The 505,541-nt window shown below is 46.2% G+C and overlaps 16 protein-coding genes and 9 long non-coding RNA genes across 86 annotated transcripts; 15 read left to right on the forward strand and 10 right to left on the reverse strand.

Annotated features, from left to right (window-relative positions):
- Positions 1-2,415: 2,415 nt before the first annotated feature.
- Positions 2,416-18,524, reverse strand: LOC106782776 (uncharacterized). Of its 2 annotated transcripts, none has more exons than XR_002805509.2 (3): positions 18,415-18,502; positions 12,423-12,597; positions 2,416-2,692 (listed from the first exon to the last, which is right to left on the reverse strand). It is a non-coding gene; the product is annotated as an uncharacterized lncRNA (long non-coding RNA). The 2 variants fall into 2 exon arrangements; XR_011432042.1 differs by lacking the exon at positions 12,423-12,597 and adding an exon at positions 16,670-16,924 and having other exon boundaries at positions 2,419-2,692; positions 18,415-18,524.
- A 104-nt stretch (positions 18,525-18,628) lies between these two features.
- AK2 (adenylate kinase 2) lies at positions 18,629-38,227 on the forward strand. Of its 2 annotated transcripts, XM_005607238.4 has the most exons (7): positions 18,629-18,888; positions 27,633-27,758; positions 29,492-29,602; positions 29,731-29,825; positions 33,869-33,941; positions 35,108-35,303; positions 37,362-38,227. In XM_005607238.4, the coding sequence occupies exons 1-7, from the start codon at positions 18,790-18,792 to the stop codon at positions 37,364-37,366; spliced, it is 705 nt and encodes a 234-aa protein (XP_005607295.1). In that variant the 5' UTR covers positions 18,629-18,789; the 3' UTR covers positions 37,367-38,227. The 2 variants fall into 2 exon arrangements, with proteins under 2 accessions (XP_005607295.1, XP_001503800.1); XM_001503750.6 differs by lacking the exon at positions 37,362-38,227 and having other exon boundaries at positions 18,667-18,888; positions 35,108-35,473.
- A 13,862-nt stretch (positions 38,228-52,089) lies between these two features.
- LOC102149311 (uncharacterized) lies at positions 52,090-67,189 on the forward strand. The gene is made up of 3 exons (XR_001380136.3): positions 52,090-52,224; positions 65,069-65,201; positions 67,046-67,189. It is a non-coding gene; the product is annotated as an uncharacterized lncRNA (long non-coding RNA).
- On the reverse strand, positions 65,196-66,864 carry LOC138920616 (uncharacterized). The gene is made up of 3 exons (XR_011432082.1): positions 66,696-66,864; positions 66,407-66,580; positions 65,196-65,395 (listed from the first exon to the last, which is right to left on the reverse strand). It is a non-coding gene; the product is annotated as an uncharacterized lncRNA (long non-coding RNA).
- Positions 67,190-71,408: 4,219 nt separating the features above from the next.
- On the forward strand, positions 71,409-92,535 carry RNF19B (ring finger protein 19B). 12 transcript variants are annotated; one of them, XR_011432049.1, is made up of 11 exons: positions 71,410-72,164; positions 80,279-80,484; positions 81,687-81,831; positions 83,222-83,384; positions 83,841-83,955; positions 85,015-85,155; positions 86,095-86,302; positions 88,791-88,922; positions 89,710-90,208; positions 91,476-91,620; positions 92,005-92,535. XR_011432049.1 is itself a non-coding variant. In XM_070249640.1 (10 exons), exons 1-9 carry the CDS (start codon positions 71,533-71,535, stop codon positions 90,167-90,169), a joined length of 2,202 nt encoding a protein of 733 aa, XP_070105741.1. In that variant the 5' UTR covers positions 71,410-71,532; the 3' UTR covers positions 90,170-90,208; positions 91,476-91,737. The 12 variants fall into 12 exon arrangements, 10 of the variants coding, with proteins under 10 accessions (XP_070105759.1, XP_070105766.1, XP_070105772.1 ...); XR_011432057.1 differs by lacking the exon at positions 88,791-88,922 and having other exon boundaries at positions 71,409-72,164; positions 92,005-92,294; XM_070249640.1 differs by lacking the exon at positions 92,005-92,535 and having other exon boundaries at positions 91,476-91,737.
- Positions 92,536-93,212: 677 nt separating this feature from the next.
- LOC138920622 (uncharacterized) lies at positions 93,213-94,473 on the forward strand. Its single transcript, XR_011432094.1, has 2 exons — positions 93,213-93,326; positions 94,331-94,473. It is a non-coding gene; the product is annotated as an uncharacterized lncRNA (long non-coding RNA).
- Positions 94,474-94,982: 509 nt separating this feature from the next.
- On the forward strand, positions 94,983-107,769 carry LOC138920621 (uncharacterized). 2 transcript variants are annotated; one of them, XR_011432093.1, is made up of 3 exons: positions 94,983-95,732; positions 95,891-96,444; positions 106,794-107,769. It is a non-coding gene; the product is annotated as an uncharacterized lncRNA (long non-coding RNA). The 2 variants fall into 2 exon arrangements; XR_011432092.1 differs by lacking the exon at positions 106,794-107,769 and having other exon boundaries at positions 95,575-95,732; positions 95,891-101,448.
- Positions 107,770-112,758: 4,989 nt separating this feature from the next.
- TMEM54 (transmembrane protein 54) lies at positions 112,759-119,369 on the forward strand. 2 transcript variants are annotated; one of them, XM_005607239.4, is made up of 6 exons: positions 112,759-112,950; positions 115,283-115,476; positions 117,616-117,675; positions 117,813-118,001; positions 118,141-118,275; positions 118,694-119,369. In XM_005607239.4, exons 1-6 carry the CDS (start codon positions 112,935-112,937, stop codon positions 118,760-118,762), a joined length of 663 nt encoding a protein of 220 aa, XP_005607296.2. In that variant the 5' UTR covers positions 112,759-112,934; the 3' UTR covers positions 118,763-119,369. The 2 variants fall into 2 exon arrangements, with proteins under 2 accessions (XP_005607296.2, XP_023489897.1); XM_023634129.2 differs by lacking the exon at positions 118,141-118,275.
- HPCA (hippocalcin) lies at positions 118,929-128,132 on the reverse strand. Of its 4 annotated transcripts, XM_070249688.1 has the most exons (5): positions 127,833-128,132; positions 127,415-127,514; positions 124,359-124,757; positions 120,036-120,141; positions 118,929-119,892 (listed from the first exon to the last, which is right to left on the reverse strand). In XM_070249688.1, exons 3-5 carry the CDS (start codon positions 124,734-124,736, stop codon positions 119,795-119,797), a joined length of 582 nt encoding a protein of 193 aa, XP_070105789.1. In that variant the 5' UTR covers positions 124,737-124,757; positions 127,415-127,514; positions 127,833-128,132; the 3' UTR covers positions 118,929-119,794. The 4 variants fall into 4 exon arrangements, with proteins under 4 accessions (XP_070105789.1, XP_023489908.1, XP_023489913.1 ...); XM_023634140.2 differs by lacking the exon at positions 127,415-127,514 and having other exon boundaries at positions 127,833-128,128; XM_023634145.2 differs by lacking the exon at positions 127,833-128,132 and having other exon boundaries at positions 127,415-127,529.
- Positions 127,497-134,100, forward strand: LOC111771610 (uncharacterized). 3 transcript variants are annotated; one of them, XR_011432088.1, is made up of 5 exons: positions 127,497-127,746; positions 128,181-128,432; positions 130,580-130,715; positions 131,703-131,825; positions 131,911-134,100. It is a non-coding gene; the product is annotated as an uncharacterized lncRNA (long non-coding RNA). The 3 variants fall into 3 exon arrangements; XR_011432087.1 differs by lacking the exon at positions 128,181-128,432 and having other exon boundaries at positions 127,617-127,746; XR_011432089.1 differs by lacking the exon at positions 128,181-128,432 and having other exon boundaries at positions 127,617-127,746; positions 131,924-134,100.
- A 5,071-nt stretch (positions 134,101-139,171) lies between these two features.
- On the forward strand, positions 139,172-140,725 carry LOC138920623 (uncharacterized). The gene is made up of 3 exons (XR_011432104.1): positions 139,172-139,301; positions 139,439-139,473; positions 140,599-140,725. It is a non-coding gene; the product is annotated as an uncharacterized lncRNA (long non-coding RNA).
- A 556-nt stretch (positions 140,726-141,281) lies between these two features.
- FNDC5 (fibronectin type III domain containing 5) lies at positions 141,282-148,909 on the forward strand. 2 transcript variants are annotated; one of them, XM_023634177.2, is made up of 6 exons: positions 141,282-141,504; positions 143,148-143,263; positions 143,736-143,934; positions 144,277-144,366; positions 146,317-146,450; positions 146,802-148,909. In XM_023634177.2, the coding sequence occupies exons 1-6, from the start codon at positions 141,297-141,299 to the stop codon at positions 146,805-146,807; spliced, it is 753 nt and encodes a 250-aa protein (XP_023489945.2). In that variant the 5' UTR covers positions 141,282-141,296; the 3' UTR covers positions 146,808-148,909. The 2 variants fall into 2 exon arrangements, with proteins under 2 accessions (XP_023489945.2, XP_023489938.2); XM_023634170.2 differs by having other exon boundaries at positions 147,367-148,909.
- Positions 148,910-152,064: 3,155 nt separating this feature from the next.
- Positions 152,065-193,512, reverse strand: S100PBP (S100P binding protein). Of its 6 annotated transcripts, none has more exons than XM_005607244.4 (7): positions 193,362-193,512; positions 176,408-176,524; positions 174,857-175,722; positions 174,086-174,174; positions 172,723-172,826; positions 157,029-157,113; positions 152,065-154,744 (listed from the first exon to the last, which is right to left on the reverse strand). In XM_005607244.4, exons 3-7 carry the CDS (start codon positions 175,718-175,720, stop codon positions 154,603-154,605), a joined length of 1,284 nt encoding a protein of 427 aa, XP_005607301.1. In that variant the 5' UTR covers positions 175,721-175,722; positions 176,408-176,524; positions 193,362-193,512; the 3' UTR covers positions 152,065-154,602. The 6 variants fall into 6 exon arrangements, with proteins under 6 accessions (XP_005607301.1, XP_023489982.1, XP_023489965.1 ...); XM_023634214.2 differs by lacking the exon at positions 193,362-193,512 and adding an exon at positions 182,062-182,308 and having other exon boundaries at positions 174,086-174,171; XM_023634197.2 differs by lacking the exon at positions 193,362-193,512 and adding an exon at positions 182,062-182,284.
- YARS1 (tyrosyl-tRNA synthetase 1) lies at positions 181,388-208,707 on the forward strand. Its single transcript, XM_023634189.2, has 13 exons — positions 181,388-182,571; positions 186,111-186,257; positions 186,398-186,573; positions 192,275-192,404; positions 194,380-194,460; positions 197,922-198,014; positions 200,419-200,554; positions 201,036-201,121; positions 203,917-204,052; positions 204,810-204,907; positions 205,797-205,990; positions 206,545-206,686; positions 207,841-208,707. The coding sequence occupies exons 1-13, from the start codon at positions 181,777-181,779 to the stop codon at positions 207,949-207,951; spliced, it is 2,325 nt and encodes a 774-aa protein (XP_023489957.2). The 5' UTR covers positions 181,388-181,776; the 3' UTR covers positions 207,952-208,707.
- Positions 208,708-209,010: 303 nt separating this feature from the next.
- Positions 209,011-237,333, reverse strand: NHSL3 (NHS like 3). 4 transcript variants are annotated; one of them, XM_023634182.2, is made up of 7 exons: positions 236,982-237,333; positions 215,537-215,707; positions 215,398-215,453; positions 214,969-215,092; positions 214,270-214,386; positions 211,615-214,179; positions 209,011-211,210 (listed from the first exon to the last, which is right to left on the reverse strand). In XM_023634182.2, the coding sequence occupies exons 1-7, from the start codon at positions 237,214-237,216 to the stop codon at positions 211,188-211,190; spliced, it is 3,291 nt and encodes a 1,096-aa protein (XP_023489950.2). In that variant the 5' UTR covers positions 237,217-237,333; the 3' UTR covers positions 209,011-211,187. The 4 variants fall into 4 exon arrangements, with proteins under 4 accessions (XP_023489950.2, XP_070116575.1, XP_001499871.5 ...); XM_070260474.1 differs by lacking the exon at positions 236,982-237,333 and adding an exon at positions 226,642-226,892; XM_001499821.6 differs by lacking the exon at positions 236,982-237,333 and adding an exon at positions 217,673-217,894.
- LOC138923192 (uncharacterized) lies at positions 214,684-222,697 on the forward strand. The gene is made up of 2 exons (XR_011436468.1): positions 214,684-214,735; positions 221,997-222,697. It is a non-coding gene; the product is annotated as an uncharacterized lncRNA (long non-coding RNA).
- Positions 237,334-257,571: 20,238 nt separating the features above from the next.
- Positions 257,572-259,345, reverse strand: LOC138923193 (uncharacterized). The gene is made up of 2 exons (XR_011436470.1): positions 258,106-259,345; positions 257,572-257,993 (listed from the first exon to the last, which is right to left on the reverse strand). It is a non-coding gene; the product is annotated as an uncharacterized lncRNA (long non-coding RNA).
- A 2,565-nt stretch (positions 259,346-261,910) lies between these two features.
- On the forward strand, positions 261,911-277,089 carry SYNC (syncoilin, intermediate filament protein). 4 transcript variants are annotated; one of them, XM_023634217.2, is made up of 5 exons: positions 261,911-262,137; positions 266,111-267,290; positions 275,051-275,175; positions 275,354-275,439; positions 276,571-277,089. In XM_023634217.2, the coding sequence occupies exons 1-5, from the start codon at positions 262,085-262,087 to the stop codon at positions 276,579-276,581; spliced, it is 1,455 nt and encodes a 484-aa protein (XP_023489985.2). In that variant the 5' UTR covers positions 261,911-262,084; the 3' UTR covers positions 276,582-277,089. The 4 variants fall into 4 exon arrangements, with proteins under 4 accessions (XP_023489985.2, XP_023489990.2, XP_070116580.1 ...); XM_023634222.2 differs by having other exon boundaries at positions 275,354-275,430; XM_070260479.1 differs by lacking the exon at positions 276,571-277,089 and having other exon boundaries at positions 275,354-275,634.
- On the reverse strand, positions 269,259-296,501 carry RBBP4 (RB binding protein 4, chromatin remodeling factor). Of its 3 annotated transcripts, none has more exons than XM_070260484.1 (12): positions 296,207-296,501; positions 295,479-295,626; positions 291,781-291,926; positions 285,914-286,087; positions 285,464-285,579; positions 285,186-285,346; positions 284,957-285,083; positions 284,748-284,825; positions 283,419-283,495; positions 283,252-283,309; positions 283,052-283,162; positions 269,259-271,326 (listed from the first exon to the last, which is right to left on the reverse strand). In XM_070260484.1, the coding sequence occupies exons 1-12, from the start codon at positions 296,220-296,222 to the stop codon at positions 271,324-271,326; spliced, it is 1,215 nt and encodes a 404-aa protein (XP_070116585.1). In that variant the 5' UTR covers positions 296,223-296,501; the 3' UTR covers positions 269,259-271,323. The 3 variants fall into 3 exon arrangements, with proteins under 3 accessions (XP_070116585.1, XP_023490009.1, XP_070116586.1); XM_023634241.2 differs by lacking the exon at positions 269,259-271,326 and adding an exon at positions 277,774-278,752; XM_070260485.1 differs by lacking the exon at positions 269,259-271,326 and adding an exon at positions 277,774-278,752 and having other exon boundaries at positions 291,781-291,976; positions 295,323-295,626; positions 296,207-296,305.
- Positions 296,502-296,891: 390 nt separating this feature from the next.
- ZBTB8OS (zinc finger and BTB domain containing 8 opposite strand) lies at positions 296,892-374,708 on the forward strand. Of its 11 annotated transcripts, XM_070260486.1 has the most exons (9): positions 296,895-297,110; positions 307,437-307,461; positions 307,730-307,851; positions 308,070-308,152; positions 308,709-308,768; positions 309,057-309,109; positions 310,493-310,529; positions 365,080-365,111; positions 373,533-374,708. In XM_070260486.1, exons 1-9 carry the CDS (start codon positions 296,978-296,980, stop codon positions 373,597-373,599), a joined length of 612 nt encoding a protein of 203 aa, XP_070116587.1. In that variant the 5' UTR covers positions 296,895-296,977; the 3' UTR covers positions 373,600-374,708. The 11 variants fall into 11 exon arrangements, 10 of the variants coding, with proteins under 10 accessions (XP_070116592.1, XP_070116587.1, XP_070116589.1 ...); XR_011436469.1 differs by lacking the exons at positions 365,080-365,111; positions 373,533-374,708 and adding an exon at positions 313,457-314,538 and having other exon boundaries at positions 308,686-308,768; XM_070260488.1 differs by lacking the exon at positions 308,709-308,768.
- ZBTB8A (zinc finger and BTB domain containing 8A) lies at positions 321,681-383,741 on the reverse strand. 6 transcript variants are annotated; one of them, XM_023634279.2, is made up of 7 exons: positions 383,684-383,741; positions 383,325-383,423; positions 381,671-382,234; positions 371,759-371,861; positions 334,357-335,180; positions 330,839-331,008; positions 321,681-325,859 (listed from the first exon to the last, which is right to left on the reverse strand). In XM_023634279.2, the coding sequence occupies exons 3-7, from the start codon at positions 381,711-381,713 to the stop codon at positions 325,527-325,529; spliced, it is 1,473 nt and encodes a 490-aa protein (XP_023490047.1). In that variant the 5' UTR covers positions 381,714-382,234; positions 383,325-383,423; positions 383,684-383,741; the 3' UTR covers positions 321,681-325,526. The 6 variants fall into 6 exon arrangements, with proteins under 6 accessions (XP_023490047.1, XP_023490049.1, XP_070116584.1 ...); XM_023634281.2 differs by lacking the exon at positions 383,684-383,741 and adding an exon at positions 380,929-381,023 and having other exon boundaries at positions 383,325-383,643; XM_070260483.1 differs by lacking the exon at positions 381,671-382,234.
- Positions 383,742-413,899: 30,158 nt separating this feature from the next.
- Positions 413,900-439,369, reverse strand: ZBTB8B (zinc finger and BTB domain containing 8B). Its single transcript, XM_003364415.5, has 4 exons — positions 439,258-439,369; positions 432,945-433,966; positions 424,316-424,494; positions 413,900-421,281 (listed from the first exon to the last, which is right to left on the reverse strand). Exons 1-4 carry the CDS (start codon positions 439,317-439,319, stop codon positions 420,964-420,966), a joined length of 1,581 nt encoding a protein of 526 aa, XP_003364463.2. The 5' UTR covers positions 439,320-439,369; the 3' UTR covers positions 413,900-420,963.
- Positions 439,370-464,339: 24,970 nt separating this feature from the next.
- BSDC1 (BSD domain containing 1) lies at positions 464,340-487,648 on the forward strand. 13 transcript variants are annotated; one of them, XM_070260498.1, is made up of 11 exons: positions 464,340-464,814; positions 465,388-465,448; positions 470,287-470,403; positions 472,443-472,610; positions 474,080-474,134; positions 476,008-476,123; positions 476,547-476,615; positions 476,787-476,865; positions 477,786-478,265; positions 484,090-484,193; positions 485,661-487,206. In XM_070260498.1, the coding sequence occupies exons 3-11, from the start codon at positions 470,308-470,310 to the stop codon at positions 485,691-485,693; spliced, it is 1,200 nt and encodes a 399-aa protein (XP_070116599.1). In that variant the 5' UTR covers positions 464,340-464,814; positions 465,388-465,448; positions 470,287-470,307; the 3' UTR covers positions 485,694-487,206. The 13 variants fall into 13 exon arrangements, with proteins under 13 accessions (XP_070116599.1, XP_001503834.1, XP_005607302.1 ...); XM_001503784.7 differs by lacking the exon at positions 464,340-464,814 and adding an exon at positions 464,936-465,121; XM_005607245.4 differs by lacking the exon at positions 464,340-464,814 and adding an exon at positions 464,956-465,121 and having other exon boundaries at positions 484,384-487,206.
- TSSK3 (testis specific serine kinase 3) lies at positions 487,446-489,888 on the reverse strand. Its single transcript, XM_001503788.7, has 2 exons — positions 489,218-489,888; positions 487,446-488,486 (listed from the first exon to the last, which is right to left on the reverse strand). The coding sequence occupies exons 1-2, from the start codon at positions 489,360-489,362 to the stop codon at positions 487,825-487,827; spliced, it is 807 nt and encodes a 268-aa protein (XP_001503838.1). The 5' UTR covers positions 489,363-489,888; the 3' UTR covers positions 487,446-487,824.
- A 75-nt stretch (positions 489,889-489,963) lies between these two features.
- Positions 489,964-490,867, forward strand: FAM229A (family with sequence similarity 229 member A). Its single transcript, XM_023634331.2, has 3 exons — positions 489,964-490,100; positions 490,182-490,328; positions 490,602-490,867. The coding sequence occupies exons 1-3, from the start codon at positions 489,964-489,966 to the stop codon at positions 490,702-490,704; spliced, it is 387 nt and encodes a 128-aa protein (XP_023490099.1). The 3' UTR covers positions 490,705-490,867.
- Positions 490,868-505,541: the final 14,674 nt, after the last annotated feature.

Raw genomic sequence — 505,541 nt, forward strand, 5'->3', positions numbered from 1 at the left:
CTCTGCCAGGAGCATTTTTCCCCACCAGCTCACCTGACTACCTGCTGCTCGTCCTTCAGGTCTCTGCTTAAACGGCCTTTCCTCAGAGAGGCTGTCCATGACACTTCGGATCAGTCAACACACTTTTTTGTTATGAATGAGAGAAAACCCAGCTCAAACTGGCTCAGGCAAAAGGGGAATTTATTGCCTCCTATAACTAAACCACTGAGGGATAAAAGTTGAGACACAGACTTTGTTTCAAATCTCAGGTCTGCCTTCTGCAGGGTCACCTTCCTCCTCAAACAGGCTCTTACCCCCTCGCCAGACCTGGACCCCAGGGCTGTGTCTCCGTGGCTCTGATGCTTGTATGCACATCTCTGATTGGCCAGGCCTGGGCCTCCAGCTACCCTCTCCCCAAGCTGGGAGATGGGCTCAGAGTGGAAGGAGAGTGGGGAAGGGTGGTTCCCCAAAGGAAAAATGGGGTGTGGTTACCTGAAGGAGGAGGATGCATTCTCGGCAGATGAGAAAGACCGATGCTCTCCCTTTGTTCCCTTTGCCAGCACTCTGACTGTTTCCTTCACACACCCAGGACTCTCTGGCCTTAGAATCTTTGTACAGGCTGCTCCCTCTGCCTGGAATGCTTTTTTAAAAAAACAATATAAATCTTTTTAAAAAAAATATTTTGTTTTGAAATTTCATACAGGAAACTTCTAAAAACAGTACATACCGTTCACCCAGATTCCCCAAATGTTAACATTTTAACACTACCTGCTTTGTCATTCTTTTTCTCTCTCTACATATGTGTAGATACATACATTCTGTACATCTGTTTATCTACATCTATATGTACTGAACTGTTTGACAGTAAGTCGCAGGTGTAATTTCCCTTTACCTCTAACACATCAGCGTGTGTTTTGCCTGGAATGTGTTTCCTCCAGATGTCCATGTGGCTCGCTCTGGATATGGTGCGCTCTCACCTCCTTCAAGTCTACATTCAAATGAAACCCAATCTTTAGAAATGAAAACAAAAAGTTTTTAAAGATTTCACCCCACACCCTCCATATACACTGTTGTCACTCCTGGTCCTCTCCCTCCTCTTTACTTTTTCTTCTTCTATAGTATCTTTCACTTGCTAGGATACTTTGGAATTTATATATGAAGTCTATGCGTTTTAAGCTTCATAAGGACAGGGATCTTTGATCTTTTGGTCACTGAAATATCCCAAGCTCCTAAAACAGTACTTAGCACATAGCAGATGGTCAATAAATACTGAATGAATGAATGAATGGGGCAATCCAAGGTCATAGCAAGTGAGGGGTGCAGTGTTTTCATCAGGTCCTGCCACTGCTCTTAGAGCTTTTCTGTGATGTCCTCTGGGGCTGCCTAGGCTCTCAATGGGACCATCTGTGATCCCCCAGCCATTGTGGGGTTGACTCAACGCAAAATTATGAGATCTCAATTTTGTCGTTGTTACTTCTGACTTCTCCTTTTCTCTCCTTCCCCAACCCCAAAGCCGCCCTTCACCCTAATGTGCTTCCCCCATGTGGCAAACATTCCCCTCTTGTGTGGCAGAGGCAGGGCGCTGTGGCACAAAGAGCACCAAGCAGGAGTCCTTAGAAAAGCCACTTCCCTCTCTGGGTCTGTTCCCACCTCTGTGACTCCCACGATCTCTGAGACTCTTGGTGGCTCCCATATCATCCATCAGTCTCTTTATATCATCACCCCGGGAATCTAGGTTGAGATCATGGCCTTTTCTCTGATGGAAGAATGTGTGGCTTTTTCCCATGGGGAATAGAGAAGAAAAGTATTTTCAGGTCTGAGGTTGTTCAGTCTGGGAACTAAAAAAAACTGGGTTTAAACTTAAAGCTGCCACGCCCTAGTAGCTCGAGGACCCTGGCAATTTGCTTCAGTTTTCTGAGTTTCAGTTTTCTCCACTGTGAAACAGGTTGAGTAATATCTTCTTCAGAGGTTTGTGGGAAGAGTAAATTAAAAGATGCACGCAGAGCACTTTGCATGTTACCCGGCTCATCAAAAGTGTTCCAAAAATAGTGGCTGTTATGAGCTTCTGAGCCCCGAGTGGATTCCTGCAGGTACAGATGGGTGGGGGGCAGCGGGAGGAGGGAGTATTTCTGGACTCCTCTCTGCGCAGCAGGTGTGGACCTGGGTGCTGCGTGCAGCTGTTGCAGACCTGGTTCCACGGGTCGAGGCTGTGCCTATTTTGCAGACACCAGTTCCTGATGTCTAGATAGGGCTCCAGGGCCCTTATCTCCCCATCTCAGAGACTGAGCCCAGAAGTTTGAGTCACAGAAAGCACTGGAAGGTCCCTGGGAAAGCCATCTGGGCCAGGAGGACAGAGAAGATGTTTCCCCATATGTTTAGTTTATTGAAATATTGTGCTTGTCATTTATAGCTACAAAACAAATAACTCCTAAAACATAATGGCTTAAAACAACAAACATTTATTATCTCACACGGTTTCTGAGAGTCTGGAATCAGGAGGCTGCTTAGCTGGGTGGCCCGCTTCAGGGTCTCACAGGAGTTTGTAGTCAGGAAGTCAGCCAAGGCTGTAGACACGTGAAGGCTGTAACTGGGGCTGAAGGGTCCGCTCACAGCAAGCTCACTCACACAGCTGTTGGCAGGAGGATTCAGTTCCTTGCCACGTTGACCTCTCCACAGGGATGCTCAAGACATGGCCTCCTCTAGAACAAGCCATCTGAGAAAGAGAGAGGGAGACCAAAATGGAACCACAGCATCTTTCATAACCTAATCTTAGAAGTGACACACCATCACTTCCATCAAATTCTATTGGCCGCACAGACCCACCCGATACAATATGGGAGCGGGGATTACACAGAGGCCTGCACACCAGGAGGCAGGGGTCACTGGAGGCTATTTTGAATGCTGCCCAGCTCAGGTGTAATTTACATATGATGAAATCCACAGATCTTAGGAGTACAGTTTGATCAGTTTCAACAATCGGATATTCTCGGGTAACCCACACTCCTACCAAGGTTTAGAACATTTCCATCACCTCAGGACATTCCTCATCCTCAGAACATTCCTTAGAACACCCATCACCTCATGCCACTTCCCGGTCATTCCTCCATCACCCCAAGCAACTGGTAATCTTATTTCTACCTGTAGATAACTCACAGTCTTACCTGGTCTGGAACGCCATAAAAATGGAATCACACAGTCTGTACTCTTGTGTCTGGCTTCTTTTGTTCTTCATGATGCTTATGAAGTTCCTCTGTGCTGTTGTGGGTATTAACGGTTTGTCCCTTTTTATTGTTGAGTTAGCCCCTCTCACCTTTGCGTAATTCTTACCCATATTCCATGCACCCTGTAACCCGACATCTGGCAGTTAACTCCTCATGTTTCTCCTTCTATAAGACTGTGACCTGCGCGAGGGCAGAGACTGTATCTCATTTATTTCTGGGTCCCCAACATGAGCTCAGTGCCTGGCAGGCAGCAGCTGCTGGGAGCTGGGAAGTGCGGCGTGATGGGAAGTCGGGGTCGGCAGGGAGTGGAGGGGCAGAGCAGGCCGGACACTGTCCGGAGACCTGTTCAATGGGGCCAGAAATCATGCCAAGACCCAGCATCGACAGGCCCCATGAGCTCAGAGAGATTGACAGCCAGAGGTTCCAGGATAGAGAGGGGGTTCCAGTCCAACAAACACAGAGGGGAAGTGAGTCCAGGGCTGTCACCCTGGAGGTCACCCTCTGGCCACTGAAAAACTCGCTGACTAGGGACAGGCCTGAAACGAAAGTAAAACGAGTCCTTCTGCTCTTGTTTCTCCTCCCCTTTCACCCAAACAGTACACCTGAGAACTAGCCCCAACCCTCAGGCAGGGGTTTACAGCCCTGGCCTCACTTGAGTACCTCCTTCCATCTCCCTTACTCCTCACACCAGCCTCACCCTTGGCCGGAGCCCTGAGGAGACCAGGGCTAAGTCTCGAACACCAGTGGGCTTTCTGGAATCCCAGGACCCCTAGAGCATGGACCTAAGGGTCAGAGCTGGTGCCGAGTTCCTGCTCTACCACCTTCTGATTGTGTGACCTTGGTCAGATTACTTCCTCCTCTGTAAAATGGGATCATAATTCCTAGCTGGTAGGGTGAGCGCAGGACTGACTGAGGTTAAGTGCTGGGTGCAGTGGCTGGCAGAGAAAGGATGGTGTGACTTAGTTTTTCGAGGTGCCAGGTATGACTTTGCCCATTTAGTCAGAAAGGTACAATTAGCACCAGAATCCAGAGCAGAGAACAAAAGGCACCGAGTACTTCACCTTCCCTTCCCTCAGGGCTTGATAGGAAGTACCGTGCCAGCAGAACCAGCTCCACTGTCAGGGCTCAGGGGGTGTCCCCCACGGAAAGAAGCCACCTGTCCCTCTCTCCCCGAGGGGCAGAGCAGGGGCCAATGGATTAGTTCCTCTCTCTGAGGCAGGGCAGGTGTGTCCACCTGGATTTTGCCAAGATGGCCACCATAGTATCTCCCATCCCACTTGTTCTTCTGCAATGTGACCTTATCACTGCTCCATCCAGAGGACCTGTGAAATCCCCTGCCCTCGAATCTAGGCTGGCCTTGGTGACTCGCTTGTAACAATCGAATGCCGCAGAAGATACCCCGCATGACTTCCTCAGGAGAGGCCACAAGGAAGCTTGCAACTCCTTCCTCGGTGTACTGGAAAGCTCACTTGATGGACTCTCCCTCTCTTGAGACACTCCCTCCCAGAGAAGTCTTTACCGGGTACTTTACCGGGAGAAGCCAAGCCACATGGTCAGGCCACATGTAGGCCCTCCAGGTGACAGTGCCAGCTGAGCCTTCCAGTCATTGCAGCTCAGGCACCAGCCACGTGTGTGAAGTAGTGTCCACGTGATTCCAGCCTCCAGCCATTCGAGTTTTCCCACGTAGGGCCCAGGAATCATAGAGCAGCCTATTAGCCATCTATCGCTGCGTAACAAATTACCTCAAAATGTCACAGCTTAAAGCAACAAACATTTATCATCTTAAACAGTTTCTAACGGTCAGGAATTCAAGAGCAGCATATCTGGGTGTTTCTGACTCGGAGTCTCACAGGAAGTTGCAGTCAAGCTGTTGGCCAGGGCTGTAGTCAACCAAGACTTTCTCTAGGGCTAGAGGATCCACTTCCAAGCTCATTCACACGGCCGTGGGCAGGAAGCCTCAGTTCCTCTCCAGATGGGCCTCTCCGTATACGAGTGTCCTCAGGACATGGCAGCTGCCTCCCCAAGAGTGAGTGGTCCCAGAGAAGCAGAAGCCACAATATCTTTTATAAGCTCGACTCCAAAGTGAGATACTATCACTTCTGCCAGATTCTATTGGCCAGACAGACCAACCCTGATGCAAAGTGGGAGGGGACGACACAAGAGCATGAACACGAGGAGGCAGGGGTCATTGGGAGCCATGTTGGGGGCTGCCTACCGCAAGCAGAGTCCAGTCGTCCCCCCTGGGCCCTGTCAAATTCCCGACCCACAAAACCCATGAGCATCATAGAGCAGTGGCTGTTTTATGCTGTGAAGTTTGGGGTGGTCTGTTACACAGCTTTAGATAACCAGAGCAGAACTGAGTTATTCATCCAGTTGGGGTGCCACCAGGGGGCGTCTGACCTCTCATTCCCGGTTGATACCAGCTGAGCCACTGCGCTTGCTGACCTGCCCTGGTACTACTGAAAAAGGAGAAAGGGCACTGGAGAGAGAAGGCCGAGGATGTGACCAGGTGGAGAATGGGCAAGAAGAGGAAGAAAGACTAATTCTGCAATGTCCACAGGCCCCGAGTTTGGGGCTGCAGAGGGTAGAAGGGATGGGGGCAGCAGGCCTGCCTGCGGCCACCAGCAGAAGGAGAGCTGTTTGGCATCGAGCCTTTTGTCAGTACGGCCTGTGAGTGATAACGTCTACAGATAACGAGCTGAGCAGCTGTGATGACCAAGAGGAGAGGAACACAGCCATCTCACAAGCTGTAAAGAAGGGATCAGCCAAGGGCCAGGGGACACCTCCAGAGACAAGGCATTTTTCTGCCTCTTGTTCCTCCCTACCAGAGGGCAGGGAAGAGAGGGCAGACGACGCCCATCCTCCCGCCACAAGTCCTGCCTCCTAGGACTTTGAATCCAGTAGGAGATTGACCTTTGAAAATAGAAAGAGCTTAAAAAAAAAAGCCAAAATTGTCCCTTTTGAAACAACATGGATAGACCTTGAGGGTATTATGTTAAGTGAAATATGCCAGACAGAGAAAGACAAACACAGTGTGATCATTCATATGTGCAAGACAAACAAACACATGGATAAAGAGAGCAGATTAGTGGTTACCAGAGGGCAAGAGGGTGGGCAAGTGGGCGAAAGGGGCAAGTGGGCACAAATGTATGGTGGCAGATAAAAACTAGCCTATTGGTGGTGAGCACGATGCAGTCTATACGGAAACTGACACAGAATAATGTGCACCTGAAATTACACACTGTTATAAACCAGTATGACCTCAATAAAATAAAAAAATTAAAACAAAATAAAGAAAAGAAAATGGAAAGACCAAGTTAATGCCTGAAACAAGAGACTGCATTAATAACTAAAAATGACTGAAAGTTTTGACACCAGCTAGAGATGTCATTGAGGGAATCAAGTGTCCATCAGGAAGGGGGTAATGTCAGATTACAGTTGGTATAAGTTGCTTTTTTTTTAACAGTATGATATTAACCTTTAAATATGAATATTCCTCAATCAAGCTAGTTCCAGGAGCCATTATTATTATTGTCTTTGACTCCTCCTGTTTCACCTCATTAATTCACTCACTCACTCTCTCCTCTTCCACCTCATATATTCACTCACCAATAAGCACTCATTGTATGCCAGGCTCTGTGCTACGCACAACACAATGGTAAGTACAGTAAATTAGAAGTATAGTCAATTGGCCACAGTGACCTGTCCATTCAACTTCTAAATATCTCCTAAGACTTTGTCCACTTCCCCACCCGAGATGTCTCTGCCTTGGTTCAGAGCCCAGTAGCTCTCATTTGAATTATTTCCTTGCCTCTGATCTCTTACCTCTAGTCCCTTCTCCACCCTTCCCAAGAAAGATCTTTCCAAAAGACAAATAGGTTTGTCACTCCCTGTTGAAGACGGCTAGTTGCCCCCCAGCATCCATCCTTCCTTTACTAATAGAACCTCTGCCTTTTAGCTAAGCACATTTCTGGCCAGACTAGAAACTATATTTCCCAGCACCCTGGCTATTAGTGAGAGCCATGTGACTAAATTCTGGGCAGTGCAATGTGAATGAAAGTGATATGTGCAGGTCTAGGTTATGCCTTTAAAGGGCAGGGGTGTGTCCTCCATGCCCCCTTTACTCCTCCCTGCTGGATAAAATGCAGAAGTGATAGTAGGAGCTGGAACTGCCCTCTTGGAACACAAGAAGGAAGTGTCTGTTGAAGACGTCAAGGAATGAGCCAGAAGGAGCCAGGGTCCTTCTGATTGTGATGACTGTGGAGCTGCCAGGCCCACTCTGGCTTTGCCTACCCAGGTTTTGACATAAGCAAGAAGTAAACTTCTATCTTGTTTAAGCCATTGTTATTTTGGGGGGTCTTTGTTATAGTAGTTGAGCCTGTTCCCTAGCTAATAAACACCAAAACTCAAAACTCTTCTCATAGCTCCTACCATCTTCAGGTTAAGTCCAAATACCTAAACCCAGTACCTAGGACCCTTCAAGAAATAGCCCCTGTCAGCCTAGTCTGTCACCTTATCCCTTCCTTCTCTTTAGTTTCAACTGTATGCTTTAGTCATACCAAACTACTTACACTTACCAAATGCAATAAGCTGATTCATGCTTCCAGGCCTTTGCTTAAACTATTTCCTCTGCCTGGAATGCCCTTCCTTCTTCTTCTTCGCTGCCTCCCTTCTACTCATCCTTCAGGATTCAGTTCTGGAGTCACATCCTCATAAAGTTATCCCAAAACGCCCTTCTCCCCCTGCCCCAGATTAGGTTACCTGCCCCTGCTACGTGCTCCCTTAGCATTCTGTGTCTATTTCTCTCATATCCTGTTAGACTATAACTTCAGGAGGGCAGAATAGTTCCAGTCTGGTTTACACTAAACACCCAGTTTCTTGTATATCAGGAGCGCTCAATAAATGTGCACCAGATGAATGAATAACTAAATTAACCAACCGACCTCATTTATCACACTGGGTCGTCGCCCTCTGCTCACTCGTCTGTCTGACGTCTGAGTTCCCTGACACAGGGACCACAGAGTCTGACTGCCAGGCATCTTAGGTGCTCAATAAATGTTGTTCTAGGAGCATTTGCACCCCAGTGCCCTCTGGTCTGCATCATCACTTTCCGGTGGAACTTCTGGTTCATTCCACAAGGATTTCGTCACAGGCAGCATCCAAAGCGCGGCACTTCCCAACTGAGTGCATATTTATTGCTGTTAACATCATAAGCCTTTCCTTGGAAGGCTGGCGGTGTGTATGGAAATCAGCTTTTGGTCACAATGACCTCAAAACAGAGGCTGAAAAGCTCTGCTTGTTCAGGTGGCTTGAGCTTAGCCAATTCTTTAGAAAACCACATCTCAGCGTTGTGGTTTGTGTGGCAAAGGGACAGGAAGCATGTTACAGACACTGGGAAGTGGGTGCCAGGTCAGGTGGGATTGTGAAGTGCGAGAAGGGCACGGAGGAAGGGGTGCACTCTGGCAGGTGGGAGGCGCGGTTGGTCTGTGGAGGTAATTGGCACTCAATAGCCACAGTCTTGGCCCACTTGGCAAAAGCCTCCTGTCCAGCCCCTTTATTCCGACTCCAGTGAGGGACAGTCAGTTAGGATGGGCTAGGTTTTGCTACAGTAAGAAACAACCAGGGAAGTCTCAGTAGCTTAAGACAACAAAACAAATTCCTCACTCGTACTGGATGCTCATTTGAACCAACTAGGGGTCTCTCTTCAAAGCAGCCTCTCAGAGACCCAGGGCGATGAAGGCTCCACCTCAACACGGGCTTCCATGACTGCAGAGGCAGGAAAGAGAGCGTATGAATCCTGAGCTGGCTCTCCAAAGCTTCTGCCCTGAAGAGGCATGCATGTCACTTCTGCTCACATTACATCAGCCAAAGCAAGTCATATGCTCTTGCCTAAGTCCAACAGGGAAGGGCTAGGTAATAGGGAGGAACATCAAATATTTGTGAAAAACAGTAATCTACCACAAAAGAAAATGCTGGGCGGTGGGAGCTTTCATGAACTGTATGATTTCAGGTGAGCCAGTTAACCATGCTGGGACTCAGTTTTCCCATTCTTATTATTAAATAATAATTCTTCTTGTTAAATAAGAACAGTAGTTGCTCTGACAAAGCAAGAGTATTGTGATGACAGTGAGATTGTATGCGGAGAGCTGAATACAGGGCCTGGTATAAATACTTGCTCAATAAATGGTAACTTTTTCAAACTAAATTATGGATAACCGTGATTGCCAAAAGGCAAGATGGAAATGGAGCCCCGTGGCCATTTCCTTCACTGAGGCTGGAACAGGGAGAACCCCAGAGCTGCCATTTCTCTCCCTCTTTCTCTCTCATACAGGCAGCAGCAGGGTTCAGGGACTGCTGCCCTGGCCTAAGAAGGCCTGGGGTTCTATTTGGCCTCTGTGGACACCAGCAGGCCAAATCGGCCTCTTGGCCTGCTTTGGTTCTTGACAGCCAAGGCCAATGTAGCCTATGAAACAGGGCCGTGAATGTGGCCAGCCAGGCTCTCTGACGGTCAGCATTGGATTTGGAGGTGCAGGGAGAGAGCTCAGGCAGACGGAAGCCTGGCCCTCCTACACCTGAGAAATTGACTCTGAGATGTGTATTTTGCACCAGTTACTTACACCTTAAGAGCAGGCAGGCAAGTAACTGGCTCCTATCTGAGCAGTAAGGAGGAACCAGGAGGGAACCAGACTCCCCAGAATGGGAGGTGGGAGCTTATTGCACCCAGCAGAACCCTCTTTCCGTAGGGCAGCAGCCCCTCACATCTCAGCGTGCAACTTTGGCAGGGCTGAGCCACCTGTCCCTCCATCTGGAGCATGCGTATTGTCTCCCACTTGGTGGACTCCAAATAGATGAGTTTCCGTACCCAGGGCCATTACAGAAAGTTGGCATTCTTTAATTCTGCTGATGTTGCTCAGTTAATCACATCACTATTGTGATGGGATACCCAAGCCATGTCAAAAGTTTGCATTCTAGAGCAATTCCTCTGGGGGCAATGTGGAGGAGAAGCTAGCCAGGGAGTGGTTGCTATAATCCTGCTGAGGAAGGGTAGCGTGAGCCGGGATGTCCCCAGCAGGAGGGATGGAAAGAGGGAGGTAGACATGAGAGGTGTTAAGGAGATAGGAAGAATGAGTGGAACGTGCTGACCACTTGGACGTGGGGGAGGTGAGGAGGGAAAGGAAAGTCAGGCTGACTCCTAGGACTGATCTAGGAAAGAATTTTAAAATTTGGCACCAAAAGTAACTTGAACCAAAATCTGACCTGAAAGACATTCTGGTTTGGAAGATACAGGACTCTATAATCTTTATATATCTATGGTATATTTACTGCAGAAATATTAATATATTTTGTTACATGGGGCTGCCCCGTATCACCTGTGTCTAAAGTCTAAAAGAATTCCAAATTCTGAGTCACATCCGCTTTTAGAACAGTAGTAGCAGCAGCTAACCATTGCACCAGGCTCCTCCCAAGAGGGTGTAAGAGGATGCCCTTGTTCCCATTTGCTTTCCAGTCATCAGTCTACAGAGGTCCCAGCTGAGAACTCCTTGAACCCGCCTCAGGGCCCCTGCTAGTCCACCAGACACCCGTGCCCACTGCCCCCTAACCCACACTGGGCAACAACACATTCTGCTGCTCCCTGCAGCACACTGGGTCATGAGGGGAGACATGGGGGTGTCTTGGATCCTTGGCCTTGCCCTATATCCTGGGGTAAGGGTGGGGCTCTGAGATCCTGTGATTTCTTGGGCCCTCCCCACTGCTCTCCTGCCCCCAGAAAAGTAACAGATCCTCTTCTGCTCTAGGATTTCCCACACCCGCCTGGGAAACCTGGCATTGTCACTCCCTATGCCACCCACCCTCAGAGTAGGGAGGGGCAAGCCCCGTGCCCCCTTCTCAGTGACCCATAGTAGCTCAGCTCTCTGCCTTCCCTCAGACTCTCTTCTCCTCTCTAGGCAAAGGTGTCTAGTTTCTGGCAGTGGAGAACCGACTGTTTCTTTTATTTTTCTTTTCATTGGGCTAGGACCTCAGCTTTTAGAACCCTCAAATGGACTCTTTCTCTTTCATTCTTGGCCTTCTCTAGCGTCATCCCTGGCCTGAAGCATGAAGGTAGAAAAACCATAGTTGCAGAAAGAGATCGGTTACTATCAAAAATGACATCCAGGCCCACCGATAAACACGCTGCCTCTTTCAAGAAGACACCTTGCCTTCCACTTGGCTACCCCTCAGGTTACCAGCTTGCCGGTCTCCCTCCTTCCCCAGGACAGCCTCAAGAATGAGGGATCTCAGCTCACAACCTTGCCCACCTCAATCAACCCCCCCACCCCAGCCTCCATCTGAAACTGCTCCCTTGTTAAAGGTCATGGACAAACTTGAGGCCAACTCAAGAGGCTTTTCTCAGTTCTCATCTTGGACTCCTTCATGAAGGCAGATTGCATTATTGCTCACAAATATTCGCTGCCCCTCCTACTGAGGCCCTCCCAGTGGGAGAAGTGTATCCCATTGGTTGCAGTTTGGCCATGAGACTTGCTTTGGCAAGTAGCATGGGACATGTGGCACTTCCATGACCTGCGACATTTCTGGGCAGAAGCTTTAAGGACTAACATCATTGTCCTTTTCCAGTGCTGTGCTAGTAAATGTTTAACAACTGGCTCTCTAAGGGGCAAAAAGTATCTGCCAATTTCCATAGTATAAATCCTCCCACCGTGACTGATTTCAAGCTATCAATGTGACATCATTGAGCGTGGAGCTGGGCAGAGTTGTGCACTATTGGCTCTCACTAGTGTAAGCCAACTCCACGCACCTGTGTATCATTTCCTTCTCCCTTGAGAGCAACGCTGTTCTAGACAGGGGCTGCCCCTTCAGCCAGCATCCCCGACAAACAGCAGGACCATAGCTGACCTGCAGCTGACATGTAACGTTTTCTGTAAGCTGATATTTTGGGTTTATGTCACTGCAGCATAACTTAGCTGAAGCTGACTAACATACTTCCTGAAACTCTTTGACTTTGGTACTACCCCTCCTTATGATTTCAATCAACAAACATTGATCAGTGCCCACTACATACGAGAGACAATGAGGCACAGTGGTTAACAGTACGGGCTGGAGAGCCAGACCACCTGCATCTGTACCCAGCTCTGACATTTACTAGCCATAACCCTGGGCAAATTACTTAACCTGTCAGTTCTTCCATTTCTTCATCTGTAAAATGGGACTAATAATAGCACCTACCTCCTCAAGTTGTCATGCAGATTAAATGATTTACTATGTGTAAAGCATTGAGCGCCATGCCTGGTGCTTCACCATCAAATGCCAGCTTTCATTATGACCACTAGCTGCCAGGCCCCATGCTAGCGGCAGAAGATCCAGTCAAGGTCTCCCCGCTCTCGGAGAGTTCACTCACAGTCTGGGGCAGGAGACAGATATAAAAGCAGAAAATCACAATAAATCATGACCAGTGCAAGAAAAGAAGGGCGTGGTGTGGGAGCCAGAGCATTAGGACACCTAACTCAGAGTGAGGCTGTGGGTCGAGCACCGAGGAAGACTTCACAGAGAAGGAGATATTTAAACTGGACTTTAGGGGCCGGCTCCGTGGCCAAGTGGTTAAGTTCACGCGCTCCGCCACGGCAGCCCAGGATTCGGATCCTGGGCGCGGACATGGCACTGCTTGTCAGGCCACGTTGAGGCGGCATCCCACATCCCACAACTAGAAGGACGTGCAACTAAGATATACAACTGTGTGGGTGGCGGGGGTTGGGGAGATAAAAGCAGAAAAAAAAAAAAGATTGGCAACAGTTGTTAGCCCAGGTGCCAATCTTTGGGAAAAAAAAGGAAGATTGGCAACAGTTGTTAGCCCAGGTGCCAATCATTAAAAAAAATAAAAAAAGCAAAAAACTGGACTTTAAAGGATGAGTGGGAGTTTTCCAGATGAAGAAGGGAATGGTGAGTAGAATGAAATTTCAAATTTTCCTCTTAACTCTTTTTTTTTTGAGGAAGATTAGCCCTGAGCTAACATCTGCCACCAATCTTCCTCTTTTTGCTGAGGAAGACTGGCCCTGAGCTAACGTCCGTGCCCATTTTCCTCTACTTTGTGTGTGGGACGCCTGCCACAGCATGGCTTGGCAAGCGGTGTGTAGGTCTGCACCCAGGATCTGAACCGGCAAACCCCGGGCCACCAAAGTGGAACGTGCAAACTTAACTGCTGCACCACTGGGCTGGCCCCTCCTCTTAACTCTTTAATCATTCTCTGACTCCTTTGCTGGCACATCTTCCCCCTCAAGTGCTGGTTCCCCACATTTAGTCTTCATTCTCCTACTCTCTACCCTCTCCTAGGACAAACTCATCGGCCATGGTTTTGACGCAGGTAGTAATAGTTAACACTTACTGAGTGCTTACTGTGAGTAAGGCGCTATGCGAAATACTTCATGCCCATTATCTAATCTGATATTCACTATGATCCTGTGAGACCGGTGTCATCATCCTCACTTTGCAAAGAGAAACTGAGGCCCAGAGGGGTTAGGTGACTTGCAGTGTCACAGGGGTACTTTCAGCGGCAGGTACCAGAATACCCAAATAAATGTGGATTGAAGAGCAGGGGTTTATCTCCCATCACAAGAAGTCTAGAGGAAGGTGATACCCAGGTTGTTTCAGTCAGCAGCTCAGTGATGTCAGACTCTGGGTCAGCTTCTCTCTGAGTCTCTTGGCTCTCCCCTCATGGTCCCAAGATGGCTGCTAGACTAAGCGTTGCATCCTCCTTCAACATTCAAAGGCAGGCAGGAAGGAAGCTTTTCCTCCTGGGCATCTCTCCTTTTACTGGAGGGGAAAGCCTTCCCTGGAAGCACCCGGAAAACTCCCCATAGGTCCCTCCCTCCTTGCCCTCTTCTTTCTTCCGTTGTCCTCTCAAGTTATAACTCCAGCCGGGCTGACCCTCTCTCAGCTCTGTACCAGTCAGGGTTCTCAGTGGCTAACCTAAACAGTGAAGGAATTTACTGAATAATATGGGGTGCTCATGAATTCCAAACATGGATGGGAACCAAAAGCAATTAGTCTAGGAACACAAGCAAAGCCACGGCACAGGAAACGCCTGGTTGGACAGCCACTGCCGGCCATTGGCACCCACTGCTGCTGGACTCTCCCCTCCTCTCCGAAAACAGGCTGTGCTACTTCGCTTCTCTCCCTCAAAGGTCAAAGTCCTGGGCAGGAAGGTCCCACTAGTTGGGCCTGGTCATGTGCTCCCTTCCCAGTTGCCAGGAAGGCAGGCAAGATTCCGCCCTTTCAGCTCCTGTGGGATGAGACAGGGCTGTTTCCCGCAAGCCCTTGGCAGTATAGAATTTCCACGACATCAGAGAGGCATCCCTCTACTGAGTACCACAGTTCCCCTCAACTTGTCGTAGTCTCTCTTGCCTCCAGGCCTTTGCACGCCCTGTTCTCTTTGTCCCCTTGCTCTTTGCTAGGCAATTCCTTCTCATCTTTGAGGTTTCATCTCTCTTAGATGTCACTGCCCCTCAAATCCAGGCTAGGTGCCCCTCCATTGTATTTCCACCACAGCCTGTACCTTCCCCAGCTCAGCCTCCATCACTGTACTGAAACCGCCATCTTACTTGCCTTTTTCCCCACTTGACTGCAAGTTCTATCATGGTGGATACCCTGCCTTCTCTCTTCACCACTAGATCCCTAACACCAAGCACAATACCGGGAACATAGTATGTGCTTACTGAATGTATATTGAATGAATCAATTAAAGAACGAGTGAGATGAATATTGATGGCACCACCATCCCCCTGCTCACCTTGCCCCAAGACTTGGACATTTTTATCCCCATCTGGTCTGTTGTCAGGTCCCATTAATTCTACCTCCATAGTCCGGTCCCTCATTACCTTTCTCCAGGACATTTGCAATAGCTCCCTGCAGTGGACATCTGTCGTTTCTCCATGCCCAATAGCTCTTCCCTTCTTATTTTGGAAACTGTCATCATTCGCTTTTGGGGAACTACTTTTCCCATTCCTTGCAGAGTGAGGGAACTGTGGATCAAGGTACTCTCCACTTTTGCCAGGAGGTGAACATGAGATCCAAGCCAAGCCAGGACTCTGAATCTTGAGTAGAATTACATAGATACAGAAAACAGTTGAGCTGAGTCAGTCCAATCACAGCATCCATGAGAAATTGTTGGGTTTTGGAGTATCCTCACCCAAGTTTAGAACCAAATGAGAGAGAGCTACAGAAGTAGGGCAGAGGGAGATCAAAATACCACCTTTAATACTGACGAAGCTGATAGAGATGTACTTTCAGGTCTGAAAGACAAGTGGGCTTACTACTCCTGAACCCCCAAATTAATCTTCTCCACTAAGTGGCAGGCAGTGTTGGAAAATCATAGTCTTCCCTGCGAAGGTCAGACTCTGGGAAATTTAGAGCGTGGAGGAAGAGAGCAAAAAAAACATGGCTCTTGTGGACAGGCAGATCTGAAACAGAAAGAGGGAGGAAGAGCTGTGTTGACCTCCATTCACTCTCCCTAAACTCCCCCATCAGATAAGTCTCTCCTCCTCCTTTGGGGAGGACCGATGAGTGAGGGGTAAATCAAGAAGCAAGAGTATTGCTCTAAAAGAGGTCCCTCCACGTGGAAAAAGCCAGAGAAGGGACCAAATATTCCCCTCAGCCCTGTCCACTTGCTTCTGACATCTGGATTACTCTAAGCAGCTCTGGCTCTTATCTTTCCCGAGGCTGCTCGTTGTACAACTGTGTCCTCCCAATGAATTCCTTTCTCACTTACTGTAGCCAGAGTCTGTTTCTGTTGCTTACGTCCAGAGAACATGTGTTAGTTTCTACTGCTGCTGTAACAAATTATCACCAATTTGGTGGCTTAGAGCAGCATAAATCTATTAGCTCACAATTCTGGAGGTCAGAAGTCCAAATGATTCTTATGGGGCTAAAATCAAGATGTCAGCAGGAGGTGTGTTCCTTCTGGAAGCTCTAAGGGAGAATCTCTTTCCTTGCTTTTCCAGCTTCAGAGGCTGCCATCATTTCTTGACTTGTGGTCCCCAGTCAGCAATCACACCACTCTGACCTCTGCTTGTGTCATCGCGTCTCCTTCTCTGGCTCTCCTGCCTCCCTGTCACCCTTATGAGGACATTTGTGATTATAACGGGCCCATCCAGATAATCCAGGATAATCTGTCCATCTCACAATCCTTAACTTAATCACATCTGCAAAGTCCCTTTTGCCATGTAAGGGAACATGGTCACAAGTTCCAGGGATGTGGACATCTTTGGGGGCAGGGGGAGGGGAATTATTCTGCCTGCAACCAAACACTGGCAGAAATAGTTCCTAGCTTGTCTGTAGTCATCTCTTTCTCTCCTCTCCAGTGTGTCCTGCAAGCAATCTTTATAAAATGTGCATCTGGTCATGACTGTCCTTCCTAAGAAACTTCCAGAATCCCCAAAGCCCAAGGAACAAAATCCACAGCACACCCTACTCTCTCTCACCTCTGATGGTTTGCTCTGAAATGTCCTGGCTGAAAAGTACCCTATCCCAAAGCCAAATGCTCTGTATCCTTCAAGGACCTTCTCTTTCACAGACACCTCCATGATCCCTCTAGCTGGAACCAGCCGCACTGTGAGTCCCACGCCTGCAGAAACTGCCTGTCTTGTCGCCCGGCAGTGCTGGGCACCAGCCAGTCAGACAGACCTGAGCTCAAATCTTCTCAGCCACAGGCTAACTTCTCTGTGCCTTAGTTTCCCCTATTTAAAAAAAAAAAAAAGCAGAAAATAAAGTACTTACCTCTTATACAGTTTGCTGCGAGAATTAAATGAGACAATGTATGTAAAGTGCTTAGCACAGTGCTGGCACCCAGTACCCAATAATAGGTAGATGGTAGCAGCTATTATTAAAAATTAGTAGTTAAGTGAATAAATGAATGAGGTATTCCCTCCTTCCCCTGGGCTGTCAATATCTCCTTTGTGGGCCTTAGTATGCCCCAAAGACTAGGACATTTAAGAAATTGAATGAATAAACTTTAGATTTTGTATATTTATATGTGGTCCTAGTTGTTTTCCTTCCCGGGGCGTCCATGCTTGGTCAGAATCACTGTAGGGACTGGTGGTAGAAGGAGAAGGCTTCTCCTATGGCCCTTGCCTGGTGCCCCGGGAACAGCAAACCTCGATAAACTCTGATCTTCTTGGATCAAAGCAAACTTTGGCCACATAGAGGCATCTGTCAGAGAAAATACTCTTGCTCCCCACCCTCACCCCCACCCCCACAAACCCCATGCTCTCTGGGGCACCAACTTGTCATCTCCAGTGTTAACTGTGACGCTGCTACTGTGTGACTTTAGGCTGGTCACTACATATCTTCCTGGAAAATAGGGGTGACCATCCCTCCTGCCTTCAAGGTCAGGCACCTTGTAGAACTCCAGTGTGGAGATGAGGAAGGAATGTTAACTTCTTCTATGAGGTAAAATAGAAGAGACCGAGCTGAAGGGATAGCAAATTCATTACCAGGACGGAGAAAATGAGTTGCTCTGAGCCTGTGGGGAAACATAATTCTTTCATAATCACACTCTCCACAAAAGGTCCAATGGGGCCGTTGGGGCAGGTCTTGCCAAGGACTCAGGGCTTGCTTCATAGGGGGTGTGGAGGAAACTTTCACACGCCAAAAAGCTGCAGAAACTATTTGCCTGTCCAAGAGACAGTCAGCTCTTTTGAGAAAAACTACCTTTTCCTGACTTAAAAGGTCATTTTCTTATTATAAAGTAATATCTGTTTATTACAGAATTCATCATAGAACTTTTTGAAATTATAAAAATGCACAGAGAAGGGGAGAAGTTCCTGTAGTCACACTATACAGAGATCATCACTTGAAACTATCAAACAAAATTGGGATTTTGTTGTAACTGTTTGGTGAATATTTTCCCACGTTATTAAAAATCTTAAACAATGGCAGGATACAAGTATAAAAGTTTGTTGCAATTTATTTAACCAATCTCTCATTGCTGAACATTTGGGATATTGCCTTAGTTTTTTGGTTGGTTTGTTTTGGGCTTTTTGGCTGTTATAAGTGCTACAATTAATATCTTTGTCACACAACTTTTTCAGCACACCCTTGATTATGTCCTTTGAATTCTTGCAAGTGGCATTGCTGGACCAAAGGATATTTGATACATATTGTCAATTTGCTTTCGAAGACTAATTTCACCCACTTACACTCCCGCGGGCAATTTCATAGGACTTACCGGAGTTTCCGGTGTCATCAACTGTCAAAGCCTAACTAGAACTCCCAGCGGGGCCTCTCCCCGGGCTCCACGTTTTCCCGCCCACTCCGCACACCCGCCGTGAGCCCCACCCACCTCGGTCCTTGATGGCCCGCCCCTTCCTTACTCCGGCACCAATTCTGTCCAATCAAAAGCAGTATTCCCCAGTATCGCCACATGGTTGGCAGGTTGAAGTGTCCGTCTGGCAAAGGGGCGGGCGGAGCGGCCTGACGGACGTGGCGACGGGCCAGTGTGAGCAGCAAGCGGGGCGTGCGTGGCGTGCGGGGCGCGCTGGTCTGGAAGCGCAGGACCTGCTAGGTGTGCAGGCGGGTTGAGCAGTGAGAGGCTTCGGCGGCCATGGCTCCTAACGCACCCGCGGCCGAAGAGGCCCGAAAGAGTCCTCAAGGCATCCGGGCCGTGCTGCTGGGGCCGCCCGGGGCCGGCAAGGGTACCCAGGTGAGCTGCAGGGCCGGGCTTGATATCGGAGCCCGCGGATCTCCAAGGTCAGGGCGGCAGGAGGTCCGAATCGCCCCAGAGCGGGGCACCGGACTGAGGCCTCCAGGGACGTTGGCCGGCGTTTGGGGTTCTGGTAAGGCGTTTGGGGGAGGGTCCAAATGGGAGATCGGAGGAGTTTGAGTTGGGATTAGAGTTCTTGAGGGATCCAGGCTTGAGGTGTCATGCTAGTGGATTTAAGGACTGGTTAGATGCCGTAAAGGGTTAAAAGCTGAGAGGGTTTGAGAAGTAGGCTGAGTCCTGGCCTCATGCTTCTAGAGTACCACCTGAGCGGAGGCAGGGCCCCCAGGTTCCCTGTGCTTTGAGAGTGAATTGTCCAGGGTTACGTCCCAGGCACTCGGGGTGGGGGATGTCTCTTATAGTGGTTAATGACTGAAGGTAGAGGAGCATTTCCAGCACGTGGGGCGGAGTGGGAGCTGACGTGCTCATTAGGCGTCTGCTCAGAGAAGTGAGGTATGGCCTGCGTGAGCCAGTGAAGTTGGGGGGATAGGCGAGGGTACCCCAATATACAGGTAAGAAAACAGGCCCAGAGAGGTCAGGTGGCTTTCTCAAGTTAGGGACATTGACTTCCTGGAGCCTGGTACCTCAGGAGGTGATTGGAGTCTGAAGTGACCTTCTGCCCTATCCCACTGCAGGGCCTCTCTTGGTGTCTGGGAGGTAATGGGTCCACAGATCAAGGCTGGGATTTATGGTCTCGGTTAGGATTTAGAAGCCCACAGGTTGGATTATCAATGTCCCCCCTTCCTGCCTGGCATCTGGCATTGCCCCCCAGGCCTCAGGCTCTTGCTTGTTGTTAGGTTCTAAAGAGGGAATTCCTGAAAGTCTGAGCTCCTGAGGGACTTTGGTTCTGGAGACTGCTCTGTGCCCACTCTTCTCTTCCTAGCAACTTGCAAAGACTGCAGCGTCTTGGCAAACAGACTGTCTTGTCTTACTCAGTCTTGGGACCCCCATGGCACCCAGTACATTACTTGGCACTTGATGGGGTTACTGGAAATGGATGAAGGACACAGATTCGTGTGGGTGATGAGGAGAAGGGAAGTCGGGGAAATGCGGATCATTCCTGTGACTGCTTTTGTCTCTGAGCACTACTAGGTGAAGGCAGGCTTTCCCTTTTCTCTGTATAGCCCGAGCGGATTCGTCCTTGGAGCTCCCTGTTACCTAACCCCTTGTTCTCAGTAACACTGAAGTCTCCTCTTCCCTGTTGCTACCACCCTCGGTTATTAGGTAACCTGCGGCCTAGGAATGTTTAATCCCAGACTGCAGACTTTTGCTGTGAGTGACCGAGTATAAATAGGGTAGCTCAAATGCATCGATTATTTTTTCTTAGTTCATATTGAGGTTAATAATTTTAGTAGTTGTGAAATGGACAACCCAGCTCAGTGCTGAGACAAGGGCTTTATAATCTAGCAAGTTTTGTAATTTCTAAGCCTCAGTGTTCTCACCTGAAAAATGGGGAGAACACCTTCCTTACTCATTTGCCATTTCATGAGCACCAAACATTCGAGATAGAGCAGTGAACAAGACTGATGAGGTTCTTGCCTGCGTAGACCAAAGGTTCACAAGGATGTTGGAAGATTATGTTATATACATGTGTAAAGCACCCATAGGTACCCACATGACAACCTGGCACATAGTAGGTGTTCAGTAATTATTGACTCCCTCATCTTAGTAATACATCTCCCCTCCCCCCCAACTTGGATGTATTTCAGTGTAAAGGGTGATGTATTCAGGAAGTTGTAAAAAAAATTATGAACTGATTTGTGAGGATGCGTGTATGGTGGGAGTTCGTCAGAGAAGGCTTTATGGAAGTAGAGGAGATGTCATTAGAGCTGGGGCTTGAGGAAAGGGTAAGATTTACACAAGTCGCTTGACCTCTCTACGCCTTTCTTTCCATAATTGGAACAATAGGAATACCGGTGGTTGTAGTTTTATGGAGTTGAAAATAAACGACAGTTCATAAATCAGAGGTTGCAAAGTGGCAGCCTACAGCAGCATTTAGCTAGCAGACACACCCTCACTTTTGATTGTAAAGACTTTTGAATACAGAAAAGAAGGCGGGATGGTATAATGAGCCCCTGTGTACCCATTATCCAGCCCCAGGAACCATCAGGTCATGGCCATTCCTTCCCCACCCATGCTCCCTTCACAAATTATTTTAAAGCAGCTCCCAGACGTCCTAACATTTCGTTTGTAAATATTTCCGTGTGTATCTCTAAAAGATAATTTTTTTTTGTAAACAAGTACAATAACCCCTAAAAATTAGCATTTTTAAATATCAGTCGATGTTTATATTTCCATTTGTCTCACAATGTGATCATTTTAAGTCTCTTAATTGACAGGTTCCCCTCCTTTTTTTTCTTGCAGTTTTGTGTGTGTGTGTGTGGAAGAAAATGGGTTGTTTTTCTTGGGAGTATGTCTCTGGGAATTTTTTATTGTATCCCCATGGTGTATTTAACGTCTTCCTCTTTCTGTTTCCTATAAATTGGTAGTTTGATCCTAAACTTAACCTGATCTGGGTTTTTTTGGCCCAACTAAGTCACAGGTGGAGCTGTGCTGTTGATGAGGAAGCGCGTCGTGTCTGCTTGTCCCTGTGGTGGTCAGTGCCTGGGCCCAGGAATTCATTGTGGGTGGCAAAATGGTGGTGTTCTAATTACATCCTTACCTTTTCATTTATTAGCTGAAATGTTTCTATAAAGAGAAACTTCGCATCTCCCATTTGGTGTGGTTTGTACAGAAAAGGCAGCATAAATGCTTAATTTGTTCCTTTTCTTTGTCAGCTTTCAAAATAAGTTGACCACACAGCATTTGCAGTTGTGAAATTTCACTTAAAAATCCAGAGGTCCAGTTTCTCTTGAGAAGTCAGATGTGGTGGCTCTGGGCCTCCATTCCGACTTGGCGTGCAGTTGAGTGGCGATGCCGCTTTGGATGGTCCATGAACTCTCCTGTGCCCTCCATGGCCCTCTTTGCTGCCTGTTGCTTTCATTTGACCCCCTTCATTCATTTGCGTGGCCAGCCTGGCTCCCATTGGTACATGTTTCCAGTCTCTGATGTAAAATCCCTAACCTGGGTTAGTGCCTTGTGCCTACTCAGTTATGTTTGTTTTCTTCCCATTAGTACTTCCTTTTATAAGTGCATAGCGCAGTACTTTACATATTTGATGTTGGCATGACTGAAATAATGTCTCCTTTTAAAACTTCTCATTTTTAACTAAAATAATTAAACATTTTAAACTATCTGCTTTTGCATCAACATAACAATGTTTAAAAACATCTACAATACTTGGGTTTGTTGTTTTATTTGTGTAATCTTACTTTTCTGTCTCCCTTTTGGGGTTGGATGTTCCTACAGTGGGGCCCAAACCAAGGTATTTCCTGTTTTCTCTGCCAGCCCCTGTTCAGTTTCTTCCATGTGTCCAGTTTATACCAGTTCCTCAAGGCCAGGCACTCTGAGGCAATCAGCTACTATCTTGCAGGTCAGGGTCTGTCAGTTACGTCAATGCAGTGACCCAGCAACTCTGAGACCCATATTCTTCTTCCCCCTTTTACAGTAGGCGAAACTGATGTTCAGAGAGCTTGTTCTCTAGCTTCCATAGCAAGCCATTGGCAGATCTTGCCTCTGAATGACTCCAAAGCTCATGCTCTTTCTGCTGCTGTCTGCTGCTCTGGGTTAGAGTTTCCTCCTCCCTTTGCATGTTTTGTTGGGTAAGTTCAGTGCTAAAGATGCAGAGAGCAGCCCTTCCCTCAAGAGGGTATAATATTACAAAAGTCACCCTTTGCTTAGTTAATGTGACAGACCCTCCCAGCCAAAGACTTCATATGTGTCATCTGATTTAATCCTACAACCCTAGGAGGTAGGTCCTGTTGTTATCTGTACCCTTTTACTGATAACCTGAGGCCCACAGGCTGTATCTTGCCCCAGGACATTCATAGAGTAACTTACATAGAGTAAGTAGCAGAAGCAGGATTTGAACTCTTGACTGTCTGATTCTTGAGCAAAGTCACCATCTTACATTGTTGCTATTAATCTAGGTGTAGAGGCAGAAATTAACATGCATGCAAACAATACACACTAGTGCAAAGTACCACGTGGGAAGTGTCAGCTGAGTGACTGACAAATGCTGGGATAGTTCAGGGTTAGAACAAGAACTATAATTTGTTGAGAGTCTCCCATTCTTCCTCCTCCCCACCCAGTGATGTTGGTAATAGTATCCTCAATTTATAAAGAAATAGTCTCAAAGAGTCACTGGCCTAGGGTTACATAGTAAGTTATGATGCAGAGCTGAAGTTCAAACACAGGTTTCTGTGAGTTTTTTTAAACTTTTTTATTGAAGTGTAGTATATATAGAGAAAGATGCAAATATCCTAAGGGAGGGACTTGAGGAATTTTCACAAGATGAACGCACTTGTGTAGCTTATACCCATATCAAGATACAGAACATTGTGAAGTCCTTGTGCTCCCTTCTGGTCACACACACATACACACACACAGACACACAGACACCGACACCCTTCCCCAAGGACAGCCACTAAGGCTCTGTGGGTGGTGGTGGTTTTCTAAGACCGCACAGTGTCAAGAGTAAGAGCAAGGTCTTGATAATCTTGAGGCCACTCGCCAGGTTCTTCTCTTACGAGCTATGTGATCTTGGGCAGCTTAGCCTCTGAATTTCATTTGTAAAATGCAGACAAAAATAGTTGCTGCCTCATGGGTTTGTTATGCATTGTGCATACTAAATACTGTCAAACAGTACATGGAAAAATTGCTTGGCTTGTTGCAGACACTCAAAGTTAGCTGATGTTGATGATTCCTTCTCAGAGGTAGAAGGGATAGTTGAGGTTTTTAAGTGGGAGAGAGATGCTCAGAATTTGACTACAGAGAAGGGTAGAGCTCTGACCAGTAGGGGGAAGGGAGAGGGCATTCCTGCATAGAGAGGAGCCTGAGCCGAGGTCCAAGGAGAGGCTTATATTGTATGTTTGGGAATCATACAGAGAGCAGCTGTTTGCGGCGGTGCAGGGCATCCAGGTAGGGAGCTCGCAGGGATAAATTTGAAGAGCTTAGGAGGTATAGGAAGTTGATCGTGGAGGACAGAGTGCGAGGCTAAGATATTTGGACTTCTCCTCTGTTGCACTGGGGAGACGGTGAAGGCTTCTGAATGTGTGTGTGTTGCGGAGAGGGGCAGGGTAGCATAAACAGTATTTTAGAGGATGATTCCAGCCACACATGCAGGAGCATTGGAGGTGGGAGCAGGAAAGACTGGAGGCAGAAAGATGATTCCCAAGTGAGAAAGAAGTGAGTTTGAGATTAAATCAGATCTCAACGACTGGTAGTTTCTCTTTATTTCCGTAAGTGCCAGGCACTGTGCTGGATTCTTTGGGTACGTACAATCTTATTAAATCCCCACAACAGCTCTGAAAGTAGACATTGTCATCCGGACTCTAGGGATGAAGAAACTGAGGCCTTAAGAAGGCTGCATAACTCGTTCCAGGTGACACAGTGAGAAAACTGTAGTCCCTGTTTCCACCCAGATCTGTATCGCTATACAGCTCAGTGTTGTGCCACTGCCCCGGGGCTTCGCACACAGTGTACATCAGGATCCGAGAGCGCTGCCTGAGAACCACTCAGTCCTAAACTTTAAGGGTGGGCCTGGCTTTGTGTTTTTAGCAAGTGCCCCAGGCGATTGTGAGAATACACTGAAGTCTGAGAACACGAAGCCCACTGTGCTGCCTCCCCAGTGGTTTTAGCTAGTCTTACCCACGCCCTCACAAAGTCCACCGTCCTCCCCCATAGGGTTCTCATAGAGGTGATGAGCCTATTACTTGGGGTCAGCAACAGTCCATGACTAGTGAAACACAGGTGGCTCGGGGGCCTGCAGCACAGCCAGGCCTGGAAGGTTGTTAAAAATGCAGATGCTCAGGCCCCACCTTGTGGAATCAGAACCCACTTTAGCAGCTCCCCCAGGTGATTTGGAGTAGAGAAGCGTTGTCCTAAAGCATAAGCTTGAAGTGTGAGGGGAAGATGATAAAGTTCTTTCATCAAGCTTCTGCAGTTTGCAAGTAAAGAGTAATGCAAAAAAGAAAAACCACGGGGGTCCAGCCTGTGGCCTAGTGGGTAAGTTCAGCACGCTCCACTTCCAGGTCCAGGTTCAGCTACCTGGCATGGACCTATACCACTTGTTGGCAGCCATGCTGTGGTGGTGACCCACATACAAAGTAGAGGAAGATTGGCACAGATGTTAGCTCAGGGCCTGTCTTCCTCAAGCAAAAAGAGGAAGATTGGCAACAGATGTTGGCTCAAGGCAATTTTTTTTAATATATATAAACTTTTTTGGGGGGGAGAATGAGGAAGATTGGCCCTGAGCCAACATCTGTTGCCAATCCTCCTCTTTTTGCTTGGGGAAGATTGGCCCTGAGCTAACATCTGTGCCAGTCTTCCTCTATTTTGTATGTGGGACACTGCCTCAGCATGGCTTGATGAGTGGTGTGTAGGTCCAGGTCCACACCTGGGATCTGAACACCTGAACCCCAGGCTGCTGAAGTGGAGCAAGCGAACTTAACCACTACACCACCAGGCTGCCCCCAGGGTGAATCTTCCACGGCCAAAAAAAAAAAGAAAGAAAGAAAGGACCGGGGAAGGAGTTCTTTTTTTTATTTGTTGAGTGCCTACTGTGTGTCTGATGTTTTGGGTACTTTATTGCATTTTATCCTCACAATAGCTCTGTGAGTTAGACATTATCCCCATTTGACTGGTGAGTAAACTGAGGATCTGAGAGGTTAAGTAATCAGCCCAAGGTCACACAGTTATTGAGTGCTTTAGCCAGGATTCGTGTGCAAATCTGTCTGACTCCAAAGTCCGTGCTCTTTGCCCACCACATTGAGCCCCGTGCAGCCGGCAGGGAATGAAGGAGTTAGGCTTCCGCCATGCCGTGTATTCCCTGTTGGGTTCTTCTATACAGTTGTAGAATTCAGCCACCTGGAACAGCATATAAGAGTCCCGCAGTCTGGGGGCGATAAAACTAGAACATTAGGTTCTGTGCTAACAGCTCTTCTGCGGTGTTTTGGTCAGCCTTTCCCCTTGAGCGAGCCTGGCTTCCAGATTTTTCACCCAAGTTAATTTCAACAACCAAGGAGAAAGATGGGCAGAAAAGCAGAGTTCTCTGGGTATGTGGCCACTGCCAGCCTGGAGACTGGGAGGTTTTCCATTGCCAGAGGGTCCTGACCTTCATAGATTTTCAAAAGTGTGGGTTTTTAATGCCTTCCTGTCTCGGTTCCATTTTCTGTGAAGTCATTTCTTTGCTTGCATTCAATCAGCCCATGAATCACAAACCAGAATTTGCTGCGTTGAGCTCCATCCACGTAGCTTTTATTGCTTTCGCCTAAGAAAACTGCCAGTGAACTGGTTTGAAGGAGGATCCAACCTACTTATTTGATGAAACAGTTGAACTGGAAAGCTATGTATTAAGCTCCTTGAACTGATTCTTTTCCTTGTGAATTTTGTGCTCCTTTTTGCCACTACAAAACCAGTGTTGAACCATCCAGGGTCTCTTCCTGTTGTCGTCTTTGTTCTGATATGTCGTCCACCAAACCTTGCCTAGAGGACAGAGTCTGTGTGTCCTATTCACCTGGCTCCCTGGCTCCCAGCAGGGTTCTTGGAAGAGGCGTCCGGATGCGTTTTCTTTCCGTATGAATGAATGCGGACAGTAGGGCAGGGGTTACAGTGACAGCTGATGTTCACTGAGCACTTAGATGTGCCTGGCCCTGCTTGTGCCAAATTCTGTGTAATCTCATCAACACGCTGATGTAGGTACTGTTAACCATCTCCATTTTACTTAGAGGAAATTGGCAACTTAGGTAATAGAATTTTTCTCAAGTCACATGTCTAGTCGTTGGCGGACGTGGAGTCTGAAACCCGGGCAGTTTGACTCTCAAGCTCATGCTGTTTACCAAAAGGCCGTACTGCCTCCTAAAACTGATAGATAAGTGCTTACTGTTTACTGAGTGCGCTTTGTATATATTTCCTCTGAGCCTCACAGCTACCTTCTGAGATGGAGCCTTTTTGCCTTCATTTTAAACAGGAGGAAACGAGCCTCTGAGAGGTTAAGTGATTTGGCCAAGGTAATGGAGCTCCCTGGTAACAGGAAGGGGAAGAGCCGGGTCTGTCAAGGGGAAACCTGTGTTCTTCACCTTGCCCCAGCTGCCTCCCAGGCCAGTGGCCACAGTACTTGACAATCACACATTCATTCCTTTGGCAAATCTTCATTCAACGCATTACGTGCCAGGCATTGTGCCGAGTGCCGTACATACGTGAACTCATTTAAATTCACAGCAACCGTGTGAAGTGTTGACACTGCTCTTTTTATTCTTCCCATTTATAATGGGGAAGCTGAGGCTTATGTGTCATAGTGTGTCTAGTGGAAGTAGTGATAATTGCTAATATTTATGACGGCTTCCTGTGTGCTACCTGCATTGTTTTAATGCTTTTCCTGTGTTATCTCATGTAATTCTTACTACAACCCTATAATGATTATACATTAGAATATAATATAAAGTACTTTTATCCATTACAGGTAAGGAAATAGGCATTTGCCAAAGTTCACACAGCCAGTAAGTGGCAGGGCCAGCTTCACGCCCGGCAGTCTGACTCCGGGGTCTGCAGTGTTAACTGTATCTCGGTTTTTGTCTTCCCCTCCACAGGCACCCAAATTGGCCGAAAACTTCTGTGTCTGTCATTTGGCTACTGGGGACATGCTGAGAGCCATGGTGGCTTCTGGCTCAGAGCTGGGAAAAAAGCTGAAGGCGACTATGGATGCCGGGAAACTGGTAGGTTTGGTGGCACCAATGAATGTTGCTATTCTTCAGAGTCCGGATCTGCGCTGCCTAAGATGGTGCACCAGCCACATGTCGCTCTTGAAATTAGTTTAAATTCATTTCCTCAGTCTCACCTGCCACCTTTCAGGTGTTTGCTAGCCAGCACAGATAGAGAACATTTCCATCATTGTGGAACGTTCTATTGGGCAGCCCTGTGCTGCAGGGTGTTTTAAACTGGCGCATTATATGAGTAAGTTGCTTGCTTCGTTCCAAATTTACAGCATCTATTTTATTCACGGTATTCTTGAGGTTCCTTCATGCTGGTGCATTTTGTGATGCACCCACTTTTTAGGGCCAAAAATGAAACTGCCATCCCTAGGCCAGAATTCAAGGATGCATTCAAGAGAGGACTCAGGAAGCCACAGAGTGTTTTTAATCTACTTTTGTGACTCTGTGTTCTGTGTCTCTTAACAGAGGAGTCGCTTGGCAATTGATAAAAGTAATCCTTCCTATTTGGAGGGTATAAACCGCATTTTCTCTTGTTTTTAGTTTAGTTGATCTGATTGGACAAATACAATATATTATCTACTACATCTTCTTTGATTAGTGCCAGAGCTTAATTGTAACCGAGTTCTTCTGGGACAGGGCCTTTGGGAATCACCTTTTGAAATCATCATGTGCTTGGCCCTTTGGTCTTTTCGCATCCGCGAATGTTGTGTGGGGAAGGTCCTGGGCTTTGCCTCCCTCCCCGACTTACCTCCTGCCAGGGTTTGAGATTCTGCAGCTATATCGAGTGGTACCCCTGCCTGCCCTCCCACCTGCCCCTTAACTCCCAGCTTTGCCTTCATGTTAGTGAGGCCTTGAGTCAAGCCAGGAAGCTGGGTATTTTGGACTTTGGGTCTTGGCAGAAGATCCTGTACTGAGAAAAATTAGGATGTGGCAATGAGATTACTTATCTCCAGCCTTCACTTAGTCACAGAGCTTACACTTTGTCCCTAAGTTCACAGCTGGTCCCAAGAGATAAGATGAGCATTTTCACTGTGATGCAGGCAGAGAACTTCTCTTTCTGTGAAAGCCCAGAAGAAAAACTAGGTTTTTGAAAGCTGGGAGGGGTCCTCATTGGAGTTTTTAGAGAGGCTCAGAGGTGTGTTGGGCTGACCCTCCAGTGCCTTGGTCTGACCCAGTCTTGCCAATTCAGTGGCCTTCTCTGTTGCCTCATGTCCAGGATGGGCTGGGTCACTTTACTGTCCGCCTAATCAAAGTTGTGAAACAGGCAAAGTTGGTGCCTTTCTGCATTCTGGCCAACCCCCACTCTCTCCTGGAGCCTTCCTCAGGTGATCTCTCAGCCATGTGTCTTTATCTTTTTTGTTCCCTTAGGACAGCTGATTGCTGATAAGTTGTTTTCAGATGGTCAGGACTCTAATGGCCAAAGAGACCTTCAGGACCCAAGACCTGGAGCCCTCCTGGTAGGGTGACAGGCAGTGGAATTCTCTTCCCTTGCCTAGATTAGGACACGGGAGAATCTCAAGGGAGAGAATGTGTGTATGGCAACCACAGAAATACCATGAAACTGAATCTTCCGAATGGAGCCACTCCACATTTGCTCTGATTTTTGCTTCTTTGGGGTCAAGAAAACGTGCTGCTTAGTAATTGGTTATACAGACACAAACGTGTGACTGTGGAGTTGGGCTGGTATCACCAGGTAACATATTTAAACCCAAGGCTGTTTTGTTCTTGACTTCCAGGTGAGCGATGAGATGGTGGTGGAGCTCATTGAGAAGAACTTGGAGACCCCTCCATGCAAAAATGGTTTTCTTCTAGATGGCTTCCCTCGGACTGTGAGACAGGCTGAAATGGTGGGTGGCCTGGTTTTGTATCTTCACCGCTTGAAAGCCAACTCTGGCCCTTTGTCTCTTACTTCCTTTGAGGGAGATGGGTCTGATCAAGCTCTGGTAGCTTAGGTGTGCCACACACTCTTTTACAGCTTGACGACCTCATGGAGAAGAGGAAAGAGAAGCTTGATTCTGTGATTGAATTCAGCGTCCCTGACTCTCTGCTGATCCGGAGAATCACGGGAAGGTATTTGTCCCCTGAAGGTCCCTTCTGTCGGTGCTTCCTCAGAGCTTTGTCAGACCATGGGAACTGCTGTTGCCTAACCCAAGCCAGGAAGCTGAGTGCCATTTCAGCGTGGATCGATCTTACTTGGTGACATCCGCTGAAGTGGTGGCATAGGGATGGGGATGTGGAAAGAAGAGCAAGGGATCTGAAGTCAGCCTCTCAGTCCTGTCACCTTTTAACACTGACCCTAGACAAGTTTCTTAACCTCTCCAGGGCTATTTCCTCATATGTAGAGTGCGGTTAGTAACACCTGCTTCAAGAAACTGTTGGCATGTTAGATAACATAGCATGCATAGTTCAGAGCCTTGCACCCATAATAGGTGCTTAAGAAATAGTAAATTCCTTACATGCGTATCTCCATTTGAATGCTTTTTAAAATCTGATTCCAGTTGGAGTTGCCATGCCTTGCTGTAGGCTTTTTATTAATTATAAAAAGAATATGAGCATCTACAGAAAGTTTAGAAAATGGAGGGAAAATTTGCTCGTGGTGCAGCCACCTTCGCCAAAATCACTATTTTTTTGCATGTTTTGTCTTCAAGTTCTTGTTTGTCTATAATAGTCGACATTGAATGCAGAAATGCTTCTGCTTCTGAACGTGTTTGCTCTGAAAGATCTCCACTGCTTTAGGCTACGCCCTCCCCTACCCTATTTCTAATTACTCCACCGTCTGCTTTGTACCTTCCAGAAATATGTTGGAAGCTCTCAACCACTAATAGGCCCTCCTATTCTTGTCTCTGCCTTGGGCTATAGCTTTTTTTTATTCCTTAGTCATTTTAAAGGGGTCTCAGGAAGGTGGTCAGCCTACCATCTTCGACCAGACATCCATGACTGTTATTTTAATTGCTGTGTGATATTTCACAATAGATGACCCATCATTTACATTCTTGTTCCCTTGTTGTACGTTTGTGTTTCTTCCAGTTGTCCCCTGTTAAATTGATACTAAGACCATCGTAGTACCTGTAAATTTTTGGATTTAATTAGGGGAAAATTTTTTCTCACTGTAAATTTTATTACTTTGATTTCCCAATGAGGTTGAATGCTGTTTCCATGTGTCTGCAGTCCATATCTTCCAGGAGTGAGGCAGACCTGTAAACAGACAGCAGAGTGAGTGTTAGAGTGTTTTCCTGGATATTAGATAACAGTGGGAGTCACCTTAGGTCAATTTTCTAATCAAATGTCCAGGTTTCATGTTTCTAGCTATTCCATAGGCTCCGTCAATGCAGGAACTTTTGTTTCTTTGCATCCCCACTGGCACAGAGCAGACAGACAAAGTTGATGTAGGCCAAGAAGCAGTAAGAGTTAACAGAAAGGGACATCAGCAGGGTTGGGGTCCCTGACATACGATGCAGATGGCAACAGTACTAGGTGCCACTGGGGGCCTTTGATTCAATCAATCCAGCTTCCTGAGTGCTTGCTTTGTGTGCAGCACAGTATTAGACTCTGGGGGCAGAGGACCAGGAGAGGATATAGAAGAACAGTATGATGGTGCCCATCTCTGACCTCAGAGAGTCTACAAGCCATGCGTGGAACCTGGGCCGTTCAGTCCAGGAGGAAGCCCAAGAAGAGAGCCTGTGGGCAAGGAGGGAGGAGTGCCAGGGGAGGTGTAACGTCAAACTTGACCTTCTAGAGAGAGAGGATTTCAGTGAGGCTTTCCTGGAAGGGAATAGAGGCAGGAATGAGTATGGGTTGGGGGAGGGGCTCTATCTGGGGCCAATGGCAGAATGTCCAGAGTTGGAGGAATGGTCTGGGGGGCTGAGTAGTAGAGTGAATGCTGTTGGGAAGGTAGGATGGGAGCTTGGCTGGGGAAGGCCTGGCCTACTAGGGTAAAGAAGGTAGGTGTGACAGAGGGTCACGAGTCACGGGATGTTCTTAAGCCTCCAGGTGTTGTGGCAAAAACAGCATTCTAAGAACATTCGCTTGGTTCTCTTCTGCAGGTGAAATTGGGGGAAAGGACAAAGAAACGAGGACCCACCTAGGGGCCTGGTTGTGGGCCACATGTAAAGAGATGGAGGCTTTTAACTGGGGGTGGCTGGTACGGAACAGGGATTTAAAGAACAAACTCCAGGATTGCTAGAGAGGGCGAAGGAGAGAAGATTCAGTCCCTCAGGTGCCAAGTGAGTGGTTTCCTGTGACCCCATCCCTCACGGAGGAGGAAACAGGCCAGACACATAAAAGTGTTCTTCCAAGTTCAGTCTGCAGGTCAGCGGCAGAGCTGGCACCAGAAGCTTGCTTTCTGCCTCCTAGTCCACTGCGCTGATTCTTGGAAGAAAAAGAATCAAGAACTAGTCAGTTTAATATGGATGTTATTTAAATCTGACGTGTTAAGGACCACTATAAACATCTTGTGAATTAGCTCTGACTTCCTTGTAATAATTTTATGAATGATTATTTTATTTCTTGAGTAAGTGTGGTTGGTGGTTGTTGATTTTAACTTACTCGGTGTTGGCACTCCCGTATCCTAATTATTGTGTTAGTTGCCTCTCTGGTGTTATTAGCCTAATGTCTGGTACCATCCCCATTTTGGGGATGAAGAAACAGGTGTCCGCAGCGTCACCCTCAAAGTAGTAGTGGCTGTAGATTCCCAGCCCTGATCCCTCCACATCCTCCCCTCTCCTTCCAGGACAGGCTCGCAGTGGTTCGTAGAGCTGTTTGGGTTTGTATTTGAGACCAGTCCCATTTTGAGAACTTGGAGATTGGACTTTCTTTCATTTCCTTTCCAGGGAATGAACCTTCCATTCCTCTTAAAATGATGCTTGTGAGTGGGGAAGGGACAATGTATTACATGTCACTGGAAGGCTGAGGCATTTGGGGAGTGAGCAAGAGAGGTAGAGGTGTGGAGGAGAGAGATGTGTTTGTTGCATCCTGGCTGCTATGTGCCATGTGCTCTCCAGAAGGTGAAGAAAATGGCCCACACCTCGTGCCCCCTGCATTTCCCAAGGGCAAAGCTGTAGCAGAGCCCAGCAGCCTATGTTCTCCCTCTCCCTGGGTCTCCCAAAGGATGCACCAGAGGAACCCCTCCTCCACCTCACATTACGTGATTGCAATCGCAGGCCCGCTCAGTACAGCTGATTTACTGGGCCATCACCTTACCCCTTCCCAGTGCTGTAAATGGACCACCTTATGCTATAAATGGACCACTTGGCCCCCGGAAAATGTGCTGTCTTTAAAACACAGTATCATGTTTTACAGAGATGTGGCTTCAATAGTCTAACCTGGACTTGGGAAGCTCTGGGCTAAGACCTCCATGAGGAGAGCACCTGTCAATTAAATAAGCAGAACTTGGTTGGCATAGAATTGGGAAACCACACGAACTCAAGCAGGCCCTGGCTGCTGAGCAGTGTTTGGCCTGCCTCCTCCCTTCTTCGGTTTGTGGGCCCCTGTGGTGTGGTCATTCCCAGTCAGGAACATGGGCTCTTTGCCTGAGGGGACACAGCACAGAAGTGGCTACCAACTACACATTCAGTGCCAAATAAAAGCTTCGTCTTAGACCCTTTATCCCATGACTTGTTTAATAAGTCATTTTCCCTGACACCTTGAATGTTGCCCTCTGATGATCGCTCTCTCTTTTATCTGTGATCACAAAGGTGTGCCTCATTGTCTAGTGGTGTTTGCATCCACAGGACATATTTTTCTTATAGCCCTTTTCTGATTTTATAACCAAACTGATTTAGAAAATAAGGTTAGTTTCTCTGTCCTGTGTCCCCATAGCATTTTGTACAAGTCTCTGTTAAAGGATTATCACATTACTGTAGTTATTTATTTCCACATTTGTCTCCCCCACTAAATTAAGAACTGCTTGTGAGCAGGGATCTTGACTCCTTGCTCTATAGCCCCTGGATTCAGCCTAGGGCCTGAATCGGACTGGGTGCTTAGTACATGTTTGTTGAATGAACAAGTGAAAGTCCTAGCATCCTGCATCTCTGTCTCTGCTCATCATCTTGAGACCCCTGGGGTTCAGGGATACTTTCAGGCAACCTGACTGGTGTTCATTTGCTGTCTTTCAGGCTGATTCACCCCCTGAGTGGCCGTTCCTACCACGAGGAGTTCAACCCCCCAAAGGAGCCCATGAAAGATGATGTATGTAAACTCAGGACAGGAAGTTTCCTCTTCTTTCCTTTCTCTTTCTTCCTTCACTTTTGTTTGTTCATTTTTGCTTTGTTTTTTCCATTTCCCCTTTATTTCTATCATTATTATTAACTTAACCATGAGAAATATCACTATCACATAAATCACAAGGGCTGTGCTCATCAGTACAGTATCTTGCCAGGTGGTTTATTGCTTGGCCTCGAGGTGGCCACCAGTGCCAGCTAGTTCCCAGGGCCCGGTTTGTACCTGTGTTTTGTCCAGAGCTGTTCCTTTCTGGCATCATGGTGACCTAAATGGTCACCTAAGCAGGAGAAGGTGGCTTGGAGGCCCCGAATTAGAGGCAGAGTGGAGGGCTAGTATTGAGGAGAAAGTTGCTGCCCAGTCCTGCTTCAGAAGGTCCTTTCTTTCTAGTGACCCTACTGTGCCCTACAGATTCAGAATATTTTGGCTAGACTAAGACTGCCAAGTTCTTATGACAGTCTTCAATTGCTTGCTGATGTAAAAGGGAGGGTGCTATACATGTTTACTGTAACATTTGCCATAAATAGTCCGTTTCATCTGTTTTAGAGCATGCAGAAAATAGTAAGGATTTGCTGACTTTGCCTTTGTCATATGAGACAGGTTCGTCAGGTTCCAAAGCTATCATGTCAACTTAGTCACATTCCCCAAAGCTAGTACTTCTATGATTCAGTTCTTTCTCGCTTCACTCGCCACTTTCGAATGTTGATGGCCGACACCCTGGTAAAAACACTAACTACTTAGGCACCTAAGGTTCTAAGTGATAATGCAGCTCTGATTTTGATGTATTCTCCTGGTCTCAGGGGCCTCTGTCTTTCTTGCTTTTGACCCTAGAAGTGTTCATCTTGGAAGCAGAACAGCCTGAGAAAAGGCTGTGAGACAATTTTTGCCCATCTTCCTCTCACCAGCCCATTTCCTCACGGTTGCTGTTTCAGGCTCCCTGACTTCTCTAGACCAGTGGGTCTGCTCCTGGGACCAACTTGCTGGGAGTATTGGAGTTCTCTATAGTTCTTTCTTGGAGAGGGTCTAGGTTGTCTGTCTTTCCCTCTGATGGGCTTTGCCACCACACAGCATCTCAAATCTGCATCTGGCATCTTGCTAACAGTCTTGGCGTTTCATTGCCCTCTTTCTGTTCTCAGATCACTGGGGAACCCTTGATCCGCCGATCGGATGATAATGAGAAGGCCTTGAAAGTGCGCCTGGAGGCCTACCACACTCAGACCACACCCCTGGTGGAGTACTACCGCAAACGAGGGATCCACTCGGCCATCGACGCGTCCCAGACCCCTGACGTCGTGTTTGCGAGCATCCTAGCAGCCTTCTCCAAAGCCACATGTAAAGACTGGGTTATGTTTATCTAATGCTGGGTCCAGAAAGGAATTTCTTGCTTCTTCCTATCCTTGTTGAGGGGGTGGGTAGAAATGGCAGAGCAGGTGGAGGAAGCTTCCTCAGGCCAGCGAGGATACCATTTGATGTATTAATTAAAAAAGCACTTGCTTGATGTATCTTTGGTGTGTGTGCAACTCTCATCTCATCTGTGTGTGTGTGTGTGTGTCAGTATAAGTATGTATATACGCTCCTACTTTGTAGGTTACAGGCGATGTTTTATCCGCTCTTCTTTAGCCATACTCTCAATTTTATTTTTTGACCAAAATAAACTAACTCAGGTATCTGCCAGGCACCCCAATTCCAAAACCTCATGGTATTTATTCCACCTCCATCAGCTGAGTGGAAGTCCAGGGTCACGTGAAGTCAGGCAAGGCCAAAGCTCCTGCTCCTGCTGGCAGATTGTCGGCAGGGAATTCCGCTTGTTTTTTAGCCTACAATGAAAAACCACACGAGTCAGTGTGTGGACAGGGATTATTAATTTTTTTCCCCTAAATGGAAAGAAAAAGGCGCTTACATTATAGATTCCAGAAATTACTGGGAGAGGGTATCACCATAGAAGAAGCCAGGCCAAGCTGGAATATTTTTGTGATCTGCATCACAGTGCTGTAAAGTAGGGATCATTTAGGACCTGTGTTTGAAAACGGAATTCTTGCCAAAGAATTAAACGAGGTGAAGGGTCCTTTTGAATTCAGACTACTGTCTCCTGAACATCCATGCTGGGCATCTGAGGGCAGCCAATCCACTTCCCCAAGGAGACACCAGGGGAGGTTTGTTAGTTTTTATTTTTAATGTTTGTCTCTGTCTCCAAGTATGAAGAAAACACTGATTTGGAGGTGATCTGTTCTTGGATTCTTCGGATTTGAATTTATTCAAACCCAGCCTCTCTCGAGGCTGTGAAAGTCAAGTCAGATGTGTCCCTTTTAGACTAAACCCTCGTCCTTCCAGATCCAGTCCTTCACTCCTTACTTCATAGCGGTGGGAGCCACAGTGTCCCCAAGAAAAGATCACCCCAAAATAAGATCACTTATGACAGTAACCAGCTTTTATTTCTAACCTCAGCTCCCCAACTATTAAGTGTTTCCTGGGGTCCATGCTGTGCCTTTTGGTCTCTGGTTTGATTTGTGGCAAACAGATGAATTAATAGATTGCTGTGAGGGGCAACAAAAACAGCAGCCTCTGGAAAAACCGTTAGAAAATGAGTGGCAGATCCAGTAAGTAACGCTGCCTCCCTCAGCGTAACCTGCTGACTCAGTGCAGTGGTCTTTCAAGTGCCCAGTCTCCCTCTGACCTGAACTCTCCTCCTGTCTCTGAGACTACCAGAGGGCTTGTCCTCTGTCCACCTGGAAGCTGGGCACGGGTACGTGGCCATCTTGCTTCCCTGTTTGTCTGGTTCAAGTGAGTGCCTGCCGGCTCTGCTCTGCCTTGCTTCCCTGGCTGTAACTAACTCCACCCATTCTTAACGGAAGCCCAGTTCCGGCGTGGGGCATTTCTGGGAAGCACATAACTTCTGGGAATAGCCACGGAAAAGGAGTGAAACCAAAATTATCAGCCATGTCTACAGGGATCTGGGGTCCTCCTCTGGGTGAGGGTGGCCTCATGAATCTTGGAGTCAACTCCCCTTTGGCTGGGGACAGTTGCAGACACTTGGCCTCAAAGTTGAGGTCCTTGAATGTTTCCTAATTGAGTGTGCATGATCTTTCTCAAATATTTGTCACCCATTCATACACATTCACGTGCACACACACGTGTGTGTGCTATTTGTGCTGCCAGTGAGAACTAGATGATCATGGGGGATGCATATGCCCTTTGGGGGTGGTTGGGCTTTAGATTTTTGCTTCATTTAATTCCAGACCTTAACCTCAGCAGGCATGAGAGCTTTCACTTGGCAGAGAAATGTCCAGTGTTAATGCATTTGGTTGCTGGGGCGTGCATGCTAGCCTTCTTTGATATTTACTTGGTTTCTAAAAACCCATTTTGTTCTCTCTTGTTTCCTCTCTATTTCAGCCTAGTAGCAGAAGGCCAGGCGAGACTGCAGCACTGCTCATCACCCCGCGGCGTGATCCCTGCTCTTAGGTGCTGGGCAGCGGGGAGGGGTGGTCAGGGACGAGTCGGGAGGGGCTCAGGAGGAGTATTGGAAGAGCAGCAGTGTTGTAGTGAAGTGGCTTCTTGGATACATAGTAGGGATCTTTAAAAGTAAAGGGGAAAATTAATTTTTTAAAAAACTGATTGGAGGGTATAACGAGAACTGTGGAGATGCAGTATTATTTCTAAGGAATCAAGTTTCATGTACTCTGGACTGGTGACAATATTTTTTAAAGCTAGTGCGCTGAGACCTCAGCTTTTATCTCAGAACCTCAAGGGTTACCAGGCTGGGAATGCAGGAAATCAAACTGTTGTCCTGTCTGTCCTGCAGCTTGGAACGGGGAGGGTTTGACTACTGACCCAGATTCCCCACACCATGAGATCAAAAAATCACCTCCGCATTTGAAAGAGATCCGGTGTGTTCACGGGGGCAGTAGTCAAGTTTACTGGAGTTGTGGCAAGGGTGGGGCAGGCTGGTCTCACTTCCTTCCCGACGTACCACTGATTTCCAGCCCACCAGCTCTCATGGGGAAGCTCTCAGCAGCCAGCCAGCATATGCCACAGTCCTGCCTTGCCGCCTTCCATCCACCATGTGTAAAGGGACATTTTTAAATAAATGACCAAGTGTCCTAATCAACATCATCCGAAGATTGTCCTTTCCATCCTCAAATCCTGTGCCTGGGATCACTCAACAGCACTGTGATGTACTGTTTTCAATGAGGTGCCTTTCTTAACCAGATGCTGCCTTGTTTGGCCCCTAACTCAATAAAGTCTATTAAAAATTTGTATCCCCTGTTGTGGCATTTTTTGAGGGGATCTGGGCTAGTAAAATGGCATTCAATTCTGGATCTGGCTTGGAAGCCCTTTTTTGTGGTCACTAGAAGTTGTGAGGTAGGAAGGTCCAAGTGGGTGCTCATAGGATGAACCTGCACCCTCTTGGTCTCATGTGCAGGCTTTCCTCGAGCCCAGGGACAAGGCAGCTTGGTCTGGTGGAGACAGCACTGGGCTTGGGGTTCAGGGAACTATAACGAATCCCAGCCAATCATTTCCTCTGCTCCTGCTTCCTCATCTGAAAAAAGACTGGTGATGCCGCCTTCTCAGACTCATTGGCATTAAATGAAGTTTATAAGAAGCAGCTTTTTGCTTGGTGCCTGGCACACAACAGACGCTGGAGAAGTGTTAGTTGGATCCGAATATACACAAAAATATCTGCTTCCTGCCGGGCTGGATAATTGGTGAGCAGACAGTTGTCCGCAGCCTAGAAAGCCAGTGCTTCTCAGCTCTAAGCCCGATTTTTGGCTGCTTTTTCAGCTGCCTCTTTAACGCCCTTGGCTGCTGCTTTGTAAATCCATTTCTTCCCCAGCAAAAATGAACTTAAATCATTTGTCTAAACCGAAGCTCTCATGCTCTTTGGAAGGGCTGCCTTGGCCAGTGAGTTTTCTGAGAAATGGCTGCTGTTCTGAAACCAGAGGGAGCTGGCTGGAAGCGCCGCTGTTCTTCAGGGTCCCGTTCTGGAGAGAGGCCAGGTTGTCACTGGCATGTTAAATCGAGCTCCCTGAGCAACTAACTCTTCCCTCTCCTGCTTCACCGCTCCCCACCTCTGCAGTCATTCTCAGGTGTCAACATGACTTCTCTGCTCTGATCTTCTCATTCCCTGAGCTGTTTAAAGGCTCGATGAAAATTTTCTTCATCGTCCTGCAACAAATGGGGGAAATATTTGTCAATCCAGCCTGGGAGGCCGCGTGGTATGGTTGAAAAGAATAAACTGAAAGAAGACCAGGCAAGCTGTTAGTCGTTACTTCTTTTGGGCTTGGTTCCTTTTGTGGACAAGATGAGAACAGCTGTTCCTGGAAGACTGACACGCCAGGTCCTGAGCAGCGGCTTCACGACCCCTGCGACCTCACGACCCTCACGAAGCACCGGAGGCGGTCAGAACTGTCATTCTCCTGTTTTTCAGGTGAGGAACATTCCTGAGGTCACACATAAGAGGCGGAGTCGGAACTCAAATGCAGTCTCGGACGCGGGTCAGTGCCCTTGGCCTTGTTGCAGTGCTTTAGTGACTAGCCCAGCTCTACAGCAGGGAGGGCCCCTCCGGATGAGAGTTCCTTCTCATGGACACGCACGCTGCCAGAACTGATTTTGAAGAAGTCACTGCCAGTCAGGACCCAGGTTATGTGTCTTGGGATCCCTTGTGTGCGCAAAGTGTCACAGACAGAGCAGGATGAAGAGCAGTCTCACTCCTCAGGAAGCCTCACTAGTCTTCTCAGCAAAACAGCTAAATGAGTCAGAAAACAGATTTCAGCAGCGACTCCTCCACCATGAGACCTCGGGCAAGTTCTCTCACCTCATCAGTAGACTGGAAATGACCCCTAGCCCTCAAGTGTGCTGACAACACTGGTGACCAACATACTCGTGTGGGCCAGGATTCTTGGTACACAGCAGATGCTCAGTGTGTGCTGATGGAGTTTAGAGAGAGAATGTAGGCACTGGCAGGAGCTGTTGTCTTCCTGACTTTCAGAAACCAAGCCAAGGATTCTTAACCTGAAGATGCCCCAGGAGTTGATGGACCTCTGAAATTGTGTGCAGAAGTCTGTATTTTTGTATTTTCATAATTAATAATAGTTTAACATATCTAATGCTTACTGTGTGGCAGGTTCTGCATACATTATCTCATTTATTCTTCTCAATAACCCTGTGGAAGCAAGCACTATTACTATCTCCATGTTGTGTCTGCGTTTTGAGGTTCATACATCGAGGAATGGCAGTGGCTGGTCTGTGGCTGTCCACACCCCAGCCACTTACCACTGCCCCCATTGCTTTGACACTTTGCTGGCAGAAGGAGGAGATTCTCAGGGCACTCGTGATACAGAGAAATCCACAAGCCGTGGATCTGAATGAAAGGAGAAGAAAGTCGAGTAGGTTTCCTGTGTCTGGAGGAAGGACCTGAGTGGGGAGAGCTGCCTCAGGTAAGGCCTTTTTCATTTTCGCCATTCTTGCTTCCTTGCTGTGGCTGCTAAAGCTTCAATGTACTGGATTTGCAAAGCTCTTGGAACCACTCCTATTCCAGAAGGGCCAGAGGGCTGAGTCACTGTGGGAGAGAGCAGTCCATTTCCCCCGCCTGGTTCTGGAAAGGGTGGCAACAGAAGGGTGCATGTGCTGGCTCCATCTCACGGTCATCCCTCCAAGACTGCAGCTCTGTACGCCCGATGGCATCGCTTTATTCCTAACTCTAGAGGGAACCCCGTCCTCTGACATCTGGGGAAGGCGGCAGCTCTGTGTCGAGAGTTGTCCAGGGCAGTGTGGTGATGAGCTGATCTCACGGAAGGCCCGTTTCAGGTGCGCGGTCAGGATGAGCTGCACCCAGCAAGGAGCAGACGGGAGTAGAAAGAAGGTGTCAGAGGGCGAGGGCAAGACAAGCCTTAGGCCCAGATCGTGTGCAGGTAACCCTCAGGCTGAACAGATCTGCACTTTTGGGGTAAAATGGCCATAGAGCAAATCGTTACATGGTATGGTGTCCCTTAGATAAAGACTTTTGGGACAGATCTCTCTGAACTTGGAGCTAGGAGGTAATTTTGCTTCCCACTTGACTAGTCTTTGTTTCATACCGTGTTTTCTTTTTTGCCTTGGCTGTGAGGAAACTCCCCTTGTGTTCCATTGCTATGCTTTCCTCTCCTGGGGTTTCTTAATAAAATTCTTACCCCACCTCACCCAGTGTCAGTTGTTTTATGTTTAGTGTTTTTGTGCTCAGATGTGCGTTGTAAACTGCCTTGAGTCTGTTTTGGAAAAGAAGCAGGGTGTAGAGAAAGGGCTAATTATGTGGTACAGGAGGTCAGACTGCAGAGAAGAGGGTAGCTTTGTGGAGGAGGTGGGATGGGGTGGCTCCAGGTGGAGGATGGAGCATTCCAGGCAGAGGGCACGGCCCGAGGGAAGGTACAGAGGCCACTGGGGCTCGGGGCTGCTTTAGCTAGTGCATCCCTGGAGTTCTCGGGACATCTGCATCTGGCTGGAAATAGTGTTTCCAAACCAAGCACAGGGACAGTAGAAAGGAAGTAGTAAGAGTAACATCAAGAACCCAGAAGAGTGGGAGACAAGGACGTGTACACATCGAGTTGACGGCCTACCTTCAGTTCGGCCCACCTACCATCCTTCTTCCTTCTCTCGCAAACACACCGCATCCGTGCTTTGACCAGGAATTGGGTGGTCCTTTGCTCTGCGACTGAAGAGGGGAATCCCCTCAGTTTTACTGTCAGCTCTGTGTCAGTCATGTGCCTAGTGATGTGGGCATGGGTTCTGGGGGTGACAAAGACGACCTGTGGTTAGATCTTGGTGCTGACAGTAGCTCACTGCGTTGGGGAGACACTTTCCTCTAAGCCTCAGTGAAATCACATGTAAAATGAGGATTGTAGCACCCTTCTACGGGTGGCAGGGTCAGTATGACGTGAAAGATAGCAGCTGCGCAATAAATGATCCTTTTTTTCCTCCTTTCCCATGGCCATTTGCCACGAAATAAAGGATCTTACCGTGACTACCAGGTATTTCCAAATGTGTGTCTTCACCCATTCCTACTCCCCAGTGCCACCTCCCTCCCCCTTGGAATACTGCCCCAAACCAGAACAGGTTGCTTTTCACTGGGATGTTTGCTGAAACCACACCTTGGGCTTGGTGGTACCTGCTCTTACTCTACAGACCGCCCCCACAGCCGCCTGCAGGAACTGCCCTCCTTGAGGCCAAAATGGGAGGGAGTGCAGAAGAGCATGATGGGGTAGGTGTGTGTCTTCTATTGCCTGGGACCCCAGGGAGATGCTGGAGTGGGTTGAAAGAGCCTGGTGAGAATTTCATCCTTTGAAAACCTTTGAGAATTGCCCCATAGTAGAGGAATGAGAGAAGTACCTCCTGCTTGGTGTTGTGGGCATGATTAAACAAGTTCGTGCACATCAGGGGCTTTCGAACAGTGAGCGCCCGTGGTGCTCAGTGAGTGCTCCCTAGCTGGCGGCTCTGGCTCAGCAATTCCCCTTTGTTCCTGCATCCTAAGGAAATGACTGTGCAGCATTTTTTATAATAGGGTGAGAACTGGAAACAACCTAAATTTCCAACAAGGGGAGATAGGCTATGATTCATTCACGGGATGGAGCAGCATGCGATCATGAAATAAATCATTTCAAGACAGAAGAATTTCATGATAAACTATTGAGTGAATAAACAAAGGTTATAAAATAACAGAGAATGGGTCCACTTTTGTTTTTTTTTTAAACAACTTTTTCTCTTTTTTTTAAGATTTTATTTTTGCTTTTTCTCCCCAAAGACTCCCAGTACATAGTTGTATGTTTTTAGTTGTGGGTCCTTCTAGTTGTGGCAAGTGGGACACCGCCTGAGCATGCTTGATGAGCAGTGCCATGTCTGTGCCCAGGATCTGAACTGGCAAAACTCTGGGCCGCCAAAGCAGAGCCGGCAAACTCAACCACTTGGCCACGGGGCCGGCCCCAGGGTCCACTTTTAAAAGTAAACTTTTTATTTTGGAATAATTTTAAGTTTACAGAAAAGTTCCAAAGATAGTACAAAGAGTTTCTGCATACGCTTCTCCCAGCTTCCCCTGATGTTAACATCTTACATAACTATGGTACATTTGTCAAAACTAAGAGATTAACTTTGGTATAGACTCTGGTTTGGTTTTCATCACTTCTTCCACGAATGTCCTTTGTTGCTGTTCCAGGATCCAACCCAATATACTGCATTGCATTTAGTTTTAGTTTTGTTTTTTTTTAAGTTTATGTACATAGAAAAGCATCTGCAAAGTTACAGATGAAAACATTAACTATGATCATAGCTGAGTGGTAGAACTAAGGGATATTTTTATTTTTAAGTTTTTCTTGGGTGTTCTCATTTTTCTATTGTAATGTGTCACATAATTAACAAAAACAAAACTAATGCCTTCAGGCTGACCTGGTGCCCTCTGTGATTACTCTTTCTCGCGGCTACTCTGTGTTGTGATTATTCTTTTGTCCTCTTTAGGCTGAGCTCAAAAGGCGGGGCCATGTCTGCTTCATCCTTTCCCCATCTCGCCGCAGCACAGGCTCAGGCATGGGAGGAGGCACCGAGGTCTGGCTGAATGAGTGAGTGAAGTCAGAGAAGTTTATTGCTACCAGCTCTCAAGAGATTAACTAGTCTTAGCCTCTTTCAGCTCAAGGAAATCCCAGGCTTACATTTCCCCGGTTTAGTGACCCCTGGCAAAAGTACAGGCCCAGCTCTTAAAGTTTGCAGTCTCAGGGCTGACTCTCATGCCCATCACTGAATGAGTCACTGTGGCTAGGGGCATGGAATATGCCGGTTGGCCAGGCCTAGGTCACCTGACCAGCCCTTCGGATGGCATCTAAAGAAAAGTCAGGGTTCTGCCATCCAAAGGAGGGGGGATGGATGATGAGCAGGTTAAATGCAACATCAGAGCCAGGCCCACAAGTAGGCATTTTAATCCTTGATTCTTTCCTCCACACTATAAATTTGAGGAGGGTAGGACCGCATCAGTACTGTTCATTCTTAAATCCCTAACACCTGGCATAGTGCTTGGTGTATAGTAGGGGCCTAATCAATATATAAGTGAATAAATAACGTCTTTTGGTAAACAAAATAGTTTAACTAGATGGTGTTTGAATCAGGGTGATTTTAGCTGCAAATAGCAGAAAACTGGCTTAACAATAAAGGAAATTGTTGGCTCATGCAACTGAATTTAATTTAAGTCTGATGGAGCCTGGCAGTCAGGCATGGTTTGATCAGGACTCCATTTCTCTGCTAGTCTAGCTCTGCACTCTCATTATCATCCTCAGGCTGACTTCTCTCATGGTAACAAAATGGCTGCAGCAATTCCAGACTTCACATCTGCACTCTATACCATCTGAAGCCAGAGAAAGAATAGAGAGAATCTGTATCCCGGAATTCCCACCAAGTCCTGAGATTCACTGAGGACTGAATAAAGTCATCTGTCCACCTGTGAACCAGCCTTTAGGGATAGGAGTTGTTTATTGGCTTAGCTTAGATCATGTGCCTCACCCTTGGAATAGGGGCACGATGGAGTACATCAGCCTCCCTGAAACCACGTGAATCCCCAGTGGGAACCGAGACTTTGGAGAAGGGGAAAGCAGTCTAGATCCTGGGGAGGTGACCAACTTAGGTGGGTCAGGGGAGGCCTCAGAGGTGGGGGGGACATCTGAGCCACACCTTGAAAGGCGAGTAGGGGGGCCAGCCCAGTGGCGCAGCGGTTAAGTTCGCACGTTCAGCTTTGGTGGCCCGGGGTTCGCCGGTTCAGATCCTGGGTGTGGACATGGCACCACTTGGCAAGCCATGCTGTGGTAGGCATCCCACATATAAAGTAGAGGAAGATGGGCATGGATGTTAGCTCAGGGCCAGTCTTCCTCAGCAAAAAGAGGAGGATTGGCAGCAGTTAGCTCAGGGCTAATCTTCCTCAAAAAAAAAAAAAAAAAAAAAAGATGAGTAGGAGTTTACCAGACAGCCATCAGGGACAGAGTTTTTGTGTCAGACAAATGTGTTTTATAAATTGGGCTGCCTTTCCCTGCTAGGCTCCTACCTGAGCCCACCTTGCTCCCATGGGAAACAAAGAAATGTCCTGGAAACCCATCCCCAGGCCAAGAGTTCCTAGAACAGGGGGTACGGAGGGGTATCACCTGCAGGGTAAAGTCCAGACCATGAGCCTACCGTGCAGAGGCCCATCCAGCCTTTCCTCGTATTTTACACTCTGGCCTAACAGATGTCCCTGAAATCAGCACCGCCGTGTTTCTCCTCCCTGTGTCTCCTTCCTCTCCACACCTGCCTGGCAACCTCCAGTTCATCTCCTGGAAACGTGATTGATCCCACAGCCCACTCAGGCCACCTGGGCATCTTTTTATTTGTAAATACATGGACTGATCCTACCTCCCCAAATGACTGGAGCTCCTTCAAGTACAAAGAGGAGGTCTCCGTCTCCTCTGTTCCCCCAGTGCCTAGCACAGGGACTGGCCCAGAGCTGCATTTCTGGCTGCATGTTTGGAAGTCCTTCGCTTCAGCAGATATCAGGCAACTGCCTCAGCCTTGCAGGTGCTGAGCCAGGCACGGAGGATACAAGAAGCCCGGGGTACCATCCAGGGAGAAACTCACATGTTAACAGGTCATTGCAGTGTTGGGTGATATGACGGGAACACAGGAGAGAGCGACTGCTTTGTCTGGGCGCCCCGGGGAAGGCCTGCAGGAGTCAACATCCAACTGGGCCTTGAAAGTGGAGCAGGAATTTGCTGGGTGCTTGTACAAGACACAGAGTCATGAAAAGCCTCAGCGTGCTCCAGGGACAGCAAGCATGTGTTATGGCTGGAGCATGGGAGGAATGGAAGAGGGCTGGGAGAGGAGGCTAGGGAAGCCGGCAGGGGCCAGGAAGGAGCAGACCTTGTCCTCCTGGCAAGGAGTTTGGATGCATGTCTTACAGCCAGTTGTTGAAGCTTTTCAAACAGGGAAGGAGTGATGTGGTCAGTTTGTATTCTAATGTAGAGGACAGAGAGGGTAGAGATGTCCAGGAACTTGGGCCACTTCAATAGTAATAACAACAGTTAACACTTATTCAGTGATCGCTCTGTGTGGGCCCCATTCTACATAGTACCTTTTACATATTAACTGATTTAATTCCGCCACAACCCTATTTTAAAGATTGAAAGCCTGAGATGTAAAGAAGTTAAGGACCTTACATTACTTGGTAAGTGGTGGAACATGGATGTGCATCCTGGCTGGCTCACTTCCGGGCCTGTGCTTTTAGTTACTGTGCTGTGTGGGTTCTCGTCGTCGTCATAGTAATAATAATGATGCTATGCTAATAGGTGATTGTTGAGTACTTATTCCATGCCGGACTCTGCTCTGTGCACTTCACACTGTTATTTCCGGTTTAATCAGGTTCTAATCAGATTAGAAGGAAGGACACTATCCAGCTGGAAGGCCAGCACCAGAGCCCATAGTCCAGTGGAGACACTGCTCCAGGCCTTGCTTGCTGTGTCTGAGCTACCCAGAGGGAAGTGACCTGGCCACCTCTCCAAATTGCTGACGATGACCTTTGGCAGGGGCAGCCAGAGCCTCGTGCTGCAGTTGGCTGAGAGCCCAGCCAGAAGGGCTGAGCCAGTGGGGAGTGAGCAGCTGTAGGGCCTGGGCCCCTGGGGCCTCCAGGCACCCTGGCTTAATGCCAGGACGCTGTGCAAGGCTGCTTCAGTCGAGAGCTGGGGACCAAGCATCGGGACCCCTGGGTTTGGGGCCCAAATGGTCGCTGATGTGCTATAGGATCTTGGGTAAATCCTTACCCCCTCCATGGGCCTCACTTTCCTGGAGGATGAATGACCAAGATTGCCTCTGTTCTTGACCTTCCTCCTGTATATCGCCTATGACAGGGAGGGCACTGGGCGTATCACAAAGTAGTCTCTCCTGCCAGGAAACCCAGGCCTGGTCTGTTGAGGAAAGGGTGTGCTCCGTGTGGCAGGTGCTGGGGAGGGGAGTGTGTGTGAGTGCAAGGAGATGGGGCTGAAGGGGCAGGTAGGAGGCAGCAAGGGGCTGAATTGAGGACCAAGTTGCTGAGCCACAGCTGAAGGCTCCTAGGCTGGAAAAAGCAGGGCCCATGCACAGGCCTCATGGGCATCTGGGAGGGCCTGGAGCCTCTGGAGTCCCATCTTGGCCCACATCATCTGCTCCCCTCCCCCCAAGGCCAAAGGCCATCATGCCTTCCTGTTCAGGGCGCTTCCTCCTCTCCAGTCTCTGATGAAGCCCTTCACAGAAGAGCCCATTCATCCCTGACGCCTCACACTTGTGGCCTCATCCTCTATCTTCCAGGTTTCTCCAGCAGCCCAGTGAGGCAGCTGAGACTCACACAACCTGCCAGGTGATGCAGAAACAGTTACTGAGCACCTATGGGTCAGGCCCCATGTTGACCTCGCGAACAGGTCAGACAGGACTCCTGCAAGGAGCCCACCATCTGGTTGGGAGGATAGACGCTAAACAAATAAGCATGTCAATAATTAAATATTTACTATTGTTTTGGTTGTTTAGAAAAACATAGGTAGCTGGAGATCTTTATAACAGGGAGCTGACGTCTGTGGGCAGACAGGGAAGGTATTCGAACCTGAGGTGCAGAGGAACCGGCTTACTCGATGAAGCAGCAGAGGGAAGAGTGTTACCAAGTCATGATGACTTGTCCAAGGTCATCTGGCCATACGGGAGATCTGCTTCACAGCCCCCTCCCATCAATCAGTATTTTGTTCCCATCATTCAAATGTTAACAGCAAAGAATTTCCGTATCTTTGATCTTTATGGATCCTCTGTGAGACAGGGCCCATTCTCCCCATCCAGAGGCAAACTGAAACCTAGGAAGTCCAAATGACTAACCAGTGTCCATACAGCAAGTCAGAACCAGGACAAGAACCCATAACTGGGCCCTGAGATACCTAGCCAGATCAGGGAGGAAAACCACAGCTGTCTTTCCCAGCTTTGTCTTGGGCCGGACCATCCCTGGGATGACAGACACCCAAGGGACTTTCCTGGAAAACAGCTTCCTGGAGGGACGTGACGGTGGCCCAAGGGATATTTTTGACTTGGGGACAGCCCCGTGCTGAGCCTGAGGGTGCCCAGGAATCCCCAATAGTTTTCCCAGCCTTGCTGGTAGCCCTTAGCTCAGAGCAGACACTCGAACTATGGTTCTTTATGCCCTTGAGGTTGCTAACAGGACTGCGTTTGAATGAAATGGATCATAAGCTGCACACAAGGGCTGGACAGGCCTCTAGGGGATGTGGCCACTACCATCAGAAAGAACTGTAAACTGTAGGAAGCTCTAAGCCTTTGGGCACTGGGCCTTCAGGCCCTGAAGTGGGATGGGTATCTTTCGACCCTAAGGGAATCTTGACCCCATTCGGGGCCTCTGGGTTCTGATGAGGGGTGTTTGGATACTGTGGACCCAGGGAAGGGGGTTCTAAGGGTAACAGATCACTCGTCAGGAAATGGGAATAGTGGAAGTGTTTGAATATATTTGGGTGCATATATTTACTGTATCTATGGAGTTTCTTCAGTCCCTTTCATCCCTAGAGCACTCACCCCTTGATTATCTTATGTGTTCCACATTGGCCCTCAGAGCCATATTTTATGGAGCTAAAGAGATTGAAGATGGAGAAATGAAGAAAGCTGCCCAAGACGCCGCAGAGAGGGACGCATCTGGACTCAGACCTCTCCTGTGGCCTCCAGCTGCCCTTGCACCCTCTGCCAGCCTGGGGCCCTCCCTCTCCCAACCCAGCCGGGTCCAGCCTTTCCTGCCCTTGCTGAGTTGCAGGCCTTAGGAGCCAAAGAAGCAAGCCCACTCCTCAGCTGAGTTCTCCTTTCTGAAAAAGCCCTGTCTGGGGAGGTGGGAGGAACTGCGGGCTTTAGTCCTGGCTCTGCCTCCTTCCCTGCGTTGCTGTGAGTTTAAGGGAAATCGTGGATCTGAAAGTGCTTCATAAACTGAAAAACATCAAACCATCACAAAGAAGGGGAAACCACCACCCTGTTGAGTACAGAGGTGAGTGATTTGGAGTCAGGCCCTCAAGGGGCTCACAGTCCGGGGAGACAGACCCACAACCCCAACATGGCATGAATAATGTGACAGTCAAGGGTGTGCTGGGCACTGTGAGGGCGCAGACAGCTCCTAGCCGAGGCAGGGAAAGCCCTGAGAGGAGCACACCTTGGAGACGGGCCCTGAGGATGCGTGAGAGTTTACCAAGGAGACGGAGGAGAAGACATGCATTTCAAAGGAGGGAACAGTTGGTGCAAAGGCTGGAAAGGGAATGGGGTCCAGCCAGAGCATCCACTCAGTCATGGCGAAATGGGTCTTGACAAAGGCAGGCCAGGGTGGGGCAGGGCAGAGAAAAACATTGCCATACTGGCAAAGAAGTTTTGGCGTTCTTTTCAGTAAATGATGGGAATTCTAAAACAGGGAAGTGTACTTATGCAAAGAATTATTATTTCCATTTTTTTACAAATTTCAAGATAGAGAAACAGAACTAATAGAATGGAGATAGATACAGATACCTCCATACATATATTTATATATACACTTATGTTTATATTTTTATATATATTTATATAAGATTTATTATATGTATTATATATATGAGACTTCTTATAAAGAATTGGCTTACATGATTATGGAGGCCAGCAAGTCCCAAGATCTGCAGGGTGAGTTGGCAAGCTGGAGACTGAGGAAAGCCAATGGTTTAGTTCTAGTCCAAGCCCAAAGCTATCTATAGGGCACCCTGTGAGCCAGTCAAGTTGACACACAAGATTATCACAGCGTCACAGCTAAAAAGCAGCAGGGCTGGGGTCTGAACCCAGGTCTGTGTAACTCTAGAACCCTTTGCTGCAGCTGCCACTGGGCAGAGACCGAGAGCTCTCCTTTCCCAGCCTGGACTCCAGCCCAGTGCCAGCTGGGAAGAAGCTGCCAGTCACCAGCCAGGTTAGGCTGTGGGCCAGTCGGATAACCCAGCAGGACTTGGGGAAGAAGCTAACCAGCGACCTCTCTGTTTTAGGCAAGGCTTTACAAAGGGCTTTAGACCCTGTTGGGAGGAGAGGTGAGGGCAAGGGGGTTGGGGCTTCAAGGGAGCTGCTCAGCAGGAGCAAGATCTCCTCTTTTGTCGGGTGTCCAGACAGCCGTACCTCTGTCTCCCCCCTCCCTCTGTTCCCTGGCCTGGAGAGTCACTGCTTTCAAGATTGTTGGAACTGGGAAAGCCCCCAACCTTCCCTTCTTCAAAGCAATTCCACATCATTATGCAGGCGGCAAAACAGATCTGGAGAGGGAAAGGGCTTTTTCCTGGTCACTCAGCCAATCCAGCTCTCTTCAACCCATGTTTATAGGTCTTACTATGTTCTACTGGGTAAGGGGCTTAAAAGGTAAGGGGATTGAATAGGCAAATCCAGGAGTGTGGTTGAAGGACCCTCTCCCCACCAGCCAGGGGCTCCTAAGGAATAAAGAGTGAACCACCTCTTTGCCTCCAGTGTCAGCACAGGGCCTAGCATAGAGAAGGCGTGTGGCTGTTCCATTATATCGCCCCATGTCCCACAAGGTCCTGGGGTATCAGAGAAACACATAGGATGGATTCTCAGAGAATAGAATCTTTGTGACTTGGGGCTCACATATATGTGGGTCGTGAGAGAAAAGGAGTTGAAGATAATACATCCCAGCTTCCAGGCCTCAACTCCTGGGTACATGGGGGTATCCTTCTCTTTAACTCTGAGAACAGCGGGAAGAGGAGCAGATCTGGAGAGAAGATGACAAGTACAATTGGGACCTTGAAATCACGAGTAAAGGTCTGGAGGAGGAAAAGTACAAGGCTTGTTTGAGGAAGGTTGTTGGTATGTCTTCGACAGCGGGAAAAATTAGGTATGAGTGGTAGAGGGTTTTGAATGGAGAGGCAGAAGTTGCTTCTTGATCCCTTTTGGGAGAGCCACTAAAGGTTTTTAAGCAGATCCCCAGGAAGATGATTCCAAAGGTCACTACAAGCAAGCATCATGGGACTAGCACACCCCAGATTCCTCAGGCAGTGGGGGGAGACAAAGCTGGACCATGCCCACATCAGTGTCCACTTTCTTCCCCATTCACCCCATTCGATCTCAGCAACCCTGAGAGTAGGGAGGGGTAAAATGCCCATTGGGCAGATGGAGAAACTAAGATGTGGAGAGATGAAGTGGCTTGCTCAGGGTCACAGCTAGGAAGCGGAATCACAGGACCCAGGACCCTTGGAGCCCATCCCCCTCCTGTTTTACAGAGAAGGAAGGAGAGGCCCAAAGGGGAATGTCCCCATTTTGCTGATGAGGAAGTGGAAACACAGGAAGGTTGGGTCTTCTCCAGGCCATTCAGTGAATAGTGATCAAGCCCTCCAACTGTCCTGGGTGTTGTTCATCTCTCCACAGGACTGGGCCTTTCTACTGCCCCCAACCCAGAGTTTACAAAATACTTGTCTTGGCCACAGTATCTTGGGTTCAAGATCATGCCACTGCAGAGCCAGCTCCAACTTCACTCTCACTCAGTACCGACATCCAGAGAGAGGAAACCTCCCCCCCATGTCACCAGCAAATCAGGAGCCAACTCCAAAGGCTCTTTCCCTGAGCCGTCCCTTGGAGTAGCAGAAGATAGGCTTGACTAGTGGCACCAGCCTCCGGGTGACCCTGGGAAACCTCTCCGGGGAGAGGGAAGTTCCGAGGCCCAGAGATGGCAAGTGGCTGGCCTGAGGCGCCACAAGCTGGGACCTGTTGCTGCCCCATCACAGCACTTGGTGAACGCCAGGTACTTTCTGAGGTGACGGAGGATGGGCGGGGCGCAGCGCCTGCCCCACATCCCACCATGAGAACTCACCAGGAGCAAGGGGCTTTCCACTCAGCTCCCCGAGAAGTTGCTCCATCATTCTGTCTCACCACAACCATTTCCTTCTCTAAAAACTCCCTTCCCGGCAGGCCCTGAGACCAGCCAGCCTCTCAACACAGGGGACCCAGACTAGCTTCTTTAGCTGCGGCCACACCAGGCTCAGGAACGTCCCCAGGAGGCCCTCTTACTTCTGCCACTGTCACAGGCTGAGGGGGTGTGTGTGGGGGGGGGGGGGGCGGGTCGGCCTCAGGAAGGGCTGGGCCTGAAGCTACCAGCAGAGAGTAAAAGTAATATGCTCCCAGCCCTTGCAAAGCAGTTTATGTAGACAGCTCGCCTGGCCCTCACAGCCACCCCGTGCTGGGGGAGCAGTTACTGTCAATGGCCGTTTTACAGGTAAGGAAACCGAAAGCAGGGAAGGAGCCCAAGGTAACAGCTTTTCCGTTTGCCTCTGAGCGCTCTGCTCAGTGGTGTTGAGTATCAGGTTTCGGGTTTTGTTTTGCTTTCGGAGATTTTTTGGAGGTTGCCTGGGAAAGAGTTAAGATTCCCAAACGTGCCAAAGCGGAAGGGCTCCCGGGATGGGGTAACCGGAGCCGAGAAGGAGACGTGTCTTAGCGAAGGTTACACATTAAATGAACCAACTGGCTGGGGTCAGACGTGGGACGGGAAGCATCTCCCAGGCTTGCACCCCGACACCCGGGCGGCCGCCTCCCCTCCCTAAGGCCTCAGTTTCTCGGCTAAGTCGGGGGCCCTTCAGAGCTCACGCCTCGGGTGGGGCCGCAGACTGAGGGGGTCTTCATTTGCGGAAACCAGTTTGGTTCTGTGGGTGCATAGATTCCTGCCCCGCCTCCTTAGGCGCGGGTCACTCCCCCAGCCCCGGATGGCCATCGGGCCCCGTCCTGTCCCGCCCATACAGGCCCATCACTAGAGGCCTTGAAAGGCTCCGCCCCCAGCAACGCTCCTGCTGTGAGGGGCGGGGCCTCTCGTCCCAGCCCCGGGGAGGCGGGAGCCCGGCTCCCCCACCTGGGGAGGCCTACTTTGGGAGATGGAGGATTCGAGCTCCTTAGGAGAAAAGAGGGTTGGGCTGGTGGGCGGATGCCTGCCGCTACTGACTCATTCATGCATTCATCCATCCACGCGTTCGATCTCCACGGTGTTTATTCATCCATTCCTTCAACAAATTCCTACCCAGCACTTTCTAATTCTCTCACCCACACTTCCTGACAACCATAATCACGCTTTCTGCTGGACCCTGGGGACACAGAAATGAGCAAGGTGGACATGACCTCTGCCCTGGAGGAGTTTTAAGAGTGTAGGGGGCACAGCAGCGTGTATCTAATGCTTTAACAGACGGGTGGACGCGGGACAGCAGCAAGACAGGGAGTGGGAAGTGTGGGAGCAGCCAGGGAGGGCTTCAAGGGGCGTGGCATCGGACTGGATCAGGAAGCGGGCAGCAGTTGGCCAGGTGAAGAGTTAATAATAGTGACAACCCCATATAAGCTTTTTGCAGGCTTTTACTATGTGCTTTATTTCCATTAATTTTCATCTTTACCACAATCCTGGGAAGTAGATATTATCACCCCCATTTTACAGATGAGGAAACTGAGGCTCCAAGAGGTTAAATAAATTGTCCAAATAAATACAGAAGCCAGAATTTGAACCAGGTCTATCTCTAAATACAGTGCTAAGTTTAGACTTAGATTTAAGTTTAAAAATACAGGATGTTAATTGTAAAGACCTGGAGGCTACACCCAAAACAGTTGTAATGGCAGTCTCTGGGAGATGAGTTTACATTATTATACACTGACATACATTCGAATTATATATGAGACAAGAGATATCTATATATGTTAGACTTCATAATTATCCCTATGATACATTAGTTTTGTTTTCTCCAATTCTTTTTCTTCCTCCAGAAATGGAAATTGCTTGCGGGGTGGAGCTGTTAATCACAAAAATATAGGATGATTTTTTGAAAATCAGCCCATTTACAAATGACCATTCCTGGGGCCAGCCCCCTGGCCAAGTGGTTAAGTTCACATGCTCTGCTTTGGCAGCCCAGGGTTTCGTGGGTTCAGATCCCGGGTGGGGACCTAGCACCACTTGTCAAGCCATGCCGAGGCAGTGTCCCATGTGGCATGAGCCAGAAGGACCTACAGCTAGAATATACAACTATGTACTGGGGGGCTTTGGGGAGAAGAAGAAACCAAAAAAAATAAAAGAAGAAGAAGTTTGGCAACAGATGTTAGCTCAGGTGCCAATCTTAAAAAAAAAAAAGTAAAAATGACCATTACCACTGATTTTATTCCCTTTGTGTTTTCCTTACTGCATGTACTATCTTTGTAATTCAAAAGTAAACGTTAATTTTAAGAGATGAATTGCACACAGCAAGGACTCTGAGCAACCAGAGCTCAGGCAGTTCCTGAGAAAAAGGCCTGGGGGTTTGGGTTGACCTCAGACCAGAGTGAGTCAGCAAGTTGAAGTAGCTGCCAAACGCCAGGCAGCCAAGTAGAAACATGGGTCCCAGATGAGAGAAGGAAACCTCCCCTGCTTCTCAGGGCTGGTCAGACCTCGTGTGAGGCTCAGGCATGCTGGAGAGCCGCCTGCAGCCAGAGAGAGACCTAAGCACAGCTGAGGGACCTTGGAGAACAGGCACCTGGGAGGAGGTCTTCACAGTGCATGCAGAGCTGACATGCAGAGTTGGCATGCGGGTGGGCAGGGCTTGACCTGGGGCTTATCCTGCCTGGAGAAATAGAAAGGGGAGGCTAGAAGACCCCCTCATGAAAGGGCAGCTGTGTGGGTGACAGACTGCATTAGGAGACCTCCCTAATATGTACAGTGTTTGCAGGACATGAGGGGAGAGGGATACATACCCAACTCAACATCTCAGAATGTGCTAGAACTACCAATAGAAAAGAATAATGGTAACAATAATGAGAACCATTGTCAAGTGCTATTGTGTGCCAAGCTCCATATGCCTAGCACATTATATGTCATATAATATATATTATATGTATATTTTATATATATACATATGTATATATATGTATATACAAATGTATAATTTTATATATATACGTAGTGCCAGGCATAAAGAGCCTGATATATATATACATATATCACTGGCTTTCAAACTTGAGTGACACCAGAATTCTCTGGAAGGCTTCTTGCAACACAGATTGCAGCTCCCCACCCCAAGAGTCTCTGATTCAGAATGTCATGGGTGGGGGCTAATTCACAGGTGATGTTAATGTGGCTAGTCTGGGAACCACAGTTTGAGAACCACAATATACATTATCTTATTTATTTGTCACAACCAGCTTATGATAGAGGCTCTGTTATTATCCCCATTTTACAGATCAAAAACAAAACAAAACATATCATCTGAGGCTCCTCACAGAGATAAAATTACTGTTTACAGCTAGTTAAGTGGCAGGGCCTAGGTTTGAATCCAGGTCTTTCTGACTCCAAAGTTCATGCTTAACCAAAATAATCAGTTCTTTTTTTCAATTAATTGATAAATAGAAATCAAGATTCTATTCTTTGGTAACAAACTCGTAAATTGTTTCTTCAAGATATAAAATAAGAACAAAAATTTTGCTACCTAGAAAAGACTGGGGCAGGAGTTACCAGGATTCCAGGCGCCAAGAAACAGCAACGCCTTAGGGGAGAAGCCGGTGATGATTCAGCCCCTCCTCCCAGTCGGGAGGGGCCTTGGGTTATATCGTGCCCAGGATTTCTCAGCTCTTGCAGCTCCGGGATCTCCTGTTCTGGCTCTCTTCTGGGGCAGTAGCTCTTCCCTTTCTTATGATGCAATTTACCAAACACGTGTTGAGCATCTTGCTCAATAGAGCAAGGTAGGCTGAATAATGTCCACCCAAAGGAACAGGTCCTGATCCCCAGAACCTGGGAATGTTACCTTATATGGCAAAAGGGACACGTTTTAGATGTTATTAAGGATCTTAAAATGAGGAGATCATCTTGGATTACCAGGGTGGGCACGATGTAATCACAAGGGTCCTTGTAAGAGAGAAGGCAGTGTGAAGACAGAAGCAGAGAGAGAGTTGAAGATGCTGTGCTGCTGGCTTTGAAGATGGAGGAGGGGCCACAAGCCAAGGACTGCAGCTGTAGAAGCTGAGAAGGCAAGGAGATGGATTCTTCCCCAGAGCCCCCACAGGAAATGTGGCCCTGCCTGCACCTTGAGGTTAGCCAGTGAGACCCATTTTGAACTGCTGACCTCCAACAGTAAGACACAACCGTCTTCTTTTAAGCCACTAAGTTTATGGTAATAGCACAATAGGAAGCTGATTGTGCTGATTCCAGCAGCAATAGGAAACTGATACAAATGTAACTGCCAAAAATAGAAAACTGCCTCTGGTTGTCACATAAGTGTGTGAGCAAATAAATATCCACACATCCACATGCACACACTGCTTCTGGCTTGTGCACGCAGGGGAGCAGGTACACATGGATGCATAAGTGGCTTCTGGCCTTGAGAAGTGAGAGCACCTGTAGCCACCTAGCCCCGCACAGACCACTTCCAGTTTTAATTCCACAAGTAAGCAAGTGTGATTCATTCCTTCGGAAATCATTTACTGGGTACCGCTCTGTGCCCAGCCTGGGGCTGGATTTGGGTGCAAAGAGATGAGCCAAACAGATCTTCATGGGGCTTCTGGGGCGGGGTGGGAGACAGAAATTCAATACTCTTTCACATGCATATTATAGCAAGGGTGTCTCTGAAGGGGCTTCAGTTCTAAAGTCAGCACTCAGGTGGAAAGGGCATGTCATTCAAAATTACCTTTGAAAGCCCTTAAATTACCTGTAATGCACAGTCATTCTTTTGCACACTTAGGTCTGAGAACTAGGCTGAAGGAAGTAACTAGAGGAAAGGCTGTGTTGAGATATCTGGACATTGAAGCCGCTCTGCCTTTAAGAAAAAGACCCCACCTCTAAGGATGAATTGAGATTGGGCAGAGAATTCGGGAGTGCTCCTGGCTGCTGCAGGGGCGATTCCAATCTGCCTTTATATTAAGCATCTATCATCTTCACGCATGTTAAAAGGTTAGTTTGTTTTTGTAAGGATAACAGCAAATTCTGGAGTTGCATCTTTGGAGGTCAGTGGTTGGAGGATAAGTTCTAAAGTTGGTGTTAGTTAAATGTGCCTCTGATGTGAGTCCACAGGGCAAACCATGGTCAGTGCTATTATGGAAAAGAGCTGGACCCATGAGAATCTATGGTCAGGGGAACATGGGGGCCTTTCCAGAGGAAGTGACATGAATGGACACCTGAAGGACAAGAGGTCATTAACCAGGCAAGGCAACACAAGGGGAGAATATTCTGGGCACACAAATCACCCTAGAAAGTAGCTGGAGTTGAGGCCTTCTCTGTAGGCCCCAAAAGGTGACACTCACAGCCCCCTTGCTGCCCAGAGGAATGCTGGGACCCTCTGCCCTAACCCAGAGACTTCTAGTAGGTCCTTGTCTATGAACCCTGGTCCCTGTTCCATTTCTTGGAAAATGCTGGGGATTTCTTAAGACTTGAGATTTCTTGTTTATGCCTGGGGCAGTTTTTGTTTTCTGGAATGGTGTGGTGAGGCTTTTTAGGAAGGGTCCCAGAATCTGCTCTGCCATTGACTTGCTGTGTGACCTTGGGCCAGTCACTTCTCTCTGGGCCTTGATTTGTCCATCTGTAAAATGGGGGTTAGGGACAGAATGAACCCTTCCAGTCCTGATGCAGTCCCTCTGGGACTGTGGAGAAATAGTGCCCTATTTCAAATAGCGGTTTGAAACCCCAGGCTGTGGCTCTGGCTCTGAGTGTGAGTCCTGACTCCACTGTTTACTGGGACCTTGGGCAAGTCATTTCACTTCTCTGAGGCTCCGTCTCCTCATCTGTAAAACAGGGGCCTTTGTTCCCATCCCTCCGGATTGTACGAGGATTAAATGAGATCACAGACATAAAGCATTTGCTGGTGTGCCGAGCCCAGCAAATGGCAGCTGCTGTCCTTTTTTGTAATGGTTGTGAAACGGAACGTGTTAACTCTGCTAATTGCTGTGAGAGGCACCACCCTCAGGGTTTACCGTTCGTGCAGTCTCTGCAAGCAGCGTCAGAAGGTCCTCTGATGGGTGTTCAGGGAAACATCCAGAACTGGGGAGCTTCATTTTGGCACGAACTGAGGAAACTCCCCGTAGGGAAAAGTCTGCCGGGTAGGTGGTGGCTGCACTAACTTGTGGGTACAAAGATGATTCCCAGCCTGAGCGGCAGAGTGGGCCTGGGATGGAGTCTGGGTGGCCCAAATCAGCTCAGGGTGGGAAGGGAAATGTCCCTTGCCCTCAGCTGGTAGCCAGGGCCAGGACAGGCTGGGGCAGGATGGAAAGGAGGAAAACTGAGTCTTCCCTCCTCCATGGGCCCCTGGGCCCGGGCCCTGCCCCACCATCATTCTGATTCTGACCATCTGGTGTCTACTCATATTGCAGCTTGGACAGTCTGACTGCTTTTTATACAAGGGATGGGAAACTGAGTCCCAGAAAGGGGCAGCGACTTGCCCAAGATCACACAGCAAACCAGAACCAGAATCGAGCTCTCCAGGGCTCAGATCCAAGAATCTGACAGCATCAGGCAGCTTCCTTGACTCTGCCGAGTGAGGGAGTAGCTAGTTGTTGCCTGGCAACCTCAGCAGCCCCAGATGTTTTCTATCTCCACATTTCCATGGGAATCAGGCCACCCAGTGATAGTTGGGCTCAGACCTCAGAGAGAAAATGTCTCTGGCTTAAGGGGCAGGAGGGAGGAGCCTCCTTCTGTTGAGGCACTGACCCGGGCAAGGCACAGTCAGTTCCCCTCAGGGGCCTGGAGCTCCTCCCAGGCAGCCCAGGCCCGGCTATCTTTCTGGCTTAGGCACAGACTCACATGATTCCTTCTCTCCAGACAGAACTGAGCTGTGGGCTGTCATCAAGACAGCAGCAAGTGCTGGAGGAGGAAATCCTGCCAGGGCCTTTTAGTCACCATTGGGAGACACCTTAAGAGAGCAATTTGGAGCCACACCTGGGCCCAAACCCTGGCTCTGCCACTCACTGTCTATGTGACCTTAGTCAAGTCACTCTGCCTCTCTGAGTTGGTTCCCTCATCTATAAAATGGGGTTAATAATATCTACCTCTCAGGTCTATATAAGGAGTAAATGAAATCATAAATGTAAAGGATCAGGCATAGAAGTAGGTACTCAGTATTGATATCTGTATCAGTTAGCTTTCTCAATTGTAGACAAGAGTCCACTCTAGAAACGAGCCACAGAATCAGGCTGGGAGGCCACAGCCAGGAACAACATCCCCAGAATGCTACTCCAGTGGAGACCTGAGACCGCACCCCCCCGCCCCCACAGCTGCCAGCACACAGCACACTCACGGCAGCACACAGGGATGTTCTGCGGGCTCACTGCCATCTTGGCACCCCTTGCCCTTCTCCCTTCCCTTTTGGGATCCGACACAGGAGGACAGAAGTAGAGTCCTGGCTCGCATGGCTGGGCTGCTTAAGGAAAACAGCAGTGGCCAACACACACACAGGCACTACACACCAGGCACTGCCTTGAGTGCTTACAGCCCTTAGAGGGGGATATTATTATGAGGCCAGTTTGTAGATTTGGAAACCGAGGCAGAGAGAGATTTCCCTAACTTGCCTGAGATCACACAGCTAGTAAGTAGTGAAACCAGGACTGGAACCCATGAAGTCTGGCTCCAGAGCCCATGCTCTTAACTACTACCTCAGTTCCAAACGTCTTGAACTGGAACTCAGAATAAGGTACCTTGAGAAACAGTGTTATACAGGATGGGGAGGTTCTATCATAAATATGACTAGATGGATGGATGGACTTAATTAATTAATTCAACTAGTATACAGCACTTTCTATATTCTCTGCGATCAGTACTAACAAGACTAACATGGCCTCTGCCTATAAGGAGCTTAGGGCTAGTGGAGGAAACAAACAAGAAATAAGCAAACACCCAAATAAATAAAATAATCACAAATTATGATAAGAGTGATGAAGGAAGCACAAAGCATGGTATGAGAAAGGACAAGTGGAGTGGTGTCAGGGGTAGGGAGTACTCTCTCCTGGCTCATTCTGTCCCAGCCATACTGGCCCCATGCTGCTCTTTGAAACCACCAAGGACACTTAGGGATTTTGCATTGGCTTTTCCTCCTGCTTAGAAAAGATTTCCCCAGTTACCTACAAAGCGAACTCCTTCACCGCCTTAGGTTTTACATACATATCACCTCCTCAGCGAGGCTTTCCCTGACACCTCTATTTAACAGTGCCTCTCCCCTCCATCCCCACCAGCTCGCCTTATCCTCCTTACCCTGCTTAGCCCTTAGCACCTTCTCACATAATTTACTTACTGCGTTTACAATTTGTCTGCTCCCCCTTGTAGAAGGTAAGCACCAGGAGAGAGAGCAGGGATCCTTGTTCCATTCACTAAACAGTGTGTAGCAGGTAGTAGATGCTGAAAATATTTGTTGAATGAATGTAAATAACATCCCTGAGGTCACACAGCTGGGAAGCAGCATGGCTGTGATTTGAATCCAATTTTATTCGGCTCTAAAGCCAGAGAATCTTCTTCCTTGGGCTGTTGTGAGGCTCAAATGAGGTCACATGTGTCAGCCACTTAGCACAGTGCCTGGTACAAAGGTTAACGTACCATAAACGTGAGCTATCAGCATCATTATTATTATCGTTATTATTATTATTGAGGGGAGCCCCCTCCCTCCTCCTGGGCTCATTTTTCTATAATAGTTCCATAATAATTTCCATAATAGTTCACTCAGCTCTTTGGGGTGGGACTTCAAGCTTAACTTGAGCAGACACACTGACATGACCCGCAGGTAGGAAAAATGCAGGTGTCTCTGGCCAGCCCTAGTTGCACAGATCCCTGCCCACTGCAGGACCCAATCCTCTATGCGGCCTTGCCCACTTTGTAACTGACCTGAAATTGTTCTCCCACAATTGCAAACAACACAGACTTCCTGTGTTTTGAGAAAGGGGAAGTCCAGCCAGCAATTTACCTTAAGTCATTTGTTTCAAGAAGGAAGCCTGGGCAGCTGGCAGAAGGTAACAGAAGGAGGAGGGCTGCCAGAAGAGAGAAAGGATTTTAGAAGGAGTTCCACCAGCCCTCAGCCAACTACACTGAGCAAGTCCCCTCTCTTGCCTTAATTTTCTCATTTGGAAAATAGGTCAATGATCTTCACCTCACTTGTTTCTCTACATAGTACTAGTATCGATGAGTGCCTGTGGGTGAAGAGATGGGAATACCTAGCATGTGCAGCTGGGAGGACTTGGAATGGCATCAAAGTCCAGAAGTTACAAATACACAGATCCTGGATTCAAATCCTACCTCCATCACTTTCTAGCTATGTATCCCTGGGCAAGTAACAGAGTCTCTCAAAGTCTTGGTTTCTTTCCTATAAAATGGATTCTTGGTTTCCTCAGCTGTGAAATAATAGCTTATCTACTAAACTGGTTTTGAGGGTTGAGATATGCATATCAAGAGAGAAAGGACCTAGGCTCAGAGCAAGCTCTCGGGAATTGTGGCTCTTGTTTTTAATCCTCGATGACCTCTCACTTCCTCACATCTCCCCTGCGTGCTGTCTTGTCCAGTCCCAGCTGTGCTCAGGACAAAGCCCCATCTGAGATTGTTTCTAAGAGCCCTTCTCCCATATCTGTGAGGCCACAAATAATTGTTAAAATAGAGGATAATTTTATTTTACAAAAGTATTAAGTCCATGGTAGGAAAAAATATATATAAGCAAATAAGTAAAGAGAAGAAAATAGAGATTACACATAACTTCGCCACCCAGAGATAATCACTATTGACAGTTGGGAGACTTTCCTTCCTGATTTCTTTTTAATGAATGTGTAACAGGATGTTAAATGCAAGTTTCCTGTTGTTTTTGACTGTGGAGCAGAGGCAAAGAATGCCGAAGACCACCCTGGCAGGGCATGCTGAAGGATGGAGAAACCTGTTCTACAGGCATTAACCCATCACCCACATCTAGTCCTCATGGAGTGTGAGAGAGAGACAGACAGACAGACAGGCAGAGAGGAGAGATTGGTTGTGGAGGATTTCTTTTGGAGAGGATTGTTGATTATTGTTTGGTCCCCACTGCAACACCCCCTCCACCCCAGGAAGGAAAGGTGGCTGTGTGTCTCTTTCTCACTTAAGGATAGAGGGACTTGAAGGGAGCCACTTGGTGAGTTTGAGACATGCTTCAGGGGTCAGGGGAGCAAGGAGAAAGGCAAGTCTAAGGCAATGGCCCACTCCTCCATCACTTGCACTTACAGACAGCATATCATGCTGAATTATAAATGTCAATTGAGTTGTCTGCCTCCCCAACTTGACCTGGAAATGTCTGTTTCAGAAAGCCTGGATCATGTATCCCCTGCCCCTGCAGAAGGCCAGGCACTTAGATGCTTGATAAATGGTCTGGTGAATGAAGGGAAGGCTGAAGAAGCCATGGAATAGAAAGCAGAAAGAACGAGGATTTTAGAACCGCACAGATCTAAATTCAAATCCTGCCTCTGCCACTTTCTAGCTGTGTCCCCCTTGGGGAAGTCACGTCACCTCTCTAACCTCATTTTTCTCACATGTAAACAAGGATAATTTGTGTATCTGTTCTGCAGAGTTTTGAATTAAATGAGATCAAGCACTGGCACATAGTAGGTGTTCCAGCAAGGACGAATGAATGAAGACACGGTAGTGTTGGAAACTCTGCAAACTGACTGGGTCGCCTGAGAATTTTCTGTCTGAACTGATACAGTTCTAGAATTTCCAGATCCTGGTTTCCTTCTTTGCTCCTTCCTCAGTCCCTATCATCATCATTATCATCATCATCATCACCATCATCATCATCATCATCTTTATAGCGGCAATAACAGCTGCTCTTTATATGACAATTTACAGAAATTCCATGGCCTAGTCTCATGTAAATCTCACAATAATCCTGTGAGGTCTGTATCATAACCCCCATTTAACAAATGAGGGAACTAAGGCCCAGAGACGGTGAATGATTTGCCCAATGGGCACAAAGATCTGAGACCTGAGGGCACTGCTTTTGGCCTTCCTTAAATAAATTGATTTAACATGTACTCAGCACTCCTTGTGTGCCAGGCCCTTGAAGTTATCAGCATGGCTCCTGCGCCCTTAAAAATGAGTGGGGAGGACAGACATGCAAGTCAAAACAATACCTATCATTCTGCATGGTAAGTGCTGTCCATGAAAACCCCAGACAATATGATCATTTTCTCTGTTGGGGGCAATTGGCCGGAGAGCAGGTCCAGTCCACTATTTTCTATCTCTGTGCCTTTGGGCAAGTCACTTCACCTCTCTGGGCCTTAATTTCTTCACCTGTAACATAGGGATTATAATAATAGTACCTCTCTCATACAGTCACTGCAGGGATAGCAGAGAGAATGTATGTCTGTAGCACAGTGGCTGGCACATGCAAGCACTCAGTACATTGCAGCTGGTTCTTCATTATTGTAACCTAGATGTCAGCCAGGGGCCTCCTGACTCCTTGAGATCTCCGCGGGGATGAGCCCAAGCACCCATCCCAAACCCCTTCCAAGATTACTGTAAATTCCTGGGAGGTTTTATTTCTCCTGCTTCAGCCTGCACTGTCTTTGGTCAGCACTATACCAAAACAGATGTAAAACTTGGCCCCTTCAGCCATTTCCACAAACACCCTAGTCAGGGCAGCCTCCGGGAGTATAGGAAACTTTTTTGAAGATTTCGAGGGATGGGAGACAGAGGAGGAGATCACATCATAGCTACAAAAAACCTCAAGGTGAACCAAAATGCCCTGGTTCCCCAGACAGCCTCAGCCGGCTCTTCTGCTTCCCTCAACACTATCCCCAGCCACTCAGCTGTGGGCCAGTCCCCATCTCCTGGTAATGGACGTCTGCCATTGTTTGGCTATTGTCTGCACTCTCTCTTCCTAAGGAGCTCTCCAATTTCCCTTCCAAGGTTATCCCACTGTGTGAAGCCTTAGGGGATGGGGAGGTTGGCTTCCCCTCCTGTCTCCTCTTCACTTCCCCACCCCCACCCCACAAGTCAAAGCACTACAGGGCCCCTCTCTGGCCTCCAGGTAGCCCCACAAGGATGGGAGGAAACGCTCACTGTCATTCATGGAAGTTGATGCTGGGGGGCGGGGGAGAGGGGGCTGGCTGGCTTCCAAATCTAGGTGGTCTTCTTGGCTGCCTCTACAACAGCTGCTTCTCAGAGCTTCAAGACGGCACCTTCGCCCTCAACAGTTTTTCAAAGTTTTTTCCCAGTGAAAGCCATCCTCTTTCCTAATGAGCTGCATGTGATCTGCAGGGATGTTTAAAACAACCAAATCAACATTTAAAAATTGAGAGATTACACATAAAAATCCGGATTTGTGGTTTTTCTTGTAAACTCAGAAAATCTGGCATTATAGAACCCACGTTCCCCAAAAGGAGCATGTTGGCCTGAAGAGAGAGCAGGGTCCCTGCTCTTTAGACAAGTCTTTCTTTTTTTTTCTTTTTTTACAATTTTTATTTTTATTATTTTATTTTTCTCCACACAGTCCCCCGGTACATAGTTGTATATCCTAGTTGTGAATGCCTCTGGTTGTGCTATGTGAGATGCCGCCTCAGCATGGCCTGATGAGTGGTGCTAGGTCTGCGCCCAGGATCCGAACCGCCAAAACCCTGGGCAGCCCAAGCACAGCGAGCAAACGTAACCCCTCCGCATGGGCCACCCCAGACAGGTTTTTCTTAGGCCCCTGCCCCTCCACCTTATTTATTTCTCCAACTTGACTCCTGTAGGTTTTCAACTTTGTGACCTTCGCTAAGAGGCATTTCACTGCCAGTTCCCACCCCCTGTTGCATTATTATAATAAAGTTGGGTCTACGAATGAATTTGCTAAGCTCACAAAGGGCACCCTCCGCAGAAGGTATAGCAACAGCCATCACTTCAGTATGCAAGTGATGGCTGTTCCTGGAAGGGTAAGGGGCCCAAAGGGACTGGGTCTCTGGTGCAAGAAGGCAGTGGGGCTGAAAAAGGTTAAGCTGGGGCTTGGGTATGAAGGGCCTTCATGCTCTCTTATAGGGCATTGGGGCTAGTGTGGGGTTTGAAGCAGGGCGACCCAGCAAGAGGTGTGCATACGAGAAATGTGGCTGGGAAGCTCGTGGGGCGGGATACATGGAAACCCTCCCCTCCCCCGCTGTCCCCGCAGGAAGCCCAGCAAGAGGCTGGGGCAGTCTTCCAGGAAGGCCAGGGATGCTGCAGCCGGACGCGTGGCAGCGGCGGTGGGAATGGCTGGGAGGACGGCAAGGGAGGGATCCCGGAGGCAGCCTCGCCGACAGTGGGTAAGCTCGACCTTGACGGAAAACACTGCGGCTGCAATTCGCTCGCCTCTCCTCTCCTCCCTCGCGCTGCAGCGGACTGCGGCGGAATTCCCGGCCCCTCGCCGGAGCGCCCCCAGCGCAGCTGCGGCATGCGACGGGCGGGGGCGGGATGGCGAGGTGGCAGGATGGCGGGGATGCCCGTCTTCCCTGGAAGGCTGGGGAGGGGAGGGAAAGGGAAACTCGTCACGTGGCGCTGCCCGATTGGCGGCTCCAAGCAGCCCGGGCTGCTCGGGTTTCCAGGCACGGAGCAGGCCCCTCCCCTCGTTCGGGCACTCGGGCGTGGGGGGCGGGGAGTGGGGGCGCTGACCCAGCGCCGAGCAGGGTAGGGTGAGGGTCTTGCTTTCTCCGCAGCGTGTGTCGCTGCCAGGTTCCGGGCTGCTAGCCAGGGTCTTCACTGCAGCTTGGGAGGTCTGATTATTGTCTCCATGAACACATCCCTTCTCCGCTTCTCTTCTGCCTTCCCCCACCTGTCCCTCTTATACGGTGCTACGAGAGGCCAGCTTTGTTTGGTCTGTCTGAAGCAGGTTTCTGTTAACTTGCCACAATTTTGCAGTTTTGGGCAAATTAATTAACCTGGCTGGAGGTGGGGAAGATCAAACCAGAAATCCAACCGGCATCTTAAGCCTCACACATCCAAACTGACCTTATTATCTCCCCAAACTGCTCCTTCTTTCGGTCCCCATATCTGTTTTCAGTAGAAACCCAATAGCCATCTCCATCTCACTGTATGACAAGTCTTATTAAATTTACTCCAAATATTTCTTAAACCTCAGTATCCAGTATTTGCCCTTAGCATTTATCCTGATTTGTAACTATGTTTATTTGTGATTGTTTTTGTATCCTTTTTCCCACTGAACTATAAGCTCCGGGAACAGGGATCTTGTCTATTTCGCTCACAGCTGTATCACCAACACAGTACCAGTCGCATAGTAGGTGCTTAATAAATGTTAATAGAATGAACAGATAGATGCATAGCAAGTCCTACACTAGGTATCAAAGTGGTCACAGATTTTAAGATGAAACATGCAGTTCTATCCTCAAGAAGTCATCTATCCAACAAACATCCCTGAGGCCTTCTCTACGCCAGGCCCTGGGAGGGGCCAGTGCACAAGATGAGTAAGACTCCACATCTACCTTCCCCCTTCATCTAGGGGGAACACACTAACCTAGACAATAAGACTCTGCGGTATTGGAGAGGTCAGGGAGGTGGGTGGTACTTCTCCACCTCTGGAGTCCAGGATTTGGGATCCGATGATCTGGCTTCCCAGACCAGCTTGGCCACCTTCTGGCTGTGTGACCGCAAACCTCCTCTCTCTCTCTCTGAGGCTCCATCTTGTCATCTGAAAAATAGGAATAACAATACCATCTCAAAGGGCTGAGAGATATGAATGAGACAAATGAAAGCACCAACTGCCAGGTTTTACAACAATGTTGAGTGTAGATGTGTGACCGTACCTTCTGGTTTGCCTGGAACAGATCGATTAACACTTGTTGAAGCACAGCAATCAATAACAGCATTCCCGGGGCTGGCCCTGTGGCGTAGCAGTTAAGTTCAGCATGCTCCACTTTGGCAGCCTGGGCTCGGTTCCTGGGCACGGACCTACACCACTCATCAGAGGCCATGCTGTGGTGGCAGCCCACATACAACATAAAGGAAGATTGGCACAGATGTTAGCTTATGGTGAATCTTCCTCAGCAAAAAAAAAAAAAAAAAAAAAAAAGCATTCCCTTTCATTCTTAAAAGTGTTCTGGGTTCAGGGGCTGGCCCCGTGGCCGAGTGGTTAAGTTCGCGCGCTCTGCTGCAGGCGGCCCAGTGTTTCGTCGGTTCGAATCCTGGGTGCGGACATGGCACTGCTCGTCAGACCATGCTGAGGCAGCATCCCACATGCCACAACTAGAGGAACCCACAACGAAGAATACACAACTATGTACTGGGGGGCTTTGGGGAGAAAAAGGAAAAAAAATAAAATAAAATCTTAAAAAAAAAAAGTGTTCTGGGTTTGGATAGTAAATTATGTGGTCATCCTAGTAACAGGTGTGACACAGAGTTATCTACATTGTGCCCTGGGGACACAAAGGAGGAAGGGAGGTGGGTCTGACTGTAGAAAGGGGGGTGGTGACCATGGAAATGAGACAGGAAGTATGCATGGGATGACACCAAGTAGAGAGGGATAGGAAAGGCACAACACACAGAGGTACCAGCATTTGCAAAGAAGCACAGTTTGATAAATCTGAGCATGTTTAGATAACATCAAGAAGCCCAAATGGCTGTATTGCCAGATGCATGGAGATGAGGCTGGCAGTGGAAAATGTAGAAAGTTTTGAGTAGGGGTTGACATGAGCCGCTGGCTTCACAAAAGAGACCAGTTGAAGAGCTGGGGCCAAAGTCTAGGCAAAGCAGATAATGAGGCCGGAACCAGAGTGAGGTTCCATAAGCACTTTGGAGGCAAATGGGACTTGGACTTTGGGGTCGGAGGACAGGTCAGAGGCAGGAGGATTTCCAGGTGGATAGGGAGGCCATTCACTGAGGCAGGTGGGGAGGAGGAAGGCCCAGGAGACCCAGGAACAGGAGGCAACCCAGATTGGACTGACCAGGCCCAGTGGCATTCACCACTCCTGATCCAGAGGGAAAAGGTAGGGGTAACAAGAAGTAGAGTTCACTCCTGAGGCTAGAGGAAGGAGCTGGGGCCCAGTCAGTATTCAGGTGAAATCTGATCAAGAATAGCTTTCAGGGGCCAGTCCTGTGGCCTAATGGTTAAGTTCAATGTGCTCCACTTCGGCATCCTGGGTTCAGTTCCCAAGTGTGGACCTAACTACTCATTGGTGGCCATGCTGTGGCAGAGACCCGCATACAAAATAGAGGAAGACTGGCACAGATGTTGGCTCAGGGCAAATCTTCCTCAGCAAAAAAAAAAAAAAAAAAAACTTTCAGAGCAGCCTTGAAAGGCAAGAGAAAGCTCAAAAGTAGAACCTCAAGCAAAGAGCAAGCAGGTTTTGCAGGCTAACTTCATTGTACATTGGCTCTCCTTGATCAAAATGTTCCCACAATGCCCCACTACCTAACAGAATATAGGGTGAGGTCCTCAGCTTGGTGTTCAAGGCTCCTGGTGACTTGGCCCTAATCTATCTCTGGTGAACTTTTCATATTTCACCTGCTCATGTTTGGCTCTTCCCTTCATGTGAAAACAGAAGAATTGCTCCTCCCCCTGGCCCAACCACAAGTGGGCACTATCAATCATGGCATCCCATCCCCCATGACCAAGGGCCCAGTTACCATAGAACTTGTCCCAAAGGGTTACAGGAGTAATAATATAGAACCTTTCCATTCCCTCTTCTCTCTCACATCCATTCAAACATTCTTTGCTCCTGTCACATCCTGCTGCTCACACTTCCTCAGACTGATCATGCGTTCGTACCCCTAAGCCTTTCCTCCAGGCTCCTTCAGTTTGGAATGTCCTTTCCTCTTCTTACAACTTGTCAACCCCTACTCACCCTTTGAGACTCAGCTCAAAGGGCTCTTCCTCAGGAAAGCCATCCCTGACCACCCTGAGCAAGGCTTGCCAGGCCCTCCTCTGGCCTGTCACAGCTGTTTGTACATGTCCTCATTACCTAGTATCCCAATGACCTGCTTTCTTGTCTGTAACCCCCATCGGACTATGTTTTTCATCTCCATGACCCTAGTGGCTGGCAAAGGGCCTGCCACAAAGTAAGTATAACAAATGTTTACTGAATGAGTGCAGATGAGTGAGAGTCCTTCTCTCTCTCATGCCATCTCCCTGAGTCACTACTCAGTTTTTATCAAGTGGAGACACAGAAAATTAAGTGGAAAGAACTGCTTTAGTGCCTTGATTCAAGGGTGATGGGTTCGGGGAAGAAGAAAACCCAGTAGAAACAAAGCCATTGCAAAGTCAAATGGCATTTATGAGAGGTCAGTTTTCTGCCAAAGCACTGATGGTGGCAGCTTTGAGCTGAGGCAGAGTTTGTTTGGGAGCCGGAGCCAAGACAAGCAAACACGCGGTGTGTTGAGCTTTTCAGCAAGCTAGGATTCTGACAGCTGTTTCTGTCAGCTGCACAGGGAGAAGCATCTAAAAGCCATCTGGGTCTGCCTGGAATCAGGAGTCCCCATTTCTTTCAGCACAATGTAACTTAAGGAACAAGGCAGCCCTCTCCCCCACCCTTCATCCCCACCAGAGGCACACACCTCCTGGGAGAGGGCTCTGTAACTGATCAGGACATTGGGCACAGAGAACAGAGTCAAAATTGACTAGAGAGAACTGTGGCTGAGTTAATACTGCTTATTAAATAGTCCACGGCCCCCCCTACCTTTCCTGGCCTCCCTCACCGTTAAAGGGGTAACTGTATAACAAGTAATCCATGAAACAAGTTCTGGCTAATAGTCTGTGAATGGAAGTAACATGTCATTTCCAGGCTTAAGTATTTAATTGTGGGTGCACAGCCCTGCAGCTCTCTCTTTCCCCTACTGAGGCAATCCTGAAAGCCCCCCATTCAGGTGGTAGAGCTCAGGATAGAAGTGGCCTGGATCTCTGAGTTACCCAGTGGAGTAGAGGAGAGATACTCTGGAAAGTACCTTGATCAATAGCAAATTTTGCATGAGTGGGGGAAATTGTTGTATTAAGCCATTGAGATATTTGGGTTGTTCATTACCACAGCAGAGACTGGCCTAGTCTGGCCAATATTTAGAAATTAATTATTGTTTTAGCCATCCAGCCTCCTTCCTCCTTGAGGATAAACAGTCCTCTTCCTTATAGGACTCTTCAGTATTGCCAAATCCAGGGGTCACTTCCCTGTTCTTATCTTTCTTGATTTCCCAGCAGCATTTGTCACAATTAACCACTCCCCCCCAGAAACACTGTATCTTGGTGTTTGTGACATCATGCCTGCTTGGGTTTTTGCCTGTCTCACAGCCCCTGCTTCTCAGTTTCTTTTCCTGGCTCCTTTTCACTGTTTTATCTCAAAAGTTTGAAGTTCCTCAGGACTTATTCCTGGGGACCTTTCTTATGGCTAAGTACCACCCATGAAAAAGACAGCTGTTTACCTTCCAGTATTCATTCTACCGTTCTTGATTAATAACAGAGCCCCTATTTTTAGGGGCACATTGTGCCCAGTTAAAAGACTATAATTCCCAGTACAGCCATGTGACTATGTTTTGGCCAATGAGATGTAAGCAAAACTGTGCATGCCTTCCAAAGCAGCCTTCTTAAAAGGAAAAAGGTATGCCTTTCTTCCCTTTTTCCTCCCCACCGTCTGGAATGTGGACTGTAATGAGGTGACCTTAAAATTGGAAACCAAGTGCTGACGATGGCAGAGAAGTCCTGAGCTGCTTACTTTTGGACTTATTTTTCATGAAGAGAGAAATAAATTTCTATTGTAAGCCATTTTTTCCTTTTATTTGCAACTGAGTCTAATCCTAACTGATACATTCCCATTGCTGTTGAAGCCTCTTGCTTGCCTCCCATTTGGAAGGTTGAGTCCAGATTCTCCCCCAGTCAGAGGAATGGAAAACCAGCAGAAAAAAGGCACTTCCAGGCCAAAAAAAAAAAAAAAAAAAAAATGCTGGGCTACCAGGACAGAATGGGAGGCGGGCCTAGGAATCCAGTCTATTAGCTCACAGAGAGCACTGAATGCTACATTAAGAAATTTAGACTTTGTAAGTCCCTTGCAGATAGGGGACCCTGTCTGTCTTATGTAGCCATGCCTTCGCTTCATAGATGCTCAGTGAATGATTATATTCTTTATTAATGCTGTTTGCTTAATAACAACAAAAGAAATGTTGGAAGGTGGACCAGTTGGAATCACCATGTAATTTACCCTTCTCTGCTTTTTACAGGTGAAGAAACTGAAGCCTCATTTGCTGAAAGGAAAAACGAAACTCCACCTTGGGGATGACGGCGATCGGGGTGACAGAATTGGGGGAGGAGACCAGGAAAAGCACTAGGGTCAGCGTCTCCTCAAGATGGCTGCCCCGGAGCCACGTGACCTAGAGGAGGCGGAGCTCCGCCCCAGCACGCCCCGCTCCGCCCCGCTCGGCCCCGCCCAGCGGGCCCCTCCGGCCGGGGTGGGGAAGCGGGTTGTGAGGTGTCTCAGCGAGGCGCCTGCGCAGTGGGCAGGGGCGCGCGGGGCGGAGGCTTTATAACCACTTCGTCGCCAACGTTCGGTTTCTATCTCGGGGAGGGCGGCTGGGGCGGCGGCGGCCGGGGCGCCGGCTGAGGGGGCGCTGAGGCGGGAGCTGTGGCGGCGCTGGGCGCCCCTCGCCCCTCGGCCTCTGGGGGCCATGGGCTCCGAGAAGGACTCCGAGTCGCCGCGCTCGACATCCCTACACGCGGCCGCGCCCGACCCCAAGTGCCGCAGCGGCGGCCGGCGCCGGCGCCTCACCTTCCACAGCGTCTTCTCTGCCTCGGCCCGCGGCCGCCGCGCCAGGGCCAAGCCGCAGGCCGAGCCGCCGCCCCCGGCCGCGCCGCCGCCGCCCGCCGCGGCCCCGGCCGCCGCCCAGGCCCCGCCGCCCGAGGCGCTGCCCGCCGAGCCGGCCGCCGAGGCGGAGGAGGAGGCCGCGGCGGCGGCGGGGCCCGGGTTCGACGATGAGGAGGCGGCGGAGGGCGGCGGCCCGGGCCCGGAGGAGGTGGAGTGCCCGCTGTGCCTGGTGCGGCTGCCGCCCGAGCGGGCCCCGCGCCTCCTCAGCTGCCCGCACCGCTCGTGCCGGGACTGCCTCCGCCACTACCTGCGCCTGGAGATCAGCGAGAGCCGCGTGCCCATCAGCTGCCCCGAGTGCAGCGAGCGGCTCAACCCCCACGACATCCGCCTGCTGCTGGCCGACCCGCCGCTCATGCACAAGTACGAGGAGTTCATGCTGCGCCGCTACCTGGCCTCGGACCCCGACTGCCGCTGGTGCCCGGCCCCGGACTGCGGGTGAGCGCGGGGGCGTGGCCGCGGGCTGCGGAGGGACCCTGGGCCCGGGCCGCACGGCTGGTCCCGCGGGCGGCGGTCCTCGGCGCGGCGCGCGTGTGCCAGCCCGGAGGCCAGGGGAGGGATGGGCGGTGGGAGGGAGAGGACGGCGGGTCGCTGACCGGTGCCCACCGGCAAGCCCGGACGAGCGGGGCGATGGCGCCCGACACCCCACCCCTGCCCGCGGTGGCTGGAGGTGGGGGCTGAGCGGGCGGCGAGGGGAAGGAGCTGTCCATCAAGTCAGGAGGCAGGGAGAGGCCGTTTTTCGTTGGGTGAACGCCCCTCAGTCCGGAGGGAGGGGACATCTCTTAATGAGGGGATATCTGGCAAAGGACGGAGTGAGCTTGTCGTTCTCAGGGGGCAGCGCTTCAGAGGGGCGTGTCCGCTGTTTAGGGGCAGACTTAGCAGCGTGGCAGGAGAAGGTGTGTTCTTCCCGACCACCCCTGCTGGAAGTTGGGATGGAGGGGGTGCAGGACAGCTCGCTGGCAGGGCTCTGGGGGCACCCTGGGCATGGTGTGTCTGCTGTGCCAAGCTGTTGGGAGGCCCGCTGTGGTTCTTACACTGCTGCCTTGGGCAGAGTGAGGAGTGGACACTCCTTCTTTGTCCAGAGAAGCAGTGGGTCACTGAGAAGAAGGATGCCCAGAGGCTGGTATGGTAGGAGAAAATGTTTCCCACACCCTCCGATCTTGAGTTCTTGATGGCATCTTTCTAGTGCACTGTGTATACTGAATTTTTAAGGTCAGTGGGAAAATATGCGGTATCTGCAGAAACATGATACCACCAGATTTCACTGTCTGGAGCATTCGTTGGAGACCCCCTTCCCCTCCCTTTTTGAAATGTGATTGTGTGTTACTGTCAGTACGTCCCATGAATGCATGCAGCAAAGAGGGGCTCATCTAAGTGGGTGGGAGTCAGACTGTGCCACTACCTGCTCTATGACCTTGGGCAGATCATTTCATTCTTGTGTGTCATGTTTGGGGACGAAAAGATGCTAGGGACTCCTTGCAGTGTGTACATGTAATGCTAGTAAAAAGCTATATGATCGTTTGCTTCAGAGGAGTTAAGAAGGGCTTTTAATGGTAGCCTATGTTATCAAGGCTGTTTGAAGATTTCCTTGATGCTGCTGTTTGCCTCCTTCAACAGAAGTGTCTGGGGGAGTAAGAGTTTCTACTTTTCTAGTCTGCCAAACTTGTTTAGACATGGGTGTGTTATTTAACCTCACTGAGATGAGGTTTCTAAATTACTTTGAAGTGTTGTCATCAAAGGTACCCTGTACATCCATGGTAGATGACTTTCACTTTCAGTTAATAAGTATCAGAAAGAACCTTGTAAGCTGTTGGAACAGTTTGCTTGTAACTGGTATCTGGTGATCTTACTGGCCTTAAGAGGTTAATTTATGTGGTATTCAAGTTTTACAGACACTGTTGATCTATTTTCTGAACCAAAGGAATATTTACTTAAGAGAACACTGCATGGTTAATTTTGGAATAGTACTTTAACTCCTTTTTGAGATGTGAGTTAGCTTGAATTTTAACTGAGAAATGTGGCATCACTGATTATCTTTCTGGAAAAGCTATCTTTTTGTTTTTTATTTCCCTGAGGTCAGTCTCTGTCTTTGCTCACGTCAATAAAAGTGGACAGGAATTAATTTGCAACCTTGCTGATGCCAGCTCTAAACCATTACTGATTGGGTAGTTATTAAAAAATTAGGCCATTTCTTCTTTTAACCAAGTATTGAATTAGTGTCATCTAGAGGTTTTTTTCTCATTAGTTAAAAGAATTATAACAATTTTATATATAATTTTTAAAAATGTGTTATCTGTGGGTTTAAAGAAGGTGAAGTCTGGGAAAATAAAGCGAGCTGGAATCTGAGTATCCATGTGCCAGGCATACATAATTTAATTTGATCCTTAAAACATTGTAAGATAGATTTGAGGAAACCGACGTTTAAATAAATTGAGTAACTTGTTCAGGGTCATATAACTAGTGAGTAGTGGAACCAGTCTCGGAACACTGGTCTTAACTCCAACCAAGGCCAATATTCTTTCCTCTCAACCTCTCTTTTAAAAAGCACGGGCTTGTCTGCTTTATTGCGGAGGCTGCTGTTTGAGTCATTTCGTCAAATGTGGCCTAAGGACAACATTGAGGGAGCCAAGGATGCTATAATCTAATTTCTTTTATGATTCTTATCGTTAACAGCCTCTTACCTACTATATTTTTCTTGTCTGAAAAAGGCCTAATCCTTTCCTGACTTGAGAGGCTTAATTAATGTTTGCAAAGTGTTTTGAGATCTTCAGTTGAAGGTATTAGATAAACAGGAGTAACTTTAAAATTCTTTCACTTCCCAAACAGGTGTCTGAGTCCCCTGGGGATGTGGCCAGTGGTTTTGCTACCTCCTGTTAATTCGAGGAGAAAAATAGCTTGTTTTGTTTTGTTTTGTTTTAATCAAACTGTTCTATTCTTCTGAGTCTGTGAAAAATTGTAGACGAGCACCAGAGGGAAGCCTAAGCCCCAGTTATCTCTTCTTCTCATATCTGATCATCCTTACTGCCCACAGATCAAGTTCTTGCCAGCCAAATTTGTCACGTCCACCCTTTGCTCTCTTTGTGTGTATGTGTGTATTTGACAGGGTGAGGGGAGCATGTGAGTGATCTTACAGAGTTCTGGTCATTTGTTTCACTGTGATAACTCGTGATAATGAGAACACTATATATTAAAAGATTTGTTATTTGTTTACAAAATATTTGTAGAACAGAGGAAAGAGTCTTGAATTTTTCTTTTCCCATCCTCGAATACTATTTATTTTATTTGTGAGTAAGGGAACCAATTTCAGTGGGGAAACATTCACATTATTTAATATTTTTAAGTACAATATTACCAAGTGTAATCTTTAAAAGATACTTTCAAGTGAGATAAAATTAACTCAAAATACAAATAACTGACATTTTTATAGTTGTTTATAATCTTCAGACTATAACCTCATTCAGAAATAATTTTATTTTAGTTTCATACAAGTAGATGGTGGTAAACTCATCTGATAAAGGGGAAGCCAGTTCAAAGAAGTTTAAGTGCGGGGCCCAATGTCTCACAGCTAATAAATGGTTTGGTTGATCTGTTACCCCTTAGAGCCTCTGCTTAAGCATGTCTTTTTAGAAACCCCCAAATTATGTAAACATGTAATGTTGCCAATCTTTAAAGCCTTTCAGAATCTCTAGAAGACAGAGGGGTGAGCAAAGGAGGCAACGGAAAATTTCCTGGTGTACAAGGGCAGATCTTTTGTACAGATGAATCGGAGATAAGGCCGTCTTGACCTAAATTCTTTGTGCAGGTCCACCTCTCCAGCCTCTCATTGCTGCCTCTGTCTCCTGCAGAGTCCCTCCTCCCACTTGACCCCAGCAGTTAGTATCAGCTATGGGCCTTCCTCGACAGCTGGACTGGACCATCCCATAAACAGGAAGCTTCTGTTCATCTCTAAGTGCATTTGTGAGGGAAGAGCAAGCTCCTTGAGCAAGACAAATTTCTCAGTGAAGGTTTTTTCCTCTCTGAAGCCTTCCTGGACCTTGTCTCTTAATTTAGCCCGTACCTTCTATTTCACAACGCTTCATTCTATCCCCCCTGCGCCACCACCATCTACATCATCCTCCAGCCCAATACAGCTTTCTCGTATTTGCCAAAGTACTCATTCTAAAGTGAAACATTTTATATCACTCCCCTGTGTAAAACTGTTCATACCTGACCTGTAAGATGACTTTTTCTATCTTTAAGGACTTCTTATTTGTATGATCTATCCTTATACTTTAAGCCCCTTTACAGTTTCCAACCATCTTTTGATCTTATTTTCTATTTTTCATGTACATAATATTTCCCAAGGTATATTATAGACATTGCTGGAAAGAAAAATGTTTTGTGATCAAATAAGCTTGGGAAATATTGGATTGAACAAAATAAAGCAAATTTATTTCTGAGCTTCTTAGACCCTTTAAACACGCCAATATACACTGTAAATCTTGTTAATGCTAATATGCAGTGTAAATCTTCAGTCTGGTATAATTTTCCCATACTTAGATCACCAGGAAACTTGTTTTTGTTTCTTCTGTGGCATCTTTAAGACTTAACTGAAAATTTCCCTATTTGCAGTTTTCTAAATTCCTTTAATAGTTATTCTGGCCTGCCTCTGTTAGTGTCCTTAGTGAACAATGAATCTTATGCTCTGAGTAGGTTGAGAGCTCCTCTAGACAAGGATATCTATATACCAACTTTTTCTACAACCCTGTGAACAGAGTCTTTCAATTAAGTCCCAGAAGAATGGGATGAATTGTTGAATTTTGATAAGAAAGATAAAGAATAAGAGCACAGTTTTTGGAAGAGACATAGATAAGAGGAGGGTGGGCAAGAAGAGGACCCACAGGTGATCATCCAACAGACACTTGAGAATTTCGTAGTGTTGAACCTTAGGTGAGTACTGGCTGTTACAAAAAGGTCTTAGTCATGACCCTCTTGACAGGGAGTTTGGCCTGGCAGAGGAGTTGGATGGATGGATAGATAGATAATTATAAACGCAGTGTAATAAATACTAAAGCAAATACACATGCTCTTAGAGAATAGATGAAAGGTTTTGCATGATGGTGTCAAGAAAAACTTCATGGAGGAGATTATATTTGATCTGGCTGGGCCTTGAAGAATATGAGTAGGAATTCATACTGGGCAAACAAAGATGAGGGTAGAGAAAAAAGCATCTCAAAGCAGAGCATATGAGCAAATGCATGGAGGTATAAAAATACAAGACTAAGTCTGGAGTCTAGTTTGGTTAGCCTCAGGATGCACAATATGGGGAGCATGATCTGGGAAGTGGCTAGAGATCAATCTGAAAAGATAGACTGAATTCAAGTTGATGAGCCTATCTGTGCCATGCAGAGAAGGACTTTGAAGGACTTTGTTCTTTTTGGTTGAAGGATTTTAAGTAAAAGAGTATCATCATGATAGACAACCTTCTGGAATTGGAATTTGGGTTGGAGTGGGGAATGAGACCAGATAGTATAGTCTCTTGCAGTTGTCTGGCCAAGAGGTGACATGGATTTGAACTAGGGCAGGAAAATGGAAGATAGTAAGGGTACAGCTCATTGTGACAACTTGGCCCATGTCTACTACCCTCACACGTGCTCGGGGTCCATTTGTAAATGAAATCATATGGCCTGGAGCTGGGAAGTACAGACACAATATAGGAACACATTTCTTTAACTACCCGAGTCTGTTGGAGCATAATCAAATTCATACTAATGGGATTTTTTTCCCCAGGGCTGAAGTTAGGTAATGCTGTGGTCTAGCCTGTCACACATTATGATGTTTCTGAAGACTTAGGAAATTAACAAAATTAGGAAAAGTTATATAAATTTAAAGGGAAAAAAGGATGCATCTGTATTCATAGCAGCATATCGTTTCCTACACCTTCCATTTGCCTTCTAATTAGCAAACTGGAATGCTTGGTTAAGCTAAGAGAACTCCATTGTAGGACATGGAAGAGAAGGAACAAATAGTCAAGGCAAATTTGGTCTCTAGGATGAGGCTTTTTTCAACTACCTGGGGAAGAAGATTGCCCTATTCAGAATTTAGGAGTTTATTCCTAAAATGGGCTTATACAAATTTTTAGGATTAAGTCATAGTACCTGGTATGTAGTAAGCCAATTGATACATGGATAAGTTTAAGAAATTGCTTTAGGAGAAGAGCTAGAATGCCCTGGGGAACGCCAAAAACCCAAACATGAGAGAGCCTCTATCATTCATTCAACACAGGTATTTTAAGCATGAATCAGTGTGGTAGACCCTGGAGATTAAAAAGTGGATGATACTTTTCCTTGAGTCTAGTCTGGTTGGGGAAACACACATATAAACAGAAAATTAAAATACAATGTGATAAGTATTATAAAATAATTGTGCACAGTCATGAAGTAGGCAACCAGCTGCCTGGAGAGGTTAAGTGGATTTTATAGAGAAGATGACATTTGAAGTGGTTCTTAAATGTATTAAATATTTGCCAGGTCAAGAAGTAAGGAAAGGACATTTCTAGGCAAAAGGAATAGAGTATGCAAAGGCCAGGGAGTAGGACAAAATGTGCTATGTTTTTATAACACACCTTCCAGGACAAGTTCTCAAATGCAGTTTTAGAACATGTTTAGTTACACTTGAAGGTGGCAAGCACCTGTGCCTCCATTTTGGGGGTAGAAACTAAGGTTTGGAGATTTTAATTAACTGAAGTATCATAAGAATGAATCAGGGACAGGGAGCCCAGACCAGGTGCTCAAAAACAGGAATGCCAAGTCTCATGCCCTGAGTAATTCTGTGTCATGATAAGACAGATTGCTATGGGTTCATGAGTATTTGGGGTTATTTTACTTCCTTGGAACCAAATTCCACACCCAAAATTGACATTGCCAATCTTATCAAATGTTCTTCTTTGGGGGAAAAAAAAAATGTTAAATATTTACTCCCACCATGTGAGATGGATCATGAAATGTTCAAGGCTTCCTGACTGGCAGTATATCTAATTTGTATCATCAGAATTTGACTTAAATACTTTTCTGAGATCATCCAGTACCTTTCCCGTTTAACACAAAATAGCAAGCAAGTTACTTTCTTCAGGAGAAACGTTGTTTATCTTTAGTAGTTATTTTGCAGCTAGGTGGGGTAAATTTGCTCAGAACTCCTACAGGATATGAATCATTTGCATTCATAGATTAACCTATTCTCAGTTTGCGCTTTCTGAGAAGAGGTTTAATACAGCCTGTATTATATAACATAGATGATACTTTTTCAATGATATTTTTAGTGTCATTCTCAAATCAACCTGCAGAATCTATGATAAACCTGAAAACTTGAGTTGCTATTATAAACCTCTAATGTACATTCAAGTAAACAAAGAAGCTGTAGAAGAAATCCAAGAAAACGTTTTTAGCCTTTTGTATAAGTTGTTTGAGGTCTTTGGCTATTGGAGGAGTGTGTGGGATAGGGAACAACAAAGCCCAGAAGGCAAAACCTAAGCCTGCAATCACTGACCTGTCTAAAAATGATGTGAACTTTCACCACTGCCGTTTTCCTTTCTTCATTTGTTTCTTTAAATTACTTTAAAAAAAATTTTTTTTTTAATTTTAAACAAGTGTTCACTTATTAGGGCAATCTGAGCATTTAGTTGACATATTTAGAATTAGTCAGAAAGGCTAATAGTTGTAAAAATACCGGATTGTTTGTGGGAGAGTAATTCTTGGTAAATAAACATGAAGTACAAGAAACAGTTGATGCTGGTACTAGTAGATTCTGAATTGCCCACCTTTACTAAGAATATGTGTCAGGAGAGAGAAAGAGAGAGCAAGAAGGAGGGAGATAGGGCCTTATTGTATATATTAATTAATAAGATAGATGAGTGGTATTCTTGGATTCTGGAGCCTGTCAAGAGAGAAGATATTTCAAGGTATAGATTTGAATTGGAAAAATAGAAAGAAAAAAGTATAAACAGATAAAATGAGCTTTCAATAGGAGTTGATCATGAATCCATCTATGGCTATTGTGTCTCAGGCAGTGGTCAGGCCAGCTTCGCTGTGAAACCTAGAAAAGTATACTTGCTTTAGCTTCGTTGCTATAGCTCTTTATTTTACAAATGTTCTGTCTTTTAATGTAAATGAATTCTAATCCCTCTAAATATAACAAACCATCAGAGGAAATAGTTTTCTACCTAGTTATTTATGCAACTTGCTGTGGCAAACTGCTTCTAAAGCAGTTTATAACTGAATACATGCTAGAAACTCAGGTGAAATATATTTTCCTCTATTTTTTCAGGAAATAAATGATTTGTGTTTTTGTAATCTCAAGAAGGAATTTACCAAAAAAAAGAAGCAGCAATTTACTTTCTCATACACAATATGTTTTACAGTTTGTTAGACGTGCTCGTGCATGTGGGTTCTTTTCTCTACATCATATGTAGTAGTAGGGGTGCCAAATAGTGTTACCCCACTGGAACTGATGAGTAATGTCTGTCTTTGGTAGAGCATTCTTACTTTACTGATATCTCTGACTATTTTCTTACCCAGTTATGCTGTTATTGCCTATGGCTGTGCCAGCTGCCCAAAGCTGACCTGTGAGAGGGAAGGCTGCCAGACTGAGTTCTGCTACCACTGCAAACAAATATGGCACCCAAATCAGACATGCGACATGGCCCGTCAGCAGAGGGCGCAGACTTTGCGAGTCCGGACCAAGCACACTTCAGGTCTCAGTTATGGGCAAGAATCTGGACCAGGTATAAGTTGGCATTGTCTCATTTGTCTCATTATTTGATATTTCGTAATATGAGCCCAAAGCTGAGAGGGATTACTTTACTGTATATCTGAGTATTTCCTGGGATCAGAGAGCAGAAAATATTTGGTGATACTTTCAATATTATATTTAATATGTAGCTTCCCTCTCTGACCATTATAGGTTATCCAACCCAGGTGGAATCAGAATACACACAAAATTGAATTCTCTAGTTTCTACCTTCATAGTAATATGTCTCATATTGGAGAGCAATTAGGTCCTTTTGCTAGGGGCTTTTTCAAAACTTTCATTATGAGCAGAAAGACATTTACTGTACTGTACTGTTTGTACTGTTTTCCTCCTAGCTTTAAGTGCATCACTGCTTTTGGAAGTAGGGTACAGATTTAAGGAAAAGAAATAATATTAGTGTGGATTAATGATTAACTTTAGAAGGAGGAATTACACGCATTCAGTTCACACTTTGACAAATCGGGGTAAACCTATTTAAAAATGTCAGTGGGTTTATTGCCTTTTATAAATATGCTTTATTTCACTGATGTCACTTGGGAGAGGCTAGTAGGAAAGATTTTACCGTTCACTTTTTCCTGGCACAGCATAATCTCCTAAATTGTCGTTTTAATAGAATAGTTTCCTAGCTTGCTGTGAAAATTACCAGGTGTTTGCTACATAGCATACGCAATTGTTTTTAGATTTTGAATTTGAGAGTATCATGGGAAAGGGCTGTGGGTTGTGTTAATAACAAATTACAGTGATACTTGCTGAGCCTGAGAAATGAGTTTCCTGAACTAAAGTTTTTCAAAACTTAGAGCCACTTCCAGGCTGCAGACTATCCTTCCTGCAGGACTCTGCTTTTAATTCTGCCAGCCTACTGGCTGGTGGAATTCCATTTTTCTTGGAACCGTATTTCTCTCTTGGGAAGTCTCCTTGCTCAGAGTGTGGCTCAAGTGCTGTGTAAGATGCCAGTTTTTAGGATAAGCAGCTCAATACGAGACAGGATCCATTTTATGAAATTTCCTGAGGTCTAGACATGGCCAGCCTTCTAGTGAAGTGAGTTGCACAATTTGGAATCCTCAGTCAAGAGTTCTTGACTGTCTCCTCATTTCTTACGTGTACTCGGAGGAATAATAAAGCCAAGCAAGGTTTAACTACGGGTATTTTTCTACCCATTCTTCTTTTCCCCCTTAGCAGATGACATCAAGCCATGCCCACGATGCAGTGCTTACATTATCAAGATGAATGATGGAAGCTGTAATCATATGACCTGTGCAGTGTGTGGCTGTGAATTCTGTTGGCTTTGTATGAAAGAGATCTCAGACTTGCATTACCTCAGGTGAGATGGGAAATGTATCCATTGCTTTTGTAGTCTTGTTCTCTTACTGATTTAGGGAAAAGGATGTCAAAGAGACATAGTTGTCCTCTCATTACAGCATAAGGAAGCTGTAAAAACTTCCTCTGAAGCACCTCTCTGATCATGTTTTTCTTTAGCTCAGCAACTTCCAGGGACTGTCTCCTTACCTTCCAGATAGAATTCCATTTCCCTGTGATGGCTTTTAAGGTTTTCCACAGTCTGGCCCTGATCTGCTTTTCTAGCTTTTTCCATTTGCTTTTATACATGCTATATTCCAGATAATCTGGACTTGCTGTTCCCTGTGTTTCCTCTGTGATGTCTTACCTCCAGACTTGTTCATATTCTTTCCCTTGCCTGGAATGCTTTCCAGTCACCTCACCCTGCCAGCATACCCCTTTTATCTCAACCCGTTCAGTTTTTATCGACACTGCAAGGGCCACTTAAATGTCATTTCATCTGTGATGCCTTCCCTAGCTTTTTTTGCCTCATTCTACTCTATTGACGTTCCTTACATGTTTATCAACATCATCACAACTTGTATTTCATGTACATGTCTAATTTTATGAACTACGTAAGTTTAAGGCTGGAGTTACCTCTTTAAAGTTCCTTACATGTGATGAGTTTCCAAATAATTCATTGAGTGAATATTAAAATATTGTCCTAAAGGAGTTAACATTTACAAACTTAACATTCACTGTGTGGATGAAGCACTTGCATTTCAAATTAGCAAACTTTTGAGTATTTACAGTGTACCAATTACTGGGGACACAAAGGTGAATAAAACATGATCCCTACTTTCAGAATTGCTTATCCCATCTAGAAGAGAAGACAGGACAAAGGAAGTGAGCAAAAAAGGTTGGACACAGAAATGTAAAAGTAGCCAAAAACTGATATAAGGGGTGTGACAAGTCTTTTTATGTCCCTTCCCAGGAACGTGGTTTGCATATCTATATGATGTGGTAGGCTATGTGCCAAGAAAACTATGCAAATCAGAGTGTTCATTAGCTGCAGGGCACAGGGCATTTGGGTAAAATGTCAAGTGCGTAGGCTATGCAGGATCCCAAGTAGTATCAGTCAAGGAAGCTGGGCTAGTGTTGGCGGGTTAGCGGGGACAGAGATCAGCAGAAAATAATGGAAAAGAGGTTTCAAGCCTAGAGGCCTGCCTTTCCAAATAAAAGAAAGAAAGAAAGAGCCCAGAGCTCTAATAGTCTGGCCTTGTCCTTTGCTCCCCCTTGTGTAATATACTCATTTCCTGTAATCTCTTCTGTTAATCACTCCTGTGGAAAAGAAGGCTCTTGCTCTTATCAAGCCGTCTGGTGACAGCAGCTGCATTTGTAATATTGACATTAATTTCAGCATGTTTCCTCTGCAGCCCTTCTGGCTGCACGTTCTGGGGCAAGAAGCCGTGGAGCCGTAAGAAGAAAATTCTTTGGCAGCTGGGCACATTGATAGGTGCTCCGGTGGGGATTTCCCTCATTGCTGGCATTGCTGTTCCTGCCATGGTCATCGGCATTCCTGTTTATGTTGGCAGGAAGGTAAGACATGCTGAGTTCTGTGCATGTTCCATCTTCAGGTTTATTGGTAAAAGTTTGAAGGAAATGGGGAGGAACTTTATGTTTCAGAGCTGCCTGAAAACCAGCTGATTCATGGATAAAAATAACCTTGATTTTTTAAATGGATTTTCATAAACCCCCAAGAGATCTGAAAGTTCTTATTAACATCCTGGGCCTGGTTTGTCTCAGTGACTTAAAGGTGAAATGCTTACTTCACTCCCCTGAGTTATTTTGTCTCTTCTTGGATTAACTCTTTCTATATTAGTTTGTATGGTTCTGGTCTGAGTTAGGTTAAAATTTGAGAAAGATACCTCTTTGGGATGGGGAATACGTTTTAATATAGATAATTTATAGAGGAGTGTTCACTTGTCCTTTTTATCCCTGGCAAAAAGGTTGATGTCCTAACCTGCTGACCTGGATTTTCTTTCTTATTCCTAGATTCACAGCAGGTATGAGGGAAGGAAAACCTCCAAACATAAGAGGAATTTGGCTATCACAGGAGGAGTGACTTTGTCAGTCATCGCATCCCCAGTAATCGCTGCAGTTAGTGTGGGTAAGCTAGCCAGGACCACGACTCTTCTCCCTCTGTCTCTGTCTCCATCTTGTCTCTGTCTCCCCCTTTCCTTCCTCTCTCTCTCTTTCTTCCCCTTCTACTCTCCCTCCCCCTCATCAGCTTTCTGACTATGGTCAGCTTTTCTGACTATAGCATCTGGCCAGGTGTTTCATTCTGGAGGCTCCTATATTTTATGCCAAACCCACCTTAGGAGTTAAGTCTATTAGGCACTATTATTGTGATTATCAGCCACACTAAGTTATCAGAGTTTGGGATTTTTCATTCTGAAGTTAGTGCCTAGAACTCCACCTGGCACATAAAAAAGATTGAATTAAGCAATATTACTTTAAGGCCTAGTTTTTCACCTTTCATCTTTCTTCTTCTCCACTTGCCATGGAACCCACAGAACAAAATTACTTTTATTTTGCTTTGCTTGGCCTCACAGTATTTTGGGAGACATGAGGATTTGTTTTAGAATAATAATAATGTAACTAATATTTATTTAGGCTTTCCTTGTGCCAGGAGCAGTTCTGAGTGTTTTGCATGCATTAATTCATTTAATCCTCACAGCAGCACAGTCCTAACAGAAGCATGCAGTAATTTGCCCAAGGTCACTTAGCTGGGACATGAATCCTGGCAGTCTGACTGCAGAGGCTGTGCTCTCAACAACTAAGCCATTCTGCCTTACACAGCAGTAAGATTTTGGAATTAACACTCTTGGATTAGCACTTCAGCAGTGAATAGGTGGGGGGAAATGAAAGCAACATATACTTACTGTGCTGAGCACTATACATATCTTCTCTTTTGATCGTTGACAACCCTGGGAAGATATGTCCAAGGTCATACAGCTAGTAAATTGGAGCCAGGATTCTGATCTAGGCCTTTCTGATTCCAAGTTCAGCCATCATTCTGTTATACCAGGCTACCTCTTTGGGATAGCTGTCTTTTGTCTTTCCTTGTTCCTTTTTAAAGTGTTTTTTCTGTGCTCATGCTGGGAAGGAGAATTCAGGGCAGTTGCAAGCTGATGGTCTGCTGACATGTTTCCTTCTCTTCCCCTAGGTATTGGCGTCCCCATTATGCTGGCATATGTCTATGGGGTTGTGCCCATTTCTCTCTGTCGTGGAGGGGGCTGTGGAGTTAGCACAGCCAACGGAAAGGGAGTGAAAATTGAGTTTGATGAAGATGATGGTCCGATCACAGGTAAAAGGAGGATTTTTAATTTCCTTTTGAATTTATGGCACACAAGATAAAAATCAGTAAAATTCAGTACATTTTGCAGAGAGATTGTCATTGGATTACTTTGGATAATGAGCTTTGTAGGGGGCAAAGTATTTTTAGCTTTTCATTTCTTCGTTTCAGAGTTATTAGGTTAATTCCTCTGGTACTTGCCTCTGTGTGGCAGGTACAAACTGGTAGAATTCTAAGTAACTCCAAGTATACTGATAATAGTAGTGATTATAATAAAGTCTTATATCTGCACAGTACTTTGTAATTTTCAGAGGACTTTACACAGTTATTATCTCACTTGGTTTTTACAACAGCTCTCTGAAGAGAGAAGGCGGGGGCTAAAATTATCTGCATTTAATGGGAACTTCTTGAAGCTTTTGTTTCAACATCTGTTAAATGGGTTTAAGAGCTTCTGCAGAGTGAGAACTAGAGCAAGTATTCTGACTTCTACTTTGATGTTGTTCCACTTCATATTAACTAATCTGGGGCACAGAGATCCCCAAAGGTTTTTCAAGCTTCCTGCTAGAATCAGCACATGACCTAAACATGTTTTGAAATCTTCATGTTTTATTAGATGTCATCCATGGTGTCATGGAAAGAATAGTGGGCTTGGAATCAGAACTGTAGTTTTGTGTAACTAGCCATGACCTTGGACAAGTCATTTACTTCTAAGATTTCATTTCCTCATCTAGAATTGGGGATATTAGTGCCTAGTTTGGGGGAAGGTTAAATATTAGCATATGTTAAAACATTTGATGTGTGATGGTCGCATATAGCAGCTGTCCATTAAGTGAATAAATAAGTATTTCTCTACGTGAATAGTCTCCATTCTGAAGAGTCTTTGCAGGAAGATATTAGACTCTGTTTTGATGCTGTGCCATCTTGAATTGAGATGTTTGGTTCCATCCCCAGTGGCAGATGCCTGGCGAGCCCTCAAAAATCCCAGCATTGGGGAAAGCAGCATTGAAGGTCTGACTAGTGTATTGAGCACCAGTGGAAGCCCTACAGATGGACTCAGTGTTATGCAGGGTCCATACAGCGAAACAGCCAGCTTTGCAGCCCTCTCAGGGGGTACACTGAGTGGTGGCATTCTTTCCAGTGGCAAGGGAAAATACAGCAGGTAAGCAAATAGATAATTTCTGACAGAACCAGTTGGAATTATAAGAAGTAACATACCTGTATTGAGGTATTTCTCTGTGCCAGGCATGTCCCATATGTCATCTCATTTGATTTAATCATCAGTGGTATTTTTTTTTTTTACTTTTACAGTTAGACAACTGGCTCAGAAAGGTTAAGTGACACAAAGTTCAGTGTTCTTTCCACTGCAACTCCATATAAAGAATAATTTTGACTTCTGATCTTCCCTCTACTACATTAGGCTGCCTGCTTCAGGAAGGAAGGCACACATTTTTGTACAATTCCCAAGGCTGTGCTCTCCATTAGGCTTTGTCACTGGCTTTCAGTTGAACAGCATTTATGCTGTATTTTGTTGGCTTACTGGTGCTGTGAACCTTATTACCTTCCTATTCCTATTCCCATTTGATAGATAAGGAAAGTCAATTCTATGAACTTATGTTGAGAATATGTAAAGCTTTATGACTAAAAAGGTTGTGACTTTCTCAGTCATTTCACCAGTTAGACAAACCACAACATCTTCAGAGGAGCCTAACAGATGTTACATGAGAAGCAGTTAGTTGAATGCATGGGAGAAGAGAAGTCTGGGGTGAGGTAAAGGTGGGACAAAACAAGGTGGGGAGGTAGGGGAGATGATTGCCTTCAGATATCTGAAGGGCCTCGAACTGGAAAAATGGATTAGACTTTTGACTCATGCCAAGAGGTAGATTAAGATGACTTGGCAGAAGCTAGAGGGAAACTAAATTTGTTTCTTTGTAGAGAATATAGGGAAAATCTATATAAAAGTACAAAGAAGGAATGGGTTACCTTCATAGATACTGAGCCGCCTAACCCTGGAAGTGTTTAAAGTGAGACCGGATAGCCATTTGGCCATTAGAAGGAGTCAAGCAACAGATGGCAGATGGATTGGATCCCACACACACCTGAGTGCCTGTCAGTCAGCTGGGAGACTCTTAAAAATAGATTTCAGGGCCCTAGCCCACATTAACAAATTAGAATCTTCTGGAGTGAGACCTAGGAATCTGTGTTTTGAAAAGGTTCCCCAGGTGATTCTAATGTAGCCATTGCACGAACTAGCATCTGGAAACCACCTAAGTAGATGGCCTTTGTGAAGGCCTCTTCCAATTCTGAGAGTGATTCTGTGGCAGAACTGAAGCTGGAACTCAGGTCTCTGACTCGATGCACTGCGTTTCCCTGGGCCGTGACATGTTCCTGAAGGGCATCTGAGGCTGGAGCAGAAAAGCAAAGACACAGGCAGCAGGATGGAGGTTGCTTGAATGTGCAGCTGCAGGCTGCTGCTGACCTGTGTGCATCTCATGACTTTGGTTGTCTCTTGTTAGGGGATCCCGTCCCCGCATGTCAGAGAATTCACTGCTGTGCTTTCTTAAAACCAAAACCCCTGTAAATAAGCAGACAGACATTATTGGAGACTGACTTGCTGAAACTGCAGCTTAGCCAGTCCAGCTGTTCCAGTTCTGTGAAAGCCTTTTATAGGAAGTGAATGAGTCAGACGGGTTTGACTGTGAAACTCATTATGAGGAAATACTTAAGTGTGCAACAAAATGGTGTTGGAGCCAAGAAAGGAAATAGTTATGAGTTCTCAGCTCTGAAATACCATTGGGAAAGTTTGTTGCTCTTGTAGGAGGTTGGCTCCTGTACGTCCTTCAATCTCATAGCCTGGGGGTAATTTGATTGCTGAATGTTTGAGTTCCTAGTATGTGCAACAGAGGGTACAAACGGAGGGTAAAGTGTGAATGAGATGTGGTCTCTCCTTTTTTTCGAGCTCACAGACAAGTGGGAGACAGATAAGTAAATTGATATAATAAATAGGTAGGTGCTATTGGAGCACTTAGCAGGAAGTGACTGGTTTGCTGGGAAACTGAGGGGAGGTGATGCTTCTTTTGTTGTTAAGGACTGATATGAAGTTTGTCACATGGAGAAAGGAAATGTCTAGAGAGAGGAAATACCATGTGCACAGTCATGGAGGTATAAAATGTGCATAGGTGTATAAGGAAAGAAAATTGAGAGCGATTATGATTTTAGGACCTATGGTGAGAGACGGAACTAGAGAGACAGCTTGGAGGAGATCAGGAAGACCTTTAATGCTTGTTGGCACTAGGGAGCTAGGGGAGGACTGTTGGAGTAATTGAATCTTTGTCCACACTGTCACTGATCTGGAAGTGGTTTGACCTGGAGTTAGGGCTCCTGGAGAAAGAGCCCAATTGCAATTATCCAGGCAGGAGATGTGGAGGGCCTGAAGTTAAGCAGAAGCAGTGGGGATAGAAAGGAGGGGACGATTTCAGTAGATATTTAAGAGAGAAAATGTGTGGGCATCTCTTTGAGCTATTTGACAATTGGAGAAGATCAGATCAACTCAATTTGCAAGAGAATAATGGAAGAGATGTGTGCCAGGAAGCAGATGGTCTCGGAATACCCAGGTCTCGTATTAACTTGAACGTCCCCTCTTTACACAGGTTAGAAGTCCAAGCCGATGTCCAAAAGGAAATTTTCCCCAAAGACACAGCCAGTCTTGGTGCAATTAGTGACAACGCAAGCACTCGTGCTATGGCCGGTTCCATAATCAGTTCCTACAACCCACAGGACAGGTATGTGAACAGTCAGATGCCCAGGAGAGGTTGCATTTTTTCGGTTGGGCACTAGGCCTTCAGAAGCTCAATGCCTCATGTTAGGGCTTTGTGTACCATCTAGTAGGGTATATGGTGTGTGTACCCTGTGAATTCACTGAGCAAGTTCTTGGTATGGGAGTTTTTGGCATGTCTTGATTGATTCTTCTTGTTAGCACTTGATTTTTAGAGGTTTTTTTCTTTCTTTCTTTTTTACTTTTTTTTTTGGTCTTTTCTTGGCTATTGCAACAGTGTAATTATTCACATGGAACTTAAAGAGTTTGGTTGGTGTTCATTGATGTCCGTGGGTCTATGGTTTCTGCTCTCATGGGGCTCCTGTAGCCTATTTCTCTTTATTTTTGAGAAGCTAGTGTATATGGTATGGTGTGATTGCAGCACTTCTTGCTGGAGAGAGTCTGATTTCTTCTAATTGTGGCGTAGTAGTAAAAAGCTTTGAATCTTTTCACTTTCATATTTTGAGTAAGATAGTGTAAGGCTCTGACCCTTAGTTGAATTTTGGAAGCTCTTTTTTAGTTGTTTAAAGAAATTGGCAGAGGTATGTGTGTGTGTGTATTTTAAACCAACAAAAAGGATCTAATTGTTCTCCATCTTAGTATTAGGTTAAATTTTTATTTTTGTTAAAAGTGAGCTCTAGTCTACTTTTTACTTATGTTTTTGGACTTCCTAATCCTGAACCCACAAACTGCTTTTACCAACAGGTATAGCATGACCCATACATGACTCAGCAAAGTGGATTTTGTCTCCACAGAGAATGCAACAATATGGAAATCCAAGTGGACATTGAAGCCAAACCAAGCCACTATCAGCTGGTGAGTGGAAGCAGCACGGAGGACTCGCTCCATGTTCACGCTCAGATGGCAGAGAATGAAGAAGGTAGTGGTGGAGGTGGAGGTGGCAGCAATGAAGAGGATCCCCCCTGCAAACACCAAAGCTGTGAACAGAAAGACTGTTTGGCCAGCAAGCCTTGGGACATCAGCCTGGCCCAGCCGGAGAGCATCCGCAGTGACCTGGAGAGCTCCGATACGCAGTCAGACGATGTGCCAGACATCACCTCAGATGAGTGTGGCTCCCCTCGCTCCCATACTGCAGCCTGCCCCTCGACTCCCAGAGCCCAAGGTGCACCGAGCCCAAGTGCCCATATGAACCTCTCTGCCCCTGCTGAGGGGAAGACTGTCTTGAAGCCAGAAGGTGCAGAAGCCAGAGTATGAAGTGGATTGAATGCTCCTGTTCTGAGAAGCACACTTGTTGTAACTGCATCTTTTGGAATCTTTTGGGGGGAGGGGTGGGGATTTATGTATTTTATTTCAAAGATTCTCTGGTCACAGGTTTTCCCCAGGGAAATTCTGGGAAATTTGCTATTTCTTACCAGATAAAACATGGAAATTTTGCCCTTAGTCCCACCCCACCTCCCCCCTTTTTTAGTTTTAATTTATTGGTTAAACTGATGGTGGCAATCCGTGAGGTCTGTCAAAGAGTGTACAGATGTATGTGTGTATATTTTATGTATGCTAACATTACTGAAGGACACATTTTAATAAAGATTTCTGTCGTAATTCAACTCATCTCATTTTCCTTGGCTTGGATAGTCCTACAGAGCCAAGTGTTTGATTGAAACAGACTACTACATCTTTAACAGTCTTTAGATCTGCGTTTTCCTAATGCCAAAAGAGAAGGATTGTATTCTAATCAGCCTGCAGTGGAGTCATCAATAAACTCATGACTTCTAGCATGACAGGAAGCAAAGCTAGGCTTGTTTTGGACTGTGTAGTCAGACTGAAGTCAGCCAGATAGTGAAGCTGTAGATTAAAATGAACCTTGTTTGCCCTCTAGAGGCAGCTGTGCAGTTTTCCTGTTAAAGCTTAATTTACGCTTTTCTGCATTATAGTTACTTATTAGAAGTGTGCTTCAGAGGAGGGAACTGGTGGCAGTTCCAGTGGCTCTTCAGAGATCCCAGTGAATGTTGTAGGGTTACAACTTGGGGAATAGAGTATTCTTACTGATTCTGCACAATCACCAAGCAATGACTTAGATGTTTGTTCTGCTCTCAGGTTCACATGCCCTGTTCCAAAAAGCTTTCTCAGTTTTGCCAGTCTAGTTTAAGTAAGAGAGACGAAGGAATCTGACTAAAATTTGTAGTAAGAGGAGACGTGCCATCAAAATCTCAGCATTTAATTTTATTTGGTCTTATCAATTCATCAGAATTGAGCTAAGTTAGTACCGCTTGGGATTTTGGCTCTGTCTAGAATAATGGCCTTAGAAATGAAAGCTCATACATAGTATAGCAGACAAATTAAAAGATTCATGAAGCCGGATGTAAGATTCCAAATCTGGCAGTAACTTACTTTGTGACTGTGTGAGTCAGTGACTCTCCCAGGCCCCTGATTTCCCCCTCTCAGATAGTATTGAAAGAGCTTCCAGTGCTAAACTTCTCTGTCACCTTAGCTCTGGGCCCAGAGGAAGAACTGAAAACATACTTTCTCTGAGGACCAGATGGCTTTCTGTTTCCTTTCACAGATGCACCTGCTCTCTGTCGTCCTGGCCTGTGCTTTACTACAATGAGGATGATGAGTCTGGACAACAGGCAACTTGGAAGATTCTTATCTCATGGGCACTGTAGCCAGACTTAGCACATTTCCCTGCACCTGGGACAGGAGATGCTGTTAGTGGACTTTGGGTTTCTGGAAGAAAGTGCCCTAGAGGGTGTCCTTGTGTGAAAAAGGGAAGCTGTTGGAAAAAGGGGCAGTCTGGAAATCTCTAAAATGCGATTATCAACTCACGACTTGCATTTCTCTTAAAGCCTCATTAAGAGAGCAATTAACTTGGATAAAGTCAAAGAAGTCTGTTGGAGGGACAAGAGTTTGCAGCCAAATCTGTATTATCTAGGCTCCACTTCTTATTCCTGTGAGACTTGGGCAACTACTCCAAGTCTGTTTTTACTTAGCCAGAATGGGGATAATAATCCTAATTATGGGGGTGTAAAGATTAAGTGAGATGGTATACTGAAAATGCTTTCGGTAAAGTCCTATGTTTTTTCCTCCTTCAGGAAAAAGAAGAAATAAGAGAGATTATGGGTGTCAGCTAAGAAAAGCCCGGAACTCTAGACCAGAGGCTGTGAAAAACTAAGCTTACTGTAATCCTTTGCAACACTACTGTTCTATCTCCTAAATATTAGCAGCTGAAAAGGCCCATCAGCACCACCTGGAGCAGAACATGAGTAATGCCTTGGAGAAGTTGGTTCTCAGCTTAGAAAATGGGGAAAGTTTAATTTAATTTCCTCTTTGAACAACATTCATTCATTCTAAAATACCTACTACATTTCAGGTATAGGATGCAGTAATAAGGAAAACACAGAATTTCTGTCCCTCCAGAATTTACACTCTAGTAGGGAAAGGAGATTGGGTATATAATCTGGATGAGGATAAGTGTGCTGAAGAAAAGAAAGCAGGAAGAGTGATGAGAGAGTGGTAGCTGGTGCTAGGTGGGTAGTATAGGCCTGAACGGCGTGAGAAAGAGCCGTATGGGTATCTAAGGGAAGAACATACCAGATGTGAGGAATAAAGTACAAAGCCCCGTTGGTGGAGCATCCTTAGTCTGTTTACACACACACACACACACACACACACACACAGCATAGAGGCCTATATGGCTGGAACTAGGTGGACCAAGGAGGAGAGTACTAGGTAAGTTGAAGAGGTGTCTGAGGATGAAGTTAGGTAGATTCGCAAAACAACTCTGAAGACAAGGAAATCTTAGGTTTCTCTGAGGCCAGGAAGAGCAGTAATTTTCAAAGCCAGACAGAGGGGGTGATGGCAGTCAACTTTCAAAGGGGCTAAAACTGGGAGAGGGCGTGTGTGGTCACCAGTCCTACTTGGATAGGCGAGTGGAAAGAAACTTGTGGACTTGGTAAATGGGTACTTATTCATTCCAACCTCTTAACCTCTTTCTAATATACTTTCTTGTACTCCAGAGGCTGGAAAGCTAAAAGCTACATATCTTAAACTTCCTTGAAACCAAGGTTCTGAATGTAATTTAAGTTTTGCCAATTAGATGCACAAACAAGATGTGGAAGGAGGAAGTGATTCAGGGGTCATCTTCAGCTGCTTTGACTGTTGCTGCTGCGAGGATATAGAGACCTTAGGTTTCTCTTCAATGGTATTCCAATATCCATCAGTAGTTTTGTGAGTGTTGAAGGGCTTCCTGACCGATAAATAACAGTGATATTTGTTCTCGTAGTCAGGCTATGGTGGTCTCCTGATTTCTCCTCTTGACGATAGTGGGAGAGGTAGCATCTCCCATACAGACCAACCTGGGAATCTTTCCTGGAGGCCCGACCTAGAGCCCACTTGCCTAGGCTTTCCAATTCTGGTACGCATCTAATTTACGTTTATTGAATCCTTTTCTAAAAGTAGGTAGAAGGGTTGTGTTTCCTGGCAACTACTGAACCCTGACTGGTAAGAGTATTTGGTTCCAAAAGTGGTTATAGGCAATAAGCCCTCAAAGATGGAACTCTTAGGTTAGTTATGACTAAGTTGGCCTTGAAGGAAGTGAAGATCTAGTTGCCATTGGGAAATGATAAACTAGTAGGCAAAGATTACTTATGTCTGTGGTCATCTGAAATGACATGTCTTTTGGAGGAAAGACTTTGGCAGATCAAGTGGCTGCCACAATAGACCATCATGTAAGAAATGAGGACTTAAATGATGGTGGCTATGCTAAAGAGGTTAAAGAAAGGAAATGAAAGGCTCAAGAGTTTTGAAGTTTCAGCTCAATGGGCCCGGCCCTGTGGCCAAATGGTGAAAGTTCCTCGCACTCTGCTTTGGTGGCCTGGATTCACGGGTTCAGATCCCAGACACTAGACCTCCTCCACTCACTGGCCATGCTGTGGAGGTGTTCCCACATATGAAATAGAGGAGGATTGGCACAGATGATAGCTCAGAGCTAATCTTCCTCAGCAAAAAAGATAAAATAAATTTTCAGCTCAAGGCGTGTATGGGAGAGCCCCAAAAAGATTTTGTCTCTTGTAGCCATAAGGCTGACATACATGAAAATCAGATGGAGATTCTGGGTTATTGAATTACAACGTAAGTTAAATTAATATCCTTACCATGTCTCTTATGTGAAAATTAGGACATTGTCTGGGAAAGAGTAGGACCCTGAAGTGAGAGATGAGGACATTTGAGTGGTTTTGGATAAATCCTAGTGTTCTGAGCCCCCAGACTCCACTAAGCTTCTCTTACCAGGGCAAAGAAGCCCTTTTTCTCCTCACTGAGATGCCTGGTTCCCTCTTACTTGGAGACCCTGGGGTAGTTGCCTTGAAAGGGAATGCCAGTACTTACCATGTCCCACCCACTAACCATTATTGCCAACAGATCTGTAACTAGAGTCAGATCCCAGTACGCTTCTGGAAGGCAAACGCAAAGTCTGATCTGAGAGAAGGCTACAGAAGAATTGTAAGATTTTGCTAATTGAATCAGCAGAAACCTTGGGAATGTGTGTGGACTGGATGCTAAAGGTATTAGACCAGGAAGAAAACATGATTTTGTTTTCATCTGGTTTGAATTTATTAATGTGGAAGTTCTAGAGATTCTGGATTTAGTATATTGGCATTAGCAGCTAAGAGGCTCTTAGCTGGTTGGTTGGATGAAACCTGGACTTAACAGTGGTCTACACTCAAAGAAATTGAAATGCCAAAAATTCCTAGTGTAGCATTAAAAGACAATCCAAACACATATGAAGATAGAAATGTTGAGACAGATTTATCATATGTGTGATCTACTTATCTAATTTTGTCCTCCAAATTGCTCAAAGGATATTCCTTTCACTAAGGAATTGGAAAGTACATAGATAAGGGGAACACCTCATCTTGAAAAGTGCTGTAGTGTATATCCTCCGTAGGCTGGGAGTGAACCTAAGAGATGCTGCCATTGAAATGCAATCCCTGATATCAGTAGGGATGACAGGAGCCTGGAGTGGCAGCGGCCAAGAGACTGTACCACGGCAACAGAGCTGGAGTGATGAAATAGAACCTACTAAGGTTTGTATAACAAAGCAAAATTCCAGGTCTGGCAAAGAGAAGCCTGGTTTGAGTCACCAAAATGGAGAGTTATGGACACTCGCTAAATTCTCAGACCCAAGGCCCTTGAATAAAGGGGTGCTGGGTACCCTGGAGGAAGCACCCAGCAATATCACCATAAGTGAATTGGACATCTTTTAGTCTTCCACAAACGAATCTTAAGGCGTTTACCTATGTTCATCTATTTAGGGAAATGGAAATACCCAGGCTTTTAGGGAATACTTAGAAACCGGCCCTAAGCCACCAGTAATCCCAAGGGACCTAAAAGGTCTTTGTGGTCCACTAGTTAGAATAGAGGCTTATGGGGGTGTTATGGGTTGAATTATGTCCCCCAAAATCACTATGTTGGAATCCTAACCCCCAATACCTCAGAATGTGACCCTATTTGGAAATAGGGTTGTTGCAGATGTGGTTCAAGTAAGATGAGACTGTACTGGAGTAGGGCGGGCCCCTAACCCAGTGTGATTGGTGCTGTATGATAAGGGGAAGTTTGGACACAGAGACACAAGTGCAGAGAGAACACCATGTGAAGACAAAGGCAGTGATGGGGATGATGCAGCAGAAGACAAAGAATGCCAAAGATCGCCAGCAAACCACCAGAAGCCGGGAGAGAGGCCTGGGGCAGATTCTCCCTCACAGCCCCCAGAAGGAACCAACCCTGCCAACCCTTTGATCTCGGACTTCCAGCCTCCAAAACTGTGAGATAATAAATTTGTGTTGTTTAGGCCACCCAGTTTGTGGTATTTTGTTATGCAGCCCTAGCCAACTAATACGTGAGGGTCAAGTAATTTAAGAGGAATTTTGGCCTGTGTCTAGCTCGCATATTCACCCTGCGCTTACTTCTCCGTTCCTGCAGGCACAGTTGTAGCAGACATACTTGACCGCTGGCAGAATCTTCACAGTGACCCACAGAGTGAAAGCTATTGTGGTGGGAAGAGCAAAGGAAAGTCCCTGGAACTGTCCTTCCCCACCAGATCATAATCCAAAAGCGACAGTGCATCCCTGAGGGCACGACAGATATTACCGTCACCATCAAAGACTGAGAAATTTGGGAGCGCTGATCTCTATCTTATCTGCGTGTAAATGATTTGTTTGCCCTGTGCAGTACTTGAGTTGTAGCTGTTACAATCTCTTTACGAAGCAAGTCAACACCTGCCCTGGCACCTGCAGCCATGCAAGTATCAGTCTGAAATATGCTTTCTTCTGTAGCCCAAAGAGCAGAAAACATCAAAGCAGGCTCCTTTCACCTGTCAGGGTCAACAGTCCATCTTACTGTCCCACACCTGGGCGTATCACCTCTCCAGCTCTGCTGAAATCTCCTCTGCAGTCACTTTAATCATCTCACCTTTCCCAGAACATCACTCTACATGTGGTGACGTGTTTTTGGACCAAATAAGCAAGAAGTAGCAGGTATCTAAATGCCTTGGTAAAACGCATGTATTCTAGAGGATAGGAGATAACCTCTGTGGAAATTAGGGCATTTCCACCTCCGTGAAGTTTTTAGGGATCCACAGCAGTAGTCTGGAGCACAGCAGTTTATCTAAAGTGAAAGGTGAGCCGTTGTCCTGTACACCCCCGACCACTAAGAAAAATCCTGAGCATCTGATGGATCTCTTTTGATTTGGGATGTGATATACCACATTTGGTTATGCTTCACAGACCTGTTTGCCAAGTAACCCATAAGGCTACCAGCTTTGATGGGCCCAGGTTAAGAGAACGGTCACCAGTTGGTACAGGCTGCAATGTAAGCAGTTTGGGTTTTATGACCCAGCAGATCCAGTGGTGTGGAAATTGTCAAATGAGGATACTGTAAACAAACCGTGGCCAACTTCCGTAGGAGAGTCACAGCACAGAGCCTTAAGATTTTGGAGTCAAGCCATGTGATTTTTGGCAATAGCTATTCTCCTTTTGAGAAGCTGATGTTGGCTTACTACTGAGCCCTGCTCCATGCTCTGGGGGGACCAGCTGGGCACTTAATAACAGATCAGATCCCTTCCATCATAGAGAACATAGGGATTTGTCCTCACTGGAAGACACTCGTATATGAGATATACATTTTTCCCATGCGTGCCTGAAATATTCACAAAGAATAAATTTTAAAGGAGAAAAATCCGAATTATTATAAAACCAAAGACATCTCCCTCAATTATTCTAAATTTGATTATACATTCACTTTGAGAAGTATAGTGGTTAAGAGGATAGTCTCCAGAGCCAGAAAACCTGGCTAGGAATTCTGACTCCACCGTTTAAGTAACTTACAATCTCGGGCAAATTACTTCACCTCTCTCTCAGTTTCTTCATTTGGGACTGTGAGGATTAAATGAATACATATAACAGTGCCGGGCCTATAGTAAGTGCTATAAGTATTAGCTAGTATCATTTTCACTTATTATTATCATGATCACGATTGTTGTCATTGTTAGTATCCGCGAACTTACTGGATGCCTTCTTCGTCATGGAGTATTCCACACAACACTGCCTCTCATCAGGTGAGGCAATGGGCTCAGACCCGGGGGATCATCCTGAGGCAGCAGGCCTAAGAGCACAGTCAAATGACTTCCTAAAGACTCTTTTAAGGCACTGCTGGAAGACAGCATCTTGTGAAGTTGAAGTTTTGTCTTATAGGATGATGTGTTCTGGAACAGTGACCACTATATACAACCCGCTCACAAAAGTTTTGCTTCTTTTCCTGTGACTTTGGTCTTTGTTAGTTTAGGAATCTCAATACCCAGAGGAGAAATACTTCCAGAAGGGCACACAGCAATGAGTCCATTGAACTGGAAGTTTTCTGGCCAACTTGGGCTCCTCATCCACTGAACCAATAGCCTAAAAGGGGACGACTGTGTTAGGTGGAGTGATTGATCTTGATCATCAAGGGAGATAGGTTTGCTGTTGCTCAGTGAGGTCGGGAAGGGGTATGTCTAGAACCTAAAGGACCTTCTGGGGCCACTTGTAGTACTGCTGTATTCAGGAGTCAAAGTTCTGAAAGGCTAGACCAGCGAGGGCTCAGTTCCTTTAGGAGTGAAGATTGGGTCCCCACACCAGATAACTGGCTGTGGGAAAATGAACTTAGAATGAGAGTAGAGAAAGAAAGTAATGAATATAAATAACTAATTCATGAAAAGTTGAGAAATGAAGACTATATTAGCACTTCATATTTTTCCTCCCTCTATTGTGTATGTATTTATAGGTAACAACCCATTTCTTTCCCACTTCCCATATTTTCCCTAGTCTTATAAGGTGTGTTATTGTTGGTAACTTGATCATCTAGTCCTTAGGGTACAGGTTGTTGAGGTAGAATTGTGACTGAACTAGAATGAACATCACCCAGAGATGGCTTTTGGATCTCTTCTTTTAGGGAGAGGGTTTAGATCCCCAAAAGGCCAAAGGATGAACTGGCATAGATACGGTGAATTGTCCCTCAGCATCCATTCCAATCTCTTCCTTGTACTGTAGAGGCTGCAAAGTTAAACACTGCATTTCCCACAATCCCTTGCAGTTAATATTCTGCATGCAAATTAGAGTCTGTAAATTGCATTGATTTTTATGAGTGGGGAGAAGGAAGTGAAGCCAAGGCCATCTCTCAGCTGTGTGGTTGTTGCTCCATGTTTGTGGCAACCTTGGGTTGCTTCAGCAGCATTCCAATGTCCAATCACTAGCTACATGAGGTTGAAAAGCAGTGATGCAGCAGTGAAGGTGGGTTTTTAAATTTTTTTTTAACGGAGAGATTTATTTTTTAGTTTATTTATTTTTTGGCTGGGAAAAATTCACCCTGAGCTGACATCTGTTACCAATCCTCCTCTCTCTTTTTTTTTTCCCTCCCCAGAGTCCCAGTACATAGTTGTGTATTCTAGTTGTAGGTCCTTCTAGTTCTTCTATGTAAGCCACCACCACAACATGGCTACTGACAGCTGCCTGGTATGGTTCCACACCCAGGAACTGGCCCAAGTTGCCAACTTGGAGTAAGGTGACCTTTAGCCACTAGGCCATCAGGGCTGGCTCCAGAGGTGACTTTCTGATGCTTAGATTGCAGCCACAATGATGTGTGTGTGTTTTAACCATGTTGCTTTTTTTTTTAATTGGGATATGATTCACATAACTTAAAATTACCATTTTAAATATATTCACAAAGTTATGTGACTATCATCGTCTAATTCTAGAACAATCCCATCACCTCCAAAGAAACCTATTAGCCATTATTCCCAATTCCATCCTCCTCCCAGCCCAGGCAACCACTACTCTACTTTCTGTCTCTGTGAATTTGCCTATTCTGGATATTTTGCATAAGTGAAATCATACAATATGTAGCCTTTTGTGTCTGCCTTCTGTCACTTGGCATGAGGTTTTCAAGGTTCATCCATGTTGTAGCATGTATCAGTACTTCGTTTCTTTTTATGGCTGAATATTTCATTGGATATGGTATGGATATACCACATTTCATTTATCTATTCATCAGTTAATGGACATGTAGGTTGTTTCCACTTTTTGGCTATTGTGTCAATGCTGCTGTGAATATTGGTGCATAAATGTCTGTTCAAGTCCCTGCTTTCAATTCTTTTGTGTATATCCCCAGAAGTGGAATTGCTGGGTCATATGGAAATTGTGTTTAATTTTTTTTAACTTTTTATTGAGATTATGATAGTTTACAACCTTGTGAAATTTCAGCTGTACGTTATTGTTAGTCATGTTGTGGGTACACCACTTCACCCTTTGTGCCCTCCCCCCATTCCCCCCTTTCCCCTGGTAACCACCGATCAGTTCTCCTTGTCTATATGTTAACTTCCACTTATGAGTGGAGTCATATAGAGTTCGTCTTTCTCTGTCTGGCTTATTTCACTTAACATAACACCCTCATGGTCCATCCATGTTGTTGCGAATGGGACGATTTAGTCCTTTTTTATGGCTAAGTAGTATTCCATTGTGTATATATACCATATCTTCTTTATCCAATCATCAGTTGCTGGGCACTTAGGTTGGTTCCACGTCTTGGCTATTGTAAATAATGCTGCGATGAACATAGGGGTGCTTGGGACTCTTGGAATTGCTGATTTCAGGTTCTGAGGATAGATACCCAGTAGTGGGATGGCTGGGTCATAAGGTATTTCTATTTTTAACTTTTTGAGAAATCTCCATACTGTTTTCCATAGTGGCTGCACCAGTTTGCATTCCCACCAGCAGTGTATGAGGGTTCCTTTTTCTCCACAACCTCTCCAACATTTGTTACTTTTTGTTTTGGTTATTTTAGCCATTCTAACGGGTGTAAGGTAATATCTTAGTGTAGTTTTGATTTGCATTTCCCTGATGATCAGTGATGATGAGCATCTTTTCATGTGCCTATTGGCCATCCGTATATCTTCTTGGGAGAAATGTCTGTTCATGTCCCCTGCCCATTTTTTGATCGGGTGTTTGATTTTTTGTTGTTGAGCTGTGTGAGTTCTTTATATATTATGGAGATAAACCCTTTCTTGGATATATGATTTTCAAATATTTTTTCCCAATTGATTGGTTGTTTTTTTGTTTCGATCCTGTTTTCCCTTGCTTTATAGAAGCTCTTTAGTCTGATGAAGTCCCATTTGTTTATCCTTTTTTTTTTTTTTTTTGAAGATTTTATTTTTCCTTTTTCTCCCCAAAGCCCCTTGGTACATAGTTGTGTATTCTTAGTTGTGGGTCCCTCCAGCTGTGGCATGTGGGATGCCACCTCAGCAAGGCTTAATGAGCAGTGCCATGTCTGCACCCAGGACTCGAACCTGCGAAACCCTGGGCCACCAAAGTGGAGCATGCTAACTTAACTGCTCAGCCATGGGCCGGCCCCCTGAGGAAGTCCCATTTGTTTATTCTTTCTATTGTTTCCCTTGTCTGAGAAGATATGGTGTCCGAAAAGATCCTTTTAAGACTGATGTCAAAGAGTGTACTGCCTATATTTTCTTCTAGAAGCCTTATGGTTTCAGGTCTTACCTTTAGGTCTTTGATCCATTTTGAGTTTATTTTTGTGAATGGTGTAAAAGAACGGTCTATTTTCATTCTTTTACCTGTGGCTGTCCAGTGTTTAATTTTTTGAGGAACCACTATCCTGTTTCCACAGAGGCTATAGATTTTACCTACCAGCAATACACAAGGGTTCCAATTTCTCCACATCCTTGCCAAGACTTGTTATTGTCTTTTTCATTATGGCCATCCCAGTGGGCATGAAATAGTATCTCATTGTGGTTTTGATGTGCATTTCCCCAATGGCTAGTGATGTTGAGCATCTTTTCATATACTTCTTGGTTATTTGTATCTCTTCTTTAAAGATATATCTATTCAAATCCTTTGCTCATTTTTAAATTGGGTTATTTGTCTTTTTATCGTTGAGTTATAAGACTTCTTTATATATTCTGGTTACAAGTCCCTTGACAAATACATGATTTGCAAATATTTTCTCCCGTTTTGTGGGTTGTCTTTTCACGCGGCGTGTTCCTCAGTGCAACAATTCTAGCAGTGGCCTCCTATCCATCACCTTCATGATTGTGCCAGAGTTGGCAGCTATTCTGCGGTCTTGTTCTGAGAGTCACTCCTGGGGGCTCATCCTAGAACCCACTCCTCCACGTCCTGCCCACTATGTTTTTAAATATCTCATTCCCTATATTAAATGCCCTTCGGTATAAAATAATCAGAGTGGTTTCTATTTCCTGCGACTGATCCCTGACTGATAAACAGCACAACTTAAAACCTTCGAGCAGGGATGTAATAGGCTATTTTGCTAGAGCTGATATGTAGCCAAACTATAATAATGACAAATTCCTGGAAAGTCAGATTTGGAAGTACTTTTGAAGATCAGTTGGTCCAACCCCTTCATTTGTCAAATGAAGGAAGGAAATCGAGCCACAATGAGGAAGACACGAAAACCACGAAGCCGAGTGCCTGCAACTCCCTCAGCCCCCTCCTGAGGCCAGCAGACCTGAGCTGATCTTGCTTCGTGAAATCGTTGTGATCTAGGTCACATAAATCCAATGAGGCCAGCCCTGCCACCTTCCTGCAGTTGATTGGACACAGGATTTGGGCCCAAGCCAAACGCTGCTGTGAACAAGCTAGATGTGATGGAGGCCACCCGCCTGCGTGAGCCTGTCTGGTATGGGAGACATAAGCGCTAGGAGCACACCCAGGGCACGTCACCAGATCATTGTTCCTGTTCTCCAGGGAGCTGCTTGGGGCTGCTAAGATGGCTTCCCGTAATAACTCACCTCCTCTGTGTCCTTATCATAGCCGCCATCACTGAATGTCATCTGAGCATGGCTCTTCCTTGCATACCGAAGAAGTTCATGAACATACCCACACATGGCCACTGATTTTCTGGAGATCACACAGCCGGATCAAAAGACAGCAGACCACAAAGCCTGATCTGGAATTCGGATATCACGGCCTTTCCACTCTAACATGCTATCTCACAGGCAAATATGAGAGAGAGGGCATCATGAGTGGAGGGTGACGAGAGAAGACTGCTAGCGCTGTGGGATTGAGTTCTGAGGCCTGAGTCACCATCAGAAGGATACAGTAAGGGCAGGATAACTGCCTCCTCTTTACTCACGTTGGAGATGCTGCTTAACTTTTCTTTTGGGGGGGTCTGCCTTTGCGAGTGGCTTGGGATATGGTTCCAGATCTGGATCCGGTTCCCTGCTTTGCCATTCCTTAGGCACCTGCCTTTGAGGAAATGCCTTCTTTGCTCACTAGATATGGACAGCTACTCTGTCAGGCTCTGTGCAGGGGCATGGAAATTGACCCCCATAGGCAGACCCAGGCCCTGGAGATGAGGAATCACCAAAGAAAAAATGGCACTTGAAACCACAGACGTGAGTGAAAGGGGAAGTGGCTTTCCCTCCTCATAAACCTTTAACCAGTGAATGCAGGGAAAAGAGCAACCAGAAGAGGGAGAGGGAGAACCAGGAACGAACGAAATCATGGAAGCCAAGTAGGGTGAGAATTTGAGGAGAGAAAGCATGGCGAGCTGACATGTGAGACGGGTCAAGCTGGCCGAGGGCTGGATTTGTCATGTGGAAAGTAACTGGTAATTTAGAGAGAGCGATTTCAGAAGACGGCACAATAGAAAACTGATTTCATTTAGTTGAGATGTGAGTGAAAGGTGGATGAGGTGTAGAGATGGTAGACAACGCTCTCCTGAGAAGGGGAGGAGGTTTGTTTTTTCAGTCGGAGAGACTTAAGCATGTTTGGAGGCTCAGAAGAGAACAGAGAGGGAGAGAGTGACAATATAAGAGCAAGAGGAAGATATTTGATGGTGTTTTGTCTCTAGGAAGAAAGAGGGATGGGATCAAGGGCAACAGCAGAGGGTGGACTGTGGACACAAAAAAAGGCCACTCTCTCCGCCCCCCACCCCCACCCCCCCAGCTTGGAGGGAGGTAGAGGCGACCAGGAGATTTAGTTTCCTTCCCAAAAGGGGACAGTCTTCACCATGTGAAGATACAAAATGCCTGCTACAGAACAGAGAGTTGATAAATATCAATCCTTTCCTCCCCTCCCTGGCTGTGCAGTTTCACTCCTCTGAGGCCACATGTGACATCACTCTGGAATGTCACAAGGCTAAAGAACATAGCTGGAGCTGAAGAAATTAAAGGCAATTCCAAGCTTTTCTGGAATTCCAGGAGAGGAGAGGCTGCTTTCTTCTTTCTTCTGAGGTTCCTAAGCTGGGAAGTTGTAAGCATGGATTTCCCACCATGTAGACAGAGACTGCTTAATATTGAAAGCAACACAGAGGCAGAGAGCTGAGAAATGGAGAAAGGGTGAGAGACAGAGACACCATTTGGACACACAAGATGACATCATTTTAGTGCCGGGATCTAACCATGTCTAAAGCCCCTGAACTTTCCCGTAATGTAATCCAACAAGTTCCTTCTCCCGTCCCCAAAGTCCATTTCTGTTGGGATTCTGTCACCTGTAATTGAAGAAGCTCTGACTGATACAGGAAGTGGGGTGTTGCCAGGAATGTCCCTCACACCGGGAATTGGCTGAGTTGAGGCGGGTATAGAATGATGAGGACTTCCCCATCCCAGGCTGGGAGGTCAGCATTCCCTGTGATGAGGCTGCACAGCCAGGGCCTCCTGAAGCTCAGACTATGTACCTAACATAGGTGGGAGCTTTAGGGGGCTTGGTAGAAATACGTCCGGAGGTTGCATGTGATGGCTATTTTCCCAAGCCTCCATTCAGAGTCAAAGAGATAAATTTTGCAGAGAGAATAATAAACAATAAAAGCTAACATTTCTGAGGCACTCATCGTGTGCCAGGTTCTATGCTAACTGCTCTATGCCTATTAATTCATTTAATCTTCACAGTAACACAAAGAAGGGAACACCATTGTTACTCCCCATTTTACATTTGAGGAACTGAGGCACAGAACGATTTGCCCAAGGTCACGAAGCTAAACAGGGACACAGCTGTGACTTGAATCCAGGCAGCCTGGCCCCAGAGCTCGTGTGCCCACAGCTTTGCTAAGACAGACTGTAGCCAGCAATCCAAGCTACTGCAGTCTGATGGTCACATGCTTTGCAGGCTTGAAAAAGCTCATCTCTTTATGTCAAAGCTAAAGTGAGTGGGAACAAAGGCAGGGAGGCAGGAAACACAGCCCCTCCCAAGCACTTCCTACCTGTCTCCCGGAGAGAAGAGCTACCCTATGTGAAGAACCTGCCACTGGGATGCAGCCTAGTGGTCAGGGGCAGCCAGCTGTGCCTCTCCCCCATGCCTCGTGTTCATGATTGCTCCAAGGCAGAGGCAAAGAAGGAGGCCCTGAGCCAAGGACTGGGAGGTCCTGTTACTGAGAGAGACTCCTTCCCTTCCCCTGGCATACCAAGATGAAGGCCTAGATGCAGGGACCACAACTCACAATTCTTCTGACTCGTTTATTAGCCTACAGAGTGATCCAAATGTGAATAGTCAGAAAATGTGTACATCTTTCAAGGGAGTGGTTTTGCCACAGAAACCCCAATCCTGGCACATAGAAGCCTGCAACTGATCAACCCTGAAGGCAATGTCTTGGCTCCAAACAATACCAAGAGGAAATCCTCAAAATCCTTCTAAGATGCGGCCACAGAGTGACGACAGAGAGGGGAGACTGCCCAAAATGGCAGAGCAGCCAGACGTGCCTCACTCTACGAAAGCAGGGAATCCTGGCTCTTCTTGACCTGTGGCACACAGACACACCAAGGACCGTGGGGTGTTATTTCCCCTCCTCTCCTTTTCCAGACGGGGTGGCTTATTTATAATTGTTTTGTGTTCCTTCCACCAATGCACCGAGGTATTAGGGGCTGATTAACTTTGTTATTTATCTATAGCAGTGTTGCCCAAACTTTTTTGACCTTTTTACAAAATTGAAGACCTTAAAGAGCTTTTGTTTATGTGGGTTACGTTACTGATAATTGTCATATTAGAAATTAAAATTAAGAATTTTAAATATATATTTATTTATTTTAAAATAATAAGGCCATTAATGTTAACATAAATAACACCTTTTTTCATTGCAAAATAACTACATTTTCCAAATCAAAAAAATTAGAAGAATTGCATTGTTTGACATTTTTGCGAATCTCTTTAGTATCTGGCTTAATAAACGGCTGCTAGGTTTCCATATCTGCTTCTTTATTCAACCTGTTGAGATATGTGCTTTTGGTTGAGCCTCATAAAGATACATAACTGGAAAAAGGAGTATTTTTAAAGCCTTTTTAGGTAATTGTGGATATTCATCTCTGGTACTATACCAAAACTTGACAAATGACAATTTTGTAAAATTGCATTTCAGTGTGAAATATGAAACCACATCAAAGAACTTTTTATTAAATTAAAATACAGTGGCCTATTACACTCTGAATGCATCCTTTATCCACCCATGATTTTGTAATATCACATATTGGTCACTTGGAAAACATTGGTTCACTGAATTATACAGATCTTCCCAATGTCGACACATTTCATTTTACATTAAAAAATCATATTCATTAATGTCACTACTGATCTTATCAGAAAGTCTTTAAGTATTGGGAAGCTATTAAGCTCACAGTAGTGGATACAAATTTTCCAAAAGTCTCATTTTCACTCAAAAGCTCAAATTTTATCATTGGCAGCAAATACTGTCAATTTTTTCCCCTGAATTGACAGGCTCATTTCCTTCATTTTAGAGAAAATGTCAGCAAAACCCCCACATTTGCATAACCATCATGTGTCTTGCAATCCTTCTTTCAAGTAGAAATGGTGTTCAGGAAAAAAAAGCAGCTAGTTCAGCTTGCAACTCAAACAATCGCAGGAGAGCTTTTCCTTGAGACAACTATGGTACCTAGGCATCCAGCAGAATTCTCCCTATCCTGTCAAAATATTGAAAAGAAGTATACTCAAGGGTAGAGATTTAATAAAGTTAATAATTTTTACTGTTTCGTCAAGTCATTCTTAAGGGAAACTGGTATATTTATTTCTTTTACTGTGCGTGCATCGCAGTGATGAACACAATGGCCACAAGTACAGCCTGGGGCCACTGCCTTGCTTTGTGCCCAGGGGCCAGTTGTTTTCACCCATCATTGCTTTTCTACCGTCAAGAAGGCAAAATAATGCCTTAGTACTAGTATGAAAATCAGTTTGACTTCATAGACCCTCTGAAAACTCTTGGGGACTCTTAGGGGCTTGGAGACCACACTTTGAGAACTACTAATTTAATACGTCTTTTTTGCTGAGGAATATTCACCCTGAGCTGACATCCATTGCCAATCTTCCTCTCTTTTTTCTTTTAGGTGAGTCACCACCACAGCATGGCTGCTAATAGACTAGTGGTGGAGGTCCACACCTGAGATCTGAACCTAGGCTGCTGAAGCAGAGCATGCTGAACTTAACCAGTAGGCTGCTGGGACTGGCCCTGATTTGATGCTTTATTCATCAGTTAACAAACATGTATCAAGCACCTTCTATGCTCCTGACACTCTTCTAAATGCTGAGTACTGAGTGGTGAGTTATAGGTAAGATACTTAAGGCCTCTGCTCTCATAAGGCCAACATCCTTGTAGCTAAAAGTAGAAAATTGATAAATAAGTGAACAAGATTATTTCATCTCAAGAAAAGTGCTTTGAAGAAAATAAAGCAAGATAACTTAATAGAGAGTGGCTTGGGGGTAATTTACTTTCATGGTTCAATATGGCATCCACTAGCCTATGCCTACTTAAATTTAAATTTTAATTCAATTAAATAATTCAGTTTCTCAGGCTGGCCCATGGTGTTGTGGTTAAGTTCAGCACACTCCACTTCAGTAGCCCAGGTTTACAGGTTCAGATCCTGGGTGCGGACTGACACCACTCATCAGCCATGCTGTGGTGGTGACCCACATACAAAATGGAGGAAGACTGGCACAGATGTTAGCTCAGAGCTAATCTTCCTCAAGTGAAAAAAGAGGAATATTAACAACAAGTGTTAGCTCAGAGCTAATCTTCCTCAGCAAAATAATAATAATAACAATAATAATAATTCAGTTTCTCAGTCACACCAGCCACATTTCAAGTGCTCAGTAACCACATGTGGCTAGTGGCTACCATATTGAACAGTGCAGATGTAGAACATTTCCATGATTAAAGAAAGTTTTATTGGATAGCACTGATTTAGATTGTGAAATAGAGCAAAGCTCACTGCAGATTTGAGGACAGAATATTGAAGGCAGAGGGAACAGCAAGAGCAAAGATCCTAAGATGGAAACCACTTTGGTGCATTGAAAGAAAAGAAAGAACAGCAGTGTGGCTGAAGTGTAGTAGCTGAGAGGAAAGTGGTAGGACATGCTATCAGAAAGGCGGTGGGAGCCAGAGTGTGTTGGAAATTGCAGGCCTGGTGAAGCCCTATACAGGCCATTGAAGGGAGGCGTCGATATGACCTGATTGATGTTTTTGAAAGATCACTCTGGCTGCTGTTTATAAAACAGATTGTAGGGGTGGAAGTAGAGAGGCCAGTTAGGAGGCTACTGAGTGAAGGGAGTGACAGTGGAGATGGATAGAAGCTGTTTGATTTTAGGTGTATTTTGGAGATAGAGTGACTGGACTTACAGATGGATAGAATTGGAGAATGAGACAAAGGGAGGAATCAGGAATGGCTGTTAGGCTTTTGGCTTGAGCAACTAGGTAGATAATAGTGCCATTTACTGAGATGAGAAAGACTCGGGGAGGAATGAATTGAGGAGAGTGGAACTAAGAGCTCTTCTTGGGTATATTAAGTTTGGATGGCCGGTAGGCATTCAAGTAGAGACGAGAAGTAAGTAGTTGGATGCACAAGTTTGGCACTTAGTGAGAGGTCAGAGCTGGAGAGATATGTAGGAGCCATTGACGTAGCGCAAGTATGAAAGCCAAGGGACTGGATGAGATCATTGAAAAAGACGGTGCAGGTAGAGAGAAGAAGAGGCCTTTGCCTAAATTCTCAGGCATGCCATCATGAAGGGTCAAGAGATGGAGATCTCAAGAAGTTGAAGAATTGCTAAGAAGTTATTAGAGTGAATGAGCTGGAAAGAAAGGAAGTGGGTGTCAGGGAGTAGGATGCTAAGATGTGAGGTCTTAGAGGTAGTATAGTTGTTGATGATGATAGGGTCAAGGGTTTGACCTTAGAATGGGTAGTTGACGACCGGACTTAGAGGTCGAAGTCCAAGAGAGGGAAATCAACTAAAGAGATCAAGAATGAGCAGTTATAGAGGTAGGAGGAAAACCTGAAGGGTGTGGGGTCACCGAACCAAGAGGAGCATGTTTTAAGCAGGATGGACGAGTCTTCTTGGTTGGCTATTGCTGAGAGGTTAAGATGACAACAGAAAAGTGACCACTGGGTTTAGCAACATGGGAGATGTTGGTGTCCTTGACAAGAGCAGTTTCAGTGGAGTGGTGAGGGTGGGAGCCCAAAGAGAGTAGGTTTAAGAGTGATGAGATTTGAGGAAGTAGGAAGGGGCACAGAAAAATGAGTGGCGGCTAAAGGGCAGGTAGAGTCTAGGGAGTGTTTTTAATAATTGCTTTAAGATGGAGATGTACAGTATGCTTAGGTGTTGATGGGAATGATCCATGGGAGGGGAAGCACTGGATGCAGGAGAAAAAGGATGTCATTGCAGAAGCAAAGCCCTCAATAAGGAGTGAGTTGAGCTTTAAAAGGGAGCAAGAGGACTTCATCTATGATAACAGGGAAGAAGGCAGAGGTGCATACGAACCACATATCTCAGATTTCCCCTCTTCTCTCCATCTCTGCAACCACCATCCTGGTCCAATTCAAAGTCCCTACACTTCTCCTCTCTTACTGCACAGCCGAGCTGGCCTTCAGATGCTCAGCCCTGTGGTGGAGGCTTAGTGGCGGAGAGGCCAGGAGGCGGCTACCTGAATGGAAGGAAACAGAATGGGCCGTGGCCTCCGTGAAGTGAGAGGATGAGGCATTGGGAGTCAGAAGAGGGGCATGCTGAGGGAGAGGCCCTTGTGGGATGCTTGAGGTTGGGATTTCAGAGGGAACCTTGCAAGGCATGGCCCTGGAAAGAATGGCTGGGGTCATGATGAAGGTCACTGAGGAGTTCAAGGGAGGGTATCGGAGGGTCATTCACATGGATGAGCAGGATATTAGGACAGATCACCTGACCAAGATCTGGAAACCCAAGACCTTGATGGATGGAGGGGGCTGAGGCGGGGGCAGGAGATCAAGGTAGGAGAAGAAGTGGCAGAATAAAGCCAAGTGCCAGGAGTTTCAGAGGAGGAGGAGAAAATGATACATGCACATAAGAAAACCCCTCCAAGATGTGAACGGTGCTTGTCTGTGGGAGCAGGGAGGATAATGGGCAGTCGTGATTTCTTCTTTATGCTTTCTTATTTTTCCCCCAAGTTTTCAACAGTGAGCTTTTTTTTTTAGAAATGTAAAAGCTAAAAAAAATTACAAAGAATAACAAACGCCCCCATTCACACCCTCTAGCATTTGTCATTGTAAACACGCTGAAGTCCCCTTTGATCACCTGCTCGTCTCAGACCAGCATGACCAGTTGGCTTTTCGTTTTAGGTTCACATACATAGACACCTAGAATAGAATATGGCAGGGTTTGTGTGCGATTGCTTTATTTACATGGAGGGACTGTTCTTATAATTAGAAAAAAAAATTCTTTTAAGGTGAACAGGGGTTTCACAGGGACTGGAAGCCTGAAGCCCCCTCCCCAGCTGAACAGCCCAGCCCAGCCCGGGAAGACCCAGCCTCCAGGTTAAGCGCACTGGGCCGCGCCTGGTTGTTAAACGTTCCAGGAAGAGAGAGAATTACTACTTGTATGTCTCTGGCTAGGTTTCAGCCCACTCTCATATCTCTCAAGTCATTTACGCCTCAGAAATCTGGGAAGCAGGGAAGGAAATCATTATCCCCATTTGACCGATGGGGAAACTGAGGCCCAGGGAATGGCAGTGAGCTGCCAGTGTGTCACAATGAGTTGGTGGGGGACAGGTGACTAGAGCTTTCCAGAACCCCAGGCCAGTGTGCAGAGGGGTGGGGCAGAGGCAAGGGGCACCAGGTGGCTCCAACTAATGGACTTTGGCCCCATGGCAATAAGGAAGAGAAGTGGCAATAACTTCGGGCAGCTAAGGCTGGGCCACGGCCAGGAAACTGTCTGGGGAGAAAGAGGTGGGAACATTTCTCCTCAGAGGCCCCAGAAAGCATGCCCATGCCATGGGGGCTGTGGCTCCCCCATCCCCCACCACACTCAGAAGTCAGGAGCAGCCTTCGCAGTTAGACAGGCCTGGATTCAGGTCTCACCTCTGCCACTGATTCATGTTGCATGATCTTTGAAAAGCCTTTACCTTTCTCGAGCTCAATCTTCTCATCTGTAAAACAGGGTCATAATCTCTAACTCTCAGTATTGTTCCAAGGATAAAAAGAGAGAATCCTCATCTTTGCATCTGAAAGCAGAGACATTTAAAAGGTCTGGTCCCCAACCTAACTCCAGAAGGTTCCAGATGGGCTCAGTGTCAAGGGAACTGCCTGACACCAGCTGATAGAGAGGCCACATGCACACACACACGTGAGATTTGACAGCGACTTTGCAGTGACCACACATGCTCCCCAGAGCAGCCCCTGGGAGGTGGCCTTTGTCATCAGAAAGTGGTTGGTGGAATGGGGGCAGGGTGGTGGTGATGAGGGGCCCTTTCCTTTCTTTCTTTCTTTTTAACAAAAGCAAGACATGAGTGAATGCTTATTGTAAGATTCCCACAATGCGGCCATGTGTAAAACACAAAGCCAAGGCCTTCCCCTGCTCTCCTCCGGCCCACCGCTCCTGGCTTCCACTGCAGTGCTATCTCGCTCTCGGGAACAGCTTGTCCATAAACATTAAATGCATGCGTATCTTTCTACTCTTTGGTATGTAAGATAAAGACCAAGAAATGGAATTGCTGGGTCACAAACACAAGTATCTGATCATTTACAACATGGATATGTACTGCCCAATTGCCCTACTAAAAGACTGTCCCCATGGACAATGCCAGCCTGGGAGGGACTAGCCCAGTGGCTTAATGAGCTGTCCCCATCTTCCCTTCCACCTTACCAGTCTTTCTCTCCACCTCACACCCTCTGTGCATTGTCCTCCTCCTGACAACAGATGACAGGGAAGCATGTCTGCCAAGGGGTTCCACACAGGCCTGCCTGACTGTGGTGGTCTGCAGATGCCCTGGGGGCTTCCCAGGCGCAGTTCCCTGTGGCTCTGCTCCCTTTGGTGTTAATGTGCTCTCCAAACTCCAGAGACCCAGCTGCCCGACTCACAAGGCACACAGCAGGCACTGGAACAGGTGTGCAGAAAGGCATGCATTTGCCGGAGATCTGGTGTCCAGGCATCAAGCCAGCCCCTGCCCTCAAGGTCACTGACCAGTGGGGTGAGGGGCACAGAGTGTGAACAGAGGCTGCCCTGATACCATGTAAGTGCCTCCCGGAGGCCCGCTCCGAGGGTTGAGAGAGCCCAGGCAGGCAGACGCGGCAGGGAGGCCTTGGTGGGAATCTAGGCTCCCTCTGACTCCACTTCTGTCTGGGCACTCTGAGTCCCCTTCTGCGTGCTGAGGGTGAACCAAGGGAGGCCATGGGTCCGTCCTGGCACATTAAAGGACCTCAGTAACTGATAGCCAGGATTAGTCAAGCTCCTACTGTGTGTTCCTGCTAGGTCGGCACTTCATAAAGATACTCTAGAGTTTCCAAAGCATTTTCATATCTCATTCTTGTATCTCATTTTGTCTCACCACCTTAGGGGACAGGAATTATGATCCCTGATTTTCCAATGAGGGAACAGAGACCCCCAAGACAGAGAGGCAAAGGGCCTTGCTCAGCATGGAGGACGGAAGACTCCCAGGCCAGGGCAGGGAGGGAAGGCGATTTGCCTGAAGCCACCATTGCTGCCCCTCCCCCTCCTCTAGAAAGAAGCGGATTCTGTGCCCACCAGGTTACAATAACCACAGCTCACACGCGTATGGCCCCCTTCTCCCTCCCCAGCCCGGATGCTCGCGGCTCCTCCGAGCGTCAGTTTCCATCTGTAAAATGGGCATCACTGGAGTGGAGGCGGGCCACGAGTGTGTGTGTGAGTCGGCACGGCCGGGCGCCGGCCCGGATCCCGGCGGGCGCGGGTGGGTGGGGCCAGTGCCGTGACTCAGCCGGGCCGGCCAGGAAGGGCTGCCCAGCCGGTCAGACCGGCCGGGGATGCAGACGAGCCGCCAGGGCCCTCCCGGGGCTGGGCCGCCCGGGGGGTGACGGGAAGGGAGGCGGGCCGGGCGCCGGGCGCCCCTGGCTCGAGGCGGGAAGTGGGCGCGGCGCGAGCTGTCCCGGGCGCACGGCGGCTGCGGACCAGGATGGAAGCGGGGCCCCCCGGCCGCCCGCAGCCTCTGGAACCCCGCTGAAACCGGCCGCAGAGACCCCCGCGCAGGAGCCAAGATGTGTCTGCGCTTCGGTGAGCCGGGGCGGGGGGCGGCAAACCCGCCCCAAATCCTCCTGCAGGGGCGGAGCACTGTAGTGGGAGCCCGGGGTCCGGGCCGCCTTCTCTGCAGGTCACTTTCCGCTCTCGGCCACAGTTTCCCCAGCCGTGAGATGGAGAGAGGAGGGCCGCTGGTATCTTCTCGATGTGGGGTCACACCTGTGCCCCTCGCCCCCACTTTCCTTTCTTGCGGAGGAGGGACTCCCTCCCCACCACCACCAGGCGGGAGAAGAGACGCTGGAGAGAGCACCCACCCCGCCTAGAAGGGAGAGCAGAGGGAGGGGGATCCAGGGCCCAGGGAGTTCTGAGTCAGAGGTGCCTGCCCTTGGGGTCCTCAATCTTGAAAGGGGCTCCCACTTCCATACCCTCCACTCCTGTAGCCAGGCGGGGAGGGAAGGGCCATTGGCAAACAGGATCCAGACAGAGGAAAGGGACGGATGTGTCCCCTCCCTTCACTCTCTGGCACAGGGATGCTGCTCTTGGTTGTCAGACAGACCTGGGGAGTCCCCACTCTCTAGACAAGAGACCTTGTGAGCCTCGGTTTCCTCATCTGTAAAATGGGGAGGGTAGCACCACCTCCTAGGACTGCCATGAGAATGAAGTTAGCCCCTAAGAGTAAAGAGCTTACCACTCTGGCAGCCACATTGCTAAGTGCCCCAAGAATGGCAACTTAGAAACCAGGGAGCCAGGGACGGCCCTGAGACTGTCCAGTGTCCAGGCACAGCTCCACGCTGGCACTGTGCCTCCAGTTTGGCCAAGTCTTGGTCCTGGGATGATGTTGTTCATGAGCCCAGCCCTGAGCCAGGTGGTGTCTGGGCTGCCAGGTAGGTGGGTGGATGGGGTGAGGTGGGTCAGGCCCCCAGGACGAAGCTGCCATGCCCCTACCTGTTTGGCTGGCTTCATGGTGCCATTCCAGTTCCACGGTGCCTGTCCAGCTCATGGTCTGCCCTCTGCTTCTCCTAGACCTGGTCCAGCTCCAGAGGGTCCTGCAGGTTCCAGGGGTCTCAGAGACCAGCTAGACCAACCCCTCCCGTTTTACAAATGGGGAATCTGGGGCCCAGAAAGGAGAGGGACTGGTGCAAGGTCACGCAGAGGGCCTGTAACTGAGCAGCCCCTCCCTCCCTGCCCCCTGGGGACTGCCCCTCGGCACAGATCCCCCAAGAATATTCAAGCTAGTGATTTCTTTCTTTCGTTTTTTTTTTAGCTGCAGAGCTCCCATATATGAAATACGATCCACCCCTCTCTGCCACAGCTGGGGAGACTGAGGTCTCGGAAGGGACTCACAGGTCCCACCAGGAGAAGCTAAACAAAGAACGAGGCTGTTTAGTTCTGGGGGCCCAGCCACTCTTCCGGTCTCTCAGAGCTGGCTAGAGCAAAGGGGCTGGTGGAGCCAGGGGGCCAGCCCGGTGTGTGTCCTTGAGGGCAGAGCCAGAACCCATGGGGAGATCCACAGAGCATATCTGGAAGAGCATGAGCTGCCCAAGGAGCAGGGCTCCCTGTTCCTGGGGGTGTGCAGATGGGGGCTGGGCAGCCACTTGGCCACTCAGAATTTGCTTATGGGTCCCCCAGCCTCCCCCGCTTGCCCCGTCCCTGCCCAGTGCCCCTGCACCAAGAGCTTGCTTTTCCCAGCACCCCCAGGGTGTGCCCCACTTCTCCATCCATCTCTTCCTGGGACCTCCTCCCCCATTGGGAGACAGGGGTTATTCTTCCCATTTTACAGATGGGAAAATGGAGACTCAGAGGCTGGAGTTTCTTGCCCTGAGCCAGTTCAGCAACTGTGAGTTGAGCATCTACTGTGTGCCGGGCCCTGGCCACCAAACTGAATCCCGAGCAGGACCCGTTCTCTGCCCAGTGAACTAGGGCTCCCTGGGGCCCGGAGGGTGACTGTCAAGCTCACCGTGGCACCTCAGGGCCTGGCACGCAGCAGGCACTCAGTGACCATTTGTGTAACAGACACATGAATATCAGTGAATGGGGAGCTTAGTGGAAGGATCGTGGAGCTAGAGACCCGAGTTCAAATCCTGGCCCTGCCACTCGTGACCTTGCGCACTAACAAGGACTACCACCTTTATTAAGTACCACCTGTGCGCTTTTCCAACCCTGGTATTCCAAAGACTCTCAGGAAGGCACTGTGAACCCCTTTTCCAGATAAGGAAACTGAGGTTCAGAGAAGACAAGTTCCTGGCCTCAAGTCACCAAGAAGTACACTGAGAGCCCAGTGTCCATCACTCCTGCCAGGGCCTCGGTTGTCTCCTCTGCCCAGCAGGATGAGCCCCACCCAGGACCCTGACATGGCTGTCCCCCACAGGTGTCATGAGCGTAGATGACTTCCGGAAGGTGCTGATGAAGACGGGGCTGGTGCTGGTGGTGCTGGGCCACGTGAGCTTCATTGCAGCGGCTCTCCTCCACGGCACCGTGCTGCGCTACGTGGCTGCCTCCCGCGACGCTGTGGCTCTGCAGTACTGTGTGGTGAACATCCTCTCTGTCACGTCCGCCATCGTGGTATGGCCCGACTCGGGGGGGTGGCTGGCGCGAGGCGGGTGGAGGGGGCCTGAAAGATCTTTGATGAGTCCCCACCCAGAGCCTGGGGTGGGCAAGCAGAGAGCCGTGAGCCCTAACCCCCGCTACTCCACTTACCAACTCCCCAAGTCGCTCAACCTCTCTTTGCCTCAGCTTGCTCATCTGTAAAGTGGGGATGGTAACATCCGGTCCACCTCACAGGGTCCTGGTGAGTATTGAATGAGACCATCATATAAAGTGCTTAGCACAGTGCCTGGTACGTGGTTAGTGCTCACTCCTGAGAACTCGGATTATTGTTACAACAGGGAAATACTCAAGGCAGTGTTGGACAGAAGGAAGGAGCATCAGCTCAGTTGGGAGGGTCCAGGAGGGTTCACAGAGGTGGAGGCCCCTGAGCTGGGTGCTGATGGATGAGTAGGAGTTCAGAGATAGGCTGAAATTACCCTCACCCAGGTATGAGGCCTGCTGGGGCCAGCAGGTAGGAAAGGCAGCTAGGATCGCATTCCAAGTACAGAGGATGGCAGATGCAAAGGTGTGGAGGTAGGAATGGCTACGGTTTGTTCTGGAGACACTGAAAAAAACAATTTGGCAGGAGCTTAACCTTAGGCCTGGCCTATAGTAAGTGCTCAATAAATGGTAGCCATGGTGTGACCAGATGTCAGTCCCTGGTTGATGAATACATGAATGAAGGGGCCTGGTATTCTCAAGTTCATAAAGCCCTTTCCCACCTGGCCGCAGCCTTTGGGGAATACCCACACATCAGTGTCTGAGTCCCGTCCTTGTGACCTCCCGCTGAGGGACTTATTTCTCTCTCTAAGCCTGTTCCCTCCCCTGCAAAATGAAACTCGGGCAGCCTGCTGGCCCCAGGCCCCAGCAGGTAGGAGAGCCTCCGTCAGTGGGACAAGACGGGGCCGTGCAGATGTGTGCAGTGTCCCTGGGGGTTACTATTATTGCTGTTTGTTCCTCTCACCAGCCTTGTGAGGAAGACGGGGGAGGCAATGAGCTCAGGGTTAGGAGGTCCACCAGGTATGGGCTCTGGGCTGGACCACTTCAGCTTGGCTGTCATTTCCTCGGTTATCCTTGCTGCTCCCAGCAACGTGGGGCCATTATTAACCCCACTTTACAAATGGGGAAACCGAGACTCCGGGATTCACCCAACCTCCTGCTGATACAAAGAAACCACGCTGGATTTGAAACTCCTTGTGTCTGCCACCAAAGCCAGTGTCCTTTCCATGAGCTCATCCTGCAGAATGGGGCTTCGCCCAGAGAGGTTGAGGCACTTACTTGTGGCTGCTCAGTGAATTAAAGACATTCTTGGGCCCCACCGCCGTCATCTCACCTGCCTCCCGTGGGTCCAGCCCGTGCCCAGTACAGTGAGGGAACTCAAGGAGGAAGCCTGGCTGAATGGAGCCCCAAAGATCCAGAGGGCCACTGGTGGGCTACACAGTGGGCCCGCCTCTTGGGACTGTGGGTAGTTAGGGAGGTCTGCAGAAGGAGGAACCAGCAGGCAAAGCAGAGCAGGAAGGGTGTTCCTGAGAGGGCACTGTGTGGGTAGCATCTTGAGCAGGTATGTGTGGGTATCCATATCCAGGGCAATGAGGGAAGAGACTGGCCAGGGTTGGGTAGAGAAGCTGATGGGGCGGGCCAGGTCACTGGAACTTGGGATCGCTTAAAATACTCCTAGGGCTTTTGCATTCTACTCCAGAAAGTGTCCTGATTTGTTTTAAAGTAATTTTGTTTTTAGCTCCTTGCCAGTTACTTAGTTTCTTCCAAAATCCTTTCCAGTCCAAGGAGACATGTCATATATATCCTGTGACATGCTCCTGCGACCCTGGGACACACAGGTCCCTGTTTGAGATACACAGCTGTAGGCAGTGGGGAATCATGGAAGGTTGTAGGCAGGGAGCGATGGTGTTTTAAAACATCAGTTCAGGGCTGGACCATGAGGAGGCAGTACCGCTGTGCAGATGGAGGTAATGAGGCCAAAGCTAAGCAGAGGTGAGGGGCGGGGGTTCGGAGGGCTAGAGTTGGCATTGGTGGAATCTTTATCGAGAGTGGCCTTGACCCCCTGCCCATTCCCCTCCAGCAGGGGGTCAGGGCTGACTTGAATCTCCCCCACAGGTCATCACCTCGGGCATTGTAGCCATCGTGTTGTCACGCTACCTCCCCAGCACCCCCCTGGTATGTGGCACCTCATGGGATGGGGCGGTAGGGGTAGGGGCAGTGGCCACTCCCGAGGGCTTGGGCTGCTTGGAGAGGTTGAGGCTAACCCCTGCCAAGCCTGACATCCACTGACCAGTGGCCCCCCCCCCATCCAGCGCTGGACAGTGTTTAGCTCGAGCGTGGCCTGTGCTCTTCTCTCTCTGACCTGTGCTCTCGGCCTCTTGGCCTCGATCGCCATGACCTTTGCCACCCAGGGCCGGGCACTGCTGGCCGCCTGCACTTTTGGGAGCCCCGAAGTTCTGGCACTGGCACCCGACTGTCCCTATGACCCCACACGCATTTATGTGAGTGCTTAGGCCTGGGATGGCAGGGGTGGGGAAAGGGGGGACCCCAAGGTGCTCATCAGGGGTGGGAAGGGATCTTGGAGTCCCGCCCTCTATCCCGAACCCCAAGCAGCCATCTCTGTCCCCTGTGCCCCCACAGAGCTCCAGCCTGTGCCTCTGGGGCATCTCGCTAGTGTTCTGCGTGGCGGAGAGCGTGTTTGCTGTGCGCTGTGCCCAGCTTGCCCACCAGCTGCTGAAATTGAGGCCCTGGTGGGGGGAAAGCAGCCACCACATGGTAAGGCCTGCTATCCCCTCCACAGCCCTGACCCCCCGATTTCCTGGGAGCCCCTGCTGGGGAGCCCAGGCAGGTCTGTCTCCACCCCTCTGGACGGGGCCCCCACCTTGAGAACTGGGGCAATAGTTTTCTCACCGGGACCAGAGGGAAAGGCCCACAGGGTCACAGAGGTCAGAAATCCCAGCTAAGTCACACAGCTGACATCTGGCTCTCCCATGGCCCCATGAGTCTTGAGGGAGGGGGAGGGGTATCTGGGCTGGAATTAGGGGCACTCCAAGGGTACCGCTTGACCCTTGCTTCAGGGGAAGGAGTGATGCCCCTTTGCCCAGCCGTCCCCTCCTCCCATTCCCTGGGTGTCCTGGAGGAGGAGACCCAGACCCAGCAGGCCTGGCAGCCTCCTATGTCTCCCCTAATGCAGGAGAGCCCAGGGCCCATGGAGGGCCAAGACCTGCTGAGCTGCACTGCCTCTGAGCCGCTGACCATCTGACAGCTGCTGCCGCCCCTGGGCCCCTGGGCCCCATAGCCACTGGAGTCCTGCAACCAAGTCTGCACCGTGACCTGGCCAGGATTCCTGGAGCCCGCCCAAGAGGACTCAGTGGCCCCTCAGGGACCCTGGTAGGGCTTTCAACCTCCTCCGCCAGCCACCCAGCCCATTGCACTGAAATGAGACTTTATTCTGAAGTTATTAAAAAGAACAGAGATGCTCCAGGTGGATGCATGCAGCAGGGGAGGGGGCTCGGCCAGGGGGCCTGTGCTTCTTTCCCACACAGGACGCTGTGGGTGGGGCTCCAGATGTGTCTGCCCATGTGTCTGTGGGCCTGTGTGCGTGTCTGAGAGAGGCAAAATACACAGAGGGCTCCGTGGTCTGTGTTCATCCAGTGCTGAAGGGCGGGTGGGCATTCGTGGGACTCACAGCTGGGGGGCTGGAATCCGAGGTTTTCCTTTTGCATCATGGCCTCCAGGCCAAGGAGAGCAGGCACAGGAAGGGTGGAGGCCCTCCTGCAGGGAAGGATGGCTCAAGGAAGCTTTTTCCTCAAGCCCCCCACGCCTCTGGAATCCTTCTCTCCCCTCCAAATAAAAAGACAGGCTCCTCACCTGGGCGTGATTCCCCCTTCCAGCCAGGCTGCGGTCTACAAGGTTGGGGGAGCTTGCTCCCTGGTTGGGGGAGGGAAGTCTGGCCTCGTGGCTGTGTGTGTGTCGGGGGGAGGTTGGAGGGAGGCATGGGTGAAGTCCTATCTAGGTAAGGGAGGGCTGACTCTGAGGCGCACACCAAGCCAGAGCCTGTGTCTCTCTATCATTGCCGAAGGGTGATATTGCCTCTTGGATTGGGAGGTGCTAACTGCTTGCTTGCTTGGACCTTGCGGGGGCTGCAGGGTTCCCTTCTCCATAGGCCCCCCAGAGTGCAGACCCTGAGGGGGGCAGTCTGACCCCCAGCCTGGATAGACACAAGGGAGAGGAAGCTGAGAGCCGAGAGAGGGCCCGTGAAGGCAGGGAGGCGGGGGAAGCTGGCTCCTCTCGTTCAGAACTGGGAGGCGCTGCTGGGGTCGCACTGCAGCAGACGCACGATGGACGGGTCGCTTTTGGCCCCGCGGATGAACTCCTCCAGGGACAGCTTGCCTGCGGGGCGAGGGGAGCAGTGATGGAGGAGAAGGCGGCGGCTAGGGGAGGCAGAGCGGAGCCGCGGGAGAGGAAGGGGAGTGGCGCCCGCCCCGCCCCGCCCCGCCCCGCCCCTGCCCCTGCCCCTGCCCCCGCCCCCTCACCGTCGTTGTTTGTGTCCATTTGGCGGAAGATTTTCTCAGTCCGCTTTTCCGGGGTCGACTCGTCCTCCGGCATCTTCATCACGGACGAAACCATCTTGTAAATGGCCTGGGGGGGGGGGGAAGGCAGGGAGTGAGCCGCCTGCCTGAGCCCCTCACCCCCAACATTCCAACCCCCCCAGGTGTGCTGATGATCGCGCCCCCGCCACGGTGAGGTGGAGAGGGGACCACGAAGCCGTGGAGAACTGGGGGATTCAGGAAGGGGTGTCTGGGAAGGCTTCCCAGAAGAGGGGGCTATTGCAGCGGGCCCCGACCAAGTTCCCTTGGAGCGCTAGGTGGGAAAGGAATCGCTGGCAGAGGGATCTGCATGACCAAAGGCACCGCAGCGGGAAGCTCTGAGTGGGCGCTGAGAATTTTGGGGTGGCTGAGTACAGGGGGTCAGGAGAGATGATGGAGGACATCGGGGCCCAGGCGGTGAACGGGGGTCCTAGAAGGCCGGGTTTAGGACCTGGTGCCAAGCTAAGTACTGCGTTAGCGCGGCTGGTCAGAAACTTGGGGCTCCGGGCGGCCCGCGCTCGGTGGCAGAGGGCGTTGGGCTGCGACGCCGCTGTGGCCGGCAGGGGGCGGGGGGCCGCGCTGAGGGCTGGAGGGATGGAGGCAGCTTGGGCCGGAGGGGGCGGGGTGTGTCATGCAAATAAACGCAAATAAGCATCTGCCGGGGGCGGGACCTGCTGCCCGGCCCAGGGCGCAGCCGCCACGTGCAGGAGCTCCCGAGGCGACGCGAAGGAGGAGTTTTGCGCAAAATGTACACAGGGCACATAGGGCTTGGCCTGTGGCAAAGGTTGGGTCCCGGCACCCCGGAGCTCAGGGACCGGACCGGTCGCCTCAATCTTCCAGCTCTTTGCTATTGACACCTCCTCCAATAAACTTCCCTTGCCTCAGATCTGGCTTCAGCCTCTGCCCTGGTCTCTTCCCGCCGCATTTCCTTGGGTCTGTCCTCCATGCTGCCTCTTTTCAAACACAGATCTCCCCCATCACGTCCTCAGCCCAGTGGTCCGCCCCCTCATTCCCATCACACACACAGGCCTCCCTCCAGCCCCGCCGTGCACCCAGCTCCTTCTGGATGCTGCCCCACGCTCCTTCTGCTGCCTCCCACTCCTCCTTGGGGCTCAGCTGACATGGCGCTTTCTTAGGGAGGCCTTCTCTGATCCAGGCTGGGTCAGGGCTCAGGCCCAGAGCCTCCTGGGCTTTTCCTTTGGGGACACCTCTTCGGAAGTAATTATGCCTTTGGAGGATTGCTCCTGGTCCCCAGCAGACAGACAAGGACCATGGACATCTAGCTAGTGCCCATATTCCCAGAATGCACAGTGCCTGGCATCTGGCAGCGACTCCCCTGTTTAAAAGCTCTTGGCGCCTCCCGCCGTCCTCTGTACCAAGTCCAAACCATTCAGCCCTTGGCATTCAAGGCACTTCACGCTCTGGTCCCTGCTAACCTCTCCACCATCAGGCCTCCCCTGCTACAATTCTCCTGCTCCTTTCAGATCTCCCAGCGTTTACAGCCTCTGCCTGGAACAATAAGACCAGCTACCATTTATCAGGCACCTACTCCGTGCCAGGGACTTTACATGCATTATTTTTAAACCTCACAACAACCCTGAAAAACGGCTATAGCGATAAGAAATCGAGACTCGGAAAGGGAATTGATAGCAGACACTGGATTAGAACCTGCTCTCTCTTAGCTGCTGGATAGATGCTTGTGGGGTGGTGATGAGCAGCAGGGGCTTTGAAGTAAGGTGGACCTCGAGTGGCATCCTGATTCCTCTAATGACTTGCTTTGTAGCCTTGGGCAAGTACTTAACCCCTGTGAGCCTCAGTTTCCTCATCTGTAACATGGGGGTAATTATATTTCCCTTATTAGGATTGTTGAGAAGATTAAATGAGATGATATATGTAGGATAGTTGGAACAGTGGCTGGCTAGAGTAAGTGGTTAGTAAATAGCGCTCATATTATAATCTTTACTCATCCACCACATCCTCATGTCTTCCTTGCCCTTCAGTCCCCTGGACTCCCAGGTGTTACATTTACATCCCTGTCACCGAGCTGGTCAGTGTGGCCTGCACACTTGTCTCTCCCACTGGAGAGGGAGCCTGGAGATGCAGTCCCTCCCCCTCCTGTGTGCCCACCACCTGACCACAGGGCTGGGAATCCAGAAGAACTGAGTGAGTGACTTAGAGAGTACAGCTCCCCTTGTGACAACCCTTCTCCTGGGCCTCCTAATTAATTGTCTGGAATTGCTGCTCACTCATTGTTTCATGGAGCTGACTTGTAATTAATCAGTCACTGGGGTTTGCAGAGCTCTGTCTGTGCCAGCCGTCGGAGGCCACCAGGCTGCCGTACAGGAAACCAGGGCCTAAAGAGCAGAGGCCAGCCAGGAAAGGGTGCCCCAGGAATAGGGCTGGCTTGACAGATGCCCTGGCTTGGCGCCTCCATCAGGGCTAAGATTTGCCAGTATACACCAGTGCAATCACATTAAGTGATAAAACATGAAGATCTCTTTGGATTGGTCCATATCCAGCTTCTGCCCAATCCTTGAATGATCCTCCACCGCTCTGGCTACCCCGACTCTTCCACCAGGACCCCTAGAACTCCTGCTATACATCAACTAGAGTGAACGCCAGGCCTTCGGAGTCATTGGCAAACATTAAGGCTTCCCCCTAGTAACAGGCATAGGGAGGGCACCGCATCCCAAGGCTGCCCATTTTACACCGGCTGGAGAGAGCAGACCTGGACCCTTAGCAAGAGAGAAGCCAACGTCAGGAGTCCAGTAGGGGCTGGATGAGCTGGAAGGGGGAGCAGTCAGCAGAACTGAGGGAACAGAAGGGAAAGGATTCAGAGAGACTGAAGGAAAGGGAGCAGGAGCTTGAGCAAAGCTGGGTGGCGGGATTACTCAGGGCACATTCCAGGGATGTTGAAAAGGCCATTCTGGCTGGAGGAGAGAATGTGCGTGGAGAAACTCATAACTGACAATCGCTAACATTTCTGAGTACCCGTTATATGCCAGGTCTTCTGCTAGCGTCCCCATCCCGCTTTATACCTACAACAGCCTTGTAAAGTAGGGGATTAACACCCTCACCCTACAGGCAAAGAAACAGGCGCAGGAAAAAGTGAACACAGAACTGGATAGGTACAATAGAACCAGAGCCCCGAGGGTCTTCAGTGCTGGGCTGAGGAGATGGGCACTCTGGAAGGTTTTTTGGATAAAGCTAACATGTGTCACACTTAAATTTGTACCATGAAAGGGCATTCATATTAGGTCCTCAAATCTCCCCGTGAGGTCAGCATCACTATCCCTGTTTTACAGGTGAGCAATCTAAGAGTTGAGGCCACCTCCAGAAGTGGAAGCCAGGCCCCTTTCAAGAGGCAGCTCTGAGTGATGGCCAGCTTGAGCTTGACTCCACTTAAATGCTGTGTGACCTTGGGCAGGTCATGTCACCTCTCTGAACCTCATGGGGTTGTTGTAAGGATGCACTGAGTTCATGGGTATGAGCACCTTACTTAGTACTAGGCTCTTAGCGGGCCCTTAATCCATTAGCTGGGAAGTGGCTGGGTATCTAGATGCAATGTGGATGATGGAGCCAGGTGGCTCACTCACAGGCTGTGTGGCCTTGAGCAGATGTCTTTACCTCTCTGAGCATCCATTTTCTTCTGAGTAAATGAGGATCAGTAAAACATAACTGGCTTATACTCTGCAGAAATGTCATCTTAAAAGACAAAGAAAGGCTGAGGAGCTGTTACAGATAAAGGGGACTACAGAGGCAAGACAACTAAATGCAATGTGTGATCCTAGACCAGGGGAAAAAATGCTATAAAGAACATTATTGAGACAGTTGGCAAAATTGGACTATGGTCTGTAACTTAGATAATAGCATTGTTTCTGTGTTAAATGTCCTGACCTTAATAATCATATTACGGGTTATGTAAGAGAAGGTCTCTGTTCTTAGGAAATATATCCTGATGTATTCAGGGTAAAGGGTCATGTTCAGAACGGCAACAAAACATCGCATAGGCGCACGCACACACACACACATGATGATACAGCAAAGGTGGTAAAATGTTACTTGGTGAATCTGAACAAAGGGTAAATGAGAGTTTTCTCAACTTCTCTTAAATTGGAAATTATTTCCTAATAAAGAGTTTTTTTAAATGGGTTGTAAGAAGAGCACCTGCCACTATCGACCCACCGGGGCTGTGGAGAGGATAAAAAGGAAGGTGGGTGCAAGCTGCCAGGCCCTGCACCTGGCATTCTCAGGGGCCCAGGGGCCCACCTGCACAATCTCGAGCATCTCCTCGCGGCTGATGTAGCCATTGCCATCCAGGTCATACATGCTGAAGGCCCACATGAGCTTCTGCTCCAGACGGCCCCGCGAGGTCACGCTCAGCGCGATGATGAACTCCCGGAAGTCGATGGTGCCATCGCTGTTGGTGTCGAAGGTGCGGAAGACGTGCTCAGCAAACTTGGAGGCGTCACCGTAGGGGAAGAAGTTGGCGTAGATCTTCTTGAACTCGTCCACGTTGAGGATGCCCGTGGGGCAGTCCTTGAGGAAGCCCTTGTACCACTCCTGCAGCTCCAGCTCCGAGAACTCCGTGTTCTCCCGCAGGTCCTGCAGCATCTCCGGCCGCAGCTTGCTGTTCTGCTTGCCCATGGCCACCGAGCCAAGTCCCACCTGGGTCCCCAAGGGGATCAAGGGGCAGAGAGGAGTGGTCAGACCCTCCTGGCCCATTGACAGCACTCCAGGAGGGCCCCCATCCAAGCCACCCCAGCCTCTCTCTCTTTTTTTGTTTTTTTTTTTGAGGAAGAGTAGCCCTGAGCTAACTACTGCCAATCCTTCTCTTTTTGCTAAGGAAGACTGGCCCTGAGCTAACATCCGAGCCCATCTTCCTCTACTTTATATGTGGGACGCCTACCATAGCATGGCGTGCCAAGCGGTGCCATGTCTGCACCCAGGATCCAAACCAGTGAACCCCGGGCCACCGAGAAGCAGAATGTGCGCACCTAACTGCTGCGCCACAGGGCCGGCCCCCAGCCTCTCTTTTGACCCAATGAGAGGAGCTGGCCCAAGGTCACACAGCCTGAACCCAGGCATCCTGCTTCTGTGACACGCCCCACACCATTTCCCCAGACCTGACAGTTCCTCGGGAACAGACCTGGCGACAGAGGAAGGGAAAGGGGCTCACATTTACTGAGGCCCTTCTCAGTGCCAGTCACTGAGTCTGCACAGGTGTACACCATTTCACTCTCACAAACTGAAGCCTGGGCATCAGCCCCATTTTACAGATGAGAAGGCAGGTTCAAGGAAGTGAGGTGACCTGCTTCAGGTCACACAGCCATGGACTGACAGGGCTGACCCCCGAGTGGACCAGGAAGATGCAGAAAGGCCTTCTGTTCCTCTTCCCTCCCACACACTGCCCCCGCGTTGCCTCACACCTGCCTGCTCACCACAAAATACACCTGCAGCCCAGACACTGACCTGGGCTCTGTCTCCCACACACGTGTGCCTGACAAGGGGCAGCATAAGATAGGTGTTAGCCTGGGCTAGTGATGGGCCTGAGAGCCAGACCACCTGGGTTTGAATCCAGCGCTGCCTCTTACCAGCTATGTGACCTTGGGCAAGTTCCTCAAAATCGCTCTGCCTCATCTGTAGAGTGGGGGTAATAGTACCTACCTCATTATTGTTGTGGGGATTAAATTCGTTAATACATGGGAAGCACTTAGAAAGATGCCTGCCATCTAAGCGCTACATAAGTGTTAAATAAATAAAAATGATTTCCATGTAGCCAGATGCCACAAGACTTATGCACAACAATACACAAATGAATACATGCTGACAGATATTATGCTACACGTCTCACCAAATCCACACACTGGGTCCCATGCCACTCACCAGCCATATCCACCCATGGGTCACCATGTTTCCACACAAAAAAACATTCCCTCTGCTCCACAACTCACATGTACTGACACACAGCACCACACACGCACAACTCATAGCCTGTGCATCAAGACACACCAGCCCACGACCCCACCTGTCTCAGACATGCCATCACAAGCCAACTCCCATGCTGACACCTCTCACATGGCCAGCGGCACGTGGGACCCTCAGGCACGCTTGCCATCTTTCTTTCTTTTCCCAGGGGTGCTGCCAGGTCCCAGGGGAGGAAGCTGCAGTCCTTCTCAGACCTACTAGAGGACCCTTTTCCAGGGAGACCCCTAGCTAGCCAACCTCCCTCCAACACTTACCTTTCATCTAGTTAACAAAGGTCCCCTCAGTGCAGGGGGTTGGAGTGTGGAGGGCTGAGGGGAAGGCAGTGGAGGGGAGACAGCCAGGCAGTTCCGGCCAGGGATGTAGGCTGTGTGTCGGTGACTTGCCCCCCAGCTTAGGGCTGTGAGACAGGACGAGGGAGCTCCTTGTGAGTGCATGTGCCGAAGCTCTGTGCACATGTGAGTGAGTGTGTGAATGCATGCGCTCAAGTATGCACGTGTGTCCCTGCTCTCTGCATTGCATTTGTCTCCCCGTGTGTTTCAATCCATATATGTGCATGTGCACATATGTGCATGTGACTAGGTGTGCACCCGTCACAGTGTGAGGAGGATGTGACTGTATGGCCATTTGGGGGACCTGTGTGTGTCCTCAGCAGTGTGTCACATGCATATTTCTGTAAGTTGGTGATCCTCCCTTCTAAATCAGCCTCTTCTGCCCCAGGCTGAGGACCCACTGAACAAGTGTGTGGGAGGGGACTGAGGAAATGCGTGAGGCTAGGGCGACAGAGTGTGTCCCTTAGTGCCCTCCTCAAGGTCTAAGGAATTGGGTCATCAGGGCGGGGGCACAGAGATGCGCTGGGCAGGAGACATCTCCCAGTGCCCCCTCCTCCCCGCCACCCTCAGAGTTGCCCCTCCCAGATGGAAGACTTGGAAACGAGGGTGGTAGAAGATTCTGTTGTCTCCGCAAAGACCCCCAGTCCTCAAAATGGGAAGGACCCACACCTCGAACTGAGAAACCCGCCCCTGGGACCCTCTCCAAACCTCTCTGAGCCCCCGCCTCAATCCTTTCAGCACTCGGAGAGCGCCGGGCGCGTGGCCCCTCCTGGAGGGGGCGCTCCGAGGCGGCCGAAACGCGACTCCTCCGGGCCGGCCACTCGGCGGTCAGGACCCTGGAGAGCTCCGCGCGTTTCCCGGGGGAGCCCCCGCTCCCTGCGCCCGCCGAGGGAGGATTCCCGGGAGGCGCGGGAGCGGCGGGGTTGGGAAGCCCTGGACGTGGCCCCCTCCCGCGGGGATGCCCCCTCCCCGCAGCCCCCGGCCCCGGCCGGAGCGGCCCCCACTCACCCAGCGACGTGGAGACACCGACTGCGCAGGGAAGGCGGCGCTGCTGCGGCGCGCGGCGGCAGAGGCGGCCGGAGGGGCGGGCGGGGGGCGGGGGGAACGACTGCGAGGGAAACGCCCCGCAGCGTTCGCCCGGAGCCCCTCCCCTGGGGGGGTCCCCTTTCCTCCCTTTCCCCTCCAGCCCCGGGCGAGGAGGGAGCGATGGGCTAGGCTCCGCCCCCAGCCCTGCCCAGGAGAGGGAAGGGGACGCCCGCACTTCCCCGGCCCCCTCACAAGAGAGCACCCAAGCGGGGAAGGAGGACTGAGGTCCTCATCTCCTCAGCATCTCGACTCAGGTAGCCTGAATGGGGTAGGGTGGGGTCAGTGCCCAGAGACCTTTTTCCTAAGCGGCGCTCCCCCCGCCTTCCTCCCCCATCCCTACCTGGGCGCGGGAGCGGCACTTCGCTCCGAGGGCGGAATCGGATCCTGAGCGGTTAGGTAGGCAGGCACCCTCTCTGCCCCCGCGCCTCAACTCCGGAACTAACTGAGCTGGGGGTTCTTCGGAGAGGGGGCAGCGCCCACTCCTCCAGTTTGTGAGGTCTTCCGGGGCCAGACACGCCCCCTACCCCACCTCCGCCTTAGAGAGCCCCGCCCCCATCTCCTGCCGCCGCTTCGATCTTGTCCCCAGGACCCCTCTCAGAATGAATCCCACCTCCCAACCTTGATCTAAACTGCTCCTCCCACTCCCCCCAACCGCCAATCAAGGAAACCCTCTCCTCCCCCTTCCCAGCCTCTGCCAGTGCAGGAGTGTGACATGCGAGGGCTGGGGAGTCCTCCGGAAGGTAGACCCCCTGCCTGCAGACAGGACAGCCCCTCTCCAGAGTCGCTGACCCCATCAGAGCTCCTCCTGCCAGTATGGGGCCTGCATCCTCCTTCCCCCAGCCTCAGCAACAACCCCCACACCCCTACGTTGTCCCCGCTTCACAGATAAGGAAACGGAGGCTCAGCGGGGTTAAACCATTCTTCCGACATCTCACTGCTAGTAAGTGGAAGGCTTGGACTTGAATCCATGTGCCCTCATCCATTCATTGCACAAATATTTATCAAGCACTAGTTCTGTGCCCAGCACTACTCTAGGCAGTGGGGTTACAGGAGCGGACAGTAAACAATGGACACAATACGCAAGTCAGTTCTCTAGTGTATTAGATAAGTGTTGGGAGAAGCTGAGATCGCCGTGCGGAGGTTGGGATGGTGGCATGCTGAGGACTATGCCAAGGACTTCAGGTTTTGTTCCAGTTGAGATGGGAAGCTCTTGGGGTTTTGAGCAGAGTGAGAGGGTCTGACTTCCAGGTCAAGCTTACTCAGGGATTCTATCAAGAACAGACTTTGAGGGTGGGGCCAGCCTGGGAGCAGAGGGCCATCCCAGGGTGAGAGAGGACCAGGGTGGCAGAGATGGGTCTGGTTTCTGGACCTACTTGGAAGGTGAGCTGACAGCATTTGTCTTCTGACTGGACAGCTCCTCCCGGTTCGGTGGTGCCAGCTGGGACTCTCCTGGCTCCGCAGGGCTCCAAAGCTCCACCTCCAGGTTCCCAGACCAAGCCTCTCAGGTGGTCAAAGTCTAGCCTGAGTCCCTCCTGCTTGAGGGCAAGTGAGGAGTCTCAACTGGAGAAGCTGGGGAGCCAAGCTGCTGGGTGTGTGTGTGTGTGTGCGCGCAGCTGGGCCCTCCAGAACACCAGTTCCTCTGTGTGCCTTGGCTCTGGTGTTGGGACCCCTGTGGAGGCATGAGAGACGCTAGACATGTGTGGGTGGTTCCCAGCTGCCTCCTGTGTGAGGACCTGGGGGTGGGGAGAGCCTGCTGCTCAGCCCCCACCCAAGGCCCCTTGAGTGACAAGCTCCCTCCCTTCTCCACACTAGGCCTGGAGGGCCCGCTGTGCTTGGGGCAGGAGAGGGGCCTGCCCTGCAGTCGTGACCTCCGCCCCTCTTCACCGCCTCCTCCTTCCTCTCGCCTGCCTGAAGCCTGAATCTTCCCAGCCTGCTCTGGGTCCTCCTCTCCATCCTTGAGGGGTCTCAGTTCACCCTCACGGGGGGCTGCTCAAACTCTTACTGCTTCCTCCCACTCCCCTGCCCCAGCTTCTCCTCCTCCAGGCTGACTCCTTGGCTCAGCCCCTCAGGAGCCTACTTCTCCCCAACCCACTGTTTTTCTTGTCTGTGAGGGTGGCTTGGATGCCCTGCCCTCAGGACTCCAGTCTGCATCCTGTCTCCCCAGTAGCTGAGGCTTCTGAAGGCAGAACCAGCCATGGTGTTCTCCTCACCCTGAGCACCCCACCTCCCTTTGACTTTCCCTGCCCCTAGAATGAGTAGGTTGGGTCTGGGGGCAGAGTTTGGGCCCTGGTGACTCTGCTGGTTACTTCCCTTCAGCCACCTCTACCCTCCCCGGAGCCTAAGAAGAACTTGGAGGTGCCCCTGAGCCAAAGAGAAGGCCCTTTAAACATCAAGGCCCCTAGCCCAAGACCTAGTGCCCTGAGATATAGCCCAGGAAAGGGGCGCAGCAGGCCTGGGTCCCTCGCTTCAGGATGACCTGGAACACTTCTCTTCCCCTTTCTGAGCAGGGAGGTTAGACAGGTGACCTTGGTGTCTTGACATTCCTCATCGAAACCCCTGACCACACAACTGACAAGACAAGTCCTCATTCACTGCCTCCCTGGCCCCTCAGGCCTGAGATTCTGGACGTGAGCATGCATAGATGAGGCCCCATGACCCTGGAACCCTGCCGATTTGTCTTCCATGAAGGCCTTTTGTGGGGCTATCAGAGGTCTCGAGGCTGGACTGAGGCATCTAGAAGGGAGGGAGAGGGGCGGCTTAGGGCAGATGTAGAGGGAGGGTACTGAGAGAACCAAGCAGTGGGCGGGTCCAAGGGAGATGGAAGAGAGAGCAAGTCCCAGAGGAGCGAATGACCTCTGCATCCGAGGAGTGAGGTGAGGGGTACAGAAACCAGAGGTGGCTACCCTCCAGCACTCCAAGAGGGACAGACCAGCTCCTGGATGCCAGAGAGAGAGGCAAGTGGGGGATGAGTGGAGAGGGGACCACATGTCTTTCGAGCGCCTACTGTATGCTGAGTGCTTTGCATATGTCACCTCCTTTGATCCGCACCAATCCTGAGGAGTCAATAATGTTACTGCCATTTTACAGACGTGGAGACTGAGGCTTCAGAGAAGTGAAGTCACCTGCCCAGGGTAATATAGCAAGAAAGTGACAGTGCCAGAATTTGAACCCAGTTCCGTGTGACTCGGGAGCCCAGGCCCTTCCCTGGGAGCCCCTCAGGGAGGTAAGTGGAGGGGGGCCCCCCTCCAGCCCCCTCAGAGGCCCAGCCCCCACTCTCCCCTCTTTGGTCCCAAATGGTTTGGAAAATCCTGATGGGAGCAGATGGTGGGGACAGATGGAGGGAAAAGCATCTCGGGGCTGAATTACACAAACAAACATTGATAAAGTGATTAAAACCTCAAGCCACCCCTTTCCACAGGGCCCTGCCCACCCCAGCATGAAGCACTGGATGCTGAGGTGGGGGCCTGGGGGTCTCTGCACACCCTGCATCTTAGCCCAACCAATCCAAGCTTCCGCCAGCCCCCCTTACTGCCAGGGACCACCCCCGGACCAGAGCCCAGGGTGGCAGAGCTGCCAAGAGCACAGCCCGGGAGGGGGAGCTGGGTAGGCCTGGCTGTTCCCAAAGGAGCTGGGCCATGAGGAACAGAACGGGGGCGGAGGTGAGGGTGTTGGGAAAGTCCTGGGAGCTGGGACTGCAGACCGGAAGTCAAGGTGGGAGGGGGGTTTGGTGGAGCGGGGTCCCTCGAACGAAGCTCAGTTTACAGATGGGGCTCAGAGAGCTGCCCTGCCCGCCCAAGTCACACAGTAGCCTTGCAGGTCCCACCGAGCAGGCTGAACCCTGACCCACCCCCAACCCCCAGGGGAGGGGGCAAGGCCCTGGAAGCTTCAGTTGGTTCCTTCATTTGTAAAATGGAAAGGATAATAATAGATCCCCTCCAAGGGTGGCTGTGAGGATGAAGTGAGAGAAAGCCTGTAAAGTGCAGGCACTGGGCCTGCACATAGTCAGCGCCCAATTAATGTGGGCTCCAGCCGGCTAATAGGGGATACCTGGTGTTGGGGCATTGGGAAGGTTGGGGCTGGCTGCAGACGGTCCCTCTACAGAGCGGAAGTTTGGGCTTGAAATCCTGCTCGCGGAGCCCCCAAGGCTGGTGGGCTCTGCAGCAGAGGGATGGCTGCAGTGGCCCCAAGAAGAGCATCAACTCTCTCCTAGGTAAAGGTATATGATCTCTCTGCCAAGCCCAGAATCCAGGACCCCAAGGGAGAGAGAAAGGGGCCGCATCTTTGCCCGTCCCTCAGTGTGAGCTTACAGCCTTCACACGGCAATGGACCCAGGGTAAGATCCAGGGGTGACCCCTTTCCAGCTTTGGGGAAGTTGGCACAAACAACCCCTCTGACCCTCTGGCTCCTTCTCAATAAAGCCCACGTTTCCAGCTGCTTCCTGGACTGTCTCCCAGAAGCCCACGACACCTGGGACTCAAGCTGGCCAATTTCCACTCATCACCTTCCACCCCAGCCTGCCCTGTGTCTGGGTTCCCCTCCATCCACCAAACAAGCCTGAAGCCCCACCCCATCCGGGACCTCTCCCTCCTCCACACCCTCACACCTGCTTCCTACCCAAGTCAGCCTTCTGCCAGAGGATGTCTCTCAGGCCTGGCTCCTCCTCTCCCCCCACATCCCCTGCCCCACTCCCTCCTCAGACAGCCCTGTGTTATTGCTCCAGACCTCTTACAGCTCTCCCCTCCTTCCCTTTCTCTAAATCTAATCTCCCTCCTCCCTGCTTAATAACCTTCCATGGCTCCCCACTGCCTACCACAGGAAGTGGACATTCAAGGCTCGCACGCCACGCCCCAACCCTCAGCCCCCGACTTCACCTCTTACCGTCCACCTTCCTTCAATAACTCCCACGAGTCCAGCACCTCTCCTAGGTGGCCGGGTTCTCCCCTGTACCGAGAGAGGGGATCTGGCATCCAGGCTGGGGAAAAAGGGCTCCCTGACCCCCATATCCTTGCATATGGGTTTCCCCCTAGGTGGGGGCGGGGTGCAGTGACGCAGGCAGCGCGGGTCACGTGTCAGCCAACCCTTGGCTGCACAATAATCCTCTTCCCTCCGCTGGTGAAAGTTAGCTGGAAGGGACAGTGACTTGCCTGAGGCCACCCAGTCAGGCCCAGCCTGTTGCCCCCTCCTCAAATCAGAAGTGACCCTTTCTGTGACAGCTTTTCTGACAGATAAGCATTCGGATTTTTCTTACACATTTCCATCGCTGAGGAGCTCGCTCCTGCCCCTCCTGCTGTCTCTGACCTGTCAAAAATTGTTCCTAGGTTTGTAGAAAATGGAGTGGTCCCTCTTAGAGGGCAGGAGGCCGAGTGTTCATTGTAACTTTATATGCAGTTCTGTCTGGATGAATTACAACCTGCATGCAGGACAGTTGAGACTTGAGTCAAAATTGAGAGAGTCAAGATTTTAAAAAGAAAGTTCTTCCTAAATTGGGATCTGCCTTCCTGAGGCCCAGCCCTGCCCTGGGAGGTTTTCTGCAGGCTGAAGGCGGCACCCAGCGCCCGAAGCCCCAGGGTGACTCTCCTCCCAGCCTGCTCCTCCCAACCCAGAAAAGCGGTTGGAATCCCCAGCCACCTTGTGATGTGGCACTGTAGGCTGAGGGATTGCACATATGGTGCAGGGCTGGGCCCGGGGGAGACGAGGGCAGCAGACCTGGCCCCACCACCAGCCAGCTGTGTCCTTCTGGAGCCTCAGTTCCTCTTCTGGGAAAGGCTTCCATCCTGAGGAGCCCACAGGACACTGTGGAGGGTAGTGCACATGAGGAGGCTGCTCGGTGACACTGCAGGGCTCAGGGTCATACACGCATACAGTCTTGAGGGCAGGTGCTTCTGGGAGAGGACAGGTAACACCCCAGCTCAAGGCTTCTGCTGGCACCTGCGATTGTGCCCATTTTCCAGAAGAGGAAACTGAGGCCCAAAGAGCTCAAGTTCCCTGCCTGAGACCGTGCACAGGGTTAGAGCTAGATCCAAGATGGGGCCCACCTCTATTTCCTGAGCTCTTTCCAGTGGACCAGGATGCCCTGGAGAAGTGAGGGCTTCCCAGAGAGCTCAGAGGGACCTGGAGTCCCAGACCCAACCCCTGGAGGCTGCAGTTGCCAGATCCCAGTGGCCTCATGCTCCTGATCTGTCTCCCTTGCTGGGAAGACTGGGTCAGCTCCCATTTCTGGCACTTTAGGCTCTCCCTGAGGCTGGGGACTGCCTCTTCGTTCCCATAGTAACAGTGAACAGAGGGGCCTCCGCATCAGTGCAGGGATAACGCCCGGGTACCCGTGAGGAATCCCTGCCACGGGCAGCCTTAGGTACATGCAAGCATGCATGCTCGTGTGCACCATTGCACATGCATACACACCCAATGCATGTGTATTTGCACACTCACGCCCCTTTGTGAACACACACGCACACCCTTGCACACCCAGGCACATGCACAATGTCCCCAATAACCACCTGACGTGGCCCACTCCCACAGCCACCCTGGCTACTCAGGAACAGGGATGGTGGGGAAATGAGGGATTTCTGCTTTGTAATAAAACTCACTGCTACGTTTATAGATTCTTACCACGTGCCCAGGATTGCGTCGTCCTTTTCACGTTAACATCTCCTGTACTCTCCACAACACTACTCTAAGATAGGTGCCCAGTGAGGAAACAGGCTCAGAGAGGTGGAGTGACTTGCCTGAGGTCACCCAGTAGGCATGGCCAAGCCAAGATTTGAGCCCAAGACTGTTTAGTTCCTTCCCTCCCTGCCAGTCCCTTGGTGCCAGACCCATGAGGACTCACCCTGAGACCCACAAACACAGATGGGGAGGCCTGGCAGCAGGGGGGCAGCAGAGCTGAGGCCTCCCAACCAGAACGCCAGGGATCCCGGACTTGGGGCTCAGGGTCAACAGATGCCTCTCCGGCCCCCAGCCACTCTTGAGACCGAGGCATGAAGGGGGCTCCAGAGGATGACAGGGTCTTCCCTTGCATTTATCTCTTCCTAGTCAGCAGAAAAGGAACTTTGAACAGCAAGAACAAGAGCCCTTGGGAATCTCCTGCGGGTAAAGCCCCCGGGGGTCCCTTGTGAGCTCCCCGCCCTTCCAGCGAAGGCAGGAATCCAGCTACGGGGTTCTGGCCCCCCGACCTCTCAGGCAGATCTTGGGGAAACAGCAGGTCCTGAGCCCAGAGGCTAGGCCAGCTGGGCCACCCTGGGCAGGGGGTTGGGGGTATGTCTTCCAGGAGGCGGCTTTCAGCAAGAGGATGACCTGATGGTGAAAACCTGCTGCTGAGAAGGTAGTGAGCTCCCTGTCACTGGCAGCACCCCAGGTCAGTAGGCACTGGACGCTCCCTGGGTAGGAAATTCAAGATAAACAGTGGACTGAGTCCTGCATCATTATCATCATCATTGTTGTCGTCATAGCTACCACCAACCTTTGTGTCGGGCACTTTAAGATACGATACACCTGCCACCACTGCTAATAAAAATAGCAGCTTCTATGTATTCAGGCCTTATGTGGTGGGTCTTCACTGATGCCTCACAGAACCCTGAGAGGCAGGCGCTATTGTTAGGCACATTTACAGATGAGGAAACTGAGGCTCAGAGAGGTTCAGTGACTTGTGCACAGTTCAGTGGCAGCAAGATTCAGGCTCTGCCTGGCTGCTCAGTCTGTGGTCTGTCCACCTGGAGCTGGCGTCCTGGGACGGGGACAGAGGGAGCAAATCAGGAGGCAGGGCGGCCTGGCCCAGCTAGAGCTCCGGCCGGGAACTGTTCCTGTTCTGGGCACCACTGGCCTCACTGTGGCCGAGTCAGGCGCCCTCTGCTGGCCATTCCTGGCTCTGCACAGCCCTGTTCCTTCAGGCCGAGGGAGGCCCTCGGGTACCAGGGATGCAGGGATGCAGGGACGCGGGCAGGGCAGGCCCCTGAGCCTGGGACCCTCACTTCAGATGCTGCTACCTGAGGTCACCCAGCCCATCAGTGGCTGAGCTGAAGGTTGAGCCCAAGGGCTGTCTGATCCCCAGGTTCTTGTCCTTTCACCCTTCCCTGGTGGGGAAGAGGTTTCACTCCAGCTGCCACACTTCCTGCCACACCCCCCCCTCCACATCTTGTCCCCCTAAAATAGGGCCTCTGGTCCCACTGCTCTTGAGGGAGCTTGGCGACTGTGGTCTGTAGCTGGGAATCTGTCTCCAAACGCAAAGCTGGGGTCCAGGGTTTGAGGGAATTTGAGGCGAGAATCTGCCACCGACTGGCTGTGTGATGCTGGGCAAGATTCCCAGCCTCTCTGAGCGCTGTCAGATGGGAGTCGGCTCCTTTGTAGACTCTGAAGAACTGAAGAATTTTGAGAGGTCTCCTTTCCCCAACTAGGAGGCGTTCACTCAGCCCCTCCTCCTCCCGCTCCTCCCCCTACTTCTCGCTCCTCCTCCCGCTCCTCCCCCTACTTCTCGCTCCTCCCCCTACTTCTCGCTCTTCCTCCCGCTCCTCCCTTTCTTTCTCCTTCCTCCTCTTTGCCACCCTCACCATCACTTCCACCACTCTGTGCTGTGGATATTATTATCTCCCCTTTCAAGAGGAGGCATTTGAGGCTCAGGGAGGTGGAGTCACCGGCCCAGGGACACCCAGCCAGATGTTTCTGGCTTAGAATCCAGACTCTGGAGAGCGGACCCCTGCCCTGTTCCCTCTTCCTCTCCTCTCTCCTCACTTGCTTCATCTCATCCATCAGCTCCTCCTACAAAAGTGTCCTGAATCCTCCATCAACGTCTCTCCCTGGTCGTTGCCACCACCCAGGCCAAGACCCATCATTCTGGCCTCGACTGCAGCAGCCTCCTTGCCTCCTCACAGGTCACCTGGCCCTGGTTCCTGCAGTCTGGTCTATGTACTGGAGCAGGCAAAGTGGGCTTTTAAAATGTAAATCCTATCACACCACGTCTCTCTTTAAAGCTTCCACTGCAAGTGGAATTAGCCTAAACTCTCTTCCGCAGCCCCATGCCCTGGGCTGTCATCCCAGCCACCTTCATTTCTTCCTTCTTGCTCACGAAGACCAGTCTCACTGGCTTCTTTGAGTTTCCTGAACGTGCCAAGCTTACTCCTGCCCCAGGGCCTTTGCACTGGCGGTTCCTGTGGCTGGAACACCCTTCCTGTGGGGTGTGTTATGCCTGGCTCTTCTTCCTTCTTCAGGTCTTCTTTCAGACGTCACCCTCCTCAGACCACACTACCTAAGATTACCCCACTCAGCCATTCTCTACCACTTTACTCCTTTTTTTCATAACCCCGTGAGTCTCTGAAGATATTTAACTTAGTCATTAGCTCACTTGTTTGTTGCCTGTCTGCCACTGGAATGTGCGCTCCCTGGGGGCGAGGACCTTGTCATCCTGTTCAAGGCTGTGTCCCTAGGACCGAACCTAGCGCCTGACACTGAGGAGGTGCTCAGTAAGTCTTTGTGGACTCAATGAAGCCCTCCTTTGCCCTGACTTCTCTTGCAAGCTTGGAACAGTCTTTCATTTATTTTATTTTATTTTTATTTATCTACCTTTTTTTGAGGAAGATTAGCCCTGAGCTAACATCTGCCAATCCTCCTCTTTTTGCTGAGGAAGACTGGCCCTGAGCTAACATCCGTGCCCGTCTTCCTCCACTTTATATGTGGGACGCCTACCACAGCATGGTGTGCCAAGCAGTGCCATGTCCACACCTGGGATCTGAACCAGCGAACCCTGGGCCACCCAAGCGGAACGTGGGAACTTAACTGCTGTGCCACCGGGCTGGCCCCCAGAACAGTCTTTCAAATCAGTCTTAGTTTTCCTCTCCCACTGTCACAGCTCAGAGCTGGCAGCGACCCCTCCCGCCTCCCTGCCACCCTGCTCGGCTGCCCCAACTTCCCCTCCACATAGACACCGTGCTCTACCAGGCCTCAGGGCCGACAGTTCCTTTTTCCCTCTGCCCCTTTCCCCTCATTTGACTGATTCCCACCTGACTGTCAGTACTTCAGTTCAGGTGTCACCTCCTCCCAGGAGCCCTCCCTGCTTTCCTTTCAACTTAATGCTCCCTTCCGGCCCCTGTAGATCCTTGGTGCCTCCTGGTCCAGAACACAGCCCCCTCTCTGTATTTTAAGTGTCTCTCCTTCTCTACTGTGGGAGCGTCTCAAGGGCTGAGACCAGTGTGGTTCACCCTACGTCCTCAGCACTCAGCCGCAGGCTGGCCTGGTGCAGACACTCAGGAAACAGTGAGCTGGGCTGGCCTCATCACTCCTGAGATGAGGATTTGGGGGATTGGACAGGCCAGACCAGCGTCTCCCAGCTGTAGGACCCATGTGAGCCGCTTCCTCTTTGAGCCTCAGTTTCCTCATCTATAAAATGTGTGTAACAACCCTGACTGCTCAGGATCGTGAGGATTCAAAAGAAGCTTCTCTCATGCATGTGATGTGTCAGCACGTGGAAAGTGTTGGCTGAGTGGTGGGGCCCTTCCTCAGTGTGGTCTTGACCCTGAGCTTAGCCACTGCATCTGTGAGCAGCAAGCCCCGTGGAGCCCTCCAGGGAAGGAACACATATGCCCTGTCGTGAGCCCTGGGCCCTGGACCCCGCCCTGAGTAGTCCCCAGAGGGAGGCAGACTGGGTCAAGCCCTGGACTTGGAGCCACATAACTGAATTTGAGACGTAGCTCCGTAATTCACTGGCTGTGTGACCCAGGGCAAGTCCCCACACCTCTCTGAGCCTCAGCTTCCTGATCTGGGATGGGGTAATAACACGTACCAGCTGAAGACTCAAAATAACATGGACAAAAAGCCAAGCCCTTGGTAGGTGCTTGGCTATCATATCCCCAAGGCGATCTCTTGATTCCTCCTGTGATTTAGGGGGTGTGCATCTAGGGGGCCCCTAGACAGGGCCATGACCATTCTAGGTGGCGAAGAGGAGCCCCTCCACTCTAAATGGTTCCCAGGGGTCTGGCTTGGGCACCTGTAGCCTGGGGTAGGTGCTGGGACTCCGGCCAGCTCTGGGCCCTCAGGACCATCCAAATGCTCATGACCTCAACAGGCACCAATGCATAAGTGACCAGGCAGCCCCCAGGAGAGGTCCGTGGGGGTCCTCCAAATGGAGACCAGTGCAGCTGGGTAGGACAGAAGCCCACCCCGCAACCCCCACCCAGATCGCCGTTCATGCAATCACTCATTCTTCTGCTGCTGTATTTCCAGAATGTTGCACAGAGCCTGGTACATAAAAGGTGTTCAATAAATACATGTTGGAAGAACAAATTGACTCCGTACATTCAACAAACATTGACTGAGTGCCTACCGCTCTTAGCCCTGTGTAAGAGATGGTGTAGAGGAACTGGTCACGACAGCCCCCTCCCTGGGTCACCCCGGCTGCCTCTAAACCCTCCCAGCTCTTCCCATCCCCAACCCTGCTTCCGCTGGTGGCCAGGCGCCAGGCATCAGGACTTTTCCCAGAATCGAGGTAATGCAGAAGTACCCCCTGTCTTTCATGCCCGCTCCTCCAGCCACCCTTCCTGGAACATCCTTCTAAAACCTGCAGACACAGCCATCTGCCCCTCCCAATGCCTCACATCTACCTGGGGCTATGCCTGGAGAGGCCAGCAGGTGGCGTTAAATCCACCACCTCCCCCGGACTGGACTCCAGACCCTACCAGGACCCTGTCCCTCCTCCTTTTCTCCCCAACAGGGACAGGAGTGGATTCCGACCTCTAACTGACCCCTCTCCTTCCTGCTGGCTCCTGTGATGAGGCCTGAGGAGACTCCAGTTGCTCCTGCAGGCCCCTGGTTGTCTTCCTGCCTGGTGGGTGAGGGGGTCCCTAGGGGCCAAACTGCAGCTGCTGGGGCGGGTTGGGAGGGGTGGGGCGGAAAGCAGCTGCTGAGAGAGAAGAGAAAAAGGAGAGAGAGCTGCTCTCGTGCCTCGGCTCCTATCCCAAACAGGTGGAGGTCCCAACTGAGGCTGACCCCAGGACAAGGTATGTGGCTGAGGAAGCAGATGGGGCTGGGGGTGTCAGCCTGCCAAGTGGAGCAGGCCTGGGGTTAGACTGCGCTGCTCAGCAAGAGCCGCTGAGCTCCCTCCCATCTCACCCCTTCCAAGGTGACCAAGTGGAACCTTGGGAAGGGAAGGGAGTCCTGGGCGGGGTATGTGGAGATGTGGCCTCTGTTGCTGCTCTCGACTCACTGTGTGACTTTGCACCAAGCTCTTCCCATCTCCCGACCTCAGTTTCTTAATCTAAAATGGGAGGAGTGGGGGGAGATCTTGAAGATGTTCTGTGGGATATCTTTTCAAGATGTCTCCTTTCCAAAAAGGATTAGCCCTTCCAGGGGCCTCTGGAAGACCAGAAGGCCTTCAAGACCCAAAAGGATGCCCCACTACTGGTGAAATTTCAGAAAGGGCGGGGCATCATTGGGAGAGATGGGTGGCCCCTCCAAGTCTGGGGCCCTGATCTGTGCCTCTCTCCTCAACCTTGTTTCTCTGGCTGGGACTCAGGGTGGAGAGTGTCACAGGGTGGGGCTGGGGGGCTTGCCTGGCGGTGGGCTCCAGAGGCCCCTCTTTAAGGAGAGGGTGGTGTGTGCAGGCTGAGGGCATTTCTCTGCCACCCCAAGATCAGAAAAGGAGTGGACTGGGCAGAAGGGTGTGTGGGGCGAGGTAGGGGCAGGGGTAGGCATATGGGTGACCCCAAGGTGATGAGGGAGGGGTCACGCAAGCCCTTGTATGAACTGCGGCTGGGCTGCTCGCCATCAAAACCCCCTGCTCGGTAGAGGCGTTAGCTCGTTCACTGCTCACAGCGTTCAGTTCCGTCGGGTGAGAAAGGGGGATGGGGTGGGCTGGAGCCGCTCCTCCCGCACCCTGCTCTTGGGAAGAGATTGTTCCAGATTGTTCTCTGGCTGGGGAGGAGCTGGCACAGGCAAGTTCTAGGATCTCAGGGATCCCAGGGGGGCTGAGTTCGCTCTGGGTGGGGAGGCAATCCAGTCAAGCCCAGGTTTGGGAGTCGGATTGGCTCTGCGGTGGGTCCTCGGGCAAGTCCAGCAGCCTCTCCAAGCTGCCGTCTGCTTCTGTGCAAAATGCCGACGGCGGAGCAGGCCTTATGGGGTTGCAGGGAGAAGTAAGCAACACAACGCAAGCAAAGCCCTCCACACAACCTCTGGCACCTCGGAGACCCTCGTGGTTACTCTCATTGCGGAGATAAAAACGGAGGCCCAAAGAAGGGGAAGGATCGGCCCGGGGTCACAGGGCCTGGCCCTCCAGGGAGTCAGAGGACCCTCTTCTTGGCCCAGTAGCTACTGTATGCATCCCGGCACCTACTCTGCACTCTATAGTCTATAGTCACCCCATCCCTGCGCTGACGACTCCCCTCTGCTCACTCCTGCCCCGGCCAGCAAGGCCGGGGGTCTGGGGTGGAGTGAGGGGTGGGGACTCCTAGGCCGAGGTCAGCTGTGGGGTGGGGGCCCAGAGGGGCATCTCCGTGACGCTTGTCCTCCCTCTCCCTGGGGACAGGGGAGAGACGGGGGCCGGGGCAGGGCTGTGCGGGGGAAAGGGGCTGCGAGGTCGGCGCGCAGCACGCGGGGGGCGCGCAGAGCCCGGCTCGCAGGAGTGAGCGAGTGGGAGCCGCGGGTCGGCGAAGCCCGGGCTGGGGCCGAGCGGGAGCGGGGGCGGGAGGGGGGCGCCCTCCGCCCCTCACCCGCCCCCGCGCCTCTCCCCGCCGCGGGGGCGCCCCGCCCCCCGGGCGCCCGACGTGGACGCGGCCGCCGCCGCCGCCGCCGCCGCCGCGCGGGAGTCGCTGTCCGCGGAGCCGACATGCAGGCGGCGCGGGGCGGCGCGGGGCGGCCGGGCCGGGCGGGCCGCGGGCTGGAGCGCGAGCGCCAGCGGCCGCCGGGCGCCGGAGCCGCGTCCGCCTGCGCCGCCCCGGGCCGGCCGGCCGGAGGAGCCGCCATGCGCCCCGGGCCGCCCCGCGCCGCGCTCCGCCTGTGGCTGGGCTGCGTCTGCCTCGCGCTGGTGCAGGCGGGTAAGGGGGCCCGGGCGGGGGGCGCGGGGGGCGCGGGCGGGCGGGCTCCCCTCGCGCCCGGCCCGGGAGTCCGCCGCTCCCTTCCCTGCTCCCTGGGGAGCCCGTCTCTGCCCCGATCACCGCTCCCTGACCGCACCCCCAGCCTCTTCCCTGCCTTCTTGACCCCAGGCCCGTCCTGCAGCCCCTAAACTCCTGCCCACCACCCCAGCCCTGGGGTCTAGGGTCTTGCGATCCCCAGTCCCCGCATCCCATTCCCCTGACCCCAGGCCTCTGCCTCAGGTGCCCTAGCTCCCTTCTCTGGCCCAGGGAGCAGCTGAGGACACCGGTCCCCCCACCGTGGGCCTTGCTCCCTGTCCCCAAAGCCCTGCAGGCCAACTCTGCAGGTCGGAGCGGGATGGGGTCCCAGTGTGGGTGAGCATGTGTGAGGGGGATGGGGCCTGGCATCCTAGGGCTCCCGGTGGGTGGGGGTGGCCCCCTGAGCCTGGTGCAGTCAGGGTCGGGCCTGCCCTGTGGGGCCCAGCCTCATCCTCCCCCAGCCTCTCCTGACGCCCTGTCTGTCCCTTTGGCTGCTGCTGCCTCACTCATCTCTACCTCTGCCCATCTCTCCGTGGCTCAGTGCTCTCTCTCTCTGCTTCCGTCTCTGTGTCTGTCTCTGATACCCCACTGTCTGTTCTCTGATTCTGTGTCTGCCACCACCTGTCTGTGTCTGTCTGTCTCTTTCCGTCTCCACGTCTGGCTTTGTCTCCCCAGCCCCTTGGGCTTCAAGGCCACTCATCTGTGGGATGAAGGGTCCTGCTCAGGCCCAGGTCTTCCCCTTGCAGTACCTGACCCTTGGGAGGGATATAGAGGCTTCTGTGACTCTGCTGCTCCTCTCCTAGAAGGTTCTTCCTTCCCTGACCCCACCGCCCTCATCACTTTCCCTCCTACTCCCTTCTCGACTGCCCCTCTTTCATCCTTTTCCTGTGTCCAGAAGGCCCTACCGTAGTCTTGACTCAGCTGGGGGGCCCTGCTCTAAGTGACCCTCTTCTCCTGCCGCCTCCCCACCTGCCTCTTGGGGCTGGCAGTGTGGAGAAGAGGCTCACCTAGATCCCTCCCCAGGCTCTTCCTGCCCGGGTCACCACGATCCGGGGGGTTCCTCTCTTGATCCCCACTCCCATCCCAGGGCTCACCCCAGCCTGGCTCTTCTGGACCTCTGGGTCTTTCTTCTTCCCTCAAGGTCACTCACTTGACATCGCAGTACTGTAGAAAAAGTACTGGACTGGGAGTGTTTTTAACTGCGTTCATCAGACTACCCTTCAGTCCTGCCACCCCAGCCACCTGTGTCTCCTGTCCCCCAACCTCTTACCCCCCTCTCCATTAGATTGGCCCCTGGCCCAGGCCCATCGACTTTAGCTTGGACTCCTGGTAGGGCAGGTAGTGGCCACCAGGGGGTCCCAACCTGGACACAAGGAGCCTAGGGCCTCTCAGGCCTGGCTCTTCAACCCATGAGGGAGCTGAGACCCATGTGCCAACCCCATTGGAGGCCTGGGTTTCTTCCTTCCCCCACTGCATGGCCTTCCCAAGGGTCCCCTTTCTCATTTATGAGACAATAGGCCTAGGCCTCAGCAGGGGGTGCTCAGGCTCAGGTGCTGCCTCACCCCCAGACAGCCCCTCCGCCCCAGTGAATGTCACTGTCAGGCACCTCAAGGCCAACTCGGCGGTGGTGAGCTGGGATGTCCTGGAGGACGAGGTTGTCATCGGATTTGCCATCTCTCAGCAGGTAACCCTGGAGGGCCCCTGGGAGGGAAGAACACACCAAGATAGTAGCGGTGGCGTGGGGAGGAGGGGTGCAGAGAGAGAACGGGAGAAGGAAAGAGGAGCAAGAGAGACAGGCAGAAAGTCGCACATATGGCTTGAAAGGGGGGCCGGAAGGGAATCAGTCAGCGAGGGAGGGCTCAGGAGCCTTTGATTGGAACCTGGGAATTAAGAGCATGGGCTTGATCTTAGACTTGAGTTTGGGACCTGGCTCCAGGTCTGACTAGGTGTATGGCCTTGGGCAACTTCCCTAACCTCTGAGCCGGGCTCCTTATCTGTAAAGTGGAGATAATGGTGCCTACTCCAGAAATGATGGGATGCATAAGTAAGCTTGTGTGTGTAAAGGGCTGAGCATGGGAGCTGGGTGCGGCCTGTGGGTAAGCCCCAGAGTAGGGTGGGGGGCTGGACACTGAGAGCAGCGGCTTTTGCCTTGGCAGAAGAAGGACGTTCGGATGCTGCGCTTCATCCAGGAGGTGAACACCACCACCCGCTCGTGCGCCCTCTGGGACCTGGAGGAGGACACTGAGTACATTGTGCACGTGCAGGCCATCTCCATTCAGGGCCAGAGTCCGGCTAGCGAGCCGGTGCTCTTCAAGACACCGCGCGAGGCTGAGAAGATGGCGTCCAAGAACAAAGGCAGGGGCGGGGTAGGGTGAGGGCTGGTCAGGGCCAGAGAAGAGGGTGGCTCGAGGAAAGCGCTAACTCCCGCATGGCTCCCCCCGCCCCTGCTGCCTGGTAAAGCAGTACCTGAGAGAGAGGAGGTTCACACGAGTCCCCCAAGACAGTGGGTCCATCAATGTGGGACTATGGATTAAGTCTCATGGCTGCCACCCCGAGTAGCCATCAGCATGTTCTCGAATCACTTTTTATCAGATGTGTGGCCACCTATAGAAATAAGTGCTTCCTGTCTTGGGCTCGGCCCTAGAGCGTGGCCGGGGGAGGGAAGGAGCCCTGGACCTGGTGTCCCTCTTTCCACAGATGAGGTGACCATGAAGGAGATGGGGAGGAACCAGCAGCTGCGGACAGGCGAGGTGCTGATCATCGTCGTGGTCCTGTTCATGTGGGCCGGTGAGTCTGGCCTCCGAGCCCTTCTTCACTTAACCTCTGGGGAGTGGAGGCCCCTGACCAGCCCCCTTCTCTCACAGAAACGAAGGGTACGGGGCTTGGAAACAGCTGAGAGACAAGGTGAGAAGTCTCTAAGTCCTGCTCTGGGGAGCAGACTTGATCCCTTCTCTAACTCACGCCTCACCAAAGAAAGCGCCTATTGACAGCTGTCTTTTAGGGTTATGTGAGCACCTGTCCTTCCCCTCCCTCAGGAGTGGCACAGGCTCCAGGGGGTGGGCACATCCACAGCCCCTTTGCCCTCTGGCCATGGCTGCCGCAGCCTCTCCTTCCTCCTCCAGGTCGCTGTGCCTCCAGGTGCTTCAGGCCTGGGCAGCTCAGGGTTGGGACACCCTCTTAACCTACTCATCCTTCTAGACCTGGCTCGGAGAAGGCCTCCCTAAAACCTCCCCAACCCTGCAGCAGAATATCCTCCTGCCTCGCTGCCCCCAGCACACACATTAGTTGGCCTCATGTCTCTCTCTTTCCCACTTGTCTGTGAGCTCCGTGAGGATAAAGACCAAAGTTCATCTGTGTACTCAACTCGACCAGCCTTTCCTGAACAGTCCCTCCATTCCAGATAGTGCTGCTACAATCATGACTAAGAAGAGCCCTGTGCTTGCAAGGCACTCGGTCTTGGAGAAGCCAGGCCCATACTTAACTCTAATTCAATGTGATGAGAGCAGCAGAGATGGAATTAGTTCTGGGGCTAGGCGCAGAAATCAGGGAAAACCCAGAGAGGAGGTAACATGGGAATTGAGCTTTGAAGGATGAATAGGAGTTCACCAGGCAGCCAAAATAAGGATTCTGGGCACAGTGTGTTCAAGAAACAAATTGAGCTCAGTCTGGCTACATGCAGCTGTGACTCAAGAGAGATGGCAGAAAGTAGGGGAGTAATGGCGCTGAGGCTGTGGAGGGGCTGGATGGAGTCCGTTTTGAGGGACTCAAACACCAGGCCAAAGCTGTGTTAGCCTGGCGGTTGAGAGGGGACGCTCTATTGTAAAAGCATCTAGAAAAAAATGTTCCGTAGGCACATAGAAAAACAGGCACTTGAAAAAAAGCAGGAAAAAGAAAAGATTTTACAAAAGAGGAAGTTTGCTTATGGTGCATTATTAGATTTGGCACAGACCGTATTTACATAATCGTAACAATATAAACAGCGAATTAACCCAAAATCCTGATGTAATTTTGTTAGGATGATGGGGAACGAAGTAGAAGGAGTTGTTAGGCTTTGTCTACCATGATGGGAAGTCAACAGACAGTATCTAAAACAGAGCAAGAAATAGCAGTATAAATCAAATATAGAGGTAAAAATGGAGAAAACACCTACAAGAATTGGAGTTGGCTGCTTTATAACTATCTGATTTTCAAAAAATGTTATGTTCATGTATTATTAGTTTGATAACAATAAACATTTAGCAGAGTGCAGGCCCTGAAATTCACATCCCAGCTCCACGACTGTGTGACCTTGAGTGGGGTATCTGAGCTCTGTGTCAGTGTCCTCGCTCCTAACCCGGGAGTGATGATAAAAGGTACCCTCAGAGAGCTGTGAGGATTAAGGGAGCTAGAATGTGTCAGTGCACAGCACAGGGGTTGGCACATGCTCCACAAATGCTATTGTTTCTACTTCCTCCTAAAGGACAAGGGGAGCTGTCAGAGGTTTAACAGAAGGGAAGGGAAGAGATACAGTCGGCTGCATGTTGTGAGAAGATCAACCTAGCAGCGGTGAAGGGGAGGGCTGGGAAGGGGACAGGAGGGCCTAGGAGCCAGAGGCTAGAGGCAGACTGTGGCAGTAGTGCAGGCGAGAGACCATCTGGACTCAGTACCCAACCGGAGCTCAGCAAGTGCTGGTGGGAATGAAGCAGGGGGCAAGGACTTGGGCTGTGGCCTCTGACTGCTCTCCCTTGTCCCCACCAGGCGTCATCGCCCTCTTCTGCCGTCAGTATGACATTATCAAGGACAATGAACCCAATAACAACAAGGAAAAAACCAAGAGTGCGTCAGAAACCAGCACACCAGAGCACCAAGGCGGGGGTCTTCTCCGCAGCAAGGTGAGGGCAGGACACGGGTGGGCAGCCCCATGGCTTGTGCACTTGTAGTCCCTAGACTGCAGAAGGGTCAGCTCAGGGCCTGGCATGGCTACAGCTGGGCAGAGCCAAGCTTGGCCACTGCCTGTGTGCACAGGGGACACTGCAAATTGATTTTGGATCCTCTCCTTTTACAGGGTGCCAGGGCCAGTGGGATTAAAAAAAAAAGGGCAGCGAATGGGAAGAGCAGAATTCCTGGTTGGTGTGGGAGAGCAAGAGTAGGGGGTCCGGGCTCGTGTCTGCTCCTGCTGTGCTGGGTGACCTTGGGCAGGTGCTTCACCTCTTTGTACCTTCATTTCCTCTTCCGTAAAACAGATATGAAACCTTTTCAGTGCTTGCTCTGAGCAGCTCAGAAGAAAGACATAGAGGATGTGAGAGGATCTCATGGTTCTGACGATGATTATCCAGCAAACATCTGGCCCTCTCTACATTTCCTCCTCCCTCCATCTCCTTATCCTCTGGCTTACTGTCCTCTCTTGGCTTCTCTCTTTCTGGCACATTTTCCTGAAGCTTCTTATTAACCCCCATCTCCAGAAGCACCTCAACAGTGTCAGTGGCTGAGGCTGCGCTCAGAGGCAGATCTGCAGGATTTGAGAGAACCAGCCAGCGGGATGGCTCTGCTGGGGGTGGCCTGGGAACCAAGGGCTGTGGGCCCAGGACCCAGTCTTGGCCTCTCAGTGAGTGGGGCCGAAGGCTGGGTTTGAGAAGGCAGAGAGACAAGACATCCAGGCAGGGCTACTCCTTCCACATGAGACAAGAGCCTGGCTTTTAGGCTGCAGCCCCGCTGCTCCCTTCCTTCTCGTATCCTCTCCCTGTTTCCAACCTTGCAAGGAGTCTATTCAGTTAGCCCTGGCCGCTTCTCTCATTTTTTTCCTCCCAGTTTCCAAACAAGCCCTCGGTGAACATCATCGAAGCGTGACTGCCTGTCTGCAGGGAGAAGGATTTCGTTTCTCTTCTCTGCCGGTCCCCAGGTCCACGGGCACAGAGAGAGGGAAGACTGCGGTGGGGGGAGGCACAGCTGGCTGCACAGTTCTCCCTCTGCCCCCGTCCTGGTCTGGTGGAGGAGGCTGAACTACAAACCCAAATTCTGCAAAAAAATAAATAAGCCACAAAACTAAAAGGCCTGGCCCTGTTCTGGAAAAGGCAAAGCTGCATGAGACACAGCCTTCTTTCTGCCTCCTCGCCTCTCCTGGACTGGCTTCCTCTCTGAGAAAATGCACAAAGCTCCTGGGAGATGACAAGCACCTAGAATGATTCAAGCTGTGTCTTTTAGACCACGAACCATCAGGGAAGCTGTGGGGCTGCCTGCCGGGCAGGGTCATGGCTGCCATCAAGCCTTTTCTGGATCCAGCCATCAAGGACTTGTTTGTGGTGTGATGCAAAACGTTGCGAGTGTGTAAGATGTTATCTGTTTTGTTACTTTTGGAAAACATAATCGAAGGGCTTCACTCCAGAGGGCAGAGGGATTCCCCGAGCTGGTTGCCTGCATCCTCTGTCTTCTTTGGCCCTTATTTTGACTGTGAGATCATCAGTCTGGGGTCTTAAGAAGACAAACTAGGAAAGAGACCTGGAAGGTATTGGCCCCATTTCTTTAGGAAAGTCTCTTAGAGTTGTAACAGTGCTGGCTTGCACAACTGAAGAGGTACATCCACGGGACATCCTGAGGGCTGCTAAATCACCCACTCTGGAGTGGCAGCTGCTGGAAGGCAGGACTGAGCCATTCACCACGGACAGTCAAAGCAGCCCTGGCCTCTGGGGTCTCCATTATCTTGCCATCTCATCCAGGGTTCTGTGAAAGCTACCCAGGTCCTCATGTCCTTCCCTAGAGCCTGAGTGGTGTGAGGTGACTGGTCTCTCTCTCCACTGCCCCTTTCTGGTTAAAAAAAAAAAAAATGGTGCTTGATAAGGGAAGGCAGACTCTTCCTAGGACCGACAAGTTATGGCCGCTGAATGCCTGTGTGGGAAGAGATGGACTTCTGCATCTTCCACTGGCGGCTGAGAACGGGCATGCAGGAGGACAGCGCCCAGCACAAGCCTGGCACACAGTAGGCGCTCAGTGGATACCTGTCGAACTGAATGATGAGAGCAATGGCCCCCAACCCAGAGAGCTGAAAGCCATCACCCAATGACCGCCCCTTCCTTCCGGTCTACAAGAGCTCTCATGGCTGGGCCAGCCACCACTCTGCTTTGGCTGAGTGTGGCAGCACAGGTGGGGAGGAGAGATGGGGTAAAAGGCAGATGTCAGCAATACTAAGGGCTTCCTCATGGGAGGGCATGAGGCTCCACTCATTGTCTTGTGACTTCCATCCCTGCTGAATGGGGCTGCAAGGGCAAGGCTCCTTAGGGGAGAGGTCCTTACCTCTGATACAGTTAGAGCAATAACCACTTTTTAAATGTAAAATAAAAAGACAAATGAAAAGGCACATCCTTGTCTTCTGGTAAATGCCCAAATGTTGCCCTCTTTTTCTGGCAGTTGGCAGCAAGTCAGGATGTGTGGAGGAGGAAGTCAGTTCTCTCTCTCCATTTTGGCCTGCAGCTTCTCAGGGACATGCCTGCCAGCCAAGCTGGAGTTGGAAGGGAAATCTTGAACAGATGGGGGTGCACGTGTAGGAGGAGAAAATAGCTGCTCCATCATCCTATTCCTGAGGCCCCCCAAATCAAGCTTGGGCTGCCTCACCACAGAGGTATGCAGGCTGGTGCTCAGTTTTTCAAACAAAGGGTTTTCCCCTCTGGATGGGCTGGGTGCTTTCCCTGGTCAAAGGAATGCAGTTCTGTTTCTCCACGGGGTCAGGAGGGAAGTAAAGAGGAAGTGCAAGAGCCGCCTGCTGCAGCTCAGTGTTCGCAGCATGCTGTGCTGGGCTGTTAAAGGAACATCGTTACGATCCCAACAGCAGGCTGAAAGGTAGAGTAACGGTGCCAGTGGGCAAACCAGTAAATAGGGCGCCTCAAACATTTCTGTCCAGAACCAGCAAGAGCTTGGAGAGAAAAGGTCAGGTGAGCAGGGCTTAGGGTAGGCTGTTCTGGAAGGTTCTGTGAGCAGAGGGAAAGCGGGTCTTAGAGGCTGGGTGGGAACGTGAGAAATCAGTTAGCACACAGAACTCTAATAAGCCCGACCTCAGAGAGGTACTTTCCAAGCCCTCTGTGGCCATCTGGTGCCAAATGTTGGAGAAGCCCCCAACTCAGCATCAGGTATAGACAGCTGTCAGTGGGGTCCAGGGAGCACTGCTGATGGGCGAGTCCTGTCTTCAACTTACCTGTGCCTCCAGGACATCAGCTGGTGGCAGGAGGGGGGTGTGAGGGGAGGGGAGTGAACAACATTCCTGCTTAGCTAAACTCCGTTTCCTTTAATTACCTCCCTAACCCCCAAGTTCTACAATAATTGAGCTTTTCCTGAATCAGCTACCGTGGCACAGTAGAACCCTACAGCTTGGGATGTGGTCCTTTCTTCACCACTCACTTAGGTCTGCAGATTCCTCACAGCTTGGGAAGGGCCCAGGCAAGTTCTTTGAGACTAAGAGACCTGACTTGACCACAGCGGGCCTGTGGAAGGAATGCTGGACTGAGAGGCAGAAGACCCTGCCTTGTAATCATGTAGCAGCTCAGGACAATTACTTCTCTGAGGAGGGACCTTGGTTTCCTATTTCAAAAACAAAGGAATGAGAACAGAGGATTGCCAGACCCCAGCACCACCTAGAGTGGGAGCCAAGGGGAAGAAGCCAAGAGGGAAAGCCCAGGGTCTGAGGAGAGGAAGGACTGGTGAGTGTTTCTGAGGGGCAGGAGTCCTTTTCTCTTTCTAATCTTGTCCCCTCAACCCCTAGCTTTTTAGTATGGGCCCCCTCTAGAATCCAGTTTTAAGATCTCTAATTCAACCCTTTACAGAAATATGTAACAACTCCCTACTCCAGTCATGTGATGTTTCAGACTTCTACTTTATTTCTCACCCTCTTTAAACCCATTTGACTGTTTTGGGATTTCGCTTTTAAGAAGTAGCCTCCAAGAACAAATTGCTTCTATAAATGGGACACCCCCCCCAATCCAGCCCCACCAAGCTCCGTAAGTATAATATTCCCAAACCCTCAAATGTCACTTGAAGCTAAGTTGAAGATCTTTGTATACAAATAGTTCCTTAATGATACATTTCAGGACTATCACATGGACTCTTTAAAGGTTGTCCAAAGGATTACATTCCACTCCCTTCTCAGTGGGTGCCGGGGAGGGTCAGATTTTCTGTCTATGGCATGTTCCAGTTGTCCTAAGGGAAGAACAGGTGGGGAGGACTGACAAGGCAGGAGCTTGTTCACTAAAGAATTCCACCACTGACCAGCTGATACTTCCTGTGACAAGTGGAAATTTTTTTCCTGACAGGTGCTCTGGCATACAAAGCAAGCATACCCTAGAATCAGCTTAGGAATAATTGTTTTCTCTTGAAAAGCAGGACAACAAGAAGAAAAGCAGGAAACTCTGCTTTCTAGTTGGGTTTTTTCTTCCTGTAAAAGCTCAAAACAGGCTGGTTAGGGAATGAACCCATTCCTTTTAGAGAAGGTCCATTTCTCCTCCTCCTCACTTTTTCATGACCTAAAAACAAGCTGAGGGTAAGGGACATCACCATTTCAGAGAATACGGCCTGGTCTCTGAAACCTTTGATGTCTACAATAACACACTGCTGAAAAGGAAATAAGCAGTTACTGGAGAAAAGATCACCTATACCTGACAGGAACAAAATGGATATGTATAGGTCAAGAGTACCTCAGATTCAGACAAGAGTATCAAATAGCTGGGTAATTAGTAAGTTTATATTGAACCTTTTGCCTGGATTGTAGAATATATACTAGACAAAACTTCTAGAACAGCAGGACAGAGAGCCTGTCTCAATGTGTTGCTACTTATTTTTCTCAGCACGAGCTGAGATTTTAGAAGCATTGGCTAATACAGGTGACAGGCTATTATTGCATTCCCTTTTATCCTTGCTCCTGGGGGTAAGTCTAAGAAGCTTGGTTCACAAAAGGGATCTAAGGAACGCTGTGTCTCCCACATCTACCCACACTTATCCAAACTTCACCCCAGGTTCTAGGAGCACTCAATCTCTGAGAAGTTGGGTTAAGAACAACCCTCAATCTTGTACTGTCATTTCTGGTTTCTCACATCCCTTTGAAAGGGAGAATGCCCCAGGATAGCTTGGCTTCTTCCTTAATCAATGCTAGCTCCGGAGAGGCAGAGACAGGGGGGTCAACCACACAGCCATGGGAAGGAATGCAAGGCAATACCTGTCTCATCGGGCTGAGCCATCTTCCCCCTCTGCAAAAACAGCAGCACAGAGATATTTCAGGCTCTCCCTACGTCAGGCTCCTGACATGCACTATATGTAGCTGCAAATCCCAATCAATTTCAACATTTCTGAACTGCTGGAACGCCTTTCTCAACACTGTAATTTACCCTCAAAAGAACAGGGAGCATTCACCCTCGCCTCCCTAGTACCACATTCTACTAGCTGCCACCCACTCCCATACCCCTCTAACCTACCTACGCAAAGGAGGAAGGAACTCTCCTTCAAACCCGCAACAGACGGCCACAGCACATATGCCACTGACAAGAACTTTTATTTCTTTTTAATGACATTAAACACAACTGCTACAAGGGAAAAAACATGATAAAGAGGAGGCACCAAACTACAGTTTCATAATCGATCCTGACAACAACTCCAGTAAATCAGGGCCTGCATTAGATGTGAAAGTACAGGTTATTTCAGGCTCTTTACTTACAAGTAAACTATGTAAACAGCACATTTTTACTCTGCTTTGTCAAGACCCCTGTGGTGAGAATGTCATCATGGGTGAAGAACGCTAGGTAGGCAGTTAAATGCCCATAATGCTTACTCAAATAAAATAAGGCAATAATTCCACACGAAGTATTAGACTTAGGGGTCAACACCAAATATGAGATATGCAGCTTTAAAAACAGATTAAAACTCCAGATTCTACCCACTACCATCTTTAAGGCAAACGTGCCTGATAATGAGTTTTCTTTGGCTTTGTTTCTTCTTCTTAAAGAATACCATGTTAACCGCTAGAGAACAGTTCTCTCCTCCCCTCGTCCAACAGATTTAATTAAGCTGCTAAAGCTTTGGAAAAACAGACTTACTTGAGTAAAGAGGAAATGTGATTGTCACATTTTCTAGTTAACCCGTCACTCATTTGATTTGGCAAAGGTGATGCTCCCATTACACGTTCAGACTTAAACCCTCCTGTACCAGGAAGGTGGAAGATGAGTCTTAGATTTTGCCTAAGCAAAATGCTGTCCCTTCACTCCTTGGGTTATTGTGGGGAACTACACATTTGCAATGCTAGTTATTCCAGCTACAATTAATTTTAACTATGCTATGGTTCCCAAGGTGGATGTTTGCTTGTCTCCATCGAGCTAATTTAGAGAAACCTGGAGAAGTGATTGACGTAGTAAATGCCAATTATGCCAAGTGAAACAACAGATTTTGACTCTTGCCTTTGAACAGAACTTCTTTGCATTTTGGTCCCAGAATCTGTACCAAATGTCCATGAAAAAGAGACTCCTAGACTGGATAAAAACAGTAAACACTTAGGGATAGTTATCTAAGTTTACTGATGGCTTGAATGACAAAGCGTTTCCCAAGTCAGTTTCTAACCCAGGGTAGATGTTGAAGATGGGTTACTCACATACAAAGATAGGGCTGATGAAACAACAAAACCAGACAGAGGCAGCTAGCCCGGTATCACAGGCTGTGCTACAGCAACTACATACGACCTTCACAGAGAGTGAACAATAGCACGGATGCCGGGACTGCAAATCTCCCAAAAGATGTCTAGCACTATCTGTAAAGAGAGTAAAAACTCCTAAGACATCCATTAAGATGGCTGAAAAAAGTCTGTCAACTTGAATTAAAACACCAAACCTTAAGATCAGGTAATGCTTTTCCACACAGGCTTAATCACAACCATATTAGACCCACTTGAGCAGGTCTGTGAAACTACACCATAGGTTTGACCAAATGAGGAGACAGTAACATCCGGTCTAAAGGCACCTCTTGTTAACTAACAAGGGAGACAAAAGAGTGCCTCTCCCAAGTCTCTCCCCACGGACGGAGGCTCACTGACTAACACAGCAACTCCCACTTGAAGTGGGGTTCAGCAGGTGAAACTGAAGACCAACCAACACCTCAACAGCACTGGCTTTCTGGCCCGTCCCCTACAGTCAAGACTCTGGGTGGGCAACTCTTCAGTAAGGACAGCAGGGAGGCTCTTCTTAGAGGCATATACATGTCTAACAAGATACGAGACTATGCTGGTAGAACCCGAAGGAGCACAGTGGTCACTGGGGCAAAACAAGGAAAATCCTTGAGGAAAGGCAGAGAAGACAATCACAAGACCAGTCACAAGACCACAAATCAACAAGGGTTAGTCAGTAGTCTCCTGTCAGAGTTCAGATGTCTAAGATTTGTAAACACCACTGTGCAAAATCAATTTAATGAAGAATGAAAAAAAGCCAAAAAAATAAAGGCAGCTAGTTGGTACAAAAAGGAGACAATTTACACCTTTAATTTGTCCTTTCAACAGGATTTTTGTCCTGCTCCATCCTACTGCAAAGGTTCTAGATTACCAACTTTAAAATACTGACAGGTAAATTCAGAGATTCAAATAAAAAAATAAGAGGGGCTGTTAAAAGTGACTTGTGTCTGTCTTTAAGTCATCAGCAATAATTAGCACTGGCTTGCAGCCTGCTCAAGAACCTCTTCCTTACAGGAGATTTTGGGCACCAGAAGCAGACTTGACTTCTGCACGGAGGTGGGTGTTTTGCTTGAGCCTGGGGGTTTTGGCTTAATGTTGGCTTTCAGGAGGTGGCCACCTCCAATTTAAATAAAAAAATAAAAACTGTATCAACTTAACACTGCTTAAACACATACATACACACATACAAACAAACAGGAAGGACCTTATACAAAAAAATTCAAGTCAGCAATGGGCATTTCCAAAAGGTAACAAGTTCTTTAAATAAAAATCTTGTGAAAAATAAAATTCAAAATCTACAAAGCACAAAACAACACAAGAAGATGACATGCTGCTCTGGATAGGACCCTGGATAGGGACCTTCACTGCTGATGGGATGAGACAAATGGACTGGCCCGGAAATCTGAAAGACGCTGGAACCGGTGGTGGCTTCGCATGTTCCTGTCAACCCACTGAGTCAGACTGCATCTTTGCAGAGGTTTCTGTCGTTTCCGGGCATAGTTTCTATAAGGAGAAAGGGGAAATAAAAAACAGGAAAAGATGAGGGTTTCAGCTGGAATGGCTATTTGTATACACAAAAGGCCAAGACAACTATTTTAAAAATATCATTACTTTTGGAAAACGGATATTTTATATTTCGAGTCTCACAATTTTGGAAATTTCATACTATTTTATTTATACAAAATTCATAACATTATAAGTGCTATTTCCTTCCAACTTCCAAAGCTACCTAATTCCCATACAGGTATTATGGTGATATGTGCCATTTACACAAATGTTCTAAGAAACCTAGGGACAGGCCTTGCCTGTATAATGTATACTAACATTTACGTAGGAAAAAAATATTTTGTTCCTCTAGAAACATTTAGAGCAGGATCTATATTTCATTGCTTGCATCAGACCTGTACCTCCAATAGGACCTCATTGTCTGACACTGCTCAAGGTTGCTCAGGACACAGCAGTTAAAATTAGAATAAAATTCCCAGAGAAGGTAAATCATCATGTGAGTATCACACTGCAAGTTCAGAAACTGAACAATTAATAGCACAGGCTCAAAGTAAAGTTTCTTGAGAGTCTCCTTTAGCCATATGCTGGGCTTGGGGTTCTTTTTTGTTGTTGTTTTTTAAAGATTGGCACCTGGGCTAACATCTGTTGCCAATCTTCTTTTTTTGTGTTTTTTCTTCTTCTTCCCAATAAACAATTTAAATGTCCACCCTAGTGGAATTATTATTTTATTTAGTTATTTTTTTGAGGAAGATTAGCCCTGAGCTAACACCTGCTGCCAATCCTCCTCTTTTTGCTGAGGAAGGCTGGCCCCGAGCTAACATCTGTGCCCATCTTCCTCTACTTTATATGTGGGATGCCTGCCACAGCATGGCCTTCTGCATGGTGCCATGGCCGCGCCCGGGATCCAAACCGGTGAACCCCGGGCCTCCAAAGCGGAATGTGCACACTTAACCACTGCGCCACCGGGCCGGCTGGGCTTGGGTTCTGAACAGGACCCTCTGAGATAATCTGATCCCATTCTCAGCTCAAGTTGCTCCTAATAACCACCTGGGAAGCTTTTTAAAGATACAGATTCTTGGCGCCCCCATCTCCCTCCCAGACTCAGAATCCCTGGAGTCAAGGCCTGGACATCTGTATTTTTAGACCTCTCCACAGGTGATTATGAGTAGCAGCCAGGGTTGAAAATAATTATAAACAGTACCTGACATTTAGCTAGCCCTATATGCAAATACTTGCTGAATTATTTAAACACCTCATCTCATTTAATGCTAACGACAATCCTACCAGAAAAAGACTCTCCTTAACTCCTTGTACAGGTAAAGAAACTGAGCCTCAGGTTAGGTAACTTGCCCAAGGTCATACAGTGGAGTAAGGAGCCCGGATTTGAATTCACATCTGACTCCAGAATTTAACTAATAACCGTTATACTATACTGCCTTTCTGAACTACTATCATTTTGGCAACTATAGAGGAAACACTAAGTGTAAAGGCCCTGGAGGTGGGAGTATGTCTGACATATTTGAAAAATAGCTAGGAAGCCAGTGTGACTAGAGCAGAGTGAGCAAGGCAAAGAGTAGTAGGAGAAGAGGTCGGTGAGCTAAGTAAGCCTAGGCCAAAGCATATAGGCCCCTGTAGGGGATGGTGAAGATGGGAAGATGTGAAATGGGAAGCCACTGGAAAATTCTGGGCAAAGAAGAGAATCCAACTTATGCTTGAAAAGAATCTCTTTGGCTCCTGAGTTGAGAATGGCAGACAGGCAAGGGCAAAAGCAGTGAGACCATTTAGGAGACTTGCAATAATCTAGGTGAAAATGATGAGAAATGGTCAGGTTTTGGATATATTTTGTATGTAGAGCTCAGAGGATTTGCTAATGGACTGAATATGGGGCAAGAGAGAAAAGAGTCAAAGATGACTCCAAGGTTTCTGAATAACTGGATCAAAGTAACAATAAATCTATAAAATCACACTGTATCAAGAATCCAGAAAATTTCAGAACTAGAAAGGCCCTTTGACATCAATTAGTCCACCATCTTAATTTTACTGACGTGAGGAGCAGAGAAGTGAAATGACTTGATCAAAATCATATAGTTAGTTAAAAATTGCAAAGCTAGTATTAGAACCTAGGATTCCTGAATTTCAGTCCAGTTCTTATTCCATTAGACTGTATTAATTCTTTTTCTACCTCTGGAACTAAACAACAATTACAACCCCCACCTTCCCACCACATTCCTCCTACAGCTAAATTCTACCCTTTTCTTCCTTCTTTTAATTACCCACTTACCGCATGGTGAGGTCTGAAGGATGCTGCCAGTTTTGGTTCTGCATATGAACTTGATCCACCAAGGCATACAGCTCCCCCAACGCACCTGTGATACAGAGGGATCAGAGATCAGAAAGCAGCTCAGTGAACTGCCATTTCAGCCTAGGTCAAAGCATGTGCTTTCAGGGAAAGAGAAAACAGGCACTGGTCCTAATACTATCTAATTTATGATTATCACAAGCAGTCAGCACAAAAACTACCAGCTAGAGAGGGGAGCTTGCTCGTGGATGATGATGATGATGATGATGATGAAGCAATAATGATAGCCACTATTCATTCATTCAACATTTATTAGTTCCAACAATGTGTGAGGAACTTTACTTGTCCCAGAATATGGCAGTAGACAAGACACTGTACCTCAATGAAGTTTATAAAGGAGACAAGCGGTTCCCAAACTTGTGACAAGTGCAGTTGACAAGAGGAATACAGGCTGCTATGTGAGCACAGAGACTGGGGAGCAGGGGTTAGACAAAGCCCCCTCCAGGGGAAGCAGACCATAAGCAGGGATGTATAGAAGTTAGTGAGGTAAAGAGGGGTGGGAGGTGGGGGTTTCCAAGAGAAATAGCTAATACAAAGGCCCAGAGATACAAGACGGCAAAATACATTCAAGAAACAAGAGAAGCTGAGACTAGAAGGTGGACAGGGGCTTTTTTTCCTAAACAAAAAAAATTACTGGAGGCAATTTCTCAAACATTTGAGAGCCTGGCAAGGTACAAGGTACTTTACACATATCTTACTTAATTCTAAAAAAATCTTATATGGAGATAGATGTTATTAACATCATTTTAAAGATGGGAAACCGTGGCTTAGGGAGGTGAACCTGCCTTAAATGTTTATTAAACTGGACTCAAAACTAGTTCCTGTTTGACTCCATGCTTTTGCCATTATTCAATAATACTAATTTTCTTTTTTTTGAGGAAGATTAGCCCTGAGCTAACATCTGCCGCCCCAATCCTCCTCTTTTTGCTGAGGAAGACTGGCCCTGAGCTAACATCTGTGCCCATCTTACTCTACTTTATATGTGGGACGCCTGCCACAGCATGGCTTGCCAAGCGGTGGCATGTCCGCACCCAGGATCCAAACCGATGAACCCTGGGCCACCGAGAAGCGGAACATGCGCACTTAACCACTGCACCACCAGGCTGGCCCCATCAATAATACTAATTTTGCACTTAAGGGCTAAGACCTAGGCTGAAGCTCATAAAAGCAGAAATCATGGTTAGAGAGAATAAAATAGTTTCCCTAGACCAGTGGCTCTAAAATTTTAACAGGCATCATAATCAGCTGGAGGTGGTATAAAAGAGATTGCTGGGCTCCAATTCCCGAGTTTCTGATTCTGTAGGTGTGGAATGGGACCTGAGAATCTGCATTTCTAACAAAGGCCCAAGTGATGCTGATGCTGCAGGTCTGGGAACCATATTTTGAGAACCACTGCCCTAGACAGTGAGGACCTTTCTTTCAGCTAGTTTACACACTTCTCATTACCTTATCCACTGTCTACTATGCTCTCGAGAACCAAAAACAATCTAACTAGGCTACAGACCATCTTTTCAAGTTCTGATAAAAGATATTTACTTAACTTTTAGGACCAATTTAATTTATTTGAAGCCTCAAGAAACCAAGCTTTGTAGAGTAAGTACATACATCCTTTGGAGTTAGGCAGACTTGAGTTAAAATTCCAATCCAGCCCCTAACTAGCTCTGTGACCCTGGGCATATCATTTTACTTCTAGCCCCACTTTACTCATCTATGGAATGTGGATAATAATCATATTTAGCTTGAAGTTGAGTATTAGGAATACAGTACATAAAAGACCTAGCATATTGCCTGGCACACAGTATGCATAAGTGGTAGCTATTGTTATTATGGTGTTACTGCCTCAGGCTTATGCAAAGACTCTTCAAATACTGTGACAATCAATCACTTATTTGTAAGGAAAAATGCTTAATAAATGGATCAGTCTACATATAAACTATGACATGTTTTACAGCACTGAGCAGAAAAATTTTCTCTCTAACCATGAGAAAATACTTTCCAGGAAAAATCTATAGATTGATTTTATTAAAAGGTTCAGTGCAGTTAAAAAAGCACAATCAGGGGTAAAAAAGACAAGTGACAAAATGAAAAATATATCTGAAACATATTTGGCAAAAAAAAGTCCTTATTCTACAAAGGCAAGTCTTCTCATAAAACAAACAAAAAAGGTCAAGGATATGAATAGGTGATTCACAAAAGTAATATAAGTGATCAGTACACATACTGAAAAGATGTTCAATCTCATTAATATGGGAATAAAACATATTAATCTCACTTCTTGAGAAGGAAATATAAATCAGAAATGAATTTCCCCTTTAAGAAGGGAAGTAGCTTTGATCAGAAAATCCCTTGCCTGCTGGATTTATGAAGCTAAAATCAAGGTCTTAATTCAAATTGCCTTTTCTATACCCTACTTTCACATCACTAGCACCCCACTCACTTCAGCCCCCGCAAAAGGACGTTTCAGTGGGAGGAAAAAATCAGCTTTGTCAGAATTTCAAGATACATTTTTCCTGCTAAAGCATCACCAAAGGAGGACTGGCAAGATACGGAAATTCTGGTGTTCAATCTCGAAATGAAACAAGATTATCTGTAGAGCATGTCCTGCAGTTCACTCATCTCTTACCACTTAGATTCTCTAAAATTATGCTGATGACGGAGACTAAGGATATACTATAAACCTCCTACAAAGAAACCTATTCAATTTGAACTAAAAGAAGAAAAAGACTGGTCAATTAGACTCAAGGAGGCTTCAAGTATTCAACTGCTAGGAGTCACAATCTAGGAGGAGCAACTTACTTAAACACCATACATCAGGCAGTGTATTATGTACTTTACATACATTAACTCAATTATTCCTTACAACAATCCTAAGAGGTATTTTCCCAATTTTACAGATGAAGAAACTGAGGCACAGAGAAGTAATTTGTCCAAAGTCATACACACAAATTCCAACAGCATAATACCATCATAGGGTTGAGTTTCCTTAAATTTTTTTCTGGGACTAACATTTCATAGTGGGGATTAGAAAGCAACAATCATATTGCAATACATCTATTGTATACCCAGCTGGTACCTAGCACAGCACTGAGTAAATAAGGGCTCAATAATTAGGTCTTAGCTCATGCACCAAGAAATGCTACTTTTCATTAGCACTAAGAACTTACTGATGTACTAGGGTAAGCTTTATTATTAATAAGACTTAATGATCTAGATATAACAGGAGTTAACACTTATCAAGCATTTATTATGTGCCAGGCACTTTGCTAACTGCTTTGCATGTATCCTAATAACCACACGAGGCAAATACCATAAGCTCCACTTTATTCATGAGTAAACTGAAGCTTAGAAAAGATACTCATCCATCATCTAGTAAGTGAGAAAGCCAGGATTCAAACTCATGTGGGGCTAATAATCCAAAAACCTTATTTCAGCTTGTAGCTTCAATCTCTTCCTCCAAATTTAGAGATGCTACGAGAATGGAAATATCTGAATTTTCTTTTCTCTTCATAGTCTCTAACAGATGGGCTTTCTTGGACCAACAGTCAGTACCATAGGTTTATTTTAAGTTGTGGCTAAAAGGTGGTAGAGGCAGTTCTTTGTTTTGGGGCTAAGAATGAAATTAAGAGGGGAAAAAAATGCAACATTTCAGAAATAAGATCAGCAATTCAACCAAACTCTAATCTATAAATATGTAGATGACTGGTTTTGGGGAAAATTCAGTCTAATAACTGTCCTTTAAGTTAAAAGTGAATCAATTGTTCTAAAGGAGGAGGAATGATGCTGCTGAGTGCTTGCTATACGAATGGCCCTTCTGATAGGTTTTATACGTCACCATACTTTGTACCATATGACCCTACTCAATCAAGTGTAGCACATGACCCAAGAACAGAGACTCTCTCAGCAGGCTAATGACGTAGGAGTTCGCCTGGCACCAACAGGTCATTAAGTGAATCAATCAGATACTCTCCTTTGGAATGTGAATGTGAACTCTGGTAATGAGAAGAGCACACAGGCAGGGCTCTAGGAGAAAAGAGACACTTGAGATGGCTAAGAGAGAGCAGAAGCAGCACTGGTAACAGAGACAGATAAGATGAGAAGTAACAGAATCACTAAATCAGCAGCAAAACCTCAACAGGAAACAAACGCACTCGTTTCTGAGGGGGCCTGGCTCTATGGCTAATCCTTTCTACTGTGAGGCCCAGCTATGTTGTTGAGCATCTAATCTTCATCTTTTTCTGTAAATCCTTAAACTCAGTTACTTAAAAGGCAATATAATGTCTCTATCCCATGCAATCAAAAAAATATCTAATATAGGGGAGGGAATGAAGAGGGAAGGAAAGAAACAAATGTGCTACAGGGGTGTAGGCTGCTGCTTTTACAAATAGGTTAATGAAATAGGAATAAAAACGAAAAAGAGATTAAGTAGAAAATAAGAATGCAAATGTGTCACCTCTAGGCCAACAAAACTGCGATGATCTAGTACAAATCTTAGCTGATTTTCTTTGCAGACAAGGCAAAAAGCAAAAGAAAGAAACAGGAATTATTATATAACTCATTTCTGAAGTGATGTATTACACAGGGGATATTGAGTGATATGTGAATGTCTTCAACACTGAGGAATGGCAAATGCAGAATCAGAATTTACATAACCACTGCTGCTTATGATCTTCAGTAACAATCAAAGCAGAGACTTCCACTTCTAGTCATGATGAATGGGCTTAGCTCCCATTGTGAGCAAACTAGAAACTGGGCAAAAATACATGAAACAACTATTTTCACACTGCTTAGAACTGCGATCCCTGGGGGAAGGGAAACAATTGAAGTGAGCCTTGAAACTTCTTACAAGTCTGTAAGTCTAATTTTTCAAAATAAAAAGTTACTGGGGCCAGCCCGGTGGTGCAGCGGTTAAGTTCACACATTCTGCTTCAGCAGCCCAGGGTTCACCAGTTCGGATCCCGGGTGCGGACATGGTACCACTCAGGCGGCCATGCTGTGGCAGGCGTCCCACATATAAAGTAGAGGAAGATGGGCACAGATGTTAGCTCAGGCCAGTCTTTCTCAGCAAAAAGAGGAGGAATGGCAGCAGATGTCAGCTCAGGGCTAATCTTCCTCAAAAAAATAACTAAATAAAATAATAATTCCACTAGGGTGGACATTTAAATTGTTTATTGGGGAGAAGAAGGGAAAAACACAAAAAAAGAAGATTGGCAACAGGTGTTAGCCCAGGTGCCAATCTTTAAAAAACAACAACAAAAAAGAACCCAAGCCCAGCATATGGGGCTGGCCCCATGGCCAAGCGGCTAAGTTTGCACGCTCCGCTTCAGTGGCTCAGGGTTTCGCTGGTTCAGATCCTAGGCACAGACATGGCTCATCAAGCCATGCTGAGGTGGCATCCCACACAGCACAACGAGAGGCACTCACAACTAGAATACACAACTATGTACTATAGAATATACAACTATGTAGTGGAGAAGAAGAAGAAGAAGATTGGCAAGAGATGTTAGCTCAGATGCCAATCTTTAAAAAGTAAAATAATATAAAATAAAATAAAATAAAATGAAGGCAAAACAAACACTTCGTAAATAAACAAAAGCAGAGAAACTTCATCACCAGCAGACTCGCACCTTATATAAGAAATTAAAAGGGGTTAATCAGGAAAAATGAAAATACCAGATGGAAAGGAATCAAGAGCACTGGAAATGGTAAATATGTGAGTAAATATAAAAGACTATTTTTTTCACTTAAAAAGTGTCCTCAGGGCCAGCCCGGTGGCGCAGCAGTTAAGTTCACACGTTCTGCTTCGGTGGCCAGGGGTTCGCCGGTTTAGATCCTGGGTGCGGACACGGCACTGCTTGGCAAGCCATGCTGTGGTAGACATCCCACATATAATGTAGAGGAAGATAGGCACAGATGTTAGCTCAGGGCCAGTCTTCCTCAGCAAAAAAAGAGGAGGATTGGCAGCAGATGTTAGCTCAGGGCTAATCTTCCTCAAAAAAAAAAAAAAAAAAAAGCATCCTTAAAAGATAACTATTTGAAGTAAAAATAATGTATTGAAGGGTTTAAAATATATGTATATGTAAAATGTATGAAAATAATAAAAACAGAATGGCGATTTGGAAGTGTATTGTTGTTAGTGCCTTAGATTATACGTTAAGTGGCATATTATTTGAAGGCAGACTGACAAGTTAAAAGATCCATAATGTAACCTATACAGCAACAGTTCTCCAAGTGTGTCCAAGTATCCCTGAGAGTCCTCAACACCCTCTGAGGCTTCGCCAGGTCAAAATTATTTTCATAACAACACTAAGATGTACTTGGCTTTTCTACTTGCATTCTCACAAAGTGTACTGGGAAGTTTTTCAAGAGGCGGCATGACATGACATGGAATGTAGAACCACATATGAGAATCCAGCACTCTTCTATTAAGCCAGACATTAAAAGAGCTTTGCAAATATGTAAATCAATGCCATTCTTCTCCCATTTTTGGTTTTGTTTTGGAAAATAAATTATTTTTAATAAAAACATTATTTATGTTAACATGCAATGAGTTTATTGTTATTTTAAAATATATTAATAAATATTTTAATGATTTGTCAGTTCTAACTTTTCATATGGTTTGAGTATAGATAGATATAACTCATAAAACACTTTGGGATCCTCAATTTTTAAGAGTATGAATAATCTGTAAGAATGTAAATACACCCTGAGACCAAAAACTTTGAGAATTACTACCCTAGAACCACCACCAAAAGTAGAACAAGGAGGTGAAGGTAATAGGTCAAGCATGAAGATAAAATGGAATCAGGGGCCGGCCCCGGAGCTAAGTGGTTAGTTCTCGCGTTCTACTTCGGCAGTGCAGGGTTTCGCTGGTTTGAATCCTGGGCGTGGACATGGCACCGCTCGTCAGGCCATGCTGAGGTGGTGTCCCACATGCCACAACTAGAAGGACCTACAACTAAAAATACACAACTATGTACTGGGGGCCTTTGGGAGAAAAAGGAAAAAAATAAAAAACCTTTAAAAAAACAAACAAAAAAAATGAATACTAAAAAATACAAAAAAAAAAAGTCCAGGAAAAGATGAAAGAAGAAAGAAACAAAGAATAGACAGACAAAAAGAAAACAAGTAGCAAGATGGTAGATTTAAATCCAACCATATTGATAATTACATTAAATGTGACTGGATTAACACTGGAATTAAAAGATAGACTGTGAGACTGGGAAAAGAAAAAAGCAAGGCCCAACTATGTGCTGTCTTCAAGACATCCACTTTAAATTAAAAAAAAAAAAAAATTTTTTTTAATTGGTTTTTCTTCCCAAATCCCCCCAGTACATAGTTGTATATTTTAGTTGTGGGTCCTTCTAGCTGTGGCACGTCAGATGCCGCCCCAGCATGGCCGGATGAGCAGTGCCATGTCCCCGCCCAGGATCCAAACTGGCGAAACCCTGGGTCGCCGAAGCAGAGGGCGTGAACTCAACCACTCAGCCACGGAGCTGGCCCCAAGAAATCCACTTTAAATATAAAGATACGGATAGGTTAAAAATAAAAGGATGAAAAAACATATCATGCAAACACTAGTCAAAATAAAGCTGGAATGGCTATAATAATATCCAAGTAGACTCCAAAACAAGGAATATTACTAAGAGTAAAAAGATACAGTTCAAAATGATAAAGGGTCAATTTATCAAGAAGATATAATATTCCTAAATGTGTGTGCATCCAATAGCAGAGTTTCAAAATACATGAGGCAAAAACTGACAGAACTGAAAGGACAAACAGAAAAATCCACAATTAGCGTTGGAGGTATGAACACTCCTCTTTTAGTTAGAAAATCTGTAAGGATATAGAATCGAACACCACCATCAACCAACAAAACCTCAGTGAAATTTATAGAACGCTCCACCAACATGAGAATATACAATTTCAAGTGAACATGGAACATTCACCAAGATAGACCATATGCTGGACTATAAAGTAAATCTCAGTATATTTAAAGGGACTGAAATCATACTGAGCATATTCTCTGACTACAACAGAATTAAACTAGAAATTAATAATAGGAAGATAGCTGAAAACTCCCAAATATTTGGAAATTAAGGAACATACTTCTAAATAACCCATAGGTCAAAGAAGAAATCACAAGAGAAAATAGAAATTCCTGTGAATCAAACGAAAATGAAAACATAACATATGAAAATTTGTGGGATACACCTAAGCAGCACTTACAGGGAAACCTGCGGCTTTAAATGCTTACAGAAAATAGAAAGGCCTCAAATCAGTGATCTAAGCTCCATATTAAAAAGCTAGAGAAAAGCAAATTAAACCCAAAGTAAGTGGGAGAAAAGAAATAATAAAGAGTAAAGAGAAAAACAATATAGAAATATGAAACTAAAAACTTACTTTGGGGAAAAACATGAATGAAATTGATAAACCTTTAGACCACTCAAGAAAAAAAGACAAATTACCAATATTATAAAGCAGTGAACATTACTATAGATCCTACAGTAATTAAAGGAATAATAAGGGAATATTGGGGCTGGCCCCATGGCAGAGGGGTTAGGCTTGAGCACTCTGCTTCGGTGGCCCAGGGTTTCGCTGGTTTGGATCCTGGGCGTGGACACAGCACTGCTCATCATGCCATGCTGAGGTGCTGTCCCACACAGCAAAGTCCGAAGGACCTACAACTAGAATATACAACTATGTACTAGGGGGCCTTTGGGGAGAAGAAGGAAAAAAAAAAGAAGATTGGCAACAGATGTTAGCTCAAATGCCAATCTTTAAAAAAATAAAAATAAAAAATAAAGGAATATTGTGAATAATTTTATGCCAATAAATTCATTAACTTAGATAAAAGGGAAAAATTCCTTCTAAGATACAAATTACCAAAATGGACTCAAGAAGATAAAGAAATTCTGAAAAGCCCTATATCTATTACATCTGTAGTTAGAAACCTTGCCAAAAAGAAAACTCCAGGCTCAGACGGCTTCACTGGTAAACCATCCAATATTTAAAGGAAGAAATGATACCAATCCTACACAAACCAAGAAAAGAGAGGGGAAAACACTTCCCAACTCATTTTATACAGGCAGCATTACCATGATACTTAAACCAAAGGAGGACAATACAAGAAAAACTAAAGACCAATATTCCTCATGAACAAGACAGAAAAACCCTTAAAAATATTAGCAAATTAAATAAAGGATAACTCATCAAGACCAAGTGAGTTTATCCCATTTGCAAGTTGGCCTAATAGTCAAAAACTCAATAAATGTAATACACCGTATTACAGAATAAAGGATAAACACCATATAACCTTCTAAATAAATGCAGAAAATTCATTTGACAAAATTTACCACTCATTCACGATAAAAATTCTCACCAAACTACGAACAGAAGGGGAACTTTCTCACTTGATAAAAGGGATATGTGATAAACCTACAATTAATATCATGCTTAAAATACTAGAGGTCCTAACCAGTACAGTAAGCTAAGAAAAAGAAATGAAAGGTTTCCAGATTGGAAAGAAAAAAAGAAACTGTCCTTATTTGCAGATAATATTATTATGTTAACATAGAAAATTCAAAGGGATCAATTAAAAAGCTAACAAAATAGGAAAATTTAGCATGGTTGTAGGACATAAGATCAACACATAAAAAGCAATTGTAGGGGCCAGTGCTGTGACCAAGTGGTTAAAGTTCCGCGTGCTCTGCTTCGGTGACCCGGGTTTGTGGGTTCAGATTCCACATGTGGACCTACTCCACTCATCAGCCATGCCAGTCCTCTATTTTTATATGTGGGATGCCTCCACAGCATTACAGCAAGACCAGACAAAGAAATTACAAGAAAAGCAAAGATTAATATCCCTTATGAAGACAGATGCAAAAATTCATACCAACATTTTAGCAAATCAACCCAACACTATTATTACAAAAATACTTTAAGATCAGGTGCAGAATGCAGAAGACCAGGAATGCAAGATTGGTTTAACACTGGAAAATCAAATAATATAATTCTCTAATTATTAGACTTAAAATAACCACTATATGATCATCTCAGTAGATGCAGAGAAAGTATTTAACAAAATCCAATATCCATTTCTAATAAAAACTCTAAAACTATAGATAGGAGGGAACGTCCTCAAGTTGATAGAGGGTATTCAAGAGACATCTATAGCTAATAGTTAATGGTGGAAGACTAAATATTCTCCTTCTAAGATCAGCAACAAGTTACTTCTATTACTTGTACTCAACATTGTACTGAAGGTTCTAGCCAGTGCCAAGATGGCAAGAAAAGCAAATAAAAGGCATCCACATTGGAAAGGAACAAGTAAAAAGTCTTTATTTGCTGATGACATGATCGTATATGTAGAAACTGATGGGATCTACAAAAAAGGTACTAAAAAAACTAATAAGTGAATTTAGCAAAGCTGTAGAATATAAACTCAATATACAAGAACCAACTGAATTTCTATATACTAACAATGAACAGTCCCTGGTAAGGATGGAAGCAACTGTAATTCCCACACTACTGGTTGGAATATAAATTGGCACAACCACTTTGGAAAACAGCTTGGTAGTTTCTCAAAAAGTTAAATATATACCTACCATATGACCCAGTCATTTTACAATCTCACCAACAGTGCACAAGAGTTCTAGTTTCTCTACATCCCTGCCAACACCTGTTATTTTCTGTTTTCTGGTAGTAGCTATCCTAATGGTTGTTAAATCAGTACAGTAGTCTCTCCTTATCCGTGGTTTTGCTTTCTGTGGTTTTAATTACCTGCGGTCAACCTTGGTCTGAAAATATTAAATGGAAAATTCCAGAAATAAACAATTCATAAGTTTTAAATTGTGTGCTGTTCTGAGTAGGGTGATGAAATCTTGTATCGTCCTACTCCCTCCTCTCTCCCATAGTACAACCACTGTGTGAAACAGTATGGAGGTTCCTCAAAAAATTAAAAGTAGAGGGGCCGGCCTGCTGGTGCAGCAGTTAAGTTCGCACATTCTGCTTCGGCTGCCCAGGGTTCGCCAGGTTCAGATCCCAGGTGCGGACATGGCACCACGTGGCAAGCTATGCTGTGGTAGGCGTCCCACATATAAAGCAGAGGAAGATGTGCACGTATGTTAGCTCAGGGCCAGTCTTCCTCAGAAAAAAAAAAAGAGGAGGATTGGCAGATGTTAGCTCAGGGCTAATCTTCCTTGGAAAAAAAAAGAAATACTCCATGGCTTCCCATTACTTGTGAAATAAAGTTCCTATTTAAAAAAAAAAAAAGTAAAAGTAGAACTACCACGTGACCAGCAATTTCACTTCTGGGTACATAGCCAAAAGAGCTAGAAGCAAAGTCTCAAAGAGATTCTGCATACCCACATTCATAGCAGCACTATTCACAACACCCAAGAGTTGGAAACAACCCAAATGTCCATTGAAAGATGAACAGATAAACAAAATGTGGTATACACATACAATGGAATATTATTCAGCCATAAAAAGAAAGGAAATTCTGATACATGCTACACCATGGATGAACCTTGAGGACATTATGCTAAGTGAAATAACCCAGTCACAAAAAGACAAGTACTGCATGATTCCACTTATGTGTGGTATCTAAAGTAGTCAAATTCATAGAAACAGCAAGTAGAATGGTGGTTACTAGGGGCTTTGGGAGGGAGGAAAAGGCTAGTTGTTTTTTAACGAGTATAGAGTTTGAGATTTGCAAGATAGAAAAGTTCTAGAGGTCCATTTCACAACAATGTGAATAAACACTACTGAACTGTCTAATTAAAAATGGTTAAGATGGTAAACTTTATGTTTTGGTTTTTAACCATAATCAAAAAACAAAAAAGATTAATAGGGTCATGTAAGAAGATACAGGAGCCCACTTGAGGGAGCTCCCATTGGTTAAATTTGGGGTAAACTGAGTATCAAGAAGAATGATGACTGTAATTGATTATAACAACACTGATTTTTTAAAAATCCATGAGGTAATAGTAATACTAAAAAAAAATTTTAAATCTTTATAGAATGCTAGCTAATAATTGTAAAAAAAAAAGGTATATTTAGAAAATGAAATTTTCTGTGCAACTCTGTGTAGTAGCTGATTCAAGCAAGGATTGTCAATGAATGCTCAAACCATTAGGTGAACAATTGTTGTGAACAGGATATTCAACAGTACCAAAGCATTATCTTCTGGTGACTTACTAATTACAACAGGAAAAAGGTACCTTACAATGGAATGATGTGGCAGTTAACAGTTTAACAAAGGGATCAAATTTAGAATCACTTTTAGTGGAACAACCCGTCATTGGGTGGTGGCTCCTAATTTGATACAAGATGAATACACAAAGGTACCTGTGAATTAGTCCAGCCAAAAATGCTTAATCTGAATCTTATCCCTCCTCTAGACCCAACTTCCAATTTATAGGAAATACAGGAGGTGGAGGAACAAGTTAAATGACACCACAAGGAAACAATCCAACACAATTTAGAATGTGAGACAATCTACAAAACAAGTGACCTAGATTAACAGAGACTAAGGAGACAATATCTAAACATGTGAACCCTGATTAACCCTGTTTTAACAATTTACAAGAAGATATTTTTGGGGAAACTGGAATATGAACTAGATATCAGATAAAATTTTAAGAAACTATGATTAAATATAAATTGCCAATAAACATATGAAAAAATGCTCAACCTAATTACTAAAACAAAATATGTTAAAATTTATCTATCAAATTGGTAACAATAAAAATTAATAAATTTGGGAGGGGGCAGGACAATCTGATAACATATAACAAAAGTTTTTTAAATGTTTATATACTTTACCCAGCAATTCCACTTCTAGGCATTTATCCTATAGAAATAAGAGTTGTACAAAAACATTTATTGAGCAGAATGTTCACTGCAGCATTACTAATGTAAATGGACACAACCTAATTATCCAAGATGGAATAAATTATATAATAATCCCTCCAATGACTTGGGGGATGTGGGGAGGAGTCTCTCTAGTTCCACCAGACCTTTAAAATAGTTTAAGCAAAAGGATCTCACAAGCAGAGGGCTGAGCAATCAGTACAAGTAGTATCTGACTGGTTAAAGAAATCTCTGGGTAAAAAATAAAAGGACCTAACTCACTTAACTCAACAACAAACAAACAACCCGATCAAAAAATGGGCAGAGGACATGAACAGACATGTTTCCAAAGAAGATATACAGATGGCCAATAGGCACATGAAAAGACGTTCAACATCACTAATCAGTAGGGAAACGCAAATCAAAACTACATTGAGATATCACCTTACACCCATTATAATGGTATAATCACCAAGACAAAAAATAACAAATGTTGGAGAGGATGCGGAGAAAAGCAACTCTCATTCACTGCTGGTAGGAATGCAAACTGGTGCAGCCACTATGGAAAACACTACGGAGATTTCTCAAAATATTAAAAATAGAAATACCATACAACCCAGCTATCCCACTACTGGATATTTATCCAAAGAACATGAAATCAACAATTCAAAGAGACTTACGCACCCCTATGTTCATTGCAGCATTGTTCACAATAGCCCAGACATGGAAGCAACCCAAGTGACCACTGACTGATGAATGGATAAAGAAGATGTGGTATACATGTACAACGGAATACTACACAGCCATTAAAAAAGACAACATCATCCCATTTGCAACCACGTGGATGGACCTTGAGGGTATTATGTTAAGCAAAATAAGTCAGACAGAAAAAGACAAACATTGTATGATTTCACTCATTTGTGGAAGATAAACAAACACATGGACAAAGAGAACAGACTAGTGATTACCAGAGGGGAAAGGGGATGGGGAGTGGGTATAAGGGGTAAAGGGGCACACATATATGGTGACGGACAAAACAATAACATACAATTGAAATTTCACAATGTTATAAACTACTGTGACCTCAACAAAATTTAAAACAAGAAAGAAAGAAAGAAAAAAAAGGACCTGGAATAAAAAACTCTTCTGGCTAATGTATCAGAGTTCTAAACCTTTTACTCATAGCCTTATAAAACAAAAACCAAAAAATTACTAAATAATTCAAGATTTGTCAAAGAAAGGGGAGTTTCCTTCAATCTTTAGCCAAAAATTCTCCTAAAACCCTCCCTAGTGATTTATAGTAGATCTTAGTGTAATTGAAATAATTATCTTCTCTGTGGAGCCTACCTAGGGCAGCCTCCCTTCCCCAGCTTCCACTCTCTCCCCAAACACAAATAGAAGGGCTTCCTCCCGGCTCCTACTGCACTTTATACATACAGTCATGCATCACTTAACGATGGGGATACATTCTGAGAAATGCATCATCGTGCACTCATAGAATGTACTTACACAAACCTAGATGGTAGAGCCCACTACACTCCTAGACTATGTATGTGGTACTAATCTTATGGAACCACTGTTATATATATGGTCCATCACTGACCGAACTGTCGTTATGCAGCACACCACTGTAATTCTATTAGAGCACTAATGAATACTGTGGTGTAATTATCTTTTCCTTCTCTGGTCTATCAATTCCCAGAGAGCCAAGACCATACCTTACTCCTCTTTTGTATTTCCAATCTGTAATCTTCAAACCTAGCACCACTGGAAGTAGTTGAGAAAGGTTTGTTGAGTCAATAAAGAAAAGCTAAAGATGACAGAATATGGAGTGATTTTTACGAGAAAGAATTCTTTTATCAGTATCTCTCTAACCTCTGCACCTTCAGTACAGCCCACAAGTTTCCCTTTTGGAGTTTTCCCATTAGCCAACAGTTCAGGATAAATGATAACATGGACTATAGTCTCTTGAGGGCTGGAGAAAGAATCTAGCCATTTTAGTTTGCAATAGTTTTTAATGAAGTAGGGGGAACTCAGCTTGACGGATCTGGAAGGTAGTCAAAGCCTTTCAAGAGCTTTTATTCAGATGCCAAGATGCAGGATGGTATTTGAAATGTCTGTTTTTTACATTGAAATCTGAAGGCAACAGGGAAAATAAATAATTCCAAATAAAAAACAAATGATTACTAAGCAGTGCCTGGTCATCCACTTCTACTATTTTTCAGAGAAAAAAACCCCAGCAAAAAAGTACAAGTCTGGTTCCAGCCCTCAACCACAGGGGAGGCACTCTTCATACTGGTATGAGTCTCTCTGGACCCCCCTTTTTTTTTTTTTTTAAAGATTTTATTTTTTCCTTTTTCTCCCCAAAGCCCCCCAGTACATAGTTGTATATTCTTTGTTGTGTGTCCTTCTAGTTGTGGCATGTGGGACGCTGCCTCAGCGTGGTTTAATGAGCAGCGCCATGTCCACACCCAGGATTCGAACCAACGAAACACTGGGCCACCTGCAGCGGAGCGCACGAACTTAACCACTCGGCCACGGGGCCAGCCCCTCTCTGGACCCCTTTTTAATACTTGTTAGCCAAACCACTTTGAGGATTATCTGGTTAGGAAATCCCTTGAATTGAAAATCTCTAGGTAAGGAAGTTATCTTTCTCATCAATTTAAGAAAATTCAAAACAATCTCCCAGTTTAAACTATATTCCACTGGAAAACAAAAAGTCCCATCACATCTTTTACATAGCATTCTTTGGTTACTGTGTTACCTTGGTTAGAGTCCTCTGGGTCATTTATATGAGCAATGACACTCCTGAGATATTTTTGCTTCTGCTGTTCTAGATCTGATTGTGAAAACGTCGTAACATTAGTCCTTGAACAAAGCAAACCAGAAGGAGGAAAAACAGTTCATTAGAACCATGAGTACAGTGCTTTGTAGGGAGAAGTCATATACTATTGATCAGTTAGAACAACTAACTTTCAGAGGCAAAATACTCTCTCAGATCCAGTGACAGAAGACAGTGTTAGTCACATAGTATGAAGCTGAAATCAAGTATGGAGTTGAGAGAAAAAGGAAGAAAGAGATACAACCTCCTGTTAACAGGGCATGGAAAAGTGAAGACTACCTAGTCCTGAGAGAAACAAAGTAAGTGTTGAGTAATTCAAGGTTAGTCAGGAAATAGCTAGATTCATAGAGCCACAGAAACACTGACATAAATAAAGACCAGAAAGAACCAGCTGGATCTGGCAATTAGACCATTGGTGACCTTGGTAAAAACAATTTCCGGCCCTTGCCCATACTGACTGCACTGTACTGAGTTAACTGTGGATGAGAATATTGAGATAGAAAATTTATTACTGTTCCAAGTAGCCTGACTTTTGAGTTCTTTGGTAAAATTTCCATTGTGAGCAATTCACAAAGTTTCCATCAATTATGAAAACACGACGAAAGAAAAGAACAGGAAACTGAGATTAGGGATGGTGATCAAAGGGGACTTTAGCCTTATTTGCAATATTTAAAATTTTTTAAAGCAGAATAAATATAATATCTATGTAATAAATTTTTTTTAAAATTCTCATTGTAAGAAAGCCAATCTGACTCAACCTAAAAAACAGCTTTGCTAACCGAAAACACGTGTCCATGGAGAGATACTGCCATCTCCTGGCAACAAGAGACTGGATTGAAAAGGTGACCCAAATCTGCAACCTTTGTAAGAATTTTTCCCTAAGGGCAGTTGTATCAAGCTGGGAGAGATGACTAAATGATTCTCCACATAGTTATATTTTAACATTTTTGTTAAAATTATTCTAACCTATCATATCTGTGACCAGTCTTTCACACACAGGAAAAGAAATCTTACATTTATATAGTGCTTTCACTAATACGTCTTTTTTACTCTTCAAAATAATCCTGTGAGGCAGCAGAGAAGGCATCACTAGCCTCATTTGATTGACAAAGAAACAGAGGTCAAGAGATTGTCTGACTTGCCCAATAGCTAGGTGGTCCCAGAACTTCAAGTAGGCTTACTGCTGGTGCAGGGTTTTTCTCTCCACACTAAGGGGAAACTGAGGAGAGGAAGAAAGAAATTGAAGAGAAGCAATGGAAACCAGGATACTTCATTATACTGTTACCTTGTTTTGGTTTGCAGAACAGGAATGACTTTGCCCAGTCTTCTCTCAGGGACTTTCAGCTTTCCAGAATCCTTGTCAAGAACATCCTGCTTTTTTTCAGAGAAGGAATGCAGAAGGAAAGATGGTCCTTAGTTATAAGAAAACAACTGAGAACACTATTTATGGAAATATTCTTGAACTAAAGGCTACATAGCCATATCCTCAAACCCTACTGTGTACCAGGCACTATGGTAGCTGCTTTAAATGACCTACCATAGTGACTGTAATCTTCATTAAAAAAAAAAAAAAAAGAAAAGAAACCCTAAGTGGTAGAAATTATTATACCTATTTGACAGATATGGAGCCAGGCTGAAAGAGGTTAGGCAAATTGCCCAAGACTTTTCAGCTCTTCAGTGGCTGACTCGCAGTTGGTGCTTATCTGATATAGGTTGGCAGCCAAAGATTGAGACTTAGGCTGAAACCCAAAGGAAGGAGAAATAATAGTAAAATCATCATCATCTTAGTAATTATTTAACAAATGGTAATTTAATATTATGTACCAGTTACTGTAAATACATTATTTCATTAATCTTTACTACATCCTGAAGTATTATTTACTCCAATTTACAGATAAGAAATGCGAGGGAACAGAGAGGCTAAGTAATGTAATTTGCCCAGGTCACAGTGCTAGTCAGGATCAAACCCCAATTTGTCTGAATACAAAGCTCTGCTACACAGCTTCTGAATGAAAATAATTTCATTTTTCTCTTCACTTTGAAAAAATATACTTACTCTTTTTGATGAACTGGAACCAACTGGAAACCTCATTTCACAACTTGATTTATGTGATCCACTTCTCCAGGATGACCCCGTATTAGGAGTCTCTGAATGGTCCAAGATCTGAGAGAATACAGGTGTAGGTTTCTTACTGTCAGGCATATTTTTATTAGAGACAGTTTGTGGAAAGTTATTGTTTGAAGGAGAAGGGAGCGGGGGCCCATCCCCGGCAGAGTTATTGGGGCTGTTCCCTTCCAATTCAGTGCAAAGTTTGCTCTCATTTGGACTATGACCATCTTCTCTCATCTCTTCTCCAAGGGAGGAGGGTTTTTCAATATCTTTGGATGTATCAGTCTTGTCCTTATCAAGCACAGCATCACAAACTGTTGGATCAAATGGTGCAACAACTGTTATCTTTATAAGATTCTTTTCTAGCGCAAAGCGTCTGTTTAATGGTTTAGTAGGAGTTGGTCCATGACCAACTGATGTACTTAGTTGAGGTAGTTTGGAGAGGCCAGGGGTCTCAGCTACTGGTCCCAAGCTGTACAATGAATTTTTCTCTTGGGGAGTATCAAGTAGAATTTGACTCCCTCTCCCTCCCTTCTCAACATGCCTGCTGTCATCTTTAAGCAACCCTCCTCCCCAAGAAAAGTGCTCATCTGATAGGTCATCATCAAGAGCATCATCGTTCTTCAAGAGCTCCTGAATCTCTTCCTCCGTGAAACTGAAATGGCCATCATCTTCTTCTCCATCAGACAGCTCCAGCAAGGAGTCATCCAATCCATCCTCATCCAAGGAACCCCAAGAAAATGGGGCATTGTCTTTAGGCAAGAGAGAGGTACCAGAAGACTGTTCAGAGGGCACTAGTGAACACGTCATATCTGGAGAAATAAGAGGCAGTTTCGCTGAGGAACAGGAAATACCCCTATACCAATTCCAACCTACTCTATAGAGTGGTGGTGTCCTAACATTTCAAATTCTTTGCACTGTGACTTGTAACATGAGAAATAATTTTAAAATATTTAACCTTACCAGACTCATGGAAACACATATTAGAATAATGAGGTACTTTTTTCCCTATCTAAATGGTAAAAAGTAAGATGACACAATAATCTAGGTTGGTGGGGATGTAAGAAATAAGCATCCTCACACACTATCAGCACAATATTTTGTGGAGAGTAATTTGGCAATACTATTAGATCCAGCAACTTAAATCCTGGAAATTTATCCTGCAGAAGTATCTGTACAAATGCACATGGATACATTTACAAGGATGTTCAAAACAGCCAAATATTGGACACAACTTAAATGTCCATCACCAGAACTATTTAGTAAAACCATGGTACATACACGCTATGGAATATTTTACAACTATTTAAAAACACAATGAAATAGATCTGTAATTACTATCATGGAATAATATCCACAACATACAAACAAAACAAATATATAATGTAAAATGCTTGGATTTTCAGTTTACATTTTTTTAAAAAAACAAACATATTACTTTTGACATTAAAAAAAAAACAACTTTAGGAACACAAGATAAAGAATTGTCTTCCATACTGTGTGGAGCTGCTGGCGGGATCTCTGCCTTTGCCACGAGACCAAATGGAAAAAGGTTTCAGCTCCTGTTAGCTGTTCCTTTCAGGAGACTTGTCAAAATGATTGACTCCCACCTTCCTGCAGGCACAAAGAAAATTAGAGGATCTTCTCATCACTTTCAACTCTGCTAATTACAAAGTCAACTGCATTATGCTTTAAGGTGCTCCTCTATTAATTTTGATCTTGATTTTTAAAATACACCAGAAAGTTGGATTTTGAGTCAAGAACATCAAAGAAAAACCTTTAGAGGAAAAATTACGCAACTAAGAAACTAGTTTTGTTCCTCCCAACAATTTGCACTTTTTTAAGAATATCATTTGCTCTAGTAGAATGAATACTGGCTCGGGAGTCCAACGGCCTGGGTTGTATGCAGTCCTGGTGCTGTCCCTAACCAGTTGTAATAATTTGGGCAAGCCACTTAACCATTTGGACTTGTTTCCTCAATTACAAAATGGGGGAGGGATGGAGTAGCGGGACTAGGCAATGACTAAAATTCTACCAAGATCTAAAAGTTAATCATGATCACACACAGAAAAGTTTCATTTTCAGTACATATATAAATGCCAAGAACAGGTCTGGAAAAATACAAACACAAAATTGATGATAGTTATAACCTGCAGGGGGATCAAGAGAGGTCAAGGGGCGACTTTAATATCATTTTACTTTTCTACCTGAATATTTATATATTACTTGTATAAGCAGAACCTAGTTCTTAAAGAGCTAATGATGGACTAATCTATAATTATTTTCTAAGTGGGAAGATGACAGACAGCTGATATTTCACATAACACGTCAACATCTGAGAAGCTATAAGAAATGCTTAAACACTGAATTTAATACTTTGGAAAATTCATTGTAGCCTTTTAACTGTGAATTTCTCCTCACCCAACTTCTCTCCATACTACACCCTGAATTTTAGCTTTAGTTCATGCATTCTTTCAGAAAACATTTGCTGAGTTACTATCATCACAGGGCACTCAGCTAGATAATGTCTCTCGTGACTTTTAAGAAATAAACATACACTTTCTACCCTCAAGGGATGTATAATCTTGCTAAGAAGACATTTAAAGTTACGCACCAATATGAGAAAACATAAAATGGTATGGACAATAAAGTATTAGAAAAAGTTAGAAGGGGAGGAATAACAGAATTTTAGAATTAGAAGGGACCTATATAATGCACAGCATGATGGCTATAGTTAACAATATTGTATTTTATATTTGAAAGTTGCTAAGAGAGATCGTAAAAGTTCTCATCACAAGAAAAAAATCTGTAACTGTGTGAGGTGATGTACATTAAGAAACTTATTGTGGTAACATTTCCCAATATGTACATATATCAAATCATTATGTTGTACACCTTCAACTAATATAATGTTATATGTCAATTACATCCCAATAACGCTGGGGGAAAAAATAAAGACAAAAAAAAGGAACCGAGTTAAACTCACTCATCTTAGAAATGAGACAGGACAGAAAGGGAAGAAATATTAAGTACCCATTATAAACCAGACACTGTGAGACACATTTTACAACTCTTAATTTAACCCCTCAACAAAACTCTGTAAAATAGAACTTATCAAAGAAACTAAGCTTTCTGTGGTATTTAAACCTAGAGCTGCTAGGACTTTTTATATTATTTTACCAATATTCCAGCAATTGTTGTAAGAGAGTTCCAGGCACTGAAGCAGGTGCCTCTATGAAGAGAAAAGTAATTTCTCTGTCCCGTGACTGGGTTATTTTATAAAGTGAAGTTATTTCTTTAGGCAGCAGCAACAAAAAAGTTTACTTTTGGAAAATTTTTTCTTTTACTTAACAAAGTTTGTGGTTGTCGAGCACAAGTATTACAGACACTAGGGTTAAGCAGCTACATTTCTGAGGAGCCCTTTCTGAGCCACTATCCCCAGTCTCACTCCAACTCCTTCCAAAAGGTCTAGTCCAAGCACCTGCTTGACCAAATGAAGCGTTCAATAGATTTTCACTCTTGGGAAACCAAAGGCCAAAGGCCTTAAGCACACAGAACTAACAATGCCAGAAGAAGGATCCAAACCCAGATCTAATTCCAGAGGCAATGTTTTTTCTTCTGTTCTTTTCTACCACCCTTGTGACAGACTTGCCCAGGGTCAGTCAGCAAATGGCAGGGCCTTCTAAATTCAGAACACTCTCTAATATACTATGAAAGAAAGATGTAGACACCAAAGGCGGCTTTTGGTCCCTTGACAAAAATAATTTAAGCCATTTATCATGCACAGGCTTCCCTTGACTTTCCAGGTGGAATGGGAGAACACGAGAAACACCCCTGAATGTGTCATGGAAGAAAAACCATCACTATTTGAAAACTGTAGTGCGCATACATAGGCCCAATGTCCTTCACAACCACTGAAAGCATCAATTCCTATGCCACATGACATCCAGAGGAACAGAGCTGGCTCTTCTGAGCTTCTCTCACAGAACGTTGCAATAGGTCTGGGAGCAAAAGCACGCAAAAAAACACCATATACATATAATTTTTAACTTGCACAATTCATTCTCTTCAGAATTTTATTTCCTCATTTTTAAAAATAATTTTTATTATAATATAAAATATGTACAAAAATAAGACAATAGTATAATGAACCCCCATATACTCATCACCCAGCCGCAACAACTATTGGCCCATGGCTAATCTTGCCCCATCGGGCCTTTACCAAATTATTTTGAAGGAAATCCCATGCATCACATCACTTCATCTGTAAATAACAAGAATTTCTTATCATAAAATATCCAGTTCAGATTTCCAATTATTTTATAAATGTTAATTTTTTTTAAGATTAAAAGATCAGTATCCAAATAAGGTTCATACATTGCAATTGGCTGATATGTCCTATGAGTATTTTAATCTACAGATTCCCCATTTTTTTCTTGCAATTTATTTGTTAAAGCAATATCATAAATTGTATATGGATACATATATATTATTAAATTATAAAAACATGCATGGGAATAAGAAACACCAAATTCAGCATAGGCTACCTCTGTTGGAGGAGGAAAAGAGGAATGGCAAGGGAGCATGGTAGCTTCAATTCTATCTGTAATGTTTTATTTCTCAAAAAAAAAAAAAAGGTAACAAGAAAAGACCTAAAACAAATATGGCAACATAAGATAAAGCTGGATGGTGAGTATAATGGTATTCATTATTATGTTGCTTAATTTTTATATGCTTGAGACATTTAATAATAAAAACATCTTAAAACTAAGAAGTCAGTGGGGAAAGACACAATGATTACACTCTGAAGTTTCAAATGTCCTCCCTTGTAAAACAGGGGCCATGATGGTATCTGCCTCATGGAGTTGTTCCAAGAATTAAATGAGATCATGAACATAAAGCACTTAGCATACTACGGGGACAGTAAGAGCTAAATTAGTGGCTACTGTTATTATTCCATCCCATAATCATCACCACCCTGACCCCTGAAAAGTCTTAAGAGAAGCGTTAAGAAACAAGAATGCTAAACTGGTAGGGAATTTCCCCTAGTCCTTGCTTGTTAAGAAATTATCCTGTATGCTCTAATCTCTTCTAGCTTAACCCAGCATTCAACCACATTGTCACAAAATTAAACACCAGGCTGTATGACAAATTTGGCAAATTAATGGTCACTGAAGTGTATAGAGGCATTGGACTTAAAACTCAGAGACCTCAGCAATTCACCTGAAGTCTCTGAACCTCAATACACATGTGAGTACTCTTCTGAAAAATGGGGGATAATTATTCACTGTTAACTTCAAACATTACTGTGAGGCCCAAATGAGGGGATGTTTATGAAAACACGATAAACCTAAAAGCCCTATACTAATGAAAGTTGATATTTAATGAATCTGCGGGAGAGGGGGATGGATTCAGATACATTTCAAGTTCTAAAGCAGTTCCGCATGGCAGCCTTAGCACTTCTGTCTGCCATTGGACCATCACCCGCCTTTCCTGGCACTCGCTTGGTAACCTCCACCTAAAATATGAGCATCTCTTTATTTTTCAAGGGAAGAATATTTTTCCCATCTCCCAAGTCTCTCTCTTAATTCCTCTGCTCCCCATCCCTTCTGTGACCCTATTCTGTCCTTCCACATCTCTCTCATCTGTCCACCCCCTTCTTCACACTTCAGTTTACCACCCCCTCGCTGTTCTCTAACCTCCTGGTTGCAACCTCAGAAACTGGTTCCCTTTCTATTTTTATCATACCTAAGAAAACCTATTGCCTTAGAGCACAAAGCTTATACCGAGGCCGCTAAAATTGCAACACCAGACACAATCCCACATCCTTCTTTTAAGGCTCTAAAACCAAGACCCTTACCAAGGTGGATCTGACAGGTACAGCCAAGGAACAGGACTTCCTCACTGGCCTTTGATTTCCAACCTTTCCCATATGCAAGCAACATATGGGAGGCACAGAGCACAAAAGGCACTCAGTGGGCTTTATCATTCCACAAAATGGGCATAATGTTTAAACAAAATCAAAGTGAACTGAAATTATCTGTAAGAATTCCGCAACTCCCTTTGAGGTAAGTGGAACACTGTAGGACAGAAAAACAACCCAGGGCTGGAAATCTCTGCTTTCGGTAACATTTCACAAGATAAGGGTGCCAGGACTCTCCTCCTACATGGGCATAGAGACCAAATAATGTTAAGCTGCAGCAACAGGTTTCTTTTTTAAAAGAAATCATTTAAACCATGTAGACGGGTTTGCTAAAGCTTGGAGCCTCTAACAAGTCCATAAGAAACTGGAGATCAGGTGGGAGCAGGAGGCGGGCAATTCAATCACTTCTCGGGGCCCACCCTGCGGTGCCAAATGCCCTCCCTCCCGCCCAGGAAGGCACGGGTGGCACCTCCAGGCCTTGAGAGCCAGGGGAAAGAGTGGCCCAACACATCCTGGCCTCCCCCTCCCCCCGCTCTCCCGCAGAAATGCAGCAGCCGCGGCACGGCATCGCCCTGGGGCAGGGCCTTCGCACTTGCCTCCTCCCTGCTCGGAAAAGCCCAAGAATTCCCGCCTCCCCGTGGAAGGCGGGAGAAGCACGGGAGGGCGGGCGGCCTCCTCGCTCCCCATCCCCGACGCCGGGGCAAAGCCGGCGTCTCGGCGGGCCACCCCGCACCCCGAGGATGGCCGCTCACGCCCCCTCCTCTGCCGGACCCAGGCCCCGGCTCTCTCGAGGGGCGGAGCATCCTTCCCTCCCCAACCTACAAGGCGCGGCGGAAAGACCGCGATCCTCTCCCTAGCAACACCCTCCCGCAGGGGGCCAGGGGGCGGCGGCATCCCCCCACCTACACACGCCTTCCCCCACCCCCACTGGGCGGAAGACCCGATGTCGCTCCCTTGTCTCAGGTGGCCAGAAGGCCTCCCTTTTCCTCAGCAGGGTGAGGGGCAACTGTCGCCAGCCGAGGTAGAGGCGGGGGTGGGGGGTAGGGACACTCCCCCCTCCCGCCGCCATCACCTCAGGGACGAGAACAAGTCCTTCTCCCAGCAGGGCGAGGGCTTCCCAACCCCTCAACGGGGCGGACGGGTATGCAGCCCCTTGGAGAAGCAACAGGCGCCCCCATCCCCCTCCCAAGCGCGGAGTGCCGACCCCCTCACCCCTCCCGCTCTTCACCTCCGGAAGCTGGGCCGAAGCCTGGGCGAGCACTGGGCCTCACTCCGCCCCCAGCGCCATTTTATCGCCCCCTCCCCGACCTCCCCCACCCCGAGGCAGCCCGGCCAGCGCCAGGGGGAGGGCAAGCAGGCAGTGATTGGCAGAAAACCGCCCCGCCTCTTGGAGGGTTGCGCCCCGCGCAGGCGCCGCAGCCCCGCCCTCCGCCCTGCCTGCCCCGCCTACTGGCTCCACCCCTTGGTCTCTCATCGACCCGCTCGACTCTCTGCTGCGCTTGACTGTTTCTCGGCCACTGCCAGGCGGAGAAGGGTCCAGGCCGACGAAGCCGAGCGACGAGCTCAGCTGATGCAACCTAACCGGACCCGCGTGACAGTTCCCGGCACGCGGCGGCGGCGGCGGCGACCGAGGAAGGGCGCGAGTGCCTCGCTGAACGCGGGAGACGGGGGCGACGGAGCCATGGGAGACTCTCCGAGCCCTGAAGAAAAGCTGCACCTTATCACCCGGAACCTGCAGGTCGGGCCTCAGGGTGGGAGATGCGCCGTTGGGGTCTGGGGGCCCGAGGTCCAGTGATCTAAGCCCCACTATCAGGTCCTAAATGTGTGGGGCCGGGGACTCCGCGCCAAGGCAGCTCAGAGAGTCTGCAGCCCTCATTGCCGGTCGGTCAGGCAGTCAGAAAGCCAAGCAGCAATTATGTGGGTACTACAGAAATCACAGTGGGCTCACTTTCTGTGTGCAGTTACCTGGTGTTGACCAGACTTTGAATCCAGGACTCCCACCCTACCCGCCCTGTTATGCGCCAGGCGCTGGGGATACTCAGGGCCCTGCCCTCCCAGAGCTTGTCTGGGAGGAATCAGATGTTAAAAATGACCCATAATCCAAGTACTTGATTACAGGTGAAGCTTGTTCTGGAAGGTACTACACGTGGAGCTTTGAAAGGAAATTAGGGGAGAGGGCTGGGGTAGTGTCAGGGAAGGTGGAGGAAGTGACCTCTAAACTGTGCCCTGAGGATGTGGGTCACCTCTTCACTCCCATATAGTCCTGCTGTTACCGGGAAGTGCCGAAGTTAACCAGAGGAAGAATGAGGGGAAAGCATTTCAGGTAGAAGGAACCCAGGTCAAGACCCCGTGGTTCAGAGAGAAGGCTAATTTGGCTGGAGTAGAGTGAGTAAAGTGTGAATCAGCCACTTAATAAATATTTATGTTGTTCATTCCTTTGCCTCTTGCAGGCCTCTGACTGTTGTCACATCAGGAAAACTTTCCTGCCCACTTTATTTAAATTACAAGTCCCCTGCCATCAGAACCGTCTCATTCCTTGCTCTGCCTTTTTTGTGGTGGTGTTTCTCCATAGAACCTATCACCATCTGACATACTATACATTTTACTAGTTTGTTTAGAAGGGGTAGGCAGGGACCAGATCATAAGGGCCTTGTCTAAAATTGGGGTGAGGGCTGGCCCTGGGCCTAGTGGTTAAGTTCAGCCTGCTCGGCTTCAGCGGCCTGGGTTTGGTTCCCGGGTGCAGACCTACACCACTCGTCTGGGGCCATGTTGTGACAGTGACCTACGTACAAAATAGAGGAAAATTGGCAACAGATGTTAGCTCAGGGCAAATCTTCCTCAGCAAAAAATTAAATAAGTAAATAAAATTAGAGTGAGCACTCTAAGAGCAGTGATACACTGGTTGAGCCACAGCTTGTTTTTTCCTCTTTTTTGAGATAAAATTCACATACCATAAAATACACCTATTTAAAATGTACAATTCACTGGGTTTTAGTACAGTCACAAAGTTGGCAACTATCACCGTTATCTAATTCCAGAACATTTTCATTGCCTCCCAGAAAACCTGTACCCATTAGGAATTCCTGCCCATTTCTCTCCTTCCCTGAGTCCTAGAAAAACACTAATCTACTTTCTGTCTCCACCTATTTGCCTATTCTGGACATTTCATATAAATAGAATCATATAATATGTGGCCTTTGTGTCTGACTTCTTTCAGTTAGCCTAATGTTTTCAAGGTTCATGCATACTGTTGCACCTATCAGAACTTTATTCCTTTTTATGGCTGAATAATATTCCATTATATGGATATACCATGTTTTGTTTATCCATTCATCAGTTGATGGACATTTGGGGTATTTCCATTCATAACTTGATCTTTTTTTTTTAAAGATTTTATTTTTCCTTTTTCTCCCCAAAGCCCCCTGGTACATAGTTGTGTATTTTCAGTTGTGGGTCCTTCTAGTTGTGGCATGTGGGATGCCGCCTCAGCATGGCCTGATGAACCATGCCATGTCCGCACCCAGGATTTGAACAAGTGAAACCCTGGGCCACCGAAACAGAGTGCACGAACCCAACCACTCGGCCACAGGGTCAGCCTCCATAACTTGATCTTAACCAGAGATTCTTGCATGCTTCCCCTTAGCCAGATCCTTTGTTTTCTAGCCTCTCTTCATAAAAATAGTGCTGACAGAGGCAAAGGATACACAAAGCTAGGGGTGTTGACTCACTCAGATTTTAAAGGGTAAGTGAGATGACTTTTCCTTGGGTGGTGAGAACCCTCCAAGTGTCCAAATAGTCAGGGGCTTGGAGAATGCAGAATCAACCTCCAAATGGCTTGGAACATAGGATTTTAACAAGTCCTGCTAATAGTTGATTCAAACCAGCAAAACAATTTTTGTCTATCATGGCTTTCAACAGCCTCCCTAACCATCACTTGAAGAAACACTGAAATCTTTTTTATCAGCAGTATACTGGCCTGTTAGAATTTTTCCAGTATTGTCTTAGGGCAAAAGGAAATCATTAAAGAATTTGAACAGTGAATGAGTTAATCAGATTTTGGGTTTTAAGATCTCTGTGGCTGCTTTTTAGAACTTAGAGAGAGCAAGAGTTGATATGGGAGACCTTTTAGGAGGCTAATACAGTAGTCCTGGTGTGATCTGATGGTGGCCTGGACTAGGGTGGTGGCATAGAGACAGAAGTAGGAGGATTTAAGAGCTATTTCAAAGTAACTGATGCAACTTGGTGAATGATAGTACCGTTTACTAACCTAGAGATGAAACCATAAGTGGAAAAAGATGCTTGGGGAGTGAGGCAGGAAGGGGAGAGTATGAGTTTAATTTGAACATGTTGAGTTTGAATTAACTGGGCTGGTAACAAGTAGATGGTTCTATATATATGGGTGTGAAGAGGAGATTTGGGAGTTACTAGCTCATGAGTAGTAACGGAAGCAAGGGGATCAGTTAGGGAGAATGTAGAGTAAGAAGAAGAGAGATAGTGGCTGACCCTGTGGCCTAGTGGTTAAGTTTGCCATGCTCCACTTCAGTGGCCTGGGTTCAGTTCCCAGGTGCAGACCTACAACACTCATTGGAGGCCATGCTGTGGTGGCAACCCACATACAAAGTAGAGGAAGATTGGCACAGATGTTAACTCAGGGCAAATCTTCCTCAGCAAAAGAAGAAGAAGAAGAGGAGACATAGGGCACCAAGGATTGCTAATATTTAATGATTAGGAAGACGAAGAGCAGCTGCAAAGCAGTCTGAGACCCAGCAGCCAGAGAAGTAGGAGAAAAACTAAGAGGATAAAATAGAGGAGACCAAAAGAGGAGAGAGTTTCGGGAGGGAGTGAGGCCTAAAAAATATTCGTTGAATTTAGCAACATGGACGCCATCTGTGATCTTAGCAAGAGCATTTTCGGTAGTGTGATGCTGTATGAATTCAAACTGGAATGGAAGATGAGGAATGGAGACTAGAAGTAGAGGCAACTATTTCCAGAAGTTGGCTGTAAAAGGAAGGAGCGTGAGTTAGAGGTATTTGAAGGGGAAGGTATGGTTAAGGACGTGCCCCCTTCCCCTAACATCAGTGTCATTTCACTGGAATGGTATTAGCAACTGCACCAGCTTCGGTTGGCTCTCACTCAGCGCTGAGAGCATAGCTGGACCTCCCTGCTGACCCTGAGCCTGGACCCCAGTGACACATGCCTTTGTTTTCCTTGTCACAGGGTAAAGGATGAGCAAGGTGGGGCACCAGCATTAAACCAGCTCTTCTGCTTCCACAACAGGAGGTTCTGGGGGAACAGAAGCTGAAGGAGATACTGAAGGAGCGCGAATTGAAAGTTTACTGGGGAACGGCAACCACAGGCAAGCCCCATGTGGCTTACTTCGTGCCCATGTCTAAGATTGCGGACTTCCTGAAAGCAGGATGTGAGGTAAGAACGAATGTTATAAACCAAGCACTTGCCTTTGGGGAATGGCCAAAAGAGAGACTTACCAAGGGCAGGGCAGGGAGGGGGTTTGCTGGTACTTGGACAGATTCACATTTTGGTGGCCCCTTATCTCCTATGTCCAGGTAACAATTCTGTTCGCCGACCTTCACGCGTACCTGGATAACATGAAAGCCCCATGGGAACTTCTAGAACTTCGAGCCAGCTACTATGAGAATGTGATCAAGGCAATGCTGGAGAGCATTGGTGTGCCCTTGGAGAAGCTCAAGTTCGTCAAAGGCACTGATTACCAGCTCAGCAAGTAAGTGCTTGATCATCCACCCTCCTCATGGCTCTGGTGCTTCTAGCTGATTACAGGCTTGTGAGTCCAGCACTCTTTAAATTTGGATTAGAAGCTGTTTGGCTCTACCTGTTTAGAACCATTTTAAAATGTATACCTTTTGTCCTTTTAATTCATCCATCAAAACTGTACTAACTAGTAAATGCCTAGGAACTGTCCTGTTTGCTGGAGATACAAAGGTAACCATAAGAAAGTCCTTGGCCTTGCAGAGCTCACAGCATATGGGAGAGTGATGATGAACAATTCAGCCTCCCTTTCCCCTTCCAGCCTCTGCAAATAATGATAAAAGAAATGTGAAAGAAAACATTTCACTTCTTTCTCACCTCCCCAACAATTTGTATTGCTTCTTATCTTTGTCAATTTTTTTCATATTTATAATGTTAGCATACATATGATTTTGTGTCCTCATTTTTAAACTTACAGTTTCCTAAGAAACTCCCCCATGCTACCTCAGAGTCTCCACGTTTTTTTATTTTTAAAACCTCTCAGGGACCGGCCCAGTGGCACAGCGGTTAAATGTACATGTTCTGCTTCAGCGGCCCGGGGTTCTCTGGTTCGGATCCCGGGTGCGGACATGGCACTGCTTGGCACGCCATGCTGTGGTAGGCGTCCCACATATAAAGTAGAGGAAGATGGGCACGAATGTTAGCTCAGGGCCAGTCTTCCTCAGCAAAAAGAGGAAGATTGGTAGCAGTTAGCTCAGGGCTAATCTTCCTCAAAAAAAAAAACACCTCTCAAATAAACCATGTATCACTCTACTAGTCACTTTTGCATTTAAACCCTTACAATGCCTTTTTAAGGTAAGCATTGTTTTATCCCCTTTCACAGATAAGGAAATAGATTCAGGTTGTTTCCCAAGTTCGTACAGCCAGTGAGTAGAAGAGCCAGGATGTGAATCCAGATCTCTTGCTTACAAGTCAATTTCTCTTTTTACTGCATCTAACATAATTTTCTTTACCATTCCCCACTGTTGCATAGAAACATGTAAAGCATATCAACATCCTTATGTAAGCATCCTTCTATGAATCTACAGGCGTGGTAAAGTGCCTGAGATTTCATTCATTTTTACATTTATTCTGCATATATTCATGGAGCACTTATTATGTGGTAAGCACTGTGCTAGGTGCAGAGTATGCAAAAGTAAATTAAAATAAAAGTCCTTGTCCTAAGGGGCTTATATTCCAGTGAGGGAATACAGAGGTAAAACAAATAAACAGGTTATATATATAGTGTGTCAGATGTGATAGGTGCCACAAAGTAGGCAGGCAGGGGGAGAGAAAGTTCTCAGGGGAATGGAGAATTTCTGTTTAAATCGAGTGGTTAGAGAAGACCTCTATGATGTGATAACATTAGCCAGAGACCTGAAGAAGGTGAGAGAGTGAGTCATGCAAATATTTATTGAGTTCTTACTGTATGCCAGACACTGTTCTAGGTATTGAGATTATAACAGTGAATAAGGCAGGCAAGGTTTTTATTCTCCTAGAATTGAACAAAATTTGGGGTATGGGAAGATGGGATAAATAAAACTATCTTGCTTCAAAGTCACTTTGATCTTTTTCTGTATACAAAAGCGACTTCAAAGGAAGATGGCTTTGTAAGTACATGTATTGATGCACTCCCTATGTTCCATACACAGCAATGATGCATAAAAATATAAAAATTAAAAACCAGAGGACATAGCCAGGTTCAGAAATAAGCTAAACATCTCTGTGGTAACAGAAACAATTGAAATGCAGATTGGTAAGTTGGGCTGAAGTTACAGGTCTGCTGTGTTCCGGTCTAGAAGCAGTCAGTGAGAACAAACCAGGCTTACTGCTTAAAGTCAGAGGATAAAGTAGAGCTTTTCCCCTTTTCTCATTCCCACCTCTACCCCTCAAGTAGAGCCCAGGAGTGGAGGCACTATTGGCCACCCCCCTGGGTCTTTAGGGACTTTTATCTAGCTTCAGGGCTACAGAGAGTGGAGTGTGTGCATGCCAAGAATTGAACCAAGCTGCCTACCACTTATGAGTGTTATATGCCTGATATTACCAAAAAGACATAAGCTGTAAAATGCCAGGGAATTATATCCACTAAGAAAAGGAAATTATAAAACAGAAACAGGCAGAAATGAAACATAAATATATAGAAATAAAAAGAATCATTTGGAAATCTTGAAAATGTAAAAGTCAGTCGTTAAAGTAAAAGCAATGAAACAAAAAACCCACAAATTCACTGTCAGTAGAGAAGATCAACTCTAGACTGAACACAGCTGAAGAGAAAATTAGAGATTTGAAAGGTAATACCAAGAAATTCACCCAAAATGCAGCCCAGAGAGATGGGCAAAAAAACTTTAACAGTGTTTGAGATGTGGATAAGGACTTTTGTTTCCAGCAGTCTGGCAGGCTAGGTACTCTGACCCACCCTTCTGCTTAAAACTACTAAAAATGCTGGATAAAATATTGTTTCAGCAGCCGGCCCCATGGCCGAGTGGTTAAGTTCACGCGCTCTGCTTCGGCAGCCCAGGGTTTTGCCAGTTCAGATCCTGGGCGCGGACATGGCACCGCTCATCAACTCATGCTGAGGCGGTGTCCCACATGCCACAACTAGAGGACCCACAACTAAAAATACACAATTATGTACCAGGGGGCTTTGGGAGAAAAAGGAAAAAAAAAAAGAGTTTAAGAAAAAAAATTTAGAAAAAAGAATACTCAGTGGCCAGAAACCAAGTGAAAGTGAGAATACAGAGAGATACTGTATTTCAGTTAATCTAAGATGTCTTTAAAAATAGTGCTAATTAATCTATAACATGCCATTGTTTAAAAGACTCATCTAGATTTCAGAGATGTTAAACAGTAAAAAAAAAAAAAAAGCATCTTAGAATCTATAAAATATAGATTTTATGAAATACTGAATATAGTGTTCATAGAACACTGAAGACTTCTTGTACCTTGAGGGAGCTCATTGAATTGCATGCACTTGAACTTTGGTTTTCGTGGCCTCACACAGCATCATGGGAAAAAAAGAGAGAGAAAAAGATAAGAAAACTAGAGTACTAGGCCAGGAGGTCAAATATTTGAATAATAAGTATTCCAGAAAAGAGAATAAAGAGTCAGAGGGAAGGAAATCATCATTGGAACAATTTAAGAATAAAATAATTTAAGGAAATAATTAAAGGACATGAATTTCCAGATTGAAAGGGCCTGTCCAGTACCTAGCACAATGGATGAAAACAAACCCACACTAAAGCACATTATCTTGAAATTTCAGAACACGGGGGCCAAAAACAAGTATTCTACAAATTTCCAAAGGGACAAAAGAAGACACATACAAAATGTCAGGAATCAGAACAGCTTTGCATTTCTCAAAAGGAGCACCGAAAACCAAGTGATGAAGCAAAGCCTTTAAAATTCTGAAGGAAAAGAATTCCCAACCTCAAAATCTATACCCACCCAACCTATACCATTCAAGTGTAGCAGTAAGATATCTGAAAATATTTATCTGAAAGGAAATATTTTCATGTTTTTGTTGGTCATTTATGTTTCCTCTTCTGTCAAGTGTCTATACAAGTGTTTGGGCCCATTTTCCTACTTTTTTTTTTTTAGGAGTTCTTTATGTATTCTGGATACCAAATCCTTTGTCATTTATATATCATGGGATCAAAAATTAACCACTGGAACGGAACAGAGAGTTCAGAAATAGATCCTCACAAATATGGAAACTTGATATATGACAGAGCTGGCATTGCAGATCAGAGAGAAAAATGAACTTTTTAAGAAAAAATGGTGCAGACAATTGGTTATCCATATGGGGAGAAAAATTATCCCTCTATTCCAAGTGGATTAAAGATTTCACTGTAAAGGCCAAACTATAAGACATTTCAAAGACAGTATATAAGACTCTCTTATGGGGAAAAAAAAGGGGGCAGGCTGGCCCTGTGACCAAGTGGTTAAGTTTGCATGCTCTGCTCTGGTGGCCCAGGGTTTTGCCAGTTTGGATCCTGGGCACGGACATGGTACCGCTCATCAGGCCATGTTGAGGCGGTGTCCCACATGCCACAACTGGAAGGACCCACAACTAAAAAGATATACAACTATATACTGGGGGGATTTGGGGAGAAAAAGAAAAAAAAAGAAAGACTCTCTTATGATCTCAGGTCAGGGAAAATTAAACAAGACACACCAAAAGCACAAATCACAGGAAAAGATTGATGAATCCAACTTCATTAAAATAAGACCTTCAGTATGTCAAAAGTGAAAAGATAAGCCACCAACTGGGAGAAGATAGTATTTGTAACACTTATAACAAGCGAAAGATTACTATCCATTATTATATGTCAAAAACAACAGAATCAACTGTCAAAAAATGAGTCAATCCAGTAGAAAAAACTTAAATAGGCATTTTACAGAAGAAACTGAGTGACCAATACGAATATGGAAAGATGCTTAACCTCCTTGGTTGTTATTCAAAGAAATATAGATTAAAAGTGCAGTGAGAAACCATTCATGCTTGCCAAATTGGCAAAATATAAAATAATGACAGTATTAGGTAATAAAATTGATAGAAGAAACTTTGGAAAATAGTTTAGCATTATCCACTAGTGTTCAGGATACAAATCCCTTATGATCCAGAAATTCTACTGCTTGGCACATATAAGGGAACTTGCACACATACAACAGGATACACATACAAGAATATTTACAACACATTGTTTAGAGACACAAACATAGTATAAAACTGGAAAGAAGTACAAAACTTCAGGATGGTGGTTACTCTGGAGGAGGAGAAAGCAGGACGGGATCATGGAGGGACGCACAGAAGCTTCAGAAATAATTAGGTCTTTTTTCTTAAACTGAGTGACGGGTTGTTCTTAGTGCCGTGGAGTGGATTCCAACTTCTAGTGACCCTGTGTACAGCAGAGCGAAACCCTGCCTGGTGTTTTTGCGCCATCCTCTCACCTCTGGCACTGTATTAAACAATTAATAGTGCTGTATCAGACAATGCTCCACCAGTATTCATAGGGTTTTCATGGCCAATTTTTTCAGAAGTGGGTGGTCAGGTCCTTCTTCCTAGTCGGTTTTAGTCTGGAAGCTCTGCTGAAACCTGTCAACCATGGGTGACCCTGTTGGTATTTGAAATACCAGTGGCATAGCTTTCAGTGTCACAGCAACACGCAGCCACTACAGTAAGACACTCGACAGACGGGTGTTGTGGTTCCCTGACCAGGAAGTGAGCCTGGGCTGAGGTGGTGAAAGCACCGAATCTTAACCACTAGACCCCCAGAGTTAGTGGTGGGTCAATATTGAAAGAACAATATTCTTAATATTGTTCATTATTGTTTACATGTATTTAAGTTAAAAAAAAATAAAAGATATGGAAGGTAGATTGAGAAAGTCTGATGTCTATTTAATAAGCATTCCAGAAGAAGAGAATGGAGGGGAATGGCAGAGAAGCCCTATTTCAAGAGATAAGTGAAGAAAAAGATTAATTAAAGCCATCTATAAAAAGGAAAAACATAAAAATGAAGTCGTGTTTTAAAGGAGTGGATGGACCGCTCACGTTTTAGAAGCTACCAGGCAGTGTTCTCTTTGAAGGACTTAAGATGGGGAGAGTGAATTAATACGCTTTAGGATTAAACTGAGGCCTGGGCCCATTCTCACAGCTGCCCCTCTTGTTTCCTCTTCAGAGAGTACACGCTAGATGTGTACAGACTCTCCTCCCTGGTCACACAGCACGATGCTAAGAAGGCTGGCGCCGAGGTGGTAAAGCAGGTAGAGCACCCGTTGCTGAGTGGTCTGCTGTACCCCGGACTGCAGGTACTTAGGAGGGACGGAGTTGCCCGACGACCTTTCCGCTGCTTCTAACTGCTGCTCACACACCTCTCTCAGCCCCAGTTAAACCGACGTGACGTGTGTCCTTTGACGTGTGTCCTTTGACCGTGCTGTAGGCCTGCCTTCCTGGGTTCCTCCTCCGCCCCGCCCCCACCTTCCTGGCCCCCGCTTTGACTTCTTCACTGTAAGTCCTCCCCCACCTGTCTTTCTTTTAAAAGACTGCTCCTCTCACCCACCTTCTTTATGTTAGTCATGAGCTGTTAATTGAAGAAAGTGAATTTCAGAGTGATAGGTGAAAATAAATTTTAGGCATGATCTTATTTTCCATTAAACAAAACAAACACATCATATTTTGTGTATGTGCATATTTGTATGAGCAAGGAGAAAGATCGGAAAATTCAAACCAAGCTATTAATACTGATTACAAGCTCAGGAAGGTAACATGAAAATGTAGACAGACTTAACTTTTTCTCTGTGTGTTTCTGTAATGTTTGATGTAAGAAAATCAGGTCATCCCTTCGTCATCGCCAAGTGATCTTTCCAGAGGTTAAACTCAGAGACATTCTGGATCTGCACTGCCCACTATGGTAGCCTCTAGTCATAATCCACATAATATGTGGCTATTAGCTATTAAAAGTAATTAAAATTGAAATTTTTAGTTCTTCAGCTACATTGGCTATATTTCAAGCGCTCACAAGCCACATGTGGCTAGTGGCTAACCTATTGGACAGCATGGATAGAGAACATATTCATCGTCACAGAAAGTTCTATTGGACAGTGCTGTTCTAGATTCTTCCTGCTTGCTTGCCTTTCTCTTCCTCTCCTTCTTCCTCTTCCCCCATCCCATCAAACACTAAGTTTTATCAGTTCTACTTCTTCAAAATCTCTTGAATTCATTCCTGCTCTGCATCCCCACTGACTTGGTTCATTGTTATTTCTCACCTGGACTCTCACAGCAGCCTTCTAGCTATTTTCTTTGTCTTCAGCCTGCAGGCGTCCACTCCATGCTCTGCCCTCTTGCTGGTGTGATCTTTCTGTAGAGCAGGTCAAGTTTCTCCCCTTCTTAGAAGCGTTCACTGGCCAGGATGATGCTAGGTACCCTAACGTGACATTCAGGGTCCTAACCTACTTTTCTAACGTCTTCACTAACCACTTCCCATATCCCTTGAAGTTTGTGGTTTTGCAAGCTGCGTTGCTCATAACTTCCCTGAACACTTCACACCTCTGTGCTTTCTCACATTCCATTTCCTCTGCACAGTGAAAAACATCTGTATATGCAAAACCAAGCTCAGACCACAGTCTGATTCTAGGAAGCCTTCACTGCCACCTGTCTGACCAGTTGGAGAGAATCATTTCTTTCCTTGTGTTAGCGTTGTTTCGTAAATAAACATCTAGGTTAGCCCTTTGCACACTGTATTGAAGTGATCTGTTTACATGTCTCTCTCCTCAACTGGGTAATTGGCTTCTTGAAGGCAGAGTCTGGGTCCAGTTTATCGCTACATCCACAGGGCTGGCTCTAGGCCTGGCATGTAGTAAGCAACCGTGACTCTTCATTTACTAGTTCAGTCTTGCTTTTTTCTTCTGAGCTCTCACGGCAGTTACTTCTTATGGCACTTATTTGACGTTTATCACAGGCTGCCTTATCTGTCACAGTGGGTAACTTTGACGTGACTGTGGCTGTCTTCTCCTTCCTCCCTCCCTTCCTCACTGGATTGTGAGCTTCTGGAGGGCAGGGACTCTGCTTACTTTTTACCCCAGGACATCCACGTGGAGTACTGTTCACTGCAGGCACTCAGCAAGTGTTTATGCAGCTCTCGAGGCCAACAGGGAGGCTGAATGCTGCTTATTTGCTTCCCAGCCCTACCTTCTGAAAAATCGAGTGATTTTCAAGTGTCTGATTTCTCATACCCATACAGAAGAAACAGAGTCGCAGCTTATACTTATGCGTTTCTTTCTACAGGCCTTGGATGAAGAGTATTTGAAAGCAGATGCCCAGTTTGGAGGCGTTGATCAGAGAAAGATCTTCACCTTTGCAGAGAAGGTCAGTGTCCTCCTTCCTATCTCTTTTCTTTTGAGCCTCAGAGGTATGCAATTAAAGTTCATTGAATATGTCGCTCCCACTAGTCATAACCATATTGTATGGCAGGTGTTGTTCTCCTTGTTTGGCAGATGAGAAAACTGAGGGTAGAGAGAGTAAGGACGTTGTCCAGTATCACACAGTTAGTGATTGAGCAGAAATTAGCACCCAGATCTGTCTGGCTCAGAAGCCCCTGCTCCTGCTGCGGTCACCAGGATGCTGCCCCTAGACTGTAGGATTTGCTTCTTTCCTAATAGCTCAGTTTCCAGGGAAAGGCACTACCAGTCAGAGTTACTGTTCCTTCCCAGAGTGTTTGGTCTATATTACTCTGGATCTTACATAAACCACTCACCTCTGAGATGAGGTTTAACAGGGTTTAAAGGAGGAACTCAGCACAAACGCATAATACTTCTTTTCTGGGAAAGAACTTGAGTAAGTTGAAAGGGACTGTTGAGAAGTGGTTGGTATTTTTGAAAGCTTCTCAAAACCTCACATTGGTAGGGGTGTGGAGAAAACAGTGCTAGTGGAAATGTGTCTTCCTGCAAGGTGATTTGACATCTCTAAAATGTCTCTATCCTTTGCCCTAATAATTTTATAAATTCGTCCCAAGGAGATAATTTTAAAAATGCAATTTGAGTTATGTATAAAAGTGTTTTATCACATTATCAATTTACAGCAAAAATCCAGAAATAAACTTACATCCAGCGTAAGTTTACAATCCAGGGATTGGTTAATACATTATGATAAATCCTCACAATGGCATATTATATAACTTTTTTTTTTAAGATTGGCACCTGAGCTAACATCTGTTGCCATTCTTTTTTCTCTTTTTTTCTTCTTTCTTTCTCCCCAAAGCCACCCAGTACATAGTTGTGTATTCCAGCTGTGGGTCCTTCTAGTTGTGCTAAGTGGGACGCCGCCCCAGCGTGGCCTGATGAGCGGTGCCAGGTCCACGCCTAGGATCCCAGCTGGCAAAACCCTAGACCACCAAAGCGGAGCGCGGGAATCCAACCACTCTGCCATGGGGCCGGCCCCTATTATATAATATTTTTAAATGGTTTTTGGATATATTTGATGAACGTGGAAATGTTTACAATGTAAAGTTTTTGATTAACCCAGTATTTCTTATTATTCCGTGTTTATCTCCTGTGTTAACTTCTTAGTTGAACCTTCTCTCATTATTCCAGGAGAGATATGACCCATAGCTTGTTTTTGTGTGACTCAGAAGCTGTAAGAATAGTTTTTATATTTTTAAAGGGCTATAAAAAAAACGAAGAAGAGTAGGCAATAAAGACCATGTCGGGCCCACAAGGCCTAAAATATTTATCTGGCCCTTTACAGAAGAGTTTTGCCCACCCCTGCCCTAGAGAATACATGTATCTTTGTAATTTATTACAATTTGTTAGATATCTTTACCACTTCCCAACAATACAAGAACTTAGAACAATTTTACTCTATTTAACACCTTCCTGCCTTTTGTGCTATTGTTGTCATATATTTTACTTTGACATATATTTTAAATCCCAAAGACTTTATTATATTGTTTTTTAAACAGTCAATTTTTGTGTATGTTTACCCATACTCACCCTTTCTGATATTCTTGATTCCTTCCTGCGCTTCTGTGTCTCTGTGCTTCCATCTGGGATCATTTTCCTAAAGTCCCCTCACTTAGAATTGTATACTTGTAGTCCAAGTCTCTTGGTAATGAGTTCTTGAGCTTTCTTTTGTCTGAAAACATCTTTCTTTTGCTTTCACTGAGTGTAAAATTCTAGGTTTGTAGTTATTTTTCTTTTAGCACTTTAAAGAGTTGCCCTGTTACCTCTGGCTTCCATAATTTCCATTGAAAAGTCACCTGTAAGTATTATTGTTTCTCCCTTGCAGATAATGTATCTTTCCTCCGGCTGCTTTTAAAGTTTTCTCTGTCTCTGATTTTCAGTAGTTGGACTGTGATGTTTTTAGCTATAGTTTTCTTTGTGTTTATCCTGCTTGGATTTTGCTGAGCTTTTTGAGTCCGTGGGTTGAGGTTTTCATCAAATTTGGAATATTGTCTCCTGTTATTTCCTTAAATATTGCTTCTGTCGTGTTCTCTGTCTCCTCTCCTAGGACTCTAATTTTATAAAGGTTTGACATCTTGATCATGTCTCACATGTGTGTCATATCCTCTTCTGTTGTTTTCCTGTCTTGTGCCCTCTGTGCTTTAGTTTGCATATTATCTACTGACTTTTCTTCAAGTTCATTAATCCTGTCTTCTGATAAATCCACCCAACATTGTACTGTGCCATTTTAGAACTTCCATTTGATTCTTTTTCATAGATTCCAATTCTCTTTTGCAGTTCTCTTTTATCCATTTTGTCCATCTTTTTCTCGTTCCCGTTAACACACCAATTATATTTATTTTGACATCCTGATTTGCTTATTCCCATATCTGGATTGTTTCTGGGTCTCTTGGCTATCAGTCACTTTTTTCTGCTTCCCATTTCTAGTACTTTTTCATTGTATCGCAGACACTGTAGACATGTTGTAGAGGCTCTGGATTATGTTTATAGACTGCTGTGTTTTCCGTAGGCTGTTAGGTTACTCACTTATCACCTTGATCCTGTCAGGGTTGGTTTTAGGCTTTGTTAGACCAGATCTCTTTCAGTTTCGCCCTTACTCCTATGACGTGGCCCTTATTCTTAGGATGTGGCCTTTCTAGGGTCTCAAACTGAAATCTCAGGATGTTCACAAGGCCCTCTCTGCTTTGATTGGACCTAAACTTCAACCTCTGTCTCCCCACCACTGTGCAGCCTCTGAAGTCTCTGCTCTGGTCTCCAGCCTCCTGGAGCCTGTTCTCTGCTGGGCTTCCTGATGTTTCTCTGTATGCATGCATAGCTGTGAGTCAATCAAGCAATCAATGGAGACTTTTGCCTTAGAGTTTTGGAGGGGGCTCCCTTCTCTCCAGAAACCTTCCCAAATCCTAGCCTCCTGGCAGTCCCGACGTCCAATCTCTGTCTTCTCTGCTTAGTCAGACTGCTATTCTCTGCTTAGTCTCTTTTTCTCAGCATTTGTTCTGAAAACAACACCCTTAAGGAGAAAGCCAGGGTGAGTGTGGTGTTACCTTTGTTTGCCTTCTCTCAAGATTTGTAGCCCTACACCAGTTGCTGTCCAGTGTCTGCAGATGGTTATTTTATGTATTTCCAGCTTTTATAGTTTTTTATGTTGGGAGGGTAAGTCCAATAGCCTCACAATGTAATACTAATAGAAAAACAGTAGGGAAAAAAACCTTTGTTTATATTGTGATCATCCTTGAAAAGTTATATATTCAGTAGAAAAAAGATTGGAAGGAATGTATCAAACAATTAAGTGCGTAGCCAAGTGAGATGAGATTGGGGCACCGAGGAGGAATATACTAATGTCTGCTTTTGTGTTTCTTTCTAACCCCTCAGTACCTGCCTGCACTTGGCTACTCAAAACGGGTCCACCTGATGAATCCTATGGTTCCAGGATTAACTGGTAGCAAAATGAGCTCTTCAGAAGAGGTAAGTCCCAACTCTGTCTTGAGTTTAGAAATCTTCTGCAAGAGACAGAGATTGAGCACTCAAAAGAACAGTGACCTGGCTAACTAGAATTCTCAAATATTTGAATTATTAGGAATCTTAAGTTATCTAATTAATCCCAGTGGTTCTTGAGTATTGAAGGGCTCAGGAAGCAGTCCTGATGGGATCCAATCATATTTTTAACAGTTTTACTGCTACTAATAAAAAGCACAAGCAAAAGTAATTTCTTCATTTATAGAACTGTGATAAAATTCAGCCTTATTAATGAGAAGCCTTATTAATGAGAAATTACATTTCCTCAATTAGCATCTTGAATCTTAGGGTGATGTTTGATATAACTAATCTGATAAACACGATATCTTTTACTATTCAAAAGTCCTTCTTAGGGAAAGTACACTTTTGTTCTGGTCACTAAGGGCCTCGAATAGAGGAATTGGTAGAACCCAAAGATGTGAAAAGTTGAGTTCTGGGTTACCAAATATGGCTGATCTTCAGAATTACATAGGGAATTAAAAAGAAATTTTTAAAAAGTTGATTAGACCCTGTTCTTAGAGATTCAGATAAAGTGGTTCTCGGGAACAACTCAGGAATCTGTATTTTCTTTCAAATCCTACTAGGTGATTCTGATTGAAATCACGTTTGGGCACTCATCTAGTTCTTTAAATCTGACTTCTTGATCTTTGATCAGAGACTGGTAAATATATGCGTGGAAACTGTTGTTGTTATTTTTAAAGGAATATATTCATTCCTTTTTCTCCCACGTTGAAATGCTCCATATGTCAGTTGTTTCACTATATCTTGTCCCTGGAAATCGGTGCTAGCAGCAGTTCCCAAACATGGCTGCATCGGAGTCACTTGGAGAGCTTTTTTTTTTTTTGAAGATTAGCCCTGAGCTAACTGCTGCCAATCCTCCTCTTTTTGCTTAGGAAGACTGGCCCTGAGCTAACATCCATGCCCATCTTCCTCTACTTCATACGTGGGACGCCTACCACAGCATGGTATGCCAACTGGTGCCATGTCCGCACCCGGGATCCAAACCATCGAACCCCGGGCCACCAAAGCGGAACGTGCGCACTTAACTGCTGTGCCACTGGGCTGGCCCCTGGAGAGCTTTTTAAAATACAAATGCCTAGCCCAATCCCAAGAAATTTTGATTCATTAGGTTTGGCTGGAGCCCAGTAATTTGTATTTTTTTTTTTAAAGATTTTATTTTTTTTCCCTTTTTCTCCCCAAAGCCCCCTGGTACATAGTTGTATATTCTTCGTTGTGGGTCCTTCTAGTTGTGGCATGTGGGACGCTGCCTCAGCGTGGTTTGATGAGCAGTGCCATGTCCACGCCCAGGATTCGAACCAACGAAACACTGGGCCGCCTGCAGCGGAGCACGCGAACTTAACCACTCGGCCACGGGGCCAGCCCCAGTAATTTGTATTTTTAAAAGCACTCCAGGTGATTCATATACAGTCATATGTAGACTAGAATTTGGTAACCACTGAACATAGATGAGCATGTGCTCTCTCACTCCAAATAAGAAACAAAGCCCAGTGCTCTAGAAAGGAAAAATGGCTCCAGATAATGTATAATACTCGGTGTTGGTGATTGCTGTGAAACAAGTATCCTCGCACTTCGCTGATGGTGATGGTGATTAGTATACCCCTTTCAGAAAACAGTTTTGGGCCTAACAGTTTTTGGTAGCTGAAGGAAATAATCCTAGAGGAGGCGGAAAAAACCCTCTGCAAAGATGTTCATCATAGTTTCATACAATCATGTACCGCATTACAACATTTCGGTCAGTGACAGGCTGCATGTACGATGGTGGTCCCATTAGATTAGTACCATACAGCCTAGGTATGTAGTTGGCTATACCATCTAGGTTTGTCTAAGTATGCTCTATGATGTTCGCACAACGACACCATCACCTAACAAGCATTTCTCAGAGCATATCCCCGTCATTAAGTAAAACATGACTGTATATAATTTTGTAAAAATTAGAACATATCTAACAGTTTAGAAATTATTGAATAAATTATGTTGTTACTAATAATTGGGAATATAATACAGCATAAAAATTATAGGTGAAGACTAGGTAGCCACTCAGAAATACTTATGATAAGTCTTAAGTGAAAAAACAGGACATTTATTCTCTAACTATAAATTTGTAGTAATTCCATATCCTGTAGGCAAGGCCAGGGAAGAACACAGAAAAATTAAAATAGTTTTATTTGTTGAGTGGCAATATTATGAGTGGTCCTTCACTCTGATTAATTCTGCTTTTGTTAAAGTTGTTTAATGTTTAAATCTTTGTTTAAAAAAATTAAATTCCACAGCTTAGTTGAGCATATTCTCATTTTCAACCACTAGAGGTCCTCTTCTCCTCATTGGCTTCTAGGATTCTAAGATTGATCTCCTTGATCGGAAGGAGGATGTGAAGAAAAAACTGAAGAAGGCCTTCTGCGAGCCAGGGAACGTGGAGAACAACGGGGTCCTGTCCTTCATCAAGCATGTCCTCTTTCCCCTCAAGTCTGGTAAGACGCCCCCTGTTTTCCTCTCCCAGGCCAGGCTGAAAGAGCAGAACTGGTGCTGTGGTCACACTTGTGATTGGTCGGAGATCTTCCTCTAGGGCCAGCTTCCCTGAGGCCCTGCTCTGCTTTCTCATATACTAATGCGTGATTGGAGTTGGGCTATCATTTAGTTGTCCGTGTGTTTGTTACCAGGTTAGGTTCTAAGTGGAGTGGCAGGGTGGGCAGAGGTGGTAGAGATGAGGGTTGGGGCAGGCATGTTGAACTAGAGGAATACAAAAGAAATGTAAGACGTGATTCTTCCCCTTAAGTTTGGATGCTCTCTGGGTATATGACATTGCCACTCATCCAATTTAAAAAACAATACAATCCCATATAATAAAGTTCAAAATATATGGCAGAAACTACAAACAACCATACATTTGGAGTAGGAATGCTGACTCTTCATTATCAATGAGTTTGTTGGTGTGGATCCTTTTTCTTATAGAGTTTGTGATCCTTCGAGATGAGAAATGGGGTGGAAACAAAACCTACACAGCTTACTCGGACCTGGAAAAGGACTTTGCTGATGAGGTAATACCAGAGGAGGAGCAATCCCCACTGAACTCACTCTCACAAACCTCTCTGTCTTGCCTCAGCCAGGTTTCTAGTTGTGTGCCTCAGCGCTCTGTTTTGATGCTGTGCAGGGCTTGATGCTCTTAATGGCTTAGATGAGGATTCGACTGGTTCACAAATTAGGTGGGCAAATGGCACAAAGCCAATATATTGATGTCCTAATCACTCTCCAACAGACTTAACCTGGAATGAAGGACCAACCCTAGCAAGATGAAGCATTTCAGGAACAGGTGAAAATCCAGGTTCCAAAAGAGACACAACTATAAAAGGACAGAATAGAGGATACTATTCATTTCAACAAACAGTTTACCAGAAGACTTACTAGGTGCCTACGTGTTAGGCACTGTGGTAAAGGCTGGCATTACAAAGAGGATTAAATCCTCATGAAGCTCATAGTCCAGTAAGGGGTGTAGACATGTAAACAGATAGCATTCACTGTGCTGCTGTACAATGAAGACACATACATGGTCCAGAAATAAAATAGGAGGAAGGGATAAAATGGCTCTCTGGGCAAGCTTTGTGGAGGGGACAAGATCCAAACAGTTTCACTTGAGGATTAGGAGCTCATGAGGAAATCTGTGAGGGAATAAATAGTGCAAAGACATGGTAAGATGCAACAGCGTGGTATATAAAGAATCACAAGTAGTTTGGCCCGATCAGAGTCTAAAAGGTGAGATGGAGCATTGTGGGAGAGAGAGGCAGGGCCAGGTCATCAAAGGAAGACGTAATAATAGTGTATATGGGCAATAAAATGGGGGGTTTTGATTGACTGAATTTGAATTGAATCGGCAAAGTGACAGGACTGTCAGAAATGTTAATGAAGTCTTGGCCTAAGTCATCAGAAATGTAGAGTCTGGAAGCAGGGAGTTGAGAGTCCATTCAGTGCTCCATTGTTCTGAGTACGTTGGGGGTTGTGCATTCAGTCCTGGACTTCAATTTTTTTTTTTTTTTTAAGATTTTTTATTTATTTTTTTCCTTTTTCTCCCCAAAGCCCCTCTGGTACATAGTTGTATATTCTTCGTTGTGGGTCCTTCTAGTTGTGGTATCTGGGACGCTGCCTCAGCGTGGTTTGATGAGCAATGCCATGTCCGCGCCCAGGATTCGAACCAAAGAAACACTGGGCCGCCTGCAGCGGAGCGTGCGAACTTAACCACTCGGCCACGGGGCCAGCCCCTGGACTTCAATTTTATAAGGTTTATTTGACAACCTGTGGTGTGTAGGTGGGGAGAGAAAGGATGCTATGATAGGGAACAGACTCAAAACCATGTCACAAAAGCATAGTTGAAAGAACTGGGGATGTTTAGCTGAGAAGCAAGAATGTGTTCAATCATCCTCAAATACTCTCATGGGAGAGGGGTTAGGTTTCTTCTTATGGCACCAGAGGGCTAAACCGGGACTGCAGACTGTTGACAGGGAGCACAGGAAGGCATGTTTAAGTTCATCATCAGAAAGAACTTTCTAATGAGCTCAATTGTGTGAGGAAGGACAGGGCTGCCTCACTTGACCTTGGGTTCCTGATCACTAAGGTGTTCAGGCAGAGGCCAGAGGATCCCTGAAGGCAATGTCATATGAGGGTTTGAGCATCAAATAGAGGAAAAGACTTGGAGACCTCTGAGATTTGAGGGACCTTAAGGCCCATTTTTTGGATGTTTCACAGCTGTTCCTCTGAAACCCTTCTAACTACAGTCTGAGGCAGGCCACAGAACCCACACTCCACTCCTCAGCCCCATCAGTAGTCCTTTGTGGGAATAGTGAGAAGCAGTAGAAGAAACCCTGCTGATAAAAGAGCCTGGAGCACGTTATCCAAGAGTACTTTCTGTGTGGTGGACGTGCTCTGTCTGCACTAACACAGCCGCCACTGGCCACAGGTGGCTGTTGGACCTTAGAATGTGACCTCAGTGCAACTGAGTAACTGAGTTTTAATTTACATTTAAATACCCACATGAGGCTAGTGGCTACCACACCGGACAGGTCTAAAGCTTTTCTATTGTGAAAAATTAAACATTCCCAAGGAAATGAAGAAATAACATCAAAAACAAAAATGTAGACATTGTATTACAGTTATTCATACCTCAGGGATACCCCCTCAGAATATCTCAAAGATCCTTTCAGGCCAGATTTGGGATATACAAGCGCTGGTCATAGGACACAGGAAGAAAAACTGAATTACTGACTCCTCCCTTGTACTAGCGCTGCTCTCACCATTTTCACCACGTTATGTAATTTAATCCGCATTCTGACTCTGAGATACAGGTATTATTATCTTCATTTTTTAAGTGAAGAATCCAAAACTTAGCAAGGTTAAGTGCCTAGGAACTCCAGCCCCGGCCTGGTGGACTCCGGAGCCCTTGTTGGTGCTCGCTCAGCAGCCCCCAGGCCTTCGTTAATCCTTGCTCAGTGTTGCCTAGGTGAAGGTTTCTCTGCCTGTAAATGACACCTGGTTTATGCCACTACTCTAAGCATAAATGGAAGGACTAGGAGAATTTGACTAATAAAAACATTCCCCCTCTAAAAACCCTCAAGTTAGTGTGGAATTCAGGGTCAAAAGACCTGGCTCTGGGACAAGTTAGATAACCTTTCTGAACCTATTTCCCCTTCTCTGCTCTACCAGCTTCACGAGGTTGTGCTGAGGATCAAATCAGACTTGGCTGGGAAAACACCCTGCGTCCCGTACGGACATTATTCTTACTACATTCAGGTGTGCTGTGCCCGCTCGAGTGTCCCATCTCACCAGGCCTTGTACACTTTTGCAGGTTGTACACCCGGGAGACCTAAAGAATTCTGTTGAAGTCTCCCTCAACAAGTTGCTGGATCCCATCCGGGAGAAGTTTAATACCCCTGCACTGAAGAAACTGGCCAGCACTGCCTACCCAGATCCCTCGAAGCAGAGTAAGGCCACCTGGGGAGTGGAAGGGCCAGGTAGGGGGGTGACATCATCGGGATAGAGAGCCTGTCATTGGGCCTCAGAGAAAGGTCTGTCTTAAATTGAGGGCCCCAGAAGTCAGGGGGTCTGAATGTCAAGAACATCATACCCCACTGACTCCTGGAAAGGAACTTGAGTCATGTTGGTTTGGGTTTGGTTGATACTATGAGGTGATGATATCCTCACCACTGCTGGAGATGCTGGGGTGAGACACGTCCTTGGATCCTTTCAGTCTTGTTCACTAAATCCACCTCTTCAATTAAGGACACCAATTGGGTTAGACCATGAGGGGGGTGACACAGTGGCTTCTTAGGGAAGCTTATCTGTAGATTCACTCAGTTCCCTTCCATGTGCTTCTGACTGGCTCTTAGTTGGCCATCCACTTATCCGTGATGCTGAGATATTAACATTGACAGTTTTGTGTGACTCTCCCAGAAAGACTCAATAACTATATGTGGAATACATAAATGGAAACACCCAAGGGGGCAAAGCTACTACTGCCCCTCCCCTCCAGCCTAATAGCTGAGGGAGAGAATAGATGAGTATCTGGCATGCCACTTCTCAAAGGTTGCCAACCTGTTTTAAACAAGATGTAACTCAGTGGGTAGATTCTGGGGATTCTGCACTAAATCCTGCTAGTGTCCTCATTTGGTAGGAGCAGTAATTGACCCGTCATGGGGAAGGATGAGAGTTTTGACCCCTTGGGGTTTTTCTCATCCCCAGAGCCAACTGCCAAAGGCCCTGCCAAGAATTCAGAACCAGAGGAGGTCATCCCATCCCGGCTGGATATCCGTGTGGGGAAAGTCATTAGTGTGGACAAGGTACTCGTTTTTCACCACATCCCAGAGAGGCAGATAGGGGTCAGGTTTGTCTGTTTCCATCTGGAGGAAACCTGGCCTCTGATGGGAAGTAACATCCCTGAGGTCATAGTGTAAGTCAGAACCCAGGTGTCTAATTCCAGGCGTCAGGCTTTTCCCTTTGCTGCCTGGGACCTTATGCAACCAAACGCAGCCAGGAACTCAGAGTGGGGGGCGGATGTTAGTCAGAGGGAACTTGTTTATCTATTAAATCTGGTATGATGGACTCACCTGGTCTCTACCAGCTTGTCTGGACTAGCTTCAGGCCTTATCATGGATCGGCCACTTCGTTTCCCGGTATTCCCCCTCAACCCCGACCTCCAGAAAATGGTGAAGGGAGAAGGACTTCCTTTTTCCCACAGACAGGAGGTTATGCGACCCATAGCCTAGGACCATTGTTGTGGGCTTTTTCTTCTCCCAACACTGGTTTGCTTTTCACTACATAGACCCAACCATCAAAACTACTCTGAGATAACTGCTGACGCTCTTTCAGATGGTGAGGCCAGCAGTTGGCCTCCCACCTTCCAGTCTACCTAGAACTGTTCTGTAGCATGTGGCCATAATGGCAGCCACCCAGACAGTCAGGCCATTTAATCTCTGTTAGAGATTCCTTCCATGTCTTACATAAGTAATTAGGCTCATTTTACTCAAATCCTGCCTCTTGGTTGAGAGTAGAAGGTACCTTCAAGAACCATTCTCCTGTCTGCTGTCTGGGACCTGGAAAGAGAGTTCACTCTAGAAGGTTCCTCAGGGGCCTCTGAAGGGAGTGGATGCCCCTTTCTGGAGTCAGGGTTCACCAGGCCCCTGATCTAGTCCATTAATACTCTCCGGGACTGCCATCTCTTGCTGGCAGCATCCAGATGCAGACAGCCTGTATGTGGAGAAGATTGACGTGGGGGAAGCTGAGCCACGGACTGTGGTGAGCGGCCTGGTGCAATTTGTGCCCAAGGAGGAGCTGCAGGACCGACTCGTCGTGGTGCTCTGCAACCTGAAACCCCAGAAGATGAGAGGAGTTGAGTCTCAAGGCATGCTACTGTGTGCTTCTCTGTGAGTGAGGACTCAGGGTGGGGCATAGGACTGGGGAAGGCCAAGAGGAGCGGGGAATTGGCCCACATGATGGCCTTCCACATGCTAGGTGGAAGCCCTGATAACACTTTCCAAAAGATGATGCATGAATTATTTCTTGTACAGTACTGTGAATGAAGTACTCGACCTAAAGTTAGTCTTATTAAAACAGAAATTGAAGGTTCAAAGCAGTGTGTACATACCCGTCTCACTACTAGTAAGAGGTGGAGCTAGGATTCAAACCCAGTGCTGATTGGCTGTTAAGGCCTTGCCCTCTCTGTTATGTCATACTTCCTCCCCTAAAAGCCCAGATTTGAGTCTCTCTCCTGATAGAGAATTTCACTTTAACCCAGGTTAACCCAACCCTGGTGATATCGAGATGCAGTATAGCAGTGAGGACCGCCCTGGGGCTCTGGCACTGAGAATGCCCTGAATCCCAGGAGGGCCCCTATGTAAAGGCCCTGATGCTTTGGCCTCCACGACAGCTGGAGGCAAGCAATAGCCTCACTCTTTCCTTGTCCTGTGTGTTTTTCCAGAGAAGGAGTGAGCCGCAAGGTTGAGCCTCTGGACCCTCCTGCAGGCTCTGCTCCTGGTGAGCGAGTGTTTGTGAAGGGCTTTGAGAAGGGCCAGCCTGATGAAGAGCTCAAGCCCAAGAAGAAAGTCTTTGAGAAGTTGCAGGTAAGAAGCTGTGGGTGTTCCCCTCTTACCTGGGCCACCTGGGCTGTGTTCTGGTCTGCTCTGTTACTGAATCCACAGCTGGGCCTTCCTGCATCTAAGCCCCTCTCTTCCTTCTTCATTCTAGACCCTTCTGAACGAGGTGGCTGAGGAGCATGAGGGCCCTCACATGCACTGAGCACTGACAGACTATTTGAGGCATTCCTCACTTAATCTTCAGTCCATGAGAGGAGATTACCCCCATTCTACCTGGCAGGCCAAAGCCACTCAGGTCACCAGAAGTAATGGAGCCAGGATCAAAACCCTCCCTGGGTCCCTCCTGCCCACGATCCCTGAATTCATTCATTTAACAAATATTGAGTCCCCCAGGCTACATCAATGAGTGGGGCAGCAAAAATTCACTCTCCTCGTGGAACTCACACCACATGTGACTTTTCCTAGTTAACACCTCATGGCCTCAGTCAGACAGTGTTTCTGGAGGGCACGTAGACTGCTTTCTGCCTTTCTCTGTCCTCCTGCATGGGACACATGGCTTTGTCCACTCCCTCCTTTCCTGGCACTCCAGGCTGGGTATTTGAATCACTTATTTTTTTCTGGCTATAAAAAAAAATTTTCATTGTAGAAATATAGGGAAATATATAAAATTATATATATATTTATATAAAACATAGGGGGAAAGGAAGAAAATAAAATATTCATAGTCCTGCCACCCAGAGATACTGAAAAATATCATTTAGCGATTGTTCCTTTCTGGGTTTTTTCCATTGCAGTTTGTCTTACTGTGGTGTTTATTCTGCTTTTTTATTTAACTTTATGCATGAAAAACTTCCCCATCTTCTTAAATATTGAAGGGGGAATCTTATTATGTATAGTATTGTCATGATTATCATAATTTAACCAAAACCTTATTAGACATTGAGGTTGTTCTGGGTTTCTCACTGTTAGAATGCTATAATGGATGCACTTATTCATGATTATTTTCTTAAACTAAATCCCTAAAATGAACTTACCTGAGTCAAAAGATAGGAACATGAAAGCTTTTGACAAACTGCCCTCTTAGAGAAGTTGAGTCAGTTCACGCTAGTAGTACAGAGAGTCTGTTTTCTTGCAGTCACACCACCATCACTATAATCACCTTTTTTGTTTGTGTTGTCCAGGCTGACTTTAAAATTTCTGAGGAGTGCATCGCACAGTGGAAGCAAACCAACCTCATGACCAAGCTGGGGTCCATCTCCTGTAAATCGCTGAGAGGGGGGAACATTAGCTAGCCAACCCAGCATGGTCCTCCCTTCTCCCATCGTCCTGAGTCATCTGCTGTCTCCTCAACTTGCTCGTCCATCACCCGTTTCCCCGTTTCCCAGGACACTGAAGCAGGAAGTTTGGGACTTTATTAGGTGCAGAACTTGGTAAGGGGCAGCTAGCTCACTCTTCCCAGAATCTAGGGTCATCCTGCCTGGCTGCAGTGGGAGGCTGACCTCCCAGGTAGTAATGGGGGCAGGGCAGCAGCAGGGAGGCCAGCTCTGCCTTCCTCTCTTGGCAGCTGACTTGAGAAATCTGGTTTCAATATAACTCAAAAAAAGTTTATACCACAATCCTTCTAATTGGAAAAATATTGGTTCCCAGGTTTTCCTAGAGTTATACCAGCAGCTGTGCCTCTGGCTGGGATCTGGTGCCTGAAGTGGGCTAATTACAGCTTCTCCCCAAACAGGAAATTGTGGGATTTGAGAAGGGAAAACAGAGAACCCAGTGGTCTACCAAGTGGTTGGCCGGTTTCCCCAATGCCTGCCAACCCCGAGGCTTGGCACTGGGGGGCAGGGCCTGCCCCAGGGCTCCTGGAATTTCCCTTGATCCTGCTGGGTTGGGACACTCCCTAAACCAGCTGTGTGGTGTTAACATCAGCAGTAGGGTGGATGGCACAGCCTGGTTCTTTCTTCAGAGGGGGTGGGGTACTTCTCCATAAGGCATCTCATTCAGAATCACTAACCATCACTGTCATGAATTCAAATAAAATGTCTGAACAAGGGTGTCTGGATAGGGCCTGTGTGAGTGAGCTGGACCATCTGAGGAAAGAGGAACACGAGTGTGAAGCAGCTGCTGGGCCCCTCACCCAGCCTGGGGCTGCTTGTATCTTGGACTTTTGACCCTGTAATGGGAGGGGAGGGAGGAGAGAGAGATGGATGACAGACACCTTGACTTTCCCTTTGGCAGTACTAAGCAGAAGAGGCCCACTTTGGGGTCCACTGCTTAGAGCAGACAACATTTTTCCTTCTAAATGTGGGCCCAGCCCCAACCCTGTCCCTCCCCCATTAAGAAGCAGCAGCCACAGCCAAGTTTCAATCATTTAATTAATTAACACCTTTGAATGAAACACGCACAGAGCTTTTTCCTGTGTCTCACTCAGGCTTCAGGGAAGAGGGAATGGATTGTTTGTATAGACATATCAAAGACTCAAAAATTTAAAGAAATATATATATATATATACTTCTCTCTCTAACATTTTCATGGAAATTAAAAATCAGAGGCTTTTGGTCTTTCCATTTTCACTAGGTCAAGCTCATTTACCCAAGAGGACAAAGAAGGGTTGCCTCTTCTAGATCCTCTTCTCCTTTGTACTCTGTCCCACCCAGTGGGGAAACAAGCTCAGGAGATTCTAACTGAGGATAAGGAGCTCGAGTAACATGGGGAGAGGGGAGGGAAAGAGAGAAGGTGGGCTCCCTCCCACCTCCAGCAGTTCCAAGGCTGCTGCCAGGGCCTGGTTTCCTAGAGGCTTTGACCCGGGTCCTCGTTCCCAGGGGGTTGGATCAGGAGCTCTGAGCAGAGCAGTGCTTACTGACTGTCCTTCCCGGGCTCACTGGGCATGCGCAACACAAACCCAGCAGTAGCTTGCTGTTACCCAAGAGCAAGGGAAGAATGTTGGTTTACAGCTACAGGGAGAAGACAGTAGTGAAAGAGGGCCAGAGGAACCTGGTCTCTCCTACCACATCCCCTGCGTTCCCAGCTCTTGTTCTGGGAGGGGGTCAATCTCTCTCCTTGGTGGAGGAGAAGAAGCTAAAAGCGAGGTCCCTTGCCAGGCTCAAGCCTGAGTCACCGTTAAGGAAAGAGGATGGAGATAGAAGGGGTGGCCCTGGTGGCAGCCATGCTGCTGTGGAAGTCACAGGGGCCAGTGGGGAAGCCATCTTACCTAGATAGGTGGCACAGGCTGAAAACAGAAAGGTCGTTAAAGTTCCTGGAGGAGAGATCAGTAGAAGAGGCTGATGTCTAGGGGGCAACCACCCAGCCTGCTCCCTAGGAGCACGGAATGTCCCTCTCATTGACTAGGGAAGAGCCTGGAATAGAATGCACTTTTGGCTTCCCATCCTTGTCACTCAGCATCTGCTCCCCCCAGCAGAACCACCTATGCTGAAAGGCAGCTGCAGCAAAGACATGCACGAAGACAAGGAAAGAGAAAGGTCAGACGATGAAATCCAGAGGGCCAGGCCCGGGCCCCTTGCCCAACTAAGCTCCTCCCCTGCCAGACCCTCTCCCCCATCCACCTCCTCAGGACTTCCTGCAGTTGAAGGGGACCCAGCTTTGCCACAGCCCGTGGGCTTCTGCCTCTAAAGTGTCGTGCCTGCCTACCCCAACCTGATAAAATGAAAGGGGGAAAATGCTTGGCATTGCCAAGTGCCAACCGAGATGACCCCCATTCTCTTCTCCTGCTCTCTGAGGATAGAGAGCCTGTGGACCTCCCCTCTGGGTCTCTCTCCCCCGACCCATTTGGGTCTCCCACTTATCCCCTGCATGCAGCACCTGGCAGAGCCGGAAGGCAGGAGGGGTGGTTGGTGGTAAGTTGAGGCACAGGAAGGCTAACCCCCACTGCACCTTTGTGCTTTGGAATTCCACAGTCCCACTCCTGCCTCCAGCGTGGAGAAGCCTGTGGGATACAATGACTTGCCCACCTCCAAGAACTAAGAAAAGGAGCAAACTGGTTTGGTTTGGAGGGAGGGGACAGATTGGTCCCAGCTATTGGGCTGGCTACGAGGGATTGATGCTGCTGCCATGTAAACAGGCCTTTGGAATGTGGCTTCACGGGCCCTGGAGGATGGACATGCAGCCACGTTTCAAAGTGCTTTGATTCTGGACTACAGTATGTGCATGATTTGGACATGAAAAGAAAAATAAAAAACTCAAGTGAGGTGTTCTGCTCCCAACTCTGTGGCCTCAGGGCCAGCAGGGGGCGCAACCACCCACTCCCTCCAGCTACCTCTTCAAGATGAGGCTAAGGCCAAGACTGAAGTGGCAGCTGCCAGAGGTGAATCCATTCGGGAAAAGGCATGAGAGCTGAGTGACTCGGAGGACAGATTGACGCCAGGCTTGCATAAATATTGAAGGCGGTGAGTTAAGGCTGCAGGCATCCTCTCGATTAGGTTAAGTGTCTGCCGTATCCTTTCATCCTTGGAGCTGCTCAGGTCCCTGAGATTGTACTCCTGGGTTGGGCCAGCAGTGTCAGTGAGGTGCCTAGTGGTCAGACCAGCTCTTTCTGGGGGTCTGTGGGGAAAAAGAAGGGACACTCAGCAAGGGGACCTCCTGTCTTGGTTCTGGTCACCAAAGGCCCAAGGCACATCCTCACCCCCTCAATTTACTGACCATGCGGCAGCTCTGGGTTAGACACTACAAACGTTCTGACACTCATACAGTATCACTTGACAGTGAGGAACTTGCAGCTAGGATGGGCAGGTAAAATGGCAAAGTTGGACTCCAAACTCAGTAGTTCTGACTCCAAAGCCCCACACACCATGCTCTTTCACTGTAGCTCATCAAGGGGTACAGTTCACCCTTCCCAGGCATCCTGAGACCAGAGAAGTCTTAAAGATGCAAGAGCAAGTCCTTCACGGCAGGACTTCAGATATCTATTTCCCATCACCAGTGATGGGCCCCACTGCCCACTGTACCTGAGCTAGGCAGGCCCAGCTTCTGCTCCTCTGGACCCACCAGCTGCAGGACACCTCCATTCTCCGCCAGCTCCCCCTTAGTCCTGTCCTCGGCATGGGGGAGCCCGTTGGTGGGAGGAGTAGTAAGAGGCTCAGCCCGAGGAAAGCTGGGGGAGGCAGGTACGGGGACTCCCACAGAGGGCTTGCGGGCCACGGGTGGGGGAGCCTTAAGTGGCTTCTTTGCAGCCTGGGGTGGCCGTTGCTCCGAGATGCTCCGAAGTTCAGCCACCAGATTCCGCTGAAGGTCTGCCTGGGTCTCAGGGGACACAGACCGCTCCAGCTGCAGCTTCTTAGTGCCCTTGGAGAAGATGAAGCTGGCCGTAGAGGCAGGGGACTGGGGACACCGTGGCTCTACCTCAGGTGGTCCATTGGACTGGGCACTCACAGGGCCCTCGCTGGCAGCCAGACTGGAGGCCTTGAGTCGGACAGCAGCATGGAGCCCTGAGGAGGCGGCAGGTGCTGGGCTGGCCCGCCCTGACAGGGCCCTTCGTAGTGGCTTCTGGGGGGCCAACGGCCCTGATGCTGGGGTTGGAGCCACTGTGGGAGTGCCCACAGAGCGCAGCCGAACCATCTGCAGGAGCGAGGGCGTGACCAGAGGTGCACCAGCATCCTCCCTGGGAACCCCACTGCCCTTGTTGCAGCCCACGGGTTCTTTCCGAGGGACCTTGGCCAGAAGCCCTGTGACAGAACCAGCAGGAGGTGGGGCTGGTGGAGCTGGAGGAGGGTCTGGGGTACCATGGGGCTGGCTCTGGGAAGAGACAGTAGCTGAGGGGGGCAAAGCAGCCACGGAACTGACAGTTTCCGGGGGGTCTGAAGGACCTGCACACTCAGGGCCCGTCACAGAGAAAAAGGCCTCCTCAGGTGGAGGGAAGTCAGCCATGGACAGGTCCTGCTCCTCGGGTGCAGGAGGTGGCGGAGGGGGCCAGTTGGGATCTTGGAGGGGCTCCTCAGCCATCTCTGGGGCAGATGGGGCCTCCTCAACCACCTCTGGCTTCTTAGTGGGTGGGGGGGGTGGATGATAAGATGGGGGTGGAGATGGTGGGGGTGACTGGTCTTTGGCGGCAAGGGGAGACTCCTGTGGTGGAGTCAGGGCTGTCTGGGGAGTGGGGGGGGATTCAGGACTGGCATCAGTGGTAGAGATTGGCCCAGGGACCATAGCAGGGGCAGTCGGAGCAGGGGCAGCTTGGTTAGGGCTCTTGGGCTTGGAGGGAGGTGGGGAGAAGGGGGCAGGCACCTTGGGGTGAGGAGGTATGACAAACCTGTCACCCAGGATGGTTGACATCTGTGGACCAGAGCGTTCTGAGGGGGCTGGGTCAGAGGAGGAGGAGCATAGAGACGTGAGGGAGGAGGAGACAGAGGCCCCAGGAGATCGAAGGGAAGTGACTCGCTCTGGTTTAGGGGGTTGAGCCTTGCCTGGGGAAGCAGGGGCCCCTGCTAGACCCTTGGGAGGGAGGGTAGGGGTACCACTTTGGCTCGAGTATCCACTGGAGGGTGACAGCGTCCGTTCTGGGGAGCGCGGGGGGCGCCGAGAGCCACCCGGAGATAAGCCAGGCACCCAGCTGCCTGCTGAGGTGGATGGACAAGGTGCTGCCCCCATCCCTTCTGACCCACCAGTGGTGGGCGGCCGAGGCAACTGTGGCTGCTGCTTCCGCTCAGGCTTGGGAGGCAGCCCCAAGGGCCCATCAGGTGCTGCTGAGCCCCGCTGATGGAGCGAGTGGGTCCGGCGGGGAGGTGGTGGCGGCCGCTTCAACTTACGTAGGGACACACTCCGGCCAGACAACTGCCCACTACTCCGAATGCTGACAGTGTCTGAGGCCTCAGCTGTGCTGCCCCCACTGGGAGAGCCCCTCCCGCTGCCCCCCTGGGGAGGGGGTGCCACACTATTGCTAGCCACAGAGCTCTCTGGCCGGCCCTCAGAGCCACCCTTAGAGGAAAGGGTGGAGCCATCAGACACAATGGTCTCAGAGGACTGAGAGTGGCTCCAGGTGTCACTGGAAGAGGAAGGGTGGCGGCTGTGGGGCCGTGGGCTGGAGACCGAGGAGAAGCGGCCCAGTGAGCGGACAGAGGCCGGGCTGGCCGAGAGCAGGCTGCAGCGGCTCAGTGTGCGCAGGCTGCAGCGGCCCAGGGCCACCACGTCCACCGTGGGTGGCAGCACAGCATGTGGGATCAACTTCGACAAGTAGGTAGCCTGGGGCGAGATGGACATAGCTGGGCTCATGGGCTCTGGAGGCCCTGCCCCTCCTGTCAGTCCAGGCACTGCTAGGGACATGGGTCGGGTCACTGGTGGGGGCCGGGCCCCTGTGGATCGTCCAACAAGGGTGTCATCCCGGTAAACACGGTCGATGTGGCGCTGCAGCATGGCCTCTGCCTCGGTACTGGCCTCTGCCTCCAGTGCCTGCAGGGACACCCGGGCCCCTGTCGCTGAGGCCAAGCCCACTGGGCGGCCATCCACCGTGGGGATGCGCACAGCATCCCGTGGACCAGGAGGCCGAGGAGTGCCTGGTGCCTCACGCTCAATCCGCAGGCCTAGAATGGACAGGGAGGATGTGGGAGTCAGCAGAGGGGTTGGCCAGGGCTCCCCACCCACCCCTGCTGCCCTCCTAACTGGGTGCTCACCGAGTTCCTTCTGCACGTGCTGCGGCAGTCCCAGGACGGTGCTCCGCCTCTCCCGCCGCCGGCGCCCGGACTTCCCAGATGATTTGGGAAATGAGTCATGGGGTCGGAAGGTGGAGCCTGGGGGTCAGTCCAGGGGAGAGAAACCATTAGAGCAGGTCTCAGGGCACACTGTGCAGAGCACAACCTCTGTAGAATATTAATAAGAGCTCTGCAAAAAAAGATTTCCACAGTCAAACAGGCGTGGGCAAAACTAAGTCAAACAAAGCTAGGACACTTCTTTTCTGTAAGACTTCTGGAAGGCTTTACTAGGTCAATAATGGTCATTTCCATTTAGTGAACATTTATGATGTGTTAGCATGCTAAACACTTGGCATTCATTCCAATAACGTAAGTACTCTTATCCTCATTTTTATAGATCAAACAGAAGCTCAGAGAGGTTAAGGACTGGCCCAAGGTCACCCAGCTGGTAAGTAGCAACACCAGGCTCAAATCCAGGTTTCCTGATTCTTAACTGTCCTGCTCTGCAATTAATGTGCATTATGAACCTCCCAGAGGGTACAGTGTTTCCTGAATTCACAGAAGCACAGAGCCTTGGGAAACACTACATTAGGAGGAAAAGGGGAAGCTGCAGGTGCTGGGACCCAGATGGTGCCCACCACCCCACTCCCTGTTCAAGAATCCCGGCTGGTGAGCAGACACCTTTGCGCTGGATCATCTCCGAGCGGATGGAGAGAGCATCCTCTGCCGTGGAGCTCTCCGCTGTGTAGGATGTGGTCTGGCTGCAGAAGGAGATACTATCTTCATCTGGCCCTGTCCGGGAGGACTGTTGAGGGAAAGAAGGGGATCAGTCCCTGGCCTGGGACCCAGGACTACCCCAGAGGCCTGGGAGGGGCTTACTGTTGCCTCTTCAGGGCTTCCCTTTGGCACTTTTGACTCAGATCCCCCCGCTGCCAAGCATCACCCAGCACTGAGCAGACATCAGCCAGAACAGCCCTCAGGGGTCATCTAGTCTAGCCCTTCATGAAACAGGAAGGAAACAGAGATCCAGAAGGGTTCAAAGACATACTTGCCAGAGGTCAAGCAGGGAGGGAAGAGTAGAGTCAGGACAGAGCTGGGGGCAGGGCTCACCTGGATGCTCTGGGTGTCTCCATGGTCCCAGCCACCCTTGTTCAGTTTCTGTTTTTCTGGAAGACACCAGAATGGTGTGTTGGGCTTAGCCCCTGACCTTGGGAGCTGAGAGTAGCACTGGAAGGGAGGGGGAGGTTACCTTGGTGCTGTAGGGAACGCAGCCCCTCCTGGGCCTGTGTGTGCAACTCCTCCAGGTGAGGCGGCCGCCCACTGGGGAAGAAGACATTGTCCTGGTGCTCATCCACCACAGACCCTGGCCCCTGGCCGGGACCTACACCTAGACGTTTGTCACCCTCAGCCTTGGCAGAGCCTAGTGGGATGGAGGAGGAAGAGAAGTGAGGCAGGCCCAAAGGCATCTGGGCCCTGGGGATGCACAGGCACCACAGCAAGGGCACCCACAGCCCCCAGACTGTACACAGCCCTGCACATACATGCAGTGCACACCTCCCCCAGTCTGTACACCCAACCCACAGTTCTGGAGCATACACGCAATACACAGCCCCCATGTACATACACAAACCACACCCCAGTGTACAGATATCTGAGTACCCACCCCATACAAAGGGCCCTACAGAGGGCACCATACTCAGGGCACACAGGCCCACTGTATATGCACACACCACCCACAGGCTTCAGCTTGTATACAATCAAACAGCACCCAAGTATAAACACATCTGGGTACCCACACCGCACACAGGGGCCCACATGGAGCACACCCAATCCTTGTGTATACACACAATATCCACAGTCCCCATTCTATACATACACAAACAGTACTCAAATATACATACAACTGTGTATCCACACATCACTCAGGGGACCATGGAAGACACCCCAGAATACACACAGCCCGTAGCAAATACACTTCTCGTCTCCAGATCCCAAGCTCCATTTTACAGGAAAACAAACCACCCTTTTTGTTCACCCTCTTGGCCCAGGTCCAGAAAGAAGACACACAGAACACTAGGAAGGGGTGGCAGTTTGCAGGGGTCATAACGAGATCCCCAGGAAGTTCTGGGGGGAGGGACAAACCAGGTATATGGCCTCTTGGGTCCCCTACTCACCCATGTGGCTGTCCCTTAGTGGAAGGATGGGGCAGGGCAGGGGAGGAGGACCCAGGCCCCTCTAGCCCTAGCCAAGGCAACTCTATCCTCTCTTGGGGGAACAGCCCCAGGTATCCCCCTCTCCTGGAGGCCCCAGCCCCTGGTGCAGAGGAGCTAGGGATCTATTACAAAGGATCCTGTTACAGGCCCCGCCCATGGGGGAGCTGGTCATCTAATCCCAGGAATGGGGGGCTGTGTCAGCACTTTGCAGCCCCAGCCCCCCTTTAAAAGGAACCCACAACATAAGCAAAAGCGCTGGCAGGGTCATGTGACCCTGGCAGCACCTTATAGAGGGGCAGGAACAAAACAAGCCCTTTAAAGGGCCACACCCCAGGATGCCCCAGGATCGGGGTCTTCAGTTCAGACACCTGCCCTTTCCTCCTTCCTCAGACCATTCTTCAACAGCCAGCTCCTGCCCCAAGGAATCCACAGGAATCCCACAAAGTCAGAGCTGGGAGGTCTCCCAGGAATCCATCCAGTTGAGTCTCACCTAATCCCCCGATTTTACAAGATGGGAAAACAGGCTCAAAGAAGAAAGGCCTTGCCAAGGTCACCCGCAAATCACAGTCAGACAGAGCCCGGATTAAACTCCAGGTTCCCAGAGGGGGCTCCTGGATCACAGTCAGATGGGGACCCTCTAGCCCCCACATCTTACTCCAGGCCTAGGAGAAGGAAGCCCAGCTCCTAGGAGAAGGAAGTTGCATAGGCCCCTCTCTCCAAAACTTCTCCCCGGGGCATCTAAACAGGATTTCACTGATCATGCTCCCCAACTTCCAGGGGCACCACATTCCTCTCTACTCTGCTCCCCACATGCCATCTTCCCACACACACTGACTGACCTGGGAGGGGGTGCCCCACGTCTCGGAACTGAGGTATTGGGATGTACCCAGTGAGGTGTGGGTACTCCTGGAGAGAGGCAGTCTCACCCAAGGGCTGCAGGCTTCAAGGTCAGAGCCACCCGGATCCATCCTCCCAAACGCAAGCAGGGCCCAGACAAAGGCAGCGGGAGAGCGGCTGGACAAAGGCTCAGGCGGACAGGGGAGTCTGGCCTCATGACGAGCCCCATCCCCCACCCATTACCCTTCCCCGGCCTGGATCCCCTACTACAGAAGGGTCTGGCAAACGGAGGTGTCGGGGATCCCTCCTCTCCCCCCCCAGCCACACCCACTCACCCTTCTTCTTAAAGAGGCCGAGGAGTGCCGGGAGGTGGCGGCCCAGGAACACCACCATGACTGCGGGCGCCACTCGGACTGTCCCCTATCCCGACCTCTCCAGAAAGCTGGGCGACGCCTTCACTATAACCCGGCACTGAGGGGATGCGAGGCCACCCGCCCAGCCGCAGAGCGCCAGCTCCAGGCAGAGGAGGGGGAGGGGCCGCTCCTCGCAGGTCCTCCTCCCACCTTCGCACTGAGCCCGCCCACACGCCGACCCCGCCCCTCAAGCGGAGGGCAGAGGCAGGGGCCATCCCAGGCTCTGAGGGGGAAACTGAGGCCTGGAGTCTGTGGGTGCTCACCGCTGGTGGAGAGGATGACTAGGGGGGCCGAAGACACTCGATTCCAGGGGCAGACCACTAACCCTATCCCCAAGTCCTTTTCAACTCAGGAGCCAGAACTAAGGCAGGGGACCCGCTGCCAGATGGTAGGTGGAAGAGCCAGTAGACTAGACTTGGCATGGTGCCCACCCCCAAGTCTTCCTTGCTGGGGAGGGTAATTCCCAAGGGAAGGAGCTTAGCACATGGAGCAGCCAGGTAGAAGCCCAGGACTGCCTGTGGGGAGGGCAAGGCCACTGGCTGAGGCCCCAGGAGGGGTGGGAGCCAGCCCAGGACACAGCACTGGGAAGACACCAAGATGCCCAGAGCAGAATCACAGTGGCTGGAGGTAATAACCCCTCACGTGTATGTTCAGCCTCACACTTTCCAAAGGACTTTCTCCCACTTTGGTAATGTGGCATCAGTAGCCCAGAGAAGCACTGTGAACTCCAAGGTCACACAGCAGCAGCAGGCCTTCAAGGCAGACCTCCTGCTCCTCCAACCCAGGATTCTTCCCATTCTCCTCACTCTGTGACTCAGTGACTCTGCTGGATCACTAGGTGGGGACAACAGAATTAGCCAAGAAACAGCTCATAGGTAAGGGCAGTAAGTGTCGGGGGGTGGGGAGGGTGTACCTGGAAGGAAGTCAGGTCCAGGTTCTAGTCCAGCTCCACCACACACAAGTCACGAGTTCATATGGAAACAAGGCCAATAACTCCTCTTTATAAGATTGCTATACCCACTCACTCAATCAGCAAATCTTTATTAGGCTAGTGTTGGGGGCTACGGCTATGGAAGAGAACTATCTCCTTCACCAGTATATTCCTAGTGCCTACATCAGTGCCTGGCACACACTCTGAGTTCAATAAATAGTTGATGAATACATGAATGAGGTAAACTAACTATAACTTTAGACAGTGAAGACCGCGGAGCTGTGACAGGAAGGCGGTACCTTTGGGGGCATCAAGGAAAGCCTCTCTAAGGAAAGGCCATTGGAACTGAGACCTAAAGAATAAGGAGCCAGCCAGGGCAAGTGCTGGGCACTGAGCCTTCTAGACAGACGCAACAGCAAAGGCCTGGAGGCAGGACTGGTGAGTTTCCCAGACCAGAGAGGAGGCCAGTGTGGTTGGAACATTGTGAGCAAGGGAGAGAATGGCAAGAGGGGAGAGGGCAGGAGGGGAGAGGGCAGGAGCCAGGCCAGGTAGGGCCCCACAGGCCTTGGCAGAGTCTGGATTTTATTCCAAGAGCCCCAGAAGGTCAGTATGAAGGTGAAGCTGGGTGGTGACAGTGTTAAAAGAGATCCCCTGACAACTCCAAAAAGAGTAGCTGAGACTGTGGAAGAGAAAGTCTGTGAGCTACACAGTGCTGTCCCCCAAACGCGCCTGAGGACACCCCTCTCTCCCAGCACCTGTCCCTGTGCGTCCCCAAGGATCTAAGCATTCATAGCGGCTCCTTCCCCATTTGTTGCCCCACCTCTCCGAGACCAGCCAAGCAGAAGGCTGAGTCCTTGCTCTCTGGAGAACAAAGTTCTGTGGAGCTGGAGAGTGCATACCCACAACTCATTGAAATCTAAACAACAAGCCTAAGAAGTAGGCTCTTTTATCCCCATTTTACAGAGCAGGAAATGGAGGCCAGAGTGGGCAAGCATTATAAAGCGGTAAATGGGGTGGCATTTGCATTCAAGACAACTTGAATCCAAAAGCCACACTCTGTGTGCTGTGCCAGCTAAACCTGACCTCCCCTCCAAAGAAGGCAGCAGGACTCTATCATCCCCACGAGTTCAGGGTTGCTTGACCACGTCCTCCACTCCTCTCTCTCAGGCCAGACCCATCCACCCCTCTTATTAGTCCCACTCCAACAGAAAAGAGCAGCAGACTGACACTTGTAATTAATTCATGCCAGCCACCATGCCAGGTGCGGGTGGAAGGCAAAATCTCTGCCCTCATGGGTCTTACAACAGCCCTTGGAGGAGGTCTTTGAAGACACTCTCCTGGAAATTGTCCATGGACCTGTGAGGCTCAGAGAGCCAGGTGACCTCCCAAGCTCTGGCTGCCTCCAAAACTGGAGCTTTAACCATACAGGACACAGTCATCCGCAGCTTCCCCCTAACCAGGGACACTAAGGGCTGAGCTCCAAGTCCGGTCGGGGAACACCAGCTCATCAAGGTCTCAGGTCCACAGCTGGCAGTCAGGGCCACAGCTGCAAATTCCCAGTCTGATCCAAGGCTCTCACACTTGATAACATCCGGTTGCCCCAGCAACACCCCACCCCCCACCCACCCACAGCGTGGCCAGCACCCCAGGCTTCTCAGAGCCACCCCAGGCACAGGTCTACACACCTGTGGCTTGCTTGGGGCAGAGCTCAGCAACCTGAGTCTCAGGTGGAGGGCAGGGACCTCACAAAGAAACTGAGGCCCAGGCAGTGGAAGGACCTTGCCCAAGGCCACACCTTGAGTCCGTGTTCCAGGACCTTCACAGTCCAGAGGCGCGCAACCTGTGGCTGAGGCTCACCAAGCAGCCTCCGCCTTCCCCTCCTCCCCCACCTGCCTGAGGGAGGAGGCTTCCCAGAGCTGAGAAGATAACTTGCTCCTGGCCACGCCCCTAATACGCAGGGCACACCAGGAGGCACACATGCAAACTCCTGAGCTCAGATACAGTCCCCGAGCAGAGGTATGCAGCACGCACCTCCATAATGTCACTGGGGCCACCCTCACAGGTGGGCACTCTCAGGACCACGTCCACAAAGCACACCCAGCCCACGCTAGTCCGTGTCCTCCTCACGCACGAGTGCCACTACACAGACTCAGCAGGGCCCTGCCAGGTGGCTGCATGTACACGAAGGTGGGTGCATTACCCACCACTCTGGGGCTTTCCTGAGCCTGGGGACAGGGAGAAATGGGGGACGGGCCCCCACCCCCCAAGGCCATGTGCACATTTGTGCACATGCGTACCCACTGTCTTGGCAACATCCTCCATGGGGTGAGGTCTCAACCTGCCCCATTCCAGAACAAGGGGCGGGCATTGCGGCGCGCCCACAGCCAGGCAGGCCTGACTCAGGGGAGAGGAATGAGGGGGGAGGGCACAGCTGCCCAGGTGGCCTCGCTCAGGAGCCGAAACCCTCCAGAACTGACCCTGCCAGCAGCACCTCCTCACCCGCCGCGGCTTAACTGCCCCTGCCCAGCCCAGGAGCCAGGATTCAGGGCGTTCAGAGGCCCTAAGTCTCAACCCCTCACTGTACCTGTTAACAAATCAAGGCACAGAGTGGTGCCAGGGCCTTCCCACAGGAGCAGAACCCGGGGTATATAAAAATTTTCTTCTTTTAGAAGCAGGACAAAGGGAAGTGAATGTAACACAAACTTCCAGCTGGAGGCACTTTACAGCTCTCTAAACACTCTCTTCTACCGTGCAGCAGAACACCTAATAAGAAACCTGAAAGGTGCAGTGACCTCCCCTTTTTACAATCGAGCACAAGGAGGCTTGAGGGAAAGTGACTTGCTCAAGGTCACCCAACCAGGAAGTGGCTGAGCCCACAGTGGAACCTGGGTCTCACTCCAAAGGCCTTAGTGGCCCCAAGTCTGAGGAGGCTCAGGGGTCAAGGAGGCTGCAGCCCTCAAGAGGGGCAGTTCTGTGCCCCACCTCTGCAGAAGGGGAATCTCCCTCCTGCCTTCCCTCCATGGGAAGCCCCGCCCCAGCGTGGGCAGAGCTGACAAGCCGGTTCTAAGGTAAATATTGGGGGGCAGGGAGTGCCTGGGACAGGGAGGGGAGGATCCCATCCTATAGACGCCTGGGGGAACAGGCAGCAGTGGAGGGAGGAATTAGCTACAATAATATTAATAAATGTCATAATGAGTTTCCGGGTCAGTTTCTGCTCCCCAAAATGACATAATAATCTCTTTCCACCAGGGTGCAATTCTGACTTTCCAAAGTCCCTTCCTTTGTTCCTTCAAGGCATAACTCCTCATTTTACAGATGCAGGAGAGGCAGCCACCATGGAGCCAGGAGAGGAAAAGACCGGGAGTCAGGAGGTCTGGATCCCACGCCTTGAACAAATCAGTCAGCCTCTCTGGGCCTCAGTCTCCTCATCTTTAAAATGGGACTAATACCTACCTCAGGGAGTGCCTGGAAAAGTTAAAGAAGGCCATGCAGCCAAGTGTCAACACAAACTGTTGTAATCAGTGGGAGCTTCTGCCTCTCCGTGCAAGGGTAGGTAAAGGGCCCTCTCACGCCCTTCTGCCTTCCTACTTACTACACAACGAGAACGAACTAGCACTTACTGAATGCCAATTGATTGAGACACACATGGTGTCCCTAAATCTCCCTCACCATACAGAGGCACTCCAAGGGTCAGTGACTTGCCCAGGGTCACACAGCTAGTAATGCAGAGTCAGGATGTGAGACCAGCTCTGACTGGCTGCAAAATCATGTTCTTCCCAGATTAGTGGTTACCGGAGAGGAAGGCGGTTGGGGGATGGGCATAAGGGGTGAAGGGGCACATATATATGGTGACTGACAAATAATAATGTACAACTGAAATTTCACAATGTTATAAACTATTATGACCTCAATAAAATTAAAAAAAAAAAAATCATGTTCTCCCCATGCCACCAGAGGCCTCCTCTCCCACCCACTTCCGGAGCTCTCTTCAAGTCTCAAGCAGAGTTAAGGACCATTATTAAGATAAGGTCTGATAAGGGACACTTAACATCAGCTCTCTATCAGCCCCTCAGTGACCTCGCCCTCTCTGGTGGCCCTAACCCCCTTGTTTGTGAGAGAAGGGAATTCCGAGCCCAGACCACATATCCCACTGCCCTGGGAGTCAGGAGTCCCAGGTTTGAACTCGTACCGCCCCTTAGTTATGGCATGACCCCGAGCCAGGCACGGCCCCTTTCTGGGCCTCAGATTCTCCATCGGTGAGGTGGGAGGGTGGGAGAAGCGATCTCTAAAGAGCATGCATGACTCTGACCCTAGAAGCAGGGCAGTGGTCCCCCACTTTGGGTCAGGGCCTGGAGCAGCAAGGAGGTTCAGCTTATCTCAAAGCCCTCAGACCAGAGAGGGCTGGGCCAGCCCCTTATCTGGAAGCCCAGAGCTCCCCACAAGCAAGTCCGGACAAACAGTTGGTCACAAGTCTCCCCCCCATGAAGGGGGAGGAGACAGAGGGAAAAGCTGGGGGGGAGGGGGGTAGAGGAGCAGGCCTTCTCCCAGCTGTGGGGCCTACCAAAGACCCCTGGCGTTCCAGTTCAAGGCAGGGGAGGGATGGAAAGAATTCCAGGGAGTCTGACTCCACCAACAACTCAGTCCCTTCCCTCTGTCTCTTCATCTGCATGATGGGAACAATAAACCCAAGCAAGAGGGCCGTGTGTGTACCTGACAGTGCAATGCACGGGAACTGGAGGAGGGTGGTGTGGTGGGGTGCTCTCTGGGCTCCCGACTCCTATCCTCCACCATTCCCCGAACCTGCCCGGGACCAAGTGCCCAGCTGGCCTGGGGAGGGGAGGGTTGAGCTGGATTCCTGACAACCAAGGCTGATCCATCTCAGCAGGCTACAGTGTCTTTCCAGTGGTGGGGAGGCCTCTCCCGGTTTGCCCTCAGCCCTCACCCTTCTCTGCTGTCCAAGGGCACTGGATCCATGGGGACCCACCCTTCCTTGAATCTCAGTTTCCCCCTCCTACTTCCCACCTGCTCCCTCTCAGAGCCCTTGGGGCTTCCACCCCTGCCTCTCCCCGGCAGCACTTCCTCCACTTGTGCTCCCTACAGAGCCCAAACCCTCCAGGGCCTCAGGCTTTCTTTGCCCAGAGGACCTGCAGGCCCCTCAATCTAAGAGGCAACCCATCTATCCCTAAAATGATGAAGGGCACAGACTTCGGAATCTGACAGGCTTGGGTTTGACTGAATCCCAGTTCCGCCATCTCCCTGCTGAGTGGCCTTGGGCAAGTGGCTTCACTTCTCTAGAGCTCCAGCTTCCTCATCTGTAATAACAGGGGAGAATAGTAGCTTCTAGCTTGTAAGACTGCTGGAGGACAAATAGATTAATCGATGTAAGGGGTTAGCATACGGTCTTAGTATCCTGCTAGCGTCCCCCAGCCAAGCAGCCTCAAGCAGAGCCTTCACAGCCCTCTCCGGCCCTTACTCCCAGCATCAGATTAATCCCAGGTCCCATCCCTTCTGACACCTCCTCTGCAGTCTCTGCAGCTGCCACTCCTCTCCACTCCCACAGCTCCCACCCTGTCCCCAGTCCTCACCTCATCACCTCTCCCCTGGATTACTGCAACAGCTCCAGACTGCTCCTTGAGCTTCCACTCTCACCACCCCGCCCCCCCCACCCCCCAACTTGTTCTGCCTGCCCCCGCCCCCACCCTGAAGCCATCTTCCTAATGCCTCACTTTCGTAGGCCCCTCCCTTACTCAAACACCTTCCCTGGCTCCCTATGGCCAGTAGACTCCAGCCCCCTCAGCTTGCCTTGCATTCTTTCCCTCATCCTCTCAGGGACTAATCACATGTACTCAAGCCCCTGCCCCAGACCAGGGCCTGTGACAGCAGAGGCTGAGGCCGGAGAGACCTGAGAATCCTTGGCATGAGTCAAACCCAAGGGATTGACCATCTCCTCAGTTTCCTAAAAACTGGCCCCAACCCAAAAGCCTTTTGCTATATAGCCTAGAATGTTCCCCAACCTCCCCTCCCCTCCCCCACTTCCTTCTCTGTTGCCTTGACATTGTTTTCTGGTTTTTTAGGAACATCTTAAAGCCTGATGGACCCTTGAGTTGCAGCAGGAGCTGGAAGAGCACAGGACTGCTAGAAGCGGCTTAAGGCCAGCAGGCAGGAACTGCCAACACAGCTCTCTTCATCTTTCTCTCCCCCACCACAAATGGTCACAAGTCTGGACCCACAGTTGGTTTTCAGGAAACCATCAGATCAGAGTGGCCGGGGGAGGGCAGATGAAGAATGCAGCCCAGCCCCAGCCCCACTCCCTCAGTGCAGAGTCGAAGAGCAGAAGTAGGTGGGCACTGGCCTGATTTCAGGACTGCTGGGGCAAGCAGTACTGGAAGGTCCTGGACTCTCTCAACTCACCTTCTGAGGAACCCTCAGAGATCCTACCGGAACTTCATTAACTCTTTTCCTATTGTTAACTCGATTATCATTACTATTCCTCAAACCACCACAGGCAAATGACCTTGGACAAGCCCTCCCTTCTCTAGGCCTCAGTCTCTTCATCCACAAAATGGCTAGCCAGGGCTGTAAGGGTTCCAGAAGCCACCTGAGCTAAACCCCTCTCATTTCACAGGCAAGGCCCCCTGTAGTAGCCAGGGAGATCCAGAGAAGTGAAAGCAATCTGCTCAAGGTCACCAGAGCCACACTGAGAACGCAGACCCCTAATTCCCAGCCCAGGCTCTTTCTATCCCCCGAGTGGAGAGATGAGATCACCAGGCTCAGTTCTGAACCTCTAGGAATGTGGGCCAGCCTGGGAAGACGTGGGTGGATTCTCCCACTACAGCAGGGGGCCCCCACCCCACCTCCTCCACGATTCTCTCACTCCCCAAAATGAGCAGGTATCCGTCTCTGTCAGAGACCCCTTTTCCTGGGGGGCGGTGAAACCACCACGCTACCCCTGCTCCATCTCTGGATTCACCAGGTGAGGGAACTAGGCACCCTCGACAGCTTCTCCTCCAGCACCCCCTGAGACTCTGGGGGATACCCTGAACTGCCGCACCCGCTGGAGGAAACCAGGAATCTTGTCTCCCAGCCCTGGGGTTGGAGGCCTTCCCCATTCTCCCCACCTCCCCCCAACTTGGAGGCTGGAATGTGACCCGCGGAGGGATCCCGCAGCACGCTGGGAAGGGCTGCGTTCCAGCTCGGTGGCTGCACTGAAAAGGGGGAGATGCGGCAGCGACCACGGGGGCGGGGGCAAGGGGGACGGAGAGAGGCAGCAGCGGCGGCGCGGATGGGGGTGGGGAGAGAGCCCAGAAAACCAGTCCGACTCCCGATCGTGCCAGATGGAGGCGGCCCGGAGCCTCCAGCCCCCCGTTTCCTGCTTCTCCCCTCCACCTTTGTCTCCCCTCCCTCCAGCAAACTTTCAGGCTGTTGGGGGCTAAAGCCTGGGGAACGTGCGTGTATGTACAAGTGCCTTCGGGTCTTTGAGCCTGACTGTGTATCTGGTTGGTTGTGCAGTTTGGAACCCGTGTGTACATCTGTGTGCCTAAGACGCTGGGCAGCTGTACCTACATGACTGATGTGTGTATACGACCGTGTGTCTGAATCTGCGCGTGTGGTATAGTTCGTGCGGCTCTGTAAACCGTATGCACAGGTATATGTACAATGTCTGGAGATCTGTGCGTCTTACAGGGATGATGTGGGAGTGTTTGTGTATGTGATTCTGTGTCTGCATGTCCGTACATCTGAGTGGGCGTTGTGTGACTGTGTAAATTGTGAACATGTACGTGTGTTCGCCCGTGGGTATTCGTGTGTGTGTCTGTGTGCATGTGAGGGGTGGGGTCTGTGCGGGGGATTCCTGGCCCTCCCACCCCCACCAGGTCCCGGGAGGGGGCAGCAGCGGTGGCGGCGCGGCTGCGGCAGGGAGACCCTCCTCCCCGCCTGCCCCGCCCCCACCCCCGGCCCCTACCTGCCGGCCGCTTCGCCGACCGCCCGAACCGCCAGAAACTGCGGACCCGGGGGCCGCTGGGGGCCTTCCTCTTGTGGTGTGAGTTGCCCATGGCGGGCACAGGAGCCGGCGCGGGAACCCGAGCGCAGCCCAACCAGCCCGGCCACCGGGCCCGCAGCCGGGGCAGGGAGGCAGCGAGACGCGCGGGCGGCCACCGCAGGCGCCCCCAGCCCCAGCTTGGCCACGCCCCCGGGTTCTGCGGCCAATGGTCGGACCAGGGGCGGGGCCGGAGGGGGCGGGGCCTGGTGCGCGTCCCGTAGGCTCCGCCCCTCCTAGGACCTGGGAGACCGGCTGAGCCGCCCCGCCCAGAGTGCTCCGGAAAGGCCCGGCCTATCCAGGTGGGGCAGGCAGGCCGCCTGCTCTCCCGGTCCAGGAGCCGCCTCTCTGAGGACTGCAGTGGAGCCAAGAGACGAGGGGACGGGCTCCAGCAGGCGGAGTCCGGAGCCCTGCTGCTGCTTGGGCCCACCAACCACCACCCCGTGTCTCTGTGCCTGTGTGTACAAAAGTATGGATCTGACTGTATTTCTGTAGTAATGGTGTTCAAAGTAATAGTACCAACATTTATACAGCATTCTCCTCTTATCTGCAAGGATGCGTTCTAAGACCCCCAGTGGATGCCTGAAACCGCAGATAGTACCGAATCCTATATATACTATGTTTTTTCCTACACATACATACCTATGATAAAGTTTAATTCATAAATTAGGCACAGTAAGAGATTAACCATAATAAAATAGAACAATTATAACAATATACTGTAATAAAAGTTACTGTAGATCTTAGCAACCTCCGCATAGGATTTTTTATCTTTGTTTATCAAGTCGAGAACTTTCACCTTTTCAGTTAAAGGAAGCACGGCTTCTCTTTGGCATATCCGAATTGCCAGCATCACTACTCTTGTACTTTGGGGCCATTATTAAGTAAAATAAGGGTTACCTGAACACAAACACAGAAGCACCGCAATATAGCGACAAGTTGACCTGATAACCCAGACGGCTACCAGGTGACTAACGGATGGTAGTGTATACATGGATACGCTGGACAAAGGGATGATTCACGTCACAGGCGGGAGGGAGCTGGACGGCGAGAGATTTCATCACGCTACTCAGAATGGCAGGCAATTTAAAACTCATCAATTGTTTATTTCTGGAATTTTCCATTTCCTATTTTCAGACTGCAGTTGACCACACGTAGCAGAAATTGCAGGAAGAGGAATCGTGGATAAGGGGACTGATATACAGCACTTACTATGTGCCAGGCACTGTGATAACAGCTTTCATGCATTCTTTTTTTTTGCCCACAAAACAATTCTGAAAGGTAGGTACTTCTATCATCCCCATTTTACAGACAGGGAAATTGAGGTTCCACGAAGTCAACTGACCAGCCCAAAGTCAAACAGCATTAAGCTGCAGAGCTAGTACTCAAACCCAGACTGACTCCAATACCCACTGCTCCATGCCGCTTACCCCTCCACTTTATCTGTGCCTCTGCATGACTTTGAAGGGGGGGCACGTAATTGGGCATTTGTAATTGTATGCTTCAAGGTGGCTGTGTAGTTCTGTATCTGTGACCCTGAACATGTGGGTTCCTCTCTGTGTAATCCTGTGTGTGACTGTGTGCCTGCATCCATATCATTGAGTCTCTTTCCATATGTCTGGATGTGTGCTTTTGTAAATCTTCCTATGTAATTGTGATTCGCTCTCAAGGTGGCTGAATATCACTGATTTTTGTGTGTCTGAGTGAGTACCAGTCTGCCTGCATGCATGTAAGTGAAAATAGGTTTGTCTGTAAGACTGTGTGATTGCATGTGCTTTTGTGTATGGGTATGACTGTACCATTGTTTGTGGAGTGGACGCCCACATCTCCATTTGGAGGGTGTGTGCGTATGTAAGTAATGGAGTGTATAGGTAAACATACATGAAACCACCCATGTCTGTGCATCTGTGGAGCTGTGTGCCCCTCACTCATCTGCGCTTACACAAGTCTTCATCTTTCAAAGCCCAGGCCAAGCTTCACATCTTCTGAAAGTCCTCCAGGCTCCCCAAGGCCCCCCCCTCCGTGTCCTCAAAAGTGTCCTTGTGCCCGGGGACGTGTCCAGGGCCCCATTTCCTGGGCAGTGACTCTCCTTCACCATCACTCTGCCCTGTCTCTCCAACGAGGGGCAGCATGGGGTAGCAGAGGGAGCGCTGGGCTGGGAGTCCGGAGCCTTCGCTTCTAATCCCCATATGGCTCATCCTTTCTGCCACCTGGGCAACCCCCTCCACTACACCATGCTGCCTCTTAGGCCCAGCAGCTCCAAGACACCCTGTTCCCTCCCTGAAAAATCAGAGAGACATAGCTGATCACCACACTCCCTGAGGCCCAGCTCTTGCTAAAAGTCTGAGGTTGACAACAGTGAAGTCCCTGAGGGGCTGGTATTTTCTTCATCCATCCAGAAAAAACTCATTGAGCATATACTATATACCAACCTGTGTGGACAGGTCCCTGCTCTGAACAGAGAAGAGAGTCCTAGTGTCAATGCTGGAAGAGACCGGCTAGCCCAATTCCCTTAATTTACAGATGGGGAAACTGAGGCCCATGAAGAGGAAAGGTGGTATGGGGTAGCAGAGAGAACATTCAAGGGTAAAGTCGAAATCCCTTGGCATGAATCGAGTGAGGACAGGCGTGCAAAGAACCTAGAAGGATGTCTGGAACATAGCAGGCGCCTTGGCCTTGGCAGGAGGCCTTAGAGGAGCTGCCCACCGCCCCTGCCACACACACATATTCAGCCTCACCTCCGACCACACCCCTCTCATTCTCAGAGCTCCAGCTACACAAAACCGCCTGCCTCTCCCCAGTGCACACCTCGAGGCCTTCACACATGCTCTTTCCTCTGCCACTTTTGCCTGGAAGATCCTTTGTTATCCTCAAGGCCCTACTCCTCCAGGCAGTCTTCCTTGCACCCCTACCTCCCCCAGCTCAGTTCTCCGTGCTCCCACAGGCATGAGTGCTGTGCTCTGACATAGTCCTGACCACACCTCAGGGCCCCCCTGCACCCTGGGTAACACCAGCCCAGCACTTGTCTCAAGACAACGGTTTGTTTTGGTATCTCCCTTTCCCATCAGAAAACAAGTTCCTCAAGGGCAGAGGTTGTCTCCCTCCTCTTGGTAACCCCAGGCTCAGCACAGTGTCTGGCCCACAGTAGGTGTGTCATACATGTTAATGGAAACTGGTGGAAGTGGGGATGATGGCACCTAATACTGGTGGAGGTGAAGAGGCATAGGCAGCAGGGTCCAAGAGAGACTCTATCCCGATCTTACATTCTCCCACCACAAAGGCTGTGCTGGCTCCAGGATCCAGGAGGAGGGGTTTTGCCAACAGCCAAGAGCATGAGAGAGCCTGGGTAGGACTGGTGGGAAGAAGTAGGTGGTGTGCAAGGCGTAGGGACCAGAGCTCCTGGAACCACAAGACAGGACTGGAGTGCCTCGTGACTCTCTTAGAGAACGGTGGTGAAGGCCTCACCTGCCTAGGGGCTTGGAGGAGAGGTGTCCTAAACAGACAGGAGGCCCTGCTTGGAAAAGACCCCACCAGCAGCCTCCTGGGAATCATGCACTTTGCCAGAAAATTTGGGGTTTAACTCTTTTGCAAGCTAAGCCATCTGACTCCCTTCCATGCCAAGCACAGAGCTGGGCACCCTGTGAGTGGAACTGACAGCCTTTGATGAACCGACCCCGGAGGACAGTGGAGCACAAGAGCACAGAGTCCCGTGGAGTATAATAATGGGGAGGTGGACAAAGTTTTTTGTTTGTTTATTTTTGTTTTTTTTGAGGAAGATTAGCCCAGAGCTAACATCTGCTGCCAGTCCTCCTCTTTTTTGCTGAGGAAGACTGGCCCTGAGCTAACATCCGTACCCATCTTCCTCTACTTCATATGTGGGACGCCTACCACAACATGGCGTGCCAAGTGGTGCCATGTCCACACCGGGGATCCGAACTGGCGAACCCCGGGCTGCTGAGAATTGGAATGTGCGAACTTAACCGCTGCGCCACCGGGCAGGCCCCGTGGACAAAGATTCCATCCCTTCCGCCTAAGGAAGCTGCTTCTGCATACTTCCCTCTCCAAGTCAGGCAAGGTGGCCGTGGGGTCTGCAGAGGGACGGTGGAGGTGTACATACCTGCTTTCCCCACCCCACACGTTCCCTGCGGCCCAAACAATATACAATGCCTCCTCTCATGAGTTTTCTTCAGCATGTGACAGGCCAGGAGCAGCTGAGACAGCTTTGAGGGTGTGGGGAGAGGGGGATTTCCAAGGGGCAGGGGGGTGAGTGGAGGCTCTCCCTCTGCCCTCTGCTGACAACAGAGTAGAGATTTTCCTGCCCAAGGGATTTAGCCACCCCGATGCAGACCTTGCTGGCAGCCTTGCTTCAGGGGCAGGAGAAGGAGAGAGCAGTGGGGGGAGGGCCCCTCCCAGCCTGAGGGGGATTTCCAGGAGAAGGCTGGGATGTGTGCCACGTGGGGATCTGGGCCTCCATGGAGGGAGAGGGCGAGGCAGCTGGAATGAGCCCCTGAAGGTGTCAGAGCTAAGGGAGGGGTTGGAGGCCTTGCCTCAGCTGCCTGCTCATCTCGTCCTACCCATGGAAGAAGCAACTCTCTGGGAGGGGATTTTCCATTTGAAGTCTAAGTCTGAACAAAGGAGCGGAGAAGCTGAGGTCAGCCCAGCAGGTGTGGGCTCCTGTTGCGCCTCTAACGCTGGCTGGCCAAATGACCTTGAGCAAGTCACTTCCTCCTCTGGGCTTCAGCTGCCTATCTGTATGTGCCATGAGGGCTCCCTGGGACATCTCAGGCCATCAACTCTGAGCCTCTAGGATCCAGAGATGCCCATGCCCTGGGGGCCCCTATTGGATCACCCACCTGTCACTCAAAGCCACTTAGTGCCAGGCCCTGTGCTGGGCAGGGCAGAGGAAAAAGACAGTCAACCCAGCTCCTGCCCTCAGGATGTTCAGAACAGTGAGGTATGGCGATCCCTGTGCCCCACAGAACCCCAGACAGCCAGCTGGTCCCAGCCCCTAGCAGATGCCTTGCCTGATTCTGGCAGTGCAAATCCCTCAAGCCCAGCTTCCCCTCATCCTTCCATTTTAGCTCAAGTGTCACCTCCTCGGGGAAGCCATCCCTGATCTACCCCTGAGATCACTGTGCTCCCTCCTTTGTCACTTTTTTTTTAAGATTATTTATTTATCTTTCCTTCTCCCGAAAGCCCCCTAGTACATAGTTGTATATTTTAGTTGTGGGTTGTCACACTTCTTGACCCTTAATTACTTGTTCAGTGTCTGTTCCCTCCCCCAAATTGTGAGGTTCATGAGGACTCGGACCTTGTCTCTCATCATCCCCAGGACAGGGTCTGACATATAGTTGCTACTTATTATCTGGTATTAAATACTTAATAAGTACTTGTGAAATCAATTAATGAGGTGCCCTCTCCCATCTGGACCCAAGGCAGACAATGCCCATCCCTTCACAGGGGCCTGGAGGAGGTGGGCCCAGACTCCTCTATGGAAGCCACTCCCCCATTGGATGTATCCCACAGCAGAGGGAGCCCTACCCCTATTACATTAGTCCAGGCCCCAGACACTGAGATGCCCCTACCCAAGAAGACGGTGGCCAGAAAAGCACATACCGTCCAACTCTAAATCTCTTCCCTGCTCTACAGTCTGGGGGCAGTGATTTCCCCAGGAGTATCACAGAGATGATGACACTGGAGCCAGGCCTTGAGGGATGAATAAGAGTTCACTGGATGGAAAAGGGAAGGGAAGGGGGAAGAGTATATGCAAGGGCATAGAATGTGGAAATACATGGAGTGTTTATTGAAAGGCAAACAGATACCATCCTGACCTCAGAGAGGCAAAGTGCCCCCTAAGCAAAGTGCCTTTGGGTCCTCACTTCGCTTTAGAACTACACAGGCCCCTTCCTCAGCAGGGAGAGACGGCATTATTCACACTGCACTCTCCTCGCCCACTTTCCTATGGCATCCAGGCCACTGGGCCCCCATGTCTTATCCACCTGACTGACCAAAGGTAGGCTCTCCTTTCCTGGACGTAGCTCCCACCCCCATGCTCCTGGCCCCTACCAGTTTGCTCCTCCAGCCCATTCTCAAACCCACAGAATTCTAGAGCTAGAAAGGTCTCAGAGGCCGTTAAACCTCATCTTTGTCAAGACAGGGCATATCCTGCCGAGAGCGGGGCAGAACCTGCCTAAAGTCACACAGCAGAGCAGAATTCACACTCAGGAGTGTCTCCACAACGGCACACCCTGAGTGAGTGGCCAGAGGTCAGGGGTTCAACCTGCTGGGCCCGGCAGCGTGGCTGCTGAACTCTCACTGTGAGAGTCGGAGCCATCCCCACTCCTCCTACCCTCCAGCCACTGCCACTGCCTGAGAAAAACCTTCGAGAGTGCGCTATCCCCAGAGCTGGTTCTAAGATTCTACAGAGGCTTCTCCCATCCAGAGTCAGAAACCCATCCAGCCTCATATGATTTAGTTTGGAGAGTGGCCTCTGGAGGCAGACTGAGTGGTTCTGTCAGTGCCACATCACTCCCAGGCAAGCAGGAAGCTTGCCTGTGTTGTCCCACATATCTGAATTACCCTGAACAGTATACAGCACTATATAGCCTGACACTATATATTTTTTTTTTTTTTTGAGGAAGATTAGCCCTGAGCTAACATCTGCTGCCAATCCTCCTCTTTTTGCTGAGGAAGACTGGCCCTGAGCTAACATCCATACCCATCTTCCTCTGCTTTATCTGTCGGACGCCTACCACAGCATGGCTTGCCAAGCAGTGCCATGTCCGCACCCGGGATCCGAACCAGCGAACCCTGGGCCGCCGAAGTAGAACGTATGCACTTAACCGCTGTGCCACAGGGCCGGCCCCAGAATATATCTTTTTCAAATGAATGAAGCTGAGTAATCTTGATCAACTTACTTTCACCCTCTGAGGCTACTTTCTCACCTATGAACAGTAACAACTGCCCATCTCCCAGATCATTGTGAGAACAAGGGACAACAGTCATGAAAATGCCTGGCCAGGGTCCGGCACACAGCAGCCTTCATGTTCCCCTTCAAATGAGCCGGCACTCTGCTCACCTCCTCCAGAAAGCCTCCTGCGATTATCTACCAGGCTCCAATCCTGGCATCTGTCCCAGAAACACTTCCTCCCCACACACTTGTCTAAAGTCCAGGTGATATTTCTGGAAAATATGGATTCCTGTTTGTTTTTTTACCTTTTCTTATGCCTGAGTCTTCCCGTTGGACAAAGGTAAGACTCCACTTTCTGTGGATCCCCCCACTCAATAACAGTCATCATCACGGGTACCTGAGGTGTAACCGAGTTGTTTTCCAAACACGGATCAGGATGAACTTAGCAAATGCCGAAGTCCTCAGCATCACAACAGCAGAAACCTGCTACCATCTGGACCATCCTCCACCGTTCACAAAGCATCTGCATGTCTGTTATCTAATTTGATCTCTGAAACACCCCTGTAAAGCCAGGATTTATTACCCTTATTTTACAGATAAGGAAACTGAGGCTTGGAGGTGTCAATAACCTGCTGGTGTCATGCGGCCTTAAAGGGGCACACCAGAGTCCAGGAGTTGTCCTGTCAGCCTCAGAACGCATTCCTTCTAGACTGAGTCCTTACAATTCAGGTGATTAAACTTAACAAACACAATAATAACAACCCCTGGCATTTCTATAATGGCTCCACTTTCCTATCTTTTTCACATTCTCTCTTTGTAAGACTCTTGGAGAGACGGAAAGCTCACAGACCCATCAAGGCAATGTCCAGCCAGGAGGTCAACCCTCTGGGAAGGTCCCCTCTCTTCCCTGAGACAGTAAAGATATCAGTGAGGTCACAGAGAAGTTGCTTGCCCAGTGTCACGGGGCTTGCTGACAGCTGAGCCAGGATATGAACACTCATTTGCCTGACTCTGACACTGCCCACTCTGCCAAGTTCCCTCACTTCTCTCTGCGCCACTTCCCATCTGTAGAATGGGCTGGAGAAAAAGATCTTTAAGCCTTACCCCCTGGACTGTGTCCTTGGGAGAGTCGTGAAAACAGTACCGGTTTTAGAGGCAGATGATTTGAGTTCAAATCCCAGTTTGAGCAAATCAATTGCTCCCTGTCCCTGAGCCTCAACTTTGTCATCTGCAAATGGGCTCAAATGAGATAATGGATACAGGGCTCCTGGCACACTCAGAATAATCAATAAGTGCCAGATTTCCTCTCTTCTGAGTCTGTGCAGGGCAGTGAGGGGAGCGGAGGAGTGCTGGAAGACAGGTGCTCAAAATCTATTCCAAGCTCAGTTTCCCACCTTGTAGGAGGGGAGTCCAATTCGGGGAGCCGAGCCCTGCTCTGTGGGTCTTTGGTCCAGAGATTGGGAGGGGGGAGATAATGACCTCCCTGGCAAAGGCCCTGCCTCCCAGGAGTTTTCTGTGTGTGCCTCTTTCCTATCTCCCACAATCTCCATTCCAAACATTTTCCCCAGAAAGAGTGAAGCCTTCTTTGAGCTTCCCCTTCCTGATCAGTGATGCCAGTGGAGATTAGAGAGATCAGATTTATTTCTCTTAATAAACAGAAAAGAAGTTGGGCCAGGCAAGTGACAAGGAAACAACTGGAATAATAGGAGGTTGAAGCAAAAGGGAGCAGGACTTCCTCCAGTCATACCTGGGGCCACCCCCAGACCTGGGGAAAGAACAGGCAGGGGCAGGGAAGTATTGCCCAAGCACGTGGGCCCAAATCAGGCCGACCTGCTGCCTGGAAAGCCCAGGGCTACCTGACACCAGACACAAGGCAGAGGAAGGCCTGGCCACTAACCCAGTGATCCCTAACCCAGGGGTCAGCTACAGGGTCAGCTCTTCCAGCTTCTGCCTCCAGGCTGGTCTCCCAGGGGAAAAGTGTCCACTGCCCTGGGGTACACTAGCAGCCTTCTAACTCCAATCCCAACAGTCCAACCACTATCCCTCCTGCTGCAGTTCTGACGTGCACCCTCTTGAGCAAGATGGGGATGACTTCAGACTGAATCCCAGTGGGGCAGCCCTGGGACAGACTCCACGTGCTGTTGGGGCGCACAGCTCTTACAAACACCCCTCACCCAAACCCTCCCTCAGGGCCTGGCCCAGCCATCCCAGCCCCAGCACCCTGACTTCTATTTGTGGCTAGGCCACAGGGGGGCAGGGCCCTTATCCAAAAGGAAGATCAGGCCGGATGCAATCACACAAGAGGCTTTTCACCCTCTTCCTGACCCCTAAAGTGTTCCTTCTAATTCTCCTCCAGAGGAGGCGGTTAAAGGACACTGGGAGGGTAAACAGGCAGAATGGGATGCGCCCGTGCACGCCATTTCCTCACCTCTAACACGGCAGCAGGAGCCTAGGCCAGGAGGCTTCGGAGGAAGGCAGGCCCTCTTGCCTTCCCCCTCAAACGGGAGACAGAGGGGAAGATGAGGGAAAAACCAAGCAAGTGGACACGAGAAAAGTGACCTCAGCAGAGACGGGCCAGGTCAGCCTCCCTTCATCCCGCCCTTCCATCAGGCCAGAGGGAGCCCAGAGGCAGGAAATTAGCTGTTGTATTTTAAGTACCCACCCCAGTCCAGATACAGCCTCTCCATTAACTTGGGCCTCAGTTTCCCCCATCTGTAAGCACACTTCCAACAGTGGCAGTTTCTACCAGGGCTGGGGGGAGGGAAGGAGTGCCAGAAGGGGTGGTTGGTTCACATCGGTGAGCTCACCACCCCAGGAGGTGGATGTTTGCGGTTTGGCCCAGGTGAGCGGTGAGGGGGGCCAGGTGAGAAAACCTAACACTGGCGAGAACCTAAAGCATGCTACGCTCCAGGCTGGGTCCTTTGTGGGGCTGGAAACCCAGATCCACCTAGACGGCTGACTCACGTTTCGAGTGCAGGTGACCCCCCAGACCCAGAGGGACCCCCACGAGGATGCAAGGCCACTCCCATCGGCACCAGGCCAGAGTCAAGTCTCTGACCCCCTGACTCAGCAGAGGGCAGAACCTGGCTGAGCCTGCGGGAGGGGGACTGCCTCACCGTCCCAAGAGCCAGGCTGCCCGCACACCCTGCTCAAGCCAGGGGATCCCTGCCCCAGCCGGGGGTCCCCTCCTCTAGAACCGGGCAGGGCTGAGTCTGGGGAATTCTGGGGGGCGATGCAGAATGGGGGTGCTCGGGCTGAGCCCGGGCTCTCCGCCCCTCCCCGCGTCCGCGCCGGGGGTCACCCCCTCCGCACGCCGCGGAGCCACCCCGGCCGCCCAGGTGCGCGGCCGCCTTACCTCGGCCCTTCCCCTTGGCCTTCCTGGCCTTGTCGTCCGCCTTCTTGGCCCGAGGGGCGGCGGGGTCGGCGCCCTCGGCGCCCGCCGCCTTCTTCTTGCGCCGCTTGCCCCGCAGCCAGCTGAAGGCGCGGCGGAGGCCGGACGCGCCCGAGCGGGACTTCTTCCTGCGCGGGGGGCCGCCGGGGCCCCCCGGCTCGTCGGCCGCAGGTGCGGCGGGGGGCGCGCGGGCCGCCATGGCGCGGCGGGCCGGGCTGGCGGCGGGGCCCCTGCGGCGGGGCGCCCATGCGCCGGCGGGCGGGCGGGCAGGCGGCCGCCGCGGGAGACGCGCGCGCCGGAGAAAAGTTTGGGCGGCGGAGGCAGCGCGAGCGGCGGCGGCGGCGGCGGCGGCGGCGGCGGCGGCGGCGGCGGCGGCGGCGGCGGCGGCGGCGGCGGCGGCGGCGGGCGGCGCCGGAGGGCGGGGCGCGGGGCCGGCCGGGGGGAAGGAGCCGCGCGGGGAGCGGCCGCGGGCGGGAGCGGCGCCCCTCCCCGCCTCCTCGGCCCGCAGCCCCGGGCTGGGCGCTCGGGCTCGGGGAGGGCGAGGGCCGGCCCGGAGAGATGGTCCAGAGCCCCCGGAGGCGTGCGGACCGGCCCGGACCGAGAGGGCGGGGTCGCGGGCGGGTCCGGGGGGGGGGCGGTCCTGGGGTTCTGTCTCCGCCGGGGCGCGAAAGGGACCGGGTTTGGAAGCGAGGGGGACGCGCTCAGGGAAGAGGGGAAGACAATGGCTGGGGTTGGACCCCAAGAGAAGTTGATATCCTGAGTTTGGTCTGGGAAGAGATGGGGGATTCTGGAATAAGGGAATTCTGAGAATTCTTTCCAGGACCCAGACACTGTTGGAGGTTTTGCTCTAGAGATGGAGACTTCAGCCCACCTTAGACCTGTGACCTGTGGCCAACGGTGGGCCTTCCTTTCCCTCACCACATTCTCTCCCGCCTCCCATAATCTCACGGTGGAGCCGGGACCCAGGCCTCTTGGGTTCCCTTCCACTTCACCCCTTGGTGACTGGGTTAAGGAGAGCTGTGCCTCAGTATACCCTTAGGCTAGGGTGTGAGGCCCCAGGGCACCCCTGCCTGGGTTTGGATTTCCCACTGGGTCGCTCAGCACTGCTTAGGGCTGATCTTGGCCTTCATGAACTGAGCTCCTAAGGAGCTTTGAGATCCTCTGGAGGTGAGACGTGTGACTGAGGATGGTAGTAAGGAAGAAAGCCTTTAAGAATCATGAAAATGCTGTGCTCATTTCCTCCAGGCCTCTGGCTCTTTACTGTAGCTGACCAAGCACTCTTCTATCATCTGATCCCACAACAAGCTAGGAGGGAAGCAGGGCATGGAGTGCTACCCCCATAGGACAGATGAGAAACTGAGGACAGGAGAGGACAGAGATTGCCCAAGAGCACAGAGGTGGTCAGCAGCAGAGGAGCAGCCAAGACCAGCAATCTAGGTTTTGTCTGCGCCTGGTCCCCAGGGGGCTGGAAATTGCCCTAGGGGTCAGCTGTGGGTTCAGCACTCTTGGACTCCCTGGGTCCCCAAAAGGGCACTGTGGTCACCCCACCATTAGTGTTCATCCTCGTCACCCAACCTGACCCTTGTTACATAGCTTTCTCCTGGTCCTGGTCTTCATGAGAGCAAAGACTCATTTATTTGGGGCACCCAGCCCAGTCAGGCCTGGCAGGGTGTGCACAGCACTCAATATAACATTTTAGAATGATTGGAGTGCAGCGTTTGACTTCTCTAACCTGCCTCAGCCCCCCGAGTGTCCCCAGGGGCTCAGCTGTCTCAGCTGTGGCAGAGCGGGGCCATCACTGACACTCCCCCCACCTAGGGGGCCTGGGACAGATCACTGTCCTTGCTGGGCCTCAGTTTCCCATGTAACCACCGTTAATTCAGGTCCAGTCCACAATCCCAGAGCACCCATTCTGCGTGAGGCACTGCGCCATGCACAGGGATCATTGGGCCCTGTTCTCATGGTGCTCTCTACGCAGCCAGCACGAGCCCTGAGGACCCTGCCTCTCCCTCAGCTGGTGAGTACCAAAGGAAAAGTGTATAGGCAGGGCTGAGGCGGAGAGAGAGCAGCGCACGGGGCCTTGGCTTGTTGGTTAATCTGGATGCACTGGGTAGGGAGGAGAGGGGAAGGCAAACATGCTCTGGCTGCTGCAAGGGGTGATCAGGAGAGGAATGTTACTCAGTCTTGCCCCCCACCCACCCTTTCAGCACTGCCTTCTTCCCAGTAGCCAGGAGTGGCTACATAGTTTGCGGGGCCCAGTAAAAATGAAAATGCAGGGCCTTTTGTTCAAAGGTTATTAAAAATTTCCAGAGGGCAACAGCAGAGCATTCAACCAAGTGTGGAGCCTTTCTGAGAGTAGGACCATGGGTGGCTATGCCCATGAAGTTGGCCCTGCCAGTGGCTCATATAATTCCCCAGCAAACGCTCCCCTCAAACCAGAATCCCCAGGAGTCAACTCATAGATTGGGTCCCTTGATTTGGAGGTGAGGAGAGGAAGGAGGGAAGTGGGGAAAGGTCAGGGTTGCATTCCCTTCGCTGCTCCCACCTCCAACACCCCGACATTCTCACCTCCCATCCCCAGCCTGGACCACCCTCAGGCCAGCAGCTCTAGCTTTCCCTCTTGTCCCCTGGCCTAATGTACAGACATGCTTCTGAGACACCAAGAGAGGGCTAGCCTGGGAAGGGCTAGCCTGCAACCCTGCTCTCTCAATTCATGAATGCTCAGCTCTGCCACATTTTTTTGCTGTCCCTATGGGCATCTGAGGAAACTGACTTCCCAGCAGCCCCTGTTGGCAGGGCCCAAAGTCCATCCTAGAGCCAGACTGTCACCTGACCAGGCAGGAAGCTGACAGCCTGTCCCCAGAGAGGAACCAGCAACAACCAAGCCTGGGGCAGCAGGCCCTGGGCCCTCCAGCTTTGCCCCCTCTGTTTTTGGAAAACCTAGGACCATTCCAATGTTACCATGACACCTACCCAATGCTCCCTCATCCCCCACCCTTGGGAGACCTTCCTCTCACAGGCTCCAGCTTTGTCCCCTGCTGTGCCTGGCCTCTGCCCCACAGACTCCAGACTAGGCAGCCAGGCCAAGGTGTGGCTGAGCCGCCCTCATTTTATAGGGAACACCGGGAACGGTGAGAGTCTGCATATTACACAGCCAGGGCTGGGGGCACCTGTGACTTCCCGGGTTCTTAGACCAATCAGAGGGGCCGGAAGGAATTGTAATGGAGGGTGGAGCACTTCTGCAAAGTTGAAGATGTCGAGCAATTAGGAGTATTCCTGTTCCGTGAAAAGGAACCCTAAGGATAGGTGGAGTGACTGGCCAGCAGTCACACAGCTGCCTGTGGGCAGAGGTGGAATTTAAATCTGATTTCTGTTCACGTGTGTGTTTGTGCATAGTATGTGTGTGTTTCCTAATTGAGCACCGCCTTGTGCCAGGCACTCACTGCCCCACCCAAGCTGCTTTGAGAGTTGGCAGTTAAGACCCTGGAAAAGGAGAGTATTTATCCTGGGGCCGCAGCTGGGCCGCCAGGAACTTCCAGAATTGTTCTACTTAGCTTTGCATGCACCTGCATGCCGTTTTCCGGGAAAAGGGTCCACAGCTTTAACCAGAGTCTCAAAGGGGTTCGTGTTTCAGAATGAACTAAGATTCTACCCTTTGATCCTCTTCACTGAGCGGGGAGGGGAAAGATGGAAAGGGAGTCCTCGCATCTGGGGGATGCCCTCCGCCTCTCTCCTCCCTAACCTGGGGAGGTGGGGGACGGTCAACCCTGCAGATCCCATCTCCACAGGGGGCATTCCTGCGTCCCTTACTCTGTGGTTCCTGGCATCTGTGGCAGCATCTTAACATTTCAAACAACTTCCCTGCTGAGGTCTTCTTTGATCCTCCCAGCATCTCTTAGAATCAGGCCCCAAGCCTAATTCTACCCATTTTCCCTGCTAGATTGAGAAGTGAAATAGGCCCAGGGTGTTAGCGGTGTGTAGCTGGAATCCTGGAGTCTTGTGGCCTCCCAGCTCTGAGTTGTTGCCAGCTCCTAGGAGGCTGAGGGAGGGAAGGAAAAAGAGAGCAGGGGGAGGCAGGAGAGAAAGGAGAGATAGCTGTTGCCACTGCCCAGTCTCCAGTTGGAATGTATTCTCATTCCCTTCATTCTTTCAGCAAATGTCTCTGAGCACCAGCCTGGTGCTCCAGGCTTCCAGATTGACCAGTTATTCTGTGACCAGAATGTCAGTCTCTTAGCCATACACGGGGGAGAAAAGTGGTTTTCCGACGTTCTCTCTTAGCAGTGGAACTTTTACTTTTCCCCTCAAGCAAAAGCCCCCCAAATTTTATCTGGCAGATAAAATGGATAACAGCAATGTTTTATAAGTATAAATTTATTTCATAAATCAAAACTTATAACCTTTACTTACCACAAAGTAAGTCAGCAGGAATAATGACAATATTTTGATGGATTAAAAATATGAAACCCTGAGTAATAGGTGATGGTTATGGTTTTAACGGAGAGCCAGCATTCAATTTATTTCTGCGGCAGTTTGTTTTAGTCAGTAATTAGAAAACACTGTGCCTCATAGACAGGCAGATGTAGATAGTAAGATTTTTAACAACTTGGTAGAAATGTCAGGAGAAGCTTTATTCAGAGGTCTGCACTGAAGTGAGTTATCCAGCAAGCCCAGCTTAATGGCTTGTCAAAAGTTAGCCTAACCTGGGTCTCATCTCAGTCCTGCCACTAACTTGCTGGATGTCCTTGGGCAAGACACTTGCCTTCTCTGGGCACCAGTATCCCCATCGGAACATCCCATTTCACCTAGGAAAGGAGAGTGTGTGTGGAGGTATCTGAGTCTGTTGGGGGGTGGGGGTGCAGCACGCACATGTGGAATCTTCATTACTCCTCCTCACTGCCCACCCCCATCCCAGCGAAGGGCCTGAAGAAGGGGCCCCAAAACCACTGAACTGCCACTGAAGGCAGAGGTGGGTTGCCATGGAGACATGCTTTGTTTCCCAACTTTCTGGCCACATCTGACAAGCACAAAAAGTCAGGCCAGATGGACACTGACCTGGGCTAAGAGAGCGGGGACTTCCTGACCCCATGATCCGCAGGGCTCACTGCTCTCCAAGGAGGGGGTTTCGTTCTGTTTTCACTCCCCAACCAGGAGGAGGACCAGCCTGGCCCGCCAGCTGATAAGGTTCGTGTAGGGGGCTGCTGGGTAAGGCCCTCAACGTGTTTGCAGACACCCACTCCACCAGCCCTGGGCAGCAAGACTGGCCCTGTGCCCAAGGGCAGGGCTAGGAGGAAAACACCCACACTCAGGGCCTTCTGGAAGCTGGGGGAGAGGTCAAGGTGTGTGGGCAGAGCTCCCTGCCCATGATCAGTGGGAAACAGCTGGATGTGGCTTCTCAGAGACTCCCTCCCCCCACCCACACAGGGGCCTACACAAACACACTGAGACACACACACAAGTTGACACACCCACGTGCACACCAGTTCACACTGGCATACCCAGATACATGGATACACACACCAAAACTCAAATCCAGATACACATTGACACAGCTAGCCTAGATACCCATAAACACTCAGGTACACTAAGACTGACATCTAAACACATATAAATACACACAGATATGGAACCACAAACTCGTATACACATGTACCATACACACACACACACTTAACACACCCAAACACATACTCAGTTATACACAGATATGCTGATCCACAGACACACATAGATACACAAATGCACACATTCCTGGATGCACAGACCCTCAGGCACGGATATCCATTGATACAAAAACAGGACACACGCTGATACTCACCAGCCGGTAGACCAGAGAGAGAGACACAGAAGGCCCTGTTACATAAATATAGATATAAAGAGACAAACAGTTACAAGTAGAAACACAGATACACAAATACCCCACCCAGATGCAGGCAAGGAGAAGAGAAGAGAAGGGAACTCACACTTGGTGAGGGTCAATTCTGCACCGGCAGCATGAAAGGGGCTTTATCTGTAGGATCTTTTTAAAATCCTTCCAACAATCTGTGAAGCTGGTAGCATTATCCTCGCTTTTTACAAATGCGATAATGTAGAATATACATGCCTATGAAAGGCCCAAACAATGAAGTAAATAGAGGAAAATGTGCAAGTCCCTCTCCACACACGGGTTCCCCACCCCACCCCACCCCAGCCTCTGTGAATGTTAGTGGGCAGGATATGCTTTTTCTATGCGTTTGCATGCAAGCTTTCAAAGATACTACAAGTTTGAACAAAGCTGACTCAGAGAGGTTAAGAAATTTGACCAAGGGCTTACAGCTAGTTAGTAGCCAAAGCAGGAGTTGGATTGAGCTCTGGCTCGCTCCAAAATGCTCTTTCTGCTGCCTCAGCCCACAGACAACCACAGAGACACAAATTCACAAAGGGGAGGCCCAGGGGCAGGGGGAGGGGCCGCACCTCTGGGCTGGCGAGGAAGGCAGGCCCAGCAGGCTCTCTGCCTGATTGCTCTGGGTCCATTGGGTGGCTCCTTGGCTGAAGGCGTTGTCCCTGTAAATTCCTGTTAAGGGGCAGATGTATTCCTGGGACTGAAACCTTTGAATCATTGACCCCAGGTGAGCACCCGGCAGGTGACTAAGTGATAAACACTGAGCTCCAACCCCCAGGACTACCACACCAGCTTCCCCCAGTCTCCTAACCTCTCCCTCCTCAATCTCTTAGCCACACGCCCCACAGGGACCTTTTCTCAGGCTAAATCTAGACCTTGTCCTTCCGCTGCTGAAATCCCTTCCTGTTGTCTCCAGGATAAACCTCTTGGACACACAGAGCTCTGCGTTCTCCACCCGGCGACCTGCCTCTCCCCACTTTTCCTTTTAGCAAAGCACTTCTCCCCCTCTAAGGCCAGCGCAAATACTCCTCTTGCGGAACCTACAGGAACACACTGACCACCTCCGAGGTCCTGCCCTGAGTGCCTTCCATAATCACCTCCCTTAATCTTTACAACAGCCCTAAAGAGATAAGAAGTATTGGCCCTATTTTACAGATGGTTAAGTGGAGGCCCAGAGAGGTTAAGTCCCTTCTTCACGGTCTGATTTGTTTCTCAAAAGTCGGTCCTTGCGGGCCGGCCCGGTGGCGCAGCGGTTAAGCGCACACGTTCTGCTTCAGCGGCCCGGGGTTCGCCAGTTTGGATCCTGGGTGTGGACATGGCACCGCTTGGCAAGCCATGCTGTGGTAGGTGTCCCACGTATAAAGTAGAGGAAGATGGGCACGGATGTTAGCTCAGGGCCAGTCTTCCTCAGCAAAAAAAGGAGGATTGGCAGCAGTTAGCTCAGGGCTAATCTTCCTCAAAAAAAAAAAAAAAAGTCAGTCCTTGATCAAGCCACATACAACCACATAATAGCAAACATGTTTTCATCACCCTCCCAGCTAGACTAGAAGACTGGAGAGTGGGACTGGCCCTCTTCATCTCTGAATCTCTGGTGCCAGCACAGGTTTGGCACAGTGGGGAGAGGCCCAGGGAATGGTTGTTGAATGGGGTACCCATCCATTTGCTGTCTCCCTGAGTGACAGAATAAGAGAGAATAGGAGAGACAGGTTGGGACCGTGGGGTACCCTGGGAGGACCCCTGCTAGCTGGGATCCCCCAGGAAGTCGCTGAAGGCAAGCGATCCCTCAAGATCTGGCTGTGGCTGCCCCTGGACCCCAGGGACATCTGTGCAGACCCTGCCGGGGGAGCAGGTGTCCTCTGGCTCCTCCACATGTCCCTTCAGTCAGGAGCTCTCAGCCAATCTTATTAAATATTTACTGTTCCCCACTCTTCTCAGCTTGGTGCCAGGCCCTGGTGGAGGGGACCAGAGAGCAGGGGACAGGGAATGGTCTACAGTTAATGATCACCTACCAGGTGCCATGGAATCCTCCCAACACCCTGCAGGTTGGGTTCTCAGCCCTGTTTTTGCAGCTGGAGAAATGGAGCTCAGAGAGAGGAAGACACTGGTCTCAGGTCACACAGCCAGTGAGCCAGGATCCAGAGTCAGGGGTGTGCGCATCGTCTCCCTGCATCCTGCACCCCACCCCCGAGCCGGGGAGGATGTGGGCCGACTTGGAGGAGACTCGAGGAGGCCATTTTTGAGGTGGGGCTGCGGCTGGAACACAGCCTGCCCTGGTGGATTTTCTACAATAACAACAGCTTGTGTTTGTGCAGCACTTTCCCTTCCATTAGCTCATTCAGCCCTCCCCAACATCCCCTCGGGTGCCTATTATTATCTCCATTTGACAGATGAGGGATGGAAGCTCAGTGAGGTCAAGTGACTTTCCCAAGGTTGCACAGCCCGTGCACGGCAAAGCAGGAGTAAACTTTTGAGCCCAAATCCTCCTTCTGGGTCTCCCTGCTGCCTCCACTTCTGCCCCCTCCCAGCAGTCCTCCATGGTTCCCCAAGGGAACTTTCTAAAACACAAACGTGAGCTCCCAGCTCTAAGAGCCCAGCCAGTCTCTGCGTCTCACACCTCACACTGCCGCAGCTTTGCCCGTGGTTGCTCTTGCCCTTGAGGAGTTCACAGTCTGGTTAGGGACACAGAAAAACAATTAAGTATAATAAGATAATTGCTCTGTTAGAGGTGTGTATGGAGGAAGCCAATCCAGGAAGCCTTCCTAGAGAAGGAAAGTGCCTGACAAGTGACAAGTGCCAACTCAAATGCCACCTTCTCTAGGAAGCCTTCCTGGATTGGCCTCCTCCATGCAAACCTCTAACAGAGCAATTATCTTATTGTATTTAATTGTTTTCCTGTCTCCCTCACCAGACTGTGAGCTCCTTAAGGGCAAAGACAATGATTGTTCAAGTCTGTCTTCCCTGCACACAGCTTTGCGTTCTCAGTAAGTGCTTGTTGAAGGGTTGAACGACATGCCTGAGGGCTGGACCTGGTGGAAGATGGTGGGGCATTAACAGAAATTGGGGCATCAAGAAGAGAAGCTGGGGGGCCAGCCCGGTGGTGCAGCGGTTAAGTTTGCACGTTCCACTTCGGCAGCCCAGGGTTTGCCAGTTTGGATCCCAGGTGTGGACATGGCACTGCTTGGCAGGCCATGCTGTGGTAGGCATCCCACATAAAACAGAGGAAGATGGGCATGGATGTTAGCTCAGGGGCAGTCTTTCTCAGCAAAAAAGGGAGGATTAGCGGCAGATGTTAGCTCAGGGCTAATTTTCCTTAAAAAAAAAAAAAAAGGAGAGAGAGAGAGAAGCTGGTGTTTGAGGAAGAAAAAGAAGGGATGAGATTTTGCTTTTGGCCACTTAGAGTCTGAGATGCCTCTAGACATCCAACTGGACATGCCCAGTAGGTGGGAGTTGGGGGTTGGGCAGGAAGGAAAACTGACCAGGAAGAAAGGATATTAACGCAACCACCAGTAACTGAATCCTTACCTTGTGCCAGACTCAGTGCTGAATGCTTTATGTGCATTATCCTTTTTGATCCCCAGGAAATAGGAGATGTCAACCCATTTGATGGAGGAGGAAGTTGAGGCTCAGAGAAATAAACTAATTTATCCAAAATTACACAGCCAGTAAAAGATAGAGTCAGGACTTGAACCCAGGTCCACGTGATGCCAAAGTCCACGTGCTTAATCCCTCCTTCATATGATAGACCAGGAAGGACTGAGTTTATAGAACACATATCTTTATCAGGGAGAGTAGGAAGCTGAGATCAGAGAGGGAGCTGTCCAAGAGATAGAAGGGAAACCAGCGGGGTGGTGTTTGAGGCCAAGAAAAGAGCTCCAAGCAGGGCCAGGTCAGCAGCTCCTACTGTCCCTGAGCGATCAGGCTGGGTTGGGTGAGGGATTTGGCAACTCAGAAGCAACCTTGCTTCCACGTGCTTCGAGGAGTCAGTACCAGGACCTGCCGAGTGGGAGGTGAGGAAGTGGAGGTGGTTGGCTGGTAAGAGAGGGAGAGAACAGGGAAGGCAGGGAGCACCCTGTGGGTACCTGGGCCTGGTAGGGCGGGGCGAACAGGTTTGGACTAGCCTGGAAATATTGAGGATAGCAATACAAGCAGGTGGGAGGAGGACGGGGTGAGTATGTGAGCCTTTCAGGGTGAGTCAGCGACTCGACTCGAGGACACCCTCAATCTCTTCCTTGAAAGCCCCGGCATCATCCCTCCGCCTCCTTTCCTGTCCTTCCCCCAACTCCCCTGAGGTTGTTCAGGACCAGCTACCCCCCATCTCCGATCTGCTGTCTCACCCTCCCGCCCCGCCTGGGGAGGCAGGCAGGGAGGAGTTTCCAGGCAGGAAAGGGCTGAGTCACTCGGCCACACATCTGCTCTCAGATCTTGATACCCAGCTGGAAGGGGCAGGAAGGAAGGGAGCTCCTCCCCCACAAGCTCCCCTGGCCGGTGCTCACATTGCCAGCTGCATGGGACAGGCTGGGAGAGGAGAGCCCCTGTCATATTAACAACCAGTGTTGGCCGGGCTGCTTCACCCACTCCAGCTGGGGTCCTTTGCTTCTGTGATTGCCTTTAATGCCCAGCACAGCCCTGAGAAGTAGGGTTTGTCACCTCCCTTTCACAGGTGAGGAAGCTCAGAGAGACGAAGTGGCTTGGGCAAGGTCACACAGATTTGGAGTGCTGGTCCATTGTCCCCATCCCATGCTCTAGACACACAGGAGGGGGTGGTGTTTGGAGACAGTGGACAAAGGGGTAGAGGGGTTCAGGCATGCCAGTGGGTGATGACTGCAAAAGCTGGGTGCGGGGAGCATGGGTGGCCTATGCTCCTATCAAAATGGCCCTTTCCCACGTCCCAGTGGAGGGAAGACCCTCCTTCCTCCCCCACCCCCTGCTCTGGCCCTGCTGTTGTTGGCCCGGCTCTGAGCCACCCCTACCTCATTCCTCAGCATCGTCTTTCATCCTCTCCTCGCCCTGCCATGCTGAGAGGAGTAGCAGGGGCCTTGGCAGGCGGCGTCCTGCCATCCTGCACTCTACCAGGGCACAGTGTTCCCATTGTCCTGAGCAAACGGAGGTGTCCAGGACCTGGACACAGGCAGGGGGATCGGGCCAGGCCTCTGCTCTCTTCCCAGGCTGCTCACCAACCTTCTCTGGGGCCCAGGCTGTTTTTTCACACAACCTCCAGAGTGACGTTGGGCAAGTCACTTTTCTCCTCCCAAATGGGGTATCCCACACGTCTTATACAGAGGAGCACGCAAATCAGCATTCTTCCACAGACCCAGGCCATCCCCGAATTAACTTCTGATTGCTTAATTGTATTTAATGCGGCTAGAGTCACAGCTGTGCCACTTGCCGTGTGACCTTCTGGACTTCCCTAAGTCTTGATTTCTTCCTCCTTGAGATGGAAATAGCAATAATAACACCTCCCTCCCAGAGTGGTTGTCAGGGTTGATTTAGATAATGCCTAAAGCAGGTACCACATAGTGTTTAAAAAAAAAAGAGAGAGAGCGAGCTAGTATTATTGACGGATTTCTGATTACAAAATGAATTCATGCTCAAGGAGAATCTGGGGGGCCGACCTGGTGGCGTAGTGGTTAAGTTCACACACTCCTCTTCGGTGGCCCAGGATTTGCGGGTTCAGATCCCGGGCACGAATGTACGCACGACTCATCAAGAGATGCTGTGGGGGGACTGGCCACCTGGCCGAGTGGTTAAGTTCGCAGGCTCTGCTGCAGGCGGCCCAGTGTTTCGTTGGTTTGAATCCTGGGCGCGGACATGGCACTGCTCATCAAACCACACTGAGGCAGCGTCCCACATGCCACAACTAGAAGGACCCACAACGAAGAATATACAACTATGTACTGGGGGGCTTTGGGGAGAAAAAGGAAAAAATAAAATCTTTGAAAAAAAAAAGAGATGCTGTGGGGGGCGTCCCACGTACAAAATAGAGGAAGACTGGCACAGATATTAGCTCAGGGCCAGTCTTCCTCGCAAGAAAAAAAAGAGAGAGAATCTGGAAAATGCAGAAAAGCACAATGTCATCAATAAAAACTACTTGTAATTCCACCTAGAAGGCCCTTTTTGCGATGATTTTCTTAACAGAGTAGAACTGCCCTCCCTCACCATCCAGGGGAATGACCATGTGCTTCCAGGCTGGGCAGGTAGTGTTGGGGGTGGATATAATCTGCAGTTTCTGCATCCTCTCTGGGCCTCAGTTTCCCTGTCTGGAAAGGAAAGGGTTGAGCCAAGCAGGGAATACAGATTTCATTTCATGTGCTAACTGCTGCCTCAATGAAGTGGCCCTGGGCTGAGAGTGCCATGATCAATTAGTCATGTCTGCCATGGATGAAGAAATAGGTGGTGGTACTATGTGTATCCTGTGTAGCCACTGTGCAGAGTTTAAGAAATTCCTAAGAACCACTTCAGTTTTTAACATTCTAAGAACCTTTCCTCCTCCTCATTCTCCTCCCTGTTCTAGAGCCCACCTTCCTCTGGGGAATGGGGAGGGAATGCTTGCCTCTTATCCCACCGCAGGCCTGTCCTCAGCATACTTCTGGGGTCTAGTACTCCAAATGGCTCCTATTTAACATTCTGCATTGTGGTACCTTCTCAGCAGAGCCCACCTAAGGCTTTCCTCCAGTCAGGGGAGCTGGGGAGGGAGGAAGGTTTGAGTGTTCTCCTCACTAAAAAGGAACTATGCCCATCATCACATGCATACTAGCACCCATTCCTCACCAGCCCCAGCCTGAATATTTGAATATTAAATAATCCTATGCAAATTGATGCAAATTAGCACCTTCTCTTTCATTAGCAGCCCCTGCAATTCTTTGGGCTATAGGGCCTCAGCCCAGCCTGAGTGCATGGGCCCAGGGTCAAGACAGCTCTCCCTGCAGGTGAGAAAGGACTCAACTGAAAGATTTAAAATTGGCTAGGGTTTGGGGGCCAGCCGGGTGGCACAGCAGTTAAGTTCGCACGTTCTGCTTCTCAGTGGCCCGGGGTTCTCTGGTTTGGATCCCGGGTGCGGACATGCCACCACTTGGCAAAAGCCATGCTGTGGTAGGCGTCCCACGTATAAAGTAGAGGAAGGTGGGTACGGATGTTAGCTCAGGGCCAGTCTTCCTCAGCAAAAAGAGAGGGATTGGCAATAGTTAGCTCAGGGCTAATCTTCCTCAAAAATAAATAAATAAATAGAATAGAATAGAATAAAATAAAATTGGATAAGGCCATCCCATTCTGGAAGCTGCCTCCAGCCTATAGGACTCCAGAGGTGAGAGGAAACTCCTGGGAAATAAGAAAACCTGGGCTCTCTTGCTCCCCATGTCCCTAGGCCAGTCCTCTCTCTCACTGGCCCCCATCCTCTCACTGAGCCCCACCTCTTCACTGAGCCCCCATCCCCTCACTGAGCACCTATCCGTTTACTGAGCCCCCATCCCTTCACTGAGCCCCACCCCCTCACTGAGCCCCACCCTCCTCACTGAGCCCCACCCCTCGGTCATTCCATATCTTCCTAATGAAGCCTTGTTGGTAAACCTCCGGTTCCCAGATGGGGCACTTGAAACTGCAGCTGTGGGACCAGTGTTGTATCCACCCAGTCTCTGGCCATAGCCATACCAGCCACATCCTTGTCTTTGTCATGGCCCAGGGCACAGGCCTTGAGATAGAGGAGCCAGAGGCAAAGGGGTCAGTAATAGCTGAGAAGGAGAGCCCAGCTAAGGGCCTTCTGGATTAGCTTGCACGGCGCTCTGGGGCGGCTCTGCTAGTGGAACGGATATTGTGACGATGCTGCAGGCAGGGAGGCAGCTCACCCTCTGGCCAAGACTCAAGCCAGGGGCTGGAACACAAGAGGAGGCATTGGTCTCACCCTGATCCCCTGAACAAGAGCTGCACTGTGCACACCCCCCCGTCCCCCTCCCCCGCCCCTCAGGCCAGGACAGGGTCAGGCAGGGCCACCCATGGAGGCCGGAAACAGAAGGACACCCAGGCAGCGAGGGAGCAAGAGAGAGAGGCTGTGAGATACACAGTCAGACCTGCAGGCAGAGAGAGGCTGTGTGCTCACACCCCTGAGTCTGGAGGGGTAGGGGTGGCCACCAGGCATCTCCAGGACACAGAGAAGCAGACGCATGTGAGGGAGACCCAAGCCCACAGGTTTAGAAGCAGGGAGGTTTGAGGGGTTGGTGATCCTGGAGTGCCCTGGACAAGGACACAGCAATTACAGGTCCCATTGCACAGCCACAGACTTCAACAGAGCCCCAAGGCTCCTTGTCTGACTTCATTCACTTGTCCATCAACAGAGTCACTGCAGCTCAACTCTGCCAGCCCTGTGTTGGGCACTAGGGACAGAAAGATGAAGAGGCACTGTCCACGACTTCATGGAAACAGCTGAAATGAAGGTGTGTGTTCAAGGGAGTCGTTTGTACTTGAAGTGCCTGCCTTGCCCACAGTCCCTCTAAGGTTTTCTTAAGTCACCATGCTCTGAACCAAGTGTCCCAACTGCCCGGCCACTGACTGGACCAGAGATGGGCCTGGCCCTCGCTCAGCTGGCTAGTAGCCCATGAAGTGGTCTGGCCGGAAACCGTCCTCCAGGAATCAGATCCGCCGCACCCAGTAGATCCTCTCTTGGGGAGGAAGGGAGCGAGCGACTGAAAGCTGTGAGCAAGATCGTGAGGCTGCAGGAGCCAAGCCCAGCAAGGACCCTGGGCAGGCAGGACGTGCAGGAAGACCCAGGATGACCAGGTCTCTGTGCCCACTAAAGCATCAGCTTGAGCGTTGGGCACCTGCAGCCATGGAAAGACGTCAGGCCAGTGGAGCTGCTCTGCTTCCTGAACACCCACGGAGATGCCGAGGCCTGGAGGTGGGAGCACCCTCCCTGTCTTCCTCGCTTCCCGCGTAGCCTCACCACAAGCCCTGTCTCCCTAAGCACTGAGGCGAGCGTTTCTCTGGTCCTCCTCATCCAAAAGAGCCAAGTGAACACTGCCTCTCACATCCCTGCCTCTTGGCCTCCGCCCAGCGAAGCCGGCCTTGGGACCCGAGCAAGCCACGTATGGTAGCAAAAGCCCTGGACTTGAAGTCGGAAGAAGATGAGATTCAAGTCTTGTTTTCGCCAGGTATCTGCCTCTCAGAGCCTGTTTCCTCAGCAGAAATATGGGAGTGAAGCCAGCTGCCCAGAGAATGAAATGCAACAGCAGGGTGAGAAAAGCTGTGCCAGCCTCCCCAGGAGTCCTCCCTTCACACTCCCTCTGGCCCCTTGTCCCATTTTCATTGCTTCCATCCCTATTCCAGAAGGGCATCCAGGACTTCCATCAGTCTGGGACCCTCACTCCAACCAGATTCCCTGAGGCCAGGTTTGGGCTCCAGACGCCTCCCGCGGAGCCTGGGGTTCCCGTCTCAAAGAGGAGCCTCGAAGGGGCAGAGTCAGTGGAATGGTGGAATTGCAAGCTCTTGTGAGCAGCCAGTGGGGAGGTTGCTCAAGCCTGGGCCCTCTTAGTCACGTTTTCCCTCAACCCGGTGCCTCAGTCCAGGGGAGGGGGCCCAAGGACAGGGAGCCCAACTCTGGTTAGAACAGGAAGTCCTGCCAGGCTGCTGGGGCTCACATGAGACTGTGTCACCTCTGCTCCGGGTGTGATATGCACGAGAACCGTCTCAAGCCACCTCTCCTCATTCCTACTCATTGTCTCATCATCTTTCCACCTCTCTCTCGGGGACTAGCAGGATTGACCCCGCAGCCCAACCCTGCCCCTAGAAGCATGAGCTCTAGGACTAGAGAGACCTGGGTTCAAATCCTGCCTCGGCTACTTCCTGACTGTGACCCTGGGCAAGCTGCCTCACCTCTCTGAGCAAGAATGAAGCGAGTGAAATGACAACATGGGAGGAGCCAAGCGAGTGGCTGGGGGGGCGTCCCAGAGTGTCAGTTCCCTTTCTCCTTCCCAGGTCCAGAGCCCTGGGCTGGGGCCATTGATGGGGCTGGAGGAGGCCAGGGATCCTACCTTGAGCTTAAACACTCGTGTCCACTGTGTGACCTGCAGCAGGTCACAGTGCTTTGAGCCTCATGTTTTCATTTGTCAAACGGGAGTACAATGGAACATGCTTAGCTGATGTTAGGCTCCCCTTCGCTGATCACAGAAGGCTGCCTGGAGGGGCTGAGACCCACTTTGGGTGGGAAGATGGTAAACTGGGCGAGAGAGGGACTATCCTTGATGGCAGGAGGCTGGGGGAGGGGTGCAGGGATGGCAGGGCGGTGAGTCACCAGGAAGGGAGTGGGGGCACGGGGGCTGGGCTTTTCTGAAGGGTGGGGCAGGCTTGATGCCTCTGTCAGTCAGAGGTCAGTTGGAGGAGGGCTGCTGGATGCTAGGGCTCAGACCTATTCTGAGAGGACTCTGCTGGTGACACACAGAGTCACACACACACTCGTCCACCCGGTCACGCAAAGGCACTCTGGAAACATTCATTCACACGCTCCTGTGCACTCAAGGACATTCACATAGTCACCCAGAGACACAGAGACACACTCAGAGACGTTCAGAAACTAATCCACATGCATTTTTACACTCGAGTGCTCAGGTATATCCACACAAAGGCACACATGCAGACATATTCACACAAGCTCCTGTATACCACATCCACACAGACAAGAGGGTAAAAACACTTGTACGACTCAAGTACGTTCACACAGACACCATAGGAACACACTCAGACACAATCATACTCACTTCTGGACACCAGGGACAGCCGCACAGACACAGAGGCACACACAAAGATGTGCTCAGAGACAGTCACACATTCTTGCACACTTGAGTACATCCTCCCAGTCAAAGGCAGGCACTTATTTTGTACACACCCCTGTATACTCTGGAACATTCACAGACGTTGGGTCAGGTATACTCACACGCACAGTGTCTCTCACCCACCCTGCAGCCACCCCCCTGCCCCCACCTTTAGCCAACTAGGCTCCTCTCTTTCTCCCCACCCACTTCCCACCGTCCTCTGGGGCCTCTGGGGCCTCCCTCGGGAGCTGGGGGAAGGGACGGGGCGGGGCTCCCCCTGCTGATGTGGCAGCTCTGCTCACCTGCAGCCCGCGGCCGCACCCTCCACGGAGAGAGGCTTAAAGGAACAGGAGTCCTAAGTGCTGACCTCTCCAGGTCTCTGGTTCTTCCTCAGATGGGGAAAGTGAGGCCCAGAGAGGGGTCAGACGGTGAATGGGACTTGAATCCAAGACTCTAGTGCTAAGAGCCAAGTGGGGATGGGATGCTTGTGCTAGGAACGGGGAAGACTGGGTTCCGGGCACGGCCTGCCTCCTGCCTGCCCCGGCTGGCTGCCTGTGGAACCTCACTGTTCCTGGTCTCCCTAAACAGGCCCTCCCCTCCTCTGGCAGTCTTTGTCTCCTGGCCAGCACACAGGCCTGAGCCAGAAACCTCTGGGGACACAACACACACACACACACACACAGGAGCAGTCACTGCAACTTGTGGAATCTCTCCCCAGTGTTTCCCAAACCTGGGAGGAAGGCAGCCTTAGGGCAAGTTGCGGCTTTTCTCTGAGCCCCAGTTTCCTAATCTATAAATGGGGTGATGGTCACACCTACCTCCTAGGATTGGATTGGTGAGAGAATTCAACCACATAACAGAGGCGGAGCGCTGCAGGGCCAGGCCCAGGGACTCCGGGTGGGTTGGGTGAGTGAATCCAAGATACATGAATGAGTTACCAGGACATATGGAGTCGGGCCAGGCCACCCCCTGCTGAAGCCTCTCTGATCCTGCCATCTCCTAAGGGATCCCCCAGGACCAGCCTCTCGCAGTGTGGTTTGCTGCTGCTTCCAGAGCCCCAGCAGCCCAGCCCAGCCCTAATCGTTGTACCAGGGTGGGAGGAGGCCCTGGCTGGTGCACAGGTGGCAAAGGTGGAGAGGGTCGGGGGCACAGCCATGCCCTTGGGAGCCACCCGTCTGATGGGGAAGATCCAGCTCAGTTCTGCTCCTGTCATGGGAGCTTAATCAGACCCGTTCTGTCCTTGGACCCCAAGACTACTTAGTGAGAGAGATACAGCCCTGTCCCAAGGGCTCCGCGTCCCATGTGGGAGACAGACTAACCCCAGGGCTCCCAGGCTGGGAGGGAAAGCACCCCTGGCCCAGGCCCCCAGACTAGTTGGGGAGACCTAACACTTCCCCTGAGCTTCCCAGGCTGACGGGGGCGAGCCACCCTCTCCTAGGGGCTGCGAGGCTGGTAAAGGAGACTCTTTTTTTCTGTTATTATTATTGAGGTAACATTAGTTTATAACATTATATAAATTTCATCATTCTATTTCTGCTTCTGTATCATCTGCATTTGTTCCCCCACCAAAAGTCTAGTTGCCACCCATCACTGTACACATGCCCCTTTATCCCTTTTGCCCTCCCCCCAAGGAAACATGACTGTTGTTCTCAGGAACCCCAAGTCACAAAAGAAGAGAGTGAGAACACACTGGGGACACAATGTTACCCAGACACAGAGAAGCAGCAATGAGCACAGATGAATTCAGTTTTGTGCGTGTGCCTCTTGCCTACAACTATTTGTGACTCTGTTCCTGCATGTGACATGGCATGTGACTGTATGCCTCTCTTTCTGTGACTGTGCATGTGCCTCTGAGCTGAGGCTGTTGAGAAGGCTCAGTGAGGGGACCCAGCGGGGTCTGATCCCTCCCGCATTGGACATGCATTTATTGCGCGGTCACTTTGTTCCTGACGCTGGGCTCGGCGCTCAGATACTTGGAGCCCTCCATAGGCAGCGTTTCTGCTTTCGGGGCGTCACGATGTAAGGGCTGTAGATAAAGCACTAAATAAGCAATCCCCTCTGCTGCGTCGTGTTTGGAGGAAGCACAGGGGGCTGCAGGAACGTAGGGGAGGAGGACTTCCTGGAAGAAGTGGTCTTTAAGCTGTACCCTGAGTAGCAGGCTTTAGGGCTCGGGAAAGGGTATTCCAGGTGGAGAGAACAGCATATGCAAAGGCTGTGGACCTGGGGAGAGAGAGCCCAGGAAAGGTTTTCTGGAGGAGGTGACTGGATGGGGTTTTAGAAGAGGTAGGTAGACAAGAAGAGGGGGACATAGCTTCAGTTTGGGGGGGAGGGGAGCTAGTGGGAATAGCTGGAGGAAGTTTGCTGGCTTGGGGATGGTAGAGCCTGAGGGCCTGCAGGTGACCGGGCATCTCCAGAGAGGAGACGCTGCTGGGTGGTGGGTTTAGGGGGCGAGCTTCTGGACTGGCCTCCGGGCTGTGCTAGGAGAGAGAGACCCAGGAGGCCCCAGGGGCCGGGGAAAGGCCCCCAGTGCATCCTCAGCTGTGAAGGGAATTTATCATAGCTCCCTCACAGGGGAGAGGTGGGAATTACAATAAATGCACGTGCCCAAGCTCTCCAGTGGGCTCTCCAGGAGCCTGTTTACTCCCCTCAGGAACGATATGATTATGTTTCCCATTTTAAAGCTGATGGAGCAGGCTCAGAGCGGCCCAGGTTACAGAGCGGAGTGTGAGGGGCAGCGGTCGGGACCGGAACCCGGTCTGAGACTAAGCCGGGCGTCTTCCCTGAGTCCCACAGCCGGCCGGCACGCGAAGACGCCTCCCAAATCGGTAGCAGCGGGTTCCCGGAGCATCTGGGGCTATTACTGTTATTATTGTTTATTATCGATTACCACTGTAATCCGAAAACATCCTTGATCCAGCTCGGGCTCGGACCTCCCTGCCGCCCGCGCGCCCTCGGTCCCAGAAAACTCCGGGCCCAGGCGGCCCCGCGCGGCCGCAGCGGGAACAGCCACCCCCGGGGCGCGGGGGTCGGCGTGTGGCGCCCCCTGGGGGCAGCGCTCGGCATTGCCGCGAGGGCCCGACCGCTGAGCGCCGAGTCGTCTGCACCCGCCGGTCCGCAGGCAGGCCGGTGGCCCCCAGACAGCGGCCTCGGCGGGCAGGGAGGAAAGAGGAAATTAAGGGAATACATTCATCAAGCGACTCTTGTATGCTGCGCAAGGCGCTGGGCACTTCCTCCACACTTTCTCATTAACGTTCTCCCAACCTCATTTCCTGGAAGTGGAAGTTGAGGTTCAGAGAGGTTAAGTAACTTGCCCAGAGATGCACACCTGGGGATTTGAACCCAAGTCTGCGGCCATGCCTGGCTCCCTCCCGAGGAAGGCCGTGGAGGAAAAGGCTACCTGACTCTCACTGGACTATAAGATAAGCCTCTGGGGGCCGGCCCGTTGACTCAGCCACTAAGGGCGCATGTTCTGCTTTGGCGGCTTGCGGTTCCCGGGTTCGGGTCCTGGGTGCGGACATAGCGCCGCTTGGCAAGCCATGCTGTGGTAGGCGTCCCACATATAAAGTAGAGGAAGATGAGCACAGATATTAGCTCAGGGCCAGTCTTCCTCAGCAAAAAGAGGAGGATTGGCAGCAGATGTTAGCTCCGGGCTAATCGTCCTCAAAAAAAAAAAAAAAAAAAAAGATAAGCCTCTGGAGGTCAGGCATAATGATGACGATGAAGATAAAAAATAATTCAGTCACTGGTGGAGGCAGGATACTGAATTGGAGGATACAGGCCTTGTGTGATAGGGCTGTGATTCTGAGGATTCATTGCAACAATGCAGCTACAATGCTGAGCTTAGCACCTGGCATGTAGTAGTTGCTCAAGAAAATAACATCTATTTACTCATTCAGTCACTATTTATTGAAAACCTAGGGGCCAGGGATACAACAACAAAGAAACAGATACTGTTTTGCTTTAATGACTTCCTAGTCTCTGTATTCCTAGGATCTAGCACACTGTTTGGCTTCATAAATGTTGAAGTGAATGAATGAATGAAGGGACACACGGCAGTAAGTCAGTCCCCAGTTGCAGATTCAGGGAGAGTAAGAGGGAGAAAAGGGAGTTTTCAAAACAATTGTTAAGGGGCCAGCCTGGTGGCACAGTGGTCACATGTGCACGTTCCTCCTCAGTGGCCCAGGGTTCGTCAGTTCGGATCCCGGGTGTGAACATGGCACTGCTTGGCAAGCCGTGCTGTGGCAGACATCCCACATATAAAGTAGAGGAAGATGGGCACAGATGTTAGCTCAGGGCCAGTCTCCTCTGCAAAAAGAGGAGGATTGGCAGCAGATGTTAGCTCAGGGCTAATCTTCCTGAAATAAATAAATTAATTAAAAAAAATAAAAATAATCGTTAATATTTCTTGGGCACTTACAGTGCATCAGGTACTCTACTAAATGCTCTGTGTTCTCAGTTCATCTTCACGGCAAACCTGAGGTAAACAGTGCTATCTGATTCGACAGAGAGGAAAACCATCTCTGAGGCAGAGTGACTTTCCTGAGGTCACACGGTGAGTTAGTGCAGAGGCAGGTTTTAGGCCCGCCGCCGCCACAGCTTGGATTTGTCCCCTGGCTCCCTTGAAGCAGTGTGCCGGAGAGCTCTGCTTGGCATCCCTCACCAGCCTCCTCGCCCCTCTAGATCGCTTGCTGGAGCTCTTGACACGCGGAAACTCAGCAGAATGGCTTCCCCCTGTAGCAGGAATAACGGGGAACGCGCTCCTCTCAGCTCTGCAGCGAGTGCACCTCGCTCGCTCCTGTGCTGAGCCTCACTGTTGGCTGCGTTTCACCGCGACCCTGTGCAGAGTATTCTCGCCCACGTCACAGGCAGGGAGCTGAGGCTCAGGGAGGTTGGCTGCCCGAGGGCACGGAGGGCACGCGCGGCGGCACAGTGGAGACGGCTGCCCAGGCCGCGCCCCCGCCGCTGCCCTCTGGTGCCTACTTCCAAACTCATCCCCCCGCAGGGCACCCCCCATTCCTGTTCGCCAAGGATGAAGTTTTCACCTGTTCACAACTTTTCCAATTCTGGTTTTGGGTGGTGATTTGGAAAGAGGGTCTCCCCAAATTCTCTGCCAAGGGCTCATCTTCCCTGGTTTAGTTCTCACTTTAGGGGTCTCAGTGGGAAACAGAACACTCAAAGTGTTTGCCAGAAGAGGGTTTAATGAAGGGACTGTTCAGAGAGGTGTGGGCAGGAATGGTGAAGCACCCTGGGGCTCGCGACCGTCGGATGGAGTCACTGCCCCCAGGCCTGAAGGGGCAAAGGGAGGAAGTCTTGTAACCACCCTGGTGAGGGTTGTACCCATGGGTGTAGGCCACTCAATAGGAGCTGTTGCTTTTGGTGGAGGTGTCAAAATCCCGGAGGAGGGCGTATACATATCCTCATCTCACTCTCCTCCCTCCCTCTGAGCTTCTGCCAGCGTCTCCTAGGCCAAACTCCACCTGAAGCCATGGGCAAGGGGGCCCAGGTGAGAGTGTCAGCAGGAGTTGGCCCCAGGACACGCGCAGGGCAGAGAAGCAGGGGGAACAGAGGTCAGGTCAGGCAGAGGAGCTGGCCCAGGGGCTTCTCCTTCTCTTCCTGGACTCAGGCTTTGTGGAGGGGCTGAGAGACAGAATGGTTGCATTTTTCATTCAAAGCAGTCTGTGCCTGACGCCAGAACACCATTTCTCATCCTTCCAGGCCCAGGTTGCTTTGTCCACAAGACTGTTCTAGAATAAATTCCCCCCACCCCCACCCCCTGCTTCCCTGGGTCTCAATGCCTATCCCATCTCTCTGCTCAGTGATTGGGCATTATTCTCTGCATGGGTTCGTCTCCCCAGGAGACAGTCTAGCATCCTCTACCCTGAGAGCTCTTTGCAGGCAGGGGTCTGGGCCAAGTAAGGCTGTTCGCTCTGACACAGGGCCCAGCACAGAGCAAGTGCCAATGTTTGCCGAGTGAACTGAGTCCTGTGGCCTCACTTACCTCACTCTGCCCTGGTAGACACAATCTGGGCACAGGTGTATGTCTGTTTCCCTGCGCACACAGGGCTCCTTGGCGGGGAGTGCCCAGGCCTGGCAAACAGCAGGCATCAAACGTTGCCTGAATTGGCTTAGGGAGGAACTTCCTTCTTTCATTCACTCACTCAACAACTTTTTCGAGATCCTGCTGTGTGCCAGGCCCTGTGCTAGGCCCTGAGGACACAGCAGTGAAGGGGACACAGCAGTGAACGAGACATACAAAGTCCATGCCCTCATGGGGCTTCCATTCTAGCGGGGGAAGCAAAGAAGGAATTGAAAATAATATTATTGCAGATTGTAGTAAGTGCTGTACAGAAAATAAACAAGGTGATGTGGTTAACAGCAAATGGGTGGACATTTATGTGGGGGAGTAGGGGACACATCAGGGAAAGCCTTTCTGAGGAGATGACATGTAAGCTGAGACCTGAGGAACAGTAGAAACTGGGATGTGAAGAGCTGGGAAGGGTATTCTAGGCAGAGGGAACAGCAAGAACAAAGGCCTGGAGGTAAAGGAGTCCCAGGGACCCTGAGGGATTCAGGGTTTCAGCCTAAAGAAGGGCTTGGGGAGGTTAGAAGGGGTGAAGAAATTCAGTCTTGGGGACTGCACAGGGCCAGCTCCTGGGCTAGGGGGTTGGTGGGGAAAGGATGACCCTTCTTAATGCCACCCATGCTGCCGGTTGCCTAGTGCCGTCAGCAAACAGTGCTGCTGGCAGGCCTTACCCTTGCTCCCTCAGCTCCCCTCTGACTGGCAGCAGCTGTCAAATGACCAGCAGCTGAGGCTTTGCCAACCTCCTCCCCTGGAATATTTCAAGAGTAAGTCAGAAAATGACCAGCAGCCTCCAAAATCCAACTTTTTCTCATGCTTACCTTACAAGGGTGTATTTGGCTGCCCTGGGTGTTAATCTCCCACCCCCTTGCTCTAGACAGAGAGATATAAATATACAGCCACAGGCAGCGCACACACATCCGTGGATTAATGAACACTTACTCAGGCCCCAGTTGTCCACAGAGGACATGTCACACATCTGCTTCTGAGCACCCTCCCCACTCACACACATCAACCCCCAGTCACTCAGGCATACACACACAGGACCATGCACACACCCCACAAACACAGTCACAGTCAACTACATGCACACACACTCCACAGCGGGCACGATCACCACACTCTTAATCACTGCCTCCAGGATTATACAATCACACATCCACATGCCCACACACAGACATGTACCCCCGCAGTGGGCACACAGTCCCACAATATCCCCTCCACACACCACACACACAACCCTGTGGTGTTCATACAGCCAGCAGTGGGCCCACGGATACAACACACAGTCCGGACACGTTCAGCACAGCCGCACCATTACCCCACCCCGTACTCGGCATCTCCGATTAAACACACAGGCAGCCCCTTGCTTGTTATAGTGCACATTCTTCCGCGATTGAGTCAAAGACCGCTCCAGACGGAGGGGCTCAGTGGAAAAAAGGCATCAGAAGGGAGAATGCTCGAGGCCCGGCAGCTTTTAGCTTCGGGAGAAAGACCTCAGCGTTGAAGCTGGCTCCGACACCGATGAGCTAAAGACTTGGGAGAGGGGCATGCCTTGGAGTGGACGGAAGAAGGGCTGGGTGGGTTGACAGGTGGAGCAAGCAGAGAGACCCCAGGAAACCTCGCAGAGTGGGGGCGGAACGCGAGTTAAATATGGACTCAACCTTACAGGCATAAACCCCTCCCACGCAGTCTTCCTACCGCCCTTCCATAACCCGGCCACAGGCTCCCAGGCTCCCGACTGTCCCCAAACGCACGGGGTGTGGCCATTAGCCATCCTCCCCCCCGAACCCTTCACGACAGCTGCGGGGCACAGTGCTCAGGGCGCGGGGCCCGCTCCACCCCTGCGCCGGTGGGGATCTCAGGGCGATGAGCAGCGGCCCGCGGGGGTGCTGGGTCCCTCCTAGTCCCCTACCCCCCCACCCCGGCCAGCCAGGCAGGGGAACTGCTCTCCCGGGGCTGCAGAGCCACCCACCTGCCCTGGCCCCCGCAACTGGGACCCCTAGAAGGGAAGGGTGGAGTGAAAGAAGGTTCGGGAAGATCTCGGGGCTGGCTAGTTTTGGAGACGCCGATAAATCACCCCCCATCCCCACCCCCGAGCCTGGTCCCTGGAGGGGCGGCCTCTCCCCGCCCCCGGCCGCGCGGCCCGCTCCCTCCTCCCGCGGGCAGGAGCCCAGGCCAAGTGGGCGCGCCCGGCCCGGGGCGGCCGGGATCCGGTGTCGGCTGCAGCTGGCAGTGCGGCGGGCGCGGGTGCGGAGCGGGCGGCCGGCAGGCCGGCTATTAATAACGCGGCCGCCGAGCCCGGGGTCGCTCAGCCATGGCCAGCCTGGAGCCCCGGCGCGGCGGGGACGGCGCCGCCCAGGCCGCGAGGTAGGACCGTCCAGGGCCCGCGTGGCCGTCCCCGTGGGGAAGGGGCGCTGGAAGAATTCCCTGCCCCCACCCGGGAGAACCTTTCGCTTTGCTGGGGGGTGGGGGTGGATAGTGGTCCAGCCGGGGTGGGGCACGGGGCGGAGCCACCCTGCGATAGGGGAGTGCTGGCCCGGGGTCCTTGGCACCTCCTTTTGTCTGTGGCTTTTTATAATATCCCCTCACCCTCTCACGGGCTGTGTGGGATTAACCCTTTCAGACTAGTGGGCATCAACCGTCACATGCCATTTGGCCCATAGTAGCCAAAGATGGTACTTGTTTTCTTTCATTCCTCACCCCAAATGCAACTGGAGATGGAGGCCTCCAGTTGCTGAACTCGCTGTGTGGAGTATACTTGGTGCAAGGTGGGGCGTCTGCCAGCTTGGAGTTAAGAATCTGTTCAGGCAGGCAGCTTGTCTCCTGTCTGTGGTCTGGGATGAGGGTTGGGGGACAGGGTCTCCTGTCCCAGACCAGCAGGAGGGCCTTGACTGGCCAGGGACTGTGGAGGGGAGGCCATCTCCCATTGGTCCACGCTGTCAGCTTACCTCTGCTTAGGGGGAAGGGACCTGTGGCTGAAGGATTTGGGACAAGTAGGGAGTATGTCCGTCCCAGGTCGGACTGTAGCCCTGGACTTCCCAATGTACCAAGAGGTGGAGATGCAAATACACACACCCTCACACCCATTCACTGTCGCACACAGCACAAAGCTGAGCATAGTTTTAGACATACACTACCTGTACTGCCATACACACATGCAGGTACACACGAGTCGGACACACACCAGCTCAGGCCTGCACAGTGTCCCAGCCACAGCCCTCATGGGCAGAGCTGCTGGAGTCCTCTGGGGACAGGGACAGAGTGGCAGAGGCAGGCTGCTGCCTGGGGCCTAAGGAAGCCTGAGGTCAAGGGCCCCAGCCGAGCTGGCTCCCTTGCCCCTAGACCCCCCATAATCTACTTTTTCTCCAGCTCCTTAGAGAGAGGCAGGCGTGTGAGGGCAGCGTCTAGCGGTGGCCTGGCACTGCAGGTGGGGTGACTGAGGCGACATGGTGTGTGGTAACAGCACTGCTTCGAAGCCAGGAGGCCTGGGTTCTACTTCCAGCTTTGTCACTCGACCTTGGGCAAGTTTCCTCCTTGGATCTGCCGGTTTCTGCCTGCCTGCCTTCCACAGAGCCCCACCCTGGAGACAGAGAGAAGAACTATACTTGTCCTTAGGGAATTGGCTGTCAGGGGAGACAGACACATGCACTTGCGTAACACAAAGCGCTATGTGCAAAGATGAGCTGCAAACAAAGTGCCCATGAGAACGCAAGAATAGGTGTTGTCTGGGAAACACTTCTCAGAGGGGGTGGAGTTTGAGGGGGCTTTGAAGGAGGAGTAGAAATTTGCTAGGTAAATAGATATAAATATATTCTGAATGCTGTGTGCCCAGCCCTATTATACACGCTGTCGTGCCTCTCTTAGACCTCACACTTACCCTAGGAGGAGAGTGGTAAAAAGGAGCTTGGCTGTGCCAGCCTTCAGGCTCCACCACTTACCAGTCGTGGACACTCGAGTGAGTTCTTTACTCTGTGCTTTGGTTTCCTCATCTATAAAATGAGGATAATAGACCAACATTATATCAATGAGGATCCATGTAAAGTGCTTAGAATATTGCCTTGAACATGGTTACGCCGTTCCAGGGTGGAGGACTCAGCAGGCGCACAATGTGAGAGTCGTCTGCTGGGAAAGCAGGACTCTGTTGACCATCAGGGTGGGTCTGGCTGGCTGGGCAGGTACCTCCTTCCTGGCAGTGGGAACTTTACCTTTCCGGGTGGTGCAGGACTGTTCCCTAGTCAGGAGGTTTACAGTGAGCTGTATTTTCTCAGCTGGATCCTTTAGACGCTGTGGGCTAGGAGTAGGAGATGTAAAAAGTTAACGCACGTTCCAGATTGTCAAACGGTGGCTGGGTTGTGGGGAGTAATGAGAGAGGAGGCTGAAAAGGTATGTTGGGGCCACATCTTTAAGGGCCTTGAATCTGCGCTAAGCAGTTGGCTATCTACAGGGGAAGTGGAGCGACGTGGTTTGCTGTATGTTGTACAAGCTGTGGCACTGTAGACAAGAGACCAGGATGAGAAGGAGGAAGGCGCGTTAGAAGGCCGGTACGAAAGTGCAGGTGAGAGTAATGACTTGGACTAGGGGCGGCGCCCTGGAATGAAGAGGCGGATGGAGACTGGAGACTTTCTGAGATAGAAAGGCCAGTTCTCAGTGAATTGGCTATATAAGGAGGGAAAAAGCTGTTGAAAAGTTTCTTGCTTCATCAACCTGGTGTAGAGTGATGTGTTTCTCTGAGCTGGAGAACACAAGTGCAGCAAGCTTGGGGAGGATATTTTGGGGGCAGTTGAGTTTGAGGGGCCAGGAGACATCAGGTGAAGATATCTAAAAAACACTTCTTCTCTGGTAAAGTGATGTGAATGGACTAGGTGATTGTTGAGGTTGTCTTCAAGCTTTAAGCTTTGGTGCTCATGCTAGGTTGAGTGAGGCCAGTGATGTCTGGGGCCTGGTGAAGCCACACCTTTGTGGTTTCCAGAGGGCCACCCTGAGACACAGGAAGGGAAGCCTGGGATTCCTGGGGTGTTAGAGACAAGGACAGAGTACATAATGACAGAATAAAAATAATCTTTAGGAATTTAGAGTTGATATAGAGCTTAAAACCTGCACACAAGTAGGCCTTTTCAAGATAGTTAAAGTCTTTGATACGTGGGGGCTTTTCACTTATACTTTATACCTAAAAAAAAAAAAGAAAGTTTCTTGAAAGCTACACTCAAATTGAGTCTGTTATATGACTGGTGCACACTGAGTATCTGAGTAATTGAGAAAATTAACCTCTTTTAACCTCAGTTTCCTCGTCTGTAAGATGGGGATAATAGATGTAACTACTTCGTAGAATTGTTGAGGATTAAATGAGTTGATACACGTAAAGCATTTAGAACAGGGCCTGGCACATATAACACCTTTATAAGTGTAATTTGTTATTATTATTTCCATGGTATTTTATATTTTCAAAGAATTGCTGAGAGATCCAAGGTAGGTAAGATGCATTTGAAACAGGAAAGACCAAAGCCACCTGAATGCCAAAGAAACAGGAGAGCATTCCTTAAGAGGAACTGATTAAGCTAGCAGGCAACAGGCAGCTGGTTAAGGGGCTTCCACGTTAGAATCACAGAATCTGAATTCAAGAGCCTTTTACGGCTCGGAGGATGGGCTGATTCTAACAAGAGGAATGAAGTCTTATTGGAACAAGAGGTGTAGCTCAAAAGCACTTGGTGTGAAAAAGTCTTCAGGATTTTAGTCAAACTCTGCATTTGGCAAGCACATGATGGAGCTGCCCTGTATGCTAAGGGAACCTTGGCTGCATCAATAGGAGTATAGTGTCCAGAGACTGACTGCTCAGAGCACACCTGGGTACTGCTTTCAATAGCCATCCCTAAGAGACAGTGACAATTTGGAGTCTGGTTGAAAGGAATTGACCCAGATGAGGAGGGCACTAGGCATGCATGGAACAATTGAAAGTTAGTTCTCTTTAGGTGTTTAAAGAACTTACATGTCAAAGAAGTTAGATTTGTCTGATTCTAGAAAGAAGAATCAAGTCCAGGTAAGAGCTGCAGGGAAGAAGGCTTTACCACAACACTAGAATTTTCTTATGACAGTGGAACAAATAGTGGTGGCTCAGGTGTGAGTTTCCTGTCCTTGAAGGTATGTAAGCGGAGAGTGACATTGACATCATGGGGATGTTGTCAGGGGATCTAAGCAATGGGCTGTGTGGGGATAGATCGATGGAGGGAAGGGTACAGACAAGTGTTAGAACCTGACGTAATCTAGGCCTGTGGCCCGATGGCTCCAGTCACGAACCATCCTGGGATTGTGGCTACCCTCTCACTTTAGGTCATTTCTCTTGCAGGGAAACAGAAGCAGAGGCCAGTTCTCCTCTTCAGGAGGAGAACTCTGAATCCCTGGATGAGGCGGGGACCTTGAACCCAGAAGTTACTCTATCTTTGGAGGGGACCTTGAGTTTAGAGGACATTCTGTACCTGGGGGACACGGATGACTTTGATGAGACACTGTTCCTGGAAGAGACTGAGAGGCCTGAGGAGACACTGTATATTGAGGAGACCAGACAGCCAGATGAGGCGCTGTATGTGGAAGAGCCTGTGAAGCCGGAGGAGACACTGCACGTGAAGGAGGCTGTGAAGCCAGATGAGATACAGTTTGTAGAAGAGCCCGTGAAGCCAGAAAAGACCACAAGCCCAGAGCAGCTTGTTTATGGGGGCGAGACAGTTATGAGTGAAGAGAAACCTAACCCTGAGGAGAGCCTCAGAGCCGGGCCTACGCCCAGCACAGAGAGCCTCAGCGTCGAGGACCTGGAATTGCTAGAGGGCCGTTTCCAGCAATGTGTCCAAGCTGTGGCCCAGCTGGAAGAGGAGAGGGATCAGCTCATCCATGAGCTTGTGCTGCTCCGGGAACCCGCCCTACAGGAGGTGCAACAAGTCCATGAGGACATCCTGGCTGCCTACAAACTGCATGCCCAAGCAGAGCTGGAGAGGGATGCGCTGAGGGAGGAGATCCGGCTGGTCAAGCAGAAGCTGTTCAAGGTGATGAAGGAGTGTGTGGCCTACCAATACCAGCTGGAGAGCCGCCGGCAGGATGTGGCCCAGTTTGCCGATTTCCGGGAAGTGCTGACTAAACGGGCAGCCCAGCTCTCGGAGGAACTGGCCCAACTCCAGGATGCCTATCAGAAGCAGAAGGAGCAGTTACGGCAGCAACTAGAAGCACCTCCAAGCCAGAGGGACGGGCACTTCCTCCAGGAGAGCCGGCGGCTCTCTGCCCGGTTTGAGAACCTCATAGCAGAAAGCCGCCAGGGCCTGGAGGAGGAGTATGAGCCTCAGCTGCTGCGGCTCCTAGAGAGGAAAGAAGCTGCTGCCAAAGCTCTGCAGAAGACGCAGGCCGAGATCCAGGAGATGAAGGAGGCTCTGAGACCCCTGCAAGCGGAGGCCCGGCAGCTCCACCTGCAGAATAAGAACCTGGAGGACCAGATCACGCTTGTGAGGCAAAAGCGAGACGAGGAGGTGCAGCAGTACAGGGTAGGCCCACTGGGCAGGAAAGGAAGCAGGGTCATTTAGCCTGGGGCAGGAAGCGTGACCGGGTCACATGTCTTTTGGGCTAAAGTATACTATCATCCGCAGGAAGAACTTCTTTGGGGCCATTCACTCACTTCTTCACTCCATTCTTCATTTCATTCATTCAGGCTTGGGCTAGGGGCTGAAAATTATCTGCACTTAGTTTACACAGCACTTTTATACCAATGATCTCATTAATCCTCCAGGTCAAATACTGTTTTTTTTGTTTTTTTTTTTTTGTGGAAGATAAGCCCTGAGCTAACTACTGCCAATCCTCCTCTTTTTGCTGAGGAAGACTGGCCCTGAGCTAACATCCATGCCCATCTTCCTCTACTTTATATGTGGGACGCCTGCCACAGCATGGCGTGCCAAGTGGTGCCATGTCCGTACCCGGGATCCAAACCGGCGAACCCAGGGCTGCGCAAGTGGAATGTGTGCACTTAACTGCTGCGCCACCCGGTTGGTCCTAAGTTTTCCAGTCTTAAAACTGGGATGAAACCTATAAATCTCTAGCCCTCATTTTCCTTTTTGGTGCATTTGTCATCATTTCCCTTGTATTCAAGCTATTCCTGATTGTGAGCCAGTTCTAATCCCTTTATAGAACTAAGTGGGATATAAACACTAAGTGAATAAACAATTATGTTTGTCTCTCCCACAGACTGAGCTTTCAGAAGTAGGGAGTAAGTTTTACTTCTCTCTGCCACTCAGGCTCAGAGTACACATCAGTTAAGTGTTGATTTACGTGCTGTTGGACACTATGAGAAGGCTACAATGTGGTGCCTTTCCGAGCAGTATTTGTCTTTTGAAACACATTCCTTTGGATAAACTTAAAAACCCTATGCCTCCCAGAGATTCTGATACATCCCCAAGGGAACATGTCTTCTGTTGAAAATGGCTGCATTCACTTCACTCAAGGTTTTGTCAAGCTTTCTGTAGCCTGTATGATGAAAACAGTGGGTTTTTTGTCATAATATTCAGTGTTTTCAAAGAATGCATGTGTGTACTACCCTCACCCACCCAACTCCCTTCACTGCTTTTTTATTGGTCCATAGTCTAATGAAAGGGCACTTATTATTTTTTTGCATGAATACTATCCTTAACAGCTTATACTCAGACAGACATTACATTAATAATTGTAACCCAGGGGGCTGGCCCTATGGCCAAGTGGGTAAGTTAGCATGCTCTGCTTCAATGGCCTGGGTTTTGCCAGCTCGGATCCTGGGTGTGGACCTACGCACCACTCATCAAGCCATGCTGTGGTGGCATCCCACATAGAAGAACTAGAATGACTTACAACTGGGATACGTACTGGGGCTGTGGGGAGAATAAAAGAAAAAAGAGGAAGATTGGCAACAGATGTTAGCTCAGGGCCAATCTTCCTCACCAAAAGGCATACTTTTAAAAAAAATAGATTAAAAAAATAATTGTAACCCAGGGTAGTAAGTAATGTGATTTACGAGAGGTGCAGGAAAGAGTGCTATGGATAATGAGATTGTTTTTAGCCATGGGTTAAATCAGAGAACCCTTCGTGGAAGAAATATAATAAAACCATATACATAATTTTAGATTTTCTAATAGCCACATAAAAAAAGAGAAATAGGTGTACGTAACTTGAATATATCTTTTTTTTTTTTTTTAAGGATTGGCACCTGGGCTAACAACTGTTGCCAACCTTTTTTTTTTTTTCTGCTTTATTTCCCAACCCCCCCCCCCCCCCCCCCCCCGGGTACATAGCTGTCTATCTTAGTTGCAGGTCCTTCTAGTTGTGGGATGTGGGACGCCACCTCAACGTGGCCTGACTAGCGGTGCCATGTCCGTGCCCAGGATCCGAACCCTGGGCCGCCGCAGCGGAGCACGTGAACTTAACCACTCGGCCACGGAGCCGGCCCTGAATGTATCTATTTTTCATTGCAGCAACACTGGTTTATAACATTATATAAATTTCAGGTGGACGTCATTATATTTTGATTTCTGTGTAGATTACATCATGTTCACCACCCCAAGACTAATTACAATCCATCACCACACACAGGTGCTACACACCCTTTTGCCCTCCTCCCTCCCCCTTTCTCTGGTTACCACCAATCCAATCTCTGTTTCTATGTATTTGTTTGTTGTTGTTTCTATCTTCTACTTGCGAGTGAGATCATCCGGTATTTGACTTTCTCCCTCTGACTTGTTTCACTTAGCATAATACCCTCAAGGTCCATCCATGTTGTCACAATTGGCTGGATTTCATCGTTTCTTATAGCCAAGCAGTATCGCATTGTGTATATATAGCATGTCTTTATCCATTCATCCCTTGATGGGCACCTAGGTTGCTTCCAAGTCTTGGCTATTGTGAATGGTGCTGCAATGAACATAGGGGTGCTTGTATCTTTACACATTCGTGTTTTCATCTTCTTTGGATAAATACCCAGCAGTGGAATATGGATCATATGGTAGATCTATTCTTAAATTTTTTTGAGGAATCTCCATACTGTTTTTCATAATAGTTGCACCAGTTTGCACTCCCACCAGCAGTGTATGAGTTCTCTTCTCTCCACATCCTCTCCAACACTTGTTTCTTTTCTTGTTAATGTTAGCCAAACTGATGGGAGTGAGGTGATATCTCCTTGTAGTTTTGATTTGCATTTCCCTGATAGTTAATGATGAACATCTTTTCATGTGCCTGCTGGCCATCTGTATGTCTTCTTTGGATAAATGTCTGTTCAGATCTTTTGCCCATTTTTCAATTTTTTTGTTTTTGAGATGTATGAGTTCTTTGTATATTTTGGATATTGACCCCCTTATCAGATATATGGTTTGCAAATATCTTCTCCCAGTTGTTAGGCTATCTTTTTTTTTTTTTTTACTGATGGTTTCCTTTGCTGTGCAGCAGCTTTTTAGTTTGACGTAGTCCCATTTATTTTTCCTATTGTTTCCATTGCCCAGTCAGACATGGTACTTGAAAATTATGCCGCTAAGACCAATGTCGAGGAGTGTACTGCTTGTTTTCTCTAGAAGTTTAATGGTTTCAGGTCTTACATTCAAATATTTCATCCATTTTAATTTTTGTATATGGTGTAAGATAATGGTCTACTTTCATTCTTTTGCACATGGCTGTCCAGTTTCCCCAACACCATTTATTGAAGAGACTTTCCCTTCTCCATGTATGTTCTTGGCTCCCTTATTGAAAATTAGCTGTCTGTAGATGCGTGGGTTTATTTCTGGGCTCTCCATTCTGTTCCATTAATCTGTGTGTGGTTTTGTGCCAGTACCATGCTGTTTTGGTTACAATAGCTTTACAGTATATTTTAAAGTCAGGGATTGTGATACCTCCAGCTTTGTTCTTTTTTTGTCAGGATTCCTTTGACTATTCGGGGTCTTTTGTTGTTCCATTAATGTATTTTATTTAACCCAACATAGTCAAAATATAATTAGTAACTTGGCTGTATGTGAAAGGTGAAAAACTGAAAGGTAAGTTGAACTGTAAAGGTAGGTTGGGGCAGATCACATTGGACTCTGAAATCCACTAGGGATTTTGGACTTTATTCAGTGTTACTTACAGCATTAAAGGTATTTCATCAAGGGAGTAACATGATTCTCTACTTCAAAAAAAAAAAAAAAAAAAATACTGGTGGCAATGTGTAAAATGGTCGAGAGACCCAGAGGCAAGGGACACTAATTATGAAGCTACCGTAGGTAAGAGGAAACAATGGTGTGGGAATAAAAGGAAGGGGGAGGCTGCAAGAACAAATGGGGAACATACTTGGCGATTGAATGGATGCGACAGAGGTAAGGAGTCAGAGGATGCTGAGATTTCAGGCAAGGCGAACTAGTATGGTCGTGTCACAAATCAGGAATTCTCTGTACTAGTTTTCTGACACAGTACCAGAGTTGTAGGATTCTTCTCCCCAGTGATTTTCATCGCTGTACTGGACTTGTTTCTGACTTGATGATCTGCGCCTCCTTCCAAAGATCATTCTATGAAGGCGCTCTTGAAGAGTGTCTCCTGTCACTGTACCATGACAAAAGTACGAATCAAGGTCTGAAGGAGCTAATTGTTCTTTCTGAAATGGCTTCCTAACTGTGTCTGCCAAAGGTCATTTATGGCATCCGATTACTTTTCAAGGGTACACTTCATTCTTTTTTTTTTTTTCAGGAAGATTAGCCCTGAGCTAACATCTGCTGCCAATCCTCCTCTTTTTGCTGAGGAAGACTGGCCCTGAGCTCATATCCGTGCCCATCTTCCTCTATTTTATATGTGGGATGCCTACCACAGCATGGCTTGCCACGTGGTGCCATGTCCAAACCTGGGATCCAAAGTGGCAAACCCCGGGCCGCCAAGTGGAACGTGTGCACTTAACTGCTGCACCACTGGGCAAACCCCACTCTTAAAATTGTAAACTTTGCCTCTTTGATTGTAAGATGCATCCTGATCTGAGATGATAAAATGTGAAACTCAGAGTCAATGAAAGAGTATACTTCAGTATACTTCAAGTGATAATACACTTCAACGTAATAGTTGTAGGAATAAGGCATTGTACCGATGAAGCAGGTATAAACTACCTGTGCCCAGGGCAACAAGGGGGAAGCTTCATAAGAGGATTACCAATAGCTAGCACGTACTTAAAGTTCTTTACCTGTAATTCATTTAATCCTTACCTAAAAGATAGGTACGAACTACTGTCATCATTTGAAAAACGAGCAAGCAGAGGTAAGACAGAAACGTCAAGTCATTTTCCAGCGTTACACACCTAGGAGGTGATGGAAGGATACAACCCTGTGCAACCCACCTCGAGTCCACACTCAACCACTACAAGGTGTCTGAGCTGGGCCTTGAAGAACGAATTCATTGGGTAGACAAGGGAAAGGCATTCCAAGCAGAGGGAACAGCTTATACAAAAGCACGAAAACACAAAGACTTGTTATGGGAAGTGAGCAGCTTAGTGTGGCTGGATTATAAGGAATGTGAGAAGTAGAGTGATGAGGCTGGAGAGGTAGACTGAGACCACACTGTCAAGTTTTATGTATTTTAGGTTGGTGGTTTTCCCCAAAGCCAGACTCTTTTCCCCAAACAGAGCTTTATGTGAAATGCCAATACATAAAACAGGTAAAAGTGGAGCTCGCTTCTGATGAGAGTGGCAGGGGCACTCCAATTTGGCCTCCTGCTGGGGTTTCATGGGAAACAGTTTGAAGACCACTAAAGAGCCTATATATATATGAAGGCAACAAAGCAGTTAAGAACATGAGCTCTAAGCCAGTAGCAAATCCTGGCTCTATCATTTCCTAGCTGGGAAAACCGTGGACAAACTACTTAACGTCTGTGGCACAGCCCCCTCACATGTAATACTACTACTTACACATCATAGGGCTGTTGCAAGGAATGAACTAGTTATTTGTAAAGCATCTGCAATGGTGTCTGGCACAGAGGTATGCACTCTTGAAAGTGTGGAGGGTGGATTGAAAGAGCCTGGAAAGACCACTTAGACCTTATGAGAGAGAATATGAGGTATGTGAGGTAAAATGGGTAGGATTTGATGACTGGTTACGCGGGGGGGGGGGTGGGGGGTGGGGGTGGGGGTGGGGGGGGCGGGGAGTAGGGGGGAGTAGGGGCGGGTAGGGGCGTGGCGGAGGATTTTGCTGAGAATGATCTCACAAGTTTTTAGCTTGAAGTTGGTAGATTGTGAATGCTGAGTATGCTTATTGTCTGCCTGTTTCACATTGATAAGCGTTATGTGTAGGGTGCTGGACATACTAAGAACCAGGAACCTACAATCAGATTGGGAGTTAGACATAAAAAAGATACATAGCAATATAATAAAGCAGATACTGTCTAGGTGACAGAAGTGGCAGGGGTGAAGAAGGCACACCGATCTGTGAGCTGGTCAGGCTAGAGAAGTGCTGTCCAATGGAAGTACAATGCAAGCCATAGATTTTATTTAAAATTTTGAGTAGCCACATTAAAAGAAATTTTAATAGGTGAAATACATTTTTTTAGCCAAGCATATAAAAAATATTATTTCAACATGTAATTAATATCAAAATTTGAGGAATTTTACATTCTTCTGGTGCCAAGTCTTAAAAATCTGCTTATACTTACAGCACATCTCAATTTGGACTAGCCATATTTCAAGTCACGTCATTAGTGGCTTCCATACTGGACAGTGCAGGCTAGAGGAAAACAGTCACGTGAAAAGTAATGGAGGTTCTAGTTAGAGGTAGGGGTCAAACTAGAGGGGGTCTGAATGCCAGACTAAAGAAAGCAGAAAGCCTTTCAAAGACTGGGACGGTATCAGTTTTTAGAGTTAATCTAGTGGTGCTACATAGGATTAAGACTGGAGATTGTCCTTAATGCCAGTCAATGTAGCAATACTCCCTTTATTCCGTGACACTTCCTGTCAGAGCACGAACAGCGCAGGGTGCCTTCCCCAGCATGTCCTTTTGTGCCTCACCAAAAGAAGAGGTTTTCTAGATAGTGAGGATTGGGAAATTGGGGCACGGAAGTATGCAGATGCTTCCCTTCAGATGACATGCTCTTAGGTGGTGAGGCTGCATCTCTGTGTGGTGCTAAAGCATGGCTAGGCACTAAAAAAGGCCTTTTGACAGTGTTGACGAAAGTTGAGATTCAGTCAGAGTATCAAACACTGCAGACTGACGTGCCACAGGTATATCAAGGATGACTCAGAGAACAAAATATTTAGATCCTTCTAATAACAGCATGTTCCCAAACTGGATTCCTATCTTCTTATTCTTCAAAATCTAAGGTGAAGTCATTGCCCCTTTAAAATAGGCCTTCCAACTTCAACCCTCCCTCCCCTTCCCAACTCCCTCCTGCTTCCTAAGGATCCATGCCAGCTGCAACTAAGCCAGAGACAGATTTGCTCACATCTTCCTTACCTCATCCCTCAGGCATTAATCCTAGGCAGAGACAATTTACAGAAAGCATCCCGCCTGGATCTCAGAGAATGGGAAATGGGACAGTGACCTGAAGGCTCCTGAGGGCCTCCAGGGCATAGCATCTTCATCTTCCAACTTAGCACTTTTGAACAAATTCAGCCTTTTTGTGTAATGAGTTAAAGATACAGGAAATTAACAACCATGAGAGCCAACATCCTAATAAGCCATCTATTTGCATACGATGTTCCAATAAGTACCAGGTGGCTATCTCTGACTTCAAGGAGCTTCAAATACAAAACTGTATTTACTGTTTTCCCTGTAAACTAACAACTCAAATATCTTCTAAACATGGACTTCTGGTAGCTGAACAACTCTCCTAGAATTCTAGTTAATATTTAAAAATAATTGCTTACAGAAAGACTTGGTTTCTTTCAACTTCAATTAAGTTGTAGGATATTACAGACGACTTACTATCTTAGTGGAAACAAACATGCATATGGAACCAGAGGTCTAGAAAATTCTCAGCTCACTGACTAGAGGATCAAAACCCTCCCCAACACTTCTTAAAATTGTAAAGTTACAAAGTCCCTCTGAGTACCTGTCCACCCTTTGCGGGATTCTGTTAAGAAGCTGTGGTTAACAGACAAGACTCCTTTCAGGCCACCATTTTGAAGAGCAGTATCACTTTGTCAAAACACCACCTCTGTGAATCTCAGTCTCTCAACCTCAGTACTGCTACGAAGACTAAACACTGAACAAGAAAGTGCTTTATAAACGATAATGGACAATGTCAGGTTTTTATTGTTTGGCTCATTAGAAATGTTCTTGGCGCTCTCATGCAGGAACAGCTGGAGGAAATGGAAGAACGACAGAGGCAGTTAAGAAGTGGGGTGCAACTCCAGCAACAGAAGAACAAAGAGATGGAGCAGCTAAGAATCAGCCTTGCTGAAGAGCTCTCAACTTACAGGTCAGTTTTTGCTGCTACCCAAATCTCAACTAACACTGGCTCAGGGGATGACGGGGAGGGCTGATGTTGCTCAGGGGATATTTTACTTAACAGTAAAAAACAACAAAAATGATTTGGGAAATTATTTTCAAATGTGCTCATCCATCAACAGACAGAAAATGGCTCTCTTTTTTTCAAGGGCTATGCTACTCAAGAGCCTGGAACAGGCTAACGCTCCCACTTCTCAGACAGGTGGAATCGAGACACAGTCTCAAGGTGATCCTTGTGGGTACAAGAGTGGTGTTTGCATCATTGCTGCTTTCCTAACAATACTAATGCCTTAAAAAAATTTAAGTGTGTGTCTAATGACAAATAAGTCACTTAGGGATAACACATACCTCCAAATTGCCTGGTTCAAGCATTCAGGGTTCACCTGGAATGTTTCAACTTCTAGTAGGACTCAAAATATGCCCTAATTATCACGGAATTCTGTAACAGGATAAAACATTGAGGCTCTGTGCATTCTTACTTTCCTCACCACCCCCCAACCCAATGTGCTGTTCATAAATAGTTTCCTTAGAATAGCAGAGAAGGCAGTAATGTTACCTAAGACTTACTCAGACTGTGACAAAGGAGGCCAAGAAAACTGAATTAATCTGTAAGTCATAAACAAAGCTGAACAGGGTGTTGTTTATAGGATGAGGGACAGGATTATTGCTTAATATGTGAAAGCAGCAGCACGCCTATCCATTAATTTCTTTATATACCAATATGGTCTCATATTCTTTATAAAGTCTTAAATTCTCTTGGATAAAGAAACTAAGGATAAAAAAGGTCTGTGTCGAGTAGACAGATGCCCATTAATTTTATTCCTAATTTCCTAGTTAATCTTACATCTTGGATACAAATTCTCAGATAACTATTATAACTGATGCTTTTCCTCTATTACTAGTATTTTCTTTTACTGTTTTATCCAGGGATAAATGATTACACTTATTGTTTGGGAAATTAGAACCTTGTAATTGAGGAAAATGATCTGCTAAACACCTTTGTGTGGATCAGATTAAAAGCGCAATAGGGAAAAGGCAATGATTAATCCAAAGAAAAGAACCTACAGAATTTCATGCACTGTAATTAATACCTGTGTAAAGTTAACCTGGGCAGAGAAGTACTTTAGCTAGCCCCTCCTATCACTATCACATAGCTTACCACTTATTCTATTTTGCAAATAGGAGGCACTCAAATATTTGCTCGGGGAAAGTCATCCCTGATCATACAAAAATCACACTCTAGCAATCTCTCTCCAACACAGCATGCACTAACTAAACTTTAGAAGTTCACTGTTAAAAACTTTACACTGTATTATTTCAAGTTGCAGAAAGTGTAAACTTATTTTTTTTTCTCTCAACCTTACAGGGGCTGTTTAGAAAGGTATGGCCAAATCTGTAACCCAGAAACAAAAAAGACTTCTTAGCAAAGGATCACTAAGTACCCTTTGGACATTTTTTTCCCCCAAACAGAAGGGAGTGCCAGGGACTTGGCAAGCAATTCACCCTGGAAAGTTACAAATACTGCCTGACCTGTTTAAAAAGATTCTAGGGCTGGCTGGATGCAGAACACCATCAGTCAACTCTGAGCTGGATTCCATTTCACAGGCTGCTGGTACTGATCTCAATGTACTGAGGAATGGAAAAATGAGCTTCCTGTCCTCCAGCAGCAACGCTCACATGCAGACTGCGGAAAAGATGAATGTATGGACACATCTTATAGTATTGTGAAGAATCTATCTTGCCTTGTGTTGATCCAAACGAAAAACATTTTTTTGGAGCACAGATGGGGTCAAAAAGGCAGCCGATTTTCATTATATGGGTTCACAATTTGAATTATTTTGTGCAATGAGTGTTAGAATTTAAATGAATTCTTTTACAAAATTTACTTTTCTTTAAGTCTATGCTCACTCATACAGTTTACTCTTAATTGTGTCAAGATAATTCTCACCATACTCTAGAAGAACTACTGACTTGGGAAAAAAGAACCAATCCAGATTTGAACCTAAAGGTTACGGATTTTCAGATTTCTGCAAAGATATTACCTAATGAAAATGATTTGGGGTCCGAGTGATCTACTCAGTTAAACTGAGTGATTAGCAAAGAACCAGGCGTTTTATCTGGTTATGGGACTTGGCGACAAAGGCTATCAAGAGCCTATTATTTCTAACGTCTAAGTACAGGCTCTAGTGAAACACATACTGCGGAGATTCAACCTCTCTAAGAGAAAAGGTTCAAACACCTTTTCCAAATTTAAATTTTGCCTTAAGTTCTTTCTGCCACATTGCCTTTGAGATTCTTGAAAGTGAAGGTAGTTCTCTAGGGATGGACTTCAAAAAGATGTTATTTTATCAAAGACTAACCTGAGCACCTCTGATTCAGTGTTTTATGTCTTCCACTTTCCCCGGGAAGGAGTAAAGCTCTTTTCTATAGCTCTGGGTCTATTATATTTAATTCGGTTCTTGATAGTCGAAGACCACAGAAAATAACTGTCATCTGAGCAACTTTTCTAGAAGCCAGAGACTGCTGTTTGATGGAAGTTATATACTAAATAAAACCCATCAGCATGGGGTTATGTAGAAAAGCAATTTATTCCATTATAAGCACTTACACAGTTAGTCATGAAGAGTAACAGGCCTGCTGGTGAAACAGGTCACCCAAAATAGAGATGGTATCAAACTAGTGGTCAAGGACTAACTCCTAAAAAAAAAAAAGCAACTCTTATCCAGGATTAATTTAATTTTAAAAACAAATACAAGCTATTGATTCACTCTTCTCAACTTAACTGGACAGTCTACCTGTGGTACAACTGTCAGGTAAAAACATACATCTTTACAACTTGGTGGTCCCAAGTTTTTTTTAAAAAAAACCATTTCACAGAAAGGAAAGAAATAATATGAAAACAGCTCAAGAAATACACTAACAAGCAAAAATATATGGGGAAAGAGGAACACGTAGTTTTGACTTAATTGGAGAAACTGAGAGGTCTACATAGGAAAATGTGCATCCTGGAAAGTCAGGTGTGAAGATTTTAGAGTAGGAATTTGTATGACTTGAATCTCCCCTATTTCCTGAATAAAAACAACACCTTGCAGGATTTATACTTCATGGCTCAGACACCTACCTCACTTGGCAATATTCCTTACTCACCCTAGCCTTTACTTAAATGAGTCTGAAAAACTTGGGGATATAGCATTAAGAAGAAAAATAACCACACACAATGTTCCCCTTTCTGGGGCTACTTTAAACATTTGTTACTAGAAAATTCCTGAAGAAAATTTAAATATAAGTCTGTGGCTTTGCTGAATCAAGTCCCCCAGTTAATATTTAGAAAACACCCTCTGTTTGGGCTAATAGCATTGTTGAGGGTACCTATCAGAGAGGGGTAGCCAAACAAAGTCTGTGTCTCAAAACCAGTGTTATATCAATCTCAGGGTTGAGAGGAAAAAAAGGGGAGTCTAAAATCACAAGAAGTGCAGACATATCTAGGACCCTTGTCCTTCTGGATCCACGCTTCCTTCAGGGTCTTCATCATTATAAATATTCTCTGCCTGCCCAAAAACAAGAAAAAGAGAAAAGAGTATTTAGTAAACATAAAGGCTACTTCTGGAAGTGAAGGTTTCAAACAGATGAGGCCAGAAAGGCAGACTGTGGGCCATACAGTCTCTGCTGCAACTATTCAGCGCTGCAGTTGTGGGATGAAAGCAGCCACAGACAATCTGCAAGTGAATGGGGATGGCTGTGCTCCAATAAAAGCGGGCAGCTGGCCCACAGGCCAAGCTCCCTGGGGGAGGACATTCCCACAGAACTAAGTATGGTTACTGTTTGTCTTGATAATCAACCTTCTTGAGTTCTTTAACAAGACATTATTCATAATAGTCAAAAAGTAAAAACACAAATATCCATCAACTGATGAATGGATAAATAAAATGATACATCCATATAATACTATACTGTTTGGCAATAAAAAAAGGTAGTTACGTATGATTTCATTTATATTAAATGTGCAGAATAGGCAAACCCATAGAGAAAGTAGATTGGTGGCTGCCTATTGCTGGGTGGACTGGAGGAAAATGGGGAGTGGTGGCTAATGGGTATGCAGTTTCTTTTTGGGGTAACTGTGTTGATAGGTGCACAATTCTGTGAGTATATTAAAAATCACTGAATTGTGCATTTAAAAAGAGAGAGAACCCCCTCAAAATCGCATGTTCCAAATCTCAATTTATTATATTTTTTTTTGAGGAAGATTAGCCCTGAGCTAACATCTGCTGCCAATCCTCCTCTTTTTGCTGAGGAAGACTGGCCCTGAGCTAACATCCATGCCCATCTTCCTCTACTTTATATGTGGGATGCCTACCACCCAGCATGGCTTGCGAAGCGGTGCCATGTCCGTACCTGGGATCTGAACCAGTGAACCCCGGGCTGCTGAGGTGGAACGTGCGCACTTAACTGCTGCACTGCTGGGCCGGCCCCTATAATTATTTTTAAAGGAAAACTCCTCTTGCATTAAAATAAACTCTACTCCTATCACTTGATGAAATACCTGTCTCCCAAGGCATAATCTTCAACACAGAAATCACTTTTATTTGGGCAAAATTCACTGTTCTTAGCATCTACGATGCACAAATCGCTAGGCTGGTGCTGCAGAGGACAGGATAGTCTTGTCTTCAAAGAGTCTGTGATCTGACTGCAGGGATAATGGATGTATACAAATGTGTGGTACTTTCTGACAATAGATGTATGTTTCTCCCTGCCACCAACTGGGTGCCTAACAATTCAGTTCTGACACTAACTACCCAGAGGCAGCATCAGACCTCATAGGTCTAAGGGCTGTGACTAAGGCTTCAGTCTCAGAAGACTGTCCTCACTTTTAGAGATCAGTGTCAAACCCTGAGTGCCCAAGATACCTGCACACTTCTGTCCAACTTGGCTATCAATTTGAGGGTTTCCACAAGCCCCGCTCAGGTCTGATAATTTGCTGGGATGACTCACAGAACTCAGGAAACTGCTTTACTTACTATTACTTGTTTATTATAAAGACTACAACTCAGGAACAGCCAAATGGAAGAGATGTATAAGGCAAGGTGGGGAGGGAGCACAGAGCTTCCATACCCTCTGTGTAGCACTGATACATGATGGAGGCTCATCAAATCAAGAGCTTTTTCAAGAGTTTTTTTTTTTTTTAAAGATTGGCACCTGAGGGGATGGCACCGTGGCTGAATGGCTAAGTTTGCGCACTCTGGTTTGGCAGCCCAGGGTTTTCGCTGGTTCGGACTCTAGGTGTGGACATGGCACCACTCATCAGGCCACACTGAGGCAGCGTCCCACATGCCACAACTAGAAGGACCCACAACTGAAATATATAACTATGTACTGGGAAGATTTGGGGAGAAAAAAGCTGGGGCGGGGGGGAGAAGACTGGCACTTGAGCTAACAACTGTTGCCAATCTTCCTTTTCTTCCCCGCTTCTTCTTCTCCCCAAAGCCCCCCAGTACACAGTTGTATATCCTCGTTGTGAGTGCCTCTGGTTGTGCTATGTGGGACGCCGCCTCAGCATGGTCTGATGATCGGTGCCACGTCCACGCCCAGGATCCGAACCAGCGAACCCCTGGGCAGCTGGAGTGTGCGAACTTAACTACTCGGCCACGGGGCTGGCCCCTCCAAGAGTTTTTGTAGAGCTCAATCCCACCCCAAACCTATGCCTGTGGTGAGTGGGACTGAAAATTCCAACTCTCTAATCAAGTGTTTGGTCTTTCTGGAGACTAGTCCCACCCTGAGCCTGTATAGAGGTCCCTTAAGTCACCTCCCTCAGCCTAAAACTCTGGTGTGACCAAAAGGGGCTCCTTATAAATAGCAATAGAGACTCCTATTGAAAATCCCAACGGTTTTAGGAACTCTGGCAGGAATCCGGACAAAGACCAAATATTTACTTTTTCTTATACCATAATAATTCTTAAAAAATTGAGTAAAATAACAACCTGGCCTGGAGGTAATGGCCTTGAAAGTGGTATAGTTCAACCTCCTACAACATTCCCATGGCCAACTACTAAAATACCTTTAACTGACAGGCTATCCAAGGCAGCCTATTTCACTTTTCTGTCAGAATTCTTAACTTTTTATATTAATTTTGTATGGGTATATCACAAGAAGAAAAGGGTGAGGTGGATTTTCTGTTTACATATGTAACACACCCTTATTATAAAAAATTACAATACAGAAAGGTATAAAGAAGAAATCAAGAACCCCTTAATGTACCAACCACATTTTGGCAAACAGCCTTCCAGATAGTTAGACATAATTAAACACAAGATTAGATACACATAATTTTAATATGAAGGATTCAATCACGCTGTTCTGCAATGTTTTCTCCCTACTTAATAAAACTAAGTGTACTTCTTTTTATCCAAATTTTCCAAAGTATGGATGTAGTATGTAATTTGTTAATCTCAAAGGCCACAGGGGCCAGCCCGCTGGCGCAGCGGTTAAGTGCACACGTTCCACGTCGGCGGCCCGCAGTTCCCCAGTTCGGATCCCATGTGCGGACATGGCACCACTTGGCAAGCCATGCTGTGGTAGGCGTCCCACATATAAAGTAGAGGAAGATGGGCACAGATGTTAGCTCAGGGCCAGTCTTCCTCAGCAAAAAGAGGAGGATTGGCAGCAATTAGCTCAGAGCTAATTTTCCTCAAAAAAAAAAAAAAAAAAAAAAAACCACAAAAAAACACCCACAAATATGCTCATTTTACCTTTAATAGTGCCATTCTGTAAGAAAGGTCTGATTATTAAAACGTTTTCCTTCACGTTGAGCCAAAAACTTTCCCCTGGAGCTTATTCCTGGCTCTAGATCTACCCTGAGACACCACAAGTTTCTTTTGAATTCTTTTTCATTTATCAGGCTACCAGCATTCAAAAGTTATGCAATTATTTTTTTAAAATTGTGTTAAAATACACACAACATAAAACTGACCACCTGAACCACTTTTAAGTGTACAGTTCAGTGGCATTAAGTCCATTGACCTTGTGTGCAACTATCACCACCATTCATCTCTACACAGTGACAGTTTCTTATATTGCTCTATATGAGACATTAGTTATTTTTATTAAATTCCAAAAGCTATGAAAATTCAAAAAAGGGCAATCACCTCCAATTGGAGTACTAAAAAGGCAGGGAATGTTTCTAAAGTCTAGTAAAGTTTCAGGGAGAAATGGTAGTATTTAATACTGTGACGTTGTGGCAGGAATTGTACAAGGCATGTTCACAAGTCATTTCAAGGGAATGACCATTCCTAAAGATTCAACTGCCAGCAAAGAGGGAAAAACAGGAGGCAAGGGAACAGTGAGGAGGCTATTTCAACAGTCCAGCAAGTGGTAATGAGAACCTGACCAGAAAATGAGAGAGTAGAGTAGAAACAGGAAGTTGGGTATGTACGTTTGTATTTGTAAGATGAGTACAGACTGGAGAAATGAGATAGACAACACAAAATCTGATACTCAAACTAGACCTATAGACCTAGAGGCGAGGCGAGTAGACAATGGTGGAGAAATCTTGAGTTTTCAAATCTAGCGAGCTGGGAAAGCATTGGAGCAATATAGAAAACAGGAAAGGCAGGAGGAAAGGGGAGTAAAGAGACAGGGAAAAGAAGAAAAGTTTGATTTTGTTGAGTTTGAGATACCAGGGGGACAACCAGATAAAAAGCAGGCAGTTGAAAATGATAACGTGCAGACAAGTACTAAAGGCACACTTGGGAATAAACAGAACAGGGATGCCAACTGCATTCATGAAGTATATAAATGTGAAATGATATTACATCTCATTTATCTAATCTCCCCCAAAATGACTAAACACTTACCATTTGCCACACCTGCATGATATTGTCTTCTGATACAGAACAAATCACCCAAGGTTCATTGGGATTCCAGGAGAAATCAGATATCTTGGCAGTGTGACCACCATGAATAAACTGAAAGAGAGGAAAACAAAGATATGAAAAGCAGACAGAGGACAATAAGTTACAGGCTATTTCAATACTGCTTAGCGTTTGTAACTTACCAACAACTCTGGTGGCCCATCTTCTGCATCTTCTGGGGACTGTTCCTCTCCAATTTTACTAGCACAAGAAGATTTTTAAAAGTTAAAACAGAGTTATGCTGAGTAACTAATTTTGGAAAGTAAAAATAAAGAAAATAACTCCACAGAGTAACTAATACAAGACTTACCTTAAATCCCAGACATTCAGCCTGCGATCAGTACCACTGGAAGCCAAAATCGTCTCATTGTGAGGTGACCACTGAACCTACACATAAGAATGAAGGAAACAGAAAGCCATAAATTAGAAAACTGAGGGGAAAAAATACCTAAAATTGTATGTAATTTAAAAAATTTGTAAATAAATGGGAAGAAAAAGTATTTCAGACGTAATTAAAACTGACAGCTAAGTAAGATAATTTCCTGTATGAAAATAACCCACGACTAGACCTAGGCTATCAGCTTTTGTTCTAGTTCATCTTGTATTTTTGGGATCTCATCTTATCTGTTCTTATTGTCTAATTCTGGCCTCTAGGCAAATGTTATCCAATTCTGACCTAAGAAGTGAAGTACAGAACACAAACACACACAAATTATTTTCCCAAGTACTTATTATGAATTCAGTATCACACGTAAGACTGATTAAAAATGACTCCTTCCAACAATGATTTTATAAAAGTTACCTCTACACATGCAACAGTCACATACTGTTACACTGTTTGGTAAGAAAGTCCTAGCTTCACAGTACAGATAAGCGAGCATTAGCGACCAGTATTTAGGGAAGAATCTGGATACCCTCCACGCAAGAACACCATTACAAGAAAGGACAAAGATAGAGTGAAAACAAAATGTTTGTTGGAGTAGGGTGAAGAGTAGAAAATGAGGTTAAAAAACTAAATGCATATGAGTATGGCTCAAGAGCCCAGTTCAAATGCCACATTCGTACACAAAAATTAATTTTGACTACCCTTAGGTTCTTAACACTTGACAAAACAATTTTTTATTATACTGATTCTAAATGGGCCTTTCCTCACTATAAAATTTTAGGCACTTCGATAGCAAAGACTATAATGTATTCCTCATAGTGCCCTAACAATGAGCTTTGAACACAGTATAACAATTACTTCTTGAATTGAGTCTGAGGGCTTTGTATGTTAAGAAAGGAACTTAAACTGATCAAGCAGAAAACATGGAGCCAGTACTTGAGGCATGAACTGTGAAATCAACAGACATGGCAAGTTATAAAGGATGAAGGAAGAGACAAGTGGCAGGAACAAGGCTGATAAAATAATCAGGCACTAGTTTTCTTAATACCTTAAGAATGTAAGCAGCCAATGACCATTTTGAGAAAGTAAAGAAATAACGGAGAAAAAGTAATCCCAATTCCTAGAGAGATTAGCATAGGCATACAAAAGATTTCCATTATTTATAGTAATAAGATAAAGCACAAATGTGCCCACTCACACATCCAGGCTTTCCTTTAAAAAAAATAAAAATAAACAGCAGCATTAATTTCTTACCTGGAATATTTCATCCTTATGTGATTCAAAGGAATGCAACTTCAGTTTCAGATTTCTCAGATCCCACAAGGCAACAGTCTATGTACAAAAAGGAAAGCAAGAACAATCAATTTTTTTAATCAGAAGAAAACACCCATAACTAAAAGATCTCTGCATTCAAAAGAAGCCAGAGAAATTCACTGTTTTCTCTTAAAATAAATCAAACAGACCTTGTCAGCTGATCCTGTGGCAAGAATGAACTCACTATAAGGATTGAAAGAAAGGCAGTTCACTTCAGCTGTGTGAGCATCAACTGAGTGGCTTGGTTTGGAAGTATTGTTTGAACGAGTATCCCAGCTTCAGGAAAAAAAGAAAAAGAGGAAAAAAGCTTGAAAGGAGCAACTAAATATAAATCAGATAATATATGGAGAAAAAAATTAAAAAATGGATTCTACTCACATCATAAGTTTCTGATCATCAGCAACTGACCCAAACAGAGACTCATGGAGCAGATGCCAGGAAACATCTTCTACTACTGCTGTATGCCCTGTAAAGATGGTCTTCGCATCCACAACTTTTCCTTCCTTTGGAACGGCACTGATGTCCCATAGGCAGATGGTCTTAAATGTAAAATTAACTATTATATAAAAGGAAGATTCTCACTCCCCCACACACCCTAGAAAAGAAACCAACTGATAACCAGGCCAGTTTTGCTTCAAAATGGGAAGGATACGCACGTGGTCATCTGAAGCACTAAGTAAGTGCCCACTGAGGTTTGGGTTCCAAGAAAGCCCATAGCCTTCCTTCTGATGTCCTCGGAGACGCAAGTCTGGATTGCACTCTCCAGAAGGGTCTGCAAAGTACCAGACACATCAAGACTATCCAGTTCACTGCCTCTTTGAGACTACTAAGCATAAAGGAATTTTGATCAGGAAGTCTAAAGCTCTGAATATCTAGCAATACAGACCCATTATGACCCAATATGTAATGGTTAAGCTGCACTATCATTCTGTTCTATGTAAAGAAGCATTTTTCCCCACCTAAGGAAGAATGTCCACACATATCAATATAGATCATAAAATGTTAAATTATACAAAAAACTAACAAGCAGCTAAACTCGGACTGAGTGGAACAATGTATTCCCATAGTGACTCATTATTTGTATTTGAATTGAAGAGGGCAGGTACCTGGTTTAGAAGGATGTTTCGTATAGTCAAAAACAAGAACGTCACTGGACGGAGTCTTTGTTGCAATGATGCAAGGATTCTGGGGCATATAACGTGCCCTGTTTACTTCTCCTTCATGGTTGATCTTGATTTCTATTTCAATTTTTCCACTAACGGAGCCAAAACCTCCAAATTCTGTAAATAAGATAAATTGCAAATGAGGACAAAGCAAGAGCTACTCACTCTATATGTCACTCAAACGTATGACCCAGGCAAGGCTTTTTATCGGTGAACTGGTATAATACTACAAGTAATCTAGACATTTGTTAGCACTATAAAGTGCTTTCATACCCCTTATTTCATTTGATTCTTACCACAGCCCTACATAGGAGGGAAGACGGTTATATCTCCTCCAAAAACTTTACACTGGAAACCAAAGCTCAGAGTACCTACATTAATTTGTTCATGATGACACAACTACAGCAGAACCTAAACTGAATCCCTATCTTTCTGACTCCCAGGGAGTTCACTTTCAGCTATACCTACAATGACTCTAGGTAGTTACATAGCTAATAAAAAGTATTATATTACTACCTAAAAGTAGGGAACACGACCAACTCCACTTCAAAAGTAGGTTCTCAATAGGCAGTTTTCAAACCTCATTTAAAGTAACAAAAAAGTGTGCTGAATAAATTAAACCTAAGTTACTATCTTAATGACTATTAAGTACACAGCGTGCTACGTACTAACCAGTCCCTCTTCCACCATTTATTTGAAGCTCTAGTTTGGAATGACCTCTCCAAAATACCACCACACCCATTCTTCTCCCTACACCATTTCTCTTAGTCAGGTGAGGAAAAACAGAGCTACAACAGCTAGTTCCATTTTCCTGACCTCTCACTTACACTTGCCAACCACAGGCCTTGGTTGAAATAAACCAGGTAGGCAAGGACTAGACAAAAACATTTTCTTATTCACATTTGACTACTGTATGCACTCAGAGGGTTCTCCCAAGTACCATTATAAAATGTATAATATAATTTGTGATTATGTCCATCTTGGCAGAGCAATGTATAAACAAAGGTAGTTAATAATTAGTCCAACACTATAGAAGGTAGCATGATAAGGTACCTAAGTAAGAGCCTTGACCTAACTGACTCTGCCACTTATTGTCTTGGTGATTTGGGGAAGGCGTTCCATTTCTCTGAGCCTCAAATACCTTATCCATAAAGCAAAGTTGTGAGAGTAACTTGTAAACGAAAATGCTGTCAAAGGCATTGTTATACAAGGGTTACACTTCGAAGGACAAAAATCTTTTCTAAAAGCAAGGATGTAGATGGGTAATATGGCTGGCATATTAGATAACTTTCAACTTCAAAATAACTTTTATAAGTTGAAAAGCAAATGTTTTAAACAGGCTAAAAACCTAAAAATAAAAAGTTCAAAATAGTCTCTAAAGGAGGAAAAAACCCCCAAACAACCCACATTAAAGGAATTTCTTCCAGAACTCTAGACCATGAGCATCTACAATGTAAAAAAAGAAGGCACAATATTATACGTGATCTCAAGGAACTTTTGGTCCAAGCACAGGGAGAGAAGCACACAACTATAGACGACTTATGACAAAAAAACCTAACTGCCAGAAATGAGACACCAATAACAAGGGAAGCGCAGCAGCTGGCATGGAGCCCACAGACAGGGGGTAATCGTTACATAATGTGGGTTATTTCGGTATTGAGTATCTACTAAAGCATACACTCCTTAACTGCAGATAAAGTACAGTAATAAGAAGTCAGCTTACAGAATTCACAACTGAGTTTTTATGAAGATGAGTATTTATTTATGGAAAAAATAATTAAAGGTTCAGAAGCTGACATTCAAAAGGCCAAATCTGAAGTAGGAAAGATTGAGGTATCAATGTACCATAAGATGAATGACTACCAAGGTCCAACCGTATTTCTATTTTGCTCGCTTCTCTCCATTTAAACACTATTTAAAAAACTGAGGTATAACAAAACAGTAAAAGTATCCAGCTTGATGAATTTTTACATATGTATACACCAGGGGAAATCACCACCCAGATCAAAATATAGAACATTTCCAGCCCCCCAGAAGGCACCATCATGTCCCTCCCAACCAACATTCCCTCCATAAACTAAGTAACCAGCATTCCAATTTCTACGGAGCCACCGTTTGAGCTCATACACATTTCGGAACTAAGAATAAGTTCTAACATCTTGAGCCAGACATTCAATTATTTCATCACGATTTAATAGTTTATAATTCAGACAAAAGACTAAAGATAGCTTTTTTAAAAAAACATAAAACAATTCCCCCATGTAAGTTGCTAAAAATAAACTTGTTGATATTTGAAGATCTTGGTAACAGAGTCTGAAGTAAAATTTTACATCTAATCTATTTTCAGTGCTTGAAATATAACTACAGCTAGACTGAATCTAATATAAACATACAAATCCTTTAAAATGTCAAAACAGGTCTAAGCCAGTTTTTAGTTCTTTTACTTAGAAAGTTCAATGATCTTTTGAAGCTGTCTGCCACCAATTACCTCAAACCAAGTAGAAGGTCAAGTAGATGGTAATCAATCAATGGCTCAATCTGAGAATTCAGGACATTTTATCTGAGAGCAAGGAAAGACTAGGAAGCCATCTACCTAACAACCACCCCAGAAAGTGAGAGACATCAGGATATATCCACTTCCATCATTGTTGAGATTATATGGAGAGAGCACCCCCGTGCCCCTTTTATTTATTTATTTTTGAGGAAGATTAGCCCTGAGCTAACATCCGCTGCCAATCCTCCTCTTTTTGCTGAGGAAGACTGGTCCTGAGCTAACATCTGTGCCCATCTTCCTCTACTTTATACGTGGGATGCCTGCCATAGTATGGCGTGCCAAGCCCACACCCGGGATCTGAACTGGCGAACCCCGGGCTGCCGAAGAGGAATGTGCTCACTTAACCACTGTGCCACTGGGCTGGCCCCCCTACCCCTTTTAAGCACCAAACCTACCCAGTAATCTGAAGAATATTTGGGAGGGGGAGGTAAAAGGAAGAGGAACAAATGGGAGATACACTGTGTAAACCTAGGGAAAGTTAGAAAACACCTCTGAGTATCAATTTCCTTGTGAAGATTAAACAGGATGACATATAGTTGTACAATATATCATACATATTACTGGTATTTTTAATTATTCCTCTATTATTAAGCATTAGCAAGAGGGATAAAGGTATTATCAGAACATAAAAGCAAACTGGTTTGATGCCACTCAAACAACTTGGTCACCAGAAAAAGTTTTAAGTATATATTTAAAAGATACCATTTCAAAAACCAGTGGAGAAAACGGATTAGTCAGCAAATGGTATTAAAAAAAAAAACTGCTAACCACTTAGAAAAAAGCTTGGATTCCTATTCCATACCTAACACCATAACAAATACCAGAAAATTAAAGCTTTAATGGTCAAAACAAAAATACGAGAAAACAACAGCTAAATATTTGTAAATCTTGAAATGATAAAGGCCTTTCAAAGAATGACACAAAATCTCAAGGACATCAGAGGACAGTTGGACAATTAAAAATTTACAGCTTCTAAATAAGATTTAAGATTATAAGATAAACTGGGAAAAAAATCATCTGCAACCTATTTGTTGGGGATAACTCATACAGAAAGAGATAACCCAAAACAAAAAATGAGCAAAACACATAAATAGGCAGCTAAATGGAGAGGCAGACAAAAGACATATATATATATATATATATATATATATATATATATATATATATATATATTTTTTTTTTTTTTTTGAGGAAGATTAGCCCTGAGCTAACTGCTGCCAATCCTCCTCTTTTTGCTGAGGAAGACTGGCCCTGAGCTAACATCCGCGCCCATCTTCCTCTACTTTATACGTGGGACGCCTACCACAGCATGGCGTGCCAAGTGGTGCCATATCCGCACCCAGGATCCGAACCAGCGAACCCTGGGCCACTGAAGCGGAACATGCGCACTTAACCGCTGTGCCACTGGGCTGGCCCGACAAATATTTTAACGTAAGTTCAACACCACAAATAACTTAAAAAGCAAAGTAAAATAAGATTGTAGTATCAAGTCCAATGTTGGCGAGGGCATGTAGAAACAGACACGCAGATCTGCTGCTGGTGGGATTGTGAATCTTTTTTGAAGGGCAACTTAGCAGTATCAATTGTACTTGAAAATGTTCTTGCCCTCTGATCAGCCCATTTAGGAAATTATTATACAGCAAAACTATGAAAGATGTATGTACAAGAACTGTTTTGTAGCCAAAAGATTGGAAACCACCTAAATGTCAATAAATAAGGAATGGTTAATTGCAGCACAGTAAATAGCCATCAAAAGGAGGCAGATCTCTAAATGCTTACACAGAAAGATATATAAGATACGTCTGGCTGAAAAAGCATATTCCATGCTTTGTCTTCAGTACCAAGAAAAATGCGTGGCATACAATACTTAACATATTTACTGAATGAGTGATTCAGTAAATGGGATAAATCATTCAGAAAACTATTTATCAATTTAATAGTGACCTATAGGGAATGGGTTTATGGGGAGGGGTCATGTTGTTTTATATTTGCTTTGATTTTTTAAAGTAATTTATTACATTACCAATCAGAGTATTTGCTTTGTGCCTAAATAACCAAAAACCTTATTTAAAGACAATTTATCTTCACTTAAAAGGAAACTGAGGCTCAGAGGCTAAATGATTTACCCCAAACCAGACAGCTCGTGAGCGGCACAACAGGGTCTCAAGCCCAGCTCTTCTGACACTTAAGCTCCGCGTTCTTTTTCCTCCATCACTGATGCCTACTCAGAGAATAACTTTCCGGTAACCATATCCTATAGTTACACACTTGGGTCAGCGACACAAAATCATGTTTGCTGACCTTTATCCTAAGACCTTATTTTGCATTCTGCATCATCCTAAGCTAAAAATGGAATGATCAAAAGATTAACTGCCCATTACAATCTTGGCAAATAACTGGAGCCCAAAAGAACTTAGATAAAGGAATGGATTCCGCTAATCAGGAGAAATCTAAGATAAACATTAAACAACCATTTTCTGGAGCACAAATCTCAATAATGAAGGCTCATCTTCCACCTCTTGTTAAGAACTTGAGTTTAAGGACAACAATAAATGAAATTCACTCATTTCTACCTCTTCTGAAAGGGATAAAGTATTTCATGAACAGTCAAACCCTTAGGTTACCTCGTAAAAATAGGACATAATTAAACAGTTCATTTAATTTTTTTTTATATACAGCAAGTGTCATGGTTAAGTCATTTCTACCACTTGAAACCTGGAAAGAGTAATTTAAGCCAGTGCTTCTCAATCTTTTTTTCATTACTGCCCCTCTAAGAAACCTTGTAAGACATTTTTTCTGACCCTCCCCCAGACGAAATTTTAATACCACAGAGAGCCTATGTATGCTGTGTGTATCTGTGCTTTAGACATTCAAAGAGTAAGACTGTAGTCACATACAGCCCGCTCCCCCTAAGGACCACTTTTCACTTCCTTAGGGGGAACATGTCCCATGTTGAGAATGCCTGCAAGCACAGCAATAATACATGGTGGATCTTCGCTTCTTTCAAGTTTAGAAACTCCCCGCCACCAAATTTAGTAAAGAAAGGTTTATAGAAAAGGTACAGAACCAAGCATGTGTTAAGTACGTCTTCTGACATCTAATACCTATAATTCAAATTCAGGCTTTCCAAACTTTAAAATCTTGTTTCTAACTCGAGAGACTATTTTATTAACCTACACAACGTTTTTACGATAATTCAAAGATATCAAAGACATAACCCATACGTCATTCCTTCTTTCATCTTTAAGATTCCTACCTCCTTTCTCACTGTCGTAGTGTGAAGCATCAAACTGAGCATCATCGTTAGGGAGCTGCACACTGGCTATCACAAGGTGGTTTTGTTCATCCGACGTGTGTGTCCCCAAGACAAGTCGATGAATGCTGAAATCTTTCCCTTCTGGCCTGTAACAGAGATATACGGTCACCATTCAAATTAGCAACACTAAGAAAGACTACAAAGTCAGTGATATAAATGTATGCAAAAGGCACTATTACAACCAGGTTTTGAGGAGAAAGTCACTAAGAGTCACATTTTCTGCTTTTTGCTGAGGAAGATTCACCCTAACACCTGTTGCCAATAGTCCCTTTTTTTTTTTTTTTCCATGAGCCACCACCACAGCATGGCTGGTAACAGACGAGTGGTGCAGGTCTGTGCCTGGGATCTGAAGCTGGGCCGTTGAAGTGGAGCACACCAAACTTAATCATTAGGCCACAGGGGCTGGTCCCACATTTTCTACTTTTAATTAATCTTCCACAGAGCACAGTATAAGGAGAACTATATAGCACTTAATTTTCTAAGTATTTCTTGACTATGCCAAAAATTTATGTTTTAGGGAAAAAGTCTAATGTAATAAAATGTGGATTACTCACTTTTTTACAATGAATTGGAATGAAAGAAAACAATTGTTAGGTATACTAATACTTTAGGTTACTTCATTAGGTTTACTTCACTAAAAAGGAAAGGAAAGGAAATAACATAGGTAAACTAACTGTTCAAACATTTACTCAGCGCTTAATCAATGGACACATTACTCCAAATTCTAGAGAAGTGCAAGATTAAGATGTGATTCCTGTCATCAAAAAACCAGGGGCAACTTGGCAGTCACATAGAAAAATAACTAAAATACAAGTCAACATATCCTTTGAAGACCCTAATAATGCTATGAAGCATTATTCCAGTTTAAAGATGAAGGTACTTGAGGTTTAGGAAAATTAAGCAACTTGCCTAAGATCACACAACTACTAGGTAACAGAACTAGGACTGAAGACCAAATCTGACATTGCATATGAGAAAACACAGCAGAAGAAAAGGCTAGAAAACAGATTGAGACTCTAGCATACTGAATCCCAGCTTAAGGTATTCTGGACTCTATACTGTAGGCAACAAAGGACCATGGAAAATTTCTAAGGGACATAGCATCACTTGAGTTATCTCAGATGGATTAATCTATCAGTGTAAAGCAGCGATTCTTAAAGTGTGGTATCAGGAGCAATAGCGTCAGCATCACCTGGGAAGTTTTACTAGAAATGCATATTCTCAGACCTATTCCAGACCCACCGAATCAGAAACTCAGGGGTGGGCACCTGAGGAGCTTGACAATCTGTTTCACAATCTCTCCAGCTGATTGTGATGCTACACAAGTAGAATTCATTGGGGCTTATAAATGGACTGTCAAGTGACGAAAGGAAAAAACCTAGGAAATGTCAAACCAAAGTCAGCTATGATAGGGAGAAAGCTGGGGTGGGACCTCCATGAAAAGAAAGAATATACTCAGTTTGGAACATGTTACGTTGGGGAAGCCAGGAAGATACTCCAAGGACACCCAGTAGGCACTTGAAAGTTCAACAGAGCTCAGACGTTGGATCTAGAGACACTAATAGGAATTCCTTTTGGGAGAGGTTTAACAGCCATCTACAGCCTACATAGAAAAAGGAAAGGAGAAAAGTGGGCTGTCAACAGAAAATCGGACACGGCTGCGCTTAGAAGCTTAACGAACCAAAGGAAGTGAGGGAGGGAAGCTGAGTATCATAGACGTACAATTGTGTTTTGTTTTTAAAAAAGATATGAAAAAACACACAAATAAACAAGAAACTAAACACTTGGCATTAGGGATGCTTGTTTATAAGTAATCCTCATCTCAAAAAAGTTAACACTGTTACATGAGAATACCAAAAAAGGAAAGAAAAAATGCAGGGTATCTGACTAACGTCAAACCTCGCAGAAAGGTTTATTTACCCAGATCTGCTAAAGGAGAAAGCTACGAAGATGACAGCGCAGATTCCAGCCTTGGGGGCTTCAGTCTAATCCACTGCTTTCCAATCACTACATAATCTGGGCCAATAGCTGGGATCCACTGGTCCAATATACATAATTTAGCATGTGACTACAGTAAATCTGGAATCACCATTCAACCATTGCTCATCAAGGACTCTGCCACAGGTTCCTAAAGTGTTTGAACCCTCACTGAACTCCCGACAGAAATGACTCCCTCCACTTATCCTGAACTCAAGTAATTCTGACGATCAGTTGAAGACGGGAACTCTTGGTCGTGATAAAGAAGCTTCCAACCTTACGTCTAGGAATTTATTGCGGTTGTTTAACACCCTTAGGACAGATTTCTTCTTCTTTCTTAAATGCCACTATGCAAGGAGCAGCCTCATTCTTGAATTAATAAAATTTATATGAAATTTCTATTACTGGGGCCTGCCCAGCAGCGCAGCGGTTAAGTGCGCACGTTCCGCTTTGGCGGCCCAGGGTTCGCTAATTCAGATCCTGGGTGCGGACATGGCACTGCTTGGCATGCCATGCCGAGGTAGACGTCCCACATATAAAGTAGAGGAAGATGGGCATGGATGTTAGCTCAGGGCCAGTCTTCCTCAGCAAAGAGAGGAGGATTGGCAGCAGTTAGCTCAGGGCTAATCTTCCTCACCAAAATAAATAAATAAATAAAAAAAATCTGTTACTTGTCGAGCTGAAGAATAGCCTAATAACCATATTTTGCAAATACCTTGACTTCTAAAGATCTGAGTTTTGAAGGGATTTAGTTATTTAGTACACAATTTTTAAATGTTAATCTGAATTGAACAGTGAAGCAATTTTATAATTAAAAAATCCATTATTCCGACAGGCACACTGGTTTTGCTAAAACTTCTATTATCCAAACTCACCTTCATCTTTGCATGGTCTCTTCCTCCTGGAAGCCGTTCCTGATATCCCAAGTCGAGGTAATTTTTGTTTCCTCTGATTATTTTATCTGCGCCACTCTTAGACTAATTATTTTTATTGTTATACGCACGAAGTCACAGCAGGGAAGCTGTCTTATGTAAATTTATACATCTAAATTGATACATGGCACCTAGCACACCCTCAATATAACGCAAGGTAAATTAGATAATATTTTCTATTAGAAATAAGCTACCTGTGTGTAAGAAATACACGTGACTGACCTCTAACTAGGCAAACCCCCTTAATCGTAAACCATCCCTCCTTTCAGGTGTGAGTCTAAGCATCTCTCTAAAACTGCTCTGAGCACATCTAACTACAATCACTAGTCTACATCTGCCTTTCCAACTAGACGTGTGTTCCCTGAAGGCGGGTACCACATCTACAGTCGTCTGTGTGTTACCCAGCTACTACCAACGAGATTCGCACGTTTTGTCAAAAGAACTGGATTCACCCTTAGACTTCGTGAAAGCTGACACGGTTTCCATTATTATCCGACAGACTACAGTTATAATACGGTTACTCAATTCAGCATCAGAAAAAGCAGACAAGCTTTCTCTTATCAGGTTAATTACAAAATAATTTCACATTTCGCCTAGAAGAGAACGTCACCAATAGGTTGTTTTGATCGCGTGCCTTCTACGGGTGACTGGCGAGAGGAAAACAGGGAAAATCAAGGAGAAATCGACACTGAGGACACCACAAAGTAACGTTCCGGGGATTCCTGTTACCTGGTCACATCTGGAAGCCACTGCGCAGTCAGGCTGGGCCACTCCAGGGCATGGGTCATCACCAAATCGTAAAGAAAAGGGGTGTTCTTTTTCCATATTTTGTACTCTTCGTTGATCACACGTTCTTCCACTGCGTCATCAAAGGCTGCTAAAAAGTTAAAAACAAATGAAGTTAGCGAACACGAATGGAAACCGAGGGAACCCATCCAAAGCTGCTAGCACGGGTCCCGATTCTGAAATGGCAGCATCTGTCTCAAGCCCCTCGAGGCGGAGGCACCGCCGCGCTCCCCACCTTCGCGGGCCCGGAACTCCGCTCCGGGCATCCGGGCCAGACGCTCCGTTAGCCCTTCGGGCGACGGCCCGGGACTCGGGAGCCCGCTCCCTGCGCGCCAAGTGTGCGGACCCGGCGAGGAGGCCCGAGCACCGGCCCTTGGGGGAGGCAGCGGGGCGGGCAGCCCCGGGAGACGCGGGGGCACCGACAGGGGAGCGCGGGCAGGAACCAAACCCCGCCGGGGCCCCGCCGCCAGCTTCACGCCGCGGCGACGGGCCTCCGCTCCCGAGGAGCTGGCGCGCCGTTAGCCCGGCCCGCGGGGCGGCGACTCCTCACGCCGTCGATGGTGGGGACGGCACTCAGCCCTGTCGGGCCTGCCATCACTGTTAGGCCGTGTCGAGGCCGCGGCGCAAGCCCGGCACCCCCCGCCGTCCTGGGGCGGCCCTGGCACCCTCACCTTCCTTGTCGGCCATGGCGGGCAGGCGAGCCGGGGCAATCCCGGGGTCGAGCGTTGCGGGAGGGGCGGGGAGGCTGCGGGCGCTCGCTCTGCGCGCGCGGCCTCTATTGTTTCCTGCCGCTCCTGAGTGAGGGCCGACTCGCGCACCTTCGCGCCAACACCGGCCAATCGGAGCGCACCGAACAGCGAAGTGGGCGGGGAAGCCGTGATCGCAGCCTATCCCGACGCGCGGAGTCGCTTTCCGCGGGGCCGAGGCGCGCGCTCCGCCCCTGCCCCCACACGGCCCGGAGCCGACTTCCTTCGATTGCGCGCGCGCGGGTCTCGGGGTAGTGCGCCTGCCCGGGGTCACGTGAGCGGTTTAGTCCGCACTCTCTTGGGGGCAGCCATTTTCTTAAAGGCTGTTAAGCTAACGACCCTTTCAAAGTACACAGATACGAAGTCTAGGATGCTTTCAGGTCTAGTTGTCCACTCGGGGTGAGGCGGCGAGAAGAGGCCTCTGTCACTCAAACCTAGAGGTGTCTAATTCAAGTGTCCTCTATTCCTAGGTCCTCCAATTTATTTCCTTAGTCCTTAGAAAAACCATTGTTGAAGCAAGTGCAGAAAATGGGGCCTTCGCCTTTGAAACATGTGTTCCAAGCAGCGGGGCCTAGAACGCAAGCCGCAGGGGATCAAATACGTCGTCCGCGTGAATGGAGTCCTGGTTCTTTAAGGGTGTGTGTCTAGGGGCGGAGTCCAGAGCGGAAGTTGTAAGTCAGGGCCGAAGACAGGCTGATGAAGGGCGGAAGGGGAGTATCCAGTGCCGCAATCATGGCGGAAGAAGGGGAAGATGTTAGAGACTACAATTTGACTGAGGAGCAGAAGGCGATCAAGGCCAAGTATCCTCCAGTCAATCGGAAGTACGAGTGTGAGTAGGTGGCTCGCTTCTCTCATCCCCTCTCCTTGCCCGGGGCTTCCGGCCTCACCTTCTGCTCTGCCCCATAAGGTGCTTCAAGGCACGATCCCATTTCGCCCTGGATTGTAGTCTCTTGTACTTGTCCGGGGGATGCTGATGGAAGAAGCCACCTGGTCTAAGAGTCGGGAAGCTTGGGCTCCCACATTTACAGTCTCTTGAGCTTTTTCCCACATATGCTTAATCACATTTATTTTGTGGGAATTTTACTAGTGTGTTAATTCTAAAGATAGCCATATTTCCAAGTGTTTGCGGGGTTGTCGCCGCCAGGGATCTCCAAGAGTGGGCTAGTTAAGAGTGTGGGTAGGTTAGAGGACTCGGAGAGCTAAGTGGGGAACTTCTAACCTGGTGTTTTGCCTGGATCGTGTTGTTGGGAAAAAACCACAACCTAGTTTTGCCATTTATTAGCTTAGTAACTGGGCAAATCATATAATCTCTCTTTGCATCCCAGTTCCTTTATCTGAGCAATAAATGAGATAATAATTATGAAAGTATAGCGCAGAGTCTGAAGTTCAATATAAACGGTAGACGACTATCCCTAAAGGTTGCTGTGGTTTGGGAAGCACAAATCAGACTCTTATTTCCCCGCTTAAAATCTTTCGTTAATCTCCCGTTATCCTCTGTACAGAGTTCAACTATTTACCATAGCATCCTAGGCTCCGTACTTTGTGGATCCTGCATATCTCCCTAGCTCTCCTTTCTCTCACTTAAAACAATTTTTAAAAATTACTTTTAAGGGTCATATGTATGATTCAAGGTTCAAAAGGTACAACAGGTATGCAGTGAAAAGTCAGTCTTTCAGCTCTGATTCCCCAGCCATCTAGTGTTCCTCTCTAGATCAACCATCCTTACCATTTTCTTATGTGTACATGCACACATGCTATTTCTGTTCTTTTGCTCTTAGAAACAATGCAGCAGGGAGTATACTAGTACAGCCATTGTTTTGCACATGTGCAAGCATATCTGTAGAATAAATTTCCAAAAGTTACACTGCTTTGTCAAAGCATTCGTGCTTTTTTAACTTCAACAATTATTGCCAAATTGCTCTCGGTTGAGATGCCAATTTATACTCTCCGTAGCATTGTATTGTGCCTCTTTCCTCACACTTGTACTAATTTACTGTTGCCATACTTTTTGGTCTTTTCCAGTTTGTTGTGTCTTGTCATACTAATTACATTTTTGTTATTATAAATGGAATTGAATTTTCTTTTTCTGGAAAAGGTTCACCCTAAGTTAGCATCTGTTGCCAATGTCCCTCTTTTTTTTTTTTCTTCCCTAAGTCTCGGTACATAGTTGTATATTCTAGTTGTTAGTTCTATGTGAGCCACTGCCACAGTGTGGCTACTGACAGACAGGTGGTGGAGTTCTGCCACTGGGGACTGAACCCTGGCCACCAAAGTGGAGAGCCCCTAACTTTAACCACTGGGCCTTTAGGGCTGGCTTGGGTTGAACATGTTTTAGTACGTCTGGAGCTGTTTGTATTTTCCCTTCTGGGTTGTGTATATTCATATTCTTTACCCGTTTTTCTGTTGGGTTGTTGGTCTTTTTTACTATGCAGAAATTTATTTTTATGTAGTTAAATTTATTAACCCTTTTTATGACTTCTGGGATATTATACTTAGGAAAGCCTTGCCCACTCTGAGATTGTAAAGTAATTCTCCTGTGTTTTCTTCTGGGACATTTGAAAATAAAACTTGTATTGAAGTACAATATGAGTATAGAAGAATGCACAGGGGCCAGTCTGGTGGCACAGTGGTTAAGTTCGTGCATTCTGCTTCAGCAGCCTGGAGTTTGCAGGTTAGGATCCCAGGCGTGGACCTACATATTGCTCATCAAGCCATGCTGTGGTGGCATCCCACATACAAAATAGAGGAAGGTTGGCACAGATGTTAGCTCAGTGACAATCTTCCTCAAACAAAAAGAGGAAGATTGGCAACAGATGTTTGCTCAGGGCCAACCTTCCACACCAAAAAAAAAAGAAGAGCGGTGCACATATCCCAAGTGAATTTACACAAACTGAATACATTTTTATAACTAGAAACTAGATCGATAAACAGAATATTACAGCGTCCCAGAAGCCCCTCTCATGCTCCTTTCCAATCACCATCACTCTCCCTGCTTCTCCTGTTAGCCTGACTTCTAACGTCATGGATTTGCTTTGTCTGTTTTTGTACATTATATAAATGGAATCATACAATATGTATTCCTTTTGTGTTTGGCTTTTTTCCCCTCATATTTGTGAGAAGCATATTTTTGCTGATATAGATTTTTCTTGTTTCTAGTATTTATGTTTTTTTTTTTAACATTTAAATCTTGAATATGTCAAGATTAGGGTAAGGTGGAAATTAAGTATCCAATTTAATTATTTTCCAGATGACTTACCAGATATTCTAACATCGTTTATTTAGCAGTCTGTCTTTTTCCCCTGTAATTGGAATTCAAGGGGCCGACTTGGTGGTGCAGCAGTTAAGTGCGCACGTTCCGCTTCGGCGGCCCGGGGTTTACCGGTTTGGATCCCAGGAGGGGACATGGCACCGCTTGTCAAACCATGCTGTGGCAGGCGTCCCACATATAAAGTAGAGGAAGATAGGCACGGATGTTAGCTCAGGGCCAGCCTTCCTCAGCAAAAAGAGGAGGATTGGCAGCAGATGTTAGCTCAGGGCTAATCTTCCTCAAAAAAAAAAAAAAGAAATGCGACATGTTTATCATATATGTAATATCCCTGTCTATATTTAGGTCTATAGCTGGACTTACTATTCTGTTCCTCTTTTTATGTGCGAGTGCCACAGTTTTAATTATTAGGGGATAATTCTATCTTTTCATATCTTGTAGCACAATCTCCCCCTTAGTACTTGCCCATTCCCTGCCATTCTTGCTTTGTTTTTTTCTGTGTGTAGTTAAAAATCAGCTTCTCAGATCCATAAAAATTACTACTGGTATTTTTTAACTTTTCATTTTAAAAGTTCCAAATGTATACGAAACTAGGGAGATAGGATGATGATTTCTGTGTACAGATCTCCCAGCTTCAGCATTTATCAGCTATCAGCGTATCTTTTTTCATCTTTACCACTAGCCAGATTCCCCTGTGGGGGAGAAAAAAGAAATCTTTTTCCTGTACTCATCTGAGATTCATTGGCTGGGGCACTACAAATTACACTGACGAAAGGCAGATTAATGAGAGAATAACACGCAAGTTCATTAACAAGTGCACATACGCATAGGAGTACTCAGTGATGAGTAACTCAAAGGGCTGTTTAGAACTTGAGCTTATATAGCATCTTAACAGAAACAATTCTGTAGAGAAGTGACAAGACAAAGGAAAAGCACTTTGCACTTTTTAAAAAAAATTTTATTTTTCCTTTTTCTCTCAAAGCCCTCCGGTACATAGCTGTGTATTTTTAGTTGTTGGTCCTTCTAGTTGTGGCATGTGGGATGCCGCCTTAGCATGGCTTGATGAGCAGTGCCATGTCCACTCCCAGGATCCGAACCGGCGAACCCCTGGGCCGCTGAAGCAGAGCGCGCAAACTTAACCACTTAGCCACTGGGTCAGCCCCGCACTTTGCACGTCTGGGGCAGCAAATTGTGGGACGGTAAATATATGGGGGAACTAATAGAAGATAAGGGCTGTCATTAAGTTCATTATGTAGATTCCTCAGGTGCTGACTCTGGGCAGATGAGTCTAGAGTTTTCTTCAGTGATTAGTTTTTGTCCTTGTTGATAGAGAGGTGAAGGGGAACAACTTTACAAATTTGTGTCCTACTTTTAGGCAAATAGTGGGAGGGCAGAGAATTTTTCTTTGTTGTTTTTCATTTTTTGGGTTTTTGTTTTTTTCTTAATCTTCTCCCCAATGCCCCCAGTACATAGTTGTATATTCTAGTTGTGAGTGCCTCTGGTTGTGCTATGTGGGATGCCGCCTCAGTATGGCCTGATGAGCAGTGCCATGTCTGTGCCCAGGACCCGAACCAGCAAAACCCTGGGCCGCCGAAGCAAAGCATTTAAGCTTAACCACTTGGCCACAGGGCCGGCCCCCGAGAATTTTCCTTGTATCTGCTTCTCTCAGTTGTCTTGAGCTCAAAATAATCTTTATGGTAAAGTGGCATATTTTGGGGTAGTATATTCTCCTACTTTTCACCTTCTTTCCTGTTACTTTAAAGAAAACCACAGACAAAAAGTAGCTGTTAGTATTTTTTCAATCATATTGATGCAGGCTAGGTGAGCCAAGGAGTCCAAAGAAAGATTTCTTGGACTCTCAAGGTCTGACAGTAGTGCTCTTTTGTTCAGAGAATAGCATGGGGACAGGACCCATGGGCAGTGAAGAGCAGCAATGGGTTGAAGGTCGGGCTAAATTTATAAGGCATAGGTATGTGAATTATTTCTTTACAAGACAAAGGAAAGATCGAGTAAAAAAGTCGTTAAAATTGTACCAGTGTAGGTGGGGTCCTCTTGGTCGGTCATCTCCAAGCTTTTTTCATTGCACACTCTGAGTTTTGTATGTTCTTCTGTATTATCATAATATATGCATTATAATCCTGTCTTTGCTTTCCTCTGACACCACTTCTGACACCAAATGTGTGGTTTTTCCAAACCCAGCAATTCTCCAGTTCTCTGACACCACCTGGGTGTCCAGCAATTCAATTCTGCCACCCTGAGTTAGCGCAGACCCCACAGGTTAAGGGCTCAGTCCCACAAGGCTGCTCCCACTTGAGATGCCAGCCCCAAATGGAATGCCCAGGCTACCCACACTTCTGCATAGCCAACTGCAAATTCTGGTGTTCTCATGACCCCCTTCCTGAGGCTCAGGTTCAATCATTTGCCAGAACAACTCACAGAACTCAGGTGAACACCTTACTTATGCTTACCAGTTAGTTTATCATAAGGCATACAACTCAGGAACAGCCAAATGGAGGAGATGCACAGGGCAAGATATGGGGAGAGATGCATAGGGCAAGCTTGGAGAGTCCATGCCCTCTCTGGGCCTTTCATCCTCCCGGCACCTTGCTGAGATCACCAATCTAGATGTTCTCCTATTCTCTGTGTTGAAGAGTTTTTGTAACCCAATCCCCTGCTCCACCCTCCATCTGCCCGACACCCCACACTCATCCGTGGTGGGGGATGGGGCTGAAGGGTCCCACCCTTTAATCTGTGTTTCATCTTCTCTTCCTGGTGACTGCCTCATTCTCAGGCTATCTGGGGGCCCCATCCTGAGTCACCTCATTAGCATAGACTCAGGTTGGGAGAGGGGGAGATCATTGTAAATAATGAAAGACACTCCTATCACTCAGGAAATTCCAAGGGTTTTAGGACCTCTGTGCCAGGAACCAGGGACAAAGATAAAATATATATTTTTATTATATTTCAAAGACATTCAGTAAAAAACAGCAATAAAGAATGAGAGAGGGGCCAGCCCAGTGGCGCAGTGGTTAAGTGTGCACGCTCCACTTCAGTGGCCCAGGGTTTGCTGGTTCAAATCGCTGGGATGGACCTATGCACTGCTTGTCAAGCCATGCTGTGGCAGGTGTCCCACATATAAAATAAAGGAAGATGGGCACAGATGTTAGCTCAGAGCCAATCTTCCTCACGAAAAAAAGAAGAAAAAAGGAAAAGTCATTTTTACTTAAAAATGCCCTTGATGAGTTGGTAGAAACTATTAATTTTGTTAAATCTTGACCATTGAGTACATACCTTTTTGATATTCTGTGTAACAAAATGGGAAGTATGCGTAAGTGTTTCTGCTATGTGTCAAAGTATTGATGATTACCTTGAGGAAAAGAATTTCTGTAACTGTTTGAGTTGTGAGCTGCTTTTTTTCACTAAATACTGCTTTTTTCCCAAAATACTGACTGGAAGACATACTATTATTATTCAGACTTGGGTGTTTGGCATACATTTTCTTGAAAATAAAGTGATCTGTCACATTAGTGAAAATAATACAATATTTGTTGGCAATGATAAAATTCAAGCTTTCTGGGGCAGGACCCGTGGCCAAGTGGTTAAGTTCGCGTGCCCTGCTTCCGGTGGCCCAGGGTTTCACCGGGTTGGATCCTGGGCCCGGACATGGCACCACTCATCAAGCCATGCTGAGGTGACATCCCACATGCGACAGCTAGAAGGACCCACAACTAAAAATATACAACTGTGTATGGCGGGGGTACTTTGGGGAGAAAAAGGAAAAATAAAATCTTTAAGAAAAAAAATTCAAGCTTTCAGGTGAAATTAGAATTTTGGAAAACTTCTATCTTCCACCATGACCTTGACAGTTTCCCAGTACCTAAATAAAGACTTTTCTGATGAGATATTGGTGGTGATATTAGCAAATTCTATATAATTAAATTTATCAACAGTATCATATAACTCACTGAACTAATGTTTTCCAAAAAACCAATGCTTGATGTTATCCAATCAGGCATGAATAAGATCCGTTCTAAGCACAAGATAGAGCAATGGGTTTTAATGGTACAGAGTATGAAAAGTTCATTGTTACAGCTCCAGATTCCACATTGCGATTAACCTTTAAAAAACTACATTTCCAGATTTGGTGTACTATCAAGGAAGACTGTGTAATTTTTTGAAAAGCTATTAAAATACTCCTCCTTTTCCTTGGTTGGATTTGATTTATGTACTTCAACTAAATCAACGTATGGCAACACATTGAAAGTCAGACATTAAAAATATTTGGAAAAATGCGAGACAGTGCCACTCTCTAAGTTTTTTGGAAAATAGTTATTTTTCGTAAAAATGTACAATTTATGTTAAAGTGGGTTTATTTTTTTAAATGAATTAATACATATTTAAAAATTTTTTCAGTTAGAATTTCTAGTATCATTAATATTGCCAGATCCAACCCATATAAACAAAAGCTCTAGGGTCCTCAGTAATTTTTAAGAGAGTAAAGTGTTCCTGAAACCAAGAAATTTGAAAACCACTGCCCTGTAGCAATCTGTCATTGTCTTTTTAAACTGTTTTTAAACTTGAGGTGTAATTTGCGTATAGAAAAGTACTCAGATCTTAAATGTAAAGTCCACTGAGTGTTGATAACATCTGCGTAACCAACACTCCAGTCTAGCTTCAGAACATTTCCATCACCCTAGAAAGTTCCCTTTTGCTCCTTTCCAGTTAATCTCCTACTCCCTTCCCTTAAGGCAAACACTGTTCCGATTTCTATCGCCATAGCTTAATTTTGCCTGTTTTAGAGTTTCCTGTCAGTGGAATCCTGGTGGTCTAGTGGTTAAGATTCAGTGCTCTCACCGTCTTGGCCCAGGTTCATTTCCCAGTCAAGGGACCACACCACCTGTCTGTCGGTTGTCCTACTGTGGTGGCTGCACGTTGCTGTGATGCTGAAAGCTATGCCACTGATATTTCAAATACGAGCAGGGTCAGCCATGGTGGACAGGTTTCAGCAGAGCTTCCAGACTCAGACAGATGAGGAAGAAGGACCTGGCAACTCACGTCAGAAAAAATTGGCCATGAAAACCCTATGAATAGCAGCAGAGCATTGTCTCATATAGCGCTGGGAGGTGAGAGGATGGTACAAAAAGACTGGACAGGATTCTGTTCTGCTGGACACAGGGTCACCAGGAGTTGGAATCGACACGACTGCGCCAACAACAACATAAGTGGGATCACATAGTATAGATTCTTTTATGTCTGGCTTCTTTCAATATCAAAGATAAACATAACCAGACGTTAAAGTGGTGAATGGATTTTGTTCAGTAATTACTGACAGTAGAGGAAAGAGCTCAGCTCCATTCTGATTTGTGCCGAGGTGATTGGGCCTTTTAAAAGGGAGAATGAGGGAAAGAGGAGAGCACGGGGCTCAGCAGAGTCAGCGAAATGAAAAATTACAAAAGGTTGGTCAGTGTAAATTCGATTAGGCCAGCTATGTTTGCTAGCTGGCAGTTAGGGGGTTAGGATTCTATCCTCCCAGAGAGACTGGGAGTCCTTCCTGATGATTACATTTCAAAGGAATGGCTCTCGAGTCCTTGAGAAAGACACTTGTGAGTTGTAAGAGATAAATATTCTCAACTGTAAGCCTTTTCAGTAAATGCTCTAAGGGAGGTCAAGGGCCTATTGTCAGGTGGTGGCTAGAACAAACACCAGCTTCTCCCGGCAGGCAGCGTGGAGCTTTCTCAGGCAGGCGTTGTAATGGGGAGCTGGGCTGATCTAGGAACACAGCCCTATGCTGCTGGAAGCCATGCTAGAGTTTGGTCAAGTCTCTTAGTGCAGGGGCGTGGATGGAATTGTCACGTGCCGGGGTTCTGCAGTTTTCACTTAACACTTTTGAGATTCATGTTAATGCATGTATCAGAAGTTCCTGCTTTCTTATTGCTGAGTACTATTGCATTGTATAATTATTCCTCAGTTTGCTTAGCTGTTCTTTTATTGATGAACACTGAGTTTTTAATTTTGGGGAATAAAATTGCTGTGAGCATTCTTGTATGTCCTTTTGTGGACACATACTTTGATTTCTCTAGGGTTAATACCTGTCATTTTCTTTTAAATTACTTGTCGTCTCTGCTGGTCATTGAGCCCCTTTGTGCTTAAAATGTATTAAGTCCTCAGTAATATTTTTGAATGAATTAGAGAAGAATTTGAACCTTGAGTGCCACCCAAACTCTGTTATGGTGCAAAGTGTACTAAATTGGGAGTCAGAAAATCTAAATTCTTGTCACAACTCTGCCTCTAATCCACAGTGTAGTCCTGAACAAGTCACACGGTCTCTCTGGATTTCAGCTTGCTTTCTTTTTTTTTTTAAGATTTTTTATTTTTTCCTTTTTCTCCCCAAAGCCCCCCAGTACTTAGTTGTATATTCTTCGTTGTGGGTCCTTCTAGTTGTGGCATGTGGGACGCTGCCTCAGCGTGGTTTGATGAGCAGTGCCATGTCCGCGCCCAGGATTCGAACCAACAAAACACTGGGCCGCCTGCAGCGGAGCGCGCGAACTTAACCACTCGGCCACGGGGCCAGCCCCTCAGCTTTCTTTTTATAAGTGCGGGAATTATGTTAAATGATCTCCAAGACTTCTAACCTGAATAGTCCATGGTCCTGAGTGGGAAGATTGATGGAAATCATGACAGGAGTGAAGAACAGACTCAGAAATGTTGAGATAACACATCCAATGGGAGCTTGCTGTAGTAGCAGTTGAGAATTTCTGGTATTCCTGTGAGAACATCAGGAAAAAGCTCATAATACGTATGGTAGAGGTTATGTTCTAAAACTATTTTATCAGCCAAGGACGTCATCAAGGAGTACTTCAAATGCAAGAAATCAACAAATAAAAAACTTGGCTGTTAAAAAACACACACACACAAAAACTCCTATTTTATCTAGGATTTGGCTAGCTGTTCGTGAAAAGGGTAAGACAGAGAAATCTGGAATTTTATATCTTTGATGATGTCGTTCCTAGAATTTTGATCCTTCACACAATAGATATTTAGAAGAGATGCTGTTGTTTTATTGAGGAAAAGTAACTAATGTCAGGAAATGGCATTTGTTTATTGAGAAATTAAAACATATTAGACATTCTTTAGATCACCCAGAGGCCGTGGTCCTGCTGCCTTCCAGAAATTGTCTTTCATTTATATAAATCTTGGGTGCCGGCCCCATGGCTGAGTGGTTAAGTTCACGCACTCCGCTGCGGTGGCCCAGGGTTTTGCTGGTTTGGATCCTGGGCACAGACATGGCACCACTCATCAGCCCATGCTGAGGCGGCATCCCACATGCCACAACTAGAAGGACCCACAACTAAAATATACGACTATGTAATGGGGGGATTTGGGGAGAAAAAAGCAGAAAGGAAAAAAAAAAGAAGATTGGCAATAGTTGTTAGCTCAGGTGCCAATCTTTAAAAAAATAAAAAATAAATCTTGGCTTTTTAAAAAATAACCCTTAACAAAGCAATTAACTTTGTTGTGTAAATGAATAGCAAAAGGTATGGTCTGCTCCACATTTTCTTGCTCTTCAAGGATGATGTTCTTTTTTTTTTTTAATTAAACACATTTCTTTTTTTTCTGAGGAAGATTAGCCCTGAGCTAACATCCGTGCCCATCTTCCTCTACCTTATATGTTGGATGCCTGCCTCATTTGACTTGACAAGTGGTGCGTGGGTCCACACCCGGGATCCAAACCGGTGAACCCCAGGCTGCCAAAGTGGAACATTCAGACTTAACCACTGTGCCACGGGGCCAGCCCAAGGATGACATTGTTAATAATAAACTAGAATTATTTTCTTGGGATTTACAAGTCAAATCTAGTGACTTATAAGTGTTTTTCCCTCTCTCCCTCAGATTTGGATCATACTGCGGATGTCCAGTGAGTATAGCTGGAGTTTATGCCTTTGAAACCATGTGCTTAAATAGGAAAGCTGATGTTTTGGTCTTGATGTCCCTGGTTTTCATTTTTCTCCTCCTGTTTTGGGTCCTTAGAACACGAAAATGAAGTTTAAAAGTGCCCGGTTTCAGTGCCGTTCCATTGATTGAGGCCTTTGGTTTTGTGTTGATCATGTTGATTTTATTTGTGCTGTCAGGTGTTCTCTCTTGCAGTGGATTGTATTCCACAGGACATGAATGCATCTCTTTAGGTTACACGCGTGGGGAGATACTCTGGAGGAAGCATTTGAGCAATGTGCAATGGCCATGTTCGGTTACATGACAGACACCGGGACTGTGGAGCCCCTCCAAACAGTAGAAGTAGAAACCCAAGGTAACCAGTTCATTCACGAGGAAGAAATTGCTACACAAAGGTGCAGCATTCTACATAATTTCAGTATATTTTCGCACTAAGAACAACAAAATTGATTATGAGCCTGTTCTTCCCTCCACTAGTCTAAGAAATTCATTGCACTTTTAAATTCAAACAAGTTTTTAGAGACAAGAATTATCAAACATCGTACTCTTATGGTTCTTTTTGATCCTATGTAGGAGATGACTTAGAATCTCTTCTGTTTCACTTTTTGGATGAGTGGCTTTATAAGTTTAGTGCTGATGAATTCTTCATACCCAGGGTAAGCAAGGGTTTTGTTTTGTTTTTTACTGAGCAAATGGGTTCTTAGTGCATATTTTAAAATAGAACAAGTGATTTCAAATAGAACATGTGGTGCAAGACCAGCCGTACAGATATATAAGACGACATTGATTTGCAGAAATGGTAATCCATAGGCACTTCTTGGTTAAGCTGAGGTTGCCTATGTATATGTATTTTGCATTTAGATGTCTTATTAACTTGTCACTAATCAGGATTGTGTCATAGGAATGCACCTACTGTCTTCATCTACCCTTTTTGTGTCTCCCAAGTTTGAGCTATATTTATGTCCATCCATATGTTCCTTTTGTCTCATTTGAAACTTAGCAGCTCTGCCATGTTGGCCTAAGTTAAAAAATTGCTGCTTTTAGTTTTTCTTGACGTGGAAAAGGAAAAGCCAAATGGAGATTGTTTGTTGCCATCAACGTCTAAAAGGGAACACCTCTCCAACATCCTTGTTATCTAACACACGCAGCCCTCCCTGCTTCCATACCCCTCCGTTCTCTCCCTTACCAGCTCCACTACGTCTGCTCTTCCAGCTGGGTCATTCATCCTACAAAGTTCAAGTGCCTCCAGTATTATATGAATATAGACTGAGAGTGAGTGAAATCCCACATCATCCTACTCTGTCTATCTTACAGAGAAATTCTTTTGACTCATGTTTTTAGATTGTACATTTTTCAGAATGCCTTCCTTGACTATATAAGAAAAAACTTTCTTACCTTGAAATATATTTAGTTCATTGTCCTATTTTAATTAACATTTTAATTTTCTTTGCTTCAGAGAAGTTGTATTATTTTGTAGGAAAGATGGTAACATAGGCAGGTTTTAATAGATGGTCTGTTATGAACATTTTTTAAAATTTAAAAAAATGTTTTTCCTCTTAGGAAGTGAAAGTGCTTAATATTGATCAAAGAAATTTCAAATTACGGTCCATTGGGTAAGTTTTGAAAATCTTTCTCTTTCCTTTTTTCTTTTTGGTGAGGAAGATTGACCCTGAGCTAACATCTGTGTCAATCTTCTATTTTGTTTGTGGGACGCTGCCACAGCATGGCTTGATGAGTGGTGTGTAGGTCCACACATGGGATCCAAACCCGCAAACCCCGGGCCACCAAAGCAGAGCGTGCACCCAGTGAGTTTGCCACCAGGCTGGCCCCTGAAAATCTTTTAAGTAGCAAGTCATGAAAGATGTTAAAGTTATATTCTTCACTGAAGAAAATTCTGTCCTCCCAGGAGGACAGAAATGTTAAGTCAGAGGACCAACTGCATCCCATGGGGCTTTGCAGGTTAAGCTTCATGAGGCATCTAGGAGCAAGGGCTCACCTCAGCTTTGGAAGACCAGAAACTTCTCAGAACAAAGTTGATGTGGGTTCTTAAACCTGATTCCCTATTTGGTGATTTTTAGCACAAAAAATATGTAATTGCTAGATGGCACAGATATTTGCATAAAACCCAGCTTGGCGCTGGGGAACACTGATGCCTGCTTTCTCATGCATCCTCACCCTGGACTCCTTTCAAACCAGTCCCTCCTCTCCACAGACTATACTTTGCCCTCCAAACATTTGATTGGCTCACTTCGATTGGACTTGGTGTTCCCCAAGCTTCTTCAGTCACTTAGTGATATCTTTTAGGTTATTTCTATATAAAGCTATTTATATAGCTTGAATTTTATTCGTTTTTATTTGTTTCTTTTTATAAAGTGAGGTCTTTCATCATCTCCCCCTCCTTTTTTTTTTTATGGGTAAGGAAACAGGCTTATCCAAGGGTACTTAGCTAATAAATGGTCAAAGAGAATTTTTAAACTTTGCTCTCTACTCCTGCTACTGCTTCTGCTACTGCTGTGATCTTCAGCCACATTAGTGTTGACGGGAGAGAGGATGCTCATCCCAGGTCCTAGGAAGGTACCTTTCTAGGGCCTTCTCTATACAGACCATGGACATTTTTTTAAAAGTTATAAAATATAAGTCAAGTTCAGACCGTAAGTCTATAGCCCTGAGTATACTGAACATTTGAACATGCCACTCATTATGAAACAATATTTATTAAATAATGTTTATTGAGGCTCTACCATACGCACACTATACCAGGGTACTTTTTTTTTAGAGCAGCTATCAACCTTGTCACAATGGCTGTGGTGCATAAGTCCCTCAACAGCTGTATCTGCCGGCAGTCAAACTGAAATTTATAGCTTCCTTACCCTTCCCATCTCTTTTGGCTTTCCAGTATCTTAACCACATTTATAAGGCTTATTTTAAAATATATGAAGAGAGAACAAATATGAAATCTTGGCAATCTTAATCATGTTTTAATTTTCCTTCTCAAGGTGGGGAGAAGAATTCTCATTGTCCAAACACCCTCAGGTAAGGTTTTAAGCCAGCCATTAAAAACATTTCATACTTTCTCACCGTAAAGTCAGTATACGCAGCAGTAAACTTCGGCGGGTTCTCCTAAATCGGTGTGAAGTGGTTTGTTTTCTCAGACTTCTCTGCCCTGTCTGGACTTGTTCTGTTCAGACACTGATCTCACCACACATGTGATTTGGTGGGTGAGGAGTCAGCCCTGGGTTCTAGGGGCAGTTTTGTTAAGGATTGTTGTCGGGCTTAAAAGCCCCTTTGCCTTTTCCAGCTTTGACATCTTCCCCTGGAATGCATTGCTGGACTGGATGTTCTCTGAAGTCCCTGCTACCTTCTCTGCTTCTCCAGATTCTGTATTTGCGAGCCTGTGTGGCTTCACTCTATACTAGTCAAATCTGTTGGAATAGGGGTAGGCAAATTTTTTCGGTCAAGGACAAGATAATGTTTTAAGCTTTGTGGGCAGAGAGTGATGGAAGAGCAACTACTCAGCTCTTCTATTATAGCACTAAAGTAGCCACGGACAATAAATAAATGAATGAATGTGATTGTGTTGCAGTAAAACTGTATTTACGGACATCAAAATCTGAATTTTATCTCATTTTCAAATGTGAAATATTATTATTTTTTATTTTTCTTCAACCATTTAGAAATGTAAAAACCATTCTTGGTTTGTGGGGCTGTACAAAAATAGGTGGCAGGCCAGATTTGGCCTGTGATTGGTAGTTTGCTGGCCCCTGTGTTTAGGCCAAGGAGACTTAAATTAGTTGGAGGTGACTGGGAAATCCTGGTTGCTTCCAGTGGCTGCAGTGTCATTTCTTCAACCACAGTATAATGAAATGAAGCCTGGTGAGGGAGTCTCAGGGGAGAGAAGCTTAAAAAGAAGGGAAACCAGTAAGGGGGGGAGTGTGAATTGAAAACAAATCATTTTTATAATACAAATGACAGTGGAATTTTCTTTTGAACTTATTATGTTTGAGATGCCTATTAGACATCTAAATGGAGATGTCAGATAATAGGCATTTGCTTGTGGGATGACTGTGGTTCAGAGGATAGGTGTATCTGGAAATATGAATTTAGGAGTCACCACTGAATAGATGATATTTATAGCCATAGGGCTAGATGAGATCACCAAGGAGGGAGTGTAAAGAAGAGAGAGTAGTAGAAAGGACTGAGCCCTGGGGTACTAAGTTTGGAAGAGAAGAAGGGAAAAAGGAAAGAGGGGGGCTGGCTGCATGGCCTGGTGGTTAAGTTCGGCATGCTCTGCTTTGGCAGCCTGAGTTCGGATCCCAGGCGTGCACCTACACCACTCGTGGGTGGCCATGATGTGGTTGCAACCCACATAGAAAACAGAAGAAGACTGGCACAGATGTTAGCTCAGGGCAAATCTTCCTCAGCAAAAAAAAAAAAAAAAAGGAAAAGAGGGAGGAGAGCCTAGTGAGAGGGGACAAAAGAAGAGGGGTGCCCTAAAAGCCAGATATGTAATGCTCTTGAGACTGCCCAGAGGTTGAGTGAGATAAGGGTTGGGACTTGAGCATGGATTTACTAATGGTGGAAAGATGTGTATAAATACTTGGCGTGGATTAGGGAGGGAGTGAGAGGTGGGAAAGTAAAAGCAGTATGTGGAGACAGTTCTTTTGAAGAGTTTGCAGAAAAGTGGAACATACGGCTAGAACGTTAGTAGCTAGAGGGGAATGTGGCCAGTCGGGGAGGAGTGTAGAAGTGTTTTGTCTTGTTTTAGCGAAGAGGTTTTGTAGCACCCTTGTGTGCTAAGTGGAAATAATCTAGAAATCGGGAAAATTGATCATGCTGGAGAGGGAGAGAATAATTTCGGAGCAAAAGACTTTAAGTTGGTAAGGAGGGGTGTGGGATAGAGTGTTGAGGTGGCGAAGTCTGCCTTCTGCTATGAGCAGGCACAGGCCATTCACTGTGACAGGAGGAGAGGCTACTGTGAGGCCACGTACAGGCGGAGGGTAGGTGTGATGGGGAAGATGCGTCAGTTCTTACTGATGGCTCTTCTTTTCTCGAGGAAGCACGGCTGATCGAGAGTGAGGAGGAAGGAGGGGCGCTCGAGGTGAAGATGTGAAATAATTGCTCAGACAATGAGAAAGCGAATTTAGTGGTAAATGTAGGATTACTGGTCAGTGCTGAGTAGCCTTTTGAGATTTGTGGACATACATTTAAGGTGATACCAGCTAGCATGGTGCTCCTGTAGGCAGAAAGCTGAATTTGATTTAGGTTGTAGTTTTTTCAGGTGATTCTGACAGAGGGGGAACAAGCGAAGGTGGGCGCCATTCAATTGTCTGTGAAATCTTCAAATTTCTTTTGTGCTCCAGAGCCAGCAATGCCAGTCAGCTATTCTCTGATACCTTTTGTGGTGCACAGAATCATTGTAGACTCTTTTCTCGAACTGGTAGGAACTAAGAGCACATCTAATCGTGTGGTTCTAAACTGGGCCAGGGAACATCAGAAACACGTGAGGGAGAAGAGCCCCACGAGGTAGAGGGAGTATCGACAGCTGAGGAAAGGAGGACAGGCCGAGTTCCTAGGACCCAGGTTAGGCTGCAGGGAGGAAGTCTGGAGAAGGAGCCCCGAGCCGAACAGTAGGAAAGCTTCGTGTTCTTTGATTCAGCCCACTTGACAAGTGAAGGAGAGGTCGGACAGCTTCCATATCCAGGTGGAAACAAAGCCAGGATTAGAATTCCATCTCCTAACTCCAGTTCAGTGCTCTTTCTGCTGTGCTCGTGTTGCTGCTCGTTTTTGTTGGATCAGTGTCTAATACTGTACTAATTCGATAACCAATTGTTTTATGTGAGTTTTGAGTTTTTCAGAATAACATTAACATTTTGACTTTCTGCCAATTGTTGCTAGAGTTAATGATTCTGATTTCAATATCCTTTTTTTCCTATTTGTTTTTTCTCTGACCCCAACTTTAGGGAACTGAAGTCAAGGCAATTACATATTCAGCAATGCAGGTCTATAATGAAGAGAAGCCAGAAGTTTTTGTGATCATTGACATTTAAGATACCAAAAAAAAAAGACTCCTATGAAGCACTGTTTTTTCTCTTCCTGTTGAGAAGATACCGTGATTTAAATTCTGTACTACAGTATCTGTTGAAATATGGAGATTTGCAGAGGAGAACATTGTAACATAAAGTGCGACTTTCAGAAATGGCAAATCAGAGCACAGCCTTGATCTGTGTTACCCAAATATTCAAACTTTGAGGAATTCTTCAGGTGGCAAGTGTGGTTCCTCCTTTATTAATTTCCTGATGGAACAGCAGGTGCGTCCCTCTCTTCCAGTGGAATGCAGGCTCTCCAGCCTGGTCCCAAAAGGGAGCATTGATGTAAGCAGCAACCCAAGAGACTCAAGCCTCTGTGTTCTTACTGAATCCAGTTTGAAAAAAATAATAATTTGAGAAATCCTACACCCAGGAGTTTGCTTTTCTTCCAAATTGGTTAAGACATCTATTTTCTATATGTTCATTAAGAGAGGCTGTGTTTTAGATTGCCCTAGGACAGAGCCATTCTGTAGTCCAGTTGGTTTTCTTTTTTTTTTTTTTGAGGAAGATTAGCCCTGAGCTAACATTTGCCGCCAATCCTCCTCTTTTTGCTGAGGAAGACTGGTCCTGAGCTAACATCTGTGCCCATCTACCTCTATTTTATATGTGGGACATCTGCCACAGCATGGCTTGATAAGCAGTGCATACGTCTACGCCTGGGATCCAAACCAGCAAACCCTAGGTCACTGAAGCGGACCGCACAAACTTAACCGCTGTGCCACCAGGCCAGGCCCCTACTTGGTTTTCATAGAAGAAATACTTGGTTGAACAATTGGAAGACTTCTCTAGGAAGAACCCCAAGTTTCTCTTTCTCTCACTTTTTATAAGCACTGCATCTGTACTGACACCTTCCTATTTTCCCACAAGAAAAATTTGATGCCCTTACAAATGGGTCTTTCCTTCTAGCATGTAATTTTATAATAAAGCCAGTATATTTATACAGTTAGAGAAGAAAAGGAGAATTAAAAAAAGGTTTTGTTAAATTACTTAAGCCCTGCATTTCTAAGAAGACAGGAGGCCAGGGAAACATCTTTAAAATGATCTGAACTTTTCAAAGGAGATAACTTTTAAAAAATGAAACTGCTTTCATTTGATTTGCAACATTATTCTATTCTCTCTTCCTTGATTGAGGTATTCTTTCTTGTGATACAAGAGTTTGCAAAGTTGCTGTTTATTCACAGGTACATGAGAAAAGATTGTCACTGGGTGGTGCCAAATATCTGATAGTCTGCTGAGCTTAACCTAAAAGGAAGAAATTGTCTGTGAGCTTTCTAGGTGTTCTTTCTGAGCACCGCATTCTTTTTCCCTGGGTATTTAACAAAGAAGGGTAAGGAAGACTAGGCCAGGAGCCTGTGGTTTCAACAGTAACTCTTCACATGAATACATAGCAGGATCACTGGGGTAGTGTGCTTCTTAGCCTGCTTTATTCTCAGGCATATTTTGTAAATTTGAATTGTGACCCTCCACGCAAAAAATGTCTAGAAGAACCTCTTTGCCTTTTGTTCAGGTGGGGCTGAGATGGGGCTCTGTTTTTTGTGGACCCCTTTGCACATCATGGGCTGCTTGGGGGGTTGACTGTGAAATGAACAATGGGTTACCATGAGGGCACTGGAAGAGCTGAATCCAGAGTAAGAAGAGCTCTTGGGATGTATTAAGCCAAGTAAAGTACAAACTTGACTAGGGAAAAAAGCATAGCTGTATCTCTTGCCACCAGTGCTATATAATGGGGCTCCGTAAAAACAAGTCAGATGTAATTATGCAATACAAATTATATTTATTATTTATTTATTTATTTTTTTTTTTAAGATTTTATTTTTTCCTTTTTCCCCCCAAAGCCCCCTGGTACATAGATGTATATTCTTCGTTGTGGGTCCTTCTAGTTGTGGCATGTGGGACGCTGCCTCAGCATGGCTTGATGAGCATTGCCATGTCCGCGCCCAGGATTCGAACCAACGAAACAGTGGGCCGCCTGCAGCGGAGCGCGTGAACTTAACCACTCAGCCACGGGGCCAGCCCCCAAATTATATTTATTTCTATTAAAAAAGATGACTGACAAAGACTGTCCCATTTTCCCTGACACTTATTCTAAAAGTTCAAAAGCTAATATTTAGGAAAAATACTTAAATTCCAGAAATATATGATTTCTTAGGACAAGAGCGTAGAGAATAGTGGATTTCTATTGTTTTTTCCCACTGCCGAATAAATATACAACTGTATGTGTTTTGAAAATTACCTGCAAGTATAGACTTTAAGGACAGTAGAGTCATGGATTCAATCTTGACCCTGTCATTCACTAGCTCTATGACTTTGGGACATTTTCTTAACCTCTCTGAGGCTCAGTGTCCTCAACTCTGAAATGGAGGTAATGCCTACTCACAGACCAGGTGTCCCTGGCATTGCTAGGATAGTTAAGAATTTTATTTTGTAAATGAAGAGAAAGGGAGTCATTTTGGAATTACACTTGGAGCTGTGGAATTTAAACGCTACTGTGCTAACTTTTATTTCGAGGATTTTGGGGATGTAGTGGTTAATAGCACAAACTGGGGCCAGATCACTGGGGTTCAAGTCCTGGTTCTGCCACTGACTAACTGTCCATTTGGGGCATGTTGCTTAACCTCTCTGTGCCTTATATCCTCATTTTAACTCGTGATTGTAGTACTTGTAGGGTTGTTGAGAGGATTAAATAAGAGGTATACACTTAAAGCTCTTAGGACGGTGCCTGACACATGGTAAATGCTGTCAGTGAGGGCTGGTATTATTATTGGAACAAGCAGAAAAGCTAACAGCTCCCTTTTCCTCCTTAATTTTTGAAAAAGTGCACAGTGCTTGGTTAGCGGGTGTCGCCGGCCTAGAAATCACTGGTAGCCAGTGCCCTTCTGCTAGTCTCTGTTTTTTAAGAAGGGCAAACAAAGCTACTCCTTTCTGCCTTTCCCTCTCTTCTTTCTCTTCTGTCTTCTTTTCCTTTCCTGCTTCTCTACTCCAAGTCTTTCCTGTGTTAATCTAGTTTTCTTTCTTCCATATCTGAGTTGAGCATCTGTTTTCAAAAGCTGTGCCTGTCCATTTATGACAAACCAATTGCCCTTCTAGGGGGCTCCCTTCCATTTATGGTCTCTTGCTGATTCCCTTGCAGCTCACAGTATTAAACATTCAAGGGATGTGTCACAGTGAGAAGAAAGACAAATCATTGGCTGACTGTGTTTCTGCCTTCATCCTTGTTCCCATGGCCTCTCCAGAGTCTTCTCTCAGTACCAGTTCAGCCCACCCACTATCACCCGCCAGGCAAGTTCACACAATAACTCACCAGTAACTACCTTTGAATTTTTGCCCAGATTCTTTTTCTCTTTGTTTTTATAACAACTTTATTGAGATATAATTCACATACCATACAATTCAGCCATTCAACAATTTTTGCTGTATTTTCACAGTTGCGTAACCATCGCCACAATCAATTTTAGAGCATTTGCACTCCAAAAAGAAACACACTACCTTTTAAGCAGTCACCCTCCCCCCAGCCCTCCCAGCCCTAGGCAACCTAATCTGCTTTCTGTTTTGTAGATCTGTCTATTCTGTTGCCCAGATTCTTACCTGCCAATCTTGTCCTTTTTCAATATATGTAACTGGAAACTCACCTCTTAGAAGTTATTTGGACTCATCCCACCTGCTCGATCCCTGCTTTACTGGGTCCTCTCAGTTCCAATGAAATACATAGACAACATCTTAAATTTACTGATACATTGCTACGTAAAGTTCCTTAAGTCAGTTAATACATGTAGCCGCAACTCCCCTGTGAAGTTGTAAGCACTTTAAGGAGCGAGGGAACTGGCTTCTGGTTGCTTTATATACACCTCCTTTGAACCTTCTTTTAGTGGTCTGTTTCAGTGACACCTAATCCAGGTCTTCCTGATTCCAGAGCCCCTGGTGACATGCTTCTTAGGGAGAGACCCTTATTGTCATGTTTTCATATCCAAATTCCACTTCCTTTATTTTCATCAGTGGCGCCCTGACCCGCCCACTCTCCAGACTGGAATTGCCTTGGACTCCTCTCACACTTCCGTTCCCTGCACTCAGCTATTTGCTAGTTTTCCTCAGTTATGTTGACCGACTTTCTTCTTCCTTCATTGTGTCTCCTAATTGGATGTTCTTTCCATTTGTCAAGGCATGGCTTGTAATTGCCCTTTTTAAAAAAAAAAAAAAATCAACATAGGTTATTTGCATGTTGAGATTAACAACCCTTTTTATCTATATTCATTTTTGTGTAAAAACAAAACTCTCCCTGCCCAAACGTACTTCTGGCACCTGGCACCTCCCTTCATCATTGGCCGTGTCTGTCTCCCCAGCTGGAATGTAAAGTTCCTCCAGGGCTTCATTTCATTGCTCTGCCTGCATGTGATAGGGGTTCCTCAAGTCATTATAAATGCCTCAGTTTGCAATATGTGGATATTTCTGTGTGTGTTACATAAAGATAGGAGCCAAGGCTTCCAGTTTTTCATGAAACTTCCAAACTCTGATCTTGGTTCTTTCTTTTTAATTTTTTTCTATTTTATTTTTTATTGAGGTTATGATAGTTTTACAACCTTGTGAAATTTCAGTTGTGTATTATTATTTGTCAGTCATACTGTAGGTGCACCAGTTCACCCTTTGTGCCCCCCCTTTCTTTCCCCTGGTAACCACTAATCTGTTCTCTTTGTCCAGTGTTTAACTTCCACGTGTAAGTGGAGTCATACAGAGATTGTCTTTCTCTATCTGTTGGCCCATTCTTTTCACCACTCTAAGCCAGTTTCTTCATCTGCCGTTATAGTACCTACTTTGCAGGGCTGTCAGGTTAAAACACTTGTTGCTCAGTGTTTCTCTTAAAGAGTTATGAGCCCCTGAAAAAGAGAGGGCAGGAAGAGAAGAAAGGAAGAGGGGGCCGCCCCTTGGCCGATTGGTTGAGTTCGTGCGCTCTGCTTTGGTGGCCCAGGGTTCCACCGGTTTGGGTCCTGGGCACGGACATGGCACCGCTCATCAGGCCACAACTAGAAGGACCCATATCTAGGATATGCAGCTATGTACGGAGGGGATTGGGAGAGAAAAAGCAATTAAAAAAAAAAAGAAGAAGAAGGGAAGAAAGAAAAGGCAAGCACTCTGGGTAAACTTGAGACCGCCAGCGAGGTAGGTGCCCCTGGCGGAATGTGACCAGCAGTAGCTTCCCGAGCAGGAGTCGTTCTCCAACGCAGGGTCCAGGTTCCGCCCCGGGTGTCTTCCCGCCTCCTGCTGGCTTGGCTGCAGGGAGCGCCGAAGGCTCTCATTGGCCCCCAGGCCACCTCTCGGAGCGGCGAGGCCCGGGGCGCGGTCCCGCTGTGTGTGGGAGGGGCAGCCGACGGCGAATTCGGCGACGCCCCAGGCAGGGAAGCGCTTTGTGGCACGGACAACAGTGTTCTAACCGAGAGTCGGGATGAAGTCGACTAGCCCTCTGGTTGTAGGGCAGCGGTTTTAGGCACCGGCTACCGCATCCTGCGTGGACTCGAGTCCCTGCGGCGCTCTGAGTCGTGGGTGGCTTTGGAGTCGGTCATTCAACTTCTCAAGCCTCACGTTATTTGTTTTAAATGGGGACAGCGCCAGTGCCCACCTCAGAGGGCTGGGATCTAATAGGTACCGCGCGAATGTGGGATCCTTATTGGGCGCTCACTACGCAGGACAGAAAACTTCTATCCCGCCCCAGTGTAGCCTCAGGGGTGTCTGGTAGGTCGGGGGTCTCTCCGGGGGGCCAGCTGCCTGACTCTGCGATAACTTCCAGGAGAAGTAGTGTAGCGGAAAACAAAGGGTCCTACTCCTTAATCCCACCCACTGGTGTACTCATCCCGGAAAATAAAATATAAAGCCAAGCCGGTCACCCGCCTGAGCGTGAGAGTGTGTCACTGCTGGCTAGGAAAAAACCCAGACTTTCATTCTTTAACATGGCCCCAAAATACTAGAGCATCTGGTGCCAATACTTACAGGCGTCGTTTTCCACTAAGTTCCGTGTGGATTTTTTTCCTCCGGGGAAAACGCTTTAAGTCAACTCAAATGCGCAACAAAGGACACAGTATCTATTTTATTTCAGCATTTAACTTTTTTGAATTATGTAAAAAAGAGCCACTTCGTTATTGGATGAAATTCTCTTTTGCAGGAGACAGCGAGGGAGTGTCTGTATATACAATACTGCTACAGGAATATACTTGTGTTTGAATTGCAAACATAACCTTAAAAGTGGAAAGGAGCATGGTACTCAAAAGTCGTTTAAAGTTATTTTTAAAACAAATTTTTAATGACAATAACTTGAAAAGGTAAAGAAGAAATTTACTTTTGTTTCCAAATTTGTCCGAATGCTTCTTTCAATAACATCTCTTAGAACTGAGTCCTGCTTCTCTAGTATGACATTTAACTTGAATAAAAAAATGATTTAGAGGGCTGGCCCTGGGCTGAGTGGTTAGGTTAGCGTGCTCTGCTTCGGCGCCCGGGGTTTCTCTGGTTCCGATGCTGGGCACAGACGTGGCACGGCAAGCTGTGCCGAGCCGGAGTCCCACATAGCACAACCGGAGGGACCTACAACTATGCACTGGGGGACTTTGGGGAAGAGAAGAAGGGCAAAAAAAAAAAAAAACGAAAAAAGATTGGCAACAGATGTTAACCCAGGTGTCAATCTTAAAAAAAAAAAGATTTAATTCAATTCATTGATAGCTTTATAACGTGTAGCAGTTACGCTCCATAGTGCTTAGAGTGTATTCTGGCTCCTTTTTCTTTCTTTTTTTTTTTTAAACTTTAAATCAGGGGGCCAGCCCGTGGCTGAGTGGTTAAGTTCATGTGCTCTGCTTCAGTGGCCCAAGGTTTCCATGGTTCCCATCCTGGGCTCGCAACTAGCGCCGCCCATAAAGCCATGCTGAGGCAGCATCCCACAGAGCAGAGCCAGAAGGACCTACAGCTAGAATATACAACTATGTACTGGAGGGCTTTGGGGAGAAGGAAAAAAGAAAAGAAGATTGGTAACATGTTATGGCTCCGGTGCCAATCTTTTTTTTAAAAAAACAACTTTCAATCAGGAAACATACATAGTATCTTGAAATTTCACAAAAATCAATATTTTCTTGGACTGGGCTTCATGTCGTAAAATTTTTTCCATACTGATAGGGTTGAGATCCAGTGGCCTGGAAGGTCAAATGGTCCAACTGCCCATCCCTAGCCTCTATGTGGGGAGGACAGGAGGAAATCTTGCATGGAGGACCTATTTTGCACATAAAAAATGCTGGGAAGATTTTAAAAAATACTTATGCCCAGGGCCCATCTGCCAGAGTCTGATTTTCCTAGGCATCTGTATTTTTAAAGGCTCCACAAGTGATTCTCATGTGCAGCCAAGGTTGAGAACTATGGTTTAGGCAGAAATGTTCCATTTTTTTTCTCTTATGGGCTGAATAAAATGTTACTCTTTAATAAAGGAACTGAGTAGTTGTAAATAATATTAATAAGGAATTAAAAGATTTTCCCAATGGGAACATCAAGAAACTGTGTAATGGATTTAAGTATCTAGAAATCTGAAAGAGCAAAGCAAAGTATAATCAATTCTTAGATGTCCCTTATAATCTGTATTCAATGTAATATTGTTTGTAAATGATCTAATCAAACTCAAAGGTAAAGAGGTGATGGCATTATCCTGGTCACTGGTTTCCTATCTAAAGGTGATAAAATGTCCAAAGGCTTTTGCTGGTGTGAATAAAACAAAAAGGGATGGCGAAAAGTGTTTATCATGCTATTTAAGTATGTACATTTCAAAATAATTTGCTTTTAAAAGTTAAGAGGCCCTTGGCTTCTCTTGTGTGTGGTTTATTGCTTATTAACATATTTGACTTCTTGTTGGCATTAATACAAGTTCTGTAGGGAAAAGGCTAACATGTCAGAAAGTGAAGTTTATAGATCCCTCTGTGGATTTCATTTTCCTGGTCTATTCATGGTTCCATTAGCATGAATAGTAAAGAAACACCCGTATCAAAAGAAAATATTAATTATACTTCACAATATATAAAGCCGCTGGCTAAATAGTGCCATTTCTGTGATAATCTGAATTTTACCATGGAAACTCTTGTAATTAAAGTCTCGTCCTTTACATAATATTTATTCTGTATAGGATTTATCCACATACAATAATGTCAGTTTTAAAACAATTGACTGTTACTTGCATAAAGTCATCTCACAAAATAGAATAATACACAACACACCTCAGTGAATTAAGCTGATCTTCTAGGATTCAGAAAACTTGATCATTCTAATTATTCCTATTTTTGCCATGGTTTCACTGGGTTGTCTTAGGTAGGTTGCTTTACTCTCTGCCTCAATTTCTTTACCTTTCATGTGGGATAACTGTCCTATTTCATAGATATGTAAAGAATAACAAAAATTATTAAATACTTTTCAAATATAAAATGCTATATAAATGATAAATAGTAATACTGATCCACGCCAATATAAAATAACATAGAACTTTCCATTTAGAATCTAAAGTTTGGTCCTCCAGTACCTATTATTATCACCCTTCCCAGTTAAACACATCTTACGCTGTACTGTTTTTAGTGATTTACCACAGCATTAATTTTAGGACTCAAAAAAATAGATATATATACAAAAACACAATATGAGTGGAAGTTTCAATATATCTTAGCATGACTTGGCAAAATAACTTTAATGACTTGAGTTCTGAGTTCATAAGTAACTGAAACACCAAACTTTTTCATCCATTGAGCAGTAACTTGGCCATATAAAAGCAGTAACTGTTTGCTTTGATTTCATTATTCAAAAATACAATATTGAAAAATTTCTTCTTGAAAAGTCTTAAGATATGATAACTATAGAAGTAGCATTGTCTACCAAGGAAGTGATTCGCAGCTCTAAGAGACCCTATGGTTACTGGCTCGTAAGCACAGTCAGAGGAGTAAGGCAGAGAGACTGCAGTGCTGAAAGGGAATTCAGTTACCTTGTCCCACAGTTGTCAGTGCTGTGCTCCTGAACTCTGCAAAGGTGTCTGGGGAAAGGCTCGCAGGGAGCTTTAACCAGAGCACCTCTGATTTTAGAGTTTCTCCCTTAAATGCTGAACTTCTCTATGAAACAATTCATTTGGAGAAAGGGTTTCTTGGGTAAAAAAAAAAAAAAAAAAGCCTTTAAACTGCTGATCTAGTCCATTACGCTTCCTCCACACACGAGGCACAAGTGCACTGGTGCTTTATTTTTACAAAACTTCATCCCATCAACCAGACACTCGAGGACCAGCGTTAGAAGGGCGTTCAGAAGCTGATAAACAGCATTACCGTAAGAGCAAACTTTGGTCTAACCAACTTATTATTTTCTTAAAATTCAAAAAAGAAATCCTTGGCATAAATAAAGCTTATATTAACAGATTATACCCCTATGTAATATTTTCCCACATTTAAAAGCCAAAGAATTCGGTTTTCTTAGAAACCATTCATGGACAGTTTCACTCTAGGAAAGAACTGGTCTCTAAAGTCTTAGATATATATGATATGATAACTGGAGTTATTATTTACAACTTACAAACATCGCAAATGTTCTTTTATGATCCTAAAATAATAGAACAGATGTGCTGTCTAGTTAGGTGAACTTGATAGCTGTTTTGTGGGGATTGCTTGATGCTTGTTATAAACAATTATGAGAAAGCATTATTTCTGATAAGGCTCTACAAGTGCTGGTGGCACTGTGTTCAGTGGACTTTGTGGACATTCATGCCAATATATGTAAAATTTGCATGCAAAAGATAATAGCATAAAAAAACATTTTTTAGATCATAGACTAAAGTGCGTTAGAGTGTACACATGCAAGCACTACTTCATTTCTATGAATAAAGCTCAAATCAGTCATTTTTCCTATGGGCTCCAATGACTAAAAATCAGATTATAATTTTGAAAGATGTTACCATCATCTGGTGAGACGAGAGTATGACAAGTGTTCCCTCCCTCATTTGGATACAACTTAATTGTTAACACTCCTGATTCAGGAACAGTCATGTTGGGAGAACAATGGACTCATGCTCATCATCCAGTCTTGAAGCAACTGGAAATTTACTATCAAGGGAATCTTGAAAAAGTCTCAGAATTAAGTACCATAAAACAAAGTGGTTATTCATCTATTTATAAAAAATTTTAAAGATATTAACCATTTTAGCTCACAAATTGGTATCAAGGACAATCATTCATTAAAGAATAAGAGAAGATAATAACATAGAAAGTATCATCTTGAGGTATATGTCATGGCATTTAAAAATAGAGTATAGGGGCTGGCCTGGTGGTGCAGTGGTTAAGTTTGCACGTTCCGCTTCTTGGCAGCCCGGGGTTCACCGGTTCGGATCCCGGGTGTGGACATGGCACTGCTTGGCAGGCCATGCTGTGGTAGGCGTCCCATGTATAAAGTAGAGGAAGATGGGCATGGATGTTAGCTCAGTGCCAGGCTTCCTCAGCAAAAAGAGGAGGATTGGCAGTAGTTAGCTCAGGGCTAATCTTCCTCAAAAAAAAAAAAAAAAGTCAGCCTAAAAAAAAAATACAGTATAACTCATGGAGCCTCTCCCTATCAAAATTAAATTATATCAAGCTTAATTGTGATATCTTGCAGAGACCTTTATGAAGGTCAGTTCTTCTGGTATTTATATTTTATCTTTAGAATTAAGATAATCCTTCTCCAATTTAACTGTAATTTTGCAATGTTTCCTAATTCATACAGGGCAGGAGTTTAAACTTAACTTTGTATCCTAGGAGAAAAGTTTGTTGAAAAATCATATAAACAAGAGAAGCAAAAATGCATAAAGCATTTAAGAGAATAATTTGTTCATATAGTTTTATATATAAAATTTACACATAAATAACATAAAAACATGTCAATAGATACTGTAGGGACATTATTTAGGATTATTTGAATAACTACTTCAAGATGTTATATATTGTTGAAGATGATGAAATTCTTTCTCTTTTACACTTTCTAATTCTGATAGGCTTCTTTTTATGATTACTGCTGATTGCTAAGGTTTGACCTCAATTCTTGGCCATTTCAGGAGACAACACAGGGAGAGAAAGTTGAAAAAGGACTGTTTAAAATCAAAATCTGTCCAATCCCACCCCTTAAACTTTCTGACCTTACTTTGCTCATTTGTAAATCAGAGACAATAATATTTACCTTGCTGCTTAGGTGAGAAAATGAGAGAGAGCACTTTATAAATAATATAGCAGTACATAAACATTAGAAATCACTCTTAAGAACTGGTAAAAGTTCTTCACTCTACTTTAGGTTTTGGGGTTTTTTTTAAACAATACTGACTACATCAGAGTAATTTTTAACTTAATGAAAAAATTTCAAAAATGAACAATTTCAAACATTTTAGATTTGTCTTCTGCCATAATCCTAAAACATTTAGGATACTGGAATGACAATAGGTTGTTTTAGATCTGAAGTTAATAGAAAGACTTAACAGTTCAGTCAGGGGGGGTGCCAGGCCTTTAAATGTGCTCTTACCTGGTCTCCTGTGAAAACTCAATATTGGTAGTTTATGTGTTTTTGAAACACCTTGAAATTATCTTACGTAAACTTTGGTTGTGGTAAATTTATTTAAAATATTTCCTTTGAAAAGAGTTTGCTAAGTAGATCTTCCAATATTAAAAGAAAAAAGGTATCTGTGTAGTAAAAGTAAGAAGATTAATTGTTCCTCCATCATACCAACTCAAGCTAGGACTTTCTTCCCAGTGCAGCAACACATTTTAGGGCAACAAAGTTCAGAATGGACACAATGGCCTGTTCAGAAAGCATGCAAGTTACATCAGGTCACTACTTTTACGTCAGTCTGATCAATCTGTTAACCAGACTCTGACCATGGAAAGGGAGAGAGACAGAAAGTCAGTGTAAGTTGCAGACATGCCAGCTCTGTCGGTTCACATTACAACTACCTAATGTTGGGCTTTATTTCCTTTTCTTCTTCTTCTTCACTGTCATCAACCTGTTGTATGACCAGATCAGCAGACCCATCCTCTACAATCTCCACGTATGATCTATTCTCATCTTCACTCAGGTGCCATCTGGAATCCTTGTCTCCATCTGATGGGGACATAAGATGCTGTTCAGCTTCCAAATCAATGGGGAGGCTGTCTATGCCAACTTCAGCGAGGCACTCATTACACAGCCTGTAGCGCCGGGTTCCTTCCTGGACCACCTGACCCGTTAGATCAGTCACATGGCGTTTGCATTTCCTGCAGATTAGTTTGCATGCCTGGTGAATCTGTGTAGAGATTTAAAGAGTGAAACAAAAGGATTTTTCAAAAGCAGGACAGTTTGATATTCTAGGTACTGGTTCATAAACTTAAGATGTTCAAAGCCAAGCATTAATATTAAATTAACATCTAGTTTTTAGAAAAAGATCACAGGTTTTGGCGATAAATTGATGTCACAGAAATATTAACACCAGCTTTCTCTAAATAATGGCTATAATGTTTTTACGATTAATATTACATATTTGATAATTTCACATATTCCTTAATCCAATAATATTTTAATATCTGCGGTAACAAGGGAAACCTACGCAGACTAACAATAATTGCAAACACTTAATATATGCCATGTTCTAGTCTAAGGACTTTATATATCTTAATTCAGGGGGAAAAACCCTCTCATTTCATGTGAGTATTACTTTTTTGTTATTTTGCTAGAGAAAGAAAAAAAATATTGTCCCAAATTTAAATTTATCACAAAATATTTTTGGACAGAAGGATTGCTTGCCACTTTTATTAAGGAAAGATCTGGAAGAAAGAGGACTGGACTACGAATTGGAAGGCTGGGGTTCTAGTTCTGGTTTTGTCATTTACTAACCTTGTCATTTACTAACCATGTATCTTGAACCAAGTAATTTAAAACATAAACCTGCTTCCAGGGTGATAGTCAAAATATTTAGCCACTGGTAAGGTATGGGCACCACCCAAACTGAACAGAAGCCTCACTAATCAGAATGGACACTGGTTATAAACAACCACTATGGTGGTTCTGTTACATATCAGCCTATTATTATCCCTGCCTGCCTCCTTATTGGGGAATACAATCCCCATTAATCCCCTTAACAGGGCTGCAACTCAGGTTGTGAAGACCAAATGAGTTAATATGTGTGAAATGCTTTAGGAAAAAGTTGTAATTGATGAATAATTATATATTATAGTTAGTAGTAAAAAACTTTGTTCAGTAGCTGTCAGAGCAAGAGATTATAGGTTCTAATCTAAAAATTATTACAATTAATTGTATAATGCTGAATTAATGTTTATGGTATATTCATTTAGATAAAGTCAGAACGGTATGGATGGAAGTAGGCCACCAAATACAAATAGTTAAAAAAACCAAGAAAACTAATAACGGTCTGGCAAAATATCTAAAAAATGTATGGGACTACCCCACTCAGTACAATTATCTTCTGCCTAACCACTGACATATCAGTCGGTAAATACTGAAAGCACACAATTTGAGTGTGCCCTTATTTCTCCTGAGATAGTAATATTATGGTTATCATAGGAGGCATTGTTTTTGTTACAAAGTTCTGACAAAATTCATGTTCACCCTCCCAACTCCAATACAATTATGAAGTCAAAGAAATTAAGGGCCAACCCTGTGGCCGAGCGGTTAAGTTCACGAGCTCTGCTTCGGTGGCCTAGGGTTTCCCCTGTTCGAATCCTGGGCGAGGACATGACACCGCTCATCAGGCCGTGCTGAGGCAGCATCCCACGTACCACAACTAGAAGAACCCACAACTAAAAATATATATACAACTATGTACTGGGGGGCTTTGAGAAAAAGGAAAAATAAAATCTGTAAAAAAAAATTAAGATAAACACTATAATGTTAAAATTGAAAATATCATCAGAACTCATTGTTTAAAAAATATAGATCTTCTGGCTCTGTCCACTGAAACAGTGTAAAAAGAATGACACCCTAATGACAATGAGCACGCTAGCTGTCCAAATTTTGGTTTCTAATTTTATTCTCCACTAAAAGGATCCACAACTCCTTTGAGATGGCTGACTCCAGTTTTGTGGCAGAGAAAGTACAAGGTGAGCCTAGGGCTCTTTTGGAGCCAGAGAACAGGGACACTTTGAAAATTTAATGAAGTTGTGACAGAAGGACACAAGAGCCAGCTTCAAGGTATTCCCACTGGACAAAACTGAAAATTTGAGTATCCAAAAGAATAACTGTTATGGATCCAAACACAATGAACCAATGAAAATTCATGAGACCGTATGCTACTTAAAAAACAAAGCCAGGAAAAACTCATATATCATTTGAGGCTACTAGCAAATCAACTCTGTTCTTTGAAAATTGGTAGTTAAAGGGAAAGAATTAAACATTTATCCTGCTTCTCCTGTAGGAACCCTATTTCAGAGTAACCAAATAGCCCAAAGTGATGAGGGAAAGCTTTACTTTATAGAATTCCAGCTGATAATGAAGAAGGAAGGATAAAATTAGCAAATCATCCCACAACTCCACGTAAAATTAATAATCAGGACAGAGATTATCAATTGGTGTTAATGTCATTGTTTTTTTTTTTTGAGGAAGATTAGCCCTGAGCTAACATCCGTGCCCATCCTCCTCTACTTTATACGTGGGATGCCTACCACACAGCATGGCTTGCTGATCAGTACCATGTCCACACGTGGGATTGGAACTGGCGAACCCCGGGCTGCCGAAGCAGAATGTGTGCACTTAACCACTGCACCACCAGGCCGGCCCCCAGGTCTTAATACCATTAAAGGGATGGTCGATGGGGAAATGGATAGTCATTTAATACCAAAATAGCTCCACACAGATTCCTTTCTAATCACAAGGCAGCACCTTTAACTGTACAATGGTGAGATCATGGTATTACCCTAATCCAGTGATCAATATGAACAATATGAATAATGGGTCCACCAGATATTGTGTGTCTCCTAATGTGACACAAAATGAAATACACAATTTCACCCTTAATGTGTTGTAGCCGAAAGTATTTAACTTGAATCCATTAGGCCTTTGGATAAAACCTCTAGTTTATAGAAAATGCAGGGGAGACAGAGGAACAAACTAAATGGCACCATGTGGAGGCAAGCAGAGAAATCCAGAGGTAGGATATTTTGTAAAACAATTGGCTCGACATCTTCAGTAAGTCAGTGTTATGAAAATAAAAAGGGCGGGGGGGGGGGAACTATGGTAGTTTAAAAAGCATTTAAGGGACCTAACAATGAGATGGAATACATGGTTCCGCATTGGACAAACCAGCTAAAAAAGGCATTTGGGGGATTATGGGAAAATTTGAAAATTGAACTGGGTGGTATATAAAATTTTACCGAGATGGGAAAGTAGAGATTGGTCACTAAAGCAAACAGGTTATAAAACAGCACGTACAGAGCTGGCCCTGTGGCCTAGTGGTGAGGTTTGGCACACTCCACTCCAGCCGTCCGGGTTTAGCCCCCAGGCGCGGACCTACACCACTCACTGGCAGCCATGCTGTGGCAGTGACCCACATACAAAACAGAGGAAGACTGGCAAGATGTTAGCTCAGGGCAAATCTTCCTTAAGCAAAAAGAGGAAGATTGACAAGGGATGGTCACTTGGGGCGAATCTTCCTGAGCAAAAAATAAATAAATAAATAAAGTAAAATAGCCTGTACGGTATGACACTCCCGGTCAGAGACTGGACTGTCAGCAGTCAGAAAAGGCTCAGGGAATTTGCTGTTCAGTGCTCTGATGGTTTAATAAGGTAGTGACACTGGAATTATTCTGCTGTTCATCTTGCAGCAAGAATTTTTTCCAAAATCTATGTTCTGTTACTCATCCTTCTCTTCCATTTATATGGGTCATTTTAATTAAAGGACAACGGGTCACTTAAGCTGATTTCTTCATGAGTTGCTTTATAGTTAGTTATTCAACAAATATGTTTTGAGCACCTCTGTGCAGCCCCTTTTCTAAGTGCTACGTATACAGCAGGGAGCCAAACAGACAAAATCTCTGCCTTCATTAATCTCACGAAGCTAGATTTTTTAAAAATTAAAAACAACCTTTTATTATTACAAAAGCAACGAAAATGTATTATAAAAAGTAAAAGTTAGGAAAAAATACCATATTTTTACCACCCAGATATTATCATTCTTTTTTTTTTTTAGGAAGATGAGCCCTGAGCTAACTACTACCAATCCTCCTGTTTTTGCTGAGGAAGACTGGCCCTGAGCTAACATCCGTGCCCATCTTCCTCTACTTTGTATGTGGGACACCAACCACAGCATGGCTTTTGCCAAGCGGTACCATGTCCACACCTGGGATCCGAACTGGTGAACCCCGGGCCCACTGAGAAGTGGAATGTGCGAACTTTAACCACTGCACCACCACGCCGGCCCCCAGATATTACCATTCTTAATACTTTACCATGTGCATATATATATATATATATATATATATATATATATATATATATGGGGTTTTTTGGGGGGGTTTTTTGGTGAGAAAGATTGACCCTGAGCCAATATCTGTTGCCAGTCTTCCTCTTTTTGCTTGAGGAAGATTGTTGCTGAGCTAACACCTGTGCCAGTCTTCCTCTATTTTGTATATGGGACGCCTGCCACAACATGGCTTGGTGAGCGGTATGTAGGTTTGCACCCAGGATCTGAACCTGCAAACCCCAGGCCGCCGAAGCAGAGCACACGAACTTAACACCTATGCCACCCAGCTGGCCTCGGGTTTGTTTTTTCAACCAAATTAGATCGGCTCTCTTGCTCACCTTGCTCCCTTTCTTTGGGAGATTATAGAGAAATGAGAGACTAGAAAGGGGGCGTGGTGGAGAGAGGTGGGACAGCAGAAACTAGACTGAAAACCCACCAGATAAGGACTCAAGAATCACTAGTAGTTGCTGAGTCTCTGAAGTGGTGATTCTGACCTAGACAGTTAAAACATTTTCACAGTTTACATCGTCTTTGGCTCTGAAAAGGCCAGTATATAAAAACATACTAGATTTTAAGTGTATTAAAGTGGATATTCAAAAGAATCTCTCTTCCTTCAAGGTCTCAAAGGAGAATAAAAATCAATATATGTATATTAAATTATGCATTGTGTGCAAGGTAAAAACATTAAGTTGGAAAATTTTTTAATATGGTAGAGTTGTGTGAAAAGATTTTCCTGAGTAAATTAGATTATCCTAAAGCAGATAAATGCACATATTTGTTAAGGAATAAAAGATGAAAAGTCATATACATACTGTTCGGAAATGGCTACTTAGATGGTCTAGCCTGCTAAATCTTTTCCCACAAGCTTGACACGGATACGGCCTTTCTCCTGTGTGACAACGAAGGTGGCGCTTTAGGTCTGCTTTCCGCTTCACCACGTGCGTACAGTATGGGCACTTGAATCGCATCCTGGGCAGATCATCTGTCAGGGGACAGTTTGATTAAATCACTGGAAAGTTCATAATAACAATTCTTTTTTTTTCTTTTTGAGGAAGATTAGCCCTGAGCTAACTGCTGCCAAGCCTCCTCTTTTTGCTGAGGAAGACCGGCCCTGAGCTAACATCCGTGCCCATCTTCCTCTACTTTATATGTGGGACGCCTGCCACAGCATGGCGTGCCAAGTGGTGCCATGTCCGCACCCGGGATCCAAACCAGTGAACCCCGGCCGCCGAGAATCGGAACGTGCGCACTTAACCGCTGCACCACTAGGCCTGCCCCCAATAATAACAATTCTAATAACATAAAGCATCCAAAAGGAGTTGGTGAATCGAATCTAGGAAATGTAGGAGAAAATAAGAAGAAAGAAATGTTATTAAGACTAGATTATCAATGTAATTGTAAGTACAGAACAATAACTTCCATGTTTGATATATTTACAAAGTCTGGGTAAATTTGAGACTGTCACACTCATCATTTTATATAATGTCAGAGTCACATTTAAAATTTTAGATTTAAACATTTTTTAATGTTTTTAAAATTAATTTAAACATTTAGATTTTTTTTTTCTGTTTTCCAAAGCTTTATTGAGGTGTAATTTACATGCAGTCAACTGAACACCTTTAAAGTGTACAGTTTGATGAGTTTTGACATTATATATACATCTGTGAATCCATCACTGTAATCAAGGTAATAAACATATCCATCACCCTCCAAAATTTCCTTTTCCTCCTCCTGTAATCCTACCCTCCAATCTCTCCTTGTGACCCCCGTCCCAAGGCAACCACTGATTTGTCACTATAGTTTAGTTTTCATTTTCTAGAATTTTATATAAGGAGAATCATACAATATATACTCCTTTCTAAAAATTTGGCTTCTTTTACTCAGCATAATTACTTTGAGAATTATCCATGTTGTTGTGTATCAGTAGTTCATTCTTTTTTTATTGCCAAGTAATATTCCTTTGTATGGATAAACCACAATTTATCTATTCACCTGGTTCTGGACATTTCCAGTTTTTGGCTGTGTTATGAACATTCACATTTATATTAGTGATTATAAATTATATTTATCATAAACTAATCCCTCTCTACTGATTCCACTTCCTTAGCATTTAAGCATTAAACATTTAGATTTTAAATGCAAAAAGGTAATACTGGATTTTAAAACTGTAGACAGATTTAAAAAGTAAAAGTATTTAATATTTAAGCTTTTAAGTAACTTGTTTTATTTACATATTTTTATCCCCTGGTACTATTCATATACTTGTAATATTTTTCTTTTAAACGTGAAAAAATTTCAAGGATCTTTAATTTTTGTCTTAAAACTCATATGTTTTCAAAATATTCGTTGTGACTGGAGGAAAACTTCATCAATTTATCAGCTGTTACATTCAGCTGGTCATTATTGAAGTTACATTTAAATAACCTAGAATTATAAAAGTGCACAGCCCAAATAAAGACCACTTTTTTGCTGTTTTAAAATGCAACAAAGATTTCCCATTTATGCACTTTCATTGCCTTCATCAATGGTTGGAGCAGGACCTTCAGTAAGCTCTATAATATGGCACAATTTCACATATTTTCAAGTTAGTAACCTACAGGAAAATGTGATTAGTAAAGATAATCAGGGTGCCTATTGTTTTAAAATACATTAGCTAAACGAAATTATTTTTAAAAATTTATATGACAACCAGGGAAACATGACTACTGACTAGCTATTTAGTGGCTGTTAAGGAATTGTTAATTTTGTTTAGGTATGATAATGGTATTGTAGTGGATTTTTTTAAAGATCATATTTTAAGGATACCTTCTGAAATACTTACAGATGAAAACTTCTGATGTCTGAGATTTGCTTAAAAATAATAAAGGGAGGGGCCAGCCCCACGGCGCAGTGGTTAAGTGCGAATGTTCCACTTCAGCGGCCCGGCTTCGCCAGTTTCGGTCCCGGGTGCAGACATGGCACCACTTGGCACACCATGCTGTGGCAGGCGTCCCACATATACAGTAGAGGAAGATGGGTATGGATGTTAGCTCAGGGCCAGTCTTCCTCAGCAAAAAGAGGAGGATTGGCAGCAGTTAGCTCAGGGCTAATCTTCCTCAAAAAAATTAATTAATTAATTAAATTAAATACAGGGAGGGGTTAGGAGTAGAGGTACAGATGAAATAAGATTGGCCATGAGTTGAAAGTCGTTGGGACTCAGTAATGGGTACGTGGAGGTAAATTATACTATTCTCTTTACTTTTCTATATGTTTGAAATTTTTCTAAAGTAAAAATTTTAAAATATCCAATCTAAATCTTATAATCTGCAGGAGTTTCATTTTATCATAATTTTCCTTTAAATTCACATGTAAACTATTAAGCAAATTTGCCAACTGATTAGTTGGGGGAGAAATCGGGTGACATGCAGTTCTTATCCCTATTTTCTACTTCAGTCTTATGGGGGTGAGGAGAGGATGACTTTGAAAGTGTCAACCTACATAATCTCTCTGCATTTTGCCACTATCATAAAAATGAGATGTCTCACGTTGTTGCTGCACATAGAATTACAGCATCAGTGTTATGGGTTATGTGTTGTTTTTTTAAATTATGTATTTATATCTTAATGTAATCAGATGTAGTCTTTTTTTTTCTTTTGAGGAAGATTAGCCCTGAGCTAACATCTGCTGCCAATCCTCCTCTTTCTGCTGAGGAAGACTGGCCCTGAGCTAACATCTGTGCCCATCGTCCTCTACTTTATATGTGGGATGCCTACCACAGCATGGCTTGCCAAGTGGTGCCATTGTCCACACCTGGGATCCAAAACAGCAAACCTCGGGCCAGCAAAGCAGAATGTGCACACTTAACCACTATGCCACTGGGCCGGCCCCCAGATGTAGTCTAATTTCTGTTAGATCTTGTGTCTGGGAACCTTTGCAAATATGCATGGTTGCTCTATTTAATTTTTCCATATAAAAATACTCCTTCCCCAGGGAATACTCAGAAAAAAAATACTTAAAGTGAAAATATGTGTCTTAGGAATTGAACCATTTAGAAAAGAGCTTTAAACATTTAACCGTAATCTAATCACCCACAGACACAGGTTTAGAAAATCATGGGTTTTGAATCTCAGAACTCTAGTGTTTTGACTGTTACTAAATTTATTCAATATTATTTTTAATATAAAAATTTTAAATTTACATTTTTTGAAATAAATTTTTTTAAAAATTAAATTAAAAAAAAATCACTTGGTTCAACTGCCCATAACACCTAAAAGTAAGGCCATGTTGAGATAAGTTGATTTATCTAAGAGTCTTGGAACCTGACTGAGGGAGTGATTCTCTTTTTGGGTACCTGGAAAATTTCTGGATGTGACATCAGATCCTTGACCATACTGATAGCCAACAGGAGTAGAGTCCATTTCAGCATCAATTTGTGCTGGTTCTTCAGCTTGGGAAATGTGGCTGGAAGAATCAGATGTCCGTGCTTCTCGTTTGCTTGACTTATAATGAGCAACTTCAGAAGGCTGGGACAACCTCAAATGTTTGGACTTTTTAATGGCATCTTTCCTTTGCTCATGCTTGGCCAACGGCTGCTGAGTATTCCTTTGGGAGGCTGGATGGTAATTATACTTACTCCAAGATTTTCCACTTATTATACCTGTTCCTCGATCTGGGCTTAGGTGAGAGTGCGGAGAACTGCTTTCCTCTTGCCAGCCACCGCTATAAAAAGAGGAACGTTCTATACCATTAGAATTGGCATCTTTATCGGAGAGACTGAAATAGCGATCTTTTTCTTTCTCGCTAATGTCTAATGAAGATTTAATAAAGGTCTTACATACACTAATGACATCGGTCATCTGAAGGAAGCTAGCAGCTGACATCACTTCTATGACATTCTGACCAGTAAGAGAGAGTTTGCCGGAATAGACGAAGTCCAGGATCACCGTAAAAGTGTCAGGGGAGAAAGCCTGAAACGTAGCTGTGGTTGGCTGACTCGTCTCCTTTGAATTCTGAGAAAGAAGCATTTTAAAGTAGCCACTACTGGCAAACAATACATTCCGGTGCGCTTTGAAGACCTTCCCTTCAACGAGGATGCTGCAATCACAGAACACGTCCTGCCTGCGCTGCTCATTCAGCTGTTGCAGGAGGTGCGACTGATGAGAGGAGATCTCCATTCTGCAGAGGAAGACACACGTGGTTACCCAAACGGAGCAACAGTGTTCTTCTAAGACGAGTCAACTAAAGTAATCATCAGAAACCTCTATCTTTTCTCCATTAAAACCACTTTCTTCTCAGAGAATATAGTCTCCAAGACACGAAGACAATAGATTTCAAGATATCATTAAGACTACCCCAGTGGTTATTAGATTGTTAGATAATTATTTGTTCAGTCAGTACACTTTATTGAGCATCTTCTATCAATCGAGCCTGTGGCTGTATGCTGAACTAAACAGGCTTGATTCTTCCCTTTGTGTAGTTTTCAATCTAGAGGGGGTATCGGGATTAAACAAATAGCCAGATGAAGTTATAAATGTCAAGTGAAGTGCTAAGACAGAAAGAGGGCCTATGAGCAGTATACAAGGGTAAACTAGTTTCGATTGGGATGGAGAGGGTTAAGGAATACCTCTGAGAAGTAACATTTGACTTGAGACCTCAAAGATGACCAGGAATTAAACGAATGAAGAGTGAAGGGAAAGATTTCGGTCCCAGCAAAATGGTGGTCTAGAAAGTGCTGAAACTTTCCTGCCACAAATCTCTAGAGATGCTTGCTAAAATATAAGCAAAATTTTTTAAATGTATGGCTGGGCTCGCAAGAAGGAATAAGAAATCTCTAGGTGGGGCTGGCCCTGTGGCCAAGTGGTTAAGTTTGTACGCTCCACTTCGGCGGCCCAGGGTTTCACTGGTTTGGATCCTGGGCGTGGACATGGCACCGCTCATCAGGCCACGCTGAGGCGGCATCCCACATGCCACAACTAGAAGGACTCACAACTAAAATATACAACTATGTACTGGGGGGATTTGGGGGAAAAAAGAAAAAAAAGAAAAAAAAAAAGAAAAGAAATCTCTAGGTGCCAGAAGTGGAGAAGAAACAGAGCTGGAGGAGCAACATGGGCTTGGGTTTATATCAGTAACACAAGCTGGAACGCTCCAAGGACCACAACCTTAATGAAAAGGGACTAGTACCCTTTGCCTGTAAGTCCAGGGAAAGGGTAAAGAAAGTTTGTCTTTGCAGGGTCTTCGGTGGAAAAAAAAAGTCCCTAGATGAGATATTCAAACCCCAGATTGTACTCTGTGAGGTTCTGGAGTGCCAATGTATTTACCTGCTTGATGTGGGAAACCTCAAGCTGAAAAGTAACATGAGAATTAGTCCTGGGCTGGGGGTGTCCCTGGGGCACCTTGCAGGAGCAAATCCAAAGCTATCAGGAGGGACACTCAGAACCCAAGCCAGGTAGGAAATACACTCTGCTTAAGCTGAACTCAAAATCATTCCCCTCTTTATACAAAGTGGATCGTTTCCACCATCGCACCACCATGATGTCTAACATCTCCTATCTTAAAAACAAACAAGCAAATAAAAACTTTGCCTTGATTTCACATCTCCCTCTGGCTACTACTCCATTTCTCTGCTCCCTTCACACAACATTCGTTGCAAGAGTTTTTTGTTTTGTGGTTTTCATTTGCCCTCTTCACTTCTTCTCCCATTCTCTCTTGAACCCATGCCAATCTGGTTTGCATCCCCAGGCATCAAAACCAGTTTTCTAAGATCATTAGTAATTTGCATGTTGTCAGATCCATTGGCCATTTCTTTGTCCTCATTTTACTGACACAGTGGATCACTCTCTTCATCCTTAAACATCTTCTTCACTTGACTGCCAGGACACCACTTCTTCACCGTTCTTCTCCTACTGGCCACTCCTTCTCAGTCTCCTTTGCTGGTTCTTCATTTTCCTAATCTCTAAGTGCTGTGGGATTCAGGACATGCTACCCCAAAATGTGGCACTTTGGCATACTGAATATTTTGAATTGAAGGAGTTTGAGAAAACAGAAGCAGGAAGGTCACTCTGACACCCTCCACCCTTCTCCCCTGCAACAGGTCACAATCTCTCCTGTGAGAGGTGCCCTCCTTATACCCAGAGGAAGGAGCATCCTTATCTCAGAGACAAAGGGATGCTGAGAAGAATCTGAACAAACACAGATGAGTTTCCCCCAGTTTACTAAACTTACCTCATACTCCTTAACCTACCACATTCCTCCACGACTGTCGACTCTTCCTCAAACCTAGCATAAAAATACTCGGGTCTACCTGTTTCTTCAGGGCTTCATTTCCTTATGAAGGCTTCCATGTCACATAAAACTTATATTAAGTAAATCTGTTTGCATTTCTCCTGCTAATCTGTCTTTGTTAGTTTAATTTTCAGACCCAGCCAGGAAGAGAGTGAAAGAAAATTTTTCCTCCTCTGCAGCTGCAACGCCCCAGGCCTCAGGCCTCAGACCTCCTCCTCTCTACTGATATCACTCCCTAGAGGAGCCCATCCAGTCTCACCGTTTTAAATACCATCTTTGAGCTTATGACTCACAAATTTACATGTCTACCCCCAACCTCTCCCTGAACCTCAGACTCATGTGTCTATTTACCTGCTTCTCCACTTAGGCGTTTAAGAAGCATCCTAAAGCTCAACATATCCAAAACCATACTCCATTCACCCTCACCTGAAACCTGCCTTTCTTATCTCTTAGCCATCTCAGGAAATGGTAACTCCATTCCAGTTGTTGACACCAAAAACACTGAGTCATCTTTGACTCCGTGTTGTGAGCTTTACCTTCAAAACAAATACAAAATTCTGCCACTTCTGTCCCTTACTGCTGTTACCATCTTGACCCAGGTCACCGTCACCTATCGTCAATAGCCTCCTAATTAGTCTCCCCGCAACTTCAGTCTAGAGCGACCCTTCTAAAACAAGTGAAATGACGTTACTCCTCTATGCAACGCCCTCCCTTGGTTCCCCACCTAACTCTGAAGCTCTTCTCATGACCTAGATGGCCCTACATGTCCTGCATCTCCCCCCTCCCGGTACCTCTCTGTCCTCACAGCCTCTGCTCCACCCTGATGCACTGCATTCCAGCTAAAGGCCCTCTGCTCATTCCTGAACATTCAAGGCGTGTTCCTGCCACGCAGCCTTTGTACTCACCCTTCACACTGCTTGGAAATTCTTCCCCCAGATATACATGTGGCTCACATTCTCACATCTTTTAGGTCTCTGCTCAAATGTCATCTTATCAGAGAGCCTTGCCTTTACCATCCTGTATAAGCACCCTCCCACTCTCTATCCCCTTATTGATTTGTTAATTGCCTGTTTTCTCCTACTAGGATTTAAGGTCCAAGAGAGTAAAGATTTTGCCTCTTGGCAAAACAAAGGTTTTGTTTAGTTATATGTCTCCAGTTCCTTGAACAGCACTTGAGCACACAGTAGATGCTCAGCCAACGTTGTTGCATGAATAAATCAAAAATGTTAAAACATACAAGGAAACCATTCTTTAGGAAGAACAATTAGCAGGCATAACAGGAGAATTAGAACCCCAAGAATTTCAGAAAACAGAACGAAAATCTGATAGACTATTACATAAGTATGTTTAAAATGGTCAAAGAGATAAAAGTTGATATAGACTAGCACACAGTTATGAACATAGACACGAGACAAAAGTAGCCTGATTTGCAAGTCTAGCTCCCCCACTTACTAGCTGTGTGAACCTGGGCAATTTATTTACCCTCTGTATCCCTGTTTCCTCATCTGTAAAATGAAACAAAAAACAGCACTTATTTCATATGATTATTGTGAGGACTGAATGAACTCAAAACAGAGTTGGGCATGTAGTAAACACTCCACAAACATTAGCCATTCTCCTTTTACTTTGCTTTATTATTATTATCTACAAGAAAAGAAACCAGGAAAAAAAGAAGAGGCAGGTGTGAAGAGGAACTGAATGTATTTAATACATGAAAAATATAATTAATGAAATTAAAATGCCTCATGTTGCAAAATGGCTGCCCATCTCCAGCCTCATGTTCACAATCCTGGCGGGAAAAAGACAAAAAGACAAAAGGCAATTGTCAGCCCAGTCTGTCTTCTTTTTTATCAGGCCAAAAAAAAAAAAAAAGCTTGCCTGAATGCCTCATCCAGGGGACTTACACTTGCAACTCAATCGTCAGAACCATGTCACCTGATTTTTAAATGTGCCCTCACACTCACTAATAGTATATATTAATTTTCACTTTTTCATTTTTACCAACACTTAGTGTTAGCAGACTTGTTAATTTTGCCAGTCTTAAGGATGTGTAAGCGGTATATCACTGCTTTTATTTGCACGGACTGAACAACTTTTAATGTTTGTTGATCATGATTCAGTGAATTGCTTGCTCATTACATTGTTCTTAACTAACACTGCATAACACTAACCACAAAAACAATGTTCTACAATAACAAATATTTAGTTAGCTCACATGCCTGTGGGTTGGCTGATTTAGGCTGGACTTATGAGGGCAGCTCTGCTAATCTAGCCTGGGCTCACTCGCATCTCTAGGAGTCAGCTGATTTAGGCTGGACGTTGATGGGACAGCTCGTCTAGGGTGGTTGTGTTATTACAGCCTCACATCTTCCTCCTGGGACCAGTGGGGCTAGCCTGGACAATTTCTTCTCACGACAATGGCAGAAGTACAAAAGACCAAGTGGAAACACATGCGGCCTCTTAAGGCTTAGGCTGCAACTGGCACACTGCCGTATCTACATAGTCTCCTAGACTACAGCGAATCACAGGGCAAATCCAAGGTCAAGGGAAGAAGAAAGATCCTCTGCTCTGTTAGCAGGAAGAACTGAAAAGTCACGCAAGAGAGGGTGTGAATATAAGCAGGGGTGATGAACTGGGGCCAATAATGCTATCTACACAATATCTTATTTTTTTAATTGGGTTTTCTTTTTCTTATTGACTTACAGGTATCCTTTATATATCCTATATACTAATCCTTTATCACTATACGCCTTCCAAATATCCTCTCCCACTCTGTCTTTTTAAGTTTATTTAAGGTAGTTTTCATTAAAAAGAAGATTGGTTTTAATATAGTCAAATTTATCAATCTGTTGATAGCATATGTTTTCTGTATCTTGTTTAAGAAATCCCCTATCTTCAGGACACAAAGTTTTTTTTTTTTGTTTTGTTTTTTTGGAAGATTAGCCCTGAGCTAACTGCTGCCAATCCTCCTCTTTTTGCTGAGGAAGACTGGCCCTGAGCTAACATTCATGCCCATCTTCCTCTACTGTATATATGGGACGCCTGCCACAGCATAGCTTGCCAAGTGGTGCCATGTCCGCACCCGGGCTCTAAACCGGCGAACCCCAGGCCACCAGAGGTGAACGTGTGCACTTACCTGCTGTGCCACCAGGCCGGCCCCACAAAGATATTTTTTAAAGTTCTATTTTTCACTTTTGAAGATTTAATCTACTATTTATTTTGCTTATGGTATTTAATTTTTTTCACATAGATAACCAATTTTTCTGGCACTATTTATGGAACAGTGTATCCTTTCCCCACTAATTTGTAACTGCTACCTCTGTTATACATCTAGTTTCCACAAATTCATGGATCTATTTCTGAGCTGTCTGTTCAGTTCGTTGGTCTATTTACCTATCTCTGCACCAATACTTCACAGTATTAATTACCAAAACTTTAAAACAAATCCCCTTGGGGGCTGGCCCGGTGGCGCAGTGGTTAAGTTCACATGTTCCGCTTCTCAGCGGCCCGGGTTCGAAGGTTTGGATCCCGGGTGCAGACATGGCACCACTTGGCAGGCCGTGCTGTGGTAGGCATCCCACATATAAAGTAGAGGAAGATGGGCACAGATGTGAGCTCAGGGCCAGTCTTCCTCAGCAAAAAGAGGAGGACTGGCAGTAGTTAGCTCAGGGCTAATCTTCCTCAAAAAAACAAACAAACAAACAAACAAACAAAAAACCAAATCCCCCTACCTAGTTCTTCTTCAAATAACATTTTTTAAAAATTCTGATTGGTCCTTTGTTCTTCCATATAAATATTAGGATAAGCTTATCAAGTTTCCCTAAAAAAATAAAAAGATACTCTATAGGGATTTTTTTCTGGAATTGAATTGAATTTATAGACTAATTTAGGGAGAGCTCACATCTTTGTAATGTTGAGTCTTACCATCCATGAACATGGTATAATTCTCAAGTTATTCACATCTACTTTCATATTCTTTAGTAGTGTTTCCATATTTTCTCTATCAAGATCTTGCATGTTTTTGGTAGATTTATTTCTACTGCTTATAGGTTTTATTGCTATAGTTAATGGGTACTTTTTTCTACTGCATTATTACCGGTTTCTAGGCTTGCTATTGATATCTGGGTTTGGGTTTTTTTTTGCCTCTAAAAAAATTTTTTTATGCTTTTTGGTGAGGAACAATGGCCCTGAGCTAACATCTGTTGCCAATCTTCCTCTTTCTTTTTCCTTCTTCCCTGTAGCCCCAGTCCAGAGTTGTAAGTCATTCGAGTTCTTCTATGTGGGACACTGCCACAGCATGGCTGGATGATAGGCATGTAGGTCCACACTCAGGATCTGAACCAGCAGACCCCAGGCTGCCGAAGTAGAGGGTGCGCACTTAACCACTCATTCATGGGGTCGGCCCCTGATAGCTGTATATTAATTTTGTATCTGGCAACCTTCCTAAAGTTTCTTATTAGCTCTAATAATTTATCCAAGACTTTCTGGAATAGTCTCTATAGATAATTATATGCCTGCCAATAAGGACAGTTTTATTTCATCTGTTTCCATTTTTCATCTTATTGCTTGTGTTTGTCCTAACACATGGGCAAGGATCTCCCATAAAGTGTGGAATAGAAACCACGATAGCAGGCATCATCGACTGAATGGAAATGCTGCTAAAATTTCACATTAAGAATGATGTTTAGTGTAGAAGTTTGACAGGTACTTTTTAATTCCAATTTGCTAAATTTTTTATTATAAATGAGTGCTAAATTTTATTAAATGTTTACTCCGTATTCGTATGTTTTTTCCTCTTAATCTGTGTATTAGTTTCCTAGGGCTGCTGTAACAAAGGACCACAAACTGAGTGACTTAAACAATAGAAATTTATTGTCTCACATTCTGGAGGCTAGATATCCGAAATTAAGATGAACAGGGCCACGTTCCCTCTGAAACCCGTAAGGGAGCGATGCGTATTTGCTTCTGCCTACCTTCTGGTGGCCCCAGGCATTCCTTGGCTTGTGGCAGCATATCCCCAATCTCTGCCTCCATCTTTGCATGGTCATCTTCTTCCTGTGTGTTTCTGTGTCTTCACAAAGAATTCTCTCCTCATATAATGTTTTCTTACAAGGGCACTAGCCATCTTGGATTAAGAACCCACCCTACTACTCTAGGATGACCTCATCTTAACGAATTACATCTGCAACAACCCTATTTCCAAATAAGGTACTGAAGGTTAGGACTTCAACATATCTTTTTGAGGGGAACACAATTCAATCCATAATAATTTGTTAAAATGCTCTACTACATTAATAGATTTTTTGGATGTTGAATGATCTCTGCATTCCTGAAATACTCTAACCCAGTCCTTACCTTTATTTTTCTACTTATTCATAGACTAAAAAGGTAAATTTTCTGGTTTTTCAATTCTCCAGTAATTCTAGGTTGAACTGTGTATCCCCTCAAAATCCACGTCTACCTGGAACCTCATAATGTAACCTTATTTGGAAATAGCATCGTTCCAGCTATAACTGCTTGAGATGAGATGCTGGATTAGGGGGAGCCCTAAAATCCAATGACTGGTATTCTTATAAAAAGAGGAGAGGACACACAAATACCCACAGGAAAGAGAGCTTTGTGAAGAGAGAGATAGAGATTGGCATGATTCAGCTCTAAACCAAGGAACACCTGGAGCCACCAGAAGCTGGAGGAGGGAAGGAAGGCTTCTCCTCTAGAGCCTTCAGAGGGAGCAAGGCCCTGCCCACAGCTTGACTTCTGACCTCCTGTCTCCAGAACTGAGCGAATACATTTCAGTTGTTTCTAAGTCACCCAGTTTATGGTACTTTGTTGCAGTAGCCCCAGGAAGTTAACACAAAATGCATGTAATTGCCAACATTCAACTGTTTTTGACCAATAAAAATAGTAATTTCAAATAGTTGACCTAAAATCTTTATTTATTTATTTACTTATTTTTTGAGGAAGATTAGCCCTGAGCTAACATCTGCTGCCAATCCTCCTCTTTTTGCTGAGGAAGACTGGCCCTGAGCTAACATCTGTGCCCATCTTCCTCTACTTTATATGTGGGACACCTACCACAGCATGGCGTGCCAAACGGTGCCATGTCCACACCTGGGATACGAGCCGGAGAACCCTCGGCCGCCGAAGCAGAACGTGCGAACATAACCGCTGGGCCACGGGGCCGGCCCCCAAAATCTCGACTTAAAATGAATAGGTGAAAGGGAAAAATATTTATTTCTGTATTAACAGAAGCTGTTGCTATTTAAAAGCTGTCATTTTGTTTCAGTGGACATTTTTGTTTGCCAGCCTGTTACATAATTTCCCTTCTGTTTATTCATTATTCTATTCGTAATACTCCTTCTACTCACTCAATGGCTTTCTCTGGTAATAGCTCCCCAACTTTTCTTAAGAGGATCACCCCTTCACCTCTTTGGGTTGTGATAATTTGGGAGATATTGACTCAAGTAATCACTCCAGAGGCTGACCTGTGACCTAGACCTGACAAATCAGAGCACTGCATTCCCATGGCCAGTTACTGGTTTTGGGATGGACACATCAAGCAAGGCAAGTGAAGGAGGTTCAATCAAAGTGAATCTTAGCATTTTTATTGGAGCAACTGGACAAGAAGACCACTCTTGCACAGGTGTGAGGATGGGAGCCTGTGGCTAACTGTAGCTGTTTTGCCACTGTGAGGAGAGAGCCTACATGTAAAAGGACCAACACTGAGGAAGGCAGAGCAGAGAAAGAGAGAAAGGCCAGAAGATCCCATGGACATTGTTTTATTCCCCACACCAGAAGTTGGTCATTTTTTTTCTGTAAAGGGCCAGACAGGAAATATTTTAGCATTTGTGAGTGTGTGAAATTGTGATTTATAATAAATACATATTTTGGACTTCATCCATGGTTCCTGGCTCATAGCTCCCCAAACCCTTGGAATTTCCTAAGCAATAAGAGCAATGGGAGCCTCTTTCGTTATATTTGGTCTTTTGTCCTCAGTTCCTGAAATGCTCAGAGCCTTAAAGGTGAAATGGGTGTCTTGTTATTCATAAGAAGTCCCTTTCAACCATAACTGTGTTTATGTTAACGAGGTGACTTTTGGAAATCCTCTAAAGATTGGGGGGGGGGGGGTGTGGACTGGTTGCCAGGGAAACCAACCATTCTATTAGATCAGACTAATTAGATGAGATTATATTAGAGCGTTGGAATTTTCAGTCCCAAGTCTTGACCTCTGGGGAGGGGAGAGAGGCTGGAGGTTGAATAAATCACCGATGGCCAATGACTTAATCAATCATGCCTATGCAGTGAACCCTATGTAAAAACCCAAAAAGACAGGTTTGAAGAACTTCCAGGTTGGCGAACCAGAATGCATCCAAGCTACACAGGGACAGATCCTCCCGCGTGGGAGCCGCCGTCCTGTGTGTCTCTTTATCTAGCTGTTAACTCATATCCTTTAATATCCTTTGTAATAAACCAATAATCTAGTAAGTAAAGTGGTTTCCCGAGTTCTGTGAACCACACTAGCAAACTAATCAAACCCAAGGAGGGGGTTGTGGGAACTTCTGATCATAGCCAGTCAGTCAGAAGCACAGCTACCAACCTGGACTGGCATCTGAAGTGGAGCAGACTTGCGGGACTGAGCCCTTAACCTATGGAGTCAGATGCTATCTCCAGATAACTAATGTCAGAATTGAGTTGAATCAGTGTTGGAGAATCGCTAGGTGTGGGGTAAAACTCACACATGGTGGTGGGCTATAGATCTCGCTCACAACTACTCGATTCCACTATATCACTCAATTCTGCCACTGTAGCACAAAAGCAGCCACAGACAAGATGAGAAGGAATGGGCATGGGTGTGTTCCAATAAAGCTTTATTTACAAAAACAGCTACAGGCCACCTTTTGCCAACTCCAGCCCCAGAACCAGCCATGCCTTAAGCTTGGACTTTTCAGTTACTCAAACCAATGAATGCCCTTTTCCTTAAGCCAATTTGAGTTGGCTTACCCTTTACTTGTAAACAGAGAATCCCAATTTATAAGTGACTTCTGAAGACTCTGAAGTTTTGGGGGTAACTTCCATCTTAATTACTAGAGCAACTTTTCTTTGAAAATCTACTCCTAACCCTGAAAGCAAACAAAGTCTGTTTCATAGAGGAATGATTAATTGATGTCCAAGTCATTGCCAATTCTTTTCCAGACATAAAACTGCTATTTAAACACTTTAATTCTATTCTTAGAAGTTTTAGTAATTCGTTGGGGGAAAACACAGACTTTTTTTTTTAGCTCAAGTTTCAATAAGAATTTGCTTTCCAGGCAATCTGTAGAAGTTCTAAGTGAGCATCAGTATTGTTAAGAGTCACAAACGGTAGTCCGTGTGTACCAATTTATTTAAACAGGTTTCTAACTGAGAGTTGATAGGGAGTGGGAGGATGTTTAACAGTGAAAGCAAAATAGAAAATTATCTTCTCCTGACTGGAGAGACTTGGGCGCTGCCTTTGACAAGGGGAAGGAGCAACAGAGGACCTCTGAAGGGAAAGGCTGAGAGCTGTGGAGAATGACATCAGCAGCAGGCTATGTCCAACAGCGGTCACAAGATTATTCCCTAAAGTGAAATACCCAAAATTGGCAGCTGAATTCCTAGTGCTATATACTCCAGTCCTGAAAAGGAGGATACAATTTCAAGATAGGATTAAGAGTGAGTTTAAGGGGCTTAATGGAAGGACTCCAATAGAGGAAAAGGAAAAGGAAATTCACATACACACACACAGAGAGAACAACTGGGAGCAAACGTATGGTTCACACACACACACACACACAAACAACTAGGGAACACATGTACGGCAGGGAAGAGACAGAGAACAATCAAGAATGGCCCTGGGGTCAGCCCCATGGCTGAGTGGTTAAGTTCGCACACTCTGCTTCGGGGTTTTGCTGGTTCAGATCCTGGGCACGAACATAGCACCGCTCATCAGGCCACGTTGAGGTGGCGTCCCACATGTCACAACTAGAAGGACCCACAACTAGAATATACAACTATGTACTGAGGGGATCTGGGGAGAAAAAGCAGAAAACAAAACAAAAGAAAAAGAATGGCCCTAAAGTTTATGGCCTGAGTACTGGCAAAATGGAGCTGCCATGTATTGAAATGGGGAAGAGGAGGAGAGGGGCAGGTTGTGAGAGCTGGTGTCTGGAGCTCAATTGTGGACATATTAAGATTAACACGTCCTGCTATTCATCCAATAAGAGATAAAGAGTAGGCAGCTGAATATATGAGTAGAGTTGAGGAAATAGATCTAGGCTAGGGATATAAGATGGGCAATCATCAGCATATAGATGGTGTTTAAAGTCATGAGATTAGATGTGATTACCAAAGGAGACTGGCTGCTTAGACTAGAATGAGTCCCTGGCATTCCAACATTTAGAGGGCAGGGAGATGATGAGGAATAAGCAAAGGTACCTGGAAGGAAAGCCAGAAAGAAAGGAAGAAACACATATCCTGTAACTGAAGAAAGTGCTTCAAGGAAGAAGGGATGATCAATTGTGTTAGTTTTGTAGTAAGACGAGGACCAAGAGTTGACCACCAGACTTAGTGGGATATGTGTGTGTGTTAGAGTGGATTTAAGGGAGAATGGGATACAGAAACCATGGGAAAAAAGTACACACAACTCATTTCAAAGAGTTTTACTGTAAAGAGAGAATAAGCAAGGAGGTGGAAGTAAGGGGAAGTGGGATCAAGACCAAAAAATCAAAAAATAGCTGAAGAAAGAAGTTTCCAATGAAGCAAGAAGGGATGAGATTAAGAACACAACTAAAACGGTTACCCTTAGAAAGGATCAGTGAGCGGTGGGAGGAGAGGGTACCCTCTTTGCAACCAGAAGAGAGAATGAAAACGTGTACAGATAGCTCAGAGAAGGGGCTGTTCAGATGGAAGCTCATTTCAGATGCCTTTGATCTCTATGTAAAATATAATTATTTGTGAAAATGATGAGGATGGGGAAAACGGAGTAGAATTACAGTAGTTAATATAAAAGTGTATATCTGACTTTAATCTACTCTGATTTATACTTTTCACTTAAATCATACAAGTATCACAGCACAAGCTGAGCTTGAACCACAGCAGATACTCAATAAATATTCAGTGGGTTTCTATTAGTGAAACTGTTTCATTGATAGACTATAGCAGCTGACAGGCAGAAGGTGCCATTTTTCTTTAACCTGCCCATCTATGGCTGAATAAGTTTGTTCTTTGCTCTTGTAAGGAAGCAGGGCTCTCATAAATAAGGCAACTGATTTTGGTTTTGGTTTCTGTACTCTTATTTACTCATTGTTTTTAAGCCCCACAACTGCCCTTTTATATTCTCCTCTATTCTGATGAGGCCGAGAGTCTGCAGACAACATTACCCAGCATCTCTCATCAGCTGGCTTCCTGTAAGATACGCTGAATGGGTCAGTAGTGGGAGATCAGAAGACCAAAGAAAGAGGGAAATTTCCTGCTGCTAGCTCTGGTGATTGCTGGAGTAGCAGCAGAATGGACCACAGCAGCTCTGGCAGATGCAGAATCTTTTTGGTGGTTCCACCTCTGATGGAGGTGGCACCTCTTCAGCGGATCCAAGACTGACCATGTCTCCAACAGTGTGGCACTAGGTACAGGCTCAACGGCTCCAGCTTCAAGGGGCATTGCAAATTGTGATCTCTGAGTATCATTTCCTTCTTTCTCTTTGTTTCTCTAGACCCCAGCCTCATTTGTGCTCCTCCAGGCCTTCCCACACCGTTGTAATTTCCTGTATTAAATGATCTCTGTCTGGAATATCTAGAATGGCTTCTGTTTTCTGAATAGGACTCTTACTACATAATCGTGGTGACAGAAAAGGTCCCAGGAAATAGACTCTGCAAAATAAAATTTTGGGAATGGTTTGCTGATTTTCTGAGCTTGAAGAGAGTGATGGCCTTATTGCCAATGGAAAATGGAAATACTGGTAATCAGTGTCACATAGCAGCATTATGATTACTTACCTTATCACCAGAGTTTGCTTAGGATGAATTCCTATTGAAGGCAAAGCTTTGGGAGACCAAGTGGCTGCTGCAATGGACCATCGTGATAGTAACGATGACTACAAGGACTCGGGAGGCTAGCTGCTTCTGATTGTGCTGCAGCACTTAGAGAAAGGAGACGACAAGCTCCAGGCTTTAAACTCTCAGCTCAAGTCACCATCAGAGAACCGAGAACTTTGACGGTGGCCCTAAAGGAACCTCTTTGTGAAGTCACAGTGTGGATATAGTAAAAAATTAGACTCCAAATGTAATTGCGTGGGTTGCAAGATTACAGCATAAGTGGATTTTACATCCTGACCGCATCTCTTGTGTGAAGGAGAGCCTGAGATGTGGACTATGAATATTTGAATAGTTTCAGACAATCTGAGAACCTCACACCTCTAAATTCTCATGAGCCTCCCTTGCCAGAGGAGCAGCCTCTCCTTCTTTGTCTGGGGAGACTAGCTTTCCTCTTCTTGAAGGCTCTGTAATAACTCACCTAAGACAATTACCCTGCAAGGGGAGGCCAATTTCCCTCCAGACACACGTCACCACCCCTCATTGCTGTGAGACTATAACCAGAGTCAGATCCCAGTATTTTCCAGGGGGGAAAATGCAAAAATATCATGCAAGAGGAGATAATTTATACATCAAAATTAGATTTTTCTAATTTACCTTGGCACAAACATGAGAATATGTTTGGTAATGGATTCTGATGGATAGAATGCTGAAATAGGCTGGGTTTACTGATACGGGTGCGCTGACCAGACATTCTGGATTTTATGTGTCAGTTTAATTGGGAATGGCTCTAAAAAGTTGTTTCACTGGCTGACTGTAACTTGAACTCAAGGGTAGAAAATATTCAATGAGGTTGAGATGTCAGAACTTCTGGTATAATGTGGAGGAAAAAACTCACATGTCCAGAGGACACTTCCTTCACTGAGATGCTGTGGCTCTCATCTGTAGGATGGGGATGACAAAGGCAGATGTCCTCACTAAAATGGGGATGACGAGATCCCCACATGGCAAAGGCCAGGTGACAGTGGTTAAATGCCAGAGACAACTATACACAATTACCATAGGTACAGGAGATGTGCATCTTTGGTGATGGCTAATTGATCGCGTTGTTTCTGGGACTTGTCTAGATGAACATCCAACTAAAGTTTGAAATTGATTGTTTAACCAAAAAACCAACCAACAAACTAAAGCAAAAACAAACAGAAACTCTAGGTCTACTGAGCAGGAATCTGACTTGATTTGTCATATTGGAGCATGAGAGCCTGTCATCCATACCTAAGATCTAAGCCAATTTATGGAACTGAATTTTTATTATTATTATTATTTTTGCTGAGGAAGATTTGCCCTGAGCTAACACCCACTGCCAATCTTCCTCTTTTTGTATGTGAACTGACACCACAACCTGGCCACAGACAGACGAGTGGTGTAGGTCTGCACCCGGGAACCTAACCCAGGCTGCCGAAGCAGAGCACACTGAACTTAACCACTAGGCTACTGGGGCTGGCCCCAGAACTGAATTTCTAGAACCTTTGATTGTGTACACTACCACAAGTACATACTGGAAAATTTCCTTCAAGTCTTCCTCAAAGGGACCTGAAATAATATCCTAGTAAGTCATTACTAAACGAATGTAAATGAAGCCATTTTCTAGGATGAATGAACACTGGGAAAAGGGAAATATCTAGACATTTCAGGGATTGCTAGACATTCATTGTAAATTGCGGCTACTCCCCAGGCACCCAAGACACCACTGGGATCCACCGAAGTAGCGGCTTATCAAGGTCAAGTGACGAATAGAGTTCTGGTCTGAGTCCATCTCACCCTATGGCTATTTCCACAGTTTCTGAAGTACAGGTCCGAAAGTCCTACTTAGCAACAGGCAGAAGCCCCATATTTGCTCCCTGATCATGGTGTGAGGGCTATTATGGTAAAAAGGAACAGACAGAAGTTCTTAACCTCCCCTCTCTACCAGGGTAAACCAAAACCAATATTGCATCTCTCAGGGATATGCAGAGATTAGTTTCCCACCAAAGGCTTCAAAGATATTAGGGTGGTGTTTCCTATCACTTCTGCAATTAATTCGCCTATTTGGCCCCTGCCGCAGGTGGATGGGTCTTAGGAGACTGACTGCAGATTACAGTATACTTAATCAGTTGGTGATTCTCATTGTAGCTGTTGTTCTAGGTATGATCCTTCTATTGAAACAAATCCACATAGAACCTGGCGCTTAGAATACAGCCATTGACCTGGAGAGATGCTTTTGTCTCTATATGGATTAGCAAGACACACGAGCAGCAGTTTGCTTTTGCCTGTCAGGGACAGCAGTTCGTTACAGTGATGACATAATGCTGACTAGACATGATGAGCAGAAAGTAGCAATTATCTTAGACACCTTAGTAAGACAGAGCATGTTAGAAGGTGGCAGATAAACACCATGAAGATTAATGGTCCTGCCTCCTCACTGAAATTTTTAGGGGTCAAATGATCTGGGATATGTTGGGATTAGTCCAATCCAAAGCAAAAGAGAAACTGCTGTACCCTGTACCACCCACCATAAAAAGAGAGACAACAAGTTGTAGGAATCTTTTGATTTTTGAGACAACTATATAGTTCAGTTGGGTGTGCTATTCCAACGTATATACTGAGTAACTCATAAGATGGCCAGTTTTAACAGGCCCAAAGCAAGAAAAGATTCTGCAGAAGGTCCAGGTTGCAGTGAAAACTGCTTTGCTACACAGATCTTATGACATAGTAACTCCAAAGATGTTAGAGGTCTGTGGTAAATAGGGGATGCTGTATGGAGCCTCTGGCAAGTCCAAATAGGGGAATGATAACCCAAATTTGGGAGAAAATCCATGACCTCTTGTATTAGTCAGGGTTCTCCAGAGAAACAGAACCAATAGGATGCACATACATATAAAAAGAGATTAATTATAAGGAATTGGCTCACGTGATTATGGAGAAAAAAAGTCCCAAGATCTGCTGGTTGGCAAGCTAGGGACCCAGGAGAGCTGACGGTGTAGTTCCAGTTAGAAGGCTGGCAAGCTCAAGACCCAGGACAAGTCAATGTTTCAGTTCTGAGTCCAAAGGCAGGAAAAAAAAAATGTCCCAGCTCAATGCAGTCAGGCAGGAGGAAATTTCCTCTTATTCAAGAGAGGGTCAGCCTTTTGTTCTATTCCGGCCTTCGATTAATTGGATGAGGACCACCCGCATTAACAAGCGCTCTTTGCTTTACTCAGTCTATTGATTTAAACATTAAACTTACCCAAATCACTCTCACAGAAACACCCGGAATAATGTTTGACCAAATTACTAGGCACATTGTAGACCAGTCAAGTTGTCACATAAAATTAATCATCATACCTCCCCCGCAGATAGCTATTCTCCTTTTGAAAGAAAGCTTTTGGAATGCTACCAGGCTCTCTTAGAGCTTGATACTGACCACGGGACACCAAGTGGCCACGACTCAGTTGCCTGTCATGGGTGTTACTAGTGCATCAAATGGGACATGTGGGCATGTGCAGCAGCACTCCATCATCAAGAGGAAGTGTGACAAACAAGACTGGACTGAACAGGTCCTGAACCCACAAATAAGTTCATGAGCAGGTGGCACAGTTCCCACAGCACCTATTCCTCGTACACTGCTGCTTTTCCTCAACTCGCACATATGCCCCCATGGTGAGTTCGCTACAACTAGCTGACCGAGGAAGAAAAAGTTAAGGCCTGATTTAGAGATGGTTCTGCACGATATGCTGGCACCAGCTGGAACTGGATGGCTGGAACATCACAGTTCCAATCAGGAGTGTTTCTGGAAGACACTGGGAAGGGAAATCTCCCCACTGGGTATCTGGTTGTCTGCTTTGCATAGAGATAGACACAGGTGTAGATTTTACTCTGATTCAAGGACAATGGCTAACAAGTTGGCCAAATGGTCAAAGATTCAGAAAGAACCAGATAGAAAGATTGGTAGCCAAAAGGCATATGGGGAAGAGGCAGGTGGATATTCCTCTTAGAATGGGAACAGGGTACAAGGTTTTAGTGTCCCATGTGAATACTTAATAAAGGGTACCTAAAGCAGAGGGGGTTCTGAGAAATCAGTTGGACAAGATGACCTGTTCTGTGGATGTCAGCTGACTCTTTCCCTAGCCACCACGAAGCTTGCCATGTACTCCATCACCCAGAAGCAACTTGCCTGTTAAAATGGTAGAATAACCAATTGAATATTCCATCATGGCCCCATCTGAGAGATAAGACCTTGAGAGATTGGGGTGCTGTCCAAATGGATATGGTATGTGCTTTTAACCACTGACCAATATATGACGCTATTTTTCCCCATAGATAGAATACCCACTTCTAGAAATCAAGGGATGAAGGTGGCAGTGCTTCCTTGCACTTTTACCTCTAATAACCCACTCACAGAATTTTTGTTTTCTGTCCCTGCAGAGGTCTTAGCTCCCAAGATAGGAATGCTTGCACCAGGAAAACATTGCATGGTTCCATTAAATTGGATTGTGACTGACCTAAAAGAAGAATTAACAGCACCCATTTTGGTGAGAGGGGAGGATGCCCTTGGTTGTATGAAGGATAGTTGCATTTTGTAAGGTAGACTCACAAACTTGTTGTTTAGAATTTTAAATATGGGAAGAGCGGTGTGTAGATGCCAAGTAGCCAAAAGGGTGGACTATGCTGGTCATTTACCTATTGTCTCTCAGCTCAACACCCGCCACACTCTAGTCTACCCTCTACTGATGGAATCATAACGCAAATGATATTTCCCAGGCTTCCTTCCTTGCAGCTGGCTTCCTATTAGATTTTATCAATAGAAGGCACTAAGTGGAGATTAGAAAAAGGAAAAGAAGTTTCCTGCTTTGGGCAATGGAAATGCCACAGTTGCTGGTGGCTGCTGGCTGTTGGTGTAGTGGCAGCAGGAGTGGGGTGATCTGGGCTCCAATAGCCTTTCCATCCTTTGGGCTTTCTATCACCGATAGAAGTGGTACTTCTTTGGCAGATCCATAACTGAAATTCCAACTGCAGAGCAGCTGGCACAGACTTGTGGCTCCAGCTCAGGGTTACAGAAGCTTCTATCTATGATTAGAATGCTTCTAGCTCCCACTGGCCCCTCTTTTCCCTTTTGCTGTTCCAGCCCTTCTTAAACTTTTGGAACCAATTTCATATTCTAAATTCCCTCTCTTTGAAATACTCAGAGTGCTCTCTTTTCCTGAGTAGACACTGACTGATAATGTTTCCAGCACCACAAATAGATAAATTAGCTTTCTATGAAAAGGATCTATCCTGAGACTTGCCCTTCTGGACAAATGACATATAATCTTCCCTCTCAGCTTCTCGCTTACCTCTTACTTCCTGTAAACAATCGTAGACAATTATAAACTGAATTAATTTTGTTTCTGCTATTGTTGGTGTTCTGTTTTTGTCATTAACTTTTTAAGCAAAGTTTTAAACACTCACCAAAGCAGAAGAGATAATATAAGAAATGCTCATGTACTTGTGACTCAGCTTTAACACTGATCACTTTTGTCAATTTTGTGTCTTCCATCTGCCTCCACTTTTCCCCCCAAGAATATTTAAAAATTGAATCCCAGGCACCAGGTTATTTCACCCACAATCTTTCAGGTGTGCTTCTTACATGAGCCTCCTTGCACTTCTGTCACACAGCTGGACCTCTGTTGTCTTTTGCCTGCACGGCATCCCTTCCGCCTCCTCAGCATGGGATTCCTCTTTCTCTTTGGGAACTGCCTTCTAGAATTTGGAGGTGCTCTTCATCCCTTGGCCTCCATGACCCCATGGGCACATGACCTACACTGGCAGTCTGAGTCCTTCTTTGGGGTGTGTCATGGACGCTAGAGATGAAGGTCTCGCTCCATGAGAACATGGGCCTTAAGAGTCATATAAGCCCAGAACTGCAAAATGTTACCTTCAACAAGTGAGAAAGCCCACCTAGAAATGACGCGAACACAGAAGAAAGCCAGACAAAACTGTTTTAGAGAGAGTCCTGATGACATTATTTTAACTCCTGGTTCCAGCTGTGCCTACAGCCAATGCTCGCTCTGGATTTTTAGTTATGTGAAAAAATAAATTTCCTTTTCTGCTTAAATTTAAGTTGGATTTCTATTATGTGTGACCGAGAGTCATTTATTCCTGATTTGTGACACTCTCACAGCTCCAACTATCGTCCATTCCAGAATACTCTATTTAGCAGGGAGAACACATTTTTATAAAGGGGAACTTCAGCGGAGTGCCATTAAGGTCATCCTATCACTAAAGCAGAGTTTCTCTGTTGTTATACTGCAGGTGTTTCTTCCTTCATACCCTCAAGTCCTGGCATGCCTCCAGGCAAAAGTTTCTTTCAACTTTGCTCATTCAGATAGCTGTGAGTCATTTCTTCTCAGGCTAAATAACTTTTATGATACCTTTCATGAAGTCAGAAGTCTTCCGCTAAACTCTAATTAACAGCCCATCAGTTTTTTGAAGGTGTTTTCCTAGTTCAAGCCGCCGTAAAATATCGATTTTAACCTCCAAAGTAATAATTTCGTTTAGTAACTTCCGCCTGAACACTTGCACACTTGGGATAAGTCATTATGGATGAACATTATTCAGTAGAAAATAAATAATAACAGAAAGTGAGATCCTGGCCTAGAAACACAAACAGATTAGCGAGGCCCCTCAGATTCAGGAACATACAACTTGCTAAGTCAGCTCTCATTAGTGCTAATTGGATTGAACTGGCTGAGCAGTTATTTTTAAAATGCATTAACTACAATTCAGTACTGTATCAAATTTATAAATATGAACATATAGAGAGATGAAGAGCACTATAATAAATTAGTGTTCAAGGAGTTATGTTTATAATGAAGTTTCTTCCATGTTTAATGTAATCCAGGTTCTAGCTAATAGTAGGCTTCAAAATCCCGAACCTCCAAGAAATTATTATATAAAAAAGATGGAATCACTTGGCTAGAGACTGGGGACTGCAGAGTCTCATTATGTGCCCAAAGACCTAGATTTTGCTGAGTCCTTATATGACCATGTCTCCTGAGTACAGACAAACCAGAGATACTATGCTAACAGGGGTAAAATACATTCAGGGTTATGTCAGACAACTTCTGTAGCAAGACATCTGGGAATATTGCTAGAGAATAATCAAATCAATACGCAATCTTTTATTATCATATCCTGTCAGTTAAAATTTAATAATTCCTCTGTTCTCATTTGAAACCTGGTAGTGGGTGATGACTTTACAATTTTTTGCTATTATAAATAATGCTGCAACAAATAACTTTGCACATAGATTACTGAGCATTTGTGAAATAATTTGATTTAGAAATAGACTCGCTAAGTGGGTACTGACAGATTACCTTCCCAAATTGTTATATCAATTTATATCTTCACCAACCGCATACGATAGTGCCCTTTTCCTCCAACACTTTCATTAACTCTGATAATTACCTCTTTAAAATGTTTTCCCATCTACACTTAGGGAAAAATATCAGGAAAATATCAATACTATTATTTAACATTGTCCTGGAAGTACTAGCCAATGAATTAGGCAAGATAATTAAATATGAAGTATGAATATTGGAAAGAATGAAACAGTTACTGCTATTGCAAATATTATATATCTTTAAAATGCAAAAGTAAAATTAGATAACTAAAGTAAAATCTTAGGCTTTTGCCATGTTGGAATAACTAGTACTAGACCTGGCCTTCTGCTATAAACAATTAGAAAACTGGAAAAAACCGTGAAAAAATTGTTTTCAGACAATGAAAACATGCAAAGCGGGACTGTGATCTTTGAGGGAGGGGAACCAAATGAGGTAAGCCTATTATCACTTTGGCTTTCTGGATTGTGACACACGGAGGGGAAATCAAACTGGATTGAGCAGAGTTGGTGTTTAGGAAGGCTGAGGTGTCTGGAAGTTGTGGAGCAAAGCACCAGAGGAGGCAACTAGATAGGCAAAGAGATCAATATATCTGCATAGAGTATTCCAGAGTCTGTGCTGAACACTAATTTGTGCATGGGTAGAGGGAAACTTCAGGAGTCTGGGTAAAGAACTATTGGGGAAAATTCCCAGAGAACACGCAGGGTTGGGAGACAGTTAAGTTTTGAATAGCCAGAATAAAGATTCTTCACTGAACACCCAGGGCATTTAGCAGAGACCCCAGAAGAGTAACACCTTAGTAGTAGGACTAACCTAATTCAACAGTGAAGATCACTCTAGAACTGCCTCAAAGCTCAAAAACAAGCCTCAAATTCATCAAGCTGATCCACTAGCAACTTAACTAACAAGTAAACCAAAATTCAAAAAAGAAAGATAATAAAATTCAGACACACAAAAACACATATTTACAATGTCCATCATTCTACCAAAAATTACTCGACATGTGAAAAAAAAAAGTCACCCTAAAATCAAAAGAAAATTCAGTCAATAGAAATAGACCCAGAAATGAAAGAGCTGCTAGACTTAGCAAAATAGCTGTAGAAACAGTTATTATACATATATTCAAAGATTTAAAGAAAAATACGAACATACTGAGAGAAATAGAAGATATAAAAAATAATCAAACAAAATTTCTAGATCCAAAAAATACAATATGTGAAATTAAAAATTCATTAGATGGGCTTAATAGCAGATTATAGACTGCAGAAAAATAATCCATGAATGTGAAGATATAGCAATGGAAATTTCTAAACTGAAGTTAAAAAAAAAAAGACTGACAAAAAATTAACAGAGACAATGGCATACAGGACAATATCAAGTGGTCTAATATGTTTGTAAGTGAAGTTCCAGAAAAGGAGGGGAGGGCAGAAAAAATATTTGAAGAAAAGAGGAGAAACAGAAATATACGTTTTAAGGTACTTGCACTATATATCAGAGGTTGGCAAACTCTTTTTGTAAAAGGCCAGATAGTAAATATTTTAGGTTTTGCAGGCTAGTGGTCTATGTTGCAACTACTCAACTCTGCCACTGTAGCACAAAATATGCCATAAACAATATGTAAATGAATGGCCATGGTTGTGTTCCAATAAAACTTTATTTGTAGGGGGGCCAGCCCAGTGGCACAGTGGTTAAGCGTGCACATTCCACTTCTCAGTGCCCCGGGTTCGCCGGTTCGGATCCCAGGTGCGGACATGGCACCTCTTGGCACACCATGCTGTGGTAGGCGTCCTACATAAAAAGTAGAGGAAGATGGGCACAGATGTTAGCTCAGGGCCAATCTTCCTCAGCAAAAAGAGGAGGATTTGGCAGTAGTTAGCTCAGGGTTAATCTTCCTTAAAAAAAAAAAAAACATTTATAAAAGCAGGTTGTGATCCACATTTGGCCTGAAGGCAATAGTTTGCCAACCCCTGCTATATCTGAGTGCTATAATATGTGATGAGTTACAAGTGAAATGCATATTGTGATGAAGGAAAATCCATATTGTAACCCTTAGAGCAACCAATAAATATAAAACAAAGAGATTAATAGCCAATAGTGGCAGGGGCTGGCCCCATAGCCGAGTGGTTAGGTTTGCGTGCTCCGCTTTGGCAGCCCAGGGTTTCACCGGTTCAGGTCACAGGTGCGGACATGGCACCACTCATCAGGCCATGCTGAGGTGGCATCCCCCATAGCACAACCAGAGGCACTCACAATTAGAATATACAACTACATACTGGGGGCTTTGGGGAGAAGAAGGAAAAAAAAAAGAAGAAGATTGGCAGCAGTTGTTAGCTTAGGTGCCAATCTTTAAAAAAAAAAAAAGCCAATAGTGAAGACAAAATAGAATACTAAAAATTACTCAATATTCTTTTATTAAAGCAGGATAAGGAAAAGGTGGGAAAAGGACAAAAAACAGATGGCATAAATAGAAAACGAACAGCAAGATAGTACACTTAAATCCAACTCTATTGATAATCATATTAAATGCAAACACTCTGAACACCATTTAAAAAGGAAATTATCAGACTGGATGAAAAGGAAGACTAAAATACACGCTGTCCTAAAGAAATGCACTTTAAATATAAAGATACAAATATGTTAAAAGTAAACAGATGTAAAAAAGTATACCATGAAAACACTAATTGTAAGAGAGATGGAATGGTTATATTAATATTTGATGAAGTAGGCTCAAGACAATATCAGAGCTAAAAAGATATTTTATAATGATAAAAGGATTAATTCATCAAGAAAATATAACGACCATAAGTATGTAGGCACCTAATTACGGAGCTTCAAAATACATAAGCAAAAACTGGCAGAAAAGAAAAGAGAAATACTAAAATTCATAATTATTATTGTATATTTCAACACTCCTCTCTCAGTAATTGTTAGAAGGAATAAATGGAAAAATCAATAAGGATATAAAACACTTGACCAATACTATCAACCCACTGGACCAAACTGACATTTATAGAACACTCTAAACAACAACAAAAAAATACACATTATTTTTAGGTGCATTTCAAATATTCGCCAAGCTAGATCAGAGGCTGGGCCATAAAACAAGTTTTTAATATATTTAAAGGGTTGAAATCACACAGAGCATGTTCTCTGATGGTGTGAAATTAAATTAGAAGTCAAAAGCAAATGAAAATCCCCAAATATTTGGAAATAAAAGATTAAACTTCTAAATAACCTATGTGTAAAAGAAATCACAAGAGATATTAGAAAATGTTTTGAATTGCATGAAAACACAACATATCAAAATTTGTTGTTTGCAGCTAAAGCAACGTTTAGAGGGAAATGTATAGCTTTAAATGCTTATATTAGAAAATGAAAAAGTTCTAAAATCAATGAGTTAAGTTTCTAGCTAAGAAGCTAGAAAAAGGAGATCAAATTAAACCCAACATAAGTAAAAGGAATTAAGTAATAAAGACAAGATCAGAAATGAACGAAATAGAAACCGAGCAAATGACAGAGAAAAATGGATGAAACCAAAAGCTGGTTCTCCACATCAATATCAATAAATTGATCAATAGCAATAAAAGTCATATCAGTATCAATAAAACTGATCAATCTTTAGCTAGATCAATCACAAAAAAAAGAATAAAGACAGAAATTCCCAGTATCAGGAATGAAAGAGGTAACTATCACCATAGATCTTAGAGACACTGAAAAAACATATACAATGTTACCTCAATTAAAAAACCCAGACTATTAGGAACAATTCTATGTCAATAAACTCAACAACTCAGATGAAATGGAAAAATTCCTTAAGAGATATAAATGATCAAAATTGATATAAGTAAAAATAGAAAATCTGAATAGATACGTATCCATTAAAGAAATTGAAAATGTAATTTAAAATCCTGCCCATAAAGAAAACTTCAGGGCCAAATGGCTTCAGCATTAAACTCTATCAGACATTTATTTAAGGAAGACATTATAATATCCGTCCCATACAAACACGCAGAAAACAGAGAAGGAGGAAAACTTCCCAACTCATTTTATGAGGCCAGTATTACTCTGGTACATAAACAAAAGACATTATAAGAAAAGAAAACTACAGGGTAATAGCCCTTGTAAACACAGACACAAAAATCCTTAACATTATATTAGCAAATCAAATATATAAAAGGATAATAACAAGTAAGGTTTATCCCAGGAATGCAAGATAGTTTAACAGTTGAAAATCAATCAGTACAATTCACCGTACTAACAGAACGAATAAGAAAAAAAATATGGTTATCTCAACAGATGCAGAAAAAGCATTTGAAAAATTCAACACCCAGGCATGATAAAAACTCTAGCAAAACAGGAATAGAAGGGAACTCTGTCAGCCTGGTAAAGGGCATCTCTAGAAAGCCTACAGCTAACGTCATACTTAGTAGTGAAAGACAGAACGCTTTCCCCCCTAAGATAGAGAACAGGGCAAAGATTTATGCTCTCACCACTTCTATTCAACATGGTCCTGGAGGTCTTGGTGAGGGCAATAAGAAACGAAAAAGAAGGGGCTGGCCCCGTGGCCGAGTGGTTAAGTTCGTGCGCTCCGCTGCAGGCGGCCCAGTGTTTCGTTGGTTCGAATCCTGGGCACGGACATGGCACTGCTCATCAAACCACGCTGAGGCAGCGTCCCACATGCCACAACTAGAAGGACCCACAACAAAGAATATACAACTATGTACCAGGGGGCTTTGGGGAGAAAAAGGAAAAAAATAAAATCTTTAAAAAAAAAAAAAAAAAGAAACGAAAAAGAAAGAAAAGGCAAAGAGGGTGAAAAGGAAGAAGAAAAACTGTCACTGTTTATAGATGACATGATCGTGCACATAGAAAATCCCAAGAGATCTACAAAGACTCTTCTAGAACTAAAAACTGAATTTAAGAAGGTCATGGGATACAGGGTCAACATATGAAAATCAATTCTATTTCTCTAAGTTAGTAAGGAACAATTGGAAGACGAAATTTAAAAAACAATGCATTCATAAGGATCAAAAACATGAAATACCTGGGGACCGATTTAACAAAATATGTGTAAACTCTGTATACTGAAAACTCCCAAATGGGCTGAGAGAAATACAGAAGACCTAACTAAATGGAGAGACAGGCCGTGTATGTGAATTAGATATGTCACTTCTATCCAAATTGACCTATAAAATCAATGTAATTCCAATCAAAATCCAAACAAGTTTCTTTTTCTAGAAAATACCAGGCTGGGGGCTGGCCCCGTAGCCGAGTGGTTAAGTTCGCGCGCTCCGCTGCAGGCGGCCCAGTGTTTCGTTGGTTCAAATCCTGGACGCGGACATGGTACTGCTCATCAAACCACGCTGAGGCAGCGTCCCACATGCCACAACTAGAAGGACCCAGCACGAAGAATATACAACTATGTACCAGGGGGCTTTGGGGAGAAAAAGGAAAAAAATAAAATCTTTAAAAAAAAAAAGAAATTACCAGGCTGATTCTAAAATTTATAGGACACGCAATGGAACTAGAATAGCCAAAACAATTTTGAAAAAGAAGAATAAAGGGAACTTACCACACCTGAGTTTAAGACTTACTGTAACTACAGTAACCAAGACAGTGTTATATCAATGGAATAGAATAGAGTGTAGTAATAGACACACAAATATATTATCAATCAATTTTTCTAGTCAGGTTCATTTTATCAGGCTTTTGGGTTTGTTTTTTGTGGGATTTTTTTGGTGAGGAAGATTAACCCTGAACTAACATCTGTGCCAATCTTCCTCTATTTTGTATGTTGGGTGCCAGCACAGCATGGCTTGGTGAGCAGTGTGTAGGTCTGCACCCAGGATCTGAACCCACAAACCCCCGGCCACCACAGTGGGGCATGAGAACTTAACCACTACACCAGCGGGCTGGCCCCTTATCAGGTTTGTCTGGACAAAGGTATCACAGTAATTCAATGCAGGAAATAATATTTTCAAACAAATGGTGCCAGAACAACTGAATATCCATTATAGAAAAAAAAAAAAAGAACCCTGACACATACTAATTTTAACTCAAAATAGATCATAGAATTAAATGTAAAAGTTAAATTTCTAGAAGAAAACACAGAAGAAAATCTTCAGGACCTGAGAGTAGGGAAAGACTTCTTAGGACACAAAAAGCATCAACCGTAAAGAAAAATTTGACAAATTCTGCTCTTTGAAAGATACTATTAAGGAAATGAAAAGCCAAGCCATGAACTAGGGTAAAATATTTGCTATATATATCTACAAAAGACTTGTATCCAGAATATATAAAGAACTCAAAACAACCCAATAATAGGACAAACAAACCACTGGCAAACAATTTGAACAGATATTTCACAACAGAAGATATACAAATTAGCACATGAAAAGATGTTCAACATTATTAGTCATCCAGGAAATGCAAATTAAAACCACAATGAAATGTTATTACATATCCACTATAATGGCTAAAACTAAAAAGACTGACAGTACCAAGTGTTGACAAGGATGTGTAGAAACTGGATCTCGGGGCTGGTCCCGTGGCCAAGTGGTTAAGTTCGCATGCTCCACTGCAGGTGGCCCAGTGTTTCATTGGTTCGAATCCTGGGCGTGGACATGGCACTGCTCATCAAACTACACTGAGGCAGCGTCCCACATGCCACAACTAGAAGGACCCACAACGAAGAATATACAACTATGTACCAGGGGGCTTTGGGGAGAAAAAGGAAAAAAATAAAATCTTTAAAAAAAAAAAAAAAACAGAAACTGGATCTCATCCATTGCTGGTGGGAATGTAAAATGGTACAATCCATAGCTTTGGAAAATTGTTTAGTAGTTCCAATAAAGTTAAATCTACCCTATCACCCAGTACAAGTCTTTTTGTACAAGAATTTTCATAGCAGCTTCTTTCATACCAGCTCCAAACTGGAAAGAAAATGTCCATCAACTGGTGAATAAATTGTGGGGCATCCATAACATGGAGCAGTACTGAGCAATACAAAGGAACAAACCTCTGACACACGCAATGACATGAATGAATCTCAAAAGCTTTAGCCCCAAAAAAAGAAGCCAGACACAAAAGAATACATATTGTGTGATTCCAGTTATATGAAATTCTAGAACAGGCAAAACTAATCTACAGTGACAGAAAGGAGATTAGTAATTGCCCGAGGCTGGGAATAGGGATGGGGGTTACTACAAAAAGGCATAAGAAAAAAAAAAAAAGGAAATTTGGGTGATAGAAGTGTTCTATCTTATTTATGGTGATACACATGAAGACATATCAAAGTGCACTGAACTGTACACTTAAAATGGGTGCATTTTATTGTATGTAAATTATACCTTAATAAAGTCAATTAAATAAAACACCTAGAAACAACAGAATTTGGTATTATAGCCAGTTCTAAAATTAATACACAAAAATGAATAGCTAGTCAGCAGATACAGTCAAAGATCCCTTTTACAAAAAATAGTTGAAATTAAATATTTTAATACGAAATATGCAGGAACTTTATAAAGAAAATGATAAAAATCTACTGGGAATCATAAAAGAACACTTGAGTAAACAGACTACTGTATGAGCTTCCTCACTGGTCTCTGCTTTCACAGAGGGATCTATTCAAATGTAAGTCAGACCACATGATTCCTCTACACAAAACCTCCAATGGCTTCCACCTCACTTGGAAAGAAATCCAAAATCTTTACCCTGGTCTAAAAGGGTTGCAAGATCTCCTTTCCTCCCCTCTCCCTGACCCCAGCTCTAACCTCACTAGTTTTGTTTTGTTTTTGTTTTTGTTTAGGAAGATTAGCCCTGAGCTAACATCTACAACCAATCCTCCTCTTTTTGCTGAGGAAGACTGGCCCTGAGCTAACATCAGTGCCCATCTTCCTCTACTTTATATGTGGGATGCCTGCCACAGCATGGCTTGCCAAGCGGTGCCATGTCCGCACTGGGATCCGAACCAGTGAACCCCAGGTAGCCGAAGTGGAACGTGAGAACTTAACCGCTGTACCACCGGGCCAGCCCCTAACCTCACTAGTTTTGAAGTTTCCCACAGCACCAAACTCACCCCTGATGGCCCCTGCGTCAGGAACACTTCTCACCCAGGTCTTCAGATAACTTATTCCCCAACTTTATACAAGTCTTTGCTTCCATGTCACTTCATCAGAGGTTATCTTGACAACCTCATGGTTAACATGGGAAGTTTTAGTTGATCCCCATAACTCAATAGCTATTGTCATAGAAACTATGTCATATGAGGCATCATTTAGAAATCGAGGAAAAGGATTAAAAGGAAACATGATAGTTCTCTTCCATACTGCAGGGCAGTTTTGTGGAAGAGGAAGGAGAATTACTCTTTTAGTAGCTTCAGTAGACTAGTCCTCTGGCCTGAGCATTAGCATGTAAGCTCCACAAAGGCCGTGACTCTGTTTTGCTCACCTCAGCATTCCTAGTACAGAGCATAATGTCTGGCACATGTGCTCAATCACTATTTGTTGAATGAATGTTCAGCGTGATTCTGAAAAGCAAAATGGACCAACGGACTGGACTAAAGGGAGACGGATGTTAGCTCAAAATAAAGAACAGCTTTTTATTTTATTTATTTCATTTTATTGTTATTATTATTATTATTTTAAAGATTTTATTTTTTCCTTTTTCTCCCCAAAGCCCCCCAGTACATAGTTGTATATTCTTCGTTGTGGGTCCTTCTAGTTGTGGCATGTGGGACGCTGCCTCAGTGTGGTTTGATGAGCAGTGCCATGTCCGCACCCAGGATTCGAACCAACGAAACACTGGGCCGCCTGCAGCGGAGCGCGCAAACTTAACCACTCGGCCACGGGGCCAGCCCCTATTGTTATTATTTTTAAAGATTTTATTTTTTCCTTTTTCTTCCCAAAGTCCTCCAGTACATAGTTGTATATTTTTAGTTGTGGGTCCCTCTAGTTGTGGCATGTGGAATGCGGCCTCAGCATGACTTGATGAGCGGTGCCATGTCCGCACCCAGGATCCAAACCATTGAAATCCTGGGCCGCCAAAGCGGAGGGCATGAACTTAACCACTCAGCCATGGGGATGGCCCCAAGGACAGCTTTTTAAAAATGAGAACCTAATGGGATTTTTTGAGTTCAGCCGCCCTTCACATGTATACGCAAGCAAACTAAGGTTTGGTAAGTTGTAAGTCAACAGTTATCACAGTGCTGCCTCAATTCATTAGTGGGTTCTGAAATCAGGTTAGTGGGCCACAACTAGGATTTTAAAGAACACAAAATAAAATTTAAAATTTGAAATATTAGAGCTTATATTGCAAGTATAAGAATTTTTGCATGATTTTTTGTTTCAGATAAAGAGAGAGATTAACATGCAGAATCACAGGTATGTTTGTATTGGGTCATGAGGTAAAATGTATTTCTTACTGTGAGTTTTGGTAAAAAAAAAAAATTGGGAAATACTGAGTCAAGCTGGTCAACAGCAGAATAAGCCCCCTCGCAAAGTAACAAGTTCTATGTTGCTGTCGCAGCAGAGGCAGAATGTCACTGATTTAGGGTGACTGCACTCGGGGAGCGGTGGACTGGATCTCTGAGGACTGTTCCAACTTCTACACTTATAAACTATTTTGTTGTAATTAAATATTATACTATATACGTTCATGTTTCTTACAATAAGATCCTGAAATAAATCAAGTTATAAGATGTCAGTATAAGTTTTTTTTTCATTCTCAAAATGATAGAAACTATTGGTTTCACTGTACGTGTCAACTGTTTTAGGTATATTTTGCTGTTGAACATGCGTACTTATGATATATTTAGCCTTTTCTGGATGTGAAGAGATTATAGACAGAGGAATGCATCCTCTTTCCTAAAGAAGTATAGGCCAAAGGCCTGGGTGGGTTAGGGGATTTGTCAGATATATCTGGCAAACAGCAAATAAAGAAAGATTTTCATTTTGCTTCTGAATAATTCTGTTGAAAACAGGCACTTTGCCTCATTTACTTAGACATCTGTGTTGCATTTCCACTTAGCTAACAGAGCTCCAGCCTTAAAGGGGCCAAAGGGTATTATGGTTGCATCACAGTTTATAAAATAAAAATTCTAACATACCAATCATACTAAAAAAGCAGTAAAGATTCTGGCACTGTGATGGAGTAGGCATGGTAAAATCCCATTTGTCTAGAATTCTTAGGGATGAATCATTCTGGTAGCACCATTTTCTAGGGAGTGAAAACCTACTTAAAGCAATAAAGTCCTTTGCAGCCCTAAGCTAAAGAAGTTACAGAGGAGGTCACCAAGACAGAAGAGGAAGCGCCTGACTTTCCGTCCTCCTACAGGTGCACAAAATAGACAGCTACATGTGGGTCAATTCCCCCAACAGAAATCCAGAAACGAGTTAGTGACTCCATATTGGACGACTCTCCCGGAGGAACAAAGGATTTGGACCACACATCTCGCACTCCAACTTTTAAGTCTGCCATCCAAGGATTGGGCCCCCCAAATCAGCCCCAAAGAGCTGGTGAACACTTCCCCCTCTGTCTCCCTCTAGCTCACTCCACTAATAAAACCAAGTTGCAAGTTTCCCCTGGAAGGAGCTTGTCCACACATCTAGCACCCCAACTTTTCTGGCTGCCACCTGAAGGAGGGGCCCCCAAATCTCCTAGCTCTGATGGTCAAAGGGGCTTGCATGCGTGAGTCCCACAGGATTCTACTAAACAAAGAAGCAGTTTTTAAACAGGCACTCAGCACTTCCCTTGCGTCCCTACCCCCCAGGCCCAGTGCAGAGGGAGCAGGAAAAACCCCCATCTCCCAGTTTCTCCCTGGAAGGGATTTGACTTCACACTTTCCCAGCTGCTGCCTGAGGGTCCAGCTTCTAATCAGCATGTGGGTGCTGCCTGGAATCCTCCCAGCAGCCTGAAAGAGCTGGTGGGCACAGCCCTCACCTTCTCCCCTGGCTTGCTACAATAGAAAAACCAAGTTTCCAGCTTCTCCCTAGAAGGAGCTTGTCCACATATCTAGCACTCCAACTTTCACGGCTGCCTGAAGGTCAGGCTTCCAATTAGTCCGCATGGGGAGCTGAAGGGGCAGGCAAATTAGTAGTCCTCTGGGAGCCCGAACAGGTGTGTGGGCATTCTCATGCCTTTGGGACATTGATGGGTCTTGGCACACCCTAATCTCCTGGGAGCCACTAAGAAGAAAGGCGGCAGCATAGACAAACACAAAGGTTTGAGAAGCAGTCGGGAGCTTGGGCTCACCTCCCATTCTTAAACTATATGGCAGTTCCCAGGCATGCTATACTCTTCATGCTGCCAAGCTTTTATACACATTGTTCCATCCTTCTCGATCTGAGAAACCCTTAGTCCTCCTTTAGAGTCCACTCAAACAGGGCCTTCTTTGGGAAGCTTTCCTTGACTTCCCTGGGCTGACGTTAATTGCTATTTCCCCCACTGCACCTTCTATATGTACTTCATGGCAATCGCTGGATTGCATTTCATCTGCCTGTTTTAATGTATGTTCCCCTGCTACACTATAACATCCGTATGAGCAGAGACCATGTCTATGTGTACGCCCAGGCTTTGTTTAATGTTCGGTACGTCAGAGGCATTCAATAAATGTCTTCACCAGTGTCCTTACTGAACTAACAAAGGCTCTTTATATGACTTTCCCTGTATGTTGCTTCTAAAGTCAAGGTCATTCTGTAATTAATTCAATGAAAACATTTCAATGGCAAACTAAGTTAATATGCTTCGAGTACATCATTCTTTGGAATTTTATCTTGACATGAGGCTCAAGCTGCTTAGCTATCTTCCTTTTTGGTGTCTCCATTGTATCCTGTACATAATTTACTGTGACACCTGTAACACTAATGTTTGTGTCTGTCTTCTCCTGTAAGCTCTTTGAAGGCAGGAGGAGTCATACCCATTTTCTTTTCTTAGTATCTATTTTATGGCATAGAATCTCGTCTATAATCTGTTCTCAATAAAAGCTTGTTGGTGATAAAATATATCTATTTAAGTCCAAAATCTTCACAGAAGCATTCCAGTAAAGTTAGCAACAGAACAAAAATGCCCACTACTACCACCATTATTTAACACCATTTTGGAGGCATTGGCTAATGCGATTAGACTTAAGAAAGAAATCAGAGAAAGGACTACTGGAAAGTAGGAGGTAAAATTATCATTATTTGCAGATAATATGACTGTATACTTGGAAAATGCAAGAGAATCAACTGCAAAATCACCACAAACAAGAGCAGCATTCACAGGGGGAAGGAGCTCATAGAATATTAGACATCAATAACCTTCATATATACAAAATACCCCACACTAGGTAAGAGATATAATGGAATAAAAGACTCCTGTTTATAATAGCATAAAAAATATAAAATACCTAGGAATAAATTTAACAAGAAATGCACAAGAGTCACATGAAGAAAACAGACACAAAAGAAGACTATGGAAAGCCAAGCCCTTTGAAAAGGAAGATTCAACATATTAAGATGTCAGCTCTGGGGCTGGCCCCATGGCTGAGTGGTTAAGTTCGCACGCTCCACTGCAGGCGGCCCAGTGTTTCATTGGTTCGAATCCTGGGCGTGGACATGGCACTGCTCATCAAACCCACATGCCACAACTAGAAGGACCCACAACGAAGAATATACAACTATGCACCGGGGGGCTTTGGGGAGAAAAAGGAAAAAAAAAAATCTTTAAAAAAAAAAAAGATGTCAGCTCTTTCTAAGTTATTTTCTTTTCTTTCTTTTTTTAAAGATTGGCATCTGGGCTAACAATTGTTGCCAATCTTTTTTCTGCTTTATCTCCCCAAACCCGCCCTGTACACAGTTGTATATCTTAGTTGCAGGCCCTTCTAGCTGTGGGATGTGGGACGCCGCCTCAACGTGGCCTGACGAGCGGTGCCATGTCCGCACCCAGGATCCGAATCCTGGGCCGAGGCAGCGGAGCGCACAAACTTAACCACTCGGCCATGGAGCCGGCCCCTCTAAGTTATTTTCTAATACAACATGATCATAGTAAAAATACCACCAGGTTATTTTAAGATCAATAAAAGTTGATGCTAAGTTTTTATGGAAAAATAAATAAACAAGGACAACCAGTTAAATTCTGAAAAAGAAGAATAAAGAGAAGGAATTAGCACCAACAGATAAAAAATTATATTTCCTCAAAAATTAAAACTGTGATGCTGGTAACAAAGACCGACCAGTGGAATATATCAGAAAATCCAGAAATATACCCCAATATATGTGGAAATTTAATATATGATGAAACTGTGGTGAAAAGTGGAGCAATTTAATAATGGCACTGTGACAATTTTTAGCCTTCTAGAAAAAAAATTAAGCTCGATTTACACTTCCCACCTTATACCAGGATAAATTCCATACGGATCAAAGACTTAAATATGAAAACAAAAACATAAAAGTTCTAAGAGAGAATATAAACTCAGCATGGAAAAGGCTTTATAACCATGACTCAAAATACAAAAGCCACAAAATGAAAGATTGATACATTTGATTACATAAAGATAAAACAAAATTCTCTATGGCAAAAAAATACCACAAAGGCAAAACACAAATGAAAAATATGGCAAAAATATCTATCAGGGAAAAGGGTAATCTCCCTATACACCAAGCTTCTAAGAAACTGGCAAGAAAAAGAACAATAACCTAAGACAAAATAAGACAAAGGACAGTTCATAGAAAAATACAAATGTCCCTAATCATCTGAAAGGATGTTCAACCTCAGACATAAAAACACAAATGCAAATTATTTTACTTTATTTTATTTTTTCTAGTGAGGAAGACTGGCCTTGAGCTAACATCTACCGTGCACCTTCCTCTTTTTTCTTGAGGAAGACTGTCCCTGAGCTACCATCCGTGCCAATCTTCCTCTACTTTATATGTGGTACACCACCACAGCATGGCTTGATGAGCAGTACGTAGGTCTGTGCCCAGGATCTGAACCCACAAACCCCAGGCCGCCAAAGCTGAGTGCGCAAACCCAACCACTAAACCCCATAAATACAAATTAAAACCACACTGATGTATCGTTTTTCCCCTCTCAAAGTCAGCAAAAATCCCCAAATTTGATAATATTGATAAGACTGGAGAAACAGCCACTCTCAATCATTGCTGGTGGGAGTATAAATTGGTATGACCCCATGGAGGGCAATTTTGGCAATAGTTCTCAAAATTATGAATGCCTATATTCTCTGACCAAGCAATTTCACCTCTGGGAATTTATCCTGCAGGTACACTGGTACATGATCGAAATGACACGTGTACACGGTTATTCACTGCAGCGCTGTTTGCAATAGCAAAGGATTAGAAAAATGACCATCAATGGGGGATAGTTATATGGAAAGATGGCTATGATACATAGCTAATTTTTTAAAAAGCAAGAAATAGAGCATATCTACATATGTAATATAAGGGAAAAAATAATGGAAACTCTGGAAGGATTAACAAGAAATCTAGAACAGTGGTTGCCAGTTAGAGGTGAGGTGGGAGCTGGGAGACAGGAGACAAGGACGGGAGGGAGACTTTACATGGCATACTTTTCAATATTTTGAGTTTTGAGTCATATGAGTATATTTAAAAATAAAATTTTTTAAAGTTTGTCAAACAAGTGGGTGAAATATTAACTATCAGTCTCACATTTAGCCAGATTTAGGTTGTAATTCAAGATTAACATATCTTGGGAGCTCCCAGAGTAATGATATTCTGTGTCTTTACTTAAATCAAGATTCATGTGCAACATGAATAAGTGACAAGTTGACATTCCATTACGAAAAATCAACAGGGTTGTATTTCTTGGGAGAAAGAGAGAAAGAGAACTAACCAAGCTACTTCCAGGTGACCAAATAGCTATTCTATTGCAATTGTCAGTCTGGTTAGTGGCCTGAATGAACACGGTGATGACGGCAGGAATGGAAAGGAAGAAAAAGATGCAAAAGACTTGAATGGGAAATAAATCCATGGGTCTTCATGGCTGATGGGCTATGGAAGGCTAGGGAGATATAAAGAGAACACAGTGATTTTTAAAGCCTAGGTGTATCACTAACAGAAATTAGGAAGTCAGGAGGAAGAACTGGTTTAGAGGAAAGGCGATGACTTTTGTTTTAAGTATTTCGTTTAAGTATGTTTGAGGTGAGTGAGAAATCAGGTAGAGATGGCCACTGGGCCACTGGAAATGCTGATCTGCAGCTCAGAGGGGAAGGCAGACGTGAAGATGCAGATATGGGAGATATCTGCAAGTAGAGATGAGGGGCACAGAGGAAACACGGGCTGCGACGAGACCTGGAGGACCGCCCACAGCTGTGGAGCACGATGGGGAAGAGAAGCCAGTGTCACAGATACGGAATTACAGGGAGACTCAGGAGAGCACCGTGACACGTCAGCCAAGGGTGGGGAGTCTCAAGAAGCAGTGACGGGGTCAACACGGTGAGAAAGGAAAGGGCCACAGGCAACAATGACAGTGGCAACATGCATTGTCTCCTTTAATCCCCCCACACAACAACCTATCAGGTAGGTGGTATTACTAGCCTCATCTTACAGAACAGGGTATTAACCCAGATAGTGAGTCCAAAGCTGCAGGACGTAACTGCTGAGCGATACTCCGTCACCACTGTCGCGGGGAGAGCTGGGAGATCGGAGCTCTGACGGTGGTTCTACCACTAAATTAGCTATCCATCCACGGACCAGTATCTACCCTTCTAGGCTTACTTTCCTTCTCTGCAAATTGAGGGGATTGGTCTAGATAGTCTCCAGCCCTGAGGTAATATGAGTCTTTGATTAAGGTAGAACGGAAGAGATACATACACAAGAGAGGCAATGAATAAAAATGTAGCAATAAGCAAACTGGGAGACGTGGCCAGGAAGATCAGAATGCTGAATGTTTTATAGTGAATTTGCACGTAATAAATCCATTCTCTGCTCTATAAAATCTACAACTGCAAAATTCTACTTTTTATCTATGTATTTAAGTTAGATGTAATATCAAGAATGAAAATTTTTCATACCTGGAAATTACAAATGCTGCTCTTGAAATCCTGCTAAGCCAATTGAATGGAGTGAAAAAGGGAAGATTCCAAGTCAAACACAGTCTGTGTGTGAAGGATTGTCCTGTAGAGAGAGAAAATAGCTATTTACAATGTATTTTTGTAATAAAAGACAGAAACATTGGCTAAGGTACATAATATTTATTATTTTTTTTTTTGAGGAAGATTAGCCCTGAGCTAACTACTGCCAGTCCCTTCCTTTGCTGAGGAAGACTGGCCCTGAGCTAATATCCATGTCCATCTTCCTCTACTTTATACGTGGGACGCCTACCACAGCATGGCGTGCCAAGCGGTCCAAACCCACAAACCCCCGGCCGCCGGCCGAGAAGCGGAACGTGCAAACTTAACGGCTCCGCTACTGGGCCGGGCCCCCATAATATTTATTTAGATAAATTAAACGGGACCACTTATCAGGTATCATTTTTTAGCATGTAAAAATAGTTAATCTGGCACAGATTATTAGTTAATGGACATTTATTTATTTTTAACCTGAACCTCAATATTAAAATCTGCAAGAAGAGGTTTCTGATATTAAAATATATAATGGCAAATTGAAAGCAAACATACTTCTTAACTTTGACAATAACATAGACTTCTTAAGACAACAGCTATTCAAAGGCAGGCTAGCAGATGAGATACCAAGACAGCAACATACGTACTATTTCCCTTTTCCTGCAAGTAGCATCAATATGATTTGCAAGAAAACCAAACAGAATAGCTTTAAAGATTCAACTTGAAAAATTCAACATGTCTTTAAAACTGTATGGTTAAGAAGGAAGTGGGGGGCCGGTCCAGTGGTAGAGGGGTTAAGTTCACACGTTCCGCTTCAGTGGCCTGGGGTTCGCCAGTTTGGGTCCCGGGTGCAGACATGGCACCGCTTGGTAAGCCATGCTGTGGCAGGCATCCCACATATAAAGTAGAGGAAGATGGGCACTGATGTTAGCTCAGGGCCAGTCTTCCTCAGCAAAAAGAGGAGGATTGGCAGCAGGTGTTAGCTCAGGGCTAATCTCCGCCCCCCTAAAAAAAGAAGGAAGTGGGGAAAAAAAATCCTACTATGTATGTGCAGAACACTGCAGTCACCCAATTTTTTATGACTCTTATTCGATTTGCCAAATTGTCCCAGAGTCTACCACAATTTGAAACAGCAGCTGTAACAATTCACTCTTGTTATAAAGAAGTTTCAGTTTCTACTACACGTATTCCAAATTTTTTTAATTACAAAAATAAAAAAAATCTATTCAAGTACTTTTTTCATTGACCATGAAGTTTTGTTAACATAGAAACTGTTAAGGCTGTATGTCAACTGGCAGCGGAAAAATGAATTTGATGCTTTTAAACCAATTCAGTTAAGCTAAGACTTCCCGCCAAAATAATTTTGACTAAATTAATGGAATCACCTTTTCAGATAATGTGTATTTTTTTCTGATTGCACAAGTATTATACACTTATAGAAAATTTAGAAAATATAGGCAAGTGTAAAGAAGAAAACAAGTTGAAATAACTTTTAAATGAGCATCCTGAAAACACCACCAGAGAAAGGAGAACTGCTCAAATATACTTAAATTAGGAAAACAAATGTGTCAACCACCCACTCATAACGCAGTGTGAATTCTGGCAACTTAAATCATTCAAAATCAATAGAGAAAATACCCAAGATGACCTGAATTCTATACTGTATTCTGAGTATTCCATAAAATGTAATGTGATTCCTTCTTTTTTCTTTTTTTTTTTTTAGGAAGATTAGCCTGGAGCTAACAGCTGCTGCCAATCCTCCTCTTCTTGCTGAGGAAGACTGGCTCTGAGCAAACATCCCTGCCCATCTTCCTCTACTTTATATGTGGGGCGCCTGCCACAGCATGGCTTGCCAAGCGGTGCCATGTCCCCACCCGGGATCCGAATCAGCGAACCCTGGGCCACCAAATTGGAACGTGCACACTTAACCCCTGCGCCACTGGGCTGGCCCCTACCAACACTTTTTAAGTATTACATTTAAAGTACAATAAAGAAGAGAATTGGCTATGAAAAGGATTTTAAGAAACACCCGTAATTAAAACAGCAGGATCAAATTTAGGGATAAACTAAGATTTTGTAGTTGCGAAAACAAAATTAGTAATTTTGCTCATCTACCACGTAGCCCCAGTGGCTAGGAGCACACTGGGGAAAGGGTATTCACTTTGATAGCTTCAGCCTCACTGTTTTGACAGTGCTCCCAAGAACTAGAACCATCCAGTGTCCCGGGTCTGTGCAGGGGCAAGCAAGAGCTAATTCCGTGCTTTCTGAACACAGTCTGTGCCTTAAACAGTGTTCACATACGGATGAAATGTCATTGTTAGAGATAACCACCAAGTTCTACCCTAGCAGATATCAGGGTAGATTTGTGTATCAACCCTCAGCAACCTTTCTAACATCCTTCTGGAAAGTTTAAAAGTACGTTTCCCAGACTCCTTTACAGTTAAGTTTCCTCATGGGAAATGGGATCCAACCACCAGACGTTCTTCTGTGAGATTTGGAAAGCAGAAACGAGGCGGAAACCATCTTTCTGCTGTTTGGGCTGTTAATACTGGCAAGCACGTTTATGGAAACATTGGGTTTCTCTGCAGCAGCATTCCAGTGTCCAGAGCCTCACGGCTGTCAAGAGACAAGTTTGCTGGAGACAACCATCACTAGTTGGTGGGTGTTCAGGGGCAGTCTCGGGGCAGCAATTTCTTGACCCTTGAATTATAGCTAACAACGTCATCTGGAACTCAGGCAGTGCCAGTGGTGGCTCCCTGACTCCCTCGCCTGGAAGGCCTGGTTGGCAGTCTGGTTCTGGGAAGCACTTCTGAAGGCCCAGCCTGGAGCCCTCTCCTCCCAGCCCTTCCAATGATTTTGTAAGCACTCAATTCCGTTCAGTAAACACATGAAAACACCAGAGTGGTTTCTCTTTCCTGCAGCGAGATCCAGACAACATATTAGTACATCATTTACCTCAAAATCTAAGCAAAAGGGTGAGTAGTCTGTGAGTGGTAGTGTTGGGCAGTGTGCTCAGGGGTACAGGCCCCGGGATCAGCCTGCCTGGGTAGCAAGGGAAGCTAACGTTCCTGTGCCTCAGTTTCTTCATCTGTAAAATGGGAATAGTAATAATACCTGACAGAGGTGTGGGAGAGAGTAAATGGAAAGAAAATCTAAGTAAAGTACTTACAATAGTGCCTGGCGCATAACAAGCCCTTGATAAATGTTAGCAATCATTATAGTAATAATAATAATCACTATTATTATTATTAATTATGCAGACCCCTTTAAAACACTATTTTAACTGAGAACAAAATGTAAACATTTTAGAATTTTATTACCACACATTTTCTTGTAGCCTGTAGAATGCTAACTTATACAAAGGTGAACACACAAAAAAATCGACTGCTTACATCCTATTTGTGTGATCCCTTCAAACTGCAGTGTACTAGAGGATAGCAAAGCTCTGCTCTAACTAGTCAGCTAGTTGGAGTTACTCTAACTAGTTATGGTAGACCTCACTCTAAGGAAGAATTATTCTTTAGAAGCAATTTTTGCCATTTTTCCATTTCAAAAATGCTACCTCATTAATTATGCTCTATGAACAAGTAATAACGTAACAAATAACAAATAATGTTTGTTATTCAGATTTTTTCAGCCTTATTGAGATGTAACTGACATATAAAATCCTTAGATAAAGATATTTAAAGTCTACATCGTGGTGATTTGACACATTATGAAAGGATTCCCACTGTCTAGTCAATTAACACATCCATCATCTCACATATTTATCTTTTCGTGTGTGTATGAGAACATTGAAGTTCTACTCTTTTAGCAAATTTCAATTATACCATACAGTGTTATCAAGCATAGTCACTATGTTTTACATTATCCTCAGACCTTATCCATCTTGTAGCTGAAAGTTTGTACCCTTTTACCAACCTCTCCCTATTTTCCCCACCCCCAGTGAACCACTGTTCTTCTCTGTTTCTATGAGTTTGACTTTTTTTTTTTTTAGTTTCCACATGTAAGTTGTATCACGCAGTATCTGTCTTTCTCTGTCTGGCTTATTTCACTGAGCATAATGCTCTCAAAGTCCATCCATGTTGTTGCAAATGATAGGATTTCTTTCTTTCTCATGGCTGAATATCGTTCCATTAGTTTATACACATATATCACATCTTCTTTACCCATTCATCCCTTGAGACACTTAGGTTGTTTCGTTATTCAGATTTTTAAAGTGTTATGACAGAGGAGATTTCATGAGAATGGAATCTGTAGTCTGTAAGATTTGTAATCTTATAAATCTTGAAAGTCTAAAATTTTAGTGTTAGGATTAGAATACTATTCTAATGTACATATTAAGAAGGTCTTTGATAAAATTCTGACCTGGTTTGGTTTGCTGGTGTCTTTTTTTTTTTTTTCTTGGTAATTTCAAATATTTACTCAATTCTGACCAATGCAGAAAGTAAAAGGAAAGAGAATCAAATTCACCAATTAGGGGCCAGCCCGGTGGCACAGCGGTTAAGTGCACATGTTCCGCTTTGGCGGCCTAGGGTCCGCCAGTTCGGATCCCGGGTGCGGACATGGCACCGCTCGGCAAGCCATGCTGTGGCAGGTGTCCCATGTATAAAGTAGAGGAAGATGGGCACGGATGTTAGCTCAGGGCCAGTCTTCCTCAGCAAAAAGAGGAGGATTGGCAGCAGATGTTAGCTCAGGGCTAATCTTCCTCAAAAAAAAAAAAAATTCACCAATTAGATAAAAATACACATGACCCTGATCAGGTGGAAAGGTGTACAAGCTGAATGAAATAGAACTCTCCAAAAGTTATTGGGAACTGTTAATGTGATGACTCAAACCACCACCATCACTAGTAAAGTGTTACTCATTAAAGAAAAAATTGGGAAGGAGGCTTAATTAGAGTCGTCCTACTTTATATTTTCATGGGTGGTTCTAATTTTTTTTTTTTGAGGAAGATTAGCCCTGAGCTAACATCTGCCAATCCTCCTCTTTTTGCTGAGGAAGACTTGGCCCTGAGCTAACATCCGTGCCCATCTTCCTCTACTTTATATGTGGGACGCCTACCACAGCATGGCGTGCCAAGTGGTGCCATGTCCGCACCCAGGATCCGAACCGGAGAACCCCGGGCCACTGAGTGGCAGAACGTGCGCGACATTAACGGCTGCACCACTGGGCTGGCCTCTAAATGTTTTGTTTTGATCAGAGAAATCATTCAGAAAGTTCCCCAACTGAATATTTAATGCTACTGGAAATAGGCCTGGACAATAGGCATTTGAAAGAAAAGAGCACTTTTCTTTCTTTTCAGCTAGTTATAAAGTCATAATTTCTCGTCACACAAAATTGGAAAAATATAAAAAATTATTCTTTGGGTTTTGGTTTTTTTACTCTCTTAAAGATGGTATATTTTTGGCTTTTTTTAATTGAGGTTGTATTGGTTTATAACATTGTATAATTTCAGATGTACAGTATTATACATCAGTTAAGTGTCTTCTGATGATGAAAAATACATTGTAGATTTTGGAATAAAGCTTCCCCCAAATATTGTGAAATTGTAAGAACCATAGGTTGCACCTTATCCATCAGCACCAGTGCGAAAGAGGGAACTGAAGCTGATACAAAGGTGTCTGTTACATCTTTGATGTTTCAGATGCTGCTGAGAGCCAGCGACTTGAAGCAGTGGAGGTTTTCTGAAGGGTGACTAAAACAACTGAAAGAAAGCAACTTCACCCTTTGATTCAGTAATTACTTTTACACTGCTATGAATTTCATAAGCCATACATGTTTTCTTTTCCTATTTTTTTAAAGCAAAAATCTTTTATTCTATTTTTTATGAGACGGCAGATATTCAAACTGAAAGGTGAAATATATTCATTCAATATGGATTTATTGGACACCTACTTTGTGCCAGGCTATCACTGGCCCTGGGAATACAAAGATGATGACATGTCAAAGGTCAGTGCTTTCCAACACCTCAATGTCTATCAGGAGAGAGAGAATCAGAGAAAGAGAGAAACAGAAAGGGAGAGAGATGGGCTTTTAAACGAAGTTACAATACAAAGAAGAAAACACTCATAGTAGAAGGGAATTGTAAAAGCAAGCAAACGATTGTATCCACAGCTGTCCAGAAGTTTCCAAAAGGCAGTAACAGTTGAGTTGGGTCTTGAAGGATGAGTAGAAGTTCATACATGAAAAAGAGGACAAAGGGCATTTTAGACAGAGCACCAAGGGCAAAGGCACAGACAGGTATTAAACAGCATGACCTCTTCAGGGATGATAAAAAATTGGGGAAATTTACACAAAGTTACAAGCCAATATGACCTCAATAAAATAATTTTTTAAAAAATTTGGTACATGCCTAGAGACTTAGGGCCCGTGGAGGGACAGTGGAAGATGAAAAGAGAAAAGTATTTAGAAACCAGATCCTGAAGCCCCTCCAACTTTTGTAGGTTCAGGGTACTCTTAAAGGATTTGAAGGGTGGCATGATTATAGGTCTACCAATGACTAGCTGCGTGACTTAGTCAAGTTACTTAACTCTAAGAATCAGTTTCCTTTTTGTAAAATGAGGATAGTGACAGTTAAGAGGAAGTCTGTTAAGAGGATTAAATAAGATAATAGCTAAGATAAATAAGATTAAAAGCAGTAAGAAATAAAGTAAGGCAAATAGCAACGAGCACATAAAGAGGTGTTTAATATCATTAGTCATTAGGGAAATGCAAATCAAAATCACAATGAGATACCACTTCACACCCACTAGGATGGGTAAAATAAACACAGACACACACACACACACACACACACACACAAGAAAATAACAAGTGTTGACCAGGATGTGGAGAAATCAGAATCTTCATGTATTGCTGGTGGGAATGTAAAACAGTGTAGCCATTTAGGAAGAGTCAGGCAGTTCCTGAAACGATTAAAGGCAGAGTTACCACAGGACCCCACAGTTCAGTTCCTAGGTATGTATCCAAGAGAAATGAAAACACGTGTCCCCATAGACACTTGTATACAAATGTTTATAGCAACATTATTCATATTAGCTAAAAGGTGGAAACAACCTCATGTCCATCATGGGAAAATGGATAAATAAAATGTGGTATATCCACACAATGGACTCTTATTCAGCCGTGAAAAGGAAGTACTGGTGCATGCTACAATGTGGATGAACCTTGACAACACTATGCAAAGTGAAAGAAGCCAATCGCAAAAGACCACATACTATATGATTCAATTCATATGAAAGTCCACAAGAGGAAAATCTATAGAAACAAATGAGCGGTTGCCAAGAGCTAGGGAGGAAAGAATGAGGGGAGGGGGAAGGGATGGCGGGAGGTGATAGCTAAAGGGTACAGAGTTTCCTTTCGAGGTGATGAAAATGTTCTAAAATTGACTGTGGTGATAGCTGTACTTAACTATGAATATACTAAAACCATTGAATTGTATGCTTTAAATAGCTGAACTGCATGGTATGTGAATTATATTTTAATAAAGCCGCTCAAAAAACCGGTATATGATTCTCTGAGTCCACTCCCAGATATATACCCAAGACAAATGAAAACCCATGTCCATACAAAAACTTGTACCCAAATGTTCATAGAGGCATTATTCATAGTAACCAAAAAATGTCCCAAACCACATGTCCACCAACTGGTGAATGGATAAGCAACATGCGGTATATCCATACAATAGAACATTATTCAGCCACAAAAAGGAATGAAGTACTGACACATGCTACAGCACGAATGAACCTTAAAAACCTCAAGCTAAATGAAAGAAGCTAGTCACAAAAGACCATATATTTTATCATTTCATTTATACACAATGTCCAGAACAGGCAGGGGATAGAGACAGAGAGTAGATTAGTGGTTGTCAGCAGCCAAGGAGATGCGGGAATGAGGAGTGACAATTAATACCTGGGTACAGGGCTTCTTTATGAAGTGGTGAAAATGTTCTGGAATTAGATAGTGGTGATGGTTGCACAACTTTGTGAATACACTGAAAACAGTGAATTGTACACTTTAAAAGGGTGAATTTTATGGCATATGAGTTATATCTCAATCAAAATAGCTAATATTTGAAAGTTTACTAGGCACTGTACTAAACACTTTACACTCATCTTATTTCAGTCCTAAGATATATACCTAAGATATTACCAGCCTAAGAAGGTAATTGCTGCTGTGATCCACATTGTATAGAAAAGGAAACTGAGGCACAGAGAAATTAAAAGAGAATCTCCAAGATTGTACGAGGAGCAAGAGAACAGATTGGAATTCAGGCTGACTCCTAAGTCTCGCGCTCTTCTGCTGGCTATAATGTAGGCACAATGCCTGGCATGCAGCTAGGGCTCAATAAATATTAGGGATTATCGTGATGATGGTTCAATTTGCATACCTGGAAGAAAACCTGAGACAGCACGGAGGAAGAGAAACGGTGGGAGAGGCAGGGCCAAGGAGACCAATTAAAGCCTTAATGAGATTGTCCAAGGCAGAAATGGTGAGAAACTGAACTATGATAGATTGCGCAGAGAGAGGAAGGAGCAAAAATAGAAACTTTTCCAAGAAAATAGGAACTGTCCTATAGATGGGAGTCATTTACAACTTGATAACATTTACATCTACTGGGTATTAACATAACTTGCACTCATAGTAGTACTCTTGAGTCATCAAGAAAGGTTTAGGTTTAAGGTTATTCTCAAAATACGTGTTTAGGTCACGGAAATGGCTCATAGTTTCAAATTTTCTTCCTGCAATAGATTGGCCTTATAAATTGAAACAGCAAGTTATCCTAATTCATGTGGGACATCCAAAATTCAATCAGAAACACTTTAAATATCTGTAAGATCTAGATATCTACAATAATCCTAAGAATATTAAAGAAATCAAGATCCTCATCAACTTCAAAGACCTTTAAAAAGGTAAATGGAAAAGACAATTACATATTTTAAAAAGCATTAAGTTCAAAAGTCTTTGGGAAAGACAAGTATTTCTATGAGTAGACTGAAGATTTAGGTAACAAGTGTAACTTTAATTAAGGCTGTGCGCTAGAAAACCATCTCTTTTAAAATATATAGTCATTAATCTAGAATTTAGTGTGTCCCATCAGGGTCACCAAAACAAACCTTGTTATTCTCCTTAGCAAAAATCCCTGGGTCAGAAGCAACTTCAGCTAACTGAACGGGAGTTGTATTCTTTCGTGGATAAACATCTTTTAACCCTGGAAAGATTTAGAATTAAGTATAAAAACATTTAAGAGAATCAAAACCATTGTTGGGAAAGTCTCACTGAGAAGATGGCATTTAAGTAAAGTCCAAAGGAGACAATCATGTGAGTATCCCGGGGAAGAGTGTTCCAGGCAGATGGAACAGCAAGTGCAAAGGCTCTGAGATGCAGCAGGCAAGCAGGGTTGGAGGAACACCAGAGAGGGCTGGGAAGAGCAATGAGATGGATTCAGAAAGGAAGGGCAGATTGACAGGGCGGGCAGGACATCATGGGACCAGTTTCTGTAGGGCCTTGTAGACTATCTGGGGGCCTTTGGCTTTTAATCTGAGTAAGATGGGAAGCCACTGACTAATTTCGAGCTAACAAGTGACAAAAACTTCCCTCAAGGGGGATCAAAAAACTTACATCCAATCCTTTAAATATTATAAATGTATAATTATGTCACTGAAAGGGTTAAGCCTATTAGACAGAAATTGTTTTATCTAGAAAATACAATTTAAATGATAGAGGATGAATCAAGGATTACCCTGTCTTACAAAGTTTTTGCTGGGTCCAAATCATTATCAACAGCAGGGCTGGTAATTTCAAGGACATGAGATAAGGTCTAGCAAGGTGCTCTCTTCAACGGTGTCAGAAATTTACCTGACCTGGGAGTCCAGGCACTCGTGATGCCTCCTGCTGACATCTATACAGCCTAACCGACATGTACCCGCTTGGCCAAGGGTTGCAGGTTAAATCCTCACTTTCCATTTACTGCTTGTGTGGCCAGGAAGGTTCCCAAGAAAAAGACATGAGATCCCCGGTGATCACTGAATGGCTCTTGCTCCTGGGCTCCCACAAACCCATCCACACCTGAGGCTTGCGGAAGCTTAGACTGGAGAGGAAGTTTGGGCCTTGGTTCTTCTGATGAAGATTTTGGACTTTTTTTCTGATAAAGCTCAGTTAAGGTTTTCAGAGCAGGGAAGCGATGTGACCGACTTGCTTTGCATAAGACTCCGGAGGTGCCTTTAGGAGGGAATGAAGAGCAAGACCAGGAAGCAAGGCGGTTGGGAGGCTGCCATCGTCCACCTCCTGGCTTAAGGCTTGAACTCGGCGCTTAACGAGTTCCCTCATCTGGAAAGTTCAACAACCATCGGTCTGACTGGGAGGTTGTTTTATGTGAAACAATTCATACAGGCGAAAGCACTCCGTTTACTAAATAAAGTTCTGCAAATATAAACGTTTATTAAGAATAGAAGTAATACTGACGTGTGTGGTTAAAAGCCCACTAGGTGGGAATCTCCCGCTTCCAAACACGTCTTGGACTAAAACTAACGCAATATGTCAATTACATCTCAATTTAAAAAAAAGCAATAATCGAAGGAAAAGACGTCTTTGAAAGATGTGGAGTCTGGCTCCTGGCACAATCGAGAATAAATGAGCGTATCTGAAGGGGAAGGAGCCAAAGCGCTAACTTACAAAAGGGGCCGTCTACACGGGTAGAAGGGGCGCCTGTGCGCTCCTGTCATGAAATAATTATAGCTCAGTATTTGTTCGGTGCAGTTGAGTCCGTCTTCGGTTCTAACGCGGATCTGTCGCATCCTGATACAAAACCGAAGCATGGAGCATGCACCGACAACTCGGACCACTGCCCGGGGAGCCAGCTTCCCGAGGAAGCGTCCGGGGCGGCGGGGGAGAAGCCCGGGGCCCCCCGCCAGCCCGCCCCCCGACGCCCCATTGGGCGGGCCGCCCGTCACTCGCCGCGCAGCCGGAGCCCGAGCCCGAGCCCGGCCGCCGACCCTCCGGGAGCCCGCGGCGCCCGACGGCTGCAGACACGCCCGGCGCCGCCGCCAGGAGACTCCGCGCGCCTTCCCGCCTTTCCCCGCGCCGGGCCGGGCGGGCGGCGAGGCGGGCCATTGTCCGCAGCCCCTCCCGGGGCGCAGGAGGGCCGGGCGGGCGGCGCCGGGGCGCACCGGCTCCGGGACTCCGCGCCACCCCTTCCCCGCGCCCGCCAGCCGCCGCCGCAGCCGCCGCCGCCGCTCGCGCCTCCTTTGTGACCGTCTCCAGCCCCTCGGAGCCGGCGCGCCACCGCCGCTGCGCCCGCGGCTGCAAATGGCGCCCGCGCGCCTCGGCGCCGCCCGCCGGCTCTCGCGTCCCGGGGACGTCCGGGGCGCCGCCCGCCGCCCGCCGCCCGGGCGCTCGCAGCCCGCGCCGCCGCCGCCCCCCGCCCTCCGCCCGCAGCGGGGCTCGCGGCCGGTCCCGAGCAGCCCCGACGCCCCGCCCGCCCTCCGGCCGCGCCGCGCCGCACAGCACTCACCGCGGGCCGCGGCGCTCCGGCGGGTCGCGCGCGCGGGCTGGGGGCCGATCCCGGTCCCCGCAGGCGAGGCAGCCCGCTTCGCAGCCGCTCCTTGGCGCCCTAAAACAAGTAGCCCCAACGTGAGAGAAACAAAAGGTATTTGCTGACGTGGGCGTTGGACAGAAACGCCCGAGGGCTGGGGACACAATTAAAGGGGCAACGCACAGATTTCAGGCACCAACCAGCGGCGTCGCCCACTCCCCCTGCCCGTGCCCACCCCGCGCGGCACCCTCCGCAGGCCCCGGGGCGCCCGGATTCCCCGGCAGCTGACTACGGAATCATCATTTAGTCAGGAGCTGAAATTTAAAATTGTACTTTACGTTGGGAAAGGCGCCTCCGGAGGGCAGAAGGGCTGGATTTCTAGGATCTGGGGAATTTGGTTTAGGAAAGAGGGAGGGACTTAGGCGTGCCCACAATTACTGTATAAGTCCATGTGACATTATTGTACTTAAGTTTAGCAACGTCAAATGTAAGAGATTTCCACCGAATTGCTCCCTTTATTGCGACACTTATTTTAGTCGGGGATAACCTTTTCTAAACCTCTACAGGCCACAAGCATTTTATCTGAAGAGGAAAATCCAGAGAGGCTGAGATGAGAGAAAATAAATCTTGGTTAAGTTCAGAGGAAGTATAAAACTAGTAAAAATAGCAGGTTTTGTGTTTTCAAACACCGAAATTCATTGTACATCAAGCCTTTCTTCTGACATATTTATGTCCTTAATATTTAGAGTACAAACAGGTTGTATATTTGCTAAACTCTTAAATCGCCGAATTTTCACTGTTACTACAGAAACATTAATTCTATAAACCAAGTTAGTTTCCTGGTTCCTTATGCTAGGGTCAGGTACTGAAAAGTACTGTGATAGTGTAAAATTGAAAAAAAGACTCAAAATTTCAAAACATTTAGTTCTTTGATAGATTCCTCTCCTATGTCGTACTCAGTCATTCTAGATAAAGTTCATTACTTTGGTATCGTCAGTAATTAGCTATGCATTTTGAAGATCATACTGTCTATCAGAAGGATACAAAATATTCAGAACTCTCTCTTAGTGTCACTTTTGTGTTACTCTTGAGGTGTTTTCCTCTGGAGTGGCATTTCCTCACATTCTGAACAGGTAAGTGGAAACACGTTTGAAAACCACTGGGTATCAGGAGTGTTGAGGTACTCAGGCTCCTCTGCTAGCATCTGCACTGAGAATTCACTCAGAAAGACCTGGGCATTGTTCTAGCAAAAGGTTTTATTTTAGCCTTAGTTAATTAAAAACATGCAAAAGAGTTCTATAAACTTGTTCCTCAAGAGAGCACATCAGATTGGTGATAAACTCAGTGTTGCCAGGAAGAAATAATGTGAGTTTTTTCCTCACTTTCCCCCTCCTAGCTTCTGAAGCTCATTTATATATTTGAAGAATTCCTTACAAATTCCTCCCTTAATTGACGGGAGGTTTCTGCAATAGAATCTGGAAATGCTAGTGACTTGATTTCCCAGATTCTCTTGCAGCTAGGACAATGGCCATGGTCTGCATTTTGATAATCAGATCCACGCGCCCAGGGATTTTGAAGAGAGAGCTCTGACACCAGAAAGCAGGAACCTCAAAGGATCTTTTCTGGCAGTTGCAGCAAGATAATATCTCCAGGTGCCCTAGGGGCAGTGCTGCTGGTGGCAGCATCCACTGTGCAGTGCCAATGCGGTCAGTGGTGCCTGCCGCCATGTCTCTGTTTGTGGAAAGCAGTGTTGATATCCTCACCAGGCAGCTCTGTGTGATGACTTTGGCTGTTGTTTCTACAAGCTCAGCCCCTGTGCTCTGCTCTTGCTGCGATTCTGTGAATTTTTAATACATTCATTTCTGCTTGAATCTGTCAAGGCCAGTCTCTGTCCAACTAAGAACCCTAACTAGTGCAAAATGGTAAGAAGGTATTTGGACATAGGACCTGGAGCTTAATGGATAAAATTGTTTGAGACAAGATGTTGTCATCGATGTCCTGTAGGTGGGAATTAAAACCATGGATATGGATAGAGAGAGAGAGAGAATATAAAGAAGAGAAGGCTTAGAACCAAGTTTGAGGAAATTCATCATCTAGTGGCTGGTTAGAGGAAAGTGAAATTACTAATGAGACTGAGAGGTGACTAGAGAGGAGGGAAGCGACCTGGGGTAATGTGGTGCTATAGAAACTAGGAGAGGAGAGTAATTCAAGAAGGAAGAATTAGGGTCTGGCTGAGTAACCTAGTGGTTAAGTTTGCGTGCTCCGCTTTGACGGCCCAGGGTTTCGCTGGTTCAGATCCTCGGTGCAGAGCTAGTACCACTCATCAGGCCGTGCTGAGGCGGCGTCCCACATAGCACAACCAGAAGGACCACAACTACAATATACAACTATGTACTGGGGGGCTTTGGGGAGAAGAAGAAGAAAGAAGAATTGGACAAGTGTCAAATCCTTCTCTTAGCAGTCTAAGGGAAAATGTCTATTAGATTTAACAACTTAGAGATCATTGATTTCAGAGAACATTATTAAGCTTGAAAGAAGGGAGCAAAATCCAGATTAGAGGAATAAGTGGAGGATGAAGAAATAGAGGTGATGAGAATAGACAACTCTTTTGAGAGATTTAGTTATAAATGAAATGTTCCAGTTACTATTGCTGTGTAGCAAACCAACTCAAACTTAGTGGCATAAAACAAAATTATTATTATATTATATTATTATGCTCATGGATTCTGTGGGTCAAGAATTTAGCAAGGCACAACAGGGATGCCTTGTCTCTATTCCACGATGTCTGGAGTCTGAGCTGGGAAGACTTAAATAGGTGGGGATAGCTTGACCTGCTGGGAACTGGAATCACGTGGAGGTTTGTTCATTCCCAGGGCTGGCACCAAAACTGGGATCACTTGAAAGATGGGCTCAGCCGTCACCGTTATCTGGAGCACATACACATGGCCTTTCCATGTGGCTTGGGCTTTTTGCAGCATGGTGGCTGGATCCTGAGGCAGAGTGTCCTGAGAGAGAGCATACCAAGAGGGAGTATTCCAAGAGAACTAGGAAGGAGCTGCATGATCTTTCATACCCATCTATAGAAGCTGTGTCGCCTAGCTTGCCATATTCCGTTGGTTAAAGTAGTCACGAGCCTACCAAGATTCAAGCAGAAGGGCGCATAGCTGCTATCTGTTAATGAGAAAAATGTCAGAGAATTTGAGGCTATGTTTAAAACTGCTACAGGCAAAGAGAGAGGGTATTAACTAGAAGGAGATACGGATAAAAGACTTAAAAATGTTTAAATGCTGATGGAAAGTATGAAGACGAGAGGGAGATATTGAATACATCAGAGGAATAATTGATAGTGGCTTAATTTCTGCAAATTCAGGGAGAAGGAGATCAAAATCTCAAATAGACAAACAGCCCCTAAATAGGAAAAGTGATAACTCCATTATCCCCGTTGAAACTGGAGGGCAAAGAGAAGAGCATAGGTCTGCCTGATGGCTTTGACATGCCTACGTTATTTGACACTGCTCCCTTCAAGAGGTAGGTCCTAATTCGCCTCCATGTGAGTGTGAGCCAGACTTAGTGCTTCTAAAGAACAAAATAAGGCAGAAATGATGGTGTGTGATTTCAGAGTGTTGGTGATAAAAGTCAAAGCAGTTTCTTGCTTGTTGTTTCTCTATCTTGGATCAGTTGCTCTAGGAGAAGCCAGCTGCCTGAGGATACTCAGGCAGCCATGTGGAGATGAATTGTGGCTTTCTGCCAACAGCCATATGAGTGAGCCATCTTGGAATGCATCCTCCAGCCCCAGACAAGCCTTCAGCTGACTGTCGCCCCAGCTAACAGCTTGACTGAAACCTCACGAGAAACTCTGAGCCAGAACCAATCAGCTAAGCTGCTCCCTGATTCCCGACCCTCAGAAACCTTGTGAAGTAATCAGTGTTTGTTGTTTTAAGCCGTTGTGTGTAGGAGGGGTGTAATTTGTTATGCAGCCATAGATAGCTATTACAGATTGTGGTCCCTAAAAGTGCTACCATGACAAAAACCTAAAAATGTGCCTTTGGAACTGGGCATTGGGTAGAAACTGGAAGGACTTTGAGATGAGTGTTAGTGAAAGTTTGAGCCATTCAAAAAATAGGAGAGTCCTGGGGCTGGCCCCATGGCCGAGTGGTTAAGTTTGTGCATTCTGCTTCAGCTGGCCCAGGATTCTGCTGTTTCAGATCCTGGGTGCAGACATGGCACCGCTCATCAGGCCATGCTGAGGCAGCGTCCCACATAGCACAACTAGAAGGACCTGCAATGAGAATATACAACTATATACGTGAGGGGGGTTTTGGGGAGAAGAAGAAAAAGAAAAAGAAGAAGAAGAAGAAAAGAGATTGGCAACAGATGTTAGCTCAGGTGTCAATCTTTTTTTTTTTTTTTTTGAGGAAGACTGGCCCTGAGCTAACATCTGTGCCCATCTTCTTCTACTTTATACGTGGGACGCCTGCCACAGCATGGCTTGACAAGCAGTGCATAGGTCCGCACCCAGGTTCTGAGCCGGCAAACCCTGGGCTGTCAAAGCAGAACATGTGAACTTAACTGCTGCACCACCAGGCTGGCCCCTCAGGTGCCAGTCTTAAAAAAAAAACACAAAATAGTAGAGTCCTGATAGCCCTTGAGGAAGCTGCAAGTGAGAGCTTAAAGGAAAATCATAAAATTCTTATTGGACACTGGAGGAAAGAGGTTCCTTCTTATGTGTTGTCAAAAGTTTAGCAACACTATTGCCTGCAGTAAGGGGAAAAGTAGAAACTGTCCCTAATGAATTGGGTGATCCAGCTAAGGAGATTTCCAAGCAGAGTGTTGAAGGGGTCACCTGGTCTCTTCTTGCTGCGTGTAGTAAAATGTGAAAGGAGGGAGATAAGCTAGAGGAAGGACTATTAAACGAAAGGAAGCCAGAACTTACTGGTTTTGAAAATTCCCAGCCTCTCTAGGTGGCAAATGATGCTAAAGTCAAGAAATGGTTTCTATGCAAAGATTAAATCTAGGGCAATGCAAGGAAAACACAGTCTAAAGACGAAGTCAGGAGAGTGGCTGTGAAACCTTTTGTTAAGACCTAAGAAAGATCTAAGTTGCTACCTCAGAGTACTGTTCAGTTAGATTAAAAGTCCTCTAAAGGTTTTAGGATATGATTCATGGATCTTCTCAAACAGTAGAGTTCTAAGAAGCTTCAGAGCATTGACTCTCAGCAGAAGCCCAAGATAGAGAAAGGCTTATCTTGAAGAGCTTTGTGAGGGTGGCTTTTTTCTCATGGAGTGAACCCCAGGAAGATTCACAAGAGACCCATAACATTTTTAAGAAAGGGTTCAGAGGAACACTGCCAGCTTGGATTGAAGGGGTCAAAGGCAATACAAAATTAAAAGATGTCTTGTGACCCCCAAAATCCTACTGGTAGGATGCAATCTGTGAAAACTACACTACTGCAAATATGGGCTGTCTTTCATACAAAAAGAAGGATGACCCAAAGGGCAGAACCAAGGGCCCAGAGGGTAGAACCAAGAACCATGGATGATTATCCCCAGGTCTTGAGTCCTAGTCAAGGAATTTCTAACATTTGCCCTGCTAGATTTCAGAATTGCTATGGACCAGTGGTTCATGAGTACCTTCATTTCTGCCCTTTTTGAACAGGAATGTCTATAGTTGTTATCCTACATGTTCCATCATTGTCTTTCAGGTGTGTATAAGGTAGATAACTTGTATCTTTAGTCCTTAGGTCTTCAGATCAAGAGGAATTGTACTCAAGGAGCTGTACATAAGAAACTATACCCTTGGGAGTTATTGTGAGATGTGGATTATAGTGGTCAGAGACTGAATGATAGGAAATTTTAAACCAAAAAATTTATTTTTCTCTCATGTAAAAATGCAGAAGTAAATGATCCAGGGCTAGTATAGGAGCTCTGTTCTATGAAGCCCTTGGGAATCCAGGCTGTTACCAACTTTCTCTTCCACCATCCCTATGTGTGGCCTTCATGCTCCTATTCTAAAATGGACCTCCAACCCCACATTCCAAGCAGAAGGATAGAGGAAGGGGGAAGAAGGAGTAAAGGAGTAAAGAGACAACATGTACTTGTCTCTTAACAAAGATTGCTGGAATCTGCAACATCACACTTTTACTTACATCCCATTGGTCAGAACTTAGTCACATGGTCACATCTAGCTGCAAGGGAATCTGGGAAATATAATCTTTATATGGGGTAGTAATAAGTATAGCTAAATGTTCTATTACTGAGGGGGAAAGAGAAAAGGTATTGAAGGATAGCTAACAATCTTCTATGGTCAATATTGTTACTTGTAGAGAATAGAATCCACTCTAGGTAGTTTAGACAGAAAGAGCTTTATTAGGCAATATTAGGTGGCTTATGAATCTCCAGAGAATCATGTTTAGATACTGGAAGTTCAGGACAAAAGCAGCCAGGAGAAGTTCCCAAACACATCACATGGCTATTGTCATAGGACCCCCAATGCTACCACCTCCTGATACTTGATGTTAGGAATAGACACTGACATCTCTGCTGGAGCTGCCCCCAAAAAACCAAGTACCTTCAGACTATGCTTGCAAGAAAAACTGATCTACCCATGAGCGTGGCTTCTGCCTCACATTTCTTATTTCCTCCTTTCCAGTCTCATGTGGATCTATCTATTTGAACTATAGCTGCAGGGGAGTCTGGGAAATGTAGTTTTTAGCTTTCCATCCTATGCAGTATAGGAAGGCATACTAGAAGGGAATTGGAAAGTGTGTTGAGTGATCCAATACACAGTATATGCCACGGTCCATCATGTTGTATACTACTTATCCATACAAACTTTCCACACTTAAACTTCAAAAAACAATAGCAACAAAATGTTCCCATGTAATATAATTCCACTATCATTATAGGAAAAAAAATCTTTCACCCTTTTTGTGAAAGGGAATCCAAATGTTTCATTAGGACTGCATCAATCTCTGGGAAATGTTCATGTCTCATCTGTTCGGTCATGATATGACATTCTGTAATCAAGAAAGAAAATGTGCGAGCCAGCCCTGATGGCCTAGTGGTTAAAGTTCCACATGCTCCACTTGAGTGGCCTGGGTTCAGAGCCACACCATTGTCTGTCAGTAGCTATGCTGAGGCAGCAGCTCACATAGGAGAGCTAGAAGAACTTACAACTAGAACATACAACTCTGTACTGGGGCTTTGGGGAGGAGAAAAAAAAGAGTGGCTATTAAAAAAAAAAAAAGAAAAAAAGGAAATCTTAAAAAGACAAAAAAAGAGGGGCCTGCCCCATGGCCAAGTGGTTAAGTTCACACACTCCACTTCAGCTGCCCAGGGTTTCGCCAGTTCGGATCCTGGGTGAGGACATGGCACCACTCATCAGGCCATGCTGCGGCGGCATCCCACATGCCACAACTAGAAGGACCCACAACTAAAAATATACACAACTGTGTGCTGGGGAGCTTTGGGGAGAAAAAGGAAAATTAAAATCTTAAAAAAAAAAAAAAGAAAGAAAATGCGGGTAGTAACCACAATCCTTGTTTCTAAAACTGATCACAAGGCAGTAGTTGGCATTTATAATTTCCTTCCTCTACTCCCTATTCTATGTTTCATAGTATCTTTTGTCTCATGATATTTTTTACTTTAAATCCTATTTTCTTAGCTATTAGGATTACTATCTTCTGAATTCTTTTGGTTTGTATATGCCTGGCGTAGCTTTTTTCTATTCTCTTTTCAACCTTTCCATTTCTATCTGCTTTAATAAATCATGTTGTCGGATTTTTAAAAACGGGTCTGAGTCTTGCCTTTTTGGTTTTGAATTTAACATAATTACATTTATTGTATTTACAATTAAACTGGGATTTACTCCTGTCATATTACTTTATATTTTACATTTGCTTCAAGTTTTATGCCTTCTGTGCTGTTGTTGTCCTTCCCTATCGTCCGTTGGCTATATTGAGTTTTCTTCTGTTCATTTAAAAGATGTATGTTTTTATTTTGTTTGTATTGTGATTGCCCTTAATTTATTACCTATATTCACGTTTTTTTACCCTTATGGATAATTAAAAGTGTCAATATCTATTTCTTCCCCTTAACAAGTACTTAAGCATACTCATGTCTCTTCTTCTCCACCCTGATCCAATATTGATATTATTTGTTATGAATGTGTTTTCTCTTTTTATCTTCTTTGCTACAAACCTTTTTCTTTAAACCTTTTCTTTAAAGACAAAGATAAACTTTACCAAATTATTTGAACACTCTTATTTCTCCTATCTCTTGGAGCATCTGCTTGATTTATTTCTCATCCTGAGTACCTTGTTACAAGATTGTTTTCAATGTTTGTCTTTGCGTGGCAAAGCTTCTAAGGCTTTGTGTGATGGAGGATATTTTTTATTATGCTCTAACATTTGAATGACAATTTGGATATAAAATTCTAGAATCAAAGTTCTCTTCTTTAAGACATATTGCTCTATTCTTATCTTGCATCTAGTGTTGCTGCTGAGTATCATGATATCGATTTGCTCTTTCTATAGGAACATTTATACTTTTCTCTTTATCCTTGAAATTCTTACATTTTATATTCTTACATTTTGTTTATAATATGTTTAAGTGTAGATTTTTTTCCCTAATGCTCCTCTTTGGCACTCTATGGGCCTTTTAATCTAAGACCTTTCATCCTTTTTTTTTTTTTTTTTTTAAAGATTTTATTTTTTCCTTTTTCTCCGCAAAGCCCCCCCGGTACATAGTTGTATATTCTTGGTTGTGGGTCCTTCTAGTTGTGGTATGTGGGACGCCGCCTCAGCGTGGCCTGACGAGCAGTGTCATGTCCGCGCCCAGGATTCGAACCAACGAAACACTGGGCCGCCTGCAGCGGAGCGCGCGAACCCAACCACTCGGCCACGGAGCCAGCCCCCTTCTTTTTTTTTTTAAAGATTTTATTTTTTTTTTCCTTTTTCTCTCCAAAGCCCCCCAGTACATAGTTGTGTATTTTTAGTTGTGAGTCCTTCTAGTTGTGGCATGTGGGACACCGCCTCGGCATGGCTTGATGAGCAGTGCTAGGTCTGCACCCAGGATCCGAACCCTGTGCCACTGAAGCAGAGCGTCCGAACTTAACCACTTGGCCACAGGACTGGCCCCTCATCCTTCGTTAATTCTGGGATGGTTACCTTCATTATTTAAAATATTGTTTACTCTCTTTTATTTTTTCCCCTTCCTTCTGGAACCCCTAATTTTCCAGACGTTAAGATTTCTACTCCTATCCTCCATATCTCTTGACTTTTCTTTTTATATTCTCTATGTCTTTGTCCTGTCTTGCTGTCTCATGGGAAGGGTCCTCAACATGATCCTGAAATTTACTAATTTTGTCTTCAGTCATATGTATCCTTCCATTTATTCTATCTCCATGTTCTTTCTTTCAACTATTACATTTTCAGTTCTAATATTTCTTCATGATTCTTTTTTGTGAATTCTCATTATTGCCTCATATTGTTAATATAATCTGTTCTCTAAGTATATTTATCATTCTTATTGTAAGTTTGATCCTTCTAGTCCAATGACTCTTAGATTAATGTAATGTGTGTGTGTGTGTGTGTGTGTGTGTGTGTAACATAGTTTATTGTTTTTCTCACGGTGGTTCTATTTTGGCCTGTGAACTCCATCTGCTAATGCAGTGCTTCCCAAACCGTGGTGAAGAACCAGATTGCTTTTGTTCCCAATCTGTTGCAGGCCTGTTTATTGTATAAAACTTTTTAAATGCCTACTTTCACTTTCTGTACTTATTATAGACCAGGGACATCAGTCCTTGAACCACACTTTGACTAGTATTGTCCTAATGTATCTTGGGAAAGGATATTAGTTCAGGGTTGTATATTGTACTAGCCTTTCCAACTATTCCTTTCCTTCTCTCTGAGAGGATTATACGTCACCAGCCATTGCTATGTGACTTTCAGTGCCTCTCTGGAGACAGTGCACTTCCCTACCCTATTGTCTAGCTTGGTTTGGTGACTTGCTTGGGCCAATGAAATATGGGCAGTGACAGCAATGCCAGTTCTGAGCAGGAGCTTTAGGAGGCATCATGCATTTCTACCAGGTCTCTTGTTCTTCCTCTCTGCTTTAAGAATACTATGACCCAAATAGGGGCTGCTCCTACGCCCAGCCCAGGTCCTAGAGTGAGGCACAGGGAGCCACAGAAGCTGACCTGCAATCACCAACATGTAATGTCAGCAAGAAATATATGTTAGTTGTTGTAAAACAACAAGGGTGGGCAAACTATAGTCCACAGGCCAAATTCAATCTACTATCTGTTTTTGTAAGGCCCATAAGCTGAGAATTTTTTTCATTTTTGAAAGGTTGAAAAGTAATCAAAACACACATATGTGGTCAATTAATTTATGACAAGGGAGTCAAGAATATGCAATGGGGAAAGGACAGTCTCTTTAGTAAATGATGCTGGGAAAACTGGATAGCCACATACAAAAGAATGAAACCAGACCACTATCTTATACACAAAGATTAACTCAAATAGATTAAGATTTTAATGTAAGACCTGAAATCATAAAACTTCTAGAAGAAAACATAGGCAGTAGCTCTTTGACGTGGATCTTAGTGATGATTTTTTGGATTTGACACCAAAAGCAAAGGCAACAAAAGCAAAAGATAAACAAGTGGGGCTACAAAAACTAAAACGCTTCTGCACAGCAAAGGAAACCATCAACAAAATGAAAAGGCAACCTCCTGAGTGGGAGAAAATAGCTGCAAATGGCATATCTGATAAGGGATTAATATCGAAAATATATAAGGAGCTCACATAACTCAAATAGAAAAAAAAAACAGTACAATTTACAAATGAACAGAAGATCTGAATAGACATTTTTCCAAAGGAGACATACAGACACCCAACAGGTACGTGAAAGTGTGCTCAACATCACTAACCATCAGGGAAACGCAAATCAAAACCACAATGAGATATCACCTCACACCTGTTAGAATGGCTGTTGTCAAAAAGATGAGATAACAAGTGTTGGCAAGGATGTGGAGAAAAGGAAACTCTTATACATTGTTAGTGAGAATGTAAATTGGTACAGCCAATATGAAAAACAGTATGGAGTTTCCTCAAAAAAATTAAAAATAGGGGCTGGCCCAGTGGCGCAGTGGTTAAGTGTGTGTGTTCTGCTTTGGCGGCCCGGGGTTTGCCAGTTCGGATTCCAGGTGCAGACATGGCACAGCATGGCATGCCAAGCTGGTAGGAGTCCCACATATAAAGTAGATGAAGATGGGCATGGATGTTAGCTCAGGGCCAGTCTTCCTCAGCAAAAAGAGGAGGATTGGCAGTAGTTAGCTCAGGGCTAATCTTCCTCAAAAAAAAATTAAAAATAGGGAGGAACAGGCTTAACATCTCAAATGAAAACTGAGCAGAAAACTCCACGGATGCTGTTCCAGCTGTAAAGACCGTCTGCGAATGGAAGGGCACACAGAAGAGCCAGCACGCGTTTCCGGTCGAAATCTCGGAAGACTAAACACAGACATGGAACAGGAAATTTGCACATAGTCGTGTACGGGAGGGGACCATGTGAAGACACAGGGAAAGACAGCTGTCTACAAGCCAAGGAGAGAGATCTCAGAAGACACCAATCCTGCTGACAGCTTGATCCTGGACTTGAGCCACCAGAACTGAGACAATTTCTGTTGTTTAAGCCACCCAGTCCATGGTCCTTTTTTATGGGAGCCCTAGCACACCAGTACACCTTTTTGGAAGCAGTTGGAAACTAAGCCTTGGGGCTGATTTTGTGGCTCCTCCGACATCTGGCACCTAGCCTCTTTCTCATTCTGCTCCATCACCCTGGCCTGTGGCTTCCATCCTCAAGCTCACTGCAAGTTCCGAGATGGCTACTGGAGCTCCAGCCATCAAGATGACTTTCATCTAGGGGAAGAAGGAAGGGAGGACGGCCAAAGGGAGCAGACCTTGCAATGGAGTCAGGCTTCCTTTAGCAGCCTTCTGGAACATTCCACACAGACTACTGTTGACATTCCATGGGCTGGAGCCGAGCCCTCCCAGGGAAGCTGGGAGGCTGCCTTCTAGCTGCATACCTTGTCACTCCGAATAAAATGGGGTTCTGTTAACAAGGGAGAAGAGGAAGTGCATGTAGAGTAGGCAACCAGCTACCAATGTCTGCCTCACCTCCGCTCTTAGGACCACTGCAGTATCAATTTTGTCTCACTGCGGGGGTGGCTGGTGTTCTACACGTGCACGTGCGCGTCTGTGTGTATACAGGCCATGACAGTTTCTGTTGACATTGAGCAGGAACAACACATAAGAAAAAAAAAATAGGGAGGAACGCTCATACACTGTTGGTGGGAATGCAAACTGGTGCAGCCACTATGGAAAACAGTATGGAGATTTCTCAAAAAGTTAAAAATAGAAATACCTTATGACCCAGCCATCCCACTACTGGGTATCTATCCTAAGAACCTGAAATCAGCAATTCCAAGAGTCCCATGCACCTCTGTGTTCATCGCAGCATTATTTACAACAGCCAAGACGTGGAACCAACCTAAGTGCCCAGCAACTGATGATTGGATAAAGAAGATATGGTATATATATACACAATGGAATACTACTCAGCCATAAAAAAGGACAAAATCGTCCCATTCACATCAACATGGATGGACCTTGAGGGTATTATGTTAAGTGAAATAAGCCAGACAGAGAAAGACGAACTCTATATGACTCCACTCATAGGTGGAAGTTAACATATAGACAGACAAGGAGAACTGATCGGTGGTTACCAGGGGAAAGGGCGGGGGGAGGGCACAAAGGGTGAAGTGGTGTACCCACAACATGACTAACAATAATGTACAACTGAAATTTCACAAGGTTGTAAACTATCATAATCTTAATAAAAAATAAAATAAAATAAAATAAAATAAAAATATAATTTACCTAAACTAACAGAAGGAAAAAAAAAATTAAAAATAGAGGCCAGCCCCATGGCCAAGTGGTTAAGTTCATGCGCTCCACTCTGGCAGCCCGGGGTTTCACTGGTCTGGGTCCTGGGCGCGGATATGGCACCACTCATCAGGCCATACTGAGGCAGTGTCCTACACAGCACAACCAGAAGGACCTACGATACTATATATAACTATGTACTGGGGGACGTCAGGGAGAAGAATGAAAAAAAAATTGGCAACAGATGTTAGCTCAGATGCCAATCTTTAAAAGAAAAAAAAACTAAAATTAGAACTACATTATAATCTAGCAATTCCACCTCTGTGTATTTAACTGAAGGAAATGAAAACACTAAGTTGAAAAGATATATGCACCCCTAAATTCATTGCACCATTATTTACAATAGCCAACCAACACATGGAAGCAACCTAGTGCCCATCAGTGGATGAATGGATAAAGAAAATGTGGTATATATATTATGGGATAATATTCAGCCATAAAAAAGAAGGAAATCTTGCCAATCACAAGAACACAGACAGACCTTGAGGGCATTATGCTAAGTGAAATAAGTCAGAGAAAGACAAATACCATATGATCTCACTTATATGTGGAATCAAAACAAAATAAAACAAAAACAGACAACAGATTTCTGGTTGCCAGAGGTGGGGAGGTTTGGAGTGGGTGAAATGAGTGAAGGGGGTCAAAAGGTACACACTTCCAGTTATAAAATAAATGTCACGGGGATGTAATGTACAGCATGGTGTCTATAGTTAATAATGCAGTACTGTATATTTGAAAGTTGCTAAGAGAGTAGAACTTAAGAGTTCTCACCCCAAGGAAAAAAAATGTAACTATGTTTGGTGATGGATGTTCACTAGATTTATTGTTGTAATCATTTTGCAATGTATACAAATGTCAAGTTATGTTGTACACCTGAAACTAATATATTGTTATATGTCAATTATATCTCAATTAAAAAAGTAACTAAAAGAAGAAGAATATTTTGTGACATGTGAAAACTATAGGCAGTTCAAATTCTAGTGTTCATAAAGCCTTATCAGAACACAGCCGCACTCATTCATTTACGTGTTGTCTGTGGATGCTTTCATGCTGCAAGGGCAGAGCTGAGTAGCTGCAATACAGACCATATGTCCTACAAAGCCCAAAATATTTACTGTCTAGCCCTTCACAGCAAAAGTTTGCCAGCTTCTGTAGTAAGCTACAGAGATTCCGAGGTTAGTCAGCAAAAATGACTAATGTGGTCAAGATGAGTTTAAGGAGAGAGAGGGGAGTAGCTGCAGAGAAGGGAGTGCCAGGCACCACGGAACTAACTCTGGATCATTCCCATTTGCTGTCACTGTAGACTGGTGGCCCTTCTGAGCTTTTACCTCTCAATTCTTTGGGAGAAGCAGCACGGGGAAGTGTTGGTCTCTTACCTTGTAATTTCTTAGCCTTGAGTATCTGGAGGAGAGGCTAGCAGAGAGAAGGCCCGCCTCCCATCTTGAATCCCCCAGCAGGACTTGGCGCTGCTCAGATATTTAGTTGGTCAGTACTGGCAGCCTGGGTTTTTGCTCTTCGTAGTGCAGCCTGAACCCGTTGAAAATATTTTTTATTTCTCCAGGTCCCACTCAAAGTTGGCAGTCCTTTGGGTTACTTGGTAAATGGATCAGAGCAGGACCACAATATGCTACACATTGCCTCTGAAATTCATACTCCTACAAGTGTGCTTCCTAATGGTAGGTGCTGCAAAGTGCAGCAACTTGCTTTTTACTTAAAGGAAATAGCCTTACATGCCTTAGGCCATTGGAACCTAGAAGGTTCATCGAAGTGGCGTGAATTATCATGGAGTTTACCTTGCATCCTTTGGGCCTTTAGTGGTTTACCAGCGCATCTAGGTCCTTGTTCCTTTCTCTTCACCAGGTCCTATTGCTACGATGTCATCATTGAAGAAGCAGGCATCTTGTATGAGTGACCTCACTGCCCAGTGTAACTGGTTGTAGAGAAGTCTCGGTGGAAGGCTGGCCAGACCATCAGCCAGCAATGGTGGTGCCTGTGGTTGGGCTCCAGGATCCAGAACTATGGTAGGTCATTCCACCCAAGGGAGCTACAAAGAGTCAAAGATGATTCCAAGCCAAATCCTTGGAGAACATTCAAGACTAAGCCAGGGAAACAAAATTCAAATGGTGGAAATGGAATAAAAATGTGGTATTGGAACAGACCAGGAGGAAGGTAATGTATGAGCCTTCACATATAAATAGTATCTTGGTTGGGTCTAGAATTCTTGGATTACAGTCCTTATTTCGCCATGGACTGTAATGTTCCATTGTCTTCTAGATTCCAGTTTTGCTAATGAGTTGTCTGATGCCAGTTAAATTCCCTTTCCTTGGTAAGAAAACTATTTTCTCTATTTGGAAGCTTGTAAAATTTCCTTTTGATCCTTGGAGGTCAGAAATTTCACCAGAATTGGTCTGGATGTGTGTCCTTTTTCATTTGTCTGTTTCCTCTCTCTCCTCATCCACTTGACTCCAGCCACCATACTAGCCCTCAGTCTGAAAAGCCAGTTCCTACCTCAGGGGCCTTTACTCACTCTTTTTAAAAATTGTAGTAAATATACACACAACATAAAATTTACCATTTTAACCATTTTTAAGTGTACAATTTATTGGCATTAAGGATGTTCACAATGTTGTGCAATCATCACCACTATCCATTTCCAGAACTTTTTCATCATCCCAAACAGAAACACAGAAACTCTGTACCCATTGAACAAAAATTCTCCATCCTCCCCCCGCCACTGCCCCCGCCCCATCTAATTACCTCTAGTCTATGAATCTGCCTATTCTAGATACCTCATCAGGGCCCTTTACTCCTGTTCCCTCTGCCTGGCTTCTTCATATTCAGGTTATAGTTCCATTGCCACCACCTCAGAGAAGCCTTCCTTGACCACCTCACCAAAGCAGCACTCCCCTATCAGGTAAGTCTCTATCCGAATACTCTAAACTTATCACCATCTGAAAATTATGTTACGTATGTTTAGTTCCTCTCTATCTTCAACTGAAATGTATGTTTCACGCCTTGTCTGTCTTGATTACATTGTATCCTTTGCATACAGGCCAAGTCTTATCAAGTGTTTTTTGAATGAACGAGTAACAGTGGAATATAAGGTGTGTGGTTTTTTCTCCAGTGGGCTTAGAGTGAACAGTTGGCAATCTGGGATCTCTCTATTGAAGTATGTGGAGGCGTTCTTTCTACTTGCTGGGGGCCAGCAGGAAGAGCTGAGCTCAGCCCAATACAGCAGCTTCCTCCATGCTGCCTGCACCTGGGCCATAGCAAGCCTCTCCCAGAGCTGCATGCAGCAAGCAGGTGTCAGTATCTTTGTCCTGGCAGCCTCCTGAGAGGAAATTCTGTTTTCAAACCTTGCATCCTTTGACCTCTCCCCCAGCTGTACTCCATTCTGCAAATACTGATGGTCTATGCCTTCTTCCCCAAAACTCAGGGTCTTAGATGTACCTGAGATCTCCTCCAGACTCCAATAGTTGGTTAGTTATTTAGCGGTTTGGCTGTCCCAGCAGAGAGTCAGAGAAGGTAGAGGGGAATGTATGCATCCTGATATGTTTTCTTAAATGGGAGAGAGAGTTAGAGTTAGATCCATGAATTTTGTGTAACATACAGCCTGTCTTATCTATGCCATGGATGGTAATGAGCAACCATTACTGAGGTTTCCTTTATCATTGCAGGAACTATGAATTACAGATGCTTTGCTACACTCTCAAATTAAGGGAGGGTGTTTCAGCAAAAACCTGGCACAGGAATGGAACTGTTATAAATATGACCATTATCTATTATGAGTGTCTTGGTGCAAAGTAGGTTGAAAATCTCTGGCCTAGAGCCCTAAATCCAAACCACTTACAGTGGCTCACAAGGTCTTTCATGTTCCTTACCACCCTCTCCAGCCTCCTCTCCCCCAGCCTCATGGAACCACCCCACTTACACTCTGCAAAATGCAATGTGCTTCCTCTCACCTCTGCACATGCTTTCTTCCCCCCATCTGCATTATGCTACTCTCTACCTTTGTTTGCCTGGAAAACTCCTATTTTCCCTCAAGATTCCGTTCAGACATCTTCTCTCCTGTGAAGCCTCATGATAGCCCAAGAGGTCAGTGCTCCTGCCTCTCTGCTGCTGGATGGCCCTCAACAAACATCTCCATTGCTGTTCTCATGAAATGTTTAACTTTCCCTCTGTCCACTTCTTTCGACTACTCAGGGCAGGCATTTTATCTTGTTTTACTATAATCATCTTCATGGATGTACCCTGTATCATGTATGAATTATCACAAATTTAAACATGGAAACTTTAGTATAAAGAATTATTAACTGGGGCAAGTCCCGTGGCCGAGTGGTCAAGTTTGCACCACTCCTCTTCAGCAGCCCGGGGTTCACTGGTTTGGAATCTGGGTGTGGACCTGTGCACCGCTCATCAAGCCATGCTGTGGCAGCATCCCACATAGAAGAACTAGAATGACCTAACCTAGGAGGTACAACTATGCTGGGGCTTTAGGGAGAAAAGGAAAAAAATAGGAATATTGGCAACAGATGTTAGCTCAGGGCCAATCTTCCTCACACACACACACAAATAATAAATAAAAAGTCCTTTAAAAAAAAGAATTTTTAACTAGTGAAAGGTTGAGAGAGAGAGAGACCTTATCATTAACATTTTACTAGACTTGCTTTATCTCTTATCTGTCCATCTCCCTATCCCTCTGTCCATTCATCCATTCATTTTCCTTCAGTGCATTCCAATGTAAATTACAGGCATCAGTACATTTCCTCCTTTAAAAAATCAGCATATATATCATTAATTAGAGTTCAATATCGTATACTTTTTTTCGTTCAAGGTAAAATTTATATAGAATGAAATGTACAAATCTTAAGTCTACTTTTGCTGAGTTTTAAAAAATTCATACACTTGTATAACCAAAACCCATATAAAGACATAGTACATTATCATCACCCCCAGCAAGTTCCCTCATGCCCCTTCCAGGTCAATTCCTGCCCCTAATCCCCCATAGGCAATAATTGTTCCAATTTTACTCCATCAAGGTTTAGTTTACCTGTCCTAGAACTTCATATAAATGGAATAATAAAACACGTGCTCTTTTGTGTAAGAGTTATTTCAGCATAATGTTTCTGAGATTCACTCTTGTTGGATGAAGCAGTAGTTCACTCCTTTATATTGTTGAGTAGTATTCCATTGTACGAATACAGGAGTTTACATAACTGTTTTCCTACTGATGGACGCCTGATCTGTTTCCAGGTTTGAGCTGTTAGGAATAGAGCTGCTATGCACATTCTTGTACAAGTCTTCTTATTCACATAAGTTCTTGTGTCTCTTGAGCAAATACCAAGGAATAGAATTGCTGGTTCATAGGGTAGGTGTATGTTGAGTTTTGTAAGAAACCACTGTGCTTTTTTCCAAAGTGGCTATACTATATACTATCCAAAAACAACATACGTGGGTGCCAGTTATGACACATCCATGCCAACATTTGGTGGTGTTGTTTTTATTCATGTTAGACATTCTGGTGGGTGTGTAGGGATAATGCATTGTGGGGTTCTCATTACTTTTAAGGGCTGCCTAGTATTCCATGGTATATGTATACCATAACTTTCTTGACTATTCCCCTGTCAATGGACAGTAATGTTGTTTCCAATTTTTCCTATCACAAGCAATGCTGCATGGACATGGATCTACTCATATGTCTAATTTGTAATGTGTCAACTTGGCTCGGCTAAACTACATTTTCCAGAATTTCCTTTCTTGTGTGTTTTCCTTTAGAGTGAGCCATAAGGGAGATTTGGGAGAGATCTGGAGGGCAGAGGGAAGCAGCAGCGTTTTGTGGTTCACACACAGTGTGGTGATCTGCCGATTCACCACCTTGGAGGTGAGGCAGCAGCTGGACCTGCAACGTCTCTACCTTCGCCCGGATCCTCCTCCAGCTTCTCCATCTCTTGGGTCCCCTGCATGTATTTTGCTCTCTGACAAAGGGCCCTGGCTTCTGCATGACACCCACGTCAGCAAGGCTGGAAGCAGTGAAAACTGATGTGGGTTCCATCCCATCCCTGTGGGCTGCTAGCTCTGTGGGGTGAAGCAGGCTTCAGCCTGCTCCTGATCTCCCCACTTGCATCCATCTTCCCTTCCCCATTGCCTGCCAGCATTTCTGTAAAAGAGATTCCCTAGAAGGAGAATTGCTAGGTCAAAGGGGGTGCATATTTAAAAATTTAACATACTGACAAATTGCCCTTCAGAAAGACTCTACCAACTTGCACTCTCACAAATGATGTATCAGCTTGCTCATTTTCCTGCATCTTCTTCACAACTAGATATTCAGAATCATTTTAATTCTTGCTAAGTTGGTTAAAAAATAGTAACTATCTATTGTTTTGATTTGCATCCTTGCTGATCAGTAAGGCTGAACATCTTTTCATATGATAACAGATGTTACATTTCTTCTTCTGTAAATTCCTGTCAATAGCCTTTGTCTTTTCTTTCCATTGAGATATTTGGGCTTTCTCTTAAGGAGTTCTTTATGTGTTATCGATATTAATCCTTTTTCTGTTATATATGGCAAATATATGACTACAATCTTTCTCACCTTTTAGCTTTCCTGATATCTTTCACCCTACAAAAGATTTTATTTTGATGTAGCAAAACCTGTCCATCCTTTTCTTTTATGGTCTCTGGATTTTGTATGCTTCCTTAGGAAAGATTTCCTCACATCAAGATTATAAAATATTGTCCTTTGTTTTCCTTTGATACTTTTATAACTTTGTCTTTTTGTGTTTAGAACTCTGATCCATCTAAATTTTGTTTTGCTGTATAGGATCTAATTTGTTTTCCAATATAGCTATCCAGTTGTCCCAATGATATTTATATGATAAGTCATCCTTTCCTTATGCATTTAAAAAGCCACTTTTATCAGATATTAAATTTACATATATTCAAGAGTCTTTTTCTGGATGTGATATTCTGTTCTATACCTCTATTATCCATTGATGTGCTAACACCATACTTCTTTTAATTACTGTAGCTTTGTATTATATTTTACAACATTAATTTTAAGTGGAATAAGCTTTTTATTAAGGCTTAATAATGTACATTTCCTTTTCTGGCCATTTTGGTACTCATTTTTACATTAAAATTAATATTTATAATTTCAGCAAGTAACCTTATACAAAAGCACCAAGAAAATGTTTACTATTGTCATTACCTCCTATGCAGTCAACCGACTTAGGCTTATTGCCACACTGAGTGGGATTTTTACACTAGTCTACAGTGGTTAAAGTCCCTTGTCGCAGGCTGGGTTTTCCGGGAAGCAGATGCTGAGACAGAGTTGGGAGTATAAAAGAATTAACGGGTAGTAACACCCGTGAAGGAAAGCGAGCAGAAGCAGGACTGAGGAAAGAGAGCAGTCAGTGACAAAGTCTGTGTCAGCCCATTCGGAATCCCCAGAGCAAACATCGCTGGATGGAGGAGTCCGACGCTTGGGCTGGGCTTCCGGAAAGCTGTTGAAAGCACTAACTTTCATGAAGGGGGATCTCAGTGGCACATCTCTCCACGTCTGCCACATCACTCTTCTCAGCTCTGTGGTGGTGAGCATGGGGAGGTCTTTCAGTCATTCAATAAACATTTATGAAGCAGTTCTTATATATCAGGCACTAAGCTAGATACTAGTGCCACGAAGATGACTGGAATATTTTCATCGAGATCTCTTTCTCAAATGAGCCTCAGTCTCTGCAAGAGTAGAATAGGAACGGGTGGGACTCTCATTCCTTAACTCAGGATATTTCACCATAATGCTTCACATCGATTTAGGAATGATGAGTAAATTCCCGCAAATTTATTTGCATTTTAAAAGAAGAGATATTTGAACACAAATCACTCTGAAATTGGTAGAGGGGTGGGATGAGCACTCTTGCCAACCACCAGGACGATCTCCAACACTATTTCCTCCCTTCTTCAGAAACGCCCTTTCTTCCTTCGGAGTTAGAGATAAAGTATGTGCATTTAGCCTGCAGCCTCGTCTTACTGCATCTCCCCACTTTCCAAAGCAAACTTGGGAAGAATATCAGAAGTACCAAATCTGGGGCTCCTGGGGCTTAGGACAGCTGATTTCTGTGTATGTCATTCGATGGCTCAGGCCTTGAGAGGATTGGCAGATGGGGCTGCTCACCCAGGGACATGGCCCCCAGGATTGCTATTGTGGGAGAATTGTCTCTTCAGAGTGACACAGGCAGAGGTTACCAAGGGAGGAGCCTACTGGGGAGTTTTCAGCAAGGGACGAGAGTGCTGGGGATGCACTAACAGTACACTATTAGTATTAGGGGAAAAGAGAGAAAGGGTTCCTAACATCTGTACTCACTCTCCCAGTGAGCTCTGCTTAAGTGCCCCCAAAATAAAACTCAGCCAATGGCTGGCTGAGGCTGAGTAAGCACAGGGGGAGGCCCGCCCCGTGCTGACTTCCACAGTGACCTCTTGAAGGAAAACAGGATGGGACTAGAGAGGTTGTGAAAGAAAAATTGGCTTCCCCAGCACTGGGTTTGGTTCCCCTCCTAGATGCCCCCAAGCACTGTGCTTCGGCATTTAGCAATCTGTATTAAAGTGCCTCTTTAATCTGTCCATCATCCCCACCGGACCACAAGATACTTGGGGGCAGAGCTGTATCCCATTCACCCAGGTATCCCCAGCACCTAGAGATACTCAATAAATGTTAGAAGAAAGAACAGTGTTGAGGGCCCACTACGCAAAGAATAAAGTATGGCTCCCACCCTCTTGGAGCAGGGATTGGAGAAAAGGAAGTCCACTGGGAATGAGTTTTAAAGGAGAAGTAAGTTTTCAGCAGGATGAAGTGTTTATGGGTGTGTGGAGTGAGGAAGAGATAAGAGAGCAGGAGAAAACGAGAGCAACTGCAACATGAAAGGGAATGGCATTTTCAGGGAGTATTCCAGAAGATGCAAGTGAGGGGGTGAGGTCACCTTTGAAGATGATGCCAGTTTGGATGCATTAGCAAGAATATGAGTCCCTTGAGTTAATATTTTTACAACTGCTCATTATGATTGTTTTAAGATTTTTTAGAAGTCTGCTCATATTAAGTAGTATATTCTACTTGGTGGAAATATTATACTATTTATTTGATGACAGCTGCTCAAGGCTGGAAACACCTACCCTTACTTTTTTTTCAGATCATGGTCTAGAGCTGCACTGTCTGATATGATAGTCTCTAGCCACATGCGGCTATTGAGCACTTGAAATGTGGCTAGTCCAAATTAAGCTGTCCTGGAAGTGTAAGATGCATACCAAATTCCCGAGACTTAGTACAAAGAAAAGAAAAGAATGTAAAATATCTTGTTAATAATTTCTTTTTTTTATATATATTTTATTTTTCCTTTTTCTCCCAAAGCCCCCCAGTACACAGCTGTGTATTTTTAGTTATGGGTCCTTCTAGTTGTGGCATGTGGGATGTCACCTCAGCATGGCCCGATGAGCGGTGCCATGTCCGTGCCCAGGATCCGAACTGGCAAAACCCTGGGCTGCCGAAGCAGAGTGTGTGACATGAACTCAACCACTCAGCCAGCGGGCGTGCCCCTCAAGATTATTTTTTAATCTGGCTCCAGTCTGTGGCGCCCCCCACCACCATGTTGAGGTGTTGTTGGCACTGCCACCTTCTTTTCTTGTGTTTTAAAGCATGTAAGGGACTACCTTCAATCAACATGAGAGAATTCTGGCAATCCAGATATTCACCAGAAAACTTATCTTTTAATTAATTGGCTGCTGACAAGCCCTTGCCAAAAGCCTGGTTGATAGGATTGCTTATAGGATCAAAGGAATGTACAACCATTCATTCCTCTAGATTGTACAAGCTCTGTCCCTGAATGAAGCTACACACTTAGATGAGTCTAAATGAGTTTATGATTTAGTGTTGTGTGCTTGGAGTTTATTGATGGGCCATATCAGAAACAGCCCTTGTGAATTCTATAAAACTGCTGATAAAGAACTTGCCCATTACATTTTTCAATATCCCTTACAGAGGGAACTGTTTAATAAATTTAAAGTTTAGTGCCAGAAAAACTTCCTTTCTCTTGACAAATCGCCATCTTTCCTATTATTATACAATGAGAACTATTATATTTAGCAATCTTTCTGCTTATACTTTTAGTTGCTAGAAAACTCAGAACCATATTTAATATTCAGTTATACTAACTACCTTTAGCTTTAATTATCCCTCCACTCTCCATGGCTTTTTATTGTTCATATTTATTTTATACACAATATAAAGTCATATATAAGGTTCTTTATCGAGAGGATATTATTCCAGTTGCTACTGCTGCACAACATCCATTTTATCATGCTTCTTTTTTTTTTTTTTTTTAATTGAAAGCTCTGGGCTTTATTTATTTTTTTAGGAAGATTAGCCCTGAGCTAACATCTGCGGCCAATCCTCCTCTTTTTGCTGAGGACAACTGGCTCTGAGCTAACATCGTGCCCATCCTCCTCTACTTTATATGTGGGATGCCTACCACAGCATGGCGTGCCAAGCAGTGCCTTGTCCGCACCCGGGATCCGGGCCAGTGAACCCCGGGCCGCCAAAGCGGAACATGCGCACTTAACCGGTACGCCACCAGGCGCGCCCCTATCATGCTTCTTGATGCTGTGGGTTGGGAATTCTGAAAGGGCCTAGTGAGGCCTGCTCTTCTCTGCTCCACCCTGTCCGGAGCCTCAGCTGGGGACTAACAGCTAGGAGCTAGAAAGGCTGGGGCTGCAGGAGTCACTCTAAAGTGGCTTCCTCACTCACATGGCTGAGCCTGTGCTGGAAAGGCTGAAGGCTGGGCTCAACTGGAACTGTCCTACACAGCACCTAGACATGGCTTCACCATACATGGGTGGGTTCTATGGGGGAGCAAACCCAGAGAGAGCATCCTAAGAGCCAGCATTCCAAGAGAGCGAGGTGGAAGGTACACGGCCTTTCCTAGCCTCAGAAGTCACACTTCCGCCATACTCTACAGGGTATAGCAGGCACAAACCCACCTAGGTTCAAGGAGACGACAAAGACCCTACCTCTCAATAGGGGAAGTATTAAAATGATTTATTGCCACTTTCAAAAACTACAGACATAAACAATGAAAATTATCAACTCATGACTATTCTTTGTTCAAAGAGATCTAAATAGAAGGTGTCTCAGCATTTATCCCTGCTTAGACCACACAGCTGAGGGTTGGGGGAGGGACCAAGGTAGGAGAGGCCTCTGCAGCTCCCTACCATCTTCCCACGTTTGTTATGGAGCCATTTTTAAAATTCACCAAAGCTTCTGCAAAGCTAAGGGAAAGCTAACTAAAATTAGATGTATTACTAATTTGGTAGCCACAAGATTATTTTGGCCCCATATAACTTTTTTTTTCCTCCCCAAAGCCCCAGTACATAGTTGTATATTCTAGTTGTAAGTCCTTCTACTTCCATGTGAGCTGCTGCCACAGCATGGCTACTGAGATGAGTGATGTGGTTCCACACTGGGGAACCAAACCTGGGCTGCCAAAGCAGAGTGTGCCGAACTTTAACCAGTAGGCCATCAGGGCCAGCTCTCAAATAACTTTTTTTTTTTTTAAAGATTACCACCTGAGCTAACATCTGTTGCCAATCTTCCTTTTTTTGTTTTTTTTTCTTTCTTCTTCTCGCCGGTACATAGTTGCATATTCCAGTTGTAGGTACTTCTAGTTCTGCCATGTGGGATGCCGCCTCAGCATGGCTTGATGAGGATCTGAACTAGTGAAACCATGGACCACCAAAGTGGAGCACATGAACTTAACCACTTGGCCATGGGGCTGGCCCCCCAAATAACTTTTTAAAAGCACATTTCAGAAGCTATTGTTTTAGCCATGAAAGATTGATAAAAGACATCTTCCTTTTTAATGATTAGTGAGAAAATGTCTTTCCCACTGGTTGGGAATAATAAATTCAGCAGGTGCCTGAAAAGATACATGTCTAAGAACCATTATCCCTCTTCCTCTTCTTCCTCCTATTCCCTCCCCTTCCTGAATTATTTGGAAGAAATTCCTTCATTAAGCACCTAAAATGTGCTAAGTTTATTATTGTCACTCCCATAACATTTCAAAGATTACCAGCCAATTTAATAACATGGATAAGATACAATATTTCAAGGGTTGGCAAACTTTTTCTGTAAAGGGCCAAATAGTATTTTATGTTTTGCGGGCAATACAGTCTCTTTTACAATATTCAACTTTGCTGTTGTAGGGAAAAGCAGCTGTAGGCAATACATAAATGAATATGCATGACTGCGTTCCAATGAAACTTAATTAATGGACATTTAAATTAGAATTCATACAATTTTCACATGTCACAAAATATTATTCCTCTTTTGATTTTGTTTCAACCATTTAAAATTTAAAAACCAGTTTTAGTTCATGGACAAAAAGAGGCAGTGGGCCAGGTTGGGCCTGTGGGCTGTAATTTGCCTACCCCTCCAAACTGAGTGAAAAAAGAGTACAGAACTGTATTTACAGTGTGATTTCCTATAACTCAAAAGAGGAGATCTACACACAAAGAAAAGACTGAAAGTAAATCTACAAAATGTGGTTGTATTTTTATGCTGAGATCATGGTTGATTTTCTTCCCTTTACTTGTTGGTAGTTTCAAACTTTATTCAGGGGAATATTTTATTTTAATGATGGAAATAAAATTTTTGAAAGAATAAATATAGTAGGGTTCACCTTAATAGCACATATACCAAAAATCATGAAGAGGGAGAAAATCAGAGTGAATCCTGTGGTGTGGGATTGGACCTGGAGTTATCTATCTATATATCAGTCTTTATCTAGATATCTATATCTTGATATCAATCTATCACTCTATCTATCTATGGAAATGTCCACTGAGACCGCATGAAAGCAGCAACATTTCAAAAGCAATGAGCACACCTCGCCTCCAGATCTTGGTTTCTAAATAATTGCTCTCCACTAAAAAGAACCAAGACTCCTTGGAGAAGTATCTGATTCCAGGGCTGGGGCAGGGATAAAGTACAAGATAGCCTGGAACGTCTTGTGCAAGAAAGGAACCCTTTCAGTAACGATAGAGACATGTCAAATGGACACAAAGGCTGGCTTGGATGGGCTTCCACTGGCCAAATCTGGGGCAATTTGAGCATTAAAATAAATGACAGCAACAGATTATAGCCCAATGAACAAAACAGGAAACCATGAGTCCATATGACATAAAAAGATAAATAAATAAAATTTAAAAGGTTTGATGAGAAACGGGTGACAAGTAATTTCAAAGTACTTCCCTATATAATTCTTTACAGAAGGAAAAAGCAGAACTTTACAGTGGAGAAATTTGTCAGACAGCATTTTAACCAACGATCAAAGTGAACATCATCAGTAATGAGGCAGGCTGACAAGCTGAAATTGGGTGCCACCTGATATGATGCGCTGAGAAGAACGCAGCGCCGCTCTTGCGATGGTGATGCATAACCCGAATCTGGTCAAGATGAAACAAATAGAGGGAGAGTCTGCAAATTAGCTGGCCCATCCCCCGACGCCCCATTGGGCGGGCCGCCCGTCACTCGCCGCGCAGCCGGAGCCCGAGCCCGAGCCCGGCCGCCGACCCTCGGGAGCCCGCGGCGCCCGATGGGTGCAGACAGGCCCGGCGCCGGCGCCGGGAGACTCCGCGCGCCTTCTCGCCTTTCCCCGCGCCGGGCCGGGCCGGGCGGGCGGCGAGGCGGGCCATTGTCCGCAGCCCCTCCCGGGGCGCACCGGCTCCGGGACTCCGCGCCGCCCCTCCCCGTGGGCCGCGGAGGCCGGGGACGTCCAGGGGGTGCCGCGACCGCCCGGCCCTCCTGCGCCCGTGAATGCCTCCGGGAGTCCCAGGAACGGTAACTGAATAGCCTCTAGTTAACACTGCTCTGTGACATGTATGAAAATTAAGAGAATCAATCCTGAGAGTTCGCATCACAAGGAAAAAAATGTTTTGCTTTACGTTTTTTTTTGCTTTGTCTTTTTATTGTATCTATATGAGATGATGGATGCTAACCAAACTTACAGCGGTAATCATTTCACAACACATATAAATCAAACCAGTATGCTGTACGCCTTAAACTCACACAGTGATATGTCAGTTATATCTCAATAAAACTGGAAAAAATAGACTTTTAAAAAAATTGTAGTAAAATACATATAACAAAATTTATCATTTTAAAGTACAGCTCGGTGGCATTAAATACACTCACAGTGTTATGCAACCATCACCACTATCTAGTTCCAGAACTTTTTCATCACCTCAGAGGGAAACTTGTGCCCATTTAGCAGTCATTCCCTCCTGCCCACCAGCCCCTGGCAACCACACTCTGCTTTTTGTCTCTATGAATTTGTCTGTTCTGGATGTTTTATATAAATGGAATTATACCATATGACGTCCTTTGTGACTGTCTTCTCTCACCTGGCATAATGTTTTCAAAGTTCATGTTGCAGCATGTATCAGAGCTTCATTCCTTTTAGTGTGTGAATAATATTCCACCATATGCATTTACCCCATTTTGTTTATCCATTCATCAGCTGGTGGACATTTGGCTGTTTCCACCTTTTGGCTATTGTGAATAGAGCTGCTATGAACGTTTGTGTACAAGTTTTTGTTCGAACACCTGTTTTCAAATTCAGTTCTTTTGTGTATATGTAGCTAAACAGGTTTTTGCTCCCCTAGTTGTCAGCGCCATCCTAGCGACCCTGTGTACAGCAGAGCAGAACCCTGCCTGGTCCTTTCACGCCATCTTCTCAATTTCTAGCGCTCTATCAGACTATTCTGTGTTTCACGGACAATTTTTTCAGAAGCGGGTGCCCAGGTCTTAGTCTGTCTTAGTCTGGAAGCTCCGCTGAAACCTGTCCACCATGGGTGACCCTGCTGGTATTTGAAATACCGGTGGTATAGCTTTCACCATCATAGCAACATGCAACCACCACAGTATGACAACCGACAGACGATGGTGTGGTTCCCTGACCAGGAGAATCCTAACCACTAGGCCACCAAGGCTGGCTTCCTTACTAATGGAAAATTCTACAGCCGTCTGCAGTTTTCCTCCCACTCTGGGAACTCCTGGAGGTGTATCAGGCATGCTCCCGAAAAATTTCCTGTCTGCCGTGATTTTCTTGATATAGGAGATATGTAGGTCAATATTCCTGCCCTCTCCAGGGCCCCTTCTCAGGAAATCTGTCTCCCATCCCACCACCCAGCCCCAACTTCCAAGTAACACTCTCCTCCCCCTCCACACCTCCACCTCTGGCGAGAGCCCTCTGCTGCCTAACCCAACGTGCTATGTGACCCAAGAGAACCCATCTTTTGCTGGGCAGAAACTGAGGTATTCGCCTTAGGAGGATTTTAACTGAAGCTCAGGGCAGTGGTCAAGTCTGGGCTGCGTCAGCCATTTAGAGCTGATGAATGGGCAGAAGAAAGCTAGTCTTCTGCAAGTGGCTGGGGAACGTCGCACAAGCAGAGAGAGAAGTGGACAAGGAGCAGGGACAAGGACCACGAGAGACCAGGAGCAGCCTCAGTCCTTACTTTCTAATTCCAGGTGACCTGATTTCCTCTCCTAGGATGCTCATAAAATCACTCATTTCAATCTTGAAACGAGTCCTTTTAAAACTGCTCTCAAATTTCAGTTTGGATCAGAATCCCCCAGGGCATGACGCGGATGCTGCTGGTCTTAAGCAGCCTTAAGCTTGCTTGAGTATCTGTTCCTTAAAGCCAAAAGTGCCCTGACCAAGACAGGTGCTCTGATGTCTGCTGCTCAATTCGCAGGTGCCTGGAAAAACTGAAATCCTAGCTGTGTCCCGTGCTCACCATTAGAGCCCATCCAGCAGAATTTAACCTCTCTTGCTGCTGCCTGTGAGCCCCAGCTGTGCTGAGAATACACCGAGGACAGAGCTGCAGAAGTGCAGGGCAGTCAGTACTCCTGCCCTCCCACTCTGCATCATGCTTTGGCATGAGGTGTTCAGAGCAGTGCAGTTTGAGCTTCCAGCATCTCACCAAGATTTTGGATCAGGCTCCTTTAGTTCCAGCCTGTAGGTTCACATTGAAGGCTCAGGCACACTTCCTTGGAGCTGAGCCAAGTGACCACCTTTTCTCCTGGTCAGATCTTCCTAGCAACTCCCCAAAACTTAATACAGATCAGCTGTGCCCCTCCACTGACCCTCATACATACTAGACGTGTTTAAAACTTAGGGATGCTCACGGATCAGTCCATATACACCAGCTTGGTTTAAATCCTAGCGATGCTCACCAAATTGGTGAGACCCACCCCACCTCCATCATCCCTACATAAGGAAAAACAGATCTCTTGTCTCAACCAAGATTCTAAATCACCGATGGGCAAACTGTAAAGCACCAGAGAGTAACTACTTTGGGCTTTGCAGATGAAAGATGTCTATCACAACCATTCAACTTTGCCATTGTAGTGCATATACGATATGGAAAGGAATGGGTGTGCCTGTGTTCCACTAAAACTTTATTTGCAAAAATCAGGCAGCAAGCAGGATTTGGTCCAATCTCCATTTTAGATAGAAAAAAAAGTTACTATTACTAAATGAAGTTAATGAGTCTTCAGACAATTGGAAAGTGTATTTAGTTTTAGCAGTTCTTTATTATTATGGGGACTCTAAAAAATCTATAGGCTATAAATGCTTTTCTCAAGAGCTGGCAGTGAGCCCAGCCAATCTTAAATAAACCCAGCCTCGACATTTTTTAAAAATATAAAATTATATCAATATATTGCTAAAACTGAACCAACTTCCTATCTTCAAAAGATAAATATTTCAAACTGTTATTTAAGCAGAAATAATTTTTAAAGCAAAAATATGCACATATGTCTTAAAGATTTATATTTAAAATGGGATGCCAAGACAACAGAAATGAGAAGTCAGGTCTAGATTATATACATTATAGCCACTAATTTATTACTTTATTCTCTCTTATTTTTAGTTCTTTAAATATAAAAAGTAAAAATATCAAAACACCACACAACCTGGACAACACTGAACCATATAAACAGATTTGGTACATAACCACTTTGACATAAAAATTAACTCAGTTCCAAAAAGCAGAAAGTTTCCCACTCCTTAAAAAAGGTACAAGTTGCTATTGTTTTAACGGTCAGGATCATTTCCAACTTTATCTTCTCTCTTTTTTTATAGCAGTTTTGACAAGTGCCTTTGTAAGAGGAATTAATCTACTTGGAAAGTTGGGAGCCAAAGATAAAGCCAGTTTCTATTTTTCTTGTAAGAGTTGTTGGAAAGTGACTGTAGAGCTCAGAGCTTAGAATCGTTGTGCCTTTTCTGATTTTGGTGTTGTCTGCCATCTCTTTTTGCGAATATTGCCCATTCATCAAGCAGTGGTCAGCCTTCTTTCACAGAATCTAAAACAACCTGGCTTGGGATACTCTGCCCAGAAACTGTCTCATGTAAGGAAATAATTAGTGCTGACACCACGGGACAGAGAGGAGGGAAAAGATATTTGATGGAAGCTGTTTCTGTTTAGAGCTCTCTTTAATAGTTCTCTTTATTTTGTGTTTTTTTTTCGTTGTTGTTGTTACCCAATATCTGATTAATAAAATTCCTCATTAGAAGTTCCTGTAAATTAACTGCACTGAGAAAAATAGTTAACTGAATTTAAATTATGAAAGATTATTAATTCATCCATGTGATCAATCCTCAATTTATTTCATTCATTCCAAAGCAACTGTTTTAACCATTTTGATCTTAACCGTTCTAAAATTTGCCGTTTTCTAATTTAGGTCAATTTTAAATTCCAGAAGGTGCAGAAAATAGTTCAATTGCACTTGTTGCTGAAGACAAAATGAGCAATAAGTGAACAAAAGACTCTTTCTTGATCTTGGCTGAGGCTGTTCCTATGCAAAATTCTAAATTTGTCACTAGGATGTCTCAGTCTCACTTATGTAAATCAAACAAAAATTTAGCTTGAGACTATTTCTTGTTTACTCCCAGGTTGATTTAACCAAATTAAAGATGATTTGCATTCATTTTAATCCCAAACGATAAATATTTCATTAACAACTAGGATCACTGCTTCTAGGTATTTTTAGATCGTAAAGTGGCTAATCTGTTTTACTGATAACTGTTATATATTATCATAGACCTTTAAATAAAATTAGCTTTTCATAGTAAGTTTATTTCCACTGAGTCAAGAAATACCTAAAATACATTTCACTCAATACCATAATATGATATGGACCGTGGACTTAAAAATATGTAGCTTTTTGTTTCAAATAAGATTATCCTTGTCAGCTTCCCCGAATCATGCCAAATTTATATCAAAAATCAGTTAGAGAGGTTGGCAAAAGTAATTTCAAGATAATGTTGTATACTTTTTCATTTTGAAAGTTTTTAACAAACAAAATGAATATATTAAAATCAAATACATGATACATAATAAGTGGACAATAAAGATTTCGATTTGTTGTATGTGCGTGTTGATGGTAGTGTATATTATTTCAAACGTGTGTGGGTATTATAGGCAAAGAATTTAAATTGACTCCTCCACACTCAACAAGTGATTTTCCCCCTCCCTGTCCAAGCATTACAAGAATTCAAGCCATGATCATGCAAAGCCACATGGGGCTAAAACAGCATTTTCCTCTTCCGTGGTTTTAGTCTGATGGGCACCCAAGGAAACAAATGCCACCTAAGGATGGTCTTTGCTGCCTGCCCAAACATGTTTGTTTGTTATCGGCATTGGCCTGGCAGGATCTTGTTTCTGATCCTAACTAGCTGTATGGGAATTAGGAACCAGTCATTTCATCTCTCTGTAAAATGGAGTTGGACTAGACTATCTCGAAAGTCCCTTCTATTTCTCAAATCCTTTGATTTAGTGGTTCTGTTCCATAGCTACCTGATTTCTGGGGTATTAACTAGTCTACATGGCCAGCCAAGACCCAATCCAGATGCAGTGGAGCTTCTTCACATCTGTCATAGTAACAATACCTTTGTTCTGTCTTATTAGATTGGATCAAGATAATGGGAAGTTATTTATTATTGTTGTTGTTTTTTAAATCAGAAAATACCATAGCATCTAATGCATATTTTATAAAGACAAGGATATTCTGAAATGTTTATAGTATTTTTACATACCTGAATAAAACAGGTAATTTAAACAGTGTTAAGGTCCAAAGCCACCATATTTGGAAAAATAGGAAATGTCAGAAGCTATTTAAGTTGCTTATAAATTGTATTCCAAAGCTAAAAGTTTACTGGATGGGAAGGACCACGATAACAGTAGTTTAGACAAGAAAGCCTTCTTGAGGCTCTAAGACTGGGGGTGGGGCTCTGCCCAAGCTCTCTCGGAGCACCCTGTCCTTGCCCCTATTGTCACAACCAAAACTGTGTTGTATCAGCTTATTTGCTACTGTCCCTGACGACATACTGCAAGTGCCTTGAGGGCAGGGATTGTGCGTGTTCACTGCTGTACCCCTAGAGCCTAACACACAGCAAGTAATTGTTGGATAACTGTTGAATAAATAACCAGCTATTGTCACTTATTGATCTGCCAAGGGGAACAGAAGCAGGCAAGAGCAGCACCACATGACATAGCAATAAGAGGGACTGTTACCAAGAGCCTAGTGTCTGCTGGTTGCCAGGTGGGCACAGGTTCCCATCAAAGAAATTTCCATTCAGTAATGTCCCTACAGGGGCTGGCCCCGTGGCCAAGTGGTTAAGTTCGCACACTCTGCTTTGGTAGCCCAGGGTTTTGCCAGTTCGGGTCCTGATATGGACATGGCACTGCTCATCAGGCCATACTGAGGTGGCATCCCACATGCCACAACTAGAAGGACCCACAACTGAAAATATGCAACTATTTACCAGGGGAATTTGGGGAGAAAAAGGAAACATTTAAAAGCAATTAAAAAAATAATAATGTCCCTACAGTATGTCATACTATACCAGCCTACTATGAGTGGCACCAAAGGATACATGACATTTTGATGGGACCATTTCGACTATTTATCCAACTCTTACATGGACCTCTGCAAAATTTGCAAACAGTGTATTAATCACAAGCAGCTAAGCACAAAGAATGACAACTTTTCAAGGGAGGAGGAATGAGTCAGTTTTGGCTATATTTCAATAGGAAATTCCTCTGGCTATATTTTATAGGAACTAGGTGGGGCATCTACTGTGCAAGTGCTTCGCATACTGTTTGGTAAAGGATTAACAGAACCTTTCCCCCCTCTGTGTGAGAATTTGACCTTTGGTTATCTTTCTAGCTCTGTTCCCTGGCAACCTTATAAAAAGTAGTACATCAACTACGTTGCTAGGCAACATTACATATGGTAGAAATGACCCCTAATTGGTAAACTCCATCCGGACTGGGAGAATTATAAATACCTGATAGGAAGCCACAGTTCTGGCTTCCCTGAGTACAGTGACTCTTGGAAGAGACATGTCTCTTACGGGGACCCTGGAAACTATGTCTATGGAGTTGTTATAAGAGATGCTTGCTCCCGTGGGACAAGAGGCTTTTAAGTCAGGATAGCTTCCATATGTGCCTGATGAGGGTCTATCTCCTTGTGCCTGAGCTATGACACATGGACAGCTGCAGAGACTGACAGAAGAGCAACATTTGGTTCTGTCCTGCAGGCAACCTCTGCTTCCCATCCTATATCCTTCTAAGTGAATCTGACACCATGTGTGGCAGTTTATAAGTTTGAATGTTTCTAAACAGTCAGTTGAGCCTAAGTAGACCTCTGGAGAACATGGTTGTGCTATTTGCTTGTTTTTTTCTGGTGGTAGTAGACACTCCACGGGGACTATGGATAGTAGAAAGATGTGAAACGGTCTGGCGTGTTTTTCTGCTTCCAAAAAAATCCTGATCATACCCTTCACTGTCTGCATGACAGATAATCCACATCCTTTGCACATCACCAAGACATGTATCTCAAATCGATGCCCTCCCTTAAAATCCCCAGGCTTGTTACCACGAAACCTTCTTCATTCAAGCACATAATCCCCACCCCAACCCCCACTGATTTTTAATATGCTTACTGACAAAGGTGCAAAAATCAAATGATGACTATAAAAATCGCTCTCCCAAACCACAGTTGTCAATGAAGAACTGGCAGTAGTAAAATTATCCACCTGGAGGGTCAGAACAGATGCTAAACGTCCTCCCTAAGTTATGAAGGTTCCGTGTCATCTGATCACAATGGAGTGAGTCAGTGTCACCTTTTAAAACTAGCACGTTAGAAACCAACCAAACTACTCCCGCCAAACAAAAAGCTCTCACTTATCTCTACAGAAGAATTATTTGAAGAAAAGAATCCAAATTCCCAGTGCTATAATGAGAGGTTTGAGGAATATAGTCATATTTGGTGGAAATATTGAACAAAATCCAACGAAAACGTTGCCCATCATAAGCAAGTGAATAAAGTGCCTCCTTTTTGGGATTAGAAGATAGTGTGACCACGTGAAAGCACAAGGCAAGCTACAAGAGACCACCAACGACAGGAAGTATAGTGGTAATGCTTAAAACAGAGTTAATAGGAACTTTCCACCCACCCCAACCCTTTGCCCATCTACGCCATTGCACTAGACTTCACAGAGAGAATTTTATTGTCAATGCACAAGGGACACACAAGAAAAACCTAGACGTCCAAATGAAACAGTCTGAATTCACTTGACCGAAGGCCACTGCAGCCTTCCCCGCTGCCCTCAGAAGGAGCACATGCAGCCCTCTGTGTAGCCTTTCTCTCCGTGGGCTTTATCACGACATCAATTAACAACAAGAACACGAAACCCATCACAGTATGTCTGAACCTCCAGAATACTCAATTTCACAACATTTTTCAGACCACTAGGTCAGTAGCTTTCTTAAGGGATATTCAAAGTCTAGCGACCACCAGAGTATTTACATCAGAATGGCATCTTTCTGCCAAATGACCAGAAGTCATGATGCTCTATGTCATTTCTTAATTTATTACAGATACGGGCCTTATTTACATTCCTTCCCAACCCTTGCTATGAAAGCCTGTTCCCTACCCTCAAAAGAAACATTTTCCCAAGGATTCCATTTTTTAATTCCATTACAAGTAAGAATCCTGTTCCCATCCATGCAATATATCTAATATAAGACAGAAGCATCCCATTGTGAACTTGGACTGAATGTGCCAGAAAGATGCCAGAATATAAACTAAATCACTAATGGTCTGTGTTGGGCCCAACTGTGAATCTACTTATAAAAATATCACCAACTCCATGAATTAAACCTCAAAACACTGTGATTATAAATACTGACCACCAAATGTGAACATACATTTAAAACAGAGGACAGTTGATGATCTGATAGTCCAGACAAAGGAAGTATCTCCTTTAAAAATGAGAGAATTCAGTGATCCAGTTATTACCAAGCCAGCACACAAACTCCAAACAGCCAACCAGGAATGCAACAATCTGAGACATTATGGAAAAAAGACAATCATTTAAATATTAGGCTTCATGTTCCATTTTCCTCCCTGGATCCTGCTGCTTTAATCTTTAATAAAGTGATCAGAGCCTAGTAAATGGTTCTAGGGGTATGAATCAGAGTCAGAATTTGAAGTTTCCACATCACAAACCTGATCAGATCTTGGGCAAGTTGTGAACAGTATGGCCTCAGCTCCCCACTATTTTCCAAAACTTGTGGGAATATAAGGGCCTATTAAACAGTATGAAGGTAAAAAGTAGCCTAAAATATAACACAAAATTAAGTGACAGCAGGGATTTTGGACTACATCATACTATGTTGTAAGTGGCCGTCCTATGCATTCAGCAAGTTTAGCAACATCCCTTTCTTCTACCCACTAGTGCCGGCAGCACTTTGCCCTGAGTTATAACAACTGAGAATGTCTCCAGACATTGCCAAGTGTTCCCTGGGGGACAAAATCACCCCAGGTGAGAATCACCGTCTTCCAGAGAAATCTCTAATGTAAATTTCTACTTTGCACCCAGTGATCAGAATAGGTCATGGAAGAGGGTCATTGCTCTGCTGGAAAAGCAGGCAGAGAAGTTGAACTGTGAGGTAGAAAAGTCACATTAAACATCAGAAGTGAATGAAAACAGAGCAAAAATGTCAAACATAACTTCCTGGCAAAGTATATCTTCTACGCATCCATTTAGGTTTCCCTTTCGCCAAGATCCCTCTTTTAAAACAATAGCTAATATTTTCACTTCAGGTAAGAAAAGTGTTTCTGGTCCTCAATAATTTTCAGTTTGTAACCAGCAGCTGTCCACCGGCCACAGTTTGAGGAGCACTGTTCTGGAGTTCTAACTCCTCTTGAGAAGTATGGTTTATACACCTTCTGAACTCTTCAATGGTCAACGTTCACAAGCCAATTTATAAGGTTTTTGATTATCTTTTTTGTTCAAGAGGCAGAAAGAAAACTGATTTTACCACCTTTTGAAATAAAACTATGCTAAAAGGAAGAGGGATTTCTTTTAAAAGCCACTTTGGATACTTTAACACAAGACAGAATTAAGAAAGTGCCTTAAATAGCCTTAATCTCTAATATTTCCTGCTCTAGCCCCTTAAAGAAGTATAACCTCTTTTGTTAGAATAATTGTATAGCTACAAAGCGGGTAAAAAGCAGACTGGTTTTAAAAACCTGTTCTACTAACCTTCTCTTTCCCTCCAGAGGATCTTTTAAAAGGTAAACAATTTAGAAATATAACTTGTTTATATACGCTTACTCTCTCTCTCCAATTAAAGTTCTATTTATAAATGCAGTTAAAGAACATCAGCAGTGGCTACATTTCCAGGTTACACAGCAGTGGCTCTTGGAAATGGCTGGAAAAAGCAGGGGACCATTTTGAGTTTAGCCCAGATGACTTGTTTTATCATCATAAAACAGGTTATCCATGTGTGTAGAATTGTCAAATATCAAACCAGACAGGGAAACCACCCAGACCTGGGATCACAGGCTCCCTTCCCAGGGCTAACTTGACATTTAACTCAACAGGGCAAGTCAGAGGGCCATAAGGAGTCTTTCAGCTCATTTCCATGCTTGTCTGCACATAATACCTCCAGCCTTTAAAATTACAGTCTCAGATTTAGAAATTAGCTTTTACAATCATGTAGCCAGACAGCCCTGCTTGCTTTATATCAATGAAGCTTTCTCTTTAAAACTTCACCAGAAAATTAAAATACGGAATTCATCAGGAGAGGCTTGGCAGAGGCAAGATGGATCTCAAAACGTAATATACTCCTGCCCACCTTTTGAGAGAAAGAGGATGATGACAAAGGAATGCAGAGGATTCAGACAATGTGAGAAAAAGTATGAAGATTTTCTTCTCTTTTTCCAAACCAGAGTTTGGATGCACAGCAGGAAAAAACAGGAAGCCTCAGGGCCGGCTTGATTCACTCAGAAAGCTCTCAGAAACAAGGGCACCACACTAACAAGTCATTAGTCCTCTGAGTCAAAATCCAACCTCTGCCATGTCGTCTAACAAAAAAGCAAGATACTAACAGTGAAAGAATGTTCTTCTCAGGGTTCCACAAAACTGGACAAACGGTGGCTTTCAACCACAGAATGAGTAAAAGCAAATTTTAAAACCTCTTCCCCATCCATTGACTGCTACGTAAGTGTCTCTCGATCTGAGAAATAGGGCCGAATTTGTGGTCTGTCGTCAGATTCATCTCCGGCAGCATCGTTTTCCTCACCAGACTCCACATAGATGGGCCAGTCATTGTCTGTGTCGCTCCTTTCTTGGCTTTCGGACGAAGCCTCCACCAGGCTAAGGTTGATGGGTATCAAATCGTCCTCGTCATCATGTGTGTCTGTAATGCAGGTACAGCTGTCGCACAGCCCAAAGCGCCGCAGCCCCTGTGACAGGTGACTCGTGAAGGTTCTTCTGCAGCCCTTGCAGACGATTGGACGGTTGGATCTGTGGACCTAAAGTCCCAAGAAGACACAGTAAATGTCACAGAAAGGGGGTTGAGCCACGGTCTTCAAGGCCCCACATGATCTGGCCCCTGGCTGACCCTCCAGCCTCATCACGTCTCACCACTCTCCCCCTTGCTCTCTCTCACCAAGTCTCAGCCTCACCAAGGTCCTTTCCACCCCAGGGCCATTGGACACATGTGGAACGTGCCTTCCTCCCCATCGCCAACTCATTCCCCTACTAATGCCTTTGAAGGAAGTCTTCTCTGATGCCCCAGACCAGGTAGGTCCCCCAGCTATGTATTCTCGCCTATACTCTATCCTTTGCTGTATTTCTAACAAATCATTGGTAAAATTCACTAGACTGTAAGCTCCAAGAGGGCAGGGACTTCCTTACTCACATTCTCTCTCTTCTGTCACATGTGTTACTATATCCCTAGTCCCTGGCATATAAAAGGCACTCAGTGAACTGATTAGAATTTTAGGCATGGCTTATGTACCTTGGATTGGTCAGTTACTAGGAAGGCAGATTTGCTAGATAATGTATTCCCCAAATGTGCCAGCAGATGCTTCATCCTTGGCTTTTCTGTTGATAAATGCATTCCTTATTTATGAGAACTCTGCATACGAGGGAAGAAAGCCTGATCTCTTTTCAGCAGCTCCAGGGGTCCCCTCTGTATAAAGACCTCTCCTTCTAATGTATGCACTCTTCAGGAACTGCAGCCAACAGGGGATCTGTGAGCCAATCAGAGCCTCTCTTTTAGAGAGCTCTGGATGCAGGATACCCACAAGAGGCAGAGACACAGAGAAACTGGTGCAGAAGGGCCAGCAACACAATACCCAGGTTGCTGGAGCTGCCATTACATCCTGACCAGTGTCCCTCCTTTCCATGAGGTTTCCTGGGCTTCCTACACTGAACTCCCAACACTTGAGCCAACCTGAGTGTCTATCTGACCTTTGCAACCTGACAGGGCCTTTGAATACCACCTCTTTGGGCTGCCGTAGACTGGACTATGTATAATGTGGAAAGACAGAGGGAATGAGGATTCCAACCAATGAAACATCTTAGAGGTACCCAGGGACCTACTGCTTCCAAGACAGACTGAAAATATAATTTGAAACGAAAAGGAAAAAAAAGACAGACAAAAACTTAAGGGCTTAGGATGAGGCCATTCTCAGTGTGCTGGGGCGAGCACCGAGAGCAGAGGCAATCGGTAACGTCGTGCTTTATCTTAAATCTGGATTCTTTCAAAATCATAATTCACATATCATAAAATCCACCCTTTTAAAGTATACAATTCAGTGGTTTTTAGTATATTCACAAGGTTGTGCAACCGTCTAATTTCAGAACATTCTCATCACCCCATAAAGAAACCCTATACCCATTAACAGTCATCCTTCTCCCATTCCCACATCCTCCCAGCCCCTGGTACCCACTAATCCACTCTCTATCTCCATGGGTCTGCCCATTTTGTACATTTCATATAAATGGAATCATACAAAATGTGGCCTTTTGTGACTGGCTTCTTTCACTTAGCATAACGCTTTCAAGGTTCATCCATGGTGCAGCTTGTATCAGAACTTCATTCTGTTTTATGGCTGAATAACAGTCCATTATATGTATATACCACATTTTGTTTATTCTTTCATCAGTTGATGGACATTTGGGTTCTTTCCACTTTTTGGCTATTATGAATAATGCTGCTATGAACATTCAAGAGCAAGTTTTTGTGTGAATGTATGTTTTCAGCTCTCTTGGGTATATACCTAGATGTGGAATTGCTGGGTCCTATGGTAGCTTTATGCTTAAATTTTTGAGGAAATGCCAAACTGTTTTCCACAGGGACTGCGTTATTTTACATTCCCACCAGGAATGTATGAGGGTTCCAATTTCTCCACACCCTCACCAACACTTTGTTATTATTATTATTATTATTTGTGAGGAAGATTGGCCCTGAGCCAACATCCATACCAATCTTCCTTTACTTTGTATATGGGACGCTGCCACAGCTTGGCTTGATAAGAAGTGTGTAGGTCTGTGCCCGGGATCCAAACCTGCAAACCCTGGGCCACCGAGGCAGAACGTGGGAACTTAACCACTATGCCACCAGGCCAGCCCCAGTTATTATTTGTTTTTTGATTATAACACCCCTAGTGTGTGTGAAGTGGCATCTCACTGTGTCTTTGATTTGCATTTTCATAATGACTAATGATGTTGAGCATCTTTTCAGGTGGTTATTGGCCATTTGTATATCTTCTTTGGAGAAATGTCTATTCATATTCATTGTTTAGTTGAGTTGTCTTTTTATTGTTGAACTGTAAGAGTTCTTTATATATTCTGGTTACTAGATCCTTAGCAGATAAATGAATCACAAATATTTTCTCCCATTCTGTGGGTTGTCTTTTCACATTCTTGGTAGCATCCTTTGTGGTCCAATCACATGTTTATGTTGGATTTCCCAAAGACTGATTGACTTGCTCAAAGATGATCTTAAATGCAATGCCTTTCTAAACGGCCTAAATGCTTTTTAAGTTTGTGGGTATCACTCACTCACATGGGAGACAGAATCCTAGGGGGCAGCCAGTGGGAGGGGAGGTCCCCTTGGGCTGGGGCCCTCTTTGCTGCCCACAGGTAGCACTATAAATGGCAGTCTAGCCCTCCTCCACTCCCAGGTGCTGGGATGCTGGGTGGGAAACTAAGCATACAGCTTACCTTTGGCATCACACCGATGGGAACAGACCCCCAATCCCATGTCCAACCTCCAGTGTTCTCTGTCATATGACAACCATCCCTAACTAGGATCTAAACTTTCTTGACTCTTCTCCTAAGAAAACTAGTCTGTTACCATATAAATTCTCACTTTCTCTAAGTGCCACCAACCCAGCTTTAATTTAGTAATAGAAACATATGTTTAAAATTCTCTGAAAATACCCGACTGGACAGAGAAGTGAAAGACAGGCTGGCTTTATCCTCACATGAGACAAATATTATGAACCACCCCCTCCCACCACCCACCACGAGAAAATTGCCAGCCTAGACACTTACGCTCAGTGCATGGCTCCGCAGATGCTCCTGTCGAGTGAACCTCTTGCCACAGGTCTCACAGGGGTAGGGCCGCTCACCCGTGTGTGAGCGGATGTGCCGCTTGAGGATGCCCTTCTGTTTGGCAGCGTAAGGGCAGAAAGGACACTTGTGGAGCTTAATGGGGACCACCAGCACATCACCTGGGGAACCAAATGGATTGATTCAGTCATACCGTAAACAGCGACAATACCAGCCACCCTCCGACGGATGGGATCCGGAGCTGGGGAATTCCACCATCCAGATGGAGAGGGAGGGTATCAACCGCCAACTAACCGCAAGAGATTGTCTGCAAATTTCAACTGTGTCGGGCTCCCAATCAGCCAGAGGGTAAAGCAGGCTTCTGATATAAAGTTGCAAGGAATGCCATAAGGCACTGGCTTTAAGATTCTCTGTGACTCACAGTTAGGAACACAGCTTACACAACCACCTCAGAACACACGTGCCTTCATGTGGACAACTGGAAAAGCCTCCCAAAACAGGGCTCACTCTGATAGCATCTGTTCTACTTGATTTCATTTTAAGACGCTACTGATTGAGACCCTGCTATGGCCTGGATTGCTTCCCCCCCAAATTCAGACATTGAAGCCCTAACCTCTAATGGGACTGTATTTGGAAATAGGGCCTTTTAGGAGGTCATTAGGGTAAATGAGGTCGTAATGGTAGAGCCCTAATCTGATAGGCCTGGTAGCCTTCCTTATAAGATGAAGAGATACCAGAGATCTCTCTCTCTCTCTCTGCTGGTGCACAGAGGAAAGACCACGCAAGGACCAGCAAGAAGGCAGGCATGTGCAAGCCAGGAAGAGAGCTCTCACGAGAAACCAACCCTGCTGGCACCTGATCTCGGACTCTGAGGCTCCAACACTGTGAGAAAATAAATTTCTATTGTTTAAGCTACCGAGTCTGTGATATTCTGTTATGGCAGCCTGAGCTGATGAATACAGACCTCCTGTCAAAGGAAGTGAATACAGATCCTCCAAAATTTGAAAACCTCTGTTAGGACGCAGCCGACCGGTGGACCAGGATTCATGCTTTCTGTGACAGTAGTTTCTAAGATGAGCTTCCAGGCATGTGTAGAAGAGGTTTGCTATCACGCAGACCCTAAACTGTTTGGAATTCATATTAACTCTATATATCAGACATCATCAAATATCTAGGAATTCACTTAAATTTTTTTCCAACTCCTTTTTTTTTTTTTACCTTGCTCATACAACCACTAAGGTGACAAAACGATTGTCATCCACATTTACAGAAACTATTCCTTTCCTTCAAATTTTCTGAGTTACCCTTATTGCAGTATTCCAAGATTTGCTCTTTCTATTCATGCCCTTCAGGATTTCACAGACTTTGTTCATATCATATCATCTATAAAGCCACTAGTGATCATACTTTCCAGGCACAGAAACCTGGGTTCAAGTCCTGGCTCTACCATTTACCAACTGTGTGACCCTGGACATCTCACTTAACTTCTCTGTGCTTTACTTTACTCATCTGTAAAATAGGGATGATAATAGTTCCCACCTTACAGGATTGGGGTAAGAATGAAAGGAAGTAATACATAAAATACAGCACCTGGCACACAGTGAGCTCTCGTAGATGTCAGCCATTTTGTCACCATCATCATCTCCTCGGTGTTTCTTTACTGATTAAGCAGGCCAGGATCTTGTGGTCTCTCTCAACACTGGAGACCACACTTGCGGTCTCTCTCACCTCCTTTTCTCTGGGACCTTCTCTGGACACCTAAATGGGCTTCGTCTTTCCTGAGGGGCTGCCAAAAAAGTCTGGCGAGCTGAACTCCAGGTGAGAACCCATCATTCTGTGTAAAGGTGGGGATGGTCGTCTTTGGTTTCCAGCTCCCATCCTGACAATGCCTAACACTCTGCCTAATCTATAGTGACTCCAAAACCTGTTTCCTAGAATAAAAGCAGCAGCTCACAGCTCATCCCTGCACACGTGTTGGATTATTTCTCACTGATCACACTGGTACCGAGACGCCAGGTCCCTACTCACTCCTCTGGCATTGTGGAATGTCACGGTCATTCATCCCCATCAGCCTGGCACTGTACTAAATCTTCTTCCCAACTACCTATAAAAACGGAATAAAATGGGTCCACTGTTAGTACTTGGAAAAACCAACTGTTAAGTATTTCTCCATCAGAAATGTATGAGTTATTGCAACACTCTGCTTCCTCTCTCATGATGTGATTCCCCACAACACAGCAGTTCACTTGAGTGCCTAATGCACCAGGGACTGTCAAGGTCCATCTTTACCAAGACACCTGTTTCCTCCCTCAAGAAGTTAAGTCTAGGAAGAGAGAAAGACACATAAACAAATTCATCTGATACAATGTAACACATGCAAAGTTCAAAGTGATGAAGAAATATAGACAAGAAAGTAATGAATTCTCTCTAGGAGTTCAGAGAAGATTTCATAGAAGAGGTGATCTTTGAGCAAGGTTTTGAAGGATGAGTAGGAGTTCACCAGAAGTCCAAGACAGAGAAAGATATCTCAGACAGAGGAACAACACATGCTTAGGCATAGAAGTAAATGAGACTATGGAATATAAAGTGGGCTGGAGGGGAATGAGGACTAGGAAGGGGCAGGAGCCAAACTGTAAAGGCCACTTTCATTCATTTATTGAACAAATTTATACTGAGCACCTACAATGTGTCAGGCTATGTTCTAGGCCCTGGGGATACAGCAGTGAAAAGACAAACATCCCTGCCTCTGTGCGCTGACATGATAAGCAATAAGGACTTTATTCCATAAGCAGCCAGGATGTCAAGCAGGGGAAGTACATGGTCAGATCTGACTTTTGAAAGATCCCTCTGGGGACAAGACAAGGGAAGGATTTAAGAGAGAGGTGAGATTAAAGGCAGGAAGTCCAGGTGGGAGGGGTGAGAGATGACATGAACTAAAGCAGTGGCCGTGCAGGTGGAGGGGAGGAGATACATTTGAGAGAAGTTAAATCAACAGGATTTGGGGCCGGCCCCATGGCCGAGTGGTTAAGTTCGCGTGCTCTGCTTCAGCAGCCCAGGGTTTCGCCAGTTCGAATCCTGGGCGTGGACATGGACCGCTCATCAAGCCATGCTGAAGCGGCATCCCACATGCCACAACTAGAAGTACCCACAACTAAAAAAAAAAAAATACACAGCAACGTACTGGAGAGCTTTGGGACAAAAAGGAAAAAAAAAAATTAACAGGACTCTATGACCACGTGGGGGAAGGGAGAGAAGGGAAAGATAAGATTTTAAGTGACACAGATTCTGGGTTAGCTGACTTGATGGATGATGGTGGAATAAACTGAGGCAGGGAACACAGGAGGAAAGGCAAGTACAGGAGGAATGACGAAAAAATACTAATGTCCAATCCCCGTCCCAAGCATCATAATTTTTTCTATTGCGGTAACATTGGTCTACAACATTATACAAATTTCAGCTGTACATCATTATATTCCAATTTCTGTATAGACTACATCATGTTCACCACCCAAAGACTAATTACAATCCATCACCACACACACAAGCATCATTTTTTTTTAAGATTTTATTTTTCCTTTTTCTCCCCAAAGGCCCCCCGTACATAGTTGTGTATTTTTAGTTGTGGGTCCTTCCAGTTGTGGTGTGTGGGCCACTGCCCCAGCATGGCTTGAGGAACAGTGCCATGTCCGCGCCCAGGATTCAAACTGGCGAAACCCTGGGCTGCCAAAGCAGAGCGCACGAACTTAACCACTCGGCCACGGGGCCGGCCCCAAGCATCATGTTTTTAAAGCACCCTTCCCATTCTAATGTACAGTCAGGGATGAGAATCACGGCCCCATATCTAGATACTGCCAATAACTGTATTCACTCCATAACCCACATTTCAAGCATCCATTTACCAATCAACATCTCATATCTTTCCAGCTCATCCCAAATGTCCCTTCTCTGCTAGGACCTCCAAGCCATGGACTATATCACCACTTTACTGCCCTCCCCACCGCCTTCCCCAGTTTACTGCCTATGGTCCATCAATGAAATCACTCCTTTGCATAGACCCTCAACTGCCTCGGTCCTCTCTCTCCCTCTATCTGCATTCACCTGGTTAAAACTAAACTCTGGTTAAACACAACTCTGCCTATTCCAAACCTGAAAGAAGGTAAGTTAACATCACTGGAGAAAAATACACAACTGCGTGTTCCGGTCTCACTTTACATCCATCCAACCATCACACCTGACCACTGATATCAAAAGAGCCCTTGGTTCTGCCCAGGCATCCTAACTGTTCCCCTGTCATTCAGGCTCCCACTCTTCTCCATGACTGTTTCACGTCTTCCTTCTGCTCAAACCTCCAACCCCCTCCTCACTTTCAGCTGCTGTCTTGCTTCTTATGTCTTTGAGAAGGAGAAACAACCAGAAGAGAACGTCTACCTTCTCCCAGCCATCCCCCAACCTCCTGTGCGAACACATATGATCTGCTTTCACTTCTATTACTATGAGTGAATTGTCCTTCGTCCTTCCCAAGGTGAGACTGTCCTCTCCACTTGTACACAGCATCCCATTTCCCCTTGCTCTATCAACTGCCCCTCTCTCTTCCATCAGCAATTATCCTCCTCTCTCCCGGACCATTCCCATCAGTAAATAAACTTGCTTTTAGATCCTCTGCCTTAATAAAAACCTTGACCTAAAATCCACCTTCAGCCACCAATGCATCTCTCTGTTCTCTTCACAGCAAAATTCTTTGAAAGAAGCATCTGGACCCACTATCTTCACATCTACTTCTGCAGTTCTCTTTCAAGCCTTCCCCATCCAGGCTTTTGCCCCACCACTTATTGATACTGCTCTTAAGCTCATCAATGACCTCTCCAATATTAAACCCAGTGATCAGTTCTCAAAGTGCCTGTATGCAGTATTGGACATTGTTGATTTCTCCTTTTTCTTCAAACACTTTTTCTTCTTGGCACCCATCGCTCTTTCTTGATTCTCCTCCTACCTCACTGGCTGTCCTTTCTCAGTCTCCTTTGCTGGCTTCTATTTTCCTGACCTCTAAATGTTGGAGTTCCCCAGGGCTCAGTCCTTAGATCTCTTATCTTCTCCTTCTAGATCTATAAGTTCCTGGAATATAGAGGTTTTGAATTCCACGGACCCACTAATGACTCCCAAATTTATATCTCAGCTCTGACTTCTCCCCAGAACTCCAAACTTACAGATGCAATGGCTTACCAAACATCTCCACTTGGATATCCAATAGGCATCACAAACATAACATGTTTAAATCAATTGCTTAAGCTAAAAACCTTAGGGTCATCCTTAGCTCCTCACTTTCTTATACCATTCATGTAAGCCATGAGCAGGTCTGGTCGGCTCTACCTTTGAGAGGCACTATAGTCCTGATCCAACCACTTCTCACCTCTCTGCTGCTGCCACGCTGATTCGGGGAGCGCATCTCTCCCCTGGGTTATTGCAGTAACTCCGAAGTGATTCCTCCTGCAAGGGCAGAAGCAAGAGGACCACTTAGGAAGTTACTGCACACAGTACCCAGAGGGATCCTTGTAATATATGTCATTTCAAGTCACTCTCTGCTGAGACCCTGTAGTGGCTTCCCTTCTCAGAGTGATATCAAACGGTCTTCTCATGGCCTTCAAGGACCTCACCCAAACTCTCTGACCTCATCCTGTAACACTCTCTGCCTTGCTCACTGCACGCCAGCCACCCCAGAATCCTTGCTGTTCCTTTAGCTCACTCGCCAAGTGTGATCCTATACCCGGGCCTTTGCGCCTTGCTCTTCCCTCTGCCTGGAATGTTCTTCTCCCTGATACCAGCACAGTTTGCTCTCTTACTCCCTTGAGGTTTAAGGAAGGCCTTCCTGGTCAACAGTAAATACAATACCATCCCCTTCACTCCCTATCAAGCTTTCCCTGCTTTTAGTTCTTCTTCATACTATATATTTACTTATTTCTCTATTGTCTGTCTCCCTACACTAGAATGTCAGCTCTACGAAGACAAGGACCGTCTTTTGTTCACTGTGATTAACCATGTCTGGTATGTAGTAAGTGCTCAATAAATATCTGTTAAATAAATGAACAAACAGGAATGATAAGATGTTGAAGGAGCAAGCCAAGGATGGAATGCTGGACACACTGACATTAAATAACCCCATGATGAGGCTGAAAAGGAATGGGCAGAGGGAAGAGCTGTGGATACTCGTGATGTCAGAAGCCAGGGGAAGAAAGAATTTCAAAAAAGAGAGAAAGGTCAGAGTCAACTACTAAGAAAAGTCAAGTGAGATAACACTGGAAAACCACTCATTGGAACAGCTCTAGAAATGCATAGCCGACCTCATGACTGTGGTTTCAGTGGTGCGTAGGGGGCAGAAGGCAGACCGCTGCGGGCTGAGAACAGAGTAGGAAGCAAGACAGTGGAGGCAGCCAATGTGGATGAACTCTCCAAGAAGCAACGGGAGGTGCTGGAGCTGGGGTTGGGAGGTCTCGGGGAACAATGACAGGAGCACCCTCTGCTTTGACAGTGTCTGCTAATGTCAGCGATGAGCAACACGGACAGCGAACTCTTGCAGCAGCCTCGGATGGTCTCCCTGCCCTGGTCTCCCATCTCCGCACCATCTTGCGCTGAGGCCAAGTTCATCTCCCTGAAGCACAGATCCTGTCTACTCCTAAGCTCAGAAACTACGCAAAATATCCCCATGCCTACAGATGAAAGCTTACCTGTTAGCATTTAAGATTTCCCATGATCTGACTCCTATCAATTTCTATCAATGTCTCCTTTTCTTACCCTCAGAAGCCAGTTTCATAAAGTCCCCTCCTATCTCCCAGGGTTTAGAAGCCGGTTCTCCTGCTTTGGGGCTACTCTGAAACTCACATCTCCGTCTGTCTCCCAGCCCTGGTACCTTTCCACCATGTGCTGCCAATTACACACATCCTGTCTCCTCTAAGACACCATCAGTTTGAGGGCTGGATTCATGTCTGACTTATCTTTGTATCTTCACAAGGAAGCTGCTTAATAGTTGAGCAAATAAGTGAATGACCAAACAAATCAGTCCTAATCTGTGCCGTGGCACTTGGAATAAATTTACCCTGAAGCCATGTGAATGGAATCAAAACCTGGCAGACAACAGACATGGCCAGGGGCCACGGTGGCTGCCTTGCCACAGCCACCTATGGTCGGAAACCTGACTTTACACACTGACAGACCGGACGTGAATGAAGATGGCACAGAGCTGAATTACTATTTCCTGATACTTGTACTGACAGGCAGAGGGGCTGAAAGGTAAAATCATTGCACCGAAATCCTCTATCCACGTGGGCTGCCTTTACAGTTTGTTTAATGAATGAAATAAGCCCAGGTTTCCAGGGTTAACTGCACCACTTACCAGCTCTGCAATCTTAGGGACTTCACTAAACCCATCTGGGTTTCAGTTTCTCCACACTTCCTCTGACAAATTCATGGGGCGTGACAACACCTAATGGACGTGAAAGGGCAGTCACAGTCTGAAAGTGCTATTACATACACGGAAATGAGATTTCAACAAATTCCCATAGTGTGTTCACTGAAACAGCCACTACCTTCTAATCGCTGGTTAAGCCAGTGTCTCTGAGGACCAGAAACAGCATTTTCCAGTTTTTCAAGTCCAGATTTAATCAGACATACAGAACATTCTTGCTTAAAAAAAAATGAAATTAAAAAGTCTCAAGACAGCCATTTAGTAACAAATAACAGCAGCTGATCTCCTCTGATGTAAAAACTTTCACTATTCAAAACTGAAGGGTGAATTAGAAATGTGATTCATTTATTTCTTGGCTTGAGGTTCTGGAAGCTACACGGTACGTTTATTAGCCATGTTTATTTCTGTCTCCTATAAGACACTTTATAACACAATTACTTCACCTGTTAAGAGAGTTAACCATGTTAACTCATCTCTCAGAATCGTTCAGGGAAACAACCAAGTTCTCCTAGAACAGAAAAGCCTACCAAAGGATATAAGAAATTTACTCATATGAAGCCAAATGCCAACTCTCAAATATTCTCAAGTAGATAGCACCGTCAACCACAACATGTTAACTGAGTGTCTACTATGTGCTAGACACCATGGTTGACACAAAGAAGTATAAATTTCCTACCTGTCTAGACCATGTTATCATACATGAGAAAAAATTCTGAAAACCTTCCATTTGGTCCTCAACCCTGTGAGAAAGGCAACTCAGGGATGATTATCTCCTGAACAAAACAGGTTCAAAGAGATGTAATGATTTAACCAAAGTTCCACTGCTGTTAGTGGAAGACAGTAGATTATTTTTATGTCTTCAAACTGCCCTCAACACCATTATACTCTAGTTGTAAAGGTAAAAATACTAAGATATGCAAAGAGACAATGCCCTGGACACAGCAGGTGCTCAATTAACACCTATTGGTGGTGGTGGTGGTGGTGGTGGTGGTGGTAATATGTTGATGATGGTGGTGGCGATCTCGTGAGGATGATGGTGGTAATGATGATGGTAGTGACAATGACAATGATCATGCTCATGATGGTGGGAGACTATAAGGCACAGATGTGTGTGCTAAATGACCAGCAGAGATGATGAGTGCTAATGGAGCTCACCTGAGTCCTCTCCATACCAATCAGTCTGGACATCCATCATGGAACTCATGGCTCCTCCTGCACCATCTGGTCTTCCCTCCAAACTCCGAGAAAAGCCATGGTCCACATCATCTTTGCTCTGGACAGCACTGTTGTGCAAAAGTGCCTCCAGGAATTGCTTCACATGGTAGTTACTGTAAGCCAAGTCGACGGCCTGGCCACTGGATAAACCCTCCTCCATGTGGGCCAGGCCCAGTGGGGCAGCATATTGCTGCAGCCTTTCACCAACCTCCACCTCTACTTCATCAGCATCAAACTCCACCTTGGGCTCTATCTGTTTGCGCAAAGTAGAGAGGTCACTGTCAGCTGAGCTACTGCCCTGGCTGTCTTTTGCCACCAGTTCTAGGGGGTGGCAACCTCTGCAGTCACCACAAGGGGACTCTCTTGGACAGTCCACACTCTCCACTAGAGAGGAGACCAAGCTCTTGGTATCACAGGAGGTCCCTTCTCTGCCTGAACTGGGGCTTCCACTGTCAACCTGGTGAGCTGCTGCCGCAGCTGCAGCCGCCGCCGCTGCAGCCGCTGCCGCCACCGCTGCAGCCACCGCTGCCTCCTTCTCCATCTTTCGGCAGATATCAAGGGACGACCTGATGTAGGTCTTGCAGAAGTTCACCACATCGTTCATCTGCAGGTAGCTGGCAGCCGACATAACTTCAATCACATTCTCCCCACACAAATCCAACTTCCCAGAATAGAGAAAATCTAAGATGGTGGAGAAGGCGTCGGAGGTGACAATGTCCAAGGAGGCAGTGCTGTGCCGCCCGCTGTCCTGGATATAGTGAATGAGCAGGGCTCTGAAGTAGCCGCTGTTGGCAAACAAGATGTTCCTGTGGGCCTTGAATATCCGCCCTTCCACGATGATGCTACAGTCACAGAAAAAGTCCCTCTTTCGCTGTTCATTCAACTCCCCCAAGAGCTTGGCATAATAGGATTGCATCTCCATTTCTCCACCAGGTGCTGCTGTTCTGCGGTAGCCTGTAACTCTGCCAAGATTTTTTTCAAGTTAATTCACAAATCCCAACTTTACAAATAAGATGCTCATTTTTAATTAAAAAAAAATTCTTCCAAACACATGGGTCAATGGTGTCTTTATGATATGGGCTGTTTTGGAGCTACAAAAATTAGAGGTTGTCCAACTGGGTTAATTTACGAAAAACAACAAAAATAACTAGAGCTAACTGCACTCCTGTATGTAGTGGTTTATATGGATTCTTTCAATGAATTTTTATAAAAACCCTAGGATAAAACATTAATATTGTCCCCATTTGTCTGATAAGGAAATTGAGACTCAGAGAAGATAGGAGAGGACCCAGCTGTACCAGAGCCAAGACTCAACACCAGGTCTATGAACCTCCAGAGTTCGTGCTCTTATGCACTACACTCTACTTTCTTGAAGCCTCAAAATATAGATAATACCCAAATCTAAGAATTACTGTTTAGTCTCCGGGCTCCTGATACAGAAGTTAGAGACTGGCAAGTGCAATCTCAGCTCACACCTCTTATCATCACTTTGTGGAAAAATTTGGTGGATTCTTGGGCTAGCCAGGACACATTCACCATTCTTACGGGGTTTAGCACACTTTTCGTCTTGGTGGAACCACCCATCCCCCATTCTTGGCCCACGTGCTTTGCATCATGCTGGTACCATCCCCAGGTTCCAGGTGTGTAAGACGTAACACAGGCCACCCTCTGATCACAGCGATTGGCTCAGAGATGGCCATGTGGCTTGGTCAGAGCCAATGAAAAGTCATGAAACGTTTGCTGGGGGTTCCAAAAAAGAGCAGTCTTTGCTCTGTGGGCCTGTGGGATGTGAGGAATGCCGCTGCCACACCTCCAGGGGAACCAGCCTAACAAGGATGACAGCCCAGCTCAGGCAGGAGCAACAGACAGAGCCCCGGGGATAGCATCTGAGCCCCAACTCATGCTGCGCTAGACGCCACTTAAGTCCCTTCCTGCTTTAGCTGGTCTGAGTTGGGTTTTCTATCTCTTGCAGTTGAGAGACTCCTAACTGATTGATGCCACCACCTCTGGTTTACTCCTCCGTATTTTTATGTCCCGGCCCTTGTCTGTCAGTCACTCCTTTGAAGGAATCAGCCATGCCTTATTTCATTTGATATGCCCCACAGCACCTGGCAGAGTGCTTTGGATAAAGTAGGTTTGCTAAGTACAAAGGAATACTTTTTTTTGTTTTTTTTTTTTGTTTTTTTGTTTTTTTTAAAGATTTTATTTTTTCCTTTTTCTCCCCAAAGCCCCCCGGTACATAGTTGTGTATTCTTCGTTGTGGGTTCTTCTAGTTGTGGCATGTGGGACGCTGCCTCAGCGTGGTCTGATGAGCAGTGCCATGTCCGCGCCCAGGATTCGAACCAACGAAACACTGGGCCGCCTGCAGCGGAGCGCGCGAACTTAACCACTCGGCCACCGGGCCAGCCCCCAAAGGAATACTTTCTTAACTGCTAAGTAAAACAAGTATAAATCAAGTTTAAAATCCTTCTGTTAGTGAGGAAGACAGGCACTGACCTTCTTCCCGGGCTCTCTCCTCCATCTTTTCCTGTCATACCACCCACACAGCCATCCACCAACTACCCCTTTTACATACTGACCCATTGAGCTCAGAGAAGTTTCTACAACCAAGTACATCATTTCCCTCTATTGGAATCACGAAACACCTAGTTAGAGCTGCCAACCACGGCTAACTACTCTTTAGCACGCTTCCTTTCTACAAATGGAGCACCAACAATACCCCACCCCCGCAGAAAACAGGCATCCCCTGCCCCCAAAAGCGTCCTTCCATGGGCAAAATAGATTCCCCAAGGCCTGTGTACTAACTGCATGAATTTTACCCATAAAAGACCCACAACAACCTTACTGAACGGCAGGTTACACCTATTTAATACGTACAGTATTTCTAACAAGTGATGCATTAAGTTTAGACGGGTGAGAACCAATTAGGGAGAGAAGTGGAGAGTGAACCTGCCTCATAATAAACTCACCCCAATTTTGATTTATAGATTGATTATGGATTATTTATGTTGACAAGTAGATATTATCACGTTGAAAAATGTGATTTTACCAGTCTGATAGTTTTTCTTTCGTTCTGAGGAAGGATAGAATGTGACATTTAAATGTAGCATTTTCCTGTATCTTGATTTTCCCTTAATATTTTGATTGCCAAAGGCAGTAGTAGCAACTGCTGGGGAGGCTTGATTGGAGCAGCTGGAAGAGGGGAGAATGGCGGTGAAAGCTTAGTCCTGGGAAAACTTTCAGGGTTGATTTATTTGGGAATAGTAGAACTTTTTGGATATCTGACAGCTCTCTTCCTTGCAGAACCAAAATGTTTTTACCTACTTTGGATGAAAAATTTTCCAAAATTATGACATAACTTCCTTGAATTAGAAAGGAGCATAAAAAGATAAGAATCTTCTTGATGACTTAGGCCCATCAGTTATAGCCCTGGGCTATGATTTAGTGATGTCCTTAGGCCATTTTGAATACTAGGACCATTTAATATCTTTAGCTAAATGGCCTCAGGCTGATATTTCGAAAAAATTCCTAGGTCTATTTTTTAAATAATCTAATACCTTTTCCTAGTTGTCCTCACTTTTAAGATTGTCGGTTTGCTTGCTTATCCTTAAGGGAATGCCGATAAGGGGGAAGATACATCCTTATCTTTAAGGGCATCATTCTTGCCTTTGAGGCACTGTAAACGTGTAAAGCAGATGTACAATGCATGCTCAACAGGCCACGTCAGGCCCTTTTGGAAAAACAAGGTCAGGTCAAATTAGTTTTAAATCACATGGCTTCCTCATATACTCCAATATATCCTACTGCTTTTCATTTATTTATCACACTGCTGATGGGAATGTAGTTTGGAACACCATTTTAGAGGGGAATTTGGCAATATTTATCAAAACTTAAAAGATACACATCTTTTGCCCCAGAAATATCATTGCTAAAAATTTACCCTTTTGGATGTATTTGCAAAAATACATCAAACTGTAAATTCAGAGATGTCCATTGCATGAGATTTTTGTACTAGCACAAAAGTAGAAACAATCTGAATGTCCACAATAGGGGACAAGTTAAATCAATGAGGTACATTCACAAGTGGAACACTATGCAACTACGTTTTTAATGAGCTAGAGCTCTGTGTGGTCATATGAAAAGGTCACCAAGATATATTAAGAGAAAAAAGGCAAGATGCAAGACCAAATATACAGTATGATCCCATCTGTGTATATGTTTCTGCTGGTGTACGTGTGAATTTTTTTCTAGAAGGTTAACAAGCAAGAGTTAACAGCAGATATCCTTGAAGAAAGGAACTAGGAGTAAGAGGTGTGTGGAGGGACCTTCACTTTTCATTTTCAACCTTTCTGTGCTGTTATGATATTTTACTATGTGCATGTATGGCTCTTTTTTTTTCCTTTTTAACAAAAAATAAAAAGGAGGAGAGGCAGAGGAGTAATGAGTTAGCAAACTAGGGAAACAAATGTCTAAGTAGGCACAACACTTCTTTCTTTTTTCTTTTCTTTAACGGTATGCTTTTTTTGGTGAGGAAGATTGGCCCTGAGCTAATAACTGTTGCCAATCTTCCTCTTTTTTTCTCTTCCCAAAGCCCCAGTGCACAGTTGTATATCTTAGTTGTAGGTCCTTCTAGTTATTCTATGTGGGACGCCACCTCAGCATGGCTTGACAAGCAGTGATAGGTCTGCACCCAGGATCCGAACCAGTAAACCCAGGGCCGCAGAAGCAGAGCACTCGAACTTAACCACTACACGACCAGGCCAGCCCAGCACAACACTCTTAACTTGCAGAACAGTCTTATCTACAGGGTCTCGTCCTAGGGCACTCGCATTTTTCACTGGAAAATGCTCCTTTCCAGCAATAGCACCCCAAACTGATTTCCTTTGGCTTTCTTTCTGCAAATACTCCAGATTCTACTGGGTCATGTAAAAATACTCCCTAACTTTGTAAAAAGGCTATCCACATACTTTCTTCACACCTTTCCCCAATCCTGCATTTGATACATAACATGGAAATATTCATTCACATCAAGTCTGCTTGCCTCTGGGCTCTGCAGCCTTTACCCACACTCTGGCAGGGACCCTGCCAGCCTTCCCACAGTTCCAATTCAATTCAACAGTTACTGGCTACATACAATGCCTGACACAAGGAAGATGCCAGGAATAGAAAAATAAACCAAGTATAGTGTATGTCCTCCAGGAGAGGGCAGATGCCAACACTACCACTTGCAATAAACTCTCACATTCCCCCGAGGGAATCTTAGCCAGATCACAAGGCTGTCTTCATACAGGCGCCAAAAGCAGCCTTGAATTCTACCCACTCTTTCTGACAAGACTCCTCCAGTCTCACCAACCTGAGAATAATGAAAATCTACTCAGTTGTCAGCATCTACTAAGCACTACTCCTCAGGAAGCACTGTCCCAAGTACTTTCAAGTGTTAATTAATTTTAACCCCACAATAACCCAGTGCAGTCGATACGATCATTACATCCTCTTTTTCAGAGAAGGAAATTGAGGTTCAAATTTACAGATAACACGCCCAAGCTAGGATTGCAACTGAGATGTTTGATCACAAAGTTGACTTCCTTAACCACTATGCCAACCAGACTCCCCAAACCCTCCAGGACACAGTGAGAAGGGTTGGGGATGTCACTCCGTTCCCCAGCGCATGGAGTGGAGGTGAACGACAAGGGAGAATTTCCATCTCCACAGAAAGAATTTCAGGGTCATTTGCATCTTTGCTTCACCTGCTAAATTGTTCGCAAGACAAGGGGATCCTCCCCCGTCCAGAGCCAGACGACGCTGAGAAGATCACAGGAACCAGTTACTGGAGATGGTCTTTGGCTCCCGAGGGTGGGGAACCGAGGCCTTGCCCCTCCCACGGCCTCCCGTGGACAAAGTGACCATTGCTGCGGCGGGCATTGCCCCAGCCTGGCCGAGCCCTCGCACCCGGCACCATCAGAATGAGCTGGTGCGGGGACCACCTGGCTGGACCACGCGGGGGCAGGGGACCAACCCAACGCCAGGGAAGTGGGGGGCATCTGCCGCCGCGCTACCCCTCCCCACGCTGGACGGCAGGGAGGGGGTCGGTCATCCAGCACTGGTTCTCTCGGCGGGGGTCCCCAGAGTCCGAGGGAGGTCGACAGAAAGGGGGCATCCCTGCCCGCTGCCCCCTGGGCCGACCTCCCTGGATGCCCTGAATCCGCCCCAAACCAATGAAAGCGTCAGCGTGAACCCGCTTCTCAGCTCTCACCTTCCAGCGGGTTCCAGCCGCGCCGCCGCCGAGCAACACGCACCGACACGCCCCCCTTTCATTCACCTGTCGCCCCCTCCGATGAGAGGCGGGGCAGCTGACCAATCATGGGGGTTTCTGGGCTCAGGAAGGCGGGCCCTTCGGCCAGCAGGTTAGTCAATGGTGCTCGCCCCCCCTCCCGAGGATGCGCTCTGAAGGCTCCAGCGCTCGCGGGGTGATGGGAGTTGTAGTCTCAGCGTTCGTTTTTCCGACAACGATATACTGAACAAAACTACAAGTACCAAGATGCCAAAAGGGACAAGAATCAGCGCTTGTAAAAGCTGGAGCTTGGTTCGGTCTTCTGAGCCCCACTTGAGGGACCTGCGAAGTATTAGTCTCTTTGTCCGCATGACTAAAAGCGCGTCGTGCATCTTAATGCAATAAGAGCTATGACTTATCAGTCCGCACACATTTTACTTGCCAGAACTCTCCGCAAAAAATCCAGAAACCAGTGAAAGGGTTTAATCTACTCAACAGGTTTTGACTGAACACTCGCAATACTCTCTTTCCTTGAGAGGTTTTCAGGTTTATAAACACAAGTGAAACAATTAAATAGCGCTACAAGGTGCTGAGTAACAGTCCATATAGGCACGTTCTGGGACGCTGTGCACAAGCCAAACCGGGTTACCTCTCAGGGAGCTTAGTTCTAATGAGGGGTGCATCAGTTTGCTAGAGCTGCTGTAACAAAGTGCCACAAACTAGCTGAAACAACAGAAATTTATTGTCTCACAATTCTGAAGGCTGGAAGTCCAAAATCAAGGTGTTGGCGGGGTTGGTTCCTTCTGAGCACTCCAGGCCTCTCCTTGGCTTGTAGATAGCCATCTCCCCGTTCACGTGGCATTCTCCCTGTACACTTCTCTGTATCCAGATTTCCCCCTTTTTTTTTTTTTTTTTTAAGATTTTATTTTTTCCTTTTTCTCCCCAAAGCCCCCCGGTACATAGTTGTGTATTCTTCGTTGTGGGTTCTTCTAGTTGTGGCATGTGGGACGCTGCCTCAGCGTGGTCTGATGAGCAGTGCCATGTCCGCGCCCAGGATTTGAACTAACGAAACACTGGGCCGCCTGCTACGGAGTGCGCGAACTTAACCACTCGGCCACGGGGCCAGCCCCCAGATTTCCCCTTTTTATAAGGATACCAGTCATATTGGATTAGGGGTTCATTCTTCTCCAGTAGACCTCATCTTAATGAATTACACCAGCAACAATTCTGTTTCTAAATAAGGTCACATTCTGAGGTACTGAGGGTTAGGACTTCAACATAGGAATTCGGGGAGAGGGGCACACTTCAATCCATAACAGGGGAAGATGGCCAATAAATAAATAAACAACTAAAAAAAAAGAAAATACATGAAATGTCTGGCAAAGAATTAAAACAAGGTGGTGAAGAAACAAAGTGATTTAGTGGTTATGTTAGCTTGAGGGTCAGGGATGACCCCTCTCAGTGGGTGACCTTTCAAGTGAGACCCTAATGAGGAGGAATGAGCCATGCTAAGATTAAACAGAAGAGCATTCCGGGCAGAGGAAGAGCTGGTGCAAAGGCTCTGAAACAGATTGGTATGTGTGGAAGAAACAGGAGAACGACCACTGGGGTGAGGGGGTGGATAACAGGCAGACCAGCTTGATGGGCATGCAACCTGCACAGTTGCACAGAACCCTGCACTCAGAAGGGCCCCATGCTTAGTTTAATGTTCTGCTGTAACCCTCTTGCAATTCTTAATTATTTTTGAACAAAGAGACTTCTACATTTTCATTTTGTACTGGGCCCCACAAATTATGTAGCCCAGTCTAGGTGACAGGAAATGTGAATGGATAGAGAGGCAGAGGCCACATCACAAAGGAATTTGTAGGTCAAGTGAAGAGGGTTGGATTTTTTTTTTTAAGTGGTGAGATGCCTTTGAAGGATCTTAAGCAGGGGAGAGATAGAACAGTAGTGGTCCCAGTGGAAGATGCTGATAGCTGGGGTTAGGGTCACCTCGAGGTGATAGAGTTGGAGAAGGTTGGTTTAGAATATATTTTAGGGGCTGGCCCCTTGGCCGAGTGGTTAAGTTTGCGCGCTCCGCTGCAGGCGGCCCAGTGTTTCGTTGGTTCGGATCCTGGGCACGGACATGGCACTGCTCATCAAACCACGCTGAGGCAGCGTCCCACAAGCCACAACTAGAAGGACCCTCAAAGAAGAATATACAACTATGTACCCGGGGGCTTTGGGGAGAAAAAAGAAAAAAATAAAATCTTAAAAAAAAAGAATATATTTTAGAGCTTGTCAAAGACTAAACTGCAGTTTACTCTAAAGATAACTTAGATAATTTAGATAAAGGTAATTTAGGAGGTAACATGTGAGCCAAACACCACTGTACGGTCCACCAAAGGAAAGCAGTTTACTCATCTCTTTCAAAGCCAGATACCCAGAGAGAGAAAACAGCATTCATATCTTTACTCTCAGTAAACTGCCACCCAGTTCTCAATGTCTAGCTCAGGTCCCAGGGACGCTTGATCCTCATGGCGGTGGAGAAGTCATCAGGAGTAAGGAGATTAATTCCATGGATTAATTCCACATTTTCTGCATCTAGGATCCAAATTTAAGATATCGAATTTCATGACTGTGGCACATGTGCCCTGTGCTAGATAACTTGGTAACATTGCAGACTGCTAAAATAAATGGGCTTTTTAGGGTGGCCTGAGTAGGGGACATCCCTAGTAACTGGGCATAGGGGGTATTCTTATGATCTCTAGATTTGATCTAGTCTGTTGTGGGGCTCATTATCTCCATGCAGACCAAGGAAACCTTTGGTATTAAATGCCCTCAACCTTGGTATATCATTCAGGGTTCACTTGTAGGAAGCAGAAACCGCCCTGGCTAGTTTTTTGGTTTTTTTTTTTTTTTGGAAAAGATTCATACAAGGAATTAGGTGATACAAATTACCGTGAAGCCTAGAGAAGTCGACCCTGTAGGAATGACTCCAAACTCTCCCACCTGGGTAGCTGTGATCTTTGCTGCAATCAGAAAAGAGAGAAGTCAGGAGGCGACCACCGTAGCTGTGGAGTTCAGCAATCCTGTGCAACCACTGTGGCTGTAATCCAGGGATCAGGAAGTCACCACCACCATTGCTCCCTCCAAAACAGCCTCTCGTGGCTGGTGACTGGTACCTTGGAACCCTGGCACAGAAACTCCTCACACCTCCACTGCCGAGCTTACCATTAGCAACAATGAGCAGGAAGATGCCCCCACCTCACTTTCGTCTTCCAAATGGGTGTTTTAGCTTTCTAGTTTTTGCAGCACAGGAATGGAAACTAAAAGGAGGCGGAAAAGGATGCTGAGTGACAATCAACAATATCCAGCACACCCAGCACCATGAATGGCATAGCACCGTGATCGTGAAGCTAAAACCTAGGAGTTCTAAAGCAAAAATATAGACTTAAAAACTCCCAAATGATTATTTCCTAGAGGACAATTGACCCTATCTTCCCAAAGGAATATTAGAAACTGATGCTGCTGGCACCATTTCTTTCGCTTCCCTATTCCTTAATCATTTTGATTTAAAAGGTATTAGGATATTTTGAGCTGCTGATTGTTACTAGTTTCTACCACACCAGAGCAATTGATTTAAGTATCAGCATGGAGCCCCCTCTTTGGTAGCTAACAAGATATTGAGCACCGTCTGATGTTGGGAGACTGCTTCTGCCAAGAAGTTGACCTCTTTCTTGAATGCTACAAAGGGTACATTCATGAAAACCTCTAGTGGTTAGAGACAAATTGTGAATACCCACAGGGTGTCTTTTGCTCTATAAGAAAGGAAAAAGCAAATCCCTGCGCCTAACATCAGGATGTATTCTGGCCTGATGGTGCCCTGTAGAAGCACTTGCTCCAGCTGGGTGGAGGGACAGTGTCATGATGCTGGCTGGCTCCGAGTAACTAATGGTGCAAGTGCCTGGCCCAGGATAGGACACTGTAGACTTATTCCTCAGTGAACCACAATACTCCTCCCACTAGTATATGCACAGGGCCAAGGGTTTCATACTTCACCTAGATGGACACCAAGTAGAGTGAGAAGCAGATTTCCTTTTAATGCATGTCAATGCTTCGTGAAAACACACTAGGAGAGAAATGTATGATGCCTCCTTTTCTGACCTGTGAGTATCCCTCAGGAGATGTCTGGTTAGGAATTATCAGCTGACTAAAAACAACATTTTGCCTGTCTTAGGTGGCCTGATCCATAGGCTGTGAAAAAGAGATTTCTAGGAAGGAATGTAAAGGTGGCATTTTATGATGATATCCAGGAACTTTCTCCCCCAGGTCCTTTATAGTTAGATTGTCTTCTCTATGGATGATACATTTGCAAGATGTTCATTTTCCTAACTTGGTGCCATGTGGATTGTGGATAGAGATGCACAGGGACCAATAGACCCCCAGAGTCTGGGTACAACAAAATCACTGAACAGAGTAACCACAGGACAATATATATTCCTCCAGACAGAATAAAGAGTGACAACCATGGCTGCATGTGCAAGACCAAGGAGCCCATCTGGACATACTCAGCTACTTAGATTATATATTAGATTGTACGTTAACTATATTCGATTTCTGTTTTGAGAAGATGAAAAAAGGCTACACTCTCTCACTAAGACCATCTATGTTTCTCCCCAGAGCAGGAGGGGCTGGAACAATTGCAAATGTACCATATCTGGAGCTACCCTGGCAAGTCACAGAGCATGTTCTGATGTCAAGAAGAGGCCACCAATAAAACCTCTCCAATCAGCATTCAGACAGCCTTGGCAATTACCAAAAATTTATGATACTCAAGCTTTCACTGAGCAGCCACACTACTGGTGCCCTGATTCAACAATTCAGTTCCTCATATTATCACCCCTTCAGTTTTTTTTTTTTTTTTATCGTGAATGGATATTCAATTTTGCAAACATGTTCTCTACCTTAAAGGAGATGAATGTATTATTTTTCTCACAATTTGCAAATACAGTAAGCTATATTAATTGATTTTTTAACAGACAAATGAATCTTGCATTCCTGGGATCAACTTAACTCGGCCATGATTTCTTCTCTTTTTCCTAAATTGATGGACTTGATTTGCTAATATTTTCTTGAGGGCTTTTTGCATCCATATTCATGGTTGAGATGGATCTTTATTTTTATTCTTGTCCTATCCATCTCAGGTTTGGCTTCATGGTTATGTCAACTTCATAAAATGCATTGGAGAATGTTCGCACATTTCCTCTTCTCTGGAACAACCTGTGTACGATGGTAATTACTCCATCTCTGCATAGTCCACCTCTTTGGCTACCCCTCATCCACACTCCCTCTCAAACATAAAACACCCTCACCTCCTCGCCAAGAGACAATCCAGATACTGCATCTCGCTCAAGTCTCCATGTGACGTGCAATCTTCTCTCTCAAGTCCAGATGAGAAAGCTTTGTCTGCCTATCATTCAACTCTCCTGATATACAACGGTAAAGAAGAAACAGAAAAACTGCCATTCAAAGAGGAAAGATTGTGAACCCCTAGAAGTCATTGTCCATGGCAATTATCAAAACCTCTGGGGCAGGAATACTGAGGATTCCTTGCCCAGGCAGTACTGTAAATTCTTGATCAGCCCGTCAGCCAGCCCCTGGACCTCTTCTCTGCAAGGATCTTTCTAGTCCATTGTTCTTTGTGTCCACTTTGGAGGTGGGCATTGAAGAAAATGTCCTTCTTGGCAGCTGCCCAGCTGTTCTGGTTATTAATCTATTGTCTCTCAGCTTCAAACCCACCCTCTATGCTCTGCTTTATGATACCGGAGCTGAGATTTTTCTCATTGCCAACTGTCAATATGGGACATCAGAGGGAGATGGCAAGCTGGAAGAGGGAACAGGGATATCCTTCTTCCTGTCTAGCTCCTCTTCCTGCCGACATCACCGCAGCAATAGTTTTTCACCCTGGCAGCTGCAGTTTGTTCCAACAGAAGCTACTGATTTCAGTTTGTACTTTTCTAACATTCACAGAATCTGTTTCATTGTGCCCCGCTCTGAGACACCAGTTGTTGCCTCCTCTCCTCAGAGGTCTGAGTTCCAGCTAGAGTTGCTAGATTTAGCAAGAAAAACACAAGACATCAGTTAAATTTGAATTTCAGATAAACAATGAATTTTTTTAGTATAAATATGTCCCAAATATTGCATAAGAAATACTAAAAAATTATTCATAGTTTATCTGGAATTCAAATTTCATGAGTGTCCAGTGTTTTCCTTTGCTAAATCTGAAACCCAACCAGTTTCTAAATTGAAATAATTCCACCCTCTTCCCTGTGACCCCCAGCAGTACAGGTGGTAGCTACTTCTTGCAGTTATTCTCTTGGTGACACTTCAGTTTCTCTTTTTGCCTTTTTGAAAGATGACATGAGTGGAGCCGTATTAAAAATAGAGCCAGAGCAGCCATTTCAGAGGAATTGTTTTCTTTAGTTTCCAAACTGGACCAAACCACTAACATTTCAAGAAGTCAGTAAGCATAAGAATATCCTGTTTGTAAGGACTGATAAAACTGGACTTTGCTGATGACTGAATCACTAACCAATCAATGAAGTACAACTCAAGTCTTTTGCCTGATGACCAACTCTCAAGCCAATCTATGAAGTACAAACCTAGCCTTCCCGCATCTAGCACCAATGAACTCTTTCTTAATACAACTTACCTATCTTCCTCCCTTTTTCCTATAAAAACCCTGAGCTCCTCTCCTGTAATCAGAACACAGTTGAGTTTCTACTCAAATCTGTGTCTCCTGAATTCCAATTCTTAAGACTCCAGATAAACTTTTTGCTTCTCTTGCAGTTTATGCCTCTTACTTGTTGACACATTTTCGGTTTTCTAACACCTGGTTAATAATTATTTGTATTAAACCGTCTTAAAATGATTGATACATTTTCTGTCTCCTGATTGGATCCTGACTGATAGACGAGCACAGCATACTTCCTGGTGGTGTAGATTCCCGGGACCCAGGAATGGCCTTAAAGGTTAAAGAGTTACACGGGCTTGCACCAGCCAGGCCCAGCATGTTGTTTGGCGATAAAGGCCCTCAAATTGGCTTCCAGTAAATTTGCTTCATATATAAACAGCTCTAGCCCAAACTCTTCTCTAGAATTGTTGGCTCTGTGTTGCTGACCTCTGAGCTCTGCCCACAACCCCTCTCTTAATGGCCACCGCCAAAGAAACAACATATGAGCTCACTCTGGAGGGCTGGCAGGTGAAAGGTACTTTAAAGTCTTGGAGCCATAGTCTTATCTCCTTCCAAGGTAACCACTTTGCTGCCATCACAGATAGCCTGTCAAATTTGGGATACAGAAGCAGGTGGCTTCCTCAGCTGTGCAAGGTGTTAACCTAAAAATAAAGAGCCAAAATGAGAGGCAGAGAGGCATTTATTTTGGGACCAAAGAGTTGCAATTCAGGGTACACAGATTTGGGGAGCAACTCAAATAATATCTCGCTAGGGAGTAAGAGGGAGGGGCTTTTAAAGGCAAAGGAGGGAGGCTCGAAAGACAAAGAATGTTCATTGGGATTGGCAGCAGAAAGCTAATCTTGGCTAAACATAATGGATTGCTAAGGCTAGCTGGAGGGGGCAAAAGTCTGTCACTGGCATAAGCCACAGGTTTCTTGCAGGGTTACTCAGTTCAAAAGCTCGCAGTCTGCCTAATCAGGATGTGCATAAGGTCCATTTGTTTAACGGCTCCCCAGCTCCATTTTAAAGCCCGTGGACAACATCGACTCTGTTTTGTTTCACATTTCACATTTTACCCTTTCGATCAAGATCTTTCTCTGAAAGCATCGCTAATCAACCACAGATTTGTTTAGTCCCACATCGCTGGGATGGACCTGACCCAGTAAGTCCTGTCCCATGTAGGGGGGGAAATTTTTTTCTTTTTTTCTGATAGTTATTCCAAGGAGTCAGTGTCATAAGGGTTAGGCCACATTTGAGCAACAAAGAGGCATTCAGGAAATGACTCAGGCAGTTTCCTCACCCAGGAATTCCATCCGGTTACCTGAAGGCTCAGGTGAGTAAGCCTTATCTACCATTTCAGTATCTTGAGTGACCATAATCTTGGTCTTTGTGGAAGTTCTGGAGCAGATCTGAGTGAGTAGTAGCATAAGAGGTTTAAATAAAAGTGCTCATAGCAAAATTCTAATAATAATCTTAAAAAATATTTGAAGTCCTTACCTCATCCAAGTACCTATACTTGAAGGAAACCAGCTGAAAACATCCATGGGGAACCAGAGGGTGTCATTAAAAGACATTGGACCAGAGAGGCTCTGTGCTATTTTTCTAACTTTTCCAAGTTCTAACTCACCTTCACCAGAAGAATTGATCCAGGTACAGCAGGAGGTGTTGGCTATGGTACAAATGCCACCCTGTTCTGCAAGGAGATAATCAAGTGCCATTCAATCATCTAATACAACCCTCGCTAGGGAATCCAGGGATCATGGTTGTTGAGCAAAGTCTCCAGCAGTAGAATTTGCCAGTTTAGCTATAGTTAGAGTTAAATGTTTTATCAATTTTTTGTCATTATAGACTACACCAATCCAAGGGACAAATCCTTTGGCAATGGTAATGGTAATCAATGGAGAGCAGATGAGATATAAAAAGGGGGTTGCCAAGTCTCGCCCAGACCTATGAGATTGCAGTTGGGTTTCTTCTTTAACAAGAACTTGAAATGGAATATTATCCTAAGAGGCATTGTCCTGCCATATGCCAGCTGTCTAGACATTCACAAGCCCATGGTTCCCTGTTGCAACCACACTAAGGTGTTCCCAGAAGGGGCATATAGTATGCAACTCCTTCTAGTTCTGTAGCAGTGTCAGTGGTCAGGAGCACCTGGGAAGGTCCTTTCCAATGGGGCTCAAGGGCTGTCTTCCTCTGATGATGTTTCTAGAATACCCAATCACTAGACTGTGAGCAAAAGGATTCTTTAAATTGGAATCTGGGAAAGCTTCTTTAACCTGTTGATGATAGGCTTGAGCATAGGACATTAGAGACTTACAGTAGCTAGTCATACTAGCATAAGACAACAAGGGATCAGCAGAAGGTTGTGTACCAATAGACTTTGGTCTGCTGGTGATTATCTCATATGGAATGAGCTTATGTTTTCCAAAGGGGGTACTGTGAACAGTCGGCAAGACCAAAGGCAATACCTTAGGCCAGGGGAGTCCAGCCTATAGGTATATAACAAAACCTCAAAGACAATTAACAAGACTAGAATCTAATACCCACAAAGGTGCAAACATAATTCTTTTCTCTATAATTGCCCCCTCGCTTTTTTTTTTTTTTTTTTTTACCAAGGATAGTCACAGTAAAAGTAATTTGTTAGCTTGATTATGTATATAAATGAGAGTTTCTGAATTTTGGAAGGATCAAGTAGAGAGAAAAAGTAAATGTTTCATCTTTGTTCACAAAGTTATCTTACCAAAGAGAAAAGATTTCTTTAAATCTGGAAAAATTAGAGAATCCTCCTCAGTTCACACAGTTCCATGTAATCAACACTTGCTCTGTGTGAATCTAGCTTTTCCATTGGTTTTCTCTACTTTGCTTGATGATTAAGGATAAAAGCGACAGTGATAATTCTAAGAAGTTTGCAAAGTTTTCGTTAAGGCTCATATGATCTACCCAGTAAAGTGGGTGCCTCCATCACTGCAGACTGTGGAAGGTATACCCTAACAGTTTCTTTGTCACTGTGAGGGCATCAGCTTGGTGACAAGCGAGGTCTTTAACCCATCTGGAAAGCAGACATCTAATAACAAGAACATATTGATCACCCATATTAAGTGTCAATTGAATGAAATTTAGCAGCAGGTGGTCAAAGGACACAGATGGAGGAGGTCTGAGGCATCTAGGGACAGAAATAGCTTTTCTTAGCACTATGGTGAGTGAAGGAATGCAAAAAAACAAAAAATGGGGTTTGCCAGGGAGCCAGGAAGAGCCAAGTGGCCAGTTTGGATTTCCCATATCACTGACTGTTCAATTAATTTACAGCCATTGTCTACTCATCTTAATTTCTCTGATTCAGCAGACTGTTGCCATGTTACAAGGATATCAGGATGGCAAAAGTCTTGCAATAGAGGTCTTTTTTTTTTTTTTTTGCAGAAGCAGAATGGACTTTATCCACACGTGCCAATTTTTATAGATTCTGTTGTTGCTGCCTTTACATGACTATCAGCTAAGGTATTTCCCTGATATTCAGATTCAGTCCTTTCAGTGTGACCCTCAATTTTGATGACAGATAACATTTTATATCAGGACATATTAGACTTCTAAGAATTTCGCAAAATTTCTGGAACTCTTAAAACATATACAGGTACAACATAAAAAAGACAATGTTATTTTTTATTTGACAGTGCTTCCCATATAATTCAACATATAAAACAAACCTAATTAGTTTAATACCCATCTTTTTATAAGAAAGAGAACAAATCTTTTGAGATGTTTCAGGGATCCTCCAAAAAATCCCAGCGTTAGCTAGAGGTCAGAAAGACGTCACTTAGAATCTGATTTGGGGAAGTTTGTCAAAAAATACCAAAAGGAGGTTTTAAAACTCTTGGTGAAATAGGATCACAAGTCACTGTGAAATAATACTCAGTTATCCATTTAACCATAATGACAATTAAAGACTTTCAGGCAAACACAGAAAGTTAAATGGCTGTAAGAAAAACCTTAGTTCTTGTGATTAAAAACCTGATAAAAATAACACAGGAAATTGTTTTGATAAAATCCCTGCTTTTTAGGCATATTACTTAAAAATAAATAAAAATCTTTCATAATCTCTTTATCAAAGCAGACTAAAGGCCCAAGAAAACCTTGTCCTTATAACAGAGAGAAAACTGAATTCTAATTTTGCACCAGCTTACTTTTGATATTAAAATGCATTTACTTAATTAAATTCATTCCAGTCTTAGCCAGCTTGACTATGCATAAAACTTCTTTTCTCGGGGTTCCTTTTCTATAAACCTTCTATAACTTTCTATTTCCATTTTAGTTTGTCCCTTGTTCTCTTTCTCATTCAGAAATAACTAGCTTTATTTTGGGACAAAATTATTTTTCTTTCCCTCAACAGAAGTGTATATTTCCATTCCTCATAATTTTTCTTACCAAAAATATACATGTTATTTTCCTTGCCTACAGAGATTTTTTCCTTATTATTTTTAGCAGTTTTAATTACATATATTAATTTAGAATTCTTAACCCTTAGAAATCTTAATTTCTAGTGAAAACTAAGAAGTAAAACAATTGTGAACTGTGTATTATACCCATATTCTTTAGATTGGCAAATTTATGAATACATTTTGTAATTTCTAGAAACATGTTTCTTCATAGTGCATTCTTTCAATAAATCACAAAACATGTTTATTAACAGACCCAAATTTATCTTTTAGTTTTTTTCTACTAAGAAGCCAAAAGTAGATAAATGTCTGTTCAATAATTAACATTTTACTATTTTATCTTATCTGTAAATGATCTAGATATTCAGTGAATTTCCCACCATTTAATTTAACTTAACAAAACTCTTAAGTTTCAAGTTACTGAAAGGTTTTGAAGTTATTTTTAATTTAACGAAACTCTAAAGTTTCAAGATGCCAAAAGGTTTTGAAGTTATTTTTAAGTACATATACTGATATCGAACCTGAAGTGAGTTCGCTCACCTGATATCAGTATCTGACACTGGGCATAGTGGAAGAAAGTTGGCATTTTATTATTGCACAGGTGCTGAGCAAGAAGAAAAGGCAGCTAAGGCTGAAATCCCAAATTCCTTGAAAAGCTAAAAGTAAGGGTTTTCATTTGGGGTTTTAGGTGAGGGAGGGGGCAGTGGCCTTCTTGGTCAGCATTTTCCCATCAGCCTGTGTCCGGGGCTTCTTCCAGCAGAGGAGACAAAGGATTTCTTTTTTTATTTTTTTTTGAGGAAGATTAGCCCTGAGCTAACTGCTGCCAATCCTCCTCTTTTTGCTGAGGAAGACTGGCCCTGAGCTAACATCTGTGCCCATCTTCCTCTACTTTGTATGTGGGATGCCTGCTACAGCATGGCATGCCAAGTGGTGCCATGTCCACACCTGGGATCCGAACTGGCGAAACCCGGGCCACTGAGAAGCAGAACGTGAGCACTTAACCACTGCACCGCTGGGCTGCCCCAAAAGGTCACATTTTTTATGATTCCTTTTATATTATATATCCAGAATAGGCAAATCCATAGAGACAGAAAGCAGATTAGTAGTTACCATGGGATGAGGGAGGGGAAATAAGGAGTAACTAATGAAGATGAGGTGTTTCCTAGGGTGATGGAAGTGTTAAAACTAGAAGGAGGTGGTGATTGTATAACATTGTGAATACACTAAATGCCACTGAATTATACACTTTTAAATGGTTGATTGAATATTATGTGAATTTTACCTCAATTTTTTAAAGAGGTGTGGAGAAAAAAAGTGGTCATGGAGATATCAGTTAATCCAGCACATCACTTAGGTGTAGATCAATTAAGAGAGGTTTTTCTTGGGGCCAGCTGGGTGGTTTGGGTCCCGGGTGAGGACATGGCACTGCTGAGAAGCCATGCTGTGGTAGGTATCCCACATATAAAGCGGAGGAAGATGGGCATGGATGTTAGGTCAGGGCCAGTCTTCCTCAGCAAAAAGAGGAGGATTGGCTGCAGATGTTAGCTCAGAGCTAATCTTCCTAAAAAAAAAAAAAAAAAAGAGGTTCTTCTAATAAATTTAATCCAAGTTATGAGACTGGATTGTCTACTGAGTTCCAAGGAAGTGTTCCCTCCTCCCTTACCCGAAGAATTTGATCTTCCCTTAACTGAGAAGATTGAACCCTCATTGCTGGAGAAAACTAAAAAGTCCCTTCTTGCCCCTTGGCCAGAACCAATGTCCAAACCTAACTCGTCCTGGAGGATGAAAAGTAGACAAAAAATAGGGAAAATGAGGTCTTCCCAAAGAAAAAATTGCAGGAATTTCCTATTTTATTTAATGAAAAAGCAGGCGAATATCTATGGAGGTGGATTTGAAGGGTACTTAACTAAGGAAAGCCTGAATATAATTTCAGCTCAAAATGAATTTATTAATCTGAGCGTACTCACTGGAGAGTCTGCATCCAATGTGCTCCCTCTGACAGTTGGCAGCTGTTATTCAAGCAATTTGAAGTGTGAGTTCATGTACAGCTGGGGACAATATTGACCCATCATTAATTTGTACAAGAGTGGAAATCTCTTGGCATAAACTAGAAAAATAAACTCAAAGATCTCAGGAGGCAGAATGACTTATTGAATCTATATATGCATCTTGCTGACCAACCAACCATATAATTATATTCCTTGGAAAGGCCCAGAATTTACCTCCTTTAGCAAAGCTAAATGGTGATTTATGGAGGAAGTGCCAAAATTATTAAAAAATACTTTGTTGGCCATCCTCTCTCAGCCAGGATTTGTGGCAGATGGATCTACAATTGAATGGACTCTCATCTCAAGGAGGATGGGAAGATTCAATGGCGGTAGATCCCAGGTGGTGGCAGTTACCCAACAAATACAAAGTAGGGAGCTGTTACTAATGATCAGCAGAGTTGGCATGAAATCAGAGTGGTCTGATCCACAGAGATCTTTGGGATCAACTAAATGATCATGGACAGCCTATTAAGTTCCCACTTAATTTTTGTAACAATAACAGAAAAAACAAAGAAAAACCTCCATACCCAGTGAACAAAGGCCTATCTTGACAAAATAGATAATTTTGATCTTTCATCCAATACCCATATCTGAACTAATTCACAGGTTCACAGACCACTGAATAAAAAGAAAGTTAAGGACCTTTAAGGAAAGATGCAACAATAACACTACAAGACCATATTGTGAGTCTTTCTCTTGCCTTTCTCCGAAGAACTTGGGCTTGGAAAAACACAACCCTTTGGGAACAATCAGATACTGGCCACACTAATTTCTGGACACCCAGAATGCTTCTGTACTGCACTAGAGAGTGGGCTTATGGAAACGGACGCATCACTGTCCAGTCAGGAAATTAGAGCCCACCCTGTATATTTCAAGCAGAGAGGAGTTTAATGCAGGGACTTGGTCACAAAGATAGTGGAAATGCTGAGGAGCAAAGGGGAAAAGCTAGTATTATCCAGAGCTCAGGAAACTTCTACCACACTTGGGCTGAAGCCTACAACCCCACGTTCGCTACTGACTATGCTGGAGGACCCACTGCTGCCAAATCTAAGGTACCTCCTGAAGCAGAAAGGCTTCTCCCTTCTTCCCACCTTCAAATATAATCAAGTGCTCCCATTGGCAGAACCTAACTGGGACCCAACTATCAATGGAGTCTGGGAAATGTAGTTTGCGGGCTTCTAGCCCTGACAGTATAGGGGAGATGACAGAGGGACAGTCGAGAGGCTAAGTACCAAGAGACAATTATGAGGCATAAGGAGTCAGGAGATAAATGGAGTTTTGACCAATGTCCATCAAGGGTCTAGCCCCCAAATCCACCTGCTTGTTTTGTCCTCATTTGTATAATTGGAATAAATATCTTAAACTACTGGCAGAATCCTACCTTGGCTCCAAGACCTTACGCTTAAAGTTTTTATTACAAGAAAAACAAAGTAGAAGTTAAGGAAGTTCCTTATTCCTACCAGAATGTAACTTAAAATAAAAACCCCTGAGAGCTTTGCAAAGATTAATGCCACCATTAAAGACTTAAAATATGCAGAGATGGTGACTTCTGTTACATCCATATCCATGTCTTTGTTTGGACAGTAGAAAAGACAGATGGTCTTGAGGGAGGCAGAGGAATATTATTGACTTAATCAAACGGTGACTCCCTCAACTGCAAATTCTGTTCCCACTGTGGCTTTTGGGGGGGAGTATATTAGTACAACTCCCAAAACGTGATTAGGCAAATGCATTTGTCTCTATTATGACAGAGAATATAAGAAACAATTAGCTTCATAATCCTGCCTCAAAGAAAAGCCAACCCTTCTTCTCTGTGCCCTAACTTAGTCTGCAGGAATCTTGACCCTGCCCCGATCTGTGGCAGTCAGTTCAGTGCAGGAAAGAGAAACTACTCCAAGTATTTCAAGCAGATCTTGCTTGCCAGCAGCCATGGCTGCAGAAAGTTGACTTCTGCCTTAACTTCTGTTTTTCCAAATCTCATGTGGGTGCATCTACTTGAAGGAACTTAATTCACATCCAGAACCTTAGCTGCAAGGGAGTCCAGGAAATGGGGGGGGGGGGTTCTGTTGTTTTCCCCCCAGATCCTCCAAGTATATAGTTGTGTATTTTAGTTGTGGGTCCCTCTAGTTGTGGCATGTGGGACGCCGCTGCACCATGGCCTGATGAGCAGTGCCATGTCCACGCCCAGGATCTGAACCAGTGAAACCCTGGGCCACCAAAATGGAGCGCACTAGCTCAACCACTCAGCCATGGGGCCAGCCACAGGAAATGTTGTTTTTAGCTTTACTACTCCTCAAACAGATGGAGATGGAATCGAGGTCAAGAGTCAATCCAAGGATCTGTCACTTCATTGCATAGGGTGTCACGCTGGAGGCTCTGTGCTAATAGAATGGTGCCAAAGGGTAGGAGATAAATCTGGTGAAAATATAGCACCCTGACACTTTATTAAAATTCTGGGAGTCACATGGTCTGAGACACATCAGGACATTCCCTCCAAAGCAAGGGACAGGTTGCTGCACTTTGGGCTTCTGGCCTCTGAGAAGGAAGCACAATGTGTGGCGGGTCTCTTTGGATTTTGGAGGCAACATACGACATAATTGGTGCACCACTCCTACCTATTTTCCAGTTCCTAGCTTTGAGGAAGGCACGCAGCAAGAGAGGGCAGGAGAGCCCCCTCCAACCGGTCCAGGCTGCAGTGCAAGTAGCTCATCCTTTTGGCCCTAATGACTGAACAGATCTGTGGCTCAAAGTGCCTTAGGCAAATTAGGATGCTACATAGACCCTGTTGAAAACACTAGTCGAGGGATCACTGCAGACAGGCCTTAAGCGTTTGGCAGCAAAGTCATGCTTCATTGATAAGTGAATATTTTTCTTTCGAGAACTAGCTCCTGGATTTTCACTGCTTCTAGTAGACTGCACACCTGACTGCAGGGCACCAGGTGACCTTGTAGCCCGAGCAGCTCATTGTGAACTGGATGTTTTCAGACCCCTACGCCCAGCAGTTTTCAAGGGGAAAAGGTCCACATAGAACCTGGCCCAAACAGCCCTGAAGGGACAATGAGCAGGTTGTTCTCACTCACTCCCAGTTCTTGCCACACAGTTACAGTGACTTCAACTCAGGTGATTGAGAAGGAAAAAATGCGGAATTTCTTAATGCCTCATTCCATATGATGCGCTGGTACCAGCCATAAATGGATTGTTGTGGCTTGAGCACCCCACGCAAGACGACCCTGAAGGAGAGCAGAGGAAGGAAATCACCCTGGTGGCAGAACTTTGAATAGGGCATGTGAGTTTCCACTTTGTCTCAAAGGAGAGATGGCCTGAAATCAGGATCGACACTGAATCATAGGCAGTGGCTACTGAAGGAAAAAGGATGAGAGGTTTAGGAATGAAAATTCTGGGTCAGAGGAACGAGGCTTGATCTGCTGGAATAGCCCAGACTGTCAGAATGTTCACAGCTATGTGAGTGATCGTGACAAGGCTCCACCGCGAAGGAAAAAATATTAGAGCCTGGTTTTCAGATGGCAGATTATGAAAGAATAAGAAATGGTTTCATGGAAATGGTGATATGGCCCCAAAGGATAGTGAAGAAGGAAAATCCTCAGGAGGCAGAACTGTAAGCTGTATGTCTCATTGTCCACTTTGCCTAGAAGAAGAGATGGCCTGAGGTCAGGATCTACACCAGTACACAGGCAGCGGGCAGCTCAGAATCACAAAGATTGGAAGTTCATGACAAAGAGGTTTAGGAAAGATAGATTTCTTACAATGGTTCTAGATAGTGAGACAGCAGGTATGCCATATAAATGATGACCATGGGACCCCTCTGTAGGGGAAGCTTTTAATAATCAGCAAATAGGGGGCCGGCCTGGTGGCGCAGTGGTTAAGTGCGCACGTTCTGCTTTGGCAGCCCAGGGTTCGCTGGTTCGGATTCCGGGTGTGGACACGGCACCACTTGGCAAGCCACGCTGTGGCAGGCGTCCCACATATAAAGTAGAGGGAGATGGGCACAGATGTTAGCTCAGGGCCAGTCTTCCTCAGCAAAAAGAGGAGGATTGGCAGCAGTTGGCTCAGGGCTAATCTTCTCAAAAAAGAAAAATCAACAAATAGGATGTTCTGCAGATGTTAACTAGATGGCGTTCCCCTCCTCCCCCAGCCAGTCCTGCTCTTGTTCAAGGGATTCATGGACAAAGACCTATGATGAAACAAGTGGAAGTGGAGACTATGCATGGGCTCAGGCACAGGACATGCCCTCGCCAAGGCCAACCTGGCAACCACCACTATTCATGCCCAGTTAGCCTGCAGCAGCAACCAGCCCTGGACCCTTCCTTCAGTGTCGTACCTTGAGGGGACCAGCCAACCACGTGGTGGCAGATTGATTACATAAGACCAAGTCCCTCATGGAGGAGGCAGGAATTTGTCTCCCTAGAAGGGGCATTTACTCTGGATTTAGCTGTGCTTCCCCTGCCTCACATATCTCTGCCAGAACCTCCATCTGTAGTCTTAATTCACAGTCTCGGTATTGTTTCTGACATGGAAGTCATTGCACAAGAAAAGAAGTGAGACATTGAGCTGACACCTGCAGGATTCACCCATCTTACTGAGCGCTCCATCAGCCAGCCTTCTAGAACGGTGGAAAGGCCTATTGAAGGCCCAGGTAAGGTCCCAGCTGTCAGACAACACTTTGTGAGATAGAGAGCCATCTACAGGATGCGGTAATGCTCTGAATCAGTGTGCTGTTTCTCCTTTAGCCAGATATATAGCTCAGGGACCAAGGGGCTGGCTGTAGGAGTGGCTCCTCTCACAATGAAACTTTTGACTCACTCAAAAATTATTTCCTTCTTGGCCCCATGACTGCAGGAAGAGGAGGTAAGTGAAAAGCTTTTACTGTCCAAGGGAGGAATGCCTCCACTAAGTGACACAGTTTTTCCACCAAACTGGAAGTTGCTAACCTAAACATAAAGAGCCAAAATGAGAGGCAGTGGAGAGTTTATTTTGGGATCAAAGAACTGCGATTCCGGGAGCACAGATTCAGGTAGAAACCCACATTGTGTCCCAATTACAGGAGACGGGCTTAGGGTTTTTATGAGGAGAATGGAGGATGAGGCGAGCTGTGTTAAAGAAGTGTTCACGGGTCCTGCACGGGGTAAGGCTATGCTTGTATTTCATAGATTGGCTCGAGATTCGGTCATCAGGCAAAAGGCCTGACTTGTACTTCATTGACTAGTTAGTGATTGGTCACCAGCAAAGTCTAGTCTCATCAGTCCTACAAACCGGTTATTCTTGTCCTTACTGACTTCTTTGGCATGTTAGTGGTTTGGTCCAGTTTGGAAGATAAAGAAAACAAGACGTGCAAGACAATTCCTCCGAAACGGCTGCTCCGGCTCTGTTTTAATATGGCTCCTTTCATGTCATCTTTCAGAAAGTTAAAACAGCCATTCAACCATTTTGAACACCTCATGCCACTGAACAGACAAGCAAAAAAGAAATCCAGGTATTGTTGGGGTATTGCTGGCTGGCAAGAGGAAATAAGTTGTTACCACACCGTGGGGGGCAAGGAAGCTCAGTAATAGACTCAACTGTATTCCCTAAGGGTCCTATTCCTACCACAAATCCTGTGATCAAAGTTACTGCAAGACTACCGCAATTCTATACAAGAGGATCTCCCAGAGCACAGATTGCTGGGCAATGAAGGGTTCCGTCTCTTTCATGGGCGAAGAAACTGACCATCTGTTGCTGACTGAAAGCAGAAGGAACCTGGAATAGATAGTCAGGAAGGAAAGTCATAAATACAAGATCAGCCTTAGAATGGGTTACAGAGTTGAGGATTGTAGCCTCTACTTGAACTTGCTTCCTCGATGTATATATTTACGTATTTTAAATACTTCCCCTTTTCTTTCTTCTCCCTTTCCCCTATGATCGTCTCTTGGTGGTTGTATAGGGACATTAACTTCGCCGTTTAGTCATAGATGCAGATTTTTGAGAGGGGATTGCAAGAAAGCTAGAGGAGGAACATCAAGGCATTGTGGTGCCTTCCTTGGGGAGTAAGGGTGTTTGTAATTATAGGAGCGACAGCTGCTTTCTGCTAAGTGGGAAGCAAGTCTAAGTTTGGGAAACAGGGCGTATGTGTTTGGCAGCAAGTGGCATACATAGGACACAATGTTTGGGCCATCCACGTTGTAGAGGAGGAGAGACTTTCCCTCTACCCTCCTAGATTCACTACCTGGGTCTATGAAATAAACTGACAACATGCAGACTAACAGGAGAAAGGTAGACAAATTTATTCATTTTTAATATTACGTGCATGGGGACATCACAGGGGAAAAAGTAAATACTCAAAAAAGTGGTGGGATTTGAAAGCTTACATGCCATCTCAATAGAGGAAGAGGAAGGGAGATGTGGACCACTTAGGGGAGAGAGTAAATGATTTTTAGGAAAGATGAATGGGCCCTTAGAAGAATAGATGGGAGGTATGATAGTTTGTGATAAAATTGTCTGAGGGTGGTGTCGACTTCTAGTCTCACTTGTGATAAAAGTCAATCTTCCTTGGTTGATGAAACTCCAGGGGAGGGGATTTAGGACAGCTGAGTTCCTTTTGGAGGATCTGTCGTCAAGCAGATAAGGGGAATTCAGAGAAAGCATCTTCCTGAATTTGCTATTTTTCAAATGCCTTCAGCTCAAAATAATCAATATACCAAAGCAGGATATTTCGGGGCTGGCATTTCCTGAACTCCTAAAGCATCCAACCCCAGTCTCCCTTTTGGGAAAAACCCTCACGTCTGTTGTCACAGTAAGAAGGAAATGCCAGTTCTCACCTCCCACTGCTGTGTCCTTCTACAGAAGCAGAGGGGGCTAGATCTTTCCTCTACCCACTCTCAGATACAGCCAAGGAGCAGGCTTATGATGCACAAGTTCCAAGAACAATGCTGGAGGTGGCTAGAAAGACATTATTGTCATTATCATTTTCCCAATGCAGAGAGAGGCACAGAAAGCTATTGTGGCTTGCTTCCCTGAGCCAGTCCGCTGCACCACTTTCTGGGAACCTTGGTGAGAGCCACCCTGGGGAGCCAGTCATCGGCTTTTCTGCAGCCGTATCCTTTCTCTTTGGATCACAATAATCTACCTCCTGGATGGTAGTGAGTTACATGAGACAACAGCGCCCAGCACACAAAGGATGCTCCTCTTTTGCAAATTATAAGGGTGATGCAAAACCTATGGGAGGCTGGAAGGAACAGGGCTTTTTTGCTAAGATCACATGGCGTGGCACATTAGGAGTGCGACCAGGACCAGGGGTGTACTGGTAAAAGTTTAACAACTGGTTTGAGTAGAGAGAACATGATTTGTAGTGTTGGTAGATTTTGATGATGTAGACGCCCCCACCTTCATCGATTTTAAACTACCAATGTGACATCACTGAGTGCAGAGTTGGGAAGAGATATACAGTAAGTAGCACACCATCACACAGCATGTCCACCAAACAGATACAATAAGTGTAAGTCACTACAAAAGCATAGATGGTAGTGATATGTATAAAAATAATTATATGTGATGAGTTTGGGATATTTAGTATCTTTGTTTTTATATAATTTAATTGTAAGTTTACATCATTTAAATTTTTTATAATGGCTGTGTTCAATAGCCAGCTCATAAACCCCTGAAGTTTTAACAGTCAGCTCTAGAAGGCTGACCTAGAACCACTTTGCTGGCTTTTAGGCATGTCCTGTGCTGCCTCTACCAGCAACTCAGGCATTTTCATCCTGCCCTGGGTTCCACACATTATGTAGCTGGTCCTGCTGCCAACTCTGAGCTGGAATCTCCACAGCAGAACTAGGGCAGGCTTTGGAAACCTCACCTCCCAGGATCTCCCAGGCCTGGCTGCCTTCCACTGAGGAAGCCCAACCTCTCCAGAGGAGCCAGAAGGGCATCCTAGGACCTCTCCTGTCAGCTCTGCCCGGAGACCCGGGAGCCAGCTTAGTCTCAATGAGTCCACAGCCCCACCTGGTGGCACGTGGGTGTCAGGGCACCCTGGGAGCCAAAGCCAGGAGGATCCTGGGACAAGAATCACCAGCCAAGAGGGGTCCAACAGCGCAGGACAGCAGATGTGGATCAAAGGAGGGTCTGAGGGTCAGGGATGGGGTGAATTTATGCATACATACTTCACCTAAGAGCTAAATGAGACCTTAGAGATCCTGAGGACAGTGAAGAAATAGTTCCAAAGAGAAAAAGTAACCAATGCCTAGAACCCAGGATTAAAGTCACCTCTGCTGATTCCCAATCCAGTGTTCTTTCAACATGCCTTTTAATTCAACAGAGGCTTATGAACCCTCTGCCAGTGCCGAAAATTGTGTTAGGCTCTGAGGGCAGGGGTAAGGAGGCTAAGACAATAATAACTACCACATCAAAGACTTTATGCCGTATGATGTGCTAGGTAAACACTTATTTATGTTACTCAATCCTCACGACAACCAGTAGTATCCCCATTTTAATAACAAAGACACTAAAGCCAGGGGAAGTTAACTTGACCAAGGCCACATTGTTTGGAAGCAGCTGAGCTGGGATTTGAATCCACATCTGCTTGATGCCAGTGGTCATACCAGTGAAGGGAGCCAAGAGTCAAGGTGTGGGCATGAATAGATGGGGAAGACCGAAGAGATCCAAGCAGAGGGTCCCACTCAGTCCACACGCACCGAAGACCTCATGAGCAAGCCCTGGGAGTGCTAGAATGACATAAGGCAGATATAGTCAAGGACGGGATGCAGTCCTTGCCGGTCTGCAGCTTATGGTCTGGGTGGAGAAGCAGGACACGAGGCTGGATGGAGTTAAGTCAAATGAGATGTGCAAAAACTTGATTTTATTAGACAGCTTTGGGTTCAAATTAGAGTTCTGCCGTTTCCTAGCTGTGTGACCATGGGAAAGTCACTCTGTCTCTCTGAATATCAGCTTCTTCAACTATAAAATGGAGATTAAAAATAGTTCCTACTTCATAAGGCTACTGGGAAGATCATACAAGGTACACTGTGTAAAATGCTCACCTGTTTAATGAATGGCACCATTAGACCTATTCACAGTAGCGCACGGTCACTTGGTCACATCATCTTCACAGCATAAGTCATTTCCTTATTCAAAAATCTTTGGGTGCCGGCCCAGCAGTGCAGCAGTTAAGTTCGCGCACCCTGCTTCAGCGGCCCTGGGTTCACCAGTTTGGATCCCAGGCACGGACCTACGCACCGCTTATCAAGTCATGCTGTGGTAGGCATCCTACATATAAAGTAGAGGAAGATGGGCATGGATATTAGCTCAGGGCCAATCTTCCCCAGCAAAAAGAAGATTGACAGCAGATGTTAGCTCAGGGCTAATCTTCCTCAAAAAAAAAAAAAAAAAAAACCTTTGGTGACTCTCCTCTGTCCATGGATTAGCCCTGTATCCAAGGCTCTCAGGAATCTAGATGTTAACGACATTTACAGCCTCACCAACATCTTCGCTTTTCCCTTTTCAATTTAGCCACTCCAGATTGCATTAAGTTAGTCCGGTCTTTGTCCTTGCTCTCCTTACATTTTTATTTCATTTACTCAACAAACATTGAATGTCTATGATGTTCCAGGCTCTGTTCTAGGTGTTAGTGGTAGCTAGGTAAACAAGACAAACTAAAATCCTTATCTTCACGGAAGTCACATCTCTAGTCAGAGGGAGGAAGATATTAAAAAAAAAAAAAAAGCAAAATGCGTACTATGTCAGATGGTGATAAGTGGTGTGGAGAAAAATATTAAGCAGGGGCAAGCAATGGGAATGCTGGGGGCGCAAGTTGCAATTTTAAATAACGTGGTCAGGGTGAATAAGATGATATCTGAGTAAAGATTTGAGGGAGATGAAGGGTTGAAGCACGGGGATATCTGGGACAAGAACATTCTAAGCAGTGGGAACAGCAAGTTCAAAGGCCTTGAGACAGGAGATCGCTGGGAATTTTGAGGGAACATCAAAGTGGCCAACACAGTTGGGGGAGGGGGACTAAGGGAGCCAGTAGTTGGAGATCAGGTCAACCATGTAGGACCTTAAAGGAGACTGTGAGGACTCAATTGGCTTTTCCTCTGAGTGAAATAAGAAGACACTGGAGAATTTTGAGGAGGGTCATGATCTGACTTACATAGATTTTTTATTATGGTAATATATACGTAAGATAAAACTTACTATTTTAACTATTTTTGAGTGTATAAGTGTATAGTTCAATGGCATTAAGTACATTCACATTGCTGTACAACCATCACCATCATCCATCTCCAGAACTTTATCATCTTCCCAAACTCAAACTCTATATCCATTCAAAAATAACTCCTTATTCCCTCCTCCCCATAGCCTCTGGTAACCACCATTCCGCTTTCTGTTTCTATGAATTTGACCACTCCAGCTACCTCATATAAGTGGAATCATTTACTGTATGTCCTTTTGTGACTGGCTTATTTCACCTAGCATAATGTCTTCAAGGTTCATCCCATGTTGCAGCATGTGTTAGAGTTTTCTTCTTTTTTAAGACTGAATAATATTTCATTATATGTATATACATTGTGCTTATCCATTTGTCTGTCAATGGACACTTGGGCTGCTTCCACCTCTTGGCTATTGTGAATAACGCAGCTATGAACATGGATGTATAAATATCTGTTTAAGTTCCTGCTTTCAATTCTTTTGGGTATATACCTAGAGGTGGAATTGCTGGATCATATGGTGATTCTGTTTAATTTTTTTGAGGAACCACCATACTGTTTTCCACATCAGCTGCACCATTTTACATTCCCACCATCTTATGTTTTTTAAAAGATTACTTTCAGGATGAATGAAGACTAGACTATAGGAAGGCAAGAGCAGACACAGAGATACCAGTTAAGAGGCTCTTGCACTTATCCAAGTGAGAGATGACGGTGGGTTGGAACTACATAGTAGCAGTGGAGGTGGTGAGAAGAGACTGGATTCTGGTATTCTGGTTTTGTTTTAAAGGTACAACCAACTGGATTTGCTCTGGAGAGTGAAAGCAAATGAGGAATCAAGGATGTCTCCTGGATTTTGGCTTGAGCAACTGGAAAGATGAGGTTGCCATTTGCAGCTATGAGGAAGGTTGTGGGAAGTTGAGGTAGATACATCAGGAGTTCGGGGACATGTTAAACTTAATATGCCTATTATACATCCAAATAGAGATGATGACCCTGATGTTCAGAGAAGTTGTGTGGGTTGAATAGAAAATTTGATAGTCAGTGTATAGATGGCATTTAAAATCATGAGACTTGATGAGATCATCAGTGGAATGATTATAGACATCGAAAAAGAGGTCAAGACTGAGGCCTGGGACATTCCAGCAACAAAAGGTTGATGAGAAAACAGCAAAGAACACTAAGAAGGAAATGCCAGGCAGAAGAAAAGTCACAGCACATGGTGTCCTGGAAGTCAAGCGAGGAAAGTGGAGGGGGAGGAAAGTGATGGAGTCAAATCAGACGCTGATGGTTCAAGCAAGATAAGGACTGAAAACTGGCCATTGTTCTTGGCACCTTAACAAAAGTTATTTCAAAGGATTGTGGAGAGACAAAACCTTGACTGAAGTGAGTTCCAGAGAGAATGGGAGGAGTGGGGAGTTGAGACAGTGAGTACAGGCAACTCTTTCAGGAGTTTTGCTGTAAAGGGGAGTAGAGAAATGGTGTAGGATCAAGAGAGGGTTGGTTTTTGTTTGCATGCTTTTTAAGATGAGAGAAATAACAGCATGTATGATGACAGGAATAATCCTGTAAAGAGGAAAGACAGAATGGGGGGGGGGGGGGTGCGGAGAGAACCGCTAAAGCTACGCTCTTAAACAGACAAGAGGCGATGGGATCCAGTGCAACGTATGGGGGTAGCATTTGAGGCAGTAAAACCAGTGGAAGCCTCCTCTTCCGGAAAGTCCCCCTCTCTCTCACAATTCAGTCTCCCTCCTCCAGGCTGTCTCCGGATTTCTCCCGACCGCTTCCAGCTCGCGTTGTTCTGAGTTGGGCGGCCAAGAGTTGAGGGAATTGAATGTGTCTGTCTCCCCAGTATCCTGAGAGCCCTTCCAAAGGCTGCGTCGAAGACATCTCTGAATTTTCCTCCATACACCTCCAAACTCTGGCCCAGAGCCCCGCAGTCTGCCCTTGTTGAATTAGCCAAAGGGGACCCCAAGCAGCGGCTACGCCGCTGGTTTCACAAAGGGGGGCGGTCCTATCCCTGCGCTCCGGGATCCAAACGTTCGAGCTCCGGCCCGGCTCCCTGCCCTCCTCCCCTCTGCTCCCTGTTCGCCGCCGCCCCAACCACGGGGCCGACCGTGGCCCACAGCGGCCACCGTATCGGATGTCAGGTGATACCTATAAAGATTCGAGGTTGGAGGGGGTGGGGCTAACGCTTGGGGGTGGGCCTGAGGACAGAACTGAGTAGGGATTGGACAGAGCGTTCAGGGGCGGAGCTTAAGGGCAAACTCTGGAAGACCGGACCGAGCTCTGGGAGGCGGGGCCTAATGATGGACCGGGGCGGGGATTGGGCTGAGGGCGGTGTCGGCGCCAGGATTGGGCCGAGCGCTCCGGGGCGGTGCTTGAGGGGGAGGTGCCGTGTCGGAAGTCAAAGTTCAGTAAATAGTGGTGATGTCATGCAGGCAAGATGGCGGAAGGGTGAGCCCGTCATCTAGCTCTCGGGCGTTGAGGCCTGAATTCTCCAAGGGTTGGGGTGTTGGGCCAGGGTCCCCGTGGGACACAGGGGGCCAGCGCGGGCGTGGACTGAGCTGAAAAGGCGGGGTGGGGCCGCAGTGTGAGCGGGTGGGGAAGCGGTCTGGGAAACCTCGGCCCCGCGGGCCACATCAGAGGGGGAAACTGAGACCCGATCATTGCGCGGGCAGGAGTCACACCGCAGAGCCGCCAGATGTGTCTGTCTTCCACAGGGAGGACGTGGGATGGTGGCGGAGCTGGCTGCAGCAGAGCTACCAGGCAGTCAAGGAGAAGGTAAGCCGGGCCGGCGCCCTTCCTCCGCAGGGCCCCGCGCCGCCTCACTGCAGCCTGGTGTGAGCTGCCCCGCCCGACCTGTGTGGGCGCCGGGCCTCAGGGATGAGGCCGCCCCTATCCGTCTACAGGAGGGCAGACCCCGACTCAGACCGGTGTGACACTAGCCACAGTGAAATAAAGATTGTTTTAAAGGCCGGAGCGACCCTTTCTTAGGAATCCGTAGGAAAGAACACAGCTTCGTAGAAGAGAGAACATTTGACCTAGGCCTTGAAGAAAAAGAATTCTAGCAATAGAAACTTACTCCTATAGTCATTCAAATATTAGAGTGTGTGTCACAGCCAGCGCTCTCTGCCAGGTCCTGAGGATACAGAAATTAGCCAGACAGATGCGATCCTGGGACTCACAAAGCTCACAGTCTAGGAGGGAGACAGCAGTCCCTGTGGGATGAGTGAGGCTTGGCTCTTCCAGTGGACAATGCCATTGTCTGTCCCTGTTTCATTCCATGCTAGTTTGTGAAAACCAGCCCAGCGGAATTCTGGAAAAAAGTCAATTACTGTTTACCTCAAGCAACTGGGGTGAGTCCTGCTTCAGGGCGGACGCCACCAGGCTTCTGACCTCAGTTAAATCAGTCCTCTATTCTGGGAGCGTTTTTATTCCTCCTCCCATCTGTATGCTCCTGAACAGCCTCAGCTCCAGCCCAGCAAATCTGAGACTGTCCCGAGCTGTTTATGTGGTTGATGAGGACTAAGAGAGAGAATCTCACACTGAGGTTTAATAGAAAAGACTCCACAGTAGCTTGCTGCCTGTTGAACAATCTCCTAGAAGGAGAGTCTGACATTCATTCAGCAAGCGTTGTGTGAGGGCCTGCTGTGTGTTTCCCTCAAGGTTGGATTTACCATAACTCATGAAAAATAGATAGTTGGTTAGCCTTCCATCTTTGTTCTTGGGGGAACTCCCATTGTGAAGCAGGGCTACAGGTGTTGTTTCTGCTTTTGACAATTCCCCATTCAGAAAGAGAAGGCTTAATTTCCCTCTCTTAGCTTCTTACTCTTACCTGAATCTGGGCTTGTTATATAACCTCTCTAGGCCTCAGTTCCTCGTCTGTAAAATGGGAATACTAATAACACCTGCCTGATGGTATCGTTGTGAGGATTAAATGATAACATATGTAAAGCACCAAGAACAATACCTAGCACACAGTAAGTAGTATATAAGCATTAGCTATTTTTATTAAGTGCTGAAGATGATGGAGAAACCTTATAAGCACCACCAGTCCACTTTTCTTTCCATTTTTTCCTTGGTCTTTCAGTGCTTTCCTGGCCTTGCCTCCTTCCCTTCCCATCCTGGCTCCGTTTGGGCCAGACAGTTCCCAGCACCTTCGATTCCCCTGCACCCTTAGCATACGGTGCCCCAGAAACTACAGCTCTGAGACGGTGCTAGAGTCTGCCTTCCTGTGCTCCTTACCCCCTCCTATAGTGTGTGTGTGTGTGTGTGTTTGTGTTTGTTCACAGACACTGGTGGAGAAAGTCACATTGCTCTTTGGCCCCACTACAGCTTGCCCAGCCTTGTCTGGGCCTAAGCATCCCCCAACAAGCTTTTTGTCTCTAATTTGCTTCTCTTCCCCTTGCCTTCAGAAACTCCCCAACCCTAACTTTTCCCTCCAGTCCCCTATTCGGCCACTTCCTATTTTACTTCCAGGAGACAAATTCACCTCCTGCTTTTTAAAATTTGAAGTCAACAGCATGATCTCTCTTCTTCCCCATCCCTGAAGCCACCACATCTAAACTTATCTCTATGCACAGTCAGCTTCACCTACCACTTGCCAGATCCAGTGGGTGGTTCTCAGCCCTTATCTTCCTGGACCTTTCTGCTGCATTTGACACTAGTGATCACTCCCTCTTTCTTGAAACTCTACTCCCTTGGTTTCTGTGACATGAGTCTCTCTCAGTTCTCCATGTACTTCTCCTTCCCTGACTGTTTCATGAGTTCCTCTTCCTCTTTCTGCCCCTTAAGGGTAACATTTGAGGGGCCTTGCCTTCAGCCCACCGCTCTGTTCACTTTGCAAACTTCCTGGAGGACCTTCTCCACTTTTATGTTAGGATGACTTAATCCTTTTCTCTGAGCTTTAGTCTTTGAGAATAGCTCCTGCTGGACAACTGTCCCGGATATCCCACAGTTACCACAGATTCAGCATGACCAAGGTTCTTGTCATCTTTTCTCTCAACCCACTGCCCCTTCAGCATTTTCTCTCAGCTGGCAGCACTGCATCTGCCCAGTCACCTGTTTTAGTAGCCAGTGGCTCTTCCTTGACTCTTTTCTTGCCCTCTGACTCACATCTACTCACATCCACCTTTTTTGCCTAATCTTTCTTGAACCAGCGCCTTCCTTTCATCCTTATCAGCACTACCCTTATTCACATTTTGTTTTCTTTCCTGTGCTATTGCAAGAGCCTCTGGACCAGTCTTCCTCCCACTTCTAATCTTGTCATTCTTGTCACTCCATCCTCCATGGCAGTCACTGGAGTGACCTATCAGAAATGCAAATCTCATCATGCCCCACCTTCTTCAGGCCGTTGGTGGCTCCTCATGGTTGTGGAGCCACCCTCTGCAACCTCTCCAGCTTTATCCTCCAGCACTTGTGCCTCACCTTTTATATTCCATAGGACTGAAATGCTTGTAGGCCTCGGTAAACCCCATGCCTCATCATGCCCAGCTTCCTTAGCTGACTCCTGCTCATTCTTTAGAATGCAGTCCAGGCCCCCCCTCACCAAGTCTTTCTGTCCTCCCCATAATACACTGGTCCCCACTCTGCCCTTGAACATCAGCGCTATTATGTGAGCATTTTCCCCAGTAGACTGTGACTTTCTTGAGGGCAAGCACCATGGCTGTTCATATTTGTCCCCCCAGAGCTCACAGTCTAGTGAGGGAGACAACCATTCATCAAATAATCATGCAAATGGTATGTAATTAAAATTGCCGTGGTACATGTAAATTTAACAAGCAAACATTTTCTGAGCACCTACTTTATGCCAGGTGCTCTGTCAGACACTGGGAAAGCATCAGTGAACAAACACATGGGCTCTGTGTTCATGGAACTCACAGATCGTCCAGGAGGATAGACATAGAACGGGTAATCGTGAGTCCGAAGTATGGTAAATGTTAAGGGAGAACGCGCAGGTGCCCTGAGAACATGAAGCAAGGGAGCCTGTTGGTGACATCAGGGAAGCTTCTCCAGGGAAGTGACAGTTAAGTGTAGATCCGAAGGCAGAACAGGAGTTAGCGAGATGAAAGGGTTCATTCATTGTGTTTGCTCGCTTGTTTGTTTGGAAGAGTTTGAACTGTACGTCAAGGAGAAGAAATGATGTATAAAGACAACCTTCGGTTGGGAAGATGCTAGAGCATTTGAGGAACTTGAGAAAGGCCAGCTGGAGCTCAGCGAGGGGTGCAGTGTTAGGGGATGAGACACTGCCAGACGTGAAATTACATAGGCCCTGTAAGTGCCTGGTAGAGATTTTATGCTTGCTCATAGGATACTGTATAACCACAGAAGAGTGTAAAGCAGGGCTAACATGGTCTGCCCTGACTTACAAAGCTTACACTGGTGTCAAGAGGAGAACGTAGTAGAGGTATCTGATGCAACCTTGGAGGAGTCCAGAGGAAAGAGTAGCTTGGCCTGAACTAAGGTGATGGCAGTGTGGATGGAGAAAGCAAATTAATAAATGACCCCTCCAGCCCAGTTAAGGAGTCCTGAGTCTGAAATGGAGGCATGAGTCCCACCCCGAGAGAAGCCTCTAGCTGATTGATGAGACTGTCCCATTCAGAGACTTCCCAGGCTGATAAAAACTAGGCAGGCCCTTCCCCAAAGAAGAAAACCACCAGAAAACCCAAAAACATGTTTTAAAAAAATGCAGGTGATTATCCCTTTGTAAAATGAGAGGGCTTGCAGGGGTGAACAGAGACATAGTCCAGGAAGGTGTCCTAGAGTGGGTGAAGATAGGGCCAGACTTAGACAAGAGCTGAGGGCCTGCTCTCTCAATCTTGGTCTGAGTGCAGAGTGAGAAGAGATTGGTCCAAAAGAAGCAAATATCGGTTCTGTCCAGAGGAGCTCTGTGGATGAATAGAACCCTGGAATGATGGAACCAGGAATCCCTCAGAGAATCCGGTCCAGTATTTGTCTTAACACCCCCTTTGTGGAATGTCAAAATCACATACCTTTTTACTGGTATTCAATTCTGAAGAATTACTCATAAAAGCATTCTAAACTATTGCTGTTACTGATGTAACATGTTCATTAAAACCTTGAGACAAATAATTTCATATACTGCCTCATATTTCAACGGAATTTCCTTGAAGCAAAAAAAGTAAAAATAGAAGTGCTTTCTTTAGATAAAAAATCACACGTTTTTTTCATGTTATTTGAAGTTTGAAACCAGTATCATGACTTAAAGCATATCAAAGCAATGTATCAAAGCCTGCTTTATTTTCAGACTGTATGTGCCCTCTTCCCCAGTCTGCTCTTGAGAACCGCTGAGCTAGTCCACCTCCCTCATTGTGTAGAAGAAAGCCAGGGCCTTCACCAGAGCTACTCATGGCCACATAGCTTGTCCCTAGTGTCTGGGCTGAGACTCAGTCCCTGTGCTTCTGCGGCAGGAAGTTCTGTGCTCTCTGCTGTCAGGTAACCCCAGGTTGTAGAATGGAGACAAGTAAGCCCTGTCTTCTGAGCCGAGGCTTCTGTCACTTGAGTTTTCCATGTGTCTGTCTGGTACTGAAGAAGCACAGGGAATGGGAACAAAGGGTGGTGGAGCCAGCTGGCGCTGTCATCCCTCTGTCTTCCCGTAGTCCTCCGAAGCCTTGGAGTTCATGAAGCGGGACCTGACAGAATTTACCCAGGTCGTGCAGCATGACACGGCCTGCACCATTGCAGCTACGGCCAGTGTGGTCAAGGAGAAGCTAGCTGTGAGTACTCCCACACCCTCCAAGTGACTGTCCCTCGCAACCTGACCTGCCCTGGAACCGTGGGGGGTGCTCCCAACCATTCTTCAGTTAGGTGATTGTTTTCCCCATAGGCTCCCGTTTTGAAAGAATTGTGTTTGTCAAGCAAACAAACTACATATATTTAGTAATAATGAGCTTTCCCACTTCTATATTGTTTTAGCAGATGTTTTCCTATTAGCAAAGTCATTCAATGTAGACAGTTTAGAAAGTACAGATAAGTAAAAGAAAGAAAGACAGACCTAGAGACACCCGTAATTCCATCTCCCACAGATAACTACTGTTAATGTTTGGAGAGTATATCCCATATGTACACTTTCTTTTTCAAAACTGGAATCAACTGAATACCTACTTTGTAACCTACTTTTTGACTTAATCATTGCCAACCTCGTTCTCCAGCATCGTAAATAGCATGGTATTCTGTTATGTGGATTTAACCAGTTCCTAGTTTCCTATTTTGGTTTTTTCCAGTATTGTAAACAGAACTACAGTGAACATTCTGATTACTAAATCTTCGCCCTTAATTTTTTTTCTTAATAATAAAATATTGAGAGGGATGATAGGGTGAGTGCAGTTTTAGGCCTTTTAATATCTATTGCAAAACTACCCTCCAGAAAGGTTGTGTCAACTTAGATTGTTATGGCCCTGTTTTTATTAATCAGAGCTGGATAATGGAATCTGCTCGTGAGAGAGGAGTTCGATTCTAAAGTCAGTGTGGAGAGTGAAAATTGTGTGTGGTCAGAGATAGCCCTGGAGGTCTCCAGTTTCCGATGAAGTGCAGTTTACTGATTGTGTATTACAGCTTCTGCTTTAGAATGGGAACAGATTGCAGTTTCTTCATTTGATCACCAGCTAAATCAATTGCCTTGTGATTAGAGGTCGTGATATAAAAGACATGTTTTGGAGTTTTTTTAGCCAAGCTTCTTTGGTTGAATCTTCGTATTAAATGCTGTCTGCCTGCTAACGACAGCTGCTGATGAGTATGAATGACAAATAGCAATCCTGCTGAACTGCTTAAGTCCAGCCAGTAGCACAGACACCACTTGTCTCTTTCATTTGTTTGTTCCTTTTTTTCATTCAACAAATATGATTATATACCTGTGCCAACATGTGCCAGGCGATATGACAGGTTCTAGGTTTAAAATGCCTGGGCAGCCTAATCAGGAGTAAATATTACAGTTTTCCATGAGGTTTTTAGAACCTAGCCCTGTCTCTCAGCATCCCATCCCAGCTTGCTTGAGGGCATTCTGACCAGTGTGGCTCAAGCTTGATGTCCCACTTGCCCCTTCTAGGGGGTCCATACATTGGCCCTCAGCTGGTCCCAGGTTTGCCTCTAGGCAGGGCCAGCTTTTCTCATCCTGCCCATATTTCTCCAGTGTTTTGTACAAAATACTCTACTTCCTGAGCGATGATGGTGGAATTATAATAATATAATACTGCTGTTTATTAAATGTTTGCTACATACCAGGCATTGTACATGCCTTATCTCTTTTAATCTTCACAGCAGCCCTCTGAAGGAAGTAGATTTATCCACATTTTACAGATAAGGAGACTGAGACTCAAGGTTTAGGTCTCATAACCAACAAGTAGAAGAGTTGGCATTCAAATCCAAGTTTGACTCCAAAGCTAGTACCTTTCCCATCATTCTACCCATAGGTCCTCTTCCTCACTGAATATCTATGACATGGATCCTCTCCTGTCAATTTTCGATCAACCTGACTGGCCTTGAAATTTTGATGCAACAGCGAGTTAGGGAGCTCTGCTCTGACACACAGGCCTGCTTCGGCCCTGTTCTGCACCCCATCTTGGGGATGGGGACCCTGGCTGCCTCCCTCGCCTTCTCTGGCCCGAGAGATGGGGTGAGAGGTCGTGAGCACTTCTCTGGTCCCCACAAGCACAGTACATTTTTGCCTCTGATGATACTTCACCCATCCATCCCCCACACCCCTAGATTGCAGCCCGCTTCTGGGCTGCTTGCTTCCTCTGCTGGCTTCTCTCTGCAGACTGAAGGCTCCTCAGGAGCAACAGAGAAAATGAAGAAGGGGTTGTCTGACTTCCTAGGGGTGATCTCCGATGCCTTTGCTCCCTCACCGGACAAAACCATCGACTGCGATGTCATCACCCTGATGGGCACGCCGTCTGGCACAGCTGAGCCCTATGATGGCACCAAGGTATGCACCAGCAATTCACTACATGCTTAACAGCACTGGGCTCTAGCTTCTAACCTGTACTCACAAAAGCAAGACATGTTCAGGCTAAAAAGTAAATATAGGTACATAACTCAATTGGAGAATACCAATAAGCAGGAAGATAAGTATTTCTAGGCTCATAATCCCATCACTCAAAGAGAACCACTGATTTCTTGGTGTATAACCTTCCATTTCTTTTTGTTTGCAAACATTGGTAGAGAGAGTTTGGGTTTTTTCTTTTTAACAAAAAAGGCACTTTATACATGGGAGTTTGTACCTGCTTTAAAAAAAATTTAGCCATAAACTATTACCATCTTTCCTAGGCATCACGCTTTTTAATGTCTTTAGATTCTTACAAGTGAATACAGCATAATTTATTCAGTCATTTCCCTAGGGTCGCACATTTGGCTTCCTTTCAGCTTTTAACCATAATAGGGAATGCTGCAGGGAGCATCTTACCGGCATGATCTTCTCCACATTTGGGTTATTTAAGACTAATTTCCAATAAAAATAAATGTGTGGAGGAAGAATGTCTTCAAAGCACTGAAATCAACAACAATGGTAGTATATTTCTACCGCGTTTTATTTTCCCGTCGTTACTTCTCGTATTTCATGGAGTGTTTTCTCCTAAATTCACAGTTGGGCCTTCTTCGTAGCATTTTACCATACTGAATTTCCATTCTAAGTGTACTGATTTTTCAAGCCTGTTTTTCAGCACTAGTGTTAGCACTACCATTTAATGAACATTTGAGTGGAATTGTGAACATTTTTAAATTATAGAATTTTAAATTATAACAGTCAGTCACCACAACCACTTGCTGAAGTCCTGATGCAGACACCCGCCGCTACTTCACGTAATGCTGAGGCGGAAAGGTGGGCCTTTCTGTTTATCGGCTGAAGTTTGCCTCCTGTGGCCCTAATGGGAACACAGCTTACAGTTCACTTGGCAGATTGAGTATGAAATTAAGAAATTTTTTTTTTTTAAAGATTTTATTTTTCCTTTTTCCCCCCAAAGCCCCCTGGTACATAGTTGTATATTTTTAGTTGTGGGTCCTGAAATTAAGAAATTCTTGATGAATGGTTTTAATTTGGGGGAGTTACATTATTTCAAAATTTGACCATAAATTTTGGCTTTATTAATATCCTTACACTAACATGTTTCACATTTCACATAATTCAAAAGCATTTTATACATTTAATTTTTTAGCCTGCTTACACAGTTCCCAGAGATGGAATACTGGGTGAAAGACCATTTTTCTGGGAGCTGCAGTTTTGGACTCCTAGCCCAGTGCTCTACTCCCTAGCCACAGTGTTAATTGGCAACTGCTCTGTGGCTGTGGTAGCCAACAGGAGAGAAGCTCGGTTGTGGTTGATTGGGTACTCTGGCAGACAGGGGGTGCTTTCTATGCCCAGCACCCCAGAATTTCTGTTCCCTTCTCTATTTCTTATAGGCTCGCCTCTACAGCCTGCAGTCAGACCCAGCAACCTACTGCAATGAACCAGATGGTGAGGGGGTAGCAGTGAGGGGGTGGACTATAGGGCAGGGAGACCAAGGGGGTCTGGGCTGTGCACCCTGTTTGTCTCTGGCAGCAGTGGCCAGGTACCCCGTGTAGAGGGACCAAAGTGGGGCTAGTGTGTACCTTACATCTGGTGGGATAGCTTGATGGTCCCTTTTGCTCCCTGAACCCGGACTGTCTTCATCCCCGTCTGCAGAGGCTTTGCTCCATCCCCACCCCTCAGCCTCAGCTCGGGCTCCCTCTCAGCCCTGTTGCCCTGCCTCCCTTCCCTTCAGCACCTGTTTGCTATGTGTCTGCCATGCATCAAGCCCTGGTCTGGGAACTGGAGATCAGAAATTAGTCAAACCCTCAACCTGGTCCAAACCTCCAAGAACCTGCTATTAGGAGAGAGAAACAGGAAACAGTGAATAAAGCAAAGCTAGTAGAGATGGAGCGACTGCTTCCACAGAAAGATGGGAGCAGTGGGAACCCAGAGAGAGAGCCCCCAGCCTGGGAAACCTAGGCTGGGACACTTGAATTGAGGTTTTAAAGATGAATTAGAAGTAAACTCGTTCTACTTTTAGAAGTAGGGGAATGGTGTTCAAGCATGGCAGCAGGGCATTTGAAGGTCCAGAGGGGACAGGGAACACCTGGCACTTGAGAAGGCTGCATTGAAGGGTGCGTGTGGGGGCTGAAGGCAGTGAGAGCTGCCGGTGGGAGCCAGATTAAGCAGTTTGAATTGTGTCCTAAAAGGCTCAAAGTAGTGGTTAACAGTTTTTTTAGTCACAAAGGCCTTTAAAAATGACGAGCCCTTTCTCCAAAAAGTTTTATGTGCAGTATGGGAATTCTTTGACCCTTTGCAGCCCATCTTTGGACCCCAGCTTAAAAAGCCTTCCCATAGAGAACTATTGAAAGAGCCTCTGGCATGGTTGTGAAGGGTGAAATAGAGAGGGAGAGACAGAAGACAAGAAGACCAGTTAGGAGGCTTGATAGGAATCTGCGTGTCAGAGGTAAGGCCAACACCTAGGAAGTGGCGGGTGGAATGACGAGAAAGGTGTGCATGGAAGAGACACTGAGGAAGTGGAATCCAGAGTGATTGGATAAAGGAGGAGTCTAGGATGGCCCCCAGGTTTCCAGTGGATAACTGGGTGGGACAGGTTGGGGAGAGAAGAAAATGGGCACACATTGGGTTTCCAGCACCTGTGCAGGTGGACGTGTCCAGGGGACACCTGGACCTCTGGATCTAGAGCCCAGAAAGGGAGCCTGAACTGCAAAGACAGACTGAGGAATCGTCAGTGGGACGGAGAGGTTGAGACTCGTGGTTTAGTGGAAGTTATCCTGGGAGAAAACAGAGAATGAGAAGAGAGAAGTAAAGGAAAGCAAAAAGAGGACCCCATTGAAGACTCAGATGGAACAACTAGGGAAGTGGGAGGAAAATCACAAAAGAGTGAGAAGCCAGGAGAGAAGATGGCTTCAGAGCTCGGCAGTGGCTCCCAAGGGTCAGAAACTGGAGAATGGTTACATGACAGAGGACAGAGAAGTAGCCATCAGATCTGGCAACATGGTGTCACTGATGGCCTGTGAACAGCTGTTTCAGAGAGGAGGGCATTCAGAAGCCAGGTGCAGTGGGCTGAAAAGCAGGCAGGCACAAGAAAGAATGGAGACTGCAGCGCCTTCTGGAGATCACTTACATGCTGTTCCCTGGTATCAGTGAGGCCGACCCACCCCTTCACCCTGCCTGACCTCCCACCTTAGGCCAAATGGTTTTGAAAAAAACCTTAAGCTTTCCTTATTGTCCATGTCCAGGATTAGGTGTGTTTTCTGTAGGCCCAGTTCTTTCCCTGGACCCAGGGAACTGACCATCGATGTCTGTCCCTCTGCAGGGCCCCCGGAACTGTTTGATGCCTGGCTTTCCCAGTTCTGCTTGGAGGAGAAGAAGGGGGAGATCTCAGAGCTCCTTGTAGGCAGCCCCTCCATCCGGGCCCTCTACACCAAGATGGTGAGGGCTCAGCTGGCAGGACCTCAGCCAGCTCCTGCCTTGAGGTGTCGGGAAGTGGGAGGGACATGTCCAGAGTCACTTAGTAGTCAGCTGGTCCTAGAAAGCAGTGAGGGACCCTGTAGAGCCAGACCAGCCAGGTCCTGAGCCAAGAATCCACTTGGGGGGGTGCTGATTCCCCAGGCTTCTGGCAGTCATGGCAGAAGTAGAAGGGCCAGCAAAGCCTGTTGGGAGTTCTTTTCTCCTTCCTTGGCCAAGCTGGGCCAGGAAGGTGGGTTTAGGGGGATGGAAGTGCTCCGAAAATCACTGCTTGGCCACTTACCACACCTGAAATCCAGAGCAGCTGGGAGCAGGCTGATAAGGCTGGGGACGCAGACCCCGTACAACCACTCCCAAAGTCTCATCTCCGCTGTCCCCTCCCTCCAGGTCCCTGCAGCTGTTTCCCATTCAGAATTCTGGCATCGATATTTCTATAAAGTCCATCAACTAGAGCAGGTATGCTGGCCTAGCCCACGGAGGTACTCCACTCAGCCCTGGGGGAAGTAAGTAAGGCTGGATTTTGTTGAGGGAAGAAGGGGCACAGAGTACTACAAGTTCTGGGGTCAGGACAAGGGTCTTGGAAGAGGGTGCCTTGACTACTCCTGGCCTCTGCTCCCCTACACTTAGGAGCAGGCCCGGAGGGATGCCCTGAAGCAGCGGGCAGAACAGAGCATCTCTGAAGAGCCTGGCTGGGAGGAGGAGGAAGGTAAGAGGTATTGAGAGGTGATGGGCAAGTAACAGGTCCTGCTTGTGGGGGAACTATCTGGGCCACTCTCTCTGAGCCTGGCGAGACTAGGCACCCCAGGGAAGAGTAGGGAATGAGGACAGTGTTTGTGCATGCTGAGGATGGGCTGAGCTAACAATGAGATGTTTCCCAAGGCTGGTGGAATCCCAGGTTTAGGTACAGAAATCACATGTGTCAGTTGCAGCAGATTTCCCTACCAGCCCATGGACCAGCTACTTCACACTCACCCAGGACGCTTATTGAAATGCCAGATTCCCTTCCCCTACTTCCCAATAAGACTTTGGGGATGTGGCCGAACTTGTATTTTTAACAAGCTACCCTCGTAATGTTAATGCTTAGCCAGGTTTGAGAACCACTGGCGTAGGGAGGGAGCTGAGCATCCCCTACCGGGATCCTCAGCTGTTCTGCCTCAGCTTAGGACTGTGTGTTGGAGCCTGCATGATAGAATATTAACACAGTTATTAAATTCTTGTATTATATGCCCAACCTGTACGAAAAGCTTTACATGTATAGTCCTTACCACAACTCCATTATCCCTCATTACAAATTGAAGCAGGTGAGTTAAAGAAAAGTTAAGTACCTTGCCCAAGATCATACACCTAGAATGTAGCAGAGCCTGACCTGAACCATCTTGAGCTGTGTTGCTACAAGCCTAATGCCCACCAGACGTGTGCTAGGCCCCACAGGTAGGAGAGACTTTAACCAACAGGGAGTATCTGCAGAAGAACCATGATGGGGTGGGGGTGGGGAAACTGGCACCCTTTAGTCTGGATCAGACTAAACTTGGGCAGGAACCTGAGGTTTGTCTTCAGAGAGCTCCAGGGTTGTCTTGGGGCTGACCAGGTACACTGCCCTCTTTCCCTGCCTTTCTGTCTTTACAGAGGAGCTTGTGGGCATTTCACCCACATCTCCAAAAGAGGCAAAGGTCCCTGTGGCCAAAACTTCCACATCCCTTGAAGGAGGACCTGGCCCCCGGAGTCCTTGTGAAAATAATCTGGTGACCCCAGCTGAGCCTCCAACAGAAGTGACTCCATCGGAGAGCAGTGAGAGCATCTCCCTCGTGACACAGATTGCCAAACCTGCCACTGCACCTGAGGCACCAGTGCTGCCCAAGGACCTGTCCCAAAAGCTGCTAGAGGCATCTTTGGAGGAACAGGGCCTGGCCGTGGATGTGGGCGAGACTGGACCCCCACCCCTAGCTCAGTCCAAACCCCACACTCCTGCTAGCCGCCCCACCGGCCCAGAGCCCCGCCCTCCAGCCAGAGTAGAGACTCTGAGGGAGGAGGTACTCACAGACTTACGGGTTTTTGAGCTTAACTCGGACAGTGGGAAGTCTACACCCTCCAACAATGGAAAGAAAGGTAAGTCAAGGCCAAAGCCGGGGAGTGTGTGGGGGTAGGGCAGGTGAGCGTTGCCACGTCACAAGGCGCAATTGTCTCCTTGTCCCTTGAGCTGGTAGCCTTCATTTGTGATACTGGTGGTGATGCTAACAGTTGCTGTATATTGAGTATTTATTACTATATTTCATCAATTCTAAGATGCACATATTCTCTGAAATAAGGATGCATCTTACAATTGTTGGGGTCTTAAATTCAACAAAATAAGGTTTACATGAGGTCCTTAACTAAGTATGCTATATTGCATTTAATTTCTCACATCTCACAACCCAGTGAGGTCGGTATTACTGTCCTCATTTTACAGATGAAGAAAGTGAGGCTCAGAAATGTTAAATAACTTGCTCAAATTCACACAGCCAGGAAGTAGCAGGCCTAGATTCAGACCCCGTTCTGTCTGACTCGAAGCCCATGCTCTTAACTACCACACTGCCAATTTCTATCCTTTTGGACAATTCAACCTTATCCTGGGTTGGGAATCCCTGATATTGATTGATGTGAAGGGTCTTCTTCCCTAGGTGATCTCAGGAAAGTCATTTAGCTTCCCTAAGCCTTCATTAATTATTATTATGAAATACATAAACAAAATGTGTACAGTTTAGAGAAGAATAAAGTGAACACTCATGAACTTGCTGTGACCCAGCTTAAGTAATAGAGCTTTAGTTTCCGATCTGTACAATGAAATTTTAGACTGGAGATTCTTTGACTTTATGTCAAAGGGAAACCTCTCTAACTCCTGGAATTAAAGGACAATGATAGCTCTGGTGTCAGCTTTTTTGCCACATTCAGAATACCCCTCCAGAGATAGCCAAATGTCACCCTCAACCCCTCACACACACGTATCCTGTCTTTGCTAACACTTGGTACCAGTTAGCCACAAAGCTTGCCCAGCTGGTGAGCCCTGGCCTGCTGGTGCAGTGAGGGACTGGTTTGCTGCAGTGGGTGGGAATCAGGCCCCACCCCACCTCTGCCCTGCTCCCTGATGGAAACTGCAGGGTTTCCAGTTTCCAACACAGTGCTTTCCTTCTGACTCTGATTCAGTGAGGTCATCCATTGAGCTCCTACCTACTCTTTATGAGACACTGAGGAGGGAGGGGCAAAAGCTGCAGTCTTTATGATGAAGCATGAAGCAGTATGAGACAGGCCTGGTACAGAGTTGTTCAGAGAAAGAAGGGATCTCTGGGCATCAGCGGGTATTTCACCGCTGGAGGAGACAGGCGTTGTGTAGGAGAGCTGGAAAGTTTGGGGCAGATGTGGGGAAGTGATAGTTCAGGCTGAGGAGGCCTACAAAGTCCAGATAGCAGAGGGCATGGGGCACATTCAAGGGGGGAGGACCAAAGCCCACTTTTCTGTACTGTCTCCCAGGAGAGGGAAGAATAAGAAGGGTGGACGGGTTGGCTCAGAAATAGAACTTAAGAACTTAAAGTCTTCAGCTGGATTCAGAAGGGTGGACTTGGTGCCATAAGCAGCAGAGCATGGAGGTGAAGGGCTCAGGCTCTGGAGTTTGGTCACTTCTGGGTTCAAATCTCAACTTTGTTCATAAGCCATGTAACTTCGGAAAAGTTACCGATCTTCTCTAAGCCTCCATTGACTCCTCTATATATTGAGCATAATTGTTTCATGATAGATCCTCAATCAGGGAAGGGATTTGAGTAGAGCCCCGCTTTGGAGAAATGATGATGATAAGAAGTACCATTCTCTTGAGCACTTTATATCTATATAGCTCTGTGCTAAGCACCTGATATGCATATCACTCAATCCTTACAAAAGCCCTATGAAATCTATGTGATTTTCCCCATTTTTTTATGGTAGGAAACTGACTCACCCAATGAGTATTTAGAAAAGTATGAAATGGTCCCTTAGGAGAGCGGAAGAGTATGTGATGGACCCGACAGGTGGTATGGGGTTGCCTAAGGGCCCGTTTGAAGAAGTGGTCATGGATCTTGAGACCAGACAGCGCTGTTGTGCTTTTGTCCTGCCACATTCAGCTGCTCAGTCGCAGGCACAGAGCAGGTGGGGAGTTGGATTTAACCAGGGTTCAAGTTTAGCCAGGTGGAATCAGTGGAAGAAAAGAAGAGAGTCCAAGTATATGCAAGAAGTGATCAGAATGATGACTCATGGACTCTGAGCTGGGTAAGGGAGGAAATGACAGTGAAACTGTTGGAGGGAATTATAGAATTATAAGTTCCATTTGGAATTGGGCTACTAGAGAGCATGATCCAAAAACATGAATGGTGGGTGGAGACTGGATGAAGAGATTATGGGGAGATGCAGCATAAGCTCTTAACCACTCTGCTACTGGCAGGTATGCAAGAGGAGGGGCTGGGGATTCAATGCAGAAGATCTGCCAGAAGTAGCTGTAGTCACTTAGGCAGGGGGAAGCCAGGGTTTGGGACTAGGGAGGGAAATGGGAACTGAGTAGAGGGAATAAATCCTAAAAGGAAGAATGGAGGCTTGGGGATAGAGTGACTCCTTTTTCTTCTTATGTCCACATCCTAGGATGACAGGGGGAGGCTTGGTCTCTGGGTGCAGCAGAGTCTCTTGGGGTGGCCTAGCCACAGGGTTTCCCAGGTCCCAGGGTCCGTGTCAATGTAGAGCTGCTTCCCACCTGCATTTTGTCCCTAGGTCCATCTGATCTAAGGGACTGGACTTACCTTGCTCTGGTTCCCTCAGCAGGGAGTGGGGAGGGGTGATTGGCACGAGCCTATGGCCTGTGGCCTGGAAGGAGCCCTGAGCTTAAGGCCCCACTTCACCACTGACTGACTGGGAGTGGCTTATGCCTCCATATCTTCTCTGGGGAAGGAGAGATCCAATTAAACAGAAAATGAGCTGTGAGTGACAGCAGTGTGAGGTTAGTAATCACCTAAAAACCCTCCTTTCTTTAGAAAGAAAAACAGTAAAACTCCATCATGAAGTCTTAAATTGTTGTGTAGGTCAGTTCTCTGCCACGTGCACAGTATAATGGAGATCTTAATACACTCGTTTTGTGACAAGATGGTGGGAGGAGGCAGACAGCGGAGAAAGCCCAGATTCACATCTCTGCCACTTGAAACCTTTATTTCCTCATCAGTAAATTGGGACTTTTAATACCCACCCCAGAGAGTGGATGTGAAATGCTCCAAAAATGTTAGCTGATACTCTGTTTTCTACCCCGAAAGGGTCTGTTCTAGTGTTTAAGCCTAAAGACGTGAGCTTAAAATCCCTAGAGGGCAACCTGAGGTTAGGGGAAGCTGTCATGGCCATGGCCACAGCTCTGAAGTGAGGAATCAGCCAGGAGTCTGGCTTCTAACCCACAGGAAGCCTGCACTGATGGCCAGCTGCATGCCACCCAAGTGTCCTGAAGGCACAGGGAGATTTAGATGTGGAGTCAGAAGAACTGGGTCTTGGTTTCAGGTCTGCCCCTGACTAGCTGTGGGACAATGTGCAAAATGCTTAACTCTGAGATGAGGCCTTTAACTGCTCCATTTATTAAATATCCACTATGTATATATATTACAGGCACTTGACATTGATACCTCTAATCTTAACATTGTGTGTCTCTCAAACTGCAGGCCAGCTACACAGAATCACCCAGGTACTGTTTATAACACAGAGTTCTGGGCCACCACCTAGACCTGCTGAATCTGAATGAGGGGATTGGGGAAGCAGGAACCTGCATTCTAATAAGCTCCTCCCATAGACTGAAGCCCAGAGTAACCTGCCCAAGACTACACAATAGAAAAAAGAGTAGCGGTTCTACCCAGGTTGGCTTGGCTCCAGAGACATGCTCTTACCACACTGCTTGTGGCCAGCTAGGTGGCTAGGAAGAGAGAATAGTGCAAGACCCCCTATAAGGAACATAGGGCCGGAGCTTGGGGGTAGATCTTAGAGCCTGGGCCCTGGTGAGGAGCAAGCTGGACAAGAAGAAACAAGGAGGTGGTTACAGGTCATGCCACTGGGGATCAGGGGCCTACTCTTTTTAAAAGTGCTTTGAAAAAGGATTACAGGACCGGCCCCATGGTGTAGTGGTCAAGTTTGTGCGCTCTGCTTCAGTGGCCCAGGTTCGCAGGTTTGGATCCCGGACATGGACCTACACCACTTGTCAGCCATGCCGTGATGGCAACCCACGTATAAAGTGGAGGAAGATTGGCACAGATGTTAGCTCAGGGCATCTCTTCCTGAGCAAAAAAAAAAAAAAATGATTACAAAGTAATATGTGTTCATTTTAGGAAAAAAACACCAAGAAAAATTACCCTGTGACCTCATCACCTAGAGATAACTATTGTTAGTATTTTGCTCATCTTTCCTTTGTGTGTGCATGCATCTGTGAGCATATTTTTAAAATGGAATCATACTGCGTAAACTTTTTTTAAAAGGAACTATTTTTGTAGTTTTCTTCTTAGTAATAACTTTCACATGTACATTTTGCCCTAGAGAGGGGGTTGTCAAACTTTAGCAGGCCTCAGAATCACCTTGAGCAGGGACTGGTGAACATTTTCTCTAGAGGGCCAGATCACAGATATTTTAGGCTTTTTGGAGCATACAGTCTCTGTCCCAACTACTCAGCTCTGCTGTTGTAGCATGAAAGCAGCTACAGACAATCTGCAGAAAAATGGCCATGGCTGTGTTCCAAAATTTTATTTCCAAAAACAGGCAGTAGGCCGGATTTGGTCCACAGGCCATAGTTTGCCATCCTGGTTTAGAGAAAGGGGCCATGAATATTTACTGAGTACAAACTGCGTGTTCTAGTCACTTGGAATACATAAGAAAACTGAACAAAAATCCCTGCCCCTGGGGAGCTCACATTCTAGCTCCTCTATTATTAGACAGTAAGTATATTAAACCTGATTATGTAATATGCTAGAAAGCGATAACTACAATGGAAAAAAGAACAGCTAGAGCAGAGTGAGGGGGAGGGGTTGCAATTTAAAATAGGATGGTCAGGGTAGGCCACATTTACGTGGTGAGATTTGAGCAAAGGCGTGAAGGAAGTGAGGAAGGTGGCCTGTGGATATCTGAGGAAGAGAGTTCCAGGTACAGGGGACAGCCCGTGCAAAGACCCTAAGGTGGGGATGTGCCTGGTGTGTTTCAGGAGTAGCAAGATCACTGTAGGTAGAATGGGATGAGTGAGGAGGAAGAGGTCCATTGTTTATTCCTTCTAGAAGATGTCTGTGGCTCCCAGGGAGCCTCTGGGCCGAAGTGCTCCTCCACTATTCAGTAACTTGCTTTTTCTCATTTAATAGTTTAAGACTATTTTGTCACATACATAGATGTTCTACAGCCTAACCTTTAAAAGCCACATAATGTTCCATCATCTGACTACACCAGTTAGTTATTTTTGTAATTCCCTATCAGTGGACTTTCAGGTGGTTTTTTAAGTTTTCATCACTATAGCAGCACTATAGTGAACATCCTTTTGGCTGAATTTTTCACTGAAGCCAGGACTTTTCCTTAGAATGGATTCTTAAAAGTGGGATTGTTGAGCCAGAGTGAAAGCATAATGTAAAGACTTTTGATGTGTATTTGTCAGGCCCTTTTAAAGAGTGTTATCTCAGGGCCTGCCCAGTGGCACAGTGGTTAAGTTCATGCCTTGGCAGTCTGGGGTTCGCAGGTTTGGATCCCAGGCACGGACCTACATACCTCTCATCAAGCTATGCTGTGGCGGTGTCCCACATACAAAATAGAGGAAGATTGGCAACAGATGTTAGCTCAGGGCCAATCTGCCTCACCAAAAAAAAAAGTGTCATCCTCCCCAGCTACAACCTCTTTACATACCCCTTCGTGCCTTTCACACTGTGGATCATGGTTCCAGGCTCAAGCACGGACATCAGCGAGGACTGGGAGAAGGACTTCGACTTGGACATGACTGAAGAAGAAGTGCAGATGGCACTTTCCAAAGTGGACGCCTCCGGTGAGGTGAGCGGGCCTGGTGGCCACAGGGAAGCAAGCCCAGTGATCCCAGGGTCTTAGGACTCTCTCCACCAAGCCCAGTGTCCCATCCGAGTGCATCTCTGCTCCTGTCTAAGGTGGCAGGCTGCAGAAGGGAGCTGGGGCTTCCCACTCAGGCCCTGAACAGTTGTCATCAGCAGGCTCTGCTTCCCCTCAGTTGCAGGGTGGATGGATGGGAGAGTTCTTGACATTAGCTCCGTGTCAAAATCACCTGAGGAACTACTAAAAAATGTAGACACCACACCCTTCCCCAGATCTTCTGACTCATGGTCCTCAGCTGTGTGATCTGAGCAGATTCCTGGCCTTGGAGACAAAAGACATGTGATCTAGGGCAAGTCACTTAACCTGAGCTTCTGTTTCACCATCTAAAACATGACATTGCTCATTCTAAGCTGTGATAGACAGTGCATGTAGACACGTCAGGCATAGTGCCTGGGGCTCGGAGCACTGATAGGTGTTACTGAAACCACCACAGAACCCAGTCTAGTTGTAAGCTCAGAGGCCTTCTGACTCTTCTTCTTCACTACCTCTCAGAATCAAGAATGGGTCATTTTGAATGAGAGACTGGAAAACACACTCTCACAGCTAATAAGTGACAGGACTGAGGCTTCAGCCCAGACATCTGAATCAAATCAGGGTTACCTCCACTGTCACACAAGAGCCCCATGATTCCTTCCATCATGTAGCTCATGAACCTGCTATAAAGAGGTGAACAGATAAGAGAGACAGGAAGGGCCTCGTTTTTCGTACTGGGAAACAAGCCTGAGGGGAACTGGAGACCTATGCAAGAGTATTTTGCACCTGTGACCTCATGATACCCAGGGCAGAGAAGGCCCATAGCATCGTATCATACCATAGGGACATGATGGCTTTTTTGTCTTTGTGGCCCTCTTGAAAACCTGACATACAGTATACCCAAAGAGTTATTCTATAACCCTTGATATCAGGGATCAGCTGACAGCAGGCCAAGAGGAAGTTCCCTGGGGAGACCCTGGGGGTTATGGTGCTGGAGCCCTTAGTGAAGATGCTGTGAGCACCTGCAATTCAGTGCCACACTTGCTTCTGATCACTGCGCTGCTCTCAAGTCCTCTGCCTCAGAACCATGTTCTTGCCTGCTCAGCAGGAGACAGGTTCTCCTGAAGGGATTGACTGACTTGGTTCCTGTAGTAAGGCATCCCCTTGTAGCATCCAGTGTTGGTTGGTGGAAGCATTTCCTTTGAGTCTGCCGTGATCGGAGCAGCAGACCACCCCTTAGGCAGACACATTCTTTAAGACTAGAGGTTCACTCTCATAGGGGGCAGGGTATGTCCACAGTGCTAAGAGGGGTTGGGAGAGCTCTCTGGAAATGGAGGCAACAAGGGGAGTTTGGGTCTGGGCTGGACTCAGAGGAGTAAATGTGTGTTTGTGCTCTCCATTATCCCCTCCCATTTGCAGCTGGAAGATGTAGAGTGGGAGGACTGGGAATGAGGGGAGCCAGAGCAAGCAGCTCCCCCACCACAGCAACTCCCATCTCCCTTGCTTGTCTCAGCCCAGCCCTGGAAGACACTGACTGAGAATGTCCCCCCAAATGGCCTCTGTCAACCAGAGCTCTGGGCACAGAATCTGGGTTGCTCCTTGCTGGCCCTTTGGGCCTCTGTTCCTATCTGAGAAGGGGCTCACTAAATCCAAACCAGAAACTCTGACTTGTGCCAACTATAGGATGACCTAAGGGGGAGGAAACCTACCCCCCTCACCGGAAGAGCCTACGCATCTCTACTGAACACCCACTGTTCCTGGGGACTCTTGCTGGGAAGTCCCAAGGGATAGCTCTAGCCCTTCTGCCTGTGTAGACGGAAGCTAAACCACCAGTCTCTTGGGGGAAGCTGAAACAACCCACACTGTCTACCCATAAGCAGACAAGGAAGGCCATGCCACCTGCCCTTGGCTAGACAGGGATGGCGAGCACATTTTGGTTCTTACCCAGCGAATAAGAGGCACTTGTCTCTGGGAAATTTGCCTCTCTTGGGAATCTTCCCCTCCCAGGCATTGTCCATTCCTGGAAAGGTTCCTTGTGGTTCAGAATCTAGAGACCAAACCCTGAGTTCCCACCTCCTTCCTTTCATCTGGCCCAGGCTGTTACGTCCCCAACGCCTTTCCCAGGGCTTCTTCCTCCACCCAAGTCCTTAGCCCAGCTGTGCCACCTGCAAGAGTCTGCTCTTGCATTTCTCCCCCTCCCCAAGAAGGGAGGGGGCCACTTCAGGCCCTTCTCTGCGTTGCCTGGCGGGATACCTTGTCCAACCAGCTACCCACCTCGACTCCCCTGTAGCTTAGGACACAAGCCAGCTACCAGCGGTACAGAGCAGTGATCAAAGCTGAGTACTTACAACTCTGGTAAGCCCAACTTCCCCGCCTCAGCCCTTCTGCGGCTTGAAGGGGTACGCTGGGGGCGGACTTCTCGAGACTCTCCTCAGGCTTCTGCAAAAGCTCTTCTTCCTGAAGACAGATCCAGTCTGTGTGGCTCTCACCCTCCACTCTGGTAAAGCTGCACCTCTCTTGGGGAATGAGGGGCTGCAGGAATCCCTGGAGACCCTGGTGCTTCACGATGCTGCTCTGGTGACTCTTGTACATAATCTGGTGTGTTCACCCATGATTGAAAGGGATGGTGGGCAGGGACGCCAAAAGAGTGGTGGTCACCTCCACTTCAAACCTTCAGTGAGGGGGTGGGATGGAGAGAATGCTGAATCTTTTTTTGACGGGATGGGGTTTTTCTCTTTGTAATTCTTTAGTTTAATTAACCTTTTGGTTGTTTGTGCAATATTATATATTTTAAATTATAATGCATCTCCCCAGAGTATTTTGTAGCCGGGAAAAGAAAAAAGGAAAAAAAAAAAAAAAGATTCTAACAGCTGTTAGTTTTGTAATTAAAAAAGAAAGAGCAAAGAACTTTGTCCTGAACCTTTTCCAGACTTGCCGTTAACAGCATTAAAGAGATTCAACAGAAGCCGGAAGGTGTCTGGGGGTCTGTTCTTGTCCCCCACGGCAGCTGCCCTGGAGGCAGGCAGGGTGCACACCGTGTGCAGAGTGGCTTCCCGCTTGGAGCCTGGGGGAGGGGCGGTTGGGGGCTAGCCTGGGTCCTGAGGAAGTCCCTTGTCTTTATCCCAGACTCAGCTTGGCCTTTGGGATGAGGAAGGGACAGGGCCTCCAACAGGCCTCTCACCAAGATAAGGAGTCAAGAGACCATTTCTGCATTCCCAACACTTCTGCTTTTATTTGGAAAGGAAGTTGCAACAACAGTGGTTCCAATTGCTGTTGGTCATTTTTCTCCTCTCCTCCTCTCCTCCCCACGTGTGTGTATGATTCTGGGGTCTATTTTTAATTAACTTTAGTTAAACACCTGTATGAAAATCACTTGTCAGCTGTAATAAAAGGGAAGTCTGAATGAGGCCCTCTGGTTCCATGAAGATCTTTAAAGGGAAAGAGAAGTAAGGCTGGGGAGGGGTGTAGGTAAGTTTTAGGATAAGTAAACTTAAAGCGTAAAATATATATCACCATTTTAGAAGCAGGTTTTGGGTTTGCTTTCTCCCCCTGCTTTATTGGGGAGGACTTGCCATTGTTTTTATCAAGTACTTGCTAGCCATGGATGCCAACTAACTTCTTCGATGGAAGGCCGGAGAGTCATGTCTGGTTCCAGGAGCCGCTTGAGTAGGTCCTGGCATTCAGCAGAGATGCCCAGATGAGTCGGGAACGACACCCCCTTCTGCTGCTGCCACAGCATCTTGGGGATGTCTGTGTCGTCAAAAGGTAGGCTGGCACAGAGCATGACATACAGGACCACGCCCATGCTCCAGACGTCACCCTTCTTGCTATCATGGGGAATACCCTGCAGTACCTCGGGGGCGGCATAGGCTGTGCTGCCGCAGAAGGTTTGGCTCAGTTCCCGGCGTGACTTGGGTAACACCTTGGCAAAGCCAAAGTCAGTCAGCTTCAGGTTGAAGCCCTGCAACAAGGCGTTCTCGCACTTGAGGTCCCGGTGGGCCACGCCACAGCCATGGCAGTAGCGGATGGCCTCGACCATCTGACGGAAGAGGGCCTTGGCCCGGCTCTCAGGCAGTGGCCCCCCATTCAGCACGCAGTCAAAGACATCCCCTCCCTCAGCCAGTTCCATCACCAGGTAGATTTTCCCATCGGCCGACTCCAGCATCTCATACACCTGGACGATGTTCTTGTGGTCCAGGGTACGGACGATCTGGAGCTCCCGAGGCAGGAATCTCTGGATAAATTCTGAGGAAACAATGGAAAAAGAGATGGGGTATCAAGTCTGGAGGGGCCTAACTCCTTACTCCTGTCTCCTACCTTCCAACTTCGGTGTGCCAATCCTATCCAGGTCTTGTGCCTTGGTTCCCTTTGACAGTCTTCCATGTCTAGCTGCTTGGACATTTCAGAGAATGTTCACCTCTGTTATTTTTGTATTAATACATTATTCAAAGGAACTAGTCCCTGCCAACTTCAGGGACTGTTGTGAGCAGCCTTTGAGACCATGGATATCGAAGTGCTTTGGGAATTTTTAGACAAAGCCATTGAATCTCAGTTATGAGGCCTGATTTACCTACCATGTGGTGAGCGAGCTCCTCCCACCCCTGCTTCCTGACCCACAGTTCTTTCCATGAGCCCTGTCTTTCCCATCTCTACCTGCCTTGGCACCAGCTCCTGCCCCCTCCTAGCCCTGGCCGCGGCCTCTGTCTTTTCCCCTCCTGGAATAGGAAGGCCTGGCAGGCTTGAGTTCTGTCTCTGAGGACCCTCCATTTCCTGCCACTTTAATCTTGGGTTTTGGAGGGTGTGACGTTCCTGGACTCCCAGCATCCTCTGTTCCCCACTCACCTCTCCCAGGGCCACAATCTCTCTGGCTTTCCTTGGTTCCAGACTAAAGGGGAGGAGGGAATGAGCCTTCTGACTGGAGGAAGCACCCTCCCACCTCAGCCAGCCCCCCTTCCTCCAAATGGGCCCCAGCTCACCTTCTGGCCCTCCCATCTTGTCTATAATTTTAATTGCCACTTTTCTTTGGTGTTTTTTGGAAAATGCTTCTTTGACTTTTGAGTAGGTCCCTTCCCCAATGGTCTGGCCCAGCTGGTACCCATTGGAGAGCAGAAAGTCCTCCATGCTGTCTAGCGCCTCCTTGCTATCACCCTCTCAGCTCATGCTGCCTCCAGGAGGCAGCTCTACTCCACCATTGCCCTTGGCCCGCTCCTTTTCCCCCCCAAGGACTTCATCCGCAGCTGCCCCCAGCGCTAGAACATTCTCCGTCTGGACACAGCAGCCGCGGGTGGTGGGAAGGGAGAGGGCCAGACATTTTAAAACTCCGGCCCAATTGTGATGTAAATGCTGTGTGACCCTTGGCCAAAATGGGCAGTGCCCCTACCTACCCTCAAACCACCACCACCAAACCCAAAACGGGTTAAGTCACCGCTCCGCCCCCACCCCGACACCAAGCAGAGAGTTGCAGCCCTTGGGGGACGGGGGCGCAGTCAGGTGTCTGCGCGGCCCGGGATGCCGGGCTCCTTTTGGTGGACGCTCCTGTCGCCTCCTGCGCCCCCATCGGGAAGCTGGGGTCTGCGGGACCCAGTGTCAAGGCGCCATGGCCAGAGCCCTCCAGCTCCCGGCTCGCGGCCGCGCTAAGTGCCGGGGCGGCGGGGGGCGGCGGGGAGTTCCTGGGCCGGAGGAACGGGTTCTGTGAGGTCAGCGCGCCGTGGCCAGGGTCACAATGCAGCCCTTCCCCTCGACGCCCGGGCCCGGACGCGCCGCAGACACCTGCCCGGCTCCGCTTGGACCGGAGCGTCCTCCCGCAGCCAGGGCTCGGGCAGCTGCTTCCAGCCTGGGTCCGGCCTCGGCCTCCGGCAGGTGAGCAACGACCCAGGGGGCGGGCGTGGGGAGGGGGCGCCCCGCGGCCCTGGAGCAGCCTGACCGCCACTCCCCGCGCAGAGCGCCCCGGGGCCTGGACATGAGTGCCCAGGAGCCCCCTCAGGGTCGGAGATTCCCCATTGAGGCCGGAGACTCCCCTGGCTTTGCTGCCGCCCCCGAGTCCCAGGACAGCCCAGAGCCGGTAGCCACGGAGCACAACCCGGTCAGGTGAGACCGGCGCCCCTCCCCCGTGAGCCCTCCTGCCGTCCCAATCCTCCAAACCGCCCCGAGGGGGAGCCGCGTGGACTGCTGCGCGCCGAGCGCTTCCGGTCCCGCCCCTGTCCCTCTTCCCATCCCGACACCCCCCTCCGCCACCACGTAAGACCCACCCCATCCACGCCCTAACCTCGGGGATCCCAGGTGCCCTGCCCGGGTGCGTCCCCAACAGGATGGGCCGGGCCTCCACCTCAGCGCCCCCCCGTCGCGCCCCGCCTTCCCCAGGCCGCTTCGACGCTGCCCCGGCTGCCACTGCCTGACGCTGCTGCACGTGCCCATCGACGTCTACCTGGCCATGGGCGGGAGCCCCCGGGCCCGCGCCACCTGAGTGCGCCTGCGCACGGCGGCTCCGCGGGAGCCGGGCGGGGACTAGGCCCGCCGGGGGCCACCACGCTGAAATCGCGCACGCGGAGCACGAGACAATGATGCACATTTTAAAATAAAAGAATGATGCACATTTTAATAAAGCACAGCGTAAACTGTTCTTTCCACTCCGGGCTGGTTGTGTATGTCTATCCCGTCGGATGGGCCCGCCGACTCCTCCGCCCCATCCAATAGGACCTTCCCTGCAGCTGTCTCCTCCCTTGGACCCAGCCCTAGGGAACTGCTTTTCTGGGTCCGCTTTCTTGTGGGGTCCAACCCCTCCCGCCATTTGTTGCTGGTCATGACCTCTTACAGGGCAACCTTTCCGCGTGGGCCATCCCTCATCTTGGTTCTCCAGTGAAATTCGCCTTACTGTGCCGGACTCTGGGGGCCCAGAGAAGCTCGGGACCAGACGCAGAGGACAGACAGCTTAAAGAGAACGGCCACCCACACCAGGCCCATTTAATTCTCCCAAGATGGAATTAGGTTTTCCTACCTGCTATTTTGTGACGCTGGGCACCTCTGGCTTTGTTAGAGGGGTTAGGAGCTGCCTTATCCATCTTGAGTCGTGGTTTCTCCGAGGACGGTGGGACCAGAAAAAGATTGAGGAAGAAGTTGTTTGAAAAACTTTGATTTCTTTTTCCTGTTTTACGGGTGAGGGAACTGAGCCTTGAGAGACTTGCCCAGGGACCCCCAGATGAAAGGTGATGCGAGCACATTCCTCAGTGTCTTCAGACTTAATGACCTATGAGCCATCCATAGGAGGCGCCGAGGACAGGAAGGCTGCCTGGAAGTGCAGTATTTAAGCTGAATATTTTCCACTTTCCAATTTTGCTTTAATGAACCTGTATCATTATTTTTTTTCCGCTTTTTTTAATTGAGGTCACAATAGTTTATAACATTGTGAAATTTCAGTTGTACATTATTACTTGTCAGTCACCATGTATATGTGCCCCTTCACCCCTTATGCCCACCCCCCTGCCCCTTTCCCTTCTGGTAGCCACTAATCTATTCTTTTTGTCCATGTGTTTATCTTCCACATATGAGTGAAATCACATGGTGTTTGTCTTTCTTTGTCCGGCTTATTTCACTTAACATCACACCCTCAAGGTCCATCCATGTTGTTGCAAATGAGACGATTTTGTCTTTTTTTGTGGTGGAGTAGTATTGCATTGTATATATACCGCCTCTTCTTTATCTATTCATCAGTCAATGGGCACTTCAGTTGCTTCCACGGCTTGGCTTTTGTGAATAATGCTACAGTGAACATAGGGGTGCATAAGTCTCTTTGAATTGCAGATTTCAAGTTCTTTGGATAAATACCCAGTAGTGGAAGAGCTGGGTTGTATGGTATTTCTTTTTCTTTTTCTTCTTTTTCTTTTTTTGGTGAGGAAGCTTAGCCCTGAGCTAACATCCCTTGCCAATCTATCTGCCTCTTTTTGATTGAGGAAGATTGTCCCTGAGCTAACATCTGTGCCAGTCTTCCTCTATTTTGTATATGGGACACCCCACAGCATGGCTTGATGAGCAGTGTGTAGGTCCGCACCAGGGATCCGAACCTGCAAACGCTGTGCCACTGAAGCAGAGTGCGCGGACTTAACCACTATGCCACCGGGCTGGCCCCTGGTATTTCTATTTTTAATTCTTTGAGAAATCTCCGTACTGTTTTCCATAGTGGTTGTACCAGTTTGCATTCCCACCAGCAGTGTATGAGGGTTCCCTTTTCTCCACTGCATCCTCTCCAACATTTTTTTTTTCGTCTTGGTCATTATAACCATTCTGACACGAACCTGTCTTGTTTTAACATTGGAAATAATATATGTAACCCAAAGGTCAGGTTTGGCCTCCCGTCCCCTGAGATCTAAATGCAACTGACTCAACACCCCTCCCCTAATCCACATGGGGTAGAAGTCCAAGCCCTCCCCAGAGCACTTCAGAATCCCATGGTCACCTGAAAGGGCCACCCTTCTCGACTTCCACACAAAATGCCCTCCCAGGCAGTCCCAAATGTTATTGGGACTTATTGGCTGTTTGCCAAAACGAGTCTACTTCGAAGTGAGGACTTTAGACTTGACCATTCAGCCCCCTGGTCCTTTAAACACCCTGGCTCTTGAAAGCTCCTCCATGCCTATCTTTCCCCTGCACCAGAATAATCCCTGGCAGCTTCAGGCCATAGCACTGGCTTCTCTCTCCTCCACTCCTCTCCTCCTCCATGCTGACCTCCTGCAGAGGCCCCCTCCCTCTCTGCCCCCGCCCCCACCCCCACCCTCGGACTCTCAGTTTCTCTATTAAGTAGAGTAATCTACCTGTTTCCATTCCCACCAAACTCCATGCAGGCCCTACTCAGCCTAACAATCAAGCTGCTGCTCTGCAGAAAAGGGGTCTCCCTCCCCATAAACAGTGCTCACCCTCCTTAGGAGGCCAGTGCAATTTTAAAGATTTTATTTTTTTCCTTTTTCTCCCCAAAGCCCCTGGGTACATAGTTGTATATTCTTCGTTGTGGGTCCTTCTAGTTGTAGCATGTGGGATGCTGCCTCAGCGTGGTTTGATGAGCAGTGCCATGACTGCGCCCAGGATTCGAACCAACGAAACACTGGGCCGCCTGCAGCGGAGCGCGTGAACTTAACCACTCGGCCACGGGGCCAGCCCCCGAGGCCAGTGTAATTTTAGAGAGAAAAAAATGATTGGCCTCTGTATTGATAAAGTCTCTCCATTGCAAGCAACTGAAGTTAACTTAAGCAAAAAAGGAATTGATTGTTTCAAGCGGCTGGGAAGGATATAAGCTAGTGATTAAAGGAAGAACTGTAGGAACCAGGGCATCCATCGGGCTGGAACCAAGGATTCAACCCGACCAGGACTGCCGCATCCTTCCCCTCTCATCCCTGATTATCTCCTCTGGGCAGGGAACACGGCTGCAGCAGCTTGGAAAACCCAGGAAGGGGGAGCTGCTTTCTCCCACTCTCAGTATTCCTATGCCTGGAAGGGCAGTGATTGGCCGTCCTTAAATCACATGCACGCTCGTTGGGCCAATTACCCTTGCCAGGGAGACGGGAGACTATAATTGACCAGGCTGGGCCATAGGTAAGCCTTCCCCTGAGGCACAAGCTTAGCCAGGTGATTGATTGACAGCATCACCAGAAAATAATGAGTAGACATGGAGAAAAAACATTCTGGGAGCAGAGACAGCTCATGCAAACATTGGAAGATTGGGTATGCCTGGGAGCAAAAAGAAGGGGTAGTGAGTGGCAGGGGCCAGGGTTCCATGGGACTCTGTTCCATGGCAATCAGGAGCCTTGGACAGTGTGGCCGGGCATCAAGCTACTGGGTTCTAGTTCAGGGTATGTCCCTGACTCAGACAGTACAGGTCCAGCAGCCAGGCCTGTGCAGGGCACTGGGGATTCAGCAGTGAACTTGACAGATAAGACCTTGGCCCTCAACTCACATAGCCTAGTAACGACCTGCTGGGAGGCCTCACTCAGTCAATTCCCTTCCCTCTGGGCCCATTTCCTCACTGGTGAAATAAAAAAAAGAACATCAGCTGATCTCTATGGACCTTGCCAGCACCAAGATGCTGAATCCTTCTCATTCTTCCTTTCTCCCTTCTCATTTCTCTCACTTCCTTTCTCCCATCTTCTCAACCCTCCTTTCCTTTAAAAAAGATTTATTGCCACCTCCCATATGCTTGGATATTGAGGGATGCAAAGATTCCAGACACACGCCTTGCCACTGGGCCAGACCCTGGGGCTAGTTCACTCTAGAGTGTCCGTGGGCAAAGGGAAAGGGCATCTCAGGTGGAGGGAACATGTGGGCAAAGGCCCAGAGGCAAGAAAGTGGAGGGCAAGTTCAAGGAATTCAGTTCAGTCCACTTTCACCAATACCTGCTTGAGCCGCACCAGGTGTGAGAGCCTAGGCCTGAATCTGACAGATCCCCTGCCCTTGCAGAGCTCAGAATGCAGGGGATCCAGGAAGGAGTTCACAGAAGAGAAACTGGATCAAGGAGTCCTTGAGTTTGAACTTTGTTCTGTAGGTGGCCGGGAGCATGAAAGGCTCCAACCTGAGTCACTTCACTCTCCTATTTCTCTTCTTTTCCGTTCTGTCCTCTGTTTCTTCTTCCTCTTTCTCTCCCCCTGGAAAAGTCACTGGCCTAAACTCTAGTCCTGGATTTGAGTCCTGACTCTGCTATTTGCCAGCTGTGCAACGTTGAGCTGGTTACTTAGCCTCTCTGAGTCTCCATTTCCAAATCTGTAAAATGGGGTTAATGACACCTGCTGGGAGATTTCAGTAAAGTCATGCGTGTATGGCACCAAGCAGGAATCTTTGGCACAGCTAGCACTCAATGAGCAAGAGAGGCTGCCACTGCAGCTCACTGTTGGCTTCAAGGGGCAGCAGAGAGCCAGCCAGCCCTGTCTCCAAGGGCTGGGCGCTGTCCCGCCCTAGAGAGGGTTGGGGAATCCCCCTTGCCTCCCTCTGCCAACTTCCCAGCCGTTCTACTCAGGAGCCGAGGAACTTGGCGGGGGAGCCTTTCCAGGGGAATCCCCAGGTGGGAAAGGCAGAACTGCTTCCCTCATCCGAGAGGGTAAAGCTGTCCCCAGACGTCAAAGCAGGACCCCCAGATCCCAGCCTTATTCTCTGGGCCTGAGGAGTGGGGAGGGGCCCGGGGAAAAGGGAATGCTCGAATTACTGCCTTCCCTGACTTTTCTCTCAAATACCTTATTAGCCAGCCCTTCCCTAAGGGACCCCCTCTTAGAAGGAGGGGGCGAAGTACAGATGGACCCCCAGGTTACCATGGAGACGGCAGGGAAAGGGTTGCTGTATTGCCATGGTAACAGCTGACGTCAGCACTACCCTTTCTCATCGCTTGATATGAGAGGGGAGCAGCCACCCCAACCACAAGCAAATCTGCCACAAAGCCTCCCCCCCTTACTGAGCCAATCAACCAGGGGGTCGACAGGCTTAATATAGCACAGGACTTCAAAGCACAGACTCTGATGTCAGTCACACCCTGGGTCAACTCCTCGTTCTGCCTTGTTTTAGCTGCGTGAATGTGAGCAAGTTCCTTCACCGCTAGAAGTCTTACATGTACAGTGGGGATACACAAGCTACGTGCCTCCGAGGGTTAGCGTGAGGACTGCAGGGGATCATGCAGATAATGGGCGTTGGGCCAGCTCATGGGAAGTACGTACGGCTTTAGGGACTGTCAAGAGTCCTGGGGATCTGTTAGGGACTTGTGGCCCTTCAGGTGCAGACTCACAGCCCCTAGAGGGCCCTCAGGACTTCCAAGGACTAGACCCCCAAGTTTGAGGATCTCAGAATTTGGGGGTCTCAGGGTAGAGCCAGAGACAGTGGAATTTCCAGACTCTGAGGAAACCCCAGATGCCACTTACCCTGAAACCCCATCACATCCGGACTCTGACCAGCTTCCCCTTTCTCCTCCCCCGCCCCCCCCGCCCCCCGTCCCCTCCTAGGCCTTCTTAGCAGCCTTCTACCTCCTGGCTCTCCATCTGCTTCTCTAGGAAGGAGGATGGATGAGGACCCATGGGACGACATCAGGCAACCTGACACCAGATACATCAGTGGGGTGGACCCCACAGGGCTATGGCTGTCCCAGCTGCCACTGGCCTCTCCCCACCTGCCCTTGGGGTAAGGGCTCCGCAGTCATTCTCATTCCCTCTGTCTTCCCCAGTCCCCAGGCCAGGTGACCACATTCTGCCTCAATTCCACTGCCGCCACCCTGGACCAGTCCTCCATCGCTATTCATCTGGATGACTCCAGCCGCCTCCTAACTGGTCTCCCTGATTCCTTCCTCTCTGGATTCCTCCAGTCCAGAATTATTTTATCAAGGCTGTCATTCTCCTGTTTAAATCTCATCAATGACTTCTTTATATCACTTGTCCAGCCACACTGGACACCCCCAGCTCTGCACAAAACATCCTTCCCACCTTTAAGCATGCCATTCCTTCTGCCCAGGATAGCCTCTCTCCCAGTCTCACTTATCCTCCAGATCTCCACCAACTGTCACATCCCGAAGAAGGCTCCCCTGACCACGTGTCCTTCCCCTCCCACAGCACCTGCTTGCACCACTGTCTACTCACCTATTCCTTGATCCCTGTTGAATGCCTGTCTTCCCCATCACACTATGGACTCACGGAGGGCAGGGGCTCTGTCATATTCATTCTCACATCCCCAGGGCCTAAAATGGGAGGGCTCAGGAGTTTATAGAATGTCTGCACTTTAGACTAGCTCGTGAAATGACTGCTTGATAAGTCCACAGAGTGCTGGGAGGAAAACGAATAGCAGAGCCAGCTGGGGGTTCCAGAATGGCTTCCCTAAGGAACTGACACTGGCACTGAGATGATAAGCAGTTACCCAGGCAAAGACATCCCAGTGGGAAATGTGCCCAGCACTGGGATTGGTATGTGCCATGGGCGAACGTGGTGCTAAAGACACTGCGCAGAGGGACATACTCACGTTTTGGGAAGACAACACTGGCTGCTCTATGGGAACAGACCACGGAAGAAATAGAGAGTAGCAGCGGGAGACAATTCAGCAGCTGCTGCAGCCTCCCAGGTGAGAGGCCATGGGGCCTTGGACCAGGTGCTAGCAGTGGAAACGGAGAGAAGCAATGAGATTTAGATAGTCCTGGAGAGGACAGGATTTCACAGCTGCTTGAATATGAAAAGAGAGAGAGAGAGGGAAGAGTCTAGAACCAAGCCCAGATTTCCAGTTTAGGCAACTGAGAAAATGGCCAAGCTGAGGAACATGGGAGGAAGGGCAGGCGTGGGGCATGCTTCCTGTGAGGTGGGACATCAGGGGGAGGGGTCCAGGAGATAGGCACGGGGCAGGGAAGAGAGGTCAGGGCTGAGATCCCAAGGTGAATCTCTGACACAGGTGGACACCAAAGGCATGGGAACCCATGAGATGCCCCTGGGACAGACTGTAGTGGGCCCAAGAACACCCAAGATTAGGCAGCAAGCAAAGGACGAGAAACTGGCCACGTGGCAGCAACCAGTAAGAGCCCAAGACAAGAGTTCACAGTGTCCAGAAAAACAAGGGCACAAGAGTATTTCAAATAGGAGGGAGTATTTGTGTCAGAGTCGGCCACTGCTAAGGGGTCAAGTCAGATAAAGCCTCATGAGCATCCCTTGGATTTAGCAACTAGGAGGTCAGTGGTGACCTTGACGAGCTGCTCCTGTGGAATGGTGGGGGAGGAAGCCAGATTGCAGGAATGGAGTGAGGGAGTGGAAACCGCGTGTGTACCCAACTCTTTCAAGACTGTTGGCTGTGGGCTCGCCTGGTGGTGTAGCAGTTAAGTTCGCACATTCCGCTTCGGCGGCCCAGGGTTCGCCAGTTCGGATCCCGGGTGTGGACATGGCACCGCTTGGCAAGCCATGCTGTGGTAGGCGTCCCACATATAAAGTAGAGAAAGATGGGCATGGATGTTAGCTCAGGGCCAGTCTTCCTCAGCAAAAGAGGAGGATTGGCAGCAGATGTTAGCTCAGGGCTAATCTTCCTCAAAAAAAAAAAAAATGTTGGCTGTGAAGGGGCACTGGAGAAGAAGGGGTTGAAGGAGGGCTTTCTTCTTTTTCAAAGATAGGAAAGACTGGAGCCTGTTTGTTTGCTGCTGGGAAGGAGCCATGAGGGAGGGAGAGGTTGGAGACAGGGAAAAGAGGAAGGGAAGAGAAGAGGGAGTTTCTCCAAGGAGCGAAAAGATGAGATTAAATCTCCAAATATGGCTGCACAACTGGGGGGCAAGTCAGGGCCTGTACTGGGCTCTGGGGGCTCAGAACAGCTGCCCACTCTCCCTAGCAGCCAATGTGAGTCACTCGGGGGCAAATAGCCTGAACTGGCAGTGTGGGAAAGAGAGCTGGGCCAGCATGTTCCCCAGGATCCCCAGGGGGTCAGGCAGCAAGGCCTAGCCTGGGCTCTGAGCCCTGAGCCCTGAACCCCATGCTCTGAGCAGAACAAGGGTACAAAGTGTGGTCTCACCTTTTGTGGGGGCTGGCAGGAGTACGAAGCCTGGGTTTTACTTTTGGCTTTTCTCTGCCCCTGTCTGAACCTCAGTTTCCTGTTCTGCAAAAAGAGTGGGTTAGACCAGATCAAGAGCTTTTAACATTTTTGCAGGGGAAGCGTGGGGGGGGGGGGGGGGCGCGGTGTCAGGGGTCCTTTCTCACTTCCCGCCAGAAATATATGTGTGTTTGGAACTTTGCAGACAGTTTAGGAGCTCATTCACGGCCTCTAGAAAAGAACTCCTGAACTGGAGTTGGCTGAAGAGCCTTCTACCTCTGGCATTTAAAGCGTGCTGGAGCGAGGGGAAAGGCTCTTATAGGGCCACGAGGGGCAGAGGTGGGGGGCTCCTAAGCCTGGGAGCAGCAAGGCCTTTCGAGGTGTGGGTTCTGCCTGAGCACAGCATCAGGGATCTGTGAGCATGATCTGGAGGACCCTGGGTGGGATGGGGAAGCGTTTATCCAAGGGGCCGCCGACTTTCCTGCCCTCAGCCCCCTCTTGCTCCCTCTGCCTATCTGTCCTGTTCCTGAGGGTCAAGTGTCTCAGAGGATCTTGGAGATCTGGTAACCGCCCCCTCGCACTGAAGCGGCTAAAGGCAGACCATGGACTAGACCCGCCGGAGGGGCTGGCACTGCCCCCACCCCCTCTGCCAGCCGACGCCTCTTGCTAAAAACAGCCGGGCCCGGGGCCTTTCAGGCCACCCCCTCCAGGCCCGGGCAGGTATTAGAGGCCGAAGCTGGGCCAGGCGAGCTGGACACCATGCTGTTCACAGAGACCGCCCACTTCGTGGTGAATTTCCTTCTGTCCAGGTGAGGCGGCCCGGGGAGGGCACCGGCGGCATAAAGGGCCCAGATCTGGCAGCTGGGGGGAGGAGGCGCTCAGGCCCTCAGGAAGGCCCCGATGGGGGCCTCCAATCCCCCTCCCTGACCCTCTAAATCGACCAGCAGTGACCCTGGCCCTCGCCCCGCCGCGTCTGATCTGAGGCGGCCCCCTCCCCGCCCGTCGCGCCTCCTGGGGTGACCGCTGCCCCGTCTCCCACGCAGGCAGCCCCGGGCCACGACCCCGCATCTCCTGGACCAGGTGTTGTGTTTCTGGGGCTGCCGAGGCCCGGTCCTGCCGGCGCCCGCCTCCCGCCGCAGCCTGGCCGACCACTGGCTGAGCCCGCAGCGCCGCGCCCGCCGGGCGCCGCCTGCTGCTGGCCGGCGCGCAACCTGCCGCCCCCACCGGGGGCCACCAGCCCGGCCAGCCGCTGCGGAGCGCGCCCGCGCCTCCCGTGAGCGCGCGGGACAGAGCGGGGCCCCTGGGGAGGGAGGGGCGGGGCCTATTACAGAGGGGCGGGGTCTGCGGGAAGAGGCGGATCCCCAGAGCCCAGGGCCGGTCAGGAGCTGGATAGGCTGGGCTTGGCGGTACCTGGGAGCGGGAGGAGGGAGCGGAATGGGGTGGGAAGGACGGGGCCTGAGGCGACGAAGCGCGGAGGAAGGGGCGGGGCTAGGCTGAGTGGGCGTAACCCGGAGGGAGCGGGAGCCTTGCCCCCACCCTGTCTGCCCAATTTCCCTCCCTCCAGGTGGAAGCACCAGTGGCAGAATATTAACTACCAACTCCTGGACAAGAGGAAGAGCCATCTGGTTCCCCTGCGCCCGTGAGAGCGGAGAGGGGCGGGGCCAGGAGAGGGCGCGACCCCCGGAGGGGCGGGTCCAGAGGCGGGGCCTAGCGGAGGTGTGGGGGAAGGGCGAGGCCTGAGCGCGACGTCTGTGGCGGCCTTGCCCGCTCCAGGGCGAGGAGGGCTTGAGCCGATGGGAGAGGCCCCGCGGGCAAGGCGTGGGTCTCTGCGGGGTTATTCGTCCCTGCCCTTCTCTGACCCCTGCAAGTATTTTTTAAACGGTTAACAAATTTGACTATATTAAAATTTCTGTTCATCAGAAATCACCTAAGAAAATAAAATAGAGCTCCAAACAGGGATCCTCAAACATAATGCCAGCTTTGTGCCCCCGTGCAGGGAGCGCAGGGACCAGGATAGGTCGTGCCTTCTGGCACCAACTGGGTCAGCCCCAGGGGAGAATGGGCCTGGTGACCAGGCTGAATGAACTCAGGGAAGGAAGGCTCAGGGTGGCTTGAAGGGCACTGTCTCCGCGACAGTCCTGAGCATGATCATCATGTGTGCGCTTCACGTTTTTGTGCATCTCTGAATGTCTGCATCCAACTCTTAGCATGGCTCTGTTTCACTGTGCATCCGTCTATCTCTGGTCTCTGTGTCTGTTTATTTATTCAACAAATATTCACGTAGGGCCCATTTCAGTGGTTTGTGCCAGGTTTATACTCTGAGTCGCTGGATTCACTTTGGTGAAACAAACAGTGGAAGTCCCTGCCCTCAGGAGCTTACATTCTGGTTGGGGAGGTAGATGATACAAGAGGTCAGGGGTTTGAAAAGAACAAAGTGGACCGTGTGCTACTTTACGTGGAGTGGGCAGGGCCTCTGTCTTGTTCACAGACCTGGAACAGCGGCTGACTCATAATTGGGGCTCAGTAAAAGTTGAGTGAATGCATGGGTTGGTCAGGAGGTCCTGTCTGAGCAGGTAACTCTCAATCAAGGCTTGCAGGATGAGGGACCAACCACTCCAGACCCTGGGAAGAGTGTTCTGGGTAGAGAGAACGGCATACATCTAGAGGGCGGCCTCTTGCCTCTGGCCGTCTGTCCTGGAGTATCCTGTTGCTGTGTCTCTGCTGTCTGTTGTCTCTGTGATCTTGGGAGCTGTGGGGCAGGTTTAAACAGGGCCTCCCCCCAGGGTCTCTGGAAGTGAGGTCACTGCTGAGCTGATTCACCACACTGGCCCACTCTGGCCTAACTGGGCTGGCCTGCCATTCCCCTGAAAGCTACCCCTCCCCCCAGCAGCCTCAGTCCCACGACCTCTGGCTCCTTCCCAAGGTAGCATCCTGCAGCCCGGAAGGAAGTCCTTCGTCCTGTCTAACCACAGTCCCTGCTGAGCCAACGCCAGGCCTTTCCTCTCATTCTGCCTTGTGGGCAGAGGGCAGGAGATGAGCTGGCCCTGCAGCAGCAACCTAGACAGAGATCCCAGTGAGGACCTGATGAAATGGGGGTGACAACCCTCTGGCAGCCCCAGGGAGGTGAACCTCTGAAGCACAGAGATAATCACTCCTCCTAGAGGCTTCTGCCACATCCGTTATCTCATTTAATCCTGTAATATCCCATCTTACAGAGAGAAAGTCAGGCAGGTCCAGGGAGGAAAATGTGGCAGAACTGGGACCAGAACCCAGGTCTCTTGATAAAAGAGAAATAATCACAACAACTAATATTTGTTGCACATTTACTCTCTGCCAGGTACTGAGCTAAAACTGCATACATTTTCTTTTTTAAGCCTCATCACAACCCTGTATGTTGGGTATCCTCATTCCTATCATCCTCAGATAAGGAGAGTGAGGCTCAGAGCCATTAAATGACTTGCCCAAGGACACCCAGCTTGTTGGTGGCAGAGCTGTGTGTGAGCCAGGCAGTCTGGCGTGCTCAGCTCCACACCCAGGGCCCCGGGGTTCCAGAGGAGTGTCATGGATGTCTGTTTTCCAGAATGTGAGGAAACAGGCTCCAGGTTCATCACATGGTGGTCCCAAGGCCGACTTGTGCAAGCCAGGATGACAGGAGGACGGCCTGGGAGCACTGCTCGATCCCATAGCCCTTCCCTGTGGCTGAAGATGATCCACCTTCGCCCTGTCTCCTGAGGTCTCCGTGTTTCTGCCCTTCACGGCCCAAATAAAGCAGCTTTTGCCTCTCTCTGGCCCTCTCCACTTTGCAGGGTGATGATCTCAGTTCCTTCCATTCGCATACACTGTTAGACTGAACCCAAAGGCTGGGAGGGCATCTGCTGCCACCCCTGACCCTTCCACTGCTCCCATCTCCCCCGTGAACCCCCCAGTGGGATAGCCTAGATGACCCAGACCTGGCTCCTGCCCTCTAGACTCTCGCTGTGCCATAGAAAGAGAAAGGCAGAGACATACACCAGCTCAGTAAAGTGCCACAGGAGAGTGATATTGTTTGGGGCACAGTGAGTCCTCTGGTGAGTGAGGAAAGCCTTCAGGAAGGGTCTTGAGCTGAATCTTGACAGGTGGGCAGGCACTGGGTAGGCATAAGTAGCGCTCCAGGCAGATTTGGCAGCACAGAGAAAGGTTTGGTCATTTGCAGGCTGAACTCCTCATCCCACTGAGGGAACCGTGAGACTGGCGGCCAAATGGGCTCTGCTTAAAATGAGGCTAGCTGGACTGGAGCTTCAAAGACGTTGAAGGCTAGAATAGGGGCTGGACATTCTCCGGGAGGAAGTAGGGAACCAAGGACAAGTTTTAAACAGGGGAGAGACATGGTCCCATCATGGCATCTCCAGGCCTAGAGAGTCTCAGAGTCCACTCGGGCGGGCAACAAGTGGTCTCCAGCCCTCAACTACACCCAAGGCCTGCGGCACCTGTCCCTGTGCTTCCCCTTACCCTCTCCCAGATCGTACTCAGGACTGAGGCCAGGAGTGGATCTTGCCCAAGCCTCCCAGCAGAGGGCAGAGGGTGCTGATGGCTAAAGGACGGAGTTTTGGCCTGCCATCCTGATTCATCCTCTCGATGGTCAACAGCAGTCCCCGTTCCTCACACAAAACGACCCACTTATGACCCACCCCCTGTCCTTTGTGGGGGTGTCAGTCACACAAACAGGAGCTACAGGGCAGCGCCCCTCACCCCCAGCTCCCGAAATCCAGCAGACTCCTGGCCCCCCCCTCCTCCGGCCCCCTCTCCCTCTCTGGACTTCATCTTCTCCTTCTCTGTCCTCTGACCTGGCCTAGTTCAAGCCACCATTGCTTTCACCGGGCCAGTCTGATCAATTCTTCCCTGGTTTTCTTGCTTCCAACTCTGTCCCCTCTAATCTGTGTCCACCTGGGCCTGTTTTTCTGTGTCTTGTAGGTCTCTGTAGGATGTATGTCTGGGTGATCTCCAAGGGCAGCTGGAGATCTGGAGAGATCTGGGCTGGAGATGGAGATTTCAGAGTTGTCAGCATACAGATTCTCTCATAGATAGACATAAAGAAAGAAAGAGGAGAGAGAGGAAGGGGAGAGATCTCTTTTTTCTCTTTCTCTCCAGCACAAATATCTCACCTGACCCATAGACATCCTGTGGTCCTAATGACATCATGTGATCCTGATGACATCCCAAAGTCACCTCATCCCAACTCATCCAAAACTGACCTCTCTGTTTCCACACGTCCCCTGCTGCTCTTCCTCTAGGCTTCCTGCGTACACTTTGGCACCTCCTTCCAGCCATTTGCCCAAGGCAGATCCTTGGGCACCATCCACAGTCCTTATTCCTCCCAACATCTGTAGTCTTTTCCTAAGTCCTGTCCGTTCTGCCTCCCGAACACCTCCCATACCTCTCTCCCTCTGTCTTCCTCCACCCTTCCACAGCATTTGACATGGTGGGTGACTCATTCCTTCTGGAAACCATTTCTTCCCTCTGGCTTGCAGACACCCCTGCACCTGGATCTCTTCCTTTCCCACCGGCCATCAGCTGAATCCCTGCTAGCTCCCCTTCCAGAGTCTAAATGTTGGGGAGCCCCCAGCACTATCTTCTTGAGATATTCCTTCTCTCTAGTGGATTGCACCCAGTCCTGTGGCTTCAAATTTGGGACACCCATCCACTGTCCTCTGAAGTCCAGGCTCCTAGATCCATTGATTGCCAGCCTGATGTCTCCAGGGGGACTCTTGTAGGCATTTCAAACCTAAACTCTAAGGCTACACTCGAGATCTCCAGCACTGAAAACAGACCCTAGCTCAAGAAATGTTGCTGTTGGCTGACTCTCCCCTCCATCCTTAGCTCTGGCCCCCAGCATCTCTTGCCTGCAACGCACCCATGTTTCCCTGATGCATAGCAGGAAGAAGGACAGTCCGGGCAGAGGGACTCCTGCATGAAGGCAGAAAGGAGAGCGAGGTTCTGGCTTGCCGGAAAGCCCAGAGTGTGCTATGGGGATTACAGAGTGAAGACCTTAAATAGGAGGTGCAGGCTTTGTCCTGAGGGCAGTAGGGAGCCACAGAAAGGTGTAAAGCCGAGGGGGGATGTTTCATTTTACATTTCTTTCACTCCTTCATTCATCCCTTCCCTCATTTACTCCATCAGTCAACAGATATTTACTGAGCACCCTCTATTGGAAAATAACCCTGAGACAGTGGAGAACAGCTGGAGGGGATGGACTGGTGACAGAGAGACAAGTGAGAAGGCTGATGAAATGGCACAGGCCCTGGCCCAGGTGAGAAGGGCAATGGTCTTGGAGGTGGAGATGAGGAGATGATGAGCTGAGGTGGGTGGCCTGAGTTGTGGGAACCCTAAGCCCAGAGGTATGGAGCGTGTGGTGAGGAGAGCCATCCTTTCCTCCTGGGGAATCTGGAAAGTCCTCAGGAGTGGTTTGATCTGGGTTTTAAAAGAAGACTAGAAATTCAGCAAGTAGAGAAGTGTAGAGAGGCATTCTAGGTGGAGGGAACAGCATGCTCAAAGGTCCTGAGGTAGAAGAAGCTCAGCACTGAGGAACTGAAAAGCCAGTAGAGTTGAAGTTCAGTGGGCTGAGGAGAAAGAGGAGAGAAATGAGGCTGGGAGCACCATCTCTCTGGAGTGCAGCCTGGAGCATTAGGGAGGGATCACCAGGATGTCTGGCCTCCCTGCGCAGATGGGAGAGGAGGAGAATGTGAGGAGAGGCTGGGAGGGGACAGGCAGATGAAGTTTGTGTTGGAGGGGGTTCCGCAGTATGTCTTTCTGGGAAAAGTC

Source organism: Equus caballus, chromosome 2, assembly GCF_041296265.1.
Source record: "Equus caballus isolate H_3958 breed thoroughbred chromosome 2, TB-T2T, whole genome shotgun sequence".
NCBI lineage: Eukaryota > Metazoa > Chordata > Mammalia > Perissodactyla > Equidae > Equus > Equus caballus.

What these genes read in the sequence shown, in the direction of transcription:
- S100PBP (XM_005607244.4), bottom strand. Translation starts at nt 175,720, where the DNA reads ATGACGTGTTCACTAGTGCCCTCTGAACAGTCTTCTGGTACCTCTCTC. An exon ending in GTTCTGCAAACCAAAACAAG is followed by an intron (nt 172,827 to 174,085) that starts GTAACAGTATAA and finishes GCTTTGTTCAAG; the next exon opens with GACTAATGTTACGACGTTTT. An exon ending in CCCAGAGGACTCTAACCAAG is followed by an intron (nt 157,114 to 172,722) that starts GTAACACAGTAA and finishes TCTGTATCACAG; the next exon opens with GTGCGTTGGGGGAGCTGTAT.
- RBBP4 (XM_023634241.2), bottom strand. An exon ending in ATAAGGATGAAATATTCCAG is followed by an intron (nt 283,496 to 284,747) that starts GTAAGAAATTAA and finishes TCTTATGTGTAG; the next exon opens with GTTCAGTGGTCACCTCACAA. An exon ending in TCATGCAGGTGTGGCAAATG is followed by an intron (nt 278,753 to 283,051) that starts GTAAGTGTTTAG and finishes GTTTTTGGGCAG; the next exon opens with GCAGAGAATATTTATAATGA.
- SYNC (XM_070260479.1), top strand. Translation starts at nt 262,085, where the DNA reads ATGGCCAGCCTGGAGCCCCGGCGCGGCGGGGACGGCGCCGCCCAGGCC. An exon ending in AGGAGGTGCAGCAGTACAGG is followed by an intron (nt 267,291 to 275,050) that starts GTAGGCCCACTG and finishes GCTCTCATGCAG; the next exon opens with GAACAGCTGGAGGAAATGGA. An exon ending in GAAGAGCTCTCAACTTACAG is followed by an intron (nt 275,176 to 275,353) that starts GTCAGTTTTTGC and finishes CTTTTTTTCAAG; the next exon opens with GGCTATGCTACTCAAGAGCC.
- NHSL3 (XM_023634182.2), bottom strand. Translation starts at nt 237,216, where the DNA reads ATGGCGGCCCGCGCGCCCCCCGCCGCACCTGCGGCCGACGAGCCGGGG. An exon ending in GAGACACCCAGAGCATCCAG is followed by an intron (nt 215,093 to 215,397) that starts GTGAGCCCTGCC and finishes TTCCCTCAACAG; the next exon opens with TCCTCCCGGACAGGGCCAGA. An exon ending in GGAGATGATCCAGCGCAAAG is followed by an intron (nt 214,387 to 214,968) that starts GTGTCTGCTCAC and finishes ACTGACCCCCAG; the next exon opens with GCTCCACCTTCCGACCCCAT.
- YARS1 (XM_023634189.2), top strand. Translation starts at nt 181,777, where the DNA reads ATGTCGCTCCCTTGTCTCAGGTGGCCAGAAGGCCTCCCTTTTCCTCAG. An exon ending in TTATCACCCGGAACCTGCAG is followed by an intron (nt 182,572 to 186,110) that starts GTCGGGCCTCAG and finishes CTTCCACAACAG; the next exon opens with GAGGTTCTGGGGGAACAGAA. An exon ending in TGCTGTACCCCGGACTGCAG is followed by an intron (nt 192,405 to 194,379) that starts GTACTTAGGAGG and finishes TTCTTTCTACAG; the next exon opens with GCCTTGGATGAAGAGTATTT.
- ZBTB8B (XM_003364415.5), bottom strand. Translation starts at nt 439,319, where the DNA reads ATGAAAGGGGGGCGTGTCGGTGCGTGTTGCTCGGCGGCGGCGCGGCTG. An exon ending in CGGCTGGAACCCGCTGGAAG is followed by an intron (nt 433,967 to 439,257) that starts GTGAGAGCTGAG and finishes AAATCTTGGCAG; the next exon opens with AGTTACAGGCTACCGCAGAA. An exon ending in TGCGGAGCCATGCACTGAGC is followed by an intron (nt 421,282 to 424,315) that starts GTAAGTGTCTAG and finishes TTGGGACTTTAG; the next exon opens with GTCCACAGATCCAACCGTCC.
- ZBTB8OS (XM_070260486.1), top strand. Translation starts at nt 296,978, where the DNA reads ATGAAGGGCGGAAGGGGAGTATCCAGTGCCGCAATCATGGCGGAAGAA. An exon ending in GATCATACTGCGGATGTCCA is followed by an intron (nt 307,462 to 307,729) that starts GTGAGTATAGCT and finishes GCATCTCTTTAG; the next exon opens with GTTACACGCGTGGGGAGATA. An exon ending in ATTAACATGCAGAATCACAG is followed by an intron (nt 365,112 to 373,532) that starts GTATGTTTGTAT and finishes TTTTTTTTTTAG; the next exon opens with GAAGATTAGCCTGGAGCTAA.
- AK2 (XM_001503750.6), top strand. Translation starts at nt 18,790, where the DNA reads ATGGCTCCTAACGCACCCGCGGCCGAAGAGGCCCGAAAGAGTCCTCAA. An exon ending in ATCCGGAGAATCACGGGAAG is followed by an intron (nt 29,826 to 33,868) that starts GTATTTGTCCCC and finishes GCTGTCTTTCAG; the next exon opens with GCTGATTCACCCCCTGAGTG. An exon ending in AGGAGCCCATGAAAGATGAT is followed by an intron (nt 33,942 to 35,107) that starts GTATGTAAACTC and finishes TTCTGTTCTCAG; the next exon opens with ATCACTGGGGAACCCTTGAT.
- FAM229A (XM_023634331.2), top strand. Translation starts at nt 489,964, where the DNA reads ATGCAGCCCTTCCCCTCGACGCCCGGGCCCGGACGCGCCGCAGACACC. An exon ending in CCGGCCTCGGCCTCCGGCAG is followed by an intron (nt 490,101 to 490,181) that starts GTGAGCAACGAC and finishes CTCCCCGCGCAG; the next exon opens with AGCGCCCCGGGGCCTGGACA. An exon ending in ACGGAGCACAACCCGGTCAG is followed by an intron (nt 490,329 to 490,601) that starts GTGAGACCGGCG and finishes CGCCTTCCCCAG; the next exon opens with GCCGCTTCGACGCTGCCCCG.
- HPCA (XM_070249688.1), bottom strand. Translation starts at nt 124,736, where the DNA reads ATGGGCAAGCAGAACAGCAAGCTGCGGCCGGAGATGCTGCAGGACCTG. An exon ending in AGATGCTCGAGATTGTGCAG is followed by an intron (nt 120,142 to 124,358) that starts GTGGGCCCCTGG and finishes CCCCCCCCCCAG; the next exon opens with GCCATTTACAAGATGGTTTC. An exon ending in AATGGACACAAACAACGACG is followed by an intron (nt 119,893 to 120,035) that starts GTGAGGGGGCGG and finishes CTCGCCCCGCAG; the next exon opens with GCAAGCTGTCCCTGGAGGAG.
- FNDC5 (XM_023634170.2), top strand. Translation starts at nt 141,297, where the DNA reads ATGCAGGCGGCGCGGGGCGGCGCGGGGCGGCCGGGCCGGGCGGGCCGC. An exon ending in CCTCGCGCTGGTGCAGGCGG is followed by an intron (nt 141,505 to 143,147) that starts GTAAGGGGGCCC and finishes CCTCACCCCCAG; the next exon opens with ACAGCCCCTCCGCCCCAGTG. An exon ending in GATGGCGTCCAAGAACAAAG is followed by an intron (nt 143,935 to 144,276) that starts GCAGGGGCGGGG and finishes CTCTTTCCACAG; the next exon opens with ATGAGGTGACCATGAAGGAG.
- RNF19B (XM_070249640.1), top strand. Translation starts at nt 71,533, where the DNA reads ATGGGCTCCGAGAAGGACTCCGAGTCGCCGCGCTCGACATCCCTACAC. An exon ending in TGGGCAAGAATCTGGACCAG is followed by an intron (nt 80,485 to 81,686) that starts GTATAAGTTGGC and finishes TTTCCCCCTTAG; the next exon opens with CAGATGACATCAAGCCATGC. An exon ending in TCCTACAACCCACAGGACAG is followed by an intron (nt 88,923 to 89,709) that starts GTATGTGAACAG and finishes TTGTCTCCACAG; the next exon opens with AGAATGCAACAATATGGAAA.
- TMEM54 (XM_005607239.4), top strand. An exon ending in CTGTCACGTCCGCCATCGTG is followed by an intron (nt 115,477 to 117,615) that starts GTATGGCCCGAC and finishes TCTCCCCCACAG; the next exon opens with GTCATCACCTCGGGCATTGT. An exon ending in ACCTCCCCAGCACCCCCCTG is followed by an intron (nt 117,676 to 117,812) that starts GTATGTGGCACC and finishes CCCCCCATCCAG; the next exon opens with CGCTGGACAGTGTTTAGCTC.
- BSDC1 (XM_070260502.1), top strand. Translation starts at nt 464,974, where the DNA reads ATGGACCGGGGCGGGGATTGGGCTGAGGGCGGTGTCGGCGCCAGGATT. An exon ending in AGCCCTATGATGGCACCAAG is followed by an intron (nt 472,611 to 474,079) that starts GTATGCACCAGC and finishes TATTTCTTATAG; the next exon opens with GCTCGCCTCTACAGCCTGCA. An exon ending in CTCCAACAATGGAAAGAAAG is followed by an intron (nt 478,266 to 484,089) that starts GTAAGTCAAGGC and finishes TCATGGTTCCAG; the next exon opens with GCTCAAGCACGGACATCAGC.
- TSSK3 (XM_001503788.7), bottom strand. Translation starts at nt 489,362, where the DNA reads ATGGAGGACTTTCTGCTCTCCAATGGGTACCAGCTGGGCCAGACCATT. An exon ending in CAAGATGGGAGGGCCAGAAG is followed by an intron (nt 488,487 to 489,217) that starts GTGAGCTGGGGC and finishes TTGTTTCCTCAG; the next exon opens with AATTTATCCAGAGATTCCTG.
- ZBTB8A (XM_023634279.2), bottom strand. Translation starts at nt 381,713, where the DNA reads ATGTCAGCAGGAGGCATCACGAGTGCCTGGACTCCCAGGTCAG. An exon ending in GCAGCATTTGTAATTTCCAG is followed by an intron (nt 335,181 to 371,758) that starts GTATGAAAAATT and finishes CTTCCTCTGCAG; the next exon opens with AATGGAGATCTCCTCTCATC. An exon ending in CACATCCAGAAATTTTCCAG is followed by an intron (nt 331,009 to 334,356) that starts GTACCCAAAAAG and finishes GTCCCCTGACAG; the next exon opens with ATGATCTGCCCAGGATGCGA.